Below are 576,716 nucleotides of genomic sequence, written 5' to 3'. Positions count from 1 at the left end.
TTGCCGTGAGTAGTCAGACCGAAGGCCTTTCACGAAGGCATCGCGGATATTTCCTTCAGTATTTTCTGCAGCCGTTACAGCTTTAAAGTCACAGTCCCTGCCGAGTGTTTGTAGCACCCGTAAAAATTCATCTACAGACTCTCCTGGCTGTTGCGAGCGGGATCTTAGGAGATGTCTGGCATACATAGAATTTACAGGGCTCCGGTACTGCTCTTTTAGCAGGTTGAGGGCGTCCTCGTATGTAGCAAGGTCCCGGATGAATGCAAATACTTTAGGGCTCACCTGGGCGGTCAGAACTCTTAGTTTGGATCCCGGAGGCACGCCGGATTCTCCCAGGTAGGATTCGAAACAGCTCAGCCAGTGTTCGAAGTCGAGGGCTGAGTTCGCTGCCTGTGGGTTTAGATCCAGGTACGGCGGTCGGAGGGCTCGCAGCCAGGCCGGCTGCTGTGGCTGTTGTAGCTGGCCGTTTGGCTGGTCGTTTGGCTGCTCCGATCCACTCATTTCAAAATTTAGCCAATAAAATTGATATACCTATCAATTCATTCCATGAAAAGTGACGAGTTAAGATAGTAACTATAGGTTTTTATTGGCTAAATAACAGAGCCCACCCTCGTGGGCGATCGGTTCCAACAAGGGAGAATACTAGCCAAGCAGTCACCTTTATACCTGGGCAAGCAGGCGGAGCCATGGGCGGAGTCAGCTGAGGTAAGCCCAGGTATAGCAGTGTGCGTGGCAAGAGGTAACCTTGTGTAGCGATAACAACAGTGTAAACAGTGATAACAACAGTGTAACAATAGTGAACGGTTGTGAACGGTAACAGTGGTTTACCACACCCTGTCCCTGCTTTCTCCCCATATCCCTTGATCCCTTTAGCCTTAAGAAATATATCTAACTCTATTAGATATAATAGAGTTAATAGAGATATTAGTAAAAAAACTATTAGAGAGGATGGTTCTTCGAGGGATCAAGTGAAACCATGGTTCATTAGATATGTCCACAGCTCACACACTGAGGTTGAGAGGCACTACAATTAAGCCCGTAAAACCATACAATTAGTTGGACAGTACATAGAAATCTGAGAAATTTGAAGATATCTGGCGGTGACTTACAGAATGACGCCAAAAAGTCTGCAAGATCTTCACTGTTTGTTGTATGTTGCACAATGTGGATTTAAAGATGAGCATACCTGCAAATTGATGAGGATAATCTACATGCAACACAACGTGAAGAGAGTCAGGGGGCATGGGCGCGGGGTAAGTGGGGGGCTGTGATATCTTGGAAATGGTGAAAGCTGTTTGAATTTATCTCATTGAGCATTACTACACTTACAAAATTTGCACTATACTTACAGATTGACAAGCACCGTTTCTATTCCTGATCACTGTTACATTATATTTTCTTAATGTTGCTTAGTATGTGTTTTATAATGCATTTAATATCTAGTTGTATGGAACAACTACATAGTTTCACCATCACCATAACATTAACACAACATGCAAATAATCGGGGTGCTACTTGGGAAAATCGGCCGCAGGGGCGCTAACTTTTTCGGGGTGCTAAAATAGTTTTACTTCACTAATATAGCGGGACACAAGAGTTTTGCAGGATGAATGTGGACCCTGGGAATCTGGAAGGAGGCAAATTTACAATGTTTAAAAAAATGACTTGCATTTCTATAGCGCCTTTCACGGCCACCAGCCAATGAAATACTTTTGAAGCGTAGTCACTGATTTAATGTGGGAAACACGGCAGCCAATTTGCACACAGCAAGCTCCCACAAACAGCAATGTGATAATGACCAGATAATCTGTTTTAGTGATGTTGGTTGAGGGATAAATATTGGCCCCAGGACACCGGGGAGAACTCCCCTGCTCTTCAAAATAGTGGCCATGGGATCTTTTACGTCCACCTGTGAGAGCAGACGGGGCCTCGGATTAACATCTCATCCGAAAAACAGCACCTCCGACAGTGCAGCACTCCCTCGGTACTGCATTGGAGTGTCAGCCTAAATTTATGCACTCAAGTTTCTGGGGTGGGACTTGAACCCACAACCTTCTGACTGAGAGGCGAGAGTGCTACCCACTTTTTTTTTATATTATACTTTATTGAACATTAAGAACATTTACAACATCGTGATCATTACATTGTATGATACAAATCAATTCCACCGCTCTGCACAGCCATTCCGCCACCACATTTTAACATCAAAACCTAAAGTTTAATTTGTCACCTGTAACATATATTAATCGAGTGTACTTTAAAAATTGGTTGTAAAATACTATCCTTAAATTCCTTTCTGTATAAAACAACCACAGAGCCTTATAATGATCTTTTAGCTTATATTTAAAATACTCTTTTAGGTTGATTCTCCTCCCCTTAAAAAATAGAGCATTCCTTCTTTGCACAATCACAAATCTAGCCAAACTGAACATTAAATTAATTGCCGCTCTGCTAGACTCGGGCAGACTCTCCTGCAATCCCCATCTCAAAATTGAGTCCCACAGGATTCCGATTCTCACTCTTCGGTCCCCACCCAGCAAAAAAGCTTCACACAACTGTCGAACATAGTACTTAAAGTCATTTAACTGCGGACATAACACCAGTAAATGGGACAGAGTCTCATCCCGTGTCCCACACATTGGGCAAGTTGCCGCCTCCACTCGTCCAATCTTGCACAAGAACGTCATGGTAAAAATCCGGTTATGAGCCAATTTGAAATCCAGTTCAATCCATTCTGGACATTTAAAATTCGCCCACACTCCCTTCCAAATCCTGTTGAAGTCCAGCTGTGGGTATATACGCTGCCAAAACTCCTGACCAGCAGGTGTCTTGAAACTCCATTCTCTAAATACCTCATAGAAATCTCGAGTATTACAGTTGTCAAATTGGACCAACTCTCCCCCTTTCTCCAGTACAAAGCTTGGAAAAGCAGGACGCATTTTACTTCCTTTGGAGATTTCTGCATTTATTTCTTCCATCCAATCCTGTGGCATTGCCCTCACAATCTTCTCATACATGATTCCTATTGCTTTTTCCTCTACCTCCTGATCCTCCTCCCACACCATGTCCCTCACTATCGCTTCCGGCAACCAACCTGGAATTACCTCGTATAATACATCTTTCACAGATATAATCCCAGCTTTTATAAAAGCTTGATTAAATAAAACCTCTCCTTCGATGTTGACCCACCTGTTCAACACAACTCAAAAATAAGGGCTGTTCTAAAAATTCCTCAGCCCCCTTGGGCATAAACTGCACACTTTTTAAAAATTGGGCCCAAGTCTCTACAACCCCCTTATAAAACCTAGGGAGAAGTTTAATCGATTTCAAAAACATATTATTGTATTCCATGTACAATATCCCCTGCCCTCCTATCCCACTTCGTTTTAAAAAATGCTCAAAACAACTCTTCCAAAAACTTGTATTTGACTTCTGAAGAAATCTCTTCACCCATTTGATTCTAAAGGATTTTTTCTTCAAATCAATATCTGGGAAATTGAGTCCTCCCTGATTTCTCCGTCCAGTGATGGTATTGTAAGCCACCAAGGCTGGTTTCCCTTCCCATAAAAACCTCACACAAGCCTCTCGGATGGACTTTTCCGCCCACTCAGGAATATCCTCCACCGTCAATAAGTACCATAGCTTAGATAGCAGGAGAGCAGACACCACTGTCGCTCTTCCTTGCACTTTCAACCACCTTCTTTCCCATCTTCCCAAAATCTTTTTAATTTTCATAACCTTCGGTTCCCAATTTAATCACTCCACTTCATCCCTGTCTTTCTTGCACCCCATATGCACCCCCAGAACTTCCAAAACCTCCACCACCTTAAAGGGACATTCCCCCAACCATTCCCCCCTACCCCTCCCTGCAACCAGGCATTGGGACTTACTATAATTCACTCTGGCTCCTGAAGCTCTACAATATTCCTCCACTACATCCATAGCTTTCCTCACTGACTCCCCATTTCTCAATGTTAAGGTTGTGTCATCTGCATATTGGTGTATCACCGACACCAGCCCCGAACTGGGGACCACAATCCCAACTACACCTTGTTTCTTTCGCATCATGTAACCTAATGGTTCTGCTACCAATGTGTACAACAATGGGGAAAGGGGACAACCCTGTCTCACTGATCTCTGTATCGGAAAATACTTGGATAAAAAACCATTACATTTAACACAGCTAAATATGTTTGAATAAAAAATCCTTATCCACTGAATGAAATTTTCCTTGAAACCAAATGCTTCCAAAACCTTCAATAAAAACTCGAGAGACCCTATCAAAGGCTTTCTCTTGATCTATCTTTAATACATAAGCCTCCCTCCCACTCTCTTCCATCAGCTCTATCGCATCTCGGATTAAGACCACAGAGTCTGCGATGTCCCGGCCTATGACTCCATAGGACTGAGAGGGCCAAACTATCTGCGATAACACCTCCTTCAAACGATTTGCCATAACCCTCGCCAAGATCTTATAATCCACATTTAATAATGTGATGGGCCTCCAATTCTTCAGATACCGTCTATCCCCTTTATTTTTATATAAGCTAAGCTTATGATACCTCTCATAGATGGGGCCAGGCTTCCCTCAATTTTAATTTCCTTAAAAGCTTCTAAGAGCAATGGACTTAAAATCTCAAAAAATTCTTTATAAAATTCTGCACTTAGCCCATCGGACCCTGGGCTTTTCCCCCCCTTCATTCCACTTATTGCTACTTTTATTTCCGCTAATCCTACTTCTTTGTCACACATGCTTCTCTCATCCTCCTTTAAACCCTCTTCAATAAAAGCAGTAACCTTCTCCATCGCCAAATTGGCAATGTCTTCTTTTGTATATAACTCTTGATAAAAGCTGCTAGCCGCCTCTAAAATCTCCCCACTTTCATGAATGATCTTCTCCCCAACCTTCAACTCTTCAATTAACGATAATCTCTGTCGCAGCTTCTCTTGCTCTAGAAAATATCTAGTGCAACTTTCGCCCTCCAATGCATCTCTAGCCTTTGCACGGAGAATGGCCCCCTTGCATTTTTCAGCTTGCAATAATTCCCACTCTTCCTTTAGCATCCGGAACTTAGTCTCAGCTCCCTTATCCCCTCCGTCAACTGCTTTACAGACATCCGTAAACCTTTTATTTATATTCTCTTCTCGACGCCGGTTAGCTGCCGCCCTCTTTTTCCCATAACGTATCGAAAAAACTTTTACCCCATATTTGAAATTGTCCCACCAAACTCTTCTTTCTTTCAAGAACAAAGGTTCCTTCTGAGCATTCTTTATTATATTTATAATCCCTTCTTTATAAGCAATTTCTTTCAGATATTGATTGTTTAAAAGCCACACCCCTGAACCGATCTTAACTCTGCTGTAATAACAACAGAAAATGCTGGAAAAACTCAGCAGGTCAGGCAACATCCGTGGAGAGAAATTTGAGTTGACGTTTCGGGTTGGACCCTTCTTCAAAACTGGAAAGAAAAGAGACTAGATCGGAGGCAGGGCTGCGATCGGACAAAAGAATAAAAGAAACAAAAGAAGTAAAAGAGATTAGAAGCTAGACGAGATGGTGATAGGCTGGGATTAGGTGTAAAGTGTACTGGCAGGGCAAAAGATAGCTGCCAGGTGTGAGAGAGAAACAAAAGGAAAGGGGGGGCGGGGAAAAAGAGTGGAACAATTACAAGAGAAAATGAAATGGGGGCCGAGCTTATGATCTGAAATTGTTGAACTCGATATTGAGTCCGGAAGGCTGCAGACTGCCTAATCGGAAGATGAGGTGCTGTTCCTCGAGTTTACGTTGAGCTTCCGTGGAACAATACAAGAGGCCAAGGACGGTGAGGTCCGAGTGGGAATGGAGCGGTGAATTAAAATGACAGGCGACCGGAAGCTCGGGGTCACCCTTACGGACTGAACGGAGGTGTTCCGCAAAGCGGTCACCCAATCTGCGTTTGGTCTCCCCAATGTAGAGGAGACCGCATCGTGAGCAGCGAATACAGTATACTAGATTGCGAGAAGTACAAGTAAATCGCTGTTTCACCTGGAAGGGGTGTTTGGGGCCCTGGACAGTGGGAAGGGGGGAGGTATAGGGGCAGGTGTTACATCTCCTCCGCTTGCACGGGAAGGTGCCAGGCGAAGAGGAAGGGCTGTTTGGGGTGATAGAGGAGTGGACTAGGGTGTCTCGGAGGGAGCGGTCCCTGCGGAATGCTGAAAGGGGAGGGGAGGGGAAGATACGTTTGGTGGTGGGATCACTTTGGAGGTAGCGGAAATGCCGGAGGATGATCCGTTGAATGTGGAGGCTGGTGGGGTGAAAGGTGAGGACAAGGGGAACACTATCGTGGTTCCGGGAGGGAGGGGCAGGGGTGAGGGCAGAAGTGCGGGAGATAGAACTGACACAGTCGAGGGCAGTGTCAACCACAGTAGAGGGGAATCCTCGGTTGCGGAAAAAGGAAGACATGTCTGAAGCACTGGTGTGGAAGGTGGCGTCGTCGGAGCAGATACGGCGGAGGCGGAGAAACTGGGAGAATGGAATAGAGTCCTTACAGGAAGCGGGGTGGGAGGAAGTGTAGTCCAGGTAGCTGTGGGAGTCAGTGGGCTTGTAGTAAATATTGGTCGATAATCTATCCCCAGAGATGGAGACGGAGAAGTCGAGGAAGGGAAGGGAAGAGTCCGAGATGGACCATGTGAAGGTGAGGGAAGGGTGGAAATTGGAGGCAAAGTGAATGAAATTGTCAAGTTCGGGGCGAGAGCAGGAAACGGCACCAATACAGTCATCAATGTATCGGAAAAAGAGGTGAGGGAGGGGACCCGAGTAGGACTGGAACAAAGATTGTTCCACATAGCCCACGAAAAGGCAGGCATAGCTAGGACCCATGCGGGTACCCATGGCAACACCTTTGATTTGGAGGAAATGAGTGGAGTTAAAGGAGAAGTTGTTCAATGTGAGAACAAGTTCAGCCAGGCGGAGGAGGGTCGTGGTGGATGGGGACTGGTCGGGCCTCTGTTCAAGGAAGAAGCGGAGCGCCCTCAGGCCATCCGGGTGGGGGATGGAGGTGTAGAGGGATTGTACGTCCATGGTGAAAAGGAAGCGGTTGGGGCCAGGAAACTGGAAACTGTTAAAGTGGCGGAGGGCGTCCGAAGAGTCGCGGATGTAGGTGGGAAGAGACTGGACAAGGGGAGAAAAGATAGAGTCAAGATAGGAAGAGATAAGTTCTGTAGGGCAAGAACAGGCTGAAACGATGGGTCTACCAGGGCAGTCCTGTTTGTGGATCTTGGGAAGGAGGTAGAAGCGGGCTGTGCGGGGTTGGGGAACTATGAGGTTGGTGGCAGCAGGGGGAAGATCTCCAGAGGAGATGAGGTCAGTGACAGTCTTGGAAACAGTGGTTTGATGTTCGGTAGTGGGGTCATGGTCCAGGTGGAGGTAGGAGGAGGTGTCGGAGAGTTGGCGTTCAGCTTCCGCTAGGTAGAGGTCAGTACGCCAAACAACAACAGCACCACCCTTGTCAGTGGGTTTAATGACAATGTCAGGGTTGGATCTAAGAGAATGGAGTGCTGCAAGTTCAGAGGGAGGTAGGTTGGAGTGAGTGAGGGGAGCAGAGAAATGGAGACGGCCGATGTCACGGCGGCAGTTAGCGATGAAAAGATCGAGAGAGGGTAAGAGGCCAGGGGGAGGGGTCCAGGTAGAACGGGAATTCTGCAAGCGGGAGAAAGGGTCAGTTGTGCGAGGGGAAGACTCCTGGCCAGTGAAGTGGGCACGGAGACGAAGGCGGCGGAAAAAGAGCTCAACATCGTGCCGAGCTCGAAATTCATTGAGGTGGGGGCGTAAGGGGATGAAGCTCAGGCCTTTGCTGAGGACTGATCGTTCAGGGTCAGAGAGTGGAAGGTCAGAGGGGATAGTGAAAACGCGGCAGGGGGTGGGATTGGGAGAAGGGGGGTCAGAGGAAAGTGAAGGGGAAGAAGGTTCCGGAGGGGCGTTGGTGTCCAAGAGTTGATGAAGCTTGCGATCCTTGACATCGGAAAGGAAGAAGAAAAGTTTTTTGTTGAAACGTCGGATGAGTCGAAGGATGAAATGGAACTGTGGACCCGGACAGCCTTGAGATAGAGTGCGCCGGTGTTGCTGAAGAGAGAAGTCGAGTGTGTTCATGTGGTGCCGCATGGCGTTGAGCGTGGATCTCAGGATGCGGCGAGAGCAGTAGTTCGAGGAACGATGAATATCTTGGAGATATTTGTAATCCTGGGTGGATCCGAAGCACGAAGGGTGGAAGTTTAGTTGGAATCCACGTGGAGTAAGTCGGAACCAGAGACAGTTGCTGAGGAAAATGATGTGGCTGTGAAACCGAGTCTTGGCAGATACCTGATCAAACACGAGAAGGGAAACTGAAAGTAATGAAGATGAACAAGGTTGAAGAGCCAAACGGAGATCCCGTCGAAGAGAGGAACAGAACTTCTTCAAGGTAGGCATTCCTAGAAGAGGTGTGGCAGTGAACCAAACACTAGTACGATAGCAAAATACTGCAGATGTTGGAAATCCGAAATAACAACAGAAAATGCTGGAAAAACTCAGCAGGTCAGGCAACGTCCGTGGAGAGAAATTTGAGTTGACGTTTCGGGTTGGACCCTTCTTCAAAACTGGAAAGAAAAGAGACTAGATCGGAGGCAGGGCTGCGATCGGACAAAAGAATAAAAGAAACAAAAGAAGTAAAAGAGATTAGAAGCTAGACGAGATGGTGATAGGCTGGGATTAGGTGTAAAGTGTACTGGCAGGGCAAAAGATAGCTGCCAGGTGTGAGAGAGAAAAAAGGGGGGGGGGGAAAAGGAGTGGAACAACTACAAGAGAAAATGAAATGGGGGCCGAGCTTATGATCTGAAATTGTTGAACTCGATATTGAGTCCGGAAGGCTGCAGACTGCCTAATCGGAAGATGAGGTGCTGTTCCTCGAGTTTACGTTGAGCTTCCGTGGAACAATACAAGAGGCCAAGGACGGTGAGGTCCGAGTGGGAATGGAGCGGTGAATTAAAATGACAGGCGACCGGAAGCTCGGGGTCACCCTTATGGACTGAACGGAGGTGTTCCGCAAAGCGGTCACCCAATCTGCGTTTGGTCTCCCCAATGTAGAGGAGACCGCATCGTGAGCAGCGACTCTGCTGTTCCTAATTCTAAGAACCAAAGCCGAGTGATCTCTAAAAAATACTTTTTTATAATAAATCTCCATCACCTCAGAACTTAACCCTTCCCGCATTAACACAAAATCTATTCAGCTCTGTTTTAAAACATCACCCACCCAACCTGCTCTGGAGAACGCCCTTTTTATGGGGTTCCGGTCCCTCCATAAGTCTCTCAAATTTAAATTTGCCATCATTTTTACAATCATCCCTCTGGCGTTATCATCCTTAAAGGTCATCTGGGCTGAAATGTCCATCCAAGATAAAAATACATTAAAATCCCCCACTATACAAGGATTTTCCATCTCTGCCGCTTCAGTGAATAACCCCCGAAAAAACTCGCGACGCTTGCAATGGTCGTTCGGTGCATAGATATTAAAGAGATCGCAATTAAATCCCTCCATTTTTACCCTTAGCCGTAAAAGTCTCCCCTCAGTGTCCTTGTCCACCAAGGCAACGTTCTTTTATGGACGGACTCACCAAAACAGCCACCCCTCTACGGTTATTGTTTGCACAACTTGCAAACACCTCTCCCTTCCAAACCTTCTGAACTCTTTCTAGGATATCCTCATCCCAAAAGGTTTCTTGCAGACACAACAAGTCCGAACCTTTAAAACCCTGCAACAACTGCTGCAATTTCTTCTCACCCCTCAGTCCGTTCACATTAATCGAAACCAATGTAATCATGGCTTCAAAGAAGGGAAGTATGCCTGATAATCTCCCCATCATTTAATCTCTGGCTCTTCCCTCCTCTCATGCTCCTTCTCAACTTTTCGGGCAGCTGTTGCTTTTTCCTGCAGCCTCCGACTCTTTTTCACCTCCTGTTTGACCCCTCCCTGCTGTTTCAGCCTCTTCCTTGCATTAAGTTTGAGCCCAGGAGCTGCCCTTTCTCCCTCCTTCTGCCCCTCACTAACCTTTCCCTTTCCACATGATGCCACCCCACCCCCGACTTCCATGTCTCTGTCCCCCTCTAATTCCTCACTCTCAAGCTCTTCTGCAACCCTCTGTGCCTGCTCCTCGTCAGATACATAATCCTGCTCCCCGTCAGATGCTTCATCTCCCATAGAGAGTCTTCCTGCTATCGCAGTTTCTCCCACTGTGCCGCTCCCTTCGACGTCATCTCCACCTCTGACCCTTCCACCCTGTTCCCTCTATCCATGGGACAATGGCGCACCTAAATTGTTCCCTTCTGACGTCTCTATCTCACCGATCCCATCCTGCTGTCCCTTTAAGGCTCCTGCCTCTTGCACCCTCTCCCCGTCCTGCCCCCTCCCGCTCACCAAGATATCCGAATCCCCGCCTCTCCCCGGAGCACCCACATCCACCACACACCCCGCAGACACCAGACTCCCCAGGGGGAGCCGAACCGCACTAAGGCTCGAGTCTGCACTTGATCCTCGCTGCCCGCTGCTGTCTTTGTTCCCCTCCACAGCACTCAGCGTGTTTTCCGCCATCTCCATCCCGTTCTCCGCTCCACCATCCTCTGCCTCTTCCTGTGCTCCTTTCTCCTTCATTTTACCAGCTGTGTCCTCCGACTGCACTGCTCCTCCTGCCGTTCCACTCTCATCTCCTGCTCCTTCTCTCATCTCCTCATCACTCATATTGCTCCCTTCTGCCACACACTCACAGTGGGTGGGGCCTTTGTGACACACCCCACAGCTCTCCGCCTTGCAGCTCCAAGCGATGTGTCCCGACTCACCGCAATTGTAACAATACAGGTCTGGACAGTTTCTTACGAGATGGTCATGTCCAAGACAATAATAGCACACCTTTACTTGGTTATCATGCAGCACACGAAAGTACTGCACTCCTTCCAGTGTCTCGAACTTCATACTGTACGGCAATGACCTCACCCCCTCTGGAAACTGCACCGTTACATACCGGGTTCCGTCTGCTACCCGTGTTCCCGGATAGTACCTCCTCTTTATTGCAGAACAGATTTTAATGTCCCACGACTCCAACTTTTTGCTTAGCACTTCGTCCTCAATGTAAACTGGCAAGTTTAAAAATGAAACCACCACCTCCTCTGAATATAGCAGAGTCACCTCCAAGAATTTCTCACCAACTTTCAGACTGAGTAACAGTCTTTCCACCTCCTCACGGCCACTGACCGTCACCTCGAATCCCACATTCGGATTTGGGCGGCAGGCAAAGCAGCCTCCCTCGCCACAGACCTCATGAACCGCCTGGATAATATCCCAAGCTCGAATCTTCTTATCCTCACACTGCACCACCACCGTGTTTTCTTTACCAAACCTCCTGGGGTCCCGGCCCAAATCTTTGGGCCTTTTTTTTCCCTTTCCCACCACAGTTTCTTCCCTAATTAAATTCCTCTCGGGAACACTGTCCTCTGAGGGGTCCAGCCGGACCCCTCAGCAGCTATCTGGCTGTTTTTGTGGGCCAAAAAGGCCCTAAAACCTGAAAACAAAACCCCAAAACCCACCACCAACTTTTTACAAAACTCCCTCCAACTCCCAGCTGCAATCAGGCAACCAGTAACACCTGGTTCACTCCTAGCCCCTCCCACCTAGAGAGTGCTGCCCACTGAGCCACAGCTGACACTACAATGGTGTTCTCAGACTATGTACAGCAGTCACAACAATGTATAACTTTCCAAAATGTATTAATGTCCAACAGGCTGAAAATAACCCCAACTACCTTGTAATATACTTTTGTAAGATAATGCACAGCCCCTTTAAAACTTCCTTTCCAAATTTGTATACAATTATGCTCAACAGTGACACTGCTGGTCACTTATGAAACTACAGTAGAAATGAAGTTGTGCAACTTGTAATCAAGTAAAAAATGATACACAACGGTTTTCTTACAAGGCAAAGTTCAAATCCAACCTTGCCTTTGCAGTGTCTTGGTGTTAATATTAAACTTTTAAAATTATGATTTCAAGTTGTTGAGGCATGAAACTACATGAAAACAACTAAAGAGTTTCCTGTTATTTCCCCCCTCAATTTTTTCTCTTTCGCTGTTGAAAGGGCTGACTGATGTGGGGGATGGTTCTACAGCACCAGCCCAGTACTTTGCCCCAACTGGCTGTTCTTAACATGTGAGCGAGTGTTCTGCCAGCTTTGGCAGGCATCGCAGCTGAGCCGAGTCTGGTCCTCGCTCAATTTCCACGTGCACAACACGAGCCATTGGATCAGGTCCTGGCTGATGTTTCCACTCCTGAGCCCAGGGACATTTAGGCTAACTGCAGCGCCACTTGTACTGCCCCAGGTGTGATGAGCTATCTCAGCAACACTCAGGGACTGAACCACGAACCTTGCTGGTCTGCGTGGATCAGCGCCACAGCAAGTGGTGCTTTTATCATTGAATCATCGAGCCTCTAGATTTTAACACTGTCAGAAATACTGCGATGGAGCTGCTGCAGGTTTTTTTGCCAACATCAGCATTTTTACATCATTTAAAATGCAATTCATTTAGTCGTTTTCACAGGAGGTTAACTGCACAATATTGCTACATGTTAAGTTGTCCAATATTACTCTACTTCTGCTTTCAACAATTGAAGTGCTTGGAATTAAACCGCAATCAATTTCAAGGTGACACTGCCAGAGGTTTGGAGGTAAGAAGGCTGCCAACTTGGACTAGAAATGGTGCATGGCCCCAAGGAAGGGGAACTCGAGAAAGCACCTTAAGACAATGGAGCCGTTCTGGTGTGATTTGATTATAGACTGCATGATGTAAAAAGACTACTGAGAGCTTGATTTGAGTATAAAACAAGGCTTTAATCAACTGTTTCACAACCATGAGATTCTAGTTACATCACTAGTTTCTGGTTACAGAAACATCCTGAGCAAGTTGGGCCCACGCCCGAGTATTTATACTCCTTGGATGGCGCCACCAGCTGGCCACCCAGTGTTACTTCATGAGTCATGATAAAATTCATGACACTGCATACGATTGGAAGGGCACCTACAGCTCAATTGTGCACTGGTTAAAGGACCTTGGTCTTCATTGAAAAGTGTTTAGCAAAGATTTTTTGTCTAGCGAAGGACTAAAAGAAATGTCTGCCATTTAAATCACAATGATAGCATGATACGTTTTGATGTGATTTACATAACCGCATATTATTATATTTCCAAACACAAAAAAAGTGATGCCCCTTTAAGAGAGGGTAAAGTGGGACCTCCCTTCTTCCACCCACATTAAGTATTATTTAAAAAAATGTATAAAATTTTCACTAAAATTGTTTGTTATTTTAATGGGTGGATACTTTCCACATGCACTGCTTGGAATTCCAAGATGAATCTACTTGTCAGACTTAGGGCAGTTACATAACTTCTAAGTAAGTAGAATTCTGAGAATGCACACGCCAAATGGGAGGCTAATGCTGCACATCATTGCAAAACACTTTGGAGCAACAGAAGCGATGCAGCATAACCGAGACCAAGCTAGCTACAAGTTGAGGTTTGGACACTCTTTGTGACACTACCTTGAAGGGGTCATCTCGCACTGCTTGGACATTCAGGATGAGCCCTCTATATCTGCAGCCAGTGTGAAGCAAACTGTCTGAAGTTTCATTTTAATGTTTAAAATGTCCCCGCGCACTGGTGAATTGTGAAAGAGCCTATGGGAGAGCCAACTCGTCACTAACATTAAAAATATCACTGTGGTTTAGTCACCAGTTAACAGGGCAGCCCGTGTATGGAGAGCTCTGCTTCCTCCCAGTCTAACAGCAGTGCAGAGCCAACAGGACAACAGAGCACCACCACCTCACCCTGCCCGAAAACAAATCGCAGTAACAAACCAATTCAGTGTAAATCTGTGGATTCTGGCTGATTTAGGAGACCTGATTAAACAGATGTCAGCTCTGACATTTTAAGAACATTTCAATGCACCTTTCTTTTCTGCATATGCCAAGACAGTTTTATATCTTTATTTTCAACTAAATTGTGTGTTAACTGTGGCTCAGTGGGTAGCACCCTCACCTCTCAGTCAGAAAGTTGTGGGTTCAAGTCCCACTCCAGGAACTTGAGCACAAAAATCTCAGCTGACACTCCAGTGCAGTGCTGAGGGAGTGCTGCACTGTCGGATGGTGCCGTCTTTCGGATGAGATGTTAAACCGAGGCCCCGTCTGCTCTCAGGTGGATGTAAAAGATCCCATGGCACTATTCTGAAGAAAAGCAGGGGAGTTATCCCTGGTGTCCTGACCAATATTTATCCCTCAATCAACATCACTAAAACAGATTACCTGGTCAGTATCACATTGCTGTTTGTGGGAGCTTACTGTGCGCAAATTAGCTGCCGTGTTTCCCACATTACAACAGTGACTACACTTCAAAAAGTACTTCATTGGCTGTAAAGTGCTTCCGGACGTCCGGTGGTCGTGAAAGGCGCTGTATAAATGCAAGTCTTTATTCTTTCAACTGTCTTACTGTTCTACCCTATGAATGTGCATTGATTATTATTTTTTAATGGGGAGGACTTTATGTTGGAAAACTATCGTGCAAGTCAGAGAGGGCCATGGAACAGGGGACTCGTTATGATGATCATCATTTTTGTGATATGTTCAATTGTAAGGATGATGCTTTTACCTGTTCAAAGGTATATTATAATCTTGATCACCATGGGAGGGCGAACCAAAACCATTGCACAACACATTTATGATGATGATGATGTCATATGCAAGTAATTTACTGGCTGTTTTCATAATATAGTGGTGTATTTTGATATGAATTGTGTCATCACATTCTTGGCAAGCAAACAAAACTGCCAAATGCTATGAACATAAGAACATAAGAAATAGGAGCAGGAGTAGGCCAATCGGCCCCTCAAGCCTGCTCCACCATTCAATAAGATCATGACTGATCTGATCCTAACCTCAAATCTTCTATCACTCTGCATCTACCCGAACCCATGTGATCTCCCGGGAGAGGCAAAAAACCAGATAAAGACCCAATGGCCAATTTGGGAGAAAAAAATCTGGGAAATTCCTCTCCGACCCATCTAGGCGATCGAAATTCTTCCAGGAGATCACTCTGTCCATATATTTTCTACAGTACTTACCTTCTGTAAAGGCGATCTCCACCCCAGCCAGGAACAGGAATAAAACCATCTCCTGAAATCTAACACAGAATTAGAACACAGTAGGAGCAGAACAAGGCTACACGGCCCCTGGGCCCACTCCACTACCCACAGGGCCATGACCATTCCGAACCTAGACTCATGTCCAATTTCCTGCCCGCTCCCCGTAACCCTTAATTCCCTTTACTTCTAGGAAACTGTCTATTTCTGTTTTAAATTTATTTAATGATGTAGCTTCCACTGCCCTTTAAACCTGCGTTGCCTTCAATACAATTCAATACAGAGCAACAAGATGGCGCAGTGTGCCAGTGCTCCAATTTACTGCAGTCTGAAATGTACACTGCGTGTCATTGACATATATAAGAACATAAGAATTAGGAGCAGGAGTGGGTCAGACGGCCCCTCGAGCCATTCAATAAGATCATGGCTGATCATCAACCTCAACTCCATTTTCCCGCCCGATCTCCATATCCCTTGATTTCCCCTAGAGTCCAAAAATCTAGCGGTCTCAGCCTTGAATATACTCAGCGACTCAGCATCCACAGCCCTCCGGGGTAGAGAGGACAAAGGAAGATGGTTGTGGTTGTTGAAGGTCAATCATCACAGCCCCAGGACATCACCGCAGGAGGAGTTCCTCAGAGCAGTGTCCTAGGCCCAACCATCCTCAGCTGCTCCATCAATGACCTTCCCTCCAACATAAGCTCAGAAATTTGGATGTTCGCTGATGACTGCACAGTGTTCAGCATCATTCGCAACTACTCAGATAATGAAGCAGTCCATGCCTGCATGCAACAAGACCTGGAGAACATTCAGGCTTGGGCTCATAAGTGGCAGGTAACATTCACGCCACACAAGTGCCAGGCAATGACTATCTCTAACAAGCGAGAGTCTAACCACTGCCCCATGACATTCAACGGCATTACCATCGGCGAATCCTCACCAGCAACATCCCGGTGGTCACCATTGACCAGAAACTTAACTGAACCAGCCACATAAATACCGTGGCAACAAATGCAGATCAGAGGCTGGGTATTCTGCGTCGAGTGTCTCACCTCCTGACTCCCCACAGCCTTTCCACCATCTACAAGGCACAAGTCAGGAGTGTGATGGAATACTCTCCACTTGCCTGGATGAGTGCAGCTCCAACAACACTCAAGAAGCTCGACACCATCCAGGACAAAGCAGCCCACTTGATTGGCATCCCATCCAACACCTTAAACATTCACTCCCTCCACCATCGGCGCACCGTGGCTGCAGTGTGTACCATCTACAAGATGCACTGCAGCAACTCACCAAGGCTTCTTCAACAGCACCTCCCAACCCTGCGACCTCTTCCACCTAGAAGGACAAGGGCAGCAGGTGCATGGGAACACCATCACCTCCAAGTTCCCCTCCAAGTCACACACTATCCTGACTTGGAAATATATCGCTGTTCCTTCATTGTCACTGGGTCAAAATCCTGGAACTCCCTACCTAACAGCACAGTGGGAGTATCTTCACCACACAGACTGCAGCAGTTCAAGAAGTCGGCTCACCACCACCTTCTCGAGGGCAATTAGGGATGGGCAATAAATGCTGGCCTTGCCAGCAATGCCCACATCACATAAAAATGAATTTAAAAAAAGATGAAAGCACCTTAATTACCATTTTGAATTGCATACATTCATATCGAGTAAATCACTAGTAAGAGCGAGAATTTGAGGTTTTGGGGAGATTTGGCTTTGGTCTCAGCTTCACAGATCCTAATATTTGGTTATTTGCAAAACTCAAAGCTCAAAGATCTGAGGAGATCATCCTGATACACCTGGATAGCACATGAACATCCCCGAATTGCTGATAATAGCTTTTGCTCTATCTTCACTTTCCAATACCATCACTATCAGTTGTTTACCTAAGGGAAGTATTGGCTGAATTCTCCCTTCTCCAAATCACTCTCCATCTCCTACTTCTCCCTTCACATCTCCAAACGACCTCCCATTCTTCAGGCAGCCTCGAAGCATCCTTCTTTTCCTTATATTGGTCTTTTTCCTTCCAGCCTCCCTTCTAACACCTCTTTCAACATCCAGTCACCTCTCAGCACATGCCCAATCCAATTCATTTGCTTTTTTTGATGACGTCAATCAAACTATGCTCTTCTTGTATCACTGCTAACATTTCCTCAGTGCTTTCCTTATCTATCCACTTTACGTTCTCCAAGTATCTCCAAACCCACAGCTCTCTAGAAGCCTAACCTTCGCTTTGCTTAGGGTCCATGTTTCCAATATACTGCTGTTTTAAAATCAATGAACACACACCAGTACTCCATCAGGACTAGTATAGACTGTCTCTCCCATTGCATCTTCCATTGTGCCACTGCATTAAAGGAAAAAGGATCCTTCTTACTTATCTACCAGGGAAAACAGACATTGACCAGATTTCCAGGGATTGGATGTTCCTCACTCGACTTTTTGATACCAGTATCACAGCACTTAATTTTGTTGAATGATTAACTCAATGAGATGATCTCAGTGAGGTCATGGAGTGATCTGAAGCAAGTTTCTGCTAGTATGACTTGCAAGGACAACAAGCAACTTCAAGCTATATTTGGAAGAAATCTCTTAGGGAGATTTAAAGTGGTATATTGAGGCTGAACCAAGTGGTAATGAGACTTGGCTGGGATTGGCTCAGAAAAAGCCGCAATGGTTGATAAGCGTCTGTCAATATCCTAATACTGGTGCCGCCACTAACAGTGGAGCCACAGGTGACTGCACAGGATTGCTGTTCCCTGGGAAGTTGTGTATGATTCGCTGTGGTATATGTGGGCTGGAATGTCCTCTCTTACTGCATAACATGCTTGGTTGTTTTTCCTGACTATCACATCACCGCTGTTTTTATTTATTAACGTTTATTGCCTAATCCTGATACCTGTTCTGTGAAGCAAGGTACCACTTCCACAGGAAAAAAAGGCCCCAGTTTCTCATCCTGAGTGCTTTCATACTGTGATTGGCCGTGTAACAGCAGAATCAGATCAGAGCTCGATCTACAACACACTCAGATGAAACCCCAGCAGTCGGGTTTGACACCAGAAGTGGAAATCCCTCAGCCCAATTCCCCAAAGTTTGGGTGTTGAGCAGAACATTTGGCACCATGACTTCATGAAGCGATGACATAACATCACTCAGGGCCGTGAACCAACCAGAATCAGCGACACCGCAGAAACTTTGGAAATATCTTAATGGTTGGGTAGCAGGATTACCCCTTCATGGAAAAAAAATAATTTCTCCAATACTCTGAGCTCAGCTGTATGCAAAGCTCATATCCTGAATATGAAGTTACTTGTTGTGCAGTCATATGGAGGACTCCAATCAGATGGGACATTCTCTCTGTTTAGATGTGCAGCTTAATGATATCATCCAGGGTCAAAACACAACCAAGCTGAGAGCATTATGACAACAGTTAAGGTAGAGTGTTGGACTCCAGGGACTTGAGCGACAGTCTCATTGTGAACTCAGGCTGAAACCAAGCTGCCCTAGTTGCTGAGTTTTAAAACATTTATTCATTCACAGGATGTGGGCGTTGCTGGCAAGGCCGGCATTTATTGCCCGTCCCTAATTGCCCTTGAGAAGGTGGTGGTGAGCTGCCTTCTTGAACCGCTGCATTCCGTGTGGCGAAGGCACTCCCACTGTACTGTTAGGGAGGGAGTTCCAGGATTTTGACCCAGCTATGATGAAGGATCGGCGATATATTTCCCAAGTCAGGATGGTGTGTGACTTGGAGGGGAACTTGGAGGTGGTGGTGTTCCCATGCGCCTGATGCCCTTGTCCTTCTAGGCGGAAGAGGTCGTGGGTTTGGGAGGTGCTGCCAAAGAAGCCTTGGCGAGTTGCTGCAGTGCATCTTGTAGATGGTACACACTGCAGCCACGGTACGCCGGTGGTGGAGGGAGTGAATGTTTAAGGTGGTGGATGGGGTGCCAATCAAACGGGCTGCTTTGTCCTGGATGGTGTTGAGCTTCTTCAGTGTTGTTGGAGCTGCACTCCTCCGGGTAAGTGGAGAGCATTCCATCACACTGTGAGGCAAGAAGAGTGAACCTTTGGCCCCAGTGGGCAGAAGGTGAGGGAAACACCAATTTGAGGGATTGGTCTTGTTCTTTCCTTGCTGGTGAAATTGCACCTCATGTTAGTCAACCATGAAAGGGAACGGCCCAGTGAAGCACAGGCCTCTACTGTAAGGCCGTAAAAGTTGATCCAAAAACAAAAAACTTAAAAAAAATGAAAAGTTTTCTCCTGCCTAATACCAAGATTTCTCCCTATGCAACCTGTGAGAGCAACAAAATTGTTACCACAAGATATGTGTAAGACTTTTAATGCCTTCTACAGCTGCACTAAAAATCTGTAAATCTCAGCATAACCAATAAGAATGCATTCTGTAATGGGCCAAGGTGTGTCGGTGTGTATATGATCACTGACTAATTCCATTAAGCGGATAACATTTCCTAAACCACAAGCATTTCCACCCATAGTCCATTACTTGTTTTCAGTTCTACTAAACTAGCTAATGCCCCAGATGGTGTTTGCTCTAAGCAGGATGGGAAGGAATTTTAGGGCAAAAGAACCAGAGGCGACATGAGGGAAAACTTATTTACACAACGAGCGGTGGTTGGGATTTGGAATACGCTGCCTGATAGATTGGTGGACACAGATTCAATAGTAGCCTTCAAAAGGGAATTGGATAAATACTTGAAGGAGAAAAAATTGCAGGGATATGGGGAAAGAGCGGGGGAGGGGGACTAACTGGATTGCTCTTCGAAAGAGCCGGCGCAGACTCGATGGGCCGAATGGCCTCCTTCTGTGCTGTACTATTCTATGATTCTATGATTCTCTGAACACTAGGACTAAAGGAACCAGTAAAGCCCAAGTTTGAGTCCCTATCTGTGCTGAGATAGCCGACCTCAGCTGGAGCACCAACAGAGGCTCTACAGTAACTCCAGTACTCTGGATTAACGATGGAAAAACCCTCTGCTCCTGCTTGCTGTCCAGTGACTCCCGTGGGAAAGAACAGGGCCATGTGGGGTTATGATGCCTTTCACAATTGAATAACTTTCCAACACTGCCGAGGATGGCACTTAGACAAGACACTGCACCTGTGGAATCAGCAAGAGTTAGCTGCGTCAAGAAATCATTGGGCCTTACTTAACTGCTGTGCACAATATCAAGCGTGCATCACTGATAGGCAACCAGTAATAATATGGCTCGCTGCAATGATCACAAAGACCCACAATTCTTGCTTGTTTATGATAACACAGTATCTGTTTTTCAGTTATCCAGATCACCAACTTGAGGATCATAATTCAACCAGGTCCACCTGGAGGACACAGTGATATGTTTTTGACTTTAGACCAGCCAACTCATAGTAACGGCCAAGTGGTACAAGGAGCTGCGGAGCTAAGTCCCAGCTCCCTCCCCCATTGACATTTAATGCTCTATTTCTACATTCTCTGTCTGAGTGCGGTTCTCAGAGTGCAGTTGCCTCTCTTAACAATAAAAAGTGCAACTGATGAAGCTGTGTGTGGAGTTCAATGTGTCGGGCATGCAGACAATGTGACCCATCCATCGGAGCTGATTGAGCGTGGTCAGAGCTTCGATGCTGGCCAAGCAAGAACACATTGTCCGCATGCCTGATACGAGACTCCCAAAACAAGCACTCTATTCAGAGCTCCAGCACGGCAAGAGAGCCCCAGGTGGGCAGAGGAAACGCTTCAAGGACACCCTCAAAGCCTCCTTGAAAAAGTGTAACATCCCCACCGACACCTGGGAATCCCTGGCCCAAGACCGCACAAAGTGGAGGAGAAGCATCCGGGAAGGCGCCGAACACCTCGAGTCTCTTCGCCGGGAGCAAGCGGAAGCCAAGCACAGGCAGCGCACGTCAACTCAAGCACCCCACCCACCCGCCCCTTCAACCACCGTCTGCCCCACCTGTGACAGAGACTGTAGGTCCCGCATTGGACTCATCAGTCACCTCAAACTCATTGTAGTAGTGCTTCTTAGCTTCCAAACATGCAGCCACCGGGCTTTGAGGCTTTTAACAACGAGTAGACGCGTGTCGAAATAAAACGTTCCCAAACGTAGCTTTGTCTTTTCAACTGTTTACTATAACACCTTACAAACAGAATTACAAAGCAAAACACGTATAAACGAACACGGTCAAAAACTGTATTGCTCCAGCCCTCAAAAGCCTTTACCTTCTCTCCAGCCTCGTGGCTTAGACTGTAAAATGGCTGGATACCATGTGACAATCTTAAGGACTGTACCATTGTAGCAAGAATAAAGGGGGTATCTCGGACTATACTACTGGAGCAAGAAAATAGGGGGTTTCTCAATACAATAAGTCAGTCAGGTAAATTAACTGTATTATACTATTTAACCAATATTTTAAAGTATTTTCTTTCTTAAACTTTCATGACTCTTACATTCCGGCCCCTAATTGACTAGGCACATGAAGCATATCAATTACTCAAACATTCTTAAGAGTCATAAACTAATGAGTTCAACATATTTACAATATAAATGTCCACTTTTTTCGTTCAGGAACTTTTCACGCTGCTTCTTGTAGCAGGCAGAGCTTTGTGATCGGTCTTTCCAGGGTACTGGTCTTGGTTTGCAAACAAACGCGACGAACAACGCCTCTGGAGTCTGGCATGGTCTTAATTATTTTTCCCATCAACCAAGAATTTCTAGGGGCTGAATCATCCACGATTAAGACGATGTCTCCGACAATGAAGTTCCTCTTTATTTTGGACCATTTTTGACGCTCCTGTAGCAGAGGTAAGTATTCTCTTGTCCATCTGGTCCAGAAAAGGTCCGACATATACTGAACTTGCCTCCACTTCTGACGGGCATACAGATCTTCCTTTTTGAAGACTCCCGGGGGCATGACTGGCTGTGTTTTCAACAACAACAGGTGGTTCGGAGTCAGGGCTTCGAGGTCATTGGGATCACCTGATGTCTTAGTTATCGGTCGGTCATTAATGATGGCTTCAACCTCACACAGAACGGTTTGAAGTCCCTCGTCGTCAAGCACTTGCAGCTTCAGTACAGAACTGAGTAGATTTCTTACGGTGCGTATCTGTCTTTCCCAGACACCTCCATGGTGGGATGCAGCCGGAGGATTGAAGATCCACTTAATTCCTGTTTGCATCATGGCTTCCTGTATTTTAAGCTGATTCCAACCTTCAATAGCTTCCCGTAGTTCTCTCTCCGCTCCGACAAAATTAGTGCCATTATCAGAACGCATAATGGACACCTGTCCTCTTCTACAGACAAAGCGCCGCAGGGCGTTAATACAGGAATCAGTGTCAAGCGTGTGTGCCACCTCAATATGAACTGCTCTGATGGTCAAACAAGTGAAAAGCACACCATATCTCTTGACAAGGCTCCGTCCTCGCTTTACCTCGAAAGGCCCGAAATAGTCCACCCCTACGTTTGTAAATGGGGGCTTGTCTGGTAACAAACGGTCTTCAGGCAGGTCCGCCATTTTCTGCTCCCCAGCTCTAGCGTGTAACCGTCTGCAAACGACGCATTCAGAGAGTATTTTTCTTATTACAGAATTAGCTCCTGGAATCCAGTATCTTTGTCTTAGCTTCGCAAGCACGTGATTCCTCCCACTGTGTCCAATACTCTGGTGTATATGCTGAAGAATGAGAGTAGCAACCCGGAGGTCCTTAGAAAGGATAGCAGGATGCTTGGCCTCCTCTGGCATAGCAGATTTGTTTAGTCTCCCTCCCACCCTCAGTACTCCATCTTGCAGTGTAGGGTCCAGCTTGTAGATATGACTACCTTTCTTGATTGAAGTATTTCGCTGTAAAGCTTCGATTTCTTCTGGATATCTTTGTCTTTGACTGAAGCAAACTATCTCCATCTCAGCCTTGGCCAAATCCTCCACGGTCAATGAATTCTTACCCAATGTGGTCTTGTGCTGGTGCATATACTGCTGTAGAAGCATTCTCTGCTTATCAGGGTTACTTTCAGGCTGATGGATAGTGGCTCGATACTCTTTTCTCTTACCGCTCAGGTGTAGCAGCAATTCTTTCAACCTTAGAAACCATGCAACTGCTTTCCTCAACTGGTGCCATCCTGAGAAATGGTTAACAAGCTTGTTCACTGTGTCAAAGTTCTCTTTCGTAGTTATGAGATTTACTGTGACTGATCTCTTGACTTCGACGTCGTCTTCAGCAATCTGACTTGGCATATCTGGTCTTTCTGGCCATGATCTCTCTGTTTCCAGCAGATAACTTGGGCCTTGTATCCAAGTTTCACTCCTCATGAAGTTTTCAGCCTTCAATCCCCGTGAGGCTTGATCTGCTGGGTTTAATGAGGTGTTTACATACCTCCATTGAGATGGTTGTGTAGCTTCTCTAATGGATGAGATTCTGTTTGCTACGAAGGTCTTGAAGCGTATCTTCTCATTCTCTATATACTTCAGCACCGTCGTGCTATCCGTCCAGAAGACAGATTCTTCTAATGGGAGCTGTAACTCTTTCCGCATCACCTGGTCAACTTTAACTGCAACAACCGCTGCCGTCAATTCCAGTCTCGGGATGGTGACCTGCTTCAGCGGAGCCACCCTAGCTTTCCCCATGAGGAAGGCACAATGTTTCTGGCCCTGTTGATTTGTCAGCAAGAGGTAAGTAGCCGTGCCGTAGCCGTCCTCACTGGCGTCCGAGAAATGATGTAGTTGAGCCGTCTTTGTAACTCCAAAACTCACAGGCTTGATGCATCTACTGACGTTGAAGCTAGAAAGTTGTTGCAAATCTGTCAACCATCTGAGCTATCTCTGAGCTTGACCTTCTGGGATATCTTCATCCCATCCTCTCTTGTCTCTACACAGCTCTCGTAGGATCAGCTTCACCGGCAGAATGAGTGGTGCCAGGAATCCAAGAGGGTCGTAGATGGAACTGACCACGGAGAGAATCCCTCGTCTTGTGGATGGTCTTTCGTTCACCATTATTCTGAAGTTGAACGTGTCTGACTCAATGCACCATTGTACACCAAGAGCTCTCTCAATAGGAAGGACATCGTGGCTCAGGTCCAGATCTTTGACTTCAGTGGCTCTTTCCTTTTCTGGGATAGAAGCTAGAACTGCTCTGCTGTTGCTTATCCATTTAGTCAGATGAAATCCTCCATTCGAACACAGAGTCCTAAGGTCTCTTGACAGTGCGATGGCATCATCTTCTGTTGACACGGACTTCAGACAGTCATCGACATAAAAGTTTCTGAAGATTGTCTCCACAGCCTCTGATGGTGCTTTGCCTTTGCCATCTTCTGCAGTTTTTCTGAGAGCGTAGCTTGCACAGCTGGGAGATGATGTGGCTCCGAACAAGTGTACAGCCATTCTACATTCCACCATCGCTTGACTAACGTCGCCATCTGGCCACCAAAGGAAACGCAGAAGATCAGCATCTTCATCAGGGATTCTGACTTGGTAGAACATTGATTCTATGTCTGCCATCATGGCAACGAGCTCTTGTCTAAACCTAGTCAAGACACCAATGAGGGTATTAGTAAGATCAGGACCTTGAAGCAGCTGGTCATTCAGTGAAGTTCCTCTGAATGAGGCGGCGCAGTCAAACACTACACGGATCTTTTTCTTCTTTGGGTGATACACACCGTGATGAGGAATGTACCAGACCCTTCCATCGTCTCTGTTCAACTGTTCCTCGGGCACTTTTACAGCATAGCCTTTCGCTATGATGTTTCTCATGAAGCCTTTGTAGTCTTCGTGAAAGTCGGGGTTCTTGTTCAGCTTTCTCTTTAGACTGATGGCGCGTTGCTCTGCTATGCAGCGATTGTTTGGCATCTTCGCGGTCTGTCTTCTCAGTGGCAAACCAATGTGATAGCGGCCATCAATGAACTGTGTAGACCTTGTCATCAAATCCATGAACTGATGGTCTTCTTGTGACATCTCTGTCTTTTCCTCACAGCTGCGTTCTGAAAAGTCTGCATTGAACTGCTGTATCAACAGCTCTTCAATGCTTGCGATAGAGATACGATTAACTGTTACATTTTGTCGTTGCTCCTTGTTCGACTTGTTGCCATCATCTCTCCTTACCGGTCCATTGACTACCCATCCAAGGGCTGTCCTGACTGCGTAGGGTCCGTCATCCTTGCTGTTTATCACCTGCCACGGCTCCATAGTTTTGTAGGCATTGGTTCCAATTAATAGGCCAATTTCTGCTTCAATATATGGGAGATGCACCTTTTCCAGGTAAGGCCATCTCTCCACATCCTTCTGCATGGCTAAGTTTCCTATTTTAACAGGAATCTCCCTCTGTGTGAAAACATTAGGCAGGTCTATGAAGTCCTTCTCTTCAAGTCCACACACTTCTAAGTCTGACAGGATATAACTTTGCATTGACTTCTCATGACCCATGGTGCGTAATAGGATTTCTGTTCTTCTGCCTCTAACGTTCAGCTGTCGCATGAGTGATTCTGTGCAGAACGTTGCTGAACTACCTGGATCCATGAAGGCGTAGGTCTCCACAAACTTCTCACTCCTCTTAGACTTGATCTTTACTGGTACGATGGCAAGAATACAATCACTGTCACCGGCCCCAGTGAATCCACAAGTCTCTGATTCTAACGACACCAGAGCACTTGAAACAACCTTCTCGTCGGTATTGTTTTCTTCGCTCTTCTTAGAGACTTGTTCTTCTTTGTGGATATGCAGCAGACTGGGATGTTTCCGAGTGCACTCTCTGCATGTTGTTCTTTGCTTACAGTTTCTACTCAGGTGCCCCTGAGAGAGACATCCAAAACATAGGCCATTGTACTTCAGAAATTCAATTCTGTCTTTATGTGACTGTGCTTTGATGTCACTGCAGAAATCCAATGTATGATTCTTCTGGCAGAATAAACATGTCTTCTGAAAGGCATTAGCAGGCGTCACTGTGCTGCTCTTTTTGGGAGATGAGTTCTGAGACCTTTCTTCCCCAGCCTGAGTGACGATAGTTGCAAAGCTGCTTCCCCTGGAACCACCTTTCCTGAGAGTCTTTGATTCAGCAGGCTTGGCTTTCACTCTTCCACCAGTAGTCGTGCTGACATCCTGGATGTTTCCAAACAATGGGTCCCTAGCAATTTTATCCTGTTCGTCTATGAAATTCACGAAGTCTGCAAACCTGGCTCTACTTTTCCATCCCTCCATTATCTTAAAGGCTGTTCTTCTCCATTGTTCTCTCATCCTGTAAGGAAGCTTAGAGATGATGATTCTCATAGTCGTAGGATTGTCCATCTCTTCCATGAATTCAACATCCTCCATGGTGTTGCGACATCCTATGAGGAAAAGAACATATGCGTTCAATGCCTCCCCGTCCTCCGATCTGATCGGTGCCACTTGGTAGCCTTTTCAATATATGCAGTGGCTATCTTCAGCTCGTTACCATAGTGCTCCTGCAGCAACTTCCTGGCTTCTATGTATCCCCGGTCCGGTCTCATGTGTTCACAGCTTCTGACCAGGTCTTGTGGTTTACCACTGGTGTACTGTCCCAGGTAGTACAACTTATCACTGCTGCTCTCTGTTTTGGAGTCAATGGCTTGTTCGAAGGATCTGATGAAGGGCTTATACTTGAGTGGGTCGCCTTGGAACACTGGTATGTCTCTTTGAGGGAGTCGAAACAGATTCTGTTGTTTTACAAGCATCTCTGTAATTTCATTCTGACGTTGCATCACTCGGTATAGGCTTCTCCCTGTGTCTTCAGGCCTCTGGTGGTCATCAGCAGGGTCTAGTCTAGACCGTCTGACGTCTGGGGTAGCATTACGTGCTCCTGTTTGTGGAGAGGCCTCTCTTCCACGCTGTAATGCCAGGAGATGGCCTTCAGACTCTCTTTTAACTCTTGAGGGTGCCCTGGATCCAACTCTATGTGACAACATTGACTGGCAGTATTCGTTCATGCCATCCTGTGAGCCTTCATAATCTTCATACACACCCAACTTGGCATCTGAGACCGCAATAGCTGTTTTTATCTCCAGCTGTTCTTTCTTTGCCTGCACTTGGGCCTGCTGGGCCTGCAGTTGGACCTGTTGGGCCTGCAGTTGGGCCTGCAGTTGGGCCTCTTCCCGTTCCAGAGCTTGCTTCTCCACTAAAGATGCTGCGCGCGCCATCAATGTTGCCCGTTCAACCTCCTCTCTCTTGCGTCGCGACAAGCTTGTGGTAGAAGCGACTGACCTGTGTCCAGAAACAGAGCTACCTTCTTTTCGATTTTTGCTCAGTCTGGCTGAAGTCTCTGAAATGCTATCATTTGGTCCGACTTCATCGTCAACTTTATCTTTCTCTGCTGTATCAGCATCTGGACGAAGCTTTAACATCCACTGTTCTGTGGCCTTGACATAGTCCTTAATGCTGGATGATTTAAGATCAAACCAGTTGTGCTGATCAGCTTTTCCCTCTTCTTCAGACAGAAGTGCTAATACATCTTCATTGAGTACATTAAATTCTTCATGCAACTTGGAGAAATCGTAATGCATTATGTCTTCAGCTTTCTTAATATTAGCATTATCTTCCATGAGACAATCAATTATCTTCATTTTTTCAGTTATCTGAGCTAATTTAGCCTTCCTTGCGAGCTTTACTTCCCTCTTTTGGCCAACAATCCTTCTGGCTGAGGGAAGCTCCTCACGGCTCCGTAAGGCCTCGGCCATTTTACCCGCAGCTCTTATTTAGCTTCTCAATAGAATGAACAAAGCAAGTAACAGTCACTGTACCTTTGCTTTCTTATATTGTCGTCTGGCTCCATGACCATTCATGTATATACGTTCGCCGACAATTCCGTCCTTTCCTTCTTAGGGATCGAGTTTTTGACTAATGTAGTGGCGCTTCTTAGCTTCCAAACATGCAGCCACCGGGCTTTGAGGCTTTTAACAACGAGTAGACGCGTGTCAAAATAAAACGTTCCCAAACGTAGCTTTGTCTTTTCAACTGTTTACTATAACACCTTACAAACAGAATTACAAAGCAAAACACGTATAAACGAACACAGTCAAAAACTGTATTGCTCCAGCCCTCAAAAGCCTTTACCTTCTCTCCAGCCTCGTGGCTTAGACTGTAAAATGGCTGGATACCATGTGACAATCTTAAGGACTGTACCATTGTAGCAAGAATAAAGGGGGTATCTCGGACTATACTACTGGAGCAAGAAAATAGGGGGTTTCTCAGTACAATAAGTCAGTCAGGTAAATTAACTGTATTATACTATTTAACCAATATTTTAAAGTATTTTCTTTCTTAAACTTTCATGACTCTTACACTCATTTTTAATGTGGAAGCAAGTCATCCTCGGTTCCGAGGGACTGCCTAAGAAAAAGCTACGTGTGGAGTTCACACAGAAGGGAAAGACTGCTCCAATGATCTGTGGCAGATCTGCTATCCCACTAAACAGCATTGCCATCATCATTCACAGGCATAAAATATAAAGGTTAGGGCGACAACCTGATTTTGAAAGATTTGATTAATAAGTTATTTTATTGAATTTTGATACATATAATACAATACAATTCCTGTCTCATACAATGTGTAATTTGTACCTCATGGCACATCATTCCATAATGGCAGAGATATCGGGTTGGGCTATTATTACTTTCTGGTCACCTAAACATGATATCTATACCAATACATTGAACTCAGCATGGCACTGGATCATATACTGGCAAATAATAAAAATATAACAGTCTGAACCGATGGGGTAATAGACTCCTTTCTCTCTGCCAGTTGTTAAGGTTTTAAAGTGAAAAGAGTTTGGTTGTAAGCTTGCGTCTGCGCTCACTCGGAGGTCGAACTCCAAACCATCGTCAACACCTTCACCGAAGCGTACGAGAGCATGAGCCTTACACTAAACATCCGTAAGACAAAGGTCCTCTACCAACCTGCCCCCGCCACACAGTACTGTCCCACGATTATCAAAATCCACGACAAGGCCTTGGACAACGTGGACCACTTTCCATACCTCGGGAGCCTACTGTCAACAAGGGCAGACGTCGACAACGAAGTCCAACACCGCCTTCAGTGTGCCAGTGCAGCCTTCGGTCGCCTGAGGAAGAGAGTGTTTGAAGACCAGGACCTCAAACCCGGCACTAAGCTCATGGTCTATAGAGCAGCAGTGATATCCACCCTGCTGTATGCCTCAGAGACATGGACCATGTACAGCAGGCACCTCAAAGCACTAGAGAGGTACCACCAACGCTACCTCTGCAAGATCCTGCAAAGCCATTGGCAGGATAGGCGCACCAATGTCAGTGTTCTTGCTCAGGCCAACATCCCCAGCATCGAAGCTTTGACCACGCTCGATCAACTCCGATGGACGGGTCACATTGTCTGCATGCCCGATACGAGACTCCCAAAACACGCGCTCTACTCGGAGCTCCGGCACGGCAAGAGAGCCCCAGGTGGGCAGAGGAAACGCTTCAAGGACACCCTCAAAGCCTCCTTGAAAAAGTGTAACATCCCCACCGACACCTGGGAATCCCTGGCCCAAGACCGCACAAAGTGGAGGAGAAGCATCCGGGAAGGCGCTGAACACCTCGAGCTTCTTCGCCGGGAGCAAGTGCAGGCAGCGCAAGGAGCGCACGTCAACCCAAGCCCACCCACCCGCCCCTTCAACCACCGTCTGCCCCACCTGTGACAGAGACTGTAGGTCCCACATTGGACTCATCAGTCACCTGCGAACTAATTTTTAATGTGGAAGTAAGTCATCCTCGGTTCCGAGGGACTGCCTAAGAAGAAAGTGAAAAGAGTTTGGTCAGTCCTGACGCAGTTTCTAACAGGCCAAGTCCACAGAGGAACGTCAGCTTCTCTGTGTAGGAAATCACAGATTGGAAATGTTGACACAGCGTTCTGTGGCATGTTGCTTTGCAGCGAGAACACCTGGATCCACTTGGCCCATTGGTTCTCTTTCATTTCTATTGGCCAGATTCTCGGCCAAGTTACACTTTTCTTTCTAATCGTTTATGATCAGACTGATTTGGGGCTGGATTTTACCTATTAGCTGATGAGCATTCCTGTTCTATTTTTTCTGCTCAATCTAGGCCAGCTCCACAAACGCTTTGGTGTGCGGCTTAGCATCACATGACAGGAAGAACTGGGTTTGCTAGAAAAATGAAGTGACATTTATAAAGTGACAATTTTGCCAAAAGGTTATACAGAATACCTTTTCTTTATATTATGTAGAGCATCTGCCATTCCACTTGTTTTTTTCCAAAAGCTTCGATTTTAAAATTCTCATCCATGTTTTCAAATCCCTCCATGGCCTCACCCCTCCTCCAGCCCAACAACTCCGCCCCTCCTCCGAGATCTCTGCGCTCCTCTAAATCTGGCCCCTTGAGCATCCCTGATTATAATTGCTTAACCATCAGTGACCATGCCTTCTGTTGCCTGGGCCCTAAGCTCTGGAATTCCCTCCCTAAACCTCTCCGCCTCTCTTTCCTCCTTTAAGACGCTCCCTAAAACCTACCTCTTTGACCAAGCTTTGGGTCATCTGCCCTGATATCTCCTTATGTGGCTCGGTGTCAAATTTTGTTTGATAACACTCCTGTGCAGCGCCTTGGGACGTTTTACTACATTAAAGGCGCTATATAAATACAAGTTGTTGTTGTTGTAAGTGTCCTCATAACTCATAAGTAATAGAAAGAAAGACTTGAATTTCTATAGTGCCTTTCATGACCTCAGGACATCCCAAAGCACTTTACAGCCAATGAAGTAATTTTGAAATGTAGTTATTGTTGTAATGTAGGAATATAAGGTGAAGATAGATGTTACTGCTTGTCTGGGTTTATACTGCACTTTTTGGGAACTCAAATTGACGTGCAGCAGACTCCTGGAGGGGGCTTCACTCCTCGGAGTTTGGGTGAGCTTGGTCATCTCCGCATTGTACGAGGTATATATGGATGATTTGGACTTTGTCATAGGGAACACAAGCTCGAAATTTGCTGTTGACACAAAAGTAGCATTTGGCAAATAATGAGAAAGACTGTAAAAGACGTCAGGAAGACATCGACAGATTACCTCTCTCGACCCCTCCGCCGCCTCGGTGTTATCAGACTGCTTGTGCAACATCCGGTCCTGGGTGAACCAAAATTTTCTCCAATTAAACATTGGGAAGACCAAAGCCATTTTCTTCAGCCTTCACCAGAAACTCCTTTCCCCAGCCACCGATTTATCCCCCCCCCCCCCGGCCACTGTCGCAGGCTATCTCAAAAAAGAGCAGGCGAGTTATCCCCGGTGTCCTGGCCAATATCTATCCCTCAACCAACATCACTAAAGCAGATTATCTGGTTATTATCTCATTGCTGTTTGTGGGAGCTTGCTGTGCGCAAAGTAGCTGCCGTGTTTCCCACATTACAACAGTGACTCCACTTCAAACGTACTTCATTGGCTGTAAAGCGCTTTGGGATGTCCCGAGGTCGTGGAAGGCGCTATAGAAATGCAAGTTCTTTCTTTACTTTAGGAGATTTAATAAAGATTCTTGAAAACTATGAAGGAGTTTGATAGAGTGAATAGGGAAAGACTATTTCCTCTGGTTGGGAAGTCAGTGATGAGAAGTCATCAATTTAAAAAGGTCACTGAGAGAGTGATGAGAGAGATCAAGTGAAACAGAGGGTTGTTGGAGCATGAAGTGCTTTGCCACAGGGAGTGGTTTTTGAACTTGCCAGTTTTGCCAATTTGGCTGTTGTCAACACAGTGCCCAGCATTGCAGCTATGCAGAGGATTTCATAAAGAGTTTCTATTTTGTCTTGACATCTAGTTATTTCCTCCTCTCTTCAGTTTGGTGCGATGCAGGAAGAAGTGTTTTGGGGAATCAGGATATTCTTGGTGCTTTTTTCCTAAAGGTTTGGCAATAACAGATAGTTACAAAATAACAGTAAGAAGGAAAGTGAGAATATTAGCACGTTCTTCCCTCATTAGTCCAGTAGCTGAAGAAGCTGTGGCTCTGGACAACCCATAATTTAAATAGCAATAAAAACAGCAACTAATGCTAGGGGTGATCATTTGCTGCACAATGGGATTGTTTTATCAGTTGCACTGTGTTTGAGGCAGTGAATGTGGTGAGTCTGAGGTGAGTAAATGCAAATGTGCTGCCCAACAAAACATTTTATTTGACATTGCAATGCACTGAGATGCAGATTTACGCACAGCCAAGGAGAAGGCGTGAGGGTAATTTTTATTTCACAGCAAATTAATAGGAGCAGGTGAGGAGCATAAACAAGTTATGGGTCTTGTGAGGGGGACACTGTGGCACAGAGAGCTGGTCAAGATGAATGAATTCCAGATAAATACAACTTTCGAGAATATTTCAATGCTCCCTGAGAATAGGCAGACATTGTTTTGTCCGCATTAAAAACTAAATCCTATCTCACATATTCTCCTGCTCTGATTTACTTCTTTTAAATTAATTATTTTTATTTATTTTAACGGGGCGTTTTTTTTTATTCCTTAAAAGTTTTCTCTGCCAAAAACCTCCGACAAGCAGCCTGTTCCCCTCTCCTTCTGTAATCATTATATTATCGGCCAGGAGAGAGGCTTATCGAAGCTGAAACCCCTGGTTCTGGGCTCACTGATAACCACAACAATCTGTCCCAATAACCTCTACGTCACAATCAATACAACACAATCCTGCAGTGAAACTGCTGCATGTTAATGAGCCCAGAGCAGGCGGTCACCCAGGCTAATGCAATCCATTTGACTTCACTTCATTCTTTTCAACGTCAAGTGAATGAATTTGAATTGCAACAAGGTTCACGAGATTGATTCCTGGGATGGCGGGACTGTCGTACGAGAAGAGGTTGAGTAAACTAGGCCTGTATTCTCTTGAATTCAGAAGAATGAGAGGGGATCTCATTGAAGCATACAAAATGATTACAGGGCTTGATAGGGTGGATGCTGGGAGAATGTTTCCCTTGGCTGGGGAGTCTAGAACCAGGGGCCACAGCCTCAGGATAAAGGGTAGGACATTCAGGACTGAGATGAGAAGAAATTTCTTCACACAGAGGGTGGTGAATCTTTGGAATTCTCTACCCCAGAGGGCTGTGGAGGCTCAGTCATTGGGTATAAGAGGAGACATGCAGGAAGGAGGGAGGAGGACAGTAGGAGTATGTTTGTGTGCGCGTGCTAGGCCGATGTAACAGAGCCTTGTCTCCAATCGTCTTGGATCCCCTTGCCATTGGACCAAGACCTTGCTCTGTCAAGCCTCGTGTGGTAGCTGGTGTGCAACGGCCACCCCACGTTAAAAGAATTCACGCACAGGCATCTTCCACCCTTTAAAATGAAGCTCGGGACCTGGAACCTGAGAACTAATTTTTGTGTGGAAGCAAGTCATCCTCGGTTCCGAGGGACTGCATAAGAAGAAGAAGATATTCAAAACAGAAGTCGATAGATTTCTGACTAGTAAGGGCATCAAGGGATATGGCGATAGGGCCGGTGAATGGAGTTGAGGCAGAAGATCAGCCATGATCTCATTGAATGGCGGAGCAGGCTCGAGGGGCCGAAGGGCCGACTCCTGCTCCTATTTCTTATGTTCTTAATTTGAATTCTTCCACTGACAGACGCTCCCACTTTCCTTTCAAACTTATTTTTTAATTTGTTGCAAATTTTCTGAGTTGTAACTTGTAAAATGTTCGTGCTGGAGACGGGAACCCTTTCCAATTTTAAAAGGGGTGCAAGAACAGAGAGACCGTGGGGTGTTTGTGCACAAATCTTTGAAGGTGACAGGACAGGTTAACAAAGTTGTTAATAAAGTAGACGGGATCCTGGGCTTCATAAATAGATACACAGAGTACAAAAGCCAGGAAGTTATGATGAACCTATATGAAACACTGAAATAAAAACAGAAAATGCTGGAAACACTCAGCAGGTCAGGCAGCATCTGTGGAGAGAGAAACAGAGTCAACGTTTCAGGTCGATGACCCTTCGTCAGAACTGGAAAAAGTTGGAGATTGAACAGGTTTTTAAGCAAGTGCGGGGGCAGGGAGAGGGGGAGGGGAGGAAAGAACAAAAGGGAAGGTCTGTGATAGGATGGAAGGCAGGAGAGGTTAAGAGACAAAAGGGATGATGGTGCAAAGCAAAAGGAGATGGTAATGGGACCATCTAGAAGTCTCTCCTGCCTTCCATCCTATCACAGACCTTCCCTTTGTTCTTTCCTCCCCTCCTCCCTCTCCCTGCCCCTGCACTTGCCTAAAAACCTGTTCAATCTCCAACTTTTTCCAGTTCTGACGAAGGGTCATCGACCTGAAACGTTAACTCTGTCTCTCTCTCCACAGATGCTGCCTGACCTGCTGAGTATTTCCAGCATTTTCTGTTTTTATTTCAGATTTCCAGCATCTGCAGTATTTTGCTTTTGTATATAAAACACGAGTTTGGCTCCAGCTGTAATACTGTGTCCAATTCTGGGCACCACACTTTAGGAAGGACGTGAAGACTTTGGAGAAGGTACAGAAAAGATTTACTAGAATGGTTCCAGGGATGAAGGATTACAGTTACGTGGATAGACTGGAGAAGCTGGGGTTGTTCTCCTTGGAGCAGAGGAGGCTTGAAGGAAATTTGATAGAGGTGTTCAAAATCATGAAGGGTTTAGATAGAGGAAATAAAGAGAAACTGTTTCCAGTGGCTGAAGGGTCGATAACCAGAGGGCACAGATTTAAGGTGATTGGCAAAAGAACCAGAGACGACATGAGGAAAAACGTTTTTCGCAACGAGTGGTTAGGATTTGGAATGCGCTGCCTGATGGGGCGGTGGATACAGATTCAATAGTAGCCTTCAAAAGGGAATTGGATAAATACTTGAAGGAGAAAAAATTGCAGGGATATGGGGAAAGAGCGGGACTGACTGGATTGCTCTTCGAAAGAGCCGGCGCAGACTCGATGGGCCGAATGGCCTCCTTCAGTGCTGTACTATTCTACGATTCCATTCTATGAATTCTGGCGCTCAAAGGGTAAAATTCTGACTCTGCATTCCCAGCAAGTGGCCACACCCAATGAGTGCACAGGTCAGAAATCTGGACCTGCACGACACATGGTTTTATGACTCATGGACAAAATCACATGTCTCCGTGAGGGCGAAGTCAGAAAATGACCCTGCCAGTGTTAGCGGCGAGCGGTCCCAGGTCGGTTATAGCACAGTTAAATGCAGAGTAAAACTCCCTCTACTCTGTCCTGGCAATGTTTCTCTGCCCCTACCTCATAAGGGGCATTACTGTGACCTTTATCGCACCAACCACCTTGGTGATGTCTCTGAGTGAGACTGCCAGCTACTCAGAATTAGGGGCCGTTTGTGTTGTGGGCCAATGCCCACTAGGAACTGCAATGTTGAGCATGACTTGAGCCCACCCTCCCTATGACACAGTGTAGTGTATCTCACCAGGCCACCACTACATAAATACATAAACCCGAAGATCCTAACATTGAAATATCACACCGTCATTTAATGTAAAATCACAATAGAGTGGATCGGTGCACTCCCAGCAATGCTTTCACTTAACAGACTGACACGGGAATATTTTTACTTGCAAGTAAGAAATTCTATTGTGTCCAAAATTCCAAAGTGCCAATACTCTAGCATGAACCTATTTTTCATTCACACTGTCCTTCCTGATCAGGAATATATTTGTTAAAGGTTTCGGAAGAACCAGCAATTTGGAGGAAATATTTTTGTGCACTTGTATATTAGCAGATGAATTATAGCAAGAATTAAGAACTTTATTTATAAATTATCAACTGTATCTTTTAAATTTCACTGTCCTTTAAAGTTCTTTTTATGTCAATCCTCTCCTGTGCAGTGCTGTGATGTCACTACTCTCTGGCACAGTGTTGTGATGTCACTACTCTCTTGTGCAGTGTTGTGATGTCACTAATCTCCTGTGCAGTGTTGTGATGTCACTATTCCCCTGCACAGTGTTGTGATGTCACTACTCTCCTGTGCAGTGTTGTGATGTCACTACTCTCCTGTGCAGTGTTGTGATGTCACTGCTCTCCTGTGCAGTGTTGTGATGTCACTATTCTCCTGTACAGTGCTGTGAAGTAATTGCTCTCCTATGCAGTGCTGTGATGTCACTACTCTCCGCAACAGTGTTGTGATGTCACTATTCTCCTGTGCAGTGTTGTGATGTCACTACTCTCCGGCACAGTGTTGTGATGTCACTACTCTCTTGTGCAGTGTTGTGATGTCACTACTCTCTTGTGCAGTGTTGTGATGTCACTACTCTCCTGTGCAGTGTTGTGATGTCACTATTCCCCTGCACAGTGTTGTGATGTCACTACTCTCCTGTGCAGTGTTGTGATGTCACTACTCTCCTGTGCAGCATTGTGATGTCACCGCTCTCCTGTGCAGTGTTGTGATGTCACTATTCTCCTGTGCAGTGTTGTGATGTCACTACTCTCCTGTGCAGTGTTGTGATGTCACTATTCGCCTGTGCAGTGTTGTGATGTCACTACTCGCCCGTGCAGTGTTGTGATGTCACTACTCTCCTGTGCAGTGTTGTGATGTCACTACTCTCCTGTGCAGTGTTGTGATGTCACTACTCTCCTGTGCAGTGTTGTGATGTCATTACTCGCCTGTGCAGTGTTGTGATGTCACTACTCTACCATGCAGTGTTGTGATGTCACTATTCTCCTGTGCAGTGTTGTGATGTCACTATTCTCCTGTGCAGTGTTGTGATGTCACTACTCGCCTGTGCAGCGTTGTGATGTCACTACTCTCCTGTGCAGTATTGTGATGTCACTACTCTCCTGTGCAGTGTTGTGATGTCACTACTCGCCTGTGCATTGTTGTGATGTCACTACTCTCCTGTGCAGTGTTGTGATGTTACTGCTCTCCCATGCAGTGTTGTGATGTCACTACGCTCCTGTGCAGTGTTGTGATGTCACTACTCTACCATGCAGTGTTGTGATGTCACTACTCTCCTGTGCAGTGTTGTGATGTCACTATTCTCCCGTGCAGTGTTGTGATGTCATTACTCTCCTGTGCAGTGTTGTGATGTCACTGCTTTCCCGTGCAGTGTTGTGATGTCACTACTCTCCTGTGTAGTGTTGTGATGTCACTGCTCTCCCGTGCAGTGTTGTGATGCCACTACTCTCCCGTGCAGTGTTGTGATGTCACTACTCTCCGGTGCAGTGTTGTGATGTCACTGCTCTCCCGTGCAGTGTTGTGATGTCACTGCTCTCCCGTGCAGTGTTGTGATGTCACTACTCTCCTGTGCAGTGTTGTGATGTCATAATACTCCTGTGGCAGTGTTGTGATGTCACTAATCTCCTGTGCAGTGTTGTGATGTCACTACTCTCCTGTGCAGTGTGGTGATGTCACTATTCTCCTGTACAGTGCTGTGAAGTAACTGCTCTCCTATGCAGTGCTGTGATGTCACTACTCTCCGCAACAGTGTTGTGATGTCACTATTCTCCTGTGCAGTGTTGTGATGTCACTACTCTCCGGCACAGTGTTGTGATGTCACTACTCTCTTGTGCAGTGTTGTGATGTCACTACTCTCCTGTGCAGTGTTGTGATGTCACTATTCCCCTGCACAGTGTTGTGCTGTCACTACTCTCCTGTGCAGTGTTGTGATGTCACTACTCTGCTGTGCAGCATTGTGATGTCACCGCTCTCCTGTGCAGTGTTGTGATGTCACTATTCTCCTGTGCAGTGTTGTGATGTCACTACTCTCCTGTGCAGTGTTGTGATGTCACTATTCTCCTGTGCAGTGTTGTGCTGTCACTATTTTCCTGTGCAGTGTTGTGATGTCACTACTCGCCTGTGCAGTGTTGTGATGTCACTACTCTCCTGTGCAGTGTTGTGATGTCACTATTCTCCTGTGCAGTGTTGTGATGTCACTACTCGCCTGTGCATTGTTGTGATGTCACTACTCTCCTGTGCAGTGTTGTGATGTCACTGCTCTCCCATGCAGTGTTGTGATTTCACTACTCTCCTGTGCGGTGTTGTGATGTCACTACTCTACCATGCAGTGTTGTGATGTCACTACTCTCCTGTGCAGTGTTGTGATGTCACTATTCTCCCGTGCAGTGTTGTGATGTCACTACTCTCCTGTGCAGTGTTGTGATGTCACTGCTTTCCCGTGCAGTGTTGTGATGTCACTACTCTCCTGTGTAGTGTTGTGATGTCACCGCTCTCCCGTGCAGTGTTGTGATGTCATAATACTCCTGTGGCAGTGTTGTGATGTCACTACTCTCCTGTGCAGTGTTGTGATGTCACTACTCTCCCATGCAGTGTTGTAATGTCACTACTCTCCTGTGCAGTGTTGTGATGTCACTACTCTCCTGTGCAGTGTTGTGATGTCAATATTCTCCTGTACAGTGCTGTGAAGTAATTGCTCTCCTATGCAGTGCTGTGATGTCACCACTCTCCGCAACAGTGTTGTGATGTCACTATTCTCCTGTGCATTGTTGTGTTGTCACTACTCTCCGTCACAGTGTTGTGATGTCACTACTCTCTTGTGCAGTGTTGTGATGTCACTGCTCTCCTGTGCAGCGTTGTGATGTCACTATTCCGCTGCACAGTGTTGTGATGTCACTACTCTCCTGTGCAGTGTTGTGATGTCACTACTCTGCTGTGCAGCATTGTGATGTCACTGCTCTCCTGTGCAGTGTTGTGATGTCACTATTCTCCTGTGCAGTGTTGTGATGTCACTACTCTCCTGTGCAGTGTTGTGATGTCACTACTCGCCTGTGCAGTGTTGTGATGTCACTACTCGCCCGTGCAGTGTTGTGATGTCACTACTCTCCTGTGCAGTGTTGTGATGTCACTGCTCTCCTGTGCAGTGTTGTGATGTCACTACTCTCCTGTGCAGTGTTGCGATGTCACTACTCTCCTGTGCAGTGTTGTGATGTCATTACTCACCTGTGCAGTGTTGTGATGTCACTACTCTACCATGCAGTGTTGTGATGTCACTATTCTCCTGTGCAGTGTTGTGATGTCACTATTCTCCTGTGCAGTGTTGTGATGTCACTACTCGCCTGTGCAGTGTTGTGATGTCACTACTCTCCTGTGCAGTGTTGTGATGTCATTATTCTCCTGTGCAGTGTTGTGATGTCACTACTCTCCTGTGCAGTGTTGTGATGTCACTACTCGCCTGTGCATTGTTGTGATGTCACTACTCTCCTGTGCAGTGTTGTGATGTCACTGCTCTCCCATGCAGTGTTGTGATTTCACTACTCTCCTGTGCAGTGTTGTGATGTCACTACTCTACCATGCAGTGTTGTGATGTCACTACTCTCCTGTGCAGCGTTGTGATGTCACTATTCTCCCATGTAGTGTTGTGATGTCACTGCTCTCCCGTGCAGTGTTGTGATGTCACTACTCTCCTGTGCAGTGTTGTGATGTCACTGCTTTCCCGTGCAGTGTTGTGATGTCACTACTCTCCTGTGTAGTGTTGTGATGTCACTGCTCTCCCGTGCAGTGTTGTGATGTCACTACTCTCCCTGCAGTGTTGTGATGTCACTACTCTCCTGTGCAGTGTTGTGATGTCACTGCTCTCCCGTGCAGTGTTGTGATGTCACTGCTCTCCCGTGCAGTGTTGTGATGTCACTGCTCTCCCGTGCAGTGTTGTGATGTCACTACTCTCCTGTGCAGTGTTGTGATGTCATAATACTCCTGTGGCAGTGTTGTGATGTCACTACTCTCCTGTGCAGTGTTGTGATGTCACTACTCTCCCATGCAGTGTTGTAATGTCACTACTCTCCTGTGCAGTGTTGTGATGTCACTACTCTCCTGTGCAGTGTTGTGATGTCAATATTCTCCTGTACAGTGCTGTGAAGTAATTGCTCTCCTATGCAGTGCTGTGATGTCACCACTCTCCGCAACAGTGTTGTGATGTCACTATTCTCCTGTGCATTGTTGTGTTGTCACTACTCTCCGTCACAGTGTTGTGATGTCACTACTCTCTTGTGCAGTGTTGTGATGTCACTACTCTCCTGTGCAGTGTTGTGATGTCACTATTCCGCTGCACAGTGTTGTGATGTCACTACTCTCCTGTGCAGTGTTGTGATGTCACTACTCTGCTGTGCAGTATTGTGATGTCACTGCTCTCCTGTGCAGTGTTGTGATGTCACTATTCTCCTGTGCAGTGTTGTGATGTCACTACTCTCCTGTGCAGTGTTGTGATGTCACTACTCGCCTGTGCAGTGTTGTGATGTCACTACTCGCCCGTGCAGTGTTGTGATGTCACTACTCTCCTGTGCAGTGTTGTGATGTCACTGCTCTCCTGTGCAGTGTTGTGATGTCACTACTCTCCTGTGCAGTGTTGTGATGTCACTACTCTCCTGTGCAGTGTTGTGATGTCATTACTCACCTGTGCAGTGTTGTGATGTCACTACTCTACCATGCAGTGTTGTGATGTCACTATTCTCCTGTGCAGTGTTGTGATGTCACTATTCTCCTGTGCAGTGTTGTGATGTCACTACTCGCCTGTGCAGTGTTGTGATGTCACTACTCTCCTGTGCAGTGTTGTGATGTCACTATTCTCCTGTGCAGTGTTGTGATGTCACTACTCTCCTGTGCAGTGTTGTGATGTCACTACTCGCCTGTGCATTGTTGTGATGTCACTACTCTCCTGTGCAGTGTTGTGATGTCACTGCTCTCCCATGCAGTGTTGTGATTTCACTACTCTCCTGTGCAGTGTTGTGATGTCACTACTCTACCATGCAGTGTTGTGATGTCACTACTCTCCTGTGCAGTGTTGTGATGTCACTATTCTCCCGTGCAGTGTTGTGATGTCATTACTCTCCTGTGCAGTGTTGTGATGTCACTGCTTTCCCGTGCAGTGTTGTGATGTCATTACTCTCCTGTGTAGTGTTGTGATGTCACTGCTCTCCCGTGCAGTGTTGTGATGCCACTACTCTCCCGTGCAGTGTTGTGATGTCACTACTCTCCGGTGCAGTGTTGTGATGTCACTGCTCTCCCGTGCAGTGTTGTGATGTCACTGCTCTCCCGTGCAGTGTTGTGATGTCACTACTCTCCTGTGCAGTGTTGTGATGTCATAATACTCCTGTGGCAGTGTTGTGATGTCACTAATCTCCTGTGCAGTGTTGTGATGTCACTACTCTCCTGTGCAGTGTGGTGATGTCACTATTCTCCTGTACAGTGCTGTGAAGTAACTGCTCTCCTATGCAGTGCTGTGATGTCACTACTCTCCGCAACAGTGTTGTGATGTCACTATTCTCCTGTGCAGTGTTGTGATGTCACTACTCTCCGGCACAGTGTTGTGATGTCACTACTCTCCTGTGCAGTGTTGTGATGTCACTACTCTCCTGTGCAGTGTTGTGATGTCAATATTCTCCTGTACAGTGCTGTGAAGTAATTGCTCTCCTATGCAGTGCTGTGATGTCACCACTCTCCGCAACAGTGTTGTGATGTCACTATTCTCCTGTGCATTGTTGTGTTGTCACTACTCTCCGTCACAGTGTTGTGATGTCACTACTCTCTTGTGCAGTGTTGTGATGTCACTGCTCTCCTGTGCAGCGTTGTGATGTCACTATTCCGCTGCACAGTGTTGTGATGTCACTACTCTCCTGTGCAGTGTTGTGATGTCACTACTCTGCTGTGCAGCATTGTGATGTCACTGCTCTCCTGTGCAGTGTTGTGATGTCACTATTCTCCTGTGCAGTGTTGTGATGTCACTACTCTCCTGTGCAGTGTTGTGATGTCACTACTCGCCTGTGCAGTGTTGTGATGTCACTACTCGCCCGTGCAGTGTTGTGATGTCACTACTCTCCTGTGCAGTGTTGTGATGTCACTGCTCTCCTGTGCAGTGTTGTGATGTCACTACTCTCCTGTGCAGTGTTGCGATGTCACTACTCTCCTGTGCAGTGTTGTGATGTCATTACTCACCTGTGCAGTGTTGTGATGTCACTACTCTACCATGCAGTGTTGTGATGTCACTATTCTCCTGTGCAGTGTTGTGATGTCACTATTCTCCTGTGCAGTGTTGTGATGTCACTACTCGCCTGTGCAGTGTTGTGATGTCACTACTCTCCTGTGCAGTGTTGTGATGTCATTATTCTCCTGTGCAGTGTTGTGATGTCACTACTCTCCTGTGCAGTGTTGTGATGTCACTACTCGCCTGTGCATTGTTGTGATGTCACTACTCTCCTGTGCAGTGTTGTGATGTCACTGCTCTCCCATGCAGTGTTGTGATTTCACTACTCTCCTGTGCAGTGTTGTGATGTCACTACTCTACCATGCAGTGTTGTGATGTCACTACTCTCCTGTGCAGCGTTGTGATGTCACTATTCTCCCATGTAGTGTTGTGATGTCACTGCTCTCCCGTGCAGTGTTGTGATGTCACTACTCTCCTGTGCAGTGTTGTGATGTCACTGCTTTCCCGTGCAGTGTTGTGATGTCACTACTCTCCTGTGTAGTGTTGTGATGTCACTGCTCTCCCGTGCAGTGTTGTGATGTCACTACTCTCCCTGCAGTGTTGTGATGTCACTACTCTCCTGTGCAGTGTTGTGATGTCACTGCTCTCCCGTGCAGTGTTGTGATGTCACTGCTCTCCCGTGCAGTGTTGTGATGTCACTGCTCTCCCGTGCAGTGTTGTGATGTCACTACTCTCCTGTGCAGTGTTGTGATGTCATAATACTCCTGTGGCAGTGTTGTGATGTCACTACTCTCCTGTGCAGTGTTGTGATGTCACTACTCTCCCATGCAGTGTTGTAATGTCACTACTCTCCTGTGCAGTGTTGTGATGTCACTACTCTCCTGTGCAGTGTTGTGATGTCAATATTCTCCTGTACAGTGCTGTGAAGTAATTGCTCTCCTATGCAGTGCTGTGATGTCACCACTCTCCGCAACAGTGTTGTGATGTCACTATTCTCCTGTGCATTGTTGTGTTGTCACTACTCTCCGTCACAGTGTTGTGATGTCACTACTCTCTTGTGCAGTGTTGTGATGTCACTACTCTCCTGTGCAGTGTTGTGATGTCACTATTCCGCTGCACAGTGTTGTGATGTCACTACTCTCCTGTGCAGTGTTGTGATGTCACTACTCTGCTGTGCAGTATTGTGATGTCACTGCTCTCCTGTGCAGTGTTGTGATGTCACTATTCTCCTGTGCAGTGTTGTGATGTCACTACTCTCCTGTGCAGTGTTGTGATGTCACTACTCGCCTGTGCAGTGTTGTGATGTCACTACTCGCCCGTGCAGTGTTGTGATGTCACTACTCTCCTGTGCAGTGTTGTGATGTCACTGCTCTCCTGTGCAGTGTTGTGATGTCACTACTCTCCTGTGCAGTGTTGTGATGTCACTACTCTCCTGTGCAGTGTTGTGATGTCATTACTCACCTGTGCAGTGTTGTGATGTCACTACTCTACCATGCAGTGTTGTGATGTCACTATTCTCCTGTGCAGTGTTGTGATGTCACTATTCTCCTGTGCAGTGTTGTGATGTCACTACTCGCCTGTGCAGTGTTGTGATGTCACTACTCTCCTGTGCAGTGTTGTGATGTCACTATTCTCCTGTGCAGTGTTGTGATGTCACTACTCTCCTGTGCAGTGTTGTGATGTCACTACTCGCCTGTGCATTGTTGTGATGTCACTACTCTCCTGTGCAGTGTTGTGATGTCACTGCTCTCCCATGCAGTGTTGTGATTTCACTACTCTCCTGTGCAGTGTTGTGATGTCACTACTCTACCATGCAGTGTTGTGATGTCACTACTCTCCTGTGCAGTGTTGTGATGTCACTATTCTCCCATGTAGTGTTGTGATGTCACTGCTCTCCCGTGCAGTGTTGTGATGTCACTACTCTCCTGTGCAGTGTTGTGATGTCACTGCTTTCCCGTGCAGTGTTGTGATGTCACTACTCTCCTGTGTAGTGTTGTGATGTCACTACTCTCCCTGCAGTGTTGTGATGTCACTACTCTCCTGTGCAGTGTTGTGATGTCACTGCTCTCCCGTGCAGTGTTGTGATGTCACTGCTCTCCCGTGCAGTGTTGTGATGTCACTGCTCTCCCGTGCAGTGTTGTGATGTCACTACTCTCCTGTGCAGTGTTGTGATGTCATAATACTCCTGTGGCAGTGTTGTGATGTCATTACTCTCCTGTGCAGTGTTGTGATGTCACTACTCTCCCATGCAGTGTTGTGATGTCACTACTCTCCTGTGCAGTGTTGTGATGTCACTACTCTCCCATACAGTGTTGTGATGTCACTACTCTCCTGTGGCAGTGTTGTGATGTCACTACTCTCCTGTGGCCATGTTGTAATGTCACTGGTCTCCCGTGCAGTGTTGTGATGTCACTGATCTCCGGTGCAGTGTTGTGATGTCACTGCTCTCCCATGCAGTGTTGTGATGTCACTGCTCTCCCGTGCAGTGTTGTGATGTCACTACTCTCCTGTGCAGTGTTGTGATGTCACTGCTCTCCCATGCAGTGCTGTGATGTCACCACTCCCCTGTGCCATTGTTGATGTCACTACTTTCCTATGTAGCTGTGTGATGTCACCCTTGTCCTGTGTAGCGTTGTGATGCCACTGTTCCCCTATAGAAACACAGAAATTCCAGCTCAGGAGGAGGTAATCTGGCTCATCCTAGCAATGCCAGCTCTGCATCAGAGCTATCTACTCCAATTCAATTTACTCTAACTTCATGTCAGCCATGGCTCAGTGGGCAGCGCCCTCACTTTTGAGTCAGAAGGTTGTGGGGTCAAGTCCCACTCCAGAGCTTGAGCACAGGAATCAAGGCTGACACTCCAGTGCAGTGCTGAGGGAGTGCTGCCCTGTCGGAGGGGCCGTCTTTCAGATGAGACGTTAAACCGAGGCCCCGTCTGCTCTCTCAGGTGGATGTAAAAGATCCCATGGCCACTATTTCGAAGAAGAGCTGGGCAGTTCTCCCCGGTGTCCTGACCAATATTTATCCATCCATCAATATCACTAAAACAGATTATCTGGCCATTCTCACATTGCTGTTTGTGGGATCTTGCTGTGCGCAAATTGGCTCCTGCATTTCCCACATTACAACAGTGACTCCACTTCAAAAAGTACTTCAGTGGCTGTAAAGTGCTTTGGGACATCCTGAGGTCATGCTAGTTCTTTCTTTCTGTGTTTTTTCCCCTGTGTCCTTCAATACTTTTATTCTTGAAGTTTTTTTTTAAGTTCTTTTTAAAATTCCTTCTGATTTAATGCTGTTATCCAACCTATTATGAGTCATGTGATGTCTGATCACCTGTTCTAATGTCACAACACATTAGCAGCCAATATGCAGACTGATCTTGCCTCACTTCGTGCAATCAGTTCCTCAATTAAGACAGCTTCCTGACCACTGTGACCTCAACAAGATGAAAAAATAAACATGGTTTGGACAGCCACATGCATTATGTAAAATAAGGAATGCTTAGGAATGTTTTATCACTAGAACATTGCAGAGCAAGTTATTATTTTAAAGAATGTAATGGATGTCGAGGTTGATAGGACGTTGTTACACTGTTCAAACTTCACTCTACCAATTTATAGGACCATCTGAACTTTATGACGTGTTGCTGCCTGTAAGCATGCTCCAGCTTATATGACATTGTATATGTAAGCTAAGAGTTTGTTGTTCTATACATCAAATACACTAAACTGAGAAGCTGATGCCCAGTCCAACAATAAAATTATAATTTTTTTTTTCTATTCGTTTATGGGATGTGGGCGTCGCTGGCAAGGCCAGCATTTATTGCCCATCCCTAATTGCCCTCGAGAAGGTGGTGGTGAGCCGCCTTCTTGAACCACTGCAGTCCGTGTGGTGAGGGTACTCCCACAGTGCTGTTAGGGAGGGAGTTCCAGGATTCTGACCCAACACCTGTCATGTGATGCAGCTAAGTTTCAACTCAAAATTCAGGTGAGTAACACCCATGTCCTATTTTATCCTCACTTATCCATACTCAGTCCTCCCAGTAGTTAAATAAATATGTGGAAGCAATATTAAAAGCTATAATTGTATCATTGCACTCATAGATTACGATGTTACGTGTGATCAGATTGCTATATTTTAACTCCCTCCCACATGTCTATTACCTTTTGATAGTTTTCATTCTTTCCATCAATTAAATGTGTCATGGGTAACACCGTCACACCGCCTCCTATGGAATGTATTGTAGCAATCCAGAGTTTACTTCCCTCCTCTTACGCAATCATCCTGATAGCTCCGGCTGGGTCGAAAGGAGAAAGATTTGGAAATTGCAGAACAAAAGGTTACAGTGCTTCGAATTCTTGGAAAAGGACCTGTATTCTCTGGAGTTTAAAGGAATGAAACATTGAAACGTGTGAAATTCTTAGAGGGCTCGACAGGGGTAGTTGCTGAGAGGTGAGCTCCAGACACATTGTAGAGGGGTGGTGAAGCGACATACGTGACGGCCTTCCAGAATGAAAGGGCTGCCACAAGGTTCCGGTCAGTAACCGACTCTCGGGGCTCATCCCAAGATATTCCACCATGCCCACAATCCCCTGGAGCACATATGCAAACCTGGTGCGCAGCAGTTTGTAGTTTAGAGGTTCTGAAGGAATCGATGCTTCTCCACATAGACCTGCTTTTTGGGATGATCATTCTAGGTTATGATTCTGGCATTTGATTCTGGTCCAGACCATCTCTAGGATCATTTTAGAACCTGAAGCCAACTAATTGCTTACTGGGACTCCCATTGGTCATCCCCTCTGATCCTGGTGGCCTCCTCATGTAATGACAGATGTGACTGCTGAGGTGGTTCCTTGGATCCAGATGCTGTGGACTGCCGTTCAGTCCGTAAGGGTGACCCCGAGCTTCCGGTTGCCTGTCATTTTAATTCACCGCCCCATTCCCACTCGGACCTCACCATCCTCGGCCTCTTGCATTGTTCCACGGAAGCTCACCGTAAGCTCGAGGAACAGCACCTCATCTTCCGATTAGGCACTTTACAGCCTTCCGGACTCAATATCGAGTTCAACAATTTCAGATCATAACCTCGCCCCTATTACATTTTTACTTATATTTTTTATCCACACCTTTATTTTGGCCCTTCCCCCCCCCCCTTTTCTCTCCCACATGGCAGCTGTCTCTCGTTCTGCCAGCGCATTTCACACCTAATCTAGAGCCGTCTTTTGTCTCCACTAGTCCTATCACCATCTCGTCTGGTTTTGAATACCTCTTAATGTCTCTTTACTTCTCTTTTGTTCTTTCATCCCCATTTCCCAGCCCCCAAACTGGCCTTTTGATCTGTTTCATTTCCTGTGCTTCTTCAGTCTTGACAAAGGGTTTACCCGAAACGTTGACTCTATTTTCTCTCCACGGATGTTGCCTGGCCTGCTGAGTTTTTCCAGCATTTTCTGTTGTTATTTCGGATTTCCAGCATCTGCAGTATTTTGCTATCATGCTGTGGAAAATAACCCAGTTGCCTGTATTATTTCTGATTAAATCAGGCTGTGTTTCTACTAATTTAAACTTCATCCTTGGATTAGCGCCAGGATCTGCCGGAGAATCCAAGGTACTATTTCCCCCCCTCCCACCAAGGGAACCCAGAGCAGGGATTTTGGGAATGGGGCTCAGGAGACCCTCAGAGGATGTAACAATCTTCTGAGCCTCTCTTCCCAGCACAGACCATAGGTTTTGTTTTGGAAGATTTGCCAAAGACTAAGGACATTCTGATGGTGTCTTCACTGCTAACCATACACTCAACTTCCTTCACACACAAGCTCTTCTAGTGCCACTTTATACTTCTTCTCCATTGTATAACTGCCTACCCATAATGTAACTGTTACTCTAATGTCATTTATTATCAACCATCTAATTGTATTAAGTTGCTTGTTAGGGTGGATGCTGGGAGAATGTTTCCTTGGCTGGGGAGTCTAGAACCAGGGGCCACAGCCTCAGGATAAAGGGCAGGCCATTCAGGACTGAGATGAGAAGAAATGTCTTCACACAGAGGGTGGTGAATCTTTGGAATTCTCTACCCCAGAGGGCTGTGGAGGCTCAGTCATTGGGTATATTCAAAACAGAAGTTGATAGATTTCTGACTAGTAAGGGCGTCAAGGGATATGGCGATAGGGCCGGTGAATGGAATTGAGGCAGAAGATCAGCCATGATCTCATTGAATGGCAGAGCAGACTCGAAGGGCCAAATGGCCGACTCCTGCTGCTATTTCTTATGTTCTTATTTTATGGCATGCATGCTTGAGCCATCTACTGGGCAAATGGTACTGTCTTACTTTGGCAGCCTCCTTAAAGTGTGCCATCTTCTTCCACATCTATTTCCAGGCTCTGTGGAGAGTGCACAGAGCGTTCATCTTACTTGCTGGTTCCTACCAGCCATGTTACACTACTGTTTTTTGAGAGGGTGCCCTGGAATACCAACCGGTCAAGCCTTCTCACCCTCACCTCACGCAGCAGCACCTCCACTTCACCAGCCAACAAACCAGGGTTTCAGGTGCTGCACCATTTAATCACCTGATCGTCGACTCAGTTTCCTACCTCCATGTTTATTTTATCTTGCCATGGGCTTTGGCAGACGTTTCTTTTGGCCTCATACAGTTTATGGAAAAGTTGAAAAGTGTATTTAATATATTTGCAGCATTTGAAAAGCTACAGCAATATTTCACCCCTGTGCAACAAGTTACCTTTAAGTAGCCACATTACTTTAAATGTTGGCTGCTGTACCTTAAAGGACTACTCACGTGCACAATTTTTCCACCTCCCCTCTTTGCAGAGCTTCCAGCCCCAGCCTCAACATGGGCCAAGAGCTTGTCATGAACGAGTAATTGGTGCCAGCCATAATATCGATGAGTGCTACATTGTTCTGTGATTCCTGGGATGAGAGGGTTGTCCTATGAGGAGAGATTGTGTAGAATGGGCCGATACTCTCGGGAGTTTAGAAGAATGAGAGGTGATCGCATTGAAACATGCAAGATTCTGAGGGGGATTGGCAGGGTAGATGCTGAGAGGTTGTTTCCCCTGGCTGGAGAGTTGAGAACTAGGGGTCATAGTCTCAGGATAAGGGGGTCGGCCATTTAAGACTGAGATGAGGAGGAATTTCTTCACTCAGAGGATTGTGAAGCTTTGGAATTCTCTGCCTCAGAGTTCTGTGAATGCCGAGCCTTTGAGTATATTCAAGGTTGGGACTCTACTCATTGGAGTTCAGAAGAATGAGAGGCGATCTTATCGAAACATATAAGATTGTGAGGGGGCTTGATCGGGTGGATGCAGTGAGGATGTTTCCATTGATGGGTGAGACTAGAACTAGGGGGCATAATCTAAGAATAAAGGGCTGCCCTTTCAAAACTGAGATGAGGAGAAACTTCTTCACTCAGAGGGTAGTAAATCTATGGAATTTGCTACCTCAGAGAGCTGTGGAAGCTGCAACATTAAATAAATTTAAAATGGAGATAGACAGTTTCCTAGCAGATAAGGGAATTAGGGGTTACGGGGAGAGGGCAGGGAAGTGGACGTGAGTCTAGATTCGGATCAGCCATGATCCTATTGAATGGCGGAGCAGGCCCGAGGGGCCGTATGGCCTACTCCTGCTCCTACTTCTTATGTTCTTATGTTCTTATAGAAGTTTGGACTCTAGGTGAATCAAGGGATATGGGGATCGAGCAGAAAAGTGGAGTTGAGGTCGAAGATCAGCCATGATCTTATTGAATGGCGGAGCAGACTCGAGGGGCTGTATGGTCTACTCTTTTTCCTAATTCTTATGTTCTGATTTTCTCACTCCTTTAATGTCCATTTCAGAAAATTCATCCTAACACGGCCACACATTGTAATGGTGCACTGGGCAGAGATCACATAATGGCTTTGGAAAATAGGATAGCATTGATACCACAGAGCCACAGCATCCCACCACTCATTCTACTGGCTATTTTGTTGGGAGTGGCAATCACTTCCATTCTGCACGTTATTCAAGTACCAGAGCAGTGGCTCAGCATGTCCATGAACCACTGCAGGACTACGCAACATGTTGGTGTACCAGAGCAGTGGCACAATGGTGTTGGTATATGTGCGTAATTAAAATAAAACTTAAAGGGGCAATGCTGCCTTAAGAACAAGTGTTCAGCAAACTTTTTTTTTAAAGGGAGCTAACAAGTGGAACTGTCGTGCATCAATGTTATCACGGTGATAACATGCGAGAGTAATGAGTAGATGTTTTCGCAGCACACTTTATATCACAACGCTAGGTATTTGCAAACAAGTGAACAGGTGAAAAAAGATTTTCCAGATGCTTTTTCATGAAGACAATGGTGTATTTTTTCAGTACAGTATTGAACAGAATGCAGGATGTGGTGCCTGTTTATTGCACTTGTGAGAATCCACGGTCATCTTCCAATTCCGCAGAATGCTCTGATCTTTGATGAGTTGCCCGTGTCCCAACTCGCACCAAGTCCCGTTCACCCATCACCCCTGTGCTCGCTGGCCTACATTGGTTCCCAGTTAAGCAGCGCCTCAATTTCAAAATTCTCATTCTTGTTTTCAAATCCCTCCATGGCCTCGCCCCTTCTTATCTCTGTAATCTCCTTCAGCCCCACAACCCCCCACCCCCGAGATATCTGCGCTCCTCTAATTCTGCCCTCATGAACATCCCTGATTATAATCACTCCACCTTTGGCGGCCGTGCCTTCTGTTGCCTAGGCCCTAAGCTCTGGAATTCCCTGCCTAAACCTCTCCGCCTCTCTACCCCTCTTTCCTCCTTTAAGACGCTCCTTAAAATCTACCTCTTTGCCCAAGCTTTTAGTCACCTGCCCTAATTTATCCTTATGTGGCTCGGTGTCAAATGTTCTGTCTTTTAACACTCCTGTGCAGCGCCGCGGGACGTTTTACTACGTTAGAGTATAAATACAAGTTGTTGTTGTGTTATGTCTGAAAAGAAATGCTAGCATTTATACAGCGCCTTAAGACATCTCAAAGTGTGTCACACAATGAATTAGCTTTTGGAGTACATGGTGTTCAAGTACCAGTGCAGTGGCGCAGGGCTGTGGTTCAGCATGTCCATGAACCACTGTTTTTGTTGAAGAATTTTGTGCCCAGAGTCGTCACATCTCCATCCCTTAAATCTAAAGATACTTGCCACCCTTTCCTATTGGCCTGACTAATGTCTTCCTCCAGTGTGGAATGCTGTAAACAGCTCGGCAGGACTGCTCTCACTATGTCTCTAATAACACAGTCAGGATATTAAAAGAATATTTTTGCTCAGAAACTATTCAAGAATTTGACACGCTGTCACCAAAGTTCTGGACTCATTTCCAATACTGTGGTGGAACGGTTTCTTCGCACCCTCTTGGCAGATAAGCTCTGGCTGTTTTTTGTGGAGTCACAGGCACGCCCCCCCCCCCCGCCCCCAACTCGGCAATGATCTTTTCCAATCCTAGAGACAGGATGAATAATTCTCCAGGATTTTTGGCAGGTAGGAGCATCATACTCAGGTGTGGTGGCCTGATTGCATCATATGTCAAGAGCATTGCACCAATAAGCTAATTACAAATAAAATATCATTATCTTTTTAATTTACATTTACATAAAGAATTACATTTTGCCTCTAATTTCCCCCGTGACAGAAGCTATTTCCAGACAAGTAATTTACACCTCACCCACTTACTGGCAAAACAAGAGCGTACACAACCTTACACAACAAAATAGACAAAGCATGTCACAAATCAGGTTCAAAATGCCCTATGTGCAGCCATTTTATGTGATAAATGGGCATTCGGAATGACATGCAATTTATATAGCACCTCCTCATAGAATCATAGAATGATACAGCACAGAAGGAGGCCATTCGGCCCATCGTGCCTGTACAGGCTCTTTGAAAGAGCGATCCAATTAGTCCCACTTTCCACATAGCCCTGCAATTGTTTCCCTTCAAGTATTTAACCAATTCCCTTTTAAAAGTTACTGTTGAATCTGCTTCCACCGCCCTTTCAGGCAGCGCATTCCCGATCACAACAACTCGCTGCGTAAGAAAAATTCTCATCTACCCCCTGGTTCTTTTGACAATTACTTTAAATCTGTGTCCTGCGGTTCTCCACCCTCCTGCCTGTGGAAACAGTTTCGCCCTATCTACTCTATCAAAACCCTTCATGATTTTGAACACCTCTATTAAATTTCCCTCTAACCTTCTCTGCTCTAAGGAGAACAAACCCCAGCTTCTCCAGTCTCTCCACTTCACTGAAGTCCCTCATCCCCCGGTAGCATTCTGGTAAATCACCTCCGCACCCTCTCCAAGGCCTTGACATCCTTCCTAAAGAGCGGTGCCCAGAATTGGACACAATACTCCAGCTGGGGGCCTAACCTCATATCTGAGAACAGTCTCAAAGCACCTCACATAAAATAAATTACTTTGAAGCACATTGATTGTTATGTGGCAGCCATTTTTTTTTGCACAGTGCGAGGTGACTCATCAATGAATCCAATTTTGATTGCGTTGGTTAAGGGAGGAATGCTGGTTCGAGTTCTGGGGAACTCCCAGTTCTTTTTCAAAGATTGCAATGGAATCTTTAACTTCCACCTTCAGCTGGTTTAAGACATCATCCAAAGGATGGCACCTCATCAGTAGCGGCGCTCCGTCAGTAGCGGACCGCAGTGCCAGCCTAGATTAAAGGCTCCTGTGCTGGGTGGGTTTGAACCCAAATCCTCACAACTGAAAGGAGAAAATATTACCAACTAAGGCAAGCACTTAAATAACCACCAATCACTGACACTTCATTCAGGGCTTTTCACACCATGTGATTTATCAAAGTGAAAGGCTGTCTGTGAAAATTACACGGGCTATAATCTTGGCACTTACGCCACATCACTCTGGCCAGTGCCCGCCAACGTTGACCTCGTCCGTGGGCTCAAGTGGAGGGCGTCTAATTAACAGGAGACTGGCAGGCACTCGCACCACTGCTGGTGCAGCTCGGGCACCAACCGGCACCAGGCTGCTGGAAAACCTGACCTTTGCTGCCAAGCCGTGGGGCGGGGGTGGAGGTGGAGCTGTTGGGACCCCTAACACCCTTCCCCCCACAGAAGCGCACAAAATTGGCCCTAAGTGGTCCATTTAGTAAGGGGGCCGCATTAACAACAACAAAATTACCCACAGTAAGTCTTTGAGAGTCCAGCTAGCTTCCCTGGCCTGGGCCCTCCATGGTGCTACTCATTTGCACCCTTGAAGAGGTCAATAGCCTCTTCTCACTTGGCACACTGGCCTTCTAATTTATGCTGGTTCCTGTGGAGGGAGACCCTGCCCCTGGGCCCCTGGCCCCACCCTTTCTGGCCTGGGTGGAGGTTTCAATCTCTAAAAGTCCCCACAGACTCTGGTGGCACAGGCCAGGATCTGGTATATTCCGCTCCTGGCCGCCTGCCACACTCTCAATGGTGTGAGTGCATTGGAAAGGCCGTGGAACTTCAGCCCTTGAAGATGAAAGCATAAAATAAATGTCAGATACATAATTAATGACAATAGAAATTTGTTAACCTTGTTCGTTTTCATCTTTATATTTTGTTAATGATAGGTAGGGCTATGGGGAAAGAGCAGGGGAGTGCGACTAATTGGAGAGCTCTTTCAAAGAGCCGGCACAGGCACGATGGGCCGAATGGCTTCCTCCTGTGCTGTATCATTCTATGATTCTATGATTCTTCCCCCTTATCGATCTTGTAATCTTGGGATTCAGCATTTATTTCCACTGCCGATAACATAGAAACATAGAAGATAGGAGCAGGAGTAGGCCATTCGGCCCCTCGAGCCTGCTCCGCCATTCAATGAGATCATGGCTGATCATCCAAATTCAGTACCCTGTCCCTGCCTTCTCCCCATATCCCTTGATCCCTTTCGCCTTAAGAAATATATCCAACTCCTTCTTGAATATATTTATGAATTGGCCTCCACCGCCTTCTGTGGTAGAGAATTCCACAGGTTCACCACTCTCTGGGTGAAGAAATTCCTCCTCATCTCAGTCCTAAATGGCTTACACCTTATCCTTAGACTATGACCCCTAGTTCTGGACTCCCCGGCCATCGGGAACATCCTTCCTGCATCTAGTCTGTCCAGGCCTGACAGAATTTTATAGGTTTCGATGAGATCCCCTCTCAATCTTCTAAACTCCAGTGAGTACAAGCCCAATCGACCCAATCTCTCCTCGTACGTCATTCCTGCCATCCCAGGTATTAGCCTGGTGAATCTTCGCTGCACTCCTTCCATGGCAAGAACATCCTTCCTCAGATAAGGCGACCAAAACTGCACACAATACTCAAGGTGCGGTCTCACCAAGGCCCTGTACAACTGCAGCAAGACATCCTTGTTCCTGTACTCGAACCCTCTTGCTACGAAGGCCAACATACCATTTGCCTTCTTAAACGCCTGCTGCACCTGCATGCTTACCTTCAGCGACTGGTGCACAAGGACACCCAGGTCTCTTTGCACTTCCCCTTCTCCCAATCTATTGCCTTTCAAATAATAATCTGCCTTCCTGTTTTTGCCACCAAAGTGGATAACCTCACATTTATCCACATTATACTGCATTTGCCATGTTTCTGCCCCATCACCCAACCTGTCCAAATCGTACTGGAGTTTTACAACATCCGCCTCACAGCATCCCCTCCCACCCAGCTTTGTGTCGTCTGCAAATTTGGAGATATTACATCCAATTCCCTCGTCCAGATCATTAATATATATTGTGAACAGCTGGGGTCCTGGGACCAATCCTTGCGGTACCCCACTAGTCACTGCCTGCCACTCGGAAAACGACCCGTTTATTCCAACTCTTTACTTTCTATCTGCCAACCAGTTCTCTATCCAAGTCAATACCTTGCCCCCAATCCCATGTGCCTTAATTTTACAAGCTAATCTCTTATGCGGGACCTTATCGAAAGCCTTCTGAAAGTCCAAATACACCACATCCACTGGTTCTCCCTTATCTATTTTACCAGTTACATCCTCAAAAAATTCCAGTAGATTAGTCAAGCACGATTTACCTTTTGTAAATCCATGTTGAGTTTGTCCGATCCTGTCACTGCTTTCCAAGTGCTCTGCTATTACATCTTTTATAATGGACTCTAGCATTTTCCCCACTACCGATGTCAGGCTTACCGGTCTATAATTCCCCGCTTTTTCTCTACCACCTTTTTTGAATAGTGGGGTAACATTAGCTACCCTCCAATCCATGGGTACTGTTCCAGAATCTATCGAGTTCTGGAAGATGACCAGCAATGCATCTACTATCTCCAGGGCCACTTCCTTAAGTACCCTAGGATGTAGATTATCAGGCCCTGGCGATTTATCAGCCTTCAATCCCGTCAACTTCCCCAACACCATTTCCCTACAAATACTGATTTCTTTCAGTTCCTCCCACTCATTAGTCCCTATGTTCCCCGACATCTCTGGGAGGTTATTTGTGTCCTCCTTTGTGAAGACAGAACCAAAATATGTATTTAATTGGTCTGCCATTTCTTTGTTCCCCATTATAAATTCCCCTGATTCTGACTGCAAGGGACCTACACTTGACTTCACCAATCGTTTTCTCTTCACATATCTATAAAAGCTTTTACAGTCAGTTTTTATGTTCCCTGCAAGCTTACTTTCATAATCTATTTTCCCCCTTTTAATTAATCCCTTTGTCCTCCTTTGCTGAATCCTAAACTGCTCCCAATGCTCAGGTTTGCTGTTTTTTCTGGCCAGAGGGAGAATGGTGTGTAAAACACGGTTCATGCCCCTTTCCAGCACCGCTTACAGTGGAGGCGCTGACTTCAGGGGTCACTGTGCAAAGTAATTGGCGTGGTGCTGCTGCTGTGGAGACCCTGAGACTCATCCAAAGACGCAGGTCTAGACGCTCTGCCCTTCCTCCACTGATTTTTTTTGGAGGGGCGGGGGAATTTGAGCAAGCGGGGGTGGGAAGCAGGCCGATGTGTCCTCACTCAGTTTTATGGCTGTCCTATATCCCGCCAGGAGTTACAATATGATACGCAAATTTACTGGGCTAATACCTGGAATGGGCAGGTTGTCGTATGAGGAAAGGTTGGACAGGCTAGGCTTGTATCCGCTGGAGTTTAGAAGAGTAAGAGGTGATTTGATTGAAACATATAAGATCCTGAGGGGCCTGGACAGGGTGGATGTGGAGAAGATGTTTCCTCTTGTGGGAGAATCTAGGGGCTAGATTTTCATTGAGGAGGCATGTAGGAGGCGGGACTACAACTTTTGGGGTTGTAGTCCCGCCTCCATTGAGTTGTGGCCAACCCACGCGATTTTCACTTGATTGACCTTGTTGAGCCCGCCCAGTGACAGGTGATGTCACAGACAGACATTTCATCTGTCAAGAGCTTTTGACAGATGAAATATCAGCGTTTCACAGCTGTTTGAAGCTGTCAAACACTGACAATATGTACTCCAAGTTAATTCCTTCCTCTCAGGATGATTTAGAGATCTCTCCGGAACAGAAAGCTGAATGCTGCAGATTTTGACAGATCGCAGCCATTCTGCTTTCTGTGCCGGTGAGATGAGGGACTCCCGAGACCTGAAGGAAGGAAGGCTGTAAAGGTAAGTAAAACTTCTTTAAACACTTTACACACATCAAACACAGTTACCTCTGCACTCATGCACCCATCACTCACCTGAACACTGGACATCTTGAACCCTCCAAGCCCTTCATCCCGACGGCCCGCCTCACTAACTTGGCGTGGTTTGGAGCTGTCAGGAATCCCACACTTCACCAATAAAAATAGGGATTAGGCTAAAAACTACCTGTTAACAGGCAGTTAATTGGCACTAATCCCCTTTCCGCCTCAGGGAGGCGGGTCCCAGCACGGGTCGGGTACCAGCCTCCTTTGAAACTGGCTTGGGGGCAGGATGGGTTCGTGCCCCCCGATTTCGGGATTTTAACCCCCCACACGCCTCCAATCCCGCCTCTATGGCTCAATGAAAATCCTGCCCTAGAACTAGGGGGTCACTGTTTAAAAATAAGGGGTCGCCCATTTAGGACAGATGAGGAGAAATTTTTTCTCACAGAGGGTCGTGAGTCTTTGGAACTCTCTTCCTCAGTGGGCGGTGGAAGCAGAGTTTTTGAATATTTTTAAGGCAGAGGTAGATAGATTCTTGGTAAGCAAGGGGGTGAAAAGTTATCGGGAGTAGGCGGGAATGTGGAGTAATCAGATCAGCCATGATCTTATTGAATGGCGGAGCAGGCTCGAGGGGCTGAGTGGCCTACTCCTGCTCCTAATTCGTATGTTCGTATGACAGATGTACATCTTCTGGCGTATCTTCCATCATTTACACTTTAGCGACGCTGAGCGCAAGGATTGCCTACTCGTCCCTGCCATCCAGAGTTCCTACGCATGGCAGACGGGGGCTGTAAAGAGCATTCAAGTGTACACATGGGCGCGCACAGGAGAGAGGGGGGCAGAGACTCGTTGGGTTTCCACCCCCTTTATGTGGCCCTGGGATTCCTGGGGGATTCCACGGGAGGCAGGAATGGGCCTGGGCAATAGGCACAGGTGCATTGTTCACATGTAAATGAGGTGGCGCGGGTGGCCCTGGCACGTGTGGTGCTTTATGAAGCAGGCAGTGGGCCATCTGCTGGGATCCCTCTCAGACTCGTTGGTCTGAAGGGGGCCTGGCCGGAAGCTGGAGGAGCAAAAAAGGCAAGTGACCTTCGGGCCTGCTGGCCGCTGCTCTCCAGCAGTAGTTAGACTGCCCATTGGGCCTACGGCTGTGCTACACTTCCTCTCCATTTACTGGTCAGGTCGACACTAACATCGGGAACGCGCGACCTGAAAAGTTGGTGGAAGCTGATTCCAGAAATCATTTTAAAAGGGAGTTGGACGAGTTCTGGAGGATGAGGAACTTACAGGGTTACGGACAGAAAACGGGGATATGGGACTGAGCACCACTGCTCCTTCAAAGAGCTGGCACAGGCACGATGGGCCAAATGGCCTCCTTCTGTGCTGTAAGTTTCTATTATTCTAACACCCACGGTAATGGCCGGGGACATCAAAATAAGCTGCTGCTGGCCTGGACGGGCACGTCACACTCCCGATAGCGCCGGACTAAGAGAGATCAGAAACATCAGCCCCTACAACTATTCAGCCAGCAACACAGTGACCATTGGCCAATCTGCGCTCTCCCCACAGGCAGACACCTCACTGCGGCCAGGACAACTTGCCAAAATTGATCAAATTTATCGGGAAACTCAGCTGGGATCAGGGCACATACTTTGCAGGCGGCAGAAGTCTTGCCACACTATATCCTTCGAGCAGCATTATGGCCGAGTGGATGATCTAGGCCAAGGTTTGCATTTGGTGTTCGGCAGATACCAGCGCTCCCAGCACAAAACCTAAATTCTACAACTGAAAGAAAGACAACAGAGCACTTTTCATATCGTCAGGATGTCTCAAAGCACTCCACAGCCAATGAAGTACTTTTGAAGTGTGGCCACTGTTTTAATGTAAACACAGCAGACAATTTGCACGTAGCAAAGTCCCACAGACAGCGCTGAGATGAATGATCAGATAATCTCTTTTAATGGTGTTGGTTGAGGGTTTGAATGTTGCCCAGAACACCAGGAAGAGGCCAGCACCTTTTCCAACTATCACTGGGCTCCGTGTGGAGTCTATAAAATAAAGTCACAAATTGCAATTTTCAGACTGATGTGCCCGCACAAGTTATTTGTTCTGTTGATCCCACGATGTGGAACCTGTCCTATAGCCCTAGGCTAGCTGGCGGATCAGCTTCCTGGTGGCTCGGCAGAAGGGAGCACATCAGCACAAGACGCTTTTTATGGGAGCATGAGCTCGATATTTTAGTCAAGCAGTTCATAAAGAAAAGAGATAATTATGGAACCGAAAAGCTGTGGGGATCATTTTAATCCAACCCATCCAGCAGGAAACTGGCAGGGTCTGGGTTGACTGGTGGTTTTACGCCACACCCATTGACTGCAGAGGACAGTAAAACCGGGCGGGTTGTAAAGCGAGAGGCTGATCCGATCCTGTCAGTTTCCTGTCGGGCGGCTCAGGTTAAAATTGCCCCCTGTATGCCCCCATTAACTGGGAATCAAGGTACCCGTGCATATGTTTGCCAAACACTGAGTAAGATCTCCCACATGAAAATGGATCCAGAGAATCGTTAGAAACATCTTAACAACCCAAAGCAAGTGCAAACAGAAGATTAACCTCGGCCCCTATTATATTTTTATATATTTTTTATCCACACTTTTGGTTTGTGCCTTTTTTCTCCCTCTCTCCCACACGGCAGCTGTCTCTCACTCTGCCAGCGCATTTCACACTTCATCTCGAGCCATCCTTTGTCTCTTTACCTGTCCTATTACCATCTCGTCTCGCCTTGAATATCTCTTAATGTCTCTTCACCTCCCCGACCTTCCCTTTTGTTCTTTCATCCCCTCCCCCATTTCCCAGCCCCCAAACTTACTTTTTAATCTGTTTCATTTCCTGCTTTTTTCTCAGTTCTGACGATGGGTCTTCGACCTGAAACGTTGGGGTCGATTTTCCCGAACCTGTCGGGAAGAAGGCGGGACTTCCCCTTTCGGGTTTTTGACCCGCCTACTTCGACGTTCGGCCAATCCGCGTGATTTTCCCTTGATTGACCTTGTTGAGCCCGCCCAGCGGGCTCAGCAGGCCAATTAAGGGCCACCCGGCAACAGGTGACATCACAGACTAAAATTTCATCTGTCAAGAGTCCTTGACAGATGAAATATCAGCGTTTGACAGCTGTTTGAAGCTGTGAAACACTGACTGTCTGAGTTCTAACCTGAGTCATTCTGCACAGACTCAGTTAGAACTCTTACCGGCACTCAAAGCTGAAGGCTGTCACTTTTCACAGATCGCAGCCGTTCAGCTTTAAGTTCCGGCTGAGTGATGGACTCCCGACGGCTACAGGAAGAAAGGCTGTGAAGGTAAGTACAGGTAAGTAAAAGTTCTTTACACACTTTAGACACACCAAACACACTTACCTTTACACTCATGCACCCATCACTCACCTGAGCGCCAACATCACGACCCCTCCAACTCCTTCAACCCGACGGCCCGCCTGCTCTAACCTGGCGTGGTTTGGAGCCATCGGGAAACCCACACGAAACCCCTCAAAATAGGGATTAGGCTAAAAACTGCCTGTTAACTACCTGTTAACAGGCAGTTAATTGGCACTAATCCCTTCCCGCTTGGTTTCGGCGGGTCCCAGTGTGGGGCGGGTACCCGCCGCCCCTGAAACTTACGTGGGGTGGGGTTTTGGGCGGGATGGTGTCGGGACCCCCAAATTCGGGATTTTCCCCCTCCACACACCTGAAACCCCGCCTGACAGCTCCACGAAAATCTAGCCCGTTGACTCTGTTTCTCTCTCCACGGATGTTGCCTGGCCTGCTGAGTTTTTCTAGCGTTTTCTGTTGTTATTTTAGAAGATTAACCAGCCTCGTTTCATGTCTGCTGCCTTAGTGTTAAGGCAACTAGCTGAATTTAATATAAAAATCCAGACAATATAGATAAAGACCCAAGTATTACAAGTACCTATCTAGTCAATCCGCTGAATTGGTTAAGATTGTGTATACATTGTGTGTATGGCATTCATGCTCTTACAATATTTACAGTATATAATTTATTACTGTATAATATGGATTTTATTTTCCGTTGCTGGGATGTGGGTGTCGCTGGCAGGGCCATCATTTATTGCCCATCCCTAATTGCCCTTGAGAAGGTGGTGGTGAGCCATTTTCTTGAACCGCTGCAGTCCGTGTGGTGAAGGTGCTCCCACAGTGCTTAGGGAGGGTGTTCCGGGATTTTGACCCAGCGACGATGAAGGATCGGCGATAAACTTCTAAATCAGGATTGTTAGATCCGTGATTCTGAGAATATGATGTTTTTCAATAACCACACGGATGCTGTAACTTAACAATCAACAGGTATTTACTGGAGTAGGGTAGTCTCAAGACTGGGGGTACAGAGGCATGCTCAAGGCTTATATACAGGTGTGGTCACTGCCGGTACTACAGTATACAGGAGCTGTAAAAGTAGTTCTCTCTTAAAGGTACATACACTACAATTCCTCCCCTTTTAGATTAGCAGTACCCATAATATTCAAATAACAATTAACACTTTAACATGTACATTAAACAACAATAGTCCATTTATAGATTCAGTCTTTGGGGCGGCTTCCTGATCCTTTCGGGATAGCGCCTTTCCTGAGGTTCTTGTTCTTGGTGCGGAGGCGATTCTGGCCCCTTTTCATCGGTTAGTTCATCGGTTTCCACTGCGACTGGTTCTGAGGTAGATGCTACCGGTATGTCGGGTTCATCCCCAGGTACTCGAGACATGGGGTTGACTCGTTCCTGTGACGCTAAGATCTGATCAACGTGGCGTCTCACAATGTTCTCCCCGACATCCACTGTGTACATTAATGGCCCCTGCCTTGTGCATATTGTTCCGGGTTGCCATTTCTCTGTTCGGTAGTCACGGGCCAAGACTGGTTGTCCTACATTGAAGCTCCTTGTCGGCTTCTCATTGATGTGCTGGAATTGTTTATCCTCAACATTTCTTCGCACATTTGGTCTGAGCAAATCCAGACGAGATCTCAACCTTCGGTTAAAGAACATCATGGCCGGGGTCTGGTTGGTGACTGTAGGTGTTGCATTTCTGTAGGCTAATAGGAAATTGTCCACCTTATGCTGTAGTGGAATTTCATCGTTGCACATGGCCTTTATCGCCTTTTTAAAGGTTTGTACGAACCTCTCAGCCAATCCATTTGTGGTTGGATGATACGGGGCGGATGTGTAATGCCTGACCCCATTCCTTCTCATAAATTCCCGAAACTCTTCGGACACAAACTGTGGTCCATTATCAGAGCAAATCTGCTCTGGCAAGCCGTTCCTGGCAAATATGGTCCGTAGGACTGCAATCGTTTTCTCTGTAGTGGTTGAGGACATTTTTATCACCTCAGGCCATTTCGAGTGAGCATCCACTGCTATTAAGAACATTGAGTCCATGAATGGACCAGCAAAATCAATGTGCACCCGTTGCCATGGAGAGGAGGGCCACTTCCATGGGTGTAGAGGGGCATGTGGTGGTGCATTTTGGACCGTCTGGCATCCTGAGCAGCTCTTGGTTAGGTCCTCGATTTGTTGATCGACCCCCAGCCACCACACATAAGCCCTAGCAAGGCTTTTCATTTTCACCCCTCCCAGATGACCTTCATGAAGCTCATTTAGCACTCTCTCCCTTAACTTGGGTGGAATCACCACTCGGGATCCACACATCACTGTCCCCTGGCATACTGACAGCTGTTCTCTTCTGGATGAGAATGCTGGCAACAGTGAGTCACCATGTGTTGGCCATCCCCTCACCGTCAAATCATATACCCGAGACAGTGTCGGATCATTGCGGGTCTCCTTCTCTGTATCCGCGTTCGTTACTGGCAATCGTTCAATTATTGATGAATAAAATATCTCGATAGGGTCCACTGCTGGTGCTTCCTCCACAGTAGGCAGTGGCAGGCGTGATAGCCCATCAGCGTTTCCATGCTGTTTCGTGCCTTTAGATCCTATTTCATATTGATTCGCCCCTAGAAACAGGGACCATCTTTGTAACCGTTGTGCAGTCATCACTGGAACGCCCTTCTTAGGATTAAAGATGGAGACAAGTGGTTGGTGGTCAGTCAGCAAGGTGAACTTCTGCCCATGCAGATAGTGGTTGAATTTTTTTACTCCCCATACTAGGCTGAGGGCCTCCCTGTCAATCTGGGCGTAGTTGCGCTCGGCTGAGGTTAGTGACCGAGACGCAAAGGCTACTGGCCTCTCCAACCCGTCTGGGAATTTGTGTGACAGCACCGCTCCAATACCATAGGGTGATGCATCACATGCCAAACGAATTGGTAGTGCTGGGTTGAAATGGGCCAACACCTCTTTTGATGTGATCAATTCTTTACACTTCTGGAAAGCTCGTCTACGTTCGTCATTCCACTTCCATGGTACCCCTGTTTGCAGTAGGGTGTTCAGTGGGTGTAATACCGTGGACAAATTTGGCAAGAACTTATGGTAGTAGTTTACCAGCCTGAGGAACGACCTCAGTTGTGACACATTTTCCGGTGCTGGAGCCTTGACTACTGCCTCAATCTTTTCAGGGGACTTACGTAACCCCTCTTCATCAATGACGTGGCCACAATACAAGATCTGCTTCTGGAAAAACTCGCACTTGTGGCGATTAGCTCGTAGCCCATATTCCTTTAATCTGGTGAGCACCTTCTCCAAGTTGGCGAGGTGATCACTGTCATTTTCGCCCGTGACCAGGATGTCGTCCAAATAACACTGGGCCCCTGGAATCCCTTGCAGGACTTGATCCATCGCCCTTTGCCAAATAGCCAGAGCCGATGCTACCCCGAACACCAGCTGGTTGTATTGATAGAGACCTTTATGAGTGTTGATCGTGAGGTATTGTTTCGAGGCTTCTTCTACCTTCATTTGCAAGTACGCCTGGGCTAGATCAATTTTGGTGAAGCGTTTACCTCCAGATAGCGAGGCGAAAATATCCTCAATTCGTGGAAGCGGATATTGTACCGTGTGAAGGACTGGGTTCACTGTCACCTTAAAATCCCCACAGATGCGGACCTTCTTTGGTTCCCCAGGCGTATTACTCAACGACCTCTTCATTACAGGAACGATGGGTGTAGCCCACTCGCTCCAGTCTACTTTGGACAGTACTCCTGAACGTTCCAACCCTTCCAGCTCTGCTTCGACGGCTGGTCTGATCGCATAAGGCACTGGTCTGGCCTTAAGAAACTTTGGGCTTGCATTTTCCTCTATTTTAATCGTTGCTGTTATGCCTTTTAGTGTTCCGAATCCCTCCTGGAACACTTCTTTTGCGTCAGTTAGCATTTTTGACAGTCGTCCAGGTGTGACGTCGTCATCCTTTTTGGCCTCAACCTTCAGTGCCTGTATGGAATGCCAATCTAATTGTATCTTCCGGATCCATTCACATCCTAGCAGTGGTGGTCCTCTATCTGGCAATGCATATAAGTCCATTTTAGGTATTTCCTGGCCTTTGTATATCACTTTCACCCTTATTTTTCCTTTGGGGTAGACTTTTTGCCCCGTGTACGTCTTCAAGACAATCTCTGTAGCTTTCAAGGGTATATGTGAAAATAGCCGCTTGTAGTCCCTTTGGTTTATGACTGTTAGGGCTGATCCTGTGTCCAATTCCATTTTCACTTGGACTCCGTCTATCTTGAGTGTAACCCAGATAGCCTGGTGATCCTCCATTTTGGTTACCTTATGTAGTTCCAGACAACCCAGCTCCTTGCTTCTGGAGTCTGTGTCACTTTTCTGTTCGTCTGAACTACTGTCCATCACCTTGTGTACCTTTTTGTACTTCTCCTGTGGAGATTTCTTGCTGTTGGTTTTCTTCCCAGACCTGCAGACTCTTGCTATGTGTCCTGCTTTTCGACACTGTCTGCACACTTGGTCCTTGAACCAACAATCCTTCTGGTCGTGTGTTGTTCTGCCGCAGCGATAACACTTCCCTGTTCCATAGGACATTTCATTGGTGCCATATTCTTGCAGTCTCCGTTGTATCTCTGCAGCGCCCCTTGCGGCTGCTTCGTGTGATACTGCCATACTGAAAGCCTTGTCCAGCGTAAGATCCTTTTCTGATAGAAGCCGTTTCTGGGTTCCTTCACTTTGAAGCCCACACACAAACTTGTCCCTTAACGTATCTGCTAGTCCCACTCCAAACTGGCAGTGTTTCGATAGCTTGCGCTGTTCCGTTAAGTACTCAGCATTGCTTTCGTCTTTGTGTTGGTTCCTTTTATGGAACTTAAATCGTTCTGCTATCAGCAGCGGTGTGGGGTTTAAGTGGTCCTGTAGGATTTCTACTATGCTTTTGAAATTCTTATTCACAGGCTTCTCTGGGGTTATTAGGTTTCGCAGTAACCCATAAGCTTTTGCACCCATGGAATTTAACAAAACCAGTGCTTTCCTAGCATCTGGCACTTCATTTGCCCTGCAGTACACCTCAATACGTTCCACATATGTCGCCCAATCTTCGACTTCATTGTCGAACGTAGAGATACTGCCACTCTTCGGCATCCCTGGGTGTGATTTAACTGTCAAAAATGGCGTCTCCCGCGCTTTCCCTTCTTCTCCGCTGGCACAAAATGGCGTCTCCCGCGCTTTCCTTTCTTCCCGCGCTCGCCCTTCTTCTCCGCTGCGGCTTCTAAAAATGGCGTCTCCCGCGCTCTTCCTTCTTCTCCACGGCTCAGTGGCGTCTCCTGCGCTCTCCCTTCTTCTCCCCGTGGACACTGTTCAGCCCTTGAGCCCTGGCTGCGCTCTGCGCATTTTTTGTTTCTGTGCACCTTTCCCGTTTCCGCCGCTCGGTCCTGAACCCGGCTGCTGCTTTACCCTCTCTCTCTCCGTTTTGTTTTTCCTCGACGCCACTCGGTTTTCAACCCCCGGCTGTGCCCTGTGCACTTCACCCTCTATCTTACCCCGTCGACGCTGCTCGGCTTTTTCTCTGCCATCGATTGGCTCCAGCCGCCGCTGTCCGGGAAGGGTCTGCGCTGTACCTGGTACCTGTCGTCAGTCTGTTGCTGATCGTCGTGTCTGGGGAACCAAGCCCGGCTCTCCACAGCCTCCCCTGCGATGTTCACTCTCTGCCGGACGACTGGGCGGTTGCTCGTGGTCGACGCCTGTGTTTCTGGCCTCGACTTTCTTCCACCGCCCTCCCGGAGCGAATCCTCGAAGGGAAATGCAGAGTTGCAGGTAGATTCGAATCGACACTCGTCGCCACTGTTAGATCCGTGATTCTGAGAGTATGATGTTTTTCAATAACCACACGGATGCTGTAACTTAACAATCAACAGGTATTTACTGGAGTAGGGTAGTCTCAAGACTGGGGGTACAGAGGCATGCTCAAGGTTTATATACAGGTGTGGTCACTGCCGGTACTACAGTATACAGGAGCTGTAAAAGTAGTTCTCTCTTAAAGGTACATACACTACAAGGATGGTGTGTGACTTGGAGGGGAGCTTGGAGGTGGTGGTGTTCCCAAGCACCTGCTGCCCTGGTCCTTCTAGCTGGAAGAGGTCGCAGGTTTGGGAGGTGCTGCGGAAGAAGCCTTGGCGAGTTGCTGCAGTGCCATCTTGTAGACGGTACACACTGCAGCCATGGTACGCCGGTGGTGGAGGGAGTGAATGTTTCAGGGCAATGCCATTTTACTAAGTGGCACTATTCCCCAAAATACAAGATTACACCCACAAGCCCGTGTGGGCTTCCTTCATTAATCCTCTCACTTACATCAGCAAGATAGAATTCAGCTCTGGATTATCCTCCGTGGTCACATTGCCTTTGAAACAACGTTATGACTACAAGTCGGTGTGCCCCTGCTCTGTCTAGGTCACATTTTCTTGAATCATCTTAATTTTATAATTGTTGGCGCAGTGATCGCACCTCGGAGTCAGCAGATTGTGGGTTCAGGCCTTGCTGCAGTGTCTTGAGCCCATAACCTTGGCATCAAGGTTGCCACTTCGGTGCAATGCCGAGGGAGTGCTGCAACGTCGGAGGATTTCTAACTTCTTTTTTAACATCTCTGTCCTAGATGGGCCAAAGCAACAAGCTGATGAACAGCACCTAAAGGAACCTGGCCTTTCTGCTGCTGGGCCACCCAACCCCGCCAATCACTCCCTCCCGGCCAAGCAGAAGTTGACTAAGGGTTCTGCTGTGCGATCTCTCCCTCGGTCAGGGTCTCGGCTGCCTTGGTCACATTCCTCCTCCTCCTCTGGAAAATTAATCCTAAATCCTTCGCAGATGGGAAATTTGTGGAGCACAGCAACCCTCAACAACACAAGGGACCCTGGCTTGATTGTACATCACTTTCAGTAGAAAGAGTGACTGAAGGGTTTGAGGATCTAGCTTGCTATCAAGCAAGGCATGGCACATTCAGAGAGTACACTGTTTTATAACGACAGATATAATACCACACAATGTATAATTCCCCTGCTAAGGGGGAGCTGTGTTTAACTTAGCCCGCCATTTTAAAAGGTCACAGATTCTAATTGTTTTAAATAGGCACATATAGAGGTCAATAAGAAGCTAATTGCTGTTGCTAAGGGAAGTTTGTCCACCTCTTTAATGTTAATTACTTGATTGATGCCAGGTGTCATCATGAATTTAAAGGTAGCTAGTGCCACACCCCCTTCTTAAAGGGGCACAACCCATAAACTGTAACTTTAACAAAAACTTTTAAATGAAACTTATCAGATTAAATTAAAATTCAATTTACGGGGGAGGGGGGGGATGAAACATTGCAGTCCCCCCGGTGCCCAACAGTCGCGGAAGGCCTCAAGCGTACTGGTGGACACCACGTGCAAGAAGTTTGTCTATAGGCTGGCGGCTGCTTGTAAATCCCTGGGAAAAGGCCGTTACCAAGATCAGGGAAGACCCGCAGAAACTGATTGGTTTTCTTTCTCTTTCTTTTGCACTTTCTTAAGATTTGCTCTGCTACCAATTCTGATTTGTCACTGTTTTATGAATGTGATATTTGAACCAATCAGATGCACGTGTGGCATAGATTTTGCTGGCGTGAGATTTTTAACTGTGAAGGATGCAGTGGATTGGTTCAGTGGTATCACTCTTGCCTCTGAGTCAGAAGGTTGTGGGTTCGAGCCGCACTCCAAGACTTTGAGCACAAAATCTAGTCTGGCACTTCAGTACAGCATTGTCAAGGCTGTCTGCATGTCTATTTAGATATAAAAAATCCCATGGTGCAATTTGAAGAAGAGATGGGGAGTTCTTTTGGTGTCCTGGCCAACATTTATCAACAAACACTTCCAAAAAAGATTAACTGTATCATCTATAAAGTGCACTGCCAAGGCTTCTTCAGCAGCACCTCCCAAACCCGCGACCTCTGCCACCTAGAAGGACAAGGGCAGCAGGCGCATGGGAACACCACCACCTCCAAGTTCCCCTCCAAGTCACACACCATCCTCACTTGGAATATATAGAGGATCTGACGGCAGGACTGTCGTATGAGGAGAGATTGGGTCGACTAGGCCTGTATTCACTAGAGTTTAGAAGAATGAGAGGGCATCTCATTGAAACGTATAAAAGTCTGACAGGGCTAGACAGACTGGATGCAGGGAGGATGTTTCCCCTGGCTGGGGGGGTCTAGAACGAGGGGTCACAGTCTCAGGATACGGGGTAGGGCATTTAGGACTGAGATGAGGAGAAATTTCTTCACTCAGAGGGTGGTGAACCTGTAGAATAATCTATCACAGAAGGCTGTGGAGGCCAAGTCACTGAATATATTTAAGAAGGAGATAGATAGATTTCTAGACACTAAAGGCATCAAAGGGTATAGGGAGAGAGCGGGAATATGGTATTGAGATAGAGGATCAGCCATGATCTCATTGAATGGCGGAGCAGGCTCGAATGGCCGACTCCTGCTCCTATTTTTCTATGTCTATGTTTCTATATCGCTGTTCCTTCATTGTCGGTGGGTCAAAATCCTGGAGCTCCCTCCCTAACAGCACTGTGGGAGTACCTTCTCCACAAGGCCTGCAGTGGTTCAAGAAGGCGACTCACCACCACCTTCTCAAGGGCAATTAGGGTGGGCAATAAATGCTGGCCTTGCCAGAGACGTTCACATCCCATGAATGAATTTTTAAAACTGGTCATTTATCTCATTGCTGTCTGTGGGACCTTGTCGTCTACACATTGGCTGCTGCGTTTGCCTACATAATAACAGTGACTGCACTCCAAAAAGCAATTCATTGGCTGTGAACTGCTTTGGGATATCCTGAGAGAATGCGAAAGATGCCATACAAATGCAAGTTCTTTTAGAATTCAAGACTTTCCTGTAAATAGATAAGCATGTCTGAAGCAAACTATTGGCTGTTTTATTTTGATTTCTCAAAATAATGTTTATTTAACTTACCAGTGAATTAAATAAAATCACCCGTCATTTCTTCATTCAGGCCCTTTCTCTTTAAGAAGGCTGTCATTTTAAATTAACTTAAGAAAAATACTGTGTGGAGACTGTGCTGAGAGGATTTTCCAGGATTTTGACCCAGTGACGAAGAAGGAATGGCGATATATTTCCAAGTCAGGGCATCGCTGGCAAGGCCGGCATTTATTGCCCATCCCTAATTTCCCTTGAGAAGGTGGTGGTGAGCTGCCTTCTTGAACCGCTGCAGTCCGTGTGGTGAAGGTGCTCCCACAGTGCTGTTAGGGAGGGAGTTCCAGGATTTTGACCCAGCGACGATGAAGGAACGGCCGATATATTTCCAAGTCAGGATGGTGTGTGACTTGGAGGGGAACTTGGAGGTGGTGGTGTTCCCATGCGCCTGCTGCTCTTGTCCTTCTAGGTGGTAGAGGTCACGGGTTTGGGAGGTGCTGCCGTAGATGCCCTGGCGAATTGCTGCAGTGCATCTTTTAGATGGTACACACTGCAGCCACGGTACACCAGTGGTGGAGGGAGTGTATGTTTAAGGTGGTGGATGGGGTGCCAATCAAGCGGGCTGCTTTGTCCTGGATGGTGTCGAGCTTCTTGAGTGTTGTTGGAGCTGCACTCATCCAGGCAAGTGAAGAGTATTCCATCACACTCCTGACTTGTGCCTTGTAGATGGTGGAAAGGCTTTGGGGAGTCACAAAGTGAGACACTCGTCGCAGAATACCTAACCTCTGACCTGCTGTTGTTTCCACAGTATTTATGTGGCTGGTCCAGTTAAGTTTCTGGTCACTGGTGACCCCCAGGATGTTGATGGTGGGGGATTCGGTGATGGTAATGCCCTTGAATGTCAAGGGGCGGTGTTTAGACTCTTGCTTGTTGGAGATGGTCATGCCTGGCACTTGTTTGGCGCAATTTTACTAGGGCTCCTTGATGCCACACTCGGTCAAATGCTGCCTTCAAGGGATGGTGTCGAGCTTCTTGAGTGTTGTTGGAGCTGCACTCTCACCTCACCTCTGGAATTCAGCTCCTTTGTCCATGTTTGGACCAATGCTGTAATGAGGTCGGGAACTGAGTGGCTCTGGCAGAACCCAAACTGGGCATCAGTGAGCGGGTTATTGGTGAGTAAGTGTCGCTTGATAGCACTGTTGACGACACCTTGCATCACTTTGCTGATGATTGAGAGTAGACTGATGGGGCGGTAATTGGCTGGATTGGATTTGTCCTGCTTTTTGTGGACAGGACATACCTGGGCAGTTTTCCACATTGTCGGAGAGATGCCAGTGTTGTAGCTGTACTGGAACAGCTTGGCTAGAAGCACGGCTAGTTCTGGAGCACAAGTCTTCAGCACGATAGCCGGGATGTTGTCAGGGCCCATAGCCTTTTCTGTATCCAGTGCGCTCAGCCTTTTCTTGATATCACATGGAGTGAATCGAATTGGCTGAAGACTGGCTTCTGTGATGGTGGGGGCCTCAGGAGGAGGTCAATATGGATCATCCAATCGGCACTTCTGGCTGAAGATGGTTGCAAACGCTTCAGCTTTGTCTTTTGCACTCACGTGCTGGGCTCCACCATCATTGAGGATGGGGATATTCATGGAGTCTCCTCCTCCTGTTAGTTGTTTAATGGTCCACCACCATTCACGACTGGATGTGGCAGGACTGCAGGGCTTTGATCTGATCCGTTGATTGTGGGATTGCTTAGCCCTGTCTATAGCATGCTGCTTCCACTTTTTAGCATGCATGTAGTCCTGTGTTGCAACTTTCCCAGGTTGGCACTTCATTTTTAGGTACGCCTGGTGCTGCTCCTGGCATGCTCTTCTAAACTCCTTATTGAACTAGGGTTGGTCCCCTGGCTTGATGATAATGGTAGAGTGAGGGATATGCCGGGCCATGAGGTTACAGATTGTGGTGGAATACAATTCTGCTGCTGTTGATGGCCCACAGCGCCTCACGGATGCTCAGTTTTGAGCTGCTCGATCTGTTCTGAATCTATCCCATTTAGTACGGTGGTAGTGCCACACAACACGATGGAGGGTGTTCTCAGTGCGAAGATGGGAATTTGTCTCCACAATGACTGTGCGGTGGTCACTGCTACCAATACTGTCATGGACAGATGCATCTGCGACAGGTAGATTGGTGAGGATAAGGTCAGGTAGGTTTTCCCCCCGTGTTGGTTCTCTCACCACCTGTCGCAGGCCCAGACTGGCAGTTATGTCCTTCAGGACTCGGCCAGCTCTGTCAGCAGTGGTGCTACCGAGCCACTCTTGGTGATGGACAGTGAAGTCCCCCACCCAGAGTACATTCTGTGCCCTTGCTACTCTCAGTGCTTCTTCCAAGTGGTGCTCAACATGGAGGAGTACTGATTCTTCAGCTGAGGGAGGGCAGTAGGTGGTAATCAGCAGGACGTTTCCTTGCCCTTGCTTGACCTGAAGCCATGAAACTTCATGGGGTCCGGAGTCAATGTTGAGGACTCCCAGGGCCACTCCTTCCCGACTGTATACCACTGTGCCGCCACCCCTGGTGGGTCTGTCCTGCCGCTGGGACAGGACATACCCAGGGATGGTGATGGAGGAGTTTGGGACATTGGCTGAAATTGGTTGTTTCTTCATCCTCTGGGTCCTCATTTTCTTAATGCAGGCACATAGAAAGTGTTTTGCCTCGTATCGGGTAATTCATCAAAAAACAATTCTATCTATGTCCCTTTAAGTACATTACATCTGGACTGATTTTACAAGTGCACACTATCAACCAGGAACCTGAACCAATGGCCGGGTGTTTCAGGAAATCACAGACGCACTACCCACGATTTTGCACGCATGGTCAGAATATTGTGGGCAGCGTGCCCACCGTTTCACAATATGCCCAGCTGCCAGCCAAAGGTCCTAGTTAGTAGCGACTCTTTAATCTCCGCTCACCCGATGGTTTAGTGGGTGAGGGCACTGCCCATTCTAGCATAAAGCCACATACAGCAGAAGGTGCCAGGTTCAATGCCCATGTGCATGAGGTGCGAGGGGGTTGCTAGTGCCAGTGGAACCATACCCCAGCAACAGGTCATGCTGTCAGGAGAGGAGGAAAGAAAGGGAAGGAAATTAGAAAAAGAATTATATAATATAGTCATGATAGCTACTTGCAAATAAAATCAGAGATGTCTTACAAATCATAAAAGCTCAACTGTGATCCAGTCAATGTTAACAAATTTCAATAATTCTATAAATTACAGCATTTCGATATGCGGTAGAAAATATATGGCAGGATTGTGTCCAAGCCTTTCTGTTACTGAGCAAAGGAATTAGAGCTTAGCTGGAATGGCACTAATGGCACTCATTCTAATACTCAAAAGTTACACAAAATAGCAACTTAGCTTTTATGAATTTGCCCTGCCCTTAATTGTTGCTGTAATTGCTGATTATCCACTTATCTGGGTGGTGAGGCTTAAAGCTTGTGATTGAGCTGCAAGGCCAACTGGGAATCAGCAATAAAAATGCTCGAAGTGGATACAACACCCTTAAGACAATTTCAATAGTAAGAAAGGACAAAGGCTGAACCATTATTCCTCTACTCTATAAGGTTATGGTGTTGGAATGTAGCCAACGTGTCCATGTGTTTCTCCAGTTATGAGTGAACTGGCCTAATTCAATTCAAATACTCCCGTACAAGAAGGAAAAAGGAAGTTTTCTTCAGCCACTCCCTTTGCCCCTCGTAGCCAATGATACTGAAAAGACCATAAATCGCAATTTCTGCTAAAATTCCCGATTCAACAAATGAACCTAAGCCAGTGACCTAACTCTTGCTATTACCAATTACTAGTCAAACATCCCAAGAGTTTTCTCAGTCTTGACCTTCTCCTGGACTCTCACAGATAGTACGCACCAATTCTGTTTCCAATTAGAACTTCATGCTACTCCAACATCACCACCTCCCGCTCACCGCGCTTTGTACTTCCTTGTCAGTCACCTGAGTAAGAAGAGCCTGGTTTAATCCTGTGAAACAGTAAACTCTTGGGAGATTTCATCATTGTTAACAAAACAATTGCAAAGTTTTGGAAGATTTTGTTCCTTTGGCCTCTTTCTATTGGAAAGTAGAAGGGTAATTAGTCAGGTGAAGAATCCACAGGGAGAGGCCTCACTAACAATCCTGTTATTCACTCCTCCCACCTTGTTGTTTGGTAACCTTTCTACTCCATCTGCTTTGAGTGTGAAAGTCTATCAGTGATGTACTGTTATGGGCTACAGAAGAACTTTCTACACGCTTTCCCTTTTCAGGATGATAAGAACCACAATGTTGCTCTTCCAATGTACCAACAAAACATGTCATTTTAACAGTGAGTCATTGAGCCCTCCCCTCCCCCCACTCCCCATCGCCATTTGCTTTTCACAAACGCACTCAATCAAAGTTTAAAGACAAATATCATGGAGTTGTGTTACTATTCATTCCAAAGGCGGTCACTTTACCGCACTTGTTTGGACTGGAAGAACAAGAAAAAACAAAAACTCTTAATAGTGGATTCATAACATTCTTCCTGATGCTATTTTAGGGACATGAAGCCTGTCTCTCATATACCAACTACAAGGCATGGGACAAGGCTTAAAAATCCGACACGCTAAATCTGATTGTTTCTCCACTGGGCAGCGGTCCCAATTCCTGTCTACAAAACATGCAGGGTCTGGTGTGCCTATTGATAGCACAAGCAATCTACATACAAACAGCCTAATAAACAGAAACCCTCCCCACACTGTGGTAAACATTCTAACGCTGTCAGCAAGGATCCATGTAATATATGGAACCTACTCTGACTTCTCAAAAATGCTGAATGTACATCTGCTGGCTAATGTTACAGTTACTGTTTAAGCGCCTTGGGACATTTTTTACGACGTTAAAGGTGCTATATAAATGCAAGTTGTTGTTGTTGTTGTTACAGTCCATAGTAGTGCTGTTTCACAAGAGTTACAGTAAAACGTATCACACAAAAGTGAAAATATTATTCATGATTCTGCCTCCTGGAAAATTTACAGCTTACCTGGACGTCACCAAGAACAAAACAAAGAAGATGAACACACCCTGATCACTGTCATCACCACGGAAACCAGAAGTTCTTCTTGTGTTACTCCACAAATACAAAATTTATCTAAAATAAAAACAAACTTCTGAGTACCTCTTTTGAGCCAACCTGTTGGGCAGTGACAATCACATGACCATTCCAAATGTTTGCGTTCCTTCCCGATTTTATTCGCTCCGCCATTGGTGTCCGTGTCTTCAGCTGCCTGGGCCCTGAGCTCTGGAATCCCCTCCATAAACCTCTCCGCCTCTCTCCCTCCTCCTTTAAGATCCTCCTTAAAGCCTACTGTGGTAAACCACTGTTTGTATTCCTGTTTGTCCTGTTTGTATTCCACTGTGTACATGCCTGGACATGCCTCGGCTGACTCCTCCCACAGGTCCTAGTATAAAGGTGACTGCTCCCCAGCCCTTAGTATCATGGACCGGTCGACCACGCGAGGCAGACCTCCATTCTGTTGTTAATAAAAGCCTTTAGTTACTCTTCTAACTCTCAGTCTTTTATGAGTAATTGATAGCGCATCACCTACCTCTTTGGCCAAGCTTTTGGTCACCTGCCCGAATATCTCCTTTTGACAAATTTTGTTTGCTAGCGATCCTGTGAAATGCCTTGGGATGTTTTATTAAAAAAAAGAAAGACTTGTATTTCTATAGCACCTTTCACGACCACCGGACATCTCAAAGTGTTTACAGCCAATGAAGTACTTTTGAAGTGCAGTCACTGTTGTAATGTGGGAAACGTGGCAGCCAATTTGCGCACAGCAAGCTCCCACAAACAGCAATGTGATAATGACCAGATAGTCTGCTTTTGTTATGTTGGTTGAGGGATAAATATTGGCCGGGACACGGGAGATAACTCCCCTGCTCTTCTTCGAAATAGTGCCATGGGATCTTTTACGTCCACTTGAGAGAGCTACGGGGCCTCGGTTTAACGTCTCATCCGAAAGACGGCACCTCCGACAGTGCAGCACTCCCTCAGCACTGCACTGGAGCGTCAGCCTAGCTTTATGTGCTCAAGTCTCTGGAGTGGGACTTGAGTACATTACGTTAAAGACGCTATATAAATACAAGTTGATGTTGTTGTTGTTGCAGTACTCCTATGTGATGATTTGGCAAGTGCTGCCTTTGAGAACGGCAAAATTTGTGGGAAGAATATAACTGAAAAATCTCAACTCTCATTGGTTCTGTGACAACTGCTACTTTACGGGTCCCATGTTTCTCTGGTAACTTGTTCATTGGTTTTCGGCACTGTGATTATCAATGGAGCAATGTGATGCAAAAATCTCATCTGCTATTGGCCAACGCCCCCCGCGAAATTCAGCGGGAGGTTAGCAGCAGCGGTAACCATTAGCGCCCGGTGACGCTGAGCTGCCAGCGTTGATGTCATCGGTGTGCTCAGCGCCCTGCTCGTGCCCCGGCCGCGGGCTTCGTTAGCGCCCCCCTGACTTACCACCGGACGCTATGTACGACGGGGTCAGGGGGGCCCACCTGCGGCCGGGGCAGCGCTATTTAAAGGCGAGGTGCTGGGCAGCCATTTTTGATGCTGGCCGCCTGCCAGCACCTGCCTCCGCTCCCGTCCTCGGCCTCCTGACCCGCCCCCCTGCAGAGAGCCGGCTGCTCTCCATGAGCCCGGCACTTCTCTTGAGTGCCGGGCTAATTTGCTAGCACTCCAATCCCCGGTGGTCGAGCTGGGCCCCGGGTCGTGCTGCACAAGGCCCCTCCCCTTTAAGAAGGGGAGGAAGGCCTGCAATACCGCAGCGCGATGTGCCGCGGTGCGTGGTGCTGCGGCACATAGTGCCGCGATTTTCCCTCACAGAGCCCCAAGAGGGAGGCAGTGCGCTTCCAGTAGCGCCTCGCTTCCCTCTTGGGGCGCAACCACTCAATTTCGGCTGCAGGGGCGCTAATTCTTCCGGGGCGCTCCGGCGAAGTTAGCGCCCCAAAGGGGGCGCGGCTCAATTTTTCCCCCCTGCTCTTTTGGATATATATTAATGACCTGGACTTACGTATACAGAGCATAATTTCAAAATTTACAAATGATACAAAATTCGGCAATGTAGTAAACAATGAGGAGGGCAGTAACAGACTTCAGGAGGACATAGACTGGTGAAATGGGCAGACACGTGGCAGATAAAATTTAACACAGAGGAGTATGAAATTATACATTTTCGTAGGAAGAATGAGGAGAGGAAATATGAACTAAAGTATACAATTTTAAAGGGGGTGCAGGAACAGAGAGACCAGGGGTATATGTACACAAATCTTTGAAGGTGACAGGACAAGTTGAGAAGGCTATTAATAAATGGTGAGAAACTTTCAACTGAGAGATTTGGGTGTCCTCGTGCAAGAAACACAGAAAGCGAGCATGCAGGTACAGCAAGCAATAAGGAAGGCAAATGGCATGTTGGCCTTTATTACAAGGGGGTTGGAGTATAAGAGTAAGGAAGTCTTGCTACAATTGTACAGGGCCTGGTGAGACCACACCTGGAGTACTGTGCACAGTTTTGGTCTCCTTATCTAAGGAAAGATATACTTGCCTTGGAGGCGGTGCAACAAAGGTTCACTAGATTGATTCCTGGGATGAGAGGGTTGTCCTACGATGAGAGATTGTGTAGAATGGGCCTATACTCTCTGGAGTTTAGAAGAATGAGAGGTGATCTCATTGAAACATACAAGATTCTGAAGGGAGATCGACAGGGTAGATACTGAGAGGTTGTTTCCCCCTGGCTGGAGTGTCTAGAACTAGGGGGCATAGTCTCAGGATAAAGGGTTGGCCATTTAAGACTGAGATGAGGAGGAATTTCTTCACTCAGAGGGTTGTGAATCTTTGGAATTCTCTGCCCCAGAGGGCTGTGGGTGCTGAGCCTTTGAGTATATTCAAGGCTGAGATCGATAGATTTTTGGACTCTAGGGGAATCAAGGGATATGGAGATCGGGTGGGAAAGTGGAGTTGAGGTCGATGATCAGCCACAATCTTATTGAATGGCGGAGCAGGCTCGAGGGGCTGTAAGGCCGACTCCTGCTCTTATTTCTTATGTTCTTATGTTCTTAAAGCATGTGGAATCCTTGGCTTTATTAATAGTGGCATCGAGTACAAAAGCAATAAAGTTATGCTGAACCTGCATAAAACAGTGGTTAGGCCTCAGCTGGAGTACTGTGTTCAGTTCTGGGCCCCACACTTTAGGAAGGATGTCAAGGCCTTGGAGAGGGTGCAGAAGAGATTTACTAGAATGGTAACAGGGATGAGGGACTTCAGTTATGTGGCGAGACTGGAGAAGCTGGGGTTGCTCTCCTTAGAGTAAAGAAGTTTAAGAGGAGATTTGATAGAGGTGTTCAAAATCATGAAGGGTTTTGGTAGAGTAAATAAGGAGAAATAAGGAGAAACTCTTTCCAGTGGCAGAAGGGTCGGTAACCAGAGGGCACAGATTTAAGGTGATTGGCAAAAGAACCAAAGGCGACATGAGCATTTTTTTTTACACAGCAAGTTGTTGTGATCTGGAACGTGCTGCCTGAAAAGGTGGTGGAAGCAGATTCAGTAGAAACTTTCAAGAGGGAATTGGACAAATACTCGAAGGGAAGAAAGTTACTGGGCTATGGGGAAAGAGCAGGGGGGAGTGGGACTAATTGGAGAGCTCTTTCAAAGAGCCGGCACATGCGCGATGGGCCGAATGGCCTCCTTCTGTGCTGTATCATTCTATGATTCTACGAAAAGAAAATCAAACAGTAATTTGTTTTGAAGTGTGTCAGAAACAGAATTCTCTTTAACGAAGCCTGTAATACATTTTCCCCCCTGGAGTTTTCGGCCACAGCTTTATCCCCTCTCTGTTCTTGTCTCCCCCAGGAGCTAGTATTACCAATGGCTAGGATGGACAGTGCGCTGTCTGGTGCATGGGGCAAGTATTGTTTGCCCTGACACTCTTCTCTAGTTGGATTAGAATCATAGAATCTTACACCACAGACGGAGGCCATTCGGCCCATTGTGTCTATGCTGGCTCTTTGAAAGAGTTCTCCAATAGTTGAAAAAAGACTTACATTTATTTAGCGCCTTTCACGACCTCAGGACGTCCCAAAGCACTTTACAGCCAATGAAGTACTTTTGAACTGTAGTCACTGTTGTAATGTAGGAAACACGGCAGCCAATTTGTGCACAGCAAGCTCCCACAAACAGCAATGTGATAATGACCAGATAATCAGTTTTTGTTATGTTGATTGGGGGATAAATATTGGCCCAGGACACTGGGGAGAACTCCCCTGCTCTTCTTCAAAATAGTGCCATGGGATTTTTTACATCCACCTGAGAGAGCAGATGGGGCCTCGGTTTAACGTCTCATCCGAAAGACGGCACCTTCAACAGTGCAGCACTCCCTCAGCACTGCACTCGGAGTGTCAGTCTAGATTTTGTGCTCACCTGAACCCACAACCTTCTCACCCAGAGGCGAGTGTGCTACCTACTGAGCCACGGCTGACACACATTACAGTTGTGAGGTTGACTAAAGTAATTTATCATTTATTCACCAATGACTTATTGGGCCATCCTCACTTACATAATTTAAGCCACATTGGATGTTTTGTTGGACATTATCCTCTATTATATAATGAATATTAAACAAATTTGCTTCCCAGTACAGGCTTAGACCTATGGGATAACAGTCCGTTAGATGCGATTTCTTCACATTCAATCTGGAGACACCTTAACTTAAAACACAATGCCAAAATTATTAAATAAAGTGTCATACAGTACGTAGATTAGCAGATTTTTATCTAGTTTTTATCTATTTCCCTATCCTCCATTGTGGCTGCTTGCCTCCATGAATTCCTTCGAATGGGAAGGCTTGTGGGATATTGTATCAGTTCCTCAAGTAGCTCCTCCAGGTTTTAAAAAAAATCTTTATCGTCCACCTGCTTTTCTGTCTCTGCGTGGTCTTCACCGTCCAGAAGTGAAGATGTCCTCGAGTGTGGAATTCCCCAGGGTTGTCATCATGGCCATTCCTTCTAGATTCCTTGTCAGCTGCATTCTACGTAACAAAATAAGTCTTCTTCCTTTTAAAAAAAAAATCACATCACAAAGTACTGAAAATACTTGGCTGATGTCAGTGTTCACCTTCCTCAGTCAAAAAGGAGATCCAAATGTTGCAAAAGAACTAGAGGTGTGGGGGATATTTCTTTATGCAGCGAGTTGTTATGATGTGGAATGCGCTGCCTGAAAGGGCGGTGGAAGCAGATTCAGTAGTGGCTTTCGAAAGGGAATTGGATAAATACTGGAAAAGGGAAATTTTGCAGGGCTATAGGGAAAGAGCAGGGCGGTGAGACTGAGTGGAGAGCTCTTTCAAAGAGCTGGCACCGGCACGATGGGCCGACTAGCCTCATTCTGTGCTGAATGATTCTTTGAGCAAGAAATGTGTCACTTTTTCTTCAGTTGGTTTCTACCAGATATCTGGATCTTCTGAAAACAGTCCAGATTCGTCGTGTACAGAAAGTGTCAATCACGGCTGGGACTTGAAAGAGCAAGTAACTCAATGGCGCTACACTTCCAGCTCTGTTGCTTCAGATAACCCAATTCTACTGGTGTTTCAGACATGGCTAATATATGTGCACCAATATTACTTTGTCACTCATGCTATGAAGAAAAGAACTTGCATTTATATAGTGCCGTTCATGACTTCAGGAAATCCCAAAGTGCTTCACAGCTCCAGTGCAGTACTGAGGGAGTGCTGCACTGTCAGAGGTGCCGTCTTTTGGATGAGATGTTAAACCAAGGCCCGCCCCGTCTGCTCTCTCAGGTGGACGTAAAAGATCCCATGAATTTTGTATCATTTGTAAATTTTGAAATTATGCTCTGTATACGTAAGTCCAGGTCATTAATATATATCCAAAAGAGCAGGGGGGAAAAATTGAGCCGCGCCCCCTTTGGGGCGCTAACTTCGCCGGAGCGCCCCGGAAGAATTAGCGCCCCTGCAGCCGAAATTGAGTGGTTGCGCCCCAAGAGGGAAGCGAGGCGCTACTGGAAGCGCACTGCCTCCCTCTTGGGGCTCTGTGAGGGAAAATCGCGGCACTATGTGCCGCAGCACCACGCACCGCGGCACATCGCGCTGCGGTATTGCAGGCCTTCCTCCCCTTCTTAAAGGGGAGGGGCCTTGTGCAGCACGACCCGGGGCCCAGCTCGACCACCGGGGATTGGAGTGCTAGCAAATTAGCCCGGCACTCAAGAGAAGTGCCGGGCTCATGGAGAGCAGCCGGCTCTCTGCAGGGGGGCGGGTCAGGAGGCCGAGGACGGGAGCGGAGGCAGGTGCTGGCAGGCGGCCAGCATCAAAAATGGCTGCCCAGCACCTCGCCTTTAAATAGCGCTGCCCCGGCCGCAGGTGGGCCCCCCTGACCCCGTCGTACATAGCGTCCGGTGGTAAGTCAGGGGGGCGCTAACGAAGCCCGCGGCCGGGGCACGAGCAGGGCGCTGAGCACACCGATGACATCAACGCTGGCAGCTCAGCGTCACCGGGCGCTAATGGTTACCGCTGCTGCTAACCTCCCGCTGAATTTCGCGGGGGGCGTTGGCCAATAGCAGATGAGATTTTTGCATCACATTGCTCCATTGATAATCACAGTGCCGAAAACCGATGAACAAGTTACCAGAGAAACATGGGACCCGTAAAGTAGCAGTTGTCACAGAACCAATGAGAGTTGAGATTTTTCAGTTATATTCTTCCCACAAATTTTGCCGTTCTCAAAGGCAGCACTTGCCAAATCATCACATAGGAGTACTGCAACAACAACAACATCAACTTGTATTTATATAGCGTCTTTAACGTAATGTACTCAAGTCCCACTCCAGAGACTTGAGCACATAAAGCTAGGCTGACGCTCCAGTGCAGTGCTGAGGGAGTGCTGCACTGTCGGAGGTGCCGTCTTTCGGATGAGACGTTAAACCAAGGCCCGCCCCGTCTGCTCTCTCAAGTGGACGTAAAAGATCCCATGGCACTATTTCGAAGAAGAGCAGGGGAGTTCTCCCCGGTGTCCTCGCCAGTATTTATCCTTCAACCAACATCACTAAAACAGATTATCTGGTCATTATCACATTGCTGTTTGTGGGAACTTGCTGTGCGCAAATTGGTTGCCGTGTTTCCTACATTACAACAGTGACTACACTTCAAAAAAAGTACTTAATTGGCTGTAAAGCGCTTTGGGATGTCTGGTGGTCATGAAAGGTGCTATATAAATGCAAATCTTTCTTTTTTTTAAAATGGAATACTTTTAATGTGTTGTCTCTGTTGCAATGTAGGGGAATACAAATAGCCAATTTGCTATCTACTCAAATTGTGACTAGGACACTTTCCCTCTATCACCACATTATTCAGATCCTACAATGGGGACACTAATTAAATTCCAGTGTTCTGTAGTAGCTGATTCAATTGAATGGAGTAGTCAGTCCCTATCATAAGAACGTAAGAAATAGCAGGAGTCGGCCATACGGCCCCTCGAGCCTGCTCCGCCATTCAATAAGATCATGGCTGATCACTTTCCCGCCTGATCCCCATATCCCTTGATTCCCCATGAGTCCAAAAATCTATCGATCGCAGCCTTGAATATATTCAACAAGCCCTGAGGAGGCGGGCATGGAGGCAGGACAGCCAGTAAAATCGGAGAAAGTGGGGGCGGGTGGCAAACCCGCCCCATCCCGCCTCCGTGCCCTTTTGCCAGGAGGCGGGAAGATGCGCAGCTTCAGGTCCCGTCTCCTGGAGGCGGGAAAGGCTTTTCATCCTTTTAACTGCCTGTTAACTCCTGAGAGTCTAGGCCCATTCTACACAATCTCTCCTCATAGGACAACCCTCTCATCCCAGGAATCAATCTAGTGAACCTTCGTTGCACCGCCTCCAAGGCAAGTATATCCTTCCTTAGATAAGGAGACCAAAACTGTGCACAGTACTCCAGGTGTGGTCTCACCAGGCCCTGTACAATTGCAGCAAGACTTCCTCACTCTTATACTCCAACCCCCTTGCAATAAAGGCCAACATGCCATTTGCCTTTCTCCACAGTTAGAAATTCAAATTTCATCTGAGGGTGCTTTAGATCATCAAATGATTCTGGTCAACATAACTACATATTTGTTCATATTCTGGGCACTGCTCAACATCTTTTAAATACCGCAGATCACCAACGTGTCATCCTGCCCACCCCTCAGTTGTTGTCAGGGTAAAGGGGCAGAGATGGCAGATGGCAAAACCCATCACTTCAGAGTGTTAACTGCCATCTGCTTTAAAACCAAGAAGATTAAAAAATATGGAGCAAGAAATGACCATGGTAGGGTCCATTGTTGCCTATGGTCTGTTGAAAGTCATGGACTATGTCCAAGGTGTTTAGTCTCTGTAGATTAGCAAATGACCACTGGTAAAAATTCCAAGAAGATACTCTGTGAAATGTCTCCTTGTCCCTGAAGACTATCAGGCAAATATCCTGTGATATCATTCTTATATTACAAGCTACATTATTCAACTTTGACTGGTTTTATTCTACAGTTGAGATGTCTATGGTCCCAGAAGGACTAGCGTCATAATGTTCTGAGTGTTTGATCATCTATATTTATACTTATCCTTTTAACGTTCAATCCCATTATTCGAACAAAAATTCCATTAAAATTATAAAGCAACAAAAAAATCCACTTAAATAAATCCACAGAGTGCTGCCTGTGGCATGATGGATCAGATAGATAGATATGCGATGGACTAAATACCGTGTCTATGCCTTTACTTGGCCCCAGATAAGGAACAAATTGAGGGTGCATTTCTCTAAATGTTGAAAGGCCTTTTGCTAAGTTTTATACTTTTGTTTAGGGGAACAAAAGTAAATTTAGGGCAACATTATGCAGGGCAGTTTTATTAAATGTAGAGAAAGGTGGGGCAGCCTTACTAAATGTGGAATAAAAACAGACAATGCTGGAAATACTCAGCAGGCCAGGCAGCATCTGTGGAGAGAGAAACGTTTCAGGTCTGTGACCCTTCGTCAGAACTGGAAAAAGTTGGAGATGTAACAGGTTTTAAGTAGGTGCCGAGGCAGGGAAAGGGGAGGCGGGAGGGGAGGAAAGAACAAAAGGGACGGTCTGAGATAGGGTGGAAGGCAGAAGAGATTAAATGCTGCAAATGGGGATGGCAGAATCATTAACAGCTGCCGTCCGAAAAAATAGGGGCCGAGGTTATGGTCTGAAATTGTTGAACTCAATGTCGAGTCCAGAAGGCTGTAAAGTGCCTAATCGAAAGATGAGGTGCTGTTCCTTGAGCTTACATTGAGCTTTGTTGGAACAGTGCAAGGGGCCGAGGACGGAGAGGTCAGAGTGGGAATGGAGCGGAGAATTAAAGTGACAGGCGACCGGAAGCTCGGGGTCCCCCTTACGGACTGAACGGAGGTGATCCATGATCTTATTGAATGGCGGAGCAGGCTCGAAGGGCCAAATGGCCTATTCCTGCTCCTATTTCTTATGTTCTTATGTTCCGCAAAGCGGTCACCCAATCTGTGTTTGGTCTCCCCAATGTAGAGGAGATCACATCGTGAGCGGCGAATTCAGTATACTAAATTGCAAGAAGTACAAGTAAATCGCTGTTTCACCTGGAAGGAGTGTTCGGGGGCCCTGGACGGTGGGAAGGGAGGGGGGTTCTGCGTTGCAAGGCATTGAACCACTCCACAATAGGCACAAATCTGGATCAGCAGGCTTAAACGCCCTTTGGTTTTACAGGACCCCGCGGAAACCACGCCGCACCGTGCTGACGGCAGTAATTACAGCCCGTGCCAGCAGGGGGAGCTTTGAGAATGGCTTAATGGACGAGCAGCCTGAATCTCACTCAGATGTTAACGCCGAGCCTGTGTCAAGTACAACAGATCAAAATATGTTGACAACATCGCACGCTAACAAGACAATTTAAATAAACAAATACTTAATGGATAGGTGCTCTACACAAGTCTTGTGTGTTAATAGTTTCTGTGAATCACATGATAATTTAAAAAAACTTTTGGATCATTTTAAATGTTCACATATTAAAAAGGTGGCACCTAATAAAACCAAGTATAGCATTGCTTTCAAATCGTACACATACAACTGCACTGAAATAATAAATTAAGTATAATCTAACCGGTTTTACAAGTTATGATCTACATTTAGTTATATATACACGCGAAGGGTTGGAGGTGACCTTATTTTTTTTACCGTTTAAACATGATTTGCAAGTTAATTTGGCTTCTTCGGATCGTGTGTTATGTACATCAAACAAACTGGGTGTGGTTGCAAACAAGCTTTGAATTCGGTATAATTGTGTCACGTATGCAACCCGGAATAAAGCACCAGAAATTCACAAACCCTGGGCTCTGCTGTGAAATCTATCCACAGGTTTAATTAAATAAAAATTAAACTTTTTATTTTCCCTGCAGGGAGACCTTCCTCGACACAGGTTTTCTCAAAGCCGGCTTTTCAGGGTCAGAATATTGCTCGGATTACGTTCCTTTCATTTTTAGTACGACACATTGACGCCCCGGTTAATGAACATCAATATTGTTTAATGACACTGGATAGAAGGTTGCAATGGGACGCCAGGCGGTTTCAATCCATACTGTCACTGTCACTGCCCTCAGCACTGGATAAAGAGGGGGCGATATGAGAAGTAGCTGGGAGAAAAATTAGAACAAGAAACAATAAGTAAAAGGGTAAACGGGCCATAATCTCATTTATGCTGCTTTCCTGTTAGTTTAATATCTTTCGCCAAAGGCTGCGGAACGCCGAAATAACAAGAAATTCATTCTAATTTGTGATAATTGTCATTATGTTGCCCTGATGTCTTTACTCAGAGGGTTGAGGGAATAATAAAATGCCGATACCATTACCATCTCACTGAGTTAAAATCAAACCAATCTGTCATACTTCCACAGAATAATAATTATTGTTTAGTTATTGGATCAAAAAAAAAATCTGGAGAGATACCAAGACTGTATTTACATTACAAAGTGATTCCAGTCACTGATTCCAGAGCTGACTTTGCCAGGAAAATGATTGGATACACCAGGAATTGCTCTTGCCATTGATAAGATTGAGTTGGCATTGCTGATACAACACAGGGTTTAGCAAAGATCCCACGGGCACTATTTCAAAGAAGAGCAGGTGAGTTCTTCCCACCCCCCCCCTGTCCTGGGGCCAGTATTTATCCCTCAACCAGCATCAGGAAAGCAGATGATCCGGTCATTTATCACATTGCTGTTTGTGGGAGCTTGCTGTGCGCAAATTGGTTGCCGTGTTTCCCACATTACAACAGTGACTGCGCTTCAAAAAAAGTACTTCATCGGCTGTAAAGCGCTTCGGGACGTCCGGTGGTCCTGAAAGGCGCTATAGAAATTCAAGTCTTTCCTTCTGCACTGAAGAAATGCAACTTCCTCAGAGTCACCGTCCGCTGCATCAGGCACTTCAGGGCTGAGAGTCTCATGAGCCCCATCCTGGGACCTCCCAGTCAAATATATCTGTAGCAAACGTTCTGTTAAGTAGAGCTTACTGTCAGGCGGGCAGTCTGCATATATTCACATTTATTGGTACGGCCTATAAAAAAAATACTGATTAAAAACACCCAATGAAGAGTAATTCAGGGCACGCTGTAATTATAGATGGGGACTGCTATTATTGTAACTCTCTGAGAACAGTGGCTCAATGTGCTTAAAATGACATTCTGTGAAGAGTCAGCTTCGTGCCCAATGGCAACACAGCACAACACGGTGAACAGGTAGATCTGTTTTCCAAAACAAACAGGAAAAAAAATCATTTCTAATTGGAAATCCAACGCACAAAGGGTTACCATAGCAATCAAAGGGTTAAGTTTGTCCAAGTGAGTCTAGCAATGTTTGGCTGCCAGTTGTCTACTACTTTCAAGAATTATTTCTCCTCCCTGGAGTCTAATAAATGCAATCAATATGAGTATTGCACACAAGACCTTGGAATATTATATTAATGTGCTGTGCAGTGACATTTCTTTAGCCAGAATTATGAACAAATTATATGGAAAGGACCAAATTGGTATTTATCAGTTCTGTTTTTTTTAATAAACGAATTCATAACCCTGATTTAATATTACGGAACGGAATCAGTTAGAATTGATATATTTTAACACTATCGTGTTGGGTGTCTGCACAGCAGAAATAGGATTAGCTGAAGTGGGATCATTCAGGTTAACGTTTTTGTAAATGAAAGGCTATGGAATAATTAAAGAGTATTGGGCAGTTATTCTTTCTCACTGTAGATACTGGATTTGTTGTCATTTTTTATGATATCTAGCCTTTCCCCAGCCGTCTTCGATGCTGATCTATGCAAAAAAAACCCAACAGGAAACAAAAAAAAAGAATCGATTTTTCGACCTGCACTTGAACTCTCCTGAAGCAGAATGTTCAATAGGTACAACGACCTTTTTTTTCCTGTGAACTCCTCGAATGCTGGAAGAACAGAGATATTTATATTACCAGAACCATCTCCAAATAGCATTCGGGGGCAAAGCCACGACACAATTGCACATCAAAGTTAAACTCCGGGAGTGAATGCAAGGCTGCTTTGTAAAGTTAGAAGCGGCAGATCCTGAAATCTATCTCTGAATGTCTGCAGAAAGCTGCAAAGTGCAATCCATACTTTTTCTCCGAGATCTATTTAAAAAGAAGTGTCATTGGGGTGTATTTAGTTATTGTATTGATCCGGAAGCGAAGGACAGCTCGGACGATGGGGCTGATCGGTGTACCCCTGACTAATGGGAGAAGCAATCCGATCTCCTTTGGAATTAACAACTGACTTGCGCAAATAATTTGATTAAATAATTCCTTGGCCACCTATATTTTTGTTTTTAAGCCCCAAACACTACAGCCGGTGTCTGAAGGACAGCCCCCCCCCCCCCTCCCTCCACAGTGAAAGGAACTGTCATTTGCACCCACCACCCCATAATATTCAATGACAAGGAACGCGGAAGTTACCAAGCCACTACTAGCTCGTCAGCAGAACATTAAGTATATTTTTTAAAAATCAAACTAGCTGCAACTAACACTCAGTTCTGTTGGATTGCAACTAATGTTTTCAAAGAGACCCAATAAGGACCGTCACTTTCACAAGCACCGTTTTGCTTACAGACACCGATTTAGTACATTGCATATATTATTACTCTGAAATGCATTACTCATTTTGCAATTAAATGATCGTTTTCAGTAGTTCTGGACAGCACTAGCTGCCTCAGAAGCAACAGCAAGATTTTTAAAACATTTCAAGGATATAGCACTTGAATGAACAGCCCAGTTGTGGATGGGGGCGGGGGGACAGAGCGAGAATTACACAGTAGGAACTGCACCAACACTTCAAACAAAAAGTCAGCCCCTCCTCCCTAACTTTATAAGAACAGAAAATGTGTCTCCCTCCTCCCCTCCCTCAATTTCCTTCAATGTCTGGCTCCCCAATTTAAAATTGGGGTCTAGACAGAGTAGATAGAGAGAAACTGTTCCCATTGGCCGAAGGGTTGAGAACCAGAGGACACAGATTTAAGGTGATTGACAGAAGAACCAAAGGCCACAGAAGAAAAAAAAACTTTTTTTACGCAGCGAGTGGTTATGATTTTGGAATTCACTGCCTGAAAGGGTGGTGGAGGCAGATTCAACCATGGCTTTCAAAAGGGAGTTGGATAAGTACCTGAAAGAAAGACATTTGCAGGGCTACGGGGAAAGGGCGGGGGAGTGGGACTCGCTGAAGTGCTCTTGCAGAGAGCCGGCACGGGCTCGACGGGCCGAATGGCCTCCTTCCATGCTGTAACCATTCTAGGATTCTATTTTACCTCATTTCAAAAAACGGCTGTGCAGAAAGCTATAATTTCCCTGATGTAAACTAGAGGCAACTTGCAAATAATATGCAAACACGAGAGCAGTGAACTGGCCCATTGTTGAACCAAACGTGCAAGTAACTAAAATCTGGAATCTGTATCCCGAGAATTGCAGATAAACTTTCTAAATATAAAAAAAAGAGACATCTTTCAGTGTGACTGGATTCAACCATTTGACCCCTTGATCAGGTGAATTTGATCACACTTCCATGTGGCTGGATAATTATGAATATTGCAGATGACCTTTTCAAGGTCATTTTCTGGCACCCACCAGATACACACACACATATATAATATACAAAGGCATTAGCCGAAATGTTCTGTCAACTTGGAAAGAAATGTTTGCAATGTAGAAATCTTACATGTTTAGGTCACCAGATTGAAGTTTACTACGTGTTGTCAGATGCTCTGGACATTGAAAACGGGTTGTCTAATTTTAAACACAGATGTATGTCTTGGAAAGGCTCCCTCTGCCAACAAAGTGACTGGCTGCAAAATGTTTTTTTTTTCTCTTTCGGGAGATAGGGTATTATTTATTTACAGTTGAGGAGGAATCTGCCTGGGAGGAAAGTGTCAGATCAGCGTGTATCCGAGCCTCGAAATTGTCCATTTCTACAGGGGAGGTTCATCTGACAGGGCGAGGAGCCCAGGCAGCACCTGTCCAGCCATCCGTCAAAAGTTGAAAATGGAGCCTAACAGCACGAATATGTGGCCTTTCAACACAAAAAAAACTGGGCCCCAAAGCTGTGAATAAATTCCAGATAGGACCAACAAAAAAAAAGTGGAATCAAATCCAACACTAGATGCCAAAATAACTCACGCCACTTTGTGACCACCTCACTATGGGAGGGTTCAAGTCCGACCGTTCGGTTAATGATGAATTTTGCCCTTTTATGGATTTTTTTTCCAGAGCCTGCTTTTAAAGAGATAGCCACCACTTTGCCAGCTTATGCCAGATGAATTATGAAACTTGGGAGGGAAAAAAATGTTCCCCTTGACTTAATTAAACTTTGTCACAAGGATTTTTTTTTTTTTAAATGAACATGTAAGAGGACAGAAGTTTTATAATAGAAAGGCAAGATTTGAATGTTTTCATAAAAGAGAAACTTTGTGTAGCGTGTAAATGTGTGTTTAGACAAGCTGTCCTGGATGTCCTTGAACAGGCTTTAGGATTTTAAAAGGCATCTTGAGAAAGCGTGACAGTTGATAGCTTTATGGAGCAATGCAGAAAGGCTCAGAAATGACGAGAGGCTCTTTAACAGCATTTAATAAACAGGCATTTCTGTGCCCAGCTCTCCCTCTCTCTAGACGTCAGCATATTGAAGTTCAGAAAGAATCCCAGGCTGAAAGTTTATAAATAAGCCTTCTATCAAGTTCCGCAACAGGTGTGACCTACCCCCCGTCCGAAAACTGCAGGGTTTAAACCAGCTTCGGATGAATATCTCCACACTTGACACATGCACTGAGCCTATTAACATTTGCCAGATACACAGAAGTTTTCAGTGTGACGGCCTAACTGTGCCAGATATTGCTGCTTCCCCTAGACACTGCTTGTGGTGGAGAATCGCTACAGACGGGGTGCGGTTACTCCTTTTTAAAGATTCTTTTCGCTAATTAAGTCTTTAGTGCCACCATTTATTATGTTGATACAGCTCTGCCCATGAAGTCACATACAGAAGGATGAAACTCCCTGTAAAAATGGCATTAACTACGAAAAATCTTTTGCCCCCATTGAAATTCAGACCAACATTTTCAAAAACAATAAAGTTTTTTTTCCAGATGGGGAGTAGGGTAATGGACCCTTATCTCCTCCTTCATTGCACTGTAGTGTGTAAGATCACATCCCTTAGGCAAAGGTCATCTTATCAGAGTTAGGCTGTCTTTTTTTTATTCATTCATGGGATGTTGGCATCGCTGGCAAGGCCGGCATTTATTGCCCATCCCTAATTGCCCTCGAGAAGGTGGTGGTGGGCCGCCTTCTTGAACCACTGCAGTCCGTGTGGTGAAGGTACTCCCACAGTGCTGTTAGGAAGAGAGTTCCAGGATTTTGACCCAGCGACGATGAAGGATGGCGTGTGACTTGGAGGGGAACTTGGAGGTGGTGGTGTTCCCATGTGCCTGCTGTCCTTGTCCTTCTAGGTGGTAGAGGTTGTGGGTTTTTTGAGGTGCTGTTGAAGTGTCTAAGTGTTCTTCAACTTCAATAGTGCAATGTGAATGTGTGTAGAACTTTTTCAGTATACTGTAGGAGACTCTTGCATGTGTGGCCCTAAACAAGGAGTGCAAGAGGCAGCTAAAGAAAACACTGGGTCTCACCCTCACAGCTGGATCAGACTGACCTGGAACCTCTATTTGTTTCCCAGAGAGAATGTAACAAGTGTGATCAGGACTGATTTTCTTACTATTTTTTCACATCCTCCTCAGCTATTTACAATCTATATCAATAGATGAGGGGACCACATTATCCAAGTTTGTTGATGATGAGGAACATAAAAACTGACTGTAAAAGCTTTTATAGATATGTGAAGAGAAAAAGATTGGTGAAGTCAAGCGTAGGTCCCTTACAGTCAGAAACAAGGGAATTTATAATGGGGAACAAAGAAATGGCAGACCATTTAAATACATATTTTGGTTCCGTCTTCACAAAGGAGGACACAAATAACCTCCTAGAGATGTCGGGGAACATAGGGACTAATGAGAGGGAGGAACTGAAAGAAATCAGTATTTGTAGGGAAATGGTGTTGGGGAAGTTGACGGGATTGAAGGCCGATAAATCCCCAGGACCTGATAATCTACATCCTAGGGTACTAAAGGAAGTGGCCCTAGAGATAGTAGATGCATTGCTGGTCATCTTCCAGAACTCAATAGACTCTGGAACAGTACCCATGGATTGGAGGGTAGCTAATGTTACCCCACTATTCAAAAAAGGTGGTAGAGAAAAAGCGGGGAATTATAGACCGGTATGCATGACATCGGTAGTGGGGAAAATGCTAGAGTCCATTATAAAAGATGTAATAGCAGAGCACTTGGAAAGCAGTGACAGGATCGGACAAAGTCAACATGGATTTACAAAAGGTAAATCGTGCTTGACTAATCTACTGGAATTTTTTGAGGATGTAACTGGTAAAATAGATAAGGGAGAACCAGTGGATGTGGTGTATTTGGACTTTCAGAAGGCTTTCGATAAGGTCCCGCATAAGAGATTAGCGTGCAAAATTAAGGCACATGGGATTGGGGGCAAGGTATTGACTTGGATAGAGAACTGGTTGACAGATAGAAAGCAAAGAGTTGGAATAAATGGGTCGTTTTCCGAGTGGCAGGCAGTGACTAGTGGGGTACCGCAAGGATCGGTCCTAGGACCCCAGCTGTTCACAATATATATTAATGATCTGGACGAGGGAATTGGATGTAATATCTCCAAATTTGCAGACGACACAAAGCTGGGTGGGAGGGTATGCTGTGAGGAGGATGTTGTGAAACTCCAGTACGATTTGGACAGGTTGGGTGATTGGGCAGAAACATGGCAAATGCACTATAATGTGGATAAATGTGAGGTTATCCACTTTGGTGGCAAAAACAGGAAGGCAGATTATTATTTGAATGGCAATAGATTGGGAGAAGGGGAAGTGCAAAGAGACCTGGGTGTTCTTGTGCACAAGTCGCTGAAGGTAAGCATGCAGGTGCAGCAGGCGGTTAAGAAGGCAAATGGTATGTTGGCCTTCGTAGCAAGAGGATTCAAGTACAGGAACAAGGACGTCTTGCTGCAGTTGTACAGGGCCTTGGTGAGACCGCACCTTGAGTATTGTGTGCCGTTTTGGTCGCCTTATCTGAGGAAGGAGGTTCTTGCCATGGAAGGAGTGCAGCGAAGATTCCCCAGGCTGATACCTGGGATGGCAGGAATGACGTATGAGGAGAGATTGGGTCGATTGGGCTTGTACTCACTGGAGTTTAGAAGATTGAGAGGGGATCTCATCGAAACCTATAAAATTCTGTCAGGCCTGGACAGACTAGATGCAGGAAGGATGTTCCCGATGGCCGGGGAGTCCAGAACCAGGGGTCATAGTCTAAGGATAAGGGGTAAGCCATTTAGGACTGAGATGAGGAGGAATTTCTTCACCCAGAGAGTGGTGGACCTGTGGAATTCTCTGCCACAGAGGGCGGTGGAGGCCAGTTCATTAAATATATTCAAGAAGGAGTTGGATATATTTCTTAAGGCTAAAGGGATCAAGGGATATGGGGAGAAGGCAGGGACAGTGTACTGAATTTGGATGATCAGCCATGATCTCATTAAATGGCGGAGCAGGCTCGAGGGGCCAAATGGCCTACTCCTGCTCCTATCTTCTATGTTTCTATGATACGAAAGCTAGGTGGGAAATTAAACTGGGTGGCAAAGAGATCGTCTTCTTCTTTGTGTCTTCTCACTGCTCCCTTTGGGGAACAGCGTGAAGTAGTGGAAGGATTTGCAGGCTGACTGGCCACATTAACACTCCTTCCATGGCCGTGACCATCCTTACACCAGCCGATAGGGTGGTTAGTCCTGTACAGCGGGAGGGTTTTACGGGCTCCCACAACCCGTATGATGAGGAAGGGGTCCACCCACCGGACGAGAGCATCCCACTGGATTTCAACCCAGAATTCGAAGCCAGAGCCAGAGCTCTGACGCCACTCGCTGGGACTAGTCTGGAGTGGGGGTCGAACCCTGCACCTTCTGCCCCAGAGGCAGGGATGCTACCACTGCGCCACAGGCTCACTCCTGCAAAGGGATATAGACAGGTTAGGTGAGTGGGTAAGAATGTGGCAGATGGAATATAATGTGGAGAAATGTGAAGTTATCCACTTTGGTAGGAAAAATAGAAAAGCAGAGCATTTTTTTAAATGGTGAGAGATTGGGAAATGTTGGTGTTCAGAGGGACCTGGGTGTCCTTGTACACGAATCACTGAAAGTTAACATGCAGGTACAGCAAGCAATTAGGAAAACAAGTGGTACATTAGCCTTTATTACAAAAGGATTGAAGAAAAAAAAAGACATCTTACTGCAATTATATAGGTCCTTGATGAGACCACACCTGGAGTATTGTGTATAGTTTTGGTCTCCTTACCTAAGGAAGGATATACTTGCCATAGAGGGAGTCCAACGAAGGTTCACCAGACTGATTCCTGGGATGAGGGGATTGTCCTATGAGGAGATTGAGTAGACTAGGCCCGAATTCTCTAGAATTTAGAAGAATGAGAAGTGATCTCATTGAAACATATAAAATTCTTAAGGGACTTGACAGGGTAGATGCTGGGAGGATGTTTCCCCGGGCTTGGAACTGTGAACCAGGGGTCACAGTCTCAGAATAAGGGGTTGGCCATTTAGGACTGAGATGAGGAGAAATGTCTTCACTCAAAGGGTTTGGAATTCTCTACCCCAGAGGGCTCTGGATGCTCAGTCGTTGAGTATATTCAAGACAGAGATCAATAGATTTTTGGATTCTAGGGGAATGAAGGGATGTGGGGATAGGGCAGGAAGGTGGAGTTGAGGTAGAAGATCAGCCATGATCTCATTGAATGGCGGCGCAGGCTCGAAGGGCCGAATGGTCTACTCCTGCTCCTATTTCTTATGTTCTTTAGCTGGTGAGTGACAAATTTGACCGCAGATTCCTCAGTTGCTTCCAGTCCCAATGCCAGTGTCTCAGTTAGTAAGAGGTGTGCCTGCTGCAGGTCAAGAACACAGTGAGGAATGACACTGGAAGCCATAGAGCTACATGAACACACACAAGCATTCATGTACACACCACATTGGCCCACCCCAGCTGAATTTTTAGTTATGACGAGATAATTCGGTACTTAAAATAGTCGCTAGATTGTGTGTTTTTATGAATCGTTCCACTAATCTACTACTTAACACAGCATCTCAAACAAAATATGAATAATCTTAGGTTTGAGTTCATCCTCAGGAGTCTAACCCAGTACCATGGGATTGCAATGCACTAAACTATCAGTCTGATTGTGGTAGGAAACAATCAATTTCAGCTTTAAAAGAAGAAATAGCTTGTGAGAGAGTGTGAGGGTGTTCTTGCTACAAAATAAATTTCCTACAAAATGTTAAACCCTCATTTACAAAAGGGTTATAAATGGAACTACATAAGAACATAAGAAATAGGAGCAGGAGTAGGCCAATCGGCCCCTCGAGCTTGCTCCGCCATTTAATAAGATCATGGCTGATCTGATCCTAACCGCCAATCTACTATCACAGAACCATCTCCTGAATCTAACAGAATTAGACACACGAAATAGGAGCAGGATCAGGCTACACGGCCCCTGGGCCCGCTCCGCTACCCACAGGGCCATGACCGATCCGAACCTAGACTCATGTCCAAATTCCTGCCCGCTCCCCATAACCCTTAATTCCCTTTACTTCTAGGAAACTGTCTATTTCTGTTTTAAATTTATGTAATGATGTAGCTTCTACAGCTTTTTGGGGCAGCATATTCCATGGACCTACCACCCTCTGACTGAAGTAGTTCCTCCTCATCTCAGTTTTGAAAGAGCAGCCCTTATTCTAAGACTATGCCCTCTAGTTCTAGTTTCACCCATCATCGGGAACATCCTCCCCGCATCCACCCGATCCAACCCCTTCACAATCTTATATGTTTCAATAAGATCGCCTCTCATTCTTCTGAACTCCAATGAGTAGAGTCCCAATCTACTCAACCTCTCCTCATATGTCCATCCCCTCATCCCCGGGATTAACCGAGTGAACCTTCTTTGTACTGACTCGAGAGCAAGTATGTCTTTTCTTAAGTATGGACACCAAAACTGTATGCAGTATTCCAGGTGCGGTCTCACCAATACCTTGTACAACTGAAGCAATACCTCCCTATTTTTATATTCTATCCCCCTAACAATGAAAACCAACATTCCATTGGCCTTCTTAATCACTTGCTGCACCTGCATACTAACCTTTTGAGTTTCGTGCACCAGGACCCCCAGATCCCTTTGTACTTCAGTACTTTCCAGTTTCTTGCCATTAAGATAATAGCTTGCTCTACGATTTTTCCTGCCAAAGTGCATAACCTCACACTTTCCAGTATTGTATTCCATCTGCCAAATCTCTGCCCACTTACTTAGCCTGTCTATGTCCCCTTGCAGGTTTTTTATGTCCTCCTCACTCACTACTTTCCCTCCCATCTTAGTATCATCTGCAAACTTTGATATGTTACACTCGGTCCCCTCCTCCAAATCATTAATATAGATTGTAAAGAGTTGGGGACCCAGCACCGACCCCTGCGGAACACCACTAGTTACTGATTGCCATTCTGAGAATGAACCATTTATCCCAACTCTCTGCCTTCTGTTAGATAGCCAATCCTTTATCCATGCCAGAATATTACCCCCAATCCCGTGATTTTTTATCTTAAGCAATAATCTTTTGTGTGGCACCTTGTCAAATGCCTTTTGGAAGTCTAAATACACTACGTCCACTGGTTCCCCTTTATCCACCCTATATGTTACTTCCTCAAAGAACTCCAGCAAATTTGTCAAACATGACTTCCCCTTCATAAAACCATGCTGACTTTGTCCTATTAAATGATGATTATCCAAATGTCCTGTTACTGTCTCCTTAATAATGGACTCCAAAATTTTACCTACCACAGATGTTAGGCTAATCGGTCTATAGTTTCCAGCCTTCTGTCTACTGCCCTTTTTAAATAAGGGTGTTACATTAGCAGTTTTCCAGTCTGCCGGGACCTTTGCTGAGTCCAGGGAGTTTTGGAAAATTATTACCAATACATCCACAATCCCTACCGCCACTTCCCTCGAGACCCTAGGATGTAAGCCATCAGGTCCAGGTGATTTATCCGCCTTGAGTCCCATTATTTTACCGAGTACCACTTCCTTAGTGATTTTGATCGTGTTTAGCTCCTCCCCCCCTATAGCCCCCTGTTTGTCCAGTGTTGGGATATTCTTAGTGTCTTCTACTGTAAAGACTGATACAAAATATTCATTCAGTGTTTTTGCCATCTCCATATTTCCCACCATTAATTTCCTGGTCTCATCCTCTAAGGGACCAACATTTACTTTAGTCACCCTTTTTCTTTTTATATAACTATAAAAACTCTTACTATCTGTTTTTATATTTTTTGCTAATTTACTTTCATAATCTATCTTCCCTTTCTTAATCAATCTTTTTGTTATTTTTTGCTGTCTTTTAAAGTTTTCCCAATCCTCTATCCTCCCACTAGATTTGGCTACCTTATATGCCCTTGTTTTTAGTCGAATACTATCCTTAATTTCTTTACTTAGCCATGGATGGCTGTCTTTTCTTTTACACCCTTTTCTTCTCAGTGGAATATATATTTTTTGGAAGTTGTAAAATAACTCCTTAAATGTACACCACTGATCATGTATCGTCTTACCCTTTGATCTATTTTCCCAATCCACTCTACTCAATTCCGCTCTCATACCTTCATAGTCTCCTTTATTCAAGCTTAGCACGCTTGTTTGAGATCCAACCTTCTCACCCTCTAATTGAATATGGAATTCAACCATGTTATGGTCACTCATTCCAAGAGGATCCTTTACTAGGACATTTTTAATTAATCCTGTCTCGTTACACAGGACCAGGTCTAAGGTTGCTTGCCCCCTGGTCGGTTCAGTTACATACTGCTCAAGAAACCCATCCCTAATACACTCAATGAACTCATCCTCAAGGCAGCCCTGCCCAATTTGATTTGTCCAATTAATATGATAGTTAAAATCCCCCATAATTATAGATGTTCCCTTATTACAAGCCTCAGCTATTTCCTGATTGATACTCCGTCCAACATAGTTGCAACTGTTCGGAGGCCTATAGACTACGCCCGCTAGTGTTTTTTTCCCCTTATTATTCCTTACCTCCACCCAAACTGTTTCATTATCCTGATCTTTTGACCCAATATCATTTCTCTGTATTACAGTGATTCCTTCCTTTATTAACATAGCCACCCCACCTCCCCTTCCTTCCTGCCTGTCCTTCCTGATCGTTAAATAACCTGGTATGTTTAATTCCCAGGCATTGTCATCCTGCAGCCATGTTTCTGTAATGGCCACAAGATCATACCCATATGTAGTTATTTGTGCCATTAACTCGTCTATTTTGTTACGAATGCTACGTGCATTCAGATAGAGAACTTTCAAATATGTTTTGTGACACTTAATTCCTGCTTTTGCCCTTTTTATTACTTTACCTTTTACTCCATACCTTCTGCCCCTTCCTGACATGCTCTGGTTTTTAATTTCCCCACTGCTACCTAAGTCTATGACCTTCTCTGTTGTCATTTTTATTATTTGCTCTCTAGGAACCTCCCCCCCACTAGTTAGTTTAAAGCCCTCTCTACAGCCCTAGTTATATGATCCGCCAGGACTCTAGTCCCAGCACTGGCCAAGTGAAGCCCGTCCCAACGGAACAGCTCCCTCCTGCCCCAGTACTGGTGCCAGTGTCCCAGGAAGCAAAACCCATTTCTCCCACACCAGTCTTTGAACTGAGTTAACTCGGTGTATATTTCCGATGAAGGTGTTACGGAATCATAACTTGGTATCTTACGTGGAAATTCACCAGAAGACACAGTGCAGCTCCATGGCAATCATAGAAATGCGCAAAGAAGGAGGCCATTTGGCCCCTCGAGCCTGTTCTGCCATTCAATGAGATCACAGCTGACCGTGTCTGTGAGTGTGACACACGAGCACTATTTAGAGAATCCGGCTGTCCAGATTTTTGGCCAAAATCTCCACCATTATAGCCTTAGGAGAAAGGAAAGTCTGGCTGAGTGTTTTGGAGATCAGGGATGTAGAGGGAATGGGAGTTATGTTGAATGGATTCGCCTGGTCTACTGCTCGTGTTCTACCGCCCATCACCACTGATCCTACAGACGGCAGCACAGAGGGGGGAAGGCGGGGAGGGGAGGGGAGGAGAGAGGAGGGAGGGAAGGGGAGGAGGGAAGGGAGGGGGAGGAGGAATGGGGGAGTGGGGGAGGAGGAATGGGGGAGTGGGGAGGAGGAATGGGGGAGTGGGGGAGGAGGGAAGGGGAGGGGGAGGAGGAATGGGGGAGAGGGGGAGGAGGGAAGGGGAGGGGGAGGAGGAATGTGGGAGAGGGGGAGGAGGGAAGGGGAGGGGGAGGAGGAATGGGGGAGAGGGGGAGGAGGGCGGGAGGGGGGGAAGGGGAGGAGGGAAGGGAGGGGGAGGAGGAATGGGGGAGTGGGGGAGGAGGAATGGGGGAGTGGGGAGGAGGAATGGGGGAGAGGGGGAGGAGGGAAGGGGAGGGGGAGGAGGAATGGGGAGAGGGGGAGGAGGGAAGGGGAGGGGGAGGAGGAATGGGGAGGGGAAGGAGGAATGGGGGAGAGGGGGAGGAGGGAAGGGGAGGGGAGGAGGAATGGGGAGGGGGGAGGAGGGAAGGGGAGGGGGGGAGGAATGGGGAGGGGGAGGAGGGAAGGGGAGGGGGAGGAGGAATGGGGAGGGGGGAGGAGGGAAGGGGAGGGGGAGGAGGAATGGGGAGGGGGGGAGGAGGGAAGGGGAGGGGGAGGAGGAATGGAGGAGAGGGGGAGGAGGGAAGGGGAGGGAGGAGGAGGAATGGGGAGGAGGGGAGGAGGGAAGGGGAGGGGGAGGAGGAATGGGGAGGGGGAGGAGGGAAGGGGAGGGGGAGGAGGAATGGGGGAGAGGGGGAGGAGGGAGGAGGGCGGGAGGGGGGGAAGGGGAGGAGGGAAGGGGAGGGGGAGGAGGAATGGGGAGGGGGGGAGGAGGGAAGGGGAGGGGGAGGAGGAATGGAGGAGAGAGGGAGGAGGGAAGGGGAGGGGGAGGAGGAATGGAGGAGAGGGGGAGGAGGGAAGGGGAGGGGGGGGAGGAATGGGGAGGGGGGAGGAGGGCGGGAGGATTGGGCGGGAGGATTGGGGGGGAAGGTGTGGAGGGGGAAAGTCAGAGGGCCGGTCACGCTGCCTGTTCTCACTCACTTCCTGAGAGGAAGCCACTTGTTTGTCCTCTCACCCATGGCACGATCCCGAGGTGTGAGTTCAAATCCCACCACAGTAGCTGGAGAATTTAAACTCAGTTAATTAAATAAAACATTTGGAATAAAAAGTTAGTACTGTATCAGTAATGATGACCATGATACTACCAGATTGTACACCCATCTGGTTCACTAATGTCCTAGGGTACTTAAGGAAGTGGCCCTAGAAATAGTAGATGCATTGCTGGTCATCTTCCAAAATTCTATAGACTCTGGAACAGTTCCCATGGATTGGAGGGTAGCTAATGTTACCCCACTGTTCAAAAAAGGTGGTAGAGAGAAAACGGGGAATTATAGACCGGTAAGACTGACATTGGTAGTGGGGAAAATGCTAGAGTCCATTATAAAAGATGTAATAGCAGAGCACTTGGAAAACAGTGACAGGATCAGACAAAGTCAACATGGATTTACGAAAGGTAAATCATGCTTGACTAATCTACTGGAATTTTTTGAGGATGTAACTGGTAGAATAGATGAGCGAGAACCAGTGGATGTGGTGTATTTGGATTTTCAGAAGGCTTTCGATAAGGACCCGCATAAGAGATTAGCATGCAAAGCTAAAGCACATGGGATTGGGGGTAAGGTACTGACTTGGATAGAGAACTGGTTGGCAGACAGGAAGCAAAGAGTTGGAATAAACGGGTCTTTTTCCGAGTGGCAGGCAGTGACTAGTAGGGTACCGCAGGGATCGGTGCTAGGACCCCAGCTATTCACAATATATATTAATGATCTAGACGAGGGAACTAGATGTAATATCTCCATGTTTGCAGACGACACAAAGCTGGGTGGGCGTGTGTGCTGTGAGGAGGATGCCAAGAAACTCCAGTATGATTTGGATAGGTTGGGTGATTGGGCAGATGCATGGCAGATGCAGTATAATGTGGATAAATGCGAGGTTATCCACTTTGGTGGCAAAAACAGGAAGACAGATTATTATCTGAACGGCAATAGATTAGGAAAAGGGGAAATGCAACGAGACCCGGGTGTCCTTGTGCACCAGTCGCTGAAGGTAAGCATGCAGGTGCAGCAGGCAGTTAAGAAGGCAAATGGTATGTTGGCCTTCATAGCAAGAGGATTCGAGTACAGGAGCAAGGGTGTCTTGCTGCAGTTGTACAGGGCCTTGGTGAGACCACACCTTGAGCACTGTGTGCAGTTTTGGTCGCCTTATCTGAGGAAGGATGTTCTTGCCATGGAAGGAGTGCAGCGAAGATTCACCAGACTGATACCTGGGATGGCAGGAATGACATATGAAGAGAGATTGGGTCGATTAGGCTTATATTCGCTGGAGTTTAGAAGAATGAGAGGGGATCTCATTGAAACTTATAAAATTCTAACAGGACTAGACAGACTAGATGCAGGAAGAATGTTCCCGATGGCGGGGGAGTCCAGAACCAGGGGTCACAGGCTAAGGATAAGGGGTAAGCCATTTAGAAACATAGAAACATAGAAGATAGGAGCAAGAGTAGGCCATTCAGCCCCTCAAGCCTGCTCCGCCATTCAATGCGATCATGGCTGATCATCCAAGTTCAGTACCCGGTCCCTGCTTTCTCCCCATACCCCTTGATCCCTTTAGCCTTAAGAAATATATCCAACTCCTTCTTGAATATATTTAATGAATTGGCCTCTACTGCCTTCTGTGGTAGAGAATTCCACAGGTTCACCACTCTCTGGGTGAAGAAATTCCTCCTCATTTCTGGCCTAAATGGCCTACCCCTTATCCTTAGACTGTGACCCCTGGTTCTGGATTCCCCGACCATCGGGAACATCCTCCCTGCATCTAGTCTGTCCAGTCCTGCCTGAATTTTATAAGTTTCAATGAGATCCCCTCTCATTCTTCTAAACTCCAGCGAGTATAAGCCCAATCGACCCAATCTCTCCTCATACGTCATTTATGACAGAGATGAGGAGGAATTTCTTCACCCAGAGAGTGGTGAACCTGTGGAATTCTCTACCACAGAAGGCAGTAGAGGCCAACTTATTAAATATATTCAAGAAGCAGTTAGATATATTTCTTAAGGCTAAAGGGATCAAGGGATATGGGGAGAAAGCAGGGACAGGGTACTGAGTTTCAATGATCAGCCATGATCTCATTAAATGGCGGAACAGGCTCGAGGGGCCGAATGGCCTACTCCTATCTGCTATGTTCCTATGAAAGGAAATCTGCCGCCCTTACCCGGTCTGGCCTATATGTGACTCCAGACCCGCAACAATGTGGTTGACTCTTAAACTGCCCTGTGAAATGGCGGCTCACCACCACCTCCTCGAGGACAATTAGAGACGGGCAATATTTGTGACGCCCACATCCCATGAACGTTTTAAAGAAATGTTAGATTTCATCTTAATCTGTAAATTACTATTCAATATCTATATTTTTTTGACAAGAATAGCCAGCTGATGTTCTCACAGTTTATCTGCTTTGTGCTGTAGATTTTCTTTTCCACTTTCCAGCAAAATGAAGTAATTTAATCTAATAACAGTATTTTACAAATCTTTTCATTGCAGGTAAAAGGACACCAATGACTTTGCTGGAGAATGCACATTCTAATATTTCAGTATCAATTCCTGTTCAGTCAATTTCCTGAAAAGTGAGTAAAATTGATGGTAAGGAGGTTATACAAACACATAAAGAGTACACACAGACTCTTTCACAGTATTTATGTACAGTACGTGTAAAAAAAGCTCCCTGTGCCTGTGCAGAGCCTACAGTACCAGATAGAAAATTTACTTGTGAAAATTGGTATTTGTAAAATGCAGACAGGTGAAACAAAAGAGATGCTGCTTCTCAGCGATTACTCAGCTTTTCTATTCAACAGTGTCAAAGACTAATAAATATTTCAAACTAACGTGTATCAATGCGGCTTCTGTCCTATTTGGCGTCTGTTCTCTCAGCTTTCAGACGAGGACAGGTGCAGAGGGATGAAAAGGGATTTCATTTATAACCAGCTTTTCGTGACACTAAGAAAATCTTAGACCATAAAACCCCAATCCCTATACTTTTCGACAATAATCAATTTCAACTTAGGCACTGCAAACGGCGAAGCAATAATTTTTTTTGTATATAAACCAAGGTTGAGCAAAGTAGCCTGGCATCCTTCATGTCATAGTCTCCCGTTGATGTAAAACAAATATGATAAAATTATATCCTGGCGTTATTTAATTAAAAAGTGTGAATGATGAAGCAGAAACAGGTTCTGGTCCCAGCTACACACACTCACACTTACACACGCAAACACAATCTGTCTCCCTGGATCACTTTAAGGTCCCTTTGTGCAGATGACCCTTATTTTTCTATATTTTCTTTTTCATATTGTTGCAAAGACAGCACACAGATTAACTGCCATTCTAATGCTACTATAATGTAATACCATACAAAGCTTATTAATCAAGAAGAAATAGCTTTGCTGAATCAACAGTATGCATTTAATACACTCAATGTCATTGGGAAGGGTTGAGTTGATGTCAAAATTTAAAGAACTGTTTAAGAAGGCAGTGCTGAATTCACTTGTTTAAAGATTCTACTGAAATAAAAGGTTGGGTCTGGGAAGTTGCTCAGTGAAAGATTTCTTGGACTTTCGAAGTTTAATCCGTGTTGCAAACTGTCATAGAGCACACGAGAATGGAAAAAAATGTTCATTGGCTAGTGGCCGCTGTACACTTTTTTCATATGCATTACTCAACAGTACACCCGTACTTACATGGAATGCTTGAGATAAGGGGGAATTTTGCTATGTGAAATTTCCTGATATGCGAGGAATCTGTATCTCCGAGCTTTGTAATAAGACAAGAGCCTGTGAAGAAAAATACAATGACATTAGCAACATAGAGTAATACAGGATTGGATAGTGCAGTGCGTTACAAGATCAAGCATTCTGCCCATCCCATCTCATCCATCAAGAGACCATTCCCCCATCACAGCAACCGTTTCTTCAATGACTTTTGCCTCACCGACCTACCCTGATGCACATTCCATGGAGCGGTCACTCTGTGTGTGAAGAAGAATTTCCTCACATCAAACCTAAAGTTTGACTTTCACCCATATGAGCCGTGCCTCTCAGTCACCTCCCTTAAGAACCAAAGGGCCCAAATTGTTCCAGTCTTTTCTCGTAACTCTAACATGATTCCCCGCGTGATAAGTGTTTTGAGCTCAGCCAGCGTTCCTTTCAGAACTGAGGTGAGCCGCTCTCCCGAGGGAGAAAAGGAAAATCAGAGCTCTTAGATAACTTATATTGCTGGACAGTAAACTTGGTCTTAACCATAATATCTACATTGCACTGAACGCAAATAATTTTGTCTATGATTTGCTTTACTTAAGGAGGATTTGATGTGACGTGGGCTCCACCTTTGCACTCATTAGGAAAGTACGTGCGTGGAAGGACAGGGCCGGAATTCCGCAGCTTCCCCGGCCCACCTGAGTTGGTAACAATACTAGTTTGATTTGATTTAAACATTCTAAGGAGCGACTTACTGGTTGTGCTGAAAGACACCAGTCTCATTAATGTTAATAGCTCCTTGAAATCACTGCTTTGTGACTTTGTGTAAAATACCTAATCCCCCATTGGAAAGAGGTATTAACTACATTATCCAGGAAACAGTCCATAAAGTGGGAAACTACTAATGAAAAATCTTGTAATATTACAGTACCTCTCACGTGAGGGAGCTTTCCTTTCAAGTGATATCCATCATCTTGCGTCAGCTACATCAACCTGGCAACACGCTGAGGGCCCACTGATATGAGAATGAAGTTGGTGTTAAAAAATTATATATATATATGTAATGTCATGGCCATGTCATGGTCATGGCCCTGTGGGTAGCAGAGCGGGCCCAGGGGCCGTGTAGCCTGATCCTGCTCCTGTTTCGTGTGTCTAATTCTGTTAGATTCGGGAGATAGTCCTGTCATAGTGGATTGGCGGTTAGGATCAGATCAGTCATGATCTTATTGAATGGCGGAGCAGGCTCGAGGGGCCAATTGGCCTACTCCTGCTCCTATTTCTTATGTTCTTATGTTCTTAAAATAAATACATAGAAGAGGGGCACAAAGGTGGCAATTCAATGTATAAAACCATTTGAACTACATTGATATTCGAGCCTTTTAGCTCGATGCCAACTGCCTGCTATTCTCGATTAGTGTTGAGTTGAGTAAAGTCTGGTACTTTCGTAATTAAGTTGCTAAAAGTCTTGTTCTTGGTTTACCTTAATGGTTGTTAGATGTAGTTTACCTGATATTCAGTCCTTGATTATTAATATGTTTGATATGGTGGGCCCAATGGCGCAGTGTGTTAGTGGTCCAATGTGCATGGGACACAAGTTCGAGGCAATGCTAATTCCCTGCCTGCTAAGTGAGTTACCTCAGCCAGGGCTTTGTTCAGAGTTACTCAACTGAGGTGAACACTCCACCCGAGAGAGGAAAGGGAAATTAGAGCTCTTGGATAACTTAGAATGCTCCCACACACTTCATACTAACTGATGAGAGGCGTTTTGAGTGTGTATAGAGCTGTGACAGGAGACAAAACTTGTGCAAAGTAATAATCTCAAGAGGGTCCCAGGTCCGTGAGAGCCTATCTCAGCCACTGCAATGTTGGTGCGGGTCCTACAATTAATCCTAGACCCTCTCGGTTCAGGTAGGGAAAGATCAGCCAGGGTTCCTGCTCTTGATTGCTATTCAATGACTCCTGCTGGAAAATGCGTATAAATGAATGTTGGATGAAGGTAGATCAAGCTGAGCAAGGATGTCTTACTACAGTTGTACAGGGCCTTGGTGAGACCACACCTGGAGTACAGTGTGCAGTTTTGGTCTCCTTACCGAAGAAAGGATATACTTGCCATAGAGGGAGTGCAGCGAAGGTTCACCAGACTGATTCCTGGGATGGCAGGACTGTCGTATGAGGAGAGATTGGGTCGACTAGGCCTGTATTCACTAGAGTTTAGAAGAATGAGAGGGGTTCTCATTGAAACGTATAAAATTCTGACAGGGCTAGACAGACTGGATGCAGGGAGGATGTTTCCCCTGGCTGGGGGGTCTAGAACAAGGGGTCACAGTCTCAGGATATGGGGTAGGAGATTTAGGACTGAGATGAGGAGAAATTTCTTCACTCAGAGGGTGGTGAACCTGTGGAATTCTCTACCACAGAAGGCTGTGGAGGCCAAGTCACTGAATATATTTAAGAAGGAGATAGATAGATTTCTAGACACAAAAGGCATCAAGGGGTATGGGGAGAGAGCGGGAATATGGTATTGAGATAGAGGATCAGCTATGATCATATTGAATGGCGGAGCAAGCTCGAAGGACCGAATGGCCGACGCCTGCTCCTATTTTTCGATGTTTCTATGAGCTGCCAAATGCCCCGTCTAAGCTCACACATGAAGGATGTTGGCAAAACTCACACTATTCAGAAGAGGAGGGAGAGAATTAAAAACAAAATCACATTTTTTATTAGATGTTTAGTCCAACTTAAAGCTGCTCTGTCCCATAAAGAATAACACTTTATTTAAAAATGCCACATTAAAATAGTGCAGTCACCAAAACTGTAATTCTCACATGTGCTACTCACAGTCCATAGCACAGAATTCATCTGTAGATCCTCCACTTGATACTTCAGAACATCATGACATGGGGGAAGATTTCCTCTGTATATCAAAATCCTAAACTTGTTCTTTATAAACCGATTTATGGCAGTCTTGCACAGAGGAACTCTTCCCCTAGTAATATCTACTGACTTCACTGCTCATTCCATTCTTAGATAGACTTCAGCTATACACCCCGCTTGATATCAGAGGATTTCCAATTAACGTAAAACTGTTAATGTTTGTCTTTAACTTTTTCATGTAACCATAAAAAAAAAATTGCAGATAAATCAGATACAAAAATTCACCTTCAGCAACAAGACAACTTCTGGCCGCAGATAACTGTCTTCATTCATAGAGTTCCACCAAGAAACATCAGTGTTGAATGTGCACACTTCATCATCACCGGATCTGAACTAGTGCCAGCTCAGTGCGTGCATTTCTAATCCTCCTTGGCAAACAGTTTACACTGGTAGTACTGCAGTGAATCAGATCTGAACTCCATTCTTAATTAATGGGCCAGGGTTAACCCTCCCCCATCATCATTGTACTTGGGAATGAACACATATTTATCGGGTAGCCCAGCAGTGCATGAGTACACAAGTGTGATAAGCACATAACATAAGAAATAGGAGCAGTAGTCGGCCATTTGGCCCTTTGAGCCTGCTCTGCCATTCAATAAGATCATGGCTGATCTTCTACCTCATCTCCACTTTCCTGCACTATCCCCATATCCCTTGATTCCCTTAATATTCAAAAATCTATCGATCTCTATCTTGAATATACTCAACGACTGAGCCTCCACAGCCCTCTGGGGTAGAGAATTCCAAAGATTCACAACCCACTGAGTGAAGAAATTTCTCCTCATCTCAGTCCTAAATGGCCGACCCCTTATCCTGAGACTGTGACCCCTGGTTCTAGACTCCCCAGCCAGGGGAAACATCCTCCCTGCATCTACCCTGTCAAGCCCTGTAAGAATTTTGTATGTTTCAATGAGATCACCTCTCATTCTTCTAAACTCTAGAGAATATAGGCCTAGTCTACTCAATCTCTCTTCATAGGACAATTCCCCATCCCAGGAACCAGTCTGGTGAACCTTCGTTGCACTCCCTCTATGGCAAGTAGATCCATCCTTAGGTAAATGTAATAAGTCACACAACACCAGGTTATAGTCCAACAGCTTTATTTGAAATCACAAGCTTTCGGAGCGCTGCTCCTTCTTCAGGTGAAGTGGAGAAATGCATAAAGACACAGCTTATATAGTCAGAGAATCATGTCAGATGTTTACAGGTAACCTTTCCAACTGCCATTTATCACACCTCGGCAGAGAGATAATCACAGCAGTCAAAGGTGTGAATGGTGTCCAAACAGGTCAGTCAGGGAAACATTACATCAAAGAACAATGAGGTGGGGTCACAAGGGGTCAAATATTGCAGATGCTGGGGTCTGTATGAAAAACAAAAAAACAGACAAAAAACATTTTTTTTGGCTGGAGATCACAGCAGGTCCGGCCGCATCTGTGTAGAGAGAACAAGCCAATGTCGACTCGAGTCTGGATGACCCTGCGTCAGGTGGGGTTACATGTAGCGTGACATGAACCCAAGATCTCGGTTGAGGCTGTCCTCATGGGTGCGGAACTTGGCTATCAGTTTCTGCTCGACGATTTTGCGTTGTCGTGTGTCTCGAAGGCCGCCTTGGAGAATGCTTACCCGAAGATCGGAGGCTGAATGTCCTTGACTGCTGAAGTGTTCCCCGACTGGGAGGGAACACTCCTGCCTGGTGATTGTTGCGCGGTGTCCGTTCATCCGTTGTCGCAGTGTCTGCATGGTCTCGCCGATGTACCATGCTCCGGGGCATCCTTTCCTGCAACGTATGAGGTAGACAACGTTGGCCGAGTCACATGAGTATGTACCATGTACCTGGTGGGTGGTGTCCTCACGTGTGATGATGGTATCTGTGTTGATGATCTGGCATGTCTTGCAGAGGTTGCTGTGGCAGGGTTGTGTGGTGTCGTGGTCGCTGTTCTCCTGAAAGCTGGGTAATTTGCTGCGAACGATGGTCTGTTTGAGGTTAGGCGGCTGTTTGAAAGCGAGTAGTGGAGGCGTGGGGATGGCCTTAGCGAGGTGTTCGTCGTCATCGATGACATGTTGAAGGCTGCGAAGAACATGGCGTAGTTTCTCCGCTCCGGGGAAGTACTGGACGACGAAGTGTACTCTGTTGGTTGTGTCCCGTGTTTGTCTTCTGAGGAGGTCTATGCGATTTTTCACTGTGGCCCGTCGGAACTGTCGATCGACGAGTCGAGCGTCATATCCCGTTCTTACAAGGGCGTCTTTCAGTGTCTGTAGGTGTCCATCGCGTTCCTCCTCGTCTGAGCAGATCCTGTGTATTCGCAGGGCTTGTCCATAGGGGATGGCTTCTTTAACGTGGTTAGGGTGGAAGCTGGAGAAGTGAAGCATCGTGAGGTTTTCCGTGGGCTTGCGGTAGAGTGAAGTGCTGAGGTGTCCGTCTTTGATGGAGATTCGTGTGTCCAGGAATGAGACCGATTCTGAGGAGTAGTCCATGGTGAGTTTGATGGTGGGATGGAACTTGTTGATGTTATCGTGTAGCCTTTTCAGTGATTCTTCGCCGTGGGTCCATAGGAAGAAAATGTCGTCGATGTATCTGGTGTATAGCGTTGGTTGGAGATCCTGTGCAGCGAAGAAGTCTTGCTCGAACTTGTGCATGAAGATGTTTGCGTATTGGGGTGCGAATTTGGTCCCCATGGCTGTTCCGTGTGTTTGGGTAAAGAACTGGTTGTCGAAGGTGAAGACATTGTGGTCAAGGATGAAGCGGATGAGTTGTAGGATGGCGTCTGGAGATTGGCTGTTGTTGGTGTCGAGTACTGAGGCTGTCGCAGCGATGCCGTCATCGTGGGGGATACTGGTGTAGAGTGCCGAGACGTCCATCGTGGCGAGGAGTGTTCCTGGTTCAACTGGTCCGTGGGTGCTGAGCTTCTGTAAGAAGTCTGTAGTGTCGCGACAGAAGCTGGGGGTTCCCTGTACGATGGGTTTCAGGATGCCCTCGACATATCCAGAGAGGTGCTCACACAGGGTTCCGTTGCCTGATGCGATAGGACGTCCAGGTGTGTTGGCTTTGTGTATCTTTGGGAGGCAGTAGAAATCTCCCACGCGGGAAGTACGTGGGATGAGAGCATGTAGGATGCTTTGAAGGTCTGGATCGAAGGTTTTGATCAGTCTGTTGAGTTGGCGGGTGTGTTCTTTGGTCGGATCTGCGGGTAACTGTCTGTAGTGTTCCTGGTTGTCCAGTTGTCGGTATACTTCTTTGCAATAGTCCGTTCTGTTCTGTATGACGATGGCACCTCCTTTGTCTGCTGGTTTGATGACGATGTTGCGGTTGGTCTTGAGAGCGTGGATGGCGTTGCGTTGTGCTCGGGTGACATTCTGGACTGTCTTGTGAGTGCGGCTGATGAATCTGGCGTTGATGCATCTCCTGACAGCTTGAGCATACATGTCAAGCTTAGGGCAGCGACCCTCCGGAGGGGTCCAATTTGACTCTTTCTTCTTCGGTTGCTGCACTGCGGATCCCTCTGTCTGCTGTTCCGGATCATTGATTGTCTCATTGGGTTCGCTGCTGACATCTTGGGATCTGTGGAAGAATTCCCGGAGCCTCATTCTCCTGATGAATTCCTCTGTGTCTGCCGCGAGACCGATGGGGTCCATTTTGGTGGTGGGGCAGAAATTGAGCCCTCGGCTGAGAACTTCAATTTCGTCTGGTTGAAGGGTGTGGTCGGACAGGTTGACGATGGATTTCCCTGTGGTTTCAACCGTGGTACCGGGGGAGGCTTGGTTGCTGCTGCTGGTGATGCCAAGTTTCTCAAGCTTCCTGTTCTTGGTGTGCATGTAGGTAGCGTAGTTCCGTTGCCTTGTTTGTTTGGCGGTGTCTCGTAGCTGGTCTGCTGCGTACTGAGCACAGGCTGAGAACATGGACTCCATCTCGGTTTCGAGGTTGCGGCGTCTGCTGTAGAGCTGGTGTACAAGATGGTTGAGGAGTGTGCGAGAGGTACGACGGCAGAGTCTCTCAGCGTAGTCTGTGTTGTAGGTCGACTTGAGTGGGTTAGTGATCTGTAGTCCTTTCGGGATCTTGTCTGCTTTCTTGCATCTCTGTAGAAACTTGATGTAATGTTTCCCTGACTGACCTGTTTGGACACCATTCACACCTTTGACTGCTGTGATTATCTCTCTGCCGAGGTGTGATAAATGGCAGTTAGAAAGGTTACCTGTAAACATCTGACATGATTCTCTGACTATATAAGCTGTGTCTTTATGCATTTCTCCACTTCACCTGAAGAAGGAGCAGCGCTCCGAAAGCTTGTGATTTCAAATAAAGCTGTTGGACTATAACCTGGTGTTGTGTGACTTCTTACATTTGTCCACCCCAGTCCAACTCCGGCATCTCCACACCATGGCTACTATCGACACCACAAACTGCCGGCTCAAAGTGGAGAGGATCTCCAAGAAGATCGCGCATATTGACACAGACATCAAGTTTCTACAGAGATGCAAGAAAGCAGACAAGATCCCGAAAGGACTACAGATCACTAACCCACTCAAGTCGACCTACAACACAGACTACGCTGAGAGACTCTGCCGTCGTACCTCTCGCACACTCCTCAACCATCTCGTACACCAGCTCTACAGCAGACGCCGCAACCTCGAAACCGAGATGGAGTCCATGTTCTCAGCCTGTGCTCAGTACGCAGCAGACCAGCTACGAGACACCGCCAAACAAACAAGGCAACGGAACTACGCTACCTACATGCACACCAAGAACAGGAAGCTTGAGAAACTTGGCATCACCAGCAGCAGCAACCAAGCCTCCCCTGGTACCACGGTTGAAACCACAGGGAAATCCATCGTCAACCTGTCCGACCACACCCTTCAACCAGACGAAATTGAAGTTCTCAGCCGAGGGCTCAATTTCTGCCCCACCACCAAAATGGACCCCATCGGTCTCGCGGCAGACACAGAGGAATTCATCAGGAGAATGAGGCTCCGGGAATTCTTCCACAGATCCCAAGATGTCAGCAGCGAACCCAATGAGACAATCAATGATCCGGAACAGCAGACAGAGGGATCCGCAGTGCAGCAACCGAAGAAGAAAGAGTCAAATTGGACCCCTCCGGAGGGTCGCTGCCCTAAGCTTGACATGTATGCTCAAGCTGTCAGGAGATGCATCAATGCCAGATTCATCAGCCGCACTCACAAGACAGTCCAGAATGTCACCCGAGCACAATGCAATGCCATCCACGCTCTCAAGACCAACCGCAACATCGTCATCAAACCACAAAGGAGGTGCCATCGTCATACAGAACAGAACGGACTATTGCAAAGAAGTATACCGACAACTGGACAACCAGGAACACTACAGACAGTTACCCGCAGATCCGACCAAAGAACACACCCGCCAACTCAACAGACTGATCAAAACCTTCGATCCAGACCTTCAAAGCATCCTACATGCTCTCATCCCACGTACTCCCCATGTGGGAGACTTCTACTGCCTCCCAAAGATACACAAAGCCAACACACCTGGACGTCCTATCGCATCAGGCAACGGAACCCTGTGTGAGCACCTCTCTGGATATGTCGAGGGCATCCTGAAACCCATCGTACAGGGAACCCCCAGCTTCTGTCGCGACACTACAGACTTCTTACAGAAGCTCAGCACCCACGGACCAGTTGAACCAGGAACACTCCTCGCCACGATGGACGTCTCGGCACTCTACACCAGTATCCCCCACGATGACGGCATCGCTGCGACAGCCTCAGTACTCAACACCAACAACAGCCAATCTCCAGACGCCATCCTACAACTCATCCGCTTCATCCTTGACCACAATGTCTTCACCTTCGACAACCAGTTCTTTACCCAAACACACGGAACAGCCATGGGGACCAAATTCGCACCCCAATACGCAAACATCTTCATGCACAAGTTCGAGCAAGACTTCTTCGCTGCACAGGATCTCCAACCAACGCTATACACCAGATACATCGACGACATTTTCTTCCTATGGACCCACGGCGAAGAATCACTGAAAAGACTACACGATAACATCAACAAGTTCCATCCCACCATCAAACTCACCATGGACTACTCCTCAGAATCGGTCTCATTCCTGGACACACGAATCTCCATCAAAGACGGACACCTCAGCACTTCACTCTACCGCAAGCCCACGGACAACCTCACGATGCTTCACTTCTCCAGCTTCCACCCTAACCACGTTAAAGAAGCCATCCCCTGTGGACAAGCCCTGCGAATACACAGGATCTGCTCAGACGAGGAGGAACGCGATGGACACCTACAGACACTGAAAGACGCCCTTGTAAGAACGGGATATGACGCTCGACTTGTCGATCGACAGTTCCGACGGGCCACAGCGAAAAATCACATAGACCTCCTCAGAAGACAAACACGGGACACAACCAACAGAGTACCCTTCGTCGTCCAGTACTTCCCCGGAGCGGAGAAACTACGCCATGTTCTTCGCAGCCTTCAACATGTCATCGATGACGACGAACACCTCGCTAAGGCCATCCCCACGCCTCCACTACTCGCTTTCAAACAGCCGCCTAACCTCAAACAGACCATCGTTCGCAGCAAATTACCCAGCTTTCAGGAGAACAGCGACCACGACACCACACAACCCTGCCACAGCAACCTCTGCAAGACATGCCAGATCATCAACACAGATACCATCATCACACGTGAGGACACCACCCACCAGGTACATGGTACATACTCATGTGACTCGGCCAACGTTGTCTACCTCATACGTTGCAGGAAAGGATGCCCCGGAGCATGGTACATCGGCGAGACCATGCAGACACTGCGACAACGGATGAACGGACACCACGCAACAATCACCAGGCAGGAGTGTTCCCTCCCAGTCGGGGAACACTTCAGCAGTCAAGGACATTCAGCCTCCGATCTTCAGGTAAGCATTCTCCAAGGCGGCCTTCGAGACACACGACAACGCAAAATCGTCGAGCAGAAACTGATAGCCAAGTTCCGCACCCATGAGGACGGCCTCAACCGAGATCTTGGGTTCATGTCACGCTACATGTAACCCCACCTGACGCAGGGTCATCCAGACTCGAGTCGACATTGGCTTGTTCTCTCTACACAGATGCGGCCGGACCTGCTGTGATCTCCAGCCAAAAAAAATGTTTTTTGTCTGTTTTTTTGTTTTTCATACAGACCCCAGCATCTGCAATATTTGACCCCTTGTGACCCCACCTCATTGTTCTTTGATGTAATGTTTCCCTGACTGACCTGTTTGGACACCATTCACACCTTTGACTGCTGTGATTATCTCTCTGCCGAGGTGTGATAAATGGCAGTTGGAAAGGTTACCTGTAAACATCTGACATGATTCTCTGACTATATAAGCTGTGTCTTTATGCATTTCTCCACTTCACCTGAAGACGGAGCAGCGCTCCGAAAGCTTGTGATTTCAAATAAAGCTGTTGGACTATAACCTGGTGTTGTGTGACTTCTTACATTTGTCCACCCCAGTCCAACTCCGGCATCTCCACACCATGGCTTCCTTAGGTAAGGAGACTAAAACTGCACACAGTACTCCAGGTGTGGTCTCACCAGGGCCCTATATAATCGCAGTAAGGTCTGATTCCCTCTACAGCTGTGTGTAAAATTCCTTTGTGTGTTCTCTTAATGCCGTCGTTAACCTGGTTATTTGGAATGGGTGAATCGCTGTGTTAAAGTAGTGCACCAATGAATTTTCTGTGGATGTATTAAGCATTGTGCCACCCACAGAAACAAAATCCCACAAAGAGTTCCTGATCTCAGCTGGTCAGATTTGAACCATGGTAGGATTGAAATCAGAGACTGAGTCAGCTCTGACCCCCTGTGGGGGCAAATTTAACCCTACTCTCAGCTGAAGCCTGGCGGGCGGCCGGTTAAAATCACCCCTGGCTCTGACCTGTCTGAAAGCCGCCATGATCACAACATCTGCAATTTAAACCTTCTCTTGAGCCAGGCAGCAAGGACAGACGCCCGGAGCCAACAGGGTCCTTCTTTACATAGGCATGTTGTGGTCCGATGACATCATTGAGACCCCGACTGTAACTTTAACTCAGGCCTGAGCGGGGAATCCACCTGGAGTTAAAATCAGGGGGTTGACTGTGTGGAATCAAAGGAAAGAAACAAGGAGTAAGAAAATGAAAACTGTGTTGCTTAAAAAAGGAAAGCGCGCCTCTCCGTTGTAGCAGTGCAGTAGAAGCAGGGGCCTATTCTAAACTTTCCGGAAATCTTTGACATTTCCTACACATCTCTAGGGAAGGCTGGATGCTGACCAGACTTGTCCAAACTGGTGTCCTCACTTTGCATCTGCACAATCCATTAAACATGCCCGGGGTCTGGAGCCATGGATAAGCAATGCAAATCATTCACTTATCACCTGGACTGAACTGACTGGAGGTACTGGACACCCAGATAAATGCAGTGTAGAGGACTGACTAGATCTGATGGATAGAGAATTGCTCAATCACGAGTAACTCGCTACCAGAAAATCATCATCATACGAGATAGAACACCTGGCTTAAACCTGGCTTGTATTCCCTTGAGTTTAGAAGTTTGTGGGGTGATCTGATCAAAGTGTTTACAATGATAAAAGGATTAAATAGGGTAGATACAGAGAAAATATTCCCTCTGGTGGGGGAACCCAGAACAAGGGGGCACAATCTAAAAGTTAGAGACAGGAGTGAAATCAGAAAGGACTTCTTCACACAGAGGGTAGTGGAAATCTGGAACTCTCCCCCGCAAAAGGCTGTGGATGCTGGGTCAATTGAAACTTTCAAAACTGAGATTGATAGATTTTTGTTACATTAGGGTCACGAGGGATAAACATAGAAACATAGAAGATAGGAGCAGGAGTAGGCCATTCGGCCCCTCAAGCCTGCTCCGCCATTCAATGAGATCATGGCTGATCATCCAAATTCAGTACCCTGTCCCTGCTTTCTCCCCATATCCCTTGATCCCTTTAGCCTTAAGAAATATATCTAACTCCTTCTTGAATATATTTAATGAATTGGCCTCAACTGCCTTTTGTGGTAGAGAATTCCACAGGTTCGCCACTCTCTGGGTGAAGAAATTCCTCCTCATCTCTGTCCTAAATGGCTTACCCCTTATCTTTAGAATGTGACCCCTGGTTCTGGACTCCCCCGCCATCGGGAACATCCTTCCTGCATCTATTCTGTCTAGTCCTGTTAGAATTTTATAAGTTTCAATGAGATCCCCTCTCATTCTTCTAAACTCCAGCGAATATAAGCCTAATCGACCCAATCCCTCCTCATACGTCATTCCTGCTATCCCAGGTATCAGCCTGGTGAATCTTCGCTGCACTCCCTCCATGGCAAGAACATCCTTCCTCAGATAAGGCGACCAAAACTGCACACAATACTCAAGGTGTGGTCTCACCAAGGCCCTGTACAACTGCAGCAAGACATCCTTGCTCCTGTACTCGAATCCTCTCGCTATGAAGGCCAACATACCATTTGCCTTCTTAACCACCTGCTGCACCCGCATGCTTACCTTCAGCGACTGGTGCACAAGGACACCCAGGTCTCGTTGCACTTCCCCTTCTCCCAATCTATTGCCATTCAGATAATAATCTGCCTTCCTGTTTTTGCCACCAAAGTGGATAACCTCGCATTTATCCACATTATACTGCATCTGCCATGCATCTGCTCAATCACCCAACCTGTCCAAGTCATACTGAAGTTTCTTGGCATCCTCCACACAGCACGCACGCCCACCCAGCTTTGTGTCGTCTGCAAACTTGGAGATATTACATCTAGTTCCCTCGTCTAGATCATTAATATATATTGTGAATAGCTGGGGTCCTAGGACCGATCCCTGCGGTACCCCACTAGTCACTGCCTGCCAATCGGAAAAAGACCCGTTTATTCCAACTCTTTGCTTCCCGTCTGCCAACCAGTTCTCTATCCAAGTCAGTACCTTGCCCCCAATCCCATGTGCCTTAATTTTGCACGCTAACCTCTTATGCGGGACCTTATCGAAAGCCTTCTGAAAGTCCAAATACACCACATCCACTGGTTCTCCCTTATCTATTCTTTCAGTTACATCCTCAAAAAATTTCTTGTTCTTTCTAAGCTTCAAATGCACCATCCTTTAACGGTTAATTGGGCGACAGTATGGACTGCCGCTGTGATACCTCTAACAGCTGCTACTCACTCAATGTCAGAAGACTCGCCTATAATAAAATAATGAGGCCCAACTATCAAAATGGTTCGGGCCTCTCGCACTTTTTCGCAGACAGACGTCACGCTCGCCCTACCCATCGGTCGATGATTCAACACCGGAAGTTAAAATCGACCCCAATGGGAGCTGGCTGACGCTATCCAAAATTAGTTTCATTGGGGATCCTTACACAGCATTAAAAGAAGACATTTTATCCAATCAATGAGTCTGGTCTGGTACATAGGGGGAAGGCCATTCAGCCCATCTAGCTCATACTTCCATAGGAACCTATGGACTGTGCCCCATCACAGCATCTGCTTGAATATTTCGGGCGTATTGTTACTGCCTGTTTTCCATTCAGCGCAGACAGTTGAAACCTACCCCAGTCTTTCACGGGACCTCAAAACTGTGCAACTCTGCAGTCTCTTTCTTTCTACAATCAAGAAGCCAATAACACACAAACATGGCATCATCTTACCACTACTACATTTATCTTATCTTCTCTCCTACTCTTTACAACCTTGGTCGGGTCCTGTACGTCAGGCGTCGGCTCTTCAGCTAGGTTTGTCAATAGAAAATACATCACCGAACACTACTGACTGGGGGGAGAATTTATTGTTGCTAATTATTAAACCAAAAGTGTTTTCTCAATTTTAACGAGAATCCTATGCTTTGCAACTGAAAAAAAATGAAGCAGCATTTCTATATTTTCATAAGCTAGTCAGAGACCAGCACAGTGAACAATCATTAGATGACAATGATTCTCCAATGCAGTTGTCAGGTGCTATCAGGTACCTGGACAACAACCACTTGGGAACGTATTTTTATTGTAAAGATGAAACTATAAACACGAATTAGTGCCAACACCAAGATTGGGCAAGTGTTCCTGGGCTGAGAGGGCTGTCCTATGAGGAGAGATTGTGTAGATTGGGCCGACACTCTCTGGGGTTTAGAAGAATGAGAGGTGATCTCATTGAAACATACAAGATTCTGAAGGGGATTGACAGGGTAGATGCTAAGAGCTTGTTTCCCCTGGCTGGAGAGTCTAGAACCAGGGGGCATACTATCAGAATAAGGAGTCGGCCATTTAGGACTGAGATGAGGAGGAATTTATTCACTCAGAGGGTTGTGAATCTTTGGAATTCTCTACTTTAGAGGGCTGTGAATGCTGAGTGTTTGAGTATATTCAAGACTGAGAGCGATAGATTTTTGGGCACCAAGTGAATCAAGGGATATGGGGATCGGGCAGGAAAGTGGAGTTGATGTAAAAGTTCAGCCATGATCTTACTGAATGGCGGAGCAGGCTCGAGGGGCCATATGGCCGTCTCCTGCTCCTAATTCTTATGTTCTTATGTACTGTGCATTAAGTAGAAGGTGTTTGGAGTCTGTGTGTTGCTGGTTTAATGGGATCACTCAGACAGAGGACTGTTTACCAAAGTTTCATTTATTTCTAAGGGGTAAGCCATTTAGGACTGAAATGAGGAGGAATTTCTTCACCCAGAGAGTGGTGAACCTGTGGAATTCTCTGCCACAGAGGGCGGTGGAGGCCAGTTCATTAAATATATTCAAAAACGAGTTGGATATATTTCTTAAGGCTAAATGGATCAAGGGATATGGGGAGAAGGCAGGGACAGGGTACTGAATTTGGATGATCAGCCATGATCTCATTGAATGGCGGAGCAGGCTCGAAGGGCCGAATGGCCTACTCCTGCTCCTATCTTCTATGTTTCTATGTTAGTATTAAGGCTATGGTTAGGCCAGCACAGTGTTATATTTAATGTTATTTTTAAGGTTAAGGATTTGTTTTACTGTTAAGGTTAGTATAATTGTTAGGGTCCCCTATGATCTCGCTAACAGGTTCCATTACAAGGTGTTCTATGCTAAATACTACATTTTTGTGCAAAAGCGCAGCAATAGAAAGTGTAATTAAACAACTTTATCTGAAGCTATACTACAGATGGGCAAACATATTAATGAAAGCTTACATACTTCAGGTTACCATGAGTACGTGCAAATATGAAGCTGTATTCATCCATATCAAAAATCTTTGATAGTTGACACTTTTATAATGTAGCTGATAAAAATTAGAATGACATTTGAACAGTAATATAAAAAAATTATTAACAGGTACAAACAAATTCTGCTTTCTTTTAATTTACTTGAAAGTCTTCAAGGTCACAACGCACAAGGTTATCTCACATAACTTTTACGCTGCTTGATGCTAAATGCACTGGCATCTACATTCCCCACTTTTGAAGTGCTTCTTTTAATAGCTCTTAAAAGATGTCAAATATTGCCTGTTTGCAACCTTTTAAAGACACAGTTCTCATTATCTAGAGGCCATTTTTGGGCACATGTGGTGACTTAAAAGGCGAGTTTCCTTAATCTTTCCAAAACTCTTGCTTGGGAGTTAGTAAAATGCGACGTGTACTCTGCCCGCACTGGATTCTGTTGGGATGGAATATCCTTTCCTGACATATTCCAAGCTGTCTGCCGATTTAAGGCCATGGATGCTGAGCTTCAATGGAACATAAATAAGCAAGAGCATTTTTTTCTTCTTAAAAATTAAATGCAATATTGAAAAAAAAATCAACACTGACCAGCAGGAGAGAAGGGGAGGGAGGTGTTTAGGTGCAAAGGATAATATTGGACCATCAACATGCTCCAAGGAGGATAAAAGAAAACACGATTAATTTTAAAATTTGGAGCCTATGAAAACTCCTCTCGGGTTGGAGTCTGTCCGGCACTGAACTCATGAGAGGGATCTTTCAGATTCATGATGCAGCTCACCAGTTGTTTTCTTTGAGGTGCTGACTCGTCATCTGTCATTGTGCAAAAACTCGCCCTTTAATATTTATATTTATTCTGGTTTAATCATTTCTATTGCACGTTTAATATTCAGAACACCGTCAATCCTTGAGCCTTTTAATTCTCACTGGGTTTGAATTATTCAGAAAAAGATAGGTTTTTCAGCAGTGGTGGCTTCTGTCTATACTGTAACCAAATAAATCCCTCAAATTAGGAGACAGATTTTGCTCTGTGAGTAAAAGTAAGGAAAAAATTGTTTACTGATCAGTAATTGTAAACCTCCCCCAGTTTTTTCTTGAACACGCAGAGCAAATTATATCCCACAGGCTCTCATTTTTCAGGTGTCTATCTGTTTCATTAGATTACAACCCTTTTTTTTTTAATCCCATCAGTCTGTGCTGGATTGAGCAGAAGTGCCAGTGGTGTCCTGTTACCTCGGGGAGCTGTCATTAAGGTAGTATTGCATTAGAGAGGGTGCAGAGGAGATTCACCAGGATGTTACCTGGGCTGGAGCGCTTCAGCTATGAAGAGAGACTGGACAGGCTGGGGTTGTTTTCCTTAGAGCAGAGAAGGCTGAGGGGAGACCTGATTGAGGTGTACAAAATTATGAGGGGCATAGATAGGGTAGATAGAAAGGAACTTTTCCCCTTAGTAAAGGGGTCAATAACCAGGGGGCATAGTTTCAAGGTAAGGGGCAGGAGGTTTAGAGGGGATTTGAGGAAAAAGTTTTTCACCCAGAGGGTGGTTGGAATCTGGAACTCACTGTCTGAAAGGGTGGTAGAGGCAGGAACCCTCACAACATTCAAGAAGCATTTAGATAAGCACTTGAAGCGCCATAGCATACAAGGCTACGGACCAAGTGCTGGAAAATGGGATTGGATAGATAGGGCTTGATGGCTGGTGCGGACACGATGGGCCGAAGGGCCGAAGGGCCTCTTTCTGTGCTGTATAACTATGACTCTAGTACATATTGGATGAAAAAATGGGGGACATACTCAGTGGATGGTGTTGAACTAGCCGGGCAAGGATGAAAGAGCCTGTGGCCATTGCTGGTATCAGCCTAGGCTCAGTGGGTAGCACCCTTGCCTCTGGGTCAGAAGGTCGCGGGTTCAAGTCCCACTCCAGAGACTTGAGCACAAAAATCTAGGCTGACACTCCAGTGCAGTGCTGAGGGAGTGCTACACTGTCGGAGGCGCCGTCTTTCGGATGAAACGTTAAACCAAGGCCCCGTCTGCTCTCTCAGGTGGATGTAAAAGATCCCATGGCACTATTTTGAAGAAGCGCAGGGGAGTTCTCCCCGGTGTCCTGGGCCAATATTTATCCCTCAATCAACATCACTAAAACAGATTATCTGCTCATTATCACATTGCTGTTTGTGGGAGCTTGCTGTGCGGAAATTGGCTGCTGCGTTTCTCACATTACAACAGTGACTACATGCCTGTGACACAAGGGAAATATTCACGCCTGAAAATGGTGCAGCTAAGAGACAGGGGCCGCGAAATTCGGCACCTTAGCGCCGGCAGTTAATGCCGGTTTGGAGAGAAAAATGGCGGCCACCTCACTTCTAGCATCATGGTGAGGGCGCTAGCGCGGGCGGGACACACGTGCGTCAGCAGTATGCGGAGTAGGCAGATCCTGGCGTCAGTCAGCATGTAATGCTGATTTGACGGCGACCTGCCATTTTCAACACGGCCGTTCCAAACGACGCACTCTCCTAAAGACGTACAGCTGAACGGGCATCCAGCAGCATGAAGGACTCCCCACCGGCACTATTCAAAGGGATACATCCAACTTGCAGGTAAGTTGATTATTTCTCTTGTACTGGCTCTTGCGGAATTTATATCAATATTGGCTTGTTGGAAGACATTTCTAACGTTGGTAAAGTGTGCAGGGAGAGCTGCTGGACGTTGGGAAGGTGTTGGCTGCTACTGGGAGGCCTCCGAGAAGACCACTTGCTCCCAGTCATGGGGGCTGTAGTTGCAGTCCCCCTTGGGCTGCAGCATGGCAGGGCGATGGAACAGAGGCAGCAAAGAAGACAAGTTACTCACAGATGGAGGGGGAGGAGGGCTCTCAGCAGGAGGCCTTACCCATCTCGGGTCTTCAGGAAGCACTTCTCCTACCTGCACCTAATCCCGGAGCAGCGTGTTTGGCGGCTCCGCTTCACCAAGGAGGTGGTCAGAGAACTCTGCCACCTCTTGAAACCAGACCTGCAGCCTCAGAGCCTGAGTGGTCCTCAAGGTGACCGTGGCCCTAAATATTTTCACCAGCGGATCCTTCCAGACTGGAACAGGCGACATAGCAAATGTACTGCTGCATAAGAGAGGTCACAGAGGCTCTATACTCTAGGAGAAGGGACTTCATTGTCTACTCTCTAAACAGCACATGGCTGTGCCAGGATATCGGGCTTCCACATGGTGCAGGGCGCCATCGACTGCGCACACGTGGCTTTGCGGACGTCGCATCTCAATGCTGTGATGTACCGTAACCGCAAAGACTATCACTCACTTAATATGCAGTTGGTGTGCGACCACGCCCAGCACATCATGATGGTGAATGACCAGTATCCTGGCAGCAGTCATGATGCCTTCATCCTGCGCCAGTCCGCTAATCTATACCAGCAATCTCCCAGCCACCACGTTGAACCTGAGGGTGGCTGCTTGGCAACAAGGACTATCCGCTCTACACCTGGCTGATGACTACCCTCCACAACCCCACCACTCGTGACCAGTAATCATATGACAGCCATGCTGCCATGAGGAACCTCAATGAACAGACCAGCGAGGCGCTCAAGCAAAGGCCCTGCTGCCTTGACCGCGCGGGAGGAGCGCTTCAGTACTCACCGGAGCGGGTGTCCCAATTCGTAGTGATCTGCTGCACCCTCCACAGCTTGGCCATCATGAGTCAGGTAACCTTTAAATACAAAGCAGACTTCCCACGATATTGGTCCCCCTGTCGAGCGCCGAGCCAACCAGCAGCGCGTTTAGCGCTGGGCTCAGCGCTGCAATCACGTTAATCAGCAGGCGGCACGAGTTTCACGTGCTGCCTGCATTACTTGCAACGGGCGCAGGCAGATCGCGCATCGCGATCCCCGCGCCCGTTTTCGGGCCTTATCCAATCTTGCCCCCAAGATCTCCAGTGTCCGAGGACTGGGTTATGAGGAAGGATCAGAAAAACGAGGACTCTTCAGCTTGAAAGGAGACAAATGAAAGGGGGGATTATGCAGCTATACCAGGTACTAAGTAGAAGAGAAGAAAATAATCCGGAGCAGTGTTTCAAGATAAACCATGAATGCTAATCGATAAAAATTTATGTCGGCTGTCAGGAGACTTTTCTTCACACAGACAGTAATTGATACCGGCAAGGTTCCAGGTGGGCTAGCAGAAGGCAATATGCCAGAAATATTCAAGCAGATGCTGTGAGGGGCACAGTCCATAGGTTCCTATGGAAGTATGAGCTAGATGGGCTGAATGGCCTTCCCCCTATGTACAGACCAGACTGATCGGATAAAAGGTCTTCTTTTAATGCTGTGTAAGGATCCCCAATGAAACGAATTTTGGATAGCATCAGTCAGCTCCCATTGGGGTCGGTTTTATCTTCGGGCGTTGAATCGTCGACCGATGGGTAGGGCGAGCGTGACGTCCGTCTGCGAAGAAGTGCGAGAGGCCCAAACCATTTTGATAGTTGGGCCTCATTATTTTATTATAGGCGAGTCTACTGACATTGAGTGAGTAGCTGCCGTTAGAGGCATCACAGCGGCACTCCATACTGTCGCCACACATACACTTTCCAGCAGAGAGCACAGGCTGATTTCTCCCCTCTCTAGTCTGGGGAAAACCCACAGTCAGTTGTAGTACTCCCACCACTGTCCCAGCACAGACCAGCCTGGTCTGTACAGCACAGCACTATGTCATGTGGTCTACCCACCTGCCTAACCACAAGGGTGTCCTTCTACAGGACATGTTTGATCAGCTGATTGAAACAGTGGCCCAGAAATTAGGATCGGGGGCTTGCCGCGCGTGCAAGCCCCCGATGTGCACTTACCCGGCGCTCCGACAGCTGAAGCCTGGGACTGCTTGGAATTCCTGTCACTGGCCCGGTTCAGCTGTCGGCGTGCTGTGCTTGCCTGATCCAGCGGCGTAGTTAGTTCGATGTGCCAGCTGGGATCAGGTGAGCACTGGGCAGCCAATCAGGGGAGGGAAAACTTCATTCATGAGTTTGATAGTAAGAACTGTCAAACTCATGAAAACTACGGGTGCCCAAAACACTACTTAAACTTTAAATAAAATTTTAAAAAACATCCCACTAATTAAATGAACTATAAATAACTTTTAAAAACTATTTTAAACAATTAATCAAATTTTTGAAAAAAATAATTTTTTAAGAAATCGGGTCTAAAAATAAACTTACCTTACTGTAAAGTCCTTAAAAACAATAAAGCTGTGGAAAAAATGTTATAATTTTAAATAATAGACCACTTACCTTAAAGAATCAAGTCCTTACGTCTCCTTTTTACATTTCTAAAAAGTTGAGGCCCTTACACACGGGCAAACCTGTCAAAAAGAAGGAAGTTCAACGCGTGTGCACAGAGTCCTGCGCGCACGCGTTGGACCTCTGAACCCCTTGGAGGAAATGCCGGTTTCCCGCGCATGCGCTGTGCATGCTGAAATCCAGCACTTCCAACGGGCCCACGCGTGAGTACCCCGTCCGTACTCACGCGTTGGGACCGGAATTACTGGCCCATTTTTGACCCATGCTATACCTGACTTGGAAGTACTTCATGCTGACACTAGGTGCAAAAGGTAAATAATGTTCCAATTCACATCACGGATGCCCTTCGCCTTGATGAGGACAGAAGAATAGTTTTCTGTTAGCTTTTGTTTATATGGAAATAACATAAAATAAGTCAGTTTATTCAAAGTTTTATGCAAAATAATGGCTGTCCATATTCTGAACAACAGCAAAGTCAGTCATTGTTAAGCTTTTTTATGTACAATAGCCTAGGTCTGTTCTTGTGGTCCACAATATACAAGACTAACATGTTCCAAGGCCGAACTCGCAGGAACCCAACAGTTCAAGAATTAAGAAGGCAGTTCCCACTGGAGTGAGTATCCCCTGTAAAAAGGAAAAACATCCCTCTAACTAAAAGGTGGAATAAACAAGACCAAGGACATAGTTGTTGAATATAAATCTCAACAATAACCTAACGCCTAAGTAAATCCAAATCAAACATTAGTAAGGATGGGGAAATCATATACAGGTCAGTTGAAACATAGAAAAATAGGAGCAGGAGTCGGCCATTCGGCCCTTCGAGCCTGCTCCGCCATTCAATATGATCATGGCTGATCCTCTATCTCAATACCATATTCCCGCTCTCTCCCCATACCCTTTGATGCCTTTTGTGTCTAGAAATCTATCTATCTGCTTCTTAAATATATTCAGTGACTTGGCCTCCACAGCCTTCTGTGGTAAAGAATTCCATGGGTTCACCACCCTCCGAGTGAAGAAATTTCTCCTCATCTCAGTCCTAAATGTCCTACCCCGTATCGCGAGACTGTGAGCCCTCGTTCTAGACCCCCCAACCAGGGGAAACATCCTCCCTGCATCCAGTCTGTCTAGCCCTGTCAAAATTTTATACGTTTCAATGAGATCCCCTCTCATTCTTCTAAACTCTAGTGAATACAGGCCTAGTCGACCCAATCTCTCCTCATAGGACAGTCCTGCCATTCCTGAAATCAGTCTGGTGAACTTTCGCTGCACTCCCTCTATGGTAAGTATATCCTTTCTTAGGTAAGGGGACCAAAACTGCACACAATACTCCAGGTGTGGTCTCACCAAGGCCCTGTATAACTGTAGTAAGACATCCTTGCTCCTGTACTCAAATCCTCTTGCAATGAAGGCCAACATACCATTTGCCTTCCTAACTGCTTGCTGCACCTGCATGTTTGCTTTCAGTGACTGGTGTACAAGGACACCCAGGTCCCTCTGTACATCAACATTTCCCAATCTATCATCATTTAAATAATACTCTGTGACATGAATCAGTCATTCATGAAAGAAAGACTTATGAAATAATACTGAGCGGCCTACGGGTGGCGCTGTCCAGGGAGAGTATAAATACTCAGGCACGGGCCCAGCTTGCGCAGGACATTCTTAACAGGAACTAGTGAAGGACACAACTAGACCTCCATGTTGTAAAACAGTTGATTAAGGCTTTGTTTAACGCTTAGACCAAGTGCCTAGTAGTTTTCTTACGTCACTCTGCCTTTCTGTTTTTCCTACTGAAGTGGATAACTTTACATTTATCCACGTTATACTGCATCTGCCATGTATTTGCCCACTCACTGAACTTGTCTAAATAGCCTTGAAGCTTCTTTGCATCCTCCTCACAACTCACAATCCCACCTAGTTTTGCGTTGTCAGCAAACTTGTAAATATTACTTTTGGTTCCCTCATCCAAATCATTGATATATATATTGTGAATAGCTGGGGCCCAAGCACTAATCCCTGCGGTACCCCACTAGTCACCGCCTGCCACCCTGAAAAAGACCCATTTATTCCTACTCTCTGTTTCCTGTCTGTTAACCAATTTTCAATCCATGCCAGTATATTACCCCCAATCCCATGTGCTTGCACACTAACCTCTTATGTGGGACTTTATCAAAGGCCTTCTGAAAATCCAAATACACCATATCCACTGGTTCTCCCTTATCTAGTCTACCAGTTACATCCTCAAAAAACTCCAGTAGGTTTGTCAAACATGATTTCCCTTTCATAAATCCATGTTGACTTTGTCTAATCCCGTTGATATTTTCCAAGTGTCCTGTTATCACATCCTTTATAATAGACTCTAGCATTTTCCCTACTACTGATGTTAAGCTAACCGGTCTGTAGTTCCGTTTTCTCTCTCCCTCCTTTTTTAAATAGTGGGGTTACATTTGCCACCCTCCAATCTGCAGGAACTGTTCCATAACCTATAGAATTTTGGAAGATGACAACCAATGCATCCACTATTTCCATGGCTACCTCTTTTAGTACTCTGGGGTGCAGATTATCGGGCCCTGGGGATTTATCGGCTTTCAGTCCCATTAATTTCTCTAGCACTATTTTTTTACTAATACTAATTTCATTTAATTCCTCCTTCTCACTAGACCCTTGATTGCCTTGCATTTCTGGGAAGTTACTTGTGTCCTCTTCGGTGAAGACAGAACCAAAGTATTTGTTTAATTGCTCTGCCATTTCCTTGTTCCCCATTATAAATTATCCCGTTTCTGACCTTAAGGGACCTACATTTGTCTTCACTAATCGTTTTCTTTTTACATACTTGTAAAAGCTTTTACAATCCGCTTTTATGTTCCTTGCAAGTTTACTCTCATACTCTATTTTTCCCTTCTTAATCAATCTCTTGGTCCTTTTTTGCTGAACTCTAAACTGCTCCCAATCCTCAGGCTTGCTACTTTTTCTGGTAACTTTATATGACTCCTCTTTGGATCTAATACTATCCTTAATTTCTTTTGTTAGCTTTTCCTTTTGTGTTTTTGCGCCAGAAAGGAATGTATAACTGTTGCAATTCATGCATTCGTTCCTTAAATGTTTGCTGTTGCCTATCCACCATCATGCCTTTTAATGAAGCTCCCCAATCTATCATAGCCAATTCCCTCCTCATACCTTCGTAGTTTCCTTTGTTTAGATTTAGGACCCTAGTTTCGGATTGGACTTCTTCACTTTCCATCTTAATGAAGAATTCTATTATGTTATGGTCACTCTTCCCTAAAGGACCCCGCACAACAAGATTATTAATTAACCTCTTCTCATTGCACAATACCCAATCTAGGATAGCCTGTTCCCTAGTTGGCTCCTCAACGTATTGATCTAAAAAACCATTTCGTACACACTCCAGGAATTTATCCTCCACAGTATTATTGCTAATTTGGTTTGGCCAGTCTATATGTAGATTAAAGTCACCCATGATTACTGTAGTACCCTTGTTACATGCATCTCTAATTTCCTGTTTGATGCCATCCCATACATTACCACTACTGTTTGGAGGCCTATAGACAACTCCCACCAATGTTTTCTGCCCCTTGGTGCTTCTTAGCTCCACCCAGATTGATTCTACATCTTGATTTTCTGAGCTAATATCCTTTCTCACTATTGCTCTGATTTCAACCTTTACTAACAACGCTACCCCATCTCCTTTCCCTTTTCGCCTGTCCTTCCTAAATATCAAATAGCCTTGGATATTCAGCTCCCAGCCTTGGTCACCCTGCAGCCACGTCTCCATAATCGCAATTATATTGTATCCGTTTACATCTATTTGCGCTGTTAATTCGCCTACCTTATTACGAATGCTTCGTGCATTCAGATACAGTGCCTTTAGATTTGTCTTTTTAACATTTTTAGACATCTTAACATTTTTTTGTACTATTGCCCTATTTGTCTTATTACCATTCTTTCTTACCCGGACCCTATTTGTTAGTGCACTCCTTTGTGTGTACGCTCTGTCCCTTCCTGACACAATCTGGTTATCCTTACCCCAATCACTTTCCTGTACTGCTTCCTTGTCTTTTCTCTTTAGCATTCTAGATTTCTCTCCACTGGGACCCTCCCCCCCGCCCCCCTTACTTAGTTTAAAGCCCTATCTACCTTCTTAGTTATTCGATTCGCTCGAACTCTGGTCCCAGCATGGTTCAGGTGTAGTCCATCCCAACGGAACAGCTCTCTCTTTCCCCAGTACTGGTGCCAGTGCCCCACGAATCGAAACCCACTTCTCCCACACCAATCTTTGAGTCACGCATTCATCTCCCTGATCCTATTGACCCTATGCCAATTTGCTCGTGGCTCCGGTAATAATCCAGAGATTATGACCTTTGTGGTTCTGCTTTTTAATTTAGTCCCTAACTGCTCAAACTCTCTCTGCAGAACCTCTTTCTTTGTCCTACCTATGTCGTTGGTACCTACGTGGACCATGACAATTGGATCCTCCCCCTCCCACTCCAAGTTATTCTCCAGCCCGGAGGAGATGTCCTTTACCCTGGCACCGGGTAGGCAACATAACCTTCGGGACTCACGCTCCTGGCTGCAGAGAACAGTGTCTATCCCCCTAACTATACTGTCACCTACTACAACCACCTTCCTTTTTACTCCCCCCACTTGAACGGTTTCCTGTACCACGGTGCCGTGGTCAGTTTGCTCGTCCTCCACACAGTCCCTGAACTTGTCCACAAGGGTTGCAAGAACCTCGAATCTAATGGACAAGTGCAGGGACTGAAGATAACTACAATGAGGATTATAACCTGCGACATGACAATAGAAAGGTGAATTGTTGTTAAGCATAACATTTTAACTACGTACAAAGTAGAGCCTTTAATGGATAATTTGGTAAAAATGTAGGGAATCGGAAAACAGCAAACAGTTAAATGAATTCTTCACATCAGTCTCCACAAATGAAAATTGTGAACATATTTGAAATCCAGTGAATTTTTAGCACATGGAGAAATCCTAGAACTCTCAGGAACATGCATGAGCAAACAGGGATGGATCATGAATATTTTCAGGAGCGCCATTAGTAATTTTGATATTCCAACAGGAATCGACATGGACTGGGGAATTACAGACTACTTTGTCTTACTTTGGTAGTGAAGGACATGCTCAGGAGGATTTTATGGGATACTATCAATGTTCATCCCACATTACAACAGTGACTCCACTTCAAAAGTACTTCATTGGCTGTAAAGTGCTTCGAGACGTCCGGTGGTCGTGAAAGGCGCTGTAGAAATGTAAGTCTTTCTTTCTTTTAAAAAGCAGAGTTCATAATGGGTAAGCAACATGGTTTTAGAAGCAATGCCTCACATAATCTGGAATTCTAACCAAATTAGTGGGCAAGGCTTATTCAGTGAATATAATTTTTTTGGACTTTCAGAAGACACTGGATAAGGTTCGCATGTGAGGCTTTTAAAGAAGATTAATGGTCATAGAAGTAATGGAAAATGAGCTAACTGGATTGAAAATTGGAATGACAATAGGAAGCAGGAGGTGATAACAAATGGAGAAGCCTCTGCCTGGAGTGGGATTACTCATGGAGTTCTACTGAGGCCTGTATGGATTCCTTGCTGCTTTTCAAAATTCAAAACAGATATGGAGGAAGGTACTTAGTACAATATTACATTTACTAGTGATACCAATCTTTGTGGCCACATGACTAGTTACATGAGAGATTGAGAGCATTGGGATGGATAAGGCGATGGAATGCCATATAGAATTTTATATAGAAAAATGCAAGCTATCACATGTTGGAACAGGAAAATTGCATTCACCATGGACTGGGTGTCCATAGAATAAGCTGGAAAAAGAAAAATTTTGGTTATAATTATTGACCATTTATTGAAATTATCCGGTCATTGTGAGTTATTGACAATCCTAGTTAAGTACCTAGACGTACCTCAATAATATTCAATCATGTCTTTTAACAAGACTATTCTTGTCTTTAGCACTGGTAGGAAAGAGGCCTGTTCTGGTAAACATTCCTTCAGACGCTGGGACATCAAATGGGAAGTTTACAGATTGGAATGGACACATTTGAAATGTGTCCAACTTTGGAAGCCCCGCCTTCAAAAAAGAGATTAATGATTAGAGACAAGCAACGAGGATTTGGAGGAACATACAGGGGTTGTATTTTAAATGTTCTCAGCAAGTAAAAATATCAAAGCTTTATCATTGGTTAGTCACCTTAGCTGGAAGTTGGAAAGATGACAGTTGAAATTGCACATGACTATTTTGAAGAGATAGCACAATTAGCGACATAGGAACAGGAGTAGGCCATTTAGCCCCTCAAGCCTGTTCCGCAATTGCCTTTTCTCATTCTATACTTTAAGTTCTTATTTACCTTTTGAATCACTCAGTTCTGATAATTCTTTGTGATTATTAATGCTAAACTGCTTATGATTCATTTTTGGACATTACCTTTCAATAGGAAAGCTTCAATGAATATAGCACCAAAAATCATTTCACTCAATAGGCCTAAAGGTGAAGTAAGAGGCAACTGCTCCAAGCGTAATATCGAATTAAACACATGTGTCAGATATTTGAAGTGACAGTAATTTCACTTCCCAGTTATTACCATATGGAATGCAGCAATCTGGGCAGTGAGGGTACTTTAAGCAATGTTTATGCTACTTTGCAGGTTCCAAGATATGTTTAGCAACAGTGGCAATTTTGTTTTTACCAGTCGTGAACAAAAAACACTTATTAAGCCAACCCGCAGAAAGCAGATTCAATTAACTTAAGTAATTCTGCATATTCCAATCTTTCAAACAGAAAATGACCTCATGACTATAAGTCACAGTTGGAAAAGGTATTAATACTGTGGACGCACTAAAATAGTCTTCTATGTGATTGTGATGCACAATTTCACCTTGTGAAAGTGACAAATGTACCAGTATTGCTTTCCAATCCTCATATGATGGACCATGTTGCCGTTTCATTTAAACAGCATCAATGAATGAAGCAAATGTATAGAATCAGGTCCCAAATCCTGCCCCATCAAACTATTCAGTGTATGTGAGTCCCTGTTGTGTGCTTTTACATTTTATCCCATGAGATCTTTGTACTTCTCACAGAGTGTCTACATGTTCCTGATTGTGACCACCCTGTGGTAGCTGGAGGAAGGAGTCGTACCCAAATGTACAACTGGGACCATGCGAACAATGTTAGGGGGCAGGGATCATGGGGTAGTGCAACGAACCATCGCCTCAGAAACAGCTAGTATCTGCTGAGGGAGCCTGACATGTGGCTTAGGCCAGGAATTCAGCAGAGAGATGGGGACATGAGTTCAGGCACTGGCTCCAGCTCTGTTGAATCAGTAACGAACGACCACCATTTTCTTTCAGCGCTGACCGCTGCTGTGACAAGAACATTAATGGATGTGCCAGCTGTGATTGGCAATGCAATAACCAACTGCGTTACCATATCTTTGCTGTTTATGAATTTGGTGACACTTCTTGCACTTTACTGGTTGCCATCCTGGTTTTGTTTTATTTGTTCCTGTGGGCATTTATTACCCATCCCTGATTGAATCTTAACTGCTCGCTCTCAAAGACAACCACATTGCCGTGGGTCAGACCGGCAGATTTCCTTCCCTAAAGGACATTCGTGAACCAGATGGGTTTTTACGACAATCCGATAGTTTCCTGGTCACCATTACTGACACTAACTTTTTATTCCAGATTTATTTAATTAACTGAATTTAAATTCCACAGCTGCCGTGGTGGGATTATGAACTCACGTCTCTGGATCATTAGTCCAGGCCTCTGGATTACTAGCCCAGTAACTTAACCACTATACTACCGTACCCTGGTAACACTGGGTGATATCACTAAGTCTAAACCATACCTGGATGAATGGTGTTTGGTGAATAGTCAGAGTAAATGAAGTCAAGTCAAGTTTGAATTTCAGAGAGTTCCCACTTTATTCGTTACAAAGCCTAGAATCCAATTTCCCAAACGGTTGCAGTGTCACAGGGCCATTGGCATCTCACAGTGCTTTCAAAACTTCAGCTTAACTTTGGATTTTACAAACTATTCTGTTATGCAGTTACAAAGGGCTTGTGCATTCCCCATCTGGGAGCATTGAGTGGAAATGCAACACTCAGGGACAAGGATGTGGCAAATTCTGTTATGTTCAGCCCTTTATGAACTTCATAGCTAGTCAGGATCCCCTAGAAAATACCCTGTATTACATTTATTGAAAGGATGTTGCTTGAAAGAATTTTTTCAGCTCATGTCTGGTCCGGGGAATGGACGAAGAACCATAATACATGAGGGAGAAAGAAATAGAAGGTCATGCTGATGGGGTCAGATGAAGTAGGGCGGGGGGAGGCTCATGTGGAGCATAGACACCAGCTTAGACCCTGCTGTATGCCTCAGAGACATGGACCATGTACAGCAGGCACCTCAAAGCACCGGAGAGGTACCACCAACGCTGCCTCCGCAAGATCCTGCAAATCCATTGGCAGGATAGGCGCAACAACGTCAGTGTTCTCGCTCAGGCCAACGTCCCCAGCATTGAAGCTTTGACCACGCTCGATCAGCTCCGATGGACGGGTCACATTGTCCGCATGCCCGATACGAGACGCCCAAAACAAGCGCTCTACTCGGAGCTCCGGCACAGCAAGAGAGCCCCAGGTGGGCAGAGGAAACGCTTCAAGGACACCCTCAAAGCCTCCTTGAAAAAGTGTAACATCCCCACCGACACCTGGGAATCCCTGGCCCAAGACCGCACAAAGTGGAGAAGCATCCGGGAAGGCGCCGAACACCTCGAGTCTCTTCGCCGGGAGCAAGCGGAAGCCAAGCGCAGGCTGCGCAAGGAGCGCACGTCAACCCAAGCACCCCACCCACCCGCCCCTTCAACCACCGTCTGCCCCACCTGTGACAGAGACTGTAGGTCCCACATTGGACTCATCAGTCACCTGAGAACTCATTTTTAATGTGGAAGCAAGTCATCCTCGGTTCCGAGGGACTGCCTAAGAAGAAGGAGAAGAAGAGACGTCAGTATAGACCAGCTGGGCAAAAGGCCTGTTTCTGTGCTGTAATTTATATGTAGCTGCTCTTGGGACAGTTTTTGCACTGAGCAAGTCTACTAGAATGGTTCCAGGGATGAGGGATTGCAGTTACGTAGATACACTGGAGAAGCTGGGGTCGTTCTCCTTGGAGCAGAGAAGGTTGAGAGGAGAATTGATAGAGGTGTTTAAAATCATGAAGGGTTTAGATAGAGTAAATAAAGAGAAACTTTTTCCAATGGCGGAAGAGTCGATAACCAGAGGGCACAGAGTTAAGGTGATTGACAAAAGAACCAGAGGCGACATGAGGAAAAACTTTTTATGCTTATGGTTAGGATTTGGAATGCTCTGCCTGGTCAGGTGGTGGAAACAGAGTCAATAGTCGCCTTCAAAAGGCAATTGGATAAATACTTGGAGAAGAAAAAATTGTGGGGATATGGGGAAAGAGCGAGGGAGTGGGACTAACTGGATTGCTCTTCAAAAGAGCTGGCACAGACTCGAAGGGCCGAATGGCCTCCTTCTGTGCGGTGTTAGTCTATGATTCCATGAAGCCAACAGAATAGGAAGTGCAGCGCAGAATGAGCCTGGCGGGGCTAAAGGTGTTAGAGATGGGGACGAGGTTCGGCCAGCGATTCCTGGTAGATGTGTGGCAAAGGGCTGCCACACCAGGCTACTCTCGCCCAGCGACCGGTCGCTGCAGGAATCCTGCTGAGGTCACCTAGAAATAGCTCGGATTTGCTTCAGGCCTGTGTCTTTCTTCAGCTCAATGCCGTGATGTGTGGGTAAAGCGGAAAGTGCTCCAGTCCCCGGCAGCGTTAGGCCTCACGCACATCACTATTTAATATATGCTTTAAAAGATACTAAATTAACAACTGTAAACTTTGTGATCCAAATGTAACATGAGTTTTTTTTTTAATGTGATGTTGCTAATGAGAGGCTGAGGCAAAACTAGTTATTTATAATATTGTAGGAGTCTTGGCTCATTTAAAATAATTACAAGATTCAGATCCTTTTCAGTACGTTCAAGCAGTAATACTCAAAGAAATGTTTGTGTTTCTTCTCATTGCTGTTGCAAGTCCAGCCCTGTCATGTTAGTATTTTTTTTTCTTGCAAAATTTCAGATGATGAAAAGGCAGATTTGGAATTCATAAAACTCCCAGAAAAAGAGGCTTAATAGATTCAAGGAGCAACTTATCCTGATTAAAACTTTCTCTTTAAGGCTTCCAGCTTGCTTTGTTTTGCCTGATTCAACAGTCCCCACAAAAAGAACATTTCTAGCAGTGAACACCTCCCCAAAATTAAAGTGCTAAAATGTAGTGCCCGCCTCAGACACAAGATATATCAAAATACCAGCAAGGAGCGAAGGGGGACAGTCAAATGGTGCAGCTCGCTCAGCCTCAGTTAGCAGGTTAATGGGTACACAGGGTGAAATGCATTTTAAAGGCAGGCTTGATAGTGGATACCACTCAAATGTCAGCTGATGCAGAGACTGAGAAGCACACTCACAGGAATGTGTGGCTGTCATGGCCAACACTGTGTCCCAGTTGACAGACATGGGCAGTTTTGATCAGTTGTGTAAAGGAAACACAGTTTCGGGGAAGGGAGGTACCTCAGTGTTGGCCGTGGCTCAGTGGGCAGCACTCCTGCCTCTGGATCAGAAGGTCGTGGGTTCACGCCCCACTCCAGAGATTTGAGCACAATAAACCTTGGCTGACACGCCAGTGGAGTGCTGCACTGTTGGAAATGCCGTCTTTCAGATGAGACGTTAAACTAGAGGCCCTGTCTGCCCTCTCACTTGGACTTTTGAAGAAGAGCAGGGGAGTTCTCCCCGGTGTCCTGGCCAATATTAATCCCTCAATCAACATCACTAAAACAGATTATCTGGTCATCATCACAATGCTGTTTGTGGGAGCTTGCTGTGTGCAGATTGGCAGCTGCGTTTCCCACATTACAACAGTGACTACACTTCAAAAAGTACTTCATTGGCTGTAAAGCGCTTTGGGACATCCTGAGGTTGTGAAAGACGCTATAGAAATGCAAGTCTCGCAAGTAGTTGAACTGGCTAGAATGACCTGAATTTTAAGGTGACCATTCAATCAAACTTGCTTGGCTCAGTGGTGGTGGTGTTGGTGGTGGTGGTGGCGGGGGAGGGGAATGGGACTGGCAATTACCCATTCCTGCCCTGCTGTAGCTGCCCTGCCTGCAGCCCCGTCGTACAATGACATTAAAAATGGCCACCGTGCCACCAATTGACATTAAGTAGCTCGCAACATGAGAAGTACAGGAGCACAAAAACAACCCAAAAAAAATCAACCTAACTAAATCAGAAGAATCTGATTTCCACTCACTTCTTGAATTAAAGTTCCAACTAACAGCCAGATTAACAGGGTACAAACAGGAGACAAGTTTTTGTTAGCAACTCCACAGCTCGAGAACTATGGAACTGCAGATGAGACGAGTGCCTTAAGCAACATTTACTATTTATTATTATTTGATCCAGATTTAATCTTGAAGCTGCATGACCTCCACAATTTTGAAATTTAGCTGCAAGTTGTTTCCATGAAGAATGCAAACAAACTCGGCTCCCGTGCTCTGTTTAAAGGGGCACTGTTATCATGTAAAGTGCCTCAAAAAACATTTTGCCAAGTTTGAAATCGAAGATGTGTAGAAAATTATGAGCGCCGATGTTTTTACGTCATATGGACAGTGTTGGCAAAGTCTGCCACACATTCCTGGCCCAATAAACTTGAACAAAGTGCTGAAGTTTGCGTGGAAGCTGATATTCTCTTTGGGTGAGCCACTCGCCTGATATGCGCTATCCATTTGTTTTCTTTAAACTGGACACCAAAGTTTGTTATTGAGCATGTGAATTTCAACATTCTCAGTCGGTTTTCAAATCTCTCCATGCCCTCACCCCATCCTACCTTAGTCATCTCTTCCTTCCTCTGTCCTTGCATATGCCCTCCAATCTTCTAAGACTGGACTTTTCCTCACTCCCTCTGCCCCCATCATTGGTGGCCCCCCATTCAGCCAGCACACTCCTGCCCTCTGGAATTCTCTACCCAGCTCCCTCCACCTGACCACCTCTTTCCCTGCCTTCAAAAACCTCCTCAAAACCTCTCAGTTCTTCATTGTTGCATCTCCTTTCCCCCGTGCTTGGTGTCCACCTTTCCTCATTACTGTAAAGCCTTCAGATATGACTAACAGCATCTGAGGAGCACTATGTACACGTGTGAATTGTTGCTGTTCTCAAAGCAGGGCATCTATCACATGATGGTGAGGTGCTGATCTTGGATGGATCTTTTCCTGCAGTTGGCTGGAATGACAACATAGTTCAGGTCACTTTCATTGGTATATCTAGTGCGGTGATGATAAGAGGATTGTGGCTCCGCATCTAGTCCAATGCAGTCAGATATCTTAGTGGAAACCTCTGACAGAACTCCTCTCTGAGGGCCAGATTTCTCGGGTAGTACAGGTGTGTATGAATAATTGGGAGCCCAGCAGGTGTGCCTCCAATGTTTCCCTAGCTGCTCTCTCCTGTTGCTCCTGCTCCAAGCCCTCCATTCAGTACGAATACACCGTGCTTGTACTGCTGACCAGAGGGAAGAAGGCTTCCGTATGCATTTTAATTTCTTATCGGGTAGCTTTCTGTACAATTTGGGCCTTCAACACTAAGTCTTAATGGGTGTGAAAGCCACATAACTAGGGTGAAGCGAATGGCTGTATGAAGTTGTGCGATATATCCATAATTGGCATTTAACAGATAATTGACAGTATAAACCCAACCTGCACTTGGAACTGGCGGTAATGTAAGTAAAAGTTGGTAAAGGCAGGGACTTATCTTCTCGGATGTGCAAGTAAAGGCTGCCTTCGCTTGAACAAAAAAATTACACAGCTTCAGCTCTCAATCTATGTACACTGTAATTTTGAGCTGTAAGTGTAAATAGGCCTTTAGCAAGCTAAGTCGCCTAAACCCCTTTTAGGTCATAATTCCAGTGGAAAACATTACTGTCAACTGGTCCCAGCAGATGGCATAATTGTGATTCAGTACAAAGATTAATTAAAAAGTGCAGCTTCTAAATGATCTCCCCAACACCTACTTGTCTTTCTTTGAACATAATACAAATAGTACAACGGTGCTAAAAGTGATTTTGCAGTAACATTATTTTTACCAAACATTACATGAAAGATTTCAAATGAGGAGTGATTGTTTAAGCGATGAAATGACTACAGAACAACGGTCTCACAGCGATGATGTTGTCATCCTTATTCCGTTGTCACATCTCCAGTTATAATCCCCACTCCCTCACCCCTGCACACAAAGCCCCTTAACCTTATTTTATTTCCCACTTTGCTCCTTATCATCTATTTCATTCAGGAGAGCAGCATCCTGGCTCACAGTCACCTCCACTGCTGTTCTGCTTCACTGAACACAACATTTTTCTCCTCTCCTCCTAAGGCGGAGCAGCAGAACGGCGCTCCGTTCCACGGTCCAGCCAAGAACTGACAAACTCGCGGCAGTAGAATGGAATAGGAATTAAAGTTGGGATTGTCACTTGGGAACCTCTGTTTGGGAGTGCAACACTTTCACAAGAACTGCATCCGCCATCCTTTGTTCCTTAACCTGTCCCATTACCACCTCCCCTCGCCTTGAATATCTCTTAATGTCTCTCAATCTCTCCCGCTTTCTATCCTATCACTGACCTTCCCTTTTGTTCTTTCATCCCCTCCCCCTTTCCCCAGCCCCTAAACTTGCTTTCCATTTCCTGTTTTTTTTCCAGTTCTGAGGAAAGGTCTTCGACCTGAAACGTTGACTCGGTTTCTCTCGCCATGGATGTTGCCTGGCCTGCTGAGTTTTTCCCAGCGTTTTCTGTTGTTACTTCGGATTTCCAGCATCCGCAGTATTTTGCTATTGTTTTGTCCTTGTTTGTTACCGTAGTGTTTTGGTGCTATGTTGGAAAAAACATGGTTGGAGCCGCCGACTTATTAAGGAACAATGGATGCATTGGTGAAAGCAGTTTGCGCATTATAACTTGCTTCTGTGGTTAAAGCATTGTCCTTTCGCACCCAAGAGCTGGATTCAAATCCACCCGGGACAGAGTGGATAAAAGTATTTTCTTTCGATCTCCAATGACTGAACAATCCCCAAAAACATTAATTTAGACCCGCTGCACAAAATTGCCCTTACAAGTCCCATTTAACTCCTGTCAGCTACAAAAGAATTTCTTTATCTTTGAACATTAGACAAATAGGATAGAGTTTAGTAGCTGAAAGTGTCTATAACAAGTCACCTCAATTACTTATATGTGACTCATTAACTGGAGGAACAAGGAGTCTGAATCATCAGGGTTTATTATTTCAGTGGCCATTGTTATCAGTTAGTTTTTTTGTCTTATCAAGGTGATCCTTTTATAAATGACTACACCTGATGTGTTTCAGATGTCACTTTATTTTAGGATCCACTTTTTGAAGAGGGCAGCTTGTTTCTGATCATGTGGGACTAGGATTTGGGTTTCATCAAAGACAACTACATTACTTCCCGTTCATTTGCATAATGCATAATTGCACAAAAACATGTTTAATTCTGTAAGACTTTAAGGTGCTGATTTATCTTCCATTTATATTCTTATAATTGGTGTCCCTTTTTGTCAAGGGTTACAAACTGAGCAGTGTCCGAATCGAGAGCCACGCTCAAAGATGTTTCAACGTGACGTACCACATATCTGATGGAGAACCCCTCCTTTTAATCCCATGTCTTTATGTAAAGTGACCTTCACTAACTTCACAGAGGTTGGCTGCTGTATTAGTAATCTTTCAGACTGGGACTGAATTGAGATACTGGGGGTAGAAATATCTCCAAAACATTACAGGGATGCTTTTCCAGTCCCAGCACTGAAGTAACAAGTTTAAAAAAAAAGAAAGACTTGTGCCTTTAATTACCTCAGGACGTCCCAAAGCGCTTTACAGCCAATGAAGTACTTTCTGAAGTGTAGTCACTGTTGTAATGTAGGAAACGCGGCAGCCAATTTGTGCACAGCAAGCTCCCCAAACAGCAATGTGATAATGACCAGATAATCTGTATTTTAGTGATGTTGGTTGAGGGATAAATATTGGCCAGGACATCAGGGATAACTCCCCTGCTCTCCTTCGAAATAATACCATGGGATCTTTTACGTCCACCCGAGAGAGCAGACAGGGCCTCGGTTTAACGTCTCATCCGAAAGACGGCACCTCCGACAGTGCAGCACTCCCTCAGCACTGCACTGGGAGTGTCAGCCTAGATTTTTGTGCTCAAGGCTCTGGGGTGGGACTTGAACCCATGACCTTCTGACTCAGAGGCGAGGGTGCTACCCACTGAACCACAGCTGACACTAGTGCTCACCGAGATAGCAGTAAGCCAATCTTGTGGGACTTCCTAAAATCGGCCTCATTATGTATTTGCGGTTAGTTCCCGGCCCGAGTTGGCCAGTAGCCAGGAGATGGCGGTTTGCGGGGAGGGGTGGGCATTGGGATAGAGCGTGTAGCAGCTCTGAAAGGCTGCAGCTGCCATTTAAAGAGCTGGGCAGCAAACTGAAAATGGCTGATCAATAACACAGAGCATGGTCAGTCGCTCTGTTTCTGCAGGATGAGTAGCAAAGGGGGCTTGGCCTGTTTGGATCCCCATGGCACCCTCGTCACTCTGCTGGGCAGATGGCAACAGACAGAGTAAATGCTGTATCAAACAGGCTAAAGGGCATAGAAACACAGAAGATAGGGGCAGGAGTAGGTCATTCGGCCCCTCGAGCCTGCTCCACCATTCAATGCGATCATGGCTGATCATCCAAATTCAGTAGCCGGTCCCTGCTTTCTCCCCATACCCCTTGATCCCTTTAGCCTTAAGAAATATATCCAACTCCTTCTTGAATAGGCATGGGATACAATGCCCTGAACATGTCTATGACAAGTGTAAAAAGGTCATTGGATTGAAAGTGCAGTTAGACACAGGGTTGTACCTGTAGCTGTCGATATGCCCAACATTCCTTCACTTGTCTTAGTGGGGAAAAAACAGAAGTACATAACAGCCTCAAGAGGAATACAAGTGTTGATTGCGCAAGATTCATTTTATTGGGGGGGGAAGTCAGTGGATTTTTGACATTTTATTTAGTGCTTTTTCAACGTTTTGGAATCTACAGTTGAATTATTTTTAATCTAAAAATGAAGTAACGTTTGCTTTTATTAAAAACTGCTCACTATTGCCATTAAGAATTCCTTTTTTCTTTATAGATTTTAAAATTTCTTTCTCCCAGAAGTGGTAGACAACCGATTGCTGGAGAAAATAGTTTTAGTTTAACTTTGTTCTTTTAAAAAAAAACACCAAGTCTAATCGCAAATAGTGGATTCAATGAAGGTCTACTTGAACATGGTCAGGGGCAGGGCGGTAGAATTGTACGTACTCCTGCTCCCATGCTGTGCAGTGACTATGATGAGGGAGCACCTAGCAGCACAGGCATGAGTGCCACCGCCGAGGGTGACATCATGCCCATCTAGCACCGCCCCCCCCCCCCCACCCACCCACCCAGCCCACCATAAAAGACAAAAGATATGCTAGAAAGTAGGCAGGACTTTCCAACCAATGCAGAATTAGATGTGGTAGCACCATTGCAGAGACATCTCATGACTCAGCACAAGGAGGTTCTTCAATCCCAAGAGTTGCTCACTGACACCCAACATCCAGCTATTTTACTTACACCTGCCACTGGGGATGCATCTAGGAGCAGCACAAGGTTAAGGTGTAGAATACACAAAACATGCCTATCACCAAGGGAAGCACTGCTGTATATACACTAATCACTTTTAGGGAATTAAATTTGGTTGCACTTTATTGCAACTGTGTTGCGAGCTTTCTTGTCATGGAGTAGAATAGGGTATCAGCGGATCAAAGGATTGGAATCCATGGTAGTTGAGTCAGGTCAATGTTGGTGATATGGAGAGGACTGGTAATACATTGGATGGATGTACTTAGCTGATGGTCTCACGAATGGGAATCTACCATATGATTCTTGCTGCCTGCGCCAATGTTTCAGCAGGGATATTTTCTGGCCGACTGGTAGTGCCTTCACCTGCCCTCGGGATGTGTGTGGGCCTCCTCCTCTTCCACCTACTCCATTGTCAGGCCGCTGACTGGATGTCATGCAGCAGATGATGATAATCTTTGAGACTCTGGAGGAGCTGTAATGCAAGATTCCTCTCAATCTGCTTCAAGATGCTTATGGTGTGTTCAATAATGGTCTGGTAGCTACTGTATCTTTGTTCAGCTGTGAGTTGTCTCTGTCTCAGTGTCGTTGTGATAAAGGCTCGAAGAGGGTAGGTTTGGCCTCCTAGAAGCCATTCTTGCTGGCTCCCTACTTCTTCAAGTATCCCGGGCAAAGATGAACCACATGATGCTATGTTGCTCATCCCTGACCACCTAGATATTGATCAAGTTGTGCCTCTTGCAGTTCATGAAGGCAATGGGATTGTGTGCAGGAATGGCCACAGGGGCACCATCAATTACTTGGGGAAATCTTATGATGTAACAAAAATTGCAGGGCCCTCTCATTCTGCAGCTGAGTTTCCAGAGAAAAAATAATGAAGCAGTTTCAATCAGTGACTCCGTTAATGCATCTTAACTCGTGCAGATTGGTCGATGTTGCTGGCGTCCTCCATGGTAGCTTGGAAAGTGTTTAGGATATAAAAGTTCAGGGCTGCTGCTGGCAGTGCCATCCCTGTAATGGAGGCTGTCTGCAGATTAGATCCAAGCAGATGGCACCAATCTTGCACCAGCTCCTTCGTGAAGTGTCTGCAAATACGTCTCAGACATTCCCAGGTAGGTTTGCCTTTATCTGTCAATACAGATGCGTGGGTGCGACTGTCCACCACTGTTGCAATCAAATCTGCCTCACATCACTGCTTTAATTGTCTTCTTCCTTCAAGCAGCACAAAAAGAGGGTCGGTGTGGGGGGGGGGAATACTCTTTGGAATTCCCATATTCATAATTCTCATTGTCGCAGTTATAAATCTTGCTGTCAAAATTCTGGGACAAAAATCTCCAAAAATAAACAAACTACCAAAAGACACTGAAATAGTCAGCTCTCACCAATCCAAAGTGAAAGTCTACATTCCTATACGCTAAGAATAGAGCTGCCCCGGGTCCCCCTTTAAACAATGGGCTGGATTTTAATATTGGAGGCGTGTAGGAGGCGGGACTACAACTTTCGGGGTTGTAGTCCCGCCTCCATCTTTCGGGGTTGTAGTCCCGCCTCCATCGAGTTGTGGCCAACCCACGCGATTTTCACTTGATTGACCTTGTTGAGCCCGCCCAGTGGGCTCAGCAGGCCAATTAAGGACCACCCGGCAACAGGTGATGTCACAGATTGACATTTCATCTGTCAAGAGCTTTTGACAGATGAAAGATCAGCGTTTGACAGCTATTTGAAGCTGTCAAACACTGACAATCTGTACTCCAAGTTAATTCCTTCCTCTCAGGCTGATTTAGAGATCTCTCCAGAACAGAAAGCTGAATGTTGCAACTTTTGACAGCTCGCGGCCATTCTGCTTTCTGTGCCGGTGAGATGAGGGACTCCCGAGGCCTGAAGGAAGGAAGGCTGTAAAGGTAAGAAAAGGTTAGTAGAACTTCTTTAAACACTTTACACACACCAAACACACTTACCTCTGCACTCATGCACCCATCACTCACCTGAACACCGGACATCTCGACCCCTCCAAGCCCTTCAGCCCGACGGTCCGCCTCCTCTAACTTGGCGTGGTTTGGAGCCGTCGGGAATCCCACACTTCAGGAATAAAAATAGGGATTAGGCTAAAAACTGCCTGTTAACTACCTACCTCGGGAAGGCGGCTCCCAGCACAGGTCGGGTATCTGCCTTCTTTGAAACTGGCATGAAGGCGGGATGGGTTCGTGCCCCCCGATTTTTAGATTTTAACCCCCCACACGCCTCCAAGGCCCAATGAAAATCCTGCCCATTGACTCCCAGACGGCCCAGAATGTGCCTCGCCCTGCCATCTTATATGGGTGATCTGAGCACTTAGCGCATTCCCAGTAAGAAATCAGGGAATCCTGCCGTCGTTAATTTCCATCTCATTTACGATTCGTCGGAATATTAGAATGATGAAACTCGCGCACAATTTCCTGGCCGCACGTCTCACTCTGGTGCCAGGTGGGGTGACTGGGAAATTGGCCCTTATATTTGAAGTATGTTTTGGAGCTAAGTTACATTTCTATCTCCATGTCTCATTGGGAGTACTAATGTTAAAGTTGGGATATTAATGTAGTGACCCGTATGGAAATGCACTCCTACATTACAACAGCGACAACACTTCAAAAGTACTTCATTGGCTGTAAAGTGCTTTGGGACAACCTAAGGTCATGAAAGGCGCTATACAAATGCAAGCATTTTCTTTCTTTTCCTCCTCATCTTCACATTCAGTGGCCTTAGACCAGAGCTGCTGGATGTAGGACTGCGGTGGAAAGTCTATTCCAGTTACAATCACCTTTTAGTAAGGTCACAATAAAAAGAAAGACTTGCATTTATATAGCACCTTTCACGACCACCAGATGTCCCAAAGCGCCTTACAGCCAATGAAGTATCTTTTGAAGTGTGGTCACTGTTGTAAAGTAGGGAACGCGGCAGCCAACTTGCGCATAGCAAGCTCCCACAAACAGCAATGTGATAATGACCAGATAACCTGTTTTTTTTTGTTATGTTGATTGAGGGATAAATATTGGCCAGGACACCAGGGATATCTCCCCCTGCTCTTCTTCGAAATAGTGCCGTGGGATTTTCTACATCCACCTGAGCAAGCAGACGGGGCCTCGGTTTAATGTCGCATTCGAAAGATGGATATTAGTATTTATTAATATCTATTATTAATATCTTTGCGCAATTATAGTCCCTGACATGAATCTTGTCATTCGTGTGGAAATGACTTATGAAATGATACTGGCCGGCCTGCTGGTGGCGCTGTCCAGGGAGAGTATAAATACTCGGGCACGGGCCCAGCTTGCTCAGGACATTCTTTAACAGGAACTAGTGAAGGACACAACTAGATCTCCATGTTGTAAAACAGTTGATTAAAGCCTTGTTTAATACTCAGACCAAGTGCCTAGTAGTTTTCTTACGTCAGTCCCGACGACTCAGAACCAGATATTAACGAGCTCCGTAACAAGTTATTGAAATGTTTTCTGAGCTAGGAGGTGGGGGATGGGGGTGGAGGGTGTAAAGGGAACTGTAGGAAATTGCCCCAGTCCCCATGGAAGGATACTTTATGTAAGCTGGATGCTTTAGGATAATATAAATTTACCCAACAGCTTGCCGCAAAAAGATGCAAGAATTTAACAAATGTTATGAATCGTTGTGTTTGCCTCACTCAATCAGAAAGCTTACTTTCAGGTTGAAGGATGTCCGTGTAGCAAGTCAGGAATCAGACACAGAGCCAGCCAGTGACATAACATATAACAATCTTTAAATTACCTCTCTAATTGGTGTGGGCAGTATTCTCTAGAACACCTCATTCAAAAGGCATTGCAACTATTCTTTAAAATATTTACAAGCATTTAAAGTTGATCTTAGTTTCTCAACACCAGCTGACTTGCAAACAGGTTTAGAATCTTATTACTTTTCTAAAGATTTGATTTTGGTAATCCGAGGTCCCGTCTGCTCTCTCGGGTGGACGTAAAAGATCCCGTGGCAGTATTTCGAAGAAGAGCAGGGGCGTTATCCCCGGTGTCCTGGGGCCAATATTTATCCCACAATCAACATAAAAACACAGATTATCCGGTCATCATCGCATTGCTGTTTGTGGGATCTTGCTGTGCGCAAATTGGCTGCTGCGTTTCCTACATTACAACAGTGACCACACTTCAAAATAAAAAGTACTTCATTGGCTGTAAAACGCTTTGGGACATCGTGAAAGGCGCTATAGAAATGCAAGTCTTTCTTTCTGCACCGCGTGAGGGTTAAACACTCCTGGGTCAGTCAGATGCTGGGTGCAGGTCCCCTTACTCTGCCCAACAATAAGCCCAAGCCCCAGCCTCGGAAGAGCGCCTCCTGGTGCATCAGTGTGACATTTCCCGTTTCCAGCGTCGGCCGTACCTGTGGCCTCTCTGAGCAAAGACAGCCAATTTAATGCCAATTAGCGCTGAATTATGGGCAGTTTTGCGCTGTGGGCTTCCACTCACTGAGAACGGAAACTGGCCAAAAGCACTTGACCTTCGCAGCCAGCAGATAAAAGTCACTTCATCCCATTAGTCTGTCTTGGATTTTAACCCAGGTCCCAGAAGTAAAAGCAGAGTATTCTAACCCACTCTGCCTCCTAAAATCCCGAATACTTTCCATCTCTCCTCGCTGATGATAAAGTGGTGCTTAGAGTGACAGAGTGAGACAAAAATGTTCTGCCTTCAATCTGGTGTAACTCTCCTACATGTCACTCCCACACCAAGCTCAAACCAGAGGATACAGATGTAAGTAATAGGATTACTAACATATATTCAATGTTATGTGTGTTATATATTTAACTCCTGTGTTGGTGCAATAAAAGCCATCATCACACTGCTTACTTGCTCTGAACATGTATTGGAGGACTGGGATAATTTATGACCATAGCTGGCTTGCAAGTTGCACTCACTGTAATTCATTGTTTTCCGTGTTATTTTAATGCTTTTACTTATTACTGAGGGCACACAACTACACTCTGGGGGGTTAGACCAAGGAAGTCACCACTCAAGAGCTGGTCAGTGGGATTTTTTTTTTTAAAGAGCACTCCCTGCGTTTTGTTTTAACAGTATACGGGATTCTGAAATAATAATTTCTCAGTTAAAGGCACAGCGCCCCGCACAATTATTTACCCCCCCCAGTAGATTGAGGGCTTCCCTGATGACTCGAAGTTTATCCAGAGAGCAGATGGGCCATATAGATTAAGAAGGCCCCCAGGTTGAATCCTCAATCAGTGCTGAATTAGCTGTGTTGTCAGCTGTGGTTCAGTTGGTAGCACTCTCGCCTCTCAGTCAGAAGTTTGTGGGTTCCACAGGCTGACACTCCAGTGCAGTACTGAGGGAGTCCTGCACTGTCAGAGGTGCCGTCTTTCAGATGAGACCTTAAACCCATGCTCCATCTGTCCTCTCAGGTGGACATAAAAGATCCAATGGCAGGAGCAGGAGTCGGCCATTTGGCCCCTCGAGCCTGCTCCGCCATTCAATAAGATCATGGCTGATCTTCAACCTGAACTCCACTTTCCCGCCCGATCTCCATATCCCTTGATTCCCCTAGAGTTCAAAAATCTATTGACCTCAGCCTTGAATATACTCAAAGACTCAGCATTTACAGCCCTCGGGCAGAGAATTCCAAAGATTCACAACCCTCTGAGTGAAGAAATTCCTCCTCATCTCAGTGCAACGAAGGTTCACCAGACTGATTCCTGGGATGGGGGGATTGTCCTATGAGGACAGATTGAGTAGACTAGGCCTATATTCTCTAGAGTTTAGAGGTGATCTCATTGAAACATGCAAAATTCTTACAGGGCTTGACAGGGTAGATGCAGGGAGGATGTTTCCCCCTGGCTGGGGAGTCTAGAACCAGAGGTCACAGTCTCAGAATAAGGGGTCGGCCATTTAGGACGGAGATGAGATGAAATTTCTTCACTCAGAGGGTGGTGAATCTTTGGCATTCTCTATCCCAGTGAGGCTCAGTCATTGAGGATATTCAAGGCAGAGATCGATAGGTTTTTGGATATTAAGGGAATCAAGGGATATGGGGATCGGGCAGGAAAGTGGAGTTGATGTAGAAGATCTTATTGAATGGCGGAGCAGGCTCAAGGGGCCAAATGGCCTACTCCTACTCCTATATCTTATGTTTTTATGTCCTTAAAAGGCCGACCCCTTATCCTGAGACTATGCCCCCTAGTTCTAGACTCTCCAGCCAGGGGAAACAACCTCTCTACATCTACCCTGTCAATCCCCTTCAGAGTCTTATATGTTTCAATGAGATCACCTCTCATTCTTCTAAACTCCAGAGAGTATCGGCTCATTCTACACAATCTCTCCTCATAGGACAACCCTCTCGTCCCAGGAATCAATCTAGTGAACCTTCCTTGCACCACCTCCAAGGCAAGTATATCCTTCCTTAGATAGTTCGAAGAAGAGTGGGGGAGTTCTCCCCGTTGTTCTGGCCAATATTTATCCCTCAACCAACATCAATAAAACAGATTATCTGGTCATTATCTCATTACTGTTTGTGGGAGCTTGCTATGCACAAATTGGCTGCTGCCTTTCTTGCATTATAACAGTGCCTACACTTCAAAAGTACTTCCTTGGCTGTAAAGTACTTTGGGATGTCCTGAGGTCATGAAAGGCACTATATAAATGCAAGTTCTTTCTTTCGGATGGGGTGACAAGGGTACTAGTACTGGACTCAGCGTTCCAGGTTGGGAAGGGGACAATGGGGGACCAGCTACCCAATGACCTGTACTGGAAGTGTGCCAGTGTGGATTTTGGGTAAGGGCAAGGTCAGGTTCCGCTGGGATGGCCCCATCATAAAATAGCCTGTTGACACTCACGGTCAAGACTCACAGATGAAAAGTGACCAGCAAGGATTCAATGAACCACTCGCTGCCTGTAAAACTGTACCCAAAGAGGAGGCTATGAACCATTGCCTGTGGGACTTTTCCCAGTGAGGAATCGATGCTTTCTGAAGAGGGGAGAAAGTTAGTGAGGAAAATTTTAAAAAGGCAGAGTGTCTAAATAGAAAGCCCCTTGCTGATCCTGATCATTATGAATCTGTCATTATGTTCACAGCTGAATGTGGTTTGTGTGTTCATACAGCAAACTCTGCTCTTCACTCCTAGTTCTGGCTCTCTGTGGCAAGAAATCAGGCGAGGAAGAGAGCTCAGCAGCCATAGTACATAAACTATGTCTTTCAAACACTAACCAACACTATCCCATAATAATCATAATAATATGTATTAGGATCACTTTTTAAATTACCTTAGCTCCTACGTAAACATTGGGGGACTGTTTTTAGCAAGTATGGGAGAGTACAGCTTTAAATAAAGCATTGTAAAGCCACGGTACTGAGTTGCCAGCATCACACCTGTGTAGTCACTGATGTGAGTGCCATACATTGATTGACACTCTGAGCCATCAGATAAATGGATGAGATGTGAGTAATTTCGTCAATTGGGCTGCTTTTTGAAGGCGAGGATCACAGTCCACCAATTGGGGAGGGAGTTGGGTAAGATAGACATTTACAGCACATCCATAGAAAATGCACACCTGTCAGCTCAACGTGACTTTGACTCCTTAGAGTCTGGTAAGTCAGCCCTGACAGGAAATGTGCCAACCATCGGCTTAACCAGGCTATGATCCTGTTAGCCTGTAGAATTGGGTTCTGTAGACCTCCAGTTGGCTCAACCTCGCATTAGCTGTGTTAAGTTGGGTTTAACATAAACTCAATCAGCCTCTGCATTTAGTGGTTCACTAAATAAAATTCAACACAAGCCTTACTCACTTCCAGGGTTTTGCAATCTATCACACTGTTTTCCTCTAAAAATTTCAGTTGCCAATGGTCTGACCTTGCCACTCATGCCCACGAGAAATGCGTCTCCTATTGGCTCAGCTTTTACAGCCTGGAGGTCAATCTGCTACTTCATAGTCTTGGCTTGCCCAAGGAGGACCCATGGCAGTGAACAACCTTGAGACAAAAGATGAAAAGTAAAACTGCAAATGCTGAAATATTGAGTTTACATAGAATCCTAGAATGGTTACAGCACAGAAGGTGGCCATTCGGCCCGTCGAGCCCGTGCCGGCTCTCTGCAAGAGCACTTCAGCGAGTCCCACTCCCCCGCCCTTTCCCCGTAGCCCTGCAAAATTTTTTCCTTCAGGTACTTATCCAATTCCCTTCTGAAAGCCACGATTGAATCTGCCTCCACCACCCTTTCAGGCAGTGCATTCCAGATCCTAACCACTCGCTGCGTAAAAAAAGTTTTTCCTCATGTCGCCTTTGATTCTTCTGCCAATCACCTTAAATCTGTGTCCTCTGGTTCTCGACCTTTCAGACAAATGGGAACAGTTTCTCTCTATCTCGACCCCCCTCATGGTTTTGAACATGGGAGCAAAAGTAAATAAAATGCAAGAGGGGGAAAAAAAAAGAGTTAATCGAAATAGAAAGGGGACACTTCAGTCACTGCCAGAGGTCTCACTGCACAAGAGAACAACCTTTGCAACGGGTGAATTCGCAATGCCCAACTCTGAGCCTTGCATTTCTTGCTGTGTGCCTTGACTGGAGTTGAAATCGCTCAGGTTCTTTTTTTTTCTGCTTTCAAAAGGCGGCAGTCTGCGCGGGAGATCCTGACGCAGTGACCACGCCCCTCGGTGTCCCAGTGTTCGATCTCCATGACGACGCGCTGTATCCAATGGGCGGAGGGGTTCCCGAGCCCGGGGCGCTCCGCTCCGCTCCGTGTTGGCCCTGCTGAGAATCCAGGCCGGGATTTGCCAGCTGCAGGCGCGGAGTTGCAGAAATGGACAAAATTCAATAATACGGAAAAAAAAATCCCAACCAAGTTCAACGCGCATGCTCCGCAAAAAAAAAAACCCTAACCATCCTAACACACACATTTCGAAAGTCACTGAAAAGCAGCCCAACTGCAGGTAGGATTTTCAGATCTTTCCCCCTTTTTCCCCAAATCCCAAATCAATGAATTGTTTTTTTTTTAAAAAAAGCAACCTTGAGAATAGGGATAGGTTAGAGAGGGCGAAGTGTGTGTGTCTCTCTCTCAGTGTTGGTGCGAGTTTAATGTGATCTTGGTATTCTCTCTCTAACATGATGTGTATCTCTCTGTGCGCGATCAATGAATTAGGTTAAGTTTAAAATGCTGTTCCCTTTCTTCTGTAAAAGCTGGGGCTGCCTCGCCTCTCTCGCTCATTATTTGCTAAATAACTAAGTGAGGAATTGCAAACTTGGGGGACTGGGACAGAAAGGGCAGGATAGTGTTTTCTCCTTATTGCTCTGACTTTAATTCGATCTTGGCTTTCTGTCTAAATGTGTGAGATGTATCTGTCTGCACACAGCATTCTTTCGATCTTTCACTTACGTTGAGTTTAATACCATCTGTGCTTTTGAACGAGCGCGGATCTTTCCTCTTAATTCCCAAATTATTAAAAACCTTTTTTTAATGACAAGGGTGATACGGATAAAAAAAAAACAGTGATGTCTCTTTTATCCCACCTATCACGAGTTTAGTGTGATCTTGCAATGTATGTAAATCCGTGGGATCTCCCTTTCCCCTTATTTTATACATAATCAACTCCGAGTTTTATTAGCTTGTCTTGACAAGGGATATGGATTAGAACGGAGAAGACTCTTTTTATGGGAGGGTGAGTTGAATTTACGATCTTGTCTTAAATATTGTAATATAAGTGATACCTTTTCACCTCCCACAATTTGGGGGGTCGCGAGTACTTAAAGAGACCACGACAGAGCTGACCGTGGGGGGAACGTTGTGTTGTGGATAAGTTTAAGTGAGAGCGATTTTGGCTTTGAAGTGTGTGATGCATATAGGCGTGATCGTCTAAAGACCAGCCAGTCGCATTATATGCAGGGCAAGATAGACAGAAAACGAGGGGAGCAGCTCCAGATCAGGGTTTTGCCCCCCTTGGGGTCTGCTCGGTATAAGTTCAGCGTTTCCTGACTCGATGATCGGTGTTACAGGGTGATCTGATCCCCTGTAACATGAAGACTACTGGATATTTATTTGGCCGGCTGACTTCGATACAAAGTTTCGTGCGAAGGATCCGAGTGATCACAAGCCCTAATTACCCTTGAGTGCAGAGATTATTTGGTTCTTGCACTACTATGGGGTGGGGGGAAGGGGAAATAAAAAAAACAAGGTTATTTTTACAATGGCATTTTTAGAATGTGCAGCGTGATTTGCAGTTTGCGTCAGTTGATGGGGACGGGAGCTGGAGATGTGGAGGCACATTTACCAGAAAGCGAAAATGATCCATTTTTAGTGGCTTTGCTCCGATTATAACAGGTGTCGGAGCGATCAATCAATCTATCCAGGACTGGGAGCAGCTTCCAGTAAAAGAGACTTTTCTGCCCGGCCAATAAGGACGAAATGTTTGACTCCTGATCACCCCGCTGTCCTTTTTAAAATGTTTCCTCTCCTCCCCTCCTCTTTCTGCCGGATCAATGAATCCATTTAAACCGAATGTCCCTTTAGCCGAAGTGATGTGCTTGGCCAGGCAGCCCGTCTGTTTAAAAACCCCGCTCAGTACTTTATTTGGGAAACCGGGCGGCAAACTTGCTCTTTTAAAAAAAAAAAATCCCCCCCAAAGAATCGCTTGAAACCGACGTTAGTTTTAAAAGTTGAACCTCCATCGCTGGAAATTGACGCTGTTTAAAGAACAACTTTGTAATCAAGTTACCAAACCCGGCGTCGCCTTCCTCCCCTCGATGCCTTGTTTAATTTATCATTTTTAATTCTACTGATGATAATCTGCCCATGTTTCCATGGATACATAAACTGATCGAATTTAGAACGCCAAATCTGATGAGCTTTTAAAATACATACAGCATTAAGGCTGCATATTCTCTTCCCATCTCGCTCCATTGCTTAATTATTATGTTGTTTTGCTACCAAATATGTCATATCCATGACGACCACGGAGGTTTATTGTCTTTTTCAAGCAATAGCTCACATAAGTAATTAATGACCTTTTTTTTTCCTCTTTGAGCACAGTCAATGTCATCTTGCTGTTTTATCTTGTGTTATAATTTAAAACATTGTGCAAATATTAGCTTGATTACTCCAAGAAAGCAGAAAATACTTTTCCAGGAAAACTAAGTTAAAACTGAGGCTAAACATATGTACTTTCTGGGCTTGTTTTTGTGTTTTATCTATTTATTGCTGTTTATGTCAGATTCGTGTGTAAATACTGAACGGTTCTAATTTTAACCTATTTAATTTTAATTGAAATATCACAAAATATTTCCTACAGCAATCATAATAAGAGGATACTGCAGAGTGTCGTGTAGAGGTGTGTAAAATGACTGAATATATTTATTAATAGTTAAATTAATAGTTAAAAGTAACTGATTAAGAATGAGCACAGCAAGTGTGGCAAAAAAACAGACTTGTTTTTTCAACCTTTAATATTTGCTTATCAGCCGTTCCAAATTACAGAGCAGATTAATCGGAATCGCAATGAATTTGTCCAGATAATCGCAGGTTCGGATAATTAGAAGTCAGTAATTAAAAAGTTAAGATGTTCAAGGTACAATATATTTTAAAAAACAGTTTGGAAATGGGTGGTTCAAAAATTCTGCAGTGTACCATAACCCTGGCTGTTTTACAATGATATCAGACTCAATACGAAAAGGACACTGTTCCACCTGGTTTAAGTTTGTATAATGATTAATCTCAACTGTTCTGTACGTGGTGTTGGTGTTGTGGTATTATTTCCTGACCATCACCACTCTAAATCAACTGGCGCACCAAAGCAAAATGGCCATTTAATTTAAACTTCTGGCGTTGATTTACAAACGACAGTTGATTGTTGGGAAAGGGACACTGCAGCCTTAGATGCGATGCAATCAGCTTAAAAACAAAACAATACCGTTGGCTCTGTTAAAAGGTCTTGTTCACTGTGTGCACCTATCTTATGATTTACATATTTAAACAAAACTTGTGCATTGTTCATTCTTCTCGCAGTAGAGAGAGAAAAGAAAACCTCTTGCGTTGTTCCTGTATCTGAGGTCTTATGTCCCTGTAAATGGTCAGACTGTAATACACAATTGACACCCCCACCCCCAATCAAAGGAAAAGTTAAGATTCCCCGCCCCAGTTGCCTTTGATCGTCTTTTACCAGCAAGTGTCCTAAATGCCTTTGAAAAAAAAGCATGCACTGGGAAAGTGACGATTTGGCCCTTTAGAGCTAATTATCATTCTTAATAAGTATTAAAGGAATGAGACCGCATTGCTAGTATTACAGGGTAATCCTGCCTCTACTCAAGGTGAGAGCATCTTCAAGACAGAAGCTTCAACCGAGAAGGCAGGCTCTTGATTTCGGTAGGAGATTTTGTTTCCTGAACACAGCACGGGGTGGGTTGTTCTGATTGATTGACAGCTGTCAGTCAATCCGAGATGAGGTTGCAGAGGCAGGAAAAGCAGGGTCAAAACTTCACATCAACTTATTTAAAAGCTCCTGAGCGTTGGTTCCTCTGTCTATTGACCCCTCTCTGTGTTACTTTGTGTTCTTCTTGTTGCTGCTGTTAGTTCTGTTTCACTTGTGTTAATACCGACTGTCTCCATGCTCTAGCACTTCAAATGATCCCAGTGTGGGACTTCACTCTTTCTCCCCTTAAATACCTTTGCCTGTTTTATGTTTGTCTTATTCAGGAATGTCCAAAAAAAAACAAAAAGCTGTTTTTAAGATAAAAATAATTGATCTGTATAGTATCTTAGTAAAAACATAAAGCAACCGAAGAACATGAAACAGTTATCAACAGTCCAGATATCAAAGTTAAAACATTAAGAATAATAAAGAATTAAAAAAACTAGAAATTCCACCTCTGCTAGTAGATTATTATTAATGCCCCAACTGACCAAGGACAGTGCATAGGTAATTTTATGCAATGGTATCTGTTGTACAGTGGCTAAAGTGAAACTCTATTTAGATAGCTAAAACATATTTAATATCCCAATTCACCTGCTGTGTAACTGATGGGAACAGTGCACTTGTTATGAAATTGCTACCCATTTATAGTGAAAGAAACAAACATTAATCTGTCATTATTTAATCTGTAAGGGACAATAGGATTGTGCCTTATAATATTTAGTGGAAAGATGATTAAGAAGCAGCGATTTGGCTCCCTCTTTTAAAAGATTGGTGGAAGAATACTGGCCAGTAGCAGGCTCAGTGGAAGTAACGCGACACTGTGTGATGGCAGCATTCGTTGATGGCAGCATCACATGAAAGTAGTGCGTGGTGCCAGTGAGGCCTGTGAGGTGCACAGAAATCCCAAGTGTTAAACGGAAAAGCTCCGTCCACAGATATATGGGTCTGTGCGCTGACAACACCCCACTTCAAATGGTGCAAAAAATAGTTTTTCAAGTAGTCGTTGGGGGAGATTTCTAAACCTGAGCCTCCGCACACACGGGCAAGTTGTGCTGCCTTACAGGATCGAATCCTAGAATGGTCTTCTTCCCTGCTGTAACCATTCAGCCCATCCAGTCAACACTCCCTGTGTTCAGATGAATTTTTTTTTTAAGTCTGAAATTTAATCAGATGAAAATGAATTGGGAAAAAAAAGAAGTTATAACTGCTTTGATCATTTATCTATGTACTAATAGTTACAGTGGAGATAGGGGATGTCAATAACATTAAAGTGCAATGTGCAGTCTTTTATTCTATCATAAAACATGTTGGGACATTTGTTATAATCATGACAGAAACCAATGCCTCTAGTCATAAAGTGCCTAATCTGTTTTTCCACTCATTTTTTTAACTGCATATTTTAAAAAGCGTTCATTCGAGCTCAGCTATAGGAAGTTTCGGTCCATTTCAAAAACTATACAGTCAGCTTCAAATCAGGCTCTCAACCCAAAGAAACAGCGAAGGAGATATATTGGATCAGATGGTCTCAGTATCTCTCTTCCAGTCGATGTTAAGAACACAGTATTTTTTTTTGCTTGTCTCTCCACTCCAGTTTCTCTCCCCTCCACTCCTCTTCTGAAGGTGTTGACTCAAGCCTCCAATAACTGACCCAAGCGATCATACTTCCTGTGTCAATGTTGACAGTGTTGACAGGCTGTTCTTCCGCCAGGGCATCACAATGAAAAGCCGCATCCTGTCCTCACGTGACACCCACACCTATGCCCTTCCACTAAATACCAATCAGGAGCAGGAACCCCGGCTGATTTGACCCCTTGCAGGCCCAAGGATGCTGAGGCCAGTTATCATGACCCTGCCATGACCTCAACTAAGGACAGCTAACTGAGTCGAGACAGAGTAGAATTTCTAAATTTGCCGATGACACCAAACTTGGGGGTGTGGCAAACAGTGAGGATGATACCAATCGACTGCAACAGGACATAGAAAGATTAGCAGAATGGGCAGACAAATGGCAGATGGAATTTAATACAGAGAAGTGTGAGGATGCATTTTGGCAGAAGGAACAGGGAGAGGCAATATACACTTAATGACACAGTTTTAAAGAGTGTGCAGGGACAGAGGGATCTGGGAGTTAATGTGCAGAGGTCCCTGAAGGTGGCAGGACATGTTGAGAGAGCGGTTAGCAAAGCATATGGGATCTTGGGCTTCATAAATAGAGGCATTGGGTACAAAAGTAGAGAAGTTATGCTGAACCTTTATAAAGCGCTGGTTAGGCCACAACTGGAGTATTGCATCCAGTTCTGGTCACCACACTTTAGGAAGGATGTGAAGGCCCTGGAGAGGGTGCAAAGGAGATTTACCAGAATGGTTCTGGGAATGGGGGATCTTGGCTACATGGACAGGTTGGAGAAGCTGGATTTGTTTTCATTAGAGCAAAGGAGCTTGAGAGGTGATCTGATAGAGGTGTACAAGATTATGACTGGTTTGGATAGGCTAGACGGGGAAAGGCTGTTCCCACTAGTTGATGGTGCAAGGACTAAGGGCCACAGATTTAAGGTTTTGGGCAAGAGATACAGGAGGGGATGTGAGAAAAAACTTTTGTACGCAGTGAGTGTTGAGGAGCTGGAACTCGCTGCCGACAGAAGTGGTGGAAGCGGAGACACTCAATGTTTTCAAGGGGAGACTGGAGAGGCATTTGAGGGAAATAAATTGCAGGGCTACGGGGATAGAGCAGGGGAATGGGACTGACTGGATTGCTCTACAGAGAGCCGGCACGGACTCGATGGGTCGAATGGCCTCCTTCTGTGCTGTTATGACTGGGGATCGAACCCCCGGGGCCTTCCCGGTTTGTGTTGCTTGGCTACTCACTGGATAAAATCGCTGAGGCGCCCAAGAGCTCCCAATGTACTGTTTTCACATTGAGCTGAATGTTCAGCATGGACTCTATCTCATCGCTTTCTCCATTGCTTGAGATGTCAATGGTCAATAACTCTTGATGGAGTGCAGTGCCTCATCCAGTTTCTTTTGGTGACGTGTACTTTGAACTATGCTATACTCTTTTTTTTAAAAAAAGGTTCCATTGTATATGCGTAAATATTGTCACATGATTGGGAAAAGAAGTTAACAATGCTGCCTTTTCTGGACTGTTCTAGTTTTATCACCGTACAGTGTTATATTTATTCTAGCTATGCGGGTTTCATATCAGAGATATTAATTTGATGGTCTTACACATCACATCACAAATTTCAGCAAGGAAATTATATTCTCAGAGAACAACTAGTAAGAGGACACCACACCTAACTCCCAATGCTGCTCAGTACAGTAGTTTAACCACTGGTGTGGTTATTCCCCCCCTTCCTGAGTAAAGATAAATAAGGATATTGGACATAGAAACACATGCATGCGGAATCTGGATTTTATTTCAGTCATGAGAAAGAGCTTCATAGCTTACTTGTGAAACAAAACACACATTCCAGTGCCTATCATGCAATGTGCTACACTGGTGTTGACAAATTCCCTGGAGTATCCATGTTTTTCTGTATTGCAAACACTTCAACTCCAGTTTGTGCTCCTCCTGGTATATTAATTCTGTGTTATATATCTCTAGTAAATGTATTATTTAACTATACAAAAACTTATAAATTGACTGGTAATGTGGTTGAACGAGCAGCTGCTGGCAGTCTGGTTTTTCCAGCAGTTACTCACAGCTCTTTTCAGCGCCGTGACATTTATTAAATAAATAAATAAATAAATATGAAAAATACAGTGGTTTAAACCGCATTATGTCCTACTCTCTCCAGGGTCTCTCCCCCCTCCCCCCCCCCCCTTTATTCTGCTGTCATTATATTCTGTAGGTTATTGTTTCATTCCAAAAAAAGACAAATCACACATACATGGGGTTTAACTTTTGCCTGACATTGCCAACAAGTCATCGTCTAATGCCATCTGAGGTGATGTGATATGACTTAAGCCTTCCTGGCTTTTATATTTCCCAACATGCCTTCAGGATTTTCCTCAAAATGCATGTCCGTGACCTCCCGAGCTTTCTGCGGCTGGCTTGAGCTTTTGCTGTTAACATCGGGATTGGGAACAACAGCGGGACCAGTAAAGTTCATTTTTACACACTTCCTCTCCTGTTAAAAGGTAGCATGTGCAGCAGTTGGCGATGGAGAGGAGTGGGGTGGGGGAGGGGGGGCGGATGGAGGTTGAGGAGGGGCTGGGTCAGTGGGTTATCAGGAACTAAAGATAGAGACCAATTAGTGCTGTGCACTATAACTGAATCTCAATGTGTTAAGTAAGGGAGTTCTGTCAATTTGCATCAAAGCATAAAATCCAGCAGTATCTTCATGTCCACTACCAGCTGCTAAGTTGTTAAGTTCAGAAACAAGGCAGTTTACAAAATAGATAGTCTGTCTTGCTGATCCACTAAAAAAAATAATCCAAGCACAGTATACAATGCTTTTTATCTGAATAACATAGTACTGAATGCAGGTCGTGGAAATCTGGAACTCTCTCCCCTAAAAAGCTGTTGAGGCTGGGGGGGGGTCAATTGAAAATTTCAAAACTGAGATTGATAGATGTTTGTTAGGTAAGGGTATTAAGGGTTACGGACCCAAGGTGGGTAGGTTGCGTTAAGATGCAGATCAGCCATGATCTCATTGAATGGCGGAACAGGCTCGAGGGGCTGAATGGCCTCCTCCTGTTCCTGTGTTGCTTCCTGTGTTCTTACGGCGAACACCTTGAAAAAAAGATCTTTAATTACTCTGAAAACCCGTGCTGCATAACTTGGCTAAATTGTTTCCATAAAATGAACTGTACATTCTCTTTAGAGAAATTAGATTGGAATTCTCAAAGCCTTGTTCCCGCACTGTAAGCAGGGAGTGCATAACATTTTAGATTTTGTTCCAAAGTCTTGGTCATCTCGGATCTCATTCAGCTGCAGGGAGGTTAAAGGGCTAAGTGGACAATGGGAATTCCTCTTGTAGTTTTCTTCCCAACATGGGAGTGGAATTTTGCTACTGGTGATGGGGGTCCAAGATACTGGGCTGAAATATCCCAGAGTGATCACACTTCAACAACATACTGACACCAAAGACAAGCAGGAAACAGATCAGTGAAATCAGAAAGAGCCCTTAGTGTACTGTGACATTTTTGATACTGTTTATAAATATGTAACTTTTTATAAAAGGCTGTCTTCATTTATAACTGCCATAAAAACACATTATTATCAACAGGACTTTGGCATCTCAAACCCTTTCTATTCGCCCCTTTATTGTTCTCTTCTTTGTACAAATATGGTCAAATTGGCATCTTTTACTGCCCATCAAAAGTCCATTCTGCACAAAGCTGTATCTGTGCAAAACATTTGAGGTCTTGTAAGAAACACTTTACTGACAAATACTAATTGAGTTATCACCCAAAGCAGTTGATTTGCTAAAAACCCTGACCGCATTTTCAAAGAAATGCACACATGAAATTAGATCTATTTTTTGTTTAAAGTTTTGTATTTGTATCGCGTTTCATGTGCAATGAATCACTTTTGAGGTGTAGTGACTGTTGTCATGTAAGCAAGTGTGGCAGCCATTCTGCACACAGCAAGATCCCACAAATGCAGTGAAATGAATGACCACTTAACCTGTTTGTGGCAGAGGGAGGCTGCTGCTCTTTGAATACTGCTGGGGGACCTTTATGGCCCACCTGAATCACCAGCCTAGATTACATGATCTAGGCCTGGATAGGAGCTTGAGCTCTCAATCTTTTGCCTCAGAGACAAGAGCGCTGCCACTGAGCCAAGCTGACACTAGAAGCAATGGGGCGAGGAGGGGGGGGAAGGGAAAGGATGCATCTCTAAATAGATTGTCCAGGTGGAAGGCCTTCACTCTGTAGACAGAGTCTGTTCTGTCAGGCTTTGAGTCCACGTTTAAGATGAGGTTGTTGTAAACCCCACCTATCCAGGGGGAGCAGATTGACCCATACAACACGAAATGACCATGAAATTCTTAGCTCAAGCTTAAAATTGAGCCAACAGGGATGAAACTTCAGACCCATTTCTAAAAATAATTTCTGTTTGTTGGACAGTCAGTCGGTGACAGTTTTTGCAAAAGGGCAGACAGTCAAGGCCCCATCCCCCAACACATAGGATGGCAAGTGCGTAAATGTACTCCATCTATCTCACAATGGCTGTGATGAGACTTTAATCACTCTGATATCACACGGTGAGAAGCACCAAGAGCTGCTATTGCCATTGTACCATAAATTCAACTTTTAACAGCAGACATATCTTAACTACAAGTTAATGAATCTTCTGTGACCATGCCATAAATACAACACTAACAAAACTAAAGATAAATTACATCAGCCTTCTTTAATCAACAGAAGAACAAATAAGATTTAAAAGAGAAAAGTTTTTTTTTGTCCAGTTTTTAAAATACGATTTCATTTCACTCTAGTTGCTGAGAGTCATTCCATTTAATATTAATTCTTAATGTTTGCATTGCTCAAACAGTTATGTTGCTCGTTGTCTTAAATGATCATTTGAAACCGTACACTTGGCGAACTCTAATTGTACCGGCTTGTAGTGTGAGGTATGTTCAAGCCCCCTTTCACTAATATGGGCTCCAGCTAACCAGGATCCCGCTGGTAGGCTAACGGAATCTGAAATGTGGCGCTACATGACAATTATTCAGCAGTCTTGTCATGTTGAGGTTGTATCACTTGATGGAACAACCTCTCGGAGTCCTGAAGCCTATAGAATGTGGTAGGTAAAGAGGGCCTCACCCTTCGTGTTGCCAACTCCTGTTCAGTGAATTCATTTTGAGGTTTTTGTACCCGAGACATTTTTCACCAGAGCGCGCAGTTAATTCAATCAGCCTGTGTGGAGCATCCACCAGCTCTTAATGCAGCTGAAGATTCGATGGGTAAATCAGACTTAATTTTTTTTTTAATTTATTAATATTGCAAGTTTGTGCGATGAGTAAAAGTACATGAAGGTGGGTGGAATGCTGATGTCGACCGTTCGACTCAGCCTGCAGTTCCCTCACGTGACACATTCCCAATCTCAACTCAGCCAATGGAGGAAGTGGTGAGTGAAGGTTAGACAGCAAGGTGAGGAAGATGAGCAAGTCACCAGGGCCTGTGTCGAGTACTCCAACGCCGACAGTTACAGGTACTGGCGGAGCCCTTCCAGCAGTCACTCGCACAGTTTGGGAGGACATCAAAAAAAATGGGGAGAAAATACAATTAAAAATGGCATTTCTTTTTAAGTTTTCTGAATCTGGCCCAATCATGTTAACAGGGGATCAGACATAGACAAATGATTCATATACTTTAGCAGAGCAACACCCATACGTGTTCTGCAAGGAAGTGCCCTTTAACTGTAGTGAAATGGTCTATAAAATGCTGCCGAACCTGGTCCATGCCACTACCCTACTGTAATGTTCAAAATTGTAATGTAGCCACTGAGTCAGGAGGCAAGATTGGGTGAACTGCAAATTTGTACAGTCAACCAAGAGTGCTCAGAATTTTAAAAGAGTCATTAGGAGGGAATGGAGTGGGCTCAAATAGAAAATGGTTATTAATTCAGCTCAAGGCCACTTGGGCAGATGTATCCACTGAAGATTTTCACTATCTGCGCTCCTCTAATTCTGGCCTCTTGAGCATCCACAATTTTAATCGCTCCACCATTGGTGGCCGTGCCTTCTGTTGCCTGAGCCCTAAGCTCTGGAATTCTCTCCCTAAACCTCTCCGCCTCGCTACCTCTCTTTCCTCCTTTAACACCTACCTTTTCTGCCCTAATATCTCGTTATGTGGCTCGGTGTCAAATTTTGTTTGCCAATGCTCCTGTGAAGAGCCTTGGGACATTTTACTACATTAAAGGCGCTATATAAATACAAGTTGTTGTTGGTGTAAATTCGGGGCACAGAGTGTAACTGGAGAGCGTGCTATCCACTTCCAGGGTGGATAAATGTGTTGCCTTTAGCTGTGGTATTAAAGAGTAATTGCCAATAGTTCACTGTAAAGTACGGTAGAGTCAGGCCCCACCAATAATCAATTCTGATACAAGCAGCTTCACTGGGACTGTCCTGATGGAACCGTTTGTAACCAAGACCTACTTTGGCTCTTCACACAGCCAGTAATAATGCAGCTTGGCTTTCATTGCTCAGGGTTGTTCTCCTTCGAGCAGAAAAGGTTACAGGGCGATTTAATCGAGGGGTTCAAAATCATGAAGGGTTTTGGTAGAGTAAATAAGGAGAAACTGTTTCCAGTGGCAGGAGGGTCGGTAACCAGAGGACACAGCTTTAAGGTGATTGGCAAAAGAACCAGAGGCGACAGGAGGAGAAATGTTTATCACGCAGCGAGTTGTCATGAGCTGGAACGCGCTGCTTGAAAGGGCAGTGGAAGCAGATTCAGTAATAAGTTAAAAAGGGAATTGGAGAAATACTTGAAGGCGAACATTTGCAGGGCTGTGGGGAAAGAGCGGGGGGAGTGGACTAATTGGGTAGATCTTTTCAAAGAGCCGGCACAGGCACGATGGGCTGAACGGCCTCCTTCTGTGCTGTATAATTCTACAGGAACTCTCTAATAACCTGCACAATTCTCACTCCGAAAATTACAATATACAGTCGTTTATAAGTTTTGTTTTACTGTTAAGTAATTAAAGAGTTATGGATTACCCTCAACTGGCATTACTGTACTTAATCAAGCATCTTCCACCATCCATTTAACACAACATTCTGTAGGTGAGTACCCAATTATACTGCACATTTCTTGATTTTTTTATTTTTGTTTGTTAAAAATATCCTCAGTAGATATACCTCTCCGTTATCTGGAATTTTTTTATCAACCGGCACCATCCTGGTCCCGTCGGTGCCGGATACCAAAGAGTATTAGTCATATTCAACAATTCTCAACTGTCCTGGCCGATTACATATAACAGCCTTGTATATATCAGATTGTACAGGGTTCCTGATACTACCGTTGACTCTATTTGAAATGAAAAGTCGTAAGGTCATTGCATATGTAAATCTATGTTTGGGTTGGACCACTGTCTTATCGTGCAAGCAACATTATTTCATATCTGCAGCCCTTTTAGTATGAAGTGCATATAAATGGATAGCGAGCTTAAATTCTATTTGAATCTACCTACACAGAAATGTAAACATATTCTGAGAAATACAAAGAATTGCCATATCCTAGGCGTGTTCCTTACATTAATCAATGCTGGTACGATGGAGCTGATTGTACCTGATCTTAATGTAAAAGTCAAATGTAGGGTTAGCAGCTGGTGTTCTCAATAACCAGACTTCAGTATCAGCTGAAGCAACCTGCAGTAAGTCACACCTATGCAATTGAAGCAAAGCCTCGCATGAGGTTCCTCAGGTTAGCCCTTTATATTGATGCAGTTGAGTTGCCTATCTCGGCTGTATCAATGACTGTAACTGGGGAGGCACTCCTCCCATATTTCTTCCTTTACAGGTGTCGGCTGTGGCCCACTTGGTAGGACTCTCGCCCCTGAGTCAGAAGGTTGTGGGTTCATGCTCCCACTCCAGAGACTTGAGCAGAAAAATCTAGGCTGACACACCCAGTGCAGTGCTGAGGGAGTGCTGCACTGTCGGAGGTGCCGTCTTGTGGATGAGACGTTAAACCGAGGCCCCGTCTGCTCTCTCAGGTGGATGTTAAAGTTTCCATGGCACTATTTCGAAGAAGAGCAGGGGAATTCTCCCCAGTGCCCTGGCCAGTATTTAGCCCTGAACCAACATCAAAAAAACATTGCTGTTTGTGGGATCTTGCTGTGTGCAAATTGGCTGCTGTGCTTCCTACATTACAGCAGCACTTCATTGGCTATAAAGCACTTTGGGACGTCCTGAGGTCGTGAAAGGTGCCAAGTCTTTACACAGGATATACGGCACAGAAACAGGCCATTCGTCCCAACCAGTCCGTGCCGGCGTTTATGCTCCACTTGAGCCTCCTTCATGTTTTTTTCTATTATGGGTTGCTTGATATTACCATGCACACACCTTCTTCCTCTGTAAGGAAAGGTGGGCAGAGGGCAAGATGGTCTGGGTTGCGGAATGAGCCGCAGATATGAACAGCCAATGGAAGACGCAGTCTCATACTGCCTCCCTTCTCAACAACAGTCTGTACAGTGCTGTAGAGACGGGGGAACGCTCATCCAACTAAGGCAGGTGAGTCTTAGAGACAGGCAGCCCTGGGAATCAAACCCATAACTTTTTGTTAAGGAGTCAAGCGATCAAGCGTTTGAAGTACCAGGGAACCAAGCAACAGGAGTGCTTGAATAAACATGGTGTGCCCAGCCAGCTGTTTAAATGGACTAGACTGTATTTCCTGTACTCACAGGAAGCAAAGCATGTCACCATTAGAGCTGTACTTTAATTACTCTGAACAGCCAGTGTACAACCCCAAAAAGTTGCATTATTTTCTTTCACACCCTAAGGTTCGGCATTCTTTTGAGCATCCTTAATAATATTTGAATATTAAATTTTAATTAGAAAGCAGAATAATGCCTAACATTTTGGATCTTTTTAATAAACGAAGTGGAGAATTTCTAATAAAATAAACGACTTAGAAAATCAATTAGTCCTGGGCTGCATGGCCTGCCGTTAACTCCGTGAGGACCGGAGGAGTTCCTTTACCTTCTCGGAAACAGTGCATTTGATGGAAGAGGACATTCTATGAAAGCACAGTGTTGAATGAGCAAGTGAGCCGAGTCGAGAACGCGCACAATGTGTCTGCAACACAACCTGAAGAAAATGGAAAATGCTAATTCTTTTATTTATGTTGCTAAAAACACTACTGCAAGCCCTAGAGGGTTAAAGCCACGGGTCATAAATATTTGGATATCCTGTGGTGTGTATTTTATTTCTCCTGTATATTACATACTATTTTACTTACTACATTTAATTAATACTATATGCTGCTGTAGTTCAACTGCAATTCTGTATCATGATTGAAACTTATTGGGAAAAAGGCTTCTAAAGAAATGAGACTCTAAATTAATTTTTAACTTAGATTTATGATTAATTTATAATACTTCGCACACATCTCACAAACAGATCGGTTTAATTTTTTCTGTTCAGGCCATTTATGAATCATTCCCAATATTTGTTTAAGAAGAGAAAGCCCTCTCCACCCTGATGCTTGCTCCCTGTAAAAGTTGAAAATTTTGCTGCCCAGCGAATATTTAATATTCTTTGCCAGTTTTGAAATATTTATCAAAGGTGGGACGCTGCCGGAGTTCGTGTGCAATTCAGCTCGATACCAACAATCCCCACACTCTGTCAACATCCTGATGTTCAAAAAAATAAATACAGGTACATTTGCAGAGGAACAGGAATTTGTTAGTATTTTAATAAAGGCACCTGCAATACATGAGAGTTTCCCCATCTCTGTAATCTCCTCCAGCCCTACAACCCCCGAGATCTCTGCGCTCCTCCAATTCCAGCCTCTTGCTCATCCCCGAGTCATCGCTCCGCCATTGGCGGCCGTGCCTTCAGCTGCCTGGGCCCTAACCTCTAATTCCCCACCTCGCTACCTCTCTTTCCTCCTTTTAAGACGCTCCTTAAAACTGACCTCTTTGACCCAGCTTTTGGTCACCTGCCCTAATATCTCCTTATGTGGCTCGGTGTCAAATTTAGTTTGATAATCGCTCCTGTGAAACGCCTTGGGACATTTTACTACATTAAATGCAAATTGTTGTTGTTGGACTTCAGAAGCATGAAGTAATTGAGGACTTGATGTCTTTTTTTAAATCGACATTCTTTGGGATGTGGGCTTCGCTGGCAAGGCCAGCATTTATTACCCATCCCTACTTGCCCTTGAGGAGGTGATGGTGAGCTGCCTTCTTGAACCACTGCAGTCCGTGTGGTGAAGGTACTGTTAGGGAGGAAGTTCCAGGATTTTGACCCAGCGACGATGAAGGAATGGCTGATATATTTCCAAGTCAGGATGGTGTGTGACTTGGAGGGGAACTAGGGGGCGATGGTGTTCCCATGTGCCTGCTGCCCTTGTCCTTCTAGGTGGTAGGGGTCGCGAGTTTGGGAGGTGCTGCTGAAGAAGCCTTGGCAACTTGCTGTAGTGCATCTTGCAGCCACGGTTGCCGGTGGTGGGGTAAAAAACATTTGAAAAATGAAAAGTTACTGCAGCTAGAAATGACCTGTGATTATTCTGAAATACACAAGTTGCAGGCCAGCAGGAAAATCCTGCGAGATGAATCATGTCTTTGTGAATGTGTACGATGTGAGTAAAGGTACAGATTATGTGTAAAGGTTTAATGTATTGTGTAAGTGTGAAGGTGCAGTGTGTAAGTGTGAGGGTGCAGTGTGTGTGTGTGAGGGTGCAGTGTGTGTGTGTGAGGGTGCAGTGTGTGTGTGTGAGGGTGCAGTGTGTGTGTGTGAGGGTGCAGTGTGTGTGTGTGAGGGTGCAGTGTGTGTGTGAGGGTGCAGTGTGTGTGTGTGAGGGTGCAGTGCGTGTGTGCGAAGGTGCAGTGCGTGTGTGCGAAGGTGCAGTGTGTGTGCGAAGGTGCAGTGTGTGTGCGAAGGTGCAGTGTGTGTGCAAAGGGGCAGTGTGTGTGTGCGAAGGTGCAGTGTGTGTGTGAAGGAAATGCAACTAAATTTTCACCCTTCTCATTTCCAAACATTATCAAGAAAATGGAAAATATGTTGCATCAGTTCTCTGCTGGGGCTGGTGTGGTGGGGCCTCCACTACCTCAGGGGAGCAACCTGTACAGAATTGGAACATGTGTTGCTTCTTTATCCAGATGTAACATGTATTCAAAATGCAGTGTATAAATATGAGTATATTTGCACATATATATTTGCCTGTTGACATATGCGTGTGTATATATACAGTGACTGTATGTACTGGGAGTGTCTATGAAGTACTTGCCATGTAAATGTGTGGAGCATTTACTGCACTGCCTGAAAATATCGGTTCAACTTTAATTATGCAGATCAATCCAAAACAAATATTACCACAGCCCAGTCTCTTTCTGACCGAGTCAGTGGAGGCTTTGCTGGTGATTGTTATGAACCTGGTTATTTTTTGTCTGTCCTGAACTATTGTATGTAATGGGGTCTATCAGTTGACGGCAGATACTGGAGTTTGTGAATCACTCTGTCTCCCCCCGAACTGAAAGGTGGTTCACCAGAAGTCTGAGATGTGGAGGGGATAGAGGGTGGATAAAGCTGATTCAGAGTGGTGATTTATTTGCTAGGTGTTCTACGATAGAAAAGCATTTCGGTGCCCAGAGGATTCATTAGATTTTTAAAAAATTACTTTTAAGTTTACTTTTATATATTTACACATTTCTGTTTATTTTCTCCAAAGTCATTTCCTCCTGGACAACCTCGTTCACTCAGGAGGGTAAGATGACCATGCATGTTTTCCATCGTCATTGGTGCTGGTCTGTGGTCAGCTGACCGCAGGCCCACCTGTATGGGCCCAGGTCTCTGTCAGTTTTACCCTCCACAGGAGCTGGCGTGTCATGGCACCATGAGGTACTTCACTGAGTTGGCAAAAGAACCAAAGCCGACATGAGGAAAAACTTTTTTTACGCAGCGAGTGGTTATGCGCTGCCTGAAAGGGTGGTGGAGGCAGACTCAATCGCGGCTTTGAAAAGGGAATTGGATAAGTACTTGAAGGGAAAAATTTTTTGCAGGGCTACGGGGAAAGGGCGGGGGAGTGGGACTAGCTGAAGTGCTCTTGCAGAGTGATGGCATGGGCTCGACAGGCCGAATGGCCTCCTGTGCTGTAACCATTCTATGATTCTAGCCCAATTGAGTACAGATTCATGTCATCAACAGTGGTGGCGATCCCAATCCTGGGACACATACACCCTCTACCAGCAGCAGGCTTGTCAAGGCTCAATTACTTTGGTTTAACCAACTCTGATACATCTTACTTCTGAAAACAAACAGAGCTCCACATCATTAAGTGGGTTTTTGATCATAAATGTTATTCCTACATTACAACATGTTGTGTCCATCAGTAGTAAGACACAGACTGCAGGAGAACGGTACAACAGGTGTTTACTCAACGTGGCTCACTCTGGAACTGAACTGTACAGATTACTACTCCGTGCTATATACAGGTGTGGTCACTGCCGGTACTACAGTATGCATGAGCTGTAAAAAGTAGTTCCCCCCTTAAAGGTATATACATTACACAACAGTGACTACATTACAGAAGTATTTCATTTGCCATAAAGCATTTGGGACATCCTGAGGTTGTGAAAGGCGCTATATAAATGCAAGTCTTTCTTTCTGATAGTTCACTAATGTTGAAAGATCTGACCATTAAGTTAGGATACCAGCTGGCCTGCAACCACCAATGTACTTCTCGCATACAGCGAGAGATACTATTGTGCTTCCAAAAGCAACTTCTTTTATAAGTTGCACCTAATTGTAGGATTACTATGAGAATAGAGCCAGAGGTATTTGGTGTCTGGCATGTTTGTCCTGAGTAACAGAAAGATAATGACACATGAAATAACAGTCCTTACCTAGTGACTAAACCATCTTTAGACAAATACAACAATTATTTGAGGTATCTTGCCAGCTTGGCACACAAGGGCAAAAGTGTGCAGTTGAAGAAAACACATGGCTAATGTGAGCAGAAGATAACAAACTCTAACACAATTAAACCTGGACACTAAGAAGAGACAATATTTCCAGGCAGTGTGCCCCTTGCTAAATTGTATCTCGCATCTTGTTATCTTATGTGCGCCACCCAGGTACAAGGGAATTATCTAATCTCTGGTGCAGAGAAGGGCCATGAAGATGATGCTAGTGTTAGAGGACTGCGTTATGAGGGCAGGTTAGAAAAGCTTGGATACTTCAGCCTTGACAGGAGGCAATCGAAACGGGACCTTATAGAGATATATTAGATTCTAAGCGGAACAGAAAAGATACATCAATATTTCAAGTTAAACCATGACTGCGGGACAAGGGGCACAGGTACAAATTAGTAAAAGGCAAGTTCATGGCAGAGCTCAGGAAGCGCTTAATACTGCAAAGAGTGATCAATACCTGGAATGGTCTTCTGGGTAGGGTAATGGATGCCTAAACTCTGAAGTCCTTCAAAAGGCAATGAGATGTAGTAAGGAGGTTTTTATAGAGCTTTGAGCTGGATGGATCAAAACCCACCCCGACCCCCATCTGTACTTACCTTGTAGATCTGCTTAGTTGAAGAAGAAAAAGGTGCAAACAGTTACTCAGTGTTTATTTCCTCATGAGCCATTCATTTTGTCTTCCTTCACAAACTAAAATCAGAGTGTCATAGTTCTTTCACCTCCACACGCTCACCATAGGTTCACACGGCAAGTGTCCTTTATCTCTTTGTCCATCATGAGGTGCTCACCCCGTGCGGGATCCTCCCCATGAGGTGCTCACCCCGTGCGGGATCCTCCCCATGAGGTGCTCACCCCGTGCGGGATCCTCCCCATGAGGTGCTCACCCCGTGCGGGATCCTCCCCATGAGGTGCTCACCCCGTGCGGGATCCTCCCCATGAGGTGCTCACCCCGTGCGGGATCCTCCCCATGAGGTGCTCACCCCGTGCGGGATCCTCCCCATGAGGTGCTCACCCCGTGCGGGATCCTCCCCATGAGGTGCTCACCCCGTGCGGGATCCTCCCCATGAGGTGCTCACCCCGTGCGGGATCCTCCCCATGAGGTGCTCACCCCGTGCGGGATCCTCCCCATGAGGTGCTCACCCCGTGCGGGATCCTCCCCATGAGGTGCTCCCCCCGTGCGGGATCCTCCCCATGAGGTGCTCCCCCCGTGCGGGATCCTCCCCATGAGGTGCTCACTCTGTGCGGGATCCTCCCCATGAGGTGCTCACCCTGTGCGGGATCCTCCCCATGAGGTGCTCACCCCGTGCGGGATCCTCCCCATGAGGTGCTCACCCCGTGCGGGATCCTCCCCATGAGGTGCTCCCCCCGTGCGGGATCCTCCCCATGAGGTGCTCCCCCCGTGCGGGATCCTCCCCATGAGGTGCTCACCCTGTGAGGTGATCCTCCCCATGAGGTGCTCACCCTGTGAGGTGATCCTCCCCATGAGGTGCTCACTCTGTGAGGTGATCCTCCCCATGAGGCGCTCACCCTGTGAGGTGATCCTCCCCATGAGGCGCTCACCCCGTGAGGTGATCCTCCTCATGAGGCGCTCACCCCGTGAGGGATCCTCCCCATGAGGTGCTCACCCTGTGAGGTGATCCTCCCCATGAGGCGCTCACCCCGTGAGGTGATCCTCCCCATGAGGCGCTCACCCCGTGAGGTGATCCTCCCCATGAGGCGCTCACCCTGTGAGGTGATCCTCCCCATGAGGCGCTCACCCTGTGAGGTGATCCTCCCCATGAGGCGCTCACCCCGTGAGGTGATCCTCCTCATGAGGCGCTCACCCCGTGAGGGATCCTCCCCATGAGGTGCTCACCCCGTGAGGTGATCCTCCCCATGAGGCGCTCACCCTGTGAGGTGATCCTCCCCATGAGGCGCTCACCCCGTGAGGTGATCCTCCTCATGAGGCGCTCACCCCGTGAGGGATCCTCCCCATGAGGTGCTCACCCTGTGAGGTGATCCTCCCCATGAGGCGCTCACCCCGTGAGGTGATCCTCCCCATGAGGTGCTCACCCTGTGAGGTGATCCTCCCCATGAGGCGCTCACCCCGTGAGGTGATCCTCCCCATGAGACATTCACCCCGTGAGTGATCCTCCCCATGAGTTGCTCACCCCGTGAGGTGATCACCCCGGCAGCTTCGCAGAGAGTGAATGAAATGTTGCCGGTTTGGTTCTGGTGGATTTATACCAAACAACAATTGTAAAAGTGAGCAACTTAACACAGTTCTCGACTTTTGTCTTAGCTCCTACATTTAGGTCCATTATCTCATGTTCTGTAGAGAGAAATAAATCTATTTCTCCAATTTGCTGCAATTCCATTTCAGAAATTCAATCTAAACTGGCTGCTGATCTCTACGTTAAGTGTTAAAAGCTGGCTTCTGTCTTGTAAAATCCCAGATTTCACAGAACCTTTCACTGTAGAACACGGGGGAAGAACCCACCTATTAACTACAGAACTGTCTGCGTCTTTATAAGGAAAACCTTTTGTTTCAGCACTAGATTCTGTTTATACTAAAGTTGTGTTTAAATTCTAGCTGCTTTGTTATGGAACTTTTAAAGTATTTTATTGTACTTTTTTTTTAAAGCTGTCAGACAGTAATTATTATCTTTAGATTTTTCCACCTCCCGGCAGAATGGGTTCCTCCTTTTCACACGATATGGATGGACCCAACTCCTGACAGTTCAATCAATGCCATTTAATGATCATTTAAAGTTTGCCTGGCTGTTGTGGAGGAGTCGAAAGGGTCTCCCCGCCCCTTTAATTTTAAAATGTTTTCTAGTTCAAAGATATGATAGTCGTGCATAATAAAAACAAATTAAAACTGAAAATCAAAGAAGGTAAATCCAGAAAACCATTCTTGTGTCATGATGTTGTCAGATGAGATTGGCAGTGCTGAGTCTACTGGGCCAATAGGTACGGCTCAGAGAAAACTTTTTCTAAATTTTTACTTTAAGACACCAGAAATCCAAACTTTGTGAAACAAAGTACAACAGTGCAATTATTCTCATATAGCTGTTCTTGGGATGTGGGCGACACTGGCAAAGCCCATCCCTAGTTACCCTGAGGGCATTAGGTCAACCATGCAGTGTGGAATTGAAAACTGGATAGGGATGACCGGTTCCCTTCCCTGAAGGACATTGGTGAACTAGTTGGTTTTTTATGATAACCCGTGTCCTAACTCGCACCAAGTCCTGTTCCCCTATCACCCCGCTGTGCTCGCTGACCTACATTGGCTCCCGGTTAAGCAACGCCTCGATTTAAAAAAAATTCTCATCCTTGTTTTCAAATCCCTCCATGGCCTCTGTAGTCTCCTCCAGTCTCACAACCACCACCCCCCCCCCCCCCCCCCGGCCGAGATATCTGCGCTCCTCTAATTCTGGCCTCTTGCGCATCCCCGATTTTAATCGCTCCAACCAACATTGGTGGCTGTGCCTTCAGCTGCCGAGGCCCTAAGCTCTGGAATTCCCTCCCTAAACCTCTCCGCCTCTCTACCTCTCTCTCCTCCTTTTAAGACGCTCCTTAAAACCTACCTCTGCCCTAATATTCCCTTATGTGGCTCAGTGTTAAATTTTGTTTGATAATCGCTCTTGTGAAGCGCCTTGGGACGTTTTACTATGTTAAAGGCACTACATAAATACAAGTTGTTGTTGTTGTTAATCCAGCTGCTTTCATGGTTATTTTACCCGGTGCTAGTCTACAAACCACCAGATTTTTAATGAATTCAATTTCCCATCTTGCTATGATGGGATTTGAACTCGCAATCTCTGGATCAATATTCATAACTATAACCATTAGGCTGCCATGCGCTGTTACCCAGTTAAGATTTAATCTCTGCCTACACAAGTCACACACACAAACCCCTTAAAAGCAATCACTCATGACTATGGCATCCTGGCATCACCACAATGCTGGTGCCAGCCTTAGCCAGCCAGCAGGAAGTCTCGCTGGCCTACTAACAGGAAGTTATGGTGAACCGAAATTCCTCTTTCGGGGGGGGGGGAGAAAGTGGAGTTGAGGTCGATGATCAGCCATGATCTTATTGAATGGCGGAGCAGGCTCGAGGGGCCGCATGGCCGACTCCTGCTCCTATTTTGTATTTTTTTTTAGCGAAATGTGTGTTTCTCTCAATAATTAACAACCTGCCAATGGAATCTGTAACGTGATCTGTGAGAATGTGACTTAATTAGTGGGTGGTTAATTTTGGAGAAGATCAGACCTTTGCCTGTTTTTCATTAAAAGGGGAATTTCAATCCCCTGGGACAAACTCATCTCACAGAGTAATTTTACAGCTTTGTAAAAATTCATCCTGGCTCCTTACATTTAACAAAGATTCCATGGTAAACAATTCATGTTGACGGGGCGACAGGGTGCATCACGATATGTAATGGGCTGTAAAATGGCGATGTGAAATGGGCAGTTTCATTAAAACCCAATTAGAAGTTGAGAAAGAATAAAGGAAGTGAATTCAAACACCCTGAAGGACAGGCAGGACTGGAGACAGGAATAAGGTTGCCACTTTTTGCCAAGTCCAGACTTGGACAGGGGTCAGGACCTTTGGGCGGATGAGCTTGTGAGTTCACAGCGCTGTGTGTGTGTGTGGAGCATATCCTTTTAACAGCACAGATTTTTTTTTTAAAAGACAGCCTTTTTACTATCCAGTTTTCAGCTACAAAAAAAATGACTGAGCAGTCACCCGTAAAACTGGCCTGTCCATTTTCAATCTCGATGGGTGACCATCCTAGACAGGAGTAGCACAGAAGCAGAAAGCATCATCTGTTAATCCACAGTGCACCAAAATCTCTTCTTCACATACATTAACTATGCAGCATTCCCTACTGTGACACTCCGTGATATATATTACAACCTCTAACACAACACGTAATTTATGAAGCACTAAGACAAACTGTGTAAAACATTCCCTTTATAACTGCCCTTTCTTATAGATCCTTTTTGTATCAGCATTATACAGAGACTCTACTGTAGAGATAATTATAGAGACAATAAATATATATAATACAAATATTGACTGCAGTTTAGAATTACGGTAGTAAATTGTGGAACTGTGGATCACACGAGTTATTAAAGGGGTGTTATATCAGGATGTAATATGCATTATTGCACATTCTAGGTCAGTTATGCAGCCCGGGAGGCAATGATTTACCAGCTGGAGCTGAAACACTGCAGTCAATATTTGTTTTATTTTGCAGTTGGAGTAAATTTATTTTATACATTTTATGAGCATTAATTTAAAATCCTTGTCCTTCAGATGCCTGCGTGGCCTCGGCCTACCCTATCTCTGCAGTCTCCTTCAGCATTACATTCCCTTCTGCACCCATTGGTCCTCTAACTCTAGCCTTTTGCAAATTATTTTCTGCCTTTGCCCCATCGGGGGAGATCTTTCAGCCGCCTTCGCCCGACTCTGTGGAACACCTTCCATAAAACCCTGCTCCTCTCCACTTCTCTACGCAGTCAAAGCCCATTTAGACTAAGGTTTTGGTCACCTTGCCCTCCACAGTTTCCATTCCTCTATCTATCTCTGTTGTGATGTGCCTCACATTTCTACTTTGAAGGCACAATATAAATGCTTGTTGTTATTATAAACAAGGATTGTTATCATTCATTTTAGCTATATGATGTCACTGGGAGAGGGCCTGCACTGTATGATGTCATTGGCAGAGGGCCTGCACTGTATGATGTCACTGAGAGGCCCTGCACTGTATGATGTCACTGGGATGAGCCCAGTGCTGTATGATGTCACTGGGAGAGGGCTTGCACTGTATGATGTCACTGGGATGTGGCCGGCGCTGTATGATGTCACTGGGATGCGGCCGTGCTGTATGATGTCACTGGGATGTGGCCGTGCTGTATGATGTCACTGGGATACAGTCTGTACCCTGTTACGTCATTTGAAAGAAACTTTGTAAGCCAATGACAAATCTATTGATGGCCAATCTATGACCAAGGAAAATCGATAAATATTTGAAAAAGAAAAATGCTATTAGGTATATGAGGAAATGTGGATAGAGCATTCAGAGAGATGACACAGGCACGATGGGCTGAATGGTCTCCTGTGCTGTAGAATTCTGTGATTCTATGAAAATATAACAAAAAATGAGTTTGAATATTCTTCTGAGTGAAGCTGTTCTTAACTTCTTATGTACAAGATTAAATGAAAGAAGCCAAAACCAAACTAAATATTAAACAGAATGCTTTATCGTTGTCACAATGTATGTACAAATATACACGTGTACAGATACATGTGTACAAAGTTTGAGTACTGCTGATTGTTTTAGTTTCCTTTGTAATTAGAGGAAATTGTGAAGTCCACAATAGTGAAGTTAAAGAGGAGCCTGATGCTGTGGAGATTGAATGTTTAATAGTTATAAAGAGGCCGTGTAGATCAACAAACAAGATGCTTGTATAATTTTAGCTACCTCTAGGTATTTTCAAATGGTTACCAGCCCAAACAAGCTGTTTGTTTTCCAAAAATTCTTGTGGCTAAAGCAGGTTATGCAATTCAGAGAATTTTTTGTCAAAACTTGGCTAGTTTTACCACTGTATTGTTTGCAAGGCAGGACGATTATGACTTTTCACACTCTTTTGATGCCAGGCTGATAACAAAAAGCAAACCTATCCAGCCAGTTCCAGAGTTCACAGGATCTGATGTTAATACATTTTTTAAATGGATAAAGAGTATTTCACAATATCAGTGCCGTGTCCCCACCACATATCAGACGCCGGGGCTAATCACAAAGTATGGCACTAGCTGAATTTAATGGGACTGCCTCCCTTTGGTAGGTCTCAATCAGCTGGGTTAACCCGTTTCAGCTCTGTCCCACCGAACACATCGATTCAATAGGCCAAAAGTGGCACTTCATTCTGAGCAAAACAAATGAAAATCCAATTAATGTTTAGGACAAAGTCACTTTGAAGGAAGGGCACGGTTCATCCCGGATCTCAGGCTTGTGTCCCAGAAATTTTCCTTCATCAATACTTTCAATGCGACTGTATCCTTGTTGAGTGCTGATGTCATTGTAACCACACACACATGTAAAGCTGCTCAAAGTGCTAACAACGGCTGACCCCTCGCTATCGGTGCTGCAGCAGATGACATCACAGATTCCCCCCCCCGTGCTACAACTGGCCTAAACTGTTCCAGGATGACCGCACGGCTTGCACTAAAGCTCTCGAGCATCACCCGGGCAACAGATGCCCTTGAAATAAAAACAGAAAATGCTGGAAACACTCAGCAGGCGAGGCAGCATCTGTGGAGAGAGAAACAGAGTTAACGTTTCAGGTCGATGACCTTTCGTCAGAGCCCTTGTAAGATGCTCCTTGTGGGCATGGCTTTTATTGGACCCTCGGATTTTAAAGCCTCTAATGGTACAATTAAACTTCTCTGACAGGCCCAGTGCTACCAGAGACGAGTAAACTGGTACTCTGAGCTAGTGAAACTCCATATTGCATCAAATGTCATTGCTTTTTTTGTTTATTGCAAACATACAAAAGGAAGGATTAGAAAATAACCCAGCAGGCCCATCAAGCCTGCCTACCTCGTCACTGGTGTAACCTCGCTCATCATTTACCCACCGTCTAACCACACAATCTCTTGGGTGAGGCAGAATAAAAGAGAGAGAAAATAACCTGGGGCTCGTTCAGAGGAACCTGGGAGATTCCCCGAGGCCATGGAGCAGGCTCTCGGAGACTGCAGTGGCCCAGTGACTCATCACAATCTCGCAGTTTAATTCCTAGAGCTGTAGCTGTCATGGGATCTTGTCAAGATCCCTGTTGGAAAGATCGGTAGCAACCCCAGACCCACCGCACGTCTCGACAGTTTGTTCCAGAGAGCAATGACTCTCTGGCAAAAGAAATAAGTCCTGGCATCTAAACTATAAATGTCATAGATATGGCCTTTAGCTTTACCATCCACATCCATTTCAAGCATAGCCTTGTATTTTGCCTTCTCCCCTAGCCTAAGGTAGAAATCATATGGACCTCTATGGTTCTGAAGCCTCTGCTGGATCTGAAAGCCCTGGCCACCTATAGGTTCTGCTTTGTCCTGAGGACCTAAATTAGTCATTGTCTAGGAAATGGGTTCCCTCTTTGGTTTTGGACCTCATGTGGGACATGGTCTACCTTTACCAGCCCTGTCTGGTCATTTGCTTTTTCACGCATTGCCTGGCAAGAATGGCTACGGTTCCTGGTAAGACAAGGCGAACAGTAAATTGCACTAAAAGTAATGTTATGTAACTCCAATATTTCCATCCATATCCCTCGTCAATTTCAAGTCAGTTTTAGGAAGTAAGAGTTGATCAGCAATCTGTATTCAAGGTTGATGTAGAGGCTTAGTGAGTATTGGGAGGTAAATTGCTGTAATAAAATATAAATAACTTTTAAATAAGCACTTAGAAGGAAATAAGCACAAAAATTCAAAGGGGACCAATGTAGTTTAATTTTATGCATTTTTCAGTGTAAACTAGAAACAGTGCAGAAAAATAGATAGCATCTGCGACTTTAACAGTCCTGTTGATTTAGACAGAAATGTATAAAAATGCACAGGGCTGCAGATTTCATAATCCTGAGACAAAGCAGAACATGCCAGGCTTATTGCAATATTGGTGATTAAGTAAAGCAATAATAAATGGCCTAATCAAATAGTACATTGAGGTATACTTAAAGACCATGAGCTGCATAGTTTTATAAAGAGAGGAAACATAATATTAAATCAGTATGATATGTCATGGCATGAAAATGTTTTGCATTACATTTTTTGAGCATGACTTCACACAGGTACTAAAACAAACACACCCATTCCACAGGTAGTTAATAAGGCACAAACAACTGAAAAACACAAAAACAGGAGGAATTTCTCTTGTCGTTTAGAGCACTTTCAGTTTGAACAGGAAATGATCTCGAGTATTGTTTAAAATAAAGAAAAAGAAGCCCTTTATGATCTTTGATTGAAGTTCACTTTCGTGATTATAAATTCGGTTGGTTTAAGGTGGAATTGTGCGATTAAAGTTCAATAGGCTGTTTGTCCAGAAACTGCCAGTAATATATTTTTTGCGGCATAAAGTTTGTTATGCTAATTGCCAGAGACAATAACCATATGAATCACATTAAAAAAGGGTGGGTCTCCATAATGAGGTGCTTTTGCCATGACAACCTCCACCTTTCTCATTATGTCGAGGTTGAACCAATACTTTAGTGACTGCTTATTAAATATTTTACAATCCATGTTGCAAGCCGTATTAATTAAAGAACTCGTTTATGCAACATTTTTTCTCTTTTTAGCTCTATTGGTACCATTTTATGATCTCAAAGTCAACAATTCTGTGACTTGTTGATAGGGGCTAAGAAAAGCAAAGCCATTTCCTCATAAGATGGACTTTGACTCACAACCAAGGCGAATACCTCACAAACTGCTCAGAGTGCATTCTTTACAGTCTTTTTGCTTGTTCTAAAGAAAATAGAAAATTCCTTTGAACTAATGTGCGGCAGCTTGATTTGGGAGATAAAAGGAATGGGATATCATCAGAACAAAGTTGATGTGATCTCTGTCTGGTGCAATAGTCGTTCCTTCTTCTAACATTTCAGGTTTTCATCAAACTTGGACCACTGTAGAACGTTGTCAGGACAGCGAGGACTAACTCACCCACTAACCCCATCGTCGCTAAAGTTGTGTTTGAATTCTTGTAGCTTTGTTACGATACTTTTAAAACATTATTTTGAAGCTGTCAGAATGTAATCTTTTTAACTTCTCTCTAGATTTTGTTTTCCATTTCTACTCCTCCCTTGAATGGATTTCTTGCTTTCACACATCAGCAAAACAGAAGAATCCAACCTATGCTAATGCCACCAGTGCCAATCTGTGCTTATTGAACAAACTCACCTTGGCTTTTGGTGGAATGAAGCAGGAGGGGGGGTTTGCCGTCTTATGGGACCACGCCTCCTCCATTGTGTGCCACCCCAATCAGTGGCTCACTGTTCAACTGTGGCAAGCAAATGCAAATGGCTGGCAGCCCTGGGACTCAAACTATCCCTTGGCCCACAGGCCAACCCACTGTTTTTAATATTCTGCTCAAGCTAATTGTTCAGTTCCTAATGACATTAATTCAGCAACCTCTGTCTCAGTGATGGAGACCTGAGAACCTAGGGGGTAATATTGGAGAGTGCCGGACTGCCGGCGTGAACTAGGCACAGGGAACGGTCCCTGCGCCGGAACAGGTAGGCCCAAGGCCCAATATCGAGTGTACCTCGAGCCTCCTTTGACTTGGGCTGACGAGCTGCAGACATCTGCTTGCCCGTCTCCAGCCAGCTCGCCAGCAAAGCGGATGTAAATTGCGGACCCCCTTAGGTAGGGCCTGGGGGTGGGAGGGGGCGGGGAAGTGGCGATCAAGAAGGGGGGGGCAGTCGATCGAGAGGAGCCCTGTATTTACGTATGCAAGGGCCCTAACGCATGTTATATTTCTTAATGCTAAAGGGATCAAGGGATATGGGGAGAAAGCAGGGACAGGGTACTGAGTTTGGATGATCAGCCATGATCTCATTAAATGGAGGAGCAGGCTCGAGGGGCCGAATGGCCTACTCCTGCTCCTATCTTCTATGTTATTGGTGCGGGCCCAAGTCGCCTGTACTTCAGCCTTTACCAATATGGCACGGAATGTGCGGGCGCCCGTTTCACGCCTGTAAAATGGGGGGCGGCATCAGCAAATTTCTAGACCCCAGTGTCCGCTTTATCGGCCCGTCTCTGGTTTGCGCCCCACTCGACGACGCACAAGGGACGTTGCTGTTCACTGAGCTCGGCCAGTTGCATGGTTAAGGTCTTCACTTGGAAACATTCCACTTTCCCCACACACGCCCAACCACCAGCCATGTCCCGCAGGTTTGTTTTGTTCGCTTCTCTTCTGAGTTGAGGAGGAATTTCACAAAGTTTTCCTCTCCTGAAGAAGTCTATTTGCAGTCACTCGCCGCAAGTTGGTGCCCGGAAATATTAACCTTGCAGGCGCTTAGCACGTTTGTGTGAAATTACTTTTTCCACTGCTTTAAGAGATGTCAACCTGTTTATTATTAACATTAGTATGTGCACTAAAATGGTGAAAAAGTGAATTGAATGGAACGCATTAAGCATTCATACAGTAACGTCGCACAGTGTGATTTCTAGACGCAAATAACATGAGTACTTAACACATTTTACATTCCTGTATAGTTTAATATGTATTATTTTCAACTACGTATAAATATCTGGTTTATAACCCGTCCTCTTTGCTGCTCTGTGCATTACCCTATATTACATTAACTTCCTGTATCAGTGCAATTTTTTCTTTAAAAGTTAGGCAAAGTCCGTTAACGTGTTTGTCAGAAGAAGCAGACACTGTGGCTGAATAGTTTTCTCTCATTTCATACGTTCTTGTGCTCTTATTCTTATTGCAACATCTTAGTAAAATAATGGAATTAAAGGTGTATCAGTGGGCGTTTGCGGCTGTTGCAGACTCCAGAGAGTCTGTGCCGATTTAACCAAACTTAAGAATTGTGTGCTGGGTGTGGCTATTATTATGGATTCTACTGTTCTCTATGCAAATGATTAAAACGTGGGGGCCAGTAATCCTCAGCCAATGGTTCCTTTTCACACCAATACCTAATTACAGTGCATTAAAAAAACTTCCACCTCCTGCAGCCCTGCAGGGTGCGCCTGTCCGCCTGAGGGATGAGCAATGAAAGGGGTTCCTGAACCCTGCTCCAAGATCAACCCTCTGCAACACGGAGAGCAACTTCAGTGGCCGCTACTCAGCATTCCAAGAACGGCCAGTGTCAACTCAGCATGTTGAGCTGAATACTGAGACTGATTATAGCTCAGTGTTTATGGCTAGTTCGAAAACAACATTAATTTGCCCCATTGTTTCCCCGGAATTTCAGGAAGTTTAATTGGGGGCTCCTGGTTGATTTTTTGGGCTGATTGGTTCAGAAAGGAACTTGACACCGACCTGGGAAGTCGGGGTCTGGGTGGGGGGACGTCTGGGTCTGGGTGGGGGGACGTCTGGGTCTGGGTGGGGGGACGTCTGGGTCTGGGTGGGGGAGGTCTGGGTGGGAGACGTCTGGGTGGGGGCCGGGGTGGGGGGAAGTCTGGGTCTGGGTCGGGGTGGTGGGGGAAGTCTGGGTCGGGGTGGTGGGGGAAGTCTGGGTGGGGGGACGTCTGGGTGGGGGAGGTCTGGGTGGGAGACGTCTGGGTGGGGGCCGGGGTGGGGGGAAGTCTGGGTCGGGGTGGTGGGGGAAGTCTGGGTCGGGGTGGTGGGGGAAGTCTGGGTGGGGGGACGTCTGGGTGGGGGAGGTCTGGGTGGGAGACGTCTGGGTGGGGGCCGGGGTGGGGGGAAGTCTGGGTCGGGGTGGTGGGGGAAGTCTGGGTCGGGGTGGTGGGGGAAGTCTGGGTGGGGGCCGGGGTGGGGGCAGTCTGGGTGGGGGTCGGGAGGGATAGAGGAGCAGGGGGTTTGATGGGATTTGGTAACTAGAGCAAGAGGTGGGCAATGACAGAACATTTGGACTTCTGGGCCCTCTCTTAATTCTTTTTGAATGATAAGTACATTTTCTGTCCGGCCGGGATTGTGGAGGCAAAGAATTCTGTAAGGATAGCCAATCCTTGTCATTCCTGGTTTAACCAACAGCTCAATTATTTGCTTAGTTCGGACCTCTTGATAGAGATAATACTAAGGAGACATATTTGCAATAATTAATGGGTCTCAATTTTCAGTTTTCCTGGCAAAATGGCTCCTCTTTGATAGATCCCACTCTCAGCCCACCAGCAGATGACTCGAGCTTTGTAATTCTTTGTGGGATGGAGTATGGTGACAATATGAGCAGTTTGCATCTATCATTATATAGGAAACACCAGTAATGAATAATTTCAGCTGATATCTAAATGACTCTGGATGGGAATCAGCTGTCAGACTCCAAGCATCTAAATTTTCTTCTAATGCAAATATTGCAGCAAAATGATTCTGGCAAACACCAGGCAGACATAACGGCTGTCATCCATCACCATCAGTTTGATAACATTACAGAGATCTAACTTACCTAACCTTTTCAGTTCTCTATTTTTTACCAATAAAAGAATTACAGATCTCAGCAGGTTATTCATCTGATTCTAAGGAAAGGTTAGATTAGTCTCTCGATAGGCACAAGTCATATCGCTCCAGTTTGACTCTGCATCCACCTCCGGCTTCAGAAATGGTTTTATTTAATGATTTTTCCTTGCTTTAGTTTGTCTTGTAAGTCCCTCACAACTAACAGCCAAAACCACAGATTTCCTCTTTTAGTTGCGGGCTGGGGGGATGGGAATGGGGGGGGGGGATGCATTGGGGGCCAACAGGATGTCCTAGGAATCATAAAAGAAAAAGAAAGACTTGCATTTCTATAAAAAATGCTGGAGATACTCAGCAGGTCAGGCAGCATCTGTGAAGAGAGAAACCGAGTTAACGGGCAGGATTTTCATTGGGCCGTGGAGGCGGGATTGGAGGCGTGTGGGGTGTTAAAATCCCGAAATCAGGGGGCACGAACCCATCTTGCACCCAAACCCGCCTCCGCGCCAGTTTCAAAGGAGGCGGGTACCCGACCCACCTCCCCGAGGTGGGAAGGGGATGAGTGCCAATTAACTGCCTGTTAACAGGTAGTTAACAGGCAGTTTTTAGCCTAATCCCTATTTTTGATGCTGAAGTGTGGGATTCCCGACGGCTCCAAACCACGCCACGTTAGAGGAGGCGGACCGTCGGGATGAAGGGCTTGGAGGGTTCGAGATGTCCGGTGTTCAGGTGAGTGATGGGTGCATGAGTGCAGAGGTAAGTGTGTTTGGTGTGTGTAAAGTGTTTAAAGAAGTTTTACATACCTTTACCTTTACAGCCTTCCTTTCTTCAGGTTTCGGGAGTCCCTCATCTCACTGACACAGAAAGCAGAATGGCCGCGAGCTGTCAAAAATTGCAGCTCCGGGGAGATCTCTTAAATCATCCTGAGAGGAAGGAATTAACCTGGAGTACAGATTGTCAGTGTTTGACAGCTTCAAACAGCTGTGAAACGCTGATATTTCATCTGTCAAAAGGTCTTGACAGATGAAATATCAATCTGTGACATCACCTGTTGCCGGGTGGCCCTTAATTGGCCTGCTGAGCCCGCTGGGCGGGCTCAACAAGGTCAATCAAGTCAAAATCGCATGGGTTGGCTAGAACTCGATGGAGGCGGGACTACAACCCTGAAAGTTTTAGTCCCGCCTCCTACCCGACGACTCAATGAAAATCCAGCCCAATGTTTCAGGTCGATGACCTTTCGTCAGAACTGGACTCCAGTTCTGACGAAAGATCATTGACCTGAAACGTTAACTCTGTTTCTCTCTTCACAGATGCTGCCTGACCTGCTGAGTATCTCCAGCATTTTCTATTTTTATTTCAGATTTCCAGCATCTGCAGTATTTTCTTTTTGTACTTGCATTTCTATAGCGCCTTTCACGACCACCGGACATCCCAAAGCGCTTTACAGCCAATGAAGTACTTTTTGAAGTGGAGTCACTGTTGTAATGTGGGAATCGTGGCAGCCAATTTGCGCACAGCAAGCTCCCACAAACAGCAATGTGATAATGACCAGATATGTTTTTTTTAGTGATGTTGATTGAGGGATAAATATTGGCCAGGACACCGGAGATAACTCCCCCTGCTCGTCTTCGAAATAGTGCCGTGGGATCTTTTACATCCGACCTGAGAGCAGACCAGGCCTCAGCTTAGCGTCTTATCTGAGAGCACTCCCTCAGCACTGCACTGGGAGTGCCAGCCTAGATTTTTGTGCCCGAGCCTCTGGAGTGGAACTTGAACCCACAACCGTCTGACTCAGAGGCGAGGGTGCTACCCACTGAGTCACGGCTCCTTTAAACATTTTCAGATTTGCCAAAATTTATCAGAAGTGCCTCCCTCGCGCACCCTTCCCGAAGCACACCACTGTGGCTCGTGCCTTGGTCAGTGACCAGTGGCTGCCTGCAATTGGCTGCAGCACAGCCAATGAGGAGAGGAACATTCTGACCCATGATGCTCTGCTTGGGTGATCCCACCTGTTGAAAATAGTTTGACATCCTCCTTGCTTAGTCATTTGCACCAATTGAATAGAACTTCAAAATGCCATATTTAAAAAGTAATTTTATAAAACATTTTGCCCACAGATGAAGAAATATTTATCTGTTTGTAGTCTGTCGTGGATGTAACATGGACACCAACATTGGTTAGTGCAGAACGACCTCCTATAACTTAAGACCTGCATGAGGGCTGGTTGCAACTGGTGAAGATCAGGTAAGACTTCATGGATTACAGTCGACCCAATAGATTATTTGTTGAAGCTGTTTTCAAGTCGTAAAGGCTGCACTGAGGAAAATTATTAACGGCATAGAATTAATCAATAGCCTGCTGTAATATACAAATGAAAACCATGATTGGTCTTAACTTTGCATAATATGAGCAGTATTTTTAAATACATAAAACTGCTTTGCAAAGACATTGTGCACTTAATAGCTTTCCTCTGCATTACAGAATTATAAGAATTAGGAGTTTGAATTTTTGCACTGAGAATAATATTGAGGATAAGGAATACATCACATCTGGTCAGATTGAATGTTACTTGTATGATTTTAATTGGAAACAGCTGCATTGGGCTGGACCAGACCATTTTCTACTGTGGGTTCCTTGTCTCAGTCCTTCAAAAGAAAACATAATAAGGATTTTCCATCTTCAACCAATAGGAATAGGAATGGTCCCACTAGTGTACAACATCACCAGTATTCCCATTAGCATCACCATTTTGGCAAATATGAAAGAATGTTGGATCAGGATGGATCAGGGCTGCCAACACACCCAGAGCGAGAGCAGCTATGGATAAACTGCCCCTTCCTATCCTGCTTCTAATAGGTCTTGAACCTGTTAGTTGAGGTGCGGTTTAGCCACGATTTAACTGCATGATGGAGCAGGCTCGATGGGCTGAACGACTTGTTGTTGTACTGGGAGAACAGATATTCTAGGAGTGCCCTGAATGGACAGCAGGTATTGGTTTAACTGAACTGCTATGGAATGTCAGCTAATAATTCTTCTAATGCAGAATTTCTTTGCACGTTGAAAATTTCACACAGTTTACCATCTTGCAACTAGAATCGGTGGTTATTGATTGTTGCTTTCCTTTAATACCGTTGATCCCATTTAAGACTACATCCAGTTTAAGTGAGGATCTACAGGCATTTCGTCATCAGAAGAACCCAAATCCTCTCTTCATAACTTCCACAGATGTTTCTCTCTGCTTTATATTGGTGCATTTTTGTGCTGGACATAGTGAGGAATATCATGTTGGATACTAAGCTTCAGCATTAAGTGCGCTAGGTATAGGAAGAGCTAAATGCAAAATAAAACTCCAGTCAACAGCAGCGCCCTCAGAAGAGCACTCTCTACTGCACTTGTGGGATATTTCCATTCCTCACAGCCGACATCTTGACGGTCTCTCTGAGCAAAAAGGTTCACGCTCTCGGGACTTCCCAAGCCCATTTCAGGAAGTATCAACCATTTGAGATCTTAGAATCATAGAACTTTACAGCACAGAAGGAGGCCATTCGGCCCATTGTGTCTGCGCCGGCCGCCAGAGCTCTCCAGCCTAATCCCACTTTCCAGCTCTTGGTCCGTAGCCCTGCAGGTTACGGCACTTCAAGTGCACATCCAAGTACTTTTAAATGTGATGAGGGTTTCTGCCTCTACCACCCTTTCAGGCAGTGAGTTCCAGACCCCCACCACCCTCTGGGTGAAAAAAGTTCTCCTCAACTCCCCTCTAATCCTTCTACCAATTACAATATCTCAAAAGTCTGGGCTGGATTTTGTTTTTACTTTTTTCATGCCACTTTTCTCCTCTTTTGCCTCCTCCTCCTTTTGAGGGCAGTGCTCTTACTGGCAGCACTTCATGCTTGAACCTAGGCAGCGAGTGTGAGCCAGCTATTGAACTGCTGTGGCATCACGGCTGAGCCAAATCCTGTTCTCACCCGATGACCCCCACCACCTATTTTCCGGCAGGGCATAACCAGATAGGAGTTAGGTACGGGATCCCTGGCTGATCATCTTCACCCTTGTCAGGAGCAGTAAGGACATTGTAGGATCAGAAATCGAACCTGCACTCTTCCTGTTTTGTGTGGTGAAGTAACATGTTACTTTTATCAGGAAGTTGACTATGATAGTCCATCCAATGTTGCCCTGAACTGTCCAATTCTTGCAAGTATAAAACATAATTTCTGTTCTAAATACGTTAGTTTGTGTACAATAAAATATATCTATTAATACATAATGAAGCAGTTCATGCCTGCATGCAACAAGACCTGGACGACGTTCAGGCTTGGGCTGATAAGTGGCAGGTAACATTCACGCCATACAAGTGCCAGGCAATGACTATCTCCAACAACCGAGAGTCTAACCACCTCCCCTTGACATTCAACAGCATTACCATCGCCGAATCCCCCACTATCAACATCCTGGGGGTCACCATTGACCAGAAACTTAACTGGACCAGCCACATAAATACTGTGGCAACAAGAGTGGGTCAGATGCTGGGTATTCTGTGGCGAGTGTCTCACTTCCTGACTCCCTAAAGCCTTTCCACCATCTACAAGGCACAAGTAAGGAGTGTGATGGAATACTCTCCACTTGCCTGGATAAGTGCAGCTCCAACAACACTCAAGAAGCTCGACACCATCCAGATCAAAGCAGCCCGCTTGATTGGCACCCCATCCACCACCTTAAACATTCACTCCCTCCACCACCGGCGTACCATTGCTGCAGTGTGTACCATCTACAAGATGCACTGCAGCAACTCGCCAAGGCTTCTTCGGCAGCACCTCCCAAACCTGCGACCTCTACCACCTAGAAGGACCAGGGCAGCAGGCGCATGGGAACACACCACCACCTCCAAGTTCCCCTCCAAATCACACACCATCCTGACTTGGAAATATATCGTCGGTCCTTCATCGTCGCTGGGTCAAAATCCTGGAACTCCCTCCCTAACAGCACTGTGGGAGCACCTTCACCACACGGACTGCAGCGGTTCAAGAAGGCGGTTCACCACCACCTTCTCAAGGGCAACTAGGGATGGGCAATAAATGCCGGCCTTGCCAGCGACGCCCACATCCCAGGAACGAATAAAAAAAATACCACTTGTGCAGGGTACAGAGTGTGGAATACATTTTTGTTATTCAATGGTTCCTATTTGCATAATTTATTCAGGTGTGGGGACTGGGACTAATTTCCTACTTCAGTCAATCTCCAGGACTGGCTCAGTCAATGCTCTGAAAATAATAATTTATATTAATAATTTGTCACAGGCTCATCCAAGCTGTTTTTTTATCGCAGTGACTCATAGGCATTATAAATATAAATATATTTTAAAATTTTCACTTCAGGAATGAACTGAAGCAAGGAGTGACTGGGTCACTGTAATCCCTGGCCAACATCCCTCAGTCAACATCACTAAAATGGACTATCTGGTCATTATCATGTTGCTGTTTGTGGGAGCTTGCTGTGTGCAAAATGGCTGCCGCGTTTCCCACATTACAACAGTGACTACACTTCAAAAAGTACTTCATTGGCTGTAAAGCGCTTTGGGACGTCCGGTGGCCATGAAAGGCGCTATAGAAATGCAAATCTCTCTTTTCCTTTCTTTCTCTCTCTCTCTCATTATAACAAGTGGTTAGCATGAAGTCTGGTTACCGACATCGAAGCAATTTATCCACATTCTTGTAATAAAAGCGTGCCAAAAAAAAAATCAGAGAGCTAGAAACTGAAACTAGCTGTGTGACAAGTTATTAAAATATATAGCTGTACCTGACCATAATTTTTTACTTTAATCCCCACTAATGGGATTTTCAAAATGGCTGTCAATATCTTCTGGAGCGCATTGAAAGCCACTTTACATACAGCCACAGGAAATATTCACGCGCCCTTTATGTTTGCAGTAGCCCAGGTGAAAGTGAAATGCTTATAGTAATAAAGTAAAAACATTTTTCCTCTTTAGTTATATTTTATAGATGCTTGTGTTGTTGCTCGATGATCAGTCATGAGGCTCTCTCTCCTGAGTTTTGTAATATCGCCACAGTTCTGGGGTAAACTCCAGACAGCAGCTTGCCAACTGAGCATCTTCTGATGTATCCCTTTCTTAAGTGCATATCCAACATAATAGGCCTATAAAATATATGGAGAAACATTAGTCTTACAACGGTGCATTGAAATGAAAACAAACTCCAGCGCAGATTCTAGTTTCCATTCTGTTTAAAGAATGCTATTTTAATCCTTACACGGTTAAAGAGTTAGTCTTCAAATCACATTATCAAAGGACAACTATCAGAAAACACACGCAGAAAACAATGTTTTACTCACCTTAACCTTGTCATAGGGGTGCTCAGGATATATTTAATGAAATATTATGACAGCTGTATACCAAATAGAACAGCCACTATCCGTAATTACAAGCCTTCAAACAGGAGTTTGTAGCAATCCACATGTGTTTGTAAAGAAACCGCATAAAGCTTCTTTACAATTATAATTCCTCGAATGTTTTTAAACAAGTGTCATATCGTTTTAATTTTGTTTGACAGTCTCGAATTACCATTATGGTAGGCCAATAAAGAGGGATTCTGTCAATGAGGGTACGGTTGTCATAACATGTCGAAACCCCCAAAAAAATTGAGAAAAGCTTTTCCTGTAAAACACTCATTGTTGCCACCTAAAGTGTGTTTGGTTTAGAATGTTTAGAATACAGCTGTCCTGTCCTTAAGACCTGACAAGAGGGCTTAGTGGCAAGGGGTTAATGGGCCACTTGTCCTTCTCAAAGCCTGGGCCTAATCTTATACCATTCAGCATTGGAGCCTACTGGCAGTATTGTCAACTCTTTTGTCCACAGTACACCATACATGTTCAAAGGGAGTTCTGCACTGTGTTTATACTGTAGCTTAAATTGCCTGGCTTAATTAATGTCACTCACACTTTCATTTGTAACCATTCAGACCATTCCCAAATTGCCCGAAGGACTGTAAAGCTGTCAGGACCCAATAACAGTTCCTCTACTTGTTTGCTGGTCTGGTCAATTCCTGTTAAGTGAATAATTTATTTGTCACTACATTTTATTCACTTGCTGAGGATTCTCATTTACACAGTTATATTGCCATGTGTTCAACAAAAATTGTTCTTTTAAGAAAGATCTATACTATCTGTTCTACAATGTGTCATTAGTCACAGGGGAGTATTGATATTTTAACAATAAGCAAAGACAATATTTCATATTCACCTCCGCACAAGTGAAATATTGCACTCAGTTCCAAAACTGGCTTTGAACTGGAGTCTCCGCAGTGTCTGTAGAATAAATGGAGTATCACCCTGGTTAATATTGGGGGCGGTGTTGGTGGTGATGACCGGGTTCTCACTGCCTTCCCACACACTCTGCTTCATCGAATTCTGATACTCATACCAAGCAGGAATGTCGTAAAAGTTCTTTATTGGACTTACCAGGGCAGTGTCAGATACTACAGAGCAGAATGGGACTGTACGGATCTGTGTCTGTAAGTGTAGCTAGAGTAAACTCGGGTAGGGAAGTTATGCTAAACCTGTATCGAACCTTGGTTAGACCACACTTGGAGCACTGCGTGCAGTTCTGGTCACCATATTATAAAAAGGATATAGAGGCACTGGAGAGGGTGCAGAGAAGATTAACAAGGATGATAGCAGAAATGCGAGGGTATACATATCAGGAAAGGATGAACAAGCTGGGTCTCTTTTCTCTTGAAAAAAGAAGGCTGAGGAGTGACCTAATGGAGGTCGTTAAAATTATGAAACATAGAAGATAGGAGCAGGAGCAGGCCATTCGGCCCCTCGAGCCTGATCTGCCATTCAATGAGATCATGGCTGATCATTCAAATTCAGTACCCTGTCCCTGCTTTCTCCCCATATCCCTTGATCCCTTTAGCCTGAAGAAATATATCTAACTTCTCCTTGAATATATTTAATAATTTGGCCTCAACTGCCTTCTGTGGTAGAGAATTCCACAGGTTCACAGAAAGCTTTTGATAGAGTGGATACAGAGTGAATGTGGGGATGAGCATAACTAGAGGCCATCAATATAAGATAGTCACCAAGAAATCCAATAGGGAATTCAGAAGAAACTTCTTTACCCAGAGAGTGGTGAGAATGTGGAACTCGCTACCACAGGGAGTGGTTGAAGCGAATAGTATTTAAGGGGAGGCTAGACAAGCATATGAGGGAGAAGGGAATAGAGGGTTACGCTGATAGATTTAGATGAGGAAAGACGGGAGGAGGCTCGAGTGGAGCATAAACGCCGGCATGGACTGGTTGGGCCGAATGGCCTGTTCCTGTGCCGTATATCCTGTGTAATGTAAACTCTGAATGAGGTCTTTACAGTGCAAGGGATTCCCGGCCAAATGTTTTCAATTAATGTGGAATGAATGTAACAATTGATAGTTTATTTTTTTGTTTCAATTTGTCGTCAATGGAATAAATACTTGCTAACAACATGGAATGAACTGTACAGAGCTGATTTCCACCCAGATGTTCCAGTAATGTTAAGTCTTTATTTGGATAATAGATTTACATAATTGCTGTAATTTCATTAAAAGTGACCCATGCTGCACCTATTTATTCATTTGTGTAGAAGAAAACCTGAGTGTACTGTACACATGGATATACCCCTTGGCGGAATGCCACATACCCCAGTCACACTACACTTATGAATGACACTACCTGCTCATTATACTTACACAGTCATTTGTATAGCTGAGTCCCAATAAATACATAACTCATTTGCTAAAAACAACTGTGCTTGGATCAGAATTTCTACAGACAATTTATAAACGATAAAGTCAAAAGGGGCCAAATTGAAATATTTGTACCTTGGCTCAATTAATCACACCGGATGAAACTGAATGTAAATTCAAGCCCCATTACTGTACAACATTAATGTTTCACAAGAGGCTATTAGTGAAATGCTGGACTGAACATCGTCACAGTGATGAGCAGCAAAAATTTGAAAGATTGGGAAATACTTTCTGCTTGAATCAGGACCATCTATTTATGCCTGAATCACAGAATTTTATCCAGCGGAAACAGATAGAAAGTGTTTTGGTGCATTGGAATTCTATATAACGAGAGTAATGGAAAGAGGTTTGGTTGGCCCATTGATTTGGTCATTAGGATTGAATGAGAACTGGTTTATTGGACTACTACACATTCTATATAATGAGTGTGAATGGAATATAGAAAGAAACTTGGTCCATTGAATTTCTATATATATGTGGCTTTCAAAACTCTTGTCTTTGTCTATAAATCCCCCGAAGGCATTGCCCTACACTGCCTCTACAACATTCTCCATCTCTATGTTCCAGTTCCTATCCTCCACTCTTCTGACTCTGACCTACCTTCAATTCAACATTGGCGGCGGAATCTTCAGTTATTCCACTGCAGCATTCTGGAAATACCTCCCCATAGTTCTCCACCTTTCAAAAGCCCTCTCAAAAACCTACTACATCAGTCAGTAGGGATGAGAAACTCCAGTATGATTTGGACAGGTTGGGCGATTGGGCAGATGCAGTATAATGTGGATAAATGCAAGGTTATCCACTTTGGTGGCAAAAACAGGAAGGTAGATTATTATCTGAACGGCAATAGATTGGGAGAAGGGAAAGAGCAAGGAGACCTGGGTGTCCTTGTGCACCAGTCGCTGAAGGTAAGCATGCAGGTGCAGCAGGCGGTTAAGAAGGCAAATGGTATGTTGGCCTTCATAGCGAGAGGATTCGAGTACAGGAGCAAGGATGTCTTGCTGCAGTTGTACAGGGCCTTGGTGAGACCACACCTTGAGTATTGTGTGCAGTTTTGGTCACCTTATCTGAGGAAGGATGTTCTTGCCATGGAGGGAGTGCAGCGAAGATTCACCAGACTGATACCTGGGATGGCAGGAATAACGTATGAGGAGAGATTGGGTCGATTGGGCTTATATTCGCTGGAGTTTAGAAGAATGAGAGGGGATCTCATTGAAACGTATAAAATTCTAACGGGACTAGACAGACTAGATGCAGGAAGGATGTTCCCGATGGCGGGGGAGTCCAGAACCAGGGGTCACAGTCTAAAGATAAGGGGTAAGCCATTTAGGACAGAGATGAGGAGGAATTTCTTCACCCAGAGAGTGGTGAACCTGTGGAATTCTCTACCACAGAAGGCAGTTGAGGCCAATTCATTAAATATATTCAAGAAGGAGTTAGATATATTTCTTGAGGCTAAAGGGATCAAGGGATATGGGGAGAAAGCAGGGGCAGGCTACTGAATTTGGATGATCAGCCATGATCTCATTAAATGGTGGAGCAGGCTCAAGGGGCCGAATGGCCTACTCCTGCTCCTATCTTCTATGTTTCTATGTCAGCCCTTTGGTCATCTCCCGTAATCTCCTCCCAAACTTCTATTTGGTGTCCAGTTCCTCTTGGTAACGGCCTTGGGGTTTTTTTGCAGCACTGACGATGGCGCATAAGTGCGATTGATTGTTCTATACAATGAGTGAATGAGCTAGTGATTTGGTTGGTTGGAATTCTGTATAACCAGAGTGAGTAATAACATGTTTGATCCAATAGAATTCTATGTGAGAGTGAATTGGAGGTCACTTGGAGACACATTATACCACAGAGCTAATTCTTGGCTTCTCAAGCCCCACCACACTTTCAAAAAGAAAAATGATTTTTCCACTATCTTTCTTTGAGGATGGTGACCTCACGATGCAGTCCAGATGTGGCATAAATAATAAAGTGGATTTGTTCTAAGTGTCTGTAGCATTTTAACAGACCAGAAATCATATTAATTTATTCAAGTAAAGGAGATCGTACATTCAGAATCCATTCTGATTTGAAAAATTTAAGATTTTTTTTAAAGAATTAAATTAGCCCTTCTACCAACAACCAATGTGATGTGCCTGGGGAAAATAACCCACAGAATGTAAATTTATTTTGAGCTGCTGTGATATTTGTGAAGTGGCCAGGTTTTGAGGACTGCAGTTAAGCTGATTTTCAAAGAGAACTTCCTTTACAACACAATTTTAAGTTGACAATCAGTGTAGTGGCAACGGTGTTTAACATAAAAAAAATGTGCCAAGAAATGTCTGTGCAGCCCATGGGGTGGTTATGCAAAACAGAAACATCCATGGAAACACCTCAGTATTTGTTTAAAATAATCAACAGTGAACTGTCAGCATCATTGTGTTGCTTTATTTCATGTTGTGTGTTGGAAACGCTGTTGTTTAGTTAAAAGCTGGCATTCCAGCTTACTTATTGCATGGTCATTCAGAACCCAATGTAAAGGCACCGAAAATGAGTATCACCTAGTTTCCCCCCTTAGATCTTTCTCACTGCAGCACTCGTCACCACGTGCCTTGGTCTACTAAAGGAGGACTTCATGGCCTGCACCATCAACCTCTTCCTGAGGGGAAGCACAAGTCAAGCAGGGAGATTGAATGACTGATAGATAGATAAATATGACTGATAGAGAGAGACAGACAGACAGACAGACAGGGAGAGAGAGACAGACAGACAGACAGACAGATGGGGAGAGAGAGAGTCTGTGATATTTGTTAACCTGGCATACAAGCAGCCTGACTGGCGATGTCTGCAGCTCTTAAAGGGTCACACACACCATTCAGGTAAGTTTCAATTTAAGGGTTTGGACTGGGCTTTTTTTTATTTTATTGAAGTGGTGGCTTGCTGTATTGATTTCTTTGTGGGTTCAATGACGAGACATTTATGAAAGAGAATGAGTTTTAATCTAAAGTCTGTTCAACTCTTTATACAGCATTCAGGAGACACCATTATGCTAGTGATGCATCTAGAACGAAACCGAAACTAAACTAAACTGCCTTGCTTGTCTCGGTCACATGCCCTCTGCTGGTCAGGCACAAGCAATCAATCAGGCAACTATGCTGGTAAGACATGATAATCAAACAGGCAAATAACATCACTATTTGCTGATATCATTACAGCTTGCTGCAATAGATGTGAAAAGTTTTTTAAGTGTGTAGGGAGTGCTGCTGGATGCTTGCAAGGGCTCGGCTGGTAAATGAAGGCCTTTGAGAAGACAGAACATGCTGCAAATACTCAGCAGGACATGCAACATCCCTGGAGAGAAAAACAGAGTTTGTGTCTCAGGTTGACATGCTGCCTGACCAACTGAGTATTTCCAGCATTTTATGTTGTCATTTCACATTTACAGCATCCGCTTGCAGAGGGAAGAGGAAAACGCAGAAGAGGAGGAATCAGATGGAAGGAGGCAACCCAGACAGCCCCTTTGTGGCCGGGATATCTGGGGTGGAATCCTCCACCTGCGGTCCCACTGGCTGGGCAGGCTGCATTTCTTGGGTGTGTGAAATGAGGAAGGCAGAAGAGTGGAGTTGTGCTGACGGGAGGGCGGGAAAGCAAGAGGTGCATGTGAGAAGGAGGATAACGTACGAAGATACCCGCATCTTGTATCCTTTCAGCCCCGCCGCTGGCCAAGGGCTCAACCATGCCCCTGCCAAGAATGGCCTGCACCATCCCCTCCAAGGGGTGAGGTGAGGCTAGGAATGGGAGATGTGCCTCATCATTGGTGTAGATTGTTGTTAGGTGAGTGATTGATTGGGGGTTGTGCATTGAGCAGTGTGTGAGGCCAGTGGTGCAGTTGGCAGGAGACGGTTTTTGAAGATGCAGTCACTGACCTTGACCACTGGTCTGAGGTCATGAAGCTTCTTTGGTTACTGGAACCAGATGGTGGGGGCGACACTACTGGTAGTGACGGCCTTAGTGATGTACTCCTACATCATTCTTTCTGGAGGGCCTCCTGGCCCCTGTGGGTAGAAGACCTCTCTTGCAGTGTTGACCCCCTGCACAAAGCTGGAGTGCTGCGTGTGACAGACCCTGGGTGCCCCTTCCCTGGCTTACTGAGCCATTCGTGTTAGTGCTGAGGCAGTTTTCCCATTTGTTGAGGTTAGGAAGGTAATTCAACTTTAACAGCTGAATATTCACATTTGGAACTTATTTTAAATATTGAATATTTCTTAAAAGGGCTGAAAAATGTATTGATTCACTGCATTTTATTTTGTATTGCTTCAGTGTGCGTGGCCCCTTTAATTCTCAGACCTCTTCATTGCCCGCAATTCCTTGCGAGCTCCACAGCTTCGCTCCCATTGGCTGTGGGAAGCTGCAACGCCGGAGCTGGACAAAAACTTCGTCCCGGGTCCCTCCAGCAACACCACCGGGACGGCATTGCTCGGAAGGTGAGCGCTGCGCCACCTATCTCCATGTCCCCCCAGACCAATTTCACTCGGTTAGTGTTGCGGCCATTTCCAGTGGCCGTTAACTGCAGCTGCTGGTAACACCGGCAATTTTGCTGGCGAACACGAATTTTGGAAATAAGCCCGTGCCTTGCACTGTACTAGTGAGGTACCTCCCCATCTATTCTATCCCTTAAATTGCCAGTGTGGAGCTTAGAACAGTGCATTTGTATTCATAATGAAACTTTGAATCCCTCGACTCCAACACTTCGAAATATTCTTAATTTTTGACAATACATTTATCTTAACTCACTTTAAAGAAGTGATTTGAACTGTTCCTGACTTTCAGAAGATTGAAACAGTTGCCTTTTAGTACAAAAATAGAAAGAAAGAAAGACTTGCATTTCTATAGCGCCTTTCACAACCACCGGACGTCCCAACGTGCTTTACAGCCTATGTGTACTTTTGAAGTGTAGTCACTGTTGCAATGTAAGCAAACATGGCTGCAGATTTGCACACGGCAAGCTCCTGCAAACATCACTCGGAGAAATGACCAGTTGGTGGTGGTGTTCGGGGCTAAATATTGACCAGGACACCAAAAGAAATCCCTGTTCCTCTTCACATAGCGCCATGAGTTCTTGCACCTCTGTGGTAAACCACTTTTATCGTTCACTATCGTTACACTATGGTTATCACTGTTATATCGTTACACTATGGTTATCACTGTTTACACTGTTGTATCACTACACGAGGTCGCCTCTTGTCACGCTGTTATGCCTGGGCTGACCACTGCTGACTCCGCCCATGGCTCCACCTACTTGCCCAGGTATAAAGGTGGTCGACTGGCTGGTATTCCTCCTTGTTGGATCCGATCACCCACGAGGGTGGGCTCTGTTATTTAGCCAATAAAAACCTATAGATACTTTCTTAACTCGTCGCTTTTCATTGGATGAATTGATAGGTATATCAATTTTATTGGCTAAATTTTAAAAATGTCTAACGAACCATCAGACCAGTCAGACGCCCAGCTACAACAGCCACAGCAGCCGGCCTGGCTGCGAGCCCTCCGACCGCCATACCTGGATCTAAACCCACAGGCAGCAAACTCAGCCCTCGACTTCAAACACTGGCTGAGCTGTTTCGAATCCTACCTGGGAGAATCCGGCGTGCTTCAGAGATCCAAACTAAGAGTGCTGACCGCCCAAGTGAGCCCTAAAGTATTCGCACTCATACAGGACCTTACTACATACGAGGCCGCCATCAACCTGCTGAAACAGCAGTACCGGAGCCCGGTAAATTCTATGTATGCCAGACACCTCCTAAGATCCCACCCGCAACAGCCAGGAGAGTCTGTAGATGAATTTTTACGGGCGCTACAAACACTCGGCAGGGACTGTGACTTTAAAGCGGTAACGGCTGCAGAAAATACTGAAGAGAATATCCGCGATGCCTTCGTGAAAGGCCTTCGGTCCGACTACTCACAGCAAAGACTGCTCGAATCAAAGGACCTCGACCGGAACACAGCTGCAGCCCTCGCCCGCTCCCTGGAAGTGGCCCATCGGGACCTCGAGGCGTATTCCAGGTACTGTACTGCGTGACCCTGGGACTCCGGCCCGACCCCGGCCGCAATACCCCTCGCAACGCCGCCTCCGGGACCTACCTCAGCGTTGGCGTCCCAGAACCGATCGGGACCGCCACCCCCGGTACCGGCTGCAACATCGAACCCCCGCGATCGGGCCGCCGGCTGCTTCTTCTGTGGCCAGGCGAAACACCCGAGGACGCGCTGCCCTGCGAGAAACGCCACTTGCTCCCATTGCCAGAAGAAAGGCCACTTCGCTAAGGCCTGCAGGGGGAGAGCCACAGACGCCAGCAGTGCCTCATGCGAATTGTGGGGGTGGCCATCTTTCATCCAGGCCACAGATGCCAGTATCCCCTCGTGTGAGTCGTGGGGGCGGCCATCTTTGATCAAGGCAACCGACACCAGCAATGCCTCATGTGAGTTGTGGGGGCAGCCATCTTATTTAACCTTGTGGGTGCCGCCATTTTGTTCACCACACTCGACCGCCACCTTGTCGCCAGACCCGACCACAGCCTCACCCGCAGACTACAGCAGCTCGCTCAGCCATACACTAGCCTCCGTCACACTGGACCAAGCTCGCCCGCATCACCTGTCCAAGTCCATGATGGACATCAAAGTAAACGGCCACGCCATGACCTGCCTGTTCGACAGCGGAAGCACGGAGAGTTTCATACATCCAGACACGGTGAGCCACTACTCCCTCACTATCCGGCCAACGCGCAACCGGATCTCGATGGCATCGAGGTCCCATTCTACAGACATCAGCGGCTACTGTATTGTGACCCTGTCGGTTAGGGGCACGGAGTATAAAAATTTTAAACTCCTCGTCCTGCCCCAGCTCTGCGCTGCCGTCCTACTAGGGCTGGACTTCCAATCCCACCTGCAAAGTGTCACTTTGGCATACGGTGGACCCCTCCCCCCACTCGCAGTCGACAACCAGCAGCCTTTAAACCGCCCACCGCATACCACCTGCGGCCTATCCACCCTCAAGGTCCCGCCCCCCTCCCTGTTCGCTAACCTCACCCGCGACTGTAAACCCGTCGCCACCAAGAGCAGGCGGTACAGCGCCGGGGACAGAGCTTTTATTAGCTGTGAGGTGTAGCGTCTCCTGAAGGAGGGCATCATCGAGAGGAGCAACAGCCCCTGGCGTGCCCAGGTCGTAGTCGTTAAGACCGGCGATAAAAACCGCCTAGTCATCGACTACAGCCAAACCATAAACCGGTACACCCAGCTGGACGCATACCCCCTTCCCCGCATATCTGATATGGTCAATCAGATTGCGCAGTACCGGGTATTCTCCACCATCGACCTTAAGTCGGCCTATCACCAACTCCCTATCCGCCCTGAGGACCGCCAGTATACAGCCTTCGAGGCGAACGGCCGCCTCTACCACTTCCTTAGGGTTCCCTTCGGCGTCACCAACGGGGTTTCGGTCTTCCAAAGGGAGATGGACCGGATGGTTGACCAGAACGGGCTGCACGCCACGTTCCCCTATCTAGATAACGTCACCATCTGCGGCCGCGACCGGCAGGACCACGATGTTAATCTGGAAAGATTCCTCCGTACGGCCCAACGGCTGAACCTCACCTACAATAAGGAGAAATGTGTGTTTAACACCTCGCGCCTTGCCATCCTCGGCTGCGTAGTAGAGAACGGAGTCATCGGCCCCGACCCCGAAAGAATGCGCCCCCTCATGGAGCTTCCCCTCCCCCACTGTCCAAAGGCGCTGAAGAGAACCCTGGGGCTCTTCGCCTACTATGCCCAATGGGTGCCAAATTATGCGGACAAAGCCAGACCCCTCATGAAGTCCACCTCCTTCCCCCTGACGGCAGAAGCGTGCGCAGCCTTCTCCCTCATTAAGGGAGACATTGCTAAGGCCACAATGCACGCGGTGGATGAGTCTATCCCTTTCCAAGTGGAGAGCGATGCATCCGACTTCGCCCTAGCCGCAACCCTCAACCAGGAGGGGAGACCGGTGGCCTTCTTCTCAAGGACCCTCCAGGGCCCTGAGATCCGACACTCTTCGGTCGAGAAGGAGGCCCAGGCGATCGTGGAGGCTGTACGACGCTGGAGGCATTACCTGGCAGGCAAACGATTTACCCTCCTCACCGACCAGCGTTCGGTCGCTTTTATGTTTAATAACAAGCTGAGGGGCAAAATCAAGAACGACAAGATCTTGAGGTGGAGAATCGAGCTCTCCACCTATGATTGATATCTTGTACCGGCCTGGTAAACTGAACGAACCCCCAGATGCTCTATCACGAAGTACATGCGCCAACGTGCAAACTGATAGACTGCAGACCCTCCACAATGACCTCTGCCACCCCGGGGTCACCAGACTTTACCACTTCATTAAGGCCCGCAACCTGCCATACTCCATCGAGGAGGTCAGGACCATGACCAGGAACTGCCAAACCTGTGCCGAATGCAAACCGCATTTCTTTAGGCCGGACAGAGCAAGCCTGATCAAGGCCACCCGCCCCTTCAAGCGCTTGAGCATCGATTTTAAGGGGCCCCTCCCATCCTCTGACCGTAATGTGTACTTCCTCAACATCATTGATGAGTACTCCCGTTTCCCCTTTGCCTTCCCCTGCCCAGACATGACCAGCACCACGGTCATCAAATGCCTGAACGACCTCTTCGCCTTGTTCGGGTTCCCGAACTATATACATAGCGACCGGGGCTCCTCCTTCATGAGCGAGGAACTTCGCCAGTTCCTATTAGCGAGAGGTATCGCTGCAAGCAGGACCACCAGCTACAACCCCCGAGGGAACGGCCAGGTGGAAAGCGAGAACGTGACTGTCTGGAAGGCCGTTCTCTTAGCCTTAAAGTCTAAGGGCCTCCCAACCTCTCGCTGGCAGGAAGTCCTCCCGGCAGCGCTGCATTCCATCCGGTCACTGCTTTGCACTGCCATTAACGCCGCCCCCCATGAACGAATGTTTGTTTTCCCCAGGAAATCGACTACGGGAACCACGCTGCCAACTTGGCTGACTTCTCCGGGGCCTGTCTTACTGCGAAAGCATGTGAGGGCCCATAAAACGGACCCCCTGGTCGAGAGGGTGGTCCTCCTGCACGCCAACCCCCAGTACGCCTACGTGGCATACCCAGACGGGCGGGAGGACACAGTCTCCTTACGAGACCTTGCACCCTCGGGCACCCCTGAGACACCACCGTTACCCCCCACCACCCCCCCAAATCCAGCCCAGGTAGACGGCATGCCGGAACCCCACGAGCCTTCGTCAACCACGCAGACACCAGCATTAACACCGGAGACTGCAACACCGCCGCCGCTGCTGCGCCGATCAGAAAGACTTACGAGGCCTCCGGACAGACTGACATACCCGAACTGGTAGTACACTTCACCCCGCCGGACTCAAATCTAAACAAGGGGTGAATGTGGTAAACCACTTTTATCGTTCACTATCGTTACACTATGGTTATCACTGTTATATCGTTACACTATGGTTATCACTGTTTACACTGTTGTATCACTACACGAGGTCGCCTCTTGTCACGCTGTTATACCTGGGCTGACCACTGCTGACTCCGCCCATGGCTCCACCTACTTGCCCAGATATAAAGGTGGTCGACTGGCTGGTATTCCTCCTTGTTGGATCCGATCACCCACGAGGGTGGGCTCTGTTATTTAGCCAATAAAAACCTATAGTTACTTTCTTAACTCGTCACTTTTCCTTGGATGAATTGATAGGTATATCAACCTCCACCTGAGCAGAAAGGTGGGATCTTAGTGTCAGCCGTGGCTCAGTGGGTAGCACTTTCGCCTGAGTCCGAAGGTTGCGGGTTCACGTCCCACTCCAGGGACTTGAGCACACAAAGCTAGGCTGACACTCCAGTGCAGTGCTGAAGGAGCGCTGCACTGTCGGATGAGATGTTAAACCGAGGCCCCGTCTGCTCTCTCAGGTGGACGTAAAAGATCCCATGGCACTATTTCGAAGAAGAGCAGGGGAATTCTCCTCGGTGTCCTGGGGCCAATATTTATCCCTCAATCAACATCACTAAAACAGATTATCTGGCCATTATCACATTGCTGTTTGTGGGAGCTTGCTGTGTGCAAATTGGCTGCTGCGTTTCCTACATTACAACAGTGACTACACTTCAAAAAGTACTTCATTGGCTGTGAAGCGCTTTGAGACGTCCGGTGGTCGTGAAAGGCGCTATAGAAATGCAAGTCTTTCTTTCCCTATATCATCTGTGAGACGACCTCTCTGACCATGCAGCACTCCCTCAGTACTGTACTGAGGTGCCAACCCAGGTTATTAAGAGGAAATTTTGCCATCAATATTAATTTAAAAAATAATTTTAGCAGAGAATTTACTTTCAAATCATTTTTGTATTTTTACCTTTTTTTGGAACATTTAAGTGAGTACTGATGATCTCATGTTAGCTTCTAGGAATGAATGAGCAGGTAGTGTAAAATAACATTAGTAGATACTGGCATTAACTTGGGGTTTCAGTGATCCTGCTATATCAGCTGTACACAGAGTAATTCAGCCCCCTTATCAGTTTTAGTAACTCCAGCCAGTTAGCTTGCTCCAATGGTGACATCAATCAGTTTGATTTTTAAACGGCCTGCATACGAGGAATGAGAATCCCTCTAACTTTTGGAAAGTTGTCAAATGTTAGGAGTCTAACTTAAGGAGAAGAACGGAACAAGTGGAAGAAAGCGAGAATCTAGTAAATGCGAGGAACGGTAAAAATGTAATTAAGGAAGTACTTTCTGGGAGCAGTCAGGTACTGGTAATGTGCATCTCGATCCTGCTATAATGGGTCTGCACAGAAATAATTACCCAACACAAGCCTTACATATAACTGGGTAGACTATGGCATTACTGACTATATAAATCTGGGGACGAGCATGAATCTGCATTGATCAGGACATTTCCAGTTTTTTGGCTTATATCAGTGGGGATCTTATAAAGGGAATAACAAGATACAGGCTAGGGAAAGTAAACTTATAACAATATTTTAAGCTGTGCTAAGAAGCAGGACAAATCGTTGAAGGTGGCAGGGCAGGTTGAGAAAGCAGTTAAAAAAGCATACAGGATCCTGGGCTTTGTAAATAGAGGCAGAGGCCGGGATCTTACCTGAGGAGGCACGTTGGGGCAGGACTGCTAGTTTCCAGGTTCTAGTCCCGCCCCCAGCGACGTCTGACGACCTGACGCTATTTTGCCCTGATTGGTCTTGTTAAGCCCCGCCCTGCGGGCTTGCCGGCCAATTAAGGGAAAGCCGGTGTCAGATGATGTCAGTGCATGCCGCTTCATCTGCCGGTTTTGTTAAAGTGACGGGCCCCATAATTTTTTGACAGATGATTTGACTGTGTTTGATAGCATTGAGGTGCTGTCAAACACTGTCAAACACTGACAATCACTGTCCAAAGGTGAGCCCTTGCTCCCAGGCTCACCAATGACTCTCTCCTTAGGAGAAAACAGATGGCAGCCGCATGTGAGATGTCAATTCTCCCGATCAGATGAGGCTTCACAGAAACATCAAATCTTGTCACCCGCAGATACATATAAACAGAATAAAAATAGTTTTCACTACATTCTCTCACCTGTCATACTTACCTGTGCACCATTGCACCCTTCACACTACCTCTGCAGCTGTCATTTGCACACTTACACTGCAGCAGACCCGCAGCTCACCTCGCTGACCCTGGCGGGGTTTCCCGACGTTGGGAAGGCCGCATCAGCAGGCTGAAAATGGTGAAAAGCCTCTTAATTGCCTGTTAACTACCTGTTAACAGGAAGTTAATTGGCTCTAATCCCCTTCCCGCCGCTAGGAGATGGGTCCCTGTGCGAGTCGGGGACCCGCCTCCCGGGAAGATGGTTCGGAGGCAGGTTAGGACCCGCTCCCAATTTTTCCCATTTTCCCAGCAGTCCTGCCTCCAAACCCGCTTCCTCAGGGCTGGTAAAATCCAGCCCATAGAGTACAAAAGCAAGGAAGTTATGATGAACCTTTATAAAACACTGGTTCGGCCTGAATTGGAGTATTGTGTCCAATTCTGGGCATCGCACTTTAGGAAGGATGTGAAGGCTTTAGAGAGGGTGTAGAAAAGATTTACAAGAATGATTCCAGGGATGAGGGACTTCAGTTACGTGGATAGACTGGAGAAGCTGGGGTTGTTCTCCTTAGAGCAGAGAAGGTTGAGAGGAAATTTGATAGAGCTGTTCAAAATCATGAGGGGTCTAGACAGAGTAGATAGAAAGAAACTGTTCCCATTGGCGGAAGGGTCAAGAACCAGAGGACACAGATTTAAAGTGATTGGCAAAAGAACCAAAGACGACATGAGGAAAAACTTTTTTATGCAGCGAGTGGTTAGGATCTGGAATGCACTGCCTGAAAGGGTGGTGGAGGCAGATTCAGTCGTGGCTTTCAAAAGGGAGTTGGATAAGTACCTGAAGGAAAAAATTTGCAGGGCTACGGGGAAAGTGCGGGGGAGTGGGACTAGCTGAAGTGCTCTTGCAGAGAGCCGGCACGGGCTCGACGGGCCGAATGGCCTCCTTCTGTGCTGTAACTATTCTATGATTCTATGACTCAATGACAAGAGGACACACGTTCAAGTACAAGTTTAGAACAGATGCCAGGAAGTATTTCTTTATACAGCGGGTGTTTAAGGCTGTTACACTGGACTCACTATAAGAATAAGCTAGATGCTGTTATGGGAGTAGCGTTAGGATTGATATTCTGAACTGAGGAAATCAAATGGCCAAAGGAGCCTTCATCTGGAGCCATGGATCTATAGTCCTGGATTGAGTTGCTCATCACTGCAGATCTGCTATAATACTACAATACAATAATAAAATATCCAAGCATACAATGGGCATAACAAAGCCTTAATGCGATAAAAAATCTGCATTTACATAATAATGTTCATGAGCTCAGGACATCCCAAAGTGCTTTACAGCCAATGAATTACTTTCGAAGTGTGGTCACTGTTGTGTATAGGTGAGCATGGCAGCCAGTCTGTGCACCGCAAGAGCGATGAGATAAAGGACAAGTTAATCTGTTTTTGATGGTGTTGGAGGGATGAATGTTGGCCAGAACACTGAGAGAATGCCTTGTTATTCTTTGAAAACGTGCCATGGGATCCTTTACGCCCACCTGAACAGGCAGACTGGGCTTTGGTTTAATATCTCACCATCCACCGTACCTTTGGCAGAAAAGCCACGGAAGCCCATGGATGACATTTTCTAGGGTTTCTGAAGCTCTTCCGCCAAAGCTATGGCAGATGAACGGGAGAATCCCTGCGGAAATCCACCCCTTGTGTGCTCAGGTCCAGGAGCTGGGCTTAGACTCGATAGGGGGAAAAATTCAGTTGGTTTGCGCCTCTTGTTGGCGCCTTAAGAGGGCACTAATGGGGCACAAAGCCACTAGCGCCCGGGCGCGGCGATGTTTGCGCCGCTCGCGAAATTAATTAGACATTTTGCGGCGGCGCTAAACACTACCGCCACGATCTCCTGCGCCGGCAGATTGTGACGTCAGTCGAGTGCACAACGCCCCGGTAGCGCCCCGGACCGGATATTGAGTGGCGCCCCCTACCTTGCCGCCTGCCGCTAGCAACGACAGGTTGAGGGGAGCGTTTTGCAGTCAGGAAGGGACTGGGGGAGCGCTATTTAAAAGCGACCGCCTTTTTTTGTTGGTGACATTTTTGCACCACGCATTCTGAGAGAGAGAGAGAGAGAGAGAGACTTCTGGAGAGATTCAACACTGTGTGAAGGAGTTTTGAGTACTGAGCAGCACTTTGCAGGTTCATTTTGATTTGCCCTTCCTTGCTTCGCCAGCACTCTGAGGTAGCGCCTTGCTCCTCGGCGTTTGCGCCTTAAGACAGGTGTGAAGCGCCTGATTTAACACTCCAATCACCTCCAGGGGCGATAAAAGCCAGGTTTGCCGTCGGAGGCGATAATTAGCGGCAGGCGCTAAACTTTGCACACGGCCGATAATGGCGCCCCAAACGGGGCGATACTGAATTTTCCCCCCATAACCTTCTGGCGCTACCATCTGAGCCAAGCAATACTTAAGAAAGTTTCTCCTGTTGGAAACTCATTGATGACCAGTGGTTAAGGAGTTAAACAACAGCACACCTGGCTGCGCTACTCTGTATTTCATTTGGATTACAGCAACCAATCAGCGAGCGTTTCTGCTTCACAATCAACTCAAGTCCATGAGATAACTGGCTAGTTAAATATGGGTTCATGAAACTGACCTGAAATTGACAGGTGCCTTATGGAGAAATGGACACATTTCAACTTAAACGCTTTGAGAATTGCAGCAATATTTTGCATCATCCCCCACAAAAAGACTTAACAATGCCCTGCTGTTTTTGTTTGTTCGTGTTGGGTTGTCGAGTATTTCTGTCTTGCATGATCAAAAACTCTTGCTCGAAATCAAATAACCAGCTGGACAGCATCAAGATGGCTGGAAGCTGTCAATTTTTCATCATCCTTTTTCAATATTGCTGTTTTTGAAGTTTTTAAATGGTCCGATTCTCCCGTAGAGTTCTCCCACATTCACGGGATGTGGGTGTCGCTGGCAAGGCCAGCATTTATTGCCCATCCCTAATTGCCCTTGAGAAGGTGGTGGTGAGCCGCCTTCTTGAACCGCTGCAGTCCGTGTGGTGAAGGTACTCCCACAGTGCTGTTAGGGAGGGAGTTCCAGGATTTTGACCCAGCGACGATGAAGGAACGGCCGATATACTTCCAAGTCACAGGATAGTGTGTGTGACTTGGAGGGGAACATGGAGGTGGTGGTGTTCCCATGCGCTTTTACACAATGCAATAGAAAGCCTGTGCACTTTGAATGCTTCGACAGCTCCTCAGCACTCAAAGGGTTAACAATTATAGTTGGAGGCGGTGGTTGGGGGGGTGTTAGCAATTGTAGCAACTGGTCACCTTGGACTGAACAGAGGAGAGCCTTTTCTTTCAGTGTATAAAGAGCGCAGATTCTAGGCAGGTGTCTGCTTCTACACTTCAGTAAAGGTTGGCCTTCTTTAACCTTTGCCCTTTAGCCCCTATCATTCATTCTGTTTTGTGCTTTTATGGGGTTTTTTTTAACCAAATGAAATGATCTATTTTGTTTCATGTCATTAGTTCCATCTGTTCAGAAAACAACCTTGTGCATTTTTAGCGTAAAGCTACTCCACATGCCAAAGCCTTCACCGTACAGTATAGCTGGGATCCCTGCAGCCCCTGCCTCAGGTCTGAACAGCTGTCAAAATATTCTTTTTTTAAATACAGGTTTTGTACATTTCACCTTCTGTTATTTCTGATGCCAGATTGTATGCATTGAGCCGGGTCTGAGCAGGTTTAGAGCTAATTAAAGATCTGACAGCCACAGCATTTGAGATTAGGTCTAATTCCACGATGGCTTCTTGTTTCCCATACTGCACCGAGAGCTCAGCACATTGGCTCATCGGGGACTGTGCGGTGACGTTCTCCGGAGGGGGAAGAGAGCGGAGGGATTCTCCCTCCGAGTGTCGGGGTGGATGCTCACTTTTCCAACTGAGCGTCGGGGATTTAGGAAGGAGGGGGGGGGAAAGACAGACAGTGAAAGAGGTAAAAGATGAAGGATTCCATATTGATGAGGGAGAAATCTTAAATCAACCTGAAGCAGTGAAACTGCGAGCTGAGGCAGAGAAAAATCACTGATCAAAACTTTGAAAACTGCGATAGAATTCAACCTTAAAGAAGCAGCACCGTTTTATATTGGCTGACCTGTTCGCGATCAAAGTTACCCCAAATTTATTTTTACAATGCGCCCGTCTGTTTAAAAGCAGACCAAAGTTTTTAAGTCAGTTTAAACGTGCCATAAAGTCGATTTTTACAGACACACAAAAATAATGTCAGCTTCCGAACTGTCTTGGCCGTAGATGAATCTGATTGGAACTGTGCTAAAACATGTGGAGACAATTCAGTAAGTTCCTTTTATCCCTCTCTTTATGCTTCCCTTTATATCTTCCATCTTTTCTTCTCCACAACTACAGTCTAATCCAAGTAGCCTTTTCCTCAAATATCCCAGCAGAAGAGACTATTAGAAAAGTCATACTGCCTTTATCAACAAATTAGATGGGAGTGGATAAATGAGATGACTATTCGTACACTGGAGAGCAAATGGTGACTCATATTTTGTTCTGAACCCTCTTGCTGTGGGTAAGGTGCTTTTTGATATAAACATTATAAGGTCGGCGAGTGGTCTTGGAAGTTGGAATCTGCGAAAATTAGATGAAAATTTAAATTGCACATTTAGCTCAGGGTTGCGTGCTGTCTGTCTGGCCATCTGTCTGGGCCAAATACACACTGACTGGAGAGTTCTAATTAAAAAGACAATGTCTGACTGGGCTGGGCTGGTATTAATTCATGTTTTCTTTATTTAATTTAAAGAGACAGCTTCCCTTTTCCATAGCAGTGCAGCAGTATCGGAAACCTAATCTGTCTTATGATGCCCCCAACCCTCTTGAAAAGCTGCATCTGTTGATTTACAGAACTCCATCCGAATGGCTTTGTCCTGAATTAAAACTCGGGATTTAACTGGTGCAGTTATACCCGATGTGATCTCGCAAACAATCCCTGTATCATAAAGGTCCAAATAAAATAAATAACCTCAAAAGGTGTTCTCCTTGTGCGGGGGGGTCTCTGGGCACGGGGGGGGTCTCTGGGGTACGGGGGGGTCTCTGGGGTACGGGGGGGGGGTTCTCTGGGTACAGGGGGGGTCTCTGGGTACAGGGGGGGTCTCTGGGTACAGGGGGGGTCTCTGGGTACAGGGGGGGTCTCTGGGTACGGGGGGGGTCTCTGGGGTACGAGGGGGGTCTGGGTACGGGGGGGTGTCTGGGTACAGGGGGGGTCTCTGGGTACAGGGGGGGTCTCTGGGTACGGGGGGGGTCTCTGGGGTACAAGGGGGGGTGTCTGGGTACGGGGGGGGTCTCTGGGGTACGAGGGGGGTCTCGGTACGGGGGGGTCTCTGGGTACGGGGGGGTGTCTGGGTACGGGGGGGTCTCTGGGGTACGAGGGGGGTCTCTGGGGTACGAGGGGGGTCTCTGGGGTACGAGGGGGGTCTCTGGGGTACAAGGGGGGGTGTCTGGGTACGGGGGGGGTCTCTGGGGTACGAGGGGGGTCTCGGTACGGGGGGGTCTCTGGGTACGGGGGGGTGTCTGGGTACGGGGGGGTCTCTGGGGTACGAGGGGGGTCTCTGGGGTACGAGGGGGGTCTCTGGGGTACGAGGGGGGGTCTCTGGGTACGGGGGGCGTCTCTGGGTACGGGGGGGGGTCTCTGGGTACGGGGGGTGTCTGGGTACGGGGGGGTGTCTGGGTACGAGGGGGGTCTCTGGGGTACGAGGGGGGGTCTCTGGGGTACGAGGGGGGGTCTCTGGGGTACGGGGGGGTCTCTGGGGTACGAGGGGGGGTCTCTGGGTACGGGGGGCGTCTCTGGGTACGGGGGGGGTCTCTGGGTACGGGGGGTGTCTGGGTACGGGGGGGTGTCTGGGTACGAGGGGGGTCTCTGGGGTACGAGGGGGGGTCTCTGGGGTACGAGGGGGGGTCTCTGGGGTACGGGGGGGTCTCTGGGGTACGAGGGGGGGTCTCTGGGGTACGGGGGGGGTCTCTGGGTACGGGGGGGTCTCTGGGGTACGGGGGGGTGTCTGGGTACGGGGGGGTCTCTGGGGTACGAGGGGGGGTCTCTGGGGTACGGGGGGGGTCTCTGGGTACGGGGGGGTCTCTGGGGTACGGGGGGGTGTCTGGGTACGGGGGGGTCTCTGGGGTACGGGGGGGTGTCTGGGTACGGGGGGGTCTCTGGGGTACAAGGGGGGGCGTCTGGGTACGGGGGGGTCTCTGGGGTACAAGGGGGGGTGTCTGGGTACGGGGGGGTGTCTTGGGTACGAGGGGGGTCTCTGGGTACGGGGGGGTGTCTGGGTACGGGGGGGTGTCTGGGTAGGGGGGGTCTCTGGGGTACGAGGGGGGTCTCTGGGGTACGAGGGGGGGTCTCTGGGGTACGAGGGGGGGTCTCTGGGGTACGGGGGGGGTCTCTGGGTACGGGGGGGTCTCTGGGGTACGAGGGGGGGTCTCGGGTACGAGGGGGGGTCTCTGGGTACGGGGGGGGTCTCTGGGTACGGGGGGGGGTCTCTGGGTACGGGGGGGGGTCTCTGGGTACGGGGGGGGCGGTCTCTGGGTACGGGGGGGTTGCTCTGTATAACTAACCGCTAGATAGGTTTCGCTTTGGTCAGTAACCTGGCTCTCTTTCTAACAGTGTGACATTACTAAATCTGCAGATACTTGTTCAGCTTTCTGAGTACACGGATCTCTCCTACAACACCTGGAAAAATGGTTTCATTATTATAACGTAGGATTAGAGAATTCTATAGGAACAAGGAAATGATTCAATTTGCATTCTACTGGGAAAAACAATCAAGAATGTGATTCCAGTTTTGAGATCGGTGCTAAATATTGTGCAGATGTACAATGAGATTTTTACTGGCACAGTGTTAGTTGCGACTGTTCCAGGCACTCGCCCGCTTTCCTCGAGTTGAGAAATCCACAAAAACACTCATTAATTTATTTCTCTGTTGAAAATTCACTGATGATATAAATGTTATAGATTGTGACTTTTATTCCCACACATGAGGCGTGCTGTAACTAACAACTTTGTCACACATGAACTATGGCATCCGCCTCACTGGCCGAGACCATGTGTCAGCTGTGGCTCGGTGGGCAGCACCCTCGCCTCTGAGTCAGAAGGTTGTGGGTTCAAGTCTCGCTCCCGGGACTTGAGCACATAAAGCTAGGCTGACACTCCTAGTGCAGTGCTGAGGGAGTGCTGCACTGTCGGAGGTGGCGTCTTTCGGATGAGACGTTAAACCGAGGCCCCGTCTGCTCTCTCGGGTGGATGTAAAAGATCCCATGGCACTATTTCGAAGAAGAGCAGGGGGAGTTCTCCCCGGTGTCCTGGGGCCAATATTTATCCCTCAACCAACATCACTAAAACAGATTATCTGGTCATTATCACTGCTGTTTGTGGGAGCTTGCTGTGCACAAATTGTCTGCCGCGTTTCCTACATTACAACAGTGACTCCACTTCAAAAAAGTACTTCATTGGCTGTAAACGCTTTGAGATGTCCGGTGGTTGTGAAAGGCGCTATAGAAATGCAAGTCTTTCTTTCATGACCCCAACGTTGTTTTACCGCATGTCGGATTCGAGCTGCCAGTAACTGTGCGTGGGCCCTTTAACTGACTGGGCGGCCATTCATTTTTTCGTGCACGCGCGGTTATTACCAATGTAAAGTTGATGAGCAGACTGTGCGGGACCTCCAGACCGCTGCGTGGCCGGGGAGCTCGACGAGAACATTGCTAACCGTTTCTCTGAATATGGGATCCCGGCTTTGTTAGGGTGAAATGTTTCTCTGCACTCAATGGAATCAGCTGTCTAGTTAATGCAATGTCAATACAGAATGAAGCAGCGGAGGTTCGTGGCCCTGAAAAATACAGTTTGCTGAATTATATTTTCAATAAAAATTGAACGAAACTGTGAGGAATCAGCTTAGACAGCTAAACTGGTTAAAGTAGGTGCCCCCAGTATAAAGATATCAATTGATTAACAATAAAAGAGTCTTGCTTTTTTCCTATCACAGCGATTTGAATGCTTTCTGAACTACTCCAGTCAGATTGTCCGTTTGACATTATCACTCCAAAACCTTCGGACGAAAATCAATTTGAATACTTTTTTAAAATAAAAAGAAAGGTCTCTACTGAGCCATACAGACCAAGGTGGTCCGAGCCCGATCCTGCGTTAGGGATGCTACTGATGGCTTCAGCCTCCTCAGGTCAGCCGGGACCAACGTTTCAGGTCAGCTGCACGGCCGTCCGGGGGTCCTGCGCAGGCAGCGCAGCTCACCGGCATCTCAGCGGGAGATTTTGCGAAATTTTGACTGGGCCGCGCAGCCCAAAAATAAAATTAGGGGGGACCACTAGCCAGGAGATTGCAAAGGGATCTCGACAGATTGAGTGAGTGGGCAAATCTGTGGCAAATGGATTTCAATGTCAGCAAATGTGAGGTCATCCACTTTGGACCTAGAAAGGGTAGAACAGGGTACTTTCAAAATGGTGAAAGGCTAAAAACAGTGGAGGCCCAAAGAGACTCGGGGGTCCAGGTACATAGATCATTAAAATGTCATGAACAGGTCGAGAAAATAATCAAAAAGGCTCATGGGATGCTGGCCTTTATATCTAGAGGACTAGAATACAAGGGGGTAGAAGTTATGCTGCAGCTGTACAAACCCTGGTTAGACCAGACCTGGAGCACTGGGAGCAGTTCTGGGCACCACACCTTAGGAAGGATCTATTGGCCTTGGAGGGAGTGCAGCGTAGGTTTACCAGAATGATACCCGGACTTCAAGGGTTAAGTTACGAGGAGAGATTACACAAACTAGGGTTGTATTCCCTGGAATTTAGAAGGTTAAGGGAGACCTGATCGAAGTTTTCAGGATATTAAGGGGAACAGATAGGGTAGAGAGAGAGAAACTATTTCCGCTGGTTGGGGATTCTAAGACTAGGGGGCATAGTCTAAAATGAGAGCCAGACCTTTCAGGAGTGAAATTAGGAAACACTTCTACACACAAAGGGTGGTAGAAGTTTGGAACGGCAATTGATGCTAGGTCAATTGTTAATTTTAAATCTGAGGTTAATAGCTTTTTGTTAACCAAAGGTAGTAAGGGATATGGGGCAAAGGCGGGTGTATGGAGTTAGGTCGCAGATCAGCCATGATCTCATTGAATGGCGGAACAGGCTTGAGGGGCTGAATGGCCTCCTCCTATGTTCCTATTACTCCCACTCCTAATGAGTGACCCCAGCTGGAAATGCATGGCTGTGGACATCAAGGCTCAGCTTTCATGGCCCCTGACCAACCCTTCATGGTTTAACACTGACTGTACCCGCTCACTCAAGAAGAGTGGTCGATTGGGCAAGGGACCAGGAGGAGCTGGTGCCACCTCTGGAAGCTTATGCCAGCACCCATCACTGCTTCAGGGTAGAGTAAAGGGAGGTAATAACAGTAACAACATGTATTTATACCGTGCCTTTAATGTAGTAAAACGTCCCGAGGCGCTTCACAGGAGCGTAAATCAGACAAAATATGACACTGAGCCACATAAGGAGATATTAGGATAGGTCAAAGAGGTAGGTTTTAAGGAGCGTCTTAAAGGAGGAGAGCGAGGTAGCGAGGCGGAGAAGCTTAGGGAGGGAATTCCAGAGCTTGGGGCCTAGGCAGCTAAAGGCACGGCCACCAAAGGTGGGGTGAAGAAAATTGGGGATGCTTAAGAGGCCAGAATTGGAGGAACGCAGAGATCACGGAGGGTTGTAGGGCTGTATAAATTAGAAATAAAAAAGGAACATCTGATTGAGCAGGGATCCAACACTTTCCCTAACTTCCAAATGTGAAGGAGCATTCCGACATCTACTGTGACAGCACAGTTCATGTTTCCGAGTGTTGAAAGTGCCCTACTTTCACTATGGTGAGATGATATTTGGGACATCGGGTCCAACTCTCCACCTGCATTGAGGGAATTCAGACAGCAGCAGCTCCACTGCCTCATCCAGCTGTGCTGGGACTGTGGGACGAGGATCATTCGCGTTAGTTTTCCTCTCGGCTGCCCACTTGAAAACCTTCACATCTTACCTCGCGTTTCGCAGTTTGTTAGCTCTCTGCACCGATCCATCTGACAAAATGTCAGATCAGGGGAGGGCAGGAGTGAGGGGGTGGTGGGTGGGGTGTGGAGATGAGGGGGTGGTAGGACTGGGTTGTGGGAATGAGGGTGGGGTGTGTGTGTTGGGGGTGGGAATGAGGTTGAGGGTAAGGGTGGGTGGTATGGGTGGGGATGAGGGTGAGGGGTGTGTGGATGGGGTGTGTAGGGGGGTTGGGGGTGAGGCTGGGGATGGGAATCGGGGTGGGGAGGAGGGTGGGGGGTATGGAGGTGTGGGTGAGATTGAGTGTGGGGGTGGGGCTGGGGGTGTGGGGATGAGGTTGGGGCGGGGGGTGGGGGTAGGGCTGGGGGTGTGGGGATGAGGGTGAGGCTGGGGGTGGGGGTGGGGGTAGGGCTGGGCGTGGTGGTGGGGGATGGGGCTGGGGGTGGGGGTGTGGTTGAGTGTGGGGGGTGGGTGGGTAGGGCTGGAGGCGGGTGGGGCTGGAGGCGGGTGGGGCTGAGTGTGGGGGTAAAGCTGGAGGGTGGGGCTGGGTGTGGGGGATGGGGCTGGGGGTGAGGTTGAGTGTGGGGGTGGGGCTGGGTGTTGGTGTGGGGTAGGGGTGGAGGGGGGGGGGTTCAGTGAACAGGCGATTCCAGTTAATGTGGGAGCAGCTCGTAATTTTGAAATGAAAGCTGAAAATGACTCAAAAGTGAGGAGAGGTCTTTCTCAGCGGCGAGCTCCCGGGCCAGCTGTTCAGTTCAATAATACAGCTACAATGAAGTGTCAACAGGCTGCTCTGACCTGCGGAACCTCTGCCGTGCCAAAATCTGAGCTTTCACTTTAAATCTGGCAATTCCGGGTGCAAAAGAGCCTATAAATTGCTGCCAATATAAAACATTTCCTTTCGAAAGCGAGAAAGAAAACCGTCCCAACTCTTTGGCTTTGCCTGTGAAAAAGATATCCAGTCGGCTGATTGGATGACATGCTGGTTGTATTAAATTTTGCAGGCATTTTAGCAGCAATATGCAAGATAGTTACAGAGTCCCTAGGGGCGGTTGGATTTTTTATATCCTTCACGCAAGGTCACCCTATCCACCCCCACCCCCCCGCCTCTCGCCCAGCCTTACGAAAGGCCATCATTTTCAAAAGCTACTTTAGTGAAGTGTTAGGCTGCGTAATGTGTTTGATCTCCTCAGTAGATGTGTGTAGTTTGGGTTTTGGAGCTGAAATGGTATTAAAAGACAGGAAAAGGAATCCATCTGGCGCATGAATAATTTAGATGGCTGAACTGAGTTCCTGTTGCTGTTGTTTTCTCTCCTCTCCCCACCTCCCCCCCCCCCCCCCCCCCCCCCATCACTCCCTCAACATCCCACCGGAGGCTTGTTTTCCAAGCTTTGAGGTAAGTCATTACAAATGTATCTGAGCCATTTTCAGAGATAAGCGTTGGTTGAATTTACTTCCTATTTCTCGAGACAGCAGCTCTGCCCATGCACAGCCCCCACAGTACCAGTGAAACCCTTTCTATTCACTGAGAGAAACTTTGCTCTGCTAGTTGGCCGTCTTTCACTTACAGAGAGAGAAAAAAAACCACATTTCCCCCCCCCCCCCCCAAAACAGCAGCATTATTAGAACTAAAATTTCACACTTCTTATTTTCCAACATTTTGAGTCTGCCCATAAAGCTTGCACGCTACAAAAATGTGACGGTGCTTATTTATTTCCTCAATATCATTTTTAAAGCAACTCGCCCCCCCTCAAACCATATTTGCTAATTTATCAATCATTCGCACAATCTGGGATTGGAACTTCTCTATTTTATGAATAATTTGCCAACAGGAAATTCTCTTTTGCCTTCTAGTTTTTTTTGTGTGTGAATTGTCCTCTTGGGAAAAAAAGCAAGATTAAGACTCTATTTGGGGCATCCAATAATATTATTAAAGAACCATTCATGGCATTTACACGGCGTGACACTGAGAATTAGACAGCTCATCTGATGAAAAAATTCTTTTGATTCTGATACAGTTCAGTGAAAACCCAGTACTCGTGGGGTTAAATTAGCAGGAGAGTGCGCCGGAGAAGTTGGGGTTTTTTTCTTACAATTTCTACCGATTTGTCTTTTTTTTTGGACGAACTAACTAACTATAAGGATTTTTTTTGTTGTTTTTAACATAAAACCTTAACTTTGAGCCTGTTGCCAAAAAGGGTGGGGGACTGGGGCTGGGGAGAAGAATGGAAAGCTCACCACAGTTTGTGCAGCGAGCAAGGCAGAGAGAGAATAGTTTGGGAACAACAGAGGCAACTTTGAGCAGCTCGGGTGTAAAGACACTATTGTGTTTGTTCAAATGAAGAGGACAGGCAGGCAGGCAGGCAGTCTGTGGACCGTGTTCTTGCTCTGCACTGGCTTATGTCTCTATTGATTCGGGGAGGGGATGCTGTTGCGGAAGGAGAGTCTGTAAAACTGTTGTACCGCTCGGAAAAGAACAAGAGAGTTTTTTGCAAGCGTTTTTTTTTTCCTCCTCCAATTTATCGTGCGTTACCCAGAGACCCTCAGTGAGCCAGAATAAAATAGAACCCTTGAGTCGCAACCTTTCCCTCTCCCAGAGCCCCGGCCTAATCAACCCCTATAATTTATGCAGAAATATGATTTATATTTAATTTCACTACACTTGCATTGTTAATTTGAGATGTAATTAACACGTTGGCATGGCAACAAATTTCGTGATGCCGTAAATTACCGCCGCCTTTTCATCAAAATTCAGTTACTTTGCTCCTGTGTGCAACGTTCTGATGCAATTAGGTTGCCGTGGCAACCCAAAGTGTTCAATTTCTTTTGTATAATTGCAATGAGGCAGAAGTTTTTATATCAGAAGTCATGTTCTTGTACAAAGAACAGACATGGTTGCATCTATACAGGAATTTGGAGTCTGTTACACACAAAAAAAAACAGGAGGCTGAGACTTGTGCTGTGACAGTCTCCTTTTCTCCCCCCTACTTTCAAAGGGATTGTGCGCCTTCTGTGTAATGATAACCCGTCAGGGACAAGGCTGGTTTGGCATAAAGCAGTCACAAAAGAGTGAGGTTTGTTTGTTTGTTTGTTTGTTTAATTATTTATTTATCTTGGACATAAATTACTTTGGGTTAGTCATCTTTCTAGTCTCTTTCCCTCCCTCCCTCTCTCTCTCTCTCTCTCTTTCTCTCGCTCGCTCTCATACTGCTGATGGACGAGTTACCAAGGAACACAAAATTTTAATTAGTGTATTTTAATCATTCAGGCTTTTCTAGCTAATCCACATACCCAAGAGAATTCCCAAGATGCAGCAGAGAGCTGGTTTACCATTTATTGTTGAGTCTATTATAATTACTGTTAGCAGGTGGGGGCTGGGGAGATGTTTGGTGTGTGTGTGTGTGTGTGTGTTTTTCCAATGTTTCGTTTTGCCTGGGAAAAAAAATGAGAGAGCTCTTATTGCATTTAGTTCCTCTAATGATGGCTATCCCCTGTTTTTTGAAAAATATTCAAAAAGGAAATTTCAGGTTTTTGCATGACAATAGATTTGTGTTTTTTTTTTAAACTGGCCACGCAAACACTCTGAAATGGCACCTTTTTGAATGCAGACTTGTAAGGAAGTGGAGACCTTAAACAATGACACAGACACCAAAAAGATTTAAAACTTTCTCTTTTAGTCCAGTTTATGGCTTCAGGATCTGTTCCCGTTACTGCCGTGTCCTTTTCATATAGAAACTAAAAAAAAATTAAAATATTGAACTGAGTGAGAACAAAGCGAGTGAACGAAGCTTGTGTCCATTTATCACACATCCTGGGAAACGGTGGACCTCAGATCAGCCGGCAGTTCTCAGACATTGACTAAAATGACTACTGTAGTTCTCAGAGTTTAAACATTGCACAGGTTCTGAATCAAACTCTTTTGTGGCTTTATCAATTTAAATCCACCTTTACCATTTTAGCCGCCTTCTGCCTTTCCTTCATATTTTTCAATCTGACCCTGGAGTCTTTAAGGGACTTGCTCCAGAGGCCTGAGTGAAGCAATCCAAAGGTGCAACCGAGCGGTCTGAGGGCGATCCGGTTCTGCGGAGTGCTTCGGGCCATCCCTTACCTTGGATTTAGGTGCGTCTGAACTGGGCAAATTCAGGCCTGGAGAGCGGACCGGATTCCAGCCGATTTAGAGTCCGAGCAACAGCAACTTGCATTTATGTAGCGCCTTTAACGTAGAAAAATGTTCCCAAGGCACTTCACAGGGCGTAATTGGATATCATTAGCGAATCTCACCTCTGCTGCTTCGGGTGGCAGGTAGCTGTGACATTTGCCACTAGCACCATTACTTTTCGATGGATTCGCGGGGTGGGGAGGTTGATCGATTACTATATATGGCCCGACACCAAAGAGGTCAAATGGCCGACCCATCCAGCTAGAATGTAGACACACAGTGTGCAGTTCAGCTCACAGCTTAAGCTCTCGATTCTGGTAACATAGGGAACTAATAGTAAGAAGTATTCAACACACAGTATGCTTTTTAATGTGGGACCCACCAGGAATCGTCATTAAAATTCAAAATGTTGATTACACTTTTTTTTTTGGTATGTGGTGTGTGATTTAAATCTTTAATTTTTTTTCCCTGAAGTATGCCAAGGGTACAACAAAGTTAATTGACACAACCTCCATATAAGACCACACAAATCACATCACCGCTGCACTGCAAGTTCCCACCGAACGACCCAGCCCTCTGAGGCCCACGGCGCAGTTGCATTTATGCACCGAATTCAAAAAAGAAAATCACATTATTTTTATTTAGTCGAGCACAAGAAATTCCAGTGCATTTTGTACTAAGGGGTTGTTCTCGAGAGTTCTTGTATTCGACTTTATAGCAGTTGTTAGCCTTTGAGTTTTGCACAAAAATGATTGAAAAAGATATTTGATTGTTCTTTTATTCATTATTTATGCAGGGTACCGATCCACAGGAGACAGACAGTTCCAAATACTGCTGGGCCTCATAGCCAAAGCCCAGTTTACTCGAATGCTATTTTACAACAGGGCTCAGTATGGAGCTGGTTATTATGTCTTAAACTGCTGAGGAAAGGGAGAGATAATTTATGCAACCATTTTTCAAAAAAATGAAAAGAGATCATCATAAAGACAACGGAAAGGAAATTTAAAAAATAAAATACTAATCCCAGTAGCAAAATTAAAATGGGATCATCGCTCGCAAGAACTGATAAACCAGCCTTAAATGTTTACCTGTGGTGTTTGTTTCAATTCGTTAAGGTTTATATTATTCTTAATGGAACGGCACAGAGAATTCTAGAATTTTCTAGCTGAACCTGAAATGACCTTCTTACCAGATCCAATTTAATCTGGGCCCAAAATGTCAGTTCCACAGGTCTACTGGCAACCCCGGTGAGTGTTTGCATTTAGGTTTTGACAAGTAACTCAGTGTGAGAAAGATGCAGAAAAAGTGACTCGGCTCCTGAAAAAGAGTCTGTACGAGAATCGACGCAATTTGTTTAGAAAGAAAAGCTGCACAGTCTAACTGAGGCGTGTGCAACGTTCCCATATTATCCAGCTAAACAAACCCCACCCCCCCTGAGGTCATTGGAAGAAATGTGTGGGCAAGACTTTCAATTGTATATGGCATCGGGGCTGTGAGCCCTGCCAAAGCATAGGTACACAGAAGGCGAATGTCCTGTAAGTTTGTGCGAGGGCTTGCCACAGGCAGGCAGTAAAGGTGAAACAGTTGGACAGGTTCCACTCTGTGGCACGTGCCAACAACCTGGTCAATGGTTAATCTTGCCTCGCAGGATTTCTTAAAGCGCTCCTTCTTCTTCTGCATCCGTTTCCAGGTGCTCCAGGTGCAGTTGATAAGTGTTCAGACTGGCACCCACCTCCTGCCTGGCACGGAGCACTGCCAATCTCTGGGGAAGGGTGCTCTAGATGGCCAAACACTACATGCCTCCTCACACCCATCTCAGAGAGTCCATCAAAAATGGATTGGGCCAGTGCCATTCTGCTACTTGCCCACAGACTCTGTTTCACGACTCCATCTTACAATGTCCGTCCTTTCAAACTCGCCCACCAGTTCACACCCCCCCCCCCCACCTCGCACCCCCGCACCCCCATACAGACTTTGCAAAGGCTCAAAACTGTTGTGACCCATTTAAAACCTCCTAGTGTCAGTCGTGGCTCAGTGGGTAGCACACTCGCCTCCGAGTCAGAAGGTCGTGGGTTCAAGTCCCACTCCAGAGACTTGAGCACAAAACTCTAGGCTGACACTCCCAGTGCAGTGCTGAGGGAGTGCTGCACTGTTGGAGGTGCCGTCTTTCGGATGAGACGATAAACCGAGGCCCCGTCTGCCCCCTCAGGTGGATGTAAAAGATCCCATGGCACTATTTCTAAGAAGAGCAGGGGGGTTCTCCTCGGTGTCCTGGCCAATATTTATCCCTCAACCAACATAACAAAAACAGATTATCTGGTCAGTATCACATTGCTGTTTTTGGGAGCTTGCTGTGCGCAAATTGGCTGCCATGTTTCCTACATTACAACAGTGACTCCACTTCAAAAAGTACTTCATCGGCTGTAAAGTGCTTTGAGACGTCCGGTGGTCGTGAAAGGCGCTATAGAAATGCAAGTCTTTCTTTCTTTCTATATTCAGCTACTTACCTCTCTAAGGAGATGCACCCTTTAATTTTGAGCAGCAGCCCTTTACGAGCTGCACGCTCTGGATTCAGCGGGTCCGCCTTCACTCTACGCCCTGCTCAAGGCTCAAGCAGCCGACGCAACACCTTTTTAAGTTATTTAAATGAGCTGCCCTGGCCAAATCCAAGACCATTTTCCCCAGGATCATGGCATCAGCCCAACAAACATGTCCATGCAAATGATTAAGATTCGTTATCTGTATTGATGCCATAAGGCATTAATATCTTTATATGGACAGCATCATACATTGAGGAGTTCAATATTACCTAGCACAAAAATGACTCTATAGAACCTTAGCACATGCTCAGGACATCTTAAAGTATTTCACTTCCAAGGAATTACTCTTTTTAAAGTGTAGGTAACTGCGGCAGCCAGTTTGCATGAGGTAAGTTCCTGCAAACGGTAAACGAGATAAAAGATTGGTTAATTTTTTTTTTAAAAGGCAAAGTACTGCAGATGCAAAATGCTACATTTTCAGTTAATTTGTTTTGTTGACTAGGAGTACGGTTGGCCAGGACATCGGGAGCGCTGCCCTGCTCCTCAAATAATGCCAGTGGATCTTTTGCATTTATCAGGCAGAAGGGGCCTTAGCTTAACATCTTACGCCTCTGTACAAAGCAGCGCTCCCTCGGAGCTGCACCCGGGTGTCAGCCTAGCTTATGCGCTCAAGTCCTGGAGTGGAGCTTGAACCCACAACCTTCCGACTCGGAGGTGAGAGTGCTGCCCACTGAGCTAAGCTGATGCAGCAAAAGCCACACAAAGCCCCCCACACAGGTTAAACTGTATAAAATACTTAAAAGCAGATTCCAGGTGCGCGTTGAAAGCTATAATCTGATGTCGGGTGTCGGACGAGAGTTCGAGAGGTGCTCTCTTTTTAAAAAAAAAAAAAAAAAAAAAAATTTAAAAAAAAGAAAAAAGAAGACTTGCATTTCTATAGCACCTTTCACAACCACCGGACGTCCCAAAGCGCTTTACCTCCAATGAAGTACTTTTGAAGTGTAGTCACTGTTGTAATGTGGGAAACGCAGCAGCCAATTTGCGCACAGCAAGCTCCCACAAACAGCAATGTGATAATGATCAGATAATCAGTTTTTAGTGATGTTGGTTGAGGGATAAATATTGGTCCTGGGATACCAGGGAAAACCCCCCTGCTCTTCTTCGTAATAGTGCCCTGGGACCTTTTACGTCCACCTGAGAGAGTTGACGGGGCTCTCGGTTTAACGTCTCATCTTTGCGATGCTTTGTGATGCCAATTGAACTCCTAGGTTATCTCGTAGCTCCCTCTCAGGTGCCCATTATTGTACAATAATTTTGCATACAGGATTTGATTGGAACGAAGCCTGGGAGCCCTTCCTTACTATCCTGGTTCATCCATGAAGCTTAAGTTAAGTTAAAGTGGCAGCTGGCCCATCACTTTTTATAAAGGGGGTACCACATATTTGCTTTCTGCATCTGATATTAGAAAAAAAAAAGTGATTTACTGAAGGGGAATAATCTACCCAGCTAGATAGTGGAACCCCAAAGGCAGAGGCGTTGGTTGTGTGGCTGGCTGGGTTGGGCGAGAGGGGTGAGCCTGATGGGTCGAATGGCCTTTCCTGCCCTTGCTATCTTAGCTTTATTCCTTCAGTAACTGCACAGAACTTTACAGAAAGCTTTGCCGGTATAATGGATTGTTTTTTTTTTGATGGATTTAAATCATAGCCCAAAATGGGCAGCCTCCAGCCTCAACATCTGTGAAAGCACAGCACAAATTCAAGAGGCAGAATTTAACATACCTATGTACAAACAATTTAAAAGTTAAAAATCAGTGCGTTAATACATTGCACCTTTAAACACGCCAGTTTCTCTGATGTCTAAACTCAATCTCAGTATTACAAGAAATTCTATAAGTCAAATATCACTATTCACGGGGACTTGAAGGGGGAAAGATTTGGTTGCTTTGCGCCTCCCGTTAGTGCCCAAAGAGGCCGTGCGCAGTGCCCCGGCCGCGATCTTCGGTAGCGCCCCCTGACTTACCACCGGACGCTATGTCTGACGGGGTCAGGAGGACCTACCTGCGGCCTGGGCGGCGCTAGTTAAAGGGGAGGTGGCGGGCGGCCGTTTTTGTTGCTGGCCACCTGCCAGCACCTGCCCCCGTTGCTGTGCCCGGCCCCCATGAAGCCCCCCCTGCGGGGTGCCGGCTGCTCTCCGTGAGCCCGGCACTCCTCTTGAGTGCCAGGCTCGTTTGCCGGCACTCCCGATCCCATGTGGCCCAGCTGGGCGCCGGATACGCTGCACCAGGCCCCTCCCCTTTAATAAGGGGAGGAAGGCCTGCAGTACCACAGCGTGACGTGCCACAGCGCCCCAAGAGTGACGCGGGGCGCTTCCAGTAGTGCCCCTCCTCCCTCTCTGGGCGCTACCTGGGAAAATCTACCCGGTGAAGTTAACGCCCCAAAGGGGGCGTGACTCAATTTTAACCCCAAAGTGTTTTACAGACTGGAGAATGGGAGAGAGGGTGTAATTTGATGGGAATGGGAGCGAGGGTGTGTAATTTGAATTTGTGTATTATTTTCTGTGCGCCAGGGTTGAGTCTTGGGTGAAAGAGGTGCAGCAAAAGGAAACGCCTGTTCCTATAGTCACACTGGGGGGAAGGATCTCCACCGTTGCTATTCCTGGGGCTAATTTCCCGAGTTTCCCTGGCTCCGGGCGAGATGCCCAGCCACCCATAAACATTCTCTATTAACAAGTGTACAATTTTATATTACATAATGTGCCTAGGAAATCTTTCCTTCGTGTGGGCTTTAGTGTAGAGCCAGCATTTTTAAACAAGGAACGTTCTTGCATTTCTATAGCGCCTTTCACGACCACCGGACGTCTCAAAGCGCTTTACAGCCAATGAAGTACTTTTTGAAGTGGAGTCACTGTTGTAATGTGGGAAACGCGGCAGCCAATTTGCGCACAGCAAGCTCCCACAAACGGCAGTGAGATACATGACCAGCTAATCTGTTTTAGTGACTTTGGTTGAGGGATAAATATTGGCCCCAGGACACCGGGGAGAACTCCCCTGCTCTTCGAATAGTGGCCACGGGGTCTTTTACATCCAGCTGAGAGAGAGCAGATGGGGGCCCCGGTTTAATGGCTCATCTGAAAAGACAGCGCCTCCCACAGTGCGACACTCCCTCAGCGCTGCACTCGATTGGGACTTGAACCCACAACCTTCTGAGGCGAGAGCGCTTACCCACTGGGCCAGAGCTGACATCTTAATCTGTCGGTGGGAACTGCCCCTCCCGTCCCCTCCTCTCCCCTCCCCTCCCATCCTCTCCCGTCCCCTCCCCTCGCCCACGCCTTCATATTTTTAATTCATTCTATTTTTTTTTAAACAACCAAAAAAAAGCCTTGCCGATTCAGTGATACGTTGCCCCGCCTGACATTTGTTCTCCTCAGTGACAGGAAGCTTTATGTTCCTCCAACTTCTGTGAAATTTAAATGCTTTAAATGTTTTAAAAGACATAACAAAACCAAAAAAAAAACAAGGTTTCACTCTGCTTTTGAAATCCTCACCAAAAAGTCAAAAGAGATTTGTCTTTTTATTTTCTGGGCAGCTGTTACGTTCTTTCTATGAATAAGAAGCATTGAGGGTCTGTCATTAAATTCTTTCATGTCAAATTTCTGTTTGATCACTCATTCACGGGGCTATTTCAGTGCTTCTTGCACAGGGAGCAAGACATTCTTTGTTTGGAGAGTGGCAATTTTCAAGTTTTCCTGAAAAATTCCACAATGCAGCATGAGGGACGGGCCTGAGGACGGCAGGGAATCGGGGCAAGCCCCACATAAAAATTAATTAATTAATGGGCCTTTGAAGTTTGCCAAAAAGGGATTTGAGATGCAATTGTAGTGTCCCTGTGAAGTGTCAGTCTGTGAAGGCGAGTTTGAGGGTTGGGACCATGTTGTTTCTGATAGATCTGCAACCGGAATTTACTGGCAGAGGCTCGGGAGGATCCAGGGATGCAGTGGAAAACAGTCCAGCTCCCACCTCACGCAGGGAAGTGCCAGGAGTAGTTGTCAAACAGGCTGCCTTTAAGGACTCTCCAGTGCCAGTTCCTGGAGTGTTGATTTTTTTTGCTTTATATCTGGTGGACCTGGTCAAGTACCAATCTAGTATACTGTATTCGCTGCTCACGATGCGGTCTCCTCTACATTGGGGAGACCAAACGCAGATTGGGTGACCGCTTTGTGGAACACCTCCGTTCAGTCCGTAAGGGGGACCCCGAGCTTCCGGTCGCCTGTCACTTTAATTCTCTGCTTCACTCCCACTCTGATCTCTCTGTCCTCAGCCTATTACATTGTTCCAATGAAGCTCAACATAAGCTCGAGGAACAGCACCTCATCTTCCGATTAGGCACTTTACAGCCTTCCGGACTCGATATCAAGTTCAACAATTTCAGATAATAATCCCTGCCCTCATTTTTCATGCTGTATGATTTTTGCCATTCCCATTTGCAATATTTTCACAGTATGTTCTTTCAATTCCTTCCTCCCCTCCTAACCCCCCCCCTCACCCTGCCTCTGCACCTGCTTAATATCTGTTACATTTCCAGCTTTTTCCAGTTCTGACGAAGGGTCCCAGACCTGAAGCGTTAACTCTGTTTCTCTCTCCACGGATGCTGCCTGGCCTGCTGAGTATTTCCAGCATTTTCTGCTGTTATTTCTGGTCAAGTACCAGCCTTGGGGAGATGATGGGATGTTGCTGTGGGGCTTGGTAACAGTTCCCCATTGTCTTGAAGGGGGAGGGAGGGGACTTGACAAGTCTGAACTCTTCCCTGCTGAGTTCAATAGGCGCTGTAGGAACATTTGAATGTACAGGACTGTAAGAGGCCACAATCGTTTATCTATCTGCTCCCACAATCAAAATATACCTTGCAATATCGCCAGGCGCATGGTATATTTTGACTTTGGGGACCAGTTAGATAAATTACTGTTATCAATATTCGTGGACGAAAGCTTAGCATTCCTCTGTCTGTTATTTTAACAGGCGCTGACCTGTTTATTTTAGAAGGGTTAACGTCTCCCCAAGGCAGTGGGTGTCGGAGTGTAAAGGGTTCATCTGCTAAGATCCCCAGCAGTAATTCCGAAGACTTAAATCTTTTACACCTCTCTCGCTTCCAACTATCGATCCAGTTCCGCCTCGAATTCCCTGACACCCTCCACCTCCGCTGTTGCCCCGGGCAGTCCGGTCCCTATAGTCACCACCTCTGTGCAAAGTAGGGAAATACAAACTTCCCTTTTCCTCGGGGTTGCCTAGGGTAAACTCGCCCCAAAAGTAAATCGGATTTCCCAGCAAGAGACTCGCAGTTAACCAAATTTCCTTTATCAGGAACTTACCATGGCTGATTGATGGCAAAACTGCTTCAGGCCCAGAGTGTTTTAAAAGTGAGTAGCAGCAGGTGTACCTTACACGTGTCAAATGCATATGGTACATTTCTATAGCACCTTTCACAACCACCGGATGTCCCAAAGCGCTTTACAGCCAATGAAGTACTTTTTGAAGTGTAGTCACTGTTGTAATGTAGGAAACACGGCAGCCAATTTGCACACAGCAAGCCCCCACAAACAGCAGTGTGATAATGATCAAATAATCTGTTTTAGTGATGTTGGTTGAGGGATAAATATTGACCAGGACACCGGGGATAATTCCCCTGCTTTTCTTCAAAATAGTGCCACGGGATCTTTTACGTCCACCCGAGAGAGCAGATGGGGCCTCATCCAAAAGACGGCACCTCCAACAGTGCAGTGCTCCCTCAGCACTGCACTGGGAGTGTCAGCCTAGCTTTATGTGCTCAAGTCTCTGGAGTGGGACTTGAACCCACAACCTTCTGACTCTGAGGCGAGGGTGCTGCCCACTGAGCCATGGCTGGCACTGAGAAGCTGCCTGCCTTTTATACAGAAGACATCCGTACACCGTTTGCACCCGAGAGGCGCCCCATTTATTCCTCTGGCCTATTTGAGATTCTCCTCGGGCTAATACCAGCTTTCAGATATCGGCTCCTCTGCGGGGCTGAGGTGGGTGTGTCACCCTGGTTTATGGTGCCCAGCTACAGGAGTTGTAGGCAAACTGCGCACCGCCAGATGGTGGTGAACTGTTGCCATTTACCCAGTGTTAGGACCAGATGGGAGTCAATTGTTATCTTTTACCTGCTGTGGATTGTACACATGTACAGGAGTTGACACCAAAGAGTACATAAACCGTGCAGTGCCAGATGGGAGGGAATCGTCAGCATTTACCTTCTGAGTACCGGGCGTGCTATAGGTGCAATTACTTTTCAACGACTTGCTATTAAGTGGAGTCATCTGTAAAATGCAATACAGTCAACTTAAAATAAGCGATAGCTAACTAATGACATCTCATTAAAATATTGCTTAGCATGACTATCTCACGAAAACTGGCACATCACCCAATTCAATTGGCTGTTAATGGTCCAATCTGCTGGCCATGGGACTGGTGCTGAGGACACTCAACTTGGCGACACATTTCAATCCAAGCCTCAACGGATTCATCAGCCGCCTTCACTCTGGAAGCATGTTCTCCAACTGAAGCTGGGGGAGAATGGCTGTTTGTCCAGCTTTGAACGGGACAGTTTTGCTTTCAGTGGTGGCTCCTGAGTGATTTTCGGTCGGCTAAATTAACTTTAATTTCAGCCGCTTCCATGTTTTTTTTTTTTAAACGCTTCCGTTCGTGGCCGCGCAGTTCTGCCTGTGGCTCTGTGCTTGTCTGAGTGAGGTGGCCAATAGTTCGAGGGACTGGTCGTCTGGGAGAGGGAAGCATCTCTTCCTGCGTTGCTGAAGCACTGACAGAATGTGTGGAGATTACGCAAGTTAAGCTGTCCTTCCTTCAGAGCGAGGATCGGGCAAGGGGACAGGGGTTGCCAATCGCTCCGGCGAACCATGAACTTCCAGGTCACTGTAGCTGGAAACAAAAAAACTATTTTTTTCCCAACTGGAAGCCCTTGGACTTCAGAGTGACTGTTTCCGAGACAGCTTGGCTCAGCTGGTAGCACCCTTGCCTCTGAGTCAGAAGGTTGTACCCACACGAGAACTTCTGTGCATAATCTAGGCTAATGCTTCGGTGCAGTGCTGAGGGAGTGCTGCATTGTTGGGGATGCTGAGATTCTGTCTGCTTGTTGCAGTGGTTTAGATGGACATTAAAGACCCGATGGTACTATTTGAAAACAGCCAACATTCTTCCTTCAACCAACACCACCAAACAACATAGATTTTCACTGCTGTTTGTGGGATCTTGTTATGTGCAAAATGGCTGTCACATTTGCATGCACAGAATCACAGTCACTGTACTTCATAGTCATTTGTTGAGCGTGAAGCTTCATAGAATCCTAGAAATTTACAGCACAGAAGGAGGCCATTCAGCCCATCTTGTCTGTGCCGGCCGACAAAGAGCTCTCCAGCCTAATCCCACTTTCCAGCTCTTGGTCCGTAGCCCTGTAGGTTATGGCGCTTCAAGTGCATAACCAAGTACTTTTTACATGTGATGAGGGTTTCTGCCTCGACCACCCTTTCAGGCAGTGAGTTCCAGACCCCCACCACCCTCTGGGTGAAAAAAGTTAACCCTGAACTCCCCTCTAATCCTTCTACCAATGACTTTAAATCTGTGCCCCCTGGTTATTGACCCCTCTGCGAAGGGAAATAGGTCCTTCCTATCCACTCTATCTGGGCCCCTCATAACTTAATTCACCTCAATTAAATCTCCCCTCAGCCTCCTCTGTTCCAAAGAAAACAACCCCAGCCTATCCAATCTTTCCTCATAGCTAAAATTCTTCAGTCCTGGCAACATCCTCATAAATCTCCTCTGTACCCTCTCTAGCGCAATCACATCCTTCCTGTAATGTGGTGACCAGAACTGCACGCAGTACTCTAGCTGAGGCCTAACTAGTGTTTTATACAGTTCAAGCATCACCTCCCTGCTCTTATATTCTGTGCCTCGGCTAATAAAGGCAAGCATTCCGTGTGCCTTCTTAACCACCTTATCTACCTGTCCTGCTACCTTCCGGGATCTGTGGACATGCACTCCAAGGTCCCTCTGATCCTCTGCACTTCTCAGTGTCCTACCATTTATTGTGTATTCCCTTTCCTTGTTAGCCCGCCCCAAATGCATTACCTCGCACTTCTCCGGATTGAATTCCATTTGCCACTGTTCTGTTTGTTGAGCTGTTTCTGAGAGATCTGCTAAGGTGCTGTGTGAATGTGTTTCTTTTAACTGAACCCCACAGAAGTGACTGAGGGAGAGCGGGGTTGGGTGGTGACAGTGCTCTCATTGCACTAGCTTCTCACTCCAGCAGTTTGCTTTTCTTGCTTTGTTTCTCCAAAGTTTGCACTTTGCAAAACTGTTCGGAACTGGACGCGGGACAATCTGCCAAGCGCACTCCCAGTAGCATTCTCCTGATGAGTCGAGCTAGCATGCCTCTGGTATTTGTACCAGTCAAAGCCTGGTGACTAACCCAAGATGCCAACCGTACGTCAGCTGTGAATGTATCTGGCTGGTGTCCTGGGCTCTGGGCCAGGTCAGACATCAACCAAGCAAACCCAGAGACGTGATGGGTTCCACACTCCGCTCCCAAAGTGTTGCTGGCAGCAGGCTCGTGACTGACTTTGTCTGTTTAATGGGGTTATAGGTAATACAGGGAACTCTGGGCAGTAAGACAGTGTGCAGAATTGATTTTTAACAGTATTGAAAAATGGCCAACACAGGTCAAACACAGGGCTCTTTAAAAAGCTATTATCCCTCTGCGATCGCCTTCTGTCTCCAGGCCTCCAACTGTTGCACCTGTCACGGGAGAATGGCTGCAGTTGTAAACTACAACAAAAATGGAGGCCCGAAGGCCAGGCAGGGTTCAAAGAATTAGTGCTGGGCTCTGTGACGTCACCCTGATTCACACGACTTTCCCCCTCATTTATCATTTGCTAATCAGGGGCCATTAATAATGTTCACTATAAGTGTATAAAAGGAACGCTTCTTAACTCTGTAAATGCCATTGTCAGCTAACAGGCCAGCCTGTTATTATTATGTCACATAATCCGAGCTTTACTGCAGAGTTGAAAGGCCCCTACACCAGTCTGTAAAGGTGTGCAGTGAATTCAATATCTAGCAGAAGCCTTTCATATCTATTGCCCAAAGCCTTGGGCTTTTCATCACCAGCATAAGATATCTGTCTATACCAAGGAAATACACCAACTCGTCCTAGGGACCAAGAGGGGAAATTAGATTGAAATTACATTTATGTTTTAAAAATTAAAATCAAGGTATGATTTCACTCTTCCTGCTCAGTAATCTCACCTTTGACCCCCCCAGTGATTAATGGCTGTAAGCATTGATCAGATTACACTGATTGGTGAGATCAGATGTCAATCACGCCCGTGTCCAGGATGTGTCAGTAAGTGAAAGGAAGACACTGTCTTATTTATGGCCACACTTTGCTAACCTGGTGGTTATTAATCTGACTGAAGCCTGTCGAACAGGAAGTGTACATGGCGGCGCTTGATCTTAATGGGCTGACGCTCTCGTAGTCTGACGGGGAAGGCACAAAGTAAGAGGCGGCTTGTGTTGAACCCGATGAAGGGCCACACCGAAGGCCGTTGACGAGGGACGGAACCACACGTGTGCGAGAACACACCTGCCCTCGGGAGGTTAAGGTCAAGGGACCTTCAGCCTTCCGCTAACCATCCAGGATTACACAGAAACCTTGAGACTTTTTAAAGTCGTCAGGGAGTTGAGCACGATTTGTGGTAATTACTCAGCCCAAAGACAGTGGCCTTGAAATTGCACCATGGGACACTAATGTATGGAAGGTTATTGCGTTTGTCTGCAATTCTGGAATGCCACAGCAAAGGTATTAGGCAATTTAAAATAAAATAAATACATTAACACTGCCACTAAAATAGCAGAGAGAGGAATTTCAGCCCGACGTGTTAAACACACAGCCATGGAGCAGTTGTACTTTTAGGACCAATTAATCCAGTAACTCGTCACTCCAGCATTGACCTGGTCTGGCCGGAATCAGACTTTACTGTTACTGAATTAGCGGGAATTGCCATTGTTAAAAATGAAGGAAAAATATAAGGACCAACATTCTCCTCCGGGGCCCACAAAAATAGTTGAGCACTTCCCTTTAGAGGGGCCTCTTCCACTGCTCCCTGTGAGCTGCCGTTTGTCCTGCGCGCCCTGTCTCTTTTAGTCCCTTTAAATGTCCGCGCCCACGCGGTATTTACAATGGGGAAGCCTGTGAGCGGCCTGCGCGGGACCTTTCCCGTTACCGCGTGGCTGCGCAGCCCAGAGGGAACGATGGACTCTCCTTCCATCGCCAGCGGACCTTAGCGGAGGCTGCACCGTGCGGGCTCCGACCCAACGTTTCTGCCTAAAATGGCAGTCGGGGTCCTATTTACGCTATAGGAGTGGGTGACTGCTCTGGACACCTGGCGGTAGGCCCCTTTTAAAATGGAGCCGGCCGCCTCACTGGCGTTGAGGGGACGGTAAGGCAACCACCGCATTCTGAGGCCACTGCCGCCCCATTAACGCAGGGCAAGGCCACTCAGAAATCGGCCCCAGTGACTTCAGGCCAGTGGACTTTCAATTCTGCTCTCGGTGTTTAAGCCAAATTCAAAAAACTTTAAAAAAAAAAATATATATATATATATATAATTTATATATATTAATTTGGCGATGTTTGTACTCATCAGGGTGACAGAGGTCAGTGTTGGGGACTAGAAAATGCTTCTGCTCTTGGTGGTCCTGAGGTTGACACCAAGTCAGTTAGCACGTCACCTGATGCAGCACAAAGCTCCCTCTGCTCTGCCCGAAAGATGTACCTTAACCCCGATCTCAAAGAACTCCCCTCACTGCGCCACCGGGAGATTTCCATTTCCCATTTCAACCTACCCTTGCCGCCTTGCCAAGTGAGATTGTAAATTTAATGCTTAGTTGTGCTGAGTTATGAGCAACTCGTGTGCACTGGGGACTGAGCAGAGACTAATTTCACATGCGTCCTTAGAGGCAGCTTTCGCCTCTGGGCCTGGATTTGACCCTGATTCCCAGCAGTGAAAGGGGACAGCGTCCGAATCCACTTCACCGGCCAGCCCTCAAAACCACTCCAGCCCGGCAGCGCCATGAGCCCAGTTCGGGGCCATTGACGGCACTCACGTCAAATGAAATGAAAGGAATGAGGGTGAGGGGGAGCAGCTGTGAGGAGGGGAAAATCTCAACACAGGCCCTTGGAGAGAAGTGAAAATGAACTGGGATTAAATTTTTTTTAAAACATTTCCTGAATAGGTTTGGTGAGGTGAAAATCTGTATTACGTTGTCTGGTTCGGTTGCTAGGAGATTCATCGCCTATGTTCGTTTGCAAAACTATATTTAATAGATTAGTGGAAAAACAGGTTTGGCGATAAAGAGCCGTGTTGTGTTTTTATTTGAAAAGCGCCCTGTTTGTTCTCGCGCCGGTTAGGTTGAAACTTCTAAGTTGCACCTGTTTCCCATACATGGCACCTCCAGAATGCTTCACGGGCGCCCATTGTGCTTGGTGTTCTGACTAATCTAAGTGAAATGGCACCATTGCCACCCAGTCTACCCACCATACACGCACTTATCAGGCAGCATAAAACCAATTAATAGCAGTCACTGCGGAATCAAATAATGACATTTTTTGAGTTTTTTTTTAAATCAAAAGGAACTCTATTGAGGACAGCCCTTCCTGGTCCCTCCCCAGTATTTTTCTACGTTATTACTGCTTATTAGCAGAAATTTAGGAAGAGAACGGTGAAATCCCTCAGGTTCTGAGACCAAAAATAAAAACAGGAAAATGTTGGAAATACTCAGCAGGTCGGGCAGCATCTGTGGAGAGAGAAACAGAGTTAACGTTTCAGGTCGATGACCCTTCGTCAGGTCTGGAAACGTTAGAGCTGCAACAAGTTTTAAGCAAGTGCAGGGAATGGGGCGGGGGGGGAGGAAAGAACAAAAGGGAAGGTCTGTGATAGGGTGGAAGGCAGGAGAGATTAAATGACTAAAGGTATGATTGTACAAGGCAAAAGGAGATGGTAATGGGACAAGTAAAGAAACAAAGATGGGTCTAGAAGAGGTGTAAATGGGAATGGCAGAATCATCAACAACTGCCATCTGGAAAAATGGGGGCTGAGGTTATGATCTGAAATTGTTGAACTCAATGTTAAGTCCTGAAGGCTGTAAAGTGCCAAATCAAAAGATGAGGTGCTGTTCCTCGAGCTTACATTGAGCTTTGTTGGAACAGTGTAAGAGGCCGAGGATGGAGGGGTCAGAGTGGAGCGGAGAATTAAAGTGACAGGCGACAGGAAGCTCGGGGTCACGCTTGCAGACTGAACGGGGGCTGTTCCGCAAAGCGGTCGCCCGACCTGCGTTTGGCCTCCCCCCAGGCTCCGAGACCGTGTTGGTTCATCCAAGACTGAGTGCTAGCTACGCAATCCGCGATCTGCTTACCCTGCAGCCCGCAGCCATTTAAAAACCAAATGGGGAAATGTTTTCTTTTTCACGGAGATCGTGTTTGGACGCACACCCTGCGCGGGCCGAGGCGCACTCTGCTCCTCCTCGCGTTCGATCTGCGCCAACCCGGAGGGCTGCAGCTGCACGCTCTCACCCTTGCACCCTCACCTCTGTCTCCTTGGCGCTGCAGGGCTAGGCAGGCCTGCCCCGGCACCTGGCCCTGGCTAACGGCAGGGGCCAGGTTGGCCGAATCCGTGCAGGAGCCCTGTGCCTTTAAAATGGATTAAAAATACCAGTGAGTCCTCCGGGGAAGCAGCGCAACTGCTCCTAAACCCTTCCCTTGATATGTCATCCCGCATCTCTCATCTCCCTTCAGTTTCCAGCGAATTTTTTTTTCCTGGAATTTAATATTTCAGCTTTCATGCTTTGTGTGCATGTTTTTTTTTACTCCCTGTGTTGCTGATAGCTTAGAGGAAAAGGCACCAGCCAGCTCCTGTTTGTACAGTTCAGTGCAGCTCTTTCAAAGGCTTTTGAAGCTGATATTTTTTTTTAGGCATGCTGAATAGAGTGTGATTAAACACATAAAAAGAAAAAAGAGCCAGTTTCTGGTAGCTTGTGTTGGGGCTTTGCTGCTTTTTTCCACAGCTTTTGTTTATATTGTTGACAAAACTGTTTCCGTTTTAAATCCTGGCCTCGGCCTTTGCTTTATTTCCTTGTTTTGCAAAAAGAACTCATTAGTGTGTGATTTTCTTTTCTGAGTAATTAAAAGAGACAATAAGATCCCTTAAAAAAAAGAACTCCCTCACAAATTCTGTCCACCCAACATCCTCTTGACTTTCCTTCAGCTTTCCCAGAGTCTCGGGTTAAATATATTAATTATTTCTGCAAGTTAAGCACTTTCCACTTTTTAAAATATTTTTTTCCGCCCATTTTCGGTGAGCGCTGCTCATGCTAGGATAGGGAGCGCTTTCCCATTCAGGTAGCCGATGTCACCAACCAGCGTTCCCAGGTCAGGCACGGCAGGTTTAAATGCAGAGCGAAGCTCCCTCTACTCCGCGCCTGCTGCGGCAGAGTGTCTGCTACGGCAACTGTGCCGTATCTTGCGGTGTTCCGCACCACCCATCCTGTGGCCTCCCTGAGCTTAGTGCCATGTTCACCCTCCTAAAATACGAACTGTGTTGGGCCTGTCCAAACTAATTTCACCCAAACCTCTAATGGACTTTCATCGCATGAACTGGATTCAAACCCGGGGCCTGGAGGTGAAAGGTCATTGTGGTAACCCATTGCACCGTCCATTGGTCTGGTTGTTGTGATCTGGAACGCGCTGCCTGAAAGGGCGGTGGAAGCAGATTCAATAGTAACTTTCAAAAGGGAATTGGATATATATGTGAAAAGGAAAAAATTGCAGGGCTCTGGGGAAAGAGCAGGGGGGAGTGGGACTAATTGGAGAGCTCTTTCAAAGAGGTGCGATGGGCCGAATGGCCTCCTCCTGTGCTGCATCATTCTACGATGCCTTTTTATAATGTTGTGTAGCACCTCACCTGTTGGGTGAATATGGATTCCTTTTCAAAGCAGTAAATTGCGAGAATTTGTCAACCAGGTGGAATGTGCTGACGTAAGAAAACTACTCGGCACTTGGTCTAAGCGTTAAACAAAGCTTTAATCAACTGTTTTACAACATGGAGGTCTAGTTGTGTCCTTCACTAGTTCCTGTTAAGAATGTCCTGCGCAAGCTGGGCCCGCACCTGAGTATTTATACTCTCCCTGGACAGCGCCACCCGCAGGCCGCTCAGTATTATTTCATAAGTCATGAATGACTGATTCATGTCACGTGCCACATAAGGAAAGTCTCATTTTACGATATCGTAGTCTTGTGTGAAACAGCCATCCTCACCAGTACCCACGATCACACCGCTTCTGCCTAAAAGCTAAGACTGAAGATGTCACCAGCAAACTCCCAGCGTCGCACAGGTTTTGGCTTGCTTAAGAGAAAATGTGAACGGAACAAATTAAGCTCATGCCAGACTTCTTTTAACTTGTGGATTTTTTAATTAATTTTTTTTTTTTTGCGTGGCTCCTGACCAGTTTTTAAAAAAAAGGCATATTGCGCCGGAGAGATTTACACGGCTGTTGTCCCCTACGTCGCCACAGGGATAGATTTTCCTCGCTGGTCTGGTCACAGGCGGAAGCGTGGCTGGGCGCAGGATCTCCACTGGCACGGTGGGCCCCGGCGCTGGCCATTTCCCAGAGCCGCCTGCTGCAGTTTAAAGGGCCAGGCGTCGGCTCGCGGCCAGCCGCTGCACAGCTGCCTTCACTCAGAAGCACGTATTCCACCAGACGGCCGTGAAAGCGGGCGAGGAGCCAGCGTAACAGATTCCCGCCCACTTTCCGCCCCAACTCGTGGAATGCTGGCCCCGAAAAATTTAGGCAAGCGTTCAGCAGTAAATCTGGGACAGATGAATACGGGAAAAGCTTTTCCTGCTTTCAAGTCGACTGCAGTCAGTACACATGTACAGAAGAGCCCGCCACTAGCACAACTGCATCAGGTCTGCTTTTATCTGGCATGCCCTATGAAAAGTACTTGATCCAACCCCCACAAAAGCTGATGGTTCCTTTAAAGCGCAGTTGGAACAGTTCTCTTTGCAGAGAAACGTGTAAAAGGTGGCAGCTGGTTCCTGTCGACTGAAGGTGTTTTAAATGCCTTTTGATGAGTGTTAGCGGAGACTGTTCTGTCCGTCGGTCTGATTTCTGCGCAGCCAAGTCTGCGTATTGAAAACTACCAATCAATAGAGGTACAAACAACTCGCGCCAATCAGATCATCTGTTTACCCGCCATCGTGAGCCATATACCACACTGAATCACGACTATCATAATAAATAGGCTGGGAGAAGATAGCTCGGATGAGGAGCTCGTGCAAAGAGCTGAATGATGTCCTTATGAGATTCCCATGGTTCTTTGAGCACCATCAAGGAAGACTTTGCTAAATTTTCTGTTCTATAACGGGACCCATAGAGTTTTATGATTGCTGTAGAAACCAGTCCGTGGCGTTGTACCAGATGATAAGTTGCACCCTGTTTACTAAATCACATTGCTGCATAGATCACGTAGCTTACCGTAAACTTAATTGTACTGTAATGTCCTCATGTGTATCACGATATCTCCTTGCCCCAGACTTAGTTGCACAGTTTGAGGGTGGGGGTGGCATTAATGTAAGTCTTGCAACAGAATCAAGATCAATGTTTTGCAAACATCAGTAACTCATGAACTCAGAAATCTGGCACACTATAAGGACTGCAGGAGCTGACCCACTGTGTACCTGTGTGGGACACTCCATGTACCTCCCTGGGACACTCCACGTACTGTACCTTAGGGTGACCCTATGCCCCCAGTTTTCTGGGACAGCCCCCAGAAAAACCATGTCCCTGGATGAGAGACCGGATCACAAAACTCATCGCCGAATAGACTAGAGCCGCAGTCATTGGAATATATGCACATCACACCTTAGACATCATCACAGCTTCAGGCCAATGGACTGAGCAGTGTTATTGTACTATTTATAAACGGTGTCTGAATGCGCTTCAATAGTGTGACGTTACATTCACAGTAATTATATGCACATTTGTTTTGCATTTGTAGTGTTTATGTGCAGCTGTTAAAATACAGGCTGCTAAATATTTTGCTTCGCTACGCTGCGCAACCTACATTTTCCGTCCTGGCTACTTTGCGGTGCTCCCACCCTGTGTGTCCCCGAATTTGGTTGAGAAAATATGGTCACCCTAATGTACCTCCCTGGGACACTCCACGAACTGCCCTGGGACACTCCACGAACTGTCCTGGGACACTCCGCGAACCGTCCTGGGACACTCCACGAACCGTCCTGGGACACTCCGCGAAACGTCCTGGGACACTGCACGTACCATCCTGGGACACTGCACGTACCTCCCTGGGACACTCCACCAACCTCATTGGGACGCTCCGCGTACCCCCCTGGGACGCTCCGCGTACCCCCCTGGGACGCTCCGCGAGCCATCCTGGGACGCTCCACGTTCCTCCCTGGGACACTGCACGAACCGTCCTGGGACACTGCACGTACCGTCCTGGGACACTCCCCGTACTGTCCTGGGACACTGCACGATCCGTCCTGGGACACTGCACGTACCGTCCTGGGACACTCCACGCACCTCCCTGGGACACTGCACGCACCTCCCTGGGACACTGCACGCACCTCCCTGGGACACTCCGCGAACCGTCCCGGGACACTCCGCGTACCCCCCCGGGACACTCCACGTACCCCCCGGGACACTGCACGCACCTCCCGGGACACTCCGCGAACCGTCCTGGGACACTCCGCGTGCCCCGCCGGGACACTCCACGTACCTCCCCGGGACACTCCCCGTTCCTCCCCGGGACACTGCACGAACCTCCCTGGGACATTCCCCGTACCGTCCTGGGACACACCACGTACCGCCCTGGGACACTGCACGCACCTCCCTGGGACACTGCACGCACCTCCCTGGGACACTGCACGTACCGTCCTGGGACACTGCACGAACCGTCCTGGGACACTGCACGTACTGTCCTGGGACACTCCCCGTACCGTCCTGGGACACTGCACGTACCGTCCTGGGACACTCCACGTACCTCCCTGGGACACTGCACGTACCTCCCTGGGACACTGCACGAACCGTCCTGGGACACTGCACGAACCGTCCTGGGACACTGCACGTACTGTCCTGGGACACTCCCCGTACCGTCCTGGGACACTGCACGAACCGTCCTGGGACACTGCACGTACCGTCCTGGGACACTCCACGTACCTCCCTGGGACACTGCACGCACCTCCCTGGGACACTCCGCAAACCGTCCCGGGACACTCCGCGTACCCCCCCGGGACACTCCACGTACCTCCCGGGACACTGCACGCACCTCCCTGGGACACTCCGCGAACCGTCCGGGACACTCCACGTACCTCCCCGGGACACTCCCCGTTCCTCCCCGGGACACTGCACGAACCTCCCTGGGACATTCCCCGTACCGTCCTGGGACACTGCACGTACCGTCCTGGGCCACTCCACGTACCTCCCTGGGACACACCACGTACCTCCCTGGGACACTGCACGCACCGTCCTGGGACACTGCACGCACCGTCCTGGGACACTCCACGTACCTCCCTGGGACACTGCACGCACCTCCCTGGGACACTGCACGCACCGTCCTGGGACACTCCACGTACCTCCCTGGGACACTCCACGTACCTCCCTGGGACACACCACGTACCTCCCTGGGACACTGCACGCACCTCCCTGGGACACACCACGTACCTCCCTGGGACACTCCACGTACCTCCCTGGGACACTCCACGTACCTCCCTGGGACACACCACGTACCTCCCTGGGACACTGCACGCACCGTCCTGGGACACTGCACGCACCGTCCTGGGACACTGCACGCACCGTCCTGGGACACTCCACGTACCTCCCTGGGACACACCACGTACCGTCCTGGGACACTCCACGTACCTCCCTGGGACACACCACGTACCTCCCTGGGACACTGCACGCACCGTCCTGGGACACTCCACGTACCTCCCTGGGACACACCACGTACCGTCCTGGGACACTGCACGCACCTCCCTGGGACACTGCACGCACCGTCCTGGGACACTGCACGTACCGTCCTGGGACACTCCCCGTACCGTCCTGGGACACTGCACGTACCTCCCCGGGACACTCCCCGTTCCTCCCCGGGACACTGCACGAACCTCCCTGGGACATTCCCCGTACCGTCCTGGGACACTGCACGTACCGTCCTGGGCCACTCCACGTACCTCCCTGGGACACTGCACGCACCGTCCTGGGACACTGCACGCACCGTCCTGGGACACTGCACGCACCGTCCTGGGACACTCCACGTACCTCCCTGGGACACACCACGTACCTCCCTGGGACACTGCACGCACCGTCCTGGGACATTCCCCGTACCGTCCTGGGACACTGCACGCACCGTCCTGGGACACTGCACGAACCGTCCTGGGACACTGCACGCACCGTCCTGGGACACTCCACGTACCTCCCTGGGACACACCACGTACCTCCCTGGGACACTGCACGCACCGTCCTGGGACACTCCACGTACCTCCCTGGGACACTGCACGCACCGTCCTGGGACACACCACGTACCTCCCTGGGACACTGCACGCACCGTCCTGGGACACTCCACGTACCTCCCTGGGACACACCACGTACCTCCCTGGGACACTGCACGTACCTCCCTGGGACACTGCACGCACCTCCCTGGGACACTGCACGCACCTCCCTGGGACACTGCACGCACCGTCCTGGGACACTGCACGAACCGTCCTGGGACACTGCACGCACCGTCCTGGGACACACCACGTACCTCCCTGGGACACACCACGTACCTCCCTGGGACACTGCACGCACCGTCCTGGGACACTGCACGCACCGTCCTGGGACACTGCACGCACCGTCCTGGGACACTGCACGCACCGTCCTGGGACACTCCACGTACCTCCCTGGGACACACCACGTACCTCCCTGGGACACTGCACGCACCGTCCTGGGACACTGCACGATCCGTCCTGGGACACTGCACGCACCGTCCTGGGACACTGCACGCACCTCCCTGGGACACTGCACGTACCTCCCTGGGACACTGCACGCACCTCCCTGGGACACTCCCCGTTCCTCCCTGGGACACTCCCCGTTCCTCCCTGGGACACTACGCGTACTGTCCTGGGACACTCTGCGAACCGTCCTGGGACACTCCCCGTACCGTGCTGGGACGCTGCACGCACCTCCCTGGGACACACAGGCGGCTTGAAAAGTTTGTAACCATCTCTGGAGCAGCATTATAGGAAGCTTTAAAATAATAAGTGTTATTCAATGAAGAAGCCAAATTGTAGTGGTTCAACATGTATGAAAACTATCCGCAGATGAATAACATCCCAAGTTTTTCAATTATTTTTCTCTATCAAACTATTTCAAAATTTACAATTTTTTGTTGTTCCAAAGTTAGTCTGCAAGTCAAAGTCTGTTCCAAAGAATCTATCCCAGTCTTGTCAGCCATTCATTTACTCTTCGTAGACGTACATTCACTAATTCAGCTGCTACAATGAAAATCTGGGCTGGATTCCTTTCACAATATGCTAACAATAAATGTTTTTTTTAATCTTGTCTTTTTAAAGCCTGGACCCCTTTTTGTTGTGGTCGCAAAAGAAATTAAAACAACATTTAAAGAAAAAAAAGCTCCCTTGAGTAAAGCAGCCAAGAGCAGTTCATTCAATATGGCAAACAAAAGCGCAGTTTGCAAATTAAAAGCAAAAATTGGACTTAACCAGAAACATATGGGCAAAGTATTGGAAGAAAAACTTTACTGAGGGGAATCGCAGTTAAAGCAAAGAGGAGATCCGTTTGTGTCAGTGGGTGACTTTCAGTGCCAGTAGGTAACACCAGCATTATAATAGAGTTAAACTCCAATTCTGGCCTCTTGCGCATCCCCGATTTCCATCGCTCCACCATTGGTGGTCGTGCCTTCAGCTGCCTGGGCCCCAAGCTCTGGAATTCCCTGCCTAGACCTCTCCACCTCGCTACCTCTCTCCTTCTTTAAGACGCTCCTTAAAACCGACCTCTTTGACCAAGCTTTTGGTCACCGGTCCTAATAGCTCCTTCTGTGGCTCGGTGTCAAATTTTGTTTGATTACGCTCCTGGGAAGCGACTTGGGACGTTTTACTACATTAATGGCGCCGTATAATTACAAGTTGTTGTTGTTGTGTGTTGTAACTGTTTATTTGCTATCCTCCTCCATTTTCTTTCTGCTTTCTCCGCTCCTGATTCCGACAGGGCTACGGTTCATTGGGTGTCAGCAGGCTATTCGGCCATGGAGGGCATCATAGCGGAATCCGACCCTGTAATCACCCATGAGCATGCCAGCGTAGATGCACCAGGGAGGAAAAGCTATAGTTAGGAGGAGAGGCTTGAGATATGGGGGCTATTTTCCTTGGAGCAGAGAAGGTCAGGGGGAGATTGAATAGAATTTTAGTTAATTATAGAGGGGTTTTGATGGGGTAAATAGGGAAAGAGTTTCCTCTGGTTGGCGAGTCAGTGACGAGGGCTCATCAGTTTAAGATTGTCACTCAGAGTGGGGAAAGAGGCCTGGAAAGATGTTGTTACACAGAGGGTTGGGGGGCGCATGGAATGCTTCACCACAGGGGGCCGTTGAGGCACACACCGCTCCTTCTTTAAAGGAAGCTGTGGATAAATATTTGAAGAGGAGGAAGATCCCACGGCTTTAGGGAGCGCGTCGGATTCGTTTTTGGATCACTGCAGTAGACAGCATGTGCAGGCACAATGGGCCGAATGGCCTCCTTCTGTCCTGTAAACTGCTGTTCCGCAAGTGTGTCTGTTTCCAGCGCTGGTCATTGAGCGGTGGGAATCCTGGGTGACCTCTCCGTGAACTGCAGCGCCAAACCTACTTACAAAAGCTTCTCTAGTTCGTGTGATGTAAAACATCCCGTGCTGGCCGTGGCTCAGAGAGTCGCACTCTCACCTCTGAGTCAGGCAGGTCATGGATTCAGAGATCCACTCCAGAGCCTGACACTTCAGTGCGAGTACTGAGGAAGTCCTTAAACCAAGGCCCTGTCTGACCCCTTGGGTGGAAGATCCCATGGCACTATTTGAAGAAAAACAGGGGAGTTCTGGCTAAAATGTATCCCTCGACCAACATCATTGAAACAGATTATGTGGTCATTAATCTCGCACCTGTTTGTGGGGCCTTGATGTGCACAGATTGGCTGCTGAGTTTCACTATATTTCAGCAGTGGCTACACTTCAAAAGTACTTCATTGACTGTGAAATGCTTTGGGATGTCCTGAGTTTGTGAAAGGTGCTATATGAATGCAATTTCTGTCTCTGTCTGTCCTCTCTGTCCTGTCTCTCTCTGTCCTGTCTCTCTCTGTCCTGTCTCTCTCTGTCTTGTTTCTCTCTGTCCTGTCTCTCTCTGTCTTGTTTCTCTCTGTCCTGTCTGTCTTTCTTTCCCTGTGCCGCAGGGTTGAGTTATAAATGAGTTATTTTAGGTTTTTTTTTGTAGCAAATCCACAACGTTACCCAGTGGTGACAGTGCCCCTTTAAGAAAGAAATGATCCACATGAAGCCTAATTGCAGTAGCGGTGTATTTTTTAAAATGAGTTGACAATATCACTTCAATTTCATGAATGTAGAATCAAGCAGCCCAGATCTTATTGGCTTTGGGGCTTTGGGGGGGGTGGTGGGGGTGGGAGCGTGAGGTGGGTTAAAGTCTCATTGGAACACGAGGCTAATCAAGTCCCCTCTCCTCATGAAGCTTTCACCCATTTGCACAGCAGCAGAATTGCAGCTCCCTCATGCTGGCGGTACACAGCACAGACTCCACGTACAAGAAAGGAAGAAAGACTTGCATTTTGTTAGCGCCTTTCATGACCACCGGATGTCTCAAAGCACTTTACAGCCAATGAAGTACTTTTTGAAGTGGAGTCATTGTTGTAATGTGGGAAACGTGGCAGCCAATTTGCACACAGCAAGCTCCCACAAACAGCAACGTGATAATGACCAGATAATCTGTTTTAATTATGTTGATTGAGGGATAAATATTGGCCAGGACACCGGGGGTAACTCCCCTGCTCTTCTTCGAAATAGTGCCACGGGATCTTTTACACCCACCTGAGAGAGCAGACGGGGCCTAGGTTTAACGTCTCATCCGAAAGACGGCACCTCCAATAGTGCAGCACTCTCTCAGCACTGCACTGGAGTGTCAGTCTGGATTTTTGTGCTCAAGTCTCTGCAGTGGGACTTGAACCCACAACCTTCTGACTCAGAGGTCTCATTCAACTTGAACTGACCATGGAACCTGTGCCCAGTTCTAATAGGTCCCCCTGGTACAGACACAAGGCGTACACAAGCGACTTTTGCACTTCTGGGCTGGAAGTTTGTTTTGTAGAGCAAGAGATGGGAGTGATAGCCCGGCAGAGTTTCAAGTCAGCGGGATAAGATCTGCAGGATTGTAGTCCCTTTCACTGTTGGCTGAAAAGATGGATTACCATGCAAGATCACTGGTATAGATGTGGCCAACTGAAAGCACTGGCCTTCACTAAAAACAAATTCTGCAATGTGTCTGTTCTAAAGATTGCAAAGTTTCAATAATTGGTCTAATGTAGATGTAGGTGACACAAGGTTTTAGAGCTTTCATCCTCAGGTGGTTTTCTGAGAAAAATGCCCAACTGACCTTAAACGCTCATATTACTTTCATCTGTTTAGTTGCTCCAATAAAGGATGTCACGCTATATATAGCGCTGGCTGCAAAGTTAACTCAATCCATCAGAGATACTTGATAATAGCAAAATACTGCGGATGCTGGAAATCTGAAATAACAACAGAAAATGCTGGAAAAACTCGGCAAGCCAGGCAGCATCCGTGGACAGAGAAACAGAGTTAATGTTTCAGTTCTGACGAAGGGTCCCAGACCTGAAACATTGACTCTGTTTCTCTCTCCACGGATGCTGCCCGGCCTGCTGAGTTTTTCCAGTGTTTTCTGCTGTTATTAGAGATACTTGATAATCTGATCTGAACTGGACATTATAAAACAGCACCATTAACCATCACACTGTTTATATTAAGCAGACTATTCCACAAACTGTGAATTCCTGACTCTCCAAAACGATGCCTTATACAATGTCATTTTTGTCCTCAATAGATTCTTTGAATTTGCAGGATATCAGATTGTGCTTTCCAGTGATCGGAACATTCCAGATTGCTTTCAGTTGCACATTAAAACTTGCTGGAATTAATAACTACAGTTTTAGCTCCAAGATCGACTTGATGGCAACGTTCAGAACATCAACTTTGTTGTCATAAGAACATAAGAAATAGGAGCAGGAGTCGGCCATTCGGCCCCTCGAGCCTGCTCTGCCATTCAATAAGCTCCTGGATCTTCTACCCCAACTCCACTTTCCTGCCTTATCCCCATATCCCTTGATTCCCCGTGAGTCCAAAAATCTATTGATCTCAGCCTTGAATATACTCAACAATTGATCATCCACAGCCCTCTGGGGCAGAGAATTCCAAAGATTAACAACCCTTTGAGTGAAGAGATTTCTCCTCCACTAAATGGCCGAGCCCTTATTCTGAGACTGTGACCCCTGGTTCTAGAGCCCCCAGCCAAGGGAAACAGCCACCCAGCATCTAGCCTGTCAATCCCTGTAAGAATTTTATAAGTTTCAATGAGATCACCTCTCATTCTTCTAAACTCTAGGGAATCTAGGCCCAGTCTACTCAATCACTCCTCGTAGGACAATCCCTTCATCCCAGAAATCAGTCTAGTGAACTTTTGTTGCACTCCCTCTAAGGCAAGTATATCCTTCCTTAGGTAAGGAGATCAAAACTGTACACAGTACTCCAGGTGTGGTCTCACCAGGGCCCTATATAATTGCAGTAAGACTTCTTTACTTTTATACTCCAATACCTTTGTAATAAATGCCAACATACCATCTGTCGACTCTCCCTCCTATTCCAGAGCTTGAAGACTGAATCATTAGAAAATTCGTACTGTTATTAGAAAGTAGTATGTGCTCATGCCATTGCTGATGGTGATCAGAGGCTACTCTCTTGATAGGTGGGGGTAGGGGCCTGTTCGGGTGTTGCATGAGGGAGGTGTGCACATGTCCACTAAAAGATCTCCCCGACAACCGTGAAAGAAGTATTTTTGATTGGTTCCTGGAAAATAAATAGAACACATCAGGGAAATAAATATTTTCCACTTACATACTGAACTCATACAAATAAATGAATATCTGCATGTAATATGAGAGAAGCGCTCTCATTATTTTTATTGTTCATCTGTTTTAGGTCATGGATTTTAAAGCAAAGGCCAAAAAATATATAAAACTTAAAATGTTACGCTACGCTTCTTTCTTCAAATAGCTCTTCAACAATTCTTTGTATTACCAAAAATACTTTGCTTTTACATCAACCTATTTAAATCAGGACCTTTATTCAGAACCTCTCTCTAAACTTCTCGAAGTTTATTAAAAGTTCACGCTCCAGCTTGTTGTGGAGTCATGTAACAGGATATCAGCTGAAGACAGTTTCAGCCACAATGACCCTTTGGCTAAATGGCACGTGGACACTGAAGAGTGGAAGCTTACACTTTGGTGAGTTACTGGAGGGGGCAACAGGCACCGGGGGTACCGTAACCCAAGGAAGAGTCAGCGCCTTCCGGGCAGTGAACTTTAAAACAACGAAAGCACTGAACCTGACCAAGCTGGCAGAGCACCAGACTGGGGGGGTGGGGAAAGCCAAAGGCCAGAGGTCAACTAAGGACCAGAATTAAACCCAGGTCTCCCATGCCGCCGTATGGCGCAGTGCGCTCGAACATTGTTGTAGCAGATCCCCAATCATGTGCATACAGTTTATTAACTTAAGAGCCCAATCGCTGTTATGAACATGCTGCTCACTCTCCCGTAGCCCCTAGGTCCCATTGTGTCCACAATGTCCTACGGCTGCTTTTACGGAGCCACGCAAGAGTTATAGTTGCAGTGGCGCTCACCATTTCTGGGTTGTCAGTCCCGTTATTCCTACTTAAGTGAAGACCTGATCAGTGAAGAATTGTAGAAAATGCGAATTCAAACCATTTCCTCGTCAGGCATTGTATTCATTGCTGTTAACGGATGTATTGTAGCTAAATGAATATACTTTACCAGGTTCACAGCCTAAATTATAGTCCCCTTCTGTAAAACTGCATTGCATGACTTATTTTCTTCCAAGTTAAAATTAATAATGCCAGGAAAATCGATATTTTTGAAAATTTCCCAGTACAATTACAAGTGTGAACAAAAATGCATAACCAGATATTTTTTCACCGTGTGTTCCTCATAACTGAATATTCATGATGACTGCACACAATTTTTGTGGCAGTGAGTCACTCACTTAACAGAAATAATCTGTCCAAGCCCAGAGCGCGACATGGAGTTCCAGTTATCATTCCATGTGCTGGCATTTGCTTCACAACGAGGGAGAGAGATGGATACAGAGCCAGTGCGGGTACAGCAGGCAAGCACTGCCTGGTTCCAGTCACACATGGCTGAAGGTGCTCTGTAATCCTGATTTTAATCCTGATCTACAGGTACTTGAGAGGCAGCTACACCATTTGGAAGGTTTACAGCCTGAGTGGGAAAAGAAAAATAATATATATATATTTTTGAAATGCCTTTAAGCAAGCTGCTTCCCCGTGCAGTTAGAGAGCTGGATCTATTGCAGTGCGGGCAGTTAGATCTTTCTGAAGAATGATGCTGCCTATTCAATTGCGGGTCAGCCGTGGCTCAGTGGGCAGCACTCTCGCCTCTGAGTCAGAAGGTTGTGGGTTCAAGTCCCACTCCAGAGCACAAAATTCTAGGCTGACGCTCCCAGTGCAGTACTGAGGGAGCGCTGCACTGTAGGATGAGACGTTAAACCAAGGCCCCGTCTGCCCTCTCAGGTGGATGTAAAAGATCCCGTGGCACTATTTTGAAGAGGAGCAAGATGTGTTGTTCCCCGGTGTCCTGGGCCAATATTTATCCCTCAATCAATATCACTAAAACAGATTATCCAGTCATCATCACATTGCTGTTTGTGGGAGCTTGCTGTGTGCAAATTGGCTGCCGCGTTTTCTACATTACAACAGTGACTACACTTCAAAAAGTACTTCATTGGCTGTAAAGCGCTTTGAGACGTCCGGTGGTTGTGAAAGGTGCTATAGAAATGCAAGTCGCGTTTTTATTCTTTCAACCATGTTGGTGTAATGTGCAGGAGATTGGTCGTGTTACTTTAAGAATGTCCTGCGATCATTACATCCTGTCAAGATACTACATTGGTAATCTGCTTTACTTGGAGAGATTACCAGAGAAGACCTATTAAACCAGTAATCCAGAAAAACTGAGAGTAGAAGAAGTAACCGTCGGAACCTGTAGCCTCTGTATATTTTCAATATTGCGAGGCCTCTTTAAAGGATACATCTTAAAAGGCACTGCATGTGCTATTCTCTAATCCCCAGTAAAGTCCGGGTTTGATCATGGTTTCTATTACTGTTTGATCCACAACTGGTCTTGTTGGAGTTTCGTCAGTTTGCCTGTTGGGCTCAGAGAGCTGTGGTGAATGCAGATCAGCCACGATCTCATTGAATGGCAGAACAGGCTCGAGGGGCTGAATGACCTCCTCCTCTTCCTATTTGCCAGTAACACGCTGAAAGGGGGTTATAGCCTGACTCCCATCATGGGCAGCAGCATCTCATCAAGACGTTCCTCGCAATCAAGTTTGAAGATACAACATCCTAACCAATCAAAAAACAGGAGGGGGGGGTGGTGTTAAATTCGGTATAGCCCTGTTTGGGGCGCTAAAAGTTGAAAAATTAGCGCTAGGCGCTAATCATTCTCGCCTCCCGCGAAATTCAGTTGTAGCGCTCCAAGAGGGAAGTGGAGCGCGAAATCAACCGCTAGCACTTCTCTCAGGGCGCTAAAGTCCGAGAGCGGGGCGGGAGCAGCAGAGCGCTGAACAATTTCGAGCGCATTGTGAACGGCACTCTTTCATCGCAGAGGCTGCTTCCCTCGCTTAAAGGGGAAGGCCAATGATGCTGTACAAGCTCGTTGTCGTCAGTTCTGTTTTGCAAGGCGACCTGGGCGACTGCCATTACAGCCCCAAACACACTCACAAAGTGGAGGGCTTGGACATCCCGCACCAATGAAACATTCAAAACTTTGCGCAGGCACCAGACTGGTGCAAATAATCAAGGTTGCGCGAGCTGAAAAGCATTCCCTTTAATTACTGCTCCCGAAGCGGCCAGCCGAGGTCACAACGCCTCCTCTCGCTGGCGTGGTCGGCGCGAGACGATTAAAGCAGGGGCAGCGAGAGTCAATTTTCCATCTGGGGCGATAATGGGGCGCCGCGCACTTCATGACGTCACGATCCGCAAGGCGCTAAGAGTTAACGGCAGCGCTAAACCGGCACTGAAGTTCGCGGGCGTCGCTGCATTTGCTGCACCCGGGCGCAGTGCCCCGTTAACGCCCCCGCCAGGAGGCACCACCATACCGAATTCTGCGGCCAGGGTCTTTAGATAGTGCAGTCATAGTCATGGTTCCCAGCAAGTCAGCAACAGCTTCATGCGTGCCAGTGGCCTTAAAAATAAAGATGTGAAATGAAACAGTTCGACAAACAATTCATTTACAGAGCAGAACGGGCACCATGGTGTAAGGGTGCCTTCACACTCCAACCTTAGTGGTGCTAAAGATAGTGTGTAACCAGGTTGGCTAGCAGATCAAATCGATCGATTCAGACCCCAATTGCAAATCTCAGGCCGCAGTCTAATCCGCTCTGCTGCAGGTCAGGCCCCAAAGGATGAACTATAGCAGGGCTAAGGTGGAGAATAAACCCCCAGTTGTTCTTCCCTGCCAGGAATAAAGTAACACATTTTAAAGCAAAACAAAAAAATGATGGAAATGTGTGTTGGGCGTGCCTGGTGATGTCATAACCTCCCACCAATGGAATCACCGCAAACTGTGTTCGTGCACCAACAGCAACAACTTGTATTTATATAGCGCCTTTAATGTAGTAAAACGTCCCAAGGCCCTTCACCGGAGCGATTATCAAACAAAATTTAACACCGAGCCACGTCAGGAGATATTAGAGCAGATGGGTAGGTTTTAAGGAGCGTCTTAAAGGAAGAACATAAGAACATAAGAAATAGGAGCACGAGTCGGCCATTCGGCCCTCGAGCCTGCTCCGCCATTGAATGAGATCATGGCTGATCTTCTGCCTCAACTCCATTCACCGGCCCTATCGCCATTTCCCTTGATGCCCTTACTAGTCAGAAATCTATCGACTTCTGTTTTGAATATACCCAATGACTGAGCCTCCACAGCCCTCTGGGGTAGAGAATTGCAAAGATTCACCACCCTCTGTGTGAAGAAATTTCTTCTCATCTCAGTCCTGAATGGCCGACCCTTTATCTTGAGGCTGTGGCCCCTGGCTCTAGACTCCCCAGCCAAGGGAAACATTCTCCCAGCATCAATCCTATCAAGCCCTGTAATAATTTTGTATGCTTCAATGAGATCCCCTCTCATTCTTCTGAATTTAAGAGAATACAGGCCTAGTTTACTCAATCTCTTCTCATACGACAGTCCCGCCATCCCAGGAATCAATCTCGTGAACCTTCGTTGCACTCCCTCTATGGCAAGTATATCCTTCCTTAGGTAAGGAGACCAAAATTGTACACAGTACTCCAGGTGTGGTCTCACCAAGGCCCTATATAATTGGAGCAAGACTTCTTTATTCCTGTACTCAAATCCTCTTGTAATGAAGGCTAGCATACCAAGTGCCTTCCTAATGGCTTGCTGCACCTGCACATTCACTTTCAATGACTCATGTACAAGGACACCCAGGTCCCTTTGAGCATCTGCATTCCTCAATCTTTCACCATTGAGGAAATACTCTGCCTTTCTGTTTTTTCTACCAAAGTGGATAACATCACATTTATCCACTTTATATTCCATCTGCCATGTTCTCGCCCACTAACTGAGGTTGTCGAGATCCCCTTGAAGCCTCTCACATCCTCTTCGCAACTGACACTGCCACCTAGCTTTGTATCATCAGCAAATTTGGAAATGTTACATTTAGTCCCCTCATCCAAATTATTGATATAGATTGTGAATAGCTGGGGCCCAAGCACCGATCCTTGCGGTACCCCACTAGTCACAGCCTGCCATCCTGAAAAAGACCTGTTTATCCCTACTCTTTGTTTTCTGTCTGTTAACCAATTCTCAATCCATGCTAGTATATTACCCCCAATTCCATGTGCCCTAATTTTCCCAACTACTGATGTGAGGCTAACAGATCTGTAGTTCCCCATTTTCTCTCTTCCCTCCTTTCTTAAATAGCGGGGTTACATTTGCTATCCTCCAATCTGCAGGAACCGTTCCAGAATCTATAGAATTTTGGAAGATGACAACCAATGCGTCCACTATCCCAATGGCCACCTCTTTCAAAACCCTAGGATGTAGGTCATCCGGCCCTTGAGATTTATCGACTTTTAGTCCCATTAATTTTGCTAGTACTGTTTTTTTACTAATAATAATTTCTTTAAGTTCCTCATTCTCGCCACACCCTTGGTTTTCTCGTATTTCTGGGAGTTCTTTTGTGTCTTCCTCCGTGAAGACAGAAACAAAGTATTTATTTAATTTCTCTGCCATTTCCTCATTCCCCATTATAAATTCTCCCATCTCTGACTGTAAAGGACCTACATTTACCTTCGCCAGTCTTTTCCTTTTCACATACCTATAGAAGCTTTTACAATCCGTTTTTATATTTTTCGCTAGTTTGTGCTCCTATTCCATTTTCCCTTTCTTGATCAATTTCTTGGTCCCCCTTTGCTGATTTCTAAAAAGATCCCAATCCTCAGGCTGACCGTTTTTTCTGGCAACTTTATAAGCTTCCTCCTTTGACTTAATACGAGCTTTAATTTCTTTTGTTAGCCATGGTTGGATCACCTTTGCTTTTGGGTTTTTATGTCCTAGAGGAATATATGTTTGTTGCAAAGGAGAGAGAGGTTTAGGGAGGGAATTCCAGAGCTTAGGGCCCAGGCCGCTGATGCACGGCCGCCAATGGTGGAGCGATTATAATCAGGGATGCTCAAGAGGCCAGAATTAGAGGAGCGCAGATATCTCAGGGACTTGTGGGGCTGGAGGAGATTACAGAGATAGGGCGGGGCGAGGCCATGGAGGGATTTAAAAACAAGGATGAGAATTTTCAAATAGAGGTGTTTCTTAAACAGGAACCAGTGTGACGAGGGCCTCCATACCCAAAGCAAGCGACACACTTGATTCCTGGGATGAGAGGGTTGTCTTATGATTGACCTGTTTCTGTGCCTACACTCTCTGGAGTTTAGAAAAATGAGCGGTGATCTCATTGAAACATATAAGATTCTGAGGGGGATTGACAGGGTAGATGCTGAGGATGTTTCCCCCTGACTGGAGACTCTAGAACTAGGGGGCATTATCTCAGGATTTAAGACTGAGATGAGGGGGAAAAAAAAGAAAGACTTGCATTTATATAACGCATTTCACGACCACAGGACGTCTCCAAGCACTTTACAGCCAATTAAGTACTTTTTGAAGTGGAGTCACTGTAGTAATGTAGGAAACGTGGCAGTCAATTTTGTGCACAGCAAGTTCCCACAAACAGCATGCGATAATTACCAGATTATCTGTTTTAGTGATGTTGGTTGAGGGATAAATATTGGCCTGGACACCAGGGATAACTCCCCTGCTCTTCTTCGAAATAGTGCCATGGGATCTTTTACACCCACCTGAGAGAGCAGACGGGGCGCCTGGATTTAAATGTCTCATCCGAAAGAAGAGGAATTTCTTCACTCAGAGGGTTGTGAATCTTTGGAATTCTCTACCCCAGAGGACTGTGGAGGCTCAGTCGTTGAGTATATTCAAGACTGAGAGCGATAGATTTTTGGACTCTAGGGGAATCGAGGGATATGGGGATCGGGCGGGAAAGTGGAGTTGAGGTAGAAGATCAGCCATGATCTTATTGAATGGCGGAGCAGGCTCGAGGGGGCCGTATGGCCGACTCCTGCTCCTAATTCTTATATTCTTACGTTCCATCGATAAAGTATGAATGCACACGAAGACAAAGGATAAGAAAACATGTCTTAGTTTAACAAAAAGGAAAACATTCTGGGCTGCAGATGTTTGAACAAAGAACAGGGACAGGATAAAGGGCATATGAATGGGAAATCCAGCATTTCCACTCTTGGATCCAGGAGCGTGGTGTTGCCAAATCCATTAACCCGTAGCCTGCTGAGTACCTGGGATACCATGAAGTCAGCACCATAAATACTGTGCCTAACACTTTAGTTGCTATCGTGCGTCAGGAGTAAGTTCTTGTTCTGGAATCCCTGTTGCTACTTTTTACAGCTGTGATGTCGGGGTGAGAGCCGAAGGCTTAAAAATAATACACAGGATTCATTTCTGGTCTACTACTTGAGAGTTTATTATAAACTTTCATAAACTGGAAACAAATCTATTTATGTGCAAGGTTTGACAGCATCCGTCACACTCCAGATGTCACACTTCAAAGTGTCGAAAGTATGTTTTAAAAAGAGAATGAAAGATACGCAGCTTTTCCCTGACCTGATACTGGGAATTTACAAGCACCAGACCATTCCCAAATAAGCAGCAATTAAACTCTGACTGACCACTGACCACCTTCCCACATCAAGTATCCTGAGCAGTGGCCTTAAAGGGACAGAGAGCAGGTAAAAGTCACAACCATGTTCCAAGCCCTACACTACCCTTGAGCAACACCATGCAGGAAGATAATCAAAAGGGTTTGCATTTAAATTGCAATCTCTCACCTTTAAACGTATTGCACATTATATGAATTATATTGTGCGATTACTGTTGTTATGTGGGTAAGTGTGGCACTCATTCTGCGCACAGAAAGGTCTCGCAAACAGCAATGAGAAGAATGGCCAGTTAATCTGGTTTTTGGAGGTGTTGGTTGAGGAAGGAATGTTGATCAGGAAGCCAAGAGAATTCCTTGCTCTTCAGTTAGTGCCATCGGCCACGGAAGGAGCGTTAACGCAGCCAGAAATCCTTCCACCACTTCATACAGTTCCCCAAAGGGAACAGTGTGAAGACACGGACGACGACGAGTTAGTGCCATGAAATCTATAACATCCACCCAAACAGGCAGCTGGGGCCTTTCTTTAAAAGCTCATCCAAAGGATGGCGCCTCCAACAATGCCGCACTCCCTCGGTACTGCAGTGGAGTGCCAGCTTAGATTGTGTGCCAACATGAGGATTGGGGTTTGATCCCACAATCTTCTGACTCAGATTAGAAGACATTACCAACTGAGCCAAGCTAACACAATAAATAGTTTACTGTGCAGAGTAATTTTATTGATACTGCTCCTGACATTGCTGGGGGTGTAATTAAGGAGCTAGTCAAAAATCATGTGAAACAAATTATATTAATATATTTGCAAAAGTGAGTTTTTTATAATGAGCCTTTTAAACAAAAAAATTAATTTTTCAGGAAACTCATTGACATTCCAATATTCAAATCCAACATATAAAATTCTTACAGGTCTTGATGGGGTAGATGCAGGGAGGATGTTTCCCCTGGCTGGGGAGTCTAGAACCAGGGGTCACAGTCTCAGAATAAGGAGTCGGCCATTTAGGGCTGAGATGAGGAGAAATTTCTTCACACAGAGGGTGGTGAATCTTTGGAATTCTCTACCCCAGAGGGCTGTGGAAGCTCAGTCGATGAGTATATTCAAGGCAGTGATCGATAGATTTTTGGGTATTCAGGAAATCGAGGGATATGGGGATAGTGCGGGAAAGTGGAGTTGAGGTAGAAGATCAGCCATGATCTTGTTGAATGGCGGAGCAGGCTCGAGGGGCCAAATGGCCGACTCCTGCTCCTATTTCTTATGTTCTTATTGGGATCATAATGCTGCAGAATCCCAGTAATCCTTACCCATTGCCCTGGACATCCCTTAAAGTATTGTGTGCAGTTTAAGATACCCTATTATAGCAAAGATATAAAAGCAATGGAAAAAGTGCAGCATAGATTCACAATGGATGTTGCCAGGGATGAGGGCTTATAGTTATGAAGAGAGATCTGAGAAGTTAGGGCTTCGTTCACTGGAGGTGAGAAGGTTAAGGGGCGACTTAATAGAGTTCTTCGAGATTAGGAAGGGTTGTGATCAGGTAAACAATGACAGATTGCTTCCACCAGTCAGGGAGCTAGTATCAAGAGAGCACAAATGTAAGACGGTCACAAAAAGAATTAAAGTGGAGGTTAGAATTTTTTTTACAGTGAATTACTCGCCAATAAGTATTTTCAAAATGGAATTAAGTACTAGCTGGAAATAGGGTATGGGGATCAAGCAGGAGAGTCAGATTCATTTAAGTAGCTTAGATGTGGAAAGACACTGGCACATGCTTGATGGGTCGAATGACCTGCTTCTGGGCACTAATATGCTATGATTCTATGAGAGTGAGAGGGTCCAAGTTACTCCCCACTGAAGCCCCAGGGCTGCCAGCTTGTCACAGATCAGTACAGTCGCTAATACTGTAACAGGCCTTTGTCCCGAAGTTATGAATTTTTTTTTTTAAAACACTCGACAAAATCCTTTGAAGATGGTTCTCAAAGGTCCCTAGGCAGGGATCCAAGAAAGACATCAAGCTGGGTTATACACAGTCGGTTCCAGTATCACTTGTATTCAAAGGAATAAAAAGGCAAAAAAGTAAAAAGTCAAAAGGATTAAAAGAAAAAGACAAAAGTAAAACTTGGTGCATCAATGCTCTTGGCAGCTGGTGTTCTCAGAAGTGACAACAGTGACTGAGGTCAGCAAAAAGCCAGTGGCTGCTGAAATGGCAAAATTACACAGGATTACACCGGATATACGGCACAGAAACAGGCCATTCGGCCCAACCAGTCGGTGCCGGCGTTTATGCTCCACTCGAGCCTCTTCCCGTCTTTCCTCATCTAAATCTATCAGCGTAACTCTCTATTCCCTTGTCCCTCATAGGCGTGTCTAACCTCCCCTTAAATGCATCTATACTATTCACCTCAACCGCTCCCTGTGGTAGCGAGTTCCACATTCTCACCACTCTCTGGGTAAAGAAGTTTCTTCTGAATTCCCTACTGAATTTCTTGGTGACTATCTTATATTGATGGCCTCTAGTTATGCTCTTCCCCACAAGTGGAAACATTCTCTCTGTTTCCACTCTATCAAAACCTTTCATAATTTTAAAAACCTCTATTAGGTCACCCCTCAACCTTCTCTTTTCAAGAGAGAAGAGACCCAGCCTGTTCATCCTTTCCTGATATGTATACCCTCGTATTTCTGGTATCATCCTTGTAAATCTTCTCCGCACCCTTTCCAGTGCCTCTATATCCTTTTAATAATATGGCGACCAGAACTGTACGCAGTACTCTGTGTGGTCTAACCAAGGTTCGATACAGGTTTAGCATAACCTCCCTACTTTTCAATTCAATCCCTCTAGAAATAAACCCGAGTGCTTGGTTTGCTTTTGTTATTGCCTCATAAGATCTGCGTTTCAACTTTTAGCGATTTGTGTATTTGTCTCCCGGGTGTATAAAATGATGGGCCTAGATAGAATGGATAGGAAGGACCTATTTCCCTTAGCAGAGAGGTCAATAACCAGGGGGCACAGATTTAAAGTAATTGGTAGGAGGATTAGAGGGGAGTTGAGGAGAACTTTTTTCACCCAGAGGGTGGTGGGGGTCTGGAACTCACTGCCTGAAAGGGTGGTAGAGGCAGAAACCCTCATCACATTTAAGAAGTACTTGGATATGCACTTGAAGTGCTGTAACCTACAGGGCTATGGACCAAGAGCTGGAAAGTGGGATTAGGCTGGAGAGCTCTTTTTCGGCCGGCACAGACACGATGGGCCGAATGGCCTTCTGTGCTGTAAATTTCTATGATGCTATCCCTTTGCTCCTCTAGGTGTGAAAGGCTGTAAATTAAACAAAACACGTAAGCTGTTGCCTAAGTTGGTAGTTCCCAAAACTGTGGTCAGTGGCCCTGACACATAGAGCAAGGTGAAGAGCAGAAATCAGAAGCGAGACTGGAATGGAGTTGCTGGCTTCGATCAGTGCCGTGCACTCCGCAATACATCCAGACAATGATCGCTTCCTGAAAAGGGAATTCGGGTCTTGCCATGGGCTGATTCTGACTTCCAGATTCTCGTGCCTTATTCGTCCAGTGAGGAGATCCCTGGGCAGGAGTGCAAAGGGGGTGGGGCGGGGGTGGGAAACAGGAAAATAAAATAAAGCCAAGCTGTACAGTGCAGGGTCGGTGCTATCTGCTTGGTTCTCGATGAGAAATCTGCAGGTTTTGTGATCGATATTTGCACAGACGATTACAAGCTGCTGCTGATCCATAAAGTTATGCAACAAAGGTCTGTAAATGTTTATAAGAGAAGCGAACGGAGAACAGTAAAAGAGAGAGAAGCAGCTGTGAAAGAAGAGAGAGAGAAAGAGCAGTGGAGGAGAGAGATTGATTTTTTGGAAACTTACCCACACCATTATCCTTGGGAAGAGAGGCGAGGAGAACATATTGGCAGGGCTGGACCTGAAGGAGTTTGAAATGTTTGAAGCAGTGTCTTTAGTTTATGGGAGTTATATGTGTTTTTGTGCCGGGTGTTCCTGTGAGGGAGTCACCAGTCTGTTGGAATGACTCCCTATCATTGTGATTGCTCACTCGTCACTCTTTGACTGATTGACTGTAGGGGGACTACAATATTGTGAAAATAGTGATTCATTATTGCCAGGATGGAGTCAAAACAGATAATAGGATTATCCTGGCATTTACTTATTACAGCGTATTGGTCGGCACTCCACAAGAGACTGACGCCACTAATCAAACAACATGTGCACATGGAGTCCTTTTCCCCCCTCTGATCTCACTCTTGTCAACAGTTTGAAACATTTTAGCTGTGTTTAGCTGACAAAATCAGCCATCAATTATTTTAGACCTGTTGTTAAAAGTTTATAGGAAAAATGGAAGTGCCTATATCCTCAGCGAGATCTGAACATATTAAATCATTTAACTTCAAAATAGGTGAAATAAGGCAGAGTTAGGCTTGGCAGTTCTAAACTTTCTTCAGTTTTTTATTTTCCTCTGAATGTTATCCTCCATTCCTGCTCCCCCTCGCTGATCGTCTCAAACCCATATTATTAGCCACAGTTACCATGGCGAAAGGTGCAGCCCTCCAATCTCCAGAGGTCACACCACTAACCTCACTCGTTGGTCAACTTGCCAGGTGACTTGAAGAGCAACACTGTGGTCAGTCTCAATCACCCTAATTCACTCCCTTACACAGCGAATGTCTGATTCATAACAACTTCGGATGAGCACTTGAAACGTCATAGCATACAAGGCTACGGACCAAGTGCTGGAAAATGGGATTAGAATAGACAGGGCTTGATGGCCGGCGCGGACACGATGGGCCGAAGGGCCTCTTTCTGTGCTGTATAACTCTATGACTCTGTGGGGGGAAAATTCAGTTGGTAGTGCCACCCGTTAGCGCCTTAAGAGGGCGCTAAGTGGGGCACAAACCAACTAGCGCCCGGGCGCGGTGATATCTGCGCCTCTCGCAAAATTGACCGGACATTTTGCGGTGGCGCTAAACACTACCGCCACAATCTCCTGCGCCGGCAGATTGTGACGTCAGTCGAGTGCGCAGCGCCCCGGACTGGAAATTGAGTGGCGCCCCCTGCCTTACCGCCTGCCGCTAGCAACGACAGGTTGAGGGGAGCGTTTTGCAGTCGGGAAGGGACTGGGGGAGCGCTATTTAAAGGCGACCGCTTCCTGCCTTTTTTTGTTGGTGACATTTTTGCACCACGCATTCTGAGAGAGAGAGAGAGACTTCTGGAGAGATTCAATGCTGTGTGAAGGAGTTTTGAGTACTGAGCAGCACTTTGCAGGTTCATTTTGATTTGCCCTTCCTTGTATCTATTTAGAAGAGACTGTGGGGGCTGCACTCTGAGCTCTTTCCCTGGGTCTCGCCATTGTTCTTTCCAGCAGATTTGATGTACAGGTCTCTCCAGTCCGAGACTCAAGGCTGCAATGAACAGGATGTGGATGGAGAGCAAGAACAACCCACCCCTTTAAGATAAAAACAGAAAATGCTGGAGAAACTCTGCAGGTCAAGCAGCATCTCTGAAGAGAGAAACAGAGTTAACGTTTCAGGTCGATGACCTTTCATCAGAACTCCCCTTTAAGAATTGACCGGTGCCAGTGTGTCTGTGTTCCATTGCTGACTGACATCACATGAGCATCGCCAGCGCTGTGAGTTAGTGCCTCTCTCCTTGGCCTTCGCGCCTTAAGACAGATGTGAAGCGCCTGATTTAGCGCTCCAATCACCTCCAGGGGCGATAAAAGCCAAGTTTGCAGTTGGAGGCGATAATTAGCGCCAGGCGCTAATCTTTGCGCCCGGCCGATAATTGCGCCCCACATGGGGCGATACCGAATTTCTCCCCCTATGACTGTAACGCTTCTAGGCTCTGGTGCTGGTCACAGCCCTGCCCTCTTGGTTGTAGTAAGTGTGCAGCAAAGGAAGACCGAGATGGAAAAATAGGGTGGGAAGTGGATGTAGTTTACCATAAAAACAAAATGGTTAGTCCCAGACCGCCCCCAGCCCCCACCCCGCCGAACACACCTTTTCCCTCCCTGAGGCGTCTCAACCAAGACTGACAAAACCAAGTACTCCGGTATAACGGGGATGTCTTTGGAGGTAGGAATTCAAACTCAGTTTTCTGGCCTAAAAAGAAAGACTTGCATCTATATCGCACCTTCCACGACCTCAGGACGTCCCAAGGTGCTTTACAGCCAATTAAGTACTTTTTGAAGTGTAGTCACAGTTGTAATGTGGGAAACGCGACAGCCAATTTGTGCACAGCAAGCTCCCACAAACAGCAATGTGATAATGACCAGATCATTTTTTTTTTGTGATGTTGATTGAGGGATAAATATTGGCCAGGACACCGGGGATAACTCCCCTGCTCTTCTTCGAAATAGTGCCATGGGATCTTTTACGTCCACCTGAGAGAGCAGACGGGGCCTCGGTTTAACGTCTCATCCGAAAGAGGAGGAATTTCTTCACTCCGAGGGTTGTGAATCTTTGGAATTCTCTACCCCAGAGGGCTGTGAATGCTGAGTCGTTGAGTATATTCAAGGCTGAGATCGATAGAATTATGGACTCTACGGGAAATCAAGGGATATGGGGATCAGGCGGGAAAGTAGAGTTGAGGTCGATGATCAGCCATGATCTTATTGAATGGCGGAGCAGGCTCGAGGGGCCGTATGGCCGACTCCTGCTCCTGCTCCTTTAAGTCTCATTGGAAAGTCGGCACCTCCGACAGGGCAGCACTCCCTCAGTACTGCACTGGGAGTGTCAGCCTAGATTTTTGTGCTCAAGTCCCTGGAGTGGGATTTGAACCCACAACCTTCTGACTCAGAGGCGAGGGAGTGCTGCCCACTGAGCCACCGCTGACAGTTTGCCCTTGTAGTTACTGGGCCTGCCCGCTGTGAAATATTCTTAAATTGAGGTACATTCCTTTCCAAATTGCAGAGTGACCAGTAAAAGCCTTCATGCAGCAATTATGAAAGCAAAATGAAAAGGAAGAAAAACTACTGCAAGAACTGAAACTGGCCTCAGGGTCTTTAGCAAACATGATAAACCTGTGTGTTGTTTGCCAAGAAATGTTATGCTTGGATCTGGATTATGGGTTCCTCGGGATTTTTGTGTGTTAGGAGGGAATAATCGATTGGAATGTTACATTTGGATCTGAGTTATGGTTGGAGCAGATACTGGATATGATTATTTGGAATTTTGGCTCATTCCAGCCAGATCCAGCGGAAAGGACACACAGGCTCGTTAAACAATTCCACTTGTTGCCGATGTCCTGCGGCAGCACTGTGCCAGCGGCACTGCGGCGGCCACTGCAGCCTCATCAAAAGAAATGTTACAAGACAGCTCCCATCTTTGATAGTTTTGAAAATTTGGATTTCTCGCCTCTTCACTTCTGTCTCCTCCTTTAAGACGCCACTTAAGACCGACCTCTTTGACCAAGCGTTTGGTCACCTGTCCTAATGTCCCCCTTTCTATGGCTCAGTGTCAATTTTTGCCTGATTACGCTCCTGTGAAGCACTTTGGGGCATTTTATCATAGAATGGTTACAGCACAGAAGGAGGCCATTCGGCCCGTCGAGCCCGTGCCGGCTCTCTGCAAGAGCACTTCAGCTAGTCCCACTCCCCCGCCCTTTCCCCGTAGCCCTGCAAATGTCTTTCTTTCAGGTACTTATTCAACTCCCTTTTGAAAGCCACGATTGAATCTGCCTCCACCACCCTTTCAGGCAGTGCATTCCAGATCCTAACCACTCGCTGCGTAAAAAAGTTTTTCCTCATGTCGCCTTTGGTTCTTCTGCCAATCACCTTAAATCTGTGTCCTCTGGTTCTTGACCCTTCCGCCAATGGGAGCAGTTTCTCTCTATCTACTCTGTCCAGACCCCTCATGATTTTGAACAACTCAATCAAATCTCCTCTCAACCTTCTCTGCTCCAAGGAGAACAACCCCAGCTTCTCCAGTCTATCAACGTAACTGAAGTCCCTCATTCCTGGAATCATTCTCGTAAATCTTTTCCGCACCCTCTCTAAGGCCTTCACATCCTTCCTAAAGTACGGTGCCCAGAATTAGACACAATACTCCAGTTGAGGCCAAACCAGTGTTTTATAAAGGTTCATCATAACTTCCACATTTTTGTACTCTATACCTCTATTTATGAAGCCCAGGATCCTGTAAGCTTTTTTAACCGCTTTCTCAACCTGCCCTGCCACCTTCAATGACTTGTGCACATATACCCCTAGATCTCTCTGTTCGTGCACCCCCTTTAGGATTGTACCCTTTAGTTTATATTTCCTCTCCTCATTCTTTCTACCAAAATGTATCACTTCACACTTTTCTGCATTAAATTTTATCTGCCACATGTCCGCCCATTTCACCAGCCTGTCTATGTCCTCTTGAAGTCCATTACTATCCTCCTCACTGTTCGCTATATTTCCAAGTTTTGTGTCATCTGCAGATTTTGAAATTGTGCCCTGTACACCCAAGTCCTAGTTCATTAATATATATCGAGAAAAGCAGTGGTCCTAGTACCGACCCCTGGGTATCACCACTGTATACTACGTTCCAGAATTGGGGTTGGAAAATCTCATCTCAAGATGGGAATGGCTCAGGGAGACTCAATAGCTGCAACACTAGGAAATGCTAAGTTGCCATCCTAAGAAATGAGCGCCTCTCGAAGATGGGGCGAGCTCGCAAGTATTCGTCAGATTTCCTGAGAAAGGAGCAGTGCCAGTGACGAAAGGAGATGGTGGGGGTGGGGCAGGCTCTTCCACGCTGCTTTGGCACCTCTTGGCTGGTTGGCCTCACTGCATCATTGACAGTATCTATGGACAGGGCAACAGGATAGACAGTCCCACTCTCCCAACTGAGCCGGGTGGGTTGTGGGGAGCAAAGTCCGGAGCTGTTAGTTTAAGAAAAATACAGAACGAAATAAGAAAGTGGAAGTAATCTTACAAATGACAGTTATTTGAAGGACAATCATTTAAAGGATCTGTTAAAGTCCCAAATCACGTTCAATGAACCCGTATTAAAATAGGACAATAACATTCTCTACAATGCTTCACTATCTCACTGTGGATTTAGTAGAAACTGCAAATCGGTTGCTATTCTCCTAACTTTTAATTACAATTCCCTTCAGAAATGTTACAATAAATATATGATCAGTAAGCCAATCAAAACAGCCAAATAAGAATATAAGAAATAGGAGCAGGAGTCGGCCATACGGCCCCTCGAGCCTGCTCCGCCATTCAATAAGATCATGGCTGATCTTCAACCTTCATTCCACTTTCCCGCTCGATCCCCATATCCCTTGATTCCCCTAGAGTCCAAAAATCTATCGATCTCAGCCTTGAATATACTCAACGACTCACCATTCACAGCCCTCTGGGGCAGAGAACTCCAAAGATTCACCACCCTCTGAGTGAAGAAATTTCTCCTCATCTCGGTCTTAAATGGCCTACCCCTTATCCTGAGACTGTGCCCCCTAGTTCTAGACACTCCAGCCAGGGGAAACAGCCTCTCAGTATCTACCCTGTCAATCCCCTTCAGAATCTTGTATGTTTCAATGAGATCACCGCTCATTCTTCTAAACTCCAGAGAGTATCGGCCCATTCTACACAATCTCTCATCATAGGACAGCCCTCTCATCCCAGGAATCAATCTAGCGAACCTTTGTTACACCGCCTCCAAGGCAAGTATATCCTTCCTTAGGTACAGAAGGATATACTTACCTTAGAGGCAGTGCAACCAAGGTTCTCCATTATGGCTTTCATGGAAGAAACTTTATTTCGAATGACTCAAAGGCTGGTCTGGGTGAAAGAGGCTGGCGGTTTAACACATTTTCAAACCCGTCCTTTTTTGAAGCTTGGGCTTCTTTATACGCGGTTCTGTTTTGCGGAGTGCCGGCTGATTAATGGCGTGTGGCAGACCGTCAAAGCAATGAGGGCATCCGTTAACAGTATTTTTTGTTTTCCTTTACTTTTACCACATGCAGATGTCACAAATAAATCCTCACTTTAATTTGCATATTAATTGGACAAAAACGTCAACCATCTTTCATTAAATGAAATGATCCGCCGATTTGGAGACATAAAAATGAATAGTTACTGAAAACTGACCGTACATATTAAACACAGAGGGCTTGAGTCAAATGTTAAAGGGACAACAAACCTTTTATTTAATCTAAATCGACGGAGTTTTAGAACTATAAAGGATATTTTAAAAAAAAAAGCCGCACAATATTTTTCTCTCAAACGAGCTAACCCTCAAAGCATTTAAAATTAAACTTGTCAGAGGAGATGATAGTTGCAGTATGGAAATGAGCAGCAATGTGCACAAAGGCACAGGAGCTGGAGCTTTTACCCAAGTTATATGCTCTGGAAAAAAACAGTCCGTTTCGTTCAGAATGATGCGGAGGTTTTTGCAGAGCCAGTGATCGTCGGGTGCAGCCCAGGAAGGTTCGCCCTTTAACATTCAAGCTGCGCAACACTCCGGTGTGAGTGAGGTAATGGTATGTTTGCCGATGAGCTGTCAGAGTGGCCTGATTGGTAACACGTATTGGTAACCAATCTACCCCCTCATTTATTTTTTATTTTTTTGGGGGGTGCGCGGCCCATTCACGGTTTCGCGCAGGCGGGAAATCTAACATTGAAAAAGCCGGTCCCAGGCCACAGGTAGAGGGACTGTTGCTGGGAACCTGACCATTGTAATCGGACAGTTAAAACACCGTGGGCCTAGGAATGTACCTCAGGCAGTGGCACAGAGCAGGCGGGGTCGGGTCGGTCGCCTGTCATAGTTAAATGGAGCTGAATACCGGGCGCTGCGGGTAACGGGCGGCCGGGCGGGTAACGGGCGGCCGGTCCGATAACGCCCGTCCTGTGCTACCGACTGAGACAAATTTCTAGGCTCTTCAGGAATCTGTTTGGTGGGCCCCTCACAGATGGAGAAGATGCATTATTTGTGTGCAACAACCTACAGTGAGTGCGTCTTATTGCAAACGAGTGGAACATGGCACTCAGGGCAGGGAGGAACCACTAATGGTTGGATAAAGGAAGAATTGTGGCAACGCTTATGAGAGAGAGATGCCCTGAGCCTGTCCCATGCTGCACTGATCCTGGCTTGTACTGCTTGAGCCTGATTTTTATGGCACTGATGACCGTGCAAGTTCACTGCAGCACAGGTCAAACTCTGTGTAGTACTGGTCAGTTCAGCGCATTTCTCTTGCTTAGTCTGGCCACAAGGCTTCCTTATCTGACCATCAGTGTCCCACTGAGCCTGCTCTGAACACCTACTGAATCTGTTCAGTGCTGTAGTGACGTGACATCTGCCTTCCTGAACCTGACCTGTCCCACCCTGAACCTGACCTCTGCCTCACTGACCTGTCCCACTCTGAACCTGACCCCTGCCTCACTGACCTGTCCCACTCTGAACCTGACCCCTGCCTCACTGACCTGTCCCACTCTGAACCTGACCCCTGCCTCACTGACCTGTCCCACACTGACCCTGACCCCTGTCTCACTGACCTGTCCCACTCTGACCCTGACCCCTGTCTCACTGACCTGTCCCACTCTGACCCTGACCCCTGGCTCACTGACCTCTCCCACTCTGACCCTGACCCCTGTCTCACTGACCTGTCCCACTCTGAACCTGACCCCTGTCTCACTGACCTGTCCCACTCTGACCCTGACCCCTGTCTCACTGACCTGTCCCACTCTCTGAACCTGACCCCTGTCTCACTGACCTGTCCCACTCTGAATACGACCCCTGTCTCACTGACCTGCGCCCCACCGACCCGGACCCGCGCCCCACCGACCCGGACCCGCGCCCCACCGACCCGGACCCGCGCCCCACCGACCCGGACCCGCGCCCCACCGACCCGGACCCACACCACCCTGACCCGTGCCCCACTGACGCTGACCCGTGCCCCACTGATTTCAAACAGGGTGATGTTCATATCAGTCAAGTGACAGTCTACAGCAGAAATGATATTTACATGTCCTTGGGTGATTCCCAGCCAGTAACTGCTGCTATATAGAGTGTTATAGAGTGCTGATTGTTATCTACGATCTCGGAGACTGTTGGGATTTCCTGTTTAGGTTGCAAACAGGACAAATTGCATTCCTTTAGAAATTTTGAAAATGTCTTTTTCTTAATTAAAATTTTATTAAATATTTTGGAAAGCGAGTAAGTACAGTGCTGAACAAATATGTAATAGTGTCCACCATAAATTATACAAAAGATCATCCATAAATAAATAGATATTCACATGAACACACTCATTAATATCATTAATTCAACAGTCAGAAAGGGAACTGCACCTAGACAGGAACTTCTCAAATGGGTTTTGTCGGATTTTGCATGTTTTTCAGCATCTTATGGTGTGCTGTTGGTAAGGCCATTGGCTAAATGGTGACGGGCTCCCAGGGATGGAATGCTGCCAGTAGGCCACCACTCGATGCCCCGAGATTTCTTTTATTTTGACTGTTTTCTTCCTCAAACCAATTGGACAAACGGTTTGCCGAGGTGACGTTGGGAAGTGATTTAAGGGGGCAGCTGTCCCGCAGTCCTTTCCCTTGTTTTCCGCCTTGCCTCCTGTTCTTTCCCTGCAGTTGCTGTTTGCTTTGCCTTCTTGCATATTTCTGTGAATTTTCTGCAACTGGTGTGATAAAACGACAGCGCCAGGGACAGCTGGAAAAGTGCAACAACAAAAAAAGTGCCGTAAAGACCAGCCTCCTCCGTGGAGGGCCGTCTATCTGTGGAGCGATCGAGAGGTGGGGAGGGAGTTCCACGGCTTGCAATCCATGCGAGGTCCCCCAGAGCACTTTATAATCATCGCCTATCTGGAATTGGATTACCGTCTTTCACTCCCTCCTACGCGTTTATTTTCTTTTAAGATTGCACTCGAGCTGAATTGAAGTTTGGGGCGCTATGCAGTGAGTCGTGAGGCAGGCGAGAGAGGATGTTGGCATCGACTGAGATGGGTGCGGCTGAAGAGACACGGCACCGTGAGACTTGGGCCGTGTGTGGAGTATTTTGGGGAGTTCTTAACCACAATGTAGCACTTTGCGACAGGCCCCTCTTAGCGGCCCCTTCCTTGCCAGTGCCGAGGCTGCAGGGGCAAATGGTTCGACGTCGCGCTCCGGGGGAGTGGGGGGGGGGGGGGGAGGGGGGTGCGCCTCATTATCCTGAAGCACATGTTGGAAACCCTAGGCGTGCGATACGAGTGGCTGTCCCAGCGTTTAAATTTAATGGTCAGACAGTTGAGAGCAGTGCGCGCCCCAAGTTCCGACGCGGCGTTCCTTCAGGCGAGGCTTCCCTCCAGCAGTGTGAAGTCGGGAAATGATCCCTTCCGCACAAATCGCAGAGGAAATCCAAAGGTGGAACATAGCAGCAAATTGCAATGTAAATCCCTCACGACTCAACCAGTGAAAGCATTGACCAGCATCCAACCGAGCTGGACAGGCCTGGAAGGTCCCATCATATTCTGTGCTGAACTAGCTGACCTTCACTAGATAGGCAGTTGGTGCTCTACAAATGGCCTTGAACTCTCCCCTCCCCTCCCTCCCCCACACATGCACAGTCCAGGCAGGGCAGTGAGCCCCCTCCTGGCGGCTATCCGCTGGCCTCCTGCTAGAAAGGGCCATCTCACAGGCCACAGAGCATGGCAGGAAAGAGAGTCGGCACTCTGCACCTCCTACAGAATTCACCAAGACAGAGTATCTCCGAGAGAATTCATCAGAATGGAGCATGTCGTGGAGAAGGAGACGGTATTGCGTCGCCTCCATTAGCATTTGTCAGCATGGGGCACCTCTGGGAAAAGGAGTTAGCACAAAGCACCTCCGGCATAAAGGTGTCAGGATGTAATGCCTCCTGCCAGAGACGTAGCATCCTCGGCACTCTCAGGATCTACCTGTAGTTTGTGATAACTGATGTGCCACTTATAATTGCGTTCATTAACAGATCGCATGCTTCCCTCCTACAGACTTGAATCTCTTCACTATCATTTCAATTACTCTTCTGTTCTTACATGTTCCAAAAAAAAAAAAATCGTTTTTTTTTTTGGAGTTGGCACATTCGTACAACAGAACAAACCCCTTTACAAAGACAGACAAACTCTTAACTGCAGCATTCAGTGACAGTCCATAAATCACCCGTAAAATGTAGCTCCCTGTCTAACGAAGAGCCATATAAATGCACCCTTCACAATAACACACTCCCAAAGACAGCTACAGAGAAAGAACTTAACCATTGGGGCTTGTTTCTGTTAAATATTTTGAATCGTTTTGATCGTCAGCCCATAAGGATTTGAAAACTGCCGACAGGAGGTTGGATTCTTCTTGTCGGTCGGTACAAACTGGGTTTGAAACTCTCAAAATTCACATCTGCTCAAATTACCTAGTTTACGTTTCTCAGCTGTTAACCAAGTTCAGTGTATTTTTAAACACATTTAATTAATTAACAAATAGATGCCAGCTGGCCTTCACTACTGTGCTGCCGTCTTTACCGTTAGTGAATCTCCTCAGTTGCCTGGTAGCATTTTGCCACACGTCTATTCTTTTTTTAAACAGTTACTGTCTTTCACAGAGATTGAGTCAGTTATCTGATTCTGCGGAACCTTTAACTGAAAACAGATTCCATAAACATGTGGCAACCCCAGCATCCTCGTCACTCCCGCTCAAATGGCAGTTTCCCAAGAAACAGATGACTTGGATTTATACGGCAATAGCAGTTTTATGATGGCGTTTCTTTTGCTGCAGTTTTCTCCACCTGTGAAGGTGCTAACTCATGCTGCAGAAGGTCCCACAGGAACCTTGGATGTCTCCCAAGTGGCAGTTCTGCATGTGTGAGCTTAGACAGTGAGTGTTGACAGTCTATTCAACTGTGCCCTTACCCGCGTACACACACACTCACACTCACACTCACACACACACACACACACACACACACACACACACACACACTCAAACACACACACACACACACACTCAAACACACACACACTCAAACACACACACACACACACACACACTCAAACACACACTCAAACACACACACACACACACACACTCAACCACACACACACACACACACACACTCAACCACACACACACACACGCACACACACACACACACACACACACACTCAACCACACACACACACACACACACACACTCAACCACACACGCAGCACATGCACATGCTTACACAACCACACACACATGCAGCACATGCACGCACACGTGCACACGCTCACACGTGCACACACACTCATACACGCTCTAACAGGGGTTACTGGATAGCCATCAAGAATGGGAACTCCCTCAGTCCAGCTTGCAGCTCTTCTGCTCCAGCCCCAGCTCAGGTCTGCTAACTCAGCACAGGCTAAGGATTAACCAGAGACGCTGGTCTGCCTGATCTGTAGAGTTCACCACCACACCGAGCACTGCATTTACCTGTTGAACAGTTGGAGGAGCACCTCATTTTATTTTATTCATCGCCTGATGACCTGGAATAGGTCAGGTCTCACAAAAAGTTATCCCCACTTTCTAGAAAGCGATCTCTTCATTATGACCAGTGTGTGGAGTTTAGAGGGTATCACTAACATATTCTATTGAGTATCAATAAAAATTATTTAACTGGATTTCCTTTGAGGTTTTCCATACGAATCTTATACAAACGAGAAACTACCCGTTCAAGAATACTGAGTGATATGGTTTGTGGTTCTATTGATTACTGTACTATATAACAGCATTGGAAAATTCACAACAGATAGATATCAGAAGAGGAGGCAAGGTTTATATCTCACTGAGTGTGGAATATCACACATTATATAACAGCGTAATAGCATCAGCAAATAGCTTTTCCCAATTGTTTGGCCAGAAAAGGACACCTTGTGGTAACACGAATGTACGAGCAATGACCGACCAGCCAAGACCCTCTGGTCCATCCAGTCTATCCCACACAACTGCGACGCCTTGTGTATCACAATATCTACACTCCCCACCCCACCCCACCCCAAACCATGGGATCTCCACCCCACCCCAAACCATGGGATGGGATCTCCACCCCACCCCAAACCATGGGATCTCCACCCCACCCCAAACCATGGGATCTCCACCCCACCCCAAACCGTGGGATCCCCACCCCACCCCAAACCGTGGGATCCCCACCCCACCCCAAACCGTGGGATCCCCACCCCACCCCAAACCGTGGGATCCCCACCCCACCCCAAACCGTGGGATCTCCACCCCTCCCCACCCCAAACCGTGGGATCCCCACCCCACCCCAAACCGTGGGATCCCCACCCCACCCCAAACCGTGGGATCCCCACCCCACCCCACCCCAATCCGTGGGACCTCCACCCCACCCCAAACCGTGGGATCTCCACCCCTCCCCAAACCGTGGGATCTCCACCCCACCCCAAACCGTGGGATCTCCACCCCTCCCCAAACCGTGGGATCTCCACCCCGCCCCAAACCGTGGGATCTCCACCCCTCCCCAAACCGTGGGATCTCCACCCCGCCCCAAACCGTGGGATCTCCACCCCTCCCCAAACCGTGGGATCTCCACCCCGCCCCAAACCGTGGGATCTCCACCCCGCCCCAAACCGTGGGATCTCCACCCCGCCCCAAACCGTGGGATCTCCACCCCGCCCCAAACCGTGGGATCTCCACCCCGCCCCAAACCGTGGGATCTCCACCCCGCCCCAAACCGTGGGATCTCCACCCCGCCCCAAACCGTGGGATCTCCACCCCGCCCCAAACCGTGGGATCTCCACCCCGCCCCAAACCGTGGGATCTCCTGGGAGAGGTGAAAACCCAGATAAAAAGCCAGGCCAATTTTGTTAAAATAAAAATCAGGGAAGTTCCTCTCCAACCCCTTTAGGCGGGCGACACTAGTCCTGGAGATCACTTTGGACCTAAGAACATAAGAAACAGGAGCAGGAGTCGGTCAATCGGCGCCTCGCGCCTGCTCCGCCATTCAATGAGATCATGGCTGATCTTCTGCCTCAACACCACTTTCCCGCTCTCTCCCCATACCCCTTGACTCCCCTGTAGTTCAAATGTCTGTCAATCTCCACCTTGAATATATTCAATGACTCCGCCTCCACATCTCTCTGGGGTAGAGAATTCCAAAGATTCACGACCCTCTGAGAGAAGAAATTCCTCCTCATCTCCGTCTTAAATGGGCGACCCCTTATTCTGAAACTATGCCCCCGAGTTCTAGATTCCCCCACTAGGGGAAAGATCCTCTCTGCATTTACCCTGTCAAGCCCCCTCAGAATCTTATATGTTTCAATAAGATCCCCTGTCATTCTTCTAACCTCCAATGAGTATAGGCCCAACCTTTCTGACCTGATGATGCCGTGCAGTATCTACCTTTTGTACAAAGGCACTTTCTGTATTTTTGTGATATTAAGGTGCAGCGCGTTTGATAAACAAAACGCTCAACAACTTCCCATCAAATTTGTTATTTTTAACTCCCGTTCACCAAACCGAACAATCCGCTCAGCCGTGTAATTGGCAAGCGAATTTCCTGGGAAGGCATCGAGCATATTTCCGAAGTTGCAAAGGCTGGTAGCCCTGGCCTACAGAGGCTTCCAATTTAAAAAAAAATTGTTCCTGGGATGTGGGTGTCGCTGGCAAGGCCGGCATTTATTGCCCATCCCTAATTGCCCTTGAGAAGGTGGTGGTGAGCCGCCGCCTTGAACCGCTGCAGTCCGTGCAGTGAAGGTGCTCCCACAGTGCTGTTAGGGAGGGAGTTCCAGGATTTTGACCCAGCGACGATGAAGGATCGGCGATATACTTCCAAGTCAGGATGGTGTGTGACTTGGAGGGGAGCTTGGAGGTGGTGGTGTTCCCATGCACCTGCTGCCCTTGTCCTTCTAGGTGGAAAAGGTCGCGGGATTGGGAGGTGCTGCCGAAGAAGCCTTGGCAAGTTGCTGCAGTGCATCTTGTAGATGGTGCACACTGCAGCCACGGCGCGCCAGTGGTGGAGGGAGTGAATGTTTAAGGTGGCGGATGGGGTGCCAATCAAGTGGGCTGCTTTGTCCTGGATGGTGTCCTGGATGGCTGGGCTCCGTCCCTTCTACCCTGTCAGACTGTAGGATAGAGCTGCTCCTGTATGCTCACTGCCCCATAAATAGTTTGATATTAATTAGATATATCATGCATGTATACAATCTATAAACACGCATCTATAAGGAGTATGTGTGTCCTAAATAATTTTACAAGTAGGACTGTCACAGGTCCCAAGCTGATTCACTTGTATTGGAGCATCTATGCAGAATGTGGTACAACGGCCAGAGACACTCGTGTGTGTTAAATGAGTCAAATTTGTTACATCTTTAACAGTGAAACAAACTGAGTCACTTCTCCGACGATTGCAGCTGCTAACCACACAGGCGTGAGGTTTTTAACTTGCTGTCCTCAGCAGAATGAGAGAGAGAGAGGGGGGAAAAAAATGATGTCAGGGCTTGTTTATATAATCTGTTGCCAATCCACTGCACTTTTCAAACTTCTTTTTTTGACACCATTTCGCTGGTAATTGCCCCGTGAAAGCAGGATTTGCAGAATCCCAACTGCAGCCAGTCCAGGCATCCCTGAGAGTATTATCACACGCACTAGAAATAACTTAGAAAGCAGGCGGGTCCATATTAGGTAATGAATTTCAACCAGAATGAAGGGAACAAGAAATTTATTGACAAGCTTGTGTGACTGTCAGACTGTAGCACACCCCCAGCTCCTTTGCAGTAATTGTGATTTTTATATTTAGCCAGCGCAGGGGTTTTCAAGATGATAGATAATGACTCAATTGTTCCCCCCCCCCCCCCCCCGTCACAAGTGGAGAGAGAGAGTGGAAAATAAAAGTTAAATGCTATTTGTGATAAAGGAGTGTAATGGCTCGATCAGAAATATCGCAGTTTGATTTGAAGGGTGAGGCATTTCCAACCTGCCTTACAGTTCCAACCTGCTGATAAAATATAACAAAACAGCTAAAGTATTGAGCTTATTTTTTTTTAGGGGGAGGGTGGGGGGAGGAATCGTTGAGTTTTGAAAATGTCGGTTCTATTCTGGGGGAGATTCACAGCAGCTGTCTCCATTGGATGCTTCAATTTGCTTTTTCAATCTGTTGTCACAAGACTGAAATTGCAGCGATTTTTAAAAAACTCTTGGGGGCTAAATTTGGTTGATTTGCGCCTCCAGTTAGTGCCCTAAGACGCTATGTCCGCCGGGGTCGGGGGGCCTACCTGCAGCCGGGGCGGCGCTAGTTAAAGGGGAGGTGGCGGGCGGCCATTTTTGTTGCTGGCCCCCTGCCAGCACCTGCCCCCCCACCGTTGTTGTCCCCGGCCCCCGTGAGGCCCCCCCCCCCCCGCGCGTGTGAGTGAGTGTGTGTGTGAATGTAAGTGCGAGAGTGTGCGTGTGACTGTGTGAGTGAGAGTGAGTGTGTGTGACTGAGTGTGAGTGTGTGTGTGCGCGCCATTACTGCCCTTAGAGTTCAGTTACAGCCTCCTATGGGAGGGATCATCGCGCTTTCCTGCAACAGTTGGTAACTTTCATTTGGCCTCAGTCCATCACCTTTAGAGCTGATTTCCAGAAAGGAGACTTAATCAGTGTTCCTTCTCTCTCTCACGCTCTCTCTCTCTCTCTCTCTCTCTCGCTCATTCACTCTCTCATTATTTGGTCATTATCACATTGCTGTTTGTGGGAGCTTGCTGTGCGCAAATTGGCTGCCGTGTTTCCTACATTACAACAGTGACTACACTCCAAAAAGTACTTCATTGGCTGTAAAGCACTTTGTGACGTCCGGTGGTCGTGAAAGGCGCTATAGAAATGCAAGTCTTTCTTTTATTTTATTTTCTCTTTCTTACTCTCTCCTTTAACCACTTTCGTCCTGAGGATTTCTTGTCTCAGTGCAGTTAGAATCCTGAATGTGTGGTGTAGGTGTCGTTCTGTGTTCACAGGCCCATTACATGGTGGGGGTGGGATTTGCAGGGACGTTGATGCAGAAAGGGCCAATCGTTCTGGAGAACCTCAAGAGGCTCATCCTAGAAATCAACTGTTGGGAAGATGACCGTTTAGTCACTGAAAATGAACTTTGTTTGTAACCTTTGCCCTCTCACCATTGTTTTGACAGGAGGGGAAGGCCCAAGAGAAGCAGGTGCTACGGACTGACGCGCCGATCTGTGTGGATCGGTAAGTTTCAGGTGTCATTTGCTTTCCCAGTTAGTTTTCTCTTGTCTGTTTCATCATTATATTGCATTCATTCTTAAATAGGTCATTTTGGGGGAATTAATGAGAGTTCAGTGGTTAATCTGTAAATAACTACCGATAGACGCTCGCTATATTATTGTGTTAGATCAGCGGGAATGATCCATTGAATTTTCTGAGTTAGAGTTGTTTGTCCAGAATATTGATCAAAGAATTACATTGTATATTTGTATCGTTCCAGCACTTTTCCAAATGTAAAGTTAAGTTACTAACAAGTCCTAAAGCTGTCAGAAGAATCACACTGTGACAAATAGCGTCCCTCCATGAACTGTCTGTGAAACGGCTCCATTTTCTTCAGAGCACCCATGTTCAACTCACTCCCTTTGCACTTGTAACTAGTTCAGTTATAACTAAACACCACTCAAATGCGAATCCACGACGTCAACAACTTGCATTTATAGAGCGCCTTTAACAACAACAACAACTTGTATTTGTATAGCGCCTTTAACATAGTAAAATGTCCCAAGGCGCTGCGCAGGAGTGTTATAAGAGAAAAAATTTGAACACCGAGCCACATAAGGAGAAATTAGGGCAGGTGACCAAAAGCTTGGTCAAAGAGGTAGGTTTTAAGGAGCGTCTTAAAGGAGGAAAGAGCGGTAGTGAGGCAGAGAGGTTTAGGCAGGGAATTCCAGAGCTTAGGGTCCAGGCAACAGAAGGCACGGCCACCAATGGTTGAGCGATTATAATTAGGGATGCTCAAGAGGGCAGAATTAGAGGAGCGCAGATATCTCAGGGGGGGGCGTGGGGGTTGTGGGGCTGGAGGAGATTACAGAGATAGGGAGTAGAACATCCCAAAGCTCTTCACAGGAGCAAATATTGACATGGTATTCCTGAATCATCAAAAATATACACATTTGGAAGGGTACTACTGAATTTTAACAAGATAATCGCACCCCCTGAAGATTCAGGTGAAGAATATGTAGAGTCTGGAAAAGAGGGTTAAATGGATCATTGCAGGTGGTTTCATAAACATCTCCAGGTAGATTTTCCTCAGGGTGTAAATGAAAATGAGAAACTCGCTTTGAGTAAACTGATGAGGAGAGCCAGGAATGGACTTTTCTTCCACTAGTCATGGCTTCGCTCACGGCCAACATGGGTGTAAGGAGATTAGTGAGGAAGATAGGGGTGGGGGGGGAGTGCTGGCTATGGACTGTGGAGGCCTCGGTAAAGGATGATTCTGATATAGTTGTACAGTTTTGAACAGGGGGAGTAAAAACCAAAGTGCTCCCTGAACTTCCATTCAGAAGAGGGAGGGGTGGGGGTGGGGGGAAGTCAAACATAGGAAGGGCAGAATCAGCTAGTACTGTGTAAAAATAATTAATGGCTGGATTAGCCTTTGAAACATGCAAGATTCTGAGGGGGGGGGGTTGACGGGGTCGATGCTGAGAGGTTGTTTCCCCCCTGGCTGGAGAGTCTAGAACTAGGGGGCATAGTCTCAGGATAAGGGGTCGGCCATTTAAGACTGAGATGAGAAGGAATTTCTTCACTCGGAGGGTGGTGAACCTTTGGAATTCTCTACCCCAGAGGGCTGTGGATGCTGAGTCTTTGAGTATATTCAAGGCTGAGATCGATAGATTTTTGGACTCTAGGGGAATCAAGGGATATAGAGATCGGGCGGGAAAGTGGAGTTGAGGTCGAAGATCAGCCACAATCTTAATGAATGGTGGAGCAGGCTCGAGGGGGCCGTATGGCCGACTCCTGCTCCTATTTCTTATGTTTTTATGTTTATTAACACAGGTCCTGCTAGCAGCCCCCACACAACATGACTTCGAAAAACCCCAGAGGGCCATTTTGCCACTTATGAAAGTTCATGCAAATCCTTAGATTCGCGGTGGCGAATTATGGCTGATGTTGGCTTCACCGTGGCCACTGCCTTTATAACTGGAGGGAGGGGTCGGAGCTGCACTGTAATCCCATTGCTAATAATGGAGAGTGTAAGCAGACAGGTTTAATGCAACCTCTTTGTAAGTTATCAGAGCATCAAATACTTGGCACTTCTTATGAAACGAGAAATATTTTATTAAATACCCACTATATTCGTTGTACTTGAAACCCTTTCACAATTATGAATACATTCATTTGATTGTTGGAATTTAGTCAATTTTATTAAAATCTGATAAGGTTTGCAAGAGCATTAATGAATAAACGGCTGTGCTGGTTGTAGATTATTGAGAAAATATGAATTTTATTTCTGATATAATAAAACGCTGTAGAAGTGTTCAAAATAATTGTTCTGCATGAGGTTGGCACCTACACACCAGACCAAATGGCCTGTTCTGTGTATTTCCCTGGCTCTGTGACACATTGGGAAGTGAAGAACAAAAATGTTAATTAAGCACGCTGAATAAATCATAAAATCATAGAAATTTACAGCACAGAAGGAGGCCATTCGGCCCATCGTGTCCGTGCCGGCCGAAAAAGAGCTCTCCAGCCTAATCCCACTTTCCAGCTCTTGGTCCGTAGCCCTGTAGGTTACAGCACTTCAAGTGCATATCCAAGTACTTTTTAAATGTGATGAGGGTTTCTGCCTCGACCACCCTTTCAGGCAGTGAGTTCCAGACCCCCACCACCCACTGGGTGAAAAAGTTCTCCTCAACTCCCCTCTAATCCTTCTACCAATGACTTTAAATCATTGCCCCCTGGTTATTGACCTCCTGGTGTCAGTTCTGGTGCGAGCACAATCAACTCTGTCTCCCTACTCTTCAATTCCTGACAAATTCCAGCTTCTTACTCATTTGACAAGCCCATCCACTAACGGGCCTAAGGATCTTACAGCTAACAGGAGCAGAGCTAATTCAGAGCGGCGGGGGGATCATTAGCTTTAGCAGGTTTGGAGTAACAGCAATGGGATGGATTTGTGCAGGTTAGGGGTGGAGGGAGGGGGGTGATGAGATGGATTTAACCAGAATGCAGGAGAGAGATCTAATTCAATCTTGAGGAAACGGGTTAACTTTATAATGTTACAGCCTGTTTAAACTGTCAATCAAAGTTTGTTTGAATCCTGTTTAACAGATCTTGTAGTGTATCAAGTGACAAATACGCTAGTGTACACCCTGCGGCAGATTGTGAGTGGTGATTCAAAGTGGATTGAACTGTCCCTCATCCACGTGTGAGAACAGGTTTCACACATCAACATTTGGGTATTGGAGTTCGGAATGGGACTGATTTGAGAGCAAGCAAACCACAACTTTTATACCAAGCATTTTAGTTAAAAAGTATCTGCCATTGCATTAGCAGACAGGGGCTTGAATGTGGCAATTGGAATGTGTCCACCATTACGTGGATAGACTGGAGAAGCTGGGGTTGTTCTCCTTACAGCAGAGAAGATTGAGAGGAGATTTGATAGAGGTGTTCAAAATCACGAGGGGTCTGGACAGAGTAGATAGAGAGAAACTGTTCCCATTGGCGGAAGGGTCGAGAACCAGAGGACACAGATTTAAGGTGATTGGCAAAAGAACCAAAGGCGACATGAGGAAAAACTTTTTTACGCAGCGAGTGGTTAGGATCTGGAATGCACTGCCTGAAAGGGTGGTGGAGGCAGATTCAATCGTGGCTTTCAAAAGGGAATTGGATAAGTACCTGAAGGAAAAAAATTTGCAGGGCTACGGGGAAAGGGCGGGGGAGTGGGACTAGCTGAAGTGCTCTTACAGAGAGCCGGCACGGGCTCGACGGGCCGAATGGCCTCCCTCTGTGCTGTAACCATTCTATGATTGTGTTCCAGTTTTTTTGTGGCATTAGGCGAAGCACTGTTTGCAACTCACTTCCTTAAATCTGCCAAAGTCAGTATCCTGCAATGAGATGGCACAAGAACTTAACAAGTATGCCATCGTGTTAGAACATTTACAGAAGACAATTTTCTGGCTTGCAAGCAAAAATAGGGATGTGACCTCCAGCTTCCATCACTCTTGGCAAACTTTTAGAAATTCCAGTAAGTCCCATTCATATTATAATCTTCGAAAGTTTAAAATACTGAATACGCCCCTTCAATTTTAGCATCAAATTTATTCCATTCCCCTAGACTCCATGGAGTGTTCTGATGAGATCATAGAACCATAGAAGTTTATGGCACAGAAGGAGGCCATTTGGCCCATCATGTCTGTGCCGGCCGAAAAAGAGCTCTCCAGCCTAATCCCACTTTCCAGCTCTTGGTCCGTAGCCCTGTAGATTACAGCACTTCAAGTGCATATCCAAGTACTTTTTAAATGCGATGAGGGTTTCTGCCTCTACCACCCTTTCAGGCAGTGAGTTCCAGACCCCCACCACCCTCTGGGTGAAAAAAGTTCTCCTCAACTCCCCTCTAATCCTTCTACCAATTACTTTAAATCTGTGCCCCCTGGTTATTGACCTCTCTGCTAAGGGAAATAGTTCCTTCCTATCCACTCCATCTAGGCCCCTCATAATTTTATACACCTCAATTAAATCTCCCCTCAGCCTCCTCTGTTCCAAAGAAAATTAAACCCCAGAATATCCAATCTTTAATAGTTGATTGTCTGTCTAAGCTCTGGAATTCCCTGCCTAAACCTCTTCGCCTCGTGACCTCTCTCTCCTCCTTTAAGACACTCCTTAAAACCTACCTCTTTGACCAAGCTTTTGGTCACCTGCCCTAATTTCTCCTTATGTGGCTCGGTGTCAAATTTTTTGTCTTTAAATACTCCTGTGCAGCGCCTTGGGATGTTTTACTCAGAGGGTTGTGAATCTTTGAAATTCTCTGCCCCAGAGGGCTGTGAATGCTGAGTCTTTGGGTATATTCAAGGCCGAGATCGATAGACTTTTGGACTCTAGGGGAATCAAGGGGGATGGGGTGGGAAAGTGGAGATGAGGTCGATGATCAGCCATGACCTTAATGAATGGCGGAGCTGGCTCGAGGGGCCGTATGGCTGACTTCTGCTCCTAATTCTTATGTCCTTTACTACGTTAAAGGCGCTATATAAATACAAGTTGTTGTTGTTACGCTGTTTGCAATATCTCTTCAAATCATTTTGCTCACTGGAAGAGGTCACATGGAAGCAGAGATGCAGCATCACTTCATCGATACACTTTCAAGGTGGTGACGGTTTCAACCTTGGGGTCCCCAACAAGTTATTTATTGTCAGAGCCATAAATCAGCACAAACTTGCGTGTGTCCTTATGTTCTTAAATATAACTTTCTACTTGTCGGACAGGTGGGGTTTTCCGCCAGCACGCACGGGTCCGTTGGCAATAATCTATAACCAGTATTGTCTTGACTGCAACGGAGCTGGCTGGCATCATCCAAGCAGTGCATTTTCAAACAGTTTATGCATTGTTAATTAGGAAACTTAATGGGTGTTTACTGTGCAGTATTTGTTAATGATTACTATCGCGGGGTGTGATGCTGCTCAACAATGAATTTAGCCCAACAAGATAAACTCTAATGGGTGTGAGAAAACATTGTGTCAATATAGCAGCTGAAATTTCAAATATTGGTGTGATAAATACAGTTGACTGCTGTTAACATAATTCGTCAATAAGTGCCTGGTGTTAATGACTGAGTTTTGTCGTTTCTCGTGATATAGTTTTTTGATACGTTTGTTCCGTGCTCATTAGGTGCCTGTTCTTATGGTTTTGCTGGAGTGACACCTGGCTTCCATTTGGTTGATCAGTGTGTGCAGTTTCTTTATTCATTTGTCATAACTCTGTGACTGGCAGCTGAGAGGCCCTATCATCTAGTCCCAGCTCATGCAACTGCAGTTCAATGGATGCCATTATCATCTTTTGCTCCAATGAGTTTGTCGGGGTGGGGGGGGGGGACTTTGGAGTAAATGAGTTAAATTGAGTCTGAGCGAAACCAGCAGAGATTATGTGTGAATGCAGAGGTGAGTGCAATCAGGTGTACTCAGGTACAAAGCTCAGGGGAGCAAGGTGGCTAATTACCTGAACACATTTAACTGTTGAGTTCTTAACGATTCCTCTCCGCTCTCAGATTATGGCCATTTTATTGCACATAACACGAGAAACATTGTTTTCCTGTGTTGGATTTACAGAGTGGGTTCAAGCCCCACTCCAGGGACTTGAGCTCAAAAATCCAGACTGACACTCCCAGTGCAGTGCTGAGGGAGTGCTGCACTGTCGGAGGTGCCGTCTTTCGGATGAGACGTTAAACCGAGGCCCGGTCTGCTCTCTCAGGTGGACATAAAAGATCCCATGGCACTATTTCGAAGAAGAGCAGGGGGAGTTCTCCCCGGTGTCCTGGGGCCAATATTCATCCCTCAATTAACATAACAAAAACAGATTATCTGGTCATTATCACATTGCTGTTTGTGGGAGCTTGCTGTGCGCAAATTGGCTGCCGCGTTTTCTACATTACAACAGTGATTACACTCCAAAAAAAAAAGTACTTCATTGGCTGTAAAGCGCTTTGGGACGTCCGGTGGTCATGAAAGGCGCTATATAAATGCAAGTCTTTTCTTTCTTTGAATTTACAGACTAGAAATCTGTCGAGCCACAAAGCATTAATCCATTCCCTGACTGTTCTTGATTCTGGCAGTTTTATTCTATGGCAGAAATAATATTCCAGTATCTAAAGGGTTAAAATAGAAAGAGTCGCAATCATGCTGGGGTATATTAAAAATGAGCCCATTTTAACTAAGCCATGTGTTAACTCCTGCACCATGTGACAAAGTGAGCATAGGAGTTTCATATGATGGTGGGAGTGCATTTGTTAATAATATCCCACAGTGCGATTTCACCTCTGAGGGGTTCAGAGCCATAAAATCGTCAGTTTGAATAACTCAAGTCTTATTAAAAAAAAAAAATCCACGTTCTGAGGACTCTTAAACAGTTTAATTCAACCACTAAGAGAAGGAATGCTGGAAGTGTAACAATGGAAGTTACAGTGTTCAGTAAATGTGCCACTCACGTCACACAAGTCCTGTTTGGATATGTGTGTGGCTCCTGCATCTCTTTACGGTTGGAGATGAATTAATACAGGCTTCGAGGGCTTTCCTCGATGGCTGAGGGATAAAGCCACCATCTGCTTTTGCACTAATCCATTTAGCACTCAAACAGGCCGAAGTCCTGCGTGCCTCAGAGCGCGGTGGTGCCGCTATCGGGGTGTCTGGTGGTGGAACCCCAAATCACCAGCTCTCTGGCCCTTTTTTTAATGGGTTTTAAAATTCTGCTGGAAAGGGAGGCAGGTCCTTCTTGTAAGAGGCGGGAGAGGTCGACTGTCGCTATCCATCAGAATTCCTTCCCCGTTCTACCTCCATTTCCACCCCCCCCCCCCCCCCACCACATTGCCCATCTGTGTGAAGCAGGTGTTCTTTGCTTGTCAGGACCCGGTCCTGGTGGAAGTGAAATTTACCACGGCTGATTTCCCTACCACAATGTATTGTAGGAACATAGGAACAGGAGTAGGCCAGTCAACCCCTCAAGCCTCTTCCGCCATAGCTGATCTGTACCTCAACTCCATTCACCCGCCTTCGCTCCATATCCTTTGATACCCTTGCCTAACAATTGCGGAGAGATTGATTGGTGTTGAGCAAGTGAGAAATTAGAGCTTAAATTTTTTTATTTTAGATACTCAGATGGCACAACTGACCCACTGATGCTGCAGCATGGTGCCACAGCGATATCCCTCATGCCAAGTCCCCCGAGACAGGCAAAAATGGCAAAGCCACCTGCCCACATATTGCGAATGCCCTTGACCTTGCGATTTGGGACAAGGTCAGAGGCACGTCCATGGGGAGGTGGAAGTAGCACCTTGCCCCACTCCAGGTCCGTTCCCAAAAGGCCTCTGGTAAGAATTTCAGGCTTAAGACCCCAGTTTGATGCATAGGGCTGGGTTTTCATTGAGGAGGCAGGACTACAACTTTCGGGGTTCTAGCCAACCCACGTGACTTTGACTTGATTGACCTTGTTGAGCCCGCCCAGCGGGCTCAGCAGGCCAATTAAGGGCCACCCGGCAACAGGTGACGTCACAGATTGATATTTCATCTGTCAAGACCTTTTGACAGATGAAATATCAGCGTTCGACAGCTGTTTGAAGCTGTCAAACACTGATAGTCTGTACTCCAGGTTAATTCCTTCCTCTCCGGCTGATTTAGAGATCTCCCTGGAACAGAAAGCTGAATGCTGCAACTTCTGACAGCTCGCGGCCATTCTGCTTTCTGTGTCGGTGAGATGAGGGACTCCCGAGCCCTGAAGGAAGGAAGGCTGTAAAGGTATGTAAAACCTCTTTGAACACTTTACACACACCCAACACACTTACCTTTGCACTCATGCACCCATCACTCACCTGAACACCGGACATCTCGACCCCTCCAAGCCCTTCATCCCGACGGTCCGCCTCCTCTAACTTGGCGTGGTTTGGAGCCGTCGGGAATCCCACACTTCAACATTAAAAATAGGGATTAGGCTAAAAACTGCCTGTTAACTACTTGTTAACAGGCAGTTAATTGGCACTAATCCCCTTCCCGCCTCAGGGAGGCGGGTCCCAGTGTGGGTCGAGTACCCGCCTCCTTTGAAACTGGCATGGAGGCGGGTTGGGGGCGGGATGGGTTCGTGCCCTCCGATTTCGGGATTTTAAACCCCCACACGCCTCCAATCCCGCCTCCACGGCCCAATGAAAACTCTGCCCGTAGTCTGTGCTCCATTATCTGACCTCACCTAGAGCAGCAAACGAGTTCAAGGGAGTGTCTTATCTCCACGTTAATTGCTTTATGACTTCCAGAGTCATAGCTGCTTGGGCTGCGGCTAAGAGGACAGGTGGCGGACGTGCGGCATCGCACTTATACTGGCGCAGTGGTCCAGAAATATTTGGCGCCACTATATTTACACCAACACAAATATTATTTTTCCATTGAGTTGGCTGCATGAATCTGGTCTGGTATCATTCTTGCAACACGTATAAATGGGGATATTTGTGTGTAGCCAGTAAAGGGTGCTGGAGCGTGATGAGGGTGAATCCCCGTCAACTTTCACTCCATCCTGTTGGCTAGATGCCTCATCGCCACTTAACTGCGCATGATAAACTAACAAAGATTGACATTTAGGCAAGCCCAAACTATATGGATTGGACAATCGAACCTAAATGAAATAACCAGTTGTTGTCAGCCTTGTTGATCATTGTATTTTCCTACAAAATCTACGTTTTTGAAATGCAGCAGGTGCTACTAACTAAAAGTGCTGTAGAGTGGAGCAATGCTAGCTACAGGGAAGAAAAGAATCTACTCACACAATTCAATATGTATCATCATTGATACTACATAACCTGTGGGCTTGAAGAAAGTGACTTGATCCTATGATGAGAGATTGTGTAGATTGGCCGATACTCTCTGGAGTTTAGAAGAATGAGCGGTGATCTCATTGAAACATGCAAGATTCTGAAGGGGATTGACAGGGTAGATACTGAGAGGTTGTTTCCCCCTGGCTGGAGAGTCTAGAACTAGGGGGCATAGTCTCAGGATAAGGGGTCGGCCATTTAAGACCGAGATGAGGAGGAATTTCTTCACTCAGAAGGTTGTGAATCTTTGGAATTCTCTGCCCCAGAGGGCTGTGAATGCTGAGTCATTGAGTATATTCAAGGCTGAGATCGATAGATTTTTGGACTCTAGGGGAATCAAGGGATATGGAGATCGGGCGGGAAAGTGGAGTTGAGGTCGATGATCAGCCATGGATATATATTAATGATCTAGACGAGGGAACTAGATGTAATATCTCCAAGTTTGCAGACGACACAAAGCTGGGTGGGTGCGTGTGCTGTGAGGAGGATGCCGAGAAACTCCAGGATGATTTGGACAGGTTGGGTGATTGGGCAGAAGCATGGCAGATGCAGTATAATGTGGATAAATGTGAGGTTATCCACTTTGGTGGCAAAAGCAGGAAGGCAGATTATTATCTGAATGGCAATAGATTGGGAGAAGGGGAAGTGCAACGAGACCTGGGTGTCCTTGTGCACCAGTCGCTGAAGGTAAGCATGCAGGTGCAGCAGGCGGTTAAGAAGGCAAATGGTAAGTTGGCCTTCGTAGCGAGAGGATTCGAGTACAGGAACAAGGATGTCTTGCTGCAGTTGTACAGGGCCTTGGTGAGACCACACCTTGAGTATTGTGTGCAGTTTTGGTCGCCTTATCTGAGGAAGGATGTTCTTGCCATGGAGTGAGTGCAGCGAAGATTCACCAGACTGATACCTGGGATGGCAGGAATGACGTATGAGGAGAGATTGGGTTGATTGGGCTTATACTCGCTGGAGTTTAGAAGAATGAGAGAAGATCTCATTGAAACTTATAAAATTCTAACAGGACTAGACAGACTAGATGCAGGAAGGATGTTCCCGATGGCGGGGGAGTCCAGAACCAGGGGTCACAGTCTAATGATAAGGGGTAAGCCATTTAGGACTGAGATGAGGAGGAATTTCTTCACCCAGAGAGTGGTGAACCTGTGGAATTCTCTACCACAGAAGGCAGTTGAGGCCAATTCATTAAATATATTCAAGAAGGAGTTAGATATATTTCTTAAGGCCAAAGGGATCAAGGGATATGGGGAGAAAGCAGGGACAGGGTACTGAGTTTGGATGATCAGCCATGATCACATTAAATGGCGGAGCAGGCTCGAGGGACCGAATGGCCTACTCCTGCTCCTATCTTCTATGTTTCTATGATCCTATTGAATGGCGGAGCAGGCTCGAGGGGCCGAATGGCCTACTCCTGCTCCTAGTTCTTATGATACAAAATGATGAGGGGCAACTACTTGAGAATGGAGAAAAAAGCACTCCGCATATAAAATTGTCGAGCCCAATGGCTTTTCCTCTTAAGAAATCCTGCAACTTTGGAGTGCAGTGAAATCTGTACTTGCACTGTTAGAGGAATGACCTGTTCAGCGAGGGCCTTAAATGCCTCGATTTGATGCCGTTAATCTATGTGTTGAGCGCATTGTTGTAAGAACATCGCACTTGCAACCTAATTCTTTTTGTAAAAAGCGATGACATTATAACAGGATTCAGTGTCTATTTCACTGTTACGAGCAATGCTTGTGGGCTGAGGAGGAGGCCGGGCTGTGTGTCTCGCGGAGCCAGGTGTGAGGGCAAAGGGTCGGTCGGGGTGGCGATTGGAGGCTAGTGCCAAGGCTGAGATGAAGATGGGTGCCAGGCGGTGGCTGGATGTTGAGGAGACAGGTTAAGATTGGGGGTGAAGTGCAGGCAAGCTTGGGAAAGTGGAGCACAGCTGGAGTGCGTTACAGACAGTTTCAGGGCAGGGAGCAGGCTTCTTAAATCAGGCTGAGGCTCGTAGAGTCCCACCTGTCTCTACATATGGGTGCTGTACACTGGGTCAGAATTCACGTGTAAAGCAACACTAAAAGCTTGGATGAGGAGTGTCACCCCAGGATGACTGTATCTCAAGGAATCGTCTTTTCTACTGCAATGTGACTAGGGAGAAAAGTTTTATGTCATATGATTGGTTAATAATGAGAGCTGCAAATAACCAGAATATAGGAACATAGGAACAGGAGGAGGCCATTCAGCCCCTCGAACCTGTTCCGGCATTCAATGAGATCATGGCTGATCTGTGACCTAACTCCATATACCCGCCTTTGGCCCTTATCCCTTAATAACTTTGGTTAACAAAAATCTATCAATCTCTGATTTAAAATTAACAATTGATCTAGCATCAATTGCCGTTTGCGGAAGAGAGTTCCAAACTTCTACCACCCTTTGTGTGTGGAAGTGTTTCCTAATTTCACTCCTGAAAGGTCTGGCTCTAATTTTTAGACTCTGCCCCCTAGTCCTAGAATCCCCAACCAGCGGAAATAGTTTCTCTCTATCTATCCTATCTGTTCCCTTAATATCTTGAAAAATTCGATCAGATCACCCCTCAACCTTCTAAATTCTAGGGAATACAACCCTAATGACCAATCAAAGGGGGAAAAGCAGGGACGGACAATGGGGGCAGAAGAAATTTGACATACAGGCTCCGTACTCAAGACATAAATGATAGGCACAGTAAATGTTATTCTAAAGACGTAGAGTAATATTTTATATATACACAGTATGCAGTAAAGAACATTAGGCAGGTTCCTCATATGTTGTGTGCTAATCATATTAAGTGTCCATATATTAAAAAGGATAAATGGTACAAGGCTCCACTTGTAACACAGAGTCACACTGGATGGGTTGCTGATCAGTCACTTAGCGCTACAGGGCTGATTCTGTGACCCACCCTCCCATCCAGAAGGACTCTCCAGGGACTTGAGCACATAAAGCTAGGCTGACACTCCAGTGCAGTGCTGAGGGAGCGCTGCACTGTCGGAGGTGCCGTCTTTCAGATGAGACATTAAACCGAGGCCCTGTCTGCTCTCTCAGGTGGCCGTAAAAAAATCCCATGGCACTATTTCGAAGAAGAGGAACTGGGGAGTTCTCCCCGGTGTCCTGGGCCAATCTTTATCCCTCAGCCAATATCACTAAAACCGATTATCTGGTCATTTATCACATTGCTGTTTGTGGGAGCTTGCTGTGCGCAAATTGGCTGCTCCGTTTCTTACATTACAACAGTGATTCCACTTCAAAAGTACTTCATTGGCTGTAAAGCACTTTGAGACGTCTGGTGGTCATGAAAGGCGCTATAGAAATGCAAGTCTTTCTTTCTTTCTTTCCTTAAACCTCACCCCGTAGGGTCTACATGTGTATTTTAAACCAACTATTTCTTATTACAGTGGAAGGATTTTCAATCCTGTTCTGCAATCGGTCAGATTCCGAGGCCTTAAACAACATGGTTTTTAAGGATGCTCTGATGCAGAGTCAGTCTCTTCGCTGTGTAAATGGCTATCTGGAGAGCCCCTCCTTTAGGAAGGCTTATAGTTGTCTGCTCGGATTAGGATTAGTGTGTATATCAGGAACTCAAGCAAGTCCAACAGCCTGATAATCTAATAAACAGAGGGGGAAAAAAAGGCCCAAAATTGGTTTACTCAGGGAGGATTTAGCATCTACACTGCAGACATGGGATTACATCGGCGTTTGGGGTGGCAGGCTGCAAAAAGCTGTCAAAAGCTTTATGTGGGGGAAGCAGCAGGAAGTTTAACTCGTAGTGACAAGGTCACAGCTGACCCAGAGAAAGAAAAAAGCATTGTTAGAATGAGTGATTAAAGGGCTATTCCCAATTTCTGAACACATCAAACTGTTGTAAAACACATTGAAAGTTTAATCCTGTCAGTGCGGAGCATGCCTGGCAGCTTGCAGCTAAGCAGCGCACTTTTCACCACAGGACAATGCCGAATGCACAGTGCTGCAACGGGAAGTAGCCTCCATCTAAGTGTTGCCATATGTAAGAAATCTTGACTATAATACCTGCTTCGAGATGTATTTTCCGTTATTCTTGACGCGCACAGAATAAAGTATAAATGGGGATGAAAAACGTTGAGAAATTCTCCAGGTCTTTTGGAAGGTTCAAGTTGTGTGGTATTTCAGACACCAGGCACAGCGGATTGATAATTCTACCAGTAAACAGAGGCGCACGTTTGCGCAGGCATTGCATCTGCCGTTTTATTCCGAGGAGCATTGGCTGGGACTCCAACGTGCCGGTCGTGTGTCTGATGAACATTTGTGAGGTAGTGGCCAGCGTGCCCCGTGAGCAGCACTCTGTTCTGCGCGGCCTGTATCTTTTAATGCGCGCGGTCCCTTTAAATTTCTGCGCATGCTGCGGCACTCGCAACGTAAAAGCCAGCGAGCGGCCTGCGCGGGACCTTGCGGATTACTGCGCAGCCGCGAGCGTGCGAGCACCTCAGCGGCGACGCTGGTGTTCGCCGTTCACTCTTGATGTTCTAAGAGGCGAAGCATCGCACCTCGTGAGGGCGGGGAAGCTTCAGCCTGCGCGCAAAACGTGAGGCCGCTCCACGCGTCGTACTCTGTCATTGGTTGATAGCTCCTGCACGAACACTGGGATGAGATGTCAGTTTCCCTTCTCCCACTTCTTTGTCCTCCCCTGAACTCAAGTGGATCATTCCACTCTCCTGACGCGCTCCGCCTCATGGCCTGAAAGGGAGATAACAAAAACTGATTCGAAGTGAGGCTGGCAGATTGAGGTGCCATGCTAGCTTGGAACCTGACCGTGTGCCCTCGAGAACGTCCGGGACGTGAGCCCACTGGCTGGCAGACTATAGAAGGGTCCTCAGTCTGGCTCTTTCTCTGTGATCAGTACATTTCTGATTCAGGAAGCCTATAAAGTGAAAATGATTCAGGCAACAAAAAAAAATTGCTAGTTTGAGTGAAATTCTATCTACAACACATCATAAGATAAGCTGATTGATGCTTTATGATGACATTACTGGACCACTGTAGGTCGTATCCGTTACACAAGATATGTCGAGCTGAATGCCTTGCAATATTCTAATTCAGCAGTCCAATCCTCCTGATTGTGGCAACCTGGAAATCCTATAGATGTTTCCATTCCCTGCTGATCTGTCTGGGGTTCCGAACTGTAGAATTCTTCAAGTTGGTGCTGGTACTTCAGCCTCGGGGCGCAGGAACCGTTTGGTCCCAGATTCAGCCCGCAGTCACACTGTGACTCCAGGAAGGACCAGCGAAGAGTTGAAATGCCTGAGCTTAAACTGCATTTCAGTACAACTGATGTACAGAGAATGCTGAGTGATTTAAATGCGACTTGATTGTCCATGACAAAGTTCTCCGTTTAAAAAAATTAAAAGGGTGAAGGGTGTAACTCCACGAAGTGAATGGAGCAGACCGAGCAAGGCAGCAATGCAGAGTCCGCTGATCGGGGAATGCGGTGTAAGTACTGTGTGTTTCTGTGAGTGATTTCACTATAAACGAGTACCAGAATTATCAGAACAGATAAAGGCGAGAGAGTTTCAGGGGTCACTGGAATCACAGATTCAGGGGCCTGTCAAAATGTTCCCAGGGCTGCCGGGTCACCCGCACATGTACCAGTTGACCATGTGACACGGACACGGATGTACCAGTTGACACTGACATGGATGTACCAGTTGATCATGTGACACGGACACGGATGTACCAGTTGACCATGTGACATGGTGTCACGGACACGGATGTGCCAGTTGACCATGTGACACGGTGACACAGATGTACCAGTTGACCATGTGACACGGTGTCATGGACACGGATGTACCAGTTGACCATGTGACACAGTGACACTGACACGGATGTACCAGTTGACCATGTGACACGGTGTCACGGACACGGATGTACCAGTTGACCATGTGACACGGTGACACGGATGTACCAGTTGACCATGTGACACGGTGACACGGATGTACCAGTTGACCATGTGACACGGTGTCATGGACACGGATGTACCAGTTGACCATGTGACACGGTGACACAGACACGGATGTACCAGTTGACCATGTGACATGGACACGGATGTACCAGTTGACCATGTGACACGGTGTCACGGACACGGATGTGCCAGTTGACCATGTGATGCGGTGTCACGGACACGGATGTACCAGTTGACCATGTGACATGGTGACACGGATGTACCAGTTGACCATGTGACACGGTGACACGGATGTACCAGTTGACCATGTGACACGGTGACACTGACATGCATGTACCAGTGGACCACGTGACACGGTGTCACGGACACGGATGTACCAGTTGACCATGTGACACGGTGTCACAGACACGGATGTACCAGTTGACCATGTGAGCCTCCTCAATGTCTCAGCCGCAGCAGGAACCTGGTGACCAATGAGGCAAAAGAAAGAGCTTGCACTTATAAACCGTCAAGGTCGCATGTGTAGAATCACAGAGATTTACGGCACAGAAGGAGGCCATTTGGCTCATCGTGTCTGTGCTGGCCGACACAGAGCTATCCCAGCCTAATCCCACTTTCCAGCTCTTGGTCCGTAGCCCTGTAGGTTACGGCACTTCAAGTGCATATCCAAGTTCTTTTTAAATGTGATGAGGGTTTCTGCCTCTCCCACCCTTTCAGGCAGTGAGTTCCAGACCCCCACCACCCTCTGGGTGAAAAAAGTTCTCCTCAACTCCCCTCTAATCCTTCTACCAATTACTTTAAATTTATGTCCCCCGGTTATTGACCTCTCTGCTAAGAGAAATAGGTCCTTCCTGCCCGCTCTATCTAGGCCCCTCATAATTTTATACACGTCTATTCACGTTCCACACAACCGCTGCCTTAAAATCTCTAATAAAAATTTAGCTCTTTTCGAAAAGATTTCCCAATAGTTGAACCAGGCTGATTGTTGCCGGCCAAGATATTTTGAAATAAAGCTGCAACCTAAATAATAAAGGTAAAGGAGTGGTTGCTCCCATATTAAAACATTAAATAGTGCCGTTAGTGAGTTAGTGCCAAACTCACACCAAGTCCCGTTCACCCATCACCCCTGTGCTCGCTGACCTACATTGGCTCCCGGACCAGCAACGCCTCGATTTCAAAATTCTCATCCTTGTTTTCAAATCCCTCCATGGCCTCGCCCCTCCCTATCTCTGTAATCTCCTTCAGCCCCACAACCCTCCCTGAGATATCTGCGCTCCTCTAATTCTGCCCTCCTGAGCTTCCCTGTTTATAATCGCTCAATCGTTGGTGGCCGAGGCCCTAAGCTCTGGAATTCCCTCCCTAAACCTCTCCGCCTCTCTACCTCTCTCTCCCTTTTTAAGACGCTCCTTAAAACCTACCTCTTTGACCAAGCTTTTGGTCACCTGCCCTAATTTCTCCTTATGTGGCTCGGTGTCAAATTATTTTGGTCTTGTTTGATAATACTCCTGTGAAGCGCCTTGGGACGTTTTACTACATTAAAGGCGCTATATAAATGCAAGTTGTTGTTTTTGTTTTCTTAAACCTGCATATGTTGCCCCCCTCCCCCTCCCATTTTTTCAGTGAACACTTCCATGGATGATGCCATTGGCTGAACATTCTTACATTGTCCAGTCAAATGATGACATCATTCAGTGGAAGAGTTCATGTGAAAGGAGAGAACAATACAGTGGCAGCATCTGACGCTGAAAGACAATGATGTAAGGAGTCCATTCAGAATTAGGAATTCTGCAGCTCCGTATCTGTGTAAAATCCCTCGCTAGCTGTCGGAAGGGTACAAGTGTGGTATTGGATCAAGAATCTACTGCAAGATGTTACTTGTGTGTCTTTTTTAAGGCCTGTTTCACTCAGCGCATCAGAAGCGATTCTGCGAGAGAAGTGAAAGATGTGAAGGTTGACGTGTGCCGTTCTCACTGACGGGTACACAGACGGTTAATTGTCACCCAAAACCCCCCCACCCCCCCCCCCACCCAATTATCGCTTCCAGGGCAGCTAAAGGCCGTTTCCAAATGTGTGCCCATGACATAATGATGTTTATTGTAAATATTTTAGCGAAAGGTAGTGCTTTGTGGAGAAAGTCGGCAATCTAAGGCTGGAATAATTTATTAAGATCTAAGATGGAGCAATTATGTGGAAAGGACTAAAAAAAAAGAAAAGAAAAAAAAAATCAAACTCTCCAGGAACCTGCATACATGATTGCAATGTTGATTAAATCCCACTGGATCTAATGAGTTGATTTTCTGCTGTTAATATTGCATCTGCTGATGATGAATTCGTTAGGATAATGGAACGGAGCTAAAATATAAATGAGTCGCTGTCAAGAAGCAGATTTTTGTCATTTAGGTACTGACATTTTTGAAGGTCTGAGGCATCGGTTTGCATTTTTCCCCAATAACATTTGCAATCTGGTATATATTTATTCATTTTTTTTTTATAAAGGGTAATGTCTGACTTACTTAGCATTATAACTTCATTTTAATTTCCTAGATTTCAGATTGCGGTTACATATTAATGGATCAGCACAGAATTACTGGTCTAGTCTACAAACACTATCCTAAATATGTGCCAGTATCACTCCAGCATCGCTGCCTTCTACTCAAGCCATAAGCTTCTCTTTTAAAGCTCCTTAGAGCAGGTTGCGTAGAGGAGTTTTCAGTCCACAGCGCTCAATGTCATGCTCCACTCCTTCCATGGACCTCTTTAACCAGTACATCTCCTTTTTGTCATGTATTGCGACGATACAGGTCCCCACTGCTGAGAACTGTCCAGTTACCTGTCTGACACACTCTTCAGTTTTTTGAGTTACCCTTTGTAGAGAGCACTGGTCATTCCATTGAACCCCATGTTGCATTCCACTGGCCAGCCCAGCGAGTTTTATGTAACATGCCACGGGTCAGTTTATTCAGCTGCATTCTCTAATGCCGAATCCATTGAATTGCAGTGTATAGAGCAATGGGCAATGTATGTTTCGAAAACCAGTCAGTCCGTGGAACTCCCTTATGCAGAAACCTGATCAAATAATTGAGAAAGAAAGAAAGACTTGCATTTCTATAACGCCTTTCACGACCACCGGACATCCCAAAAGCGCTTTACAGCCAATGAAGTACTTTTTTTGAAGTCTATTCACTGTTGTAATGTAGGAAACGCGGCAGCCAATTTGCGCACAGCAAGGTCCCACAAACAGCAATGTGATAATGACCAGATAATCTGTATTTTAGTGATATTGGTTGAGGGATAAATATTGGCCAGGACACCGGGGATAACTCCCCTGCTCTTCAGAATAGTGCCATGGGATCTTTTACGTCCACCTGAGAGAGCAGACGGAGCCTCGGTTTAACTTCTCATCTGAAAAACGGCACCTCCAACAGTGCAGCACTCCCTCAGCACTGCACTGGAGTGTCAGCCTAGATTTTTGTGCTTAAGTCTCTGGAGTGGAACTTGAACCCACGACCTTCTGACTCAGAGGAGAGAGAGTGCTGCCCACTGAGCCACAGATGACACTATAATCCAAAACACTGTGTAGTTCACAGACTCTCAAAGGTATTCCACCTATCAGTCCAGTGAAAACATTTATAATAATGCACTGTGCTCTCAACAACAACAACTTGTATTTATATAGCGCCTTTAACGTAGTAAAACATCCCAAGGCGCTGCACAGGAGTATTTTAAGACAAAAAAATTTGACACCGAGCCACATAAGGAGAAATTAGGGCAGATGACCAAAAGCTTGCTCAAAGAGGTAAGTTTTAAGGAGCGTCTTAAAGGAGGAAAGAGCGGTAGTGAGGAGGAGAGGTTTAGGGAGGCAATTCCAGAGCTTAGGGCCTCAGCAACAGAAGGCACAGCCACCAAAAGTTGAGCGATTAAAATCAGGGATGCTCAACAGGGCAGAATTAGAGGAGCGCAGATATCTCGGGGGGTTGTGGGACTGAAGGAGATTACAGAGATAGGGAGGGGCGAGGCCATGGAGGGATTTGAAAACAAGGATGAGAATTTTGAAATCGTGGCGTTGCTCAACCGGGAGCCAAGGTAGATCAGCGAGCACAGGGGTGACGGGCGAACGGGACTTGGTGTGAGTTAGGACACGGGCAGCCGAGTTTTGGATGACCTCAAGTTTACGGAGGGTAGAATGTGGGAGGCCAGCCAGGAGTGCGTTGGAATAGTCAAGTCTAGAGGTGATAAAGGTATCGGTGAGGGTTTCAGCAGCAGATGAGCTGAGGCAAGGGCAGAGACGGGCGATGTTACGGAGGTGGAAATAGGCTCAGTTTATTAAGTCTCAAGGCACCACTGAACTGGATATCCTGTGGGCATTAAGATTATAACCTGCCTGGCCAGCACTAGCACTATCTACATATAACCCAAATCCTTGACATTCAGTATGAAGTAAGATTTTAATGTAGTCATATTGTGATGATATGCTATTTATACAGTAATATCTGTTCTATAGATACAATTCAACTTGTATAATTATTCCAGGTTCAACCAGACTGTTCTCAACCTCAGTGTCCCATTCACCCTGAGCTGAGCTTCCGACCCCACATCTTCACTATTACAAATACTCCTGACATGAATCTTGTCATTCATGTGGAAATGACTTATGAAATAATACTGGGCGGCCTGCAGGTGGCGCTGTCCAGGGAGAGTATAAATACTCGGGCATGGGCCCAGCTTGCTCAGGACATTCTTTAACAGGAACTAGTGAAGGACACAACTAGATCTCCATGTTGTGAAACAGTTGATTAAAGCCTTGTTTAATACTCAGACCAAGTGCCCAGTAGTTTTCTTACATCACTGCCTAATTCCACCTCGGTAACATTGCCCAGCTCTGCCCCTGCCATAGCCCATCTGCTGCTGAAACGCTCATCCATGCCTTTGCCAATTCCAGACTCGACTAATCCGACGCTCGTCAGGCTGGCCTCCTGGCCCCGCGTGTTTTGTAAACTTCAGCTTGTCCGAAACTCTGCTGTCCATATCCTATCCTGCACCAAATCCCACTCGCCCGTGGCTCCGTCTTCGCTGACCTCCATTGGCTTTCGGTCCCATTACACCTCCAAACTAAAATTGGGATCCTCACATTTAAATCCCTTCATGTCCTTGCCCCCTCCCTACCTCTGTGACCTCCTGCAAATCTACGAACCCCCCCAACCCCCGCAGAACTCTCCACTCCTCAAATTCTGGCCTCTTGTGCGTCCTTCCCTCCCCCGTTTCATCCCACCAGTTCCTATTCCCTTCTTTGGCTCGCCGTCCATTTTATTGTCTAATTATGTATCTGTGGTGTTTTCTACATTTAAGGTGCTAAATAAGTGCAATTTATTGTTGCTGCTGTTCTTTTTTTCAAAAGGAGGGGGAAACACAGCAAGCCTGCACTGTACAAATACCACATAGAACAGAGGCTACGGTTCTCTTATTATGGGCTGGGCGCAGCTAGACTTCAAATAAATGGTGATGGAAAAGACAAATTGGCCAAAGCAAGGAACTTTAGTACTGTATTTAAAATTTTGTAACCGTTCATATGAACTCCTTGAGTCCTGTCTCACATATACATCTGATACGTGTGTACAAAGATCTGCAGAGGCATTGAATATATTCACTGTACACCAATGCATACATGGAAACAAGCCAAAGGGGCTTAAAGCCCTGTGGTCTTTATTCTGTCTCTGTGGGGATGGCGAGGTACGACGTGTCTATGCTTGCAAACTCCGCTACTCCAGGTTGTATCTGCGAATATAGCAATGCCGTAACTTTTTACTTTTATACACTTAATAGCACAGTTTTAAAGAGTGTGCAGGGACAGAGGGACCTGGGAGTTAATGTACATAGGTCCCTGAAGTTGGTGGGACATATTGAGAGAGTGGTCAGCAAAACACACGGGATCTTGAGCTTCATAAATAGAGGTATTGAATACTAAAAGTAGAGACGTTATGCTGAACCTTTGTAAAGCGCTGGTTAGACCACAACTGGAATATTGCGTCCAGTTCTGGTCACCACACTTTAGGAAGGATGTGAAGGCCCTTGAGAGGGTGCAGAGGAGATTTACCAGAATGGTTCTGGGGATGGGGGATCTTAGCTACAAAGGTAGGTTGGAGAAGCTGGATTTGTTTTCATTAGAGAAAAGGAGGTTGAGGGATGATTTGATAGAGGTGTACAAGATTATGACGGGCTTGGATAGGCTAGATGGGGAAAGGCTGTTCCCACTAATTGATGGTACAAGGACCAGGGGACACAGATTTAAGGTTTTTGGCAAGAGATACAGGGGGGACGTGAGGAAAAACTCTTTTACGCAGCGAGTGGTGAAGACCTGGAACTCGCTGCAGACGGAAGTGGTGATAGCGGAGACACTCAGGCCTAGAAATTCGGTGGGCTGCGCCACCAGTTAGCGCCTAAAGAGGGCACTCAGTGGCTTTAGCGCCACTGGCCGCGCCTCCCGCGATATTTAGCGGGGCGCTAATGGCGGCGTTCGCCTGTAGCGCTGCGCCGCCACCGATGACGTCATCGGTGTGCGCAGCGCCCTGCTACCGCCCCGATCGCGATATTTGGTAGCGCCCGCCTCTGTAACGTCGTTCGCAATTCGCGCCCGGTTCACGGGGCCTGCCTGTGGCGGTAGTGGCACAAATTAAGGTGGAGGTGCGGGGTGGCCATTTTTTTCGGTGGCCGCCTGCCAGCACCTCCGTCCCAGGCCTCCTGATCCCCCCGGGCAGTGCCGGCTGTGTCCCGAGAGCCCGGCACTTCTCCTTGGTGCCGGGCTCTTTTGCCGGCACTCGCGATCGGTCATCGCGCTGGTGCAGGCCCCTCCCCCTTAAGAAGGGGAGGAAGACCTGCAGTACCGCAGCGCGCCGTGCCGCAGCGTGTGGCGCTGCGGCACGTTGCGCTGCGATATTCCGTTTCAGCGCCCCAAGAGGGACGCGGGGCGCCTCGAGCAGCGCCCCGCGTCCCTCTTGGGGCGCTCAGGCTGAATTTCCGGCGGGCGCAACGGCTCCGATCGCAGCGGTAATTCCGGCGCCCAGGCGAGCTTGGCGCCCCGTTTGGGGCTCCGCCGAATTTCTAGGCCTCGATGTTTTCAAGGGGAGACTGGATAGGCACTTGAGGGAAATAAACTTGCAGGGCTACGGGGATAGAGCGGGGGAATGGGACTGATTGGATTGCTCTACAGTAGAGCCGGCACGGACTCGATGGGCCGAATGGCCTCCTTCTGTGCCGTTATGACTCTATATGACTTATAGTTAAGAGGCTACCAGACCCATTAAGTTTGCCATGATGTTACAATATTATTGTTGCTGCGACACAGCAACAGCCTGAGTTAAATTTTTAAAAAACTTGAGAAAGAACTTACGTTTCTTTAGTACCTTTCACCACCTCTGGACATCCCAAAGCGCTTTACAGCCAATGGATTTTTTTTGGAAGTGTTGTTCGTGTTGGAGTGTAGGGGCACGTGCTGCTAGATCAGCAGGAGTTCTGTGCTTTTCTGTAGCTTTGTTTTGCGAGAAAGAAGAAAAGATGGGCCAGAGAGTGAAATCGAGAGAAATATATCTCCGTTATAAAATGTCCCAGTCGTTTATGATAAGACTTGCAAAAAGCAGGGCGATTCCCTGCCAGCCCTGGGTAAAGTGATATCGTTCAGTTTAAATTGTGGTTTGTGAATTCAGTAAAAAAAAAACACAGATGGAACAAAAAAAAACAACCACTATCTGTCGAACATAATAAACTTTGAAGTTTACAGAACTACTGACTTCCTCCCTATCTCTCCCCACTTTATCATCATCTTAATCACTATTGTTGTCAAGTTTCATGGGTTGGCTGACCTTTCCCTCAGCAGAGGATTATTGTGTTCCTTTTCGCCCGTCCCATCCACGGGCATTTCCAAGGAAACTCTCTGGTTAAGGCTTGCCCCCGGCTTTTCTTTCTCGGTGTCACTTTCTTGTCTTTTAACATGGTTTTGCTTAAAAGTTTTTTTAATCAATCAAGTACAAGCCAGAAAATGGGTTTTGTCATGGTCGGATGGCGGGTCGTGCGATGCTTTGCACGGCGCTAGTGACAGGTCCTCAAAAGGAAAAAAGGAATATTTTTTAGGGAAATCGCTGGTTTCCATGGAGCTGTCACTTGTTACACATCAGCGACCATTCTCAAGCTCCAGCATGGGCCGAAGTTTCAAAAGACGACAAAAAAAACGAGGGGACAGGAGGGGAAGGCTGGCTCTAAAGGCAGCTGCCCTGGCTTCTCTGATGTCACCTCTTGGTGTGAGCAAGAATGGGCAGCGATTTAGACGGAAAAGAGGGCCTGCTAGGTTGCTGTCAAAATATGCATAATCGGCGGTATTTAATAAATGTTCAATTTTTCATCCTGGCTCCACCATTTGAAAAGTTTCCACGTGAGGAACACATATCACTTGACAGAGCAGAACGGCGGACAACCATTCACTCATTGCTTCTGGTAGTATGTCCATTGTTTTCTAATGGTTAATTATCTGTTCTTAATGATTCAGCTCGGCTCTATAGACAATAAATTGCGGCATGGATGAATTTTTAGGGGAAGGAAAGGGAGGGCGGTTTTTTTTTTGACAATATTTTTTATGTTTGTTTTATTTTCTTTGGAGACTTTTTTTTCCTCTTTTTCCCCCCCCCCCCCCAACGAGTTTCGAAAAGACTTTGAAGACACTGCCACTGAGAGGGAGATGAACTTGTACTGTTGCTGAAGTAGATTGCCTTTCGCTTCTGATAAAGAAACTTGAATGATGAAGTGTATGAATGATTAATCCGCAGTTGTTGCTCAGTGCCTGTTAAGTCAATAATAATTTTTTTTTTAAATGGGTTTACAGGAAATATTCAGCAATTCGCGCTCCATCTGTAATCTGCGTGTGCGTTTTATCGCAAAATTCTGTCCCCCCTGCCTCCCTTCAGATTAAGATTTTAAGAGTGTAGCTTATTATTGATCCCACTCTATTTTATCTCGCCCGATTCTGCGCAAAGGCAATCCACCCGACCCTGCATCTTCGCCGTAGCTTTGTAGAACCCAGCACAGAAAATGGGGAATAACAACAGAAAATGCTGGAAAAACTCAGCAGGCCAGGCAACATCCGTGGAGAGAGAAATAGAGTCAACGTTTCTGGTCGAAACCCTTCTACAGAACAGAAAATGGGGGGCCCTGTTACCTGAGGATTCAGAGGTGTTCTCTCCGCACAAACCCAAAACCTGTCTGTCACGTGAGGCACCTGTGTGCGCGCTGCCGCATGAATGTATCTGACCATATTCTCATCAGAAACTTGCTCAGAGCTCCCGAGCCCCCCGCCCCACCCCCCGCCAACTCTGTGTGTACTGGGGACAGGCAGGGATGTGAGCACGAAATGTGCAATGTTGGCCCAGAATAAAAGACAAACAGAGCAAAACCGTATCGCTAAAAGCAGTCTGTTAACAGGGATGATTCAATAGTTGCAAAAGGAAGAATATTCCTTGCCTTCCCTACAGTTTTATCCGCTTAACAAAATGGCCACAACACTGATATTGACTGGTTAGTATTTTCAAGGTGTAATGGAATTATTCCACACTCCAGATTTCGGGGAAGGATTTGCTGAGTGAATCGTACTTTTAGCAATAGTTGGCATTAAACTTCAGATGATTCTCCCCGCAGGAAGTTATTTGACATTCTTTGATACGATTAGGTCTCGGAGTTCTTACTAGACTTCATGTCACTTTTGACTTAATGAAGTGGAACTGAGAGGGGAATTCAGTTCATCGCATTAGTCACAAGCAGAGTCCCAGGTTGTTAGAAAACAGCAATGGTTTGGGACTGGGAAGTTACAATGAACGTCGTTATCATTCTGGTCAGTCTGTTTTTACACAAAATTAAACAAAGAACTAATTAGTGCTTCATGAATTAATAAATGCTCTGCTGCTCTGTAGGCTTTGGATTGCTGGATGGAAATAGCAAATAAATAAGAAAACTGTAATAGGCAGGAAAATGAATTTTTGTTTTCTTGCTGGTTGTCCTTTACTATGTCACAGCTTTAAGTGCATTTAGCTGCTTTTAATCTTCACAGGACAATATCCCGCCTTCCAGTCAAGTTACCGAACTTAACCCTTTGAGGACAATGACAGCTTTTGTATGCTGTTTTTTAAAAAAAAAATGTGCAGTCAGATCTAATCAACACAAATCCCTGTAACGTGCAGCATAACAAGTAGCTATTTGTTTAGTCGCCTCAGTCAGTGTGTTTCCAAAGAATGGCTTTGGAGGACAAGCATTCCTTTTAATGAGTAATATTGAGGTCCATTGAACTTGACTGTATGTTAATGAGAAGTGACTAAAATAAAGTTGGGATTATTTACATTTTTTAATTTGAATGTTTCATCTCTCGAGCATAAATATGGCTATGTTTTTACAGCCTTGTACGTACTGGAGATACATCGGAGTAATGCCAGTACTGAGGGGTTTCCGAGTAAACATTTAATAATGAAATGTTGTTTGTACATCTTGTGTTTTATTGTGCAGGAATATTTTTTTTTTAGAATATTAGATACGGCTAAAGTGGGAGCAATGTTTTTGTGCACCGTGTGCTTTTACTAACTGGATCTCTTTATTAAGCTGGCACTCCATGTCCAGCCAGCAGCAGGAAGGTGCAGAGCATCGACAGGTAAAGCCCTGCTCAGCAGGTACTGTCTGCATTTATACTGCAGTGCCTTCCAGAATTCCCACTGCACTCGCAGGGCTTTTGTGGCCAATTTTCTCCCCTCTCCTGCTCAAGACTCTGACTTCTGTTCAGATACGGTCACCGGCGTGCCTTGCCCAAGTGGCCAGTCTTTACGCAGCAGTCCGCACTTAACTGCTATTCGACTGTGGGGGGCCTCGCAGTCAAGCCCAATCCTGTCCTCACTTGACGTGTGTGTTACATGCATTCTGCACAAAGCGGTCACGAGTGAGAGCTACTGTCTGAATTTTTTTTCTCCTTCCTACTTCAAGAGCATGGAGACCAATTGAATTGCTGCCCCGTCTGGGATCAGCTACCTCAGCGCGGAGTGGGGAAACCTGAAACTTTCTGTTTTTTATAGCTAAGTGCTCCCATGTCTCTACAGTTAGACTAGAGGTGTCCAAACTAGGAGCTATAAGCGACGTACGGCTACAAAGCCCTGGCAATCTGACCTATGAGGTCCAGGCAACTCAATCCTACTTGCACTCATAGGACTCAAAATTTCCACGTCCTCGCTGGCCACAGCTAGTTGGGGCGGGACGTGGTTTGCGGGAGGACCTGGTTACAACAAGGCCCCGCCCTTTTGCTCTGCCGATCAGTGCGAGGACCGCTGCACAGCACAGCACGCCCACATAATGCAATGCATTTCCCCGGCCATTTGCCCCCTAACAGGGCCGGGCGGAAGGAAGCCTGTGCATCCCGGGGCATCCATCCGTGTTAAGCCTCTGGGAGGGGCGTTTAAAATTTGAAAGAGCTGCTTCCTGGCGGCAATCGACCAGGAGGTCGGCCTCCGGTGAAAGCAGCAGCATTTTTAAGTCTTTAAACGCAGCTCCTTCTTGCCACTGAAAACGCTGGAAAAACTCAGCAGGTCAGGCAACATCCGTGGAGAGAGAAACAGAGTCAACGTTTCAGGTCGAAACCCTTCTTGGGTGACCGCTTTGCGGAACACCTCCGTTCAGTCTGTAAGGGTGACCCCGAGCTTCCGGTCGCCTGTCACTTTAATTCACCGCTCCATTCCCACTCAGACCTCACCGTCCGCGGCCTCTTGCATTGTTCCACGGAAGCTCAGCGTAAGCTCGAGGAACAGCACCTCATCTACCGATTAGGCACTTTACAGTCTTCCGGACTCAATATCGAGTTCAACAATTTCAGATCATAACCTCGCCCCTATTATATTTTTATATATTTTTTATCCACACCTTTGGTTTGTGCCCTTCCCCCTTTTTCTCTCTCCCACATGGCAGCTGTCTTTCACTCTGCCAGCGCATTTCACACCTAATCTAGAGCCGTCTTTTGTCTCTTTACCTGCCCTATTACCATCTCGTCTCGCCTTGAATATCTCTTAATGTCTCTTCACCTCTCCCGACCTTCCCTTTTGTTCTTTCATCCCCTCCCCCATTTCCCAACCCCCAAACTGGCCTTTTAATCTGTTTCGTTTCCTGCTTTTTTCTCAGTTCTGACGAAGGGTCTTCGACCTGAAACATTGACTCTGTTTCTCTCTCCACGGATATTGCCTGGCCTGCTGAGTTTTTCCAGTGTTTTCTGTTGTTATTTCGGATTTCCAGCGCCCGCAGTATTTTGCCATCGTCCTTCTTGCCACTGGTTGGCCCATTTACACTGAAGCAAAGTTCTGCTCTCTCATCTTAGGCCGTCGCCCCTTCAATGCCATAAGGTGCCCACCAGGAGTACGCAAATGACCCCTGACCCCATGATTTGGGACAGGCTCTGGGAAATTCCACACTGGCCCCAAATGTCCTCCACTGAGTCTTTAGGTTTGGGCCTTGTTGGGCCTATCGCCTCAGCGGTAGCTAAATCCTAAGCGAGAACACCAAAGATCTGTTGGTTTCCGCAGCTTAAGATGTATGCAAATGAACAGGTACGTGGATTTAACCTTTTATGCGGGGGCCAGAATGCTCCGTTGTACACACCCTAGGTTGGCCCCTCGTGAACTAGGCCGCTGGGGAACCCCGAAGTTGAGGTTTACATGGGCAGGTCATGGACAGGTACAGACAATAATCAAAAAGGCTAACGGAATGCTGGCCTTTATATCTCGAGGACTAGAGTACAAGGGGGTAGAAGTTATGCTGCAGCTGTACAAAGCCCTGGTTAGACCACACCTGGAGCACTGGGAGCAGTTCTGGGCACCACACCTTAGGAAGGATCTATTGGCCTTGGGGGGAGGGCAGCGTAGGTTTACCAGAATGATACCCGGACTCGAGGGGTTAAATTACGAGGAGTGATTACACAAACTAGGGTTGTATTCCCTAGAATTTAGAAGTTTAAGGGGTGATTTGATTGAAGTTTTCAGAATATTAAGGGGAACAGATAGGGTAGAGAGAGAGAAACTATTTCCGCTGGTTGGGGAGTCTCGGACTAGGGGGCATCGTCTAAAAATTAGAGCCAGGCCTTTCAGGCGTGAAATTAGGAAACACTTCGACACACAAAGGGTGGTAGAAGTTTGGAACTCTCTTCCGATGCTACATCAATTGTTAATTTTAAATCTGAGATTGATAGTTTTTTGTTAACCAAAGGTATTAAGGGATAAGGGGCCAAGGTGGGTATGTGGAGTTAGGTCGCAGATCAACCACGATCTCATTGAATGGCGGAACAGGCTCGAGGGGCCGAATGGCCTCCTCCTGCTCCTGTGTTCCTATGTTTTCACTCCCGTTAATTGCCATCAGTAAAGGAAACAGACTTTTAACAGGCGCCCTATTGAAATGGAACCACAAGCTAAGTATGACTCTGCTTACCAGTGACCTGAAGGACTGATCAGCTTACCTGTGGATACACAAACATCAAAATTCTATTTATAAAACAGCACATTTCATCCTCATTATAATACAGGGCTCCTGTTAACTGAGGGATTCCTCTCACTCCCAGCCAATGCTCCATTACAGTCTGTGGAGGATCTGAAGGCCCGGTGAAGATGAAGCCTTGATCAGAATGGCTCTAACTGTTTCCCATTCTGATGAAGGGTCATCGCCCTGAAACGTTAACTCTGTGTCTCTCTCTGCAGATGCAGAGAATTTCCAGCATTTTCTGTTTTTATATAGGACAGGCTGTGTTGGCCCCAGTATATCTGCTGCACCCCTGGGCCTTGACCAGAGGTTGTCAGCAGGCTTAGTTTTTAATTCCTTCCATTTGTTTTGTTTGAACTTCCCTCTTCCCTACAAGGCTCTGCATGACTCTCCCACCAAGAGATCAGGAGCCCCGCCTGCCTTCCCCTCCACCTGCTTCTCCCTCAGCGAGGGATGTGTGACCAACACACAGGGGATTGGACAGAGCTTTCCCGATATCTTCCCCTGATTTCTCCTCCCTTGCCGCATGGCTTTCGTTGCTGAATCTTTCGGCACCACATCCAAGCGGAGGATCTTAAGTAAGCACCGAGGGACTCGCACAGGCAAACCCCCACCGTCTCCCACTAAATCTTTTTTATAACATGCAATTGTCAATCTCATTCTCGAGGAGTAGCACAGCACGTTCTGAAGACATGGCTGTGACTCAGTACGGTCTGAAGCATTGCAGACCAGCACAGCTCCTGAGGACGCCCTTCTCTGCCACACAGCTCTCCCTTTTTTTTGCAGACACGCGGCCAGACTGTCTGTCCTCGACAAGATCACGACTCCAGTGACACCTTGTCAATTGCCATTGCTTAAGCCAGGGCTCCATATTAATGTCAGGAACACAAGCTGCCCCTCAGCATTCTGTATCAAGGCAAGAAAGAGGGCTGCACACAAAAAAAAACCCCAGCAATGACGTTTTTAACACGTAGCCTCTCCAGTCTGTGAGGCTCTCTCCTGCACAGTGTCATTGCCTGGCACTCAGTTTCTTGTACATAGAAGTTAAAAGGAATGCTGGCCATTTGCTGTGCATTCAGGTGTGAAAGCCATTGTCCTTTGCCTGTCGGTAAACCCTGTGCACTTTTCCAGATCTAACCTGCAATTGCTAGGATCCAGTTCATGGGATTGATATCTTTGTTGCAGTTGCCTCTGTGTTGTATTATATTATATAATATTTTTTAAAAGTGAGACAGAAAAGTCGAGATATTCGAGACAGGAGAGTGAAGATATTCCAGGCAGAAATGGGATGCTGGTTGGAGCATAAAGGGCAGGGCAGAGACTGGAGGGCAGCTGGACTAGGAATTGAAGGATGTCTGGAACAGGAGTGGGAGGTGGCGGGACAGACAGACTTTCACTGGCTGTGCTATTTCACCACCACTGCGTCAGCTGGCAGAAGCCCCACATCGAGAGAATCCAGAATAAACAAAACCCACTGGATTCCATTTATCCCCAATGTCTAAAGTTTGCCGTCTTTGTGTTAACAGAACAGGAGCCGAGTTGCGCGGCTCTTTGCTGTTCAGTTCCCGCTCGGCACTATGTTCAAGGTATCCCTTACAGAGGTAGACCGTCACCACATCGGGAGGCGTCTAAGAGACTGCGACTGTGTCGGGACTATTGTAACTTTTCATTGTTCTGGGGTTTCAATGGACTGGAACCAGCTTCATTACAATATGTTTCACTGCACTTTGTTGCAGTGAGATTGTCTCCATCTTATCGAGGCATTCAATTAGAATCTGATACTGCGCCAACGGTCCCCAACAGGCCAGCAGGACAAAAAAAAACTAAAATATTTAACGGAAAGTTTATTGCTGGGCAACTCAGCATTTTTGAAGTTAACCCTTTAGAAACCACAATGGCTTTGTTTGGGCAAAACCAAAAAATATGTATATTTACGCAGTTAACGAAGACTGACCCGCCCTTCCGTTTACCCAAGGGCCTCGCACAGGTTCCAGCCGCGTTGCTGGTCTTCCCCCATCATTCTTTTCTGCGCGTCTGAGGCGTTGCCTTAAAACGCGCAGTAAATGTATTTGCAACGTTAAACAATGCCGGGAAGGGCTTGAGAGTTTAATTGTGGCATTTGCAGGTGGGGGGAAGGGGAGGGGGAGGCCGAGTCGCCTGGTGAATTATGAGATGTTGCACTGACCCTTCTGCATGAGCAGTAACCCATTAGCATTTGCAAAGGGCAAAGTTGGGACCAATAAAAGCGCACTCTGTGTGCCAGTGAAGATTCACCTCGTCTTTATCACATTAGAAACCCAGGCTTCCATCAAAACGAAGGGGGAGACAGAGTTTTTATTCCATCGCGTTGCATCGAATTTACAAGCGCAGGAACAGGCCATTCGGCCCAACAGGTCCATGCCGGTGTTTCTGTCCCACGCCAGCCTCCTCCCAACCCTACTTCAGCTAACCTTTCTCCCTCGTGTACTTATCTAGCTTCGCCTGTAAAATAAATTTCCCCCTTCCAAACGCAGCCCGAGTTCAGCAGGTATCTGCCCAACAGCGGTCGGTGGGATTCAGCATTTGAAACTTAAATGGACATGCAAGATTGTTCAAAATGAATCACCGAAAAACACACAATGTATGCTCAATACGCCAGAATTAATTAGTAAGATTATGTAAAGTGAGTTAAGGTGATTGGCAGAAGAACCAAAGGCGACGCGAGGAAAAACTTGTTTACGCAGCGAGTGGTTGGGATTGGGAATGCGCTGCCTGAAAGGGTGGTGGAGGCAGACTCGATTGCAGCTTTCGAAAGGGAATTAGATAAGTACCTGAAGGAAAAAAAAATTTGCAGGGCTATGGGGAAAGGGCAGGGGAAGTGGGACTAGCTGAAGTGCCCTTGCAGAGAGCCAGCCCAGGCTCGACAGGCCAAATGGCCTCCTTCTGTGCTGTAACCATTCTATGATTCTAAGTACTTTTAAGCCGTGTTCCACTGTGTTGAATGCCTTATGTAGCACTGGTCACATCCTAGCTGGACATGTAATAACGAGAAATACATTAAGCATCAAACACCACAAGAACGAGGGATCACAGTCTTCGATTAAGGGGTCGGCCATTTAGGACTGAGATGAGGAGAAATTTCTTCACTCAGAGGGTGGTGAATCTTTGGAATTCTCTACCCCAGAGGGCTGTGGAGGCTCAGTCGTTGAGTATATTCAAGGCCGAGATCGATAGATTTTTGGATACTAAGGGATATGGAGATCGGGCGAGAAGGTGGAGTTGAGGCAGAAGATCAGCCATGATCTTATTGAATGGCGGAGCAGGCTCGAGGGGCCGTATGACCGACTCCTGCTCCTAATTCTTATGTTCTTGAATGGGGCTGCCTCAGAGTCGATCGCTGATCTGTGCTGAGTTAGTTGCACTCAGCTGGAGTGACGGTGATGTTCCTACAATTAGCTTCCATGTCCCTCGGGATCAGCCGGGGCTCCCAGTCCCAATTACTATCCAGTGACCACTGCTGGAAAAGGCTCATGGCTGGAGGTCAGGTGAGAACAGGATCAGTTCCGCTAGGATGCCCTGTGACACTCGAGCGGCCTGCCGACACACACACACCTCTCGGCTCCCACATGAAGAATGGGCACTTGGCCAAAGTGCCAGGAGGCAACCAGTCCTGAGGGAACCCAGCACCTTCAGTAAAGAAGGTGAGAATGACATGAAAAAAAATCCCATTGACATGCTATGGTAGCACCCACCCATGGCCCTTTGAGTCAATGCAATTCATGACAATGACCCCGAAATGTGCTGGTGGGAGATTGGCAAAACTCGACGGTCTAATGCCGATTTTACACCTTAAAATTTGCCAGCCGCAAGTTAAATTTCTTCCCCTAAACATCCATGTGTTTTTATTTTAATTGGCTACAGGTTCCAATTCTCTTTTGGAGATTTTAACTGCTGCCAATATGAATGGTGGCTGGCCGCTATTTTCGGGCGGCTAATTTCTTGGAGCGTGATTTGAATAAGCGGGATCCACAGGAAGTTGAGCAGGATTCAGCTGCAAAATGCTCCTTGCGCACTTCTCCGTCAGCTAACTTTACCGGCAAACGGGTAGCGCCGGTGAAAAGCTGAGTAACCGAGTGCGTAATCCGTGCATGTAATCGCTCCATAAAAAGACTCAGTCCGCCTAAAAAGAACGTCTCAGATCTGAAAGAGGTTGTGTCCACCCCCCTGGTTAAAGAGCTGCTGATCTTTCGGCAGCAGAGCGGAATACACGCCGCTTGTCAATCACCGCAACCGCACCAGAGCCAGTGATGCACATGTTATTGTTGTTTAATAATTTCAAATCTACAATGGTAAATGTCATGAGTTTACTATTAACAAATAATGGAGTGGGGATTGTGGAGCTGATAGAGAAGAGCTGATCTCAGGAGATAGATTACAGCAGCGAGATTAAATATTGCAAGGTGATCAGAAATTCATTTTTAAAAGATTCAAATTAAATTAGATTGAACCACACCTTTGAATTGTTGATGAAATTGTAAGAATCACAAATTCAATTTTAGCTCTACTGCGAGCCAGCCTGTACTATGTATTTGCACTGAGGTATAAAAGTACAAGTTTGAGAAGCAGACTAGCAGCGTGCAGTGCTCTTTAGCTGTGGTCTATTTCATATTTTGCTAAACACTGTTCTCCCCAGTAATGTGTATAAAGGAAAATAACTTTTAAAAAGGGGGAGAAATTCAGTATCGTCCCGTTTGGGTACGGTAACATTTGAAAGCTGGGAAACAGCGCCAGGCGCTAATGATTCCCAGCTTTAAAAAATGTTATTTTAGCGTTCCAGGAAGGAAGTGGAACGCTAAATCAAGCCCTCCACTTCCTTCCTGGAGCACAACAGGCAGCAGGCGGGACGGTAGGTGAGCAGCACTGCCGCGTTGGAAGGCTCCTTCCCTCCCTTAAAGGGAAGGGCCATCGCTGCAGGCTCTGCAAGAACAAAACTTACCTGTTTCTGATGACAGCCACGATCTGGCCCGTTCAGCCCGATGCACTGCAGCAGTGTGCCGGGCTGATCGATCGCTGGCAATGACAAAGGAAAAAAAAAGAGAAAGATCATTTCGGAATTTTTTTTACTTACCTCGGCCATTTCGCCTTTAAGTATCGTTTCCCGAAGCGCCCGGCCTCCTGATCAATGCCTCCGGCAGCTGCCGGTGTTTTCGCCTGGCGATGCTGCAGGGGGCGGAACCGAAGTTCGGGACCGGGGCGCTGCGCAGCCGGATGACATCATGATCTCCGGGCGCAGGAGATCGTGGCGCTAGGGGCTACCACCATCGCAAACCGCCAGGTGAATTTCGCAGGCGGCGGTAACATCGCCGCGGCCAGGCAGTAAGTCATTAGCGTCCCGTTATCGCCCCCCCCCCCACCCCCACCCCCGGAGGCAATAACTGGAGGCGCTAAGGAGGCCAATTTCTAGCCCAAAGTGTTTTCAATATGGGAAGAAAATCCTTACCGTATTAAAGCCATGTGTAAAATCAAAGTCTCAAAATTTAATGTGACGCACTTAGATAACATAGAAGATAGGAGCAGGAGTAGGCCATTTGGCCCCTCTAGCCTGCTCCACCATTCAATGCGATCATGGCTGATCATCCAAGTTCAGTACCCTGTCCCTGCCTTCTCCCCATATCCCTTGATCCCTTTAGCCTTAAGAAATATATCCAACTCCTTCTTGAATATATTTAATGAATTGGCCTCTACTGCCTTCTGTGGTAGAGAATTCCACAGGTTCACCACTCTCTGGGTGAAGAAATTCCTCCTCATTTCTGTCCTACAAGGCCTACCCCTTATCCTTAGACTGTGACCCCTAGTTCTGGACTCCCCGACCATCGGGAACATCCTCCCTGCATCTAGTCTGTCCAGTCCTGCCAGAATTATATAAGTTTCAATGAGATCCCCTCTCATTCTTCTAAACTCCAGCGAGTATAAGCCCAATCGACCCAATCTCTCCTCATACGTCATTCCTGCCATCCCAGGTATCAGCCTGGTGAATCTTCGCTGAACTCCTTCCATGGCAAGAATATCCTTCCTCAGATAAGGCGACCAAAACTACACACAATACTCAAGATGTGGTCTCACCAAGGCCCTGTACAACTGCAGCAAGACATCCTTGTTCTTGTACTCAAACCCTCTCACTATGAAGGCCAACATACCATTTGCCTTCTTAACCGCCTGCTGCACCTGCACTTGTCTTAGAAGTTTCCAGACTTGACCATTCTAACACACTCCTGGCTGGCCTCCCACGTTCTACCCTCCGCAAACCTGAGGTCATCCAAAACTTGGCTGCCCGTGTCCGAACTCGCACCAAGTCCCGTTCACCCATCACCCCTGTGCTCGCTGACGTACACTGGCTCCCGGTCCGGCAACGCCTCGATTTCAAAATTCTCATCCTTGTCTTCAAATCCCTCCATGGCCTCGCCCCTCCCTATCTCTGTAATCTCCTCTAGCCCCACAACCCCCCCCGAGATATCTGCGCTCCTCCAATTCTGGCCTCTTGAGCATCCCTGATTTTAATCGCTCCACTATTGGTGGCTGTGCCTTCTGCTGCCTGGGCCCTAAGCTCTGGAATTCCCTCCCTAAACCTCTCCGCCTCTCTCTCCTCCTTCAAGACGCTCCTTAAAACCGACCTCTTTGACCAAGCATTTGGTCACCTGCCCTAATATCCCCTTATGTGGCTCGGTGTTAAATTTTGTTTGATGACGCTTTTGTGAAGAGCCTTGGGACGTTTTACTCCATTAAAGGCGCTATATAAATACAAGTTGTTGTTGTTGTTGAATCACAGAATCAAACAGCACAGGAGGAGGCCATTCAGCTCATCGAGCTTGTGCAGGCTCTCTGAAATGAGTCCCACTCCCCTGCTGTTTCCTCATAGCCCTGCAAATGTTTCCTTTTTAAGTTGAGATCCAATTCCCTTTTGAAAGTTACTGTTGAATCTGCCTCTGCCGCCTTTACAGGTCTTGCGACTGATCCGAATAAATCATGAATTAAAAGTAATTTTTAGTAAGGTGTTGAATGCACTTTGCTTCGATTTGTCTTGAATGTTGTTTATTTATTGTTCCGGGTGTACAGTACAACAGTAAGAAGGTGAAATATGCTTTAAATGCGTTGCTGCCTGTTCAAATGGAAAATCATTGTAAATTGAGAGAAATGAGCTGAGATTGGCACTGCTGTGTTGAGGGCCCATCAGTGACACGTGCTCCCATCCAGCCAGGCTACACACCAGGAGCACAACCTTGCCGTTCCATGCTATGTACTTGTATATATTTTATAATATATATATAAATTGTGATTAAATTATAATCTAATATACATGTAAAATGTATACCATGCAAATTTGATAATGCAAGCATAAAACATTGACGGACAGGACAAGACCCTTAGGTCCATTCAGCCTGTCCCCCCACAATTGCAGCACCTTGTGTATCGCAATACATAGACTCCGCACCCAACCCAATACATAGTGATCTGGGAGAGGCAGAAAAACAGATCAAAGTCCAGGCCAATTGGGGGGGGCAGGGGGGAATCTGGGAATTTCCTTTCCGACTCCCAATAGTGTCCAACATACTACAACTTGGAAAAGGGAAGATGTCGAATGATGCTTTCACTTTCCCTAAATATTTCCCTATCCTGGCAGATCTTGACCTCGGTTTGATTTCTATACAAAGTTATGCATCCAGATGCTGTCGCCCTAATGCAAATAATGTTGAGCGAGTGGAAGGAGAGGGACTGAACCGCAGAGGGTGCTGATTTGTGCTCCACAGTCACCTGTTTGAAAGGACAGTGGTGACTGCACAGCAGAGGATAGTGAACCTGCAGTCCTGTGGACCTATTACACAGATGGTACCAGAAACTCCCATTAACTTGCCCAGGGACGGACCGTATGACACAAGACTGTCATTCTTTTTTTTTTGCGGTGGGGGGTGGGTGGGGGGCAGTTACATTTCATCTTTTTGCATTAAAGTCTCCATCTTGTCCCGACTGTATATCACAAAACAATGAAACTGAGAGACCCAGTCACTCTGTTGTACCTGACACTTGCTGTGTGTCAAAAGACCATCAATGTGTTCCACACAGTGGACTTTGAATAACTATTTATTAATCATTGCTCGTCATTGCTTATTACACAATTGCAATTATTAACATTCTGTTAAAACATTTAAGTAACAAGTCCACAGTTAATAAAATATAACCAACACTGCCAAAGGCATATTAGTTAGCCAGGCTATCTAAATTACCTCAGCAGGCCAGGCTTCTAGGGTTTCGACCCAAAACGTTGACTCTATTTCTCTCTCTACGGATGTTGCCTGGCCTGCTGAGTTTTTCCAGCATTTTCTGTTGTTATTTCGGATTTCCAGCATCCGCAGTATTTTGCTATCGTATCTAAATTATCTTGTGGAATGATTTTGCCTAACTGGCCACCATTCTAAGTGTGAGTTTTGGATGCCCTTTTTGATTACCACCTTCACAGGATAGGCCACTAGCAAGATCGCCACAGCCCTTAACAAGCAAAATAATGTGTTTTTCAGTAGTCCCTTCCACTTGGCTTAGGTTGTGAACAAGACTCGGAGCGATTGGGCTAACTACTGAAAAGTCTGGTAGTGCTTTCTGCTGCTCTCACACACACACTCTTTCCTCAAAGCTACTTTTTGCATTCAAACTCACACCCAGAGGGAACTCTGTCCCCAAGTGACTGGGGAGAGGAGAGGTTTGGAGAACAGAGACAACAACACCTACTTTTTTTTACACACGGATTTTTGACTCTTTAGATCAAAGTGATGATTTTTTCCCTTCAATATTTGATTCTAATTTTAGCCACAGGAGCAATGCCGGAGATCCTGCCACTTTCAAACCTCCACATCTGGCTCGATGGGAAGTTGCTTCTTTTAAGACTTTTCATCGTGAGCACGAGGGCAGGCCCTGTGGTAGAATATAGAGGATCAATCATGTGGGGGGGGTTACCATCAATCAAACGCGTTAACGTTCCGGCCGTCCCAATTCAGTTTTGTACGGAACAACATCCCCTTGTATAAAAGCCGGTTTAAAAAATGCCATCACAACCATTACATTATTCCAGACTCGGTTAGTGTTTCCTCTCTGCTGCCTCGGTATTGTCACTGCAAAGATTTAGTTTACTGTTTTTCTGCATTAATTTGATGAAGAACTTAACTAATGTATTCATAACTACCAGTAAGATGAATTTACTCCAATCGTAATTTATCATCTTTGTATTACCCAGATTACACAGGAATACATGATTTATTTGGATCTGGCAATTGAACATACCATTAACCCTTCATCTTCCTAAACTCCTCTGCTGCTCCGTGTTTCTATTATATTTGAGAGGTGTATTATTTTGTTTTTGAAGATTGTATTATATCATTTTTAAATGACATTCTGTTGATTCATTCTCACATCATGGTCGTGGCAAAGACAATAATATGCAAAACATGTCAAACTTTTTAATATTTATAATGGTTTATTTATCAAGAATATTCCCATCAGGAATTCACATTCAAACAGACAGCATGTTCTAGAACAAAAGGCTTGGGAAAACCAAGAGTGTGTCACTACCAAAGGGGTATCTGAGAGTGTGCACAAACTGACAAGTGCATCAATACAAAGGACTTTCTACAGGCAGGCGACATCTAGCTGTATTGAAAGGGTATTTATACTGACAAGGTTATTTACACTGAGGGTATCTATACTGTGGATATTTATACAGACTAGGTATTTATAGAGAGGATTTCTAAACTGGGCTATCGATACTGTGGGGCGCCTATACTGTGGGGCGCCTATACTGTGGGGCGCCTATACTGTGGGGTTTCTATACTGTGGTCTATCTATACTGTGGGGTTTCTATACTGTGGTCTATCTATACTGTGGGGTTTCTATATTGTGGTCCGTCTATACTGTGATCTGTCTATACTGTGGTCCGTCTATACTGTGGGGTTTCTATACTGTGGGGTTTCTATACTGTGGTCTATCTATACTGTGGGGTTTCTATACTGTGGTCTATCTATACTGTGGGGTTTCTATATTGTGGTCCGTCTATACTGTGGTCCGTCTATACTGTGGGGTTTCTATACTGTGGGGTGTCGATACTGTGGTCTATCTATACTGTGGTCTATCTATACTGTGGGGTTTCTATACTGTGGGGTTTCTATACTGTGGTCTATCTATACTGTGGGGTTTCTATACTGTGGTCTATCTATACTGTGGGGTTTCTATATTGTGGTCCGTCTATACTGTGGTCCGTCTATACTGTGGGGTTTCTATACTGTGGGGTTTCTATACTGTGGGGTGTCGATACTGTGGTCTATCTATACTGTGGGGTTTCTATACTGTGGGGTTTCTATACTGTGGGGTTTCTATACTGTGGGGTGTCTATATTGTGGTCTATCTATACTGTGGGGTGTCTATACTGTGGTCTATCTATACTGTGGGGTTTCTATACTGTGGGGTTTCTATACTGTGGTCTATCTATACTGTGGGGTTTCTATACTGTGGTCTATCTATACTGTGGGGTGTCTATACTGTGGGGTGTCTATACTGTGGGGTGTCTATACTGTGGTCCGTCTATACTGTGGGGTGTCTATACTGTGGTCCGTCTATACTGTGGGCTGTCTACACTGGGCTGTCTATACTGTGCTGTCTATACTGTGGGGTGTCTATACTGTGGGGTGTCTATACTGTGGTCCGTCTATACTGTGGGCTGTCTACACTGTGGGGTGTCTATACTGTGCTGTCTATACTGTGGGGTGTCTATACTGTGGTCCGTCTATACTGTGGGCTGTCTACACTGTGGGCTGTCTATACTGTGCTGTCTATACTGTGGGGTGTCTATACTGTGGTCCGTCTATACTGTGGGCTGTCTACACTGGGCTGTCTATACTGTGGGCTGTCTATACTGTGGTCCGTCTATACTGTGGGCTGTCTACACTGGGCTGTCTATACTGTGGGCTGTCTATACTGTGGTCCGTCTATACTGTGGGCTGTCTACACTGGGCTGTCTATACTGTGGGCTGTCTACACTGTGGGCTGTCTATACTGTGGTCCGTCTATACTGTGGGCTGTCTATACTGTGGTCCGTCTATACTGCGGGCTGTCTATACTGTGGTCCGTCTATACTGTGGGGTTTCTATACTGTGGGGTTTCTGTACTGTGGTCTATCTATACTGTGGGGTTTCTATACTGTGGTCTATCTATACTGTGGGGTTTCTATACTGTGGTCTATCTATACTGTGGGGTTTCGATACTGTGGTCTATCTATACTGTGGGGTATCTATATTGTGGGGCGTCTATATTGGGAATTTTAAACATTCAATTTTCTTATTATTTTTCGGTTTCTTGGTATTTTTTCTCAGTTAAGACAATATTCAGTCACAGATTTTAGACAGAGGAGTTTGTTATTTTATATCTAGATCAAGTTCTGAAAAAGTTGTGGGCACTGGGAAACTTGGCCTTTCCCCCAGTGTCCTCTCATTGACTCAAGCTCCTGTGCAGCCTCCAGTGGGCCCGGCCCGGTCACCCGCACCTCTCCGGTGATTACTTTATTCCGAAGCTTTTTTTGGGGGGGGGGGCCGGGGGGGTTGTGTTTCGCCCTGTTACACCGCGGCTGCAGTTCCTGGGCCGGCGAGTTGGTGATGAGAATGGGACGCCATCCATTCACTCACCCCCTCGCTCTGCTTGGTTGCTGGAGATCTCGGGCTGCTCCAGCCCTCGGTAGAAACCTTGCCGAAACCGCAGCGTGAAATCGCCGTGCGCTCGATGGACAATTTCAGCAACAACGAAAAAAAACTTTCTCAAAACCGCCACCTCACAAGTTAGCAGCTCCAGACATCTCGGGCAGGGGGAGACTGACTGTGCGTTATACGGGACAACATTTTAAACACTTTTATACGAAAGGTTTGACTGTAGACAGAGCACACAGATGAAATCTTCCGTCCCCAACCATCCCTCAGTCTTATTTTATGGTTTGCTGAACAATTGGGAGAGGATCTTTGGTTCCAGCTTTTTGTATATGAGATATAGTTCAGCCTCTCTTACACCTTGTCCAGGGCACGTTTGTTTTAATCCAATGTTGTTTTAGTGTTGATATTACTTGCAAAGAACAAAACTTTTTTTTTAATTAGCCCTGTCAGTATTGTGTAAATATTTATGATGTAACAGCAGAGACTCAATGCAGGTCAATCAATCTATCAGTGCCGCCCAAATAAGGACCCCTTCCAGTGCCTGAACCTGCAGGATGCTCGGACGCAAGCCATGTCTCCTCGCTTAAGTATTTGTTTTTGTATTGACTTCACGCAGTCCAGCTGAGAAGCCATTCTCATTCCGCCTCAGCTTTCTTGGCACTTCAAAGCCCGATTGGGACATTGTTTCTGGGCCGTGGTCATTGGCCCTTAAAATCCCCAAACAGAGAAAGGCGGGTGTAGGTCAAATTAAAGCAGTCTCGAGGCTGGAGAACGTGAAATGCTTCTTCGCTGCTTCCTGAACCTTGGTTACCAGGATTTAAAAAGACGTTGGACTCTGGGTTATTCATGAAAGGTGACTCTGGTTGGCTAAGAAATGTGCAGAAACCCATCACAAACTCTCAGTCCCGATACAAAAAAAACCCCACAAGTGTAAAAAAAAAACTTAGCAACTCCAAAAATACATCAGTTCAAATCTCTGTGCATTGAAAGTGAACAGCGCTCCTTGTAGACAGACAGGAACATAGGCTACACTACTTGCAAGATAACAACTGTGTTGGGAGATCTGCTCAGTCCTGCAGTCTTCCAGTGGATCCTGTTGGTACCTGTTAACCCCTTGGTTGCTGGGTCACACCGATCTGTCCCTGGAACGGTGTCTGGTCGTGAAATTTGATGAACTTACACAAGACGCGACCAAGCCAAGAATAACTCTGGCCAACCCCACTGGCAGAGGCTCAAGCCCTCCTGGCCACCATCCCGACACTCAAAGCTGACAGCTGATGTGATGGGGGGGAGATTCGCCGCTGCTGAGCTGGCTCTGGAGGAGAGTAAAGGGCTCTCGGGCCCGGCATGTCAGGGGGCAGACTGCCTGCCTCCTGCTGCCGGCACCACCGACTGGTCTTGGCACTGGGGCCAGGGGCAAAGCTCGGGGGGAAGGCTCCAGAGATCCTGGGGTACCGCCTGCAGGGTCACGGAGTGGGGGAGGGAAATGAAGAGAAAGATGCAACGCCAAATCATTGGAAGGAAAGTAAAATCAAACTGGCCCACTGTCGGGTGCTTCATTCAAAATGTGCGAGAAAGCAAATTTTGCCAGGGCCATGCACAGAATAATTGGAGAACCTTTTACGGTAATAATCTCTGAGAACAGTGCCTGTTGTGTGTTCATAAGGTTTCTTTTCCCCTTAATCACTAGTGCACCGTCTTGCTGCAGGAGTTTGTCACACTTTCCACCAAGGCTCTGTCTCCAGCGCCTCTCGGTTCCACTCTATCAGAGATATCCTATCAGTGGGGCTGACCAGACTGGATACGTTACTCCTTGGTCCAAGGCATTTGATCTCATTACCACAGCACACTTCATCTGGTGGCTCAGAGCCACGGTCAGCAATTCAATTACATTTTAATGTCATTCCATTCTCGATAAGATCATTTCCGTGCTAAGATCAACTTTTTTGGGAACTTTGTGCCACCGTTCACTTTCCTGCCCCCCTTTAACAAAGCTGAGATACCACACTCCTGTTTTCTTTCAACCCCCTTTCTTCTTCCCCCGCCCACCCACCCACCCTCACCCCAACTCTCGTGCCCACCTACCCTCACTCCAACTATCTAGTGCCCACCCACCCTCACCCCAACTCTAGAGCCCACCCACTCTCACTCCAACTCTCGTGCCCACCTACCCTCACCCCAACCCTCTAGTGCTCACCCACCCTCACCCCAACTCTCTAGAGCCCACCCACCCTCACCCCAACTCTCTAGTGCTCACCCACCCTCACCCCATCTCTAGTGCCCACCCACCCTCACCCCAACTCTCTAGAGCCCACCCACCCTCACCCCAACTCTCTAGTGCCCACCCACCCTCACCCCAACTATCTAGTGGTCAATCACAGGTCAAGTTCCTCCATTCGGAATCAGTGATGTTTTCACACCCGGTTCCTTTAGCAGCAACCCATACGATGGCGTTCAACGAATCTGTAAAGAAAACAAGTGGAATTAAGTAACAGCACCGATTCAAACCAACTGCAGCCTGCTTTCATTCTCCTGTGGCCGACCATTGTTACCATATAGGTCCGCGGAAGGCCCGGGGAAGGGAAAGAGTGCAACTCTAAGGCAATGTCTACCTTAAGTAATTAGGGGAACAAATTGCCTCAGAAAGCGAGAATGTGCTTGAAAAGACTTACTGCAGTTGAACAAATCCTGTTGACAATGTTTCGCTTGAATTTCCAAATCACACAAAATGGCATTGCCATATATGGAAGTGCCCAGGCCTTGCCACCTGTTTTATTATTTTTTTTAAACAGTGTCTTTGTAACTACGGATTTATTAAACAAAACATTGCAAAGTCAAAAAAGAAACAGACTTTTTTTGTTGAAGACTAAATAGAACGGTAAACATCAGCACAAAAGCATTAATTTAATTGATTGTTGAGCAATAAGCCAAAAGCTGTGTTATCATGTTACCGTAGCAACAGAAATTTATTGTCAGGGCGCTTAGATGAATTGAAGCAAACATTCTTTATTTCATGGCAACTCTATTATATTTTTTTCGGCAGCGAAAACAGGGAGAGGAGGGGTGGGGGGAATCAATTCAGGACAGCCCCTCATGGCTCAGCCAGGATTGGGTTACTGTCAATAATGATCATTTTTGCAACAAGAAAAACAGGGTGTGTTGTCTTTAGCAGGAGATGCCTCACTGGCTGCAGAGAGTTTGCTCTGAGCAATAGTTAAATAAATAACTTGCCTTTTCTTTTGGGATCAAAATATGGAAATAAATAGTTCACCTTAAAAGAGAATTTTGGCCAAGCATGTGTCCTTTTTATTCTCCTCCCCCCACCACCACCCAACCCTCTCTTTTGTTCAAAGACAGATATAGAAAAAGAATCCTTATTGATCTAATCTAGTTACAGCCTGCTATTTTCAACAGTTCTATCGAAAGTCTTCCCCCCCCCCCCCCCCGCTCCCTCCCTCCCTCAGCTGTCTGACCTACATGGCTGTCACATGTCACAGACTCTCTCGACTAGTCGTTTTATGGAGAATCTGAAAGAGATCAAGCTCAGGGTTTTGGGCTTTATCCCTCCCCGTCCTTCAGAAAGTGGGGTGGGGGGTGACGTAAAATGAGATGTTATTGTCAAATGTTGTTTAAATTAGGCTCCTGACAACTCGGGTTTTATTGGATTTGCACTGGTTCAGTGGCATGCGTATCATTTACAAATTTACATTTATTCCGCGGATAGGGAGCTGCCTGGCAGATTGCTGGGTAAGAGGATCAGGCACTGAGGTGACTTTGTCCCCTTTACACTATTAACAGCTGCCTGTAAATTTTATGCTGTCCTTGCTTTTCGCCAATTATACCAAAGAGGTTTAGAAAGCTTTATTTTTTTTTTAACAGTGTACTTTTATTTTATTTTACTTTTGAGTGACACTTAACCCTTTCCTTCACTCGGGTGGCCAGGTTTTCCTCTAAGGTTTTTTTTGTGCTACAATTATAGATCAGAATCGTCTTCTTTCTATTGGGACACTGGGTTTCTGTACAGAGCGGGGCTCAGTTCAGTCGCAGCACCGTACACAAGCCCCAGCAATGACATTTTCTGTTTGCTGTAACCCCTCTCATTGTCTCGCCAACAATGTGGCTGTCTTTTCTTAACTGTTTCGGCACTTGGACACTTTGTAGTCATTGTATTGTGGGTTGTTCAGAGCTATTCCTTTCTCAGAATATCACTTTATCAGAAAGAAATGACAGAAAAAGACCTTTGTGTGTCAGCCGTGGCTCAGTGGGCAGCACCCTCGCCTCTGAGTCAGAAGGTTGTGGGTTCAAGTCCCACTCCAGAGACTCGAGCACAAAAATCCAGGCTGACACTCCCAGTGCAGTGCTGAGGGAGTGCCGCACTGTCGGAGGTGCCGTCTTTCGGACGAGACGTTAAACCGAGGCCCCGTCTGCTCTCTCAGGTGGACGTAAAAGATCCCACAGCCACTATTTCAAAGAAGAGCAGGGGAGTTATCCCCGGTGTCCTGGGGCCAATATTTATCCCTCAATCAACATCACTAAAACAGATGATCTGGACATTATCACATTGCTGTTTGTGGGAGCTTGCTGTGTGCAAATTGGCTGCTGCGTTTCCCACATTACAACAGTGACTACACTTCAAAAAAAAAAAAGTACTTCATTGGCTGTAAAGCGCTTTGAGATGTCCGGTGGTCATGAAAGGCGCTATAGAAATGCAAGTCTGTCTTTCTTGTTTCTCAAAGATTAACCACTTAGTTCCTGGTGTCCCATTAGATTGCTGTCGGTACTTGTCAGGATGAATTGTCTCTTTCAGAACATTGGATAAACTGCTCACCACCCTCCTTCGACTCGCAGCCTTCTATTCTCTGGTCTTTCTATGTAAACATCAGCACAAAGCCCAATGCCCTTGTCCCAACTTCTGCATTCCCTCCCTCTTGTCCACTGATCATTTATATTCGGTTAATTCTTTAAGGGCTGCAGCAGTGGCTGTGGCTTTCTCCGCTAGCACAGCTTATTAACAGGAACACCTCCATCCATGTTCAACCTCCAGGAGGTAAATAAGAGATTTTTTTTTTAAAGATTTTTTTTTGGACAATTCTTAATAGTCATTAAAATATTGGGTTTGTTCAAAAAAAACTTTAGCAACCTTATCATTCAAAGCATCAGTGGAAGCAATTTATGGCAACTCTAGATTTTGAGAGAGAGAGAGAGAGGGGGGGGCTCTTTCCTGCATTTAAGTCAAAATAATTGATCTGTTAATCAGGTGAGATGAAGTAGAGGGTGAGAGTAGGCTGGTGTGGGGCATAAACACTGGCACGGAGCAGATGGGCCGAATGGCCTGTTTCTGAGCTGCACTGTTCTGTGTAATTCTGTGTAAAGCCAGACAAAGTTTGGTGGTTTTAGTATCGGAGCTGCTGTCGGTGCTGCCTCATCAATTGGAGGGCGAGTGTAGCTGATTTAGTTGGATCTCCGCCGTTTTCTGCCGCTCTCTGCCGCTCTGTCATCTCACTCCCGGATACTAACCCAGTTGGGATCTGACCCAAACCACAAAGCACCTGACCGAGGTAAGCCCGGCTCAGGTGCCAGGGCTGCCCTGGGGTCCGTGCAGGTGACTTTTTCATTTCTACTCTCACTAATATCCGAGTCTGGAAAATGCACGGACTATCATTTACACAATATCATGTTCGGCGCAGAAAACAATAAGCTTCCTCTGAAAGTTGCAGAGGGCACACTCAGTTCAGGCTTTATTGCAGTAATCTGTGGACTGATGGGTCCCACTACATCAGCCTAAGCACACAGCCATCACAGGTTAGTGAATTTATGAAACTGACCTGAAATTAGCAGGTCAGTGGTTGCGAGGAGGAATACTGCGGTCTCCAAGTGGGTGCTTTCAATATCCAGCTTGTGCCACGAGGTGTAGCCGAACAGGCTCGCCTGCTCGATGCTTCTCGCGTCTAAAGGGAGAGGCTTTCGGTGTCGGAGTGGTCGGGCGCTAATCTTGCCCGAGCGGATCGCCCGCCTGTGGTAGGAATCCGCCTGATTTTCGTCCCACTCACGACAATGGGGTGAAATCTGGGCTGACTCTGTTCTGCGCTGGGTAGGACAGGGCACGCCGCTCCTGCCAGATTCATACCCAGGCAGTCAGGGTGAAGATTTGCTTCAAAGTGGCAATAAAAATGCGTAGAATAGAGCAGAGGAGCTTTGAAAGCTGCCCTTGGTCACCGACCCACTGGATCGGGATGCTGCACCAAACCTTTAGACAGAAAATACACAAAATAAATAATTCTGTCAGCGGCAGGATGAGTCGTGCGGGTCTCGGGGCTGAACTTCATAGCCCCCTGTGCAAAACTTCACGTGAGAGCCCTGCAAGATGCCTGTCAGAAGGGGTAATAATGCCTTATAAATGAGGCGGTTTACATAGAATTGCATCAAGTCTATAGCACAGAAACAGGCCATTCGGTCCAACTAGTCTGGGCCGGTGTTTATGCGCCACACGAGCCTCGTCCCTCCCTAATTCATAGAAACATAGAAGATAGGAGCAGGAGTAGGCCATTCGGCCCCTCGAGCCTGCTCACCATTTAATGAAATCATGGCTGATCATCCAAATTTAGTACCCTGTCCCTGCTTTCTCCCCATATCCCTTGATCCCTTTAGCCTTAAGAAATATATCTAACTCCTAATTCATCTCACCCTATTTGCATATCCGTCTATTCCTTTCTCTCTCATGTGTTTATCCGGCCTGCCCTTAAATGCATCGATACTATTCGCTTCAACCGTTCCCTGTGGTAGCGAGTTCCACATTCTCACCACTCTCTGGGTAAAGAAGTTTCTCCTGAATTCCCTAGTGGATTTATTCGTGACTATCTTATATGGCACCTAGTTCTGGTCTCCCCCACAAGTGGAAGTACCTTCTCTACGTCTACCTTATCAATAGCAAAGTCCTTCATGATTTTAAAGACCTTTATCAGGTCACCCCTCAGCCTTCTCTTTTCTAGAGCAAGGAGCCCCGGCCTGTTCAGCCTTTCCTGATAAGTATATCCTCTCAGTTCTGGTTCTTGATTGGGGTGATGGCAAAGTTGTAAAAATTGTCACATCAGAGGAAGTATTAAAGCACGGAGCCTTGTAAAGTGACCGACTGCATCTATAATGAAGCCTTTTGCCTCATTGTACAGGCAGTAGCAATAGTGAAGATGCAGACGTCAGTTGCTGTTTTATACGTACAAGTCTACAGTGTCGTCTCTGATAGAGTAGCGGACCTGCAGTGCCAGCAGTTGAGAACCTCCTTCTGACCAGAAGGTCACAGTTTGAGTTTCAGTGGTGTCCGTCGTGAGAGTTAATCTTCCGCCATCAGAGGCTGGAACGTTAGGTGGGAGATTGGGCAGATGTGAGCCTCTTCATCTGGCTGGCGGGAGGGTGGAGGGAGCTCATTCTCACATTGTTTGAGCTGCCTCACCTTAAGCCCCCATTCCTGATGGATGATCCGAGTGGGATGGACAGCAGTTGTGAAGCCGGAGGCACAGTCGCCTTGCTGTTCTGTGAGGGAAAAGACGTCACGTGGTGGGGAGTGACCCGGAGAGTCGGAGGGAAAGGGAAAACGAGAACACTAAGAACCAGCTCCCGCTGAGACTCGAACTTTACAACGAAACCCTAACAGGTGCCAAATGAGTCTTTCTAGGGAAAGGTCAGTCCTTATTGGTTACACCAAGTTACACGGTAATAAAGAAAGAAAATATGAAGGTCCTACTTGTAGTTTAGCTTCCTACAGGCTATGTGTAGATTCATTAATGGGACATGAGTCAGGTGGCTTTAATTTAGTCTAAATTAACAGATGACTGTTCAACCTACCAAGAGACGAGCAGTTAAAGAAGTCACCAATCCGCCAGTACTCATCCTTAGGTATTAGCTCAGGACAGTTTATTGAGATGTTTTTGCATTTTGTTAAAACAAAGTTAGCACTTCTAACGTTTACTACTTAAATCATTGCCTTCTGCCCGTACTGCTCCTTTATGTCGTCTGCATTTGAAATCCATCGGGTGGTTTAAACCACGCTAGGCACACACGGGGGAAAGCTTGCTGTTCAATCTCCCGCCCTGGCAGACAACCAAAGTCACCTATCCTCAACTTTCTGGCTTCCACTTGGGCCTGTGGGTGGGGACCACACTGAGCACGTTGCCTCAGAGAGGGGCACGACGGGAGACGAAGAGAAGGAGAGAGTTGGGAGGGGAGGGGGCCTCTCTCCACATACATGGACCAGCAGAGTCTGCAGTGTCCTACAAACAGGCCCATAGTGAGAAGCCAGCAGAGGTGGAGGGTAGAAAGGGGACACGTGCTTACAGCACTTATTTGAAGCTATTTCCTGAACTTCACTGGTAATTTCCTTCAGCCAGCTGTGAGAAAGTCATTTTTTTTGAAGCGAGCAACACAATGATGTAGATTGAGGCCGTCAGCTGATGCTGATCATTGGCACCTGATACTGAGCCAAGTTGGAGTATGAAATATTAAACGTTGCGTTTTATCAACAAGAAACAAACAATAAAGGCTCCGTATGTTCGGTATCTGTGCTTGAAATACCCCACTTTCTAACCGTACAGGTTATCAGCTCAGCAAAAACCTGACGGGTGGGCATTGAGACCCGACCGCAATTTTAACTCGGGCCTGAGCACGGAATCCACCTGGAGTTAAAATCGGGGCCCAATAGGAGACTGTGCGAGGATTCCTGATTTCAAGCCAGTGGTGATGCGGGGGGAAGGGGTAGAGTGTGTAGGGTGGTAGTATTCGCATCATAGGAGGAACAAGAGAGTAAAGTTCAGAGCAGTAAGGGCCATAGCAGTAGAGGTGGAGCGTCCTGAATCCGGCAACCTCGGGACCGAGGCTGATCCGGTTTTCGTGTTTTTCCGGACTCGGAACGTGTTTCTGATGTCCGAAGTCCGAAAATATCGCAACCTGGGCTTGGGCGTTTCCGGACTTCGGACATCAGAAACACGTTCCGAGTCCGGAAATGCCTGGGCCCAGGTTGCGGTTTGACAGGGTGTCCGTATTCCGGAACATTTTACGGATTCCGGAACTCCGGATTTTGGACGCTCAATCTGTACTTACAAAATGGAGAGCAAAGGGAAAGGTTGTGGCAGAGAGGGAGAGTTTGGAGGCTTGGAGAATACAATTTTGTACCGTTGAAGCAGTTGCTTGATCACTTTTAAATCACGACTCAGGGGGCTAGTTGACTCTTAGCAAACATATCGTAGCTTCGACATCGGTGAGTCATTATTTTAAAGATGGCGGACATTCACCAAGGAATGATGCGATGTACTTTTAACTTTGTTCACAATTGCTGCCTTGGTTGTGGAAAATTCCTGTTGCAGGAGTGGGTGGATTGTTTATACCGTGAATGTTGAATCTTAGTATGGGAACAGCTGTACCTCAGGGGGAACGAATTCTTGTGCTAAATCTTAACTGGAAACAGTAAGAATTGTCCCGAGAAGTAATGTTTAACACCCTGAAAGTGTTGATATTTCAAAGCACTGTTGTGGGATAAACAATTCATCCACTCGAGAAACCTGCATTAGGAATTTAATTTTTTCACCACCATTGCCCTTTACACACACAGCACACCAGTTGTGAGCAAGATTAAAACTGCAGCACATCACTCCCAGGCGAGCCACCTCCATCTCTAAAATAATGACTTCTGTAAATGGGAGGGAGACCGTAGCCACCGCCAATGTTAATTATTATATTTATATTATAAAAATAGAGAAAAAGTGCTGCCACCGTCATTTAAAAGTGATTGCACTATCTTCAGGAAACAGTGGTACAAAGGAGTTGCAACCTAAAGGGGTAAAGAAAAGTTTGTCCTTTTCGATAAAAGGAAATGGCGTTGTCTTAAAAAAATTAGCAACATCCATATCGTGAACCGTACGACTCAATAATGATTAGCTCTAATTACCAACAGCTTGTGGACAGCTAAAGCTGATTAAAACACTGTTTAACAATATTCGCTGATGTATACTTAACTATTCTAACCTTTCCCCCCCCCCTCCGCCGCCGCCCCCCCCTTTAAATGGCAGGGCATTTTGTTCCCTTAACAATTAAGAGTAATATTTATCCAATTTAACATCGCAGGCACAGAGCGTAGGGAAGTTTCTTCTGTATGGTTTTTAAACAAATAAAGTAAGGCGCAGAGAACTGTGAGGGAACAATAGCAGCAGGTGGTTTTTTCCAGACACTCTTTATTGTGATTGGAGGGTGCTGTGCTGTTGTTTTATCCGACTATTCCGGGGCAGGGGTGGGTGGGAACAGTCTCCACTGTTTGACCTGTGGGATATCGTCGTGGTAACTGTGTCTAGGTACTAAAATAACATGCTTCCAACCTTTAGAATCGTTCTCCACAGCACCCCCCCCCCCCCATTTGTTTCTTTTCGTTGCTATAGAGCAGAGCTCCGACAGAGTTGGCAACCTTCCCGTAAATAAAACGGAGACATCACCTGTACTCATTTTACATTTTATTCAGCATTAAATATATCAACGCCCGCCCACCCCACAATCATTTTGTGCCTGTGACCTTGCTATTTGCACATAACATTTGTTTGTAAATGGACATCTGATTTTTTTAAAATTTAGCTGAAATTTCTATTATTCTTTACAGATTGTACTTAATTTCATTTTATTCCATTTAATGAAAGGATAACTTTCTGCATTATTACATTACAAAGACTCATAATAATGTTATTTATAGAGAAATGCTCCAAAATAGGCTGCCCGGCAATGCGTAATTCAATTAGTCAGCTGCAGATTTTAGAACAATTTTCCATTACATATTTTGTTTGCACATAATAAACCCAAGAAATCCTTTTGGAGCAGGATTCCATGTCAGATTATGCCAGGCTTCTGATGGCACCCTTTAATCTGCAAAGGCTGCAGTCACTTTTTTTTTTGAAGGACACCTGTTTTTGTCACATTTTTGTATAGACAGTTTCACACATTTGATGCCTGATTTATTCACTTGTTCTGTAATATTTAATACGTCCTTGATTCCTATATCCCTATTTCGTTCTCTCACTGCGATATTCCACTTCGGTGGAGGGGTGGCGAAAAGGAGAGAAGAATCCATGGGGGTATATAGCCCGTTTTACAACTCTCCCGACTGTTACCTCCGTTGAAGTCAGTAGAAATACAAAACTGGGGGGAGATGTTTTAAGGTGATTCTTCTTCTTCTTCTTCGGCAATCCCTCGGAACCGAGGATGACTTGCTTCCACATTAAAAATGAGTTCGCAGGTGACTGATGAGTCCGATGCGGGACCTACAGTCTCTGGTTGAAGGGGCGGGCGGGTGGGTGGGGTGCTTGGGTTGACGTGCGCTGCCTGCGCTTGGTTTCCGCTTGCTCCCGGCGAAGAGGCTCGAGGTGTTCGGCGCCTTCCTGGATGTTTCTCCTCCACTTTGTGCGGTCTTGGGCCAGGGATTCCCAAGTGTCGGTGGGGATCTTGTACTTTTCCAAGGAGGCTTTGAGGGTGTCCTTGAAGCGTTTCCTCTGCCCACCTGGGGCTCTCTTGCCGTGCCGGAGCTCTGAGTAGAGCGCTTGATTTGGGAGTCTCGTATCGGGCATGTGGACGATGTGACCCGTCCATCGGAGCTGATAAGGTGATTGGCAGAAGAACCAAAGGCGGCATGAGGAAAATCTTTTTTTACACAGTGAGTGGTTAGATCTGGAATGCGCTGCCTGAAAGGGTGGTGGAGGCAGATTCAATCGCGGCTTTCAAAAGGGAATTGCATAAGTACCTGAAGGAAAAAAATATGCAGGGCTACGGGGAAAGGGCGGGGGAGTGGGACTAGCTGAGGTGCGCTTGCAGAGAGCCGGCATGGGCTCGACGGGCCGAATGGCCTCCTTTTGTGCTGTAACCATTCTATGATTCTATGTTGAACGGGCTGCCGACTCGCTACCACCCGTTTTACACAATCACACAACGTCAAAGCTACCCTATGTGTCTGGGCATGCTGCTCTTTGGTCTAACCTCCAGGAGGCAGGCTTGATCAATGCTGGGTGGAAGGACGTCTCCTCCCCACATGCCCCACATGCCGGGACAGACAAAACTCATCCAATCTGAAAGAAGCCCATAAGAGAATGCCAGAGGCGAGATACAAGCTTGTGTTGCAGTTGAGATTTCAGTGCTGTGATGGTAGCATTAGTGGGAGGACCCGTTCATCATTGTTTTGAAGACCATGCATAGATGGGGCACTCTGGAGGCAAAGTGGACTTTTTCTTCTTGGCAATTTCTCCCCCCCCCCCACCCTTCTGCTTTGAAGGCATTGCCTCCTCACTGGGTGTGGGTCCATACCCATAGGCACTAGCTTCCCTCCGGTAACTCACCCAGATGCCTTCATTTATGAGCCTTGACCATACATAGTGGCACAATGTTTGTCCACAGATCCACACTTGCAGCAAGATTGATTAGATAGGAATCCGAGTGGGAATCTTAACCCTGGACAATATTCTCCTTCCCAACCTCAGGAGGCTGAGACCAATAGTAATGCCCCTACCATCACCCCTGCTGAGATTAAAAAAGTCAACGCAGATGGGCAATCAAATTTAGGAAGGATGGGGGGCTTCTAATCATAAAATAACGGGTTCAAGGCGAGAGCTGTGTTTCATGTTGTTGGGTGTGTTTGATTCTTCTTGTTTAGGGCACTAGGTGATGTAACACTCTGTGGAAGCCTGTAATTTCATCTCAATGAAGAGAATAATTGTTATTGTCCATTTCAATTACAATTACGGGCATGTGATGATTCTTACCCAGAAGTCCACGGGGGTGGGGTTGGAATGAGAGAAAGAAAAAAAGGAGAAAAAAAGTAAATATTTAATTTTTTTTTTTAAATCATGTGACTAGAGAAGGAAAAGTGTTCTGCAAAACATGTTTGTTTCTAGGAAACTAAAATATCCTCCAGTCCCCAAAGGATTAATTATGTACACAGGTTATAAAAAAAATGCATTGCAGTATCAGATATCTGAACTTCAGATTTCCAAACTCTCCACAGTAACACCAGCTGCCAAATCCATACAATTCCTTACAACACTTTAGGGAATTGGAATACCCAACAGGAGTATCTCAAATTAATTCAATGTCTTTGATAGACAGTTGATCAGATAGATATCAACCAGTGGACAGATTTGGATCTGAGGTTAGACGGCTCCTGGATCTCAGATTGACCAGCGTTTCTGGGTTAATTTCAGGTTAACACAACACTTCTGGTGGATAGTCCTCAATCCGAGATTGACCAGCACTTGTGGTAGACAGTTTGGGATCTGAGGTTAAGCCAACTTCTGGCCGACAGTTCTTGGATCTCAGATTGACCAGCACTTCTGATGGATAGTTTTAGTTAACCCAATACTTCTGGTAGATTGTTCAAGATCTCACGTTAACCTGGTGCTTCTGACTGTCCATATGTTGTGAGCTGGAGCCTCCACACTCTACAACCAGTACAAAAATACTCCATTCTCTCAGAGCCAGGGAACTTATTTTACTACCTGAATACTCAGGCTGAGTTTAGGTTTGCGATGTTATGCTGTGGCAAAATCGAATCAAAGGGGAAATCTAAGTTTGGTAAGTTAACCTAGCAAAGAGCAGATAGTAACCACAACCTTGGGTGTGCTGCAAAAAAAGTAAACCTCTAATTACTGCAAAAATACTAAGTAGAAAAAGAAGAAAGCAAAAATGACGAGGTTAGTCACAGGTATTTGGCTTACAGGAGCAGCTAGTGATTGACCTGAGCAATATGGGGCGATGAGTCTAAGGATTAATATACAGCTAGAAACCTGGAGCATCAGTGTGGGTCAAGGTGAAGCGAGTTGGCAGCATGACTGACAGCTTTGCCCAACCTGGACTTCAGCTCTTAGACACACGTCTAAAGGAAATACAGGTACAATCATTTAATAAACTATTTCTTTGTTGCATAAAAGGCTGCTAGCGAGACTAGGGGTTAAGTGTTTGAACTCTTCAACCTATTGAAGGCCCTTGGCAGTGATTTCCACAAAGACGTCTCCAGGCACTGCACTGGAACAGCATTTTCGGTAGATCTACCTCCACAAGACCCAACTGTTTACAACTAATCTCACATTTTCTTCACAGAAAGTGCAGCGGGCTTTGTTAAAATGATATATGATATTAAAAAAAATGCCTGCGAAGTATTCTATTTGACAGAGTAGAAACAGTTCAAAAGTGCTATTGTAACAGTCCTCCCTATATGGAAATACAATAGTGGCAGCACTGGAGGCAGACTGGGATAGAGTGGTGCAGAGTAGAAGACATTGCCCACGAACTGAGACATCTTGTAGGGAATGCCTGTGCGTTTAAACAGTTACATTGACGAGATTTTTTTTGCTGGTTATGAAATCTTCCTCGAGGTAAGGTCAGCACATTGAATATAATATTTGTGGGTAAATAGTCAACCTGCTGTTGTTTTGACAGTTTTGGATGTTTTTAAAGACTATAACAAAACCTCTCTAAATAAGGCAAATGATTCTCTGTTTCCTGGGCTTGGAGCTCCTCATCTTCCTAAAGATCCACTATTGCTCGACTGGCTGTCATCAGGAAACACTTTTCTGCTTTTTTTTCCCCACTAAGGTTGGTGGACACTTTGTTGATGCCCAGTTTCAGGACAGAGAGCGAAAATCACACCCGTCTTGTGCGGGGTGGGGGAAGACTGTTTTGTTGACAACTCGAGAGCTGGTTAGAGATGACAACACTGCCCCTTTAACTGGCACATTTTAGTGTATTTTTCTTTTTGCACTAGTTCGCATGTTTCCTGAAGTAGTACTGGGTTGTCACTAAAAACAGGTTATCTGGTCATTATCGTGTTGCTGCTTGTGGGAGCTTGCTGTGCGTAAATTGGCTGCGGCGTTTCCCTACATTACAACAGTGACTGCACTTCAAAAAAGTACTTCATTGGCTGTGAAGCATTTTGGGACGTCCTGACGTCATGAAAGGTGCTATAGAAATGCACGTTCCGACTTTCTCTTAACTGGGAAACATCAACTAGTTTAGTGGACTGGGTAACTTTGTGGCAAGGTGCACAGATACTGAAGTAAACATGGGGCGGGAGTGTAAAACACACCCAGACTTAAAGAAACGGTAGCTGTACATAAATGTTTTATTTGGGGGGTGGGGGTGGAAGAGAGGAGAGAAAACCCTGAAGAACCATTTATTTTTTCATAGTGAGATTATACGCGAGTGTTGCTCTTTATGGTGCGATTTATGTCATCACGCTGTGTGTTTGGAAACAAATGGAGAGGGGAAAAAGCCCAGCCTGCCTGACAGAGTTTAGCGAGGACAATGCCCATTTAAGTTCAAAAACTTGTGCTTGTTTCTCATGGTCCCTCTATGACGGTGCTTTATGGCATTGAAGCCTTGGGTTTAAACACCATGAAAGTGCGGCTGAGAAAGCTGCAAGGTTCCTGGGGACATCAGGGGGAGCTCAGCCATTTAAAGCCACCGAAACTGGAAGTGTCTCTCAGGACGTCCTGGTGCAGCCCGTCGCCCCTGGCATCTCTAGGTAGTGCTGGAATGTTTCCAGTCCCTTGATCCCGCTCCCCCACCCCCCCACCCCGCACCTTTTGTCACGCTTCCCTCAACATGTCCTTCCCCGCTGTCAGAGCCGCAAGAGAGTTCAAACACAATTTAACACATTCAAAAAGGTCAGATTTCTCAGTTTGATGAACCCCACCGCTTTTATCACAAAAGCCACTAAATTCACATCTTTCAACTCGCCCTCACTTTTGTCACAGCAGAAAGGCTTTTTTGAGTGGCGCTGAATTCGACCAGTACCTCCCGCTGCGCTCTCCTGAGGTTCTGGTAAATGTCCATCTCTCTCTGGGCTCTGGCTTCCCTTCAGCTTTGCTTCCCTCTCGCCTCCGGGTTTTTTTTCCAGTCAAAATGACAGCATCCAACTTACACTGAACTTTTGTCACCGTCCTGCCGCCGACTGTGTCAGACTTTTGTTAATTTTGTAACTCCCTTGTTTAAATTTGCATTTTTGCATGCATATCTTATATATTGTTTATGATGTAGTGTCTTCTTCTGGATACTTTATACAAAAGGGAATCTTCTGAACATTTTTTTTGGATTGTTTTGTTGCTGGTTGTGAATTGCGAAGGCCATGAGTTTATATCCGCCCGATTGAGCCGGCTAGGACTTATTTCACTTCAGACCCTTGAGATCGGAGAGTGGGGGGAAAAAAAGAAATAAGGAGGGAGAAAAAGTTACGGGGGTGGGGGGGGGAGAGAGAAGAAAAGAGATGAGATAGAAACATAGAAGATAGGAGCAGGAGTAGGCCATTTGGCCCCTCGAGCCTGCTCCACCATTCAATGAGATCATGGCTGATCATCCAAATTCAGTACCCTGTCCCTGCTTTCTCCCCATATTCCTTGATCCCTTTAGCCTTAAGAAATATATCTAACTCCTTCTTGAATATATTTAATGAATTGGCCTCTACTGCCTTCTGTGGTAGAGAATTCCACAGGTTCACCACTCTCTGGGTGAAGAAATTCCTCCACATCTCTGTCCTAAATGGCTTACCCCTTATCCTTAGACTGTGACCCCTGGTTCTGGACTCCCCGGCCATCGGGAACATCCTTCCTGCATCTAGTCTGTCCAGTCCTGTTAGAAATTTATAAGTTTCAATGAGATCCCCTCTCATTTTTCTAAACTCCAGTGAGTACAAGCCCAATCGATCCAGTCTCTTCTCATACGTCATTCTCTGCCATCCCAGGTATCAGTCTGGTGAATCTTCGCTGCACTCCCTCCATGGCAAGAACATCCTTCCTCGGATAAGGCGACCAAAACTGCACATAATACTCAAGGTGTGGTCTCACCAAGGCCCAGTACAAAGAACAGACCGAGGGAAAGCAATTTAATGAGAAAGAACTGATGAGGAAGAGCTGACGGAGAGAAAGGTTTGTGGGTTGCGGGTAGTTTTGCCATTTCTCACACCAGCTCCACTGTCAATAATGGCCTGTTTACTGGTTAAATGAGATGTTGTGTTAGATTCTGGTAACCCACTTATTAACTCAGCTGAGAACTGCCAGAAGTAGTCATGAGCCTGTGTCAGGCATAAGAACATAAGAAATAGGAGCAGGAGTAGGCCAATCGGCCCCTCGAGCCTGCTCCGCCATTCAATAAGATCACGGCTGATCTGATCCTAACCGCCAATCCACTATCACAGAACCATCTCCTGAATCTAACAGAATTAGACACACAAAATAGGAGCAGGATCAGGCTACACGGCCCCTGGGCCCGCTCCGCTACCCACAGGGCCATGACCGATCCGAACCTAGACTCATGTCCAAATTCCTGCCCGCTCCCCGTAACCCTTAATTCCCTTTACTTCTAGGAAACTGTCTATTTCTGTTTTAAATTTATGTAATGAGGTAGCTTCTACAGCTTTTTGGGGCAGCATATTCCATGGACCTACCACCCTCTGAGTGAAGTAGTTCCTCCTCATCTCAGTTTTGAAAGAGCAGCCCCTTATTCTAAGACTATGCCCCCTAGTTCTAGTTTCACCCATCATCGGGAACATCTTCCCTGCATCCACCCGATCCAACCCCTTCACAATCTTATATGTTTCAATAAGATCGCCTCTCATTCTTCTGAACTCCAATGAGTAGAGTCCCAATCTACTCAACCTCTCCTCATATGTCCATCCCCTCATCCCCGGGATTAACCGAGTGAACCTTCTTTGTACTGACTCGAGAGCAAGTATGTCTTTTCTTAAGTATGGACACCAAAACTGTACGCAGTATTCCAGGTGCGGTCTCACCAATACCTTGTACAACTGAAGCAATACCTCCCTATTTTTATATTCTATCCCCCTAGCAATGAAAGCCAACATTCCATTGGCCTTCTTAATCACTTGCTGCACCTGCATACTAACCTTTTGAGTTTCGTGCACCAGGACCCCCAGATCCCTTTGTACTTCAGTACTTTCCAGTTTCTTGCCATTAAGATAATAACTTGCTCTACGATTTTTCCTGCCAAAGTGCATAACCTCACTTTCCAGTATTGTATTCCATCTGCCAAATCTCTGCCCACTTACTTAGCCTGTCTATGTCCCCTTGAAGGTTTTTTATGTCCTCTTCACTCACTACTTTCCCCCCCATCTTAGTATCATCTGCAAACTTTGATATGTTACACTCGGTACCCTCCTCCAAATCGTTAATATAGATTGTAAAGAGTTGGGGACCCAGCACTGACCCCTGCGGAACACCACTAGTTACTGATTGCCAGTCTGAGAATGAACCATTTATCCCAACTCTCTGCCTTCTGTTAGATAGCCAATCCTCTATCCATGCCAGAATATTACCCCCAATCCCGTGATTTCTTATCTTAAGCAATAATCTTTTGTGTGGCACCTTGTCAAATGCCTTTTGGAAGTCTAAATACACTACGTCCACTGGTTCCCCGCAATGCTGGGATAAGGAAAAGTTAACGTTTCATTCCCAGGCACAGGTAGTCTGAATTAAGAGGCCCTTTCATTCGGAGGCCAGGAGTTCCAGGGGTCTCTTCTCTTGGGCAGAGAGGAGACCCCTGTAGCTATGAGGGGGCTGACGATCCTCAGTCAGGGTCGTGACATTCTGCAGGAAAACGGAAGCTGCCTGGTGGTGCATTGAGTTACTGTGCTGAGCCATGGGCCTCAAGAGCAGGGTAGGAATTCCAGGCTCAGCTGTTATTGGCTCCCAGACATCATCCAACAACAACAACAATTTGCATTTATACAGTGCCTTTAACGTAGCAAAACGTCCCAAGGTGCTTCACAGGAGCGATTATCAAACAAAATTTGACACTGAGCCACACAAGGAGATATTAGGGCGGAAGACCAAAAGCTTGGTCAAAGAGGAAGGTTTTAAGGAACGTCTTGAAGGAGGAGAGAGAGAAGTGGAGAGGTGGAAAAGTTTAGGGAATTCCAAACTTAGGGCCTAGGCAGCTGAAGGCACGGGCACCAGTGGTGGAGCGATTAAAATCGGGGATGCTCAAGAGGTCAGAATTGGCGGCATGCACAGATCTCGGATGGCTGTAGGGCTGGAAGAGGTCACAGAGAATGCAGCTCTCGGTAATGAGTTTGTCGTCTTTACTGGTGTGTCGGGTTGAGTGGAGAAGAAAGGGGGAGATTGGCGGGTGTTTGACTTCAGATCACATTTCAACCTTCCCCTCGCCAGCTGCCGACAGAGTGGCAGAAGGCGTGAGCCCGTCCACAAATGCCCACCCTTCTCGTTAGCTGAAGTCCTGCCACTGAGGTTACAACAGGGAGAGAAGGAGGTGCGACCTTATTTCAAAGACTAAAAGGGGGAGCGGCGCATTTGTACGAGGGGAAGGCAGGAGGAAGAGGACACGGTTTACAGATTTGTGCTGCTGGCGCGGAGTTCCAAGTGCTAGGAGCCCTCATTAAGGATTAGGGTTAAAGATAGAAAACATAGAAAAATGGGAGCAGGAGTAGGCCATTCGAGCCTGCTCTGCCATTCAATATGATCATGGCCGATCCTCTATCTCAATACCATATTCCCGCTCTCTCCCCATACCCCTTAATGCCTTTTGTGTCTAGAAATCTATCTATCTCCTTCTTAAATATATTCAGTGACTTGGCCTCCACAGCCTTCTGTGGTAGAGAATTCCACAGGTTCACCACCCTCTGAGTGAAGAAATTTCTCCTCATCTCAGTCCTAAATGTCCTTCCCCGTATCCTGAGACTGTGACCCCTCGTATCCTCCCTGCATCCAGTCTGTCTAGCCCTGTCAGAATTTTATACGTTTCAATGAGATCCCCTCTCATTCTTCTAAACTCTAGTGAATACAGGCCTAGTCGGCCCAATCTCTCCTCATACGACAGTCCTGCCATCCCAGGAATCAATCTGCCGCATTTTCTGTGCATTGAGAACACTGCGGGGTCTGCTGAATAATCTTCCCTCTCTTTTTTTTGCACGCTCCCTTTAAATGCGGCCATGTACGCGCAGTATCTTCCAGCAGCAGCAGCTTGTGAGCGGCCTGCGCGGAACCTCCCAATTGATGTGCGGCCGCGCAGCTTAGGAGGAACATTGCTGCTGAATCCCCCGGTGCCCCCAATGCCTGGCTCTATTTCGAAGAAGAAAAAGACAGACTTGCATTTCTATAGCGCCTTTCACGACCACCGGACATCTCAAAGCGCTTTACAGCCAATGAAGTACTTTTGAAGTGGAGTCACTGTTGTAATGTAGGAAAGAGCAGCTGAGTTCTCCCCGGTGTCCTGGGGCCAATATTTATCCCGCGACCAACGCCATTAAGAAGTGGATTATCTGGTCATTTATCTCATTGCTGTTTGTGGGAGCTTGCTGTGCACAAATTGGCTTTCCTACATTACAAGTGACTGCACTTCAAAAAGTACTTCATTGGCTGTAAAGCGCTTTGGGACGTCCTGACATTGTGAAAGGCGCTATATAAATGCAAGTCCTTTATTTTATGAGCACCCAGTGCTAGACGTGCAAATTCTTACAATTTTCCCTAAACGTGTGGCCCAGTTTTCGAGAAACCTCAGGGCTGGTAACCGTCACGGCTGAAGTAAGACTGCACATGGGCAGGGTGCCCCCCCTGAGGTAACAATCGAGGTGGGGGGGCAGAAACAAATGGCTAAGGGTGGGAGCCTCCTGGGGTGAACTACAATACTGGAGTCCATGCCTGCATGCAACAAGACCTGGAGGACGTTCAGGCTTGGGCTGATAAGTGGCAGGTAACATTCGCACCACACAAGTGCCAGGCAATGACTATCTCCAACAAGCGAGAGTCTAACCACCGCCCCTTGACATTCAACAGCATTACCATCGCCGAATCCCCCACCATCAACATCCTGGGGGTCACCATTGACCAGTAACTTAACTGGACCGGCCACACAAATACTGTGGCTACAAGAGCAGGTCAGAGGCTAGGTATTCTGCGGCGAGTGTCTCACCTCCTGACTCCCCAACGCCTTTCCACCATCTACAAGGCACAAGTCAGGAGTGTGATGGAATACTCTCCACTTGCCTGGATGAGTGCAGCTCCAACAACACTCAAGAAGCTCGACACCATCCAGGACAAAGCAGCCCACTTGATTGGCACCCCATCCACCACCTTAAACATTCACTCCCTCCACCACCGGCGTACTGTGGCTGCAGTCTGTACCGTCTACAAGATGCACTGCAGCAACTCGCCAAGGCTTCTTCGGCAGCACCTCCCAAACCCGCGACCTCTACCACCTAGAAGGACAAGGGCAGCAGGCGCATGGGAACACCATCACCTCCAAGTTCCCCTCCAAGTCACACACCATCCTGACTTGGAAATATATCGGCCGATCATTCATCGTCACTGGGTCAAAATCCTGGAACTCCCTCCCTAACAGCACTGTGGGAGCACCTTCACCACACGGACTGCAGCAGTTTAAGAAGGCTGCTCACCACCACCTTCTCGAGGGCAATTAGGGATGGGCAATAAATGCTGGCCTCGCCAGCGATGCCCACATCCCATAAACGAATATAAAAACAAATACTTCACAACGGGTCTGACAATCCATCCCTCTGCCAGTCCCATTTCCCTTTGCACTTTTCTCTGCATTGTGAGGCTGACTACGCCACCCTTATGTTTTTTTAAATTTAACCTCACCTCAGTAAACACAATTATTGAGCAAGCGGCACTGAAGGAAAAGTAGCTCAATGCTAAAAAGCCTTTCGACTTATAAAGTATTCATTGTCTCCTAGTAACAGGCTATAGTTTATCATTTCACCTGAAATTACAATGGAAACTGATACCTTATCACTAGGCCACAGGGAAGGAGATACCAGCTGAAAGAGCCTGGAATGTGTATTTTTTTACAATAACAGGCTGAATCTCAAATTTCAAACAAAGCATGAATAGAAAGCTTGTTTTATTATCAAAGCACTGTTAGGTTTGAAATTGCTGCAATTGATAAAAATCACTTCAACTGCAGGAACCACCCAATCAATGTAATAAATATAATTGGGCTTCAAGTATTTAAAGCTACAGTGACCCCCCCCACCATATCTTTTGCCAAGAAATTGCCTGAAATGTTTTTAGAATATATCATCAACTGAGTTCGAGTGGATTTAGGTCAGTGGAGTAGAAGTAAAGTAAGTTTCTGAACACAGGTAATAATAATCCTCAGCGGATCTGAGTCGCAGACAGTGTGGAAGGCGGGCGGACCAAGCCTGGCTCGATAGAAGAAAGACTTGCATTTCTATAGCACCTTTCACGACCTCAGGATGTCCCAAAGCGCTTTACAGCCAATGAAGTACTTTTTGAAGTGTACTCACTGTTGTAATGCAGCAGCCAATTTGTGCACAGCAAGCTCCCACAAACCGCAATGTGATAATGACCAGATAATCTGTTTTTGTGATATTGGTTGAGGGATAAATATTGGCCCCAGGACACCAGGGATAACTCCCCTGCTCTTCTTCGAAATAGTGCCATGGTATCTTTTATGTCCACCTGAGAGAGCAGACACGTCCTCGGGTTAACATCTCATCCAAAAGATGGCACCTCCAACAGTGCGGTACTCCCTCAGCGCTGCACTGGAGTGTCAGCCTAGATTTTTGTGCTCAAGTCCCTGGAGTGGGACTTGAACCCACAACCTTCTGACTCAGAGGCAAGGGTGCTACCCACTGAGCCACTGGCTGACAATCATGCCCATCACTGTACCTGTGTTGTGAGCAACGTGGAGGGTGGCACAGCTGCCCGTGAGGATGGTAAACTGGCCTGTCGGGAACGAGTGAGCAGGCTGGGGCTCTTTTTTCAGGAAAAGAGAAGACTAAGAGGAGAGGAGACCTGATTTTTGTCTTTTAAAATTATGAAGGGCTTCAATAGGGTGGATGTGGAGAAACCGTTTCCACTTGTGGGTGAGTCCAGAACAAGGAAGGGGGTGGGAGATGGGGCCTAAATATAAGATGGCCACTAGCAGATGAAATAAAGAATCTCTTTACACGCAGAGTGCTGAGAATGTGGGACTTGCTGCCACGTGGTGTGGTTCAAGCAGAGAGCATTTAAAGGGAGGCTTACAGTATACATGAGGGAGAAGGGAATAGCGGGATATGGGGGGAGAGTGGGACGAGGCAGCTAGAGGGGGAGGAGGCTCGTGTCTGTGGAGTATAAACACCAGCCTAGACCGGTTGTGCCAAATGGCCTGTTTCTGTGCTGTAGATTCTATGGCATTCCGTGTAATTCTATGCCCTAAAAAGAAATTGCGAAAAACATGCCATCAGGAGAGAAGAGACTGTTCAATTCCAATATTTACATTTATTAAAACAAAGTAAGAAAACAGAGTCAATCGGTAAGTTTTTGTAAAAGGGCACTCATTCTTTTTTGGCAAATTTTGATTTTTTTTTTACATTGTTAATCCTTATGATGTTAACCATAGCTTAATGGCATTTGAAAGGATGCGTGCCAGTGAGACTGGCCACCGGCCATTTCCCACGTGGGTGGCACCCCCATTCCGCTGAGGTGGCACCTCTACGGCGATATATACGCCAGGTAACTGAGGGCAGGCAACTGCTTCCGAGGCCCTGGCATCACAGCCCATTGTCGGAAATAAGGATCTTCTTGATTGCCAGCCCGATATTCTGATCGCCACATCCTGTGAAACATCTCAATGAAAACTTTAGCGGGGAAACAAAAGCTCCAGTTTCAGCGGTGCTCAATGGCAGGAACAGCCTTGGGTGACACAAAGCCACGATTCTCTGCCTCATAGGCTCCACGACTGTGCAGCTTGGCTGAGCTTTTCTTTATTGGGGGAAACTTTGGTGACGGGCCAAGGCCGGTAGTACAGGACACCCACCAAAGTAGGAAAGAGTAAACCGGCAAGGTAAATCTGGTAATAGTGATTGGGCGGTGCCAACTTTAACTTTCAAAGCCTGAAGATTGTAGGAGTACAACAACTTGTATTTATATAGCACCTTTTAACGTAGTTAAACGTCCCAAGGTGTTTCACAGGAGTGTTCTAAGACACACAAAAAATTTGACACCGAGCCACATAAGGAGAAATTAGGGCGGGTGACCAAAAGCTTGGTCAAAGAAGGAGGTTTTAAGGAGCATCTTAAAGGAGGAGAGAGGTAGCGAGGCGGAGAGGTTTACGGAGGGAATTCCAGAGCTTAGAGCCTCGGCAACAGAAGGCACGGCCACCGATGGTTGAGCGATGGCTGATGGCTGAGTAGGGAAGACTGAGGGAGATGAGGCGCTCCACAGTCTTGAAGTCTTGGGATAGAGTGAGTTTGCCATCAGGAGCGAGGAGGCTATTCAATTACACTGAGAGATGATGCAGTGAGTCTTGATTTCAACACAATGAGGATGTAGGAAGAGGAAGAACGTGTGGCCTGGCAAATTTGGATCTTAGAAGGAACAAAAGCATGAAGTTCAACTGAGTGCTGACTATAGTATAATTGACAGAGAGACAGACTGGAAGCTGGAGGTGGTGGAGAAATCATCTACCAAATAATAAGCTTTGATGGGACGAGAGGCTGTGGAATTCAACATTGATTTAGCCCAAATGTTTCCCAGTGGGCAATGGGAGGGAGTCTTGCTCTGAGTTGAGACTGTCAGTGTTGTCTTTTCTCTAATGTGGGGGCGGCAGTTTATCTTTAACGGGGCCGAGGGGGGGGGTGCGCGGGGGGTAGAGAACGAGGAATTTTTTTAAATCTAGGTGATGTGACTGAAACACCGTAGCGTTGAACGGGCCTCGGTTGTGCCGTCTCCACCTCGAAAGTGTCTTGTACTGTCCCCAGCTGCTGACCGTGGTCTCCCCTGGTAATTGACTGCAAATATCACTGCTGTTTAAAAATTTCATCCTGGTGACAGTTAGAATGTGACATTCTGCACGACTAGGTCAGGAGAGGGTGGCTCTTAGAATAATTACAGCCTGTAAATTACAAATCCACCGCACAGCTGCTTGCATATGTCGCCAGCAACAGACTTGTTTTTTTTTTCGTTCTTTGACTCAATTTCCAAAAAAACAAAGAATTGAGGGCAGCAGACAGAGGTTGTCTCTGCTCGGCTTCCCACCTGCCGAGGCCTCTCCTGTACATTCCCCCACCCTTTCCCCAGCCCGTCACCCCCCACGCCAGTCTCTCTGAGGCGGCTCATATTCCGCTCAGGTCCATCGCTCAGGTTTCTGTGTCGCTCGAGGTGCAACGCATGCCATAAGAAAGGATATACTTGCCATAGAGGGAGTGCAGGGAAGGTTCACCAGACTGGTTCCTGGGTTGGCAGGACTGTCGTATGAGGAGAGATTGGGTCGACTAGGCCTGTCTTCACTAGAGTTTAGAAGAATGAGAGGGGATCTCATTGAAACGTATAAAATTCTGACAGGGCTAGACAGACTGGATGCAGGGAGGATGTTTCCCCTGGCTGGGGGGTCTAGAACGAGGGGTCATTGTCTCAGGATACAGGGTAGGACATTTAGGACTGAGATGAGGAGAAATTTCTTCACTCAGAGGGTGGTGAACCTGTGGAATTCTCTACCACAGAAGGCTGTGGAGGCCAGTCACTGAATATATTTAAGAAGGAGATAGATAGATTTCAAGATACAAAAGGCATCAAGGGGTATGGGGAGAGAGCGGGAATATGGTATTGAGATAGAGGATCAGCCATGATCATATTGAATGGCGGAGCAGGCTCGATGGGCCGAATGGCCGACTCCTGCACCTATTTTTCGATGTTTGTAATCTCCTGCACCGTGCCAGCTGTGGCTCAGTGGGCAGCACCCTCGCCTCTGAGTCAGAAGGTTGTGGGTTCAAGTCCCACTCCAGAGACTTGAGCACATAAATCTAGGCCGACACTCCAGCGCAATGCTGAGGGAGTGCCGCACTGTCGGAGGTGCCGTCTTTCGGATGAGATGTTAAACCGAGGCCCCGTCTGCGCTCTCAGGTGGATGTAAAAGATCCCATGGCACTATTTCAAAGAAAAGCAGGGGAGTTATCCCCGGTGTCCTGGTCAATATTTATCCCTCAATCAACATAACAAAAACAGATTATCTGGTCATTATCACATTGCTGTTTGTGGGAGCTTGTTGTGCGCAAATTGGCTGCAGCGTTTCCTACAACAGTGACTCCACTTCAAAAAAGTACTTCATTGGCTGTAAAGCGCTTTGAGACGTCTGGTGGTCGTGAAAGGCGCTATAGAAATGCAAGTCTTTTTTCTTTTCAGTCTGGCCAGAGTGTTCTGGAACATTTCTTCAGACGCAAAAAAAAGTGACCGGTTCAGTTGCGAATGCGATTTGGCGCTATTTAAAAAAAAAAAGACATTTCAATTTGTTTCTTGCACCTCCGGCCCTGGCCGTCTGGCTCGTGTATCAGCTGCAATCGGGAGGGAGGTGCGACCTGATCTGCTCCCAGGCTTTCAGTCACTCTGACCCTGCCCCTGGGAGCTGGGGTGAGAATGAGCCCGGGTGTGACTGTCCCATTCACCATTCCTCCAGCACTGTCCTCCGCCATGCAGTGCCTCCCACAGCAAGTTGGCGGGACCAGGAGTTCAGTAGGGGCGGTGGTGTGGGGATTGGGGGGTGGGGGTGGGTGGGGATTCTGGGGGGGTGGGTGGGTGGGGATTTTTGGGGGGTGGGTGGGGATTTTCGGGGGGTGGGTGGGGATTTTCGGGGGGTGGGTGGGTGGGGATTAGGGTGGTGGGGATTTGGGGGGTGGGGATTTGGGGGGTGGGGGTGGGGATTTGGGGGCGTGGGGGGGTTGGGGAATTGGGGGGGGATTTGAGGGGGGTGGGTGGGTGGGGATTGGGGGCGGCGTTGGGGGGGTGGGTGGGTGGGGATTGGGGGTGGGGTTGGGGGGGTGGGGATTGGGGGGTGGGTGGTTGGGGGCGGGATTGGGTGGGTGGGTGGGGATTGGGGTGGGTGCGTGGTTGGGGGTTAGGATTTGATGGGTGGGTGGTGATTGGGGGTGGGTGGGGATTGGGGGGGTTGGGTGGGGTTGGGGGGCGGGGTTGGGTTGGGTGAGTGGTGATTGGGGGTGGGTGGGGATTGGGGGGGTTGGGTGGGGTTGGGGGGCGGGGTTGGGTTGGGTGGGTGAGAGGAGCAAGGGAGACGGAGCTGACCTCACCAGTCGACTCTCTGCGGTGCAAAGCGCTCCAGAGAAGCTGTGCCTTGGCCCCGTATACCAACCAATGTGTACCCTCCTGATCAATGCCTGTGGTTCTACTGAGGACTCTCGCTCTAAGTTGGCTGCAGCAAGTGAATGGGGGGTAACGTGTTTATGGGATGTCAGCTCGCCAGGGCCTGTTTTGGCGCAAGGTGATTAATTCTGCTGCGGTGAAAATGATCGAGACCAAAGTGAAGCAATGCATAACGGGTGCCTAGAAGGAACAAACATCCAGTTTCTAGAATTTGCTCCATTTATAGAAACTGAATAAAGGGTTGCCTCCTTATATGGTCCCAGAACATGTTTTACATTTGTTAAAGGGATGGGCAGGAGCAACCAGCTTTTACACGTCAAGCAGTTTACCTTAAACTGGAAGTTTGTCCCTTGCAGACTTCCCTAAGACGTTGTTTTGTGGCGGCATGTAGTTTGGACTCCTGTTGGTTCCCGCACCCTTGATGCATAACCAGTGGCGAGTTTCGCATTGCTGTGACATTTTGACTTTGGTCTGCTTGTCTGCAGTTTTTGTTGCAAATTTTCCTTCTTTTAAAAAAAAAAAGAATCATTATTGATTGCAATATTGAAAGTGGCCTGAGGCAGAATTGTGCCAGATAAAATGTTTTAACTTTTTCTGGGTTTACGTTTTAGGGGAATATCGACAAATCGACCTCCGTATACAGCTTCCCCCACCTCTCCCCCCTGCCCCCCTCCCATCTTCACGCTGCCATCTGATACCAGTCTTTGTGTTGACCAGCATCAGAATCACAGGCCCGCTGCCTCTCGCGCGCATGGCTCCCTCCTGCCGGAGCTCTGATATTTGTCGCTCTACAATTACGGATCGGGCCGGTCTGCCGGGCAGCCTGCCGGCTGAGCTAGTCCAGTTGTGTGGCTGGGCTTGGCTCATGGGGCTATTTTGTGTCGTGGCCCCACCGCGAGGCCACGCTGAACCAGGGTCTGTGCCACAGCCGTCGGTGGAGGAGCTCGGAGCTCTGGCGGTAGAATGTAAGACCTACCAGAAAGTATGCCTCCGCTGCCTTTGGACCCGGTGAGGCTGGTGCGGTTACATTTGGCAGTGTGGTTACCTGCTTGAGATCTGCACATCAGAAGGTGATGGCACCATACCATCAGTATGGGCTTCAGTTCATCAGAATCCTGCACTGTTAAGGAGAAGTACACTTTAACTGACTGAGGCGGTTATAAGACATGAGTGTGGGCAGACCAGTCATTACAAAGCTGCATACACCCAGTGCGAAGACCTCAGTTTGAATCTCGGAGTCGATCGATAGAAATTGATTTTTTGCATCTTTGCCATGTCATAGGAAGGGATGGAAATCCGTGGGATGTGGGCGAAAGGGGGAATGGGTGTCTCCCACATCACATTGTTCTGTCATGTGGGTTCCATCAGGGTAACATTGACACTCACACGTCTGCAGTCCTCCTCCCTGATCAGTTTCATTGCAGAGTGTGTGGGGCTGTGTTTGAGTGAATGCTCTTGTTAGTCTGCCAGATAGGCGGAGAGCTGGGATCAGATCACTATCCCATCAACGAGCAACTCGTGGGCCAGAGGGACTGGGAGAGAAATGGTGGAACTCCTGTAGTTGCAGACAAAAAAAAAACGGTCACCCGATTTCTTCCAAAGTTCTTTCAGAAACTTTGAAAAGTTTCCTTTGGTTTCCGGATCTTCATTAGAAACTCAATGCTGCGTCTCAGCGCGATGTTTGGGACATTCGACTCTTTTCACTGAAAAATATTGTTTAAATGATGGTGTAATGAATGGCCTCAGAGGTAACAGCTGGAGTTTTCCGCTTATACACTCGGCCACTGATTTTATTGGACGGGAGGATCATGGGCTGGTGACCACAAAGAAAGAAAGAAAGAAAGCCTTGCATTTATATAGCGTCTTTCACGACCACCAGACATCTCGAAGCGCTTTACAGCCAATGAAAAACTTTTTGAAGTGTAGTCACTGTTGTCATGTGGGAAACGCAGCAGCCAATTTGCGCACAGCAAGCTCCCACAAACAGCAATGTGATAATGACCAGATAATCTGTTTTCTTGTTATGTTGGTTGAGGGATAAATATTGGCCAGGACACCGGGGATAACTCCCCTGCTCTTCGAAATAGTGCCATGGGATCTTTTACGTCCACCTGAGAGAGCAGACGGGGCCTTGGTTTAACGTCTCATCCAAAAGACGGCACCTCTGACAGTGCAGCACTCCCTCAGTACTGCACTGGGAGTGTCAGCCTGGATTTTTGTGCTCAAGTCCCTGGAGTGGGACTTGAACCCACAACCTTCTGACTCCGAGGCAAGGGTGCAACCCACTGAGCCACTGACTGTCACAGCTGACACAAAGCAGAAAACTCCAGCCAATCTCTGGCCCACACAGACCAGCGAGGTCCCGGTCTCAATCCCCAGTCTGTGCTCGGTGAGTTAATCTCCGTTGGGGCATTGTTAGTGGCGCTAGAATTGGCCCTGGTTTAGGAAGGGGAGAATTGGCACGGGTTCGTGCTTTTGGTCACTATTTAGCACCATCAGCAACCACCCGCCTCTTTATTGGCCATGGACATCAGGCTTGGTTGTGATGCTCTCTGCCATTGGATAGCCTGCCAACACTCAACGTCCCAGCTGGCTATGGTACCACAGGGTGAGCACTGACTGTACCCCAGTGAGGGTGTCACCACCTTCAGGAGAGGAAGGTAGGGGGAAGAAAACTGGAGAGAGAAATAAACACGATGTGGAACAAAACTTTGTTGCGGGTCCCAGGTGAGGGAAAGTGCCCATTTCCTGTAGGCCTGACCCTCTGAAAGGCTCCTATCCCCGAGGGTGATCAAACACCGCGCCACCCACAACTTGACACCAGTCACACATCTACCCAACTTCACACTCTTTTCACAATTCTGACTCTTCTGTTGCCAGTTTTGCTTCCTGCCGGCAATTTGATGCCAGCCAGCCCTTTACAAGGTGGTACATAAGCACTTTGCACGCAGTGTGTTTCAGAGAAAGCAATGAGTTAGGACATCAGTGTTTGGCCAACATCAGTGCCCCCCCCCCCCTTTAACCCAGCCCTTCCTTACATTACAGCATTCCATTTGCTGATTTATTTTCCTGCTTGTCCTCAGCTAGTAGAAAATGGCGTTAATTTTTTTATTACCTGTTTGATAGTGCAGCCTTATTACTCTACCCCCTTAATGTTCCCTGTATCCTTGGTAACCAAATGAATAAACGGCCGCAAGAAAATGAGATGATTAAACAGGTCACCCTTGCAAAACAAATTCGCTTTGGTGAGCACAATTTGTGTACTTAGGCTCTGCTTTTACAGTTTACTAACAAGTCTACTGTTTCAAAAGTACAAGAGGTGATTTCCAGCCACCCCACACCCGCCCGCTACCCCAAACTCTCCTTTTCGTGAATCACTTTGAAATGAGAGTCAAATGTCGACACATTTTGTTTTACCAAGGACAAAAGTAAATGTTTTTCTCCTTAAAATGTCCTATCTGATCTCCTGTAATGACTGTACAATGCCATGCAGCCTTTCATAGTCGATGAGAATGTTCGAATGTATTTTCGGATCCCACAATAGCACTGTATTATTGTAGGGGATTCTATCGGATTTCGAATCACGCCCGTCAGTAACTGTATAGTATCACGTTGAATAGTACTTATGAGAATTAATAGCCTTGTTTGTAATATTTGGTGTTTACCTAGAAAATGATATATTCTTTGAAATTCTACCAGGTTTCATTAGAATCAGAGAGTAACTATGAGCACTGGATATTGTTTCGGTATTGCTGTAGACTGAAATCCTATCGGAATGTCCTATAGCAAGTCAAAAGAATGGGAATGTCACCTCACGATCTTTCTTTTCAAATCCCTCCATGGCCCTCGCCCCTCCCTATCTCTGTAATCTCCTCCAGCCCCACAAGCTCCCCCCCCCCCCCCCGAGATCTCCGCACACCTCCAATTCTGACCTCTTGAGCATCCCCGATTTTAATCGCTCCGCCATTGGTGGCCGTGCCTTCTGTTGCCTGGGCCCTAAGCTCTGGAATTCCCTCCCTAAACCTCTCCGCCTCTCTCTCCTCCTTTAAGACGCTGTTTAAAACCTGCCTCTTTGACCAAGCTTTTGGTCACCTGCCCTAATTTCTCCTTATGTGGCTCGGTGTCAAATTTAGTTTGATACTCGCTCCTGTGAAACGCCTTGGGACATTTTACGACGTTAAAGGCGCTATATAAATACAAGTTGTTGTTGTTACTCTGCAATTCCAACAGATTTCTTTTTACTAGGAATTTGGTCTAACTGTTTGGGATGGTAACATTGCTGGTCATTTTCCCTCTTTTTCTCTCTAAGTTGGCTGTGTTTTTACTGTTCTTTGGGCCTGACTTTACCACTTGACCCTTTCTTCCTTACTCTTTATGATGCAGATTTATAGGTCGTCTTATCCTCTTATCAAAATCATTTTCTTGCAAATACTGAGTAAATATTCAACACGTGAAACCTTGCTGTGACCTTCTGGAAAAACGGTTCTTTAACCAAAAAAAAACCCAACAAGCCGGTGAATGGATTATATAAAAAAAAAAAGTGCATTGGAACTGAAACTCGGGTCAGATCCGCCTGGAAATAAAATGTAACTGTTCAGTGTTTGTACGGCCTCTGCCAGTCTTTGCCTGTGGTCTTGTGGGACAGGGTCACAAGGTCACGGCTAATCTTTGGCCAAGGTCACAAGCAGTCACACTGCGTATTATCAGATCGATTACTGGCCTTTGCCTGCAGCTCTCGGCTTACGATTTTATTCAAACATTTGGGTCCTGACTTCAAACTGCTCAGAAAGCAAGCTTTAAATAAATCTAAATCTGAGGGCCAAACTGTATGACATAGTACAGGCTTCTGGCAATTAGTGCCAAAGGATATCTCCCAAGTCTACCTGGGATGGCAGGACAGTCGTATGAGGAGAGATTGGGTCGACTAGGCCTGTATTCACTAGAGTTTAGAAGGAGAGGGGATCTCGTGGAAACGCATAAAATTCTGACCGGGCTAGACAGACTGGATGCAGGGAGGATGTTTCCCCTGGCTGGGGGGTCTAGAACGAGGGGGTCACAGTCTCAGGATACGGGGTAGAACAGTTAGGACTGAGATGAGGAGAAATTTCTTCACCCAGAGAGTGGTGAACCTGTGGAATTCTCTACCACAGAAGGCAGTGGAGGCCAAGTCACTGAATATATTTAAGGAGATAGATAGATTTCTAGACACAAAAGGCATCAAGGGGTATGGGGAGAGAGCGGGAATATGGTATTGAGATAGAGGATCAGCCATGATCATATTGAATGGTGGAGCAGGCTCGAAGGGCTGAATTTCCTACTCCTGCCCTTATTTTCTATGCTTCTACACATTTCCAATCTGCAGATTGAAGCAGGGTCTCCGATCAAGATACCTTTGGTGTGGGACAGCCCAGCGTGTGAAGTTATCACCTTAGGGAAGCAGAGTTGATCCCACAAGCGCCCGTCGACAGCTTGCCCCCCCCTACTGCCCGTCTCCTCTGAGCCAGCCGAGGGTGGAGGGTAAACTTTGGGCGAGGAGAGGGCTCCCTTTACATGCCAGCTCCTGGCTGGTTTGGGGAGGCGTCGGTGTGTTGGCTCCACCTTATCAATCAATGGGCGAAGTATGGGCATGGGAATGCAAAGATTTTTAATGAGGACCTTGTACAATGCGCGAATCACCTGTCACACCCAATAGTGAAAACACTGTGACATCATAAAATAGATGCCAGAGGCCTTGAACCTGACACTCTCCGTTTGCATGACTGGATTAAATTGAGCTCTCAATTGCTAAAGTGTGAATGGCGGGGTGGGGGAGGAATTGAAGTGCATTAATAAGGTTATCCTATCGAATCATTCATGAGGAGGCCTTCCCCCTCTATAAATAAAGCTTGTGACATCATCAAACCTCCATTTTATCAGGCTCTGCCCCCATTAGAGTTTGCTTTCAGTTATTCTGGTGCTCGTGCTCTTTTCTGTAGATTTGAGCGCAGTGTAAAAAGAGACTCTCACTATCTGGCACATCAGAGACAGGTTGCAGTCTGCCAGTGATGGTAGTTTGCCAGTGATGGAAGATGCTGTTTTAAGGCCTCTTCTTTTAGACCTTTCAGTTCCAGATGCTGTGATTGCATTTTGAACGTAGTTTTGGGCAAGTGCGGTGAGCACTTAAAAAAAAAAAAAACTAGTGATAATTAAATTGCTTGTTTCTGGCTGGATTTCCATGTATTAGCAATCACAGCACGCTGTCTCGTTCTTTAAGGAGCCTCATTCAGCATCAAATAAGTTTTGTAAATGACGGGGTTTTTGACATCATATTAATGTGACCACAATGAACTGGAAGAATCGCTAGAGAAACAGCCATTTGCACGCTATTCCATTCTGCGACTGATTAGAATCTGTGAGTTACACCTGGTTTGAGGTGAAGAGAATACTGCTGCCAGGTAGGGTAGTGCAGCGGTTATTGTACAGCAGGCGTGTGGGAACACCATCACCTGCAAGTCCCCCTCCAAGTCACACACCATCCTGACTTGGAAATATATCGGCCGTTCATTCATCGTCGTGGGGTCAAAATCCTGGAACTCCCTCCCTAACTGCACTGTGGGAGCACCTTCGCCACACGGACTGCAGCGGTTCAAGAAGGCGGCTCACCACCACCTTCTCGAGGGCGACTAGGGATGGGCAATAAAGGCTGGCCTCGCCAGCGACGCCCACATCCCATGAATGAACAAAAAAAAAATTGTTCCAGCTAGAGGTCGAGGTTGAATTATATTCTGGCAGAAGCTGTGAAATTGAATTCGAAAAGCCAACTGGTTCACTGAAGCCTTATTTGGCGCAGTCCCTTGAAGTGGCCAAGCAAGCCACTCAGTTGTAAAAACAATCTCTCAAGACAACTAGGGATGGGCAATAAATGTGGTCGTGCCAACATTGCCTACCTCCTGAGATCAGATAAGAGAAAAGAAGTCCTATAGCAATGCATTGCTGACCCCTCAGTGCAAATTCAAGGCCAACCTATGTGGAGGATCTCGCCCCACTGAGTGGGGGCATGAGGCCACTCAAAGACTTCAAACCAGTTCTCAAATGCCAGGCAGTGTAAAAATCTACTCGCCCAAATGGTCATGTTGGATTTTCATGGTGTAAATTCTCCCTCTGCAAGTAATGAAGTTACTGAGCACGCCCATCAAATAACCTACTTCAATGTATAAAATCCTGGCTTATAACTTGCAGTAATAACCAATCTTAATTAGCTGTTAAATGCAGTGCACGCTTTAACATGTAGAATAGTTTCGTGACAATGTGGCGTTTAACTGGTTGCCATTGTGAAACTGGCTATTGTCACCATTCTATATTTTTCTTATTTTCACCGCTTTGCGCAAACTCATTTAGAGAAAGGCAGCCAAAAGGGTTGAGCGGGGTTTTTTTTTCGTGGGGGGGGGGGGGGGGTGCTTGGGTTTGTTTAAGAAACACCAGGCCGTTTAATCTCTGTTGTTATCATTTGACATTCAGGCTAATTTCTGAACACGGTTTAAAAAAAAATCCTGAGGTTGAGTAATTTCATCCGACAGATGTGGGCAGGACTTTGATGAGTTAATAAACCAATCAAACGATTAAAAATAGCAGAGGTCGAATTTCAAGGCTCTGATATTTCCAGAGGAATAAAATGTGTCAATCCCGAGCTTCCAGTTACACGTTGGAAAACCTGATTTATACGTTTGGAAAAAAAATAATCTTCCATATTGAACTTGGACGGGGGCACTATATTTGCTAAAGTCAAAATGAAAAGTTCGGAACTGGTTCGAATGCCTTTGAAGGGCTCCCTTTAAAAACCATTCGTCCTCACAGAACATTTTCTTTAGGAGGAGCCGAAAGAAACATTGTCAGCCATGTGTAAAAGTGAAATGATTTATAAACACAGGTTCGAAACCCGGATTGCATCAATTTTGTTCCCGGATAGAAAACAAATGATAAAACTAGCAAGGCAACTGGCGATAAAAATTGTTCAACATTATTTTAAAGTGACAACAAAGGAGAGAAACTCTCCGAGTATTTTGAATTTGTAATAAAAGCTTTAGCAGGGATAGAGACATAAAGCCGTGGCATTTCGCAACAAGCATTTGGTGCAGATTTTTTATTAGTCTGTGTCAGCTCTCCAGTTGCCTGACGTAATTTTCCAAAAATTAGTGTGGCATTTGAATAGGCAGTTGCTGACTTTGACAGGTGGGTCCCTCTTCTTTTCCTATTACCATTTTAAAAGTGACTCACGCACCATGTGCTTCCAGGAGGATCTCTTTAAAGAGACAGTATCCCTTTTGTCAGTCAGTTTCAGTACAACAAAAATTAAGCTTCTGCAGCTTTCGCGTTTTCCTTACCCTCAGCTGTCGCTCGATGTTCGGTGTATTTATCTAACTATGTTTAGTCAGATAAATTGGCAGCTGTTTGTAGAAAGGAGCGGCCATCTTTCTGGAGCTGCCTTGACCAAAAAAATAAATGATTTTCTTGCTGTGAAAACTGACATTTATAGAACTGCCGCACCTGGCAGTCTGGTTGGGACAGTTTTTAAGTAGTTTTTAATGGCAGTTTGATGCCCTTTGGTCATAAATGGCAATTAGACTAATGAAAAGCGAAGAGGTGGTTTTAGAAACTAACACAACGGAACATTTAGATGACATTTGAAACTGCAAGAACCAAGAAAGTACTGTTTATACATGAGATTGGGATTGAAAAAGTATTATAAATCTATTTTTATACATAGAAGCTGTACATAACATAGCAACAGATAAAGCTATCTCAAATTCTTATACTCTGACATAAGTGAATCTATGTTACCATTTTACACCGAATTGCATTGAATGTACAGCACAGAAACAGGCCATTCGGCCCAACTGGTCTATGCCGGTGTTTATGCTCCACACGAGCCTCCTCCCACCCTAATTCATCTCACCCTATCAGCATAACCCTCTATTCCCTTCTCCCTCATATGCTTATCTAGCCTCCCCTTAAATGCATCGATACTATTCGCCTCAACCACTCCCTGTGGTAGCGAGTTCCACATTCTCACCACTCTCTGGGTAAAGAATTTTCTCCTGAATTCCTTGTTGGATTTATTAGTGACTATCTTACATTTATGGCCCCTTGTTTTGGACTCCCACCACCCCCCCCCCTCCACCCCCCCCCCTCCCCTCCTCCCCCACCACCCCCCCCCCCTCCCACAAGTGGAAACATCTTCTCTACATAGAATTATAGAATCATAGAAATACACGGCACAGAAGACGGCCATTCGGCCCATCTACCCTATCGAACCCGATCATTAAATGTAAATAACACAATTAATAAAAGAGGTGCTAAAAGCTATCATTGGTGGGGAGCTAGCTGGTTATTTCAAGCCTTGTTGCAAAGGTACAATGTTATGAATATGGCCCCATGGCAGAGCAGGTCCGCTGCTTGCTCCAGATGGAGAGTTCGGCTCCAGGAGTGGGTGACAATGGTATCAACTCACCAAGGCGCGTGGACTTGGGTCACTGCAAAGCCGAGTTTGGGAGATATCCTGTCCGTGGCATCCAATCATAATGGTGCCTTCTGCAGTCTGAGACCCAGGTGGTCACTGGGAAACATAGAAACATAGAAGATAGGAGCAGGAGTAGGCCATTTGGCCCCTCGAGCCTGCTCCGCCATTTAATGAGATCATGGCTGATCATCCAAATTCAGTACCCTGTCCCTGCTTTCTCCCCATATCCCTTGATCCCTTTAGCCTTAAGAAATATATCCAACTCCTTCTTGAATATATTTAATGAATTGGCCTCTACTGCCTTGTGTGGTAGAGAATTCCACAGGTTCACCACTCTCTGGGTGAAGAAATTCCTCCTCATCTTAGTCTTAAATGGCTTACCCCTTATCCTTAGACTGTGACCCCTGGTTCTGGACTCCCTGACCATCGGGAACATCCTTCCTGCATCTAGTCTGTCTAGTCCTGTTAGAATTTTATAAGTTTCAATGAGATCCCCTCTCATTCTTCTAAACTCTAGCGAATATAAGCCTAATCAACCCAATCTCTCTTCATATGTCATTCCTGCCATCCCAGGTATCAGTCTGGTGAATCTTCGCTGCACTCCCTCCATGGCAAGAACATCCTTCCTCAGATAAGGCGACCAAAACTGCACATAATACTCAAGGTGTGGTTTCACCAAGGCCCAGTACAACTGCAGCAAGACATCCTTGCTCCTGTACTCGAATCCTCTCGCTATGAAGGCCAACATACCATTTGCCTTCTTAACCGCCTGCTGCACCTGCATGCTTACCTTCAGCGACTGGTGCACAAGGACACCCAGGTCTCGTTGCACGTCCCCTTTTCCCAATCTATTGCTGTTCAAATAATAATCTGCCTTCCTGTTTTTGCCATCAAAGTGGATAACCTTGTATTTATCCACATTATACTGCATCTGCCATGCTTCTGCCCAATCACCCAACCTGTCCAAATCATACTGGAGTTTCTCGGCATCCTCCTCACAGCACACACGCCCACCCAGCTTTGTGTCGTCGGCAAACTTGGAGATATTACATCTAGTTCCCTGGTCTAGATCATTAATCGCTAAATATCAGAAACAGTATCCAATAGTTATTTCTTTCCCTCACCCTTTCGGCAAGATGGCACAACAAAGTCGTAGGAATTAGGAACAAGAAGAGGAAAGGATTTGGGACAGCAGTTTCCCAAGCTGTGGCACTTCTGCTGCAGGCAGCTGTGGCTGGTAAACTCTCTATAAGATGGACAACAACAACAACTTGCATTTATATAGAACTTTAAATATAGGGATCGCTCCCAAGGAACTTCTTGGAGACGTAGGGGGGGGAAAAAAATGGACGCCGAGCCAAAGAAGGTGATATTAGGAGGAGTGGACAAAAGCTTGATCAAAGAGATGAGTTTTAAGGAGGAGAGAGAGGTGGAGAGCTTCGGAGAGTGCCCTGAAATGCCAAGAGAGGACCATAAAGAAGAATACCCTCAGTCAACTAGTCCTGGGACTCAGTGAAGTAACTACTAACACTACTAACAATAACCAGCCCCAGGACAGTGACAGCGTAACACAAAGAATTCGACCCAACACAATCGTCGCTAAGCAAAAGGAAAAATATCTGTCATATTGGGCAGAAACAACAAAAACCCAAAGCAAACTCAATTGCTACTTGGCCCTAAACAGACAATACAACATGGCTGATTACCTGACCATGGTAAAGGATAGCAAACTGAGAAAAACCTTGACAATGTACAGACTTAGTGAACATAGCCTGGCGATCGAAAAAGGTAGACACAGGCAGACCCGGCTACCAAGAGAGGACAGGATATGCTCTCACTGCAGTCAGGGAGTGGTGGAGACAGAGATGCACTTCCTCACAGCTTGTAGAAAATATCAGGGCATAAGGGAGAATTTCTACCCAAAATTCACAAAAATATGCCCGGAATTCAGAAATTTGAATGATGACCAAAAACTCCCATACCTACTAGGGGAAGAGAGAAATTGTGTAACCTTAGCGGCACACTATGTTACAGCTTGCCATAAACAGAGGGACAACCACTAAATATAAGAAAAGAGTATATACAAATTATATGAATGTATATTTATACACTCAGGGATATATCTGTTTATACACTGTATGGATAGATCTGTATTTTTGTGTACGACCATGAATGTTTTTTGATGCTTTGGCAACATAAGATGTACCTTGTCATGCCAATAAAGCGATTTGAATTGAAATTGAATTGAATTGAGTGTGGGGCCGAGGTGGCTGAAAGTACAGCAGCCTATGTTGGGACAAAGGTGGGGAATGCACAAGAGGCTAGAGTCAGAGGAACAGAGAGTTGGGCGGGTTGTAACAATTGAGGAGGTTACAAAGATAGGGAGGGGCAACACATGTGACATAGTCCCAGCAGTCAGCTGCACAAGGTCCCAGATTTGGCTATGTCCCTGGGATAATTTTACTCGAGGACAATTTACCGGGTTAGTAAGCTGAGGAGCACATAATCATGTACTGGGGAGACAACAATATCATCAATACGTCACTAATCATTCAGGCATTGATTTCAATTTTTTGTCATAAAACTAAAATGGATATGAGAAAAGGAAGCTCGTGTTGTAGATCCTGCACTGCGCGGTTACACTTTCTGATGTGGTTTGAATTTAAGCCAGCTGCCAACACGTTACTTACAGCCACACCGGAGATTTGAAACCAACAGCTCCAGTCTGTTCTACGAACAGACATCACAATGGGGCAACAAAATCTCTTTAAAGCTCTACAAGGAACCAGAGGTCAATCGAAGATACAGAGCAACTCCACATTGACGATTGCATGCGGGCAGACTGCTATAACTGAGAGTTGCTGCACCCTCTGTGAACAGTGGGGTATCAGTCGCTACCTGTCCCCTTTGACATTGGACCTAGTCCAACTAACATTAGCCATACCGGTGGTGAGCGTTTGAGCGAGCCCGGAGGTGTTGAATATTTGGACGTTCTTTACTAGATAACCGAACACATTTGAAATTGTGAAAAAAAAGTGTGTAAAAAGATGAGCATCACTAAAACACACTGGCCTAGAAATTGGGTTGTGGCGCCAAAGTCGCCTGAGCGCAGGATTTAGCGCAGCATTCGAGGCTTTAGCGATCGTCAGATATTCAGTTTCATTGCCCCTAGAGGGAGACGGGGCGAGGCTCGAGGCGCTCCGCGTCCCTCTTAGGGCGCTGGAACTGAATATCGCAGCGCAACGTGCCGCAGCGCCACACGCTGCGGTACTGCGAAGTGCCGGGCTCTTGGGAAACAGCCGGCAATGCCACGGGGGGGGGGGGGCTGGGGGTCAGGAGGCCGGGGACAGAGGTGCTGGCAGGCGGCCGCCGAAAAAGGTGGCTGCCCTGCACCTCCACCTTAACTTGCGCTGCTGCCGGCACAGCAAGGCCCCGTGAACCGGGCGCGGGTAGCGAATGGCGCAACTGCGACATTCGCTACCAAATATCGCGAATGGGGCGCTGCGCACACCGATGACGTCATCGGTGGCGGCGCAGCGCAAATGGCTAACGCCACCATTCGCACCCCTGCTGAATATCGCGGGAGGCGCAGCCAGTGGCGCTACAGCCACTGACTGCCTCTTTAGGCGCTAACAGGTGGCGCTACTCACCCAATTTTTCCCCCACTGTGCTAATCTTTCATGTCACACATTGAGGAACATTGCTCTCAGTAGAAAAATCCATCATTTAATCGTCCTAACATCTCTGCCAGGTAAGTAGAGGAAGATTTTTTATCAGTATCTTCCAATACTAACACAGGGGAACATGCTTTCGATCAGTGTTAGTTGTGGCTCAGTGGGTAGCAGCCTCGCCTCTGCTGTTAGAAGGTTGTGGGTTCAAGTCCCACTCCAGGGACTTGAGCGTTAAAATGTAGGCTGACAGTACCGAGGGAGTGCTGTATTGTCGGAGGTGCCGTCTTTCGGATGAGACGTTAAACCGAGGCCCCTCTCTCAGGTGAATGTAAAAGATCCCATGGCACTATTTCGAAGAAGAGCAGGGGAGTTATCCCCAGTGTCCTGGGGCCAATATTTATCCCTCAATCAACATCACTAAAACAGATTATCTGGCCATTATCACATTGCTGTTTGTGGGAGCTTGCTATGCGCAAATTGGCTGTCATGTTTCCCACATTACAACAGTGACTACACTTCAAAAAGTACTTCATTGGCTGTAAAGCGGTTTGAGATGTCCAGTGGTTGTGAAAGGCGCTATAGAAATGCAAGTCTCTCTTTCTTTAACTCCTGCAGGGCTGTCGATAAAACCATTGCTACTTACTGCAGTGTAAAATAACAGAGCTGAGAATTAGTTCAGTTCCCACTTGTCAAGCATTTTAGACCATCATCCTCTGCTCACCTTCCACTGTCACAGTAACTTGGTAATGGAATTGTTGTGTGAATGAGGTCTTCATTGCAGCAAAGCAATTTATTAAGAGTAGCAAAATGAAAAAGTATTGTAGGGATGGTGCACTGTAATGGGTTAGAGGGCGCTGTCCTTGTAACCTCAAAGACTTAAAACCCAGCCCAGATGGATGGGGTGAATGAAGACAGATCTCAGATGACTTTTAAAAGCTCTAAGAAGCTGGATTGTTCGAATTCAGCTCCAAATGAGGATGAGCCCACAGCAAAATAAAACTACCCGTAAATCAGCGGTAATTGGGGATCGCGAATGTGGGCAATGGAAAATGTCACTCTGGTGCAGCAGGGTGGTTCTGAATCTGGAGATACCCTGTATTGTTGGGATCGAGCAGAGGGACCTTGGTGTGCATCTCACCCATGGTATACCTGACCTGAGGAATGCTTGCTGCAGGCACTGAATTTTAATGGATGAGGGTTCTATTCCATGTCACTGATATCTAGATGAGCTGAAAGATGCATTTCCTCTTCCACAAAAAGATCCCTCTGCTAACATTATTTGGTATCGTTCTTAGCGCTATCATTTGACTTAATGTCTGTCCGTCAATATCTTAGTCAGATGGTGATCTGACGGTGAAGTAGGAGAGTAGGAACAGGCGGAGACCATTCAGCTCCTTGAGCCGGTTCCACCATTCAATTAGATCATGGCCGATCTGTATCTTACCTCCAGTTAAGCAGTTACATTGACGCTGAAATTCCATGGGAGGTGGGGGGTTCCAATCTCCCATTGTAACTCCAGCAGGTAACTGGCAGAACCCCCAGACAAGCACCAGCGGGCCAACGTAACCGGTTATATCAGGTCTCCGCAGTTTTCATGAGGCTCTGGAGATATGGCACAAGACTGAGAGAACCCCTGAGACAACAACAGGGCCAAGTGTCTATTATTGTAAGGAGTATATTTAAAATATCTTGAAAATGTCCATTGGGTATTTACTGTTGCCTTAAGTCATGGCGCCCAGTTTAATCTCAGCAAGTGTGTTCCCAAGTACTACTTTGTTGGTGTTGTTCCCATTTACATTAGTTCTCGGTGTAGAACCTCGGTTGCTGGTCGTCTTGACACATTCATCAGTGCATACTGCAACTCTAGCCCATGTCGGTTGAGACTGGGAGGGGAGGGACATGGGATGGGGACGGGACGGGGCGAGACGGTTACATTGCATTGTGTCTAATTTCATCCCTGTATGAAGAGTGAACAAATGAAACTGAAGAATTGACAGAGTTTATGTTCAGTAAGGAAAGATACGGCACTTGTACCTTAGTTCTTGGGTCCCAGGAGTGCAGCGTTCAAATGGAGACCCCTGACCCTCATGCCACTCGCCCTCATTCCCACTGTGATCTGCTGACACTCTTCTGTTTGCAAAATGGACATTCACATCAGCAGGCCATGAACTGGCTCCATACACTTAGCAGGCCAAAATACAAAAGCAAGCTTTTGTGATGGAAACTCACAAGCCCATCAAAAAATACTCTGCCATCAAGTCTCTGGGGTTGGGTCCTTCGTACCTACGCGCGCCATCAATGACAGGCGAGCTGGACATCTGCACTCCATGGCCGTCTCTGTAGATATAGAAACATAGAAACATAGAGATAGGAACAGGAGTAGGCCATTCGGCCCTTCGAGCCTGCTCCGCCATTCAATGAGATAAGTGCCTATAGGCTGGCGTGAACAAAGTAAACGTGGGCTCTCAACATCTCGTTGCAGGAAGTAGATTCTGGGCTAATTTTATTCTAGCAATGAGGTTAAAATCCTATTTAATATTGCCTGTTCATCTGGCAGATAAGAATTGACCTTAAGAGGGCTGCAATGTAATGACTTTGCCATTTTAGTTTGAATGACTGTATGTGTATGCAATAATCCAGAGAGTGGCTCACTAAAGACAATAAATTTAGAATACAACATGATTTCAGTTTATAGCTGAAGACAGACCAGGAGGAATAGAGACTGCTGGTTTCACCTCGCCTTCAACTAAATGACCTTTACACTTGTGTTAATAAAGGCTGGGAACGATTAATTGACCATTCATCGACTACAGCTGTTGTTGATTAAAATTTTTATGGATGACTTGCTGAAAACTAATGGTTACCCCCTCTCGCCATAAAGATCCTCAATCCCACACCACGTTCACAGATCGGGTTTTTTTAAAATGCTAATGCAAATTAAGCCAGACTTGTGTACACAGCCCCAGTGCTGTGAGGTAAGGAGAACTGCAAAGATAGTTAGAAGGGAAGGAAAGGTTCACTGGGAGTCAAAGTTGGCCCAGTGGTTCTGCGCTCTATTCTCGCTGCCTGGAACGTGCCCACCACAGGTTGCCCGCCTTCGCCTAGTTGGCAGTGCACCGTTGGCTTGGCTCTATTCCACATTGACTTCGGCAAAGGCAGATGCCCAGTGTCACCAAGAAGAATCCCTCTGGCACCAAGTCAGCGCTCATTCATCTTAATGCCACGGGAAGAGATCAAGGAAATTGTTTTAGAAAGTAATAAAAAGTCTAAGCCAAGTTTGCCACGGTCATGGAGACCGGACATAATACTGCAAATGGCGGGATTGCGGGAGAGAGGGTAACCACTCGAGTGTAGTCTAGTAAATGGGCAGTGTGTAGAATGCAAGAAGATAATGAAAATATTACAGCCTTGGTCATTTGAGAGATTACTTGTTGCCGTGACTCTCAAGGGCCCATAGCCTGGAAATTACCATTGGTGACGATGCTTAACCCCATTGCACGATATTCCTCCACTCGCAGTTTTAGCGGAGGCCTTATCTCCTTTATTGTAAAAGGGAGTTAACCCCTGCATTAAAATCACAGACAGAAGCATGTCCTGCCAGTGTATTAATGCCACTAACACCTACAGTAATTCCAAGTTTCATTAACCCAACAAAAACCATTGTTGACCACAGAGAAAATCCACATGTCACGTCGTCATCTCCAACAGTGAGCGTTTCCAAGCAGAGTGAAAACCAGGTTTGCTTTTGTCAGCCCCCGGTGAATTTAGTCATCTGGTTTATACCTGACCCTACATGAAAGGGTGGCTGCTGTTGAAATTGTGCCGGTGGCTCTGGGCCCATAGCCAATGTGTCCCTCCATCCAATTGAACAGCAGAGGCCATAACGTTAGAGGGAAAAAAATCAGTCAAATAATGGAACTGGAAGCCATGTTCTTAACAGTAAATTGACAAACGGTCCCAGTTTATTGTTGAGTCATAGCAGACCTGCTTGTGCTGATAGCACAGGGTGACTTGAACTGAAGCTCTTTCCGAACAAACTGATGCCTATTTTCTTGCTTGTTTAAACTGGCAACAGTTGGTATGATGCCACCGTTGGGTCAGCATCTATATGTGGCCGGCCATGCACTCATGCTGCAAGTGACTTTGTTCAAGCGCTGTCATTATTGGCAACACCTTGGGCTATTAGAGATAGGGGACACCACAAGAAGGATGATATTTACTCTTTAAGGCTGGCCGCGAAGCGATGCTATTCCAGTCTGACCTGGGGGGGTAAATTCCAGGGCTCAAATCCCCTGTCTCCTTCCTGCCTAGTAACTGCATTGAGCTGGCAGCGCATAACTGGCGAGGGAGTGTGCGTTAAAAGTTCTAATTGTTGTGCCACTTGGAAACTCATAAGCCCAGGAATGGAAAAGTAATATTTGAAAAGTGATCCTTAATAAATCTTTTAACCCTTTGGGTATAGATTCTATATTACTGTTTGCATCCAAGCCCTCAATAATGTAGAAATTTGTCCTGTGTAACATCATCATCATGAATATTATGAAGGAGGAAGCAAATATTCACAGGAACACTCAAGAGCCTTGTTTTATTAATGGCGCCCTATCAATAAACCTAAAAGTGCTAACCTTGTCATATTTAGCAGCTTAGTGCTGGAATGCTTTCATTACTCAGAGGGTTAAAGTGCTTGAACATCCATTATCGTTTCCTGCCTACCTCCCTATCTTGGGCAATTCTGGCTCTTTTATGTATTTAGCCCTCCGAGTACTAAGAGAACCTTTCTGAACTCAGCAATTAATAACGGCAAGGAGTTGGATTTTTTAAATTTTATTGACAGACTGGCTTCAGTGAGCCTAATGGTCTGAGTGAAGGCTTGTTTGTTTGCTTCCTCCTCCACAATTGCCAAGATGACACAGTTTTACACCGTGTAATTTTAGTTTTAATCGTGTTTGATGAGAAACACGCTGCAGTGTTGCAGTCAGCACCGACTCCCCACACTGGGGCAGGGAGCCACGGGCAACCTTTGTTTTAATTGAGGTCCCGTTGAAACTAGCGCCAGGCGAGGCCTTTCCCGGCCCTTTAAGAGCGGCCACCTCTGTGGTTCGGTTCGCAGGAGAGTAGGAACGTAAGTAATGGAAACCAGAACGTTTCCGTGAAGTGTTTAACCCAGGGCTGTTCAATAATTAGTTGGATATAGAGACCCTGCAAACGTATCTAAAGGTAATGCCCGATTTCCAGTGACGGCAAGAGAAATTTAACGTGCTTTTTACATACTTTATTTTCCTCAGCTTTTGAAGTGTAGTTGCTGAAACTGGCGCCCTTTACTCCGACTCCGCAATTCATGCCTCTGGTGGTTGATATTTCCCCACCCCTTACTTTGCCCTGAGGGCCAGTCGCCCCTGCACCCCTACCTCCTCTTCCTGCAACCAGCCTCAAATGGGAGTGCAGACCAGCGAGCTGTGGCATTTTCAGAAAGTTTGGGGGTGTTTTTAACCCAACACGCCCTTCAGGAAACCCAGCAAGGTCGGGTGGAGCTCCAGTTTTACACCCCGCCCGATCTTTCTCCATTGGCTTCAATGGAGAGTAAAATTGGACAAGTGCAAATTACATTTCTATAGCGCCTTTCGCGAACACCGGACGTCCCAAAGCGCTTTACAGCCAATGAAATACGCTGTTGTAATGTAGGAAACGCAGCAGCCAATTTGCGCACAGCAAGCTCCCACAACAGCAATGTGATAATGACCAGATAATCTGTTTTTTAGTGATGTTGATTGAGGGATAAATATTGGCCCCAGGACACCGGTGATAACTCAGCTGCTGTTCTTCGAAAAAGTGCCACGGGATCTTTTACGTCCACTTGAGAGAGCAGACGGGGCCTCGGTTTGACGTCTCATCTGAAAGACAGCACCTCCAACAGTGCAGCACTCCCTCAGCATTACACTGGGAGTGTCAGCCTAGCTTTATGTGCTCCAGTCCCTGGAGTGAGACTTGAACCCACAACCTTCAGACTCCGAGGCGAAGGTGCTGCCCGCTGAGCCACGGCTGACACTGTGTTGCACTCGCACCCGTCAGTTTCCCAAAGGGCGCATTAGGTTAAAATTGCCCCCAAGCCGCCGGTTGCTCAGGGTTACAAAACTCCGCACCTGTGGGACTGGCCAATCGTAGCCCCAGGCAGCACTGAGACTTTGCAATTACCAATGGTGGGGGGCGGGGGGGCTTGGTGCCCGGGTGTCATCTGTTGCCCTACTCGCTTGCCTCACAGTGAGTCGGTAGGAAAAAAGAGGCAACTTAAACTGAAAATGCTCCTACTCAACTGCAAAGTGTGGTCTACTGCCTGTTCGGTCTACTTACCAAATCTAACACCTAGAAACTGCACAGCACGTGTAAGCAGCCAGGCCATGTCTTACATCAGTCCTGTAGTAGTTTAAAGTTTATTCCTGATAAAAATCTAAAATTTGGGAAGTCTAGAGTTGCAAAGGAAGGAATTTGGACTCCGAGGACTGTGCTAAGTGGCGCTAGTATCAGCATTGGGCCTGATACACAGTAATACCAGTATAATTAACAGTATCAATCTGGCCTGGATTTCAGTGTTAAAATGTCACTGTCTCTCTCTCCCTCTTGTCATGTTTGAATATAACCAGCCTGAGGGTTTTTGATGGCAAGTGTACTTTCACTACAGTGAACGAGTGGGTTTGATTCGCTCTGGGAAAAGCAAGTTTGCTTTCTTGTTTAATGAGATGTAAATGATTTTGTTTCTTGTCAGCTTTCTCCTCTCTCATCTGTCAGCTTTCTTTTCGGCCGAATTTGTACAAAATGGTTGAATACCTGGGAAGTGGCTGAGTTTCTGTTGAAGTTCAGTAGAAACTGAAAAAAAAAGAACAGTTTGCCCCCACCCATTGCAGTCATTCCTGTAAACCGAAGGCTTTTACAAGCGGTTTCCTGCTAAATCAGAAAGGTATAGAAACAAAATAAGTTATTGACTTTAAAGGAACTGACTGTGCCCAGATTGTTCTGAACAATTTACAGTAACTAACAGATAATCCCGTGATTCCTTTTATTCCATCTGTGACAAAAGTGATTGCAGTCCCTAGACAATGTCCATGACACAAATACCGTCATTTTTTAATGGCATTTCAAAAGCTAAGAGAGACTTCTGTGTTTTAAAAAAAACATAACTTCTTTCGTCCCTCTTACCCTCCCTCCCCCAGTTTTAATAGGCACTTTGCGTTTTCTACGTCTCAAAATTCCCCCAGTCAGGAGGGTGAGGCAGAGTGACCTTCAAACTTTGTCGCTGTGCCTGGTCTGTTCCACACTTGTAAACCTAGGACTCCGTACCGGGGATCTGCTCAGAGTCTGGCCGCCAGCTAGATGGTCAAGGTATACAATTGGATGCAAGGATGGTGTGTGTTGTTCTGCCCGTAGATGCCGATCTCGTTCTTCAAACATCACACAGTATTTACTAAACGTGCTAAAAGAAAAGACAGACTTGCATTTATATAGCGCCTTTCACGACCGCCGGACATCCCAAAGCGCTTTACGGCCAATCGGGAACTTTTTATTTTGAAGCGCAGTCACTGTTGTAACGTCGGAAACGTGGCAGCCATTTTTGCGCACAGCAAGCTCCCACAAACAGCAATGTGATAATGCCCAGATAATCTGCTTTAGTGATGTTGCTTGCTACTGACGTCTAACGGAAGAATAGCTTTTCCACAGCTTAAGTTGTACGCAAGCTGTTCAATTTGAACAACTCGGATGCTTTCTGAAATATCTAATGAGATCCATCCAGTGAATGCTCGCACACTTTTGCTTGCATTTGCAATGACCGCTCCCCGGTTGTCTGATGGGAGTTGCATTTCCCCAGGATCGGGCTGGCATATCTTTCTCCCCTGAGATGGAGTATTGCACTGCAGCACAAGCAAGCCTGGATGCACACTCCAGATACTGGTCTGGTTAGGCTCAGTGGGTTTAAATGCCAGTTGAGCCCATTGCTCTCGGGAAGAATCCGTTTTAAAGAAATATTCTTTCAGGTGTATTGTCCGGTCATTGCCATTGAGGTTCTCCGCGTTAGATGGGCACTGTGTTGGAGTAACAATGCGTGATGTCAGTGTCATAGGACACAGACTCTCTCCTGTGACCTTTCACCCGCTGTGAGGTACCAAATGCAGAGGATCACTCTTCCGGGTGCAAGGATCACTGGGAATAAGTCATCTGCCTCCCCTCTTAGAACATTTTAAATAAAGGTATTCAGCATCAGGACTTCAGTGAAAGTAACCTTGGTGATTATTGGCACTGAAGAGCTGATTCTTCCATCCTGTGTGTTAAATACTAGGCCAGGTCCAATCTTCCATTGTGTTCTGCCCTAGGACAGGTCCTAACTCAAGTCTCACATGAGATTCTTGGTCCACTTCCTAGCGTAGCTGAGGTGACTTTCGATTAACTTCCTCGCGGTTTTTATCTTTAGCGTGCCATCTCCTCGGTGGGCTATAACCAAGGCTCAAGAGCCCCACCTACCCACACTGGCGGCAACCCAGAGTTCAGAACTGGCGCTCTGCACTTCACTTGCCAGGACTGTCTGGATTCGGGCGCGAACCCAAGCCTTCTGACTCCGAGGCGGGATTACTATCCCTGAGCCAGTGGTCACTTTGTCTAGTCACGAGTATTCCGTTGGATATCAACCCCGTATTTAACGACCCTTTATCTAGTCCCCTCTCGCCAGGGCTGTCTGGAGTAGGGTTTGATCCCTTCACCATCTGGCTCAGAGGTGGGATACCCAACCAGAGCCTGGTACCAGAATGATATTCTCTACAGTCTTTAAAATTATGAAAGGTTTTGATAGAGTGGATAGAGAGAGAGTGTTTCCACTTGTGGGCAGGAGCATAACTAGAGGCAATCAATATAAGAACGTCACCAAGAAATCCAATAGGGAATTCAGAAGAAACTTCTTTTCCCAGAGAGTGGCGAGAATGTGGAACTCGCTACCACAGGGAGTGGTTGAAGCGAATAGTATAGATGCATTTAAGGGGAGGCTGGACAAGCATATGAGGGAGAAGGGAATAGAGGGTGATGCTGATAGATTTAGATGAGGAAAGACGGGAGGAGGCTCGAGTGGAGCATAAACGCCGGCGTGGACTGGTTGGGCCGAATGGCCTGTTTTCTGTGCCGTATATCCTGTGTAATCCTGTGTTAAAAGGGATGCAGAAGAAAACTATGGGATTTCACAATGGCTGCTGGCGGGCTGCCGCAGAGTTAATGTCTGCTGTAACAGTAACGGGTGATCTGTGTACAATATGCCTCATTAAATACAAAGGGTAGAGAAGGTTATTCAACAGGCTGCACTCTTCTTCTGCCATCAAATGACCACATTAAGATTGCCACACATCATCCACAGAAGCACAAACTTGCTATGGATCTGTGGTCACATCAGTAGAAGGGTGCAGGAGCCCGGCTATTAAGACACTGCCTAAATAGTCACCTGTCTCTTTCCTCGCACGCTTTGGGCGTCTCTTCTATATTCAAGTTGATAGAGGAACGCAAGGTTGGTATTGTGAATATCCTGCAAAGGAAACTGGGGAGGAAATTCGGCTGTGAAAAGGTTACCACTGGCCCCATACATACATATCTGTTACAATTTCTAAGGTGACACTGTACAGACAGTGTAAAAAAAACGTGTGATGGGGGCCGCCTCCCTTATAAGGAAAGCGGTGACAGTGACCGTCAAGCCACGCAAGCGCAACAAATGATTTAAATACGGTGGGTGTCCCTTTAAATAAATCCATTCTAATAAGTTTAAGCCAAGTCCTGTGTCTCTTTCCCCCACCCCCCCCCCCCCCCCCCCCCCAGCGAAATAACACTGGTGGGTTTCAACAGTTGTGGCCAGTGGAGGGGGAATATTATCAATGGGTTTTTTTGTAAAGTGGGGAGTAATATAATAAATGCTTTTGCAGGGGGGGGCGCGGGTGATGTAACAAATGCCTTTTGCAGATTATCTGCTAAACTTATCTGAGGTGGCTGTGCTGGATTTACTGCTGTTGCTTCATCTGTGGTGCTGACATCACTTTTTTTTAACAAGCAAAATTAAATCAGGGCTAAATTCATTTCAGTCACTCTGTCCATGGGGTTATTACAAAGAACACACACAGGGTAAAAAAAAAAGACGTCCTGGTAATCTCAGGGAGAGAAAAAAAAATCTAGCTGGGAAAAAGAAATAAGCCATCTCATCTCTTGCAAGTGGGAAACTGACAGTCTTTGTATATGTAAATGAAGAATTTAGACTAATGGAGTTGAACCATTCTAATTTTGTGATGGAGAGCGGATTTTGATTGAAAGTAATTAAGCGAGCTCGCTGTAAAATTAATTAAAGCCAAAGGAAGGAGAGGAGAGGGAGGGAGGGGGGGGGTGGATTTTTTTATTGGATTGGATAGCGATATGGATGTCAGACTTTGGGAAGGGGGGGGGGAATGACTGGAGGTGGAGGAGGAGGAGGGGTGACCTGAATTCTGTGCCCTCCCACTTGGGACACTCGTGTCACTTTAATCTCCTTACAGCGGCTAGTGCGCATTTGTTAGAAATAATCAAGGAAATATGGTCAGAAATTGTCAGCCTTCAGATCTAATTTGCCTGACAGCCTCGTGTGTGGCGTTTTTTTTTCCTAAGCTCTCTGTAAAACGCATCTGACAGGACTCCAGACAGCTTGTACCTTACAGTGATATTAGCGCAGATAAGCCTCTTTCCCTCATTCTCTTTCGCCCGCCCTCTTTTATAAAAAAAAAAAAAAAAAAATTAGCTAACTTTCTATCATTCTAATAGAAATCCGCTAATTCTGGATCACACCAAAAAAATAGGGTCCCAGAGCCCAAGGGAGCAAAGGGATTTGAGAGCCATTTAATTCTTTTTAGCACTGCAAGCAACACTTTTTTTTTTTTTAAATTCCCCGAATAATTTTTTTATTTAAATGGTTTTAAGCATTAAGCAGCGATCTGTAACATTTCTGGGGACTGGAGGTCAATCTGCTGTAAATACCTGACGCCACGGTTTATAACAAGTCATTGAGAATGTCAGCTCAACCCCTTCCATAGTTTAGCAACAAAAACAATTGTAACACAAGAGAAAGGAGCAGATTTTGTTTTTCCTAATATATAAAAATGATAGAAAAGAAAAAAGATTCTGGTGCATAATACTGTCGTATAAATAGCTGATCAAGATCTGTGATTTTTAAACCTTTCCCTTATTATCCTAAGGCACCAGCCTGCCTAACTGTCCTGTAACGAGTCAGATTTCTTTTTTGCAAGGAATCCCTATTGAATAGGCTGGAAAAATATTGGTTTTGCAAATTTTCTTCTCAAGTCAGTGTTTTATGTTAATTGTCATCTAGACAACGGTTGGAGCCTCCACTCGGTGCTTCCTCCAGCTCCTGAATTACTACTTGATTAGGGCTGCTGGAAGAACCAAGGGAATGATTTGGCTGTGTTCTACAGGCCCAGTTTAAAATTCCCTCAGGCTGCCCCCCCCCCCCTCTTTTGGTTGATGGTTGGGGTCGGTGGTCTCTGAGCAGGAAGAAAGGACCACCACTGTCCCCCTCGCTCCTTGCAGCCAGCCACTGGTGGGGTGCGGAGCGGCAGTGTGATTCAATGCTGCTCTCACTTGACTGCTCTCCCAGTCTGGGATGGGGACATTTTGAAGGAGTTTGCTCTCAGGCCTCCATTATTCTTTTTTTCGTGTGGCCGTGGTTTTTCCTGAATATACTTGAGAAAGGCAGTGGTCCACCGTAAAGTTGGGAAACTTTCTCCTGGTTCTTATTTAAAGGGGCATGCTGTTTTGTGTTATTGTCACACAGCTTGTTTCTGGAAATGATTAAAAACCACACCGCCCCTTTAATGCACTGAAGAGACTCGCATAGAGACATTTTTTGCACAACGTTTGCATGTTTTTTCCTCCCTGTAGTCAGTATGTTACTTTTTTTGTGCTCTGGTCTTTGATGTCCTGATATTCTGAAAAATGTGGGACAATGGGGGAACATTTCCTCTGTATGCCATACCGTAGTGTAATTATAAACCCATTTGAAAGGAATATATTTATGCTTTTGCCACGTACAAGGAAATCTTCCCTAATGCTTTTACAGAATATCGTTTTGTATGAAAGTGTGAATGATGTAACCTTTGTCGCTCCTCAGCATTTTAAAAGGCAGTAATCCTTCCTCTAACTGGGGAGGGGCAGAATTTGTCTGATAGTCCAGGGCCATCCACTGCTGCTTTAACATGGTCTGTCATTGAGTGGGAGGACATGTGTTTGCGCTGCTACCTCCCACATGTTAGGATGATACCACGAGGATATAGTTATGGGTAGAGACTTGACACACTAGGGCTGCATTCAGTGGAGCGGAGCGGGCTAATGGGAGAGCTAATCAGAAGTGTTCAAAATTAGGTAAGGGTTCGAAAGAGGGACAGATTATTTTCACTGGTCAGTGAAATGGAAACAAGGGGGCATAAACTTAGCATTAGCACTAGAAGCGAAAAGAGGGAGGTTCGAAGGAATTTTTCATGCAAAGGGTTATTAGAATATGGAATACATTACCACAAGTGGCCATCGAAGCCAATTCAATCACAATGTTTAAAAGGGAGTTGGATAAACACTTGAAGGAAAATATTAAAGGCTCCAGAGGACACTGGGACTCGAGTGGATGGCCCTGATGTGGAGCAGGTTTCTCGTGGTACAGGCATGATGAGCCAGAATGGCCTTCCTCTGTGCTCAGATTTCTGTGTTGAAATGTCAATTTTGACCATGGTGCCTGGGGAAGATGCATGTCATAAGAAAGAAAGACTTGTGGCGACACGCCACCACTGGACATAATCCGCTCACGGCGGCATGGACAGTCTAAGCAGAAGCCCCCAGCCGGGGGCCCTTTTCCTCCAGCAACTTGTTTCCCGCAGGGACAGGCTGCCGGGAGCACTTCCTGTCTGGGAAGTATTTAAGTGGATGCGCGGGCTTTTCTAGTTCCTGTTTGCCATGTGGTTAGAATAAAGCAGTTGTGTTTTCAATAGCTCTGGTCTCGACTCCCACGTTTGCCGCGGTATCGCAACAGACTTGCATTTATATATCAGGATGTTCCAAAGCACTTTACAGCCAATTAAATACTTTTTGAAGTACTGTGTGCTGTAAGGTAGGAAACCACGGCAGCCAGTTTGTGCAAAGGAAGATCTCACAAACAGCAATGAGATAAATGACCAGCTAATCTGTTTTCGTGATGTTGGTTGTGGGATAAATATTGGCCAGGTCACCGAGGAGAACTCCCCTTGCTTTTCTTCGAAATAGTGCCAGGGGATCTTTTTCCCGTCACCCGAGAGGGCAGATGGTATAAGCCAGGCACTTTCCCAGAGGTGGGAGGGTCTATCACCCTGAACCACTTCCATGCAGCGCTCTCACCAACGTGAGGTTGGAACCGGAGAGCAAATTATGTCCTTGGCTTTTGGGGGGAGACAGCCTAAAGCAGAGGGGGAAAATGAAAGAAGTCCATTCGGCCCATCATGTCTGTGCCGGCTGAAAAAGAGCTCTCCAGCCTAATCCCACTTTCCAGCTCTTGGTCCGTAGCCCTGTAGGTTGCGGCACTTCAAGTGCACATCCAAGTACTTTTTAAATGCGATGAGGGTTTCTGCCTCTACCACCCTTTCAGGCAGTGAGTTCCAGACCCCCACCACCCTCTGGGTGAAAACGTTCTCCTCAACTCCCCTCTAATCCTTCTACCCATTACTTTAAATCTATGCCCCCTGGTTATTGACCACTCTGCTAAGGGAAATAGGTCCTTCCTATCCTCTCTATCTAGGCCCCTCATAATTTTATACACTTCAATCAAGTCTCCCCTGCAACAAAGGTGCCCAAGATTGATTCCTGGGATGAGGGGGTTGTCCTATGATGAGAGATTGTGTAGAATGGGCCGATACTCTCTGGAGTTTAGAATAATGAGAGGTGATCTCACTGAAACATACAAGATTCTGAGGGGGATTGACAGGGTAGACGCCGAGTGGTTGTTTCCCCTGGCTGGAGAGTCTCGAACACGGGGTCACAGTCTCAGGATAAGGGGTCAGCCATTTAAGACTGAGATGAGGAGGAATTTCTTCACTCAGAGGGTTGTGAATCTTTGGAATTCTCTACCCCAGAGGGCTGTGAATGCTGAGTCTTTGAGTATATTCAAGGCTGAGATCAATAGACTTTTGGACTCTAGAGGAATCAAGGGATATGGGGATCGAGCGGGAAAGTGGAGTTGAGGTCGATGATCAGCCATGATCTTGTTGAATGGCGGCGCAGGCTCGAGGGGCCGTATAGCGGACTCCTGCTCTTATTTCTTATGTTCTCTGCCTCCTCTGTTCCAAAGAAAATAACCCCAGCCTATCCAATCGTTCCTCAGAGCTGAAGTCCTCCAGTCCTAGCAACTCTCTTTACCACCTGATCGGTGCAATGGAATGATTTGCATCTGGACATCAAACATGTCTATTGCCAAATCTGTCACTGCTACGACATTTAATAAAAGCACAAATGATTTCGGATGGACTTATGACCCCGCAATCATTCTGTACCAAATTCTCCGTCCAAGAGAAGTCTGAATAAGATGGGGCTTTGGTCGGAGAAAACTTTGTCTCCGGGTTTGACTGCGTTCCTCTATCTCTGCAGTTGAGTTGAAAGTGCCTTTTTCTCTCTCTCCAGCCCACAGTGTATGATCTGATTGCAGTGGAACGCTCGCCTCACAGCCTTCCCCAGCCCATGTCGAATGAAATTAAACAAGAACTCGGCTCATTTCAGAAGTCAGCGGTGAGCAGGTAACCAAATCACACCGATCTGTTTGTCGTTTATCCCCGACTGGCATCGTGTTATGTGTGGGTTTGCTGACTGTTTGCTAAAGGTTTCAATTTTAATTCTAAATTTAAAGAAAAAGAAGGGTCAGATCCATTTTCTAACGAGCTATTCAGCACTTAAACAGGTCGGTCTCAAATAGCCCAAATCAGCCAACCAGTAATCGTGGCTGTTCAAACTGGGGGCTAATCGTGAATAAATTTTCTCAGTTAAATGTAAATAGCTTGTAAAAGAAAACTATGTCTCGACAGTTTGTTGAGTGATGACAGTGTCGATCTATTGTTGTAGAGTTTTAACTGTAGGCCTGTAAATGACAGGTAAATGTAACCTGCAATTTACAGCCTTAATGTGGCAATAGTATCATCTTGGGAGGATGGTGCTCGTGCTGAGAATTAGAGGCTGGGTTTTGCATCTTTGGTGTAGTTTAGACAGGAATGACTGGGTTTTTAGACAGCCTCAAACAACTGTGTGCTGATTGCAGCCAGTTGTCCATGGTTAATTCACGAGCGCAGCTTCAGGTGGGTGTCGGGGGCAAACTACAGTACAGCTGTGAGTGGAGCATTGGGGGCAAGGGAAATAAAAGGAATGGGGACAAATAAAGGGGAAGTGTCGCAATAGGCTGACAAAAATTCGAGAAGACTTTGGAGCGCCTCGAAAGGCATTTCAACCCCTTATCAGACTTTTTTTGCCAAGGCAGAAGCGGCAAGGGGTTAAGAAGAAACACTCAAAACTGAAGGGAAAGGAAGGCCAAGCATAAGTTGGCAGACAAGTGACGGAGCCACCCAGCAACCAGCCTGCTGTTGGATGGCCACTGAAGCGGAGGTGGATGTAGCGAGGGCAGTTGCCATCTATAGCACTCCAAGGCACCGTCTCCACAGCTCAGCATTGTAACGTGTCTGCAAGGAGACGGAGCCAGGTTTCAGGCCAAAGCCGACCATTACAGATTGACAGATAGATTTTTGCAAGATAAGGGAGTGAAGGGTTATGGGGAGCGGGCAGGGAAAGTAGCTTGGAGCCCAAGATCAGCCATGATCTTATTGAATGGCGGAGCAGGCTCGAGGGGCCAAGTGGCCTATTCCTGCTCCTGTTTCTTATGTTCTTATTACCGTCATTGGATGTGTCTGCCCTATGCTGGACAATGCCAGGTACTTGGACCAAAGTGGGAACAAAGTGGATAAAATTCCAGCAGGGCGGGATTTCTCCCTGTTTTTCCTTCCGGTTCTGCACGGCTAAAACTGGCAACTGGGTGACGTGAATCAGTCATTCATGAAAGAAAGACTTATGAAATAATACTGAGCGGCCTGTCGGCGGCGCTGTCCAGGGAGAGTATAAATACTCGGGCACGGGCCCAGCTTGCGCAGGCCATTCTTAACAGGAACTAGTGAAGGACACAACTAGACCTCCATGTTGTAAAACAGTTGATTAAAGCTTTGTTTAACGCTTAGACCAAGTGCCTAGTAGTTTTCTTATGTCACCGGGTGTCTACACACAGGTCCTGGGATAGTCAGGAGGAACATGTTCGCCATTGAACGCTGGTTATACTGGGGAAAACTCACCACCCAGAAAGAAAGACTTGCATTTGCATAGCGCCTCTCACATCACAAAGCGCTTTACAGCCAATAAAGTACTATTGAAGTGTAGCTGCTGTTGTATTACAGGAAGGGAGCAACTCCGATATATCAAAGGCAGCTGCTTGAACATATTAGGGCTGCTATTGACAGAGGGAACAACTCCAGAATATCAGGACTGCTGTAGAGAGAGGGATTCACTCAGGATAATGTAAGGCTGCTGTGGGCAGAGAGAGGCTTTCAGGAATGTTAGTGATTCATTCAGTCTGCTGCAGTGCTGTCTTCAAAGAAGCAGTATTTCCTGCAATAATCTTAATAGCAAAATAAATCATCCTAATATGTGCAAGAAGTATGTGACAATATCAATTTTCTTGGTCAGATAAATGTCTGATAATGGTGGAAACCTATCGCCATATCGAAGAGTCTCCACATTAAACTACTTGGAAATTTGCATTTACTTTTCGGATTTCTTTCTGCCCAGCATGGAGTGCACACTGTCCTTAAGGACAAACCCATTTACCCTAGGCCAGAGAGTTTAAATGCAGGTTGGCAGAGCCAAGGCTTAGGAACCCCCCCACCCCCACTCCCGGCCCCCGCCAAGTGTGCTGGGATACTGCTGGAGTTTAACCAAATTAAACCAAGCTATGCTCTAGTACAGAGCAACGGTAAGGATCCCGCTGCTCGTCCAGCCGGGACCACCTACCAGTCGGGACATTGGCTGGCTTGGGTTATCTCCAGCCAAGCGGAGCTGCCTGGTTTAGGTGTCCGATTGCCTCGGAGGGTTGACTTGGTTCCAAGCTTCCAATGTCAGGCTTGTCGTCTGGACGCCATCTCAGCTCCGAAGAGGTCCATCTGACCTCTGCCCTCCAGGAGGATTTTCACCAGTTGTATGACTGCCGGCATCGGGGATTCACAAACGGGTGAGTGTTTTTTTTCCTTCCTCCCAGTGGTTAATTCATCCACTTTGGTAAACCGACACGCCAAAACCTTGCTTTGGAAGTGTCAGCCAAGAAGAGTGAGCGAAAGAGACCAAAAAAGGTTCCACGTTCAGTCTGGGCTAAGTTAGCTGATTTCAGTCAGATGCATGAGGGATACTTCAATGGATTTTTAGCAGCCCTCGGTTAGGGAGAGGACATCGACCAGGGTTCTTGCTTCCGATCGCTATCCAGCAGCCCCTGCTGGAAGTGCGTTTGGATGCCTGGTGAGAACAGGAGTGGGTTTTTCTGCAATGCCCACTATAGTCAAATAGCCGGGCAGCACTCGCTGTCCAGGCTTGCCCGTGAATAATGTTGACTGAGGTGGGATACCAGCACCTGAACAAGGAGTCAGAAAACTGGCCAAGAAAAAAAAAACCGTCTAAGAATCTGAACTGAATTGACTGCTTAATCTGGGTGGGTGGCTGGCAGTGATAGTCTTCAGGAGCCTGGCAGCACTGGCCAAAATCATCTTCGTGTATTCTAGTCAATAATGATTATTGTCTCTGATCAAGTTGTAACAAGTTCTCCTCCATCAACAGTTTGAAAAGGTCTTGCCCTGATTCAATCACATCAGTGTACTAATACATGTCAGAGTGGAGCTGGCTCGAGTTGCAGGAAGTGTTGGAGGTCGAGCTGTAAATACAGTCAGTCTGCTGATTTCAGGACGTGGCTCCATTGACTCGTACTGAGAGGCTTGCAGGTCTGCGAAAAAAGTGACTATTAAATTCAGGTGGCAGCTCAAAAGCAATTGAGATTGAGCCGTGGTTACTTCTGGGGTTGTATAGATGTTTGAATAAAACTGTGATCAAGTAGAGCATTGACTGAATCAAAGAACTGAGGGGCGAATAAATAAAAAAAATTAATAAAAAATCTTCACCTGTGCATTTGAGAAGAGTGCTGCAAGGGGACGGGATGGTGGAGTGGGCTCGTAGTTTGCCCTTTCACACCTGGGACTTGGGTTAGAATCCAGCGAGACTGATGGGATGAGGCTCTCCTCTCTCTCTCTCTCTCTCTCTCTCTGCTGGTTGGAAGAGTCAAGAGTCACGCAATCTCATTCAGAGTAGCAAGAAGGAGATTTGGTGTGGGGGAAATGGGATCGTCCACGCTGGTTCAGTGGGTAATGCGCCAGAGGTCTGCTCTGCTTGGGGCAGCCCCGTGGCCCAGAGGGGGCCCGAAAACTGGTGTTAGGCCTCTCATTAGCATATTGCAAGAGGCAGAACACCTGCTTTAGGCGGCTGCTCCCCGACTCAATATCGGGCTGAATGTCTTTGAGACGTCCTTGGGGCACCGGACGTTTGGCCCCAAAATTGACCCTCTTTGCGCTCGTTTTACGCCCATAAAAAGGTCCAATTTCTACTGCTGGTTGACGGAGGCGGGGAATGAGTTGCGCTCCCCAGCACTGGCACCACTCACCTCCGTAAGCACAAACATCAAATCGCCAATATATATATATAAATATATATATAAATTTCAAAAAATTCAATTAGATTAGAGTTGGCACCTCTGTGGGCCTGCTACCTGATCTGTTGGAATGCATCACACATTGCACTATGAATCAGACCATAAAACTGCTCCAACAAACACTGGGCTAAAATTGGAAATTCTTGAAATGAAGATTAAACGGGATTTCAGGGTGATGTGGCAGAGCTCCGTGTCAAGGTGCAGTGCTTTTAGTTTTTTTTGTAAAACACGTAATTGAATTTATGCTGACCTGTACAAACCTCTCTTTGTGTCTTGGCACCGAAAGAATATTTTTAAAAATGAGATTATATAAAACTGCGTTCAGCTCCATTTTACCCAGATAAGTGCCGGATAGGATCAATTTTCCGATTCTTGGAGAAAAACTTTGAAGTGCAAAGACTTTGCCAGCGGGAGATCACTTTCCCTCCTCATTATCTGCAGCCTGTGAAGGCGAGATGGCTTCTAATTTATTATCGTTTATTTCCTGCTCAGTTTTGTTGCATCAACAATGTGACGAAGGTTATTAAAAATTAATATTCTTAATTGGAGAAAGGAGTGTTTGGCACGTAGATCACATTCTCAGCTACAATTATATTTTGTTGATACAACATCTTCCCTGATATTAGGTACCTCCAGTTAAAGCGGAGAAATAGAACTCCCAGGCAGGCGAGGGGTCATTGTCACCTTGGCCACCTGGGTGGTAATCTGACGGAGCTGATCGTCCGTCTGTTGTAGAACTCGCCCGGTGTCAACAGGATGTAACACCGGGTGTGTTGTACACAAGGGGGTGAGGTGGGTTAGTGATGCACGCCACCAGATTACTGCCCAGTTGGTGAAGGTGAAATGTTTCTTTGTTATTCGTTCCTGGGATGTGGGCGTCGCTGGCAAGGCCAGCATTTATTGCCCATCCCCTAATCGCCCTCGAGAAGGTGGTGGTGAGCCGCCTTCTTGAACCGCAGCAGTCCGTGCAGTGAAGGTGCTCCCACAGTGCTGTTAGGGAGGGAGTTCCAGGATTTTGACCCAGCGACGATGAAGGAACAGCGATATATTTCCAAGTGAAGATGGTGTGTGACTTGGAGGGGAACTTGGAGGTGGTGGTGTTCCCGTGCGCCTGCTGCCCTTGTCCTTCTAGGTGGAAGAGGTCGCGGGTTTGGGAGGTGCTGGAGAAGAAATTACCCCCTATTGTCCATTTCTCGACATACTGCCTATTTCTTCCAGACTATTATGAATAGTAGGAATTAATTATAAATTTAATATGAGAAGGGAACATTCATAAATGGCCTTTTGGCACCATGTGGCAAAAGGCAAGCTGGTGCCTGCAGATCCCGATCGCTCAGCATGGTGTCCCAGGTGGGGGAAGACACCCTCAGAACAGAGGCACATTGCTTCCCCAAAAGTGGTTAAGGAGAAAGTCACCCGAGGCCCCCTTTTGTACATTCCCTGGCCACCAGCATCTTTGGCAGAGGCCTGGCACCAGCCCACCTGCCTGCTGTCTCGGATCATGCTGGTGCGTGGTACCCGGTGGGGGGGGGGCAAGGGGGGGCCGCGGGGCAAGGGGACTGGAAGAAAGGGTGGGGGAATCTCTTAAACCAGATCAACATTCATTAAGCAAATTTGAAATTGAAGATTGCAAAGCCAGTCGCAGGACGATATTAGTGCCCAGCACTGGGCCCCGCCTTTACGTGTGTCGATATTTTCCCCAAGCTCTTGTTTTTACTGTAAATATTTGCTCGCTGATGATTAGCCCACATACACTGAAGCGTGTAGTGTGGACGCGGGCACGTTAGAGAATCATAGCCGGCGGCGATGCTGGTGGGCACAGAGAGAAATGTTCCAAATCGGGGCAACTTCAAACTGCACAATAACAACAGAAAATGCTGGAAAAACTCAGCAGGTCAGGCAACATCCGTGGAGAGAAATTTGAGTTGACGTTTCGGGTTGGACCCTTCTTCAAAAGAAGGGTCCAACCCGAAACGTCAACTCAAATTTCTCTCCACGGATGTTGCCTGACCTGCTGAGTTTTTCCAGCATTTTCTGTTGTTATTTCGGATTTCCAACATCTGCAGTATTTTGCTTTCAAACTGCACAATCTTCACATCAAAGTTTCCTGGTGAAGAACTGTACCTGTTGAGGTGGTTCAAGCTTTTAACCTGAAAGACTGGGGCCCATTTGCATTTCCAAAACGAGACAATTTCTGGCTCTCCACTGCAGCCCCTCGGATTTGAAGTGTGTTGGAGATTGGCCTGATGCCAGGGCAGGCAGCGGAGTGGAGAAGTGATGGGGGCTCATCCTTTCCCTTGTACTGCATTTAGCAACAACAAAAATGTAGCATCTGTGTGACATGTGGGAGTGATGGTCGCAAGAAACCGAAGCAATTAAAAGCCCCAGCAAAATTATTATTTTTCTTCTTGACTTTCAAGTTCATTAAAAGTCAAGTTCATTAAAAGCCAAGTTCAGGATGGGCTGGATCCCGGGTCACAGCCGGCTTGTTTTATTTTCATTTTTATGCCTCGAAACTGGGTGAGATTCTGCTGTGGTCTGGCGCACTCCCAGATCACTGTCGGTACGGTACCAACTCCACTCAAACATGCACCATTTCCAGTCGCCCTAAACCTCTCCTCCTTTTAAGACGCTCCTTAAAACCTACCTCTTTGACTAAGCTTTTGGTCACCTGTCTTAATATCTCCTTATATAGGAACAGGAGTTGGCCATTCAGCCCCTCGAGCCTGTTCAGCCATTTAATTAATCAGATTAATTTGATCTGTACCTTAACTCCATTTACCCGCCTTGGTTCCACGACCCTTAATATCCTTCTCTGGCTCGGTGTCAAATTTTTTGTCTGATTTACGCTCCCGTGAGGAACCTGTGGGGCGTTTCTTAAAGGCGCTATATAAATACAAATTGTGGTTGTTTAAAAAAAAAACTGTTTAAAGCAGAGCAGTACTTCATCACGACTTGAAGTTCAAGGTGCTACATAATCGATTGTTAAAAATGACAACAGAAAAGCCTCCGTTGACAGTCCCTCCGATCGGCCTGGAGGCAAACTGTGCTCATGTGAGACGGTCAAAAGATAAAATGCACATGGATGGGGAAGAGCTTAAAAGTTTGGTTTTATTCAGAAATATAGAACCAATTTTCAACGGTATTTGTCACTGGATTAATTTTTAGTGACATTCGAGCAAAGCCTTTGCATGGCTGAGAAAAGGGACACAGTCTGTTTATCGGCAGTAATCTCATTAAGGGTTGGATGCCACTCGGTTAGGGGCCAGTTGTCAAATTTTAGCCAGGAACACCAGCAGAGTGACTGCCGTCTCTCGCACTGATAGCCCCCTTGGGGACTGTTAACCCTCAAAGCTCCCTCGTCTGATCCAGCTGCCACCACTGAAGTGACATTAAAATGCAAGGAGAGACCTCAGACTGTTTTTGATATTAATCTCTGTTGATAGTTTCTGAGGTATTTCATTTCAAAATGATGTACTCATTAAATCATGTCTTCACCGTTGGGCAGCCACGATAGATTGGGAACGGGAAGTGATGCTAGAGCGGCAGCGGAGAGGTTGAACTCAGCTCCTAGTGGGCCACCTTGTTAAAGCCTCTGTGTCATTTAGTTCCTTGCTTGCAAGTAAGAAAATAGACAGCAGACGCTTAGACTAGATATGGGGTAGAATGAGGGGGCAGAGTCTCAGGATAAGAGGTCGGCCAATTAGGACCGAGATGAGGAGAAATTTCTTCACTCAGAGGGTTGTGAATCTTTGGAATTCTCTACCCCAGAGGGCTGTGGAGGCTCCGTCGTTGAGTATATTCAAGACGGAGATCGATAGGTTTTTGGGCACTAAGGGAATCTAGGGATATGGGGATCGGGCGAGAAAGTGGAGTTGATGTAGACGATCAGCCATGATCTTATTGAATGGCGGAGCAGGCTCGAGGGGCCGTATGGCGGAGCAGGCTTGAGGGGCCGTGTGGCGGAGCGGGCTCGAGGGGCTGTGTGGCGGAGCAGGCCCGAGGGGCCGTGTGGCGGAGCGGGCTCGAGGGGCCGTGTGGCGGAGCGGGCTCAAGGCAAGGGGCTGTGTGGCGGAGCGGGCTCGAGGGGCCGTGTGACCTACTCCTGCTCCCATTTCTTATGTTTCTTATGTTCTTATTTGTATCTTCACCGCCTTGACGATAATCTGGCAGAGTGAAACCAGTGGGGTTCTACAGTGAATCCGCTCTGCCAGATTAATGCCTGTGCAACAAAGACGGAAATGTACCTCCATAAGGGCAGAGCTGCCACCATGGAGCCATTAACTTGGAGTTAGTCTTCCCGGCTTTTCCCAAAACAGAGGGTGGAACAGGCTGGGAGCTGTCGATCGGATGATCCCTTCAGTCCCATACCAGCTGCAGGCTGATGTAGAATCTTAGAAACCTGCAGCACAGAAGGAGGGAATAGTTTCTCTCGATCAAAACCTCTCATCATCTTGAAACCCTCTGTTGGGTCACCTCTTCACCTTCTCTGTTCCAAGGAGAACAGTCCCAACTTCTCCAACCTCTCCTCGTTACTAAGGTTTCAGCGTAACCTTCTGTTGGTTGCTTCGAAGCTTTTATATCTTAAAAAGAAAGAAAGACTTGCATTTCTATAGCGCCTTTCACGACCACTGGACTTTACAGCCAATGAAGTACTTTTTGAAGTGGGGTCACTGTTGTCATGTAGGAAACGCGTCAGCCTGTTTTCAGACTGCAAGCTCCCACAAACAGCAATGTGATCATGTTTTTTAGTGATGTTGATTGAGGGATAAATATTGGCCGCAGGACACCGGGGATAACTCCCCATGCTCTTCTTCGTAATAGTGCCATGGGATCTTTTACATCCACCCGAGAGAGCAGACAGGGCCTCGGTTTAATGGTCTCATCCGAAAGACGGCACCTCCGACAGTGCAGCACTCCCTCAGCACTGCACTGGGAGTGTCGGCCTAGCTTTATGTGCTCAAGTCCCTGGAGTGGGACTTGAACCCACAACCTTCTGACTCCAAGGCGAGAGAGTGCTACCCACAGAGCCACAGCTTAAAGAGATAGCTGGGTTAACATTTGTAAAAAGAGTTTGCAATAAATGGACCAAACAGCCCAAAAGATCAGCCTGGGAGACACGTGGAGTGTTGCAGTTGACCTCAGTACCACTGAGTTAAGGACTGAAGAAAAGAATTGAACCAGGGTTCCCGCTCCTGACCACTGTCCCAGTCACACCTGTAGATATTGGATAAGGATATTGGATAAGGACGGGATTGGGCTTGACTCTGATGCCTCCCACTCTGTCTTGGCTCACACGTGAAAGATAATCACTCGGGTAAAGTTGTGACGGGGACGGGGGTTGTGAAAATGCCCCGAGGGGAAGACAATTCAGGAGAATAATTACCAGCAACAGAAAAGCACAGCGGGAAGGATCAACGCAAGATGGAAAATCAGCGCAACAGTAGGGAAATGCAACCAGAAAGTGCCGCAAAATTCCCTCCAGCACCCCGGCTCTCTCTCACTGCACACGGCCTCTAGCACTGGAGGCCGGACAGGTGACCTGCTGGTGTATGACTATCTGCTGGCAAGCGTGCCTGCCTGTTGTCTTTGATGGTCCCCTTTGTTATGGGTAATATCTAATGCATGACCTCGTTCCCTGTGCCCCGGCACCTGGCTGGCTTCGGGAACTCATCACATGGGCACGTTTCAGCTAAATTCAGAATATCTTAAAGGGGCAACATTGCATTGGGAAAAGTTGGGCTCGTGGTTTGCAGGATTTGGATCTTTGGACACCTTTACCTTTAAGAGTCTCCAGAAATGATCTACAGCAGCAGCCAGCCTGAATTAAGAATAGGTTTTCTACTCGTACGCGCTACATAAGCGACTCTATCCCGATTCCGCTCTTACAGGCCTCAAAAGCAGTGGTAAGAAACCGATGTGACCTTCAGGCTGGCCGATGCGTGAATCTGAAATCCTTATTTTTTTTAACCTGTTTCTGACAAAAATATCCCTTTCAGTAATGTTATACGGGAAGTCAGTCCCTGCTACATGCAGGTGATTATATCCACATGTCACTAAAAGCTGGGTGTCGGACAGGGTTGCCTGGTCAGCCATTAACAAAGCCTCCCTCGATTCAGATGCACCCTCTGAACCAGCCACTGAGCTGGCCTGTCTCAGGGTTATTATATCAGAGTGGGTACAGGCTGCAGCGGGTAATAACGCAATGTCCACTTGTACCACACACTGTTCACCTCCTCCCAAGAGCCCAGGCAGATAGCTCGCTGCCCAACTCTGTGCCGACAGTCCGGCTCACCCTCCAATGACCCCTCCGCCCGCTTCACCCTCTCTTGGTGGCCCAACCACCTTTTCCAGTGTTGGAGGAATCCGGTGAAAGATTCACTGACGTTATTCGTGGGGAGGCGGATGAATGTGATGGGCAGGTCGCGCCCCTGACTGGGCGAAACTGTAAACGATACCATTTCGTTTCTTCGATGTTCCCCAATAGTGGGAGTGTGCAGAGGAACTCCAAGCTGAATGACCAGTGGTTAAGACATTCGCTTGGCATTGCTGTCCTTGTACACTTGCTGCCCACCTGTGTGTGCGATGGGGCCAGTCCACTTATGGGCTCCGTGGTCAGGCCCAGGAGAGAAAGCAGTACAAACATCGATCATCCAGATTGGTGGGCACTGTCCCTGGCATCTGCTTTCTCCCAGCTGAATGAAAGATAAACTTTAATCGGAGTAGAATGGGCATGGGTACTAGAATGGGCATGGGTACCAGAATGGGCATGGGTACCAGAATGGGCATGGGTACTAGAATGGGCATGGGTACTAGAATGGGCATGGGTACCAGAATGGGCATGGGTACCAGAATGGGCATGGGTACTAGAATGGGCATGGGTACTAGAATGGGCATGGGTACTAGAATGGGCAGGAGTGACGCAAGAAATAACTTGCACTTCTGCAGAACCTTATCAGATACTTTGGACATTCAGTCACATTCAATGAATTCCTTTTTAAGCACAGTCTGTTTGTGTAAGGAAATGCAGCAGGCACACTAGGCAAAGCAGGATCCCACAAACTGCACGAGATGAGTGACCGGTTAGTCGTGGTTTTTTTTGGTAATGCTGGTTGAGGGAGGAATGTTGGCCAGGTTGCTGAGCAAACTCCTTTCGCTTCTTTGAATTGTGCCACAGAACCTGCTGCGTCCAGCAGACGAGGCGAGCCGGGGCCTTATTTAACGTTGCATCTGAAAGACAGCAATACAGCACTCCCTCCGCAGGGCACTAAAGTGCCAGCCAGGATTACTTGCTCAAATCCTGGAGCGGGGCTCGTGCCCGCAACCTTCTGACTCAGATGTGAGAGGGCTACCCGCCGAGCCAAGCTGATGCACAATGTGCGAGCATGGGAGTGAGAGTGACGATCAGAATGGGAGTGAGAGTGACGATCAGAATGGGAGTGAGAGTGACTGTCAGAATGGGAGTGAGAGTGACTATCAGAATGGGAGTGAGAGTGACGATCAGAATGGGAGTGAGAGTGACTGTCAGAATGGGAGTGAGGGGTGTACACTCCCACAGTGTGAGACAGGTTGTCCACAATGCCCAGTCACCCGCACCAGTTAACATCCACATTCCATTTTAAGGGGACAGGCCACACGTAAGAAAGTAAGGGTTCTGAGGTGGCACGGTGGAGCTACACCTTGATGCCCTGTGCCACCAAGTGGTCAAGTCATGCCCATAATTGATGGCCCCTGAGCTGCGCGTCCCGGCCCTGCTGTTGGGGACAGGTGCCAAGCAGAAGCTTGGTGATTGCCCCAGAGCAGGAAGAGGAGGTTAGAGAGTGAATCAGTGTGGCCTGGCTGGCGGACCTCCCGATGGTTGGTGGCAGAGTGGCACTGACCGAGACACCCGCAGTGGATGAACAGTAAGTGGCAGGGAAGGTGATGCTGAAGGGGGAGAGGTAATGAAAGGGAGGTGGGAAAAATACTAGGAGCATAAAAGAAAGATTTGGGGGGGAAAAATTGAGTCGTGCCCCCTTTGGGGCGCTAACTTCGCCGGAAAATTAGCGCCCGCACGGCCGAAATTGAGTGGTAGCGCCCCAAGAGGGAAGCGGGGCACAACTGGAAGCACCGCGCCTTCCTCTTGGGGCGCTGCGAGGGAATATCGAGCCGCGGTACTGCAGGCCTTCCTCCCCTTCTTAAAGGGGAGGGGCCTTGCGCAGCGCGTCCCGGCGCTCAGCTGGTTCACCAGGGATCGGAGTGCCAGCAAAAGAGCCTGGCACTGAAGAGGCGTGCCGGGCTCACGGAGCGCAGCCGGCACTCCACGGGGCGGGGGGGGGGGGGGGGCTGCAGAGGAGGCCGGGGATGGCAACGGGGGCAGGTGCTGGCAGGCGGCCAGCGACAAAAATGGCACATCGCCTTTAATTAGCGCTGCAGGTAGGCCCCCTGACCCCGTCGGACATAGCGTTAACGGGAGGCGCAAAACAACCACATTTTTCCCCCTTGCATTTCTATAGCGCCTTTCACGATCACCAGACACCTCAAAGCACTTTACAGCCAATGAAGTACTTTTTGGCGTGTAGTCACCGTTGTAATGTGGGAAACGCGGCAGCCAATTTGCGCACAGCAAGCTCCCACAAACAACGATGTGATAATGACCAGATAATCTGTTTTGTTATGTTGATTGAGGGATAAATATTGGCCAGGACACCAGGAATAACTCCACTGCTCTTCTTCGAAATAGTGCCGTGGGATCTTTTACGTCTGCCTGAGAGAGCAGACGGGGCCTCGGTTTAATGTCTCATCCGAAAGACGGCTCCTCCAACAGTGCAATGTCAGCCTAGCTTTATGTGCTCAAGTCCCTGGAGTGGGACTTGAACCCACCAACCTTCTGACTCAGAGGCGAGGGTGCTGCCCACTGAGCCACGGCTGACACTGAACTGGAGTAGGCCATTCCAGCCAATTCTGCCATCATTCAGGAGAGTCAGAGACCTTGGTGGGCCGGGGGAGTAAAAGTAAAGGGAAGGGAGGGGGTGGGTGGTGGAATGAGAGGCATTAGACTGAGAGCAGGCTCCAGCAGAGACCCACCCCATTCAGACACAGGGAGCAGGATCCCTGTGCCACACACGCTGGCCAGGTCAATGGCACTGTTTTGACAAACGGCAGACAACAAGAAAAAAAAAATCACAAAAGAAAGTGCAGCGTTTAAAAAAAAAAGTCACCCGCGACAATAAAACTTCCAATAAAAACAGCCAGTGGCGGCTTGAGCTTCTACTGAACTCCCAGTTATTTAACGGGAAGAGAAAAAAAAACTGTTTAGTAGTTAAAAGCAGCATGGATTTACACCCCCTGCAAGTGAGCCGGGTTTGTCAGCGTTATTGTCTGTAGCGCTGTGGTAATGTTTTGCTATTTTTTTTTATTTTTTATTACTGTGCATCCCAAATTGCCTCTGACTGCATGCATTGGAAATGAAACTTTATGCCCTTGTTGGAAGGACATCCAGTCCATTCCAGTTAGGTCCAGGCCATCTTCTTGTTACACAGAGTTCCTGCCCCCCCCCCCTTATGAATAAATGAAGTCGCTAAGAAATTTTCCATATTTGTGTAAATTGCTTTAAAAGCATTTTATCATGTCATAAAAATGAAATTGATCTGTGCCGAGCGATTGGACAGCTGTGTGTTTTGTTAATGGCCACTTTGCTGTAGGCTTCTTATTAAAAAATTTATAAATAATGCTAAAATTGCATAAATTATTAACTAAAGTAAGCAGGTTTAAAATTTACAGCAAAGCGAAAATTTTGATGACTTTGCCATGGCAACCATGGAATGTCACCCATTTCCTGGAGATTGTACTTTCGAGTTTTTATGATGTTTTTTTTCATTGATTTGTTTCCCCGGCACAGCTGCCGACCTCTATTGAGGGACAAACGTAATCAGCACTGACGCAAATGAGATGGTTATTCGTTTTGAAAATTGACAGAAAAACAATAAAAAAGATGAAATGCTCCCAAATCAATAGATATAATGAAATTCAAATAATCCGAGAGATGAGGTCGCCATGGTAACTGATAATGTGGAAAAGAAAACAATTTAATAAAGGACAGACATGCTTTGAAAACAGATTGGGAGAGGGGTTGTTCCAGTGAAGGATCGGTGTCTGTCCCAAGGACACAGGAATAATTAGAGAGCTTTCGGGCCAGAAAGTGCAGATTCAGGTTTTAATACACAAAATTATTTCAGGGGCAGTGAATCGGAAAACCATTTGTTGTGACCTTCCTGTGGGGCCTGAATCAGGGCATGTTTTTAAGGCTCGGTGGCTCGATGGGGGCTGGAGCATTGTGCAGGATATATTTTTGTGTGTTTAATATCAGGCTGACTGGGGTTGAGGAGAAGGGGGCTGGTTTGCAGTGTGTTGGGGGTTGGCAAAGAAGGAGAAAGGTGTGGGGGGGGGGGTGTTAGGCACTATTTGCCGAATGCTTTATTCACAAAGTTGTAAAAGGGAGTGGAGGGGGGGGAAAGAAAAAATAAACGAATACAGTTTGGAGAGAAGTCGGTGTACAGGGGAGGGAGCGAATCCTTCTTAGCTGGGACTGTGACAGAGATTTCAGTGATGCTGCTTGGTAGGGTATCAGTGCCAGGGAGAATGAATGCCATCCCGACAGTCCGTGAAGGCAGTGGGCTGGAAAATTATTTTGTTACTATTAAGACGGGAGTGTAATTAGTTGCACTAATATCTATCAGCAAAGCTAACAAACTTTTTTTTTTTCCCCCCAGTTCACCTTGATTTTTATCTTTAAAAGCATAACCTTTCTCAGAAGGACGTAATTAATATGCATCGATTTATATATGTTGCACAGGGTGTCAGCTGGTGTGTTTGTTGAGCAGCTCGTACTCGTTGCATAAATATCCTCAAACCTGTCCAGTGGCGATGAACACACTGAAACATCCGACAGGGATTTGAGAGGGGCTGGAGCTCCCGGGCCGAGTACACTGGAGTTCCTCTCGCCTTTTTCTCTGTGTTAAACAGAATCTGTTGAGGTATTCTCGGTTTGAAATCCTATTTTTTTTTTTTTCCCTGCACGCGTGTTTGGGAGAAAATTGCCCCCCCCCCCCCCCCCCCCCACCTTTTATTTTTTTTTCAGAATGTTACGGGAAGGCGGGTAAAGAAAGCAAGGAGGAACTTGCATTTCTGTAGCGCCTTTCACGACCTCACGACGTCCCAAAGCGCTTTTACAGCCAACGAAGTACTTTTGAAGTGCAGCCTCTGTTGTTATGTCGACAAATGTGGCAGCCAATTTGCGCACAGCAAGCTCCCACAAACAGTAAATGAGAGAAATGTCCAGTTAATTGGTGTTGGTTGTGTGATAAATGTCGGCCAGGATACTGGGAGGACCTCCCTACCCTTCTCCAAATACTGCCGTGGGATCTTTGACATATACCTAAGCAGGTAGACAGGGCCTTGGGTTAAAGTGTGGTCTGAAAGAGGACACCTCTGACAGTGCAGCACTCCCTCAGTACTGCACTGAAGTGTCAGCCTGGACTATGTGCTCAAGTCCTGGAGTGGGACTTGAACCCACAACCATTCTTGACTCTGTCTTGTGCTACAAACTGAGCCAAGCCAAGACTTCAGCACATTTGAGAGCAGTTTCAAACCCCTTAACTAAATGTGAAATTGCATTCATGTCACTTGCAGCATCAAAATGTTCCCTCCCGTTTGCGCCAGCTTTCATCTCTGGCGTTTCAAAGTGGCATTTTATTATTTTTTTTAAAGACGCTGTTACTATTAAGACGGGAGTGTAATTGACCCTTAATGTTAGGGGGATTAAATACGTGGGGTTACGGGGATAGGGTGGGATATGTGTTGGTGTAGGGGCTACGGGGATCGGGTGGGATATGTGTCGGTGCAGGCTCGATGGGCCGAAATGGCCTCTATCTGCACTGTGGGGTTTCTGTGATTTCTTCTGTGAAAAATAATTTTCTGTTACTGATGGACGCAGTTGTCACCGCGGCTACACTTTGTGAAGCTTTCACAGGGGAGAGCTCCAGAAACAATATAGTGGATTGGCGGTTAGGATCAGATCAGCCATGATCTTATTGAATGGCGGAGCAGGCTCGAGGGGCCGATTGGCCTACTCCTGCTCCTATTTCTTATGTTCTTATATTCCAGGGACAGGCCTGATGGGCCGAGTGGCTACCCTCTATACCGAGATTTCCGTGATTCTGTGATTTCCTCAATTATTCCAAGGTGGTGGAATCGATTCGCCAATCATCCTCCGATTGAGTGGCTGAGGCGGTCGGGGGGGGCAGGGGGATGGGGGGGGGGGGCAGGGGGATGGGGGATGGGGGGGGGGGGGCAGGGGGATGGGGGCAGGGGGATGGGGGGGGGGCAGGGGGATGGGGGGGGATTCAGAAAGCAGCATTGAAAGCCTGCAAGGTGGTGTGTGGGATTAAAATGGGACTTCTCTTTCCAAGAGCCGGCACGGGCAAGACGGCCAAATGGCCTCCTTCTGTGCTGTAAGATTCTGTGATGATAGAATCATAGAGCAGCACGTCACCGAAGGAGGCCATTCGGCCCCTCGATCCTGGCGCCGGCTCTTTCTATGAAGGTGAGGACCTTGTTGCCCGAGGGGGGCGCACCAGCGTTGACGGTGGCCACGAAGGTGTTGGGTGCCTATGGGTCCCTACCCTCCTGACACGTAGGAAGCTGAGTGGCAGCCAGCAGCTCCTCCGGGCGATGAGGCAGGGAGAAAAAAAAAATGTGAGCTCTAAACATTTAAAAAAAAATCGTCTGCGAGCCAAATCGTTAGAAAAGCATATTGAGGCTGGAGGACCTCGGACGTGAGGCTTGAAACAATGATCTTGCGCTGACGGTGCTGACCGACGGTTTGAGCCAGGTCGAGGAACGGACTCTGAGACTGTGACCTATCTGCACTTCAAGGCAAGATTACCATTTCGTTCAGCACCCCCCCCCCCCCCCCCCCCCTCCCCCGTGAAAAACGAGATTTTGAAAAAAACTCCTCTTCGAAGATGTTACAGGACAGCCAGCCCGGGCTGAGCTGGATGGTTGGCAAGGGCTTGCGGCGGTGAGAAGGTTAATCCTTCGAGCAATGAGGGATGCTTGTTCCCCGAGAAACAAACACCTTTTCAATCAGTTTTGTTAATGACATTCTGCCAACGTACGCGACTGAATATCAAGGACAATTGACAAGGAGTAGTTACTGAAAAATAAACCACCATAAGTATTTAGCCCACAGGTTTGAAGAATGCATCAGGTCTGAATTGCTGATGTCGAGTGTTGCATTTATTGCACCTGTCAAAATCGCCCCCTATTGAGTTTATGCTGTGTCTTAGGGCCCAGAAAAAGCTGTAACTCCAAAGTGGTGATCACACTTGTGACCCCGAGGGACCAGGGTTCATGTGACATCACAGAAATTGCCTCCAGCTGGGAAGTAAAGTGCTGGTCGGCAGACAGAATGTGTGGAATGAGTTTGAGAATACAACGTGAGGAAAGGCGCACAGAAGAAAAATGGGGACCAGCTAAAATCCGGGATTTTCTTTGTTGAGAAGGGCAGAGAATCTTCAGCCGGATCCACTGAGGCGTCGGGAGCGAAACCCGGGGCTTTGAAGAGGAAGCGAACGAGGCTGCAGAAAGAAGCCGAGAGATTTAAGACTGTGGAAACCCCTCATGCTGCCTGTGCCCTGTGCACAGTTTGAACAGCGGAGGGAGGTGAAGGACCCCTACTGGCAAGTGGGGAAAACAGATCTCACAAACATTTTGCTTCACACGTTACTGGAATAACTCAGTACGAGTTCAGAAAATAAAAATCACAGGTAAAAGCAACTGGAACAAAGTTCAGCGTTTGAGCCTTATCTGCTATTAAAAAAATCCATCGGCTTTCTTACTGATTCCTTAGCGTTCATTTTGTTTTTAGCTTTGCAAATAATCAGTCTAAGTCTCAGGGTTGACGAAATGCCTGAGCCCTTAATCAGTGAAATGCCTGGTTACAGACAGCCAGCCTTGTCCAGTCTACGTCAGCTGTGCGTCTACATCTGAGTCTACAACGTCTGCATCTGTGCAGCTGGCTGGAAGAGTTGGCCAACGTTCTTGTGTCCATTGGGCGAGGTACCCGGTGGCTCACGGGAGATGTCTGAAAGACTGGCAACTATGCAGGAGCCCAGCAACATACTGGAGACCCCGTACCCACCCCCCTCACCCCTCGCTCCCCCCCAGCTGAAAGAGTACACAGGGAGGTGACGAGTTTGATCGATGAGAGAAGATAGTGCACAGCAAAGTAGTCCAGCAGGAGAAATAAAAACCAATCCAGCGCACAAGCCAGATTTTGGTCCTCGTTCACTCAAAATGGTGAAAAATAGCAATTTCTGTCATTAAAGAGGAGAAATATGGGCTGGAGAAGATCCACGTGACCTAGAAGCAGATGTATGCATTGGCCATCTTCTAGGTCAACATGTCCTTCTCGTCGTTTTGGTGGTGTGGCGTGCAATTATCCGTCATTGCCATCAGACACAACCGCCATGGCACTAATGGCACTACCAGTCCCAGAACGGGCCGCTCAGTCGCGACCCACATTTAGTAGGATCCACCTTCTAAATTTCCCACTCCTTCTGCTCTTTTTAGCGCCCCACTTCCCTCCAGCCCCGGCTCCCTGACTGATTAAGACACCCACCTCGCTCCCTCATCTTCCCAGGGCTACTCCCCATGCAGCGGCTGCAGCGCTGTCGGAAGCAGAGGGGAAAGAAAACTGTTGGGAGAGGCGAGAAAGAGGAGAGAACAGGGAAGAGAAATGAATATCTGGAAAGAGGGACAGAAGTGAGCGAGGAAGGGGAGAAGTGAGAGAGGAGCAAGACAGACATGGAGAACAGAGACATGAGGAGGGAGCGTAAGAAACAGAAGCAGGAGAAGAGAGAAAAAAACAGTAGAGGAGAGAGGGGGAAACCAAAGTGGAGGACCGAGACATCTTTCTCGCAGACTTACCTCGACTAATAGAAACAGAAGATAGGAGCAGGAGTCGGCCATTCGGCCCCTTGAGCCTGCTCCGCCATTCAATGTAATCATGGTTGATCATCCAAACTCAGTACCCTGTCCCTGCCTTCTCCCCATATCCCTTGATCCCTTTAGCCTTAAGAAATATATCCAACTCCTTCTTGAATATATTTAATGAATTGGCCTCAACTGCCTTCTGTGGTAGAGAATTCCACAGGTTCACCACTCTCTGGGTGAAGAAATTCCTCCTCATCTCTGTCCTAAATGGCTTACCCCTCATCCTTAGACTGTGAGCCCTGGTTCCTTAGCTCGAGGGCTGGAGGAGGCTGAGTTTTTTAAGAACATAAGAATTAGGAGCAGGAATAGGCCACTTGGCCCCTCGAGCCTGCTCCGCCATTCAATAAGATCATGGTTGATCTTGGGCTCAAAGCCACTTCCCAGCCCGCTCCCCATAACTCTTCACTCTCTTATCTTGCACAAATCTGTCTATCTCCACCTTAAATGTATTTAATGACCCAGTCTCCACAGCTCTGTGGGGCAGAGAATTCCACAGATTTACGACCCTCTGAGGGAAGTTGTTCCTCCTCATCTCAGTTCTAAAAGGGCGACCCTTAGCTGGAGGGCTGTAGGAGGCTGAGTATTTTTGGTGCAGCCTAGACTGAAAGAGGGTCATCTTGACTTTGTGCAATAGTGTAAAATGTGCGATAGTGAATCAGCAACCTGTGTTACATCTCATAGAATCATAGAATGATATGGCACAGAAGGAGCCCATTTGACCTACACATGGAGGCAGAGGGCATGGCTGAGGGGCTGAATGAGTACTTTGCATCTGTCTTCACCAAGGAAGAGGATGCTGCCACAGACATAGTGAAGGAGGAGGTAGAGGAGATACTGGATGGGATAAAAATTGATAAAGAGGAGGTACAGGTTGACCGACCCAAATCCGGCAACCTTGGGACTGAGGCCGAGCCGGTTTTTGTGTTTTTCCGGACTTCAGAACGTGGTTTCTGATGTCCGAAGTTCGGAAATATCGCAACCTAGGCTCGGGCGTTTCCGGACTTCAGACATCAGAAACACATTCCGAGTCCGGAAATGCCTGGGCCCAGGTTGCGGTTTGACAGGGTGTCGGGATTCCGGAACATTTTACGGATTCCAGTCGAACCTGCCACCAATCGTTCCAGATTCCGGAACTCTGGATTTTGGGCGCTCAACCTGTACTGGAAAGGCTGGCTGTACTTAAAGTAGATAAGGCACCAGGAGCCGATGGGATGCATCCTAGGATGCTGAGGGAAGTGAAGGAAGAAATCGCGGAGGTACTGGCCATAATCTTCCAAACCTCCTTAGATATGGGGATGGTGCCAGAGGACTGGAGAATTGCAAATGTTACACCATTGTTCAAAAAAGGGTGTAAAGATAAACTCAGCAACTACAAGCCAGTCAGTTTAACCTCAGTAGTGGGGAAGCTTTTAGAAATGATAATCCGGGACAAAATTAACAGTCACTTGGGCAAATGTGGATTAATTAAGGAAAGCCAGCATGGATTTGTTAAAGGCAAATTGTGTTTAACCAACTTGATTAACAGTGAGGGTTGATGAGGGTAATGCGGTTGACGTGGTATACATGGATTTCCAAAAGGCGTTTGACAAAGTGCCACATAATAGGCTTGCCAGCAAAGTTGAAGCCCATGGAATAAAAGGGACAGTGGCAGCATGGATACAAAATTGGCTAAGTGACAGGAAACAGAGAGTAGTGGTGAACGGTTGTTTTTCGGACTGGAGGAAGGTATACAGTGGTGTTCCCCAGGGGTCGGTTCTAGGACCACTGCTTTTCTTGATATATATTAATGACTTGGACTTGGGAGTACAGGGCACAATTTCAAAAATTGTAGATGACACAAAACTTGGAAGTATAGTGAACAGTGAGGAGGATAGTGATAGACTTCAGGAAGACATAGACAGGCTGGTGGAATGGGCGGACACATGGCAGATGAAATTCAACGCAGAAAAGTGCAAAGTGATACATTTTGGTAGAAAGAATGAGGAGAGGAAATATAAACTAAAGGGTACAATCCTAAAGGGGGTGCACGGAGAGAGAGACCTGGGGGTATGTGTGCACAAATCATTGAAGGTGGCAGGGCAGGTTGAGAAAGCAGTTAAAAAACGCTTACAGGATCCTGGGCTTCATGAATAGAGGTACAGAGTACAAAAGCAAGGAAGTTATGATGAACCTTTATAAAACACTGGTTCGGCCTCAACTGGAGTATTGTGTCCAATTCTGGGCACCGCACTTTAGGAAGGATGTGAAGGCCTTAGAGAGGGTGCAGAAAAGATTTACAAGAATGGTTCCAGGGCTGAGGAACTTCAGTTATGTGGATAGACTGGAGAAGTTGGGGTTGTTCTCCTTGGAGCAGAGAAGGTTGAGAGGAGATTTGATAGAGGTGTTCAAAATCATGTGGGGCCTGGACAGAGTAGATAGAGAGAAACTGTTCCCATTGGCGGAAAGGTCGAGAACCAGAGGACACAGATTTAAGGTGATTGGCAGAAGAACCAAAGGTGACAAGAGGAAAAACTTTTTACGCAGCGAGTGGATCGGATCTGGAATTCACTGCCTGAAAGGGTGGTGGAGGCAGACTCGATCACGGCTTTCAAAAGGGAGTTGGATAAGTACCTGAAGGAAAAAAATTTGCAGGGCTATGGGGAAAGGGCGGGGGAGTGGGACTAGCTGAAGTGCTCTTGCAGAGAGCTGGCACGGGCTCAACGGGCCAAATGGCCTCCTCCTGTGCTGTAACTGTTCTGTGATTTGATCATGCCTGTGCCGATTTCTCTCCCGATTTTCATTTCAATTGACTTCTGCTGCTGGGACTCTGCCAAGTAAAGAGTGAGGATCCAGGCATGAAAGAGCAGAGGACACGTACCCGAGGCATGCAGTAGTGAAGAGCAGGGTGTTGCAGGGGCAATATCTGGTGTGCATTAATGAAGAGCAGAGAGTTGGTGGGACGAGCACGTGAAGTGTGTAATAGTGAAGTCCGGTGGCCACTGCAGAGAAACCAGGCATCTTCACACCGACTGCTGTGGGAGAAATTTGACAAACTTTAATTTCACGGTGTTGAACAGCAAGTTCCCACTCATGGTAGGAGGGGCGTGGGGGAATGTAATTAAAAGAATGTTGGGAACTCTACCTCTTAAAGTCACTGTCACATTTGGGGCTAATTTTGTTTGAATGGTGAGAGAGCGACATTCATGGGCTGGCTCCCCAAGTCTACATCACTCGCACATTCCAACAGCGCAAACACATTTTCCTAAAAGTGGGACAAGAAAGAAAGAAAGACTTGCATTTCTGTAGCACCTTTCATGACCTCAGGACATCCCAAAGTGCTTTGCAGCCAATGAAGAACTTTTTTGTAGTGTAGTCACTGTTGTAATGTGGGAAACGCGGCAGCCAATTTGTGCACAGCAAGCTCCCACAAAGAGCCATGTGAATTACTTTTGAAGTGTAGTCACTGTTGTAATGTAGCAAACAAGGGATGTTTGGAGAACTGGAGCATGAACAACACTCTCCAGTGATTCAAACTAAACACTGGTGGCACGGTGTAATCACAGTGTGGCAGGTTTACACAGGCAATTCCATTATAAATGTGAACTTTATAATGGAAGTATAAAAATGGAGGACCGAATGTACGACTTTAAAATAGGGTCTGAATTACGCCTGTGTGCCCTGGTTCAATAATCCTACGGCCTCTCATCTCATGGTTTCACTTGGTGTTGACTTTCCCATGCGCAATGCCATGGGAGATTGACTAGTATTATAGATGGTTAGTTGTGTACTTGTGGTGCGTGATTGACTGCAGAACCATAGGAAGGCTCAAGGAGGAAGTCTTTCAGTTTTCTGGTGCTGTCTGGTTGCCCCAGCTCCTTAATTACAGCCCAGCCCCTGCAATGGGAATCTCGGATATCCTACTCGTGAAGGAGAATTATGGGAGTGCTTTCAGGACCATCAGAGACCCATAACTCCCAAATGACAGTCTTAATGTTTAAGTGAATTTAATGTATAAAAGGCTGTTGCCAAATGACTGGCAGCGGTAACCTCGGTGGAGAGAATTGCAGATACCTGGGGCTAATGTTCCTTTCAGGTGGATCACACCTGCAGTGCACGCAACTCACACTGATCTCAACCTGCCTGTACTTCCAGGTTCAGGACACTGATCCACCCCAACCTATCACCAGATGCAGGTCTGTCCTCTGGTAGAACCAGAACGGGCGGAAAGAAGAGCCAGTGCTGCTGCCAGAAACCGTAGCCAGGCAGCCAGCAGTGCCGACCTCTGCAGCGCCACTGCCTTCCACCTCCCTGATCCTCCGATTGGAAAGGGCCTCGGCTTAGGGCCTGAGACCTACTTCTACTGTGGGGGGCGGGGGGCTCAAAGTGAGCTGCTTTGAGGGCGGAAAGTGAGGCTAGAGGGTCGGGAACCTCCTCCCCTGCCTCAATACCTAGGCAGCCCTTGGCCGGCCATTTTCAGGCCCAGACTCGCTCCTGAACCAGGAGGCCCGAGGATCGATAGAAAATGGTTTCCCCCCCCCCCCCCCCCCCGGGCCTCATCCACGTGCTCGGGTGAACTGCCAGCAATGGTCGCCCCTCCACAGGCAGCTCGGCCCGACGGGAAAAACTAATTTAGGGCTGTCTGCCTCGCGGGCGGAGGCCCTCGGGTGAATCCTGTTTGGGGGGGGGGACAGAGTTGCCAATCGCAATGCCTGTGTCGTCGGTGGAGCGCTCCTGTTCCTCCTGGCTCCGCAGGAAGGGGCAATTTAAAAAAAAATTGAAACTTGCCTTTGGTTGGTGGTTATGGGGGGGAGGGGCGCTGAAGAATCCTGAGCGGAGTAGGGCCCCACGCCTGTCCGGCTCGTCGATAACTAATTTTGCAAAAGGGGATCTTCAACAGGCGTTGGGGGCCCCTCATTAAGGTATTCAAAGTGCTTCACACCTTCGCTGTAAAGATGCCCCCCCCCCGGGCTGAGCTGATTGTGCGCAGACCGCCCCGCACCCCTTCTCGGCCCAGAAGACGGGCGCGACGTGTCCCCATTTCTACCTCGGGGAGAGCAGCGATACCATTAGCTCGAATTTAACACTCGGTGAAAGAGCAAAAAAAAAAAATTAAAACCGCATTGTCAAGTTTAGCTGATTTCTGAGATAGTATTTCTGGTGAATGATCAGAAATTGAAAGCCTACTTTGAGTTTTCCATTCCAGTTAACTGCAAACTCCTGGTAACTGAATTTTTTTTACCCCAATTATACATTTCACCATTTTATTGCCTTAATTACTTACAGTCATGTTCTACATGGCTGCTTTTCATCAAAATGCAATGTTAAGATAACAATATAACATCGTTCTTATTTTATATAAATCATCTCCCTGCAGTTAACAATATATCAGCAAGATTTTTTTTAAAGTCAAACACATAGGTAACCCTTCGAGTACTGGGTTTCCTTGCCAGATTTTTCAATGTGGTTTCTTTCAGCTGTATTTTCCTAAGTGCCCCCCACCCACCCCACCCCAGGACGGCCCCCATCTCCCTTCGACAGCAGATGGAGAGGGCAGAATTCAGTTCAAAGGACGGACTTCTTCCTTCACTGCCGCGTTTGAGCGATCGTTTCCCCAGCTGGTTCCCCCCCCCCCCCCCCCCCGTCGACCGAAGGATCAAACTGGGACAGTCAAACATGGCCTCCAGGAAAATCCAGTGCAAGGCCTGCGAGCTCCAGTCGGGTAGTTGAGGGCCCCAGTGGCTGCCGGTCACAGTCAAACCGTGGCCACTTTTCTCCCTCCGCTTAGCTCCCCCTCCTTTCCTTGCTGGTACTACGACCCCCTGGTTGGTCACCTCCGGTACCCAGGTGGCCGTTCTTCACGCGTGAGCCTGGCCAGGTGGTAGCAGCAGGCTATTTGACTGCGGGAGGCATCGCCATCCTTTCCTCGCCCGGATATTCCCGCCCACAGGGCTCAGTGCGCCCCCGTGTAGGCGGGTAGTGATGAGAGCACAAGGCACAGTAACAGTACATAGCTCACTGAGGCACCGCTTAGGTTATAGGGGGGTGGTGGGTGGGGGCAAGGCAACTTCTCATAATGTGACTGGGGAGCTCGAGCAGCACTGAGCGCCTGCTCGCCGACAGACATGAAGGGAAGGCCAGCCTGAAAAATGTAAACATTTGCTACCGGGTAGCCCTGTCCTTGGTTTCAGGCCACGCTGCTTAAACCGCCAATGACCAAATCTTCAATACGGACTTGGTGCCGCAGCTTATTATAAAAAATGTTTTAAATGGCGACACTGTTTGCCTTTCAGGGCTGCTGCCACCTGACCTTCTGGCTCCCAATCCCTGTGGTGGTCCCAGGGCATCTTGTTCTCCATACTGCAAGCGCCCCATAAATATTGAAATGAGCATCATTGGCCCCACGGTGTTCAGGAGTGCAATCCCTGGCTGTCCTTTCTCCCCTATCCCTGCATGTCACACTGTAATGTCGTCTTTTTTTCCACTTGTGGGGGAAGACCAAAACTAGGGGCCATCAATATAAGAGAGTCACTAATAAATCCAATGGGGAATTCAGGAGAAACTTCTTCACCCAGAGAGTGGTTAGAATGTGGAGCTCGCTACCACAGGGAGTGGTTGAGGCGACTAGCACAGATACATTTAAGGGGAGGCTGGATTAAACACATGAGGGAGACAGGAATAGAAGGCTGATAGGGATGGATGAGGAGGCTGGTGTGGAGCGTAAACACCGGCATGGTCTGGTTGGGCCGAATGGCCTGTTTCTGTGTTGTGCATTCTATGTTATCTGTAACATAAAGCAAAGCCATAATTGTATGATGAAAAGTGTCATAAATCAGGATTAACGAAGTGAGCAGGACCCAGAAGATGTGAGGGTAAATTCAGATCCCGTACTCCGACCGGGGAGCTGCGCCCAAAGGGCACGCGGGTCAGATACATCGCTCCCTTGGAGCACAACTCCACGCTCCACAGATTGCTGCATTTTTAAAAATCCATTCACGGGATGTGGGCGTCGCTGGCAAGGCCAGCATTTATTGCCCACCCCTAATTGCCCTCGAGAAGGTGGTGTTGAGCTGCCATTTCAGCAGGCAGTTAAGAGACAACCACATTGCTGTGGGTCTTGGGTCACATATAGGCCAGACCGGGTAAGGGTGGCAGATTTCCTTCCCCTAAAGGACATCAGTGAACCCAATGCGTTTTTATGGCAATCCAGTAGTTTCATGATCACCATTACTGATACTAGCTTTTTTTTTTCCATTCCAGATTTATTTAATTAACTGAATTTAATTCCCCAGCTGGTGGGATTTGAACTCCTGTCTCTGGATGATTAAAGTCCAGGCTCACTGGATTACTGGTCCAGTGACATAACCACTCTGCTACCGTACCCCACGCCGTCAGCCTGCAGCCAATCTGAGGCACTGTAACCTTGCATTGCTCCCAGTTGAGGCACAAGTGCTTAGGGGAGGGGGAAAAAAAAACCAATAACCGAGTCCTCAACAGCTTAAAACTCCCACGAAGTAAAATATTTCTGACAAGCTAATGCAACGGAGCAGCGGAAACAAAGATCGTTGACTCGACAGGTGCCGGCACTGCTGGGGTTTAACTGTAGCTGGCGAGGCAGTAATTCAGACAGGTCTGTCGCACAAACAAAAAACCTGAAGTTTTTTTGCTTCCTGTCGCACTCGCCAAGCAGGTTATTTTACAGCAATAACGGGCGACCTTTCCTCAAAGGTAGTGTGTCTGAAGTCAGTTTGGCTTTCATTGTCATGGCAACCTGGCATCATTTCCTGTAGTGATTGCTAGTTGCTTAATGCATCAATGTTCCTTGATAACAATATTCTTTTCCTGTTTTCGGTGCGACCAGGAGGCAGATTGATGACTGAATTGTGGGTTAGATGTTAACATGCAGGAGGGGTGATTTATAGGTTACTTAGTGTAAGTGAAGCCATGCAGACTCAAACAAAAGGCAAATCATTTAAACAGAACTTAAAATGGACCTCCTTTCTCTTAGACTAATGGGGCTATTTGCATATCAAGTCAGGAAATCACGGTGAACCACTTAATATTTACCTTCTTTTGTTTGTAAAATTAATTTTGCAGATTGTTTCAGAGCCCTTCAGAGTGAGCGTCCCCTTTAAGGGGGTGCAGTCCTCAGTGCCTGAGTTTTTTTGGTGTGGCTGGTTTGTAGTCAGTTTCATAATTCACAAAGGAGCAATATTTCTCTCAAAATGGCGCTGCCTTTGTGGCTTTGGAGATCTACTTTGGGTTGAAAAAAAAATATCACAGGGTGCTTCTATTTTAAACAATTACCGTGTTATCCCTGAGATCGCAAAAAGTCCTCAAGGATGAAAAGATGGACTTCAGAAGGATGAAATTCCAAATGGTCCGCCCTCTGCATGCCCATTCTACGCCACCGAAAGGAGAGAAAGGGGGACTTGTGGTTGTACAGTTGCCTTATCATGTCTCGAAGGAACATTTCAAAGCACGCCACACATATGATGAAGTATGTTGAAGTGCAGTGACTGTTGTTATGTAGGCAGCAATTCTCGAGCTACAGGAGAGAGGGCGACGACCTGGATTCCTCCGTGTCTCTTCAAGGGTGGGGTGACAACCCCCTGAGAACCATCTAACATCTGAGTGCTAAATTCTGCCGAACTTTATTGTCAGCAACCAATTATTCACAAACCAGTAGTTGGAACAATTGTGTCAGTTTGGCTCCTCGAGTCAGCCGGTCGGGGGCTTAAGCCCCATTTCAGGCCTGAGCGTGTAATCTAGGCTGACTCTTTGATGCAGTACTGAGGGTGTGCCACATTGTCAAAGGTGCCACCTTTCGGATGAGATGCTAGGCTGAGGCTGCTTGCTCGGGTGGATGTAAGAGATCGAAGGAGAGCAGGACTTTCTCCCGATGTCCTGGAAAGCCTTTCTCAACCGACACTAACCAGAAACAGATTATTTGTTGATTTGCTGTTTGTTAGACCTTGCAGTGTGCAAATTGAATGCCATGTCTGCTTACATAACAGTAGTGACTAATTCATTGGTTGTAAAGTGCTTTGGGATGTCCTAAGGATGTGATAAGGACCTGGATAAATGCTTGTTCTTGCTTTTAAGAGAAGCTCCTGGGGTGCAACATGGCGGCAGCAGTATGTTGGAGCACCAGCGTAGGGCACTATGGAGCGCTGCCCACAATTACCCTGATGTGTGCCATACCTTGGTAGAGCAGTCCTGAGCAAAGGCAGAGAAATTTGGGGAATTCACCTACCACGCCTCGGGGCAGGATTGTCAGAGGCCTGGGAGTAAATTATCTGGCTGCCGTGTCACCCACACAGTGCGGAGAAGGAAAAGGGAAGGCAGAGAGGATAAACTTGAAAAAGAAGGGGTTTGCACCCACACCAGCTTACAGCCCGTGTGGACAGGCTGTCCACTCCATACTGACCAGCTAACCTTCAGGAATCATTCAGACTCAAATCTTCTGTCGGGAAAACCCAGTTGTCGAAGAAGATTGCGTCACAATACAGCCGTTCTAAGCAGACCGTCACGGCGGGAATAAATGAAAGCGATGATCATGGCAGAAGTGGAACTGGATGCTGTTTATATCTGCGAGTGCATGAGGGAGGACATGGGGAATAGTTGCAGCTTGCACTGCCGGCCCAGGATGAACTGCTTATCGGCTGTTTCTTCTTTTTTCTGTTGATTGAAATCTTTGTTTCTATGGGAACAGCCTTGCAGGTCCATGGGCTGGTGAATTCTTCCTGCCCTTAACCACCAGCGCCACTGCCCTTTACTCAGTACACTGGGCCTGAGGACAACTGTCTTGTTAAACCTGTATGCATCAGGCTGCATCCTCCCTGATCAGACCTGACACTAATAAGGCTTAGCTCGAATGCCACCCCCCCCCCCCCCCCGCCCCATTAGGGTATGTGTTTTAAAAAGAACCCTGGCCCTTGTTTTTTGTTGGCCTATATATACGCATACAGTGTGTAAATTAAATCTGGCATGGGGGGGCGGGGGGAAATTCACAATTTTCCCGCTAGCATTGGGTTGCGGAGTATGTGTTTAAAGTACGTTGCAGACTGTGTGAAAATGCTTGACACAACTGAACGTTATTAGGGGAGGGGGGAGGAGGGGGGGGCGAAAAAGCATGACAAGTTTCAAGTCAGCCATCTGTGTATTGTTACAATACCGACACCCAGTCCCCTCTTCAAAGCCACCTTGGCTATTGCAACTGTCATGCTCACAGCCCTGAAGAGCCATTCAGTCTGTAACGCTCCCTCGCTGCGCTCTGCACATGAAAGTTGTTTTTAAATTTTTAATTGCGTGTTTGCGGCATTCCATTTCAGGCGGATTCTTTTACAGATGGTCACTGTGATGACACTCGGGGAGTTTTTCATTCAGAAAATTCTCTTGAGTGGTTTGGAAAAAAAATAAAATAATTCCCCACAGCGAAAAAAAAATGTTTAATCAATAAAGTTTATGAATTTCCCCTCGCACAAATCGTTAGATACACATAGCCTGGAGAACAGATGGCACGTTAAAAGAAGGTTTCCTATTTAAGGCAGATGTCTGCCAGCTTAAGAGTTTCAGCTCAGTTCTGTTCTGTGAACATGGCCATGTGCTGTTTGTAACTCCTCAATTATTGAAATATACTTTTTCCTCCATTTCATTTCTGGGTCTGCCAGTGGCTCAGTGGGCAGCACCCTCACCTCTCGATGTCAGAAAGTTTGTGGGTTCAAGTCCTACTCCATGAGACTTGAGTATAACGAATCTGGGCTGACACTTCAGTGCAGTGCTGAGGGAGTGCTGCACTGCCGGAGGTGCTGTCTTTTGGAGATGTTAAGCCGAGGGACCCATCTGCCTGGTCTGGTTCTCCAGGTAGATAGTTAAAGATCCCATAGAAAAGCAGTGAGTTCTCCCCCGTGTCAATATTCTTCCCTTAACCAACACCTAAAAACAGATTATCTGGTCATTTGTTTCATTGTTATTTGTGGGGTCTTGCTATGTGCAGAATGGTGGCTGTATTTACCTGCATAACATTCAGTACAGTTCAAAATAGTCGTATCTGAAGCATGAATAAGGTGCTTGGTGTTTAAACTGCCTAACCAGCCGTCCTTAACACCCGACCCTTGGCAGCCCAGCCCTCCCCCGGGATTGCCTTCCTGTCCCCTCACCACCCCCCCTTTAACTTCCATGGACCGGCTGAACTCTGCGATGGAGCTGCCGGATTTCGCCCTCCCTGTTCCGATAAGCAGGCTGCTCCGAAGATGCAAGCGGATTGCCCGTGCAATGCGGACGAGCACCTCGGACGATGCCCATTGTGGGCAGGCTCGCTCGGCCAGCGGCCGTGGGAAAAATCCACCCCGTCTGCCCAGTCGGCCACGAGTGGTCTTCAAAGAGCTAGCGCGAAATGCATTTTATTCTAAACCGCCACTTGCGCAGATGACCAACGCCACACGTGTCCGACAAAGCTGGGGAGCGGCAAATGGACTGTGCACGTGAGGCTTCTTCCATCCCAGTGCCTCCAAAAGTCTCGTATGAGCTAGAAAGAAAGAAAAGAAAGTCTTGCATTTATATAGCGCCTTTCATGACCACCAGACCTCTCAAAGCGCTTTACAGCCAATGAAGTAGTTATTTTGAAGTGGAGTCACTGTTGTAATGTAGGAAACACGGCAGCCAATTTGCGCACAGCAAGCTCCCACAAACAGCAATGTGATAATGACCAGATAATCTGTTTTTGGTATGTTGGTTGAGGGATAAATATTGGCCAGGACACCGGGGATAACTCCCCTGCTCTTCTTCGAAATAGTGCCATGGGATCTTTTACATTCACCTGAGAGAGCAACGGGCCTCGGTTTAACGTCTCATCTGAAAGACGGCACCTCCGACAGTGCAGCACTCCCTCAGCACTGCACTGGAGTGTCTGTCTGGATTTTTGTGCTCAAGCCTCTGGTGGGACTTGACCCCACAACCTTCTGATTCAGAGGCAAGTGTGCTACCCACTGAGCCACAGCTGACTAGAGTAAGTTCAAAAGTGCATCGAGCTGCTAAAAGGCAGAGCGTGTCATCACCGACACTAAGCCGACTTGTACACGAATAAGATGAGCTGATTCAAAAGCTCCAAACGAACAAAATTGATGGGCAGGAACAGACCAGTTGGCTCATCCAGCCTGCCCCATCCACCATGATGGCCGGAGCATCAGGACTAAACACCCTCCCTCCCTCCCGCAGACATCCAAAAGGCAAAAAAAAACAACAGAGAAAAAACCCAGGGCCAATAAAGGAAAACATTCTCTGGAAAATTCCTCTCTAACCCCCTCAGGAGATCACAACCAGTCCAGGAGATCTCACAGACCAAGCATTATCTATAAGGACACTTACCTTCTCCGTGGTGCAGTCTCTGCCCCAGTCATGAACAGGTCCAGCTCCCTCCTGAAGACAGGGGTTGTTGGAGGCCAGCCTGGTATTGATGCCGCCTTGCAGTTTCTATAAATGGGGGCGCATTCAGTGGGGTCAAGATCAACTTTATACGGTGTTGCCTCCAGAATATAAATGAACATGTGCTCCCTCGAGCTGGCACCAGGACTGCGAGAGATGCTGGCCCAATAACGTGAGCTTGCGCTCCTGTTTGCAAGTTATCTATTTTGAACAATCAGGCTGGTGATTATTCGCAGCTCTAAAGCGTTTGATTTCGAAGTGGGAGAGTTGAGCCAGCAACCACTTCCGTCCCAAAAAATTCTAAAAAGTTTTTGAATTCAAGCTGCAGTTTTAACAACTTCGGCAGAAGGGCAGGAATCTGCGGAGGAGGAACAGGAGCCTCATCGGAAGGACGGGCACGAGAGAAAGGAAGAGGCTCCTCAGAGAACAGCGAGTGTCTTGGCGGAGCAGTGACCGCTTTGGTCCCCCCATGGACATCTCAGCCAGTTGGCTAGTTGTGTCAGCATCAGGGCACACGAGGAGCACCGGCAGGCGGCGCAGCACCGGAGGACGGTTCCGAAAAGAAAAGGCGAGGACTGAGATAACCCAAGCTGTTGATGATAATCCTTGTTATCAAATCCCTCCATGGCTCTCGCCCCTCCCCATCTCTGTCATCTCCTCCAGCCCCACAACCCCGCCGAGATCTCTGCGCTCCTCTAATTCTGCCCTCTTGAGCATCCCCGATTTCAATCGCTCAACCATTGGTGGCCGTGCCTTCTGTTGCCGAGGCCCTAAGCTCTGGAATTCCCTCCCTAAACCGCTCCGCCTCGCTACCTCTCTTTCCTCCTTTTTTCCCTACATTACAACAGTGACTACACTTCAAAAGTACTTAATTGGCTGTAAAGTGCTTTGGGATGTCCGGTGGCCCTGAAAGGCGCTATATAAATGCAAATCTTTCCAGTTTTTTTCTTTTTTTTAAGTCGCTCCTCGAAACCGACCAAGCTTTTGGTCACCTGCCCTAATATCTCCTTATGTGGCTCGGTATCTGATTTAGTTTGATAATCGCTCCCGTGAAGGGCCTTGGGACGTTTTACTATGTTAAAGTCGCTATATAAATACAAGTTGTTGTTGTTGTTGAGGGCCCTATTAATGTATGTTAATGTGAAAAACACATTCCTTTCATTTCGCACAGCCACTGATCAAAATTATTCAGACCCAGCAGTGCAAGCCGCCCGTTGCCCCTTTATCTGAAAGGGATTGAGCTACAGGAAATGCTTCGTTACAGTAATCGTGTGCCTGAACTTTAGAGACCAGCGGTGGGGGTGGGGGGGAGGGACACTTTAACCTAACTCGCGGGGCAGGAATCCCACGGGTTTGAATGGAGAGTAAAATCAAGGCGGGGGTGTAAAAAACCAGCGTTGCACCCGATACGATCTGTTTCCCGACCGGCGGGTTCGGTATAAACTGCCCCGCAGATCATTCTGCGACTGCGCTGTCTGTCGGCCACCCCCTGCCCCGTCCTCCGCTAACGATACGAAGGCCGACACCTTGATTCACTGTGAAATGCGGCAGCTTTTCTCTTTAGAAAAGCAGCCTCTTTTAGAGGCTAAGACATCTGCAGTTTGGCTTCATTTCTCGAACTGAATTAAGCTTCGGGGTTCGGGGTGTGGGGGGGGGGGGGAGCGGAGACAGATGGCCAAAGTCTCCGAGCCTTAGCTGAGAGGTGCCAGCTTTAATCCTGAACATTGCACAGCCCTTGACCTCTCGCACTCCTCTGCTAGGCCACTAGGTGGGGTGGTCCATGGTGGGGAGTGGGAGGCTAACCATTTTATTCTCGTGTGTAGGCCTTCCCGAGCCTGCACTCCCCTTGGCGTTGAGATACTTTAGGGCTTTTTGCAGCCTTTGGGAGTCCCTCCCCCTCCTTCACCGTGGGGGGAGGGAGCAGGTTGGAGGTTGGAAAAGGAGTGAGAAGCACCTCGATGAGGATTAAATAGGAAACAGGCCTATAAATAAAGAAGTTGATAGGTAGGAGTTTTACCAGTAGTGCAAAGCTGTACATTGTGGGTCAATATGTGCTGCCAATGCAAGAAGTATGTGCAATTTCCCCACTGTGTTTAACCTCTGAAGGACGTTTTTGTAGTTACATCAAGCAAACAAGGTTGCAATCTATCAGCTTCTGCAGCCGACGCTGCGAATCAAACTGCGCCGTGTGATCCAGTGCCCTTTTCCGCGGCTAATTGATAAGATTCCCCCATTAGGAAGGGGCAGAATATGATTTTTGGGCCGAGGTTTTGCGAGACGGCCGAGAGAAGCCAGTTTCGCAAGCTGCGAGGGAGAAGCCGGTGTCGAAACCGTTTACTGCCCAGCCTGACGCCCGTGCACCGAAGTAATCTTTGCCCTGTGAAGGAATTTCGTTCAGGGAGCTGCTGCCTGAGATTGTGGTGTAGCCTCCCTCCCTCCCTCCCTCTCTCCTTCCCTCCCTCCCTTTCTCTTTCTCTCCCCCTTTCTCTCCCTCCCTCTTTCTCTCTTTTTCCCTCTCTCTCTCTCTCTCTCTCTTTCCCTCCCTCTCTCCCCCTCTCTCTCCCTCCCTCCCCCCCCTCTCTCTCTCTCTCTCTCTCTCTCTCCCTCCCCCCAACAGCCCTCCGAAGGTCAACAGAAAGACAGCAGGCAGTGTCCTCAAGGTCACAGGCTGCAGAGCAAAAGCAATTAAAAGTGCATTTAATCTAATAATAAAACATATCCGGCCCTGTCTCAGCTCACACACACACACACACACACACACAAAAGAGATTCATCTTTTTTTTGGTCTCTTCTGCTTATTAAACTATAGTTTGTAACATTTTTAATCAGCCTTCTACACACGGGTTTGTAGTCGAAAATTAAAATAAAATGCATCTCTAATTCTCCCAGTTAGGGCGCTGGTGCGGCCTATCCACTGCCAGGCTGCTGACGTCACGGCAGGGGGGCGGGAGAGCTCGAGCGTGGGTTTTTCTCCACGGCCAGTCCGAGGATCACGTCCATCCGCAGGTTGTGATTCCCCCCTGCCCCTTTCAAACGTCCCGGCCTTCCGAGATGGAAGGCTGTCCAGTGCAAAGTGTTCATTCCAAGGGATCAACCAGGAACCTGGTGAATCACGACCGCCAACTGAGGTCACGTAAAGAAAGAACTTGCATTTCTATAGCACCTTTCACAACCTCAGGACAAGCCAAAGCGCTTTGCAGCCAATGAAGTACTTTTTGAAGTGTAGTCACTGTTGTAATGTGGGAAACGCGGCAGCCAATTTGTGCACAGCAAGCTCCCGCAAACAGCAATGAGATAACGACCAGATAATCTGTTTTAGTGATATTGGTTGAGGGATAAATATTGGTCAGGACTCCCCTGCTCTTATTCAAAATAGTGTCTGTGGGATATTTTACATCCACATGAGAGAGTAGACGGGGCCTCGGTTTAACGTCTCATCCAAAAGACGGCACTTCCGACAGTGCAGCGCTCCCTCAGCACTGGCACTGAGAGTGTCAGCCGAGATTTTGTGTTCAAGGGTCTGGAGTGGGACTTGAACCCAAAACCGTCTGACTCAGAGGCTTCTTCAGCAGCACCTCCCAAACCCGCGACCTCTTCCACCTAGAAGGACAAGGGCAGCAGGCGCATGGGAACACCACCACCTCCAAGTTCCCCTCCAAGTCACACACCATCCTGACTTGGAAATATATCGGCCGTTCCTTCATCGTCACTGGGTCAAAATCCTGGAACTCCCTCCCTAACAGCACTGTGGGAGCACCTTCTTCTTCTTCTTAGGCAGTCCCTCGGAACCGAGGATGACTTGCTTCAACACTAAAAATGAGTTCTCAGGTGACTGATGAGTCCAATGTGGGACCTACAATCTCTGTCACAGGTGGGGCAGACGGTGGTTGCAGTACGGCATTCCGGTCTGTCGCTATTGGGGTTGTCCATGAGGGTCCTGACGTTCCAAGTCCTGAACTTCATTTTAAAGGGTGGAAGATGCCTGGGTGTGAATTCTTTTAACGTGGGGTGGCCGTTGCACACCAGCTACCACACGGGCTTGACAGAGCAAGGTCTTGGTCCAATGGCAAGGGGATCCAAGACGATTGGAGACCAGGCTCTGCTACATCGGCCTAGCACACACACACACAAACATACTCCTACTGTCCTCCTCCCTCCTTCCCGCAGGTCCTCTCTGCCTGGGCATACAGAACAGAAAGGTCACAGGTTTTACCCCTGGTTTTCGCTCAATTGGCTGACCTTAGCAAGCGTGGTGGTCGGGGACGACAACTGACCTTGGTGTCCCGAGCTACCAAAAATGAAAATTTGGCCAGGGTTCCTGCTGATCAGATTAGGTCAGTGGTAGCACCCTCACCTCTATGTCAGGAGGTTCTGGGTTCAAGCCCCGCTCAAGTACTTAATCTAGGCAGACACTCCAAAGCAGTAATGATGGGACGCTGCATTGTTAAGAGGTGACATCCTTCCAATGCTTCAGATTTAGATTAAAAATCTCATTGAAAAGCAGGGAGTTCTTTCAGTGCCCTGGCCAACATTTCTCCCTCAACACCAACAGAAAGTAGATTAATTGGTCATTCATATCATTGCAGTTCGTGGCATTTTGCTATGTACACAATGGCTGCCACACCTGCCTACATAACACAGTCACTGCATTCCGATGTAATTTGAAGCCCCTTGAGGCATTTCGGAGAAACCTAATAAAGTGCTATATAAATGCAAGCTCAAAGGTATTAAATATTTTAAAGAAAGAAAAGACTGGCATTTCTATAGCGCCTTTCACGCCCTCGGGGCGTCCCAAAGCGCTTTACAGCCAATTAAGTACTTTTGAAGTGTAATCACTGTTGTAATGTAAGAAATGCTGTAGCCAATTTGCGCAGAGCAAGCTCCCACAAACAGCAATGAGATAATGACCAGACAATCCGTTTTAGTGATGTTAGCTGCGGGATAAATATTGGCCCCAGGACACCGGGGATAACTCCCCTGATGGCCTTCGAATAATGCTATAGAAACGCAAGTCTTACTTCACCACACGGACTGCAGCGGTTCAAGAAGGCGGCTCACCACCACCTTCTCGAGGGCAATTAGGGATGGGCAATAAATGCCGGCCTTGCCAGCGACGCCCACATCCCATAAACGCATTTTTTTTAAAGGCTTGAGTGCTACCAGTAGTGGTTGAGGTTGCATTGAATTTGAGGTCTCCGAATACCAAGTCTGTCACTGTCCCACTACAAGTAGTGGCTTAATAAGGTTATTTTTGACGGTGGGAGGAGGTAATTTTGGGGGATTTTTAACCCTTTTACAACTGTAACAATTCACATAATTGTGACCCAGTGCACACAGTTAAGACCCAAAAATTTGTTTCTCAGTAATTGGAAAAGTCCCTGAGGTATCACCGAGGGAGCTATTTCGGTCGCGTATAAAGTCATTCTGATGTTAAAATGATCAAAACACCAAAGCAATGAGAAATAAATACAAGTGAATCATTTGACTGAAGTTGGGAAAGCAACAAGCTGAGGAAAGGAGCTCCCTCCCGGGCAAAGTTCAGAGGCAGATAATCGGTCCACCATCTTGGACAGGAAATGCAGAACGACAAGGAGGGGAGAGGAAAGAGGAGAACAAGATAAGAAAGGGAAGGCAAACCAGAGGCTCGCACCCAGACCCCAGCCTCGACATTCTCCCTCTTCACTTGTGGAGGTCGTGCCTGTTAGTCAGTCGGTTTTGCGTATCAAGTTATTCTGATGTTAAAAGTGTCAAAACAACAAAGCAATGAGAAATAAATACAAATGGGATAATTTGACTGAAGGAGGGGAAAGCAACAAGCTGAAGGAGGGAGCTGCAAATACTTGAAGGAGAAAAAACGGCAGGGGTATGGGGAAGGAGTGCGGGAGTGGGACTGACTGGATTGCTCTTCGAAAGAACGTAAGAAATAGGAGCAGGAGTCGGCCATTTGGCCCCTCGAGCCTGCTCCACCATTCAGTAAGATCATTGCTGATCTTCGACCTCAACTCCACTTTCCTACACTATCCCCATATACCTTAATTCCCTTAATATCCAAACATCTATCGATCTCTGACTTGACTATACTCAAAGACTCAGCATCCACTTCCCATTGAACGGCACAGGAAGTCAAGTCTTGTCGGTTGCCCTGTCCGGGGGGTAGAGAATTCCAAAGATTCACCACCCTCTGAGTGAAGAAATTTCTCCTCATCTCGGTCCTAAATGGCCAACTCCCTTATTGGCGGCGCAGACTCGATGGGCCGAGCGCCCTCTCTCTGTGCTAGGCTGTTCTATGATGCTGTGTCAGTTAGCTGTCATCGGGGAGTGGGGCACAACGATTTTTTGGGTGGGGTCTCTGTCTCTCTCTCTCTCTCTCTCTCTCTCTCTCTGAGACACTAGTGGAGAGGGGGAGGGAATGAGAAAGGGATATCAGCGAACCAAAAACCAAGAAACTCTGGCTAGGCTGTCCCAGAGCTGGGTGACATCATGTTCCCAATGCCATGACATGCTGAGGCTCGGCCTCCCAGTCATTTCAACAGAAGGGAGTGAAGAGCAGCTCCTGGGTGCCACTAATGATTCCTCCTGTTGAATTGCGCTGAGCTCTCCAGAGTGCACAACACACGTGTAGAGTTTTAATGAGCCCCGCTTCCCATTGAACAGCACAGGAAGTCGAGTCTTGTCGGTTGCCATGTCCTGGGATTGGGTTGCCTTGTCTTCTTGGTGCCTGTTTCAAAGGTGGGAGTTTTTTTATATATATATATATTTATATGCATCCGAGCAGCCAATTAGATTGGCTCAAAGTGATCAGTCGTCAAGGCGAGAAGTTTTTAATTAGAGGATCAGAGCTGTTGGTGCGCAAAAAAAAAAAGGTGCGTTTTGGGAATTAATGCAAACATCTTAATCAGGGTTAGCAACACTGATACAGAGTCACATGAACAGAGCTCAGATCCAATCATTTCCACACCAGTAGGAGAGATCGCCATCAAACACACACAAGCTGAAATTATTACCAGTTTGCAGGATACTGAGCCAGCACTGCCGTCAGACACTGTCGCCTCAAATTGCAACTCCTCGCTCAAAGCAGACTCTGGCTAAAGCTGCTGCACTCTGTCCCGATAAGATCAACTCGGTGTTCTCGCTCAGGCCGCAAATTGCTGTTGGTGATACACCGTACCATCCGCCCTTGAAACTTTGTAGACTGTACATAGCATCCTGCTTGTCGCTTATCTCGTTTCTTACGAGGTGGCTGACTTAGAATCACTAACAGGGCGTGTAGATCAGCAAAAATCCATGGTTGGGTGAGCAGAGTTGGGAAGAAGCGTGGGCAGGTGAGCAGAGTTGGGAAGAAGCGTGGGCAGGTGAGCAGAGTTGGGAAGAAGTGTGGGCAGGTGAACAGAGTTGGGAAGAAGCATGGGCAGGTGAGCAGAGTTGGGAAGAAGCGTGGGCAGGTGAGCAGAGTTGGGAAGAAGCGTGGGCCGGTGAGCAGAGTTGGGAAGAAGCATGGTTGGGTGAGCAGAGTTGGGAAGAAGCGTGGGCCGGTGAGCAGAGTTCAGAAGAAGCATGGGCCGGTGAGCAGAGTTGGGAAGAAGCGTGAGCAGAGTTGGGAAGAAGCGTGAGCAGAGTTGGGAAGAAGCGTGGGCCGGTGAGCAGAGTTGGGAAGAAGCATGGTTGGTTGAGCAGAGTTGGGAAGAAGCGTGGGCCGGTGAGCAGAGTTGGGAAGAAGCGTGGGCCGGTGAGCAGAGTGTTCAAGAACCATAGGTAGTTGGCGAGGTATTGAAGGTCCTCAGGTGGGTAAGGAAGATGTCCGAGAACCATGGACAGATGTTTAAGAGCCAAAGGAACAAAATTGGATAGGTTTCATTTTTTTTCTACAGAAAATACCGTAGAACTTAATCAGTACAAACAATATCCTTTGTCTTGCAGAAGCTGCACGTAGAGATGAGAGCGATTCGAGGTCTGATAATATGATTGCGAGTATCCATTTTATCGAGCACATGGGGCTTGAGGTCTGTCCCATGCCTGAGGTGCCTAGTGAGCCACAGTGCTGTCAGCCTGTGTCTGAGGTTACTAAAGGCCTGCGCAGCAACTGTGTGCAAGACTCGTCAAGGCCCATTTGGAACGGGTGTTGAAAAAGTTTAAATCTTCAATTCTGGGTGCCCTCTCCTTATACAGACGACCGCACTTAACCTCCCCTCCCTCCCGCTTTATCGAGACCCACAGTGGCCTATCTTTCGATAGGGAATTGGCGCAATAAAACGGAGAAGGAATTGCAATGCTCCAGGGCAGTTGGCAGCTCTGATGCCTGCAATGCCAGTCCCCACCACCCCCAGTGCTCGAAGTGCCTTGTGTACTAGGCACCAGGAGTGCCAACATCTTTTTTTGGAAAGGAGTCTACCTTGCATTATCATGCAAGGCCATCTTGGCGGAGGTGTGACCAACACCTAATGACCAACAGCCCCAGTGCCAGTTCACCAAGATCACACTATCGGCCCCTAGATATCAATAAGATGGGTCCCTAATGAACAGATTATTTTCCAGATTCCCCACTAGCTTGCTCAATTGAAAGGACAGCTGGAACTCGCCAATGTCACTGAATGAACCCACTTAGTCGACTGAGACAGAAGGTTCCCTGGAATCTGAGGTGCTCTTCCAGTACACTCCAGAACACACTGTGTGCCTGCCAACTAACTGTCGAGCAATAATTTACACTTAGCCAAGATTATATATTTTTTTTAGTGTGAGTTCTCGCTCCTCTGGGTAGCGAGATTATCGTAGACTCCCCCGTGAGGCTGGTGAGTTATGGGCCTTCCCCATTAATGAAATAACTCCAGGGAGATATATGTAGAAACAAATGTGTGTCTTACATTCAACAAGTATTGGTCATACTTCACAATTCATACGTCAAAAGTGTACAAAAGAGAAAGCCATTCATTTGTATCTGTTTTTTTCCTGACCTTAATAACCTGCCTGCTCCCCAAGGACAGGACCTGGTGTTCGCTGCCAATCTACTGAAGTGTCCCTCAACAATTGGTGCCAATTTCAACTTGGGATGTTCCTCCATAGAGTTGCTGCTCAGTAGGTTTAAAGGAATGAACCAGGTTAAGCATAGCTCCATCTTATAAGAACATAAGAAATGGGAGCAGGAGTCGGCCATTCAGCCCATCGAGCATGCTCCACCATTCAGGAAGATCATAGAAACATAGAAGATAGGAGCAGGAGTCGGCCATTTGGCCCCTCGAGCCTACTCCACCATTCAGTAAGATCATGGCTGATCTCCCACCTCAACTCCACTTTCCCGCCTGATCCCCACATAACTAAACTTCACTACCAGGCTCTTGACCCCTGATGACCTCATAAGCAATGCCACAGGAGATCTACAAGTATATATTTTATGTGTATTTGCGTATGTACGTCGATAATACAGGCCTTGCATGTAGCACATACGTGTCACACTTACTTCCTGTAACACTTCCCCTGTCACACTCTCCCCATCAAACTTTCTTGGTAACACCCCTATTATAAAACACCACATCCTCCTGCTCACCGTGATCAAAACCCTGCTTTCTATATACAATTCTGGGTACAGTGGGTGAAGAGGATATCTGAATGATTAGACTGACATTTTCAATGCCCTTCAAAACCATTGCTGCTATTGCTGAGAGCTGGCTTGCTGGCCTTCTGTGTAATTCTTTTTTTTGACTTTTACCCCTTTTTTTTCTTTCAGTTTTCATTACTTATATTAGATAACATGAATAATGCACAGTTGGTCACCATAATAGGGCTGTCAGTGCACGGAGGAGAGAGACCTGGATATATGGTGCTCCTTGCTCCTGAAATAAAAGTCAGATTACCTTAGCAACCAAGTATTATCCTCTATATATTCTGTTTTTCAATTTCCTGCAGAATGCCTATTAAACGAGTGTTTATGAATGTATATAAATAGTCAGGAACCAGACTGCAATTGAAAGAACAGATTCTTGCAACCATTTCCTACAAAGGAAATCAGTAGTTAGAGGTTGAAATACTGTGCGTTGTAAACAGAAATGACCTTTGCAGTTACGCCCAACTGACCTCAATCTTCCTTCTGAGGCTTCTGTGAAAATACTTTAAAATTTATGTCTTCCACTTCCTCGCAGGTTTTTTTTTTCCAGATGATTTTTCCGAATGACTGTCCTGTAGGCTGTGACCCCTACTAAGCCTTAACGTGACGGCCAAAAAAATTACAACTTTACTGAATCAATTGTTTGCACAGCGGTCTTCGACTTGGGAGCAATGTCAGGAATACTTCAAGATCAAAATACAAATAAATATCAAGCAACCCCTCACCGGGGAAGACTGATACCCCAACCCATCGTATGAGGGTCGACTAGGCCTGTATTCACTGGAGTTTAGAAGAATGAGAGGGGATCTCGTGGAAACGTATAAAATTGTGACAGGGCTAGACAGACTGGATGCAGGGAGGATGTTTCCCCTGGCTGGGGGTCTAGAACGAGGGGTCACAGTTTCAAAATACAGGGTAGGACATTTAGGACTGAGATGAGGAGAAATTTCTTCACTCAGAGGGTGGTGAACCTGTGGAATTCTCTACCCCAGGAGGCTGTAGAGGCCAAGTCACTGAATATATTTAAGGAGATAGATAGATATCTAGACACAAAAGGCATCAAGGGGTATGGGGAGAGAGCGGGAATATGGTATTGAGATAGAGGATCAGCCACGATCATATTGAATGACGGAGCAGGCTCGAAGGGCCGAATGGCCGACTCCTGCTCCTATTTTACTATGTTTCTAACCTCTGTTGTAAGATATATTGTTATAGCTCTCTCAGTAATAGAAAAACCATATAAAACACCCTCTTTATACAACAAGTGGGGAAACATTTCCATTATGTTCCCATTAAGATACTTCATGATCTCCAATGTAATTGGAATGCCAACCCACTGTAAATCCACAAACATATTCTCTCTTTTTATAAAGAGAATGCTAAAAGGCATAGTGTGTGATACCATGGTTATTAAACCTTTGTGGACAACCTTCCAACTTATGCAGAGCCTTAATAACAGTGCTGCTGCAAACTGAAACCTTTCAGATCCTTTAAGCAGCATGTTCATCACAATAGCTCTTCATTTCAGGCAGCCAGTGTCAGCATCAAGCATGGCCAGGTCAGGTATAGCATGGGCCGATACTCTCTGGAGTTTAGAAGAATGAGAGGTGATCTCATTGAAACATACAAGGTTCTGAAGGGGATTGACAGGGTAGATACTGAGAGGTTGTTTCCCCTGGCTGGAGTGTCTAGAACTAGGGGGCATAGTCTCAGGATAAGGGGTAGGCCATTTAAGACTGAGATGAGGAGGAATTTCTTCACTCAGAGGGTTGTGAATCTTTGGAATTCTCTGCCCCAGAGGGCTGTGGATGCTGAGTCTTTGAGTATATTCAAGACAGAGATCGATAGATTTTTGGACTCTAGGCAATCGAGGGATATGGAGATCGGGCGGGAAAGTGGAGTTGAGGTCGATGATCAGCCATGATCTTGTTGAATGGCGGAGCAGGCTCGAGGGGCCGTATGGCCGACTCCTGCTCTTAATTCTTATGTTCTTATGGATGGGATGCAGAGTAAAGTTCTCTCTACTCGGCCTAACAACATGCCTGAAACCCAGAAGAGCGCCCCCTATTGCACCAGTCTGGCATTACCATTTCTCACACCAGTCATCCTTGTTGCTTCTCTAAGTGAGAATGCCAGCTCGTGCCACATTGAGAGCACTTTTGTGCTGTGGGCCCATGCCTGCTAAAAGATGGCCAATCTTACTTTCTCTATGACCCTTACAGACTGAGGAAACTTTCAATCATTCGTCTGGCCTGGATTCAAATGCACGGTGAAGGGATAGTGTGCCAACCCAACGCAACAGCTTTTTAAAAAACTCATTCATGGGATGTGGGCGTCGCCGGCAAGGCCGGCATTTATTGCCCATTCCTAGTTGCCCTCGAGAATGTGGTGCTGAATCCACTTCTTGAATAAGTGGCTTGCTAGGCCATTTCCGAGGGCAGTTAAGAGTCAACCACATTTCTGTGGGTCTAGAGTCACATATAGGCCAGACCGGGTAAGGGCGGCAGATTTCCTTGTATTTTTTCCCCCCAAAGACTGTCTTGTGTTGATGGTCAACTGTTGCAAATACTATATTAAAAAAAAATGCTTTCACCATAAATTTATTTTCAGCCACTGGTTTATTCATTGTTTCCCATCATGCATCGCTCCTTGGCGAAGAGGACGAGCGGTCCACTAGCTCTTGGGCCTCTCCCTCTCGGAACGCCTTGGGCAACTCACCGTCGAACATTCCCCTCGCTCTCCGTGGCGAAATACATGATCTCCGCACCGGGCTCACCTTTTGTGCCATTCTGTTCAAAAAAAAAAGTAAAATGTCCTTGGATACTCCGGGAGCGGTTATAAAGAGCTACTCTTGTTACTGGATTATAAATGGTTAATGGTGTTCGCAGCAACTATTACCGTGCAATTGTATTTCCCAACAGCTGCTTTTATTTCATTTTATAATTTAAAAAACTTGTTGTCTCTGCCTATTAACTAACCTTACTGAAATGTTTTAAATGCTTGGTTAACTGCTTATGGCTGTTGTTCTCTGTGAGTGGGTGCTCGCACGTGTTGTGTGGCTCGGAGTTCAGAGCTGTTAATTATAGCTGGATTATTTTAGCAAAAGATTATCAGTTTCAGTTTATTTTTTGCCTATTCACATTGAGAGGTTAGAACAAAACACAAAAGGCGCAGGGCACTGTACCGAAGAGAGGCCCCCTGTTCACAGTGGGTGTTGTGAGGACTCTGAGCCAGGCTCCTATTACCAGGGATGCCACGGAAGAATTCTATGTTGGGTTATTGACAGAATAGCATCAGAGCAAAGCCCAATTCTAATTGTGGTTTTCCACATCGATATATGGAGCAGGTTGAAGCAGTTGGGCCCTAATTTAAATGGGTTAATAGGATGAGCTCACGATGCGGTCTCCTCTACATTGAGGAGACCAAACGCAGATTGGGCGACCGCTTTGCGGAACACCTCCATTCAGTCCGTAAGGGTGACCCCGAGCTTCCGGTCGCCTGTCACTTTAATTCTCCGCTCCACTCCCACTCTGACCTCTCCATCCTCGGCCTCTTACACTGTTCCAACAAAGCTCAATGTAAGCTCGAGGAACAGCACCTCATCTTTCGATTAGGCACTTTATAGCCTTCTGGACTCAACGTGGAGTTCAACAATTTCAGACTATAACCCCTGCCCCCATTTTTCAGGTGGCTGTTGATTATTCTGCCATCCCCATTGACAACATTTAATCTCTCCTACCTCCTACCCTAGCACAGGATGTTCCTCCCTCCCCTCCCCTCCCCCTCTCCCTGTCTCTGCACCTGCTTAAACCCTGCTACATCTCTAACCTGTTCCAGTTCTGACGAAGGGTCCCAGACCTGAAACGTTGACTCTGTTTCTCTCTCCACGGATGCTGCCCGGCCTGCTGAGTGCTTCCAGCATTTTCTGTTGTTATTTCAGATTTCCAGCATCCGCAGTATTTTGCTATTGTGATAGGATGATCGCCAGCTCAGCAGAATAAAGCCCCCACACATCCCCCATGATGCTGGGCTGTGTTTACAAACACTAGCATTGCATTGTTTATCAATGCCATTTGAATATGTTAATGGGCAGAGATGATGGTCTCCAAACATAGCAGCCATTTTGAATCGAGTACCACAGAGCAATGGCCACCCGACAGCATCGTTTAAACAAAGGGCCCTTCCTTTGGTTCTTTCTCCATTTTTTTTTTTTAACATTTCTTTTTATAGCTGTGGCAGTTGTCTTCAAAGTCTCTTGTCCCATCGAGAACCGACAGCAACCTGCATTTTATACGGCGCCTTTAAAGTAGCAAAACGTCCCGCGGCGCTTCACAGGAGCGTAATCAGACAAGAACCGACACCGAGCCAAAGGAGGAGACATTAGGACAGGTGACCAAAAGCCTGGTCAAAAAGAGAGGTTTTAAGGAGCGTCTTGAAGGAGGAAAGAGAGGCGGAGAGGGAAGTAAATGGACCAGATCCATTTGGTGCCAAAAAAGTTTGTTTATGAATAAAACTGGAAATTGTGGAGCCAAAGCACTTCTCCAGAGCCAGGGGGTGGGAACGGATAAATGATCAAAGGCTAGTCAACCTGCACCAATCTCGCCTATCACCTAGAAATTGGCTTAAAGGTTGTTAGGAATCTTGACATAGGTCACTTTGGGAGTAAATAAGATAATTAAATCTGTACTATTGCCAATGCACCATGGTGCTACAGGTATTGTGAACATTCACCATTAGTGCCACACAAAATACAAATTGGTCTGGTTTGCATTACTTACTAGCCCATGGTGGAAGAGTATGCTATGGGTAGACACAGCAGAAACATCTTCTTTGCATGTGTGGGTTTCACATACACAATAATGCCATTGCACAAAGCAACCAGAGCAATCTCCTCCCTGTATTGCTGCTGGCCAGTAGGGTTGAATGTGATTGTCTCCACAAAGCAGATGATGCTACAGTGTCTTTACCATCTGAATTAGCTGGGAACACCACCACCTGCAAGTTCCCCTCCAAGTCACACACCATCTTAGCTTGGAAATATAGTGACCATTCCTTCATCGTCGCTGGGTCAAAATCCTGGAACTGCCTCCCAAACAGCACTGTGGGAGCACCTTCACCACACGGACTGCAGCGGTTCAAGAAGGCGGCTCACCACCACCTTCTCGAGGGCAATTAGGGATGGGCAATAAATGCTGGCCTTGCCAGCGACGCCCACATCCCATGAACTAATTTAAAAAACTGGCCAGACTAATACATAACCACAATTGCACCAAAGTAATTGTTCCCTTCCCCCAACTCTGCATACTCAGGGTCATACAGTAGTTTTAAAGACTCCGCTTCCACTGACGGAAGTGGTGGAAGCGGAGACACTCAATGTTTTCAAGGGGAGACTGGATAGGCACTTGAGGGAAATAAACTTGCAGGGCTACAGGGAGAGAGCGGGGGAATGGGACTGACTGGATTGCTCTACAGAGAGCCGGCACGGACTTGATGGGCCAAATGGCCTCCTTCTGTGCCGTTCTGACTCTATATAAGATAGACTAGAATATGGATGAATGGAAGCCAGTATTCAAGTTATTAGAGCACCAGCTAATATTGTCCTCATTTGTTCAATTTTCTATGATAAATAGACCATTTCATCATCATAATGATGCCCTTTATATATGAGAAATGGAAGTCCAACTCTGTACTTCCATATCTCGCAGCTGTATTTTTATGTTGTTCTGACAGGTTTCTTATATGTGATTTACTTTCATCTTAATCAAAACCGCAACATCACTATGAAGCTTCAATGATAATTAATTTTGGTGTTTCACATTCCCATTTCTACATATCTACATATCCCTTTGGTAAATATAGAACTGCTTGATACAGATGGTTCTCTATTTACTATATTAGTACAGGAAACTTCGCGATATCCGGCACCGACGGGACCGGCGTGATGCCGATCTATGAAAATTCCGGACAGACCAGCGCTAATGTTGAAGGATACGGAGGTTTTCATCTCCGTATCTGACAACAAACACTGTTGCTTAGCAACAGCTTGTAAACAGTCGGCCCGTACCTTGGAAGCGTCTCTGTAGCTTAGCAACAGCTTCAGAGAGGCTTTTCAGATACTGACTGTTTAAAAAAATGCTAGGAGAAGAAAAAAAAAGAAAAAAAACCTAACAAAACGGCTGCTGATTTCTGCCGTTAGATCGAGGTTTCCGGACATACAACCTCCGGATAAACCAAAGTTTCCTGTATTGCAGAATGGGCATATAATTGGCAAATGAAGTTCAACTCAGATAAATGTGAGGTATTGCATTTTGGTATGAAGAATAAGGAGGTCACTTATCACTTGGATGGTGCGAGTCTACGTGGGGTAGAGGAACAAAGGGATCTCGGAGTACAAATACACAAATCACTAAAAGTTGCGACACAGGTTAGCAAGGCCATAAAAAAAGCAAACCAGGCACTAGGGTTTATTTCTAGACGAATAGAATTGAAAAGTAGGGAAGTTATGCTAAATCTGTATCAAACCTTGGTTAGACCACACTTGGAGTACTGCGTACAGTTCTGGTCGCCATATTATAAAAAGGATATAGAGGCACTGGAGAGGGTGCAGAGAAGATTTACAAGGATGATACCAGAAATGCGAGGGTATGCCTGTCAGGAAAGGATGAACAGGCTGGGTTTCTTTTCTCTTGAAAAAAGGTTGAGGGGTGACCTAATAGAGGTCTTTAAAATTATGAAAGGCTTTGATAGAGTGGATACAGAGAGAATGTTTCCACTTGTGGGGAAGAGCATAACTAGAGGCCATCAATATAAGATAGTCACCAAGAAATCCAATAGGGAATTCAGAAGAAATTTCTTTACCCAGAGAGTGGTGAGAATGTGGAACTCGCTACCACAGGGAGTGGTTGAAGCGAATAGTATCGATGTGTTTAAGGGGAGGCTGGACAAGCATATGAGGGAGAAGGGAATAGAGGGTTACGCTGACAGAGTTAGATGAGGAAAGACGGGAGGAGGCTCGAGTGGAGCATAAACACTGGCATGGACTGGTTGGGCCGAATGGCCTGTTTCTGGGCCGTATATCCTGTGTAATCCTATGTATACTGTAGATACAGTTGTTAGTTTGTTTAGCGCTGTGAATATTGAACTGTGATATTGATAGTGTTTTTCTCTCTTTCCAATCTGTTCCTGACGGTGGCTTGACCCGAAGTTGAATGAAATTTATGCACTGAAAAAGACCTCAGGAAAATCTAAGATGGCTGCTAAGCGGAAAGGTGGCCTGAAGCTGAACGCCATCTGTGCCAAGTTAAGTCGGCAGGTCGTGTACGACTATGGGGCGGAACAGGCTGAACCAGACCATAAGCTTCAAGAGAACGACAGTGCAGATGGGCTGCACCCGGGCGACCAGGAAGGGGAGGCTGACTGTCCCGACGGACTGCGTGACACACACAAGCTGGAGGAGGAGGACAAGAAAAGGCGGGAAGCGATAGAAAAGTGGGTGAATGGGGAATACACCGACGAGCACGGGGACCGCAGCGAGGAACGGGTAATAAAGACTGGTGACGGTGAATACATCCCCCCTGAAGGGGTGTACATGGTGCAGCCCAAAGGCTGCAGCGATGAGGAGGACAATGATGGCGCCCAAGGATCCCTCGATGGCAGTTACATGGATGACCGAGATTCAGAGGAAGTGGGGCCGAAAGAAGAAGGCTACAACTCTTCCAGTGAGGCCAGTGTGAGGCAAGCAAGCATTGCTTCCTCAGGTGAGCCACCCTTTCCCCCACGTTGATAAATATATTTTTGATTCTAGCTCTTAAGACTGTTTTGATCAGACTTTTCTACATTTAGCCTTGTTAATTGAAAAAAATAGTAAGAAAAATCCCAAATAACAACAGAAAACGCTGGAAAAACTCAGCAGGCCAGGGCAGCATCCGTGGAGAGAGAAACAGAGTCAATGTTTCAGGTCGAAACCCTTGGTCAGAACTGAGGAAAAAGCAGGAAAAGGAACAGATTAAAAGGCCAGTTTGGGGGCTGGGAAATGGGGGAGGGGATGAAAGAATAAAAGGGAAGGGAAGAAAAATCCCAGTTGTACGCCATCCCCTCGCGCCCCCCCCCCCCCCCAAATAATTATCGTGAGAAATATTACCTCTTCAGTTCTAAAAGAGAAAGTTCATAATGACATGGATGATATGCTTCTTTAAGAAGGATTTAAACATTGAAGGGATTAAAAACCACACCCAGAATTATTTGGTCATTTTTAATAGGACTTGTTCCACGTACAAAGTCTACATTTCCAAAGTAAATGTTTTTTTTTCCCCTCTTGCCGTGCTCTTGGTTATGATATTGGTGCATGTCTGTGCATGTTCTCAGTAACTCCACATCTAATAGTTCATCCAGAAGACTTAAATAAGATGTTGTGAGCTCTCTGAGGCTCATCAGTGAGGTGATGATGGTGATTAAACCACAGTAGTGCCCCTCTGCATAGGTCGCTAAGCCCTGGCTCTTGCCTAAATTCTCTGGGCTTAGGTAAGTGGGGTGTGACGTAATAAAACTCACTACACACTTGGTTTGAGTATAAAGCAAGGCTTTAATCAACTTGTTTCAGAACATGGAGGTCTAGTTGTACTTCACTAGCTCCTTGTCTTACAAAATGTCCCTGGCAAGCTGGGCCCACGCCCGAGTATTTATACTCCTTGGACAGCGCCACCAGCTGGCTGTCCAGCGTTATTTCATAAGTAGTTTCTTGATGATGAGATTTATAACAGGGTGTGTCAGTACAGGGAGGGAGAGCACTCTCCAGATTAGGCAAAGGGAAAGTACTCCTGTGGATCTTTCAGTAGTTTGGTCTGGAGACTCAGGACATGGTGATGGGTTTCTGCATTTGCCGTACAGATCACAGAAATCACAGAAACCCCACAGTGCAGATAGAGGCCATTTCGGCCCATCGAGCCTGCACCGACACATATCCCACCCGATCCCCGTAACCCCTACACCAACACATATCCCACCCTATCCCCGTAACCCCACGTATTTAATCCCCCTAACACTAAGGGTCAATTTATCATAGCCAATCAACCTAACCCGCACATCTTTTGGACTGTGGGAGGAAACCGGAGCACCCGGAGGAAACCCACGCAAACACGGGGAGAATGTGCAAACTCCACACAAACAGTCACCCGAGGCCGGATTCGAACCCGGGTCCCTGGCGCTGTGAGGCAAACAGTGCTAACCACTATGCCACCGTGCTGCCCAACAAAATAAACTCAATGAGGCAACGAAGGTAGCGGGCATTTCAGTTCCATCTTTCTCTCAAAGATTCAGGCAGGAAAGCTTAATTATCCAAACTATAATTAGCGCTGCTGTTTCACCTCTCTCATAGCGGGTTTCCTTCTGACTGTCACATCTCACAACAATTAAGAATCAGATCCAAAAAAAAAATGTGCAAATTGTGCACGGGGCTCGGGGATGGATGTTCCTCGAAAGGACAAATTATTTTCCAGCCGGCATTTAAATGACGATGAGAGGCGCAAGTCACACGACGCTAATTCGCATTGTTTGTCAGTTTAGTTCTGGAATGTAAAAAGGTAGCACTGTGGCGATAGGAAGCCCCGTTTGTTATCACGTTATGGGAAAATGTGTTTTTAATTGCTTCAAATATAGACAAGGTCTGGGCTGCTCTTCATAAAGGAACTTGTGGGCTTTAAGTGCAAAGATTAGGGTACTTCATGTAATGCTCTCCAGTGACACTTTCTCTTGAACTGGCTTCTGATATAGAAATATGGAATTATCTGAAACCCAGGGCACTAAAGGCAGGGGATGACATCATCGGGAAGAAATATGATAAGGTCAATACATTTTTACACTATTTTTAAAGTAAGATTATCTGACACTCTGTCAGAACAAATTATTCTTGCTGAATTCAAGCCTTATGAGGCCATGAGTCTTACATACTTCGTGCTCCCTCGACCTGTGTGTCTAGGCCCAGTGCACCAGGAGCAGGCCTTCAGTTATTTTGGAAAACTATTCACTCAACACATTCTGCCATACAGGCATGCAAGATTTTTACATAATACCACATTTAGATGCTGTGCATGACACGCTCAAAGATATAAGCAGTAATACTAGGTCTTGCTTTTTGTAAACCTCCTTCTCTCTCTCCCCACCACTGCAGAAAAAAAATATTTTCTTTTCTGTTTTGTGTCCCCACTTGTTTAGCCTCCCCATCTTAAAATGTTCTCCTTCCGTTAGGGGTGCGAGCATATTCACTGCTGTGCCCCACACCAGCCAACCTGCTAACTTCTTACATTGACCCGACAAAGTTAAGGTTCTGCCTTCGCCCTCTCAGTGGGGCGCCTCGCTCGCCAGAGGTGCTCGTTGGAATTTTGGGGGGGGTGGGGGGGGGCGGGCTGCACGTGATCTTTGCTGATTAACTGTCGGGAAAAAAAATCATGTGCAGCGTGCGTCCAAATTTCCAATGTTCACGCTTGGTGGGTGAGGCTTCCCCCGTTGAAAGAGCACAGCTGGAAGGTGTCCCCTCGCACATTGAAGGGCTTTTCTTCTACGTCCCTCAGCACGATGCCGGGACCTGTTACTCGACACTGATAATAGAGACGTTTCCTGATACTGCAGATACCAATGGTGCAAACAGAAGTTGTGCCAAAGTTCGCCAATGTGAGACTCCTGGAGCTGTGCAAGCCCAAATATGTGAGACACGTTGTGGGGATTGCAGAGGATGAGTAACAACAGGCTCCCTTTGGACTTTGTGCTTCTCGATGCAGTTGACAATACTTCATAAACCTCCTAGCGTTGTTTCAAATATGCTAAGTGATAATGACCATTTATTTATATGAGATTTTAACTCATGGGGAAGTTGAGCTGAGACAGGATTGAATAGTATGAAATAAAAACAGAAAATGCTGGAAACACTCAGCGGGACAGGCAGCATCTGTGGAGCGAGAAACAGAGTTAACGTTTCAGGTCGATGACCCTTCGTCAGAACTGGAAAAAGTTAGAGATGAGGAAGGGTCATCGACCTGAAACGTTAACTCTGTTTCTCTCTCCACAGATGCTGCCTGACCTGCTGAGTACTTCCAGCATTTTCTGTTTTTATTTCAGATTTCCAGCAGTATTTTGCTTTTGAATAGTATGAAACCTGGTGCGAATTGCTATGCCTGGACCTTGTGTCTATAAAAGAAACATCTCTGTTTTGAACAATTTACAGGAGAAGGACTAACGTTTAAAAACTTTGGGCCAAGAATGTTAACATTGGTAGGCCCCGATTCCTTTGTGGCTTCACTATCTTTAGCTCAGTTTATAGAACATAGAAACACAGAAGATAGGAGCAGGGGTAGGCCATTCGGCCCCTCGAGCCTGCTCCGCCATTCAATGAGATCATGGCTGATCATCCAAACTCAGTACCCTGTCCCTGCTTTCTCCCCATATCCCTTGATCCCTTTAGCCTTAAGAAATATATCCAACTCCTTCTTGAATATATTTAATGAATTGGCCTCTACTGCCTTCTGTGGTAGAGAATTCCACAGGTTCCCCACTCTCTGGGTGAAGAAATTCCTCCTCATTTCTGTCCTAAATGGCTTACCCCTTATCCTTAGACTGTGACCCCTGGTTCTGGACTCCCCGACCATCGGGAACATCCTTCCTGCATCTAGTCTGTCTAGTCCTGTTAGAATTTTATAAGTTTCAATGAGATCCCCTCTCATTCTTCTAAACTCCAGCAAGTATAAGCCCAATCGACCCAATCTCTCCTCATACGTCATTCCTGCCATAGAAGGTGTGCTTACCTATCATGGCGCCCTCTGTTTTGGATTTCTTATCAACCACCTTGCCCTAAGAACGGATCTATTTGGGTGCCCTCCAGTTAAAATCCAAAGCACTGTGAAACACTACAAGTCTCTGAGCCTCTATCCTGGGCTTCCATACCGTGTAAGGTATGGGGTCATTTGCCATTCTTCTGGTCAGTTTTAAATTTACAGGAATTGTTTTAAGGAGTAAGATGAGTATTTGGGAAACTGAATCCCAGTACAAAGGCTAGGAACATAGGAACAGGAGGAGGCCATTCAGGCCCTCGGGCCTCTTCCACCATTCAGTTAGATCACAGCTGATCTGAATCTTAACTCCATCTACCCGCCTTGGTTCCGTAACCTTTACTACCCTTGCCTAACAAAAATCTATCAATCTCAGTTTTGAAATTTTTGATTGACCCCCCCCCCCATCCTCAACAGCTTTTTGAGGGTGAGAGTTCCAGATTTCCACCACCCTTAGTGAGTGAAGAAACCTGTACTCACTTTATATTGCTAAGTTGCTCACGTTTAGTAATATCGGGCTGCAACATTCAAAGCCACATGACCTTACTTGACAAACACCTTGGATTACAAGATTTCTCAAGATTTTTCATCCTCGATGCCTATTCCTCTTTGGCCTGGCCCTCCGAAGGGACAGTGCAACATCTGATACTGGCCGTGCCTTGAAGGAACATTTTTGGCTTGCAAGACAGAAATTCTTGTGTCTAAATGAAAGCTGTATCGAATGTTGATGGATGTGTGGTCCATGTGAAGTTTTCAACATGACGATAAAACCGTGTTTTGAATTGTAATAATATGAAGTCTTGAGTTAGATTCTACGGGTAATATTGTGAATGGACCTCCCGGTGTGGCGCCTTACTCACGGAGCACATGTCAGCAAGTGGGAGACTCACCAATTCGTTAATTACTCCTTATATCTTAAACTGTTCAAAAATACTTTGATGGGCTGTGACAGCTGTCAGGTTCAATAACTCTTCTCTCCCCCACCTTCCCAGTTGCTCCTTACAAGCCAAAACTCTCGGGCTTTCCAGCCTGACATTCCCGACAATAAAATCTTACGCACATCTTGCAAAATATTTTCGCCAACCATCACCACTGAGAAGGAGAGCTTGGTTGATCGGACCAGTTTTGTGACTGTTGTGTAAGACGCTTTTTCGAGTTGGCAAACACAAGGTGCATCAAAGAGAATTCTCTTCCAATTATCCCTCTGACATTCTCCTCCAACTTGTCTCTCCTGAAGGTGGCAGCTTACTCTGAAGTGCAGTTCTGCAGGTGACAGTGAGCCCCCAGGACTTCACCCCAAGCTGTCATTCTTCATGTTTTTTTAAAATTCGTTCCTGGGATGTGGGCGTCGCTGGCAAGGCCGGCATTTATTGCCCATCCCTAGTTGCCCTCGAGAAGGTGGTGGTGAGCCGCCGCCTTGAACTGCTGCAGTCCGTGTGGTGAAGGTACTCCCACAGTGCCGTTAGGGAGGGAGTTCCAGGATTTTGACCCAGCGCTGATATATTTCAAGTCAGGATGGTGTGTGACTTGGAGGGGAACTTGGAGGTGGTGGTGTTCCCATGCGCCTGCTGCCCTTGTCCTTCTAGGGGGAAGAGGTTGCGGGTTTGGGAGGTGCTGCTGAAGAAGCCTTGGCAAGTTGCTGCAGTGCATCTTGTAGATGGTGCACACTGCAGCCACGGTGCGCCGGTGGTGGAGGGAGTGAATGTTTAAGGTGGTGGATGGGGTGCCAATCAAGCGGGTTGCTTTGTCCTGGATGGTGTCAAGCTTCTTGAGTGTTGTTGGAGCTGCACTCATTAGGCAAGTGGAGAGTATTCCATCACACTCCATACTTGTGCCTTGCAGATGGTGGAAAGGCTTTGGGGAGTCAGAAGGTGAGACACTCGCCGCAGAATACCCAGCCTCTGACCTGCTCTTGTTGCCACAGTATTTATGTGGCTGGTCCAGTTAAGCTTCCTGCATCCCTGACGACCATGTGTGCGGGAAGTGTGTCCAGCTGCAGCTACTGACAGACCGCATTGCGACACTGGAGCTGCGGATGGATTCATTTTGGAGCATTCGCGATGCTGAGGACGTCGTGAATATCACATTTAGCGAGTTGGTCACACCGCAGGTAAAGGGTGTACAGGCAGGAAGGGAATGGGTGACCAGCAGGCAGAGTAAGAGGCGCAGGCAGGTAGTGCAGGAATCCCCTGCGGCCATCCCCCTCTCCAACAGATATACCACTTTGAATACTGTTGGGGGGGATGACTCATCGGGAAGGCAGCAGCAGCCGACTTCCTGGCACCATGGGTGGCTCTGCTGCACAGGCTGGGAGGAAAAAGAGTGGAAGAGCTATAGTGATAGGGGACTCAATTGTAAGGGGAATAGATAGGCGTTTTTGCGGCCGCAATCGAGACTCCAGGATGGTGTGTTGCCTCCCTGGTGCAAGGGTCAAGGACGTCTCGGAGCGGCTGCAGAACATTTTGGAGGGGGAGGGCGAACAGCCAGTTATCATGGTGCACATAGGCACCAACGATATAGGTAAAAAACGGGATGAGGTCCTAAAAGCAGAATATAGGGAGTTAGGAGGTAAATTAAAAAATAGGACCTCAAAGGTAGTAATCTCAGGATTGCTACCAGTGCCACGTGCTAGTCAGAGTAGAAATAGGAGGATATTTCAAATGAATACGTGGCTAGAGGAATGGTGCAAGTAGGAGGGATTCAAATTCCTTGGACATTGGAACCGGCTCTGGGAGAGGTGGGACCAGTACAAACAGGACGGATTGCACCTGGGCAGGGCCGGGACCGATGTCCTAGGGGAAGTGTTTGCTAGTGCTGTTGGGGGGGGTTTAAACTAAAATGGCAGGGGGTTGGGAACCTGAGCAGGGAGAGGGAGGAAAGGAAAACAGGGATAAAAGCAAAAGATAGGAAGGAGAAAAACAAAAGTGGCAGTCAGAGAAATCAACGGTTTAAATCAAACGTGGCCACAGTAAATAATAATTCTAATAGGTCTAAGAGCGTTAAAAAAAACAAGCCTGAAGGCTTTGTGTCTTAATGCGAGGAGCATTTGTAATAAGGTGGATGAATTGGCTGCGCAAATAGAGGTAAACGAATATGATTTGGTTGGGATTACGGAAATGTGGCTCAAGGATGGCCAAGACTGGGAACTCAACATCCAGGGGTATTTGATATTCAGGAAAGATAGGCAAAAAGGAAAGGGAGGTGGGGTAGCATTACTGGTTAAAGAAGGGATTAATACAATTGTAATGAAGGATATTAACTCTGATGATGTGGAATCTGTATGGGTAGAATTGAGAAATACTAAGGGGAAAAAAACATTAGTGGGAGTGGTATATAGACCTCCAAACAGTAAGGCGGAGGTTGGGGATGGCATTAAAAGGGAAATTAAAGAAGCGTGCAATAAGGGCACAGCAGTCATCATGGGTGACTTTAATCTACATATAGATTGGGCCAACCAAATTAGTAATAATTCTGTGGAGGAGGAATTCCTGGAGTGTTTACGGGATGGTTTCCTGGACCAATATGTCGAGGAACCAACCAGAGATCAGGCCATCTTAGACTGGGTATTATGTAACGAGAAAGGATTAATTAGCAATCTTGTTGTACGAGGCCCCTTGGGTCGGAGCGATCATAATATGATCGAATTCTTCATTAAGATGGAGAATGAAGTAGTTGACTCAGAGACAAGGGTCCTCAATTTAAATAAAGGAAACTACGATGGTCTGAGGAGCGAGTTGGGTAGGATTGATTGGGGAATGGCACTCAAAGGGTTGACAGTGGATAGGCAATGGCAAACATTCAAAGACCGAATGGATGAACTACAGAATTTGTTCATCCCAGTTTGGCATAAAAATAAAACACAAACGGTGACCCAACCGTGGCTAACAAGGGAAATTAGGGATAGCATAAGGTCCAAGGAGAGGGCATATAAATTGGCCAGAAAAAGCAATAATCCTGAGGATTGGGAGCAGTTTAGGATTCAACAAAGGAGGACAAAGGGATTAATTAAGAAAGGGAAAATAGAATATGAAAGTAAGCTTGCAGGGAACATAAAAACTGACTGTAAAAGCTTTTATAGATATGTGAAGAGAAAAAGATTGGTGAAGTCAAGCGTAGGTCCCTTGCAGTCAGAATCGGGGGAATTTATAATGGGGAACAAAGAAATGGCAGACCAACTAAATACATATTTTGGTTCTGTCTTCACAAAGGAGGACACAAATAACCTCCCAGAGATGCCGGGGAACATAGGGTCTGATGGAAGGGTGGAACTGAGAGAAATCAGTATTTGTAGGGAAATGGTGTTAAGAAAATTGATGGGACTGAAGGCCGATAAATCCCCAGGGCCTGATAATCTACATCCCAGGGTACTTAAGGAAGTGGCCCTAGAAATAGTAGATGCATTGCTGGTCATCTTTCAGAACTCAATAGACTCTGGAACGGTACCCATGGATTGGCGGGTAGCTAATGTTACCCCACTATTCAAAAAAGGTGGTAGAGAAAAGGCGGGGAATTATAGACCGGTGAGCTTGACATCGGTAGTGGGGGAAAATGCTAGAGTCCATTATAAAAGATTAATAGCAGAGCACTTGGAAAGCAGTGACTGGATCGGACAAAGTCAACATGGATTTACAAAAGGTAAATCATGCTTGACTAATCTACTGGAATTTTTTGAGGATGTAACTGGTAAAATAGATAAGGGAGAACCAGTGGATGTGGTGTATTTGGACTTTCAGAAGGCTTTCGATAAGGTCCCGCATAAGAGATTAGCGTGCAAAATTAAGGCACATGGGATTGGGGGCAAGCTATTGACTTGGATGGAGAAATGGTTGGCGGACAGAAAGCAAAGAGTTGGAATAAACGGGTCGTTTTCCGAGTGGCAGGCAGTGACTAGTGGGGTACCGCAAGGATCGGTCCTAGGACCCCAGCTGTTCACAATATATATTGATCTGGACGAGGGAATTGGATGTAATATCTCCAAATTTGCAGACGACACAAAGCTGGGTGGGAGGGTATGCTGTGAGGAGGATGTCGTGAAACTCCAGTACGATTTGGACAGGTTGGGTGATTGGGCAGAAACATGGCAAATGCACTATAATGTGGATAAATGTGAGGTTATCCACTTTGGTGGCAAAAACAGGAAGGCAGTTTTTTTTTGAATGGCAATAGATTGGGAGAAGGGGAAATACAAAGAGACCTGGGTGGTCTTGTGCACCAGTCGCTGAAGGTAAGCATGCAGGTGCAGCAGGCGGTTAAGAAGGCAAATGGTGTGTTGGCCTTCGTAGCAAGAGGGTTCGAGTAGAAGAACAAGGATGTCTTGCTGCAGTTGTACAGGGCCTTGGTGAGACCACACCTTGAGTATTGTGTGCAGTTTTGGTCGCCTTACCTGAGGAAGGACGTTCTTGCCATGGAAGGAGTTCAGCGAAGATTCACCAGGCTGATACCTGGGATGGCAGGAATGACATATGAGGAGAGATTGTGTCGATTGGGCTTATACTCACTGGAGTTTAGAAGATTGAGAGGGGATCTCATCGAAACCTATAAAATTCTGTCAGGCCTGGACAGACTAGATGCAGGAAGGATGTTTCTGATGGCCGGGGAGTCCAGAACCAGGGGTCATAGTCTAAGGATAAGGGGTAAGCTATTTAGGACTGAAATGAGGAGGAATTTCTTCACCCAGAGTGTGGTGAACCTGTGGAATTCTCTGCCACAGAGGGCGGTGGAGGCCAGTTCATTAAGTATATTCAAGAAAGAGTTGGATCTATTTCTTAAGGCTAAAGGGATCAAGGGATATGGGGAGAAGGCAGGGACAGGGTACTGAATTTGGATGATCAGCCATGATCTCATTGAATGGCGGAGCAGGCTCGAAGGGCCGAATGGCCTACTCCTGCTCCTATCTTCTATGTTTCTGGTCAATGGTGACCCCCAGGATGTTGATGGTGGGGGATTCGGCGATGGTAATGCTGTTATATGTCAAGTGGTGGTGTTTGAAGGCAGGCAATGGGCATCAGTGAGCTATTCAACCACAGCAGCCTCCCGATTACGTCCTTACTCAGTCTTCACACCCCATGCACTTTCTAGCGATTTGGCACATGAGCCCTGACCAGCTTGGAGATGTTGAAGCGAATTGTATACCCCCTGTAGTACCCCCACTGAAATCAGCATAGACTAGGGCCTTACCTAGTTGGTGTGGCTCAGAGCCACAGAACAAGGCCCACTTACCCACTAAACCATCAAAAGGATGCGACATCACTTCTTACCTGGCTTTGGAAATCCCTTATCGCTTCCTATTTCACATATGAAGGGAAATTTGCCCTCGTTCTGTGTAATAAAATTGTAACACTTTCGACAATGAGCAAAGTCCGCTTACGAAGCCCAGTTGCAGATAGGTTTGACAGCTCCCCAGGATTGCCCTGGAGTTTCCAGGAGTTAAGACTAATATCCTGGACACTGTTTCCAGTAACCAGTGGGGAAAAAAGTCATAGAGGCTTTAAAAAGACTAGGGTCTTGAATCTAAACAAAGCAAACTACATAGGTATGAGGGGCGAGTTGGCTGCGGTAGATTGGGGAACTACATTAAAAGGTATGACGGTAGACAAGCAATGGCTAGCATTTAAAGAATTAATACATAATTTACAACAAATATGCATTCCTTTAAGGCACAAAAGCCCCACAAGAAAAGTGGTCCAACCGTGGCTAACAAGAGAAGTTAACGATAGTATTTGATCAAAGGAAGAGGCTTATAATGCTGCCAAAAAGAGTTGTAAGCCTGAGGATTGGGAGGATTTTAGAATTCAGCAAAGGAGGACCAAGAAATTGATAAAGAAAGGGAAAATAGTATATGAGAGTAAACTAGCAAGAGATATAAAAACTGACTGTAAAAGCTTCTATAGGTATGTAAAAAGGAAAAGATCAGCAAAAGTAAATGTGGGTCCCTTACAGGCTGAGACAGGAGAAATTATAATGGGGAATAAGGAAATGGCAGAGAAATTAAACAAATACTTTGGGCTGGATTTTCATTGAGGAGGCGGGACTACAAGTTTTGGGATTTTAAACCCCCCACATGCCTCCAATCCCGACTCCACGGCCCAATGAAAATCCAGCCCTTTGTGTTTGTCTTCACGGAAGAAGACGCAAAAAACTTCCCGGAAATAGTGGAGAACCAAGGCTCTAGCGAGAATGAGGAACTGAAAGAAATTAGTATTAGTAAAAAAAAAAATAGTACTGGAGAAATTAATGGGACTGAAAGCCGATAAATCCCCTGGACCTGATGGCCTATATCCTAGGGTTTTGAAAGAGGTGGCTATAGAGATAGTGGATGCATTGGTTGTCATTTGCCAAAATTCCATAGATTCTAGAACGGTTCCCGTGGATTGGAAGGTGGCAACTGTAACCCCACTATTTAAGAAAGGAGGGGGGAGAGAAAAAGGGAGAATTACAGACCAGTTAGCCTGACATCGCTCCTATTTCTTATGTTCTTATGTAAGATGTTGTTTTATCTTTCATTTTCTTTGAACACTTTTGTTTATTGGTTATAAAAATATTGGTGGTGGGGAGGACTGGGGTGCCGGGGGGGTGGTGGTGAAAGACTATTTGGCCAGGCAGGGTGGGAGGTCATGTGATGAAAGGCCCAGGAACACATCCAATCAGAGTTGGCGACCCGAGTTGCCCATGACAGGCAGAGAAACCTTCAGCCCACCCACAGTTCACACTTGTGTCACAAATATTATAGCAATACATTGCTCAATTACAGCAACCAGTCGGCCAATTGTTTTAGATCCCAGCCCTCCGACTAACCACTCGCTGCCACTGTCGACTGAGTCAGCACAATTAATTTCACATTCCTTAAAAAAAAACCCAGCGCCCTTTTGCACTTGCGAAACCAAACTACAAGAGGGGGGGGGGGAATAAAGGATCAATTCTGTTGCATTATTAGTCAGAGTAGGAGTTTTAAGAAAAATAGAGAATGGAAAGCCCCCAAAATCTGCCCTTATAAAACAGGTTGGTCAATAAAGGCTAGACACCGAACAGATAGGATGACTTTGTACATATTAAGTAGAGCTATGAGCAGAGTACATTTATGAAAACTTTGTTTAATGTACTGAGAAGCCATTGACTAGAACATTTAGCGAAATTGATTTTCCTGACATTGATGAACTCCCTTTATTTTGCCCCTGTATTAATTACTTTTTACAAATTAATTTAGCAGTCGTAAAACTTAAGAGCTGTGCCGAATGTTCCTGAAATGTTTAACTCTTCGGTTTCCCGCCTCCCCCCCTCCCCCGTCACCAGGGGAAACCTCGACCCTCCACGACTATGCAGCAACGACCATGAATGAATTTCTGGGGATGTTCGGCTACAATGACCACAATGTCAGGGACGAGCTGGCGAAGAAGATCAGTTTCGACAAGTTGAACGCCACTACCTCAGAGACCTACCCGGCGGCCTCCTTGGGCGAGGACGGCCTGGCGAGGCGGGTCCGCATCTCCAAGTACGAGGAGTGCATTCGGAAGCTCAAGGCGGGGGAGCACCTGCCCCGGCCACTTCCCGCCCTCAAAGCCGAGGAGCCAGGCTCCAAGCCGCTGCCGGGCAAGGACGCCCTTCCGCCAAGCAGCCAGCTCTCCGGACAGGAAGCCGCTCTTCGTCGCGACGCCAAGCCGGCGGCGGCCCCCTCCGTCCCGTCTGGCTCCTCGGTCCAGACGCAGGGCCTCATCTCGCGGGCTTCAAAGTACGACTACTTCATCCAGAAGCTGAAGACAGGCGAGAGCTTCCGGCCCCAAAACGGCAACACCTACAAGAGGCCGTCGAAGTACGACCTGGAAAATGTGAAGTACCTGCACCTGTTCAAGCCGGGCGAGGGAGACCCGGACATGGGCGGTGCCATCGCCTTCAAAACTGGAAAGGTGGGTCGCCCCTCCAAGTACGACGTCAAAAACATCCAGAAGCTGGCCATGGTGAAGGCCCCAACAAACACGGCCGCCACGCCGCTCTCCAGTACCCCTTGCACGCCAGCGGTAAGCTCGGAATCTCCCGCCTCTGTCGGCTTCGGCAGCTCCGACCTCCTAAAGTCCAGCTTTTCCAAGACCGACTCCATCACAACTGGAACTGTGTCCACAGTCAAGTAAGATTTACTTATTTATTTCTGCTGATTCACCGGATCTGGTCAAAATGAAAGATTTTATCGCATTGGGGTGGCTCCTAGCTCCGTCACAACTCAGATCAGGTTACGTTCCCGGTCAGTCCTTTCCGTTTTAAATCTAATCCTAAAAAAAGGCACATCAATTCCTATTGTCCTAGTTACTCAGAGGGCTGAGAAGGTGTAACTCACTACCACATGGAGTGGTTGAGGCGATTAACAGAGAAGCTAGCGAATGGAATCGGAGGATATGTCACTTGGGTTGGATGGGGTAAGTAGTGGGAGGAGGCTCGTGGGCTCTGTTTCTGGGCTGTAAATTCTATTGAAAAATATTGGATGTCCTTTAAATTTTTGGGGGGGAAAAGACGATTGATAGCATTTTAAACCTAGAGATGACGGTTAGAGATAGGAGCGGGCACATACCTTTGGATGTCAATCTTCTGTCCGGGATTTTAGCGGAGGTGATAAACCCAGCTAAGTTAAAGCGCCGTTAAAATAATGGACAAGGGGGATGTCCTGTGAACGCATCACTGCTCACCGGCTAACATTGGCAACAGTATACATCTTGAGCCGAGTGAGACACTGCTGCCGAAAAGTGGGAGATGCCAGTAGCATAAACAGCAAGGAGAGTAAATAAAGGTGCACACTAATAAATTGTAGAACATCAGTGTGTTTGCGTCACTGTGAAAAATAATTTCAATCATATTGTATTCAAAATGAATGAGTCTATTATGTTGGAAATTGGTTTTCATCTGAAAGCACAGGGTTCATTTTATTTTGAGCTAGTAAAATGTTCTCTGATTACATTAATAATGATTTTAACCTTTACACACACGCACACGCAACCAAGTTGATCTTTCCAACTGGCTAAAGGTGCCCACGCTTTCATTTGCTCAGGTGCAGCACCGGTTAACGTGTTTGTCTAAAATTCTTTTGATTGCTCTGTTAACGCAGGTGTTCGAAATAAATAGACTAAAGAATGGGAATGAAATGGTGCGGGCTGCAATTTTAAAGCAGATGTTCTAACCACTGCGCCAGTGGAGGAAATGAAATGAGATGATGGCGCAGAAAGTCATATATCCAGATTTGCCGATGACAGAAAGATAGGCAACATTGTAGGTGGTGGAGATGAAAGCATAAAATTACAAAGGGATAACGATAGATTAAGTGAATGGGCAAAACTGTGGCAAATGGATTTTAATGTCGGCAAATGTGAGGTCATCCACTTTGGACCTAAAAAGGATTGAACAGGGTATTTTCTAAATGGTGAAAGGCTAAAAACAGTGGAGGTCCAAAGAGACTTGGGGGTCCAGGTACATAGATCATTAAAATGTCATGAACAGGTACAGAAAATAATCAAAAAGGCTAATGGAATGCTGGCCTTTATATCTCGAGGACTAGAGTACAAGGGGGTAGAAGTTATGCTGCAGCTGTACAAAGCCCTGGTTAGACCACACCTGGAGCACTGGGAGCAGTTCTGGGCACCACGCCTTAGGAAGGATATATTGGCCTTGGAGGGAGTGCAGCGTAGGTTTACCAGAATGATACCCGGACTCCAAGGGTTAAATTACGAGGAGGGATTACACAAACTAGGGTTGTATTCCCTAGAATTTAGAAGGTTGAGGGGTGATCTGATCGAAGTTTTCAGGATATTAAGGGGAACAGATAGGGTAGATAGAGAGAAACTATTTCCGCTGGTTGGGGATTCTAGGACTAGGGGGCAGAGTCTAAAAATTAGAGCCAGACCTTTCAGGAGTGAAATTAGGAAACACTTCACACACAAAGGGTGGTAGAAGTTTGGAACTCTCGTCCCCAAACGGCAATTGATGCTCGATCAATTGTTAATTTTAAATCGGAGATTGATAGATTTTTGTTAACAAAGGTATTAAGGGATATGGGGCAAAGGCGGGAATATGGAGTTAGGCCACAGATCAGCCATGATCTCATTACATGGTGGAACAGGCTCGAGGGACTGAATGGCCTCCTCCTGCTCCTATGTTCCTATGAAAGCCTTTTGGATGGAACAGAATGGGTGGGACACAAATCGGAGGCTCAAACTTGGGCTCACCCTGAGCTGGAGGAGAAGTTTCAGGCTAGAGTTCTACCACACCCGACGTCAAGGCCTGGTGGTGGGAAACAACTTACAGACGAGGCTCTCTCGCCCCCCTGGCTTCAGGCAGGCGCCAGCGGCGCCTCAACAGCAACACCCTGGTCAAAGCGACGAAGAGGCCCTGCACACATGCTACTCCTGGCCCCTCAGAGGAAAGTGTAAGCCTCCCCTGTCCAGGTTCTGCCCCTTCCCAGGTGTCAGCTGTGGCTCAGTGGGTAGCACCTTCACCTCTGAGTCAGAAGGTTGTGGGTTCAAGTCCCACTCCAGGGACTTGAGCACAAAAATCTAGGCTGACACTCCAGTGGAGTGCTGCACTGTCAGAGGTGCTGTCTTTCAGATGAGATGTTAAACCGAGGTCCTGTCTGCTCTCTCAGGTGGACGTAAAAGATCCCACGGCACTATTTCAAAGAAGAGCAGAGGAGTTATCCCCGGTGTCCTGGCAAATATTTATCCCTCAATCAACATCACTAAAAACAGATTATCTGGCCATTATCACGTTGCTGTTTGTGGGAGCTTGCTGTGCACAAAATTAGCTGCCGCGTTTCCTACATTACAACAGTGACTACACTTCAAAAAGTACTTCATTGGCTGTAAAGCGCTTTGGGACGGGAAAGGTGCTATATGAACACAAGCCTTCTTTTTCCCCAATCGCAGACCATCCTGGAACCAGTCGCCCCCGCACTTGCCTGCTTCCAAGCAGGCGATCTCTGTGACACCGGAACTCCTGCTGTTTGCCGACTACCGTCTGGTTGTTTCCGTCGGCGAGTGGACCACCGGCATTGCTACCAGTGCCACGTGCTAGTCAGAGTAGAAATAGGAGGATATTTCAAATGAATACGTGGCTAGAGGAATGGTGCAAGGAGGAGGGATTCAAATTCCTTGGACATTGGAACCGGTTCTGGGAGAGGTGGGACCAGTACAAACGGGACGGATTGCACCTGGGCAGGGCCGGGACCGATGTCCTAGGGGGAGTGTTTGCTAGTGCTGTTCGGGGGGGTTTAAACTAAAATGGCAGGGGGTTGGGAACCTGAGCATGGAGAGAGAGGAAAGGAAAACAGGGATAAAAGCAAAAGATAGGAAGGAGAAAAACAAAAGTGGCAGTCAGAGAAATCAACGGTTTAAATCAAACATGGCCACAGTAAATAATAATTCTAATAGGTCTAAGAGCGTTAAAAAAACAAGCCTGAAGGCTTTGTGTCTTAATGCGAGGAGCATTTGTAATAAGGTGGATGAATTGGCTGCGCAAATAGAGGTAAACGGATATGATTTGGTTGGGATTACGGAAACATGGCTCAAGGATGGCCAAGACTGGGAACTCAACATCCAGGGGTATTCGATATTCGGGAAAGATAGGCAAAAAGGAAAGGGAGGTGGGGTAGCATTACTGGTTAAAGAAGGGATTAATACAATTGTAATGAAAGATATTAGCTCTGATGATGTGGAATCTGTATGGGTAGAATTCAGAAATACTAAGGGGAAAAACACATTAGTGGGAGTGGTATATAGACCTCCAAACAGTAAGGCGGAGGTTGGGGATGGCATTAAAAGGGAAATTAAAGAAGCGTGCAATAAGGGCACAGCAGTCATCATGGGTGACTTTAATCTACATATAGATTGAGCCAACCAAATTAGTAACAATACTGTGGAGGAGGAATTCCTGGAGTGTTTACGGGATGGTTTCCTGGACCAATATGTCGAGGGACCAACCAGAGATCAGGCCATCTTAGACTGGGTATTATGTAACGAGAAAGGATTAATTAGCAATCTTGTTGTACGAGGCCCCTTGGGTCGGAGCGATCATAATATGATCGAATTCTTCATTAAGATGGAGAATGAAGTAGTTGACTCAGAGACAAGGGTCCTCAATTTAAATAAAGGAAACTACGATGGTCTGAGGAGCGAGTTGGGTAGGATTGATTGGGGAATGGCACTCAAAGGGTTGACAGTGGATAGGCAATGGCAAACATTCAAAGACCGAATGGATGAGCTACAGAATTTGTTCATCCCAGTTTGGCATAAAAATAAAACACAAACGGTGACCCAACCGTGGCTAACAAGGGAAATTAGGGATAGCATAAGGTCCAAGGAGAGGACATATAAATTGGCTAAAAAAAGCAATAATCCTGAGGATTGGGAGCAGTTTAGGAGTCAACAAAGGAGGACAAAGGGATTAATTAAGAAAGGGAAAATAGAATATGAAAGTAAGCTTGCAGGGAACATAAAAACTGACTGTAAAAGCTTTTATAGATATGTGAAGAGAAAAAGATTGGTGAAGTCAAGCGTAGGTCCCTTACAGTCAGAATCAGGGGAATTTATAATGGGAAACAAGGAAATGGCAGACCAACTAAATACATACTTTGGTTCTGTCTTCACAAAGGAGAACACAAATAACCTCCCAGAGATGTCGGGGAACATAGGGTCTGATGAAAGGGAGGAACTGAAAGAAATCAGTATTTGTAGGGAAATGGTGTTAGGAAAATTGATGGGACTGAAGGCCGATAAATCCCCAGGGCCTGATGGCCTACATCCCAGGGTACTTAAGGAAGTGGCCCTAGAGATAGTAGATGCATTGCTGGTCATCTTCCAGAACTCGATAGACTCTGGAACGGTACCCATGGATTGGAGGGTAGCTAATGTTACCCCACTATTCAAAAAAGGTGGTAGAGAAAAAGCGGGGAATTATAAGCCTGACATCGGTAGTGGGGAAAATGCTGGAGTCTATTATAAAAGATGTAATAGCAGAGCACTTGGAAAGCAGTGACAGGATCGGACAAAGTCAACATGGATTTACAAAAGGTAAATCATGCTTGACTAATCTACTGGAATTTTTTGAGGATGTAACTGGTAAAATAGATAAGGGAGAACCAGTGGATGTGGTGTATTTGGACTTTCAGAAGGCTTTCGATAAGGTCCCACATAAGAGATTAGCGTGCGAAATTAAGGCACATGGGATTGGGGGCAAGGTATTGACTTGGATAGAGAACTGGTTGGCGGACAGAAAGCAAAGAGTTGGAATAAACGGGTCGTTTTCCGAGTGGCAGGCAGTGACTAGTGGGGTACCGCAAGGATCGGTCCTAGGACCCCAGCTGTTCACAATATATATTAATGATCTGGACGAGGGAATTGGATGTAATATCTCCAAATTTGCAGACGACACAAAGCTGGGTGGGAGGGTAAGCTGTGAGGAGGATGTTGTGAAACTCCAGTACGATTTGGACAGGTTGGGTGATGGGCAGAAACATGGCAAATGCAATATAATGTGGATAAATGTGAGGTTATCCACTTTGGTGGCAAAAACAGGAAGGCAGATTATTATTTGAATGGCAATAGATTGGGAGAAGGGGAAGTGCAAAGAGACCTGGGTGTTATTGTGCACCAGTCACTGAAGGTAAGCATGCAGGTGCAGCAGGCGGTTAAGAAGGCAAATGGTATGTTGGCCTTCGTAGCAAGAGGGTTCGAGTACAGGAACAAGGATGTCTTGCTACAGTTGTACAGGGCCTTGGTGAGACCGCACCTTGAGTATTGTGTGCAGTTTTGGTCACCTTACCTGAGGAAGGACGTTCTTGCCATGGAGGGAGTGCAGCGAAGATTCACCAGGCTGATACCTGGGATGGCAGGAATGAAGTATGAGGAGAGATTGTGTCGATTGGGCTTATACTCACTGGAGTTTAGAAGATTGAGAGGGGATCTCATCGAAACCTATAAAATTCTGTCAGGTCTGGACAGACTAGATGCAGGAAGGATGTTTCGGATGGCCGGGGAGTCCAGAACCAGGGGTCATAGTCTAAGGATAAGGGGTAAGCCATTTAGGACTGAAATGAGGAGGAACTTCTTCACCCAGAGAGTGGTGAACCTGTGGAATTCTCTGCCACAGAGGGCGGTGGAGGCCAGTTCATTAAATATATTCAAGAAAGAGTTGGATATATTTCTTGAGGTTAAAGGGATCAAGGCATATGGGGAGAAGGCAGGGACAGGGTACTGAATTTGGATGATCAGCCATGATCTCATTGAATGGCGGAGCAGGCTCGAGGGGCCGAATGGCCTACTCCTGCTCCTATCTTCTATGTTTCTATGTTAATGAGACCCAGCCGTTAAAATCGGGGTTGGCCATTCCCAGACTGCCTGGCCGCTCGCTCGCCTGCTTTCCCTGCCCCCCCCCCCCCCCCCCCTCCCCTTTATATCAACCAGGAGGTTTTTGCTACACCATTAGTAAGGATGAATTCAGGCTCGCTGGCCATTACAGGCACTTTGCTGTGTAGCATGTGAGCTAGGACCTGGTACCATTTTGATACATTAGGAAATTGCTATGTCTCAGAAAAGAAATAAAGAGTAAATGGTATTCAAACACAGGAAGAAAAGTGGTTTATCTCATAACAAATGCATGTTAAAGCAATTGTATTTGCCTGAATTATGGATGTCACAATGTGATACTTGAGTTTACAACAACTTTTAGAAGGATAGACATAACTGCCAGTTCTACCACTACCTGCTGCCGCCAGTCCCTCCTGTACAATGCTGAACAGGAATCATACAGGTGAATAAGCACTGCAAGTGTCAGAAACCGCTGCTGCCAAATCTCATTCATCAGCCTACACCTGTCTCTGCAGAGAGGTGGGGGGTGTCGGGGGGCTGTGTATGGAAGACATGGGTACAGACTACTTGGGTCCTTCCCCAATTTTACATGGAGCCAGCGCATGACGCTCCCTACCCGACGCACTTTACCTGATGCATTGCCATAGGTGTTTAATCCTCATACTTCTGATGGGAGGGTTAGGGCTTTGATATAAAGAAAGAAAGACTTGCCTTTCACGACCACCAGATGTCCCAAAGCACTTTACAGCCAATGAAGTACTTTTTGGCGTGCAGTCACTGTTGTAATGTAGGAAACGCGACAGCCAATTTGAGCACAGCAAGTTCCCACAAACAGCAACGTGATAATGACCAGATAATCTGTTTTTAGTGATGTTGATTGAGGGATAAATATTGGTCAGGACACCGGGGCGACCTCCTCTGCTCTTCTTTGAAATAGTGCCGTGGGATCTTTTACGTCCACCTGAGAGAGCAGACGGGGCCTCGGTTTAAAGTCTCATCCGAAAGGCGTCATGCTAGGGAAGGCATCTTCTGGGCATCAGATCTGTGCCTGTCTGTCTATTTCAGGTGGTCAATGATCCTTTGGGAAAACGGAGCAGGTAGGGGAGTGGATCTGAGGAGATCTCAACGCTAGTTGAAAAACATTGCTTTCTCTTACAATGGTATTTTAGTTCTTCTGTTGTTTTATGTCTGTGGTACTTTACTGAGGTCACTGTGACAGAATAGATGCCCTCCGTTTATTGACCTTCAGCTTAAGTTCAAAACAAGAGTGTTATTAACTTCATTTTAAATTTCTCAAACAGCCGCCTTCCCAAGGCAGAACCTTTATTGGATGACTCTGTTGGGTATGTGTTTTACCATCTTTACCTATTTCACCCACAAGCTCTACAGCTTTATCTGTAATTGTTTAAGGAATTGAGTCCTTCAAAGCCTTAGCATGCTGCTCATGACCTTCTCTAACAGTGGTCCATTACTGTAATTGCGTTTTATGATTGTGGCAATCCGGCTAAAAAAAATTTTTGTAATGAGTTTAACTCTTCAAGTATTGACTGTCCTTTCCAGCTTTAAAAATGTGCAAGTGTATTTTTTGATTGCATTTTCAAAAATGTGCAAATGCTTAATATGAAAGACCAGATTTTTCAGGCACATTTTTGAACACCTCAGCTGCCGTAGTGAATTCAAGCTGCGCATTAGGGATACACACTTCATATTCCAGGATATGTGCACAGTTCATTTTTGACTACCTGTTCACATATATTGATCAATAGATATATTGATTTATGAATTCTAAAAAAAACACTACACTGCCAAGTATGCAGTCCATTTCAACATAACTTAGGAACAGGCGGGGGCCATTCGGCCCCTCGAGCCTGCTCCACCATTCAATGAGATCATGGCTGATCTGCAACCTAACTCCAGATACCCGCCTTTGGCCCATATCCCTTAACAGAAAGCTAGCAATCTCCGATTTAAAATTAACAATTGATCTAGCATTAATTGGCTTTTGCGGAAGAGAGTTCCAAACTTCTACCACCCTTTGTGTGTAGAAGTGTTTCCTAATTTCACTCCTGAAAGGCCTGGCTCTAATTTTTAGACTCTGCCCCCTAGCCTTAGAATCCCCAACTAGCAGAAATAGTTTCTCTCTATCTACCCTATCTGTTCCCCTTAATATCCTGAAAACTTTGATCAGATCACCCCTTAACCTTCTAAATTCTAGGGAATACCAGTCGAGTTTGTGTAATCTCTCCTCGTAGTTAACCCTTGAAGTCCGGGTATCATTCTGGTAAACCTACGCTGCACTCCCTCCAAGGCCAATATTGCCTTCCTAAGGTGTGGTGCCCAGAACTGCTCCCAGTGCTCCAGGTGTGGTCTAACCAGGGTTTTGCAACATAACTTCTAATTATTAATCCATATTATACCATGGAGGAACTATAGAGGTTCTTTGTTTCACTGGAACTGTGTGAAATGTGGCTTGTACACTGGGTTCGCATTTGGCTGGAAAGGAAGTCAGTTCTAATGAAGAGTATGCACAGGAGGACTTTCTGACCAAAAACCTCCTCTTGCATTATATTGCTGTGTTGAAAAATACTCCTTTGCTATTGTCTTCCCGATCTTGCTATTGCAAGTCGATGCAGACATGTAGTGGGGCAGCTCAGTGCGAACATGCCTTTGCTACAAAGTGGAAATAATTCAGACTTTAATGTCCTGCACTTGCCTACAGATCAAGTTCACGAGCTCGGCCGTTTCGTCAGGGGTGGGGCAAAGCACCCCAATGGCCTGATTGGTAAAGGCGCTGACCACTCGTACCCAGGCTCATGTCCCGAGCTGGAGGCTCTGAGCTGGGGCAGCGGTTGGACCTGGAATGGGGAAGGGGGAATCAGCCAGTATTCCCATTGCTGATTGCCACCCAGTGACCCATGCTGGAACACGTGCGTCAGGCAAGAACACAGTCGGGCCTTTCCCCCTTCGGCGGCATGTCAGGGCTGACCCACGAAGAATGGCCACTTGGACCCAGGTCCCAGAGGCTGAGCGGCGGCGGCCTGTGGAACAGGGGCCTGCTCGAGGGTCAGTGCCTCGGGGAGGGGGGGGGAAACAAGGGAAAAATTGGATTGGCTGACGCCACACTCCTGCACTTCCTTTTGAGCTCTGGAAGCAAGGGACCGATCATAATTCCAGTCCTCTTGGTCCAGGAATAGTAGCTGGCCCAGGAAGATCCAAGGAAAAGAGTGAATTTGTGGGAGGCTTATATCTGTGTCTTTATTTCTCCTGCAGGAGGCTGCCCAGTGCGAATGTGTCTGTAGTTAACCGGTAAGTGACTGTAAGAATGAGACGATGTCTTGCATATAAGAATGATGGGGGGGGTGGTTGTTGTTTATGAGAGAATTAGACACAAAGGCATTAAGTTCAGACCTTTATCCACCGTGGGGGAGAAGCTATGTTGGGGGAGTCTCTTTCGGGTCAATTTGGCTTCAGGATGACAGATTTGAAAGAAAGATTTACATTTCTATAGCGCCTTTCACGACCGCTGGATGTCCTAAAGCGCTTTACAGCCAATGAAGTACTTTTTGAAGTGTAGTCACTGTTGTAATGTGGGAAACACGGCAGTGAATTTGCACACACAGCAATGGCCAGATAATCTGTTTTAGTGATGTTTATTGAGGGATAAATATTGGTCCAGGACACCGGGGATAACTCCCCTGCTCTTCTTCGAAATAGTGCCATGGGATCTTTTACATCCACCTGAGAGAGCAGACGGGGCCTCGGTTTAACATCTCATCCGAAAGACGGCACCTCTGACAGTGCAGCACCCCCTCAGCACTGCGCTGGGAGTGTCAGGCTAGCTTTCTGTGCTCAAGTCCCTGGAGTGGGACTTGAACCCTCCACCTCCTGACCCAGAGGCGAGGGTGCTGCCCACTGGGCCATGGCCGACACCAGCGATGGGGGTTGGAACTGAGCCAACTCTCTGACAGGCTTCGTCATTTCAGGCAAGTTCACATTAAAGAAAAGAAAGAACTTGCATTTATGTAGCGCCTTTCACCACCTCGAGGTGTCCCAAAGCGCTTCACAGCCAATGAAGCACTTTTGAAGTGCAGTCACCGTTGTTTTTGTAGACAGATTCAGCAGCCAATTGGCGCCCAGCAAGATCCCACAAACGGTGCATGAAATGAACAGTGGGATAACGGGGTGGAAATTAGTTGGGGGCCATTCCTGTACATAGACTCGGAGCTGCGGAGGCAGCGGGCGCACGAAGCAAGAGGCCAGAGGATGGATGGAAATCGGTCCTCGGGCCTCATCAGAGCGATTGGGCTGAGCTGCCAGCGCTGGTCCCGCCTCCACAGGCAGCTCGTCCGACGGGATACGTCAATTATGGGATGCTTGCCTCGCTGGCAACGGCCCTCAGGTGAAGGGCAGGGAGGGAGAGACAACCGTGATTCCTGTGGAATCAGGGGAGCACTCCTGCTCCTCCGGGCTCCACAGGAAGACCGTTCTTAAAAGATATATCATTAAAACGCTTACCTTTGTCTGGCAGCCAAGAAGGCCACTGATGAATCCTGAGCGGGGTAGGCCCAACGGCGGTGAATTTGTCAAAGGGGTCCTTCAGCACGCGTTACGGCCCGTAATTTACATATTCATTTGGCCTAACATCTGTTTTAGGGATGCCTAAAAAAAATGGGCCCCACGAATTTGGCAATGGGACCAACACCTGTGCAGATTGCGCCCGAGAAATGGGCACAAGATGTACAAATTGCTACCCCAATCTGTCTTGGTGGTGTTGGTTGAGGGATGAATGTTAGCCCCTGCTCCACTCTGAAGTGTTTTTTTTATCGTGCACCTGAACGGGCAGAGGGGGCCTCAGTATAATGTCTCATCCAAAGAACAGCACCTTTGACAATCCAGCGCTTCCTCAGTGCTGCATTTAAATATCAGCCTAGTTTAAGTGCTTGAATCATAGGCTAGTTTACAGCACAGAAGGAGGCCATTCGGCCCATCGCGTCTGCGCCGGCTCTTTCGAAGGGAACTCCAGTTAGTCCCCCTCCCCCTCGCTCTTTCCCCATATCCTGAAGTGAGGCTTTAATCCCACAACCTTCTGACTCAGGAGCAGAGTGCTATCACTGAGCCAAGCTGTCTGAATCGCATCACTGTTCCGATGCACTAACACTGAGCTTGGCTCTTGTCAATCTGTGCTCCGGGCAGTGGGTTGTGCTCCTATTGGGGAGAGAGTGTCTACTCCCTATCAGGCAAACGGACAGCCTACTTAGGGGGATTTACCAGTATTTTGGTTTGGAGACTGTTAAACACGGTGATGGGTTTAAAGGAGAGTCCGCAGACCAAAAACGAATCAATGGAGATTTAAGTACAGTGAGTAGCTGACACCCAAGAAACCCAGGGATATAGTCTTGCACTGGGCACATCCCAATATGGAACGCAACCGAAAACAGGGAGGGTGAAAGTGAAGCCATCTTCAATTTTTATGAAATTAAAAAGGTTGAAATATTTCCATGTGGGTTTAAAACAACGGAATATTTTGTAATTCAACCAAAATCTTAAAAAAAAATAGGATGACAAAAAACACTTAGAGGAAGGTTTGCTCTGTGCAATGTGGGCAATTTGTAAAGTACCTATTTATGATTTCACTACACCTGGTGCACGGGGAGACCTTTCCGTCCCAGTATAACTCAAACTTCTTCAGTTTAAAACCTACTTCAAAATGGGAACTGAATGTAAAGCAGCAACTCGCCAAGGCTTCTTCGGCAGCACCTCCCAAACCCGCGACCTCTTCCACCTAGAAGGACAAGGGCAGCAGGCGCATGGGAACACCGTCACCTGATAGTTCCCCCTCTAAGTCACACACCATCCTGACTTGGAAATATATTGGCCGTTCCTTCATCGTCGCTGGGTCAAAATCCTGGAACTCCCTCCCTAACAGCACTGTGGGAGCACCTTCACCACACGGACTGCAGCGGTTCAAGAAGGCGGCTCACCACCACCTTCTCAAGGGCAACCTGGGATGGGCAATAAATGCTGGCCTTGCCAGCGACGCCCACATCCCATGAACAAATATTTTAAAAAATTGAAACATGGCATCAAAGTGCAGAAATATTATTATATAAGAACCATATTTAATGTCTGTCTTATGTCAGAATTTGCATATCTTCCTAATCTATATTGTGCATCTGGAATGTAACCCGCCCATTATTCTTCATTATGATTGGTTCCTTCGACCTTCCCCAGAGTGGTTCCAGACACTTTTCACAGCTGGACACGAACGCATACAGCCTACGTATGTTATAGAGGCGAGGGACAATTACAGAGGTGTATGGGCTCTCGTTGGATGGGGAGGGGAGGGGAGGGGTGCGGGGGCTTGGTATAGGTGCACCCGTACATACGGAGACCCTTAAAAGCAACTTGAGACCCGCATAGTTGTGTAGAATTCACCTCGGACTCATTGTCGTTCAATCTGCAAATGGTTGTAATTTAGAAAGAGAGAGTCTTCAAAGGGTTAAAATTCAACGTGAATTGTTTTCATAATGCCTCTGCTTTAAATCTATAATTAATGTGAAGTTCCAATACTTAGACACTGAAACATCCAGAAACTGTCACGTAGCCTGAGACAGAAAGACAGAGCACAGAATAAGCAATGACTCTTAGACACATCCTGTCAGTTTATATATTTTTTTCAAACGTGAAACCTATTGAAATTTAACCGTCCATTTTCTTTTACTTAAAAAAAAAAATTAGGAATGGATTGTCATCAGATAAGCCAGGTGCGGTTACTGATGATGTGAATATTTACCAGAAGTACATTGCCAGGTATGCAAATTTTATATTATATAAAAAAAAGTTGTTTTTTTTAAGGACACGCAGCCTGCTTTTATTGTTCTGTGTTGGCTGCGTTTCAAAGTCATTTAGTAATTTGCAAAACATACCAATTGGCATATTCTGTATGGAGGTTCTCATGGAATGGAAGACTAGGTGATGCAGCATGTTTGAACACTGTCCCTTTTACTTCTGAGCCCAGCCAGGTACATGACTGGAAGGTCGCCACCTGACGCATGTTAAAAGTCCTACTTGAAGGGATGCAGTTGTCAGTGAAGGCTAGTCCACAGCACAAAATTGTCCTCAAACCTGCTAATCTTGAGTCAGTGAGGCCGCAAGGATCGTGGAGTTAGAAATACAGATGCCACGCTGGTGCATCGCGCGGGGTACTTATCTCGGGCTTGGGACGTGTGGTGGGGAGCTCTACCAGATTCCACCGAGAAGACGGTCAACAATTCTAACAGACTCATTCACAAACCGAGCTGCTTGAATAACAAGGGAGGTGGATTTTGTTGTCCATGGCGTCTGTATGTCAACACAGCGTACCCAAACTGGCTGTCTCCACTTCGCACTCAGCCCAACAAGGAATGCAGCCCGAGTCATGTCCCCGGTGGAAGCTGCAGAGATCTAAATTTTAACGCAATCAAGATTGTCGAGAGAAGTTTTCCCAAGCTTCAACTGTACGCATACATAGAGGGTCATTCTGGGCAATAGTGTAAAATGGGCGCGATCAGCTCGGCCACCCGTTCAACATCTCTCCCGATTTTCGTTTCTATGGAAGATAATTCACTATCGTCCAAAGTCAAAATTACCCCCATAGCGTGTAACGGGATGATTCTCCCATTTCCCCAGGCGCAAAGACCAGGGGGAAAAAGGGGCAGAGCCCCCAATCTGCTTGGACTCCGCCCACTTGCATTCCCCTGGGATTATCCGGAGCTTCCCTGAGGGGGCAGAGCAGGAGCTGGAGTGGGGCCTGGCCTAGACATAGGTCCGTCGCAGGTATGCAAATAAGGTGGGAGGCGCGACCCTAGCCTCATTTTCCTGAGACTCCTCTCACTAGCCCAGGGGCAGCCCAGTGAAATCTGATATTATTTCCCTCTCCTTGCCGTTCCTCCCCCCCCCCCCCACCTCCCCCCCACTGACCAGAGGACCTGGGACAGGCCAAAGATGGGTGGGCAAGTTGTCATTTAAATTTTCTCCACCCCAGAACATGTAGAGGCCTGCGGGACATACTGGCTGCTGCTCATCAGCAGAGAGAAGGCCTCATTGCCAGAAGCCCAGTACACAGCTGCAGGTCCAACTTCCTCCCCTCTTCTGCCAGCACCAGGGAGGGCAGCACTTGAACATTGACCCCTATGCATTTTACAGAGATTGATCATTTCACATACTGCCTAAGGGAAGAACATTCGTACGGCAAAGCCAACTTGGCCCCAGATGAAACATCCATTGTGGCCAAGAGTCAAGAGTTAGATTGACTTCCAGCCAGCAAAAGAGAATACACAGGGCCAACCTGTTCTTCTATCCCTAGCTGAATTCAGGAAGGCTACGACATTTTGCTTGAATTCATTCCCCTGCTGTCCAATGCACGCCTGCACTGATGGGATCGTTGTGTGAGAGACTCGTTGCTCTATCAGTTGTGATCAAGGCTCAAAAGTGACTGCATTGGCTATCTTAGAACTTGCAAGAAAATCTAGTGTTTGCTTGCATCGAACCATTGTTCTGCCTGCCCACCTTGGACAGCCCTGTGCTGACACACTGCTGTTGGTGCAGTGAGGCGAGGAGGTGGATGCCAGTCCCAGACCTGTGCTGACCTTGCTCTTTCAGATGAAAGTACCAGCCACTGGAAATGTCCTGACATTACTATTGAGGGATCGAAATAAGAGAGTCAGGACTAGCATTAGCTTTGTGGTTGGAGCCATAGCCTATAATGGCACGGTGACGGCTTGTGGTGGTTCTCCATTGGTATTGCTGTTGGGGATATGGACTGTCGGCGCTGGACTTGTACAGACACTGCTGTTAGGATTAGATGCCATTGTTGAGACCCGGTTGTCAGTATTGGTCCTGCTGCTGGGAATTGGGCACTTGAATTGGACCTGAATCCAGAAGCATGCAAGCTGTAGCTGGGTGAAGCAGTGCTATGCAACTACGCATAACCTACGGAGAGCCTCTTCTTCTTGGGCAGTCCCTCGGAACCAAGGGAGAGCAACGCCATTACAGCAGTGATCTAAACCCCCATCTTTACTGGAGTTGAACGGGTACAAAGTCGCAACAAAAACTAGAATACATACCCACAAAATGCAGGCGTTAAAATATCTACCACAACTTATCAGACTCATACATAAGAACATAAGGAATTAGGAGCAGGAGTCGGCTTTACGGCCCCTCGAGCCTGCTCCGCCATTCAGTAAGATCATCGCTGACCTTCGACCTCAACTCCACTTTCCCGCCTGATCCCCGTATCCCTGGATTCCCGTGGTGTCCAAAAAAAAGAGTCAGGGGCTAGCGTTTTTACACCACAGTAGCATTAATGCTACAGAGGAAGAACAGGAAAGGGTTGTTTTTCTGGAGAGGCGCTGTGGCTGTACACCACACGGAAATGTCACATTTCCATATCAGATCAGCCTGCTGTATTTATTTCAGGGTTAGGACCTTGTAGAGAAAGAAATGCGTTCTTGATGCAAGTTTAACTAAATATTTGCAGCAAACAGAAACAGTAGCCTCGGAAAAAAAAAAAATCCAGGAGCTGATTCCATTTAGGATGAAGATTTAATTAAGGAATTTCTAATGAGGCCTCCCTTGCATCTGCCAAGCCCTCTGTTTTGATATTTGCTCTGCATAATGCATAGAATTAGTCTAAACATCTCCGCGCTGATGGTCGGCCTGGCATGAGATAAGCTGCGATTCTGTTTCAAGTTCCTTATTTAAAGCACTCAGACAGGGCAAACGCTGCTCTGTGGATCTGATGCCGCAAGATGGTTCGAGACCAGCCCTAGAAAAATTGCCTCTAATTTGATAAGGCACCTAGATTTCAAGAAGCGAGGGGGGGGGGATAAAAAAAGCACCCAAATCTTATGACTCAGTGTTTTGACGTTTGCGCCAATCCCTTTATCTCCGTGTTTACTCAAATGATTTTTACGTCAACCCTCCGCAATGGAGTTTTTTTTTAAATAGATATCAAAATGCCTGTATTGTAGTCATTTGAGATCTGTAGCAATCACTGTGTCATTACATCATTAATATTTAATTGTCAGCGAATATAATCAGCCAATTAGACTGATGCGGTGGAGATGAAATTGTCCAGAGGCCAATGCCATCATAAAATGAGAACTGCATTTCATGTGGGTTTTTTTTTCTTTAAAACCGTTTAATGCGCCCAAAATGCAGAAGCTTTGGTATTCAATTAGCTAAATGAACTCTGCGGCATGATCACTAAAAAGCAACCATGGGATAATCTCCTTTTAAAAAAAAAAAATCTCTTCGTTAGCTTTTTCCTGTGGATTTTACTGCTTTGGCAGATGGTGCTTTTTGGCAGCGACAATCCAAATGTTTATTTGTATGTTTTTCATTATAATTGAGGGGGTTTCGACAGTCATCATTGTCAATATGCAATGAGTCTGAGAGTGCACTGAGAGTGCATTTCCACTCTTGGCTATCGCATAACATTCTGGCATGAGGCTGCAAGGAAAGCTTCAATTTGATGGCAAAAATACCTAGTGTGGGGGATAAACAAGCATATGCTTTGCTAAAGTCAGTTTAAAATATTCATTACACCAAGGTTAGAGGGCCCGCCGTTTGAAATGAATACCGCAGTAGCTACTAGCAAGTTTTATAGTAACTTTAAACAAGCCAGTTTAAATTTAACTACTTGCACTTACTGGCTAACAAGCACAGGGTCTGCTGGAAGAACCCTTTGATGTTTAGGAAAAGGAGAAGGATTGGAAGATTGATAAGCAATGCGAGTTTAAGGATGCAGTATCAGGGATGGCCAAGTAGCATAACAACATCGAAAAATAGGAGCAGGAGTCGGCCATTCGGCCCTTCGAGCCTGCTCCGCCATTCAATATGATCACGGCTGATTCTTTATCTCAATACCATATTCCCGCTCTCTCCCCATACCCCTTGATGCCTTTTGTGTCTAGAAATCTATCTATCTCCTTCTTAAATATATTCAGCGACTTGGCCTTCTGTGGTAAAGAATTCCACAGGTTCACCACCCTCTGAGTGAAGAAATTTCTCCTCATCTCTGTCCTATCCCATGTCCTGAGACTCTGACCCCTTGTTCTAGACTCCCCATCCAGGGGAAACATCCTCCCCGCATCCAGTCTGTTTAGCCCTGTCAGAATTTTATACGTTTCAATGAGATGCCCTCTCATTCTTTTAAACTCTGGTGAATACAGGCCTAGTCGACCCAATCTCTCCTCATACGACAGTCCTGCCATCCCAGGAATCGTAGTGGGTGGACCACTGAAGACTCAGAACAGGAGAGTCACCAAGACTCGAGTGCCTTTAATAGGTTGAGTTTGAGACTGGAAGCCCCGAGGAGGGGCGGAAACAGCTCAGCATCAGTTTGTCCGTCTGCTGTCTAGTTATTACTTGAAGGTGCTCAATCAGGCTTGCTCAATGGGCCAGCTCATCTCAATTAAATTAAGAAAGACTTGCATTTCTATCACGCCTTTCACGACCACCGGACGTCTCAAAGCACTTTACAGCCAATGAAGTACTTTTTTGAAGTGTAGTCACTGTTGTAATGTGGGAAATGCGGCAGCCAATTTGCACACAGCAAGCTCCCACAAACAGCAATGTGTTAATGACCAGATAATCTGTTTTTATTGATGTTACTGAGGGATAAATATTGGCCCCAGGACACCAGCGAGAACTCCGCTGCTCTTCTTCGAAACAGATGGACCCCAGTTTAACGTCTCGTCCGAAAGACGGCACCTCCAACAGTGCAGCACTCCCTCAGACTTGTGTCAGACAATCCGGTAGTTTCATAGTCACCATTACTGATACTAGCTTTTTCTTTTATATTCCAAATTTATTTAATTAACTGAACTTAAATTCCCCAGCTGCCGTGGTGGGATTTGAACTCACGTCTCTGGATTGTTAGTCCAGGCCTCTGGATTACTAGCCCAGTAACATAACCACTACGCTACCGTTCCCTTAAGTCCTTGGGAAGTGGGCAACGCTGGCAAGGCTGCGTTTATTGAGTGGGTCGGCGCCGAGTAAATCAGCTTTCTTTCCCTGATGTACATCAGGTGAACCAGGGCAGTTTTTACTACGATAGTTTAGCCCGCAGATTGTTAAATTCATTTGTTTTGAGTTCCCAAGGTGGGATTTGAACCCATGACCGCTGAGTTTCTAGTCCAGGGACCATAACTAACGCGATGGTGTCTCCCATATGGAAGCACTTGAAAAACGTTTTTAAAAAATAGGCAGCGCCCTGCATTCCGTAGCTAAGCGACGACACTGAGACTGCGGCTCCGCTATAGTTACACCACTCCTTGCAAAGAGGGAGATGTGTAGAAAACAAATTGTATTTGAACGCTGTCCAAAAGTTTAATAAAAAACCCTTGCAGTGAGTGAGGCTTGACAGACCTACATCAACAGATTAACTGGTGGCTCATTTCAGCCTGGGTGCACGGGGAGCACTAGCAAGAGCAGCTGGCATTGAATTTACAAAAACTGTCAGCTGAATTGTTAAAAACATATATATATATATATATATTTTCCCCTTCTTTAACAAATAGTTTCCCAGATACACCCATAAACATTAATTTCCTGTTTTTACTTATTCCTTCAAACTACAAGTTCCAGATATGACAGTTTTATGGATGATGCAATAATTTGTCCTTGTTTAAGACTTTATTGAGAGAACCAGATCAGGGTGGTGTGTGTGTGTGGTGGGAGGGGGGATAGGGAGGTGTGGGAAGCAAATTGTTATTTTTTAATAAAAAAGGCAAATGTATCTCAGCCATGGAGAGATTACCGGTTATGCAAAATAAATATTGTCATAAAAAGCCAAAATACAATAACAGCATTTAGTAAAAGGATTTAGGATTTAAATATGAAAATAAAGAGTTCTAAGGAGAAAGATAATCCGCCCTGTATGGCTGTCTAAAACTGAAAGGTGCATTGAGATGTTTGAAAGAGAGTGTTGGTAATTCCTGCTAGCCCATGCCAACTGTAAGACCCCAGTGGATTTGTACATCTTGTTACAACTTGCTTTTTTTCCAGTTACTGAAGGTACATCTTTAATTTAATGTGATGGTTGTGTAAAATGTAAATAAACGAAGTAATTGAGCTGGTTTTGCATATTTGGTATACCATATTGTCACAGGGAGTCCACTGTGAACAGAAAAAGGGCTGGAAGATAATTAATTGGAGCAAAAAGGGTTGGCACCAGGCCAAGGGAGTTACCGAGGTATTTGGGGGGGGGGGAGACAAATTCTTCTGCTCATTATTTGTAGCGAAATCATAAATCTCTTTGTAAACACATTTGTGGCTTGGCAGCAGTTTGCACGTAGAGGAGACCTCCCGAAATGACCAGCCCGCACTAGCTTGGACCATCAGCGGGTCAGGCAACTGTCTGGTCTGGTGTCATGTCCCAATCATTACATTCCACTCTACACTGGGCTCGTGTACGCTCCACTCCAAGTAGGAGTAAGTCATAGGAACAGGAGGAGGCCATTCAGCCCCTCGAGTCTGTTCCGCCATTCAATGAGATCACAGCTGAGCTGAGACCTAACTCCATATACCCGCCTTGGGCCCATATCCCTTAATACCTTTGGCTCCAAAAATCTATTGATCTCAGTCCCAACAAGAGGATGTCTCTCTCTGCCATTCCCTCTCACAGTGAGGAGTTCCAGTGGGTGGAATCGCTTCCCATTCCCTTCCAGTCTATAGAACTTCTGTCCAAGTATTACAATTTTACTTCTTTCATTATTCATGACTCTAGTCATTAAACACTAAACATTATCAATCTATTGTCTCATAAAGAACCTCTTGGATTACATACATAGAAACAGGCCGTTCGGCCCAACCAGTCCATGCCGGCTTTTATGCTCCACTCGAGCCTCCTCCCGTCTTTCCTCATCTAAATCTATCAGCGTAACCCTCTATTCCCTTCTCCCTCATATGTTTGTCCAGCCTCCCCTTAAATGCATCAATACTATTCGCCTCAACCACTCCCTGTGGTAGCGAGTTCCACATTCTCACCACTCTCTGGGTAAAGAAGTTTCTTCTGAATTCCCTATTGGATTTCTTGGTGACTATCTTATATTGATGGCCTCTAGTTTTGCTCTTCCCCACAAGTGGAAACATTCTCTCTGTATCCACTCTATCTTTCATAATTTTAAAGACCTCTATTAGGTCACCCCCTCAGCCTTCTTTTTTCAAGCGAAAAGAGACCCGGCCTGTTCATCCTTTCCTGATAGATATACCCTCGCATTTCTGGTATCATCCTTGTAAATCTTCTCTGCACCCTCTCCAGTGCCTCTATATCCTTTGTATAATAGGGAAAGTTTAAAAAAAAATATTATAATGTTTTGATTTCATTTAACCAGAAATTCAGTCCCATTTAGAGAAGTGTAAATTGCAGTTACACATTGCATTCTGGATCATAGTCCGCAGTCATGTCACGACACAGTCACGCCTGCTGTCCCCTAAAAATAAAAGTGGAGTGCTCGTAAAAACGAAGTGTGCTCGGTGCAGGCTGTCTCTTTCGGTACTCGCCATCCAGTATCACCGCATTCTGACACACGGTGTAACCATTGCAAACCGGGACCAACAAAAGAACCCACGTCTGGCCAAGCTTCTGATGGAGGAGTCGTCCATGGTTTGGTTTGTCCTGAAGTGGAATCACAGCGAGTCTCCAGAACAAAATGCTGGAAATATAGAGCAGGCTCAAGAGCCTCTGTGAAGGGGACGGCGCGGGTTAGCATTTTTGCACAGAGACCTTTCAACAACAACTCCCACTTTCCAAAAACATTTTTTTGCAGATTCAGAAGTGCAAGTTGCCCAAATTACCAAGCAGCTGCGTTCACATGTTTTTTTTTGGGGGGGGGGGGTTCTAATTTTACGACATTTAGCAGCTCCTCCCCCCCACCCCTCCCCACCTCCAGCTCTGATTAGCTTGTCTTATCTGTGATGAACAAGTCCAATTGCAGGGGAATACTCTGGTCTTTGATTGCAGAGAGTTAAAGAGGTTCCAGGCGGGAGATATTAGCCAAATTGCCCAGTTAGTAGAAATGTTCTGCCCCATTATCTTACAGAAGAAGTAATCTCTCTCACCTGGAACGCTACTATTAGTTTACAAGCACAACAATCAGGGAGCAAACCTTCCCTTGAAATAGGAGCTGGCAAAGAAATCAGAGGGGAGTGCAAATGAATGAGCATTAGAAAGCTGATGAATGAAACATTTCAAATTCTTATATAGTAGTAATAAGAGGTTTAATTTGGATGAAACAGGCAAGCATGCGTTCGAAATGTTTAAATAAGAATGTGTTCGGGGGCCCGCACATCGTTTCTTGCTCTGAGAACGTGGTCGAGGCGAGCCTTTCACGACCCATCACTGCTACCGACGACAGTCTCGTTTGAATTTGTTTCAAGAGTTCTTTATCGTCTGAGGTTGAATGAAAATGAATAACTTTTTTTTAAAGTTTTAAAACGTCACACGCAGCAGCTCCGTCTCTGCTGACTGAATTCTGCCCTCGATGCACTGGCCAAAAGATCAAATCTGATGCTAATTGGTACATTGTCAGGCGCAGATTGTTTTAAGAAAAGGTCTTTATGCAATCAATGAAGTAAGGGCACGAATTTGAAATCATTATTTTTTTTCTAAATTACTGACCTGCATTTTTAGTATGGCCTAGCTGTTATTTAGTCGTGGTGCCTGTCATGTGTGTAAAGGTGTCCCAATTGCCTTGGACCTCCCTGACTTTAGTGCCCAATGCTGATCAAAGAGGAACGTAAAAACATAAGAAGTGAGAGCGGGAGTCAGCCATTCGGCCCCTCGAGCCTGCTCCGCCATTCAATAAGATCATGGCTGATCTTCGGCCTCAGCTCCACTTTCCTGCCCGATCCCCATATCCCTTGATTCCCCTAGAGTCCAAAAATCTATCGATCTCAGCCTTGAATATACTCAAAGACTCAGCATTCACAGCCCTCTGGGGCAGAGAATTCCAAAGATTCACAACCCTCCGAGTGAAGAAATTCCTCCTCATCTCAGTCTTAAACAGCCGACCCCTTATCCTGAGACTGTGACCCCCCTAGTTTTAGACACTCCAGCCAGGGGAAACAACCTCTCAGCATCTACCCTGTAAGAATCTTCTATGTTTCAATGAGATCACCTCTCATTCTTCTAAACTCCAGAGAGTATAGGGCCATTCTACCCAATCTCTCTTCTGACACTGAAATCGGGACACTTCTAAATGCTCATATTATATCATTGCATGATTCTTCAACCAGTTGTTAGGCAGTGCATGGGTTCAACACGTGACCAGCCCGGGGGTTCAACACGTGACCATCCCAGGTTCAACACGTGACCAGCCCGGGTTCAACACGTGAACAGGCCGGGGTCAACATGTGAACAGCTCGGGTTCAACACGTGAGCAGAGTGGTTATGTTACTGGACTAGTACTCCAGAGGCCTGGACTAAGGATCGAGAGACATGCGTTCAAATCCCACCACAATAGCTGGGGAATTTTTTAATTCAGTTAATAAAATAAATCTGGAATAAAAAGCTAGTACCATGAAACTATCAAATTGTCGTAAAAACCCATCTGGTTCGCTAATGTAAGGAAGGAAATCTGCTGTCCTTACCCGGTCTGGCCTATATGAGACCGGAAATTAATGGTGGGAAATATGGAGATGGCAAAAACACTGAATGAATATTTTGTATCAGTCTTTACAGTAGAGGACACTAAGAATATCCCAACACTGGACAAGCAGGGTCTATAGGGGAGGGAGGAGATAAACACGATCAAAATCACTAAGGAAGTGGTACTCGGTAAAATAATGGGACTCAAGGCGGATAAATCACCTGGACCTGATGGCTTACATCCTAGGGTCTTGAGGGAAGTGGCGGTAGGGATTGTGGATGCATTGGTCATAATCTTCCAAAACTCCCTGGACTCAGCAAAGGTCCCGACAGACTGGAAAACGGCTAATGTAACACCCTTATTTAAAAAGGGCAGTAGACAGAAGGCTGGAAACTATAGACCGGTTAGCCTAACATCTGTGGTAGGTAAAATTTTGGAGTCCATTATTAAGGAGACAGTAACAGGACATTTGGATAATCATAATTTAATAAGACAAAGCCAGCATGGTTTTATGAAGGGGAAGTCATGTTTGACAAATTTGCTGGAGTTCTTTGAGGAAGTAACATATAGGGTGGATAAAGGGGAACCAGTGGACGTAGTGTATTTAGACTTCCAAAAGGCATTTGACAAGGTGCCACACAAAAGATTATTGCTTAAGATAAAAAATCACGGGATTGGGGGTAATATTCTGGCATGGATAGAGGATTGGCTATCTAACAGAAGGCAGAGAGTTGGGGTAAATGGTTCATTCTCAGACTGGCAATCAGTAACCAGTGGTGTTCCGCAGGGGTCAGTGCTGGGTCCCCAACTCTTTACAATCTATATTAACGATTTGGAGGAGGGGACCGAGTGTAACATATCAAAGTTTGCAGATGATACTAAGATGGGAGGGAAAGTAGTGAGTGAGGAGGACATAAAAAACCTGCAAGGGGACATAGACAGGCTAAGTAAGTGGGCAGAGATTTGGCAGATGGAATACAATACTGGAAAGTGTGAGGTTATGCACTTTGGCAGGAAAAATTGTAGAGCAAGTTATTATCTTAATGGCAAGAAACTGGAAAGTACTGAAGTACAAAGGGATCTGGGGGTCCTGGTGCACAAAACTCAAAAGGTTAGTATGCAGGTGCAGCAAGTGATTAAGAAGGCCAATGGAATGTTGGCTTTCATTGCTAGGGGGATAGAATATAAAAATAGGGAGGTATTGCTTCAGTTGTACAAGGTATTGGTGAGACCGCACCTGGAATACTGCATACAGTTTTGGTGTCCATACTTAAGAAAAGACATACTTGCTCTCGAGTCAGTACAAAGAAGGTTCACTCGGTTAATCCCGGGGATGAGGGGATGGACATATGAGGAGAGGTTGAGTAGATTGGGACTCTACTCATTGGAGTTCAGAAGAATGAGAGGCGATCTTATTGAAACATATAAGATTGTGAAGGGGTTGGATCGGGTGGATGCGGGGAGGATGTTCCCGATGATGGGTGAAACTAGAACTAGGGGGCATAGCCTTAGAATAAGGGGCTGCTCTTTCAAAACTGAGATGAGGAGGAACTACTTCACTCAGAGGGTGGTAGGTCCATGGAATATGCTGCCCCAAAAAGCTGTAGAAGCTACATCATTACATAAATTTAAAACAGAAATAGACAGTTTCCTAGAAATAAAGGGAATTAAGGGTTACGGGGAGCGGGCAGGAATTTTGACATGAGTCTAGGTTCGGATCGGTCATGGCCCTGTGGGTAGTGGAGCGGGCCCAGGGGCCGCGTAGCCTGATCCTGCTCCTGTTTCGTGTGTCTAATTCTGTTAGATTCAGGAGATAGTCCTGTGATAGTGGATTGGCGGTTAGGATCAGATCAGCCATGATCTCATTGAATGGCGGAGCAGGCTCGAGGGGCCGATTGGCCTACTCCTGCTCCTATTTCTTATGTTCTTATATGTGACTCCAGACCCACAGCAATGTGGCTGACTTTTAACTGCCCTCTGAAATGGTCGAGCGAGACACTCAGTTGTACCAAACAGCAGGTCAAGAAGGCGCCACCACCACCACCTTCTCAAGGGCAATTAGGGATGGGCGATAAATGTTGGCTTTGCCCGCGACGCCCACATCCCGTGAACAAATAAGTTTTTTTTTAAAACCCATGTGAACAGGCCTGGTTCAGCTCTCCATATTTCATTCCCGATCTCCCCTTGGTGCTATGTCTTGATGGCACCTCGGGACAAGGAAGACTCCATGGGGATTGCCAGGATGAGACTGCATCTTTCCAAGCCACAACGAGTTGCATCTTTGTGCCATCTATTTGTCATTTTTTTTTAGATAAGTTTACCCAATGATTGAATTAGTTATTTCAATTTTAAAAGACATGTATTTGCTTTACAAGCTAGTCGGAATATTGTGTAGTGAAATACTAGCTACAAGACATCAGTGTAATTACCACCCAGAATGCACTGGATGCAGACACACTGGCATTCATTAGGTGCATGTCCCACACTGCATACCTGAGGACAGCAGCCCCTGATTGAGAACATTAGGAAGGCGATTGTGTTTGTGAATAAGCCGCTCTAATTTGCTGTCTTTTTAATGGACCCAAGCTCCACTCTCAGCTTATCCCAGCAGCAGAATCAGACAGGTTGAAGTACAATTACAGCCAAGGTTTGATATGTAGTGTGTAAAATTACGAATAACTATTTTCCATGTGCCACTTATGAATTATGAATTATGAGGACAGTTTTGTGCTATAGACTCACGTCCACGGGAGGGTGGATTGGAAAGTGGATAAACTGATTCCACTTTAGAACCATTACTGGCATAAGGGAGAGGAGGTTGTCAGCTCCGATGGGATATATGCCCAGGTCACTGAGTGGAAGGACAATATTCGAACAAACTGCGTCTCTCAGTCTCTTTTGTTGACAAACCAGCTCTATATTTATTACTATTTCTCAGTAATAGTTTGAACAGAGCCTCCCCGCCTCTCACACACAGTAATAGTTCCCTTTGTCATTATCCAGTGTGGCAACTCTACACGTTCCCCATCCTTTCCCACCCCCAGCCCTTTTTATAACGGACACGTTCCAAACATCAATTTGATCTTCAAATAGATCCCAGCAGGTGGGACAGATGAATGAATGATAAATATTAACGTGCGAGACAAATCATTTCCATTTTTTTTGTCTCCAAACATCCTTTCTCACCATAGTTTTAAGGAAATCCATGTATAACCCCAGTAAATATTAACACCCCCAGTGACCAACTCCAAATATTAACACCCCCAGTGACCAACTCCTAATATTAACACCCCCAGTGACCAACTCCTAATATTAACACCCCCAGTGACCAACTCCTAATATTAACACCCCCAGTGACCAACTCCTAATATTAACACCCCCCAGAGACCAACTCCTAATATTAACACCCCCCAGAGACCAACTCCAATTATTAACACCCCCAGTGACCAACTCCTAATATTAACACCCCCAGTGACCAACTCCTAATATTAACACCCCCAGTGACCAACTCCTAATATTAACACCCCCCCAGTGACCAACTCCTAATATTAACGCCCCCAGTGACCAACTCCTAATATTAACACCCCCAGTGACCAACTCCAAATATTAACACCCCCAGTGACCAACTCCAAATATTAACACCCCGTGACCAACTCCTAATATTAACACCCCCAGTGACCAACTCCAAATATTAACACCCCCAGTGACCAACTCCAAATATTAACACCCCCAGTGACCAACTCCTAATATTAACACCCCCAGTGACCAACTCCTAATATTAACACCCGCCCAGTGACCAACTCCTAATATTAACACCCCCAGTGACCAACTCCTAATATTAACACCCCCAGTGACCAACTCCAAATATTAACACCCCGTGACCAACTCCTAATATTAACACCCGCCCAGTGACCAACTCCAAATATTAACACCCCCAGTGACCAACTCCAAATATTAACACCCCCAGTGACCAACTCCAAATATTAACACCCCCAGTGACCAACTCCAAATATTAAAACCCCCAGTGACCAACTCCTAATATTAACACCCCCAGTGACCAACTCCAAATATTAACACCCCCAGTGACCAACTCCAAATATTAACACCCCCAGTGACCAACTCCTAATATTAACACCCGCCCAGTGACCCCCCTGCAAATGTTAACACTCCCAGAGACCCCCTGCAAATATATAAATTCCGTGCTATAATTGCTGAAAACAGATTATGACTGTGCAGCAACAGGAATAATGAGCTGTGCAGAAAACAAAATGGCAGAAAAATTCATAAAGCCAGAAATCTGATAATGGCGGGGACCCCCCCCCCCCCAGATCCCCTTGCGGAAACCTCTAGTCCAGGGACGACACTCTCTAGTCCAGGGACGACACTATCAGAACCTATGCCTTACTGTGTAAACCATCTCAGGACCCAACAGCAGCATTTTGCAAGTTGTGCTGTTCTTTCCTGGGGCTCGACTGACCTATACTAAATTAATAAGTGCCTGTGGTGTTGTGTCCTGTCTCGATTTCTGCCTCGAGTCCCTCTGATCTCTTTCCGTTAACTATTTAAAGTTGCAGTATTCCCTTTTCTTCACCCGTTTTTTTGGTGCTGAACGCTCGTTAGAACAGTAACATTTTTTTAAAAACACCAATTTCCCCCCTCCCTTCCCCCCCCTTCTCCCCCCCACCCCCCCCCCCCCCCCGCACCCCAGGTCTTTTATCTTCTTTTTGGAACTGTTCCCTCCTGAGCACTTGATGTTTTAAAGTTATTTATATTTTATTGCAGTAATCTACCTGCTGATGGCCTCCACCCCAAATCACCCCATCTACTCAGAGACTGCTGGTTGGTTGATTTTTATTTTCTGGAAATGACCTGAAATTGTGAAGGTGATGGGTGGAACGGATGCTGCAGCTTGTACGCCTGCGTGGCAGTAATCATTTCACTTACATCGCTGCTGCTGCTGTACTCTCAGCTCAAGGACACACCGCCTGGCTGTCTTTGAACTGATGAAATCATTGAATGGAGATGAACAAGTAGATTTGTTGAAACGGGGACACTTCAGCTTTAAGTGAATTAAGCTATTAGAATGATGTGTTCCGTAGCGAGGCCTCGTACCTGACACCAACAACATCCATAATCTCTTGCTATCAGCGTGACTTTAATTTTTAGGAGAGGAGTCTAAAGGCACCTTTAATCCCCCTCCCCACCCACCACCACCCCCACCCCTCCCACCCCGCTCTTTTCCTTCTGGTTCCGTGTAGGGGTTCCTGGAGTCTCCCAGCTCTAAGGATTAATCGCCACTGTGAGCAAACCCCAGGGAACCAGCGTGAGGGTGAACACTTTCGTTTATTAGTTATAAAAATATTGCAGATGGAAAAACAGGGCCGTTTGATGTTTTAAGGATCATCCAATTAGGTACCGGAGAGTCTGTTCGCTCTTATGATTGGTGGGTGCAGGCGGTGTGATCGATGTGTCGAGTCGCCAATGGCAGGATTGTGTGGGCGGGGCGGTTGGAAGCAGCCGATCAAGTGATAACCTCTAGGAATACGCCCAACCTGAGTTGGCAGCCCGAGGCCCGAGGAAAGCGACCTCCCCCCCCCCCCCCCCCCCCCCCATTGCGCTGCTGTCCTCCATTTCGATTTTCTCATCGAGTACCCGTCTCCGCTGGGCTCCCCTGTGTGAATACAGAAGCCTGATTGCCGAGGAGTGCAGCCACTCAGGATAGTCGGCTCCCCGTGTTTAGCTTATGCAGCTTGGGGTGACCCAAGAGTTTCATAGGCCAATGGTGCCGTTGGTTCCCCAAAGGTCGGACCATTTAAACTTAGGAGGGGGTGGAGAAGAGTCGGAGAGTGCCGCGCCTGTTGGCAGCGGAACTCCTCTAACCTGGGAGCACTTTTTCTTTTAGTAAACTCTAAACTATCGTCAGTTACTAAGGACTGTGCACGGCCTATCAACGGGCGTTGTATACTCAATGAGGACACCATGGTGACATCATTAGCTTAGCAACGGTATCCCCAGGAACCAGCAGGGCCCAGTTTGTGAGGCATTTGACCTGGATACCATTGCCTCTGATTGCACCTTGTTATTATGTCACCTAGAATGCAAAAAAGCACAACACCAGTTGCTATGTTCCCAGCTTAGCAACAGGGCTCATGACACACTGGCACTCAACAACAACAACTTGTATTTATATAGCGCCTTTAACATAGTGAAACAGAAGCATTATCAAACAAAATTTGACACCGAGCCACATAAGGAGATATTAGGGCACTTGGTCAAAGAGGTCGGTTTTAATGAGCATCTGAAAGGAGGAGAGAGAGATTGGAGAGGTTTAGGAAGAGAATTCCAGAGCTTAGGGCCTTATACAGCTGAAGGCACGGCCGCCAATGGCGGAGCGATTATAATCGGGGATGCTCAAGAGGCCAGAATTGGAGGAGCGCAGAGATCTCGGGGGATTGTGGGGCTGGAGGAGATTAGAGAGTTAGGGAGGGATTTGAAAACAAGGATGAGAATTTTAAAATCGAAACATTGCTTAACTCATCTTAATAGGATTGTTATAATGATACAGATAATTATTAAAACAGATGTTAGAGAACTGGTCTTCCTATGAGTAATATATATTATCTAATCTCCCCAGAATAAAATTGAAACAGCTGCTTTAAAAACGGCCAACTAAAATGGCAGTTACAGGTCTGAGTTTTACATGAACCCAAATCTGATTCAAATAATTAGCTTGATTTGCTTATTAATGACTACAAGCATGGAGAGATCAGTGACACCTTCATTACAGCACTATACGTCGGCAACCAAGGTGGGACGTTCCTGTGTTTTATAGAGTTTATGCTTCCTTCCTTGTTGATATTGCACCTGCCAATGACCAGCTCGAGACAGCTTTCATTCTCGCTGTCGGAGATTGGGCAGCGATGGCAGCACAGTCACGAGATACCTGTTTGCAACGAGCAATGTCATTTTTGGTAATTACTAGTGTCTTGTGGCCAGGGAAAAAGAGATTAAGTTTAGTGAAAGACAAAAGTAAAAAAAAACAGTTGGAGTGAACTTTAAGCCATAGTTTGTTTATCACAAATCAGACCTGATTCAGGCAACAGACTGGGTGCAAGATGATAAAGATGGTTGTCTTACAAACCTGGGATTTAAATCCTGAGGTTGACACATCCACCAGCCACAATGCACAGTGAGGTTTGGAAATTCTTAGTGAGAGGACCAAGGAGAAGGAGCATCTCGATTCAGAGAAGCTGAATTGATGGCTCACCCTGTAGTACGCCCAGCTCCTGCTGGCTGGACATTGATGATGACTTCCTGTTTGATTCTTCCTCCCAGATGGGCTGGGGGAAGGACAAGAGGGCGGAAAGCTGGGAGGAGGTGGGGGGAGGGGGGGGAAAAATACATTATTTGCCGTTCTACATCTTTTAATCATTATCTTGGTTATACTGCCTCCCAGCTTTATCATGTTAAGTTATGTTATTAAACAACCACTGTAGCACATGCAGTGAGTGGCGCCCAATGAGAGCACGTGTATGTATAGACTGATCCCCTGGCATGGGATGCAAATCCCCCCGCCTCCCAAATGATTGGACAAAGTGCCTAGCCCTCGAGTTTCTTGTTGCTCCGGTTCATCTGCCATTGTTGAGCTGCTGGCGTTGAAAGGGCAGGTAAAGCCGAGACGGTGGCCTTTCTGCGCTACAAATGGCAATGGTGTGAGGCCCTATTGGCGACAGTCACAAGCTAAGTAGATAAGAAAGCCCAACGTACTCGTGACCCATGGTTTGTCTGAATTCACACAGCAGCTGTGGCGAGTTAGGGCGACCCTGCCCGAGCCCACTGACGGTAACCCCTCTGGCCAAGTTGTCTCGATTCAAGCATCTTCTCGGCTTGTTTTTTTTTCCACTTTGAATGCAGGCCAGCCAACATTTGACCCAGAAATACCTGGGTACAGCGTGAAACCATTGCAGCAGCACGATCGTAGCTGTCGAGACGCCCACAGCCCAGAGCCACACGTGGTCTCGCCTGAAGGAGAGACCGTTGGTCTATTAAAAGGGGAAGGCACAGGGTTGGCTTTGGAAAGACACTTGCCTTTAGATCACATCCATCCTGCTTCGCCCGTGACCCAGCCCGAAACAGAACTTGTGCGCGCACTTTGTAAAATACGCTGACGCTCGGAGCACAATTATTTCTATTCAGCAGGCTGTTAACATTGAGAGGAGAGGCCGTTCGGTCACTGTGTTAATGACATGGTAAACATAACGGCACGATTTCAATATTCCTAGCAAAATCGCAACTGTGTTCTTTTAAAATGCTTTTAACAATTTTGCTGGAAATGGTGATGGCAGGGACTCTTTCTGCGACATTTATGCAACCAAAGGAAATCTTCCTCCCCCCTCCCCCCCACCCCGACAACCCTCACCCCCCAGTGTTTAAAATGACGGAGGTGTTAAGGAGACTGTGTCCTAATTGCTGGCCTACTGTGTTATATTTATAATAAAAACAGAAAATGCTGGAGAAACTCAGCAGGTCAGGCAGCATCCGTGGAGAGGGAAACAGAGTTAACGTTTCAGGTCGATGACCTTTCGTCAGAACTGGAAAAAAGCAGGAAATGGAACAGATTTTTAAGCAAGTGTAGGAGGCTGGGCAAGGGGGGAGGGGATGAAAGAACAAAAGGGAAGGTCTGTGATAGGATAGAAGGCAGGAGAAGTTAAGAGACATTAAGAGATATTCAAGGCAAAAGGAGATGGGACAGGTTAAGCAACAAAGGATGGCTCTAGATGAAGTGTAAATTGCGCTGGCAGAATGGAAGACAGCTGCCCTGTGGGAGAGAAGGAAAAAAGACACAAACAAAAAGTGTGGATAAAAATATATATATGATAGGGGCCGAGGTTATGATCTGAAATTGTTGAATTCGATGTTGAGTCCAGAAGGCTGTAAAGTGCCTAGTCGAAAGATGAGGTGCTGTTCCTCGAGCTTACGCTGAGCTTCAGTGGAACAATGCAAGACGGTGAGGTCCGAGTGGGAATGGAGCGGAGAATTAAAGTGACAGGCGACCGGAAGCTCGGGGTCACCCTTACGGACTGAACGGAGGTGTTCCGCAAAGCGGTCACCCAATCTGCGTTTGGTCTCCCCAATGTAGAGAAGACCGCATCGTGAGCAGCGAATACAGTATACTAGATTGCAAGAAGTACAAGTAAATCGTTGTTTCACCTGGAAGGGGTGTTTGGGGCCTTGGAAAGGGGGGAGGTATAGGGGCAGGTGGTGCATCTCCTGCGCTTGCACGGGAAGGTGCCGGGCGAAGGGGTGTTGGGGGTGATAGAGGAGTGGACAAGTGAAAAATCTGTTCCATTTCCTGCTTTTTTCCAGTTCTGATGAAAGGTCATCGACCTGAAACGTTAACTCTGTTTCTCTCTCCACAGATGCTGCCTGACCTGCTGAGTTTCTCCAGCATTTTCTGTTTTTATTTCAGATATCCAGCATCTGCAGTATTTTCTTTTTGTGTTATATTTATAGCTTCCCCTGAAAGAATAAGGGTTCTTAAATTGAGTGTAGGCCGATTACATCATTTCCCCCCCCTCCCTCAAATAAGAACATAAGTCCCCCCCCCTCAAATAAGAACATAAGAAGAACATAAGAACTAGGAGCAGGAGTCGGCCATTCGGCCCCTCGAGCCTGCTCCACCATTCAATAAGATCGTGGATGAACTTCTATCTCATTTCCACTTTCCCGCCTGATCCCCATATCCCTGGATTCCCCTAGAGTCCAAAAATCTAACTCTCTCAGCCTTGAATATTCTCAACGACTCAGCATCCACAGTCCTTTGGGGCAGAGAATTCCAAAGATTCATAGAAACATAGAAAAATAGGAGCAGGAGTCGGCCATTCGGCCCTTCGAGCCTGCTCTGCCATTCAATATGATCATGGCCGATCCTCTATCTCAATACCATATTCCCGCTCTCTCCCCATACCCCTTGATGCCTTTTGTGTCGAGAAATCTATCTATCTCCTTCTTAAATATATTCAGTGACTTGGCCTCCACAGCCTTCTAGGGTAGAGAATTCCACAGGTTCACCACCCTCTGAGTGAAGAAAATTCTCCTCATCTCAGTCCTAAATGTCCTACCCTTTATCCTGAGACTGTGACCCCCCTTGTTCTAGACCCCCCCAGCCAGGGGAAACATCCTCCCTGCATCCAGTCTGTCTAGCCCTGTCAGAATTTTATACGTTTCAATGAGATCCCCTCTCATTCTTCTAAACTCTAGTGAATACAGGCCTAGTCGACCCAATCTCTCCTCATACGACAGTCCTGCCATTCACAACCCTCTGAGTGAAGAAATTCCTCCTCATCTCAGTCCTAAATGGCCGACTCCTTATTCTGGGACTATGACCCCCCACCCCGGTTCCAGATTCTCCGGCCAGGGGAAATACGTAAAGTAATTTCAATGCGCCGAAATCTAGCTCAGCAAACGCTGCAAGGCTAAGTGCCAAAGCTCTGTGAAACCAGCAGCAGCAACACTAGGGTGTAGGCAGATGTCTGCTCGCGTCCCGCCACAGCTAAGCGCACAGTTTTCCAAAGCGCTACAACAGCTGGCCGTGTTGGTCCTAGAGCCGGGGGTCAAGTGTACACGGAAACGTCCAGTATTAAGCGATCAACAGCTAGAACGTACATTAGCTCGGGGTGTCAGGGGGGTTTACTGGATTAAAGTACAGGTAGGCCGACAAGAAGAAAAAAGGGACACTTGAAGGCAGAGAGCCGGATATCTCACTGAGTCATTCTTGCTTTTTCCTCATTTCCAGGTTTTCCGGCAGTCAGCAGTGTGGGCACATTCACTGCGCCTATCAGTACAGAGAGCATTACCACTGTCTGGATCCTGAGTGCAACTACCAGGTACGGCAGCCACCTAGGCCGCAGGTTTAACAGCACACGGTTACCTCTGTTTGCTATCCGTACTAAAATCAACCAAAAAAAAACATGTTCTTTGCACAATCGCCAATGATTTTGTTACAGCAAGTAAACAGAAGTCATTTTCCCAATATAAAAAGCAAGTGAAAAGTGGAGTGTGAATGAGTTCTGGCTGACTGAACGAGGAATTAACTTTGCGTTGACGTGTTCTGAATGGAACAGCGCACTTCTCTCGGGTTTCCTGTTAAGAGAAAGCAGCAGAGAGAGAGGACCATCTTTCTCTGGTATGACACACATGGGTTAAGTGGGTTACAATAGCACATAAAGACATTTAACCTAAACACATTAACCAATGCACTGTCAGAGGAAATTAAGGTGTTATGTCAGCAATGCCAGGCCCGATTTTAAACAGTCCGGCAAGAACGAGGTTGGGTTTGGGCCGGACCGTAAAAGCGGGCGGGGCGTAAATCTGGCTTCTGATCCGAACCCGCCGTGCTCTCGCCCGGTGAGTTCGGTTAAAACCGGCGGTTGTCCTTTCCTTATTGAGATCTTCGAGACAGGTTCGTCCCGTGAGTTGCCTCAGCCCTTCTCGTAGTGAGCGACCCACCCAGATGCACTCGGATGTATTGTTAAAACAGTCAACTGCTTAGCGATTCGGAATTAGTTGAAGCTAAAAGTTAACGGGCGATTTTGCACTCCTGGTACGCACCAGGAGCACACGTCAAAAAGTTGCTCGACTCCCGCCTGACTGAATCACAAACTGGGGAGCGCGGAAGTGGAAATTGTCCCCATTAATGTCGGCGATATTAGGGGGCTGGTTGCTTAATGCGTTTGTGTGACGTTCATAGGAACACAGGAACAGGAGGAGGAAATTCAGCCCCTCGAGCCTGTTCCGCCATTCAGTGAGATCATGGCTGATCTGTGACCTAACTCCATATACCCACCTTTGGCCCATATCCCTTTATACCTTTGGTTAACAGAAAGCTATCAATCTCCAATTTAAAATGATTTAGCATCAATTGCCGTTTGCGGAAGAGAATACCAAACATCTACCACCCTTTGTGTGTAGAAGTGTTTCCTAATTTCACTCCTGAAAGGCCTGGCTCTAATTTTTAGACTTTGCCCCCTAGTCCGAGACTCCCCAACCAGCGGAAATAGTTTCTCTCTATCTACCCTATCTGTTCCCTTTAATATCTTGAAAACTTCGATCAGATCACCCCTTAACCCCTTCTAAATTCTAGGGAATACAACCCTAGTTTGTGTAATCTCTCCTCGTAACTTAACCCTTGAAGTCCGGGTATCATTCTGGTAAACCTACGCTGCACTCCCTCCAAGGCCAATATATCCTTCCTAAGGTGTGGTGCCCAGAACTGCTCACAGTGCTCCAGGTGTGGTCTAACCAGGGTTTTGTACAGCTGCAGCATAACTTCTACCCCCTTGTACTCTAGTCCTCCAGATATAAAGGCCAGCATCCCATGAGCCTTTTAAATTATTTTCTGTACCTGTTCATGAAATCTTAATGGTCTGTACTTAAACCCTCAAGTGTAGTTGTAAGGAGTGTTAACCCTTTGATTTTAAATGTCCCACAGACACATTAACCATTCACATGCTAAGATCGCCAGCAGCCATTTCTAACCTTTAACTTGTAAAAATTGGGAAAATATTATGGGGCTACCACCAGTGGCAGTGATGCCGATCGGAAAATCCAGACTATTACATTTTGACCTCAGAATCGTCATTTTCTTTGCAAAAAATGTACAACAATTTATTCAAAATTTTTAAAATATGTATTTTTAATATGGATACAACTGCTGTATCCAACAATGTATTTTGAAAGCAAGAGAATGTAAATTTTAGATTTAGGAGTAATTAGCCTGAATCCAGACATCCCATTCTCAGTGTGTGGAATCATTCTAAATATTAAAATATAATTTTATGCTTAAAAAAAATTGCATTCAAAATAGTAAATACGGAGGCATAAAATATATATATCTATAATATATTAAACATCCTATGTCATGCTATGCACTTCCTGTCTACAAAACCTTACTTCCGGTTGTCGCGTTTTTGTCACATTATTTGTCCACATTTATAATGGCATCTGCCTGTAATTCCGCACTCCCACCAGCGCTGGTGGGGGCAGCACTTCAGGCAGCTCCGAGCCCTTCAGCCTGTACTGCAGAGAAACACCAACGCGCCAACCAAATTTACATCTCTGCTTCCCAAATTGCCCTAAGGATTGCTATTTAACTATAAATTGTAATATCAAATCTTATTAAACACCGTATGTCTACACACCCTGATCCAAGTATTCCTCTCCCTCTATCCCCACCTCAACTGAAGGCTGCATTTGCTGTTGACTCCCTGATATCTCCCTCTCGGTCCCCAGGCTGCTTGCTGCAACTTTTTAACCGGCTAGGATCAGGTGCAGCTGGTCCAGTCCACGGGCTCCTACGTAGATTAGCATAGTGGCTAACGTTAGTGGGCTAGTAATCCAGAGGCCTGGGCTCTGATGATCCAGAGACGCGAGTTCAAATCTCACCACGGCAGCTGGGGAATTTAAATTCAGTTAATTAAATAAATCTGGAATAAAAAGTTAGTAATGGTGATTGTGAAACTACTGGATTGTCGTACAAACCCATCTGGTTCACTAATGTCCTTCAGGGAAGGAAATCTGCCGTCCTCACCCGGTCTGGCCTGTACGTGATTCCAGAGTGTGGTTGACTCTTAACTGCCCTCTGAACTGGCCTAGCAAGCCACTCAGTTGTACCAAACCGCTACAATAGAACAGCGGTTCAAGAAGGCAGCCCATCACCGCCACAGCCACGCCCACGCCCCGTGAACAAATAAATAATAAAAATAGATACCCGTGAGTGCTGCTCATTAGCCACCCCTCTAAGAAGCAAATGTGCGGTAATGTCACCAGGAGCTGCCCCCCCGGCCAGGTTTCCCTGCCTTTATCCTGCTGCCAAACCCACCAGTCACATTGAAAGTGTGCGTCGGGACTGGGATTTCTCCAGTCTGAAATACTGCACGCAAAAAACAGCAGCAAACAACCAAAGGCTCCGCGAGGTCAAAGCCTTGACGTGCGTATAAAGCAATGTTCCTTCCTTAAAACTCCCGCCAACTTCTGTGTTAAATCAGTGGACTTTTCATGACCCCATGTGTAAAATGATTTTCTGCTTATGGAGTTTAATCGCTTCATTTGTGATTAAGATTAAGATTGGTCTTAATTTGGAAAACATAAAAACATAAGAAATAGGAGCAGGAGTCGGCCATTCGGCCCCTCGAGCCTGCTCCGCCATTCAATAAGATCATGGCTGATCATCGACCTCCACTCCACTTTCCCGCCCGATCCCCATATCCCTTGATTCCCCTAGAGTCCAAAAATCTATCGATCTCGGCCTTGAATATACTCAAAGACTCAGCATTCACAGCCCTCTGGGGCAGCGAATTCCAAAGATTCACCACCCTCTGAGTGAAGAAATTCCTCCTCATCTCAGTCCTAAATGGCCGACCCCTTATCCTGAGACTGTGACCCCTGATTCTAGACTCTCCAGCCAGGGGCAACATCCTCCCCGAATCTATCCTGTCAAGCCCTGTAAGAATTTTATATGTTTCAATGAGCTCACCTCTCATTCTTCTAAACTCCAGAGAATATAGGCCTAGTCTACTCAATCTCTCCTCATAGGACAATCCCCCCATCCCAGGAATCAGTCTGGTGAACCTTCGCTGCACTCCCTCTAAGGCAGGTATATATTAGGTAAGGAGACCAAAACTGTACACAGGACTCCAGGTGTGGTCTCACCAAGGCCCTGGGCCCTGTATAATTGCAGTAAGACGTCTTTGCTCTTATACTCCAATCCTCTTGTAATAAAGGCCAACGTACCACTTGCTTTCCCTGCATGTTAACTTTCAGTGATTCGTCTAAAAGGACATTCAGGTCCCTCTGAATACCAACATTTCCCAATCTCTCAATATGTAAGAAATATTTCCTACCAAAGTGGATAACTTCACATTTCTCCATATTATATTCCATCTGCCATGTTTTTGCCCACTCACTTAACCTGTCTATATCCCTTTGCAGCCTCTTTGTGTCCTCACAACTTACTTTCCCACCTAGCTTTGTATCATCAGCAAACTTGGATATATTACATTTGGTCCCCTCATCTAAATCATTGATGTAGATTGTGAATAGCTGAGGCCCGAGCACTGATCCTTGTGGTACCCCACTAGTTACAACCTGCTAACCCAAAAATGACCCATTTAATCCTACTCTCTGTTTTCTGTCTGTTAACCAATCCTCAATCCATGCTAGTATATTACCCCCGATCCTATGAGCCCTAATTTTGTGTACTAACCTCTTGTGTCACACCTTATCGAATGCTTCCTGAAAATCCAAATACACCACATCCACTGATTCCCCCTTAACTATTCTGCTAGTTACAACCTCAAAAAAGTCTATTAGATTTGTCAAACACGATTTCCCTTTCATAAATCTGTGTTGACTCTGCCCAATCCTATTATGATTTTCTAAGTGCTCTGTTATCATGTCCCTAATAATAGATTCTAGCATTTTCCCTTCTACTGATGTCATTCTATAGCAGAACCCGGGAGGGATAATCTTGACTTTGGTCATCAGTGTAAAATGGGCGAAACCAAAGGAAGCGAAAATGGGGAGATGTGCAACGGGTGGATGATCGCCCAACGTCAAAATGACCCCCCAATGTTTAAATGACCCCCTCCGATTTCCCCAGCTCTGCGGGGCTTCCTGCAGTTCCCCAGTCTCTGGGGGTATTTCTCGGGGATTGTCAGTCTCTCTGCCTCCCCTTCCTCATTTTCCCGTTCCCCTTTCCCTTCCGAACGCTCAGCGCCGGGGAAAATCACAGCGGTGCAATCCTTGCCACGCAGCCGCGCTGCTACTCCCCCGTCCTTTCCCCGTAGCCCTGCAAATTTCTTTCCTTCAGGTACTTATCAAATTCCCTTTTGAAAGCCACGATTGAATCTGCCTCCACCACCCTCTCGGGCAGCGCATTCCAGATCATAACCACTCGCTGCGTAAAAAAGTTTTTCTTATGTCGCCTTTGGTTCTTCTGCCAATCACCTTAAATCTGTGTCCTCTGGTTCTCGACCCTTCCGCCAATGGGAACAGTTTCTCTCTATCTACTCTGTCTAGACCCCTCATGATTTTGAACACCTCTATCAAATCTCCTCTCAACCTTCTCTGCTCCAAGGAGACCAACCCCAGCTTCTCCAGCATCAATGGGGCCGCCTCAAACAGGTTGACTCAAACAGCAGTTTGATGGGCTCCCAGCTCAGCTCCAGTGGCCCCTGTGCTGTATTTACCACTCCACTTAACTCATTTTTCCACACAGTACTTAACATTTGCTTGAACAAAATAAATTAATCAATTTCTAAAAAAAAAAGTGCAAACCAGATTTACCTCCTGTAATATCTTGCAGCTTTTATTTATTGTTGATGATAGTGCTGTGATTTCTTTCACATGGGGGCTTTTTCTTCCCATTAAAAATCATTGCGTTGGTGCCAGCTGGCTTTGATTCTTGTTTACTGCTGCCAGAGTCAGTCTCGCCATCTGTTGCCATTTTAGTGGAGCATCGTCCCTTGCCTCGCAGACTGAATTAAAAAATTAAAATTAAATATTGACTAAATTCTAGAGCAGGAATAAATCTGAATCCATGACAAGATTATTGGTAACGTTCGAGTCCAGCGGCTCCTCTCTATCTCTTTCTCCCTCTCCCTCTCATTCTCTCTATCTCTCTCTCATTCTTTCTCTCTATTTCTGATTCTCTCTATCTCTCTCATTCTCTCTATCTCTCACATTCGCTCGCTCTCTGTCTCTCTCACATTCTCTCTCTCGCATTCTTTCTATCGCTGTATCTCTCTCATTCTCTTGCTCTTTCTATCTCTTACATTCTCTCTATCTCTCTCGCATTCTTTCTCTCTTTCTCATTCTCTATCTCTCTCATTCTTTCTCTCTATCTCCATCTCATTCTCTGTATCTCTCTCTATTTCTCTCACATTCTTTCTCTCTTTCTCATTCTCTGTATCTCTCTTTCTATCTCTATCTCTCACATTCTCTCTTTCTCACATTCTCTCTATCTCTCACATTCTCTCTGTCTCTCTCTATCTCTCACATTCTCTCTCTCTATCTCTCTCTATCTCTCTCACATTCTCTCTATCTCTCTCACATTCTCTGTGTCTCTCTCTCTCTCTCTCTCATGGCTTTTGCTGCATTTTCTCCTCTGATCCAGCACACATTCTGCTGTCTTCCGTTGCTCTTCCAAACTCTGCTGCTCTTCCTGCGATGTCATTGCCGAGCTCCCATGGTAACGGGTATCCAGGTGTAATGATCCTCACCGTTAACCGCCTGATTCTGCGCTGTCTTGCCTTTGCTTTTATTTCCCACCTTTTTTGTTGCGTGAATGACAATGGGCAAGTCAAGACTGAAACCAAATCAAATGGTGTTGGTAGTTCAGTCATTCTCCTTGAAGGTGGTGCAAATATAGTGACAAAATGCTGTATTCAATCGGACTGAAAGTATTATAATGGGAGATAGTGGTACAGGTACCTCCTGTTGTTCCATTTACCAGTTTTATGTTACAAGATGTACACTACCTGGTATGACTGAACCGTGCAGGCTAGGAGAGCTTCAGGTACCATTCCTGGCCTGTGCTGAGTTGGTGATCTCAGGACTACTGTCCCGGGTGGCATAGTGGTTAGCACTGTTGCCTCACAGCACCAGGGACCCGGGTTCGAATCCGGCCTCGGGCGACTGTCTGTGTGGAGTTTGCACATTCTCCCCGTGTTTGCGTGGGTTTTCTCCGGGTGCTCCGGTTTCCTCCCACAGTCCAAAGATGTGCGGGTTAGGTTGATTGGCTATGATAAATTGACCCTTAGTGTTAGGGGGATTAAATACGTGGGGTTACGGGGATAGGGTGGGATATGTGTCGGTGCAGGCTCGATGGGCCGAAATGGCCTCTATCTGCACTGTGGGGTTTCTGGGATTCTGGGTTAAAGACAGAAAGGATCCTGCTCCTCCCCGCTAGCATGGTGTGTGAACAGGTTCAAGCCAGGTTGGGGTGCCCTCTCTATGACTTGCCTTCAGGAGAAGAGGGGAGAAATCCTGGTAGTAAAAGTCAGCCCGGGAACGAATATTTGGTCCAGAATTTCCTTTGCAGCGACATCGTGAACGGGGCCTGTTCTCGCCATTCATTCCATCCCTGGAGCAGAACTTCACAATGTCATTGAAGGAGAAGAACAGGCTTCAAGCAATAAACCAGGGGGATAATGGATAAACTGAGACACCCCGGCAAATTGCACTGACAGTAAAGGGTTGAAATTGGCAACTAACACTTTCAGAGTGAGTTTCCTCTGTCTGCTATCTTAACCGAGGCATTAAATAATCTCAAATAAACATATTAATAGCTTTGTTAAACTAACGGACAAAGGACCTTCATACAAAGGCATCAACATTTCCTTTACTAGAGTCATAACGGCACAGAAGGAGGCCATTCGGCCCATCGAGTCCGTGCCGGCTCTCTGTAGAGCAATCCAGTCAGTCCCATTCCCCCGCTCTATCCCCGTAGCCCTGCAAGTTTATTTCCCTCAAGTGACTATCCAGTCTCCCCTTGAAAACATTGAGTGTCTCCGCTTCCACCACTTCCGTCGGCAGAGAGTTCCAGGTCCTCACCACTCGCTGCGTAAAAAAGTTTTTCCTCACATCCCCCCTGTATCTCTTGCCCAAAACCTTAAATCTGTGTCCCCTAGTCCTTGTACAATCAACTAGTGGGAACAGCCTTTCCCCATCTAGCCTACCCAAACCTGTCATAATCTTGTACACCTCTATCAAATCACCCCTCAACCTCCTTTGCTCTGAAAACAAATCCAGCTTCTCCAACCTGTCCTTGTAGCTAAGATCCCCCACCCCCAGAACCATTCTGGTAAATCTCCTCTGCACCCTCTCAAGGGCCTTCACATCCTTCCTAAAGTGTGGTGACCAACTCCAGTTGTGGCCTAACCAGCGCTTTATAAAGGTTCAGCATAACTTCTCTACTTTTGCACTCAATACCTCTATTTATGAAGCCCAAGATCCCATATGCTTTGCTATTAGTATCACACACTGAGATTTCAACCCATAAAGGTACAGATAGTTAATCTGCTTTGAGTAGCAATTCGGATTAATACAACTGCCCTTTCATATAACGGTGATAAAGAATTAGATGGCCTTTATGGAACCTATGGATCACAAGCTAGGAGAGGGAGAGAGTGGGATAGGCCGTTTAATCAGTGAGAAGCGCCTTAGAAACCACTTCTGGATAATGAAGATCTGCCTGGTGAATGGAAGAAACTGCCAATCCCATTGTTTCAGCTCACGTATTCAGCTTGTCCCATGGGTAGGACTGTATGAGTGTAAACTAGTCAAAAGTATTAAACCTTACCTTGCAGATTTACGAACATACAGACAATGACTGACAGGGAAAGACCCCCCCGGTCCATCCAGCCTGCCCCACACGATTGAGATACCTTGTGCATCACAATATATACACTCCCCACCCCACCTCACCTGAAATCCACGCGCTCTCCTGGGATTCAACGGGGAAATCATTCGCTAGCGGTTACTGACCTCAGCCCACGACCCCGGGACAGCGGATGGAAGCTTGGCTCCTCTGCTTAGGACGAGAGGGAAGATCAAAGACATCTCTCCACCTGCGGATGTCCGGACGAGCCTTCCACTTACAGCGTAGCAATGTCAGAGGCCCGGGAGCCTGTGTTAGGCCTGCTTCCACCACCCCCTCCCCCCACAACCCCAGGAGCGGTCAGGAGGAGTTAGAAAGCGGGAGAGGGGGGAGCACACTACATTTAGAAGGCGAGGCTTAAAGAAATACAGTTTCTTTTTAAAAAGTAAAATCAAACAAGTCAGCAGAAGAAACTGGCACTTAAGCCTTGAAATGGACTTTAAATTATGGAAACATTAAAAGCAGTTAAGCTTTTTACAAGCAAATTGTTACGACATAAGGGATGCACTTACAACACTGTAAAGTGTCATTTAGTAGCTGGTATGCACTCGTTTCTATCCCCCACCTGTGGTATAAAGAGGGATTATAAAGGGAGTTCAGCATTTCTGCTGGGGGTTTCCATGCTTCGAATCGCTGCTTCTAGCGGCCCTGGTTGTCTATAATTTAGATGATATTTTCACTTGGCTGTAACGCCCGGGGTGGAACTCTCCTCCCCGGTGCTACCCAGGGTGAGCAGAGCCCAGTCACACCGGGCCACAGTTGGAGTGAACAACTTCTATATTTCTGGTGCAGTGCCAGTCCCGGGGCAAAGGGAGTTAACTCCCGAAAAATGTCGGAATTAATAATATCACTTCAAACGGAGCGGAAAAATTAGGCATCAAGTGCAAAGCGCGCAAACAGAGAGCCCACATGTCCCCTCACTGGGAACTAGGATTCCTCCCCCAGCCCCCACAACCCTGACTGTGAACTTTATCGTAAAGAATTTGCAATCGGGTATTTAAAAAAAGCTTAGAGAACCAGAGGGATGATGAGTGTTTATTTTTATGCAGCGAGTTGTTGTGATCGGGAATGCGCTGCCTGAAGGGGCAGTGGGAGCAGATTCAATAGTAACTTGCAACAGGGAATTGGATAAACACTTGAACAGGAAAAATTTGCAGGGCTGTGGAGAACAAGTGGGGGAGTGGGACTAATTGGAGAGTTCTGTCAAAGAGCCACGATGGACCCAATGGCCTCCTTCTGTGCTGTAAGAAGATTATGGTCATGAAATGCGGCACCTTAGCGCCGGCTGTTGAGGCCAATTTCGGCAGGAAAAATGGCGGCCGCCTCACTTCCGCCCACTTTCGGCGCGGGCTGCGGCAGCCGCCATTTTGAGCAGGTCGGTAGCGCGGCTGTTGCCTGCGTTGGCCAGAAGAATGGTAATCACAGAATGGTTACAGCACGGAAGGAGGCCATTCGGCCCGTCGAGCCCGTGCCGTCTCTCTGTAAGAGCACTTCAGCTAGTCCCACTCCCCCGCCCTTTCCCCATAGCTCTGCAAATTTCTTTCTTTCAGGTACTTATCCAATTCCCTTTTGAAAGCCATGATTGAGTCTGCCTCCACCACCCTTTCAGGCAGTGAATTCCAGATCCTAACCACTCGCTGCGTAAAAAAAGTTTTTTCTTATGTCGCCTTTGGTTCTTTTGCCAATCACCTTAAATCTGTGTCCTCTGGTTCTCGACCCTTCCGCCAATGGGAACAGTTTCTCTCTATCTACTCTCTCCAGACCCCTCATGATTTTGAACACCTCTATCAAATCTCCTCTCAATCTTCTCTGCTCCAAGGAGAACAGCTTCTCCAGTCTATCCAGTCCAATGAGGCAGATTGTGACGTCAATCAGCGTGCAACGTTGATTTGACACTCGACCTGCTATTTTGGACGTTGTCGCTGGACTGTACACCCTCTCCAAAGCACGCACAGCGCACGACGGAACCCCCCCACCCCCCCACCACCAGCACTACTTAAAGGGCCACACGCAACTTTGAGGTAAGTTGCTTTTTGCTTTTGTACTGGTTCCTGTACAGTTTATTTGAGTAGTGGCTCGGTGTAAGACATTTAAAAAGTTGTTAAAGTGTGCAGGGAGTGCTGCTGGGCATTTGCAAGGCTTTTGACTCTTAAAGGAAGGTCTCTGAGAAGACCACTTGCTCCCAGTCCTGGGGGCTCTAGTTGCAGTCCCCCTTGGGCTGCAGTATCATATGGAGCAGAGGCAGCAAAGGGGACAGAGGGAGGAGGAAGAGGCAGAGGACAAAGAGGAAGAAGCAGAAGAGGAGGAAGCGGAAGGAAGGAGGCAACCCAGACAGCCCCTTTCTGGCCGGGATATCCGGGATCGAATCATCCGCCTGTGGAACCAGTGAACACAACCCCAATTCCCCTTTCAACATTTGTTCCACACCTTCCCTTTCCTCTGTTACTGACCATCACAGCATCCTCTTGGCCACAATGCTGAAATAATAGCAAACTTTCCAATCCAATGTTATCCATATATGCATCCAATATTACATCAAAAAATCAACGAATCACCCTAACCCTAACCCTTAGTGACTGTCTTACGTGTACCTTTGCCTATCCTAGTACTCCTACGCAGTTCCACCCCAATGGTTGCAGTATGGCTAGTGGAAGGCTGCTAACTTTCAGTGGGGGAGACTGCAGATGGCCTTGCAGTACGGCCTCGAGGAGATCTGGACCTAGTAGACCCGGTTTCGTATTGCACCACCTCTGCATGGGTGGCAGCAGTCTGGGCTGGCTTACAGGCAACATAAGAACATAAGAATTAGGAGCAGGAGTCGGCCATTTGGCCCCTCGAGCCTGTTCCGCCATTCAATAAGATCATGGCTGATCATCTACCTCATCTCCACTTTCCTGCCCGATCCCCATATCCCTCGATTCCCTTAATATCCAAAAATCTATCGATCTCTGTCTTGAATATACTCAACGACTGAGCCTCCACAGCCCTCTGAGGTAGAGAATTCCAAAGATTCACCACCCTCTGAGTGAAGAAATTTCTCCTCATCTCAGTCCTAAATCGCTGACCCCTTATTCTGAGACTGTGACCCCAGGTTCTAGACTCCCCAGCCAGGGGAAACATCCTCCCTGCATCTACCCTGTCAAGCCCTGTAAGAATTTTATATGTTTCAATGAAATCACCTCATTCTTCTAAACTCTAGAGAATATAGGCCTCGTCTAATCAATCCCTCCTCATAGGACAATCCCCCCATCCCAGGAACCAGTCTGGTGAACCTTTGCTGCACTCCCTCTATGGCAAGTATATCCTTCCTTAGGTAAGGAGACCGAAACTGTACACAATACTCCAGGTGTAGTCTCACCAGGGCCCTATTATAATTGCAGTAAGACGTCTTTACTCTTATACTCAAATCCTCTTGTAGTAAAGGCCAACATACCATTTGCTTTCCTAATTGCTTGCTGTGCCTGCATGTTAACTTTCAGCAAAGGTGCTGTCGGAGTAGCAGTGGTGGGAGTACGAATGCCGTCATCCTGAGAGCTGTGCACTGCAAACACACAAAGCAGCAGGCAGCACGAATTTTACATGCTGCCTGGACTCCTTTCAACGGACACGGGCAGATCACGCGTCGCGGTTCTGCCCGCGCCCGTTCTCGGGCCGAATCAAATTTCACCCCCCCCCCGATGAATCTGTGATCATTCCCTTCCTTTGTCTGTGGCAGGGAGTCAATCCCTCGCCTAACGTGGTCCGAAAGTTGGCCAACGGGACGAGACAAACTTCAGGCCTAAGATACAGAAATGAGTTTTAAATATGAATTTGGCCCAGTGTGAGAGAAAAAGAATGTCGCAGCCGAGAGGGAAGGCCACTGGTTTGCGGTTTTCATGGAAAATGGTTAGAATCGCGGAATAAAATTCCCAAATCACGGAATGAAATTCCCAAATCACGGAAAATCTCAGAATCCCATTTAATGAAAACAGAAAATAGACTTATTCAGTCGCCATAAACCACTGGCCCGAATTGGAAATGGAGGAAACTGCCGATTGTGAACCGCGTGTAGTGATGATGGGATTTGACTTATTCAACCACTTTGTAAAACAGCGGTCCCGCCCACAAATTACCACTGCAATAAATGGCGAGAATATCAGTGCCATCATTTGATGCCACCTGCAATGCCCAGATGCCAGCTACATGGCACAGTATCGGTCTGTGACTTGAAATTGCCTGGTCAACCTCAAGCAAAGTGGGTCTAGGAACATTAGAAACAGGAGGAGGCCATTCAGCCCCTCGGGTCTGCTCCACCGTTCAGTTAGATCACGGCTGATCTATACCTTAACTCCCATCATGTTGCCTTCGCTCCATATCCCTTGATACCCTTACCCGGCAAAAATGACCCTTACCTAAAAAGAATCTATTATCCTGATTACTTTTTGCTCTTTCGACAGAGATTTACCAGTAAACAGGATGTGATTCGACATTACAACATGCACAAGAAGAGGGATAACTCCCTGCAGCACGGCTTCATGCGGTTCAGCCCCTTGGATGACTGCAGTGTCTACTACCACGGCTGCCACCTGAATGGGAAGAGCACACACTACCACTGCATGCAGGTAACCCTCTCCCAACAGGACCCAGCAGGCTCCTGCTGCTTTAGAGTGAATGTAGTGAAAATATACTGCATTATTGCTATTGCATGATCCCCTGCTGGGAAGTGTGTGTTTCTGTGTGTGACCAGTAGAACCATACCCAGCAGGGGCCACCAGTAGAACCATACCCAGCAGGGGCCACCAGTAGAACCATACCCAGCAGGGGCCACCAGTAGAACCATACCCAGCAGGGGCCACCAGTAGAGCCATACCCAGCAGGGGTTACCAGTAGAACCATACCTAGCAGGGGCCACCAGTAGAACCATACCCAGCAGGGGTTACCAGTAGAATCACATCCAGCAGGGAACACCAGTAGAACCATACCCAGCAGGGGCCACCAGTAGAATTATATCTAGCAGGGGCCACCAGTAGAACCATATCCAGCAGGGGTTACCAGTAGAATCACATCCAGCAGGGAACACCAGTAGAACCATACCCAGCAGGAGCCACCAGTAAAGCCATACGCAGCAGGGGTTACCAGTAGAGCCATACCCAGCAGGGAACACCAGTAGAACCATACCCAGCAGGGGTTACCAGTAGAACCATACCTAGCAGGGGCCACCAGTAGAACCATACCCAGCAGGGGTTGCCAGCAGAATCACATCCAGCAGGGAACACCAGTAGAACCATACCCAGCAGGGGCCACCAGTAGAACCATATCTAGCAGGGGCCACCAGTAGAACCATACCCAGCAGGGGCCACCAGTAGAACCATACCCAGCAGGGAACACCAGTAGAACCATACCCAGCGGGGGTTACCAGTAGAATCATACCCAGCAGGGGTTACCAGTAGAATCATACCCAGCAGGGGTTACCAGTAGAATCATACCCAGCATGGGTTACCACTAGAATCATACCCAGCATGGGCCACCAGTAGAACCATACCCAACAGGGGTTACCAGTAGAATCATACCCAGCAGGGGCCACCAGTAGAATCATACCCAGCAGGGGTTACCAGTAGAATCATACCCAGCAGGGGTTACCAGTAGAATCATACCCAGCAGGGGTTACCAGTAGAATTATACCCAACATGGGTTACCAGTAGAATCATACCCAGCATGGGCCACCAGTAGAACCATACCCAGCGGGGGCCACCAGTAGAGCCATACCCAGCGGGGGTTACCAGTAGAATCATACCCAGCGGGGGTTACCAGTAGAATCATATCCAGCAGGGGCCACCAGTAGAATCATACCCAGCAGGGGCCACCAGTAGAGCCATACCCAGCAGGGGCCACCAGTAGAACCGTAACCAGCATGGGTTACCAGTAGAATCATACCCAGCAGGGGCCACCAGTAGAATCATACCCAGCAGGGCCACCAGTAGAGCCATACCCAGCAGGGGCCACCAGTAGAACTGTAACCAGCAGGGGTTACCAGTAGAATCATACCCAGCAGGGGCCACCAGTAGAATCATACCCAGCAGGGCCACCAGTAGAGCCATACCCAGCAGGGGCCACCAGTAGAACCGTAACCAGCAGGGGTTACCAGTAGAATCATACCCAGCAGGGGCCACCAGTAGAGCCATACCCAGCGGGGGTTACCAGTAGAATCATACCCAGCAGGGGTTACCAGTAGAGCCATACCCAGCAGGGGCCACCAGTAGAACCGTAACCAGCAGGGGTTACCAGGTTCAAAGGAGGAGGATAGAAAAGGACAGAGGATTGGAAGAAAAAGTAGAAAATAAATCTGTTTATTGTGTGGTTTTAAATCTCGGTTATTAACCAGCTGCGGAGCACACTCGCCCCTTTGACCAGCTTCTGAAAGAAAACGGGTGTTAATTAATTTTATTTCCCAACAACAATAAAACGCAAAAGAAAACTTTAAAAAAAAAAAAATCAATACACTTGCTCAGTGTTTCTGTGCTGGAGCGAGCAGTAATGATACTGCGAGCACCAAGCAGATTGGCCTCAGTCACTGGTCAACCTAGTGTATTAAACCCGGAGACGCTGGGGCAAACAACTGAGACAAACCATCTCCGCATTATTAGGTAAGGAGGAAGAAGGAAAGCGCAGGAGCCTGGCGGCAGTGAAGGCAGCACCAGCAGCGGCGGCTGGTTGCTGCTGGGGGAGGGGAAGAGCAGGAGGTCAGCGGAACCCCTGGACAACCTGCTCAATTCCCACTGAGCCGAGGAGGGAATTGCGATTGGGTTGAAAAGATGCTTTTTCCCCCTCCTCCTCCTCCCTCTCGAATGCAAGAAGAAAAAAGCTTAAAGCAAATGGGATTTAAAAAAATTTTTTTTTTAAAGCTGAAATCTCACTCATGCCGAAGCCTGCTAGAATTCCGGCACGGCTGCATCTCTTGTGAGTTCTGCAGTCTTTTCACACTCACGACACATCCGCAGTGGTTTTGGTTCCCAGCGTGCAATATCCTCTATGAACTCTGCAGCATTTCCCCACAGCTCAATCTGCTCCAGGAAATGCCTTTCCTGTTTCCCGCGGCATGTTGTCATTCAGGAGCAATTTCCAGCTCAATTTGTAATCTGACTTGAGGCTAATTTTAGGCGCATCTGGGGGGGGGGGGAATCGTGCGGTTAAAATAATAAAAGGGGCAACTTTAGCCCAAAATAAATCTGCCCGACCGACCTTTCTCAGCAGTAGAGGCCAAGTTCAAAGAATGAGGTTTCCGACTTAAGGGATCCGTGTCGTTATGAGTGAACAATATGATTTTAAGGGAGTCTTTAGCACAAATATTTTTAAAATTTAGTGTCATTTATTGAGTGTGACGATTAACAAACAGTTACTAAACCTGTAGCAGCAGAGTTCAACTCTTTCGTGATGAAAGTGGTATTTTTATATCATGACAAAGGGTTTGACCCGAAACGTTGACTCTATTTTCTCTCCACGGATGTTGCCTGGCCTGCTAAGTTTTTCTAGCATTTTCTGTTGTTTTTTTTAATACATGACCCTGGCTGCCTAAAATGCACTACACTATCCTGTCCTGTCCTGTCCCTCCCATATAAACGGTAGTATTATGGTTATGTTACCGGATTAGTTATCCAGAAGCCTGGCGATATGAAAGAAATAAAGACTTGCATTTATATAGCGCCTACCGGACGTCTAAAAGCATTTTATGAACAATGAAGTAATTTTGAAGTGTAGTCACTGTTGTAGGAAACGCAGCAGCCAAATATGCACACAGCAAGCTCCCACAAACAGCAATGTGATAATAACCAGATAATCTGTTTTTAGTGATGTTGATTGAGGGATAAATATTGGCCCCAGGACACTGGGGATAACTCCCCTGCTCCTCTTTGAAATAGTGCCACGGGATCTTTTATACCCACCTGAGAGAGCAGACGGGGCCTCGGTTTAACGTCTCATCCAAAAGACGGCACCTCCGACAGTGCAGCACTCCCTCAGCACTGCACTGGAGTGTCGGCCTAGATTTTTGTGCTCAAGTCCCTGGAGTGGGAGTTGAACCCACAACCTTCTGACTCAGAGGCGAGGGTGCTGCCCACTGAGCCACAGCTGACACATGAGTTCATAATCCCACTGCGACAGCTGGGAAATTTAAATTCAGTTAATAAATAAATCTGGAATAAAAAGCTAGTACTAATGTCCTTTAGGGAAGGAAATCTACCATCCTTACCCGGTCTGGCCGATATGTGACTCCAGACCCACAGCAATGTGGTTGACTTTTAACTACCCTCTGAAATGGCCGAGCAAGTCACACAGTTGCATCAAAGGACAATTTGGGATGGGCAATAAATGCTGGCCTTGCCAGCAACGTCCACATCCTGTGAATGAATTTTTTAAAACGACACGGCTCTCCGCCACCAGCCGCACCCCCCCCCCCCCACCACCTGACACATCCCAAGAATGAATATACAAAAAAATGCAGAACAATGAATGACCAATTAATGTGTTTATTTTTGGTGGTGTTGGTTGAGGGCAAATGTTGGCCAAGATGAACTCCCAACTCTTCTCTGAATACTATCAAGGGCTCGTTAACTTTTATCTGACGAGGCAGACAGGACCTCAGTTTACAGTACTACAGGTAGACTATCCTTTATCCGAACTTCCAAAAACCGAAACCCGAAAACCGAAACCCTCTAAAAACCGAAAGTTTTTTCGTTCAGCGTAAGTCGTGCGCACGACATGACCAGAGTGGCGCACGACTTACGCTGAGCAGGGCAGAGGGTCACTGAGTTCCCTCCTGGGTAGGAGATTGCAGGCCGAGCCGGGCAGTGTGAAGGAGGTATACCGGGAGAGTGAACCCAACAATACAGTGGCCCATCCGATAGCTGCAGCGGCCTGTCCGATATTCTTTTCTCCCCCCCCCCCGACCCCCACCCTTTCGGATAAGGGATAGTGTATCCTTTTTTCTCCGCACTTCCAAAAACCGAAATCCTCTGAAAACCAAACGTTTTTTTGTTCAGCGTAAGTCCTACGCACGACCCCGACCCCCGCCGACCCCGACCCCGACCCCCCGCCGACCCCCCCGCCGACGCCGACCCCCACCCCCGACCCCTCGCCCCCGACGCCGACCCCCCGCCAACCCCCGACCCCCCGCCGACCCCCACCCCGACAAATTTCCCAGTCTTATAAAATACCTTCTGAAATACGAAATTTTCCGAAAACCGAAACACGGCTGGTCCCGAGGTTTTCGGATAAAGGATAGTCTACCTGTATCTGAAAGACGCCACCTCTGGACAGTGCAGCAATTGCACAGTATCGCACAGACATCAGCCTAGGTTATGTGTTCAAAACTCCTTGGGACCAATTTTAACTCCGTCTGCCCAGCGGGAATGGCTCTAACATCGGAGTCCTGCACCGTCCCCGCACCCATCCCGCCCGCCGCCATTCTGCCCAGTGACATCATGAGGCCGGCCCAGGCGCCCGCCTGAAGTGGCTGGGCGACTCATCACAAATTGGCCCCCTGCGACCCACGTAGGATCCCAGTTGCAATTTTGCAAAGTGCTCGCCATGCACGCTCCGCCCGTTTGTGCCGGGTGATGAGCTTCTTAAAGGGACCGCTGGAGGCCACCCACGAAACGCCCCAGGAAATTTCCCTCACTTCTTTGGGTGAGGCCAGGAGGAGAAGGAGTGCGTCAAAATGGCTCCAACAAGGGGGTGACGGGTATGATCCATCAGCAATTAAAATCGTCCCTGTTGTCTAAACTACAACAACTTGCATTTATATAGCGCCTTTAATGTAGTACAGCTTCCCAAGGTGCTTCACAGGAACGATTATCAAACAAAATTTGACACCTTTAAGTCACTCCTTAGAACAGACCTCTTTGACCAAGCTTTTGGTCATCTGCCTTAATTTCTCCTTATGTGGCTCGGTGTCAAATTTTGTTTGATAATCGCTCCTTGGGCCGTTTTACGACGTTAAATGCAAATTGCTGTTGTTGCTGTAAGGGGCTATTAGGCCCGATGACTCTTTGTCAAAGAGGCAGGTTTTAAGGAGCGTCTTAAAGGAGCAGAGAGAGGCGGAGAGGTTTAGGAAGGGAATTCCGGAGCTTAGGACCTAGGCAGCTGAAGGCACGGCCCTTTTATTAATGGTCTCTGAGGTGAAACACCAGCGGCAAAATAACTGCCCCTCACAAGGAGTCAGCAGCTTCAGGGGAGAAAATCTGGAAGAGGGGAGAAATTCACTCTAATGGAATTACTATTGGGCTTTGCAACAAGAACCGGGATCGATGAAATCTGTGTGTTTCTACCCAAATTAATTAAACCAGAAATTTCTATCACTGAAGAATTTACTCAAGCCTTGAAATTAAGTTATGCAAATATAAACAGACATGAAGGGCTTAATTTATTCATCGGAAATTCCTTTTTCGGTTATGTGAACAGAGACATTAACCCTTTTAAAATAAGTGGGTTAAGACCTGTAAAAAGAACCAGAGGGGAGATGAGGAGAATTTTTCATACTCAGTGAGTTGTTGTGATCTGGAACGCGCTGCCTGAAAGGGCGGTGGAAGCAGATTCAATAGTAACTTTCAAAAGGGAATTGGATAAATACCTGAGAGGGAAAACATTGCAGAGCCTTTGGGAAAGAGCAGGGGGGAGTGGGACTAATTTGATATCTCTTTTAAAGAGCCGGCACAGGCTTGATGGGCCAAATGGCCCCTTCTGTGCTGCACCATTCCATGATTTTTAAAGTCGAGGAATGGTAACTGGGTGTTGCAGTGGATTAACAGCGACCGTTCACCTCTGGTGTCTGTATTCAGAATTAGCAGACTGATGGGGTGAGGTCTCCTCAGTCTACTGGCTGTAAGGGTCCTATGTGAAATACGTTTGGGCAATTTCAATCCAGTCCCGAGTGGGTAAAGGCCTGGAGCATAAAACTGCTTCTAATTTGTCACTCAGACAGTCCTAAGCATGGTCGGGGTCGGGAAGTGGAAAAATAGCACATTACTGTATTGTCAGAGGTGCTGCCTCTTGGTTGAGATGATGTCCGCCTCGCTACCTCGCTTTCCTCCTTTAAGACGCTCCTTAAAACCTACCTCTTTGGCCAAGCTTTTGGTCACTTGTCCTAATTTCTCCTTATGTGGAGTGGTGTCAAATTTTTTGTCTTGCAATACTCCTGTGCAGCGCCTTGGAACGTTTTACTATGTTAAAGGCGCTATATAAATACAAGTTGTTGTTGGAATGTTAAACCCTGGGAGGTGGAGATAAAAGCACTATCTGAAGTAGAGCAACGGACTTCTCCTGGTGTCCTGGCCGACATTTAACCCTTAACCAACGCCACTAAATCTGCATTCACAAGCCCTCCAGTCCTAAAGGGCTCCTAACTGAACCTGCTAAAGGAGTCATTTACCCCCTGGTGGGCGCCAACAGCAGGCATCCAGGCCCCATTCAGAGCCACTAGTCTGAGGGAAGCTGGGCACAAGGCCGAGTGCCAGCTTGTTCTGGGTGCTCCTTCCAATGGGCAGCCGCCCGGCCGGTGCTCCTGCTCGCCTTATTTTGCCTGGGCTCGCACTGGCTCCAACCTTGGGGGGAAAGCACCAGAAATCCTCGGGCAATACAAAGACGGAGGGCCAGCATAACGCCCTTTATTCCCCCTCCCTGTGTCAGCTGTGGCTTAGTGGGTAGCACACTCGCCTCTCAGTTGGTAGGTTGTGGGTTCAAGTCCCACTCCAGGGACTTGAGCACATAAAGCTAGGCTGACACTCCCAGTGCAGTGCTGAGGGAGTGCCGCAGTGTCGGAGGTGCCGTCTTTTGGATGAGACGTTAAAACGAGGTCCTGTCTGCTCACTCAGGTGGGCATAAAAGATCCCATGGCACTATTTCTACACAGGCGTGTTCTATAACGGGCGGATTCTATAACAGGCCTGTTCCATAACGGGCGTGTTCTATAACGGGCGGTTCTATAACGGGCGGTTCTGTAACGGGCGTGTTCTATAACGGGCAGTTCTATAACGGGCGGTTCTATAACGGGCGGTTCTATAACGGGCATGTTCTATAACGGGCGGTTCTGTAACGGGCGTGTTCTGTAACGGGCAGTTCTATAACGGGCGGGTTCTATAACAGGCCTGTTCTATAACGGGCGTGTTCTATAACGGGCGGTTCTATAACGGGCATGTTCTATAACGGGCGGTTCTGTAACGGGCGTGTTCTGTAACAGGCAGTTCTATAACGGGCGGGTTCTATAACAGGCCTGTTCTATAACAGGCGGGTTCTATAACGGGCGGTTCTATAACGGGCGTGTTCTATAACGGGCGGTTCTATAACGGGCGTGTTCTATAACGGGCGGTTCTATAATGGGCGTGTTCTATAACGGGCGGTTCTATAACGGGCGTGTTCTATAACGGGCGGTTCTGTAACGGGCGTGTTCTGTAACGGGCAGTTCTATAACGGGCGGGTTCTATAACAGGCCTGTTCTATAACGGGCGGTTCTATAACGGGCGTGTTCTATAACGGGCGTGTTCTATAACGGGCGTGTTCTATAACGGGCGGTTCTATAACGGGCGTGTTCTATAACGGGCGGTTCTATAACGGGCGTGTTCTATAACGGGCGGTTCTATAACGGGCGGTTCTATAACGGGCGGTTCTATAACAGGCCTGTTCTATAACGGGCGGTTCGATAACGGGCGGGTTCGATAACGGGCGGGTTCGATAACGGGATGTTCTATAACGGGCGGGTTCTATAACGGGTGGTTCTATAACGAGCGTGTTCTATAACGGGGGTGTTCTGTAACGGGCGGTTTCTATAACGGGATGTTCTGTAACGGGCGGTTCTATAATGGGCATGTTCTATAACGGGCGGTTCTATAACGAGCGTGTTCTATAACGGGCGTGTTCTATAACGGGCATGTTCTATAACGGGGGTGTTCTATAACGGGCGGTTCTGTAACGTGCGGTTTCTATAACGGGCGGTTCTATAACGGGCGTGTTCTGTAACGGGCATGTTCGATAACGGGCGGGTTCGATAACGGGCGGGTTCGATAACGGGATGTTCTGTAACGGGCGTGTTCTGTAATGGGCGTGTTCTGTAACGGGCGGTTCTATAACGGGCGTGTTCTATAACGGGCGTGTTCTGTAACGGGCGTGTTCGATAACGGGCGGGTTCGATAACGGGATGTTCTGTAACGGGCGTGTTCTGTAACGGGCGGTTCTATAACGGGCGTGTTCGATAACGGGATGTTCTATAACGGGCGGGTTCTATAACGGGCGGGTTCGATAACGGGCGGTTCTATAACGGGCCTTTTCTATAACGGGCGGGTTAGATAACGGGCGGGTTCGATAACGGGATGTTCTGTAACGGGCGTGTTCTGTAACGGGCGGTTCTATAACGGGCGTGTTCGATAACGGGATGTTCTATAACGGGCGGGTTCTATAACGGGCGGGTTCGATAACGGGCGGTTCTATAACGGGCGGGTTCGATAACGGGCGGTTCTATAACGGGCGGGTTAGATAACGGGCGGGTTCGATAACGGGCGTGGTCTATAACGGGCGGACGCTCCACTCCACCAGATTCCCGCCCAGACAGTGAAGGTGAAAATGACCCTCAGTTTCAGAAGAATATAATTTCTGAAGATGTTGTAGCCTAGAAATGACTGCATGTGATATTAGCTTAACGTGTTTGTGCTAATATCGCACAGTAACACCTGGGCTTTTGTGATGGAAGAGCTTCTGAATGTTGCTTTAAAAACTAAAATAAAAATTGAATAAACCAAGCTCGTTATCACTGGCCCTATCCCGTGTTTAGGATTGAATGAAAGGTGCTCCTAAGTGCCCACCCCCCCAGCTCCACCTTGCCTGTGTTGTGGCCTGTTTTTCCTTTGCTACAATCTTCAGATTTTTACAAGAGCACGAGATTCAATGAAAAAAGGGACATAAAATGTCTAGAACCAGGGGTCACAGTCTCAGAATAAAGGGTCGGCATTTAGGACTGCGATGAGGAGAAATTTGGATTCTCTACCCCAGAGGGCTGTGGATGCTGAATCGTTGAGTTGTAGAGTCATAACGGCACAAAAGGAGGCCATTTGGCCCATTGAGTCCATGCCGGCTCTCTGTAGAGCAATCCAGTCAGTCCCATTCCCCCGCTCTATCTCCGTAGTCCTGCAAGTTTATTTCCCTCGAATTCCTATCTAGTCTCCCCTTGAAAACATTGAGTGTCTCCACTTCCACCACTTCCGTCGGCAGCGAGTTCCAGGTCCTCACCACTCGCTGCGTCAAAAAAGTTGAGTATATTCAAGGCAGGGATCGATAGATTTTTTTGGACTTTAGGGGGAACCAAGGGATATGGGGATCGGGCGGGAAGATGGAGTCGAGATAGAAGATCAGCCATGATCTCAGTGAATGGCAGAGCAGGCTCGAGGGGCCGAATGGCCGACTCCTGCTCCTATTTCTTATGTTCTTAAAATGGACGCAGCTTAGAGATAATTGTCAGGAGGCCACAGACTTCAGTGAGCAGCAGGTACCGAGAGAGGCAAGGAGACAGCAGCCAGACCTCAGTGCCGCACCAGCACCCCCGCCATCCTGTCCAGCCAGTGCAGGGGTTAATCCTTTGGTTGATTTTAAATATAAAATTTCATAGTTCAAAAATAAGGCAGAGGCGTCAACTGTGACAGCATCGCATAAGAAAAGGTTCTCTCCGCGAGCGCAGAATGATGCCGGTTTGACTTGTGCCTTTAAAAATTAAATCCTTTGATGAGTCTTTCATCTTTTTTTTTTAGAAACTGAAGGTAACTCTCTTTTCCCTAAAATAACACTACTTTGGGTTATTTTGCATCAAATGCTCATCTCAACGCATGAAGGTGAAGCTCCTTCTTCAAAGAAAATCCAGATCAAACCTTAAAGGGCCAAAGGCAGGCCTGAACTTCTCACTTATCCTTAATACTTTTGGCACGGGAACATTTAGATGGTAAAATGTTACACTAGTAGTGAAAAGTTCAGGTGAGATATGTCAGGAAAATACTTGCCCCCCCCCCCACCCCCCTCCTCTTCCTCATTGACCTGCTGACCTATGGTGACATCACCCAAAGCCATGTGATTGTGGCCATGGTCATTGTCCACATGTCCGCTGACAATACCCAACTCTACCTCCCCACCACCTCTCCCCACTGCCATTGTGCTGTCAGACATCTCGTCTGACTGACAGCCTTGGCTGAGCTGCAACTTCCTCCAGTTAAACATTTGGAAGACCAAGGTCATTATCTTTGGCCTCCACTACAAGCTCCGATCCCTCCGTACGGACTCTGTTCCCCTCTCTGAACACTGTCCAGGGCTGAACCAGACTTTCCACCTTATATACTCCCTTTCATAAAGCCCGCCAACTTCCACCTCCATGACATCACACACCTCAGCCCACCTGCCGCTGAAACCCTCACTCCTGCCTTTTGTCACCTCCAGTCTCGACAACTCCAATTCTGTCCTGGACAACCTCCTACCCTCCATTCTCTGCAAATTGCAGCTCATTCAGAACACTGCTGAGCGTGCTAACCTATTCCAAGTCCCACTCGCACATTACCCCTGTCCCCACTGACCCACGCCTCACGTTGCAAATTCTCTTCCTGGTGCTTAAGTTTCTCCAGGGCCTCGCCCCTCCCTATCCCCCTCCAGCCACCTCCCACCCCCCCTCCCAAACTCTCCATTCCTCCGGCTACTTGTGCACAACCCCCCCATCTCCACCCCACCATTGGCAGCCATGCATTTAGTTGCCCGGGTCCCGGTGTCTGGAATTCCCTTCCTGAACCTCTTTGCCTCTCCACCTCTTTTTATTCCTTTAGGATCCTCCTTAAAACTCTCTCAAAAGGCTCTTCTGCTTCTCTCCCCATCCAGGTGGGCTGTACTAAGGTTTACACCAGTACTTCCGATGTGATGACTCATGAAAACTTCCACAAAAAGAACGCACAGCTAATCAACGACGGCTTTCAGCGTTTCCGTGCAACCGAGGATTGTGGGACCCTTGGGTGTCAATTCTACGGACAGAAAACCACACACTTCCACTGCAGGTAACTGCTTTACATCGAGGTCCGTTTCACCTCTGCCTGTAAAATTAGAACAAACGTCTTTATCAGTGTGCGTTCAGTGCGTGCACAAGATCTTTATCCTACCCCTGGATAAAAGTGATTATTGGGGAATGACATGAATCAGTCATTCATGAAAGAAATCAAAAGGGATCAAGGGATATGGGGAGAAAGCAGGGATTTGGATGATCAGCCATGATCTCATTGAACAGTGGAGCAGGCTCGAGGGGCCGAATGGCCGACTCCTGCTCCTATCTTCTATGTTTCGATGAAAGACTTATGAAATAATACTGAGCGGCCTGCGGGTGGCGCTGTCCAGGGAGAGTATAAATACTCGGGCACGGGCCCAGCTTGCTCAGGACATTCTTAACAGGAACTAGTGAAGGACACAACTAGACCTCCATGTTGTAAAACAGTTGATTAAAGCTTTGTTTAACGCCGAGACCAAGTGCCGAGTAGTTTTCTTAAATCAGGGAATGCTTTTTCGCCCTCGGCAAGCTTGTAGATTAGGGCAGCAGCCAGTATAAACGCATGCCTAGACCAGTTGGGCTGAATGGCCTGTTTCTGTGCCGTGGATTCTATGTAAGTGAGCACCTTGGAACGTTCCACTACGTTAAATGCGGAGTGCTGGGTAAATTACCTTGGTTCAAAAAGATGCTGGAAATCTGAAATAAAAAGAAAATGCTGGAGATACTCAGCAGGTCAGGCAGCATCTGTGAAGAGAGAAACCGAGTTAACGTTTCAGGTCGATGACCTTTCGTCAGAACAGGTCTTGACCTGAAATGTTAACTCTGTTTCTCTCTTTACAGATGCTGCCCAAATTACCTTGGCTGTTGGGTCCTGAAAGGACCCAGCAGCAGAGGTCCCTGGCTTCGACCTCGCTCGAAGACAGAAGACGGCGCTCAACCGCATCCGCACAGGGTGCGGACGACGCGCCCACCTGCTCCACAAGTGGAAGATGAGGGACGACCCGAAGTGCGACGGTGGCCATGAGTCCCAGACCATGGAACACATCACATCAACCTGCCCACTGAGATCTGTGATGGGAGGCAACCTCATTCCTCCACTCGGCTCCCGAGACCATCGAATGGAGAGCCAAACTAGACATCCCGTTAGAAGCTTTTCCCGCCGTACAAAGCAACAACTATGTTAAAGGCACCATAGAAATGCAAGTTGTTGTTTAAGGTAAAGGTTGGAGGTTGGGTAACACGTCCATGGGCAGAAGCTTTCTCATGAAGCATGCTCAGCTGGTGCAGTGGGTTATCTGGTTTTCTGGCCCCTCCACAAATTGAATTGGGTGGGGGGCGGAATTCCCATGATGCACCTGGTCTTTTAGCCGTGCTCGGCGATGAGTAAATTAAGGAGGGCGGGGGGTGGGGGGGGGGGGGGGGGGCGGTGGCGAAAGAAAAGTTGGAACGTGGAAAACCAGAGCACCCGTGCAATAATCTCTTCATTTTTCCCAGGCGCCCCGGTTGCACTTTCACCTTCAAAAACAAGTGTGACATCGAGAAGCACAAGAGCTACCACATCAAGGACGACGCGTACGCCAAGGATGGCTTCAAGAAGTTCTACAAGTACGAGGAGTGCAAGTACGAGGGCTGCGTCTACAGCAAGGCCACCAACCACTTCCACTGCATCCGCGTAGGCTGCGGCTTCACCTTCACTTCCACCAGTCAGATGACCTCACACAAGCGCAAGCACGAGCGCCGCCATATCCGTAACGCGGGGGGCCTCGGTCTGGCTTCGCAGCTGCTCGGCCGGAAGGACAATGAGCAAGATGACTCCAGCAACGATGATCTCATTGATTACTCGGCGATAAGCAGCAAGAACTCGAGCCTGAGCGCCTCTCCGACAAGCCAGCAGTCTTCAGTGCCGATGCTTCTCCCAACTCCCACGACTGAGATCTTCTCCACCCAGGCTATTAAGCCGACAAGTAGTGTCATCCCGGTAACCAAGATGTCAACGCTACTTTCTCAAACACTTCCGAGCTCCATACCCGTTGCGTTGGCTCTCTCCAATGCTGGGCTCTCCGGCACGGGCCCCTTCTTCCCCATAATTCCCAACAGGGTCTCCATGGCCCTTCCCGTGACAGCGGCCAGCCTAATATCCACCATCTCCTCGAATGTTTCCGCCTTGTCGGCAGAATCTCCTTCGCAAGTTGTCTCCGGGTCCAGCAACTCGACGGCTCTGTCTGCTGCCGCAACCTCCATCATGGAGAAGATCACAGCCAGCAAGGGGCTCATCTCACCCATGATGGCTCGCCTCGCTGCCGCTGCTCTCAAGCCATCCAATCCCGCAGAGTTAGGTAAGCCCGCCACACAATGACAATATTTAGCACTTATCAGAATAAAGGATAACCGTGCCGAGGAACCGATCATTTTCCACTTTACACTGACAGTTCTCAGTACTCGTTAGTCATTCCAACCAGGTGAGAGTGGTCTCCCTCTTCCCTCCCAAGAACAGTAACCCCAATATGTTACCTGGGCTGGAGCGCTTCAGCTATGAAGAAAAACTGGACAGGCTGGGGTTGTTTTCCTTAGAGCAGAGAAGGCTGAGGGGGGACCTGATTGAGGTGTACAAAATTATGAGGGGCATAGATAGGGTAGATAGAAAGGAACTTTTCCCCTTAGTAGAGGGGTCAATAACCAGGGGGCACAGTTTCAAGGTAAGGGGCAGGAGGTTTAGAGTGGAATTTGAGGAAAAACTTTTTCACCCAGAGGGTGGTTGGAATCTGGAACTCACTGCCTGAAAGGGTGGTAGAGGCAGGAACCCTCACAACATTCAAGAAGCATTTAGATGAGCACTTGAAACGCCATAGCATACAAGGCTACGGACCAAGTGCTGGAAAATGGGATTAGAATAGACAGGGCTTGATGGCCGGCGCGGACACGATGGGCCGAAGGGCCTCTTTCTGTGCTGTATAACTCTATGACTCTACAACTCTATCTAATATATTTCAGGTCAGTCTTGTGCTACGGACCCACCTCCTCTAGAAACTGAGCTCATTTGGCTTAATGCTCAAGAGAAGGAGCAACGGAAGAGACCTTGGATTGTTTTCTTGGGGCTAAATTTGAACTTGAGTCTCCAAAAATATTCTTTAAAACCATTTCTGAATCACTGGGCCTCAGCCCTCCCTCCATTAATGCCCAGGCCGTTAACTGTCTGTGTATTGTTGAAGGGAGCTTCGATGTCCTTGTATTCCCTTATTATAATGTTCACGAAGGGGAAGATTGTTTCCTGGTTTTGTCTCTTCCCCTATAAAAGTTCAAATATTTGGTCAAGTTAATTTGAGTTTCTCTGTCTTTAGATTTTGATTCCAATTCTGAGGGTTTTTTTTGTTAGCTGGGTTACTGTTTATAGAGTGAGTCTGGATGTTATTGTAATGTGATAACACTCCAAAACTTAATTAACAGTTCAGCCCCCTGAGGGTGGAATAAATATAGGTGTGAATGGAGGGCCGTAGAACTTCCGCCGTCTTTGGTATATATATTTTTTTTAAACGAAAAACCCCTCAGAGATTTTCAGGGACAGTTTTTATAATAATACCGCCCCAGAAGCTGGTCATCTGAAACGAATTCCTGCAGCCTCCTCCGATCTGCAAAGGTTTGACAATTCAGTAAAGTGCACTGCTTCGGTTAAAGGGGGCAGTGATCGGAGGCTGCGGCTTTCAAGCTGAAGGCTGCTATTTATTTGACCCAGATGACCTCGTCAGAGTACGCTCGGGTTAATGACCGTCCATTTTCTCTTGAGCAAAAAGTAACCCTAGAGATGAGGCTGCTTTTTATTTTTTTGTCGGCCGTTTTCTAGGTGCATTCCTCTCAAAACAGAAGCATTTTGAAACTGCTGTAAAATAGCGGATTGCGGGGTGATTTTAACCTAATGCGCTGTGCGGGAAACCCAGGGGGACGCCCTCTTTTACACCCCGCCCAATATTGTTCTCGGGCTGTAAAAACCGGCATTGCACCCGATCTTGTGCAGATTGGGTTAAAGTTGTCCCACCCCGCACCGGCGGTCTGAGCTTTACTGAGCGGCCTTGAGTTATGGTGGTACGGCACAACGCCGTTGCCAGGGTGTATTGCAGGGTGGCCATGGTGTATCCCTGCAGGGTAACACACCCCTCCCGTCCACCCCTCAAGTGCATCGTTTTACATAGCAACAAGACCAACAAGCCAGGGTCTAACCACCGCCCCTTGACATTCACCGGCATTACCATCGCCGAATCCCCCACCATCAACATCCTGGAGGTCACTATTGACCAGAAACTTAACTGGACCAGACACATAAATACTGTGGCAACAAAAGCAGGTCGGAGGCTGGGTGTCTCACCTCCTGACTCCCCAAAGCCTTTCCACCATTTACAAGGCACAAGTCAGGAGTGTGATGGAATACTCTCCACTTGCCTGGGTGAGTGCAGCTCCAACAACACTCAGGAAGCTCGACACCATCCAGGACAAAGCAGCCCGCTTGATTGGCACCCCATCCACCACCTTAAACATTCACTCCCTCCACCACCGGCGCACCGTGGCTGCAGTGTGTACCATCTACAAGATGCACTGCAGCAACTCGCCAAGGCTTCTTCGGCAGCACCTCCCAAACCCGCGACTTCTACCACCTAGAAGGACAAGGGCAGCAGGCGCCTGGGAACACCACCACCTCCAAGTTCCTCTCCAAGTCACACACCATCCTGACTTGGAAATATATCGGCCGATCCTTCATCGTCACTGGGTCAAAATCCTGGAACTCCCTCCCTAACAGCACTGTGGGAGCACCTTCACCACACGGACTGCAGCGGTTCAAGGCAGCGGCTCACCACCACCTTCTTGAGGGCAATTAGGGATGGGCAATAAATGCTGACCTTGCCAGCGACACCCACATCCCATAAACGAATATAAAAAAGTCCCTACATACATTGCAGTGACACAGAGCATCATTTTATTTCTTTTATCTTTGTGTTTTGTTCACAATCTCTCAAATTTACAATCAGTTCCCTGTTCCTGGGCTACTAAATAAAGGAAGGGAATGATTTTATTAGGCGGATGATGTTTAAATATCCAAATAAAAAGGGACAGCGTTGACACAGGCCCTGAGATTACATTGTAAGCTACTGGTTAACGAAAACTCAATATCTTTCTCTGAAAATTCCTTCCCCCCACACCACCCCTTGCTATTTTAGCAGAGGTGTGGCTAACACAGGGGCAAGAGGAATCCCAATTGAAAGCGTGAAACATTTAGCGTGTTTAGCATCCCATGGTGTCATTTCAGGGCCTTGGAGAACAACGGGCCAAAGAATCGCCAGAGTCAGAAAGTTTGAAACTTCCTTGTGGGGATTTTCTTTTTTTTTACAACTTTTTTGTCAAAAAGCAAAACGACGCCAACCGGGGGTAAAAGGTCACTGAACACGTGACTTTTTTTTTTCAACTTAACCAGCCCCATCTTGAGAAATAGCACAGTTTTTTTTAAAAAGAAAAAAAAAATCTTTTTTCTGCCCGAGGGCAAATTAATATTTCAGTCACTTGGGCATTTCAGAAAGAAGCGGAGTGTTGGCAATTCTGTCAGCAGATTTATTCCTCTCGTACGCGGCGTATCTAAATACCTTTCTTTATAAATTTGATTGGGGGGGTCACACTGTTTGAACTGATCTGATTGGCTGTCAAGTTTGATCTGGCTTAAATGGCAGATGTTCCTGTTGGGCATGCTCTGTGAGAGGCTGCAGCGTTTCCATAGAAACGGAGGCATCTTGAAAGGAGACGAAGGTTGTCTACCACTCTGAATCTGCCAGAGTTCCTCAGCATTAACATGATATTTAATGAATGGTTAAGAGGCAGGACCGCAAATTAGTTATGACAACCACAGCAGGGAAAAAAAAAAATGAAGTCTTTTCGCCTCGTTCTCTTTCTCCCTCAACCAAACATTTCAAAGTCCCGAAAGTCCCGGTGGCTTGACATAATTTGGACAATAATTATCACTCCACTTGTTCCGTCGCGGAACAAAAAAAGTCAGAACCGATCTCGTCACGGGGAGGATAAAAGTGTTGACCAGCAAACGGGCCTTGTCGTTATGCGCGCTCTTTCTCTCTGTTGCAGGAAGCGAGCAGCAAGCGCAGTCAAACCAGTTCAGTCTGGTTCAGCTGAAGCAGGAGCCGGGTGACAAGACGCAATCCCAAGACTCCATGCAGGACCAGAGTCTTGACCTCAGCTTGAAGGATCACGGGTAGGTCACTGGTGGGAGTGCGCAGCGGGCCGGGGCAAGCTTTGAAATCAGTGAGTCGCTTCAATCTGAAGCAGAGTGGGTACATCAAAGCCAGTGTCATCCGAGGGCACAAACTATGTAGTGTGTGCTGACATGTCCAGAAAACCCAAGCTGTGTACCATGTTCATACATACATATATATATATATGTGTGAAACCAGGCAAGGAGCATATTCAATCCCAGATCAAAGACCGTTATCACCACCGCTCCCCCGTTCATCCCAACTTCCACAGAACCTTTCCATCTCTCTTTAATTCAGGCCCCAGCCTTTTCCAACCTGTTGAAATGCAGCTCATTCCGCCCATGAAATCAGCAGTACTCTCTGTAACTACAGCTCATCCTTGCCTCTGTTACCTCTGGACGTGACTATTCCAACGCACTCCTGGCTGTCCTCCCACATTCTACACTACGCAAACTTGAGGTAATCCAAAATTCGGCTGCCCGTGTCCTAACTTGCACCAAGTCCCATTCGCCCATCACCCCTGTGCTCGCTGACCTACATTGGCTCCCGGTTAAGCAGCGCCTCGATTTCAAAATTCTCATCCTTGTTTGCAAATCCCTCCATGGCCTCGCCCCTCCCTATCTCTGTAATCTCCTTCAGCCCCACAACCCTCCCTGAGATATCGGCGCTCCTCTAATTCTGCCCTCTTGAGCATCCCTGATTATAATCGCTCAACCTTTGGTGGCCGTGCCTTCAGCTGCCTGGGCCCTAAGCTCTGGAATTCCCTCCCTAAACCTCTCCGCCTCTCTCTCCTCCATTAACAGGCTCCTTAGAACCTCTCTCTTTGACCAGGCTTTTGGTCACCTGTCCTAATGTCTCCTTCTTTGGCTCGGTGTCAAACTTTTGTTTGATAATCGCTCCTGTGAAGCAACCTGGGACATTTTACTACGTTAAAGGCGCCGTATAAATACAAGTTGTTGTTGTGACTTTATTACCCATGATGGAAAAGATCTGATCAGTGTGGAGTAATACGATGCCCTTTCTCCGCTTGAGTGAGTTTAAGTACAACACAACAGGGCTGATTCTGCCCTCATTCAGGCCAGTGGAGAGTATTCCATCACACTCCTGACTTGTGCCTTGACTGGGGAACACTCACTGATCAGGTACAGCAAAGAGGCAAAGGGGAGGAGGAGTAGCCCCACCCTGTTGGGTCTTTTTCCCCCACTGTGCTGTCCCAGGATTTCCTAAATGGATGTTCCTGGGCCTGCTTCAGCAGTGGGTTTCAGTTCCAGTGTTGACATGAGGCACCTGGTAATGGGGGGGAGAATCGGCCCTAATGTAGTTTGAGAAATTGGAAAAGACCATTAGGCCCAACAAGTTTATTCCTTTTCCGTAGAGATCAGGTAATTATGATCTTAAAGGGCCGACAATGTGTTGGGCGTTTTTTAGTTCACGCTGAAAATTCTGTTAAGGGTTCTGCGTGTCACCTGCAATCCGTGTGGTCCCTACTCTGTGCGTGTGTTTCTTTTACAACATGGCCTTCCCAGACAACAGTACTGCTTAAACATGGCAGCTCCTCTGAGTCAGAAGGTTGTGGGTTTAGGTCCCACCCCAGAGATTTGAGCACAGAAATCTAGGCCGACACTCCAGTGCAGTGCTGAGGGAGTGCTGCACTGTCGGAGGGTCAGTACTGAAGGAGTGCTGCATTGTCGGAGGATCAGTACCGAGGGAGTGCTGCACTGTCGGAGGGTCAGTACTGAAGGAGTGCTGCACTGTCGGAGGGTCAGTACTGAAGGAGTGCTGCACTGTCGGAGGATCAGTACCGAGGGAGTGCTGCACTGTCGGAGGGTCAGTACTGAAGGAGTGCTGCACTGTCGGAGGGTCAGTACTGAGGGAGCGCTGCACTGTCGGAGGATCACTACCGAGGGAGCGCTGCACTGTCGGAGGGTCAGTACTGAAGGAGTGCTGCACTGTCGGAGGTGCCGTCTTTCGGATGAGACGTTAAGCCGAGGCCCTGTCTGCTCTCTCGGGTGGATGTAAATGATCCCATTGCACTATTTCGAAGAAGAGCAGGGGGAGTTATCCCCGGTGTCCTGGGGCCAATATTTATCCCTCAATCAACATCACGAAAACTGATTATCCGGTCATTATCACATTGCTGTTTGTGGGAGCTTGCTGTGTGCAAATTGGCCGCCGCTTTTCCCACATTACAACAGTGACTACACTTCAAAAAAGTACTTCATTGGCTGTAAAGCGCTTCGAGACGTCCGGTGGTTGTGAAAGGCGCTATAGAAATGCAAGTCTTTCTTTCTAACTTCCCGGAAATGTTACAAGACTCCTCTGTTCTTTAGACTGACAGCTGTCGGATGAACTGAACAATTTAGGACACGTCAGGCGGGCTGTGCCGAGAATGTAGCCGGCATCTCGAACTTTAAACTGTACCGAGCATACCCTCCTCATTCCATCAGCTGGTCGCAATAACCATGAGGAAACTGGCCTAAAAACAATGTTTGTCTTTTCCCCGCAGTAGCGAGTCGAATGGGCACGTGGAGTCGGGAAACACATCCCTGTTGTCCACGTTTCTCAATAAGGTAAGAGTCAGCCATCGAGCCTTTCAGCCAGAGGCAGACGGGCAGGACGGAGGCAGGAAGTTAATCCTGTTTGTTTTCAGTTAGTTCCACAGCAGCCTCCGAGTCTGTGGTGTCAAAAGCATTCACATTTTAAAGCAATCGATCACGCACAGCGCACTTCAGCCCGTCACCCACAGATTCATTAATGTAATTAAATGGAGTGGAATGTGCCGCGGGATTGTGCAGCGGAGTGGGTTACAGTGGCACGTTTAGCAGCTGCATGACGCTCGTAAAGAGCTTCACTTCAGTTGGTCGTCGTGGTTCGTTGAGGAAGCTTTCTTTGATTTTTTTTGGGGGGGGTGTTCTGCCTTGTGGCGTGCCGCTCCAGACTTGTGACAAGCCGCAGCCACTGGAAATGGGACCCCATGTCAGGCAGGTCCGCGCTCCGCACCCTCCGCACCAGGTTAGCTGCCTCAGCCCCGTCGACCTCCAAGATGCAGCTCGACACAGTGTCGGGGGAGGGACGCGGGACCCCCCCACCAATGTACTTACTATATACACACACAAGTCGCCCAAGTGTCAGCTGTGGCTCAGTGGGCAGCACCCTCGACCTCCTGACTCAGCAGGCCGTGGGTTCAAGTCCCACTCCAGAGACTCGAGCACAAACATCTAGGCTGACACCCGAGTGGAGAGCTGCATCTGTCGGAGGTGCCGTTTTTCGGATGAGACATTAAAACGAGGCCCCGTCTGTCCCCTCAGTTGAAGGTAAAAGATCCCGCGGCACTATTTCGAAAGAAAAGCGTGTGGAGTTTGCCAATATTTATCCCTCAATCAACATCACTAAAAAACATTATTCGGTCATTTATCACATTGCTGTTTGTGGGAGCTTGCTGTGCACCAATTGGCTGCCGTGTTTCCTACATTACAACAGTGACAATACTTCAATAAAGTTCTTTATTGGCTGTAAAGTGCTTTGGGACGTCCGGGGTCGTGAAAGGCGCTATAGAAATGCAAGTCTTTCTTTGGATACTGATGCTGGCCAATTTATTATGAGTACTTGTGCTTCTGTCACTAGGTGTCCCATGGCAGCAGCGGATTGGGCAGTTTAATGAACCTCAAGACGGAACCAGACTGCGGACAGTCAGATACAGAGCAGGCTTCCTACATGAGTAAAGTGATGGCCCCGCAGAGACAGGAGAAACGCATGGAATTCTGGGAAAAATACCTGCGCAGGTAGGGACAAGAAACGGTTCCCCTTTTAACGTCTCTGGCTTCCTCAGTGGGTAAGTGCGCCAACTTCGACTGGTACTGAGGCATGCAGGCTGACACAACCCCAGGTTGGATTCCTGGTCTGGGCTGAGTTAGCCCGTTCCCGGCCAGGGTGTCACATTATAACTGTCCTCGGTGCATGTGAGCTGGGCAGGAGGAAATCAAGCAAGGTTCCAGGTCCTGATTGCTATCCACTGACTCCTGCCGGAAAGAGTGTGCGTGTGTGTGTAAGCGCCTTTGGATGTTTTACTCCATTGGCAGCACCCTCACCTCCGAGTCAGAAGGTCGCGGGTTCAAGTCCCACTCCAGAGACTTGAGCACATAAATCTAGGCTGACACTCCAGTCCAGTGCAGTGCTGAGGGAGTGCTGCACTGTCGGTGGTGCCGTCTTTCGGATGAGACGTTAAACCGAGGCCCCGTCTGCTCTCTCAGGTGGGCGTAAAAGATCCCACGGCACTATTTCGAAGAGGAGCAGGGGAGTTCTCCCCGGTGTCCTGGGCCAATATTTATCCCTCAATCAACATCACTAAAACAGATTATTTGGTCATGATCACATTGCTGTTTGTGGGAGCTTGCTGTGCGCAAATTGGCTGTCGTGTTTCCTACATTACAACAGTGACAATACTTCAATAAAGTACTTCATTGGCTGTAAAGCGCTTTGGGTCGTCTGGTGCTCATGAAAGGAGCTATAGAACTCATTTGCATATCGTCATGAACCAGCGCTTCAGAACGTAATTTTTATTTTCATTTAAAACTTTGCTTTATACAATATTCCTTGATAGATTTGAGAGTGGTAACCGGGTGCGGTTTGATGAATACAACGGAAAATGGGGTTGATCACAAAAAATAAGCATTTTTAGAATGTTGAGTCCACCCCACTGTGAGTAACTCGATTTTAAATCAAGGAAAAGGACTTTCAAAAACTATACAGAACCAGTTACATTGGGGAACAGTAGTCAGTTTCTTAGTAAAAGTTCTTAAATTACATTCAAAAGCTTCTGAAACGTGCCCCTCAGTGTCTTTGCGCCATTAAAAATATTGCTTAATTTTAAGAGCCTCTCCGAAGGGCCGCAAACGGGCGCAATTAGCGAAAACTCGCTGCTGTGATTAATTCGATCTGGGGGCGGGACCAGTTTTGTGGGCGGGGCCGGCTTTGAGCGCGATGATTTTTTAAACCAGCGCCAAAGATGGCGGAAACTTGCTTTGTGCTGGCCGTAATATGCGCTTGAAATTCCGCCATCTTTGGCGCTGGTTTAGCCGATTTCGTGCGAATTGTGCTGACAAAAGCGTAGCGCAGCCGAGCGGAAACTCCAGGCCTGTGTGTCTCGCAGTCTGAAGATATGAAAGATCGCTGAGCTGATCAACTGCACCACTTATAAATATACAACAACTTGTATTTATACAGTGCCTTTAACATAGTTGACACCGAGCCACATAAGGAGAAATTAGGGCAGGTGACCAAAAGCTTGGTCAAAGAGATAGGTTTTAAGGAGCGTCTTAAAGGAGGAAAGAGAGGCGGAGAGGTTTAGGCAGGGAATTCCAGAGCTTAGGGCCCGGGCAACAGGAGGCACGGCCACCAATGGTGGAGCGATTATAATAGAGGGCAGAATTAGAGGAGTGCAGATATCTCGGGGGGTTGTGGGGCTGGAGGAGATTACAGAGATAGGGAGGGGCGAGGCCATGGAGGGATTTGAAAACAAGGATGAGAATTTTGAAATCGAGGCGCTGCTTAACCGGGAGCCAATGTAGGTCAGCGAGCACAGGGGTGATGGGCGAACGGGACTCGGTGCGAGTTGGGACACAGGCAGCCGTGTTTCGGATGGCCTCAAGTTTACGGAGGGTAGAATGTGGGAGGCCAGCCAGGGATGCATTGAAATAGTCAAGTCTAGAAATAACAAAGGCATGGATGAGGGTTTCAGCAGCGGATGAGCTGAGGCAAGGGCGGAGACGGGCGATATTACGGAGGTGGAAATAGGTGGCCTTAGTTATGCCGCGGATATGTGGTCGGAAGCTCATTTCAGGGTCAAATATGACACCAAGGTTGCGAACAGTGTGGTTCAGCCTCAGACAGATGTTAGGGAGAGGGATGGAGTCAGTGGCTCGGGAACGGAGTTTGTGACGGGGACCGAAAACAATGGCTTCAGTTTTCCCAATATTTAATTCGAGAAAATTTTTGTTCATCCAGAACTAGATACAGTTCTTGCTGGTGCTAAATATGAGGCCTATAATCCTATTCCCTAACAATTTGCTATCTCTCGTTCTTAGGTTTACCACAGAAGATTACTGTGAGACCCAGTGTGACTTCCTGCACAAAACCCATTTCCATTGTGTGGTGGAAGATTGCGGTGCTCTCTTCAGTACCCTGGATGGAGCCATCAAACACGCCAAGTGAGTGTAACCAAACACGCCAAGTAATTACTGTACGGCCATCAAACACATCAGTGCTCATCCTGATAGCAAGTATCATTTTAATCGACCCTCATTGTTACAAACTGGGGGAGCAATTGGTCTAGCGTACGAGGTGGGCGGCGCGCCCGGAACGCGCTCCCGAACCTGTCGGCCTGGGGCTCACTGAAAATTGGGTCTCATCTACTTGAAACCGTGGAGCTTCCTCAGGACGCCCTGGGAAAGTCAGCTGGCTCTGTCCGTAAGTAAGTCCCAGGACAGGAGGGGGAGGGGCGGGGAGTGAAACAAACAGGAGGGGCCAGGGTGGGGGGGAAGCCAGGGTCCATATTATGTCGAATTTATCATAGAATCATAGAATAGAACAGCACAGGAGGAGGCCATTCAGCCCATCGAGTCTGCGCCGGCTCTTTCGAAGAGCAATCCAGTCAGTCCCGCTCTTTCCCCATATCCCTGCAATTTTTTCTCCTTGAAGCATTTATCCAATTCCCTTTTGAAGGTTACTATTGAATCTGTGTCCACCACCCTATCAGGCAGCACGTTCCAAATCCTAACCACCCGTTGTGTAAAAAAGGTTTTTCCTCATGTCACCTTTTGTTCTTCTGCCAATCACCTTAAATCTGTGCCCTCTGGTCATCGACCCTTCCGCCATTGGAAGCAGTTTCTCTCTATCTACTCTGTCCAAACCCCTCATGATTTTGAACACCTCTATCAAATCTCCTCTTAGCCTTCTCTGTTCCAAGGAGAACAACCTCAGCTTCTCCAGCCTCTCCACGTAACTGAAGTCCCTCATCCCTGGAACCATTCGAGTAAATTTAGCAGCAAGGTCCTAAGATGGCCACTTGGCCCCTGATTAGCACAGTCAAGGGGCTTGAGGCCTCTTTCAGGCAGGGCGCCTCCACCCGAAATTCACCCCCATTTCTCGCGAGGTGAAGGGGGGTGGGGGCGGGGATCAACGTGGTTCAATTTCTCCCCCACCCTCCCCAATTTTTTTCGCGATTTTAGAATTGCGACTCTCAGCGCTTGCGAAGCGAATAAAACTTGCCACAGCTCCAATAATCCGGCGCGACTTCCCCTTCCATCGTCCGCAGCGCAGTGAATGAGGGGCAGAGATGGAACAAGTCACGGGCCCAGGCTGTACTCGTCTGGTCTGTCCTTTTAAAGGTTGCGCCTGCAGCTTTGTCCTCTTTAATTAGAATTTTTATGAACTGATCAAGTTATTGTGCCCCCCACTCCTTATCAATAAGGTAAAAGTACGTTGCGATGCACTTTACCTCATGCCCCAGCCCCCTTTTGAATTGATGCTGTTTATATTTATGAAGTGTCGAGTAACCTTGTTCTGACCCAGGCATGATTCTAATTTAGATCAGTTTATTATTTAAATAATTTATGCAGATTAAAAAAAAAATGCAGAGGTTAGTCAAGGTCCAATTACTTTGATGACATCACATCAAGAGCTCGCAACTTAAAGAAGTCTGTGGGCTTTGCTGTCGGAGTAAAGCGGGGCCGATGGGTTCAGCTCCGCCGACGGATCCCCGTGGGGGAGGGGGAGGGGGCGTCAACAGACCCCTTTTTACAGGGGTAAAGACAGAGGTCTCGAAGGGCCCCGCCCCACCCCAACCAAAAAAAAAACGTGACTTAGATAAACAAAAGTTACGCAGGCTTGATGTTTTTTTTAAAATCGCAACTCCACCAGTTTTGTTTTTGAAGGGATCCGCGATTAAAATGAATCCGAATCCTTTGTCTCCGATGAGGTGAGGCCACGTTTGTCCAGGACTGTGATAACTGACTAAAAACTAGGCCTCAAAATGACTTGTGGTGATATCAGTGGGGTGAAGGTATGACATTTCTCCAATGTAGTGTGGTAGCTGTCCCATTTATTTGAAACAGGACAACACTCGGCCAAAATATCAGACAGCGGAATCATCAAACCTCAATCCCCCTGACAGCACCGTCAGTAACTGCCAGACTATAATTCTGAAGAATTTTCTTATTTGTTTATAAACAATGCCTTGTACTATCTGCCTCCTTGTCTTTTCAGTGTTCCCAGTACATATTTCAATCTGTTACACACTTGACATTGTACCTGTTATATTCCTATGTAGAATGGTTACAGCACAGAAGGAGGCCAGTCAGCCCGTCGAGCCCGTGCCGGCTCTCTGCAAGAGCACTTCAGCGAGTCCCACTCCCCCGCCCTTTCCCCATAGCCCTGCAAATGTCTTTCTTTCCTTCAGGTACTTATCCAATTCCCTTTTCAAAGCCACGATTGAGTCTGCCTCCACCACCCTTTCAGGCCCTAACCACTCGCTGCATAAAAAAGGTTTTCTTCATATCGTCTTTGGTTCTTCTGCCAGTCACCTTAAATCTGTGTCCTCTGGTTCTCAACCCTTCCGCCAATGTGAACAGTTTCCCTCTATCTACTCTGTCTAGACCCCTCATGATTTTGAACACCTCTATCAAATCTCCTCTCAACCTTCTCTGCTCTAAGGAGAACAACCCCAGCTTCTCCAGTCTATCCATGTAACTGAAGTCCTTCATCCCTGGAACCATTCTTGTAAATCTTTTCTGCACCGTCTCTAAGGCCTTCACATCCTTCCTAAAGTGCGATGTCCAGAATTGGACACAATGCTCCAGTTGAGGCCGAACCAGTGTTTTCTAAAGGTTCATCAGAACTTCCTTGCTTTTGTGCTCTATACCTCTTATATGAAGCCCAGGATCCCGGATGCTTTTTTAACTGCTTTCTCAACCTGCCCTGCCACCTTCAACGATTTGTGCACATATACCCCCAGGTCTCTCAGTTCCTGCACCCCGCATTAGGATTGCACCCTTTAGTTTATATTGCCTCTCCTCGTTCTTCCCAACAAAATGTATCACTTGCGTTAAATTTCATCTGCCACGTGTCCGCCCATTCCACCAGCCTGTCTATGCCCTCTTGAAGTCCATCACTTTCCTCCTCACTGTTCACTGTACTTCCAGGTTTTGTGTCTTCTGCAAATTTTGAAATTGTGCCCTGTACACCCACGTCCAAGTCATTAATATATATCGAGAAAAGCTGTGGTCCTAGTACCGACCCCTGGGGAACACCACTGTATACCTTCCTCCAGTCTGAAAAACAACCGTTCACCGCTGCACTCTGTTTCCTGTCACTTAGCCAGTGTGACGTAATAAAACTCACTACACACTTGGTTTGAGTATAAAGCAAGGCTTTAATCAACTTGTTTCAAAACATGGAGGTCTAGTTGTATTTCACTAGCTCCTTGTCTTACAAAATGTCCCTGGGCAAGCTGGGCCCACGCCCGAGTATTTATACTCCTTGGGCGGCAACACCAGCTGGCCGTCCAGTGTTATTTCATGAGTCTTTCTTCATGGATCATAAGATTCATAACACAATGGCCTAGAAATTGGGTTGGGGCGCAAAAGTCGCCTGAGCGCAGGATTTAGTGCAGCGATCGGAGTAATACCGATCGCCAGAAATTCAGTTTCAGTGCCCCTCGAGGGACACGGGGCAAGGCTCGAGGCGCTCCGCGTCCCTCTTAGGGCGCTGAAACCGATTATCGCTGCGCAACGTGCCGCAGCGCCACATGCTGCGGCACGGCACGCTGCGGTACTGCAGGCCTTCCTCCCACTGTTAAGGGGGAGGTGCCTGCAACAGCGCGATCCCCGCTCGTGAGTGCCGGGCTCTCGGGAAACAGCCGGCAATGCCGCGGGGGGGGTGGTTAGGAAGCCAGGGAAGGAGGTGCTGGCAGGCAGCCGCTGAAAAAGCGGCCGCCCCGCACCTCCACCTTAACTTGCGCCGCTGCCGGCACAGTAAGGCCCCGTGAACCGGGCGCGGGTAGCGAACGGCGCAACTGCAGCGTTCGCTACCAAATATCGCGAACGGGGCGCTGCGCACACCGATGACGTCATCGGTGGCGGCGCAGCGCAACAGGCTAACGCCACCATTAGCGCCCCTCCTGAATATCGCGGGAGGCGCAGCCAGTGGCACTACAGCCACTGCCTGCCTCTTTAGGCGCTAACAGGTGGCGCTACTCACCCAATGTATCTGTTAGGACCTGATGAAAGCGTTTTGCGTTCCCTAAATATGCGCTGTGACTGACAGAATGTTTCTGGTTTCTGTAGCTTCCACTTCAGGGCTGATGGCGGAGTGGTGAAAGTCAAGTCGGAGCCGTGCTTCTCAACCCCGATTCCCATGGAGAACCGAGCTCCTGGCGCCTCGACCTTTCCTCCCATCGCCATAGTTACTGCGGCGGCCTTGCAGGTCTCCGCAGCGAGCCCAGCTGTTGTCGCCTCCGCCCCAACACTCCTTGCCTGGAAACAGCTGGCAGCTTCCGTCCCACAGATCCCCATATCCACGCTGGTGACATCTTCCCTGGCAACCACATCCCTGGAGAACGCCAAGCCCCAGGTCAAACCAGGCTTCCTCCAGTTTCAGGAGAAGTGAGTATGGAATATTGTGACGGAATCGTTTTGAAACAGCCACAAGAATGTTCAACATGTTTAAAACTGTTTAACGCTGCACCAGAAACTTACAGGGGAAGTTAGGAATGATCTAGGGTGGTTTGAAAAGCCTACAAGTATTGTTTGATCATTGTGGTGGTTTGAAAAGCCTACAAGTATTGTTTGATCATTGTGCAGTGTTTCCCAAGCCTTGGTGCTTTTCCCTGCCTTGTTTGCGTCTGGAGTAATATAATATGACTTATTATATTAGTAACACATTGGGCTGGATTTTGATACTGGAGGTGTGTAGGAGGCGGGACTACAACTTTTGGGGTTGTAGTCCCGCCTCCATCGAGTTGTGGCCAACCCACTCGATTTTCACTTGATTGACCTTGTTGAGCCTGCCCAGCGGGCTCAGCAGGCCAATTAAGGGCCACCCGGCAACAGGTGACGTCACAGATTGACATTTCATCTGTCAAGAGCTTTTGACAGATGAAATATCAGCGTTTGACAGCTCTTTGAAGCTGTGAAACACTGACAATCTGTACACTAAGTTAATTCCTTCCTCCCAGGCTGATTTAGAGATCTCTCCAGAACAGAAAGCTGAATGCTGCAACTTTTGACAGCTCGCAGCCATTCTGCTTTCTGTGCCGGTGAGATGAGGGACTCCTGAGACCTGAAGGAAGGAAGGCTGTAAGGTAAGTAAAGGTAAGTAAAACTTCTTTAAACACTTTACACACACCAAACACACTTACCTCTGCACTCATGCACCCATCACTCACCTGAACACCGGACATCTCGAACCCTCCAAGCCCTTCAGCCCAACGGTCCGCCTCGCTAACTTGCCGTGGTTTGGAGCCGTCGGGAATCCCACACTTCAGGAATAAAAATAGGGATTAGGCTAAAAACTGCCTGTTAACTGGCAGTTAATTGGCACTAATCCCCTTCCCGCCTCGGGAGGGCGGGTCCCAGCACAGGTCGGGTATCCGCCTCCTTTGAAACTGGCATCGGGTTGGGGGGCAGGATGGGTTCATGCCCCCCGATTTCGAGATTTTAACCCCCCACACGCCTCCAATCCGGCCCCCACAGCCCAATGAAAATCCTGCCCATTATGTTAACTGCTCAGCGTAAAGGTTTTTGCATCAATGACCTTCCCTCCATCATAAGGTCAGAAGTGGGGATGTTCGCTGATGACTGCACAGTGTTCAGTTCCATTCACAACTCCTCAGATAATGAAGCAGCCCATGCCCGCATGCAGCAAGACCTGGACTACATTCAGGCTTGGGCTGATAAGTGGCAGGTAACATTCATGCCACACAAGTGCCAGGCAATGACCATCTCCAACAAGCGTGAGTCTAACCACCTCTCCATGGCATTCAACGGCATTACCATCGCTGAATCCCCCACCATCAACATCCTGGGGGTCACCATTGACCAGAAACTTAACTGAACCAGCCACATAAATACCGTGGCTACAAGAGCAGGTCAGAGGCTAGGTATTCTGCGGCGAGTGTTGATGTGCCTTCAATAACTCAAAGACAAGGAGTTTAAAGGATTCAACTAAAGGCTTTTAATCACTAAGAACATTGCAGCATTGCAGGTCTTCCCACATCGGGTTCGTCTGGTAGGAATGACTCATACAGCTCTTGAGACCTTTATATGGCAAAAGACAGGGGCGTAGCCAATACACACAATAGGAACAAAAGGGGGCGGTTCACACAATACAAGCAGGTAAAACACATGGGCTGATGAAGGCATATATTTCATCACATTCACCCCTTCTACAGATTTAGTCTGTCCGGGGGTGTGATAGTCCTTCCTGAACGTCGCAACAGTACCTCGGGTTCCGACCGGGAGTCCGTGGTGCCCTCCTGGGCATACCCATGTGCTGGGGGTGTTGCAGGTACTTCTGGGGGTGGTGAGGATACCTCTGGGGATGGTGGAGGTTCTTCTGGGGGTGGTGGTGATGGGTCGTCGTCGTCGCTTCCTGCCGAGGTGAGGTCCTTTATGGACACGGTGTCTTCACGCCCGTCGGCGTGCTTGACGTACGCGTACTGTGGGTTTGCGTGGAGTAGGTGTACTGCCTCCACGAGGGGATCCGTTTTGTGGCGCCTCACATGCTTCCGTAACAGGACTGTCCCTGGGGTGGAGAGCCACGAGGGTAGGGATACTCCTGAGGTTGATTTGCGGGGAAAAACAAACATCTTCTCGTGAGGAGTGGCGTTAGTAGCAGTACACAGTAGCGACCTTATCGAGTGGAGTACGTCTGGGAGGACCTCCTGCCAGCGGGAGGTGGGGAGGCCTTTAGACCTTAGTGCTAAGGTGACCGCCTTCCACACTGTCGCGTTCTCCCTCTCCACTTGCCCATTACCCCGGGGGTTATAACTAGTGGTCCAACTCGTGGCTTTCGACAGCAGGTATTGGCGCAGTTCATCGCTCATGAACGACGCCCCCCTGTCAGTGTGGATGTAGTTAGGCATGCCGAACGTGCAAAACAGGTTGCCGAGGCACTTGATGACCGTGGCACTGGTCATATCTGGGCAGGGGTAGGCAAATGGGAAGCGGGAGTACTCGTCCACAATGTTGAGAAAGTACACATTGCGGTCGGTGGAGGGGAGTGGTCCCTTGAAATCTAAGCTCAGGCGCTCGAATAGCCGTGTAGCTTTGATCAGGTGGGCTCGGTCGGGCCTGAAAAAACGGGGCTTGCATTCCGCACAGGTGCGGCAGTCCCTGGTCATAGACCGGACCTCCTCGATGGAATAGGGCAGGTTACGGGATTTTATAAAGTGGAATAGCCGGGTGACCCCCGGGTGGCAGAGGCCATTGTGGAGGCCCTGTAGCCTGTCCCCCTGGATGCTGGCACACATCCCTCGTGATAGGGCGTCGGGGGATTCGTTGAGGGCCCCCGGCCTATATATTATGTCGTACTCAAACGTGGAGAGTTCGATCCGCCACCTGAGAATTTTGTCGTTCTTGATCTTCCCCCTCTGTTTGTTGTTAAACATGAAGGCTACCGACCGCTGGTCGGCAAGGAGGGTGAAGCGTTTGCCGGCTAGGTAGTGCCTCCAGTGCTGCACTGCCTCCACTATGGCCTGGGCCTCCTTCTCTACCGAGGAGTGCCTGATCTCGGGCCCTTGGAGGGTTCTTGAGAAAAAGGCTACGGGCCGCCCATCCTGGTTGAGGGTGGCTGCTAAAGCGAAGTCGGACGCATCGCTTTCGACCTGGAAAGGGATGTTTTCGTCCACTGCCCGCAGCGCGGCCTTCTCAATGTCGTGTTTAATGCACCTCCTGATTCCTCAAAGCCTTACCACCATCTACAAGGCACAAGTCAGGAGTGTGATGGAATACTCTCCACTTGCCTGGATGCGTGCAGCTCCAACAACACTGAAGAAGCTCGTCACCATTCAGGATAAAGCAGCCCGCTTGATTGGCAGCTTAAACATTCACTCCCTCCACCACCGGCGTACCGTGGCTGCAGTGTGTACCCTCTGCAAGATGCACTGCAGCAACTCGCCAAGGCTTCTTCGGCAGCACCTCCCAAACCCGCGACCTCTACCACCTAGAAGGATAAGGGTAGCAGGCCCATGGGAACACCACCACCTCCAAGTTCCTCTCCAAGTCACACACCATCCTGACTTGGAAATATATCGGCCGTTCCTTCATTGTCGCTGGGTCAAAATCCTGGAACTCCCTTCCTAACAGCACTGTGGGAGCACCTTCACCACACGGACTGCAGCGGTTCAAGGCGGCGGCTCACCACCACCTTCTCGAGGGCAACTAGGGATGGGCAATAAATGCTGGCCTTGCCAGCAACGCCCACATCCCATAAACGAATGCAAAAAAAAACAATCATGCTGCATCGCTCATTTTAACTTCGACCAAAGCTGCAGCTTCCAATCGGCCGAAAGTGCATCACAATGCAGATAAGCTGCTGGAAGTAACAACGCCGATGATGGTGGAGGGCTGAGCAGCTGTTAATGAAAGCTAAAGATTCCGTGCGTGAGCGAGTTAGAAAACCCGTCATTGCAAGTACCCCAGGGGGAGAAATGCCCTCATTCTGTGGCCGGGCTGTGGTGTGGACTAAGTGACAATTCCCACACGTGGAATATTGTTTAATAACAAAGTGTTTCCCATGAATCGACGGGCAGGTTATTTCCCGATCAACCTGCCGTAACGACATCCTAATTCTCCTCTCTCAAATGGCGTTGCGACCCAGTAACAGTTGGCGGCCAGGGTCAGTGCACAGACCTGATCGGGCGCGGAATGCCCCCCCTCCCACAAAGCTGCCTCTCTCACTTCCTCCAAACGCCTCCGGAAAAGAAAGCCTGCCGCCAAACTTTTCCTTCGGTCGCTTTTGGTGGGAAGTCGACTTGAACGTCAGGTCAGAGCCAGACCCTGACATCACCCCCTTACCGCAGGGGTAATGAACAGGAGCCAACCCCCCTGGCTGATTTATTTCAGGATTTTCACAATTGGGGTGGCGCCATAAAACCTTGATACCACAAAAAATTGGCTCCCTCGACTATTTGAATTAAAAAGTGCCCCGTCAGACTCCGTGTTACAAATGAGAGAGAGTTGTAGGTGAACTTAAAGCAGTAATCTGAAGCTTGTAAAATGAGAATTTGTGCTTCATGACACCATCCAAACCCTTTGACTGAGCTAGTTGTGTAATCTGTTTTCAGGTAGCTGTTATTGTCTGTATAACATATACCGGTTATCCATTATCTCACTGTAGTTATGTGATTGATATCATGAACTTTCGTACATCATGAAAGTTTATAATATCCATTCATCAATGTCGTTTCACAAGGATCCGAGGCAGCTGTGAATGTCGGAATGTCGCTTTGAATTTACAACACCCATTAAATACATCAAAACTGTATGTATTATGATATATAAAATACCCAGCTAGGAGGGATTTAAAGGCAGTGAAAGACTCTTGGGGGATCGGAGCACCTGTATGAATGGACACTTCGCCCGACGCTGTAAGATGTCACCTGCTGGCTTCCTTTGTGCTATTTGCATCATGAATCTCGAGCCGGGTTTTTTTTCAGAATTGCATTGGTTCATTGTGCAACTCTTAGCGAAGGCTGAAAGAGCAAATCCTCCCGATGGGGACAAGCACGGAATCAAACCTGAAAAGAAGCCCCAAATCCAAAGCTTTGTCCGTTGCAAACTCCACACACACTCGCACACTCACACACACCCACACACACACTCTCACCCCCACACATACACGCACTCTCACACACCCACTCACTCACACGTGTATAACAGATTTTTGCCAGATAAGGGCGTGAAGGGTTATGGGGAGCGGGCAGGGAAGTGGCTTTGAGCCCAAGATCAGCCATGATCTTATTGAATGGCGGAGCAGGCTCGAGGGACCAAGTGGCCTATTCCTGCTCTTATTTCTTATGTTCTAACTGTGCTCCTGTCACAGCGTGACCATCCTTTCAAGGGATCGGTGCTGGGTCCTTTGCTGTTTGTAGTGTACACTAATGATTTAGATATGAATGTAGGAGGTATGATCAGTAAGTTTGCAGATGACACGAAAATTGGTGGAGTGGTAAATAGCGAGGAGGGAAGCCTCCGGCTACAGGACGATATAGATGGGTTAGTCAGATGGGCAGAACAGTGGCAAATGGAATTTAACCCTGAAAAGTGTGAGGTGATGCATTTTGGGAGGACTAACAAGGCAAGGGAATACAGAATGAATGGTAGGACCCTAGGAAGGACAGAGGATCAGAGAGACCTTGGTGTGTATGTAAGAACATAAGAAATAGGAGCAGGAGTAGGCCAATTGGCCCCTCGAGCCTGCTCCGCCATTCAATAAAATCATGGCTGATCTGATCCTAACCGCCAATCCACTATGACAGGACTATCTCCTGAATCTAACAGCATTAGACACACGAAAACAGGAGCAGGATCAGGCTACACGGCCCCTGGGCCCGCTCCACTACCCACAGGGCCATGACCTATCCGAACCTAGACTCATGTCCAAATTCCTGCCCGCTCCCCGTAACCCTTAATTCCCTTTTCTACTAGGAAACTGTCTATTTCTGTTTTAAATTTATGTAATGATGTAGCTTCGACAGCTTTTTGGGGCAGCATATTCCATGGACCTACCACCCTCTGAGTGAAGTAGTTCCTCCTCATCTCAGTTTTGAAAGAGCAGCCCCTTATTCTAAGACTATGCCCCCTAGTTCTAGTTTCACCCATCATCTGGAACATCCTCCCTGCATCCACCCGATCCAACCCCTTCATAATCTTATATGTTTCAATAAGATCGCCTCTCATTCTTCTGAACTCCAATGAGTAGAGTCCCAATCTACTCAACCTCTCCTCATATGTCCATCCCCTCATCCCCGGGATTAATCGAGTGAACCTTCTTTGTACTGACTCGAGAGCAAGTATGTCCTTTCTTAAGTATGGACACCAAAACTGTATGCAGTATTCCAGGTGCGGTCTCACCAATACCTTGTACAACTGAAGCAATACCTCCCTATTTTTATATTCTATCCCCCTAGCAATGAAAGCCAACATTCCATTGGCCTTCTTAATCACTTGCTGCACCTGCATACTAACCTTTTGAGTTTCGTGCACCAGGACCCCCAGATCCCTTTGTACTTCAGTACTTTCAAGTTTCTTGCCATTAAGATAATAACTTGCTCTACGATTTTTCCTGCCAAAGTGCATAACCTCACACTTTCCAGTATTGTATTCCATCTGCCAAATCTCTGCCCACTTACTTAGCCTGTCTATGTCCCCTTGCAGGTTTTTTATGTCCTCCTCACTCACTACTTTCCCTCCCATCTTAGTATCATCTGCAAACTTTGACGTGTTACACTCGGTCCCCTCCTCCAAATCGTTAATATAGATTGTAAAGAGTTGGGGACCCAGCACTGACCCCTGCGGAACACCACTGGTTACTGATTGCCAGTCTGAATATGAACCATTTATCCCAACTCTCTGCCTTCTGTTAGACAGCCAATCCTCTATCCATGCCAGAATATTACCCCCAATCCCGTGATTTTTTATCTTAAGCAATAATCTTTTGTGTGGCACCTTGTCAAATGCCTTTTGGAAGTCTAAATACACTACGTCCACTGGTTCACCTTTATCCACCCTATATGTTACTTCCTCAAAGAACTCCAGCAAATTTGTCAAACATGACTTCCCCTTCATAAAACCATGCTGACTTTGTCTTATTAAATTATGATTATCCAAATGTCCTGTTACTGTCTCCTTAATAATGGACTCCAAAATTTTACCTACCACAGATGTTAGGCTAACCGGTCTATAGTTTCCAGCCTTCTGTCTACTGCCCTTTTTAAATAAGGGTGTTACATTAGCAGTTTTCCAGTCTGCCGGGACCTTTGCTGAGTCCAGGGAGTTTTGGAAGATTATTACCAATGCATCCACAATCCCTACCGCCACTTCCCTCAAAACCCTGGGATGTAAGCCATCAGGTCCAGGTGATTTATCCGCCTTGAGTCCCATTATTTTACCAAGTACTACTTCCTTAGTGATTTTAATCGTATTTAGCTCCTCCCCCCCTATAGCCCCCTGCTTGTCAAGTGTTGGGATATTCTTGGTGTCCTCTACTGTAAAGACTGATGTAAAATATTCATTCAGTGTTTTTGCCATCTCCATATTTCCCACCATTAATTTCCCGGTCTCATCCTCTAAGGGACCAACATTTACTTTAGCCACCCTTTTTCTTTTTATATAACTATAAAAACTCTTACTATCTGTCTTTATATTTTTTGCTAATTTACTTTCATAATGTATCTTCCCTTTCTTAATCAATCTTTTTGTTATTTTTTGCTGTCTTTTAAAGTTTTCCCAATCCTCTATCCTCCCACTAGATTTGGCTACCTTATATGCCCTTGTTTTTAGTCGAATACTATCCTTAATTTCTTTACTTAGCCACGGATGGCTGTCTTTTCTTTTACACCCTTTTTTTCTCAGTGGAATATACTTTTTTTGGAATTTGTAAAATAACTCCTTAAATGTACACCACTGATCATGTATCGTCTTATCCTTTAACCTATTTTCCCAATCCACTTTACTCAGTTCCGCTCTCATACCTTCATAGTCTCCTTTATTCAAGCTTAGCACGCTTGTTTGAGATACATAGATCCCTGAAGACAGCAGGACAGGTAGATAAGGTGGTTAAAAAGGCATATGGGATACTTGCCTACATTAGCCGAGGCATAGAATATAAGAGCAGGGAGGTTATGATGGAGCTGTACAAAACTCTAGTTAGGCCACAGCTGAAATACTGTGTGCAGTTCTGGTCGCCACACTATAGGAAGGATGTGATTGCATTGGAGAGGGTGCAGAGGAGATTCACCAGGATGTTACCTGGGCTGGAGCGCTTCAGCTATGAAGAGAGACTGGACAGGCTGGGGTTGTTTTCTTTAGAGCAGAGAAGGCTGAGGGGGGACCTGATTGAGGTGTACAAAATTATGAGGGGCGTAGATAGGGTAGATAGAAAGGAACTTTTCCCCTTAGTGGAGGGGTCAATAACCAGGGGGCATAGTTTCAAGGTAAGGGGCAGGAGGTTTAGAGGGGATTTGAGGAAAAACTTTTTCACCCAGAGGGTGGTTGGAATCTGGAACTCACTGCCTGAAAGGGTGGTAGAGGCAGGAACCCTCACAACATTCAAGAAGCATTTAGATGAGCACTTGAAACGCCACAGCATACAAGGCTACGGACCAAGTGCTGGAAAATGGGATTAGGATAGACAGGGCTTGATGGCCGGCGGGGACACGATGGGCCTCTTTCTGTGCTGTATAACTCTATGACACCATCACACGTGTGATTTTTAGGATGTTTTACTCTGGTTGAGAAAGCAGGTGTCTGCTTCCAGTTTGGCTGAAGAGTGGGGGGATCCAAGCTGACATTCTGGCACTCGGTTGGCTCGCACTCTAATAGGCCAGACACCAACACTGTTTCAGGTATCGTTGTATGTTCCTTCAGTTCCTATATCAGTGGCTGTCCCCCGTGCCTTAACTGTGTTTTTTTTTACTCCCTTCAGCGATCCCTGTCTGGCCACTGATTGTAAATACGCTAACAAGTTCCACTTCCACTGTCTGTTTGGAAACTGCAAGTACGTCTGTAAAACGTCCGGGAAGGCTGAATCCCATTGTCTAGACCACATCAATCCCAACAACAACCTAGTCAACGTGCGCGACCAGTTCTCCTATTACTCTCTGCAGTGTCTCTGTCCGAATCAGGTAAGCAGACAGTAAAATAGCCCTCTGCACAGTCCATTGTGTAGGGTCTACCCTGATGATAGTCACCACTAGTTGAAAGCTCCTTTGGACTGGGGTCTCCTGACTAGTGGTCTCCAGCGGCAGAATTGGAGTTCTAAAGGTGCTGAAACATTATCTAGACTAATTGTTTTTTTGACATTTCCAATCCTGGATAACTGTATAAAACCTGTACATTTTTAGCCCTATGGATTGGATTCCATTTGAATTGCATTGAAACCAACTGACCTTCCAACCAATTTAAATGTTTTATTTCCGTCTCTTTCACCGGCGGCACGGCCCATTCAAATTTTCACGCAAGTGCGGTTATTTCCCCGCTGAAAAGCCGGTGAGTGTCCTGCGTGGGACCTCCAAACCGCAGCTCAGCGGGAACGTTGCTTCCAACCGTTCACGCTACGCCCGAGCAATATCAAGCCGACACTGTGAGGCTTTGTTGCTGCCACAGAGCCTTGCTCGACGCGCACACACAGGTCGGAGATGGGGGCCACAACGCAGCGGCCCCAATTCCGCATCCTGCACCTAAATCTCAGCAAGGCTCCACACGGCATGCTCCCAACAGAGCCTCACGATCTCTGCCAGCTTATCCATTACCCCTCAGCCCCACAATCCCCCCCGAGATATCTGCACTCCTCTAATTCTGCCCTCTTGAGCATCCCTGATTATAATCGCTCAACCATTGGTGGCCGTGCCTTCTGTTGCCTCGGCCCTCAGCTCTGGAATTCCCTCCCTAAATCTCTCCGCCTCTCTCTCCTCCTTTAAGACGCTCCTTAAAACCTACCTCTTTGACCAAGCTTTTGGTCATTGGCCCTAATTTATCTTTATGTGGATTGGTGTCAAATTTTTTTGTCTTAAAATACTCCTGTGAAGTGCCTTGGGATGTTTTACTATGTTAAAGGCGCTATATAAATACAAGTTGTTGTTGTTAGATGCGGGCACTGTCCTGTGCGATTAGCGCAAATGCATAGGAGTCTTTTTTTTCAGTCAGAATCTATTTCCCTCGGAGAAGCTCCCATCAGCTGGTGTAAGATTTTACTCCACATTAACGACTGGAGTTAACCGATTTCTAGAGTTTGGCTTGGATTGAAACAGCTGTATATCTCGAGCTGCTCGCCGCGCTATAAATGGGACGAGCCCTATGGGGAACAGCTATTGGTGATATTTAGATTAAAGGCAGGCTGGGGAGAGTTTAAAGATGGCAGCACAAAAAAAAAGCCAGTTCAGAAATCAGCAGGGTCTCCAAGAGCTCGATCACTGACCAGTTTACCCGAGTTCACTGAAGGGGTCGAGGCACCACTTGGTATGTCCCGGGTTCGCTGCTAGTCTGGGCCGGGTTAACTGATCCCACCTGGGGCAGCGTCACGTGCTACAAATGGTCTTTGAGTACGGTGGACCAGGAGGTGACTGAACATTTGTTTTATTCATTCATGGGATGTAGATGTCGCCGTCAAGGCCAGCATTTATTGCCCATCCCTAATTGCCCCGGTAAGCCGCCGCCTTGAATACAACGGGCTAGGCCATTTCAGAGGGCAGTTAAGAACATAAGAAATAAGAGCAGGAGCCGGCCATTCGGCCCCTCGAGCCTGTTCCGCCATTGAATGAGATCATGGCTGATCTTCGACCTCAACTCCACTTTCCCGCTCGATCTCCATATCCCTCGATTCCCCTAGAGTCCAAAATCTATCGATCTCAGCCTTGAATATACTCAAAGACTCAGCATCCACAGCCCTATGGGGCAACCACATTGCTGTGGGTTTGGAGTCACATAGAGGCCAGACCAGGTAAGGACAACGGATTTCCTTCCCTAAAGGACATTAGTGAGCCAAATGTTTTTACGACAATCCGGTAGTTTCATGGTCACCGTTACTGATACTAGCTTTTCAATTCCAGATTTATTTAATTAATTGAATTTAAATTCCCCAGCTGCCGTCTCCGGATCACGAGTCCAGGCCTCGGGATTACTAGTCCAGTAACACAGCCACTCTGCTACCGCACCCCCTGCATGTCTGCTTGGCAGCAGCTGATTAAGACTTGAATCCCTTGGGCTGTGTCACTGTGGTTATCAGATTGAATACCTGCCAGATCTGAACGTTACAGATGGGAAAGAATAGTCAGGAGATAACTAACAAGTCAGAGAAAGTTACCCACGGACCAGTGAATGCTTTGTTTTTGTTTTGAAGATATTCAAATCTGTATTCAAAGTTGGTGGCAATGATTCCATCGGAAGTTACAGAAACCAACACAATTTGTAAATTTCAAATGAAACCATTGGAGTTAATCATAAATTATAGGATCGGGAGTGGTCCATTCAGCCCCTCGAGCATGTTCCGCCATTCAGTTCGATGATGGGTGATCTGTACCTCAACTCCACCTACCTGCCTTTGATCCTTTTACCTAACAAAAATCAAGCGAGCTCAGTCTTGAAAATTTCCGTTGAGCCCAGCATTCACAGCCGTTTTAGGGGAGAGAGTTCTAGATTTCCACACTTTTGTGTGAAGAAGTGCTTCCTGATTTCACCCCTGGCTCGAATTTTAAGATTGTGCTCCCCTTGTTCTGGACTCCCCCCCCCCCCCCCCCCCCACCAGAGGAAATAGCTTCCCCGTATCTACCCTATCGAATCCTTTAACCACTTTAAACACCCCAATTCAATCACCCCTCAACCGTCTAAACACAAGGGAATACAAGCCAAGTTTATGCAGCCTGTCTTTATAATTTAACCCTTTAAGCCCTGGTATCATTCTGGTGAATCTGCACTGTACGCCTTACAAGTCCCACACATCCTTCCTGAGGTGCGGGGCCCAGAACTGAACCCAGTTACTCCAGATGGGCTCTGACCAAGACTCTGTACAACTGAACCATCACTTCCTCCCCCTTTGTATTCCAGCCCTGTTGAGATAAAGATCAACATTCCATTATCTTTTTTGATAACTTCTTGTACCTGTCCACTAGCTTTTATTTCTTTGTGTACATGGACCCCTAAACCCCTTGGCTCCTCTACAGTTTCTAGTCTCTCACCATTTAGAAAATATTCTGATTTGTCTTTCTTGGATTCAAGGTGGATGACCTCGCACGTCCCCACACTGAACTCCATCTCCCACAATTTTGCCCACTCACTTAGTCTGTCAATGTCCCTTTGTAACCTCCTGCTCAGAGGGATGGGTATTAGATGGGCCGAATGACCTTGTCTTTGCCTCTTGTCATCGTTCAAATGCTCCAATACCCCCTAATAATAATGGGGTCGATTTTCCCGAACTTGTCGGGAAGAAGGCGGGACTTCCCCTTTCGGGTTTTTGACCCGCCTACTTCGACGTCCGGCCAATCCGCGCGACAGGTGACGTCACAGACTGCAATTTCATCTGTCAAGATTTCTTGACAGATGAAATATCAGTGTTTGACAGCTGTTTGAAGCTGCCAAACACTGACAGTCTGAGTTCTAACATGAGTCATTCTGCACAGACTCAGTTAGAACTCACACCGGCACTCAAAGCTGAAGGCTGTCACTTTTCACAGAGCGCAGCCATTCAGCTTTAAGTTCCGGGTGAGTGATGGACTCCCGACGGCTACAGGAAGAAAGACTGTGAAGGTAAGTACAGGTAAGTAAAAGTTCTTTACACACTTTAGACACACCAAACATACTTACCTTTGCACTCATGCACCCATCACTCACCTGAGCACTGACATCGCGACCCCTCCAACCCGAGGGCCCGCCTGCTCTAACCTGGCGTGGTTTGGAGCCGTCGGGAAACCCACACGAAACCCCTCAAAATAGGGATTAGGCTAAAAACTGCCTGTTAACAGGCAGTTAATTGGCACTAATCCCTTCCCGCCTGGTTTCGGCGGGTCCCAGTGCGGGGTGGGTACCCGCCGCCCCTGAAACTTACGTGGGGCGGGGTTTTGGGCGGGATGGTGTCGGGACCCCCAAATTCGGGATTTCCCCCCACACGCCTGAAACCCCGCCTGACGGCTCCACGAAAGTCTAGCCCAATGTGTCACCACATTGCCCCACTTTGACAGCCATCTGTATCTGGTAATCTGTGTTACACTGGTATGTGTCAGGCTCCCAGTTCAGTGTGACGACTGGTCCAGATCAAACCACACCAAACATTTAGTCCAAGGTTCGTCAGTCTTTCCCAGTAGTTGGAATGGCAACTTCCGGTCCACTGCTGCTCAACTGAATGGGACGCAGAGAGTCTAGAACCAGGGGTCACAGTCTCAGGATAAGGGTTCAGCCATTTAGGACTGAGATGAGGAGAAATTTCTTCACTCAGAGGGTGGTGAATCTTTGGAATTCTCTGCCCCAGAGGGCTGTGGAGGCTCAGTCTTTGAGTATATTCAAGGCTGAGATCGATAGATTTTTGGACTCTAGGGGAATCAAGGGATATGGGGATCGGGCGGGAAAGTGGAGTTGAGGTCGATGATCAGCCATGATCTTATTGAATGGCGGAGCAGGCTCGAGGGGCCGAATGGCCGACTCCTGCTCCTAATTCTTATGTTCTTAGAAGAGGAGTTTAATTACGGGGAATGCAGTCATGCATTACAATCATATCTGTGCTCCGATTTTATAACCACGTTTTATTCCATTGCAGCAATGTGAGTTCCGGATGAGGGGACACTACCACTGTTTACGACCATTCTGTAACTTTGTGACTAACATCACTACGAAGCTCCCATGGCACATCAAAAAGCACGAGAAGGCGGAGCGGCGAGCTGCTAACGGATTCAAGTACTTCACCAAACGGGAAGAATGCGGCAGGCTAGGTAAAAAAAAAACCACACAAGCAGCGTTAGCAAAGAGACTTTTTCAACAACTTGTATTTAATGCCTTTAATGTACTGCTCCCAGCGCAGTGCTGAGGGAGCGCCGCACTGTCGGAGGAGCCGTCTTTTGGATGAGACGTTAAACCGAGGCCCCGTCTGCTCTCTCAGGTGGATGTAGAAGATCCCATGGCCACTATTTCGAAGAAGAGCAGGGGAGTTCTCCCCGGTGTCCTGGGGCCAATATTTATCCCTCAACCAAGATCACAAAAACAGATTATCTGGTCTGTGGGAGCTTGCTGTGCACAAATTGGCTGCGGCGTTTCCTACATTACAACAGTGACTGCACTTCAAAAAGTACTTCATTGGCTGTAAAGCACTTCGGGATGTCCGCTGGTCGTGAAAGGCGCTATAGAAATGCAAGTCTTTAAAACATCCCAAGGCGCTTCCCAGGAGCGATTATCAAACAAAATTTGACACCGAGCCACATAAGGAGATATTAGGATAGGTGGTCAAAAGCTTGGTCAAAGAGGGAGGTTTTAAGGAGCGCCTTAAAGGAGGAGAGGTTTAGGGAGGGAATTCCAGAGCTTAGGGCCCAGGCAGCTGAAGCCACGGCCGCCAATGGTGGGACGTATAAAATCGGGGATGTGCAAGAGGCCAGAATTGGAGGAGCGCGGATATCTCGGAGGGGTTGTAGGGCTGGAGGAGGTTACAGAGATAGGGAGGGGCGAGGAGGCCATGGAGGGATTTGAATACAAGGATTGAGTGCTGCCGGGCCGGGAGCCAATGTAGGTCCAGCATCTCTCAGGATTTCCCCATGAGGAATATTCCTCCAGTCTAGTAAGCCACAGAACACTTCTGGTGTCAAAGATCATCAGAGCCTGAGCTGAACAATTTGTTCTCATTTTGTTCATGTGCTAAAATGTGTTTGCCTTTGGTGAACTGATCAGTGTTATTGTGTGCTCGTGAACTGACTGGCAATCTTCAACTCTGGCCAATATAATGTTCTGACTGACTCATTTTCTGAGTCCAGCTGTGTCCCCGACCCCTGAAGGGGCCTGAGGCCTGGGGCTCGAGCTGTGTCCCCGACCCCTGAAGGGGCCTGAGGCCTGGGGCTCGAGCTGTGTCCCCGACCCCTGATGGGGCCTGGGGCTCGAGCTGTGTCCCCGACCCCTGAAGGAGGCTGAGGCCTGGGGCTCCTGAATAGTGTTGCCAACTCTTGGTGGACATATTCCTGGAGATTTCATCACATGACCTCCGACCTCCCCGCCCGGTCAGACCGTCTTCTTCCCATCTCAAATATCTTTAGAACTAATAAATGAAAGCATTAAACACCATTTTTCTTTAACACCCCCTATGATTTTTTTCCTCCCGGGTTCAGTGTAACAGTGCCCAGGAGATTAATCTTTAATTCCTAGAGAGTCCAGAGCAATCCTGAAGGGTTGACAACCGTCGTCCTGAAGGCTGGGCTCGGGGAGAGAAAATGTGGCAGGCCGGGGGGGGGAATTATGTTCGTTGATGTTTACAGGAGATGGGGTACAAAAACAGAAATATCTTTACAGCTAATTTTCCTTTACAGAGCAGCTTAATACCAATAAAGGTATTGTCTGCTGCACTGTGGCTCACAGCCATAACCGGATGAGTTTGATTAAGACACAGGCCCTTTATGTGGTCTCTGCTTCTAATACCTTTATGAATATGCCTGTGCTGAATTCAGTATCTTATTAATTAAACTCGAGGCCAATTACAAAAGCTGACTGCTGATTTACCACAGCTTTAACAAGCTGGGTTCGATTGAAAAGTAGAAACAGTTTGCACCTCAACAAAGATCATTTTATCTGATTTAGCTCAGACTGCAGTCGAAAAGAAAATTGTCAAAAGGCAGAAAAAAACAAATGTTGAATATTGGGGGGGGGGGGGGGGAGCAAGTGACAAATACAATTCTTAGCTGCACCACAGACCGCTGAAAAGATTTCGGTTTTGAAAAGAATGCCAATTTATCTTCGACAATTGCACAGCACGATCCCGCAAACACCAAGTGCGCGAAATTTGGTTGGGGGGGGGGGGTGGCGCTAACTTGTAACTTTTTGAAACGTTAGCGCCCCGGTGAAATCCATTGAAACAAATGTTGCGAAATTGGGCGTTTTCCGCCACAGGAGTGAAGCGGGGGCGGTACATGAGGCGCTAGTGGTCTGAGCGCAGCGCTGCAGGGGCCGCTATTGCCAGAGCGCTACCCAATCTCAGCCGACTTGCATTCAGCCTTCAAGCCTTGACTCGAGCTTATTCCAGCTCTTAAAGGGGAGGTACGTTCAAACTGCAGCTGCACATGATCGGCGCTGCTGCGCTTGAGTGCGACCTCTCAGCTACTGAGACAGCTTTGTGCCACGGCTGCTGTGAGGGAGAGGCAGAGGGCTCCTCGATTCGGCGACGTGGAATTGGATATGTTCAGCAGCTTGTCTGGCAACGTCTCGGCAGAGTTATGGCCGACAAAAAAAAAAGTTTCCCCAAGATGGCGCCTTTAAATAGCACGCGCAGTGCCGACTCCCCGACTGCAGCTCGACCGCTGATGCTGTCGCTGTTAGCGCCAGGCGGTAAGCGAGGGGGCACGGCCGAATTTTGTATCGGGGGCGCTAACGGGGCGCTGTGCCTGGCAATGACGTCATCGTCACCGGGCGCGGTCGAGTGGGGTGGTGCCTACAGGAGCGGGGCGCTAACTCTTAGCGCCGCCGCAAAAAACCCGGCCCAATTTAGCACAGGGCGCTAATATCGCCGCGGCTGGGTTGAAAACCCATTTGCGCCCCGTGGAGGCGCAAAGCAGCCGAATTTCACGCCCCAAGATTCTTCCCACTCGAAGGCGTACAGCTCAGTGATAAGTAGGTCACGGTATCTATGACAACTGCCGTAAACAGGCCCCTTGGCATTACCTGGCTATCAGCTTTCAGAGGCCTGATATTCTGCAAGTTGCTGTTATTTACTGAACCCTGCGAGTTTAATGTGAGAGACACGTCAAACAAGGCAACGTGAGGACACATGATTGTTTCGCTGCCAGGCTTCCATGGCAACAGGCGAGTCGGTACCTGCCCACCCCGATACTGTTTCCACTTCTTGAGATATTGTCTAACAAGTCCTGCAGTATTTATGTATTTATTTTTGTCTTTTTTTTCCTCTGCTGTCTGCAGGTTGCAAGTACAATCAGGTAAACAGCCACTTTCACTGCATTCGAGATGGATGTCACTTTTCCTTCCTACTCAAGCACCAGATGACATCACATTCCCGCAAGCACATGAGGAGGATGCTGGGTAAAAATTTTGACAGGATTCCCACTCAGGTAACTTTCGATTTGCCCGGATAATTCAGAACCAAACTCATTTGTTTCATTAGAATCTCCCACACCAACTTTACCTTTAATTTTTTTTTTGTGGGGGGGGGGGGGGGGCTGCGTTGCCCGTTCAGATTTCCGCACATGCAGGGTTTTTCTGTTGTAAAGCTGGCGAGCGGCCTCCAGACCGCGGGAACGTTGCCCCCCACTCCCCACCACTCCCGCTTGGAGGATTCTTAAAAACAAATTCTGAAGCTCGTAATTCAAACATGTTCCTTTCTTTTTTGTGAACTTTGAGCTCTTCAGGGTTAACCCAGTGTCGGCATGAAGTGCTCTCAGGCCCCGGTGCGAGTATAGCACGGTTAGCCGCAGAGTAAAGCTCCCTTCACCTTGTACCAACAACATGTCTCATGCTCCACCTCCGATGGGAGCCTCCAACTGGGATTCTATGCCATTTAAATATAATCAGAACAGGAGGAGTTCCATTGAGCCCTTCGAGCCTGTTCTGCCATTCAGTGAGATCATGGCTGATCTGTGACCTAACTCCATCTACAATCAGACAAACTATGAGCAGTATAGACAGAGGATGCAGCAACGGGTTTATGAGAGGAGCGAGATAGGACGTGCAATTGGGCAGACAAATGGTAAACAAATTTCAACACAGATAAACGTACGATATTGCCCATTAGTTGGTAAAATGTGCATCATAATTCCCGGAAGCACCCGGGAAGGCGCCAAACACTTCGAGTCTCTTCGCCGGGAGCAAGCGGAAGCCAAGCGCAAATAGCGGAAGGAGCGCACGTCCACCCAAGCACCCCACCCACCGTCTGCCCCACCTGTGACAGAGACTGTAGGGCACGCATTGGACTCATCAGTCACCTGAGAACTCATTTTTAGTGTGGAAGCAAGTCTTCCTCGGTTCCGAGGGACGGCCTAAGAAGAGCTATCCAGCCTAATCCCACTTTCCAGCTCTTGGTCCGTAGCCCTGTAGGTTACGGCACTTCAAGTGCATATCCAAGTACTTTTTAAATGTGATGAGAGTTTCTGCCTCTACCTCCCTTTCAGGCAGTGAGTTCCAAACCCCCACCACCCACTGGGTGAAAAAATGTCCCCTCTAAACCTTCTACCAATTACTTTAAATCTGTGCCCCCTGGTTATTGACCTCTCTGCTAAGGGAAATAGGTCCTTCCTATCCACTCTATCTAGGCCCCTCATAATTTTATACACCTCAATTAAATCTCCCCTCAGCCTCCTCTGTTCCAAAGAAAACAACCCCAGCCGATCCAATCTTTCCTCGTAGCTAAAATTCCCCAGCCCAGGCAACATCCTCGTAAATCTCCTCTGCACCCCCTCTAGTGCAATCACATCCTTCCTGTGATGTGGTGACCAGAACTGAATGCAGTATTCTACCTGCGGCCTAACTAGTGTGACTCCAGACCCACACCTTGACTCTTAACTGCCCTCTGAAATGGCCTAGCAAGACACTCAGTTGTATCCAAGAAGGCGGCTCACCCTTTGGATTGAGCCCTGAAATGTAGGGCGACATTAAAAAAATATACTGGCACTATTGCGCATTGCTCCCTATCCACCTGCCATTTGCCACCTTTGCCTACTTCTGCCCTGACACTGTGCCCCTGTTCCCCCCCACGGCTGTTGCCCTTCACCCTGCACCAGAAAATCGCCTGGCACTGAACAGGCAACCGGCAGCCCTTCACTGGCACCCTGAGTTCCAGTCCTTGGCACTGCCATGATTTGTAGCAAAGCAGCACAGTTCATTTTATACAGGCATATTTGTAGCACCGGGAGAGGACCAGTACCTGCAGAACATCACTCCCTTCAATGTCAGGACTGTGCTGGGGCTGTGGAGCTACAAAAGTCGGGTACCAGTTGCCAGAGGTTATAAGAACATAAGAAACAGGAGCAGGAGTAGGCCATTCGGCCCCTCGAGTTTGCCCCGCCATTCAATAAGATCATGGCTGATCTGATCTTGGCCTCAACTCCACTTTCCCGCCCGCTCCCCATAACCCTCGACTCCCCTCAAATATCTGTCTATCTCCGCCTTGAATAGATTCAGTGACTCCGCCTCCACAGCTCTCTGGGGTAGAGAATTCCAAAGATTCACGACCCTCTGAGAGAAGAAATTCCTCCTCATCTCCGTTCTAAAAGGGTGCCCCTTACTCTGAGACTATGCCCCCTAGTTCTAGATTCCCCCTCGAGGGGAAACATCCTCTCAGCATCTACCCTGTCAAGCCCCCTCAGAATCTTATATGTTTCAATAAGATCCCCTCTCATTCTTCTAAACTCCAACGAGTATCGGCCCAACCTGCTCAACCTTTCTTCATAAGACAACCCCTTCAACTCAGGAATCAACCCAGTGAACTCTGAACTGCCTCCAATGCAAGTTTATCCCTCCTTAAATAAGGAGACCAAAACTGTACGCAGTACTCCAGGTGTGGTCTCACCAACGCCCTGTACAGTTGTAACAGGACTTCCCTACTTTTATACTCCATCCCCCTTGCAATAAAGGCCAACATTCCATTTGCCTTCCTAATTACTCGCTGTACCTGCATGCTAACTTATTGTGTTTCATGTACGAGGATCCTCAGATCCCACTGTACCGCAGCATTCTGGTGGAGATCTACAATGCACTGGGCAGGCCATATTTGGAGCATCATGTTTAATTATGGTCATCATACCAAAAACAACATTAGCGAATCTGAAGCTTGCCAGTCTAAGAAGAAGGCAGTGAAAGGGATACCTCGATGACATACACAAAATATTAAATGGTATAATTAGGGGATTACTTCAAATAGAGCCAAGAAAGTCGGACCGGGGAATGTAAATTTCAATTAGTGAGAATTAGTTTCAAAATAGATATTAGGGAGAATGACTTCACTCACCGAATGATGATTGAGATAGAGGATCAGCCATGATCATATTGGATGGCGGAGCAGGCTCGAAGGGCCGAATGGCCGACTCCTGCTCCTATTTTTCGATGTTTTCTATGATGGATGATGATCACACAAAACTACCAACGGCTCTGTTATTCATCGTAAATGTTTCCAGATGTGTCTTTGATCATGATGAATGATCTGCCGGGCAAGATCGCAGAGGCAGAAGCATTAGGGACATAAGAACATAAGAAATAGGAGCAGGGGTAGGCCACACGGCCCCTCGAGCCTGCTCCGCCATTCAATGAGACCATGGCTGATCATCGACCTCAACTCCACTTTCCTGCACTATCTCCATATCCCTTAAATGGCCGACCCCTTACCCTGAGACTGTGCCCCCTAGTTCTAGACTCTCCAGCCAGGGGGAAACAGCCTCTCAGCATCTACCCTGTCAATCCCCCTCAGAATCTTGTATGTTTCAATGAGATCACCTCTCATTCTTCTAAACTTCAGAGCGTATAGGCCCATTTTACACAGTTTCTCATCATAGGACAGCCCCTCTCATCCCAGGAATCAATCTAGTGAACCTTCGTTGCACCGCCTCCAAGGCAAGTCTATCCTTCCTGAGATAAGGAGACCAGAACTGTGCCCAGTGCTCCAGGTGTGGTCTCACCAAGGCCCTGTACAATTGTACATTGACATGCAGTTGGTGCTATAATGGGAGAGTTGGAGTACTGAGGGATGAGCTTCGATGGGGATTTCCTCGCAGCAGATGAGCGGAGTTACGGCGGAGTGGGACCAGCTCCCAAGGAAATTCCCGGCCCTCGCCTCATTCTCGAGGTTGCCTGCGTTCTGCCCTGAGGTGACTAAAGCTGACCGCGTTTGACTTTTCGCCTTCTTGACTCCAGCTTTTCCTTTCGCAGGGTCCCAGGAATGAAGACGCCATGGGAAACATGGCTGCTGCTACCGGCTCCTCAGCCATGACTCCAACAGGTAACATGATGGACACAGAGACAGACGAGTACATGGACTACCCAGCAGGCACAAGTCCCATGGGACTATCTTCTGAGTCGTCAGTGCCAGACCGAAGCTGCACCAGCACGCCCGTTGGAAATGAAAGTAGTGCAGCAGGTGAGGTTTCGAACTATCTGTACGCCCTCTGAAATGTAATATTGAAGCAGGCAGGCCCCATACCCTACTTGTATCGGTGTATATAGCATGTTCTCAGAACGACACTACAGCCTTGCAGATAGGAATTCAGATGAATTATAATCAGAGAATACTCAGCAGGTCAGGCAGCATCTGTGGAGAGAGAAACAGAGTTAACGTTTCAGGTCGATGAGCCTTCGTCAGAACTGGAAAATGTTAGAGATGTAAGGTGGTTAAAAAGGCATATGGGATACTTGCCTTCATTAGCCGAGGCATAGAATATAAGAGCAGGGAGGTTATGATGGAGCTGTACAAAAACGCTAGTTAGGCCACAGCTGGAATACTGTGTGCAGTTCTGGTCACCACACTATAGGAGGGATGTGATTGCATTGGAGAGGGTGCAGAGGAGATTCACCGGGATGTTACCTGGGCTGGAGCGCTTCAGCTATGAAGAGAGACTGGACAGGCTGGGGTTGTTTTCCTTGGAGCAGAGAAGGCTGAGGGGGGACCTGATTGAGGTGTACAAAATTATGAGGGGCATAGATAGGGTAGATAGAAAGGAACTTCTCCCCTTAGTAGAGGGGTCAATAACCAGGGGGCATAGATTCAAGGTAAAAGGGCAGGAGGTTTAGAGGGGATTTGAGGAAAAACTTTTTCACCCAGAGGGTGGTTGGAATCTGGAACTCACTGCCTGAAAGGGTGGTAGAGGCATGAACCCTCACAACATTCAAGAAGCATTTGGATGAGCACTTGAAACGCCACAGCATACAAGGCTACGGACCAAGTGCTGGAAAATGGGATTAGAATAGACAGGGCTTGATGGCCGGCGTGGACACGATGGGCCGAAGGGCCTCTTTCTGTGCTGTATAACTATGACTCTGTGTAACAGGTTTTTAAGCAAGTGCAGGGGCAGGGAAAGGGGGGAGGGGAGGAAAGAACCAAAGGGAAGGTCTGTGACGGGGTGGAAGGCAGGAGAGATTAAATGAACAGCAGAATCATTACCAGAACCTGCTGTCCGATAAAATGGGAGCAATGGTTATGATCTGAAATTATTGAACTCGATATTGAGTCTGGAAGGTTGCAAAGTGCCTAAAGATAAATAGATGGATCGGTTAACATAATGGAGCTACTGAACCCAGGCCGAGTTCACCGATGCGTTTGTTTTGCGGTCTGCAATGGTTGACCGTCATCTGATGTCCGTGATCCAGGAGTGCTGAGAATTTACCGGCACCAGAAGCCAGTCAGTAAACCGAGGTCCTCCCGAGACACGGAACACAGGTGTTAACATCTGGATGATGCCGGGAGTTATGGAGTGAAGGGAATGGATGTCTTGAGATGTAGCTTGGGTCAAAGGACAGGTCTCCTTTTGGTAGCCTGCTCGTGACAATGAGCCCGCTCAGTATTTCAGCAACCAGCGCAAGAACATCAGACATCATAGCAGCAGGAGTCGGCCATTCGGCCCCTCGAGCCTGCTCCGCCATTCAATAAGATCATGGCTGACCTCCGACCTCAACTCCACCTCCCCGCCCGATCCCCTAACGTGAGAGAGAGAAACTTAAATAGATATTATGAAAGAACACAGAAATATAATAGGCAGTAGGTGCACACAGCACACATCAGCTGTATAACTTGCATTGTTCTGTTACTAGTTTAAGTTGACAGTTTTTACTGCTTCTCCATTTTCATCTTTTTCACTGTGGTGCTTGGCTGTAATTTCATTTCAGTTTTGTTTTGTTTTTTCCTTCTGCTTTTCTGAATATTCTTTTAGGCTGCCTGGTTGCCACTGCTGCTGATGCTCCCCACAATGCACCATCTCCATCCTTCCCACAAGCCCTGCTCAGATCTACCCCTCCTTCACTGCCATACCTCCTCTCTCCATCCTGTCTCTCATACTCTCTACTCAGCGCGACTCTCGGATCCGCCAGGAATGTTGTCATACCGACCAGCGCGCCCGGTCTCAGTCCGATCATTGCTGCTCCCACTCCGATTAAAAGTGATGTCCCAATAGTACAGGATGCTGCAGGTACTCAAAAAAAAAAAAAAAAATACAAGGTTTAACCACTTAACAGAAACTACCGAAGAGGCCTGTCGTTCATGGTAAAATGTCATAGAAATGTGTGTTTTTTTGATCGTTGCTTTGGGGCTGGTGGGGAAAAAAAAACAACCGAAAGAGTGGCCTCTCCCTGGGCTGTGTGTGGTCACATCCATCGGGATAGTGAAAGAGCCTTTGGTAGGGAATGGTCCATCGGCGCTAGTGCTGGTGTGGCTCAGCCCAGTCTGTTGCAGACAGTAACCCCGAGTTATAACATGGCCACAAATCAGTGGCATTCAGCTTCAGGGCATATTGGAAAGGATGAGCTGGGAGCTCCGGTTTACTAGACAGACTAGATGCAGGAAGGATGTTCCCGATGGTCGGGGAGTCCAGAACCAGGGGTCACAGTCTAAGGATAAGGGGTAAGCCATTTAGGACTGAGATGAGGAGGAATTTCTTCACCCAGAGAGTGGTGAACCTGTGGAATTCTCTACCACACAAGGCAGTTGAGGCCAATTCATTAAATATATTCAAGAAGGAGTTAGATATATTTCTTAAGGCTAAGGGGATCAAGGGATATGGGGAGAAAGCAGGGACAGGGTACTGAATTTGGATGATCAGCCATGATCTCAATAAATGGCGGAACAGGCTCGAGGGGCCGAATGGCCTACTCCTGCTCCTATCTTCTATGTTTCTATCCCTTAATGCCTTTAGTTAACAAAAATCTATCAATCTCAGATTTAAAATTAACAATTGGCTCAGTATCAATTGCCAATTACATCCAAGAAAAAAATCAATCTGGATTTCTGTTCAACGCCTTGAAAGCTTCACGACTGTATTTTCATAGGGAGCTGGAGGCAGTGTTGGGATTACAAGATTGGTGTTACACTGAGAGAGTTACCATGTGGGGTTGTGGTCAGATCTGTTGCTCTGTATAAAATACCAAATGTATCAACTGATTATGTGTATAGCACTGTGGAAACAAGTATCTGAACCCCAATCAGTCCTAATCTTAATAATTATCTGTTGGTCCCAGCCTTCAGATAGTTGTTCCAGCAACAATAACCTGCATTTATATAGAGCCTTTAGCACAGGAAAGTGTCCCAAGGTGCTTCATAGAGTAGGAATGGAGTGTATACCAAGCCGTCGCTGGAAGGTTTGGAGAGGGAGACTGAAATCTTGGTGGGAAGTTATTTTGAGAAGGCTTTTAAAGGTGGAGAGGGAGGGAGAGAGGCGAAGGGGATTGGAGAGGGAGTACTAGAGAGTAGAGCTGAAAGCTCTGCCATTGGAAGGTACAGCAGAGGTGGAAGGAGGATGAGGGTGCGCAGGCTGATTGGCCATTTTACACTAGCGCACAAAGTCAAGATCTTTCTCAACTTTTCCATAAACAGCTCGAGTTTCTGGTTCGATAGCAAAATACTGCAGATGTTGGTTTCTGGTTTCTGGTTTCCTTGTCTGGGAGGAAGAGAAGATGCTTTGAGATGCTGATGTCATGTGTACTCCATGAATCTCTCATATCACTGTCGTGTCTTTACATCTGTTGCATAAGAACATAAGAATTAGGAGCAGGACTAGGCCATTCGGCCCTTCGAGCCTGCTCTGCCATTCAATAAGATCATGGCCGATCCTCTACATCAACTCCACTTTCCCGCCTGATCCCCATATCCATTGATTCACCTAGTGCCCCAAGATCTAGCGATCTCAGCCTTGAATATACAGGAAACTTTGTGTTATCTGGAGGCTAAATGTCCGGTAAGCTCGAGCCACCGGCAAAAATCAGGAGCCGTTTTGTTAGGTTTTTTACCTCTCGTGGCTTTTTTTTTCCAACAGTCAGGCTCTGGAAAGTCTCTCTGAAGCTGTTGCTAAGCTACAGAGACGTTTCCAAGGTACGGGCCGACTGTTTAGAAGCTGTTGCTAAGCAACAGTGTTTGTTGTCAGATACGGAGATGAAAAGCTCCGTATGCTTCAACATTAGCGCTGGTTTGTCCGGCAGTTTTGAGGGAACGGCAACAGCTCGGTCCCGTCGGTGCCGGATAGCACAAAGTTTCCTGTACTCAATGACTCAGCATCCACAGCCCTCTGAGGTAGAAAATCCAAAGGTTCACAACCCTCTGAGTGAAGTCATTTCTGCTCATCTCAGTCCTAAATGGCCTCCTTACCTAAGGAAGGATATACTTACCTTAGAGGGCGGTGCAATGAAGGTTCACTAGACTGCTTCCTGGGATGAGAGGGCTGTCCTACAGGAGAGATTGAGTAGAATGGGCCTATACTCTCTGGAGTTTAGAAGAATGAGCGGTGATCTCATTGACACATTTAAAATTAGAGGGCTTGACAAGGCTGAGAGGTTGTTTCCCCTGGCTGGAGAGTCTAGAACCAGGGGGCATAGTCTCAGGATAAGAGGTCAGTTACTTTCAGCATGTAAACAACACAACACGAGAACTAAGATTTTAAGCTTGTACTCATTAATGGTCTTGAAATTCCTGGGCAGTGTGAGCCAGGCACATTTTGGGATAGATCCAGGTATTTTTTAATGGGGTAAAAATCTTGCTGGTCGAGGGGTATGTCTAGTGCACCACCCCCCCCCCTCCCATTTTGACATCAAATTCAGATGCCAGAAATCCTACCACCTCCACCTCCTTTGGCCCCCACTGCAAAGTCTGCCAACATGATGCAAGCGTACCTACTTGTGTGCCAGGATAGCGTCCTGTAGGGGGTGGGGCCCACAATGCCAGTTCCTAATGGCCATTGGCAAAGCAGCTACTGCGAAATTGACCATTTGTTGAAAAATAAATTCCCCAATCATCGACCAACAATAACAACTTGTATTTGTATAGTGCCTTTAACGTATTAAAATGTCCCAAGGTGCTTCACAGGAGCGTTATCAAACAAAATTTGACACCGAGCCACATAATGAGATATTAGGGCAGGTGACCAAAAGCTTGGTCAAAGAGGTAGGTTTTAAGGAGCGTCTTAAAGGAGGAAAGAGAGGTAGCGAGGCGGAGAGGTTTATGGAGGGAATTTCAGAGCTTAGGGCCTCAGCAACAGAAGGCACGGCCACCAAAGGTAGAGCAAAGAAAATAGGGGATGCTGAAGCGGGCAGAATTGGAGGGGCGCAGAGATCTCGGGGGGTTGTAGGGCTGGTGGAAGTTACAGAGAGAGGGAGGGGCGAGGCCATGGAGGGATTCGAAAACAAGGATGTGAATTTTAAAATTGAGACGTTGCTTAACCGGGAGCCAGTGTAGGTCAGCGAGCACGGAGGGTGATGGGTGAACGGGACTTGGTGTGAGTTAGGATACGGGCAGCAGAGTTTTGGAACGCCTGTCCCTGGCAGAGCAGGAAGGTATTGCTCTGAAATTCCTATGGAGTATTGTAAATGGCACGGGCATCTGCTCATTCTATGCCAGTGACCCCAGCCCCAGTGTTTCAGCCTGGCAGGCGGAAGCCTTGCCCAAGAGGGAGAGGAAGCCTCTGGAAATTTGGGGCTGATTCTTCATACAAAGAGTGATTAATATCTGGAATGATTTACCAGGCAGAGCAATGGAAGCAAAACCTCTGGAGTCAGACAAGAGACAGTTAGTGCTAACAGTAATACAGCAGGCTCGACGATGTGAATCATCTGCTCCTGTTCCTGTACTGTGGTTGCTGGTTTCTATGGAAAGATGAGCTGGATGGGAAAAATGGGCTCCATCGCCTCTGCTAAACCTCGCGACCTTCGTGAAATGTTAGACACAGTTAGACAAAGGGCCAACATTTTTCATTCGGATGTTGAGGAGGCTCTTTTACACGTAATTTAGGAGGAAATGATAAATGAAACCTCTCTCACACGTATGTGGGTTACCTCCTACATTAATGTGAGGAACACAGACTAGTCCACAGCAACAGAACGCTACACCAACAACACAACTCCACATAAGAAAAGCTCACGATTATAAGCCAGAGTGTCCATCTGATGCCCAATGTATCTCAGGGGCGGTTTCGTCACCAAGTCAAATGGAGATAGTTTAGGGTGACCACGCGTCCCCAGATGAGGTACCGTGTCCACCAGAAGAGTTCATCAAACTCATCGCCGAATAGACTAGAGCCGCAGTCATTGGAATATATGCACATCACACCTTAGACATCATCACAGCTTCAGGCCAATGGACTGAGCAGTGTTATTGTACTATTTATAAATGGTGTCTGAATGCGCTTCAATAGTGTGACGTTACATTCACAGTAATTATATGCACATTTGTTTTACGTTTGTAGTGTTTATGTGCAGCTGTTAAAATACAGGCTGCTAAAAATGTTGCCTCGTTACGCTGCGCAACCTACATCTTCCATCCTGACTACATTGCTGTGCTCCCACCCTGTGTGTCCCCGGATTTGGTTGAGAAAATATGGTCACCCTAACATAATTCTGCTCTGATGGCTCATTGGGCAAGAGCATCTGGAGGGGTGGGGAAAGGGGTACAAGGGTGCCCGGGCTAGGTCAGGGGAAAATCATCAGTCATGGCTCCTACAATTAAAGGGAATGTAAAGAATGCGCTGATGATTCTGAGAGGATGATCTCGCCTCGCCCACGGCCATTATCCAATGTCCTTTGCTGCAAAGTGCAGCAATGTGGATATGAGGGCCAGATTTTCTCAATAGGTAAGTTGTCATAAGTACAGTTACAGAGAACTGATGCTGGGGGGGTTTCTTACCCCCTTTGTTCTGGCTGGATTTCTCTGTACATTTCTCTCGCATTGTCGCCAAGGCTGCGGGAGGCACGGTTTTTGACACCTCTTTCCCCCCGGACCCCCCAGTCTGGTGAAATGTGCCGAGCTGTTAGCAAAAGGTATACAGTTGATATTGACCGGAGGACCCGGGTTGGTTTCCTGCTCTGGGCCCCATTACCAACCTCAGTCGATGGAGCTATTGAACGGCTACAGTTGGTCGAAGCACCCGAGCGAGGGGACGGATTTCCACCCCTGATCGATCGATACATCTAATGATCCTCCCACGCCCACCCCCCAACCCCCACCCCCAAATGAAAAGTTGGGCGAGAGCAGGATCAGGATTGGCTACTGTGATGCCGTGTTCGTATATCCTGCTAACACTCACTGTCTAGGGCCCCATGTGAAGCATGATCACTGAATCAAGATGTCATAGACCAGTTGGGCCGAATGGCCCGTTACTGTGCTGTAGACTCGATGGGATGGATTTTGTCAATGGGGACGTGATGGAGGCGGGACTCCCACTTTTTGGGTTGTAGGCCCACCTCCATCGACTTGTGGCCAACCCACGCTATTTTCCCTTGTTAAGCCCGCCCAGCGGGCTCAGCAGGCCAATTAAGGGACACCTGGTTACTGGTGACATCAGTGATTGACATTTCATCTGTCAAGAGCTTTTGACAGATGAAAAATCAGCGTTTGACAGCTCTGTGAAGCTGTCAAACACTGGCAATCTGCCTTCTAACTTGAGTCCTTCTACTCAGACTCAGTTAGAGATCTCTCCAGACCAGAAAGCAGAATGCTGCAGATTTTGACATTTCAGCGGCCATTCTGCTTTCTGTGCCGGTGAACTGAGGGACTCCCGAGAACTGAAGGGAGGAAGCCTGCAGGAGAAAGTAAAGGTAAGTAAAACTTATTAAAACACTTTACACTTACCTCACACACTTACCTCTGCACACATGCACCCATCACTCACCTGCACAACGGACATCTCGACCCCGCCAACCCCTTCAGACCGACGGTCTGCCTCGCTAACTTGGCGTGGTTCGGAGCCGTCGGGAAGCCCACACTTCAGGGCTAAAAATAGGGATTAGGCAAAAAACTGCCTGTTAACTACCTGTTAACGGGCAGTTAATTGACACTAATCCCCTTCCCGCCTCGGGGAGGCAGTTCCCAGCACAGGTCGGATACCCGCCTCCTGGGACATTGGCACGGAGGCGGGTTGGGGGCGGGATGGGTTCCTGCCCCCTGATTCTGCAATTTTCCCACCACTCCTGCCTCCAAACCCGCCTCCACGGGGCTTGGAAAATCCAGCCCGATGTAACTCTACATGAGGTACCAGTGTCCGACGAGCCAGACCTTAGCAACAGGCAGCACCTTTTCAGACAACAGACTTGCCTTTCACGATCACCAGACGTCCCAAAACGTTTTACAGCCAATGAAGTATTTTTTTGAAATAAAAAACAGAAAATTCTGGAAATACTCAGCAGGTCAGGCAGCATCTGTGGAGAGAGAAACAGAGTTAACGTTTCAGGTCGATGACCCTTCATCAGAACTGGAAAAAGCTGGAGATGGAACAGGTTTTTAACCAAGTGCAGAGGCAGGGAGAGGGGGGAGGGGAGGAAAGAACAAAAGGGAAGGTCTGTGATAGGATGGAAGGCAGGAGAGATTAAGAGACAAAAGGGATGACGGTGCGAGGCAAAAGGAGATGGTAATGGGACAAGAAACAAAAGATGGTTCCAGATGAAGTGTAAATGGCGATGGCAGAATGATCGACAGCTGCCATGTGAGAGTGGTCACTTGTAATGTGGGAAACGCGGCGGCCAATTTGCGCACAGCAAGCTCCCACAAACAGCAATGTGATAATGACCAGATAATCTGTTTCTTGGTGATGTTCAGGAGAGGAGGAAAGGGGCAGAGGGCAAATGTTCAAACGTGGTGGAGAAAGAAAATACCATCAAGAACCAAATGAAAATGATTTCTGGTGCGATGCTGCGTATTTACTGAATGTGTATATATCAACACCCAGCATACACCCAACCCTCTAGTGTGATAAATGAAGCCTCTTGTGGTGTTCGTGACAAAACTATCAAAATTAGCTGCCTACACAGTATTACAATAATAGTTAAATACAAAAAGCATTGAAACCTTTTGCAAATGTTATGCAAATGCGAGAGTGAGTTATTGTTATTTGTGTTTTTGGCAGAGGAAGAAAGCACATGAGCTTTGCTATCATTTCATAAATTATTAAAATTTTCTGAAAGTACTGCCCTTTGGCAACGGATGTAACCTGTAGCGTTCAGCAATACAATCAATTACTCCCTTAACCCGGGGTAATACTTTACTGTGCTCAAGACACCATATATTGCAGTTCTGTACTGGAGCAAACAGACCACCTTTGTTCCCCCACATTGGGACAGTCTCAATCATTTTGCGCTACTCTTAAAGGCAGAACGTGCGTTTATATCATGTTTAATAACCGCCGGCACGGACTCAATGGGCCGAATGACCTCCTTCTGTGCCTCTATGACTCTAATCATGTCTCTCAGAACATCGCAAAGTGCTTCACAACCACTAAATTACTTCTTTTTTGAAGTAGTCATTACTGTTATGGCAGTTTGCAAACAACAAGGCCCCACAAACGGCAAATGAGATGAATCACCAGATAATCTAGGTTTTGTTTTTTCTCGGAATGTGGGCGTCGCTGGCTCAGCCAGCTTTTTATTGCCCTCGCCCTTGAGAAGGTGGTAGTGGGACCACCTTCTTGAACCGCTGCAGTCCCATGTGGTGAAGGTGCTCCCACAGTGCCGTTAGGTGGGGCGTTCCGGGGTTTTTTTTCTCCCAGCGACGACGAAGGAACGGGCGACACAGGATGGTGTGGGCAACTTGGAGCTGGTGGTCTCAGCTGTGGCTCAGTTACATAAGAAATAGGAGTCGTCGGCCATTCGGCCCCTCGAGCCTGCTCCGCCATTCAATGAGATCATGGCTGATATTCTACCTCAACTCCACTTTCCTGCACTATCCCCATATCCAGTGGGTAGCACACTTGCCCCTGAATCAGAAGGTTGTGGGTTCAAGTCCCACTCCAGGGACTTGAGCACAAAGTTAGACTGATGCTCCAGTGCAGTGCTGAGGGAGTGCTGCACTGTTGGAGGTGCCGTCTTTCAGATGAGATGTTAAACCGAGGCCCTGTCTGCTCTCTCAGGTGGACGTAAAAGAGCCCATGGCACTATGTCGAAGAAGAGCAAGGGAGTTTTCCCCGGTGTCCTGGGGCCAATATTTATCCCTCAACCAATATCACTAAAACAGATGATCTGGTCATTATCACATTGCTGTTTGTGGGAGCTTGCTGTGTGCAAATTGGCTGCCGCGTTTGCCACATTACAACAGTGATTACACTTCAGAAAGCAATCACTGTAAAGCGCTTTGGGACGTCTGGTGGTTGTGAAAGGCGCTATATAAATGCAATCTTTCTTTCCTTATTGTTGGGGTGGAGTAGGCAGAGCTTTACTCGTCAGTGGGTCTGTGCCACAAGTAACCTGGAATTACTCCGTGCTGACACTGGGTGACAAAAGTGACAACCTTTTTGATTCCCATCCCGTCCCCTCCCTGAAAAAACCTGACCCACTTTCCCTAAATATGGCCACTAAAAGTCAAAGGTCAAAGGTATTCGCCACTCCAAGGACTTGGGCATATAATCTAGGCCGACACTTCAGGCCTTATCTGCCCGCTCAGGTGGAAGTAAAGATCCCAAGGCACTATTCAAAGAAGAGCAAGGGAGTTCTCCCGGTGTCTTAGCCAATAGCTATCAATAAATCAACACTACCAAAACAGATGATCTGCTCATTTATCTCAGAGCTGTTTGTGGGATCTTGCTGCGTGCATATGTTGGTTTGACTACATTGCAACAGTGACTACACATCAAAAGTACTTCATTGGCTACAAAACGCCTTAGGACATCTCTAGGATGCTACATAAATGCAAGTTCTTCTTTCTTAAATTTCCGTGGGGCTTCTCCCAATCTCCCGCCGTAACTTCGGTGGAATGTCGGAAACCTCGGAGAAACATTGTCCTCGGCTGTTTATGCCATTTCTCCAGGGGTTCTGCCGATCTCCAACTGCTGAAATTCCAGGCGAATCACTACAGAGTGCACCAGATTCTTTGCTGTAAAGACAATTATCTCTTTGAGCTAACTGGCGGAAAGCGAGGTGGAAGCAGATTCAATGATAACTTTCAAAAGGGAGTTAGATATATACTGAAAAGGAAAAAATTGCAGGGTCATAGAGTCATAACGGCACAGAAGGAGGCCATTCAGTCCATCGAGTCCGCGCCGGCTCTCTGTAGAGCAATCCAGTCAGTCCCATTCCCCCGCTCTATCCCTGTAGCCCTGCAAGTTTATTTCCCTCAAGTGCCTATCCAGTGTCTCCGCTTCCACCACTTCCGTCGGCAGCGAGTTCCAGGTCCTCACCACTCGCTGCGTAAAAAAGTTTTTCCTCACATCCCCCTGTATCTCTTGCCCAAAACCTTAAATCTGTGTCCCCTAGTCCTTGCACCATCAACTAGTGGGAACAGCCTTTCCCTGTCTAGTCTATCCAAACCCGTCATGTCAAATCACCCCTCAATCTCCTTTGCTCTAATGAAAACAAATCCAACTTCTCCAACCTGTACTTGTAGCTAAGATCCTCCATCCCCGGAACTGTTCTGGTAAATCTCCTCTGCACCCTCTCAAGTGCCTTCACATCCTTCCTAAAGTGTGGTGACCAGAACTGGACGCAATACTCCAGTTGTGGCCTAACCAGCGCTTTATAAAGGTTCAGCATAACTTCTCTACTTTTGTACTCAATACTCTATTTATGGAGCCCAAGATTCCATATGCTTTGCTAACCACTCTCTCACTATGTCACGCCACCTTCAGGGACCTCTGCACATTAACTCCCAGATCCCTCTGTCCCTGCACACTCTTTAAATAGAAACATAGAAACTAGGAGCAGGCCATTCGGCCCTTCGAGCCTGCTCCGCCATTCAACGAGATCATGGCTGGTCATCCAAACCCTAGCACCCTAAAACTGTGCCATTAAGTGTATATTCCTTCTGCCAAAATGCATCACCTCACACTTCTCTATATTAAATTCCATCTGCCACTTGTCTGCCCATTCTGCTAGCCTTTCTATGTCCTGTTGCAGTCAATTGGTATCATCCTCCTGTTTGCCACACCCCCAAGTTTGGTGTCATCGGCAAATTTAGAAATTCTATCAGGCTATTTAGGCTATGAGGAAAGAGCAGGGGACTGGGACTAATTGGATAGCTCTTTCAAAGAGCTGGTACAGGCACGATGGGCAGAAAGGCCTCCTAGAGTCATAGAATCATAGAATGGTTACAGCACGGAAGGCAGCCATTCGGCCCATCGAGCACGTGCCGACTCTCAGCTAGTCCCACTCCCCCGCCCTTTCCCCGTAGCCCTGCAAATTTCTTTCAATTCCTTCAGATACTTATCCAACTCCCTTTTGAAAGATAAGCTGAGTCTGCCTCTACCACCCTTTCAGGAAGTGCATTCCAGATCTTAACCACTCGCTGCATAAAAAAGTTTTTTCTTACATCGCCTTTGCTTCTTTGGCCAATCACCTTAAATCTGTGTCCTCTGGTTCTCGACCCTTCTGCCAATGGGAACAGTTTCTCTCTATCTACCCTGTCCAGACCCCTCATGATTTTGAACACCTCTATCAAATCTCCTCTCAATCTTCTCTTCCCCAGCTTCTCCAGTCTATCGACGTAACCGAAGTCCCTCATTCCTGGAATCATTCTCGTAAATCTTTTCTGCACCCTCTCTAAGACCTTCACATCCTTTCTAAAGTGTGGTGCCCAGAATTGGACACAATACTCCAGTTGGGACCGAACCAGTGTTTTATACAGGTTCATCATAATTTCCACACTTTTGTACTCTACCTCTATTCATGAAGCCCAGGATCCCGTAAGCCTTTTTAACTGCTTTCTCAACCTGCCCTGCCACCTTCAATGATTTGTGCACACATACCCCCAGGTCTCTGTTCATGCACCCCCTTCAGGATTGTAACATTTTAGTTTATATTTCCTCTCCACATTCTTTCTACTAAAATGTATCACTTCACACTTTTCTGCGTTAAATTTCATCTGCCATGTGTCTGCCCATTTCACCAGCCTGTCTGTCTTCTTGAAGTCTATCACTATCCTCCTCACTGTTCACTATACTTCCAAGTTTTGTCTCCTCTGCAAATTTTGAAATTGTGCCCTGTACACCCACATCCAAGTCATTAATATATATCAAGAAAAGCAGTGGTCCTAGAACCGACCCCTGGGGAACACCACTGTATACCTTCCTCCAGTCCGAAAAACAACCGTTCACCACTACTCTCTGTTTCCTGTCACTTAACCAATTCCATATCCATGCTGCCACTGTCCCTTTTATTCCATGGGCTTCAACTTTGCTGGCAAGCCTATTATGTGGCACTTTGTCGAACGCCTTTTGGAAATCCATGTACACCACGTCAACTGCATTGCCCTCATCAACCCTCTCTGTTACCTCATCAAAAAACTCGATCAAGTTGGCTCCTGTATGATTTTATGATATGATAACCAAGAATTCCTTTAACTGAAATGAGAAATGAAGGAAATAAATTGTTTGGGGCAGTCTAACAGTCAGATGTGTGTGATATCTGTACACTTTACATTACTGGGAAGGGTTCAGCTGATGTAATGTAGCAGACAGTTGCTAGCCGTGGCTTTGCTGAGAACTAAACTCATCGCACGTCCAGGTCACCTGTGGATTGGAGTGTCAACCAGGCCTGGGAACATGCGGCCTGTAACAACAACACTGGGAAGCAGCTTTCAGAGCTGCTCCATCGCTAAGCCGCCTTTTACCTAACAATCTCCACCGAAAGTTAGCGTGGAGCAGTTTTTTGTTTGTTTATGTCTGATGCTCGCTGTTCTTTTTTGCCGACAGCTGGTGTTGACACCTGTAACATTAGGCACATCAGCCTCCGTCAGGTAACAATGAGGGCGTGTTGTCAACATTTCCAGCACACTTGGGGCTCCAGCACAGTCTCATTTCTCCTTTTTCCCTTTTTTTTTTAAACAATGCTTGTTGAAGCAAACAGCTGGCTCCATTGATTAAGCAAACACCCAGCTTCCCCATTGTCCCTGAATTAATGTTATCGTGCTTATCAGTTGTTGTTTTATTGACTGTGGTACCTGGGACATTGAAAATGGCAATTGCTGCGGCATTTTTCAGGGCTCTTTTAGAATCATAGAATAGAAACATCGAAAAATAGGAGCAGGAGTCGGCCATTCGGCCCTTCGAGCCTGCTCCACCATTCAATATGATCATGGCTGATGCACTATCTCAGTACCATATTCCTGATCTCTCCCCATACCCCTTGATGCCTTTTGTGTCTAGAAATCTATCGATCTCCTTCTTAAATATATTCAGTGACGTGGCCTCCACAGCCTTCTGTGGTAGAGAATTCCACAGGTTCACCACCCTCTGAGTGAAGAAATTTCTCCTCATCTCAGTCCTAAATCTCCTACCCCGTATCCTGAGACTGTGACTCCTTGTCCTAGACCCCCCAGCCAGGGGAAACATCCTCCCTGCATCCAGTCTGTCTAGTCCTGTCCGAATTTTATACGTTTCAATGAGATCCCCTCTCATTCTTCTAAACTCTCGTGAATACAGGCCTAGCCGACCCAATCTCTCCTCATACGACAGTCCTGCCATCCCAGGAATCAGTCTGGTGAACCTTCGCTGCACTCCCTCTATGGCAAGTATATCGTTTCTTAGGTAAGGAGACCAAAACTGCACATAGTACTCCGGGTGTAGCATCACACAGCGAAGGAGGAGGCCATTCGGCCCATTGTGCCGGCTCTTTGAAGGAGCTATCCAATTAGTCCCACTCCCCTGATCTTACCACATAGCCCTGCAAATTTTTCCTTTTCGATATTTATCCAATTCCCTTTTGAAAGTTACTATTGAATCTGCTTCCACCGCCCTTTCAGGCAGCGCATTCCAGATCACAACAACATTTCTTGAATTTAATTTGTTATAGTGAAGGTTTATAAAGTTGTTAGTATAGTATAAAGGGTATATGATTTAGACACCAACGTATAAACATGCAGTTAATTCCATTTTATTAAAAGTAAGTGTCTTTTTTCTCTATTATTATATTTTTATTCTCTACAATCCATTCTACCTGTCCTCCTTCCCCCTCCAAAATATGGGTATGGTAGTGTAGTGGTTATGGAACTGGACCAGCAATCCAGAAGGTGTAAATTCAATTTTTTTTAAAATCTGGTAAATCGTGGGCTAGAATCCGAAACAAATGATCATAAAAGAAAGAAGAAAGTAAGAAATTGCATTTATCTAGCACCTTTCACGACCTCAGGATGTCCCAAAGTGCTTTACAACAACAAGAACAACTTGTATTTATATAGCACCTTTAACATAGTAAAACGTCCCACGGCCCTTCACAGGTGAGATTATCAAACAAAATTTAACACTGAGCCACATAAGGAGATAGTAGGACAGGTGACCAAAGGCTTGGTCAAAGAGGTAGGTTTTAAGGAGAGTCTTAAAGGAGGAGAGAGAGGTGGCGAGGCGGAGAGGTTTAGGCAGGGAATTCCAGAGCTTAGGCCTCGGCAGCTGTAGGCACGGCCGGCAATGGTGGAGCGATTTTAAAATTGAGGCGTTGCTCAACCGGGAGCCAATGTAGGTCAATGAGCACAGGGGTGATGGGTGAATGGGGCTTGGTGCGAGTTGGGACACGGGCAGCTGAGTTTTGCCTGACCTTTACAGCCAATGAAGTACTTTTGAAATGTAGTCACTGTTGTAGGAATGAAAGCTGCTGAATTGCCATAAAACCCAGTAATGTCTTTCGAGGAAGAGAGGCTACCACCCCTTCAGGACTGACCGACGTGTAACTCTACTCCATACTATGTGGTTGATTCTTAATGCTCTCTGAAGTGGCCGAGCAAGCCACAAAGTTGTAAAAGAAACTTGCATTTCTATAGCGCCTTTCATGACTTTAGGACGTCCCAAAGCACTTTACAGCCAATGAAGTACTTTTTGAAGTGTAGTGACTGTTGTAATGTGGGAAACGCAGCAGCCAATTTGCGCACAGCAAGCTCCCACAAACAGCAATGTGATAATGAGCAGATCATCTGTTCTAGTGATGCAGCAGTGACTACATTTCAAAAGTACTTCATTGGCTGTAAAGTTCATCCAAAACTCGGCAGCCCATGTCCTAACTCACGCCAAGTCCCGTTCGCCCATCACCCCTTATGCTCACTGACCTACATTGGCTCCCGGTTTTAAAATTCTCATCCTTGTTTTCAAATCCCTCCAGGGCCTCGCCCCCTCCCTATCTCTGTAATCTCCTTCAACCCCACAACCCCCCCCCCCCCCCCCGAGATAGCTGCACAGATGGATGTAAAACAAATCCTACCAGGATAACTAGGGGTAGCAATAACTGTGGCTTTCGGCAGCAGCATTCACATCCCGAGATTCCCCAGGCCACTATACGGCAGACAAGCTTTGCCCCTTGTGTGAAACGCCTCGCCTCCCCTTCATACGTCCAGCTGAGCAAGGAACCTGGTGTGTGGGATTATACAGGATTACACAGGATATACAGCCCCGAAACAGGCCATTCGGCCCAACCAGTCCATGCCGGTGTTTATGCTCCACTCGAGCCTCCTCCCATCTTTCCACATCTAAATTTAAGAAGGAGATAGATAGATTTCTAGACACAAAAGGCATCAAGGGGTATGTATGGGGAGAGAGTGGGAATATGGTATTGAGATAGAGGATCAGCCATGATCATATTGAATGGCGGAGCAGGCTCGAAGGGCTGAATGGCCTACTCCTGCTCCTATTTTTCTATGTTTCTAACTCTATCAGCATAACCCTCTATTCCCTTCTCCCTCAGATGCTTGTCCAGCCTCCCCTTAAATGCATCGATACTATTCGCTTCAACTACTCCCTGTGGTAGCGAGTTCCACGTTCTCACCACTCTCTGGGTAAAGAAGTTTCTCCTGAATTCCCTATTGGATTTCTTGGTGACTATCTTATATTGATGGTCTCTAGTTATGCTCTTCCCCACAAGTGGAAACACTCTCTCTCTATCCACTCGATCAAAATCTCTCATAATTTTATAGACTTCTATTAGGTCACCCTCATCAATGGGGAGGTGTTGTGCCACTTCAGTAAGATGCCAAAGCAATAGGTTTTTAAGCAAATATCTGTGTGGCGTGTATTTTGTTTTGAAATATTTATGAAAATTGTAGGGAAATTTTCATTTGTTTCCACTGTAAATGTATATTAATAACAGCAGCATAAACAATAATTAGGAGGGAAGATGGGAGTGTACTGGGCTTTCCACGCACAACAACACGGTAACTAGTCATCCAAGTTAGATATTGATTTCAAATTGCTTTTAAGACTTTTCAGCTGTAGGGAGTATCAGTAGCCAGCTGATCCTGTTCTCAGTCGACGGCAGGAAGCACAGCAGCTAATTTGTGCACAGTAAGCTCCCACAAACAGCAATGTGATAATTACCAAATAATCTGTTTTTTAGTGATGTTGATTGAGGGATAAATATTGGCCCCAGGACACCAGGGATATCTCCCCTGCTCCTCTTCGAAACAGTGCCATGGGATCGTTTACATCCACCTGAGAGCAGACGGGGCCTCGGTTTAACGTCTTATCCGAAAGAGTATTAACGTCTTATCCCTCAGCACTGCACTGGAGTGTCAGCCTAGATTATTGTGCTCAAGTCTCCGGAGTGGGACTTGAACCCACAACCTTCTGACTCAGAGGTGAGGCAGCTGCCCACTGAGCCACGGCTGACACTTAAGACAGGTGACCGGAAGCTCGGGGTCAGCTCTATACCAGGTCTGTTGTACACATTTTCTGGGACAGGCCTGCATGGTCACTGGTACATGATTGCATTGCCATGACAGCAGGAAGGTTTAGTCTGTGGTCTCCGACACAGGCGGCTGCCAATAGGAGTGAACATGGTTTCGCTACCCAAGCGATAATGTCAGCTGCCCTCCAGTGTAGATGGCTCACTTTCCACAGGACACTGCCTTATTGAACATAAGAAATAGGAGCAGGAGTTGGCCATTCGGCCCCTCGACCCTGCTCCGCCATTCAATAAGATCATGGCTGATCTTCTACCTCAACTCCACTTTCCTGCACTATCCCCATATCCCTTGATTCCCTTAATATCCAAAAATCTATCGATCTCTGTCTTGAATATACTCAACGACTGAGCCTCATTGGGTCTTGCTGAGAAGTGATATGATTCACAAACACAGACAGAAAGAAAGAATGAGCAAACTTGCATATAGATAACACCTTTCATGACCTCAGGACTTCCCAAAGTGCTTCCAAAGATAGCCATGGCTGGCCATTGTAGAACTAGGTCTTTCTTCCCCCCCCCCGCCAGTAACACTTTCTCTTTCACTTACACGGGTTTTCTCACCAAATAGTCAATTGCGAAATCATTGACAGACGCATAATCCAAAGTAGTCAGCCGGACAGCTGCAATATATGGGGTGAGATGGCGTAGGACGGGAGGAGGCTCGTGTGGAGCATAAACACCGGCACGGATCAGTTGGGCCGAATGGCCTGTTTCTGTGCCGTACATTCGATGTCATTCTATGTCGTATATTCAAGCCGGGTAATTTTTTTCTATGTAGTCGGTTAACGTATAATGTCCCCTCTGATGGCTCTGGGAGAAAGGGAGGTTTGCATTACTTTCGACTGCACCAAAAATGCTTTGGTGCTTCATAGGCATGTAATTTGGATTTGAAATAACATTAATGTAGTGAGAGATCGCAATTAACCGTAATGCGATTGTTGCATTCTCCAATGCGCCCGGCTCTAATTAATATCAGACTCGAGAAGTGCAGCGATTTGATGTTTTTCCTTCTGTGCTTCCAGGAAACGCAATTTCTCTCCCAACCGCTTCCGGCGCGAAGAAAAGATTCTGGATCATCGAAGACATGTCTCCGTTTGGAAAGCGCCGTAAGACAGCCTCTTCTCGGAAGATGCTAGACGAAGGGATGATGCTCGAGGGCTTCAAACGATACGATCTATACGAGGACTGCAAAGACGCATCTTGTCAGTTCTCGCTGAAGGTTACCCACTACCACTGCACCCGAGAGAACTGTGGCTACAAGTTCTGTGGCCGCACCCACATGTACAAGCACGCCCAGCATCACGACCGAGTGGACAACCTGGTTCTCGATGACTTCAAACGTTTTAAGTCCTCCCTGCGGTGCAACTTTGCGGACTGTCAGTTTTCCGGAAACAGCACCCACTTCCACTGTCTTCGCTGTGGCTTCCGCTGTACCGACAGCACAAAGGTGACCGCCCATCGTAAGCACCATGGGAAGCAAGACGTGATAAGTGCTGCTGGGTTCTGCCAGTACAGCTCGAGCGTGGACTGCGACGTCCCTGACTGTAAATACAAGCTCAAATGCTCCCACTTCCACTGCATCTACCCTGACTGCAAACACACAGTCGTGGGCATGTCCCAGATGGACTCCCACAAGCGCAAGCACGAGAAGCAGGAACGCGGTGAGATGACCTCCATCTCGCCCACCCGCGAAGGGATGCACAGCACAAGCGTGACGATGGAGTACGATTCCCAAGGATCCTCCCTCAACCTGGACGGATCGCTCAACCTCAGCACCAATGTAGATGGCTCGCTGTTCTTCCTCAAAAATGCTGCTGGTATCGGATTGAACGACTCGCTGGATCTGAGCTCAAAGCCCCATGAGGCGGTCCCAGTTGCTGGGGCAGCTCAAGAGGATGCCACTGCAACGTCGGGTGATGCTGAAGACGATAACGATATGACGCAGGACGAAGAGCTGAATGAAGATGACGACGATCTGAACACGGACTCTGACAGCACCCACGGCACCATGCCCGAGAACATGGACATGGGTGAGAACGATGATGCAACAGGGCTGTAGCTGGGGGGGGGACTGCCCCTCCCCCCGTATAAAGAATCTGTCCTCTATATACTTGTTTAAATTATCTGGGATGACAATTTTCCTCAATAAAAAAATAGTAGAATTAACAACAGAAGCTCCGCAGGCGCTGCAGGGTTAAGGGGCCTGGGTGCAAGGCAGCCTTGGCGCTCCCTTCAGATCAGCTCTGCAACACGGAGAGTTTCACAGCTTCCTCTATCCACAGTGATGCTTCCAGACCAGCTGATGACAGCGCAACTGTCCCCCAAACAAATAAAAGAATATAGATGAACAAAACGATTGGCTTCAGATGGCATGTGGTGAGGAGACAGCAGCAGTAGGAAGAACTCGTTCCCTGAAAGATGTTTACAACATGACCAACATAATTAAACCCTTTTAATATGCAGGAAAAACGAAAATCTATAATCCGACGTTTCTGGAGTTGGACATCATGTAATATTTGGGTATTACCTTTGCTACCGAAAACTCCTTGGTTGCGTGTGTGCATGTCTGCTAGATTTTATTGTTTTAATTTTTGGAATTAAAAAAAAAGTATATGATACCGAGAATCCTAAGCAGTTTTAAGCTGTAGTGTACATTATGGTATGGCAGAGTGTGCAAGCAAAGAATTTACAAAGGCAATTTTAAATAGCCACTTTCTGTAATCGGCCCCACCACCACCTCTAGTACGAAACTGTGGGAGATGAGAAGACTTTAAGGCAAAGACGTGTAAAACGATTTCTTCTTGGTAAATTCTGAAGCATTAAGATGAGTGCAGATTAACCGTTCATCGTGTAGCACGCAATATTTGCGCTCAAACCGATTGAAGTTTCACTTCTGCTCTTACATTAATTTATTTTGTTTTTGAAGATTTTCTCTTTCTCCCTTTTTCTTTCTCTCTCTCTCGAACTTTCTCACACTGGAGTTTGATAGCATCACCCCAGGTCACTTGCTACTGCAGATCCCGGCTTCTTCCATTCCATTTCTTCCTCGGCTCTTTGGGGCTGTTCCAGAATGACCTTTTTTTTTTAATTCACTGGTAAAGAAGCGACGCGGCTTCAAAAGCTTTCTACACTTTTTTGTTTTTCGTTTTGTAGATATAATGAGAACATTTCAAGCAAAATTATTTTTTTATATTTAAAGCAGAAATGAATATTGTAGATACTTTGGGGCCCAACATGGTGACATTGTTTGCAAATCATTTGCCATCACACTGAATCTAACTCTTGACCCTCCGAGGTTTAAAGCTGTGGTATCTCCGTTTAAAGGGGGTCTGCCTGAGATTCTGCTTATGAGTTTCTGATCAAAAGCTAATTTTTCTCTGTGTTTTTAAGATTATTCAACAGCAGAGCCATTGTATCTTTAAAACTGAATATAATCTATAACTTGCAAATTGAAAGAAATGACAGGAAACAAATGGCAAGTCGTACTGTTGTGCAATTCACCTTTGCTTATTTTTCCCATGCAAACTTACTAAATAACTTAATAATCGAGGAGAAAAGGGGGGGCCCCACCTTGACTGCCCCTTTTCTACCAACTTCAACTGTCTGCTCCATTGAAGTTAGCAAACAGATTGCTTGAATACCGTGTGTGAAGGTTTCTGGTTGGCATTCGGTGCTTTTATCTTTGAATCATACAGCACAAAAGAAGGCCATTCAGCCCATCTGTGAAAGAACTATCCAATTCGTCCCACTCCTCCCGCTCTTTCCCCAGAGCCCTGCAAATTCTTAACCCTTGAACGGGATCCATTCACAGGAGAGTGATAGCTGCGTCAGTAAGGGGCGGTACATAGTGCTTATGTTATTGGACGAGTAATCCAGAGGCCTGGTCTGATGATCTGGAGTTGAAATCCCAGCACGGCAGCTGTGGAATTTATATTTGGTTAATTAAATAAATCTGGAATAAAAAGTGTTCTAAAAACCCTTCTGGTTCACTAATGTCCATTTAGGGAGGGAAATCTGCCGTCCTTACCCGGTCTGGCCTATATGTGACTCCAGACCCACAGCAATGTGGTTGACTCTTAACTGCCCTCTGAAATGGCCCAGCAAGACACTCAGTTGTACCAAATGCAGAACAGGGCCTGCTCCTGTTCCTATGTTCCTTGCACCCCTCTCCTCCTTTTCCATTGGGCGTGGAGAACCAGTCTCTTTAGATTCTAGGCTTCACTCTCAATTAGGAGCCTGAGAAACGAGTGTGATCTTCTACCTGTATTTATATAACTAAAACCAGCTGCCCGATCCTGCTGTCACACTCTTGTGAGTCTACCATGCTGGCAGGACACAGGTGCCTGTTTCCACTGTAGCATTCAGCTGATTCAGGGGGAGACCCTCATCTCCTACATAGTGTAACCGTGCCTTTCAAAGTTCTTTGCTTCCCCCTTTCCCAGCCTCGTCCCTCTTGCTTTCTCCGGATGCTTGCTCTGCTAATTGTATAGATTTGCAGTCCAGACACAGAGCACACTTCAACGGCAGATTAATGACACCTATTTTCACCTTTACTGAAAGCTCAGCCATTAATTGCTCATCGAAAGGGGTCAGTTTAACACCTCATTAGTCACTAACTAGTGGAGTTTAGCCAGTGTAAGTGTCTATAAAATTGTCCTGTTATTGTAAATATACCAACACCTTTCTAAATAAATTAGTTTTAGTGTGTAGTCCTTATAAGTATAGACCCTGGACAAGATCAATGAAAAACTTTCCATGTGTTCAATCTTTACAGGTACAGCTTACAAAAGCAATGGCCATATTGTTCAGAAACAATACACCATTGGGGAAGTGTTCTATTACTCAGAGCACCCTGACGTACTTTGAGTCAATACATTTCAGTTTGAAAAATCAGATGAAGTAAAAGGGGATATTGTGTCGATTGGCCCCCTAAATTAAAGGGAATACTGCAGCCTTGAGCCTCAAAAATGTATCGACTTATTGACATTAAAAAAAACTCCTGTCATGGGGAAGGAATTGCCAGGTCACTCGGTGTGAAGACATCAGGCCACATGTCCAAACGTGTGCGGTTAACATGGTGGGCTGGCGTTACTGGGGAGGAGAGGCGCTCGCTCGCAGCAAGCGCTGCTCAGGGAATCTCCGCTCCGGAGAACTCTGAAGTCCTCCAAGGACCTGCTCTCGGCGCCCCACCCCCCCTTCTCCTCCTCCTCATCTACAAGCTGCCCCCTCGACACCATCCAAAGACAATAGGCCAGCTTCCACATGTGGCCTGACAACACCCAGCTCGGCATGTCCGAACTCCAGTCTTGGATTAGCTATCATTTTCGCCAGTTGAACTGCGGGAAGACCAAAGACCATTGTCTTTTCCTCTGTGGCGGACTCTACTCTCAGCACTAATTCCAACCCCTTCCTGGCCACTGTCTCAGGTTGAACTAGACTGTTCACAGCCCCGTGCCCTATTCGACCCCGAGCTGAACTTCTGAGCCCATATCCATTCCATCACCTCCGCCTCCTCCCCCTCCCTCAGCCCATCTGCTGCTGCGACCCTCATCAATGCCTCTGTCACCTCCAGACTCCGCTATTCCAATGCTGTCATGGCCGGTCTCCAACCTCCCACTCGCCGCAAACATTAGCTCATCCAAAACTTTGCTGCCTGCGTCCTAACCCACACCAAGTCCCGCTCACCTATCACCCTGCCCTCTCTCCGTCCCCCAACACGTGCAATTTAAAATTCTGACCCTCGCGTTTAAATCACTTCATGGCCGTGGCCCCCTCGGTAATGCCAGTAGCCTCCTCCACCCCTACAGCCCACCCTAGAACGCTCCAGCCCTCTGACTCTGACCTCCTGTGCACCACCCACCGCCCCGCCCCCCCCCCCCCACTCTTCACCCTCGCCATTGGTGGCACGGCTTTCAGCCATCATGGCCCTCCACTCTGGAATCCCCCCGCCATCAACCTAACATCTTCCCTAACCACTGGAAGGAAATATCACACAGGAATCCTGCATAAAGACAGAATCGGCAAAGTAGGAAACCCTCTGAAGGGATAGTTGGGGCGTAACCAAACTGGGCAGTTACATGCTTGTTCATTCAGGGATATAGATGCGATGTGAAGTAATCTAGTGCTGGAACAGTCAAATTTGAATGGAGTTTGACTGGACCATCAGTACGATGACAAAATATATTAAATCACTGTGTGAATTGTTATCAAAGGTGTAACATTTTAAAATTAAGATATATATATATATATATTAAATCACTGCAAGTAGCAAAGGGATTGTGTTGGAGACTGTCATTAATGAGGTAATACAGTATTTTTCCTGCAGAACTTATGTACAGAACAAAAGTAATCTTCATCTTAGAGGCAATTCCCCTCTTTGACCTTCTGAAGACTCTGTCCCTCTCCCTCAAAAAATATTTAAAAGGTAATACTTTTAAAATTGCAGCAAAGTTTTTTTCCTATTAACTAGTCGGTAGACAAAGCTGGCAGATGGTTTATTCACAGTGTCACCGCTCTGCCATAGTTACACTTCATGAGAACTCTCGGGCTCTTGTCGAAGGAAATAATGTCTCTTAAAAAGGGCAATGTCTCATCTTTACGGTACATGTTTCGACAGCTCATTGGGTGAAGCACTACGGACGAGTGTTGAAAGTAATGGGTGCGCTAACCTGCTTTTTGTCTTTCTGTAATATATATAAGTTTGCACTAACTCAGTTTTATATTAGAAATGACAGTTGTGGACCCTACCAGTTACAATTAGTGTAAAACAAGAACTCAAAACTAATTTGCCAAGACTTAAAGCAGCAGTAGCCCCTTTCTAAGCTTATGGCAGGGTAAATGTTCCTTGCTCTCTCTTACTCAATTTTTATGATTATTAATAACGGCGATAAATTTGCTTTTCAAAAACTTCAGCGAGGTGTGAACTATTTAGGGATGGCCCTACCTCTGAATCAGCTGCAGCACACACAGACCCAGTGTCAAAAACTAAAATCCTTCCAAGTGCGTCATGAAAAGGGACTACTATGGCTTTAAGAATGACTTGCACTGTATTATTCTTGCCCCGGGGACCCAACTGTGACTGTAGCGTTAACCCTTTGAGGACTGCAGTAGCCTTTTCCGCATCAAATCATGAAGTAAAGCAAGACTACAATGTTCCATTCTAGTCACAGTGTGCTATAGAGGCGTACTGTGTGTGCGTGTGTGTGTGTGTCCTGTGCTTCTCACTCTCGTCGTGCTTTGTACGATCCGACATTGTGTTACCACCTTCTTGTTTTTGCACAAACATCATGTCGACAGGAAATAATATTGAACTAAAGCTGCTGCTTGACAACGCCCCCCCCCCCAAAAAAAAACAAGCCCGCCAGTTCTCAAAGGGTTAAAGGCACGAGAATAATAAAATCATATGTTGTATTTGAAGGATTTCTTTTAAAAGAAAATAATTCTGGAATAGCCCGTAGTGTTTTTTTGTGTGCAATTCCTTTAGAGATGCAAGTGTAACACGGTTCTTGAACAATAAGGCCATATACTGTTAGCACTGACACGGAGTTTGGTTCAGGTTTAACTTGAAATTTGTAGAACGTGAATTAACTTAGGTTTCCTATGGATATTAATTGCTAGTTAATTTAATACTGTTATCCCTCAGTTTTATTTTGTGTGCTCTTTATTGTGCTGCCTATCCGATAGTGGGTTCTATTTAAAAGTCAGACAAGAGGCAGGCAATACTACTTCTGTTTATTTTAATTTTATTTTTTCCGATTCAATGTGTAATTTGAAAAGTAAAAAAAAAAACCTGTAAATTGCTTCGAGCTGGGAAGCAATTTATGCACTTGGATTAACTTGGCGTGTGTCTTTTTGTTTTAATACATAGAGCATGTTGAAGTCCGAAGTTTCCCCCCCCCTTCCTTTCTTTCTTTCTTTCTCCTGTGATGTTTTAAAAAACGGGTAACACGTCACCAGATGTTTGCCAGATGGCATTGTGTAGATAGTCTACCAGAATACGAAGAGAGAAGAAAAGAAAAATAATTATGTACAACCAGACGGAAACAACCTCCAAATCTTTTAAATAATCAAAAGCTGCTGAAGCAAATGATCATTTTACTGTTAATTTAACTAAAACTGGATTGATATCTTGGAGATAAAAAAAAAGGAAAAATTTACAATGTAGCAAAAAGAGAATTCTAGCCTTTGTAATATATATATTGCACACTAGGATAAGAAGCCATCTCTAGATCATATGGATTTGTGTAATTTTTTTTCTGTGTGGGGAGAACTTGATCCACATACAATGTACATGGCTCTATACATGGAGACAACTCAACTTTTTATATATGGTTTGGACAAATGTTCTCCAATACTTGAATATGACCCCTCGGCACCTATGTTATTGATAACTGAATATTTTTCCACTTGAATCTAGTGCTGTTAGAAATTTAATATATGTGTTTTATTTATTTGATTGGTTTTGCATGACTGATGCAAGGGTTTGAGATTTTCACTCAATAAAAACTGGAAAAAAAAATTGCAACCGTTCTCGCTCTTTACTCAACAACAACTTGCTTTGTAAAGATTGCCCTCAACGTAGATCGATGTCCCAAGGCGTTGCACCAAAGCACAAGGATGAACAAAGATTGGGCACCGAGTCTAAGGGGACGGTAGCATTGTGGTTATGGTTATGCTACTGGACTAGTGATCCGGGAGACGTGAGTTCACAATCCCACCACGGCAGCTGGGGAATTTCATTTCGGTTAATTAAATAAATCTGGAATAAAAAGCTAGTATCAGTGATGTTGACCATGAAACTATCGGTTTGTTGTAAAAACCCATCTGGTTCACTAATGTCCTTTAGGGAAGGAAATCTGCCGTCCTTACCCGGTCTGGCCGATATGTGACTCCAGCCCCCATGTGGTTGACTCTTAACCACCCTCTGAAATGGCCCAGCAAGCCATTCAGTTGTACCCAACTGCTACAAAGAAATATACCGCAGCGGTTCAAGAAGGCGGCTCACCACCACCTTCTCAAGGGCAGTCAAGGTTGGGCGATAAATGCTGGCTTTGCCAGCGACGCCCACATCTCGTGAATGAATGAAAAAAACGGTGCTTGCAAAGAGGTGGGTTTTAAGGAAGGTCTTGAATGGAAAAGAGGGAAGGAGGAGGGATTTAGGGAGGAAATTCCAGAAGGCACAGCTGCCAGTGGCGGGATGAAAGGAGGAGGAGATGCACAAGAAGATGGTTAGCGGAATGGAGGGGGGGGGGGGATGTTGGTAGGGCTCAAGGAGGTTAAGGTGCGACAGAGGAGTGAGGCCATTGACTAATATGAATTAAAAATTTTAGGCATTCTACACCTAAAGGAGGTCACAAGATTAGTTCAGAAGAAGCAGCCGATTTGAACTCATCCATTTGCAATTACAACCGTCTTCCATTACAGAAGCTATTTGTTGAAGTGGGCCCATACTCCTAGCATCAACCACTCCCCGTGGCAACCCATGCTAGATGTTCAGCAGCCTCTGTGTGAATCCTAAATTTTCCCTTTGCACCCCGAGTCCTCCTGCCTTGTTGCCCTAGGGGGAAAATTCGGTTGGTTAGTGCCTCCCGTTACCGATTCCGGGGGGCGCTAACGGGGCACTAGGAACTTAGCGCCCGAGCGCAGTGAGTTTAGCGCCGCTCGCGAAATTGACCAGTTGTTTTGCGGCGGCACTAAACACTACCGCCACGATCTCCTGCGCCCACAGATCATGACATCAGTCGAGCGTGCAACGCCCCGGTAGCGCCCCAGACCGGATATTGAGTCACGCCCCCGCCGCTAGGAATGACAGGTAGAGGGGAACGTTTTCATGTCGGGAAGGGGCTGGGGGAGCGCTATTTAAAGGCGGGCGCTTCCTGCCTTTTCTTGTTGGCAAAATTTTTGGTACACGCAGGTTGAGAGGGAGAGAGACGTCTGGAGAGATTTAACGCTGTCCTAAGGAGTTTTGGTCCTCAGCACCACTTTTGAGGTTCCTAAGCGCCGAGCTCTTTCCCTGGGCCTCTCCATTAGTGCTTCCAACACAATTGCTTTCGAGGTCTCTCCAGGCCGAGATTCAAGGCTGCAATGAGCAGGGTGTGACTGGCCAGCAAGATGGCCCCTCCCCTTTAAGAACTGGACGGCGCCAGTCTGGCTTCCATGGTAACGGACATCGCCTGAGCTTCGGTAGCGTTCTGAGGTCGCGCCTCGCTCCCCGATGTTAGCGCCTTAAGAGAGGTGTGTAGCGCCTGATTTAGCGCTCAAATCACCTCCAGGGGCAATAGAGGTGAATTTTGCAGTCAGAGGCGATAATTAGCACCGGGCGCTAAACTTTTCGCCTGGCCGATATTAGCACCCCAAAATGGGCGATACCCAATTTCTCCCTACATGTCTATTAAAAGTCATGTTTTAGGTTTATTTTCTCTATCCTGTTAGTATCTACATACGTATAGAAAGTCCTCTCTGAGACTGTCCCTTTTCGAAGCCAAAGCGCTCTATAAATTATCAAGATTGAGGGTTAGAAGAGGATTGTCAGATCTTTTTTTTTCCAGGGGAGGTCGGGCAGTGAATTTATTGTCCCTAAAATGGGGCATAAACAACTGGTGGTGGTGATGGTAACCCATGATAGAATAACTATAGGCAGACCCTGAGTGGTGGGCCGAGCGACCTTTCCTCACTCTGCACTTCATGTTCTTATTTGTAGATGTGATTCTTTCAGTCTCCCCTCACCCAGCTGAGAAATGGTAAAGTTCATTACAAACGTAACAGGGCGGGGGTTTTGCACTGGTGACTATATTACTTGGTCACTCTCTTGCTATGGAACCACTAATAAAATCTGGTGAACCCTTAAACTTTCCATCACAAAGCTACAACAGCTGATAACATTACAGGTCCTATTTATAAAAGTGCATGTGGGAGGGCACCAGCGTTGTTTGCAGAGGAGGGGAATTTTCTCGCAATTGATGTTCCCCACCATACCCACTTGCTGTACTTTCAAGTTCTTTACTTTGCAACGCTAGTGTAGAGACATTTCCATATAAGCTCATCGCGCCACATCATTTAACTTCCCGCTTGCCAAGTCCCAGTACCGTGACAAAATGGCCGTTAGTCACGTGTGAGCCTTCGCAGGGAGTGTCGGCGGATTTTCAACTGAGAGGGCATTAAAGCCGAGTCTGATCTTGGTCCTCGTCTCATGTCCGCACCTTGACGGGTATGGTAGCATAGTGGTTATGTTACTGAACTAGTAATCCAGAGACCTGGACTAATAATCGGGGTTAGACGTGAGTTCAAATCCCACCACAGCAGCTGGGGAACTGAAATTCAATTTAATAAATCTGGAATAAAAAGCTATGATCAGTAATGGTAACCATGAAACTATCGGATTGTCATAAAAACCCATCTGGTTCACTAATGTCCTTTAGGGAAGGAAATCTGCCGCCCTTACCCAGTCTGGCCTCTATGTGACTCCAGGCCCACAGCAATGTGGTTGACCCTTAACTGCCCTCTGAAATGGCCTAGCAAGCCACTCACAGTGGTGACAAAGTCAGCACTGGGGGAGTATCTTCAACGTAAGGACTGCAGCAGTTCAAGGAGGCTCACCACCACCTTCTCATGGGCAATAAATGCTGGCCGGCCTTGCCAGCGACGCCCACATCCTGTGAACGAATAAACAAAAACTTCCAACAAAAGTAACCATGAGGAGCAGGGACACTGGCTGATTCTCCCCTCTCCAATCCCAGGAACATGGAGAACAATAGTAGCATGCTTACCAGTGTCCCAGCTCACTCAGAATGGACTGGCGATCAAACCTAGTGCCACCTTGGTTTTCATGGCTCTGCTACTCATCGGCTAAATATAACAGAGTGTGTCGTTATATTGTTAAACGGCAACAGCATTAACCTGAGGAGCACAGGAAAAAAAACCTGGTTATTTTGCAAAGAGAATATAGGGATTGTGGTGGATGTTGTATATATGAATTTTCAAAAGGCATTGGATAAGGTGTCACATAAGAGATCTGTGGTGAAAATCAAGGCACATGATATTAAAGAGAAAGGAACTGCATGGTTAAAGAGATTAGAGAACAAAAAGCAACGAATGAGAATTAAGCAGATTATTTTGAGATTGAGAAAAGAAAGACTTGTATTTCTATAGCGCCTTTCAAGCCCACCGGACGTCCCAAAGCGCTTTACAGCCAATGAAGTACTTTTGAAATGTAGTCACTGTTGTAATGTAGGAAACGCAGCAGCCAATTTGCACACAGCAAGCTCCCACAAACAGCAATGTGATAATGGCCAGATAATCTGTTTTAGTGATGTTGATTGAGGGATAAATATTGGTCCCAGGCCACCGGGGATAACTCCCCTGCTCTGCTTTGAAATAGTGCCATGGGATCTTTCACGTCCACCTGAGAGAGAGCAGACGGGGCCTCGGTTTAACGTCACATCCGAAAGACGGCACCTCCGACAGTGCAGCACTCTCTCAGCACTGCACTGGAGTGTCAGCCTAGATTTTTGTGCTCAAGTCCCTGGAGTGGGACTCGAACCCACAACTTTCTGACTCAGAGGCGAGGGTGCCGCCCACTGAGCCACGGCTGACAGTGATTGGCAGGATGTGGGTAGTGGTGTGGCCCAGAGAAGTGTGCTGGCACTCCTATTGTTTTATCATTTATAGAGACATGGGCAGAAGATGAATAATATTAAAGTTTGCTGATGATATCAAATTAGGGTGCATGACAAACTGTGAGGGAGAAGGCAGGAGGAGAGAGCCAGATTTGTGGAGTGGGCAGACAGGTGGCAGATGCACTTCAGGGGGAAAGAACAGTGAAAGAAAGTATATCCAAATAGTAAGATTCTTACATGGCTTGATCGGGTGGATGCTGGGAGAATGTTTCCCTTGGCTGGGGAGTCTAGAACCAGGGGCCACAGCCTCAGGATAAAGGGTAGGGCATTCAGGACTGAGATGAGAAGAAATTTCTTCACACAGAGGGTGTTGAATCTTTGGAATTCTCTACCCCAGAGGGCTGTGGAGGCTCAGTCATTGGGTATATTCAAAACAGAAGTCGATAGATTTCTGACTAGTAAGGGCATCAAGGGATATGGCGATAGGGCCGGTGAATGGAGTTGAGGCAGAAGATCAGCCATGATCTCATTGAATGGCGGAGCAGGCTCGAAGGGCCGAATGGCTTACTCCTGCTCCTATTTCTTATGTTCTTAACAAGAGTGAAGGAACAGGAGAATCTGGGAGTGCCGATACATAAATCTTTGACGGTGGGCCTACAGCTAATAAAGGCCATAAAAAAAGCCAAATGGGATTCCAGGTTCTGTAAGGGATGTTGAATTTGTCTGATATTGGTTGAGCCATGGTTGGAGTTTTATGCGCAGTCCTGGCGCTCCATTATAGGAAAGATATTAGAGCCTTGTACCGCAAAAATTCATTAGAATTATACGAGGGCTCATGGCTGTGAAGGAAGGCTTGAAAAATTGTAGCTTTTTCACTAGAACAAGGAAGGCTAAGGGGGAATCCAGTAGAGGTTGATTCAAGATTGTGACAGGTTTTCAGAGCGCAAATAGTAAAAAAAAAAAAAAAAATTCCACTGATTTAAAAAAAAAATTGTTCTTGCGATGTGGGTGTCGCTGGCAAGGTCAGCATTTATTGCCCGTCCCTAATTGCCCTCGAGAAATTGGTGCCTTCTTGAACCACTGCAGTCTTTGTCGTGGTTTGTTACAACTGAGTGTCTTGCCCGGCCCATTTCAGAGGGCAGATTAAGAGTCAACCACTTTGCCGTGGGTCTGGAGGCACATAGCGGCCAGATCGGGTAAGGGCGGCAGATTTCCTTCCCTAAAGGACCAGACGGGTTTTTACGACAATCCGGTAGTTTCATGGTCACCATTACTGACGCTAGCTTTTTATTCCCGATTTATTTAATTAACTGAGTTTAAATTCCCCAGGTGCCAGTGGTGGGATTTGAACTCATATCTCTGGATCACGAGTCCAGGTCTCTGGGATTACTAGTCCATTAGCATAACCACTATGCTACCGTACCCCTAAATCGGCAACAAGGGAGCATCAACTCAGGATTAGCAAATGAAGGGGAAAGTTTGAAGATTTTTTTCCCCCCCCCACGTAGAGTGTTATTGGGAAATGGAATGATTTATCACAAGTTAAGGTAGAGGCTGTAACGCCACTTACAAAGGGAAGGGCAGGGAAATGGGATTACTGTAGACAGCTGCCATTGAAGAACTAGCACTGGTGTGAAGGGCCGAATGGCTTCCTTCTGTGCTGCCATATCTATGATTCAATGATAAAATGATGCAAGGTTTTGCAAGGGAAAGTAGATTTAAGAAGCTCAAAGTGTCTCTCGCTAGTGTTAAGGGCTCAGAGCTGGAATGTATACAGTGCAGGTGGCAGATTAGAAACCCCTGCACCAGCTTTAATGCTGCTTTTCTTCAATAATCATGAAATTGGGTGCACGTTTTTACGAATCAGTGCAAGTGTTGTAAAAATGGCTTTTATTGAGGGACAAGGCAACGTGTTCACATCCAAGTACTCGTTTAGAGTGGAGCACTTCGATTGTGTTAGTTAGGAGGCGAGCAGTGATTTTCACTGCAGGCTCCGAGGATGGCACCGAGCACCAGTGATAGGAAATACCCAAGATGATGTTCGTGTGAGGCAGAACATCCTCAGTCCTGTAATGTACATTCTCAGTCTGGTATCTCTCATTCTCAGCTCGGTATCTCTCATTCTCAGTCCGGTATCTCTCATTCTCAGTCCGGTATCTCTCATTCTCAGCTCGGTATCATTCATTCTCAGTCCGGTATCTCTCATTCTCAGTCCGGTATCTCACATTCTCAGTCCGGTATCTCACATTCTCAGCTCGGTATCTCTCATTCTCAGCCCGGTATCTCTCATTCTCAGCTCGGTATTGTAGTGTATGTAACGTTCCACCTTTAAGAGAACTATTTTAAGGGTTGCACTACTTTATCTTGGCTGCTGTATACTGTAATACCGGTGGTGACCACACCGGTATATAAGTGCTGTGTAATGATTTATTGGGCAGTTCCGCCCTGACCTTCGACTAGTAAAGACCTGTTAATTTTTACTCTTGTGGTCTGTGTATTAATTCTCAATATAACACACAGACTTAACAGTGGCGACGAGTACGATCTTACCCTGCGGCAGAGACTATCCAAGGCAGTTTAACGGGCGTCGAGAGGAGGCATCCGCCCTCATCATTCTGCTGAGAGAAGACTCGGGTCTGCAGAGCAACAGAAGAATTCTAACACGAAGCCTTCCATCAGCAACAGGCAGGATCATCCCTTCTATCACGGTGGTGGGTAAGCCGATCAGCGACGAACAGCGAGTCGGCCACGTTGACTGTGAAGTAGGGGAGGAAAAAAACGGAGGATATAAGGGCGGAGAACTCGACCACGGCCGGGGAAAAGAGCCGGACAGAAGTCGGGGCCAGAGGCGCTGAGACTGGGGCAGCGTAAGGCACGGAAGCCGCGGTGCAGGCAAACGCAGCCGGTGTGAGAGACCGGGCTGCAAGCGGGCTGGGAGACGCAACAGCGTCGAGAGCAAGCTCAACCGCGACCGGTAAACAAGGCCGGGCAGCTACCGAGGCCGCGAGGCGCAGCGACCGAGAACCGCTTGCGCGGGAGAAAATAAAACAAATAAAAAACACCGCGGAGAACTCAGCCGCAGCCGGGGGGGGAAAGGACCGGACTGCAAGAGGGGCTGGGAGGCACGATTGAAAACCGCCGGGGAGGGCGAACGCAGCAATACGGCAATCGCCGTTACAGCCAGCGGGAGAGACAGAGCCCGAGCGAACGGGGGAGACAGAGCCCGAGCGAGCGGGAGAGACAGAGCCCGAGCGAGGGAGACCGAGCGAGCGGGAGTGATAAGAGACAGCCAGCGGGGGAGAAAGGCAAACGTGGGAAGCCGCCATTTTCGGAGGCGGGGAAGAAGACAAGCGCGGGAAACCGCCATTTTGGAAGTAGGCGGGGAAGAAGACAAGCGCGGGAAACCGCCGTTTTGAAAAAAAAAAGTTAAAAGAAAAATGTCTTTTTGTTTTCTCAAGAAGATTGCGAAGATGCCTAAGCGTGGTAACATCAACGATTTCGACCCCGATGTTGAAGATTGGGCCACGTATGTAGAACACATAGAGATATATTGTAAGGCAAATAAAATATCAAATGAAGATAAAGCACTAACCTTACTAAACTCAATGGGTGCAAAGACATACGGGCTATTGAAGCATCTTCTATCACCAGCTAAACCGGCGGATCAGACTTTCGCTAGTATTGTTGCTGTCCTGAAGGATCATTTGAACCCCACACCGCTGATGTTAGCGGAACGATTTAAATTTTATGCGAGAACGCAACTGAAAGAGGAAAGCAACGCGGAGTACTTAATTGAACTGCGTAAGCTAGCGAAATACTGTCAGTTTGGGGAAAGTCTGACAGAGGCACTGAGAGACAAATTCGTGTGCGGATTGTCGAAAGAAGGAACACAAAAGCGGCTGCTTGAAGAGAATGATCTTACACTTGATAAGGCTGTCACTATTGCAGCATCGCACGAAGCCGCAGCGAGAGGCACTGCGGAAATGCAGCTGAAGGCAGCGGTTCTCAGCATAGATCAAATGGCTTTGGGTACAACGAAATGTTATCGTTGTGGTAAGACGACACACGACCAGAACCAATGCTGGTTTAAAAACCAGGAATGTAGAAAATGTGGCAAGCTTGGTCACATAGTTAAAGTATGCCGGTCAGGAAAGAAGACCAGCAACAAAAAGTCACCGCAGAAAAAGTGCAGAAAGGTACATAAGGTGGCTGAGAAGAGTTCGGATGAACAGAATTCAGATTCAGACTCCAACAGCAAGGAACTGGGTAGTCTGAGAATTCACAGTGTGAGTAAGGAAACTGACTGACAAACTATCTGGGTCACACTGCAGATTGCAGAAGTCCAAGTGAAGATGGAATTGGACACTGGATCGGCATTGACGGTCATGAATAAGCAAGATTACAAAAAGTTATTCAAACATATTCCCCTACGGGATACGGAGATAGTATTGCAGACATACACGGGGCAAAAAGTATACCCCATCGGAAAGATAAAAGTCAAGGTGATACACAAGGGCAAAGAACACCAAGGAATGGACTTATATGTACTACCTGAGGGAGGTCCACCACTTCTGGGATGGGAGTGGATCAGGAAAATAAATATGGACTGGCACTCCCTAAACGCAATAACGGTAGATTCCGGAAAGAAAGATGTCAAACCTGAACGATTGGCCAGAATATTGGATGAGGCTAAAGAGGTGTTCCAACAGGGACTGGGAACACTGAGAGGAATTAAGGCAAAAATCAAGATTACAGAACATGCAAACCCAAAATTTTTCAAAGCCAGACCGGTACCTTATGCGATACAACCTGCTGTGGAAGCTGAACTGGAAGGGCTTGAACGTTCAGGAGTACTGTCTAAGGTGGACTGGAGTGAGTGGGCCACGCCCATTGTTCCCGTCATGAAACGTTCGAGTAACAAGCCAGGGGAACCGGGGAAGGTCCGCATCTGTGGAGACTTCAAGATCACAGTTAATCCGGTGCTTCACACGGTGCAATATCCGCTTCCGCGGATTGAGGATATCTTTGCTTCATTGTCTGGCGGGAAACACTTCACCAAGATAGACCTGGCGCAAGCGTACTTACAGATGGAAGTTGAGGAAGAGTCGCGCCAGTATCTCACAATCAACACACACAGAGGCTTGTATCGATATAATACTGGTTTTTGGAGTGGCTTCGGCTCCAGCAATTTGGCAGAGGGCCATGGAGCAGGTATTACAGGGAATTCCAAGCACTCAATGTTACTTGGACGATATCCTGATTACAGGGGAGGACGATGAGGAACACCTCGCAAATTTGAAACTGGTGCTCACCAGGTTGAAGGAATATGGCCTTCGAGTTAATCACCAGAAATGTGAGTTCTTTCAGAAACGGATCTCGTACTGTGGTCATGTCATTGACCAGGAGGGGCTGCACAAGTCACCTGACAAGATCGAAGCTGTTGTGAAGGCTCCCGCTCCGGAAAATGTATCCCAGTTGAGGTCGTTCCTAGGGTTGATTAACTATTACCATAAGTTTCTGCCAAATCTATCCACGGTGCTGCACCCGCTGAATGCTCTGTTGCAGAAAGAAGTACCATGGAAGTGGAGCGAGGACTGTAAGAAGGCCTTTCGCAAAAGCAAGGCATTGATCACCTCAGAGGAAGTGTTGGCTCACTTCAACCCAACGCTACCTATTCGTCTAGCTTGTGATGCTTCCCCTTATGGTATTGGAGCAGTACTCTCACACAAGTTGCCAAATGGCTCGGAAAGGCCAGTCGCATTTGCATCCAGATCATTGACCTCCGCTGAGCGCAACTATGCTCAGATAGATAGGGAGGCTCTCAGCCTTGTGTGGGGGGTAAAGAAATTCAATCATTACCTGCAGGGCAAGAAGTTTACACTGCTGACAGACCACCAGCCGTTGGTATCCATATTCAACCCTAAAAAGGGCGTTTCCATTATGACAGCGCAAAGGCTACAGCGGTGGTCCCTTTTCCTAGGGGCACACAAATATGACATAGAATACAAAGGATCAAAACAGCATGGGAATGCTGACGGTTTATCGCGCCTACCGTTGCCAACGGTAGAAGAGGCGCCTACAGTGGACCCAGTGGAGATGTTCCACTCAACCATAGTGGAATGTCTACCAGTAACAAATTCTACGATCGAAAAGGAAACAAGAAATGACCCGACTCTCTCACGAGTCTACAATTTAACGGTGAAGGGATGGCCAGCGCATGGCGAACCAATGTTGCCAGCATTTTCGCAAAGAAGAGAACAGCTGTCAGTGTGCCGAGGAACTTTGATGTGTGGATCCAGAGTGGTGATTCCACCCAAACTCCAGCATAAAGTGCTAAAGGAGCTTCACGAGGGGCATCTGGGTGGAGTGAAAATGAAGAACCTAGCCAGAGCGTTTGTGTGGTGGCCAGGTATCGATGGAGACATCGAAGAAATGACCAAGAGCTGTCTAGGATGCCAGAAGGTCCAAAACGCCCCACCACAAGCTCCTCTGCATCCATGGGAGTGGCCCTCATCTCCATGGCAAAGGGTACATATCGACTTTGCTGGTCCATTTATGGACTCAATGTTCTTAATCGCGGTGGATGCACACTCCAAGTGGCCGGAGGTAATAAAGATGTCCTCCACCACCACGGAAAAAACCATCACAGTATTAAGGACCATATTTGCCAGGAATGGGCTGCTGGAACAGATCTGGTCTGATAATGGACCGCAATTTGTGTCCGAAGAATTCAGGAAGTTCTTAAAAAACAATGGGGTTAAGCACTACAAGTCCGCCCCATACCATCCCGCCACCAATGGATTAGCTGAAAGGTTTGTCCAGACCTTCAAGAAGGCCATAAAGGCCATGGGTAATGAAGACATAAATCTACAACATAAGGTAGATAACTTCTTGTTGGCGTACAGGAATGCAACACATGCGGTCACAAACCAAACTCCCGCCATGATGTTTTTCAATAGAAGACTAAGATGCCGGCTGGATTTGATCAAGCCAAACATCAGAAGGGACGTAGAGAACCGGCAATTTCAAGACATGAATGAAAGGCCAACTAGAACCTTCCAGATAGGTCAACAAGTTTTGGCCCGGGACTACCGTACCGAGAAATGGCAGCCTGGAACTATTTGCAAACGACTAGGACCGCTGATGTATACCGTGGACATTGGTGAAAGCATAATAAGGCGCCATGTTGACCAGATCATAGAGTCATCCGAAAAGGGCCAACCTACTCCACAACTCTATATGCCTAATGATGAAGCAGAGATACCCATAGTACCTACCTCCGATCCGGTAATGCTGGAATCAGATGAACCTGACACTGACATTCAAGCCGAATCGACCTTGCCAAAAGAACCTACTACACCACCGAAAACTACTACACCACCGAGGCGTTATCCGGACCGAGTCAGGAAGCCTCCAGAGAGACTGAATCTGTGAACTGTTTTTACATGAAGTTGTGTATATATGTTATGATGTTATGTTTAATGTGAATATATACTGTTAACCTAAAAAGGGAGGATTGTAGTGTATGTAACGTCCCACCTTTAAGAGAACTATTTTAAGGGTTGCACTACTTTATCTTGGCTGCTGTATACTGTAATACCGGTGGTGACCACACCGGTATATAAGTGCTGTGTAATGATTTATTGGGCAGTTCCGCCCTGACCTTCGACTAGTAAAGACCTGTTAATTTTTACTCTTGTGGTCTGTGTATTAATTCTCAATATAACACACAGACTTAACAGGTATCTCTCATTCTCAGCTCGGTATCTCTCATTCTCAGTCCGGTATCTCTCATTCTCAGTCCGGTATCTCTCATTCTCAGTCCGGTATCTCACATTCTCAGCCTGGTATCTCACATTCTCAGCTCGGTATCTCTCATTCTCAGCTCGGTATCTCTCATTCTCAGCCCGGTATCTCACATTCTCAGTCCGGTATCTCACATTCTCAGCCCGGTATCTCACATTCTCAGCCCGGTATCTCACATTCTCAGCCCGGTATCTCACATTCTCAGCCCGGTATCTCACATTCTCAGCCCGGTATCTCTCATTCTCAGCCCGGTATCTCTCATTCTCAGTCCAGTATCTCTCATTCTCAGCTCGGTATCTCACATTCTCAGCCCGGTATCTCACATTCTCAGTCCGGTATCTCTCATTCTCAGGCCTTTGGTGCATATTCTCAGCTCTGTATTAAACATTCTCAGCACGACACAGTGCTTTTTTTTTGTTAGCGGTATTCCTCCTTCCTTCCCTGAAGCCATTGATACTCTGCTGGGGAATCCTACCCAAGTCACATGCTTCCGTAGATAGCAGCACAACCAAGCCATGCATGCTTCTTAACAGGGATCGCTGCATTGAACACAGGATCCCCAGCTGATTCTCTCTCTCCCCCGCCCCATGCCGAGTACAATTTCATCATCCCTGCTACTGTCCCTCCTGAGTTCAGCCAACTCAGACCCGAGCAGAGCTGAAACCTGAGACCTGTTGTATGGCTTAATGCAACAGCAACTTTACTATTGCCTATTAGGCAGTGAGGGGAGCCACAATACTGGTTTTTCAAATTGTCGGGACTCCAATCATACCTCTTAATTCCTCAGGAGTCAAGGATTGAGGGAACCAACTCTTGGAAACACATTGGCATCTGTGTGGCTTTGTGGTTGATCATGGACCTTTCTGGTTAGCCGATAAATTTTAATTATCGACCCTGAAATGCTTTTTGAATAAATGGGCTAAATTATGCCTGGCTGCGTAAGCCAGAGGTATACATAGCATCTACTGTAATAGAAGAATCATAGAATGGTTACAGCACAGAAGGAGGCCATTTGGCCCTTCGAGCCCGTGCCGGCTCTCTGCAAGAGCACTTCAGCTAGTCCCTCTCCCCCGCCCTTTCCCGTAGCCCTGCAAATCTCTTTCCTTCAGGTACTTATCCAATTCCCTTTTGAAAGCCATGATCGAGTCTGCCTCCCCCACCCTTTCAGGCAGTGCATTCCAGATCCTAACCATTCGCTGCGTAAAAACGTTTTTCCTCATGCCAATCACCTTAAATCAGTTTTGAAAAAGGGTTAGACCCGAAACGTTGACTCTATTTTCTCTCCACGGATGTTGCCTGGCCTGCTGAGTTTTTCCAGCATTTTCTGTTGTTATTTCAGATTTCCAGCATCTGCAGTATTTTGCTATCGCACCTTAAATCTGTGTCCTCTGGTTCTCGACCCTTCCGCCAATGGGAACAGTTTCTCTCTATCTACTCTTTCTGGACCCCTCATGATTTTGAACACCTCTATCAAATCTCCTGTAGATTTAATATAACCTTCTTGGAAAAAACCTCTCTGCTGGTCCCCTTAAACCATGCTACAAACAAAACGAATACTAAAAGTGGAACGGTAGAGAAGATTAGCATGGCCCCCACACAAGGATGGCAAGCAAATATGTAAAATGATTTGTCTAGCTGTAACCGGGGTAACGCGTCTAACTTTTTAAAAAGGCTGAAAAACACGGAGACGCTGAATCACCCAAGAAAATACATGAAAAGCCCTCAGTATATTGTCGGAACATAGGAACAGGAGTCGCCCATTTAGCCCCTCAAGCCTGTTCCACCATTCAATGAGATCATGGCTGATCTGTGACCTAACTCCATATACCCGCGTTTGGCCCATATCCCTTAATACCTTTGGCTAACAAAAATCTATCAATCTCAGATTTAAAATTAACAATTGATCTAGCATCAATTGCCGTTTGGGGAAGAGAGTTCCAAACTTCTACCACCCTTTGTGTGTAGAAGTGTTTCCTAATTTCACTCCTGAAAGGCCTGGCTCTAATTTTTAGACTATGCCCCCTAGTCCTAGAATCCCCAACCAGCGGAAATAGTTTCTCTCTATCTACCCTATCTGTTCCCCTTAATATCTTGAAAACTTCGATCAGATCACCCCTTAACCTTCTAAATTCCAGGGAATACAACCCTAGTTTGTGTAATCTCTCCTCGTAACTTAACCCTTGGAGTCCGGGTATCATTCTGGTAAACCTACGCTGCCCTCCCTCCAAGGCCAATATATCCTTCCCAGAACTGCTCCCAGTGCTCCAGGTGTGGTCTAACCAGGGCTTTGTATAGTGGCAGCATAACTTCTACCCCCTTGTACTCTAGAAATCTAGATATAAAGGCCAGCATCCCATTAGCCTTTTTAGGAGAGAAATAAAATAGGCACAAATCCCAAAATAGAAGCCCGGGCAACCTATCTCACTGGAGATATAGGGACCAGTTATGTGAGGTTGGATATTTTGATAACAAATTCAATACAATGAAAATATGATTGGACAACAATGGCAGTAACCAAATGAAAGGACTGTGGGAAAGGTCAGGCTGTCTTAATTGGTCATTAATGCATTCAAAATAAAGGCATGGCTCAAAACAAAACAACATTTGTGGACAATTGCCCAGAGGTTGTTCTGTTTTATCAAGACTTGAGTTACAGGTAATCTATCTGAACACCCTCTCCCTGGCCATTTAAATGAAAGACTTGCATTTCTATAGCGCCTTTCACGACCTTAGGACATCCCAAAGCGCTTTACAGCCAATGAAGTACTTTTTGGAGTGTAGTCACTGTTGTAATGTGGGAAACGCGGTAGCCAATTTGCGCACAGCAAGCTCCCACAAACCGCAATGTGATAATGACCAGATAATCTGTTTTTGTTATGTTGGTTGAGGGATAAATATTGGCCAGGACACCGGGGCTAACTCCCCTGCTCTTTTCCAAAATAGTGCCACAGGATCTTTTACGTCCACCTGAGAGAGCAGACGGGGCCTCGGCTTAACGTCTCATCCGAAAGACAGCACCTCCGACAGTGCAGCACTCCCTCAGCACTGCACTGGAGTGTCAGCCTAGATTTTTGTGCTCAAGTCTCTGGAGTGGGACTTGAAACCCACAACTTTCTGACTCAGAGGCAAGGGGGCTGCCCACTGAGCCACTGGCCGACACCATAATATATCCTAGGTTATACTGAATTGATCAAGACAGCCTGCCTCGCCTCTAATAACCAGAACCTGTATTGTCAGCACATCACTTCACCAGCTGTCTCTGCAGATTCATTTAAAAAAAATATAAGAGTAGAAAACAAGGAGCATTTAAAATGATTCAATAAAAATGATGTTTAGTAATAACTGGTGATGCCGCTAAGCAAACTCCTCAGTCTCAACGTTCTGTTTATATTCAAAACCGATTTAACCATGGCGTTGTGGTTAATGACACCATCACAGCTGCCCATCTAAATTAGTCATGTAACAAATCAGCAGCAGCCTCTCACCCTGTGTACAATACACAATGTGTGTGGGGTTGCCTTACAGTGCTGCAATTTGCCCGTAAGCCTGCAATAATTACACCAAAGATCAACACGATACCCTGCTACAAGTATAATTTGTTACTATATTGAGACAGTGGAACTCTTCCAGCAACAGCAGGAAGCCCTGGAATTCTCCAGAAAATGATCATTTACAACACAAGAACTAGGAACAGGAGCAGGCCATTCGGCCCCTCGAGCCTGCTCTGCCATTCAATGAGATCATGGCTGATCCGATTTTGGCCTCAACTCCACTTTCCTGCCCGTTCTCCCATTACCCTCGACTCCTCTGTTGCTCAAATATCTGCCTAGCTCCGCCTTGCTTGAATATATTCAATGACTCCGCTTCCACTGCTCTCTGGGGTAAAGAATTCCAAAGATTCACGACCCTCGGAGAAAAAATTCCTCCTCATCTCCGTCTTAAATGGGCGACCCCTTCTTCTGAGACTATGCCCCCTCGTTCTAGATTCCCCCATGAGGGGTAACATCCTCTCTGCATCTACCCTGTCAAGCCCCTTCAGAAGCTTGTATGTTTCAATAAGATCACCTCTCATTCTTCTAAACTCCAATGAGTATCGGCCCAACCCGCTCAACCTTTCCTCATAAGACAACCCTTCAAACATAAACAGGGTGACCTGATAGAGGGACTTATGATTATGGAAGGGTTTGTTAGGACAGATGTAGAGAAAATGTTTCCACTTGTGGGGGTGACCAAAACTAGGGGTCATAAATATAAGACAGTCACTAATAAATCCAATAGAGAATTCAGGAGAAACTTCTTTACCCAGAGAGTGGCGAGAATGTGGAACTCACTACCACAAGGAGTAGTTGAGGTGAATAGCATAGATGCATTTAAAGGGAAGCTCGATAAACACAGGGAGAAAGGAATAGAATGTTAGGGTTAGATGAAGAGGGGTGGTAGGAGGCTCATGTGGAGCATAAGCACATGACATGGCATGGACCAGTTGGGCCGAATGGCCTGATACTGTGCTGTAGACTCAATGTAACTCTATGTTTTTCCTCCCCCTTTCCCGGATTCTCTATAACAAGTACCATTCTCTGGCCAGGAGTGTGTTCTTAGGCCTGCGTCAATGCCTCACTGTGACTGTCAGCGAGGAAGCACCGTGACCTATCATGCAGCTTTCTCTCACCTAGTGCCTTCACTTAGCCCCTCTCTCTGTTGGGCCAGTTCAGGGGACCTCCCTCTGTGGGAAACAATGGGTTCAAGACCCCTATCCAAGCACAGAATTCCATACCGCATGTTATACATCAGATACCAAGGGGTGAGGTAAAGCCCAAAACGTACGCGGAGTTCAGAAAACATTCATGACTTATTTGAGCTTTGATCATGGATCTTATGGCATCACTGGAGACCCCGAAGACTAATGGCTGACTCCCAGGTACACATTGGGTTGGAGGGATAAGCAGATCTCTGGCTAGTGTTTGTAATCCGATCTAATGGACAAACGCCTCCATGGATGAAAACTGTAGGTTTAGTCCAATTCCTGCTCCTGAAATGGTTCCCCAGATCATTGTTAATGTCCTATGCAATGGATCAGAAGAAGTGAGCTCCTATCAGTGTCAGTGGAGTTGGGGAGGAATCTATTGGAAGAAAAGGAAAATTTCAGGGCAGGCACATCCATCCTGCTGCCAGTGTAAGGGTAGCAGTGGGAGAGATCAGGTAGGAGGAGCGTAGCCCCGCTTTATAGGGAATGCTGCTTGTATAGGAGATCCTTAGAATAAAGAGCAAAATATTTCAACAAATACGGAGAGAAGAAAGGAATGTAAATGTAAAATGAAATTTAGAAGGGGAATATTTTCAAAACTTAGGTGATTTAGGAGATTGGGTTTGATACAGAGCAACAGATGATCGGCAATGAATTCTGAAGCATCTAGGGTCCCAAATTATTTAGGGGCTGATATATGCACAGTTGCAAACCCCAAAACAGCGAGTGTACCAGAAAATGCTGGAAATACTCAGCAGGTCAGGCAGCATCTGTGGAGACAGACACAGAGTCAATGTTTCAGGTCATTGAGTGTACCTTAGTAACAGTCCATCCCTCTCCAGCCTTTGTTTTATGCAAGCTAACCATAACAATCTCTTTATTAAAAAAATGTACTTTAAAAACGATTAAAAAAAATTAAAGTTCCCATTTTAAAAAAAGGACTTCCTTTAATTTTCTCCTGCCTTTTGCGCGATACGAATTCATGGCCTTTCTTCAGTACCTCACCCATCTGACCATTCTTAACAACATAAGAAATAAGAGTCGTCGGCCTTTCGAGCCTGCTCCGCCATTCAATACGATCATGGCTGATCTTCTACCTCATCTCCAGCTTCCTGCTGATCCCCATACCCCTTGATTCCCTTAGTATCCAAAAATCTATCGATCTCTGTCTTGAATATACTCAACGACTGAGCCTCCACAGCCCTCTGGGGTAGAGAATTCCAAAGATTCACCACCCTCTGAGTAAAGGAATTCCTCCTCATCTCAGTCCTAAATGGCCAACCCCTTATTCGGAGACTGTGATCCCTGGTTCTAGACTCCCCAGCCAGGGGAAACATCCTCCCTGCATCTACCCTGTCAAGCCCTGTAAGAATTTTATATGTTTCAATGAGATCACCTCTCATTCTTCTAAACTCTAGAGAATGTAGGCCTAGTCTCCTCAATCTCTCCTCATAGGACAATCCCCCCATCCCAGGAACCAGTCTGGTGAACCTTCGTTGCACTCCCTCTATGGCAAGTACATCCTTCCTTAGGTAAGGAGACCAAAACTGTAAGTGAACCTAGGAAGTGAGAGTCAGTAGAGTATTCAACCATAGAAAGCATCACAGACCAGCCTACTCCAGTTCTTATCCAATATCTGTACATTCACATTCCCAGGAGTGGGAACCCTGACTGTTTTTTTTTCTTTTCTTTCCCCTTGCATAGCTCAGGATATTGATGCCATTAGCAGCACTGGTGCACTACTGCGTGCAGTTCTGGTCACCACATTACAGGAAGGATGTGATTGCACGAGAGAGGGTGCAGAGGAGATTTACCAGGATGTTGCCAGGACTGGGGGATTTTAGCTATGAGGAAAGATTGGATAGGCTGGGGTTGTTTTCTTTGGAACAGAGGAGGCTGAGGGGAGACTTGATTGAGGTGTTTAAAATTGAGGGGCCCAGATAGAGTGGATAGGAAGGACCTATTTCCCTTAGCAGAGAGGTCAATAACCAGGGGGCAGAGATTTAAAGTAATTGGTAGAAGGATTAGAGGGGAGTTGAGGAGAACTTTTTTCACCCAGAGGGTGGTGGGGGTCTGGAACTCAGTGCCTGAAAGGGAGGTAGAGGCAGAAACCCTCATCACATTTAAAAAGTACTTGGATATGCACTTAATGCCGTAACCTACAAGGGTGCGGACCAAGTGCTGGAAAGTGGGATTAGGCTGGATAGCTCTTTGTTGGCTGGCACGGACAAGATGGGTTGAATGGCCTCCTTCTAGAAACATAGAAAAATAGGAGCAGGAGTCGGCCATTCGGCCCTTCGAGCCTGCTCCGCCATTCAATATGATCATGGCTGATCCTCTATGTCAATACCATATTTCCGCTCTCTCCCCATACCCCTTGATGCCTTTTGAGTCTAGAAATCTATCTATCTATCTCCTTCTTAAATATATTCAGTAACTTGGCCGCTACAGCCTTCTGTGGTAGAGAATTCCACAGGTTCACCACCCTCTGAGTGAAGAATTTTCTCCTCATCTCAGTCCTAAATGTCCTACCCCATATCCAGAGACTGTGACCCCTTGATCTAGAGCCCCCAGCCAGGGGAAACATCCTCCCTGCATCCAGTCTGTCTAGCCCTGTCAGAAATGTATACGTTTCAATGAGATCCCCTCTCATTCTTCTAAACTCTAGTGAATACAGGCCTAGTCGACCCAATCTCTCCTTATACGACAGTCCTGCCATTCCAGGAATCAGTCTGGTGAACCTTCGCTGCACTCCCTCTATGGCAAGTATATCCTTTCTTAGGTAAGGAGGCCAAAACTGCACACAGTACTCCAGGTGTGGTCTCACCAAGGCCCTGTACAACTGTAATAAGACATCCTTGCTCCTGTACTCAAATCCGCTTGCAATGAAGGCCAACATACCATTTGCCTTCCTAACTGCTTGCTGCACCTGCATGTTTGCTTTCAGTGATTGGTGTACAAGGGCACCCAGGTCCCTCTGTACATCAGCATTTCCCAATCTATCACCATTTAAATAATACTCTGCCTTTCTGTTTTTCCCACTGAAGTGGATAACTTCACATTTATCCACGTTATACTGCATCTGCCATGTATTTGCCCACTCACTCAACTTGTCTAAATCGCCTTGAAGCCTCTTTGCATCCTCCTCACAACTCACAACTCACAATCCTACTTAGTTTTGTGTCATCGGCAAGCTTGGAAATATTACATTTGGTTCCCTCATCCAAATCATTGAATTCTGCGCTGTAAATTTCTATGATTCTATGGTACCACAGCCTTGCCGGAGATCAACCAACTCAGCACAGACCAAGGATCAAACCTGGGGCTTCCTAGTTCATGTAGTTCCTGTAATATCAGCAAATAGTGATGGTATTTGCCTGTTTGATTATTTATGCCTTACCAGCATATTTGCCTGATTGATTATTTATGCCTGACCAGCAGAGGGCATGTGAGAGACAAGCAGTTTAGTTTTAGTTTCGCTTTAGATGGATCTCTAAGATGGTGTCTCCTGTAATGCTGTTAACAGAGTTGAACATACTTTAGATAAAAAGGCATCTCTTTCATGAGTGTGTCGTCATTGAACCCACATACAAAACAATACAGTTCCTATGAACGCACAGGGGAAAGGACTCATCAACAAAGCCACTGGGGCAGCCCTTAAAACCCCACCCATTTCATCAGTTGTTCTCTCTCAGCCAATCAGGTCCCTGCAGCGCACACCATTACCCAAACAAGAAACAGAGGGGTAGCCTCGTTCCTGACGTCTGCCAATCAATCGCTGAACTGGACGCTGGGAAAGCAGCAAGGCTGGCCCTTAGATTTTCCCACTGCCTGAAATACATTTCACGGCAAAGACTCCTCACTCTGTTCAAACGATGGAAAAGCTGTTTGAACCTCCTGCCACTTGACCCCGAGGAGTCTGTGTGACAGTAAACTGGTGAGGTGTCTTCAGAAAAGCTCTGAAGTCCTTTAGTATATGGGACGTAAATGCAGATTCTGGTCAGTTTGGGTTTGCTATCTGAGCCATGGCACCTCGATCAGCTCGACAGGTTGTTTCCCCTGGCTGGAGAGTCGAGAACCAGGGGTCACAGTCTCAGGATAAGGGGTCGGCCATTTAGGACTGCGATAAGGAGAAATTTCTTCACTGAGAGGGTGGTGAATCTTTGGAATTCTCTACCCCAGAGGGCTGTGGAGGTTCAGTCGTTCAGTATATCCAAGACAGAGATCGATAGATTTTTGGGACGCTAAGGGAATCAAGGGATATGGAGATCGGGCGGGAAAGTGGAGTTGAGGTCGATGATCAGCCATGATCTTATTGAATGGCGGAGCAGGCTCGAGGGGCTGTATGGCCGACTCCTGCTCCTAATTCTTATGTTACCTTATATGGGGCAATGTCAGGGATTAAGCTGTGGGATTACTCACCACACAGAAGTCCTGACTGAACTTATATTTTTTAGGGCTGAACAACGAACTACACAAAGAAACGCATTAGGTGAAGCAGCCCAGTGCTGTGAAGAAAATCCACGAACTAATCAGTGAATTTATATTATTGAACACAGAGCTTCATTGCGCACTATTTTAGGTACAATACCTAGAGAAAAACAATATAGTGTAGACAGGAAGCCTAATGTGTTGCATTAAGCTGGCTGTGAGCTTCAAGGGTTAAAGTTGTTTTGTATCTGTCCAAACAGCATCACGTTTCCTCCCAGTATAAAACCACGTTGAGAGGAGGCAATGCGATGAAGTCAATGCTTTTTAAATGAATAAAAGATATTCCGTGACAGATTTTTCCCTAAAACTACCTGCAAAAGGCATGGCCGAGGCTATTGGCCCAGGTGCTGAGCTTTGGTGTTAACAATTTGCCTAATGTGTAAATGCGACATGCATTTGTATCGGTCCCTCAGCTACAGCACTGGACGCCAAGCAATCAATACCTTGATGATAAAATGCATTAAAATTGCCAATTTCTGTCATTCCGCCCAACTCACACTGAAAATAATCTCACTTTTCATTTCAAAAAATGAATATAATCTTAATTCCACATCACCGAGCCTTGTCCAACAATGTCCCTTGTAACCACCAGCCTACTAATGTGGTTAAAATGTCATTTTTGATGAATTTCTTTTTTAATCTCTTCGTCAATGCACTGCACTTGCTAAAACCCTCTGTGAGCCTCGTGCAGGTTGACACGAAGCTATGTTTAAATGTCTCCTTTTGCTTATTCACTGAATTTGTAAAATAACTGTGTTAAATGTATCATTGAACAACGCCTGTTTCATCTAATCTTCATCAGCACAATGCCACACATATCACTGACACAGACACAGACCTGCTTGCTCTCACTGGGAAGAGCTGTACTCCCATCCTGAGGAATCAGGTCCAATCCCAGTTTCCACTGTTATTTGAAATCAACCTCCCACAGTAGGCTGCTGGATGGAACAGAGCATGTTCCCACTGTTCCATCTCGTGGGAGAAGACATCCTCGAGGGAGATGAATTCTGTGGAACAAAGCACGAATCCCGCGGAACAAAGCACGAATCCCATTGACTGAGGCAGAACAATATTGGGAAGAACCTCTACACAGGATATACGGCACAGAAACAGGCCATTCGGCCCAACCAGTCCATGCCGGCGTTTATGCTCCACTCGAGCCTCCTCCAGTCTTTCCTTATCTAAATCTATCAGCGTAACCCTCTATTCCCGTCTCCCTCATATGTATGTCCAGCCTCCCCTTAAATGCATCTATACTATTCGCCTCAACCACTCCCTGTGGTAGCGAGTTCCACATTCTCACCACTCTCTGGGTAAAGAAGTTTCTTCTGAATTCCCTATTGGATTTCTTGGTGACTATCTTATATTGAGGCCTCTAGTTATGCTCTTCCCCACAAGTGGAAACATTCTCTCTGTATCCACTCTATCAAAACCTTTCATAATTTTAAAGACCTCTATTAGGTCACCCCTCAGCCTTCTTTTTTCAAGAGAAAAGAAATCCAGCCTGTTCATCCTTTCCTGACAGGCATACCCTCGCATTTCTGGTATCATCCTTGTAAATCTACTCTGCACCCTCTCCAGTGCCTCTATATCATTTTTATAATATGGCGACCAGAACTGCACGCAGTCTCCAAGTGTGGTCTAACCAAGGTTCGATACAGGTTTAACATAACTTCCCTACTTTACAATTCTATCCTTGTAGAAATAAACCCTAGTGCTTGGCTTGCTTTTTCTATGGCCTTGCTAACCTGTGGCGCAACCTTCAGTGATTTGTGTATTTGTACTCCTTGTAGCCTTGATCAAGTCCGGATTATTCTAACTACCAACTTGAAACAGGGCAGTGTGGAAACAAGATGGCATTATTAAAAAAATCTATTAGATGGTGTAAAGGAATAGGCCATACTGATTTCACAAAGTGGGGAGATTGTGGACAATCTATTATTAAACTTTCTGTAAATATTCTGTTTCAAGACTGAGCCAATGTGTCTTGGAGACAGACGTTCACACTATGGTCCAGCCTGTCAGCATTCATGCTGACCCATCCAAAGCCCGTAAGTCTCAGTTACAAACACCACCGGGGTTTTGTATCACGATGAGTTACTAGTTAGGAATTAGGTGCCATCATCTATGGGACCAGCTTACCGGGGAGTGTTTGCCATAAAATGTAAAGTCCGCTGTCACCAGCGGGTACACTGACATTCATCGACTAAGAATGGGATTGAAGGTTATAGGCATAAGTATAGGTACAGGTGATGCATGATCAATGAAATCCTGTGGTTCAAGTGCTGGTGGAAACTATGGAAATGTTAGTTTATGGAATGCACCTGCCAGGGTTAACTGGATCGTAATATTAGATTGATCACTTTCAACTGCACTTTCTAAATCCCAACTGCCGCATCTTCGGAGCTCCTTTCTCTTTTTTTTATTCGTTCATGGGATGTGGGCGTCATTGGCAAGGCCAGCATTTATTGCCCATCCCTAATTGCCCTTGAGAAGGTGGTGGCGAGCCGCATTCTTGAACCGCTGCAGTCCGTGAGGTGAAGGTACTCCCACAGTGCTGTTAGGGAGGGAGTTCCAGGATTTTGACCCAGCGACGATGAAGGAACAGCCGATATATTTCCAAGTCAGGATGGTGTGTGACTTGGAGGGGAACTTGGAAGTGGTGCTGTTCCCATGCGCCTGCTGCCCTTGTCCTAGGCGGTAGAAGTTGCGGGTCTGGGAGGTGCTGCCATAGAAGCCTTGGTGAGTTGCTGCAGTGCATCTTGTAGATGGTACACACTGCAGCCACGGTGCGCCGGTGGTGGAGGAAGTGAGTGTTTAAGGTGGTGGATGGGGTGCCAATCAAGCGGGCTACTTTGTCCTGGATGGTGTTGAGCTTCTTGAGTGTTGTTGGAGCTGCACTCATCCAGGCAAGTGGAGAGTATTCCATCACACTCCTTGTGCCTTGTAGACGGTGGAAAGGCTTTGGGGAGTGAGGAGGAGGTGAGACACTCGCCGCAGAATACCCAGCCTCTGACCTGCTCTTGTTGCCACAGTATTTATGTGGCTGATCCAGTTAAGTTTCTGGTCAATGGTTACCCCCAGGGTGTTGATGGTGGGGGATTCAGCGATGGTAATGCCGTTGAATGTCAAGGGGCGGTAGTTAGACTCTCGCTTGTTGGAGATAGACTTTGCCTGGCACTTGTGTGGCGTGAATGTTACTTGCCACTTAACAGCCCAAGCCTGAACGTTCTCCAAGTCTTGCTGCATGCGGGCATGGACTGCTTCATTATCTGAGGAGTTGCGAATGGCACTGAACTCTGTGCAGTCCTCAGCGAACATCACCACTTCTGACCTTAAGGTGGAGGGAAGTTCATTGATGAAGCAGCTGAAGATGGTTGGGCCTAGGACACTGCCCTGAGGAACTCCTGCAGTGATGTCCTGGGGCTGTGATGATTAACCTCCAACAATCACAACAATCTACCTTTGTGCTAGATATGACTCCAGCCAGTAGAGAATTTTCCCCGATTTCCATTGACTTCAGTTTTACTAGGGCTCCTTGATGCCACACTTGGTCAAATGCTGTCTTGATGTCAAGGGCAGTCACTCTCACCTCATCTCTGGAATTCAGCTATTTTGTCCATGTTTGGACTAAGGCTGTAATGAGGTCTGGAGCCGAGTGGTCCTGGTAGAACCCAAACTGAGCATCGATGAGCAGGTTATTGGTGAGTAAGTGCCGCTTGATAGCACTGTCGATGACACCTTCCATCACTTTCCTCGTAGCCTTGCAAACTTTTTTCCTTCAGGTACTTATCCAATTCCCTTTTGAAAGCCACAATTGAGTCTGCCTCCACCACCCTTTCAGGCAGCTCATTCCTGATTCTAACCATTCGCTGCTTAAAAAAGTTTTTCCTCCTGTCGCCTTTGGTTCTTTTGCCAATCACCTTAAATCTCTGTCCTCTGGTTCTCGAGCCTTCCGTCAATGGGAACAGTTTCTCTCTATCTACTCTGTCTAGACCCCTCATGATTTTGAACAACTCTATCAAATCTCCTCTCAACCTTCTCTGCTCTAAGGAGAACAACCCCAGCTTCTCTACTCTATTCATGTAACTGAAGTCCCTCATCCCTGGAATCATTCTCTTCAATCTTTTCTGCACCCTCTCCAAAGCCTTCACATCCTTCTTAAAGTGCGATGTCCAGAATTGGACCCAATACTCCAGTTGAGGCCGAACCAGTGTTTTATAAAGGTTCATCACAACTTCCTTGTTTTTTATACTCTGTACCTCTATTTATGAAGCCCAGGACCCCTATGCTTTTTTTAACCGCTTTCTCAACCTGCCCCGCCACCTTCAATGATTTGTCCACATATACCCCCAGGTCTCTCTGTTCATGCACCCACTTTAGATTGTACCCTTTAGTTTATATTGCCTCTCCTCGTTCTTCCTACCAAAATGTATCACTTGCATTAAATTTCATCTGCCACATGTCTGCCCATTCCACCAGCCTGTCTATGTCCTCTTGAAGTCTATCACTATCCTCCTCACTGTTCACTGTACTTCCAAGTGTTATGTCATCTGCAAATGTTGAAATTGTGCCCTGTACACCCACGTCCAAGTCATTAATATATATCAAGAAAAGCAGTGGTCCTAGAACCGACCCCTGGGGAACACCACTGTATACCTTCCTCCAGTCCGAAAAACAACCGTTCACCACTACTCTCTGTTTCCTGTCACTTAGCTTCTCCAGTCTCTCCTCGGAACTGATGGTCAATACTTTAGTACTAAATCTGTGGCAGGTCCACCCGTTCTGAACCCTAACTTTGCCTGAATTATGTAAAAGCGCAGGACAATAATTACCAGTTCGTTTTTCTCTGCCAAACTATAAGTTGGTCGTTTCTGCTTGCATAATCCCCCGCCCCCCACCCAGTCACGTTTCAGGAAACACCGATTCGAGAATTTGTACAAGAAATTATACTCAATTGATTTATTGACATCAAACACCTGTAAGAGTAACAAGACGCACCAGCTGTGTCCCAGACTGTCGGCACCACTCTCCAGCCAATAGCAGCACCATTCAGGTGGCCACAAACAATAAACCATCCAATGTGTTTTGTTCCCGCGTTCAGTGAATTTTATAGGTTAATTGATGTCTTATGCAAGGCCTGTGGCAAAAAAAACACCATTTTTGCATCGCATTTTTTTGGTTGACCTACATAAACTGGATCTGAAAGAATTTAAACCAACAAGTTCCTTCTTGTTAATGCACATTTTTAAAAGCCGAGTTCCTCCTCAATGTTTCCGAAAGTGCTAAAGCACACCAAAATCTCACAAGTGTCACTTATTAGGAGCGGTAATCGCTCCGACTTTGGGTTGAAGGATACGATCCAAATTGACGTTTGTCGTTCTTAGGATTACCACAGCTCCCCGATGCTTGAATCAGCCTGTAATTTGTGTCACTCCCACTAATGGTAAATGTCACTCTTCACATTTCCCTGACACTGACAGCTCACGACCACGCTCAAACAGAAACCTGAACAATTAAAGCACTACGTCGGAAGGAGTTTACCACTTAAAAATGTTGCCAGCAAAAAAGGTAGGGGCAGTCGCCATGAGCAGCAGAGACTCTTATCGTCAATCTCCACAGAAAATATAACCCCTTTAAGCAATGCGTGCCCTTTAAAATTTTAACATTATTTATGCATAAACTTCTGTCCAAACGATTTCTTCTAAATACCGACTGCTAAATAATGTATACAGCAGCTGTACAAATGTGCATAACCCCTAGAATAGTTTTAGTTTTTCAAAATTTCATTGGTAAGCATGGGGGGAGGGTGCGGCCGGGCCTGGTGCCATTACCTGGGGCAGTGAGCTTATTCTCACTGCCGATCACAGCTAGATGATCAACAGAAGCTCGAGCGTTCAGGTGCAATCCCAACACAAGGCAAGCAGGAATTTCACCTCCGGGCACACAATTAAACTCTCCCCGGGGCTGACC

The 576,716-nt window shown here is 46.7% G+C and overlaps 1 protein-coding gene and 1 pseudogene across 11 annotated transcripts; both read left to right on the top strand.

Annotated features, from left to right (window-relative positions):
• The first annotated feature begins 148,588 nt into the window (after positions 1-148,588).
• casz1 (castor zinc finger 1) lies at positions 148,589-549,240 on the top strand. 11 transcript variants are annotated; one of them, XM_085967449.1, is made up of 25 exons: positions 148,589-148,839; positions 182,124-182,250; positions 269,105-269,163; positions 364,696-364,808; positions 413,086-413,638; positions 426,017-426,815; positions 434,334-434,375; positions 436,303-436,338; positions 439,771-439,842; positions 454,449-454,505; positions 460,462-460,552; positions 473,541-473,705; positions 484,972-485,144; positions 486,623-487,464; positions 491,243-491,369; positions 493,877-493,940; positions 494,995-495,152; positions 497,454-497,576; positions 501,711-502,028; positions 511,072-511,270; positions 515,890-516,061; positions 519,237-519,385; positions 523,191-523,398; positions 525,185-525,439; positions 542,111-549,240. In XM_085967449.1, exons 5-25 carry the CDS (start codon positions 413,131-413,133, stop codon positions 543,145-543,147), a joined length of 5,595 nt encoding a protein of 1,864 aa, XP_085823575.1. In that variant the 5' UTR covers positions 148,589-148,839; positions 182,124-182,250; positions 269,105-269,163; positions 364,696-364,808; positions 413,086-413,130; the 3' UTR covers positions 543,148-549,240. The 11 variants fall into 11 exon arrangements, with proteins under 11 accessions (XP_085823575.1, XP_085823577.1, XP_085823574.1 ...); XM_085967451.1 differs by having other exon boundaries at positions 425,987-426,815; positions 519,237-519,253; XM_085967448.1 differs by having other exon boundaries at positions 148,590-148,839; positions 425,987-426,815; positions 493,880-493,940.
• A 13,805-nt stretch (positions 549,241-563,045) lies between these two features.
• Positions 563,046-563,145, top strand: LOC147100807 (U6 spliceosomal RNA; annotated as a pseudogene).
• Positions 563,146-576,716: the final 13,571 nt, after the last annotated feature.

This window comes from Somniosus microcephalus, chromosome 25 (genome assembly GCF_052327205.1).
Source record: "Somniosus microcephalus isolate GS21.2 chromosome 25, FLI_Smic_1.0, whole genome shotgun sequence".
Lineage (NCBI taxonomy): Eukaryota > Metazoa > Chordata > Chondrichthyes > Squaliformes > Somniosidae > Somniosus > Somniosus microcephalus.
Note: the sequence above shows the minus strand (reverse complement) of the source record. Positions and strands in the feature narration are given on the sequence as shown.

Coding starts and splice junctions, on each gene's coding strand:
- casz1 (XM_085967446.1), top strand. CDS start 413,131: ATGGCTGCTAAGCGGAAAGGTGGCCTGAAGCTGAACGCCATCTGTGCC. Junction 454,506..460,461: donor CATCTACTCAGAGACTGCTG/GTTGGTTGATTT, acceptor CCTCATTTCCAG/GTTTTCCGGCAGTCAGCAGT. Junction 491,370..493,876: donor CTCAGCTTGAAGGATCACGG/GTAGGTCACTGG, acceptor TTTTCCCCGCAG/TAGCGAGTCGAATGGGCACG.